Source organism: Lagenorhynchus albirostris, chromosome 14 (assembly GCF_949774975.1).
Source record: "Lagenorhynchus albirostris chromosome 14, mLagAlb1.1, whole genome shotgun sequence".
NCBI lineage: Eukaryota > Metazoa > Chordata > Mammalia > Artiodactyla > Delphinidae > Lagenorhynchus > Lagenorhynchus albirostris.
In genome coordinates, this window is record NC_083108.1 from 17,297,836 (window position 1) to 17,839,887 (window position 542,052).

Genomic DNA, 542,052 nt, shown 5'->3' on the forward strand with positions numbered 1-542,052 from the left:
TCACTCATTAAAAGGTTGATTTGAAAGAGGGTTGACATACCCAAAGCCTTCTGTGGCCCGTAGCCGTTTCTTTTTCTCTCTCTCTCTCTTTTCTTTTTTGTTTCCTTCTCCCCACGCTACACCCCTTTTTTTTCTGATTCAAAAGAGCAATTCCAATCTTTTTGGTTATAATATTTACAGTTTCCTGATAATGGACCCTAAGCTATAGATTAAATAAACGTTTATTCAGGAATTACCTGAGACTTGAACATTATTTCAAATAACATGATTACCTCCAGAATAACATGATTGAGAAACACTGCCAAGAGTGAGGGGGGACGCCAGGGTAGAAGAGTTTGAAAGTTTGAAGGGAATGACAAAGTCCTGAATGAGTAATTTTGAAGAGTGAAAGAGTGAGAGATGGTTGGAGAAACACCATAGGATTGCTGTTTTTATATTTTGGAGATCAATCCTTTGCCCATTGCTTCATTTGCAAATATTTTCTCCCATTCTGAGGGTTGTCTTTTCGTCTTGTTTATGGTTTCCTTTGCTGTGCAAAAGCTTTTAAGTCTAATTAGGTCCCATTTGTTTGTTTTTGTTTTTATTTTCATTACTCTAGGAGGTGGATCAAAAAAGATCAAAGAGTGTTTTTCCTATGTTTTCCTCTAAAAGTTTTATAGTGTCCAGTCTTACATTTAGGTCTTTAATCCATTTTGAGTTGGGTATGGTGTTAGGGAGTGTTCTAATTTCATTCTTTTACATGTAGCTGTCCAGTTTTCCCAGCACCACTTATTGAAGAGACTGTCTTTTCTCCATTGTATGTTCTTGCCTCCTTTGTCATAGATTAGGTGACCATAGGTGCATGGCTTTATCTCTGGGCTTTCTATCTTGTACCATTGATTTATAATTCTGTTTTTGTGCCAATACCATACTGAAACACTCCCATTTACCATCGCAACAAAAAGAATAAAATACTTAGGAATAAACCTACCTAAGGAGGCAAAAGACCTGTATTCATAAAACTATAAAACACTGAGGAAAGAAATCAACGATGCCACAAACAGATGGGGAGATATACCATGTTCTTAGACGGGAAGAATCAATATTGTGAAAATGACTATACTACCCAAAGCAATCTACAGATTCAATGCAATCCTTATTAAATTACTAAGGGCATTCTTCACAGAATTAGAACAAAAGATTTTACAATTTGTATGGAAACACAAAAGACCCTGAATAGCGAAAGCAATCTTGAGAAAGAAAAACAGAGCTGGAGGAATCAGGCTCTCCAACTTTAGACTATACTACAAAGAGAGTAGATCTTAAATGTTCTCATCATAAGAAAAAATTGTAACTATGTGAGGTGATGTATGTTGACTACACTTACTGTGGGGATCATTTTGCAATATATATGTATATCAAATCGTGTTGTACCCCTTAAACTAATGCAATGTTTTATGTCAATGTTTTAATGCAATGTTTTATGTCAATTATAGCTCAAGAAAACTGGGAAAAAAAGATAGAAGGACCAGAGGGCTTGATGTATTGATACAACCATCTTCACCATATCAGCCATCTCTTTTTTAACAAAGAGAAAAAGAGGCAAAGCCCAAAAACCAAGTGTGACACTTTGGAAGGCACCCTCTGCCTTCTCTGTGGCCTGAGCTTCGGAAGCCAGGTACCTGACAGTACCATCAGAATCAGCTCTTTGTGGCCCAGGTGCTGAGGAAGTTGGCACGAGGTCTGCAGCCTGGGCCTCCTGCCCTCCCCTTCACTCAACAGGGCAGCCGCACCCTTTAGCTGGGCTCTGGGCTGAAGGTGAGCGGACAGGGGACCAGGGCAGGGGGTGCATGAAAGGATCTGTGGAGCAAGTCCATCCGACATGAACAGTCCAGATGCAGTCGTACGGCCCTGTGGCTGCTCCCCGTGCCTGTCAGGCGGCTGCAAAGAACCAGGGCTGCATTCAGAGCAGGTGGGTGTCGAGAGGCTCAGGCAGCATCTGAGCGGTTAGCTGGGACTCCCCAGCAGGCCTGGCCTAATGACAGAGACAGGGACGCCCGAGGTCTTCACGCAGGAAGAGTGTGGGCAGCGGTCAGGTGCACCTGCTCTTTCAGAAGGGGGCTTCTCACCTGTGGGAGTCACCAGTGTTGTCCACCTAGTAGATCTGCTCCCCGTCCCTGCCCCCGCTCCCAGCACACAGGAGGATTGCTCTTCTTGCTCCGCTGAAGTTAAGTGTGGCTGTGAGACTTTTCAGGCCGATGAAGAGCGCGTGGGAGTACAGGTGTCACTTCCAGGCAGGAGATTTAAGAGAATGTCAGTCTGTGATGTGCTCTCTGTCTACAGCAGGGATGTTAAAGGTGGCGCCTCTTCTACCAGCATCGTAGAGCAAAGAGAAGTGGAACAAAGCCCCCAGCCACGGCCACGTACAGCATGGAAAAGAAATAAATCTTCATTATGGCAGCATATTGTAGCGATGATCATTTTCTGTTACTGCAGCATGACCTAGCTCATCCTGTCCGTTACATCATTTGATTGACAAGAGCCCCAGACTGTGTGGTGAAAAAATGGAAAGAAAGGAAAGGGAGGAAACGAACGTTTGTCGATACCTATTTTGTGTTTCTCCATCTTCTCAGAGCTGTTTATCTCTGCCTGATCAACCATGGGTGGATTTCATAGCTTAATCCTGAAAGGTCTGACCTGGTCGCCTTGTTTCCATTTTCCTGAGATGAGAGGTGGCTCACGCCGTCGCACAGAAAGTCCATCTTGACGTTTAGGGAACTTTCAGCTCAGCACCAGCTGTGTGCAAGGTTCTGAGCTGGGCCACTTGCTGAAGGATGGGGCTGTGCAGGGAGTAGGGTCTCTTTACTAAACGTGTGGGCTTGGGTCTAGAAGAAAAGAGAGAAGGCAAAGGTGGGAACAGGCAGGGAATGGTCACGCACCCAGAGGAGGAGGATGAGGCCGGGCTGAACGGGGTAAGCACGAACCGCACAGCAGCTAAGCAGGGGGGTACTGGCAGGCTCAGGTCAGCAACGGGAAGGGGGACCCTGTCCCTCTCGGAGATGGAGACAGAAGCGCTGCGTTAAACTGAGGAAGAGCCTCACACCTCCGAGATATTCATTTATTCAACACATACTTATTATTCACCTACTCCATCCCAGGCAACTTTTCAGTTGCTGAGGGGGAAAAAACACTGAACAGGAGAGACCATAACCCCTGTCCTCTTGGAGCTTGCATCCTAGTAGGGAGATAGGTGTTAAAACAGCAAATGAGTAAACTACACAGCAGGTCCGACGGGAGCAATGCCCTGGAGGAACGGCCGGCAGCGGGTCGGGAATGCAGGGTGGGGGCAGCAGCAGCATGAAATGGTGTGCACAGAAGAGCTTAGTGACTCACGAGGTCCCGGCACGCTTGCAGGCGCTCCAGGGTCAGTACACCCACCTGTGGACCAATCAGGACTCCAAGGGTGGCCCCTGCCCCTCCCTCACCCCCACCAGTAGCAAGGCTATTGAATCTAGTGCTTGTGCTTGGTTGGGATACAGCCCCCTCTGCACCAGAGGAGGCATATTCATGATCCAGCTTGGGCCTGGGTCTCGCTTGGCGTCAGAGGTGGGGACGGGGCTCTCTGTTTCTCCCGATGATGATGGCCGCTTGCGGGTCACAGTCCTGACCCAGACCACGGGGCCCGAATCCCTCCTCCAAGCCCACTGCTGTTCCTCATGCCGGCATCTTCCTCCGGCCTCAGCTGGGCACACGGGCTGGGCCTCCGGCAGGTCATCCACAGGTCCTTTTCTCACGCCTGCGTCTGTTTCCCTGCCTCTGACTGGCGGGAAGGGAAGGACGGCTAAGCCAGGGCTGCGGGGTCAGGAGCGGCTGTAGCAGGACGGCCCCCAGCCAAGCGCCCGGAGGATGGATGCGCTGGTCAGACCTCCTGTCCATTAGTAACTCCAGATCCATTTTCCCGGTTTACATTCTCAATTCATAAAGGTTTAAAAACTATGGATTTTCATTTTGCTTGTTGCACCTGTAACCTCCCCAGGCGTCCTCAGGGGTGTGGGCAGTCAATGGCTAGCAGCCAGGCCTGAGAGGTAATGTAGCACCTCTGCCGCCGAGATGGGCGCCCAGGGAGAAGGGACATTAAACAGATCAGCAGCTGCAAATCAATCAGGCCTTGCCCGGGGACACGGGCGGTCTGTTCTGGTCTGCCCCGTCACGTGCTAGAGCGCGCGCGCGGGGGGGGGGGGGGGGGGGGGGGGAGAGTGAGAGTGTGTGTGTGTGTGTACAGGGGGGTAAGGGGGGGTGGAAAATTCTGGAAAGTGCCAGAGTTTCTAGCCCTAGGGAGGGCCGAGGAACCAGGCTGAAACTCTCACTGTGGAAGAACTGAGTCCGCCCAAGGGTCCGTACTTCCTCCCGCCCTGCCCACCTCACAGCCCATAACCCAGACTCGCCCTCAGCACACCAGCGGCCCTCAGACCCTTGCCTGGGGCTGCCGCAGTGCAGGTGACAGGAGGGGAAGCGGGACAGGTGCGGGGACCCCTCTGCCCCCTCCCCCTCCCTCCTCAGGCCACGAGTGCACGGAAACACACGCATCACTAAATATTTCAGGAGATGAATGATTTTGGAGGGGGTGGGGAGAAGGCCAGGATAACGATTTATCGAATTTTAGAAAAACTTGATTCCTTAAGTCTACTTCACGGCAGGACTGTCACACACACAAAGGCAGAGGCTCAGGATTGATTCTTCAGGAAGAAGAAAGGGAAACCTAAGAGCCCTTCACGCGCCATTTCTAGGGCACTTAACGACCGACCGCTCTGGACGCCCCCAAACCCCACCCCACCTGGGTCCTGGTCCCTCACTCTCTGCTCCACCCTTGACCACCCTGGCCGGCGACAGCGGGTCTGCTCCCTCCACGGAGAGCTTAAGGTCCCCCGGGGGGCCTCTGGCCCCCAGGCCCTCTGTGCCCAATCCCAGCAGCTCAGTTCTGCCCCCAGCCTCTCGGGGCTTTCCAACTGGCTTCCTGACTTGATGGGAGCTGGCCCTTGACCCGGGGAGTCCTGCCCAGAACGGCCACTTCCAGGCCTGGCTCCGCAGCCCCCAAGCCCAGCTGGAGCCGCGCCGGGATCAGGCAGGACCAGCCACTGGAAAACCCAGCCCTCTGCCCTGCAAGCCTGCCCTCGTCCCCGCAGTCACCGCCCGCTCGTCCTGCAGACACCCGCGCTCCAGGGTGCAGAAGACAGAGAGGCACAGCTGTGCAGCCACGAGCCCCAAACAGAATCGCAGCTCTGCTAGCACCTTCGCAAGGAGCCTCTGTCTTCTCATCCGCAAAATGGCGCCGCAGCCTCAGGCAGGACCCCCAGGAGCGGCCAGTGGTTCATGCTCATCCTCGCTGTGCTTATCAGAGGTACGGTAGGGGTAGCAGGGGAATTTTCAAAGACCTCAGGGTACAGATCTCTCCATACCTTGCTGTGGGGAAGTAGTCACTCGGCTCTCACCAGGCGCCGGGAGGCCAGAACACTCATGGGGCTGTTTCTGGGTCTGAAAGTGGGACCAAGTCACCCTCGGGTCAGCCCAGAGCATGTGAAGGACGCGATCCCTTGGTTGCTTCCTCCCTCCCCAAGCTGCAAATAGACCAACACCTGCCAGGGAGGCGTCGATCTGGGGTCCCTGCCCTGGGCAGCCCAGTCCCTCCAGGGGACAGCCCTCCACGTGAGCGGGGGAGAGGACTGTGGGCACAGCGGCTGGCAAAGGTCCCCCTCAGGCCAGACCATGCGACCACTTGGCCATCAGGCTGGTCTGACTCAGGCCCGGTGCTGCCCGAAAGGATCTGCCAGGGAGAACGAGGGGCGGAACCTGAACGGCCACCGCCCAGAACAGTCATCAAAGGCTTTCATGTTTGGGGACCAATTAATTATCCAAACCTCCCGATTTGAAAAGGAAGATGTTTAATCTCCTGTTTTCCCCAGGGTCTCAGCCCTTTGACCCCGCTGCTTGACCCCTGCCCTTCCACCTAGCCTGCTCCCCGGAGGCCCTGACTCCGCGGCAGCTTTGTTTAGTAAACAAGGCTCCCGAGTGGGGGAGGTTAAGTGCATCTTTTGACGAAACCACACTTTTCACGGGGAGTCTTGATGAGGCAGAAGAAAGGAACTGGGCCTGGGGGTGGGGAGGGTCAGGGCCCACCAGGGACCCCAGTGAGGCTCTCAGGACTCCACTGGAGAGAGTGAGCCTTTCCCTGTCTGGATGCCACTAAGCGGGACATTCTTTTTTCTGAGCATTGTCATGCAATGAGGTTGGCCAGCCGCTCCTCTGGCAGCGAGAACAGCTGCAGCAGATGCAATAAAAGGATCCCCCAGGGAGCTAGCAGGGTCCGCGTGCAGAAACAGAGGTCCCAGAGTCATAGCTTTCTCCAGGGTCTTAAACAATCCTGGGTCGAAACAGAAAGTGCTGAGTCGGCCTGGGTTCAAATCCCAGTTTTGCTCCTTATCAGCTTTTTTGACCTTGAGTAAATTATTTAAATTCCCTTTGCCTCAGTCTCCTCATTCAGAAAAGGAGAAGAATGAGAGTACCAATGGCATAGGTTCATTGTAAAAATTAAATTAGGTAATCTAAGTAAAGTGTTGAGTTGCCGTGAGGTTTATAGAACGACTGGCCAATTTTATGCTTTTCTGGGGAGAGCTTTTTCCTCCCAGCAGGTGGCTCTGATCCAGCTTCATCCTCTCCTCCCCAATCTCCATACACCTTCGAGTCCCTAAGGAGACCTAAATTCTAAGTCCTATACCAGGGCTTGTAGCAAGTCTGGGTCTGTGTGAGTCCCTGTTTACCCTGAGCCAGTGGGTCTCAACCAGAGGTGATTTTGCCCTCTGGGGACATTCAGCAATATCTAGAGACAGTTTTGGGTGTCACATCTGGGCGGACGGGTGCTGCTGGCATCTAGTGTGCAGAGCCCAGAGATGCTGCTATGCCTCCTACAAGGCACAGGGCAGCCCCAGACAAAGAAGTATCTGGTCCCAAATGTAAACACTGCAGAGGTTGGGAAAGCCTGCCCTGAGCATGGGGCCAGGGTGAGAGAGAAGCCTGGTGGGGCTCCTGCCTGTTTCCCCCCCACCCACCCACCCTGCCCAGGAGAGTCTGGTTGTCTCCCACAACTAACCAGACTCATCAGGAAAGGGGAGAGTGCCGCTCCTGTGATATTTTCATTCTCCCATAGTCCCTAAAGAGTTCCATGAAACAAAAGCAATAACACAAATTATGTACCCTGAGAAGCCAGTTACGATATGCATTCATGTAAATCAATGAACAAAAACCAATTTCTGTGGTACCAATTGCTAAACAAAGCCTCGGAACTAATGCCTGTAATTGGAAGTATTCAGGAGAGTGATAAAAATCTATCCATAGTGCCAGGTCCTCTTCTGTCTCCCAGTGACACTGCCAGCCTTTCAGCTGTCACTCAGCCCCAGCAGCTCCGGGAAGGGGGCTTCTGCATCCCTGGTCACCAGGGTCCCCTCTGAGTTAAACCCTTGCTGGGCATCCGTCTTCTCATTGGAGACGAGAACCAGGAGGACCCTGGTTACCTTGGTTACGGTCAGGGACAAACCAATCAACCTAATTAAAGGGGGCAGGGATGGGGGTAGATCGGAGGAAGGTGTAGAAGAGGTTGTTCTGGAAATTCTAACACTTCCATAATCCCATCCTCAAAATGGAGTCTGGGTAAAACTCCCCAGTTTGCTAGAGACCAACTAACCTCTCCCTTCTGCTCTCTCTATGGATATTTCTCTTTAGGTAACCAAATGCTATTATTCCTGAAGACATTGCCACAAACAGCTCACCCAATATCAAACCAATGGCTCACACGCTATATAACTGGGGGAAATGCTAAATAAACGAGAGTACAGTGCATGGTACTGTTTGTGTCTTTCCGACTGATCGTCATGATACCTGTAAGTTGACCATCTTTGACCAAGGACAGATTTCATCCCCAGAGAAGAAAGGAATTTGATCATCACCTTGAAATTGTGTGCAAGGCATACAATAGGCAATTAAAATCTTAATTCACTTTTTAAATTTCTAAAATGGAAAAAAATATAATTACTTCAAAAGCCATTTGTCTTTCTCGGGGGTGGAGAGGAAAGATTTCCCCAGACCACGTGACTCCAGTCACTGAGCATTCTGTTCCGTGTGTTACGGCACAGACTTAATTATAGCTTCTCTGGTCACATGCCTACGAGCCTTGGCACGAGGCTGCCAACCCTTCATGAAACAGGGTTATCGCTAAAAATGAATGGGTCCAATCCCCCAACCTTGGCTCTATAAAGGGGGGCTGGAACATACTATGTCAACATTAACCTTGAAACAGCCAGTGCTCTTAACAATAAATAAATAACCGCTATACAGTCAGCGGGAAGCAAAGAAACAAACCTTTGCTGAATTTGTTATACTCTGACCATCAGGATTGGCATCTGTGTGTAAATTCTAGCATCGCGCACTGTGTGTCCTGGGGCAAGTCACGCCACTTCTCTGTGCTTTAGGGTCCTCATGTGTACTCGCTTCATGATGCTATTCTGAGAATTCAAACAGATGGAGAGTGGGAGTTCCCTGGTGGTCCAGTGGTTAGGACTCCACGCTTTCACTGCCGTGGCCTGGGTTCAATCCCTGGTCGGGGAACTGAGCTCCCACAAGCTGCACAGTGCAGCCGAAATATTAATTAATCAATCGATCAATTAATTAATAATTAATCAAAATAAAATTTGCAAACTTCTAAAAAATAAACTCAAACAGATGGAGAGTGAAGAGTCCTCCACAAAGCACCTGGAGTTTAGTTATTGCCAGCAAAGGGAACTGTTGTGTAATCACCGTAATAAGGTAGGACCCAAGCCTCTCCCATCCCTGTGATGGATTGAAAGAGGTTCCCAAGGGCCCTTTTGCTGAGCTTCCCAGCACCTGTGGATGACCCCCCTCCCTATCTGATAGAACTGAAGTCCTAAAGGTAGGTAGCTCACACTTCCGCTGGGCCCGTCAGCAACTTGAGCACAGAGCTCATGTCTTTGAGGAGAAGTGGAGTGGTCTGGCTGTTCAACGTCACAGAGTGGAATCCAGGACACCGGGGACACCTGACATGCGTCAGTTGAACTCCCAGAGCCTCTGTTTCCTCATCCACAAGGTGAGAAGGCAGGCGAGGGGTCCCAGAACCCCGTCTAACTCTGCAGTTCCGTGACTGCAGGGCCTGATAGAAACTGATGACTCGCACACACATTTTGTAACCCTGGGGCAGGGAGGGTATTGTTTGCTCCTGTGACTCCCTCCTAGTGCCCAGCACCGTGCTGTCTGATGCTCAGTGGATATCTGCTGGTCGATCTATCGGTCCCATCCATCCCCAGGCTCATGGCTCACAGCTCCATGCTCTTTTAATTTCAAAAAAGGTCAATCAGTCAATCAATCAATGTACTTTCTACAATGCTGCAGCACAGGAGGCAGTCGGCACCGGCCAAACGGCATTCCCACCTCAATCTGGCAGGTAGATAAAGACCGTCACAGGCACACACAGGCATGTGTGTGCGCACACACTCGGGAGGAGAGGGTGACCAGCACCCTCGTTCCTGGGCCACCGTGTGAGCACACGCCCTTTGGTGGACTCACACGGAGTTTTCCTGAGATGCTTTGCCAGGTTCAAAGATTTGGAGGAGGGCTTCCCTGGTGGCGCAGTGGTTGAGAGTCCGCCTGCCGATGCAGGGGACGCGGGTCCGGGAGGATCCCACGTGCCGCGGAGCGGCTGGGCCCGTGAGCCATGGCCGCTGAGCCTGCGCGTCCGGAGCCTGTGCTCCGCAACGGGAGAGGCCACAACGGGGAGAGGCCCGCGTACCGCAAAAAAAAAAAAAAAAAAAAAAGATTTGGAGGAAAATGACCCATCCAGGGCACGCGGTCAGCAAGAGGGCACAAAGCACCACACAGACCCAGTAAGCCGAATGAGGCGCAGACCCCTGCGCGGACTTGCCTGTGCCCTGAGTGTGCCAGGATGCGGGGGCAGGGGGCCCATGGCTGGACAGAGGCGCCGTCTCGGAAGGATGAGCGACAGAGAAAGCAACCCCTAAATAAGTAACGGCGGTGGTGTGGGTGGTGAAACCTGGCTTCCTCGGCCTCAGCTTCTTCCCCTGAGAGCACATCCATCCGACCCCCAATCTTCCCCATTTTCCAAGTCACTGCCCTCGATGGGGCCCATCAGGTGCCCTGACCCCATCCCTTGTCATTGCTTCAACGGGGAACTGGTGTCAGTTTAGAGCGGTTGGAATTCACTTCTTTAGCTTCACCTCCAGTCTTATCAAAGGGGCTGCCGTTTTGTTCCTTGGGCTTCTGCCCTCCCTCCTCCGTGAGGCTCTCTCCCCTCCCCGGGGCCCCCGAGCCTGAGCAGAGATCCCCTCCTCTCTGAAGTTAATGGCTGTAAGAAGATTTCATTTTATTATATCTCCAACAGCCCTGATATTTTAAATTTGCCTTTGACAAACTCGGAGCCCTGGAATCATCATTTAGGAAACAAAGCTTAACCGGGAGCTTTTAAGGAGAGTCTTTTTTTCCTTTCAATTTTAGCAGGCTAGTAAAAATCAATAACACCGTCTTCCCATCTGTAGCCCACCTGACATCTCATGAATGGTCAATGGAGGCTGCTTCTAGCTGCTGAAGCTACTGCAAACGGCAGTGGCCAGGGCGGCTGGGGATCACGTTTCTTTTCTGCCAATTTAAAGTCCTCTCTCCCCCCACCCCTAAGATGCTCCTGGGTGACTTCCTTGGGGAAAAGCTTGGGTCTTTCCGGAAAGAGTTTAGAGTGACCAAATTGAGGACAGGAAAATCGTGGGGTGGGAGGGGAGGTATTATCTGAGCACAGAGATGATCAAACTCTTTGTCTCTCAAAGGATTCGTTAAATAGGACAAGCCTAGGATGGGGATTTGGAGGGTATTATTCCAGCGCAATTAGGCATAAGCTCCGGGATTCAAGAAGCTGTAAATTGGTCCTGGCTGGTGCCAAAAGATTTGGGACCCAAAGCCCTGTTTGGACGCTCAGCAAACCCTCCGTGGGCTGAACCGGAGGCACCAGCAAAACACAGCCCCGGCCTCGCTGGTATCCTGAGGATGTGGGTCTGTCCAGCTGCCCTGGCCATCTAAATGTGCCCTCGAAGGATGGCCCAGGACAGCCAGCCTGGCCTTTCCAGCAGAAGAGGAGACTGGGCAGACACGACTCCCAGACAATAGAGTCGAAATTCAGGAGCTGCTGTGGTTACAGGACACGTGAAAAACAGGGCTCCGTGAACAAAGCGAGGCCGGGGCACATGAAACAGCCTCCGCCCCTCACCCCACCCCGAGGCCTTTTCAAAGCCACAGACTGAACCATATTGTCGCTCCCAAGCCAAGTTTAACTTCTAAAGAAATCTTTTCAAGATGTTCAAAGCACCCGAGAGCAGTTCAGCGTTAAGCGCTACCATCTGCCGCTGCAGGCAGGCCCGTCCCGTCATAATCCCTCACTCGGTCCTCGCTCGCTGGCAGAGGCCCTTGTGGCAGGGTCCCCGCTGTGCCCACTGGAGAATGCACATTGGGTAGCGGGCGACAAAGGGCCGCTGGGCACTTGGCTCCTGGGCAGTGGTGCGCGGAGCGTGAGGGTCTGGGAGCAGTTCAGGGTGGACCACGTCTGTGCCGACCCCCAGCTCGGCCTGGGCCTGAGCCAGCTCTGGGGAGGGGTCCCCGATCCCGAGGGCCCCCGCAGCTCCGTGAGCAGATCGGAGGGCTCGGTGTCCGCCGGCGAAGCCTGGAATTCCTTTGACTCCAGAATTTCAAGTGCAGATAAATGGGGACCTCGCTGATTCCAAATGGAAACTCTCCTTACGTTGGTTTTTGTTTCTCTTCTCTTTTTTTCTCTTATCTTTTTTCCTATTGTAGAGTATGAACACTCTCGTGAGTTGGCATGAAATTAAATAGCTGCTCATTGTAATAAGAGAACCGATACTGTTTTTTTTTTTAGCTATGTCAACCATCTCATCTCTGACCTTGTACATCCAGTGCCCAGGAAATTCCAGGCCAGGAGGTCTGTTATTCTAGGGCCAGGCGCACAGAGGTGGAGTATCATGGAAGCCCCAAGCCCAGAAGATGAAGAGTAGCGGGGCCCCCTGGGTAGAGGGTGAAGGGCCCAGGGGCGAGATGAGGGACGAGGTAGGGCAGGAGGCTGAAAGGACCAGAGTGGAGCAGAAGAAGGAGTGAGCCTGGGGACCAAGGTGATTTTGAAGAACGAGACCGCTCTGGCCTCCTCCCTGTGCTGGAAACTCAGTCTGGCTTGAGCGGGAGAGAGAGAATCAGGGATCTAGCGGGAGTGTGTCTGCCCGGCCATGGTGTAGGGAGAGGCAGCATGGAAGCCGCCTCCTAGAGGGCTGTGATCATCGATCCTGGGCTGCCGATGCCCTGTTGGGTGTCCCCTGCTCTGTGTGGAGCTGGTGGCGAGGCAGGAGCGGAGTCCCGGGGCTCTGTGTTGCTCTGGATTGCAGCAGAGGGCCACCAGGGGCGATGGTTAGAAACGTGTCCGGGAGACACTTACTGGATGGCATGAGCCTGGACACATCACTTAAACTTATCATGCCTTAGATCTCCTATCTGCAAAATGGGGGTAGCTGATAATGAACACACACACCTCACGGGGTTGCTGCCGGGGTTAACATACATAAAGTGCTGAGAACAGTATCCGACACACAGGAGGTACCAGCTGAGGCTTGGCCATTGTCGTTATTATTGTTTTATTTATCCCAGGAGTGAGTGAGAGGCTGACAGTCTCAGATGTCATCTTGGCTGCTAGAGAAAACGGAAGGCAGCGTTGGCCCCAGGATACAGCTGGGCTGCGCTCCACCCAAGAAGCGCTCTGGAGTTAGCTGTGGGGATTCCAGCTTCCCCTCCACCCCTTGTCCCCAGTGGTCTGGGCGCCCCATGCCTGGGGGCTTGGCAGATCTGAGACCACCTGCCAGGAGGCTGGGGGCTAGATTTCCCGGTGCAGATGTCTGTCAGAAGCTCTGCGGGGAGAAACCGCCCCCTCAGGCTCTGCGCGGCCACAATCACCAGCCGTCTCTGGCAGCGGCTGTTTCAAAGGCGCCCCTGGAAACTGAGATTCAGATGGGGTCCAACTGGCGCACCAGGGGCTCCGTGGGCTGGTGACACCCAGCTGGCTTTTGGCCACAAAGAGCAATGCCCGAGCTGTAAGAAGACAGACACAGAAGTTTGCTTTGCTTTTGGGTTTGGGTTTCTCTCTTTCAAAAATTTTTTTTCTGTTACCCCGCCAGAATCTGGGCGACAGCAGTTAAAACTCCTGAAAATCTTCAGCAACGACTTCGGCCGATGGGCCAGCCTGCTTTGCTATATAGAAGTGTATTGAAATGGATTTCACGCAGTAGGTCCAAACTCTTCTTCCTTCATCCATCCCTTTACTACACAGCCCCTCCCATCACACCCCACCCCATCCCCGATCCTGCCCGCCCTTAGTAAACCTGGAGCTCAAAGCGGTGACCCTATCAGGCTGTGCGTCTGTGAAGAGAACAGGTCCATGGAGAACAGCCTACTGCTCCCATGCGTGAGGGAGGTGGCATTTGCGGGAGAGCTTTGATTGGCACCTGATCAGTGGGAGATGCGACTGGCGGTGAGTTGATGAGGCTGGGGCTGCTGGAGCTAAGAGTATGGCCTCAGTTTCCTCATCAATAGTCGTGCCTATTTCCTAAGGTTGCTGTGCACGTTCAGCGACTTAATCTGGACAAAGCCCCTAGAACAATGCCTGGATCTTATAAACATCGGCTGTCATTTCCCTGTAATCTACCTAACCACACATACTTGTCCTGTGTTCGACATAACTTTCAAGTGTCCCACCAAACACTGACATTGTCTGAGCCTGAAACATAGCTCTTAAAAAAAAAACCACGAACACATCGCGATTTTTTTTAAGGTTTTAAGATTCACCGACCCTGCGGGAATGCAATCCCTCTACTGTATCAGAGGCAGCTTATTTACCTCCTCAGATCCTCTGGGCTGCACCCACCTCCCAGGCCCTCAGCGTCCTGGTCCACCGGACTCTCTGCAGGACATTGTGTGCCACACCTGAGGCCAACCAGCCCTGTGCCCACGTGCCCAGAGTCTCGGGATATTTCTAGTGCTTCTGGAGTCAGACCAAAGGCCACACTCAAGAGGGTACAGTTGCCTTGAGGGCCAGAAGATGTAACCCAGAGGGGCGGGAGAGTTCATTCCTCATGGGGCCAACTTTGGCCAAGAGGCATGAGGATTCTCTCTCCTCTCCTCTTCCTGATGGACTGTTCTGAAGTGTGGTTTCTCCATCTGGTCTATCTGGAAACTTCCTATGGGGCTGAGCATAGTCATTCAGCCTGCAGTACGTCTGAGGAAGTGGCTTACCCAGGAACACATCATCCTGTACGGCCTTCCATCTTTCACTCTTGCTGCCCTGGGATTGCACTTCCTAAAGAAAGCATCTCCCCTTCTGCCCTGCCTCATACTGTTTTCTAGGGAACTTGGGCTAAAATTCCCCTAAAAAGGGGAGATTCAACTTCACCAAGAGTTGTTTACCATTTCAGAAAATCACTTAATCAATAACAACACTAAAAGTATTTGTCACCAGGACAATACATTTCTATCAGTCTATACCTGTAGCCAGCCGCGGCATTCACGGTGATGGGCTTCGAGTGTAGTTGTGCCTGTGTATCTGTTTATTGAACTACTACTTTATGAATTACTTCCCTTTTATTTCTCCCTTATATTACATGTAGGGCGTTATATTGATTTTTTATTATGTATATAGGGAAGTTATATTATCTATAAATTTGATATCAAGATAGGTAAGAGGTCATTACAAGATATTTGTCATGTAGAGTGGGCACCGGGGTTGGTAGAGCTGAGGAACGGTGATGGAGGAGAAAGGGCCCCGAGGCTACTAGTCAGCTGTGCTGTGATGGATAAGACACTGGTCCCCATGTGCCTTGGTTTTTGACGTCGAGTGAGATGATCCCTAGAGGTCTTTACAGACGTGCTACCTGAGGTTTAATTTTCAGAGATGTCACCTGCTTTAGTTTTTCGGGGTTTCCACTGAGGTGCTTCATCTGTTGTTAGAAGCTAAACTCAGCCCCGCTCTCAAAGGCAGGAGTGGGGCGCCATTCCCACCTGCGATGGGCAGGAAGTGGGTGCGTGCCCACCTAAGTCAGCTTTCACTGCAAAGTCACATTCACACCACAGGGACCAGATGGCTGCCATCCCAGCCCAGCTGGGCCACCTGCCCTACCGGGGGACATCTAACTGTGTTTATAAGTTGGCTCACCTGTAAACATTCAGTGTCAGTCCCAGCCTGGGTCCCTGTGTGCTTCCCGACGCCGGTCCTGCTTGCTGGGTCTAGTCTCCAGGGCTGGCAGCTGCCTGTGGACCTTGCTCCATCCCTGTCGCTGTCCCTCCAGCTAACACCCCCTGATCCTACTTCTCAGGTCCAACCGTAGAGCCAAGGCCAAGTCATGGCATGGAGCTAGAAGTCTTTACCTGCAGGGCAGGAGGTTTGCGATCCGGACCGCCGCCCTTTCACTTTTCTAGGTGGACACAGAGTGGGGACTGAGTGTGGCTCAAAAGCAGGAAGAGCTTTCTTACTGAAACCCCAGGCACTCCCACCCGGGTCCCCCAAGTTTCAGGACCAAATCCACATTGTTAACCCCTTCCATTTCGCCACGGAGACGACAGGAACCAGAGAGCGACGGGGCAGCCGCCCACCCCAGCCGAGAAGCCTCTTTTCCACCCTCTGTATTTTGCGAAGCTTCAGGAACGCATGGAAACGCTGATGAGCAAAGAACATGATAGAGTAGAAAGGACAAAAAGAAGAGGTTCCTCTCTGTAAAAGGAGCGGTTTCATGCAGAAAAGGGTGTTGGAGGAAAGCCCAGATAGGGACCCTTGGTGCCTGGAAAGCAGTGAGTCTGAAGCTTGTGCCTCCACCCTCCCAGGGCTCATCTCCCCAGAGCCCCGAGGCAGCTTGGAAGTCCCGGGTCAAGCTGCGGAGGGGTTTGCCCCCGCGGGGCGCCAGAGCCAGCTGTTCCAAGCCCTGGGTAAGTCTTGTGGCAAAACAGTAACCAAGGAAGCTATTAAGAACCCAGATTAGCTTAACTAAGGTTTTTGAATAGCAAAAAAAAAAAAAAAAAAAAGTAGGGTTCTTAAATTGAGGTTATCACGCTGTGTTTTCATGGAGCTTGTAGGTTTCTGCTTAAGAAGCAGAACTGAGGCGGCTTGGGAGAGCTTTGGGAACTTTCTGAGTCTCGGGAGTGCTTTAGAATCTGACAGAGGTGGCTTCCAGGCAGGTTTAAAGCTTCAGTGAGCATTTACATACAACTGGGGCCTTGGGGGAAGCTGAGATATTGCTTACAAGTTTCCAGAATTCTGCTTCATTTAAAACAGAATTTATTGAGGACCTACTACACCCAAGGAAAGCCCGCCTCGCGAAGATGATCAGAGCAGGAACAACAGAGGCTGAGCAGGGCCAGTAGGTCCCAGTTCACGTCTGAGGGTCTCTTTGTGTCCTCCAAAAGCAGACCCCACACTCCTGAACCCGGGGGGCCTCCTTTGGCTTTTTTTCAAAACCAAGACAATAAAATGAAGCAAATCAGAAAGCAAATGCTGGGCACAGAAAAGCGTCACGGAGGCCATGGATGGCGCTGGGCCCTGCGTGCAGAGTCGGGGTGCCCCATCTCCTGGGGGAGGGGCTGAGGGTCTCCACACTGGTGCCCAACTGCCCTTGGGAGAGGTGGGGGGCTGAGCCTGCTGGGAGGTCTGCTCAGCCACTGGGATACCTGATCCCGGCCGTGCAGATATCCCGGGGGCATCGTCCGGCCCTGCAGCCACAGACAGAGGGCAGAGCCAGAAAGCTGCTACCTGTTCAGATAGGGGCTCCACAGGCTGAGGACCTCTGCTCTAGGGCCAGGGAAACCACTGCTCCCCGGACGTGGTGACAGTGCAGGTGGCGATGCGGCCGAGTCTGCTTGTGAAGGGAACCCTGTCCAAATGCAGGTTCCTGGGCCCCCTGGGCCCACCGCCTGGTGCTCTCCATGCTGACAAGCCCCCAGCAGATTCGTGCACGCTCCAGTTTGAGACCAACCTCCCAGTGACAGCCCTGCTGCAGGGGTCAAAGGGTCACGGTGAATCAATGTTATCGACTTTCACTGCTGCAAGGAGCCGCGGGGCACAGCTCAGCTCACCGGACCCCGGCAGCACACGGAATATTCGCTCCCTCAGGCAGGGCCCGTTTCCTAAGCTCCTCGTGCGACAGTGAACGGGCCAGACAAAATCCCTGACCTCTGGGGTCCCCATTCCAACGGTGACAGTGCCTTACCTTCCAGTAACACTTGACTTATAAATACTGTTACATTGAGATCAGCCCGTGATTCTAGGAGACTTGTGGCGGGCATGTTATTTCCCCTTTGTACAGGAGAAGGAACAGGACCACAGAGACCAGAGGGCTTGTCCAAGGCCCCCAGCTTGTAGGAGAGAGTGATTGTTGAGGGCAGTGCCTTCTGCCCCGTGGTCCACCCTGTGGAGAGTTGCGGGGCCTCATCTCTGCAGGGCTCCGGTTCTCAACCGGGCAATTACGTCCCCCGGTGGGCACTTGGCCGTGTCTGGACACATTTTGGTCGTCACGACTCGGGAGGGCGACTGGCACCCAGTGAGTAGAGGCCAGGGCTGCTGCTAAACATCTCACACCGCACAGGACAGTCGCGTACAGCAGAGGATCATCCACCCAGATGTCAGCAGTGAAGAGCCCTGCAACAGGCGGGGCACGGCGGGTACTTAGCACGTCAGCAGGGCTGTTTCTCACGAGCACCACGGAGATAACATTATACTGCCCATTGCACAGAAAGGAACATTGAGGGCAGCCGCGGTGACTCATGCCCCAGATCACAACGACTAGAAAGGGTAGAGCTGGGATTTGAACGAGGGTCCACATTTGAAGCAGTCCGGCTCCAAGGATCTATGGTTTTGCTCCTAAGCCCCTGTTCACCTCAGAGTCGGAGAACAGGACCGGGGAGAGCCGGGAGGTGGCCTGTGCGGTCCGCGGGGCTGGGCCCTGGGGTGGAGCGGCTCGGAGAAGTGCAGCGCGCACCACCCCCAGCAGGTTCTGGGGCCTTTGCTTGCTGCGCCCTCAGGTCCCTGCCCAGCGCCAGGTGGCCCGGGCTCCCTGCTGCCAATTCGCCTTATTTCTCACTAATGAAATTCCCCCGAAACTCTGTTTTGATTTTATTTATTTATACTTTTGGTTTCGCTTTTTGTTCTGGTCTGTTTGCAGGAGCGGATCCCCGGCAGCCGCGTTAGATCAAGGGCTTAAACCGAGTGCTTCTCACCAGTCCGCGGTGCTCACCCTGCAGCCGCCACCGTGTCCCTGCCCGCTGGGAGCACCGAGCCCCCCAAGCACCCAGCCTCAACCTCTCCAGCCACAGGGCTCCCCAGGCCCCATCCTCCCCACACCCAGGGGGAGGGCCCTCCACTCTCTGAGGGGAGTGGGCTGGGACTGGAGGAAGGGGCAACGGGGCCACCAGGGATTTTTTTTCCTCTCCAATCCAGAACTGATGGCTCCTACAGAAAAGTCGTTTCCAGGGACCCAAGGGTAGCCTGTGCGACCTACTGGGACCTACTGGGGTGCATTTCTGAGAGCCGTGCAGCTGATTCCCACGGGGATGCAGATCTAGACAAGGCTGGACCCCCCCCCGCCCCCCTCGCCCCCCAATCAGGGGACAGAGAGGAGGGAGGAGAGGAAAGGAGCTTGTTAGCAAAAGCCCTCACAGGAACCTGCAGACCATCCTGGCTTCACCTCAGAGGTATGGGCGTCCCTCTCCTAACCCCACTTGGGTCCTTTCCTTTTCCCACGCTTGTCACCCCACGTGGGTTCTGAGTCAGGAAAGAGGTGCCGCTCCCAAGACTCACTGTTCTGCTCCCCAGATAGAGCCTCAGAAGGAGCAGTATTCCAGAACCGAATCATTCCTGTGCGTGGGGAGCGAGGGAATGGGGGTGCGAGGGGAGGGCCGGGGAGGGGAGGTGTTAAAATGGTCCAGCGGGCAGGCGGGATGCTCAGAGCCGGGGCCCATCAGTCCAGGCCAGAGCTAGGACCTGCACACGCCTGGCGTGGGTGGGACCTCTCCCGACCCCAGACCAGAGGCCCAGGAAGTCATCAAGGCTGATGTGTCTGAAACGTAAGTGTCTGAAACGTAAGCGCGACAGCCGTGGTCACTTCCTGGAACAAAGGCCTTGTGACTGTGTCAGTGTCTTCCTTTTATGCTATGTTTTTGGGTCAGGGCTCAGAACCACTAGGCATGACGGAAAGAAGCCTGTGCTTTGACCTCACAGCACTGCAGGGGGTGGTCAGGCTCTTCTGTGTTGGGTCCCGTGCCTTTGGAGTCCCAGGACCCGCGGGCTGGACTACAAGATGAGAGGGTGATGATGATGCCCCATGAAGAACAGGTGGGAAGTGTGTTGTCCTCTCCCCCTGCAGCCTCCGTCCTCGCTGGCTGCCGCGCTGGGGAAGAGGCCGTGCACCTGGAGCTGTGCCCCGGGCCCTGGGTGGGAGGCCCTGGGAGGCTGCGGTCCTGCCTGCCGGGGATGGGAGCCTGCATCAACCCGCCAGGGTGCACCGGCCGCTGCTTCCCTTGCGCCTGCCGACCTCGCCCAGGTTCCACCCTAACCAGTCAGGAAAGGGAGTGATGGGAAATGGTGCTCAGCTAGCCCAGTTGCCACATGGCAAATTCACCAGGCTTTTTTTTTTTAATCCCAGATAGGTTTTGTTTGCTTGTTTTTTCACCCTTCAAGCTCCTGATCGAGCATTTTGGTAGATCTCTGTGTGCATTTGTGTGGACTCCCCCTGAACTAAACAACCTCTGCTTTTTCTCAACTGAATTCTTCTGAAGATCCCTTTAACTTTTGACAGGAAATGAGCACCAAGCCAGGAAGTCTGCCTGGAAAAAATGCTGCGAGTGTGTATCTGTGTTTGTGGTTGTGCGTATGTGTGTGTGTTTGCGGGGTATGTGCATGTTTGGCATGTGTGTGTCTCTGGGTGTGTGCCCTGTTTCCACACACCCTTCGGTGGGGAGAGGAGAAGGGAGGGTCGGAGACAATAACAGAAAACCAAGCTGCACATTTGGGCTGGGAGGCCCTGTCCTTTCTCCACGAACCAGATGCAGATTCCAATCAATTCAATCAATGGGCAATGTTTGCTGGCCGTAAAAATAGCCCAGAGGTTGCTGGTCAGCGGCTCTAAGATGGATGACCAGTGGCCCGGGACATCCCAAAGGTCAAAGATGACTATGTCACCTTAAAATGTAATCTGTGCTGGCTCCCACCCCAGGCCTGGCCATCTGCAGCCTCCCGCCAAGCCAGGCTGCTCTCGGCCCTGCTGCCCGCTCAGCCAGCAGCCCGGCAAGTGGCCTTCGGGCATCACGGGCAGTGCCATCGGGCTGTCCCTACTCCCAAGCCCCAGTGGTGCTACTGTCCTCCCAGGCAGAGCCCACACCCTCTCCACCCACGGCTGCCCCCATGACAGCCCACAGGAGGCTGCAGAAGAGCAGGGTTTTGCCTTCCACCCCTTTTCACTAAGCAAACCCTCGCCTCCTTCGGCTCTGAGCGCCCACTCCAGCTTCTTAGGTACGAGGAGTAAAAGGTCGCTGTCGTTCACTTGCAATCGTGAGAAAGGATGAAGCAGCAGCGAGAGGTGAGTGAGGGATGTTGCTATGCCCCTTCTTCCCCTCCACGCCGAGGGACCCCCGCTTCTTTTGCCCCTCCCCTCCCTCTCAGTCTAGAACTACCTCCCGTTTCTTCACCCAGGCATTCCTTCCTGTGCCGTCCTGCTCCAGGGCGGACACCGCAGCAGCACGTGTTGTATCTGGAGCCTCACCAGCTCATCTTCAAATAGCTCTTTCTTCCCCCCCCTGCTCGTTGTCTGATGGATGCCAGATTTTCTCTCCCCATCTTTGGTGCACCAGTTTTCTTAATTTTTCCCATCTGCTGTGTTGCATTCGGGAAGCGTGTAAGGATAAGTGCCTGGTGAACATTTTGGCCAGTTGCATTGTCTCATAAAAAGGGCTGCCCCCTTCCTTTCTGTTGTTGCCGGTCGTGTGCAGGTGCCGCCAACCCGGGGGCAGGGTCTGTGTGCTGTGCATCAAACTCCTTCCATAAATCAGTGCAGTTCGGCTATTTAATGGTCAATGTGTCACCCGAAGATGCAGTATTTCCCAAAAGTCAGGAAGCAAATAAATTATTACAGTTTAAAAATGAATCTATTTATTGATCTCCTTCTTTTACGCTATTAATGCTAATTGTTTTTCATGGTGCATGCATTTGGGAGTCATCAAAATGAATTCTTAACGAATTTCCAAACACAAAAATTATAGGAGGATAACAGAACCAAATCATCCTACCATCTCTCAAAGGCCTTCCGCTTAAAGGGCTACATCACGTGTGTCTCTCTGTCTCTAAGAGCTGAGATATAGCTGGTAACAGCCCACGGCTATCGAGGAGTGTGTGGACATTGCAATTAACTATGTCGTTTGAGCACCTACCGTGTGCCAGGCCTTGGGCTAGGACGTTTCACTGAATCCTCGTGGCAGCCCCAAGGTCAGTTTTATTATTCCCACTTGATGTATTAAAAACTGAGACCCAAAGAAGTTTACACATCTGTGGAGTAGAAGACACCAAGTACAAGTCCAGTTTTATTTGTCTCTAAACTGCACGTGCTTTCCACTCTCCATGCTGAGCTGGTATCAATATGGCTGCAGCAGGTTCATTCCAGGGAATTTCATCACTGTTTCCACCTGTCTGTCCGACTCAGCGTTAACCTTGAGCCTTTCTGCCAAAGTCACAGCATGCACCTCCCACCCCTTGTCTTGGTCTGTCCTCTCTTGGCCATCAAATCAGTCAAAAGGCATCACTGTGCCCTCTTATCTCCCTTGGCTACAAGACTACTACTTGTTTCCCCTTATTCCTCAGTAATATCATTTTAGCTAGCCACATGGCTCCAGCTAAAGAGTTCCCAGAGTTCCTCGCAGCTGGGCACAGCCTGAGGACTGCCAGGATATGAATGAACTTGATGTGTGCCAAATATGGGTTTTGCCTTTAAAGGAAGAAAAAGTGCTTCTTGTCATCTTCTTTCCATTTTCCTACTGTCTGGAATTCAGACATGATGGTAGGAGTTGAAGCAGCCATCTCTGATCATGAGACAGAAGCTGTGTGGTGAGGACAACAGACCAACAAGATAGAAGGAGCCTGGGTCCCTGATGCTACAGAGGCGCCATCCCAGCCCTCACCTGCATGTCTGGACTTGCCTGTGAGAGAGAATTCAATGGCTCCCTTGTGTTTAAGCCACTTTCATTCTCATCCTCTGTTATAGCAGCAAACATTTATCCTAACTAATGCAGCTGCCCAAGACAGTACTGATGGATGTGGTAGGCTGAATAATGAACTCCCAAAGATGTCCAAATCCTAATCTCTGAAACCTATGAATACATTACCTTACACGGTAGAAGGGATTTTGCAGATGTGATTAATTCAAGGATGTTGAGATGGCAAGTCTATCTTGGGTTATCCCAGTGGGCTGAACGTAATCCCAAGAGTCCTTATAACAGGGAGGCAGGATGGTCACATATATAGCAAGAAAGTGATATGACAACAGAAGCAGAGGAAAGCAGAGTCAGAGAGAAAAGATGCTACATCACCAGCTTAGAAGATGGAGGAAGGGGCCATAAGCCAAAGGAAGGGGCGCAGCCTCTAGAAGCCAGAAGAGGCAGGAAAGAGATCCTCCCCTAGAGCCTCCAGAAGGAGCACAGGATGTCTGCATAACCTCAAAGCATCTCCCCAAAAGTGTCTTATTAATTAAAAGGAGAAAATACTAGTTCCATAGTTTACAGCACAGAAACCTGGCAGACCCCACCTCAGCCAGGTGATCAAAGTGGACGTCACCAGGAATGCACATCCTGCTGCCACGCCCTGAGAAGGACATAACATCACTGCCATGGCATTCTTGCAAAAATGTGTCATCAAATCTAATCGCGGGAAGCATCAGACAAACCCAAATTTGAGACAGTCTACAAGATAACAAGCCTGTCCTCTTCAAAAGTGCCCAGGTCGTGAAGTGATTGAAGAGTCTTACTCCTTGCCAATCTCACGTGTCAGCCGATGGTTTTTTTTTTTTTTTTTTTTTCGGTACGCGGGCCTCTCACTGTCGTGGCATCTCCTGTTGCAGAGCACAGGCTCCGGATGCGCAGGCTCAGTGGCCATGGCTCACGGGCCCAGCTGCTCCGCGGCATGTGGGATCTTCCCGGACTGGGGCACGAACCCGTGTCCCCTGCATCAGCAGGCGGACTCTCAACCACTGCGCCACCAGGGAAGCCCCGATGGTCTCTTTAGACCATAAATCGCATCCTCTTCCTGCTAGGCGCCCCCTCCACTGCAACCTTTGCTAGCCCAGGAGGCCCTGTGTGACCTGACCCCTCTTGCAATGACTCCCAGCCTCATTTTCCCCTCCTCCCTCCCCCCCACCTCCCACACTGTGTCCTCAGCCATACTGGCTCTGGTGGTGGTTTCTCAGATGAGCCAGGCTCCCTCCTGACACAAAGGCTTGGCACTTGCTTAGAGGCTGGAATGTTCATCCATCTTTCCCCTTTTTGCTTCTAACTTTTCCCTTCATATTTGTCTCTCCCACTGGAATGTAAGCCCCATGAGGGCAGGAATTGCATCTGATGTGTTTCAAAGTTGCATCCCTGGTGCCTCATAAGTGCCGGGCACCAAGAAGGTGCATAAGATAAGCGGAACTAGTGACTGTGCTATTGTCCCAGCATCCTGATTGGATGGACTTGGGCAGAAAGCCATCAAGCTACCCAGGGCCCCAACAAGCCACAGGGTGCCCTTGAATCCGATTCCTCAGCACTTTCTCCTATTATGCGAAGAAATACCTAACTAGAAAGAATAACAGAATATGGTCTATGTAAAATGAAACATCATGAGTCCAACATCCCAACACACTGGCCTCCCCTTGAAGCTGCTTTAGCTCTTGTCCTATATTTTCCATCACCTACCATGTTTGTGGGACTAATCAGCCTGTCAAACCATCCCGAACAAAAACAAAAGAAACATGGGCTTCCCTGGTGGCGCAGTGGTTGAGAGTCGCCTGCCGATGCAGGGGACACGGGTTCGTGCCCCGGTCCGGGAAGATCCCACATGCCGCGGAGCGGCTGGGCCCGTGAGCCATGGCTGCTGAGCCTGCGCGGCCGGAGCCTGTGCTACACAACGGGAGAGGCCACAACAGTGAGAGGCCCGCGTACCGCAAAAAAAAAAAAAAAAAAAAAAAAAAAGAAACAGACAAACAAAAAACAAGGCGTATGATAAAACCGTACTGGATTTCTGATGTCAGCTCTTCAAACCCCTTCATTATGCAGGTGGGAAAACTGAGGCCCCAGAGAGGGTACAAGACCACATTTTAGGCTCAGGGCCTGGGCCCCAGGCCTCCTGCCTGCTGGGCTTTTGATGCCCAGCGTAGGGGCAGTTCCTGGAGGAGCAGCACACCCAGTGCGAGAGGCCTGGCCTCCACTCTGGGACCCACAGTAGCTGCTGGTGCGCATTCCCAGCCTCCACCCCCATCCCGAGCCTTTAACCTAATGAAACTATCAACAGCGCCTGTGAGATTCCCGCGTGGACTCCAGCGCAGTGCTTCCAAATATGATGGGCACACGAATCACTCAGGGAACTTGTCAAAATGTGGATTCTGCCCCAGGAGGTGTGGGTGGGGCCTGAGACTCTAACACGCCCTGGGGGATGCGGGCGCTGCTAAGGCTGTGCTGCCTGGATCACACTGGGAGTGGGATGGATCTAGCCCAGGTCTCAGCCACCTTTTCCTGTAAAGGATCACACTTGTAAATAGTTGGGGCTTTGTGGGCCAAGAGGCGACATGGAGAATTGTGTCCTTGTATAACAAGAGAAAACGAGTTTTCAGACTTTTTTAATTGATGAAATTCAAAATATAATGACAATAATTAAATATGTTTTTTTGGTAATACAGGTCTACTAATGGAAAGGCTGGGATCCTTTTTTGGGGAGGGCCACATTTCATTTAACCGGGCTTCAGCATGCCCCACCACCAAGTCGGTTGCAAATGTTGGTCTGTAAAAACCGTTCTTAGCTCGAGTGCTGTACAAAAAGCACAGGGCAGCTGGATTTTGCCGCAGGCTGTAGTTTGCCCACCTCTGGTATAGCTGTGCTCAGTGGTTAACTTATATTTATCAAAACCATCCAGGGAGATGTTTCCCCCTATTCCCATCCTGGGTAAGGCATGGAGATCCAGATCCTTCTCCTGCCTCAGTTTACCTACAGAGGCTCTGGGCAAGGTGACACACCTGAAACAAACATCCTGCCTTTTGCTTCTGAATGAATTTTTGCTTTGAAGCGTCAGTCCGCAGGAACGTACACCCCATGCGGCACCCTTGAATGGTGCAGGCTCATAGAAGGGTCTGTGAAACTGTGGTCTGCTTTATTCCTTTTACACCCAATCAACTGTGAGTTTTCAGATCGGAGCCCTCATGGGTTAGCCTTGGGAGCCTGGTGTTCAGAGTTCACGGCCAGGGCAGTAGGGGTCGCTGGGGGTCAAGGCTCAGGTTCTCCAGAAGCGTCTTTTGCCATCCTGTGCCCCATCAGTGGTAATTTTTCTGGTCATTTCCAGCATCAACAGAGAACCTAAGTGTCCCTTTAGTCTCTGCTCTCCTTCCTCATGTGGGTCGAGGATGGGTAGAGTCACCTCCTCTGGTCCAGCTTCTATAAAGCAGCGAGTTAGGGGAGATCCTGTCCTCCTGCCTCACAGCCAACCAAGTCATCCAGTTGAAAACACCTGGGCCAGGTGCACTCCCGGTTCCGCCATGAACGAGCTGTCCACTCCTTCCTTCGTTTCTCTTTTCCATCACTCAGTGGAGCTCACTGAGAACCTAACATGGACACTGGATACTGGGGACGTGTGACCACCGGCTGGAGCCCCTCTCTCCATCATCAAGCAGGGATGACTCAGCTTAATTTGAGACGCCCCAAATGAAATAACATTTACGAAAGCTGTTATCAAGCAGGAAAATCATTCTAAGCGGGTTTTCAGTATGAAGAAAGTAGATGCTCCCCTTTCACACCTGCCCCCCTTTCTTATCGAGTTCTGTAATTTACAAAAAGCAAGAAATATAAGTGCTGGGAAGGGAAACACAACAAGCATTGTTTTAAGTGCATTTCTGAGCCGACAACGAAGCTTAGCCTTTGTCTTCAAGAAACAGATCCAATGTGAAACTGCAGCTTTACATTCTGTGGACAAGATTTTAATCAATATATGGGAAGCAATTCCGCCTAACACACACCCTGGGGGTTGCAGTAGGGGTGGCAGGGTTTGGAGGGTCACCTGAATGCAGTTTGTATAGGTGGTTCTCACTCCTGGGGGCTGTGTTCCTGATCGAGGTACTGCGAGTCCAAATGGTGTAAACTGAATCTTATTTCCCCATAGCAGCAATGCTACACGTAGGATTATGTGAATGGGAATTTACTCCCATGGGAGAGAGAATGCAGGGATAAAGGCATTGAAGTGTGAACGTGGATGGTATTTTCCAGGAATCGTGAATGGCCTGGGCTGGCAGTTAGCTACCCGTCGCTCCCACTGGGGAAACGTGACATTTAAGCTTATTAAATCCCCTGGGTTCAGCCTCGACAAGGTCCCTCAGCTCTTCCTTTTGGTGTCCACTGCACCCTCTGTAGTTGCAGTTCTCACAATCTCTTGACTGCAGCTGCAGCCATCTCCTACCTGGTCTTCCTGCCACAATTCTCTCCATTTTCTAATCTATTCTTCACCCAGGATTAACCAAGAAACAGAATTGTTCTCTCCCTTAAATTATTGAGATCTCACCAAACCGCACAGGAGAAAGCCAAACCTTACAGCACTGGCTACGAACACCTTCCCGCTGGCCTCAGCTCCTAAGCCTGGCACTGTTTCCTGCCAGGTCACTGGACAACATACAGGCTGTTTTCCAGCTTTGGCTGCAAGTGTCTTAACCAATGGGAAGTTGATTATATCATCTAACAAGAAGCTGAAGGTGGGCAACTGCAGGGCTGGCTACTCTGGAAGCCCAGGGGTGTCACCAAAGACACCAATGTTCTCCATCTTTCTGCTCTGCAATTTCCAGTGGGTTGGCTTGGGCCTTAGGTCAGTTCCAGTGTGGGCCCAAGATGGCTTGTGTGGCCCTTGGTGTCACATACTCACCCACTTATGTCCACAGATAGAAATTTCTACTTGAACGACTCTCTTTATCAGGGAGGGAAACCTCTCCCCAAAGGACTCCCCTCGCAAACTGCCTTCTCATATCTCATTGACCAGAATGCCATTAATGACATTTCCTGAGCACTACCAGGAATTAAATTAGCATTATTGGCTTAAATTAATCAAGCTTCAATCCCCAAGACTGATGAGAGATTCCACCCTGAGCGCATGGCCATGTGGTGTGAAGAATAGGACCAGATCCAGGCTTATAGTCAGGGAAGAAGGGAGAAATGGCTCTTGGATAAGCAGTTGGCTCTATGGAAAACCCACCTGCTTTCATACCTCTATGCCTTCACTCATGGTCTCCCCTTTGTCTGAAATGTCCTTCTACTCTAGACAACTCCTATTCATCCTTCAAGACCCAGCTAGAGGGCCACCATCTGTGGGATGTGGTTGTGTTGGGAAACCCCATAATGGCAAAGGACTGTGGGAAGCCTGTGGGAGCTGAGGGTGGGCTCCAACAAACAGGCAGCAAGAAAGTGAGGCCCTCAGTCCTACAACCGGCAGGAATTGAGTCCTGCCAACAACTACATGAGCTTGGAAGTGAATTCTTTCCTACGAGGCTCAGGTGAGAGCACAACCCAGCCAACATCTTGGTCACAACCTGTGAGAGACCTGAGATAGGGGCTTCCAACTAGGCTGTGTCTGGACTCCTGGTCAACAGGAACTGTGAGATCATAAATGCGTGTTGTTTATGCCACTAAGTTAATGGTGATATTGTTATACAAGGTAGATAATATTCCCTGTTTTCATTTTTCCCCTCCCCCTAACCCACCCCAGTCCATTCTCCAGGAGGCAGCTGTTTTCCAGCTAAATATCACACCTCAAGACATCCCTGACTATGGTCTACGTGGTCGTACACGATCCGGACTCCCTGCTCCTGTGACAAAAGCCTGGGTCACCACCTGCAGCCCTGCTCCTTCCTGCCTCGGGGACGTCACATGTGCTACTTCCTCACCTTGAAGGTCTTCCCCCTCCTGACTGCTCTTCTCTCCCTTCAGAGACCTGCTGTCGACTTTGCCACCCCATCCCCGGGTTGTCAGGTCTTAGCCCTTTCCTTCCGCTCCGCATTGATCATGTTACAAGTGGAGGTTTGTTGATCCTCCCATCGCCACGGCCCCGTCCCACCCACACTAGAACGTAAGCCCTATGAGGGCAGGTATGACGATTGTTTCACTCACCCCTGTAGTCCCAACACCTAGTTCACTGCCTGGCACATGGGAGATGTTCAATAAATATTTCCCAAATGAATGAATGAGTTTACTTTTCAGGAGAATCTACCAGAGTGTGTATATTCAAAGGAATGTTTGTCTGAACGGTCTGTCAGCCCCCTTCCTCTACGCTCAGAGGACCCGTTCTCGGGGCGGGATACTGGTTTCCTTCCTCACTCCTTCCTTCTCTGTGCTGTATCATTGTATCCAGGGAATGAGGCTCTGGAGACAAAGACTGGAAGAAGAGAAGAAAACAATGAAGAAAGAAGTCAGGGACCAGTGGGGCTCGGGCAGGTGTGATCCAGGGAAGCAGAGCCTGAAACACTTAAGAAAGCAGAGTCCTGGTCGCCCAGGGGGGCCACCCAGGACCAGAGCCTGTGTCCACCATGGAGGACCCTAGCTGAACACAAGCACTGAGAATTGCTCTAAGAGCATCAGAAGGAAGGGGCTGTGCGTGCGTGTGTGTGTGTGTGTGTGTGTGTGTGTGTGAGCAATATGTATAATGGACTTCACAAAATATACTACATTAGCTAGATAGCTTTTGAAATGCATGAGCAATGTGAGTGCCTGGGCCGTATTAATTTGCCTTCTCTAGAAATGCCTGGAAAATAATAGGCATTCAATGAGTCATTGTGGAATAAATAAATGAAGATTGAATTTTGAGGTCCTTGGTTTTTCACTGAGGTCAATATGAGAACGGAGCATGTCTCTTCAGCTATCGTAAAACTGGCTTGAAGAAACCGTCCACTGATGGAGAGGAGAGAGCGCTTTGGATTTGAATCTTAGCCCCACCTCTAACTAGCAGTGTGACCTTGGGCTGGTTACTTAACCTGTCAGTATATCAGTTTTCTAACCTATAGAAGAATGTAGACTAACTCACGGGACTTTTGAGAGGCTTAAATGAAATCATATATACCAAACACCTAGCACGGTCTCTATAAATGTTACGTTTTCCTTCAGATTTTTAAATTTAAGGATGCAGGCGATACATTCCACTCAGAATATAGGAAGAATAAGAAGTTGGTCTTTCCTTATGCCCAGTATGGGTCCTTCCTATATCAGACAATTAGAACTATCTAACTCACCTCTGCTCCAGCTGCTAAGAAATTTAGAGCCAAACTGAACGGTAAATTCCTTTCTGGAAAACTCACCCACCTCCTTCCTCTAAAAGGTTTGGAAACAACAAGCAGAACGCTAAGTGTGAAAGGGTGGGAAGTGGAAGGAGGAGATGTTTTGGCAATAAAGGGACAGGCAAAGCACAACAGAACCCTCCCAGAGGAGCCTGTGACTCACGAGGAAAGAGACGTAAGATTTGTGTCTCATGAGTCAGGGCCTGGCACGTGCTCTAGTGACAAATCTGAGGCTAAAGGATGTGAGCATGGTGGTGTGTTCTGGTTTGCTCTAGAAAATTCTGATATATTCCAGTATTTCCTGGAATGAGATCATCAGAGACAAGAAAGCCTAGGCTATGAAGACCCAATGTGTGACAGTAGAGACTAGAGGGGCCTCTGTCCCAGCAGGGACTCCTTTTTGGAGTAAGTTTTGTGCTACTTCTGTCTAGATGGGAGATCAAGTCACCTGCGAGGTGCGCCCTGAGCATTTGATTTTTGATTCCATTTAAAAATTTTTAAGTTTCAGGAGTGCATTTTATATATCCTAAGGAAGAAGAGATGCCAACAAAAGCAATGGGGAGGAGAGGTCAGAGAGATGTGGCTCTGGGGAGATAAGGAGACAGAGCTAGGGGGACTGGCCAGCAGCACCAAAGGCTGCTAAGTCATCAGTGAAAATGAGGGCCCATTTCTGTAAATGAAATTCCACTTTTCCCGAGATATCCATTTCATAAGAGAGCAAAACTGGTTCCTGAGTTACAACAAAATCACTCTGTGGAATGTAGCACATTCAAGCTCATGCATTTTAATCAACCATTTCACGGTAAAATAGTCACATTATTCAACACGGAGAAGGACTCTCTCGTCCTTTTAAAATCTGGCATGATGGCCGTAAAACCAAAGGAAAAAAACAATGGCTTTTTTTTTTGGGGGGCCGTGTTAGGTCTTTGTTGCTGCGTGCGGGCTTTCTCTAGCTGTGGCACGTGGGCTTCTCACTGTGGTGGCTTCTCTTGTTGCAGAGCACAGGCTCTAGGGCGCACGGGCTTCAGTAGTTGTGGCTCGCAGGCTCATTAGTTGTGGCACGTGGGCTCAGTAGTTGTGGCTCACGGGCTGTAGAGCGCAGGCTCAGTAGCTGTGGTCCACGGGCTTCGCTGCCCTGCAGCATGTGGACTGTTCCCAGACCAGGGCTCGAACCCGTGTCCCCTGCATTGGCAGGCGGATTCTTAACCACTGCGCCACCAGGGAAGTCCCCAAATAATGGCTTTAATGGCTTAAACGAATGAACATTCTTTTCTGTTCTACCACACTTTCTTCTGCTTCTAAAAGAGGATGGCTGGCCAGGTCCCCTGATGGCTGGCTTCCCCGACTCCTGTCACAAGAGGGAACTTGGAAGAACAGAGAAGGCTGGGTCTTGGCAACAGAGGCTGGGATTCGAATACTAGATATGGCTTTTATTAGCTGTGTGATCTTGGTCATTTATCTTATGTGACCTGCAATTTTTTCATCTGTGAAAGGGAGATAATAATTCGTGGCTTTTTGGATTAAGAATTAAGCAGAATAACGAATGCAGCTCATATAGTGTCTGGTACACAGTAAGTACTCAGAAACGTCAGTACCCCTCCACCCTTCCCCATCACTTTTTAAAAGTCAGTATTCTGATCTGGGTTGAAGAAAGGAATAAAACAGAGGGAAAAAAGTTGATGGAAAAGTATACTTTTATGCAACGCAGAAGCAGGAAATGAAGTAGAAAACCTGAAACATTTCATAATTATAGCTTAAGATAATAACAGTTAGCAGAGTTAGCATTTATTGAATATACTATGTGCCTGACACTGTTCTAAGTGCTCTCTCTATAGTAACTCTTTTTTCAGCCTTATAACAAGACCATGAGGTAGGGATGAACTTATTCCCGTTTTGCAGATGAGGAAACTGGGGCACAAGGAGATTCAAGTAACTGAGGCACATGGAGCCTAATAAGTGGCAGAAGCAGATGTGAACCTTGGCAGGTTCATTTTCTGCGAAGGAGACCCCAAGATTAAGATTTGCTGGAAGGACGTGGATCAAGACATGTTCCCGGGATCAACACCTAAGTGAGGCAAGCAAAAATGGGCAGAGGGAGAAGTTGGGCTGTGATTCAGTTGCAACAGAGGTTTCAGCCAAACCCTCTGGGAGCTTTGAAGCTGGGGTGGCCCCTTGGAGCTGCCCCAAACCGAGGCCAATAGGGTGGAGCCTTTGCCCTCCCATGACCACTCATTGGACGCAGCTGCCTTGGGAAGGTGGGCAGGGGCTTGAGGAAAGCAGCTGTCTTCAGCGCAGGCAATTCCTGGACAACTGTCGACAGAGCGATGTCAACTGCCAATGATTCAGCACCTGGTTCACCAGCCTCCACTACAGTCACTCTTCGCCCCACTTGCTTTAAATAAATTCTGGGAGCATCTCTTCCACTATTCTGGAGAGAACTTATAAGAGAAATATGAGTGGGACGAACTACAACCCTTGATGCTGCAGCTGGTCCTGAGGCCACCATCGATACACACTGTCTCTTCCACTATCCCTTCTAAGCCCCCCTCCCCCTTGGCAAGAACCTCTGCTAATCTTGGGTACTTACTATCTTGCTAACCCAGAACCTCACCCGTGAGGGTCTGAACTCCTGATAACCATACCCTTCAGGTCTACAAACCAAGTAAAGAATGTTGATTTCGGGGGTGGGAGGTGGCTGCCTTCAGCCTCCTGTTATCCATTCTTGATTTCTTTGGGGTGGAGAGATTGAACCCTTGTCGGCTGCCGGAAGGATGACATACTTTATTAATCATTTCCAAAGATCTCTGCAGGGCAGGCCCCTTTGGCTACCACTCCAACCTTGCTGCTCATGCCGACAGCACCCACTGGGTCTCTATTACTTCAGGAGCCTATCATCTGCATCGTTTTCAGGGCCTGGTTCTGTAGCGGCATTTTCTACCCTCAGCCTGGGCCTACAGAGATGCTCGGGCCCTTCTCACCAGCATGTCCCTTATTGGTTGGTAAACAGAACGTCCTCTGGCCTTTCTCGCAGAGCAGTCATCTGGCGAGCTGCTAGCCTTACACACCTTATCTCCTCCAGCAGTCCCACCACTCGGAGCTTTTTGGTTCTTTCCTCCATCATCTGCCGTGGCTCTTCTGGCATTTCTTCTTGACCTCGTATCAGCCATCATCTTCTCCAAGCTGAGCAGCACGTCTGTACCTTGTCACTTCTCCTTGGTCTCACTTCTTATTCTCTCTCCCCTTGCCCAGCGCACCCAGAATCCAGCCCCATTATTCTCCCAGTTCCTCGAGGGTCCTGTTGGCTCGGTCCTACAGCTCCTTTGAAATCTAGTTCTTTTCCTCTCTTAGCAGGCCCAGAACCTTGACAGCCAGACGCTATTCTGACTGAACCCGCGCTCACTGGTCTGGTGGCTGGGAGAGGAGGTTGAGGGCGTGTACTGTTCTGCAGGGGAGAGGCCTCCACACAGCCTCAAGCAAAGGAGCAGGCTACTCGGGCAGGTCAGGGAGGGTTCATTGGAATCTGGGGTTTCAAGATTGTTCAAGTGTGTCAACCTAGAGAGCCCCATCCACCTCGTTCAGGGCTCTGACCTTGGGATTGCAGACCTTCGGAGGCTAAGACTTCAGCCTTCTCTGGAGCTCTGCTTCCCAAAAACAAGTCCTGGGCCTCATTCTCAGCTTGTCATCAGCTGCAGGAAATGAGGCTCTCCTGAGATGTGGCCAAGGAGTGTCTCTGCTTTCACATGTAGCCTTTAATTGATGACACCCTCAGCTTTTTTTTTTTTTTTTTTTTTCAGTATGTGGGCCTCTCACTGTTGTGGCCTCTCCCGTTTCGGAGCACAGGCTCCGGAAGCACAGGCTCAGCGGCCATGGCTCATGGGCCCAGCCGCTCCGTGGCATGTGGGATCTTCCCGGACTGGGGCACGAATCCGTGTGCCCTGCATCGGCAGGCGGACTCTCAACCACTGTGCCACCAGGGAAGCCCGACACCCTCAGCTTTTCATTATCTTTTTTTCAGTGTGCTGAACCATTCAAATCCATTGTCCTTATAATATGTCTTTTCCCCTACTTTTCAAACACCTGCCACGTTGTACCCTCCAGTGCATCCCCTTCCATCAGTATGCCATCCTGATTAAGTTTTCACAGTTGCATGGCCCCCGCATGCCAGAGGCTACCCATGATCACCTACCGCCAGGGATGGGATCCGCACTGCCAGTGACCCAGCTCCCAAATCATGTTTTAGATCCTGTTTTCTTGGACCACCCCTGGTACCAACTGTCATAAATTGGGTTCTCTGGGGTGCAGACTATGAGATAGAGATCTGCACACAGGAAGCTTATGGAGCAGTGTTCTCGAGATCAACGCTGCAGGGGAGTGAAGGAAGCAGGGTTAGGCAGAGGGAAAGCTGAACCATGATGCAGTTCAATGAAAGCTTCAGCCAATCCCAAGGGAAGTCCTGGAGCTGGGATGGCCGTTCAACGTTATTCTGAAACAGCTAGAGGCTGGGACTTTATACCTTCTCCCTGACCCATCACTGGATGTGGTTGTCTCCAGGAGAAGGATCATGATCTCGGGTCAGACAGTTCTCTGGCTGTGAAGCAATCTCCAGGGAAGGACTCAGCAGAGAGCTGAGTGTCTAAGGACTCCAACACTCCCAGTAGCTGGGGGAATAAATGCTTCAGTCCTGGACTGATTGTTGAGGGAGGTGGGAATCTAGGCAGTGTACATGGCAGGCACCCAACGCACTATGCTTTCTACGTACTAGAAGACAGGATAAGGAGAACGCATAACATTTTTAAAGCATAATTTGAAACGATATATGCACCCCAATGTTCTCTGCAGCACTACTTACAATAGTCAGGACATGGAAGCAACCTAAATGTCCATCGACAGAGGAATGGATACAGAAGAGGTGGTACATATATACAGTGGAATATTACTCAGCCATAAAAAAGAATGAAATAATGTCATTTGCAGCAACATGGATGGACCTAGAGACTGTCATACTGAGTGAAGTAAGTCAGACAGAGAAAAACAAACATCATATGATATTGCTTATATGTGGAATCTAAAAAAATGGTACAAATGAACTTATTTACAAAACAGAAATAGAGTAACAGGGGTAGAAAAGAAGCTTATGGTTAGCAGGGGGGAAAGCAGGCTGGGGGGTGGAAGCGGATACATTGGGAGATTGGGAGTGACATATACACACTACTATATATAAAATAGATAACTAATAAGGACCTACTGTATAGCACAGGGAACTCTTCTCAATACTCTGTAATGACCTATATGGGAAAAGAGTGGATATATGTATAACTGATAAACTTTGCTGTACAGCAGAAACTAACACAACATTGTAAATCAACTATACTCTAATAAAAATTTTAAAAATATATATATTCTGAATTTTCAAAAAAAGCAAAAGAGCTTTTTTTTTAAAAAAAAGAAATCTGGAAAACTAGTAAAAGTCAGAGAAATCTTTCATTAGGGTTTTGCTCTAACTCTTATCATTATTTTTAGGGTTTTTAACTTTCAGATGTCAGGTGTTCTTTAGCCCAGCAGTCTTGTTTTCTGTAGTTGTATTAACTGCAACTGGAGAGGTACCTGGATTGTCAGTACTGCCCACCAATGCCCCTCAGGTTGTAGGTGTGAAGTAGTTCATGTACCCTCAAATCACATAATAACGTGGACTCCCATAAATTCCTATCTTATAACGTACCTTCCATCTTCCTAATTAATTTCCATTTATTCTTCAAGGCCCAGCCCGAATGCTTCCTCTCTCAGAAGCCTAACTTGACACCACCCTACCAGAATTAGTCACCTCTGTGTTCTCATAGCTCTTTGCCCATCTCTGTTCTTCATACTTTTCCCATAGTGTTTAGGGTCCTTTGCTAGATTGTGAGCTTACCAGTGAGAGGAAAACAGAACATATGCTTGGCATATATTAAGATTCAGTAAATGCTTGTAGACTGAATAATGTTTCATGTGGTATCTTTATTCATAAATTTTCACTAAAACTTAAAGTGTCACTGCGTGGCTCACGTTTTAGATAATACATTTCACATTTGGGTAAATGAAGTGCTAAGTCATTTTTTTTTTTTTTTTTTTTTTTTTGCAGTACGCGGGCCTCTCACTGTTGTGGCCTCTCCCGTTGCGGAGCACAGGCTCCGGATGCGCAGGCTCAGCGGCCATGGCTCACGGGCCCAGCCGGTCCGTGGCACGTGGGATCTTCCCGGACCGGGGCACGAACCCGTGTCCCCTGCATCGGCAGGCGGACTCTCAACCACTGCGCCACCAGGGAAGCCCTGTGCTAAGTCATTTTGACACTAGTCAAAACAAGAAGATATTGGCAACAGAACTTACACGTTGTTTCCTTTGCTTCGGTGATTTTGTGAAACCTAAGCTATAATACTTGGTGCAGAGCCTTGCGCAATTCTGATGGATGTATATTTCAAAGCTACTTATATAAGTAACTCAAAGTCATCCCTGATGCTAAGATGGCGAACTACTTCCTTTTTCAGGAATCAGTCATAACTTCAACTGCCGTAATCAACCAGCCCCATCCGCTGGTATATATTTCGGCATCTCCTCAGTGTCTACAAGTTTTGGTGAGCAGCAAGATGGCAACACACAGCAACATGACGAAGAGCCTGGTGAATACAGTTGGAACCACAGAGACTCCTCTTTGGGTAAGATGTTCAGACCTATTATTGGAGTCTACCTAGAGATAAAATACAATACAAAACCCAACAGTGCTTTCCAAAGAACACATGTAATTTACAATCTTATTTATCCATGCTCAGTAAGGACTTCTAAATGTCTACTAAAAATAGTAGCTCACATTTCTTAAGGCTTACTATGTGCCGCTCTTGTAAGCACTTTACAGGCATACTCTTATGGATGTAACAGATGCAATACATATTTGATACTCACTACAAATCAGGCATGAGCTGGATTCCTGGTCTTCTCTGGGAAATCTCAGAATATTGAGGAGTCTTGGCTGGCTGTGCTCTCCTTTTGAAACAAATAAAACAAAAAAATCTCCAACCAGATCTACGCAGAATAGAGATTTTTTTTTTTTTAATGAGAAAGAAGGTATATAAATTAAGGGTATATTTTCACTGTTATTTTAATCATGATGTTGCTTGTCCTTGAGGAAACAGAGTGTTACTTTAGATACTTCAAGTATTCGGGATTCCTTTGTCTTTCTGCGTTTGGCTGGAAGGTATGGGCACCATTCGACTTCTTTTCTTATCTGTAGGAAAGAAACAAATCTATATCCATTTGATGGAGGTATCCGTCCACAGAACAAATGGATCTAATCTTGCGGTAAGAGTGGAGTGAATTGCTTACCTACTTCCTAGAGATGCGTAAGCCTCACTTTGAAGAGCACTAATTAGAATACTTGTATAAATAATTTGCTTAAAGGGATTTGGAGAAATAGAAACAATTCAAGTTCCAAAGGCACTCTTTTCTTATGTTAATGACTGAAGGGAATGTGACAGAGGAGCTAAGATTTACGTGGCATCAGGGCAGCAGCAACAGGCATCAAAAAGCAAGACTCTGGGCTTCCCTGGTGGCGCAGTGGTTGAGAGTCCGCCTGCCGATGCAGGGGACACGGGGTCGTGTCCCGGTCCAGGAAGATCCCCCATGCCGCGGAGCGGCTGGGCCCGTGAGCCATGGCCGCTGAGCCTGCACGTCCGGAGCCTGTGCTCTGCGGTGGGAGAGGCCACACCAGTGAGACGTCCGCGCACCGCAAAAAAAAAAAAAAAAAAAAAAAAAAGCAAGATTCTGAGATGTTACCACAAGACGATGTAACCACTCCAACAACAATCCACGTCCATGAAAAAATGTACAAAACCCAGAAATCTTAAGAACTTTTTAGGCATTCAATATTTCACACTGATGCCTCTATAAAATTTAAGATTTGGTTAAAGGAGGACCGTAACGTTACAGCACACAACTGTGAGCGCTGTTCATTTAAACGGTTCCAAGCACGAACCTCTCTGTAGTCTTTTTTAGTTTGGAAACAGCAGAAAGAACTGAACATCTAATTTTTGAAATTCTTCTGGCTTTTCTTTTTGACCTTTGGTATTTGTATGTATTGACGATCTCTAAACCATTGTACAAAAACACCTTGAAGTGTCAAGCTTTAAAAATGAATCTTCTTTTCTCCTTCTCCTGCGCAGCTTGGATTATCTTGGCCTTGTCAAAATGCATTCTCTAGTTAGAGGTTAGAAATATTTCCCTCCTGGCTCCAGAGTATTGATTTTCTTCAACACTCAGCTCTGTCAGTCAGCCGAAGGGGTGAAAGGTGAAAGTTCACCCAGCACTGCTTGGCTTTACCTTCCTATTAATGTCATGCCCTTTCCACATTTGATCAGTTTATGTGATCACCAATCATAAAGAACTGTTACTGCCCCTGTTTTCCCTATAAGGATACATTCAAGATATCAGGAGATGTTAAAACACTTCCTGGGATGGACAGGAGGCCTTTGAATAGGGCCAGTGATGTTGTAGTCAACTCCTTTAATGCTTGTCTATCTCTTAAAGGAAACTGTATTGTTACATGATGATTGACTCAATTTAATTCTTATCTGAAAATTAAAGAGAACTACATTCACCACTTACATGACTAACCCTCTGTGAGCGATGATGACCTATTTTGTTACTCTTGCTTTTTCTGAAAACCAATTATACCCTTTTCCTCAGGGATTCAAATTCAACTCCAAACGGAGTATTAAATGAAATTAATTTAATGATCTCAGCCCAGCCCCCCACCCCAGGGCAGTCAAGCCGTGTCATCAAATCTGACAAGATAAAATTTGGTACGATTAACGGTCTATTTAGAAGCAATTTAAGGTGGAGATAAAGCAACAGGCACGCAATTCCCTTGCCCAAACCACAGAGGGTGCTGTTGGGTCTTGGTAGGAGTGTGGTTCTCACTTCCACAGCTGGGAGAGAGACTCCTTTACTGCTCTGCTCTCCTTTGTGGACAAGTTTGCCTTTCTTGAAGCTAGCTCTCCAGGGAAATGAATAATCAGACAGAAATAGAAGGCTTAATTTGGTACCAAAATTGGGAGAAAGCGTAGGGATCTCAACTGAGAACGTTTAAGAGTGAACAATGTTTTTAATGAGAAAAACAATCTTCAGTACAATTCAGTTTTATTTAACACACGTAAGTACACAGGGACATTCAGCACATATAGGATCTGTTAAGTGGAGTCATCAAGAAATGCCTTGAGAGGCAGACATCTTACGTCACGTGCTGTACACAGTGAGTTCAATCATTACATTTTCATACAGGTATCACATCATCTTTCACTTGTAAATTACCAATGAAGCCACATATGTCTCTACGTTTACAAGGACAGGTCCAAATACAGTGCCAACAAGATCAATAAGACACCAAAAGCGTACACTGGGATGACAAGGTAAAGTTTACCTCAGTGCTGAGAAAATCTGAGCTGTGATGAAGTTTGCAACTGTGGTTGTCAAAACAGCCAAGGAGAGATTGGTGTGAACAAGAATGCAGATGTTGGTTTAGCAGTTAGAGGTGTCTGTCTCACCATCAGATACCATCCACCCCGGAGTTTTACAACTGTGATGTTCTAGGGGCCAACAGTTTTGGCTGTCTGTGCAGCCAGGCTGTGTGGCCAGCTGGCCGAGGCCCACTGCCCAGGTATTTGGCTCCTAGGGCCCTCACAGCTTTGTTCTAACCCTCCATGGGGTGTGCCGTCCATGCTTTGGGGTGGCCTGCCCACAGCCTCACACCTTCCTCCGGATGCCCTGAACATTCTGTTTAAAAAAAAAAAATCTCTAAGGTATACTTTTACACTTCATCATTCCAAAGCAGCTTTGTGGTCTAGAATAAATTAATCCCCATTTCAGTTCATAAAGTGAACACGTGCCAGGTACTCGCACTGAAGACTCGGGAAACCACTGGAAAAACCGAGAGCACCTCGTTCTCCTCAGGTTTCTCTATCTATATCGGGCACAACAGCATGTTCACCAAACAAGCAAGTCTATGCTGTATAGTTCTGAGTTTCTTCCTGGGAAGCTACATACATAATCTTTATACATACGATGCACATGCATATGGCATAAATTCACTCTTTAAGAATACCTAAAGTCTAAAACCAAGGTATAGGATGGGTTTGCCATCACTAGAAATGACAGACTTCATGTCGACATGAAAGAGATGTTCTAGTGGTCTTAATTTCCTAACATGTTCTTTAGAAATCTGTTTCAATAAAATAACAGATGTATTTGTTCCTGGACTGTGATCCTACTTTTTTTGTATATTATATAAACGCTGACAAGCTATGCTTTTTAAATTAGACACTCCCGTTATCATTTTGGTTGCTTTGTAAACTTCACGTATTTTTTCTGAATTTAATAAATCATTTTCTATTTTTGTATTTAATAAACCATTTTGCCCAATTAACCGACCAATCAACAACCAACCAACCAACCAAATCCCCAACTATATACAGACCAAGGTTTATTAGGAGCGAGTCATCCAAAATATTATTTTACAGATTTTTTTTTCCATTATTGTGAGGAAGAACCAGCATAATCTGACATAAGGAGAAGAAAATGACCGAGTTAAAGCTTACTTGGAAGTGTGATGAACACCCTACTGCAACGTTCGGGTAGATTCGGAAAGACTGAGAGCCTCCACATTTGTGCACACGGTCAGCCCTCCGTGTACTCTGACATTTTATATCAGGGACTTGAGTATATGTGAATTTTGGTACCCTCGGGGGTCCCGGAACCAATCCTCCGCGGATACTGAGGATGACTGCATGCTCCTGAATGCTTGTGCCGTAGTTAATAACTTTCTAGGACACTTGTTTCAAAGAAATGCTGTCTTAGCTTTCCTTTAACTGATCAGTAGTAGTTTGAAGGCTGAATTGTAACTATTACATGATAGCTGATTTATGGGAACTGCAGGTCTGTGAAGTTTCTGGAAGGAAGGGGTAAGCTCTTTCTTAAAAAGATCTGTAGCCAAGGAATCTTCTTTTCAGGTATACGCTATACTTTCAAACTTGGTTCTTTATTACAAAAGTCCATTTAAGAGATTATAGTGACTGGATAATTATATTAACTAGATCATAAGTAGTGATCATTTTGATTTTGAGCTACTAAATACAGTATCACTTAAGCGGGATATGAGCATTTTAGAAGGCTAGGTGTCTGGGAAACTGTAGTCTCCACAAGGAAAATTTGTGTGTGTGTGTATTTTCTCATTAATCTCCAATCGGTTAGGTGTTAATAAAGAAGGTAGTGGCTAAACCCTAGGAAATTGGATTGAGTAATTGCCTAGCAATCTCCCGGAGAAAAAAAACCCACGTAAACACAGAATCTTTCTGGTAAACAATAGCACGTTTTAGGAAATCCAAAGGAAAATGGTATCAATAATTAGGACTGCCACGTGACCTCAAAACCCAATGTCAGAACAACCAGCTTCCAACAGCATTCAGAGGTGGGCTTTAGCGTGAAGAAACTGCTGATCCGGGCTGGCAGTGCAATCACAGTGGTTATTGATTTCCGGGCTTCTGGTGCACCGAGCAACGGGACTGCTGGCTGCCCCTCCCTCTGCGGCGGTGAGAAACGACCTGGGGACCGGACGGCCACTTCCTGCGGAGCGATGTGTGCATGCCTCAGTCAATAGGTGGCACGAGCAGGAGTCTGCCCCCGGGGACCATGCGGAGGGACACAGACCCGGCTGTGCCCCCCATGACCCCGGCGGGGGTGGGCACTGAGGAAGGACGGGACTCTGGGCTTGGAGACCTGGGAGAACGGGGACGCAGACACGAGCCCTAGACCATGAAGCGGTGCTCCTTGCCGTCGTGGGCCATGAGGATGACGTTGCGGTTGGAGGTCCAGATGAGCCGGGCCAGCCTGAGGGCATTGTGGGAGCCGGGGGACGCCGGCTGCACGGGGGGCACCTGGTAGGTCTTAATACAGCGCAGCTGGGGCGCCGAGTTCAGCATGCCGATGCTCCCCAACAGGGAGGTGTTCATCTGGAGGGACACGGGGACAGGAGAGCACACGTGTCACTGCAGGAACCGCTTCCCTTTCCCTGCCACAGAGAGGGGTTCGAGGGACACACCCTTGCGGTCTCTTTCTCCTCCATCATGAGGCTTCACGGTCATCTAAGAGTCTATTGTTAACCTCTAAAGGGCTCCTTTCAGTGTATTTGAAATTGTTCTGATGCTGTTACAGCAAATGCGTAAACCCGCAGGAATTTTACCTGGTGGGTAGAACTGGACAGCAGGAAAGCCCACCCACCTTTAAGAAGGCGGCTAAACGACACATGTTATAAAACGGTCCAATCAGACAATATTTGGAAACAGCGGGTATTTTAAATGGCAGACTTCTCTGTTCCTTAGTGATGGTGCTCACTGCATCCCCTGAAGAACGAGCCCCCAAAGGCAAGTCTGGGGACTTAGAATTAGTTTGAGAAAATGAAGCAAAGTTAAGCAGTAGACAGAGTAACAGGTGACCAGATCAAAGCTCAAAACTTACCCCCCTTCTCCTGTCCACCTACCACACCTTCCCTCCTCACGTGCTTTTTAAAAACTCCAAACTCTGGAAAGCGCTAGTTTATTTTGAAGGAAAAAGCAAGAATCAGCCGCCTCTCAACACTGCATGTGTGGCCCACTGCTCTGCGGCCGCGCTAAAGAGAGCACACTCTTAACACTTTATTGGCAGGAGGTTTTAATCAGCTGGTGATTTCTGCTTTTTGGGCAGCCTTTCTGGCTTTGACTTGAGTCTTAAGCTCTCTTAATTCGTTCATGTAAATGGAAAATAACATGGAAATTATGGCTCATGAACAACTATGCATTCATGTTGAAGTGCTAAATGCTGAATGGCCGTTATCTAAGTGAACTGTCATCTGAGCGACTGAGTCTGAAGAATCCTTTAGATTCTAAATATTACTCAACATTTTTTCAATAGTCACCTTTTGTGCTATTGCAAATCACGTGGCAAGCACACTGACCATCAGGAAAGAGGGCTTGGAAATAATATTTTTCTTTGCACTAATTTTCATGTTCAATTCTTCTCTCCAGCAGTACCTCCACCTGAATGTACGTGATTCTAGGGACTTGCTTCAAGCATGCAGATTACGCTCCAATGTGTACACACGGTTGACACAGGAAACCTTGGCACGTCCTAGGACATTTAAGGTGTGTTATTGCTGATATCATGCTCTGCATTTGGATCAGTGCAAAATATTTAAGCCATTCCTTCCCTGGCCCTTCTCAGAAGCAGGATGGTGTCAGGGGGTGTAAATCATGGCATCTCTGGCAGGACGCGTGCAGGCTCCACTGACATTTTCACAATTTAAATCATCTTGAGTAATAACCCTTTTAAGATGACTAATGTTACTGATTTTCCTGCATTAATAATAGTGCCGAACACAACACAGAGGTGAAAAAAAATCACTAGTGTACGAGGTCACATTTTAAAACCAAATGTACGATTATCATTAACTCTTTCTGTTAAAGTGCAGTTAACATGTAAAGCCAGGCAGTACCTTACCGTCATCCTCTAAGAACCTCTTTCCTTGCGTCCTTCCCTCCTTTTTCCAAAAACTCCACAAAAGATAAAAATCAGGGCCTTATTGCTTTCTGGAGGTTCCCAAATAGCTTAAATATAAATAATGATGGCGAGCTTGATTTGCTAGTTCTCACTTGTACAAAGAGTAACAGTACATCATTGTTTAGTCCTCTTACAGAGCAGATCCAAATGATGCGGAAAATTGCCGGTTAAAATGAACTGGCGTCAACAGGCACACTGTGCTTTTAAAAAAATCTAATTTCTCAGTTGATAAATAACTACAAAGTATTTTTCATTCTTTATGGATTTTCTATGAAAATGTGTATGAAGCTTGATTTCTGCTGGTGGCTCAAAAAGCTAGGGGAATCCGATAGGCTCAGACACATCCTTAGTTTTAAGTCCTTCCTTCCAATTTAGCCACGTACAAGAAGTGGGCTGAAGGCTAAAGTGGGCAGGGAGAGAACATCTTATTGGAATGTGACAGGTGGAAAGGTTTCCCAAAAAAGTCCATTATTATATCTGGGTTCTCCTTGCAAGTTGAATCATCCTTCAGATGATTGATAAATGCTTTGTTAGGGTCAAACAGCCTTCCTGCCTCAGAACAGGGCTATGTGAAATTCTACACAGTACATAACGATTATGGTAGAAAACAGATGGAAAGACAAAGACTCTCAAGTTAAGTATAATTTGTTGTTCCTCACACCATCCTTTTCCTATGATCTCTTCAAATAAGAGATGAATCTGAAGTAGTAAGGGTGGGTATTGATTTTTCCAGTAAGCTCCATTGAAGAACTCTCACCAAAACAACTAGCCATTTTGTTATTCAATATTAATATTTGATCAGAGACTGGCTACAAATTTACTGGCATAAGTAAAGGCAATCTGAGTCCTGCATGAATGAAAACTACATGGAATTATAATATTTGGTCACATTAGGTTTTTTCTTCACTACCAAGATAATAAATACTCATCGTGGAAAATTCAAATAATAAAGAGCAGTATAAAAAAGAAAGCAAAAATCCTCTGAAATATCATTTCCCAGAGACAATCACTAACTTTTGGTAAACCTCTTCCCAGATCTCCAAGCCTACATCCACATAAGGAGAAGCAGGTTTAAGGAGTTTTACATAAACAGCCTCATATTAAAAGGCAGTTGCACAATCCGCTTTTTTCATTCAACAAAATGTTGAGGGCAATCTTTTTATGTTAATGACTATAGATTTACATCACCCTTTTAAAATGGCTGAATAGTATTCTATTGTAGGATAGAATAAAGAAAACTAAATGAAACCAATATCCATCTAATTTATTATTAGCATTCCTGGAAGAGGATACTTAATTGTTGGAGGGTGGTGGTAAAGTTCAGGTGAGAGAATGATGGTTGTGTTTCATTTCTAAACTCTCCTGGCTCAAATACCAATGGATACACTGAAGTGAAATATTCGAATAGTAGGAATATGTTGTTGGAGAATCAAAGGGCTTGAAAGATTGCCAAATTACATCATTTAGTGGCTGAGTATGTAAACGAACTAACGGCAACCATGGCTTTTTCCTTCCCTTTAAAAATAATGCTTCACAAGACCAGTTCTGAGAAGATTATTTTCTGAACATACCAGACATACATACAGATGTAATTCATCAAAACAGTAAGTGTTTTAATGTTATTCTCAGTGTAAGTAATGTTGCACCCAAACCTTTTACTAAGTCTCACTTGAGTAATTATGCAACCAGTAATTCTCATTAACACTCATTTCTCAGCAAAGATTTTAATAGCTGATGGCTTTTGTAAAGCTCTATATTTAATAAGGCTTCATTAAGATTTCAAAATATATTGCAGTACATTTCCTGGAATCATATAAAAGTATTATCATACATCATTAGACCTAAACAATATGTATATAAATAAATCAGCCCAGCCCATTTGGGGAGAGCCACGGTAGATCTAACACTGCTTTTTGGACTCCCTTTAATTCAAATAAAAACCCACTATACTTCTGGAAGAGGTTTTATTGTATTTTCTTGAGAAAGCTGAAATGATATTTCTGTGTCTTCCACTTAGATTTTAAGACCAAGCTGGGTATAATTTAAGCAGGGAAGAAATGGGCCACATTTTAAATTCTGACATTGGCTTTAGAGGCAAGAAAGACCTGGGTGCTGCCTGAGTTGCTTGGGTGCTCTGTCTGCTGAACACCCACCCCTGCAAGTAACACAAGGTGCCCCTGGAGAAGAGAGTGCAGACGAAGGAAAGGAGCTGGGCAGAGCCGCATGGACAGACGCGCAGGGTTAAGTGCACTTGGCGAAGCCCGGAGGCAACAGCAGGAGCCTGGAGGACAGAAAGAGGTGCTTCAAAAAGACAGCATCTAAGGAACAATCTTGATCTCCGGGGTGAGGAAGATACTAACGATAATTCCATCAATGAGCTGGGCAGCAACTCTGATAAACATAGAAAAAGCTTCAAGGAAGGGATGAACATATCCAAATAGGTCTCTGAAGACCTAGATAAGGGGGAAAAGGTTTACCACTTAGACATTCAGGAAAATACTGGGGAAAGTATTAGGAGGTATCCCTTTATATAAGGAAGTATATTTTCTTAGCAGGAAGAAAAATTGAACAACAAAAGATACTAACGATAATTCCATCAATGAGCTGGGCAGCAACTCTGATAAACATAGAAAAAGCTTCAAGGAAGGGATGAACATATCCAAATAGGTCTCTGAAGACCTAGATAAGGGGGAAAAGGTTTACCACTTAGACATTCAGGAAAATAAGGGGAAAGTATTAGGAGGTATCCCTTTATATAAGGAAGTACATTTTCTTAGCAGGAAGAAAAATTGAACAACAAAAAAGAAGAGATCTGGTTTTGTTTATTCCCAAGAATAAAGCATGGGGCGAACACAAGCTCCTGGAAAGCAGGGACCCGAGACTGCTTGGTTCCATGTCCCTAAAGCTAGGCTGGCACCCCGCGCTTCCACACCAGATACACGCCAAATGAAGGGAGTTTCACATGGACACTCCTCTGGGATTTCAAGAGAATAGGAAATTCAGGAAAATGGGTATCAAAGTACAGTCGGTGTCACAGACACCACTGCGTTGGCAGAAAAGAACAGTTGGTAGAGACACTATCTACAGGACCAATGTTGCAAGCGTTGTTTATGGACTTGCTGGGGGATTTCAGTGGGATAAAATACGAGTCCTGGGGTTACCCACTAGGAAAAATGAAGACTCGGTGACATCTCTAAGGAAAAGTTTAATATGAGCCAATTAAGATGCTGGAGATATATTCTGGAAGAAAGGATAATAAGAAAACAGACTGGAAAACTAAATTAGAGGAAAAGTAGAAAAAGCTAGGACAGATCTGGAAGTTGTCATGCTTCAATAGCATGTGGTTAATTAAGCAATTTATTGTATCTGTTTTACATTACATTGGCTATTGAGTTTTTAAAAATCGTCACATTGTGAAGTCTTGTTTAAACTTTTATTTGCTTTTTTACCTTTCAAAGCAATAAACTGAATCTCATAAAACATACCTGCATCCTAGGATAGGTAACAGAATTTTATATTAACTTGCGGCGGGGGGGAGTTGGTAATGTTTAACTTTTTTGTAATTATCAGGAGTAAGGTAATTAAAAAGAAGATGGGGGGCTTCCCTGGTGGCGCAGTGGTTGAGAGTCTGCCTGCCGATGCAGGGGACACGGGTTCGTGCCCCGGTCTGGGAAGATTCCACATACCGCGGAGCGGCTGGGCCCGTGAGCCATGGCGCTGAGCCTGCGCGTCCGGAGACTGTGCTCCGCAACGGGAGAGGCCACAACAGTGAGAGGCCCGCGTACCGCAAAAAAAAAAAAAGAAGATGCGATGGAGGTTAATCACTGAGGATGAAAGAAGTTCTATTATAAAACTCAGTTGCTCAAATTAATATTCACTGTAATCATAATCGAACAGAGCTGTTCTCATGTACTGCCAGTCCGTGATACTCAGATTTTTGAAAATGTTTTAATAGCTTGGAAATGAAGAGCATTATGGAAATTCAGAAAGCCAACGCAAATGAGATAATACACATGGGGCATGAGGTTACTACGAGGCTGCCCTTTCCCCTATGCCCTGTTGGCGTTGTCTGGATGCCTTGTGTAAATTAACAGCCTGAGCAGTGCTCCGTGCTCCAATTCCTTTCGGGCCAGGCCCTCACTTACATCTGAATGATGCCTACCTCTCTCCAAACACCCACCCCTCCCTACCCTGAATGCCTGGCCCTTCCTTGATGTCACCATGTCTCAGCTCAGGTGTCGCTGCCTCTGTGAAGCCGGCCCACAACCTTACTCCCAGGTTCCCCCTGTACTGTGGCTGCTTGATTTACTTGTGTCTCCCTCAGCTGAAAGCTTGGTGAGAGCAGACCCCCTCCTTCTAGGTTGCTAATTGTATTCTCAGCAGCCCCTGCGTGCTGGCAGCTGGTACATAACCAGCAAGCAATAAGTACTTGATATCTGTTGAAAGAAGGGAGGGAGGGCACAAGGGAGCCTTTCCCAGCACAAGCGGATCGTGCACCACACGTCAAGACCCTGCAGCATGTTCACTTACCTGCCAGAAGGAAATGTGGCTGTCTGTGTTTGAGTAGGTGGCAAGATATCGTCCATCAGGAGCAAAGGCCACGGCAGTGATGGGTCCCTTGTGACCATGGATTGTCTGAAATAGAATTCAGAGTCATTCATCGTATGCACTGCACAGAGCTGCTACGCATACGGATGCAAATACGTTCAATGCTGAAAAAGTTATGTCGTGGCTATTAGAAACCATTAATGTTCTTTACTTCAAAATTTAGGTTAGAAAAAGAGGAAAAGCAACCAAAGTTCTCTCACTGATACATCCAGGGGCTTTGACCTTGTTCTGAGGAGTCCACCTGTCTCCTACTTGGGAGGACAGCATGAGTCCGAAGGAAAAGCATATATTAACGGGCAAACCAATGTGTTAATTCATTTATGTCCATGAGACGGAAGAATTTTACAATTAATTAGGAAGGTGAAAAACTGATCACCAAATCTACCCAGGAACTTCATCTGAAATGAAAACCAATCAAAGCTGTGTCGTAACATCCCCGTTCTGGAAGGAGTCAAAAACTATAATTCCAACCCCTTAATAATTATACATCTTTCACATTTTACGCTTCATTTCCCACCAATAGCACTGTGTTTAAATGCATATGGCCACGATTAGTACACATACATACACGCATGAATTGGAGGTTTGAGCACACATATAAGTTAAATGCTATTAAAAACAAGTTAACAGGGATAATTCTGAGCCTTTGCCAAATAGCTATCATTGATTTAACCATGAATAAAAAAAAAGGATGTTGTATTTTAGACGCGGTCTTTGATAAAAGGTCTTTACTAAGAAAAAATTACACTCACGTTTAATGATATTAATAGTTACCGAAAGGACTGGAATACTTAGCAAATTAGCATAATACTGTATTGTTTCTACACAAACTATTAAAGACCATATCTCTACCACACGAAGCAATATTCAGTCTGCTTACAACGGGAGGTTGGTCTCCCCTCTTGGTTAGGAAAGAATGGGGAAAGGTGTTCCCTTAAACTAAGGCAATGCTAGGAAGGGTTGTTTCCATCTGCTGTTTCTTGATGACGAACTGTGAGCCTTGAGTCTTGGCGGGAGCTTCAAGCTCACTGCGTGATTCAGGGCCCCTCCACCTCCGCCCTGCCACACCCATACTGTGAATTTCAGTAAGACACTTCTCACAATTCATATCTGAGTGATTACAATGAGGAAGGGAGACAGGGATGGGGGTGTGGGAACGTTCCTCAGTGCTTCTTGGGTTTCGTTCTTTCCTGTCATTAGACAAGGCACTGTGGGATCCAAAATAATGCCTGTTTTTCAACACTCAGAGAAAAAAATGTTATACTGGTAGCACTGGGCTTTGGGCTGGCAGAAGACACGGCTCTGAGTCAGACTGCCTGCCTTGCACTCGGGCTCCACTGCTTCCTGTGGAAGCTGGCGCAAGTTATTGACGTCCCTTAACCTCAAGAGCACCCACGTCTATGAAGCAGAGGTGACGATGATGATGTTGATAACGGTATTGAGAATGATACTGATAACTCCTGCCTCAAAGAGCTTTGTGAAGATTAAATGAGTTAGTACATACATAGCCCTCTGCACAATGCACGGCACATAATAAGAATTCAATGAATATTAATATTTGTGTTACTCCTCCTTATTTAAAGATGATCAGATGAATATACTTGAAAGTTGCTAAGACAGTAGATCTTAGATGTTCTTACCACAAAAAAGAACTGGTAGTCACATGATGGTACGGAGGGGTTAGATAACGCCAGGGTGAGTGACCATTTGCAATATATAAGTGTATCAAATCATCACGTTGTACACCTTAAACTTACACGTTATATGTCAATTATATCTCAATAAAGCTGAAAAAAAACATGACCAGACAAATGTAAACAATCACAAAAATCAATTACTTGAGTATGCCACTTAATGAACCCCCAAAAAATCATATACGAAACCAGATTATACATATATGGGTTTGACCTGCAAAATGATTTTTAAAAAGTTTCTGAGCCTATATTCTAATTCATTAAACATCACTTAAAATCAAGATTTCTAGCCTCTCCTGGAAAAGCCCAGGAATGCTTCCACTCTGGCAATCCTGGGTCTTTGCACGTGGCAACGTGGGCCAGGCTGAGCGGAGGTGCCCTGTGGGCCTGGGCGTTTGCTCTCATGTCCCAGCCCTGACTCAAGCGGTTCTGTGTACTTAACACCGACTGCCTGACTCCCTTATTTCCTGTCTGGTCCCTCATGGCATTTAATGCAACCTTTCCATTAAAAATATTTCATTCAAAATAGTTTCTTCCATGCTCTGGGGTCCTGGTATGCATCAAAAGTGTGAGCACACTAAAAGCTCCTCTAAAAGCTTGCCCTTCTTGCAAGCCCCCCTGCTCCACCAAAGCCCAGCTCCACGTAGAGGTGGATTCAACCCTCCTGCTGGAGTTAGGGCCCCTAAGTCTCAAAGCAGAATGCTAAGCCTACCTCCTTCAGATTAGCATCCCTCCTTACTCAGCAAGCAGAATGTGCTTCAGATAAGAAGAGAGTGCAAGAGTGAGCAGGCTGTAACCCAGAAGGTCCAAAAGGATGTACCAACACAATGATCTCCTTAACATACCCCTCCGTGAGGTTGGCTAAGGTGGCCCTGTAGTAAAGGCAGAAAGCCAAGCACACAGGCTCCTAATATTCCATATTATATCTTCATCCTTTATAGTGTTTGGAACGTCCACTTGAATACTTCCGTGTCAGCTGAAGACACTCTTCATTATGTTATCTAGTGTCTCTAATAGAAGATCCTGTGAATTAAGTTCATCTTGGAATTTTCTGCCAGGAAAATGTTGATCTTTCCAGATAAATTTTGTTGGTTTCTTTTATCATGAAAAGATAATTACACAATCTCACACGAGCTTGCTTTCCTTCCAGGAAACTCAGAACTATATTTATGCTCATTCTAGGCGTCTAGTAATACATACTTCTTCCTCATTTCACTAATCACGGTCCTGTTTTCCTTCATTGTTTTTATTGTCAAGGTGAGATACTGAGTTTAATGTGTTAGTTTCTTTAAAGTCTGTTTGGAACAAAGGGGAACTATACTTTAGATCAGAACACATCAACACACACACACACACACACACACACACACACACACACACACACACACACACGCACAGTGTGATACTGCGAGGTGCCCCACAGGCTGTCTTTCAAAGCAACATAGAGAAAAACCACAGGGTACTGACTGCAGTGTCAGCTGATAGACCTGTTGTCTCCTAAGAAAGCAAGTACCACTCATGGTAGCTCAGGGAAGCTCACCATTTTAAATGGTTTGGTACATCTGGTGAGTTCATTACAGGCTCAGCCTGAGAGGTGCTTCAGTCCCCAGTGTAATGGAAATGTTGCCATTGTCTTTTGTTCAGAATCTCTGAATTTCTCTCAGATCTGCGCAGGTACCACCTGAACTGACTTCAACCCTCTATTCTGGCATGAGATGCAGCTCTGTGCGGATCACAGTGAACCTGTAAGTGCTTTGTGATGGGGCAAACCCAATGGTTTGGGATCTTAAACGCTCAACTAGAAAGAACATTTTCCAAAACAATGGGTTTCAAAATAAAAGGAGGTTTGGTTTACTTTTTATACGTGGATGAGTATCATATGCCGTTATATTTTTAGTCAAAGAAATTGCTGTCTTGAAAAGACAGAAATGGAATATAAAGAAATTAATCTAATTCAAGAAGTGCTATGAACAATAAAAGAAATCAAGCAATTATTCCTAGCAGGAGACAGAGTGCTGAATTGTTAAACACTCTCTCCCCCTTTTTCTTATGAAAGAAAAGGAACTGAGAGGCCTCATTAATAAGAAGCAACACTTGCACTTACCCAACAGTTTTTAACAGGCACATTCAATGTGCTCGGCAAAGAATATAATTAACCCTGTTGTACAGAGGAGGAGAGACACGGATTTCCAAAATGATTTGGTCAGCATCAATACAAATTATGACTTTCTAGAATGTTCTCTAAAACTGCTCTCTCTTCCTGGAGTTCTTGCTATTCAGCTTCCAAATGTCAAATTTGAGAATTGAAACCAAGATGTAGGACTCTACTGCACCCACTTTACAGACTGAACAAGATCAAAGAGAACATCTAGTCATTTCCAGGCCTCGTCACTTTTTTAAAGGGGAGGAAAATACTCCAGCCAAACAAAATTTCCTACTTTTAACATAAATTCTGAAGAAGAGATTTCCAAATGCAGGTACAATTTTGCTATCATAAACACCATCACAAGGGAAAGACTTATAAAGGACTGACCCATGTATTTTGTATAACAGTTACTAAACTAAAAAAAAAAAAAAGAGGACTTTGACCGAACTTTCACAGCCCCAGGGTCTGTAGGGCCTGAGAGGGAAGGGGGCCACCCTGGTCGCAGGCCTTCTTGGGGAGCAGTACGGCCGGCTCAGGAGGAAAACAGGTAGCGACAGTCTGAGGGGTGACTGAAGCTGAGCTGCAGGTGTGTCCCCAGTTGGCTGCGCATGGTCTCTGAAATTTCTACAAATACAATTGTGCTTTCAGTTGAGGCGTTTTCCCTAGCATGTGCTCTGGCAGACAGCAAACAGGACAAACCTGCTTTCATGAGATACAAGCATGGCAGATGCCTTGAGTTTAGGGTGAGCGTGAATGAAGTGTCCATCTGTGTACAAACACAGGAAAGAGCTGGAGACAGGCCAGATATACAGGGAAGTGAGTGCTCAGGAAGTGAGGACGAGCCCCGAAAAGAAAAGGAGAGGCAACAGCAAAGACCTACAAATACCTACATTTTCCTAGGGCTGGTCCTTTACTGATAACAAACAACGCAAAGTGAGGTTCAGGACACGCTCTCCTCTGTACCCGAAGCACCAACCCAACATCTGGCATCTCTTCCCAACAGCAGCCAAAGTCAGGAACAGGCGGATAAGGAAGGTGGATCAGGGTCTGATTTGCGTGCCTTTCTGACATCCCAGTACAGGCTGCTGATTTCCCCGCTGACCGGTAGGGAGGGAACGGCTCAAGGCTGAGGGGAGACAAAGACATTGCTCTGACAGCTTTGTTTGTTAGGCAAGGGGGAGACTCATCAAAAAAAGAGCCATTTCAAAAGAGTTGCAAAGTTAAGAATTAATTATGTTCAAGAAAAAAATACCCCTTTCCTTTCTCCGAAGCAACCAATTTGTGAAAATTGTATTATATATTTAAGGTTCACCTGCTCAAGGAAACAAATGATTTAGGCAGATGATAACACATTTAAAAAAAAGTCTCATCTATGGCCGATTAGGAGGCCCGAGTCAAATTTAATTCCCACTATGAACTAAGCCTTCTGCAGCCCTTTTGTGTGTGGGATCTTAAGGCCATATGACGTGGCCAGGAACATTGAAAGGCCACCCATTTTCTTTCGTATGTGCACGGGGCTGCCTTAAAGCAGGCCAGATGAAAATCCATTCTGTTTTCAAATCTCTCTAGAGAAGATGCCAAACCCCCTTTCTGTGTTTAACACTGTGCTGTCAGGAAATTTTTCCTTTTTCAAATCTAAATCCAAAATGCTACAGTGTAAGTAGGCTGCTTCCTCTGTTCTAGCCTCAGTAGAGATGGAGAACAGCTGGTCACCAATCTTAGTATGATAACCTTTTATAGCCTTGAAGGCTGTTACTGCAACTTGCTCCTTTCTTACTTATTTATTTTTTATTTTCAGGATTTAAAAAAAATTCAGTGACTACCATGTAACCTTTCCTTTCAGGTCTCATTTTCCAACTCTTAAAATAATTTCTGTAGCTTTTCCTTAAACTTCCTCCAAGCTTTCAAATCATGACATCTTAGAGTTGGATGGTATCTTAAAGGTCAACCACGTCTCAAAATGTGGGATTTCAAACCGGACTGAGTGCTGGAACAGGCAACTGGCTGTCGTTATAGTTTCTCATAACACCAAGCAGGAGGCCAGGACTATGCTTATTTTATCACAAACCTGCAACCGTGGCTGGCAAAGCTGGTAAAGTTGTTGGCCTGCAGATAGCTGACGCCCCGCAGTCCTCACACCTGTGGGGAGAGGCAGGGTCCCTGAGCCCACTGCTATCATGGTAGATGAAGGAAAACTCTTTTCCTTGACCTTAAACAGAGGTTTAAAGATTAGAAGCTGCCTCACCCCTCTTCGGGAGTGGGGAAGTAGGTGGATGGTGGCCCCATTGCTCTCATCAGCAGTCTCTCTTCCTAGGGCCCTGAAGGTTTTCACCCTCCCATGAGCTCGCCTGTGCCCCCACAGAGGCAATACCCGCCTACAAGTACCATAAATAGGCACTTCTTGAGGAAAGAATCATAAAACTAGGGACCCAGCTTTTTGTCACTTGGAACACAAAAGATGGAAACTAAAAGTATTGACTAAAATGGAGGTATATGGGAAATGCACTCCAAACATCCCCTAGCATTGAAAGGAGCCCAGCTTCTCTTACTGGCTGTACTATCCATGACTGTGTAAGCATATCTGCCTCGATGCTGCCCTTTGGTGGTTCTACAATAATTTTGAACAGAGATCTGAGGGTTGAAAATGGGTTGTTCAACTCAATAATTTCTTTTCTCGATGGAGGGACAAGCCAATATTTTTTATTCACATTATGCCAACTCTATATTATAGAGTCAACCCATTGTGGCATTTGTCAATCCAAGGGGTATCAGAATGATTCAATGAATTGAGTTATCTTCTATCACTATCTAACTGAAAAGAATATATATTCAGGGCAAAGGACAAGTAGATATGACATCATTTTAACATCTTAATGGAAAACAGATTTAAGGATAAATATAATAAAGTTCGCTATCTTAAGTTATATTATAAGATATAATGCCTCCAGTAAACAGACTTTAGTCCCTAAAAATAGCTGCAGCATTTACTGTACATTTTCAGTTACTGAAAGTTACTTAAATGTCATTTGGGAATAAACTGACTGACACTGATGAATTAAAGGAGATTTTTTTGATATCTACATACTGGTAATCCTTAAGACACAGGCAATCGTTTTTGAAATTTCTTTGTGGAGGATTATAACCAACATGTGTGTGCACAACACACTTATCCAGGAATAGTAAGAATCAAAAAATGCTCAAGATTGCTTCACTATTGTAATTTAGGCATTAGTAAGAATTTCAGATTTTTAGGATACTGAGGCTTATATTTTCACTAATATCAATTATACATTATCAAAATTAATTTAAAAAGGAAGATCTACAAATGAATAAGTAGAGAGTAACCATTTAATAGTTGATTTCCAATCTTAAAATACTGTAGCCATCATAACAGCAACCTCTATGAAAAAAATATCTACTGGTCTTAGGCATTGACTCCCTTCTATTCAATTGAGGAACTTTTTCAGATTCAAATAAATTTTCCGTAAGTCTCACCACTTAGTCTTTCTTCCTCTTTTTCTTGCTACAGATAATCAGGAGCTGACCACACATGTTTACCTGTATACACACACACACACACACACACACACACACCCGTCTTCTGCTTTACTAGAGCAAATATTTTCAGGATGCAGTAACTAAAAAATACCCACTTCAATTATAATAACTGATGTAGTATGTTTGTGTTGTGTGTGAGACTCTTTCAAGTTAAATAATGATAACAGAAGAAAAAAATCTAGTTTAAGACATAATTCCAACCGTAACATTTTTCATATACATTAACATTTTAAAATAGAGTCATATTTAAAGATTATTTATGGATACTCAAATACTGAATACCTATATGATTTAGATAAATGTGCTTCAGTTTCAAATAAAAAGGATAGAGAATAAATTAATTGTTATCAACTATTCACACTGCTGGTATGAAATAATTGTAAGACATTTATTAAAGTATAACTTTCTGTAGCTTTTAAGAATATTCAAATGTTTTCTATAGATCTCAGACCCAAAGCTAAGTATTTTTTTTATCATATTTCTAATATAAATCTATTCAAACACATGATAGAAGTCTTAAAATGAACAAAGTTTTGCTTTTGTATTCTCAGACTATGAAGATTCTGATAAAAAAATTCTGTTGTTAAATAGTCAAAGGATTCCTGAGAAATTGGACCAACATAAAATGGTTATATAATTTTTCAAAGAAGACAGGAGAAAATATTCTTAAAGATAATACTGTGCCACAAAAGTAAAGCCCAATTGCTTCCACTTGGAATTCCTTAGGACATGGACTGTCGTATCTCTGTGCCCTCTCAAAAGACTGCAGGCCCTTCCATAGCAGCCTTCAGCAGACATGTGTCCACGTGAACCAACGGGGACAGCAATCACATTCCTGAGGAATCGTCCATCCAGATGGACCTCAGCATTTTCGTGGGTTCTGATTTGGGTTAAGGCGAACACAGAAGATGGTTTTGGCTACAGCCTTAGGACAGGGCCTTCACCCAGGTGCTCTCCCACCTCTCTTTGGCCTGGTACAGTGCCTGGTGACACAAAACGGTCTTATGCAGATTGTACTAATATGGAATTTATATTTTTCAAAATCACATTTCAAAAGGATCTAATGTTTTCATCATTTCAAAAAGAGAAGTGACTTGAAAGTGTTAACGAAACCTAAAGCATTACATAAATTTCTAAAATTCATACGTGTATTAACCGATATATTACTATATCTTCTGGCTCATATTTATTTTGGAGAATGACAGAGTACATACACTAATAGAAATACAGATTCAAGAATTTTATACTTTTATGTGTGGTTTATTAGGCTTCTTTAACTTATTAAAACAAAATCAGATTAGTCTGAAACGTAACCTAATTAATACTGACCTATATTACAAGGTCTATTTCTTTTGTTAAGTCAAGACATGCCAAATTAGAAAACTGTAAAATCATCCTCCTATCTTTGAAGTATCATTCCATATTTTTAATATTAAAATAGTAATAAAACAATAAAATATATATGTAAAAATTTTTTTCCAAATAGCAATTGAATTTTAAAACATTCCCTGGCAATTACTATGGCAAAATAACACTGATACTACTTGTCAGCCCTGACTTATTCTTAGACTACCCCATCTTTGTCTAGGGGATTAAAATTTGACCTTGTTGCTCTTTTGAATGGGCAAAATTTTCTGGGACACAATTTGCTTATTTGTAAAATAAGGATAATATCTTTCTTGCCTACCTCATGGGATTCAATATTTTTTGGAGAAATGTACTTTAAAATGTTTATCAAGAGCTTATTACGTTATAAGCCCCATGTTAGATATCAGTAGAAAGATGAGACATGGCCCCTTCCAGTGAATCTAGGAGACTGGGACAGGTTGACAGTAAGCAACTAGTGTGTGACATACGAAATGGCATAACAGAAATGTGTGTTAGGTGCCATGGAAACACAGATGAATAAGCAGCAATTTCTGTTCAGGGGTAGATGTCAAAACAAGATACAGAAAGAAGGTGGTAGTGGAGTTGAGCTTTAAAGGAGAAGTTGGCCTGAAGGACAAGACTTGAAAGGCCCAGATCCCAGCGGATAGGTGAGGCAGACCTGTGAGAGTGAAGATGTGGGAGAGGTCCAGGAATTGTCCCTCTGCCACTGGGAGTGTCAGGGGGCAGAGGACGATGAGGAGGGACAGGTTTGGGGATGAGGGAAAAAGCTAGCTATGGCCAGGCTATAGACTGCCTTTTTCTTGTGCTAAGAAATTTAGACTTAGTTCATAGTCCCAAACTCCATAGGGAGTTTCCCAAAGTTTTAAAGTAAGAGAATGGTCAGATGAGACCGGTTTTAGGAAAATTCTGGCAGAGAGAGGAGAGAAATTAGAGAAAAAGGAATGGTTGGCAGGCAAATATAGTAGGTAAATTAAGAGTTGAATGAAGAACCAGATGCGGGCAGGAAAGAGAGGTCCAACTGGGCGGGTGGTGATGCTGTTTCCTGGACAGGGAAGCATAAGAAAAAGAAAGTGCTTTTAGTGGGGATGGGAGGGGTTGGTGGGACATCATCAGGGGGAAATAATAAGCTTAGTTTGGGAGATGTAGATATTAAGGTGGAGGGCTTGAGCAGGTAGTTGGAAATATGTCAGAAAATGAGAAAGAAAAATTTGGAGCTCAGGAAAAGATTTATGGAAGGAGAGACAGATTTGGGAGTTATTAGCACACAGACAGACGCTGAAGGCATAGATCCCGCACTCGGCAGTGTTCCTGGCACACAGCAGTCTCTCTGTGACTATCTGTTAAATAACTGAGTGTAAGGGGCTGAGATAACCCATGAAGAGCAGAAACAGTGAAAGGAGCAAAAGGATGCAGTTAAAATGACAGAGGACACTACCAGTGTAAGGCGTGCGCAGAAAAGAAAGAGCTGGTCTATTTTACAATTTGTAGACTTGAAATCTCAGTTTTTAACTAATATTTTTAAGTGACAGATTTCAAAGTTGTCCCCAGTGAACAAGTCACTTTTCAGGTAGAGAATTTTGCAATGAATCACTGCAGTTAATACCCAACAAAATTGCTTTGAAGTTTGATAACAATTTTATATTTTATTTATTTTTTTTTTTGCGGTGCGCGGGCCTCTCACTGTTGTGGCCTCTCCCGTTGCGGAGCACAGGCTCTGGACGCGCAGGCTCAGCGGCCATGGCTAACGGGCCCAGCCGCTCCGCGGCATGTGTAATCTTCCTGGACCAGAGCATGAAGCCATGTCCCCTGCATCGGCAGGCGGACTCTGAACCACTGCGCCACCAGGGAAGCCCACAATTTTATATTTTAAATATAACTCTTTATCAAGCAGTAATTATTTAACTCAGATCAGTAAATAATTTATTAAAAAGGCAGATTGCTAGGATCAAAAGCATATATTTGAACTTCTAATTCCAAACAGCCAATACTAATCAACTGACAAAACTGATAGTCCAATTTCGCTAATTTTAACTTTGCTTAAATTTCATCAGTTATCCACAAATTCTGATATTTCAGAAAGGTCGTTATACAATAGGGTTAAGACTTCCCTGAGTATAACTATAAAAAGACAAAAAAGATATACTATTAAAAGGAAAGACAAAAAGGATTTAAAACGGAACTTGTATGCCTGTGTATGTATGTATGCATGTATACACACATATGTATTTGGTTGCTCACTTTGATATACAGATCCCTTTCAAAAATGAAAGGAGAAATATTTTAACCAAATTAATGATTTATAAAGACTCATATTAATGATCACAATCACCAACTTTGTTCTGATAGAAATTTCACTGATTTACTAGATTCATAAACTAGAATCAATGCAAGATATACTGGATAATTTACTACTAATTATAGTCACACAATGCATATTTAAGCAAGCACTCCCTATAGTTTGGTCAAAGGGAAGTCACTTACACACAAAGGAAAATGAATTAAATATCTTCGTGCTGAGAATAAGCTCTACAGGAATATCTATTTGATACCCCTAGAGTGGGAGATATGCTGGCTGAAACCTTTTTATCTTTAATGCAATCACATTGTCTAATGATAAGCCAAACTAAAAGGCCAATTCATTATGAAATTCAATATCAGGACCATCAAACTCTTTAGCACTTAATAAGCAATTAATATTTGTCAATAAAAATTGTTTTGGTAACACAAGGTGAAAATCAATAACCCTAGCCCACTTGTTGCCTTCTGTAGCACTGACAAGCTATCCAAATAACTACAATCCTTAAGGGAAACAAGTGCTTTGATGTTTTAATTTATGTTGTTCCCAAGGAAACATGAATCCTTTGAAGCTTTTTGTTTATAACTCAGAATGCACTTTGTTAGTAATCTGCTTATAATTGCCATCATGTATGTAACCCACAGATGTGTGCCTTAAAACAACACACTATGACTTATGACAAATACTATTAAAAGCATACTTAATAGTATGCACACTAATTTTATTCACTTTTGAGCAAAAGCATGTAAAACTCAAGCAATAGCCCTCCATTTAATATAATATTTTCCTTTTAGGAGTAAGTATATAAAGAAGGCAGCATGGACACATTTCTGAAGGCTTAATAGATTATATATATGAACTCTGCATTAGCAAAAATGATTTTTAATAGAAGTATGATTTTTATTTTGGAGCTTTTCTTTAAGAGAATAACGCAAAAAAAGGAAACTAAGAATTACCTGTAACGTCACCACTTTTTTTTTTGAAGTACCTGTAATAAAACTGGAAACCCTACCCAATTATTCTTACTAATTAGATCTCAGGCCTCAGAAGAAACACCATGAGCCACTTGGCATACATCCTTCTAGACTTTCTATTAGCTTGTCTTTGAAATCATAAAGTTTAGCAGTTTTTTTCTAGTATGAACAATTTGGTATTCCTCTACACTATTTTATTTTTTTTAATAAAAATATTTGTTCAGAGATGAGACTTGTAGTTGTCAAACCATTTTAAATGTTAAAATTAAAATTGTGCACCATGTGGTGAGTGTATGCTCCCCCCCACACCCAAATCTGCTTCTGCTTTAAAAAACAACAACAAAAAAGAGAAACATTATTTAACACATTTAATTGCTTGTATAGCTTGGAAAAGGTAGAGACTCACTAACTATTTTTGTAAAACAATAAAAGGAATAAAAGGCAGGTGTGCTCTTTTAAAGGGGAGGGTTCTTGAGGACCTTCAAGATGGAGGAGGAGGTGGTGGAGATCACCTTCCACCCCACAAATATGTCAGAAATACATCTACATGTGGAACAACTCCTACAGAACACCACCTGAACTCTGGCAGAAGGCCTCAGACTTCCCAAAAGGCAAGAAACTCTCCACGTACCTGGCCGTGTGGCTGACAGGGTCTTGGTGTTCCAGCCAGGTGTCAGGTCTGAGCCTCTGAGGTGGGAGAGCCAAGTTCAGGACATTGGTCCACCAGAGACTTCCTGGGCCCTCATAATATCAGTCGGCGAGAGCTCTCCCAGAGATCTCCGTCTCAACACTAAGACCCGGCTCCACTCAACGACCAGCAAGATTCCAGTGCTAAACACCCCACGCCAAACAACTAGCAAGACAGGAACACAACCCCACCCGTTAGCAGAGAGGCTGCCTAAAATCGTAGTAAGTTAACAGACACCGCAAAACACACCACTGGACGCGGTCTCGCCCACTAGAAAGACAAGATCCAGCCTCAACCACCAGAACACAGGCGCCAGTCTCCTCCACCAGGAAGCCTGCACAACCCACTGAACAAACCTTACCCACTGGGGGCAGACACCAAAAACAAAGGGAACTAAGAACCTGCAGCCTGTGAAAAGCAGACCCCAAACACAGTAAGTTAAGTGAAATGAGAAGACAAAGAAATATGCAGATGAAGGAGCAAGGTAAAAACCCACCAGACCAAACAAATGAAGAGGAAATAGGCAGTCTTCCTAAAAAAGAATTCAGAGTAATTATAGTAAAGATGATCCAAAATCTTGGAAATAGAACGGACAAAATACAAGAAACGTTTAACAAGGACCTAGAAGAACTAAACAGCAAACAAACAATGATGGACAACACAATAAATGAAGTTAAAAATTCTCTAGAGGGAATCAATAGCAGAATAACTGAGGCAGAAGAACAGATAAGTGGCCTGGTAGACAAAATAGTGGAAATAACTACTGCAGACCAGAATAAAGAAAAAAGAATGAAAAGAACTGAGGACAGTCTCAGAGACCTCTGGAACAACATTAAACACACCAACATTTGAATTATAAGGGGTCCCAGAAGAAGGAGAGAAAAAGAAAGGGACTGAGACAATATTTGAAGAGATTACAGTTGAAAACTTCCCTAATACAGGAAAGGAAATAATCAACTCCAGGAAGCACAGAGAGTCCCATACAGGATAAACCTAAGGAGAAACATGCCAAGACACATATTAATCAAACTATCAAAAATTAAATACAAAGAACAAATATTAAAAGCAGCAAGGGAAAAGCACCAAATAATATACACAGGAATCCCCATACGGTTAACAGCTGATTTCTCAGCAGAAACTCTGCAAGCCAGAAGAGTGAGGCAGGATATATTAAAAGTGATGAAAGGCAAAAACCAACAACCAAGATTACTCTACCCAGCAAGATTCTCATTCAGATTTGATGGAGAAATTAAAACCTTTACAGACAAGCTAAGAGAATTCAGCAGCACCAAACCAGCTTTACAACAAATACTAAAGGAACTTCTCTAGGCAGGAAACACAAGAGAAGGAAAAGACCTACAATAATAAACCCCCCAAAATTAAGAAGATGGTAATAGAAACATACATATCGATAATTACCTTACATGTAAATGGATTAAATGCTCCAACCAAAAGACACAGACTGGCTGAATGGATACAAAAACAAGACCCATATATATGCTGTCTACAAGAGACCCACTTCAGACCTAGGGACACATACAGACTGAGTGAGGGGATGGAAAAAGATATTCCATGCAAATGGAAATCAAAAGAAACCTGGAGTAGCAATTCTAATATCAGACAAAATAGACTTTAAAATAAAGACTATTACAAGAGACAAAGAAGTACACAACATAATGATTAAGGGATCCATCCAAGAAGAAGATATAACAATTGTAAATATTTATGCACCCAACATAGGAGCACCTCAATACATAAGGCAAATGCTAACAGCCATAAAAGGGGAAATCGACAGTAACACAATCATAGTGGGGGACTTTAACACCCCACTTTCACCAATGGACAGATCATCCAAAATGAAAATAAATAAGGAAACACAAGCTTTAAATGAAACATTAAACAAGATGGACTTAATTGATATTTATAGGACATTCCATCCAAAAACAACAGAATACACTTTCTTCTCAAGTGCTCATGGAATATTCTCCAGGATACATCATATCTTGGGTCACAAATCAAGCCTTGGTAAATTTAAGAAAATTGAAATTGTATCAAGTATCTTTTCTGACCACAACGCTATGAGACTAGATATCAATTACAGGAAAAAAAAACTGTAAAAAATACAAACACATGGAGGCTAAACAATAAACTACTAAATAACCAAGAGATCACTGAAGAAATCAAAGAGGAAATAAAAAAATACCTAGAAAAAAATGACAAAGAAAACACGATGACCCACAACCTATGGGATGCAGCAAAAGCAGTTCTAAGAGGGAACTTTATAGCAATAGAATCCTACCTCAAGAAACGAGAGATATGTCAAATAAACAACCTAACCTTACACCTAAAGCAATTAGAGAAAGAAGAACAAAAAACCCCCCCAAAGTTAGCAGCAGGAAAGAAATCATAAAGATCAGATCAGAAATAAATGAAAAAGAAATGAAGGAAATAATAGCAAAGATCAGTAAAGCTAAAAGCTGGTTCTTTGAGAAGATAAAGAAAATTGATAAACCATTAGCCAGACTCATCAAGATAAAAAGGGAGAAGACTCAAATCAACAGAATTCGAAAGGAAAAAGGAGAAATAACAACTGACACTGCAGAAATATAAGGGATCATGAGAGATTACACAAGCAACTCTAAGCCAATAAAATGGACAACCTGGAAGAAACGGACACATTCTTAGAAAAGCACAACATTCCGTGACTGAACCAGGAAGAAATAGAAAATATAAACAGACCAATCACAAGCACTGAAATTGAGATTGAGATTAAAAATCTTCCAACAAACAAAAGCCCAGGACCAGATGACTTCACAGGCGAATTCAATCAAACATTAGAGAAGAGCTAACACCTATCCTTCTCAAACTCTTCCAAAATAAAGCAGAAGGAGGAACTCCCAAACTCATTCTACAAGGCCACCATCACCATGATACCAAAACCAGACAAAAAGTCACAAGAAAAGAAAACTACAGGCCAATATCACTGATGAACATAGATGCAAAAATCCTCAACAAAATACTAGCAAACAGAATTCAACAGCATATTAAAAGGATCATACACCATGATCAAGTGGGGTTTATCCCAGGAATTCAAGGATTCTTCAATATACACAAGTCAATCAATGTGATACACCATATTAACAAACTGAAGGAGAAAAACCATATCATCATCTCAACAGACGCAAAAAAAGCTTTCGACAAAATTCAACACCTATTTATGATAAAAACCCTCCAGAACCTAGTCACAGAGGGAACTTACCTCAACATAATGAAGGCCATATATGACAAACCCACAGCTAACATCGTTCTCAATGGTAAAAAACTGAAACCATTTCCACTAAGATCAGGAACAAGACAAGGTTGCCGACTCTCACCACTATTATTCAACATAGTTTTGGAAGTTTTAGCCACAGCAATCAGAGAAGAAAGAGAAAGAAAAGGAATCCATATCGGAAAAGAAGAGGTAAAGCTGTCACTGTTTGCAGATGACATGATACTCTACATAGAGAATCCTAAAGATGCTACCAGAAAACTACTAGAGCTAATCAATGAATTTGGTAAAGGAGCAGGATACAAAATTAATGCACAGAAATCTCTTGCATTCCTATACACAAATGATGAAAACTCTGAAAGAGAAATTAAGGAAACACTCCCATTTACCATTGCAACAAAAAGAATAAAATACCTAGGAATAAACTTACCTACGGAGACAAAAGATCTTTATGAGGGTAATTATCAGACACTGAAGAAAGAAATTAAAGATGATACAAACCAATGGAGAGATATACCATGCTCTTGCATTGGAAGAATCAACACTGTGAAAATGACTATACTACAAAAAGCAATCTACAGATTCAGTGCAATCCCTGTCAAACTACCAATGGCATTTTTTACAGAACTAGAACCCAAAATTTTACAATTTGTATGGAAACACAAAAGACACCGAACAACCAAAGCAATCTTGAGAAAGAAAAATGGAGCTGGAGGAATCAGGTTCCTGGACTTCAGATTATACTATAAAGCTACAGTAATCAAGACAGTGTGGTACTGGCAGAAAAACAGAACTATAGATCAATGGAACAGCATAGAAAGCCCAGAGATAAACCCACCCACATATGGTCACCTTATCTTTGATAAAGGAGGCAAGAATATACAATGGAGAAAAGACAGCCTGTTCAATAAGTGGTGCTGGGAAAACTGGACAGCTACATGTAAAAGAATGAAATTAGAACACTCCCAACACCATACAGAAAAATAAACTCAAAATGGATTAAAGACCTAAATGTAAGGCCAGATACTATCAAACTCTTAGAGGAAAACATACGCTGAACACTCTATGACATAAATCATAGCAAGATCCTTTTTGACCCACCCCCTAGAGAAATGGAAATAAAAACAAAAATAAACAAATGGGACCTAATGAAACTTAAAAGCTTTTGCACAGCAAAGGAAACCATAAAGACAAAAAGACAACCCTCAGAATGGGAGAAAATATTTGCAAATGAAGCAACTGACAAAGGATTAATCTCCAAAATATACAAGCAGCTCATGCAGCTCAATATCAAAAAAAAAACAACCCAATTAAAAAATGGGCAGAAGACCTAAACAGACATTTCTCCAAAGAAGATATACAGATTGCCAACAAACACATGAAAGGATGCTCAACATCACTAATCATTAGATAAATGCAAATCAAAACTACAATGAGGTATCACCTCACAACCGTCAGAAAGGCCATCATCAACAAGTCTACAAACAATAAATGCTAGAGAGGGTGTGTAGATAAGGGAACCCTCTTGCACTGTTGGTGGGAATGTAAATTGATACAGCCACTATGGAGAACAGTATGGAGGTTCCTTAAAAAAGTAAAAATAGAACTACCATACGATCCAGTAGTCCCACTACTGGGCATATATCTGAAGAAAACCGTAATTCAAAAAGAGTCATGTACCACAATGTTCACTGCAGCAGTATTTACAATAGTCAGGACATGGAAGCAACCGAAGTGTCCATCAAGAGATGAATGGATGAAGAAGATGTGGCACATATATACAATGGAATATTACTCAGCCATAAAAAGAAACGAAATTGAGTTATTTGTAGTGAGGTGGATGGACGTAGAGCCTGTCATACAGAGTAAAGTAAGTCAGAAAGAGAAAAAGAAATACCATATGTCAACACATATATATGGAATCTGAAAAAAAAAAAAGTTCTTTAGAACCTAGGGGCAGGACAGGAATAAAGACGCAGACGTAGCGAATGGAGTTGAGGACACGGGGAGGGGGAAGGGTAACCTGCAACGAAGTGAGAGCATGGCATGGACATATATACACTACCAAATGTAAAACAGATAGCTAGTGGGATGCAGCCGCATAGCACAGGGAGATCAGCTAGGTGCTTTGCGACCACCTAGAGGGGTGGGTTAGGGAGGGTGGGAGGGAGACGCAAGAGGGAGGGGATATGGGGATATATGTATACGTATAGCTGATCCACTTCGTTATACAGCAGAAACTAACACGCCATTGTAAAGCAATTATACTCCAATAAAGATGTTAGAAAAGAAATAAACGGAGGGTTCTTTAAAAAGGAAATAATATGGCTGAAGAAACATTTTTTAATATAATATGATAATAATTTTATGGTGAATGTCTTAGTTTAACAGTCAATTGAGATTAATATGTAGGTATGGCACTGTAGTTTAAGACTGCACTATAAACCATAGATTTTAAATTTCTGATTTTTCAGGAGTCAGAGTTTATAACTGCTTTAACACAGTACTTAAACTACAGAGCACACAACCAGTCAACCTACGAGCACTCCTTAAAACCACTGCAAACCTTCACAGTCAAGGTTTGAGTTAATACAGAACAGAAAAGACCATTTCTGGATCTTTGGAAAGTTTAAAACTTAATGAGAATTCTGATTCATACTTCCTGTTTCACATATGGAAAGGTCAGAGCCCAAAGTTAGAGCTCACAGAAGGGTAAATGGCGCCCGGGAGGTGAAAAAAAGATTGATATTATGAGAACTTTTTCGCTTCTTAAATTCTTGATATTAATTTTGTATTAAAATATAAGAAATAATAAATCATTCTGTTTGTAGTTCTGTACATTCGAGACAGGCTGTGTCACTCCATGTTATTCCATATGCAATCTGGTAATTTTTTTCATGATCACACACCAGAGACACTTTCACATGCAGGCTGCCGCAGCATTTCCATAAAGGCAGTCATCCAATAAGAGGTTTGGAATTCGGTTGTTTGCAACTCTGAACACAATTATCTATAGAAACAATGCCATGAATAACAGTTAGATTTCTAGGCTAGCTTCCAAAAGCCTATAGAATTCTTAATGTTTCAGAATTTATAGTGCCAGTTCAATCTCCTAAGCACTATTTATAACAGTTTCTCTGGAGAAAAGCATGTCAAGGTGCAAGTCAGCCATTAGGAACCTGATTACCTACTGTAGACACCAGGCTCTTATAAGTTCTAACATCTTTAGATATATGGGGGCATATATATGTGTTACTAAGCCAGCAGGAGTATATGTGGAATGTCAGAGAAAAGTATGAGATTACCTGTCTTGAACCTCTAGACATTGGACTCACCCAAAGTTTACACTCATTTACCTGCCCCTCTACATACACCTTCCAGTAGAACTTAAGTTACGAGATTACAGTAAGAAATCTTTGAGATCTTCTGGGCAATAATCACAGGTGATTATGTGGTGTGGTGGTGATTGATGGTGATGGTGTGTGTGTGTGTGTGTGTGTGTTTATGCATATGTATGCTGCACGGAAATGGGGGATAGCAAGACTACAAGAGTGTTCCGTGCAGAGGGTGTCATATAATCACAGGCCTAGAAGAAAGGGAGAGTATACCTTGCCAGAAAAACGAAAAAACCTTCAAATGATTAGGACTTATGGTACAAGGGATGAAGTGCAGAGAGAGAAAAGTGGATGGAGAATTAGGCTGAAGACAGACCATGAAGGGCCTTGGGATTTTCAAGGAATATACACTAACTGTGAACACATACTGTGAGAGGGACTTTTAAACCCAGCAATAATATTTAAAACAATATTTACTGGAAGACGTTGTGATATCCAAACCATCACTTTTTACATATAATTTAATTTTAAAAATATAGTTATTTAGTATTAGATTCATATCTAAACCTTTAGATATTAGATTCATATCTAAACTTAATTCCTATCTAAACTTAGATTCATATGATACTAGATTCATATCTAAAATGACCATGGTTTTGGTCATTTTATATTTAGATAAGTATGGTTCAGTTTTGAATAAAAAATGGTGAATAACTCGGTCATTTTCTCATGGAACAATAACAGAGTACTTATTGAAGTTTAACTAACATGTTCAAAAAGTTAGTGAAAACATTTTCTTGGCATTTGGGCAGATCTGAAAGCAAAATGTGCTTTTCAGTATTTTTAACATAAAATCTATTTCAAACAAATAGTAGAAGTCTTAAATTGAAAATAGTTGTGTTTCTGGACTTCTTAGATTATAAATTCTTTAAATTAAAAAAAAACTGCAGAACCATAAAACAAAGAACATTTCATTACTGAGATTTGTCCACATTCAAGTTTGGCTTCTGTGAACACTATAATAAATCTATACAAATATACCATACCATCTCATGAATTTATATTTTCCTTGATCTCTTTGATTTCAGTTTTCAACAAAAGATAAAACCACTGTAAAAATGTAAAGGTGTTTAATTTATCTAAATGCTCTATAAAATTAATGGCTGATTTTTTTTTTTTAAGTAAGGTATCTTTGCATTGATTACTAGAACTGCTTAGAATGTGAACAGCATGATTTTTGATGGCTGCACACTCAAGGACAACAGTGAATGACCTTGAACAGCAGTGTATAAAAATAAATTTATCACTGAAGTGGCATGCTGGCTGCCAGTCAATATATGCCTCTCATTTGTTAGGAGGTTCTCCTGCTGTGATTCCCTCATTACAATTTGCGTTTACTTCCTGGGCAAATGACAACTAGAAAATGAGGCAGCTTCTTTCTTGACCAAACTTAATCCAGAAAAAATGAGATGACAGCTGCAGCCACTCAAGTGTTACAGGACATTTTACACATGTTTGTAAAAGGCCCAATTATATATTCTAAATAGTACATCACTGAGTGTGACAGCCAGCAAGTTATCTCACTTTCCTAGTCTCTTTCATTTGTGGAAGGAAGGGTTTCAGAAACAGGATACGTTTTGCTTATAAAATAACTTCTTATATCCCCTCCAATCTGCTTTTCTAATCAAATAATTTGAGGTGTAGGATGCAGGTAAACACTCAATTTAGAGATGAGCTGGAGAAAAAGAAGAATTCAGCTAAAGTTCTTAGTTGGCTAAAGGGAGTAACTAACTCCTGTCTTACGTTTTTATAATTAGTCTCAATGCACAGCTGACATTTTTCTAGGAAGCAAAAAAAGATACATTCACATAGATAATTTACTTGTACTAGAAATACACTCACATGTGTAAAGAAAATTATACAACAGTCACATAGAGGTTTCAGTTATGTTTAATTTATTTTTTCATATAAGGATTTTCTGACCCACTGATTTCCAGTCACGATTCGAGACACCTCAGGGCACAGTACCTTATTACAAGAGATGTGGAATTATCACAAAATGCTGAAAACAAAAATAATTTTCCCTTTTAATTAAAAAATACAGATACCAGAAAGCACCTTACAAGGGGGAAGACAAAGGAAATAATAAATCTCAACGACTAGTAATAAGGTATAAAAACGAAACTAAAAAAAAAAAGGTTCAGGGCTTCCCTGGTGGCGCAGTGGTTGAGAGTCCGCCTACCGATGCAGGGGACACGGGTTCGTGCCCCGGTCCGGGAAGGTACCACATGCCGCGGAGCGGCTGGGCCCGTGAGCCATGGCCGCTGAGCCTGCGCGTCCGGAGCCTGTGCTCCGCAACGGGAGAGGCCACAGCAGTGAGAGGCCCGCGTACAGAAAAAAAAAAAAAAAAAAAAAAAAAAAAGGTTCAATAATGGTTTGGTTTCAGTTTTCCTTTATTTAATGTGGCTAAACAATTTCTGTTCTGGTGTAGATGGGCCCAGTTTTCTAGTTAGAGTTTGTATCTGGGACTTTGTATTGAGAAGTTTAAAATTAGTGATTAGTAAGGAAACAGACTGAAAATACAGGTAGGTGGATGAATAAGAACATGATGCTAAGTGAAATCACCTAAATACAAAAACCGCATACTGAATGATTCCACTTATATGAAATTCTCAATGAGGCAAAACTACAGTGACAGGAAGCATCAGTGATTCCCAGGGGGCAAGGACTAAGTGCAAAGGGGTAGAAGGAAACTTTTGAGGGGGATGGATATGCTCTGATCCTGATCGTAGTGGCGGTGACAAGGCCGTTCACATTTGCTATCACTCATCAAATTGTGCACTGACAATGGATGAATTTATTACATGTAAATTCCACCTTGTTAAATCAGTTACAAATAGGGACATAGAGAAAAACAGACATATTAAGAAAGAGGGGGCTGTGTAATAACTGATGCTTTTGTCACTATTGCCTGGAAGCGTTGAGAAACAGACATGCAGAAGGCTAATTACCTAGAGCACGAGGCTCCGGCTGCTCCCCAGAACGCATCCTCCGGTTCTTCAACAGTCTCAATGGACAGTGACCCCACAATTTCCCCTGGGGAAACTTAACTACAACCTACCGTTTCTCAGTAAGGATACCCTTCTTGTAAATCCGCTGGGAGTGTTCTTTTCCTAGAACTCTTGTTCATCACCCTCTGGTAGCTTTGTGTATGCCACCAGTGACATTTCTTCCTTTTTAATATAAGCCGTACATTTTAGCTCCATTTATAATACTGGCTATTGATTCAGGATTGCTGGGCCAAACCATTCTTAACTTCATTGTTTTAAAGTCCTATACCTAAATTAATATGTTACTGTCCATAAATATTATATTCAATTCAAAAGGCATAGGATTTAGAAAAGTATTTTTTAAATTCTAAAATCTGCAAATACAAAATTCCACATATTAAAGATTCTATACCAGAAACGTATTAAGATTTATATTTAATAGATGGCATTAGTACCGAAACTGACAATCCAGCTTTTACATGAGGGAAACTTTTGAACGTTTTCCAGAAGAACAATCAAGCTATAAGAAAATAATAAGCCACACACTTCACACGCACGTGTATCTAAAAGGACTTTCCATTTCCCTGCAGCCTTGTGAGAGTGATACAGCTAAGGAGCTGCTGTTCAAGCTAATCGATTTTCGACATACTAATTCTCTTCCAAAAAGGAAGATTATAAAAACACTGAAAACCAAAATGATTAGGGCCTATTAGAAAAACTGAATCTGTCTACAGAATATGGTACTTAAAATTAAAATAACACCCAACAAAGGGGCATGGAAAACGAAAATAACATTCATTGAAGGAAGGAAAACATAAATAATTTAGGATCATCCTTAATACACACCTTCTTTATTAAGAAAAACAAGAAATTAAATAATACAGGATCAGTGAAATTACATTGGAGTACTATTCATTAAGACTTCTCGGGACTTCCCTGGTGGCGCAGTGGTTAAGAATCTGCCTGCCAATGTAGAGGACACGGGTTTGAGCCCTGGTCTGGGAGGATCCCACATGCCGCGGAGCAACTAAGCCTGTGCGCCACAACGACTGAGCCTGTGCTCTAGAGCCCGCGAGCCACAACTACTGGGCCCATGTGCCACAGCTACTGAAGCCTGCACGCCCTAGAGCCCGTGCTCCACAACAAGAGAAGCCACCACAATGAGAAGTCCGCGCACCGCAACGAAGAGTAGCCCCCGCTCCCCACAACGAGAGAAAGTTCGCGTGCAGCAACGAAGACCCAATGCAGCCAAAAATAAATATATTAAAAAAAAAAAAAGAATTCTCCTTGGTCACTGAATAAATTCTGGTTTATGATAGGCCTTTAAAAATACGAATGTAATTCTAGTTAATTAAATACAAATACTAATAAATCTCTCTAAAACTACTTTATAAAATAAAGGATTAGACTATCAGGACTTTAGCTTGCTGATATTCTCCCTAAACATTTCCATACTGTATCTCCTAATAGAGGACTCTATAAATATTTTGATACTCCCAATTCTTCATGTCAAGACTGTTCCCAAGGAACAGTGGTCTGCCAGCCAGCAGACGAGCTATTCCAGGTCCAGAGGGCAGAAATGTGCCACAGCGAATTGTGCCCCAAATGAACTGCAGGAGATGGAATTTTGCCAATGGGAGAGAAGCCCATAGTGGCCAGAGGACAGAGACCCCTCTTCTGTTCAGGGAGATGTCTTGGCAGGGCCGCGGAATGGTTCATACTCTTGGAAGGGTTTCTGGAGTCCTACTTCTGCCCTACTCAGGTAGTTATCTGCAGTTTTCTATTTTTCTTTCCATCGTCCATTCTATCTCTCTGTATTGTTGACCTTATTATATAAGAAGATAGTGCAAAAGCATGAAATTCTCATTAGTCTTGGTTATTTTTTGTTGATTGTTTTCTCTACCAGAATGTATCTGTATCTCTTCTTGGCTGTCAACTCAAAGAAAACCTTTATTGTTGAGGTTTTTTTTCCTGGCCTACATTTTTTGGAACACTTTTTCTTTTTCTGAACCCTTTTTCTAGATATTTTTCAAGGACTTAGATGCCCCAGACTAACATAGGGGCTGACCTCATGGAGAAAGGTTGAAAAGAATTCTTACTTTCCTTTCCCATTATTTTAGTCATCTCAGAGCAAGTGGTTTAAAAGAGTTCTGTGGTCAACTCTTTCTACCCAACTGAGGTTTAATGTATAATCCATTATCACCATTTCATATATATTATTTCCTAACATGTATTTATTCCTAAACTATTTCTGTTATCTCCACCTAGCCCATGAATTTAACTTCTTTATATTTCTGTATTCAGAAACTTTTTTCCAATCCTAAATTCTTTATGAGGTTTTTTCTAACACGCTCAATACAAAGATGGGTGTTGTAGAATATGGAGAGATTCTGAACTCTATACTCTATTATTGGCTGTGAAGTCTCACATCAAACTAAAGGATTGTACTGTCAGGATTTTATTTCACTGACCTTCTCTGTAAAGTTTATCATGCTGTATTTCCTAATATAAGACTCCATAAATATTCTCATAACTGTGACTTCTTCATGCAGAAGCTATTCACAGACATTTTGAAATCATGGGATAAATTATTATACGTTCTATATGACACATTATTCATACCGGTACTAGGTTGGGATACTGCTGCTAAAAGCTTATTTTCCTCAGCTATTAAGTGCTATAATGTACTGTCAAGAACTTGGAACAATCAAGAATAAGACCTGTGGTTTCTCGAATATACCATAATTCTAGATTTTAAAAAGATATTTTCTCATTTTATAAGTAGAATATGCTCATTTATCATTTATTTTTTGTGTGTAAACATTCATTTAAATCACATTCAAGTCCACAAATATACTATTCTTTGGATAAAAAAGATGATTTTCTATATGTACAACTTAGTAAATTTTATTTTTTAGTGACTTGCTTTTGATGACATTTTACAAAGATTTGTCACAGTTATTGTATCATTTGATGATTAATTCATTGAAATGGACATCCCAGCTTCAACTCATCATTCCTTAATAGAATTCTATACAGGAGGGGTTACAAAAGCAAACCGCATGGTAAAGGATGAAGTTAAATGATTAATCCAAAGCCACTAAAGGTCACATGGGCTTCAAGTATGCTGACAGAATTCAACTCTTTCGCTGTAGACTGTTTTGTCCCACATGAAGTATGTCCCACCTCCATGCTTTAAGAGAGTCTACTGAAACCTGATTTTATTAAATAGAATCCATAAAAACCTCGAGCTATGCCTACAACTGCAGTGTCAAATATACATGTCAAGAGATGGCAGCACTTGACCTTTGCCCCCTAAGGCCCAGTGAAAGAGTTCTGGGAACATGCATGGCTCCCGAGAGACCTGCAGTTTAAACCCAATCTCTCATAGGTCCACAGGGCAGGCAAGCACACAAAATCCCAGGATACTTGGGTCTTTACTGCTTAAATACTGGGGCTTTGGATATCAAACTGTTCTTTTCAGAAGTGCCCTGTGACCTTGGCGCTCTCCTGCCCAGGTTTTAGAAGACTCACCCTGCCCAGCGTATACCTGCTCTGTTTTAGTCTTTTGTTTTTGTTATCCACAGAACGTAAGGAAAACAATACAATAAGAAGGGTTAACTTTCTCCTCTGCCCTTCATCCTTCCTATAAAGATTATCAGGAAAGATGGCTTCTTTAAAGGTAGAATCAGGAGGAGAGTAAGTTTTAAAACACAGACCATACACACATTCACTATTTCATTTGAGGAAACATGACTGAATAAAAGGGCAACTGAAAATGAGGAAGGTTGTTTGGCTCTTGCTATAAACACTGCACATCCTGCTGGCATCAGTAGCCCTGTCCTTGTCTGCTTATAATTTAAGTAATGTATTCATCTTTCTTCTGAAAAAGTTGGAACCTAGAGATCAGCCCAAGTGTCAAAAAATATCCCAAGATGGATTAAGTAAGAAATATTTTTTTTACAAGAAGTGGAATGATTTTCAAAGGCTTGATTATGTTTGTTTGTTTTTAAGAAGCCACAAATAAGCTCCCCTTGGTTGCCAAGATCTGTGTTAGCTGTCCACATGGAAACGAAACACCCTTTGGACACTTCAGTACAACTTACTTCATCCTGCCAGGAAACACAGAGCTATTAATAATAAAACTGCATTTTTAGTTTAACTTCTGGTTCCAGTCATTAAGACCCAACCTTACAGATCCAATAGTAAATGCCACCCCTCTCAACCCTGCCCCAACCCGTGGGGAAATTCAAGAATGGATGTTGTCTTTTCAACCAATACTTTAGCTTTGCCTCAGATGTTTACAAGTGTGATAAACATTTATTCTTTTCTATACCTGCCACTACTGTGAGGTTATTGATCAAATCATACTTGAAAACACTCCGCTAGAGACCATGGAGAAGGATATATGTTGTTTCTGAAATGTAATTGCAAGAAGTCATAAAAGTGCTTAGATTATAGTTTTGTCTGACTACATAAATAGTATATGCTCATTAAAAACATACAAATATTTAATTATGTATAAAGCCAAAAAACCCCCAATAATCCTAACTCCCACAATAGTCATAGCTATGTATGTTTGTGTGTTATTTTAATATTCACTTTTGTGTGTGTGTGTGTGTGTGTGTGTGTGTGTGTGTGTGTGTGATACACGGGCCTCTCACTGTTGTGGCCTCTCCCGTTGCAGAGCACAGGCTCCGGACGCGCAGGCTCAGCGGCCATGGCTCACGGGCCCAGCCGCTCCGCAGCATGTGGGATCTTCCCGGACCGGGGCACGAACCCGCGTCCCCTGCATCGGCAGGTGGACTCTCAACCACTGTGCCACCAGGAAAGCCCCTAATATTCACTTTTAAATATTTAATAAATGGATCTTACCTAAAAAAAAAAAAAAAAAGGAAAAAAAAGAAAAGTAATTGCTTCCTTTCCTCTGAACAATTCTTTGTTTAATCCAGGTTTGTTTTAACTCTGATTTTTGTTAAGGTCTCATGCAAGTCACGATTTCTTATAAAACACTCAAGCAATTACGGATTTACATACCATAACTTTCACTAATATTAAACTCATATGACACTGTTTCTGGTTAAGAAATGTGATTCTTTCTATTTCAGGTATAGAAAAGTTCCATTTAAAAAATGGAAATTTTAAGGCTCTTTATAGGTAATTTTTATTGAATATCACATGCTTTTTTCTACCTCTCAAGTAAAATATTAAAGAAGCTTTAAAAAATAAATTTAAATGCCTACTTGACATGGCAGGCTAAAAAGAATAAAGGATATTATATCTACAGAACATCCTGCTGCTTGCTGAAGCCTCAGATTTTAAGCCCCATTTTGTACTGGCTGACAAAACAGAAGGGAGAAATAAGGTAGTTTTCTCTGTCCCCTTCTGAATAGTTCTAGGCATTTCTAACTTCCTTGGAAGTTCTCTTCCCTATTGAACCAACTGCCTGAAAGCTGAAGGGAAAATAAAATTTTTATCTGGCAATATCTAATTCTACACGATTTCCCAATCTACCAAGCAGCCTACATGTATTTATATCCCAGCTTATATTTTCCTGGTTGCATCTGTTTGTCAAAACAGCTATACATTTTACATTTCCGAATTAAGGAATTTAATCTCTCTGGTAAATTTGGTCATAATGGCATTTTAATGTTCTTTGAAATTTTAATTTTTAAATATTTTCAGTAACTTGTGAACTATTAAAAAAGTCTCTTTCAAAGTCCAAGAATCCAAGAGGAGAAGCCCAATTTCTTCCCTAAGTTTATACACATGAGGAATCTAATCCTTCTTTTATTTAAGTTTACCCTAAAAAAAAAATTAATAAATAAAGAGTAGTGACCAGCCCTCATGCAGAGTATAGATGCTTGGCTACCAGCTCTGTAACAGCAGAAACAGAGTCTCAGTCAACCTGTATTACAAAAAAAAAAAAAAAGAAGAAGAAGAAGAATGCACAGATGAATGAATGAGGGGGAAGGGAATCACAGTCAGCTTCTTATTAAATACTTCTAGACTCACTTTAAATAGTGGGGCACACTGACGCTCCAATCCCTTCTGGCAGTCCTCTCAATTCATTGCTTTATTCTTTGATTTGAAATCATTAAGCCTCCAAAGCAGCAAGCGGCCCAGCTACCAAGCGTGCATTAATTCCAACTGCCTGCCTTGTAGAGCCGAGTCTCTCTATGTATGGCTTATTGAACAAAATGTCCTTTAACTGTCGGCCTAGGTTCCATCTCCATGATAATGCCCTTGGGAAAAAAGTCCACAGAAGTGTATAGACATTACACATGCTCAGGCAGCTGATGCTGTGACTGAATGTGGGGATTCTGTATAGACAGGAGGTAGGGCTGGGGGACATCAGAAATCGGAGGCATCCAAATGGGTTCTAGTAATTCTCATGAACTCCCAAGCGAAAGAACTCTATAACGCTTTCTGGCATGAAAGACTCCATTTTAGGAGTCTGAAGTGAATTACTGCAGGTGGGGGATGAAAGAAGAGTAAATCTCTGAGTTCAGGAGGAACTAGGTGTGGTTCAGAATAGACAATCATGGGCATGATTTAGAAGGAAGCTGTAATTTCATTTAATCCCAGTGGTATCTACTGTAGACAGAATGAGTTATGCTTGGAACGTTCTTTGAGTACATGGTACATCTAGTTCCAGTAGGATTCAGTTTTGGTTATCAGTCAGATTTTTTTCCCCAAAGAAATAAACACTACACATTCTGTAATCATTTATTCCATGCTTAAAAAAGTCACCAATTTTATACGCTTCAACTTGTTTTTGCCAGAGAATAATCATTTTTAAAAGGAACTCAAAACACTTGAACTCTGAGTTCAAGCAAAATGTGTGTTTCTGAGGAAACTGGCAGGATTTTACCAAAGGCAGCTTTCTCAAGGTCCTCCTCTATCTTCATTTATCCTAGAGCTAGAGCTCTACGCAGATACTAGGCACACAAGTCACTGCCTTCAGAATTTAGTATCCTTAGCGTTACACCAGGCTCTGAAAATCCAGAAGTCTGAATTTCAAAAGGAAGTTGCTTTTATCCCTCACACTCTAGCTTAAATTATTACAACAGAATATTTGATGAATAGCTAAAAAAAACCCCAAAAAACCCTAAATCACTTGAGTGATTTAAATTCTAATACTTTGAGAATTTAATTCATCTGAGTAATGTGCCATTGCTTCCTGACACATTTGTTGAGTGAATTAATAAATTACTAGCTATCGCCTAGGCATTTAACACTGTCTAGCATACGGTCAGTTTAGTAAAATCCTCTCACAATCCTAAAGCCCAGAACTTTGTGGATAGTAGAATGAAGACACTATGAGATATGAAAGATTTAATCTGTGCTAGAATAGCTTGCAGTTGGATTTTATTTTTTTAATTTTTTGGTACGCGGGCCTCTCACTGTTGTGGCCTCTCCCGTTGCGGAGCACAGGCTCCGGACGCGCAGGCTCAGCGGCCGTGGCTCATGGGCCCAGCCGCTCCGCGGCATGTGGGATCCTCCCAGACCAGGGCACGAACCCACGTCCCCTGCATCGGCAGGCGGACTCTCAACCACTGCGCCGCCAGGGAAGCCCTGGATTTTATTTTTTAATAATGGTCACCATGGGGTAGATCCATGGATAGTCTACCAACACAGGACGCTGAAAACCTTGCTAAACTTTATTTTAAAACCACAGAATCTATTAACTAATGTGCTTGCAAATGTAAACATACTCAGCCAGTGTCATGAGAATTTACAATTAAATTATTCAGGGAAAACCTTAGGAAGGAACACACAAAAACCAAAAACTTCCCAGGACATTATTCCTATTCTTAAAAAAATGAGGAATCATATTTAGTAGTCAAAAATTAACAGAATAGTTGAAAAATAAGGAACTGAGAAATGCTATAAGCATAGCAAAAGTCATCAGTTTCCAAGGATTTCCGCTTACTTCAACAGAGCCTACAGACTCATGTAGAGTGTAGCAAAAATGCCCTTTAAATAGTAACAGATGAGGGACTTCACTGGCAGTCCAGTGGTTAAGACTTCGTCTTCCAACGCAGGGGGTGTGGGTTCTATCCCTGGCCTCGATCCCTGGTCGGGGAGTTAAGATCCCACATGCCTCTCGGCCAAAAAAAACAAAAAAAACAAACCAAAAAAATCAAAAACAAAACATAAAACAAAAGCAATATTGTAACAAATTCAATAAAGACTTAATAAAAAGTAGTAATGGATGAGCAGTCATACTGGTTCCACTTTAATCAACAAAAATGTAAAACAAGGGACACACTAGCAAGGAAGAGTCTGTTACTCCAAGCAATTGCCATGCAACTGACTGACAGCAATTTATTTGCCCGATCACTGCCAATATGTATCCAGTAATCTGAGGATCATTCTGGGAGATGACTGATCACTTTCCAGGAAAAGACCATGCCTGCAAAAGGGTTTCTTATAAATCAGGGTGAAAAGGAAAAATACACAGCCCCCTAACCCCACCGTCTTCCCTAGACAGAAGCTCCTTTTGACAGCCTGAACGAAAGTGCTTTGCTAACACACTTAAAACGGAGCATTTACACAGTTAAAAGCTGAAAACGTCTATCCAGGGAGACAGAGGTAATAAAAGCTGAAAAGGCCTATCCAGGGAGACAGAGGTGAATTAGATACATTTCTGCATTTCTTTTGATACAAATTCAATTTTTTAAGAGCCTTTACCCCAGACATGACGTCACACTTGTGCGATAATAGAAATTTAAAATCACTGGATGTGGCTTCACAGAGTGGTCAGCAAGTTTACTATTTTTCCAGGCAGCCCCATCTCATTACAGCACATGGCACCATTCCAAAAGAAAAGAAAAGAAAAAAATTAACTTGATTACTATGTCAACCTGGGCATCCATAAGCCGAATTGTTCTTTGATAAGAGCTAAGTACTGGGTAGAAACTTGAGAAAAACTGTTCTCCTTTCTGAATTCCAAATTCTTGCTATCAGATATAATTTCTTAAGCTCACAGATATATATCTAAATGATCTGAGTATTACCCAAATGACCGAAGAGGCTTTCCTACTTTCCTTCTTAGGATGTCAATTTATTAGCCTACTAAGTGCCTCCTTTTTCCTCCCAAATTACTCTATTTCATTCAACCTATTTGTCACATACATAAAAACAGATAGAATACGTGGTTACTATAATATAGATTTGAGTTTGGGAGGCATATAATTTTATGAAATACTAGGATATTACAATAGTGAGTTAGCTTGCAGTGTGGACCAGCTTGAAGAGCACGTGAATCATAGCCATTGTAACACCAGCGTATGGTGTAACCACTTCTCTCATTCAAGATCCAAATGAAAGGCAAATAACTACCCAGTGTTGGGACGTGCCTCTTAATGAAAAATTTACATAAATGCACACTACAGGTTTCCTCGACCGTTCTATCCCTGAGCTCCTAGTTTACTGGAATATTTGGGGATAGGTTGGACTAGCTTTCAGAAGTCACAGGGCAGGGCTGGGGAAGACGGTGCAAACAGGAAAAGTCTGATCCTCCAGGCCTTCATTTGACTATGTTTGCATTAATTACATTGTTTTTCAAAATAATTACTACCTATTACTTGAAATATTTCTCCATTAGCACCATATGTTCTGTATGGGCCTAACTATAAAACTTTTAATTTACACTCCTAATTAAGTCAGATCTTTACAGAGTTAACTATTAATTAGTATGCTCAATATTAGAAATGTATTATTTTCTACTTTTGGACAAAATTCTGGCTTTAATTTAAAATTTAAAGTTAGTGTAAGAAAATTCACTCCTTTGGGAATAGTCTCTGTGAATAAAGGCCCCACAAAATCCCATATTTGTCTTGACACTGGTTCTATCATTTTTGAGATACCTCCGTTTGTTAAGAAATATTCCACATAGACAACTTCATCTTTATAAAGATATAATACAGTTTCTTCCCATAGACAGACTAATCTACAAAATGCTGAGTTGCTGTGTACTGTCGCTAATTTCACACAGAAGACAGGCACCGCGTCTTCCCAACTCCAAAGCATTCACATTAATGCATTCTGCTACTGACACAGGTCTAGTTTGGGATGGATTCTTACGCTACAGGAGTGATTCGGCAGACCGGCCGCCTTAATCAAGACAGGTAAGGAAAAAGGAAGCTGTTATTTGATTAGCTGAATTATTCTTTTTCATTATGAGTGCTTTATAAAATTAAACATCATGGGCTTGAGGTTACTTTACACTGGGCAGGCCTCATGTCTTCAATTTTAATTGATTAATATGATTAATTAGAAGAAGAAATGGGGAACGTTAAAAATCTGGCAAAATATATTTATACCATAAATAATAATATATTTTGAAAGGCATGAATTGTCTGAACATATTAAATTATACATGAACTCACAATGAGAAACTGAACTGAAAGATGCAGACCTTCTCTCTCCACTAATATTTTGTTCCCTTGGAGCAGTGGTCCCCATCCTTTTTGGCACCAGGGACCGGTTTTGTGGAAGACAATTTTTCCACGGTGTAGGGGGGCGGGGGCATGGTGCAGGCGGTGATGCGAGAGATGGGGGGCGATGGGCAGCGGCAGACGAAGCTTCACTCGCTCGCCCGCCACTCACCTCCTGCTGTGCGGCCTGGTTCCTAACAGGCCACAGACTGGTACCGGTCCGCGGCCTGGGCTTTGGGGACCTCTGCCTTAGAGCTCTCTGGGATCACATTTTAAAACAGGGTATTGGTATTCACATTTTCAACAACATCTTGAGCTGCTGCTAATAAACTACATTTAAAATAGAGGTATAAGATACTGAGAGTTCAACAGAAACAGATTCCTTTTTCTTTCTCAGCCTATAACAACTCATGTTTCTATCCATGTCTATAGACTGTCCACAGGCTCAGTGTGGTTCACAAACTGGCTTTGTTTGGTCCATATGATGTCTAAAGACTTTAGAGTTCTCCTCCCCCTTCCCCCAGTGAGGCAGGCCCTCTCCACTTTACCATGGTCTCTCACTTCCCTGGAGATTAATTCAAATCTCATTTGACAAGTCTCTCTCCCACTATTTATAAAACATGATTTTCATGTGTTGTATCCAAAGCTAAGAAAGGCATGTGCCATGATTTTAATCTCAGGAGAACAGGAGGTGAGCAACTGGATCTCTGGATGGGTACTGAACTGAATGAGAATCACCTAGTTCCTAACAGTACAGTTTGATATACTGGTGAGGTAGTGAGTGATTGTTGGAATTAGGAACAAGTGAGGATAGTAGTTAATTAATTGAAGGAAGGAGATGGTATATGTGGTGTGGAAAAAAAGAGAAGTCCTAAATGAGGAAATAGTGGGTGCAAAGGTCCTGGGGTATGAGGGAGAAAAGGCCTAAGCACAGAGAATGCAGGGGAGCCTGATGAGAGATGAGGCTGGAGCATCAGTAGGAGTTTAAAGTAGAGTAACTATAAGTTAATTTTACCTCATAAGTATTATTAGTAATAATATTAATATTTATATTAACCAAGTAGTTATATTTATTTGCACTTAAAAAGTATGGAAAATTTCAACACGTACGAAAACAGATAGAACAGTACAATGAACCGCTATGGACTCCTCACCCAGCTTTAACAATTACCAATTCACGGTTAATTTTGCTCCATCCAGACATATCTTCTTTTCCTCTTTTCATACAGTTTTGAAGAAAACCCTAGAAATCACATGATTTCATCTGTAGGATATTTTACTTTAAAATAACTCCTGGCTACTGTTTTTTAAAAAAAAGCACTTGTGTAAAATTAAATGTTAAGGTGTTGGAGTATAGTGGTTCTGACCAGGGAGCTAGGAGAGCAAAAGGATTTCTAAATGAGCTTTTGGTCCACAGATCAGCCCATTCTGCCACAAGGCCATGAAAGTGATGAAGGCTGGACTCACCAACACAACATTCAAAGTTTAAATAATATTCTAGAACTTTTCAAAATAGGAAACTCTATCTACAAGAATAAAGGCAAGTTCGGGCACTACACTTATTAAGAAAAACTTATTTTCTCTCTATGGGATGAATAAAAACTACATGTTACGATCAAGTATTGTAAATCATTTAATAAGTAGGCAAAAAAAAGTCCCAGCATTTTTGGTTGATAGAAATTCTTCCTAAAAAAAATGTGTCACTTTATCAGGAAAGCTATTACTTTAATTTTATAAGCAGATTACTAGTTTTGACATACATCAAATACCTAACTACTGGACAGGACCTTCTGAAAAACTGAATATGAATTAAAGATAGAAGTTCTACTAAGAAAAATTTTAGATCTTTATAAAACTAACAGACATTTTCAGTTGTTATTTAAACATTAAAATTTTAAAAAGACCATGATAGACTAATTACTTGGAAAATATCATTTTTTAAGCTACAAAGTCATTCATTTCTTAGTAATGTTAGGAGGAGCTTAAGAAAAATTAACTTTGGGGGAATTTCTTTTTTTCTTTAGAACCATGCTATCCAATATATTAGCCATTAGCCAAAGGAAGCTATTTTAAATTTAATTAATTAAAATAAAATAAAATTAAAAATTCAGTTCCTCAGTCTCATTAGCCATACGTGGCTAGTGGCTACCATATTGGACAACATAATGTTATTACAGAACATTTTTTTCATCACAGAAAGTTCTAGTGAATAGTTTTGTTTTATAAGACATGATTAACTTAAATTCATACTGAAAATATTCAAAAGTTAGCCACGGTATTTTCTTTTTCTTTTTCTCTACATAACCACAGGGTTTAATTGAATTTGTAGAAATATCTATACACATTTATATATTTGTACATAATGTATGTACATTTGAAAATGTATTTTCATTATTTCCCTTTTTTTAAAAAAACAACAATACACACACGTGCACGCATGCACGCGTGTGCACATACACACTACTCTTGAGAAGATTTATCATCTAAAAGGTAGCCTCTTTTTCTCGTTAACAATCAGGTCAAAACTACTGCAGATAATCCCATTTTTCTTTTTAAATACCAAACTAAAGCCTATATTAAAAAAAACTATTCTTCCCTTAAATATTATCTGACAAGAAATCTGAATTAAAATATAGTTATAAAACTAATATTTTCTCCTCCTCCACACTGGTCTATTTTTAACTGTGATATTTACTTGTGATAAGCTAAAAGGAATTTTCTGAACCAAAAATCCAATGAATATTCCCTATATTACTTTCAACTATTCAATAACTTCATTTGCATGAAAACGCATGCAGCCTTTTTCTGAGTTTACAAGAATGCCTCATCGTTTACCGTTCACTGGAGTGGCATCCACTAACTGCTGCAAAGTTATAACAACAAAAGATACATTCGCTTTCCACGAGACCCTTCTTCTGAGGAAACTTTACCTTTAAAAAAAAGTATATCTATATTTTGTTCAAAGATGTACTTGGCAAGTCAACTGATGCTATTGAAACAATAAAATAGAAGCTTACGGGTTCAAACTTCGGTTTATAAGTCTGAGATCTGAAGCAATAATTTTATAAAATCAACAATTTGGAGGGCTGAGAAGGTGGGTGAGGACAAGTCCATCTCCCCCCAACTCCACAGTTTGTTTGTGTGTGTGTGTGTGTGTGTGTGTGCGTGCAACACTGGTATCAATGAGCGGCAACCTGGCATGTTTATCGTGAGATAATCACACCCCTAGAGGTTTAGAAGCACTCAGCTGAACCTTGTGCCGCTCAACACACTTGGGGTGTCATTATCTCATGATAACCATACTCCCTGTCAAGGCTTATTGCTTAATTAGGGGTTATGAAGGTGATAAGACTAAAAGAAATTGGATGAACATTACCTAAGATGAATGATACCTTAATCAACTGAAACCCGGTGGCTGAAGGAAGCTTGATGAATGAACAAACACAGTGAGTTACACGTTATTTTTAGAGAAATTTGTTAATAATAAATGAGGAGAAACGCAACCTGCGTCCACAGATTATTTGGACTGCATTTGCCAAGAGACAGGATGTTTATGATCAATAATTTAAATTGTGTTTTCATGCAGTATGTAAAACGTTCAAGAAATGAATGATAACATGAAATTTAACTTTGACGTAAGATACCCAGTTTATGCACAACAGTGATTCATCACAATCCAAATACAGGATTTAGGTATGAAGTCTGCAAGGGTGTCGATCGATAACACCCATGCCATGTAAGATTTTAACAAACTAACCTGAAACCAAAGAGGAAAAATAATGGGATAAGCCCCTTTCTATTTTTTTTTTTCCACTAGAGCTTAAAATAATCAGACATGAAAAAAAAAATCATAGCACCAAACGCTCTAAAAAGCCATGTCTAAATATTTAACTTTAGTTCTTTTGTTCTATCTTCAGAAACAGCTGCCATATTTGTGCATAGAATATAGCTCCAAATACAGTGCACTTGAAGCTGCTTTCCAATTCACTGAGAAACGTCAATTATCTTTATCAAATAACAGTATCTCATCTCAGTCCATTATCAAGATGGAGTCTTATTTTAGCTGGACTGAAGCCCTATCTGTATATCAGGGCTGGCCGCAGTGGCAGAGTGTGAGTGAAAGGCTGTGAAATAATCAATAATAATCATCAAATTGTGGTCGAAAGGTTGTGAGGATGGAAGTTTTTGATGAAACCTCACCTTTTTTTGGGGGGGGTGGTGCTGATGATAAGGCTTAACCTTTGCGATACCTGATGACTATGAGTCAGTTAGAGAAAGCTTTACGCACATTTTAAAGTGGTTCTGAATGTCCAAAGACACACTGAAATGCTTAATTGGAACACAAACCTTGTGCTATGGAAAACCATCAGGTGGGAGGGCTCAAAATCATGATGACCGGAGTTTATTGTAAACTGGATACTAGCCTCTTACACAGAGAATTCAAACCTGACAGACTGTGGGGTGTGAAATCCACGTAAGTAAAAGTCTGCTCTGAAAGAACAATGCTTGCATAACAACGTGACAAACGTACTCTGTTATTTACCCTAGAAGTGAATGAAATGTTGCCCAAGCCTGTATACCTAGATTTGAAACGGTTTTATGGCATCTGTTAGTATCATGTGCCCTAGAAGTTCATGAGGTGTGGTGTGCAGAATCACAGAGAATTCATTTTTTAATTCGAAAGAACAATATTAATTTGATGGAAGGAGAAGTAAAATGCCTTTCCTCTGATTTTTCTGTCATTGGGTTCAATTTATACCAACTAGACATAAATCAGAAGTAAATTAGCTGAGAACAACTAGATTCCAACTAGACACAACTTTGTTGCTTGGGGTTTTGTGCAGATCCGTCATCTAGAGACAGTTCACCAAGGTTACACTATATACCCCAGCCACTAAAAGCAACACTTGCTGAAAATTTTAATTACGAAATTCTTATTTTATGACTGATATTTTTAAAAGCATACATTTAGAAAACTACATATTCCTAAAACATAAAACCTACCTACTAAAATTTAATAAAACAAAAAAACCAAAAAAACTAAATCCATCAACCAACACAAATGAATAATTCGAAAATGTTTAAAAAAATTAAATGGCAAAACTCACTGATACATTTTCCAGTGGTAAACTACTAATAATTTGAACATAGCCTTATTGGTGTTATATCAGACATTTTTGAAACAGATCCTAGAGATCAGGGAATTCATGAAGTTGGACACATACTAACAAAGAGAGATTAGCTTTAATATAATTGCGAAAATCTGAATTTATTGAAATAGGTTTAAGAAATGTGTTTGTTCTGACTAATGATTAACACTCTTCAGTTAAACAACTTCAAGAAGAAATAACCGTCAATATTAACCTAACCTGCAATTCTTCCTTTGACTCACCTTTTCTAGAAAAATGTCTAGATATATCTGGCAAGAATAGAGTACCTGCTCTCCTCTGAGCTATATCACCGTTTATACCAGTAATAGTACTTACAGAGGTTAAAATATTTAAAGTATCTTTAAGAAACATGTACATTTTATTCTCTCTGTACCAATAGATTCAAAACCTATTTCTCAGGATCTCTGAGCTCTTTTTGAAACACCACACTACCAATCAACAGACGGTACAAAGGAAATATTAATGTTAATTGTGGACTAAGAAATACATGGGAAATAAAAATGAAAATAAGCTGATATTAAAATACATGAAGCCTCCAATATAAAACAATATGATATATGCTCAAACAAAATCAATTACAGCTTAAATAGAAAAAAGTCTTCCAAGATAAATAAGAAAGATTTTACCTGATTTCTTATAACTTGAGACCCTATCAGAAGTTAAAAGGTACAACGGGGGACATTTTGACAATAGCAAATTAGAAATATGTAAATTAAATACAATCAGAAACTTCAAAAACCATCATGCACTGTAGTAATAAATCATAGCATAATCCTCGTGACATATTTCAAAATTTACTTTTGAAACTGAATATTATAGCAACATGTCAAGCCTAGTAATGCAAAATTTCATGCTAACAATATATGAAAAGCTAGTATGTGCTTTAAGACAATAAAAATATAAAGTGTGTGTAGAATCTTGCTGTAGAGGTAGCTATTAAAGCTACATGAGACAGAATCCTAAAATTGCTACAACACTTTACCCCACATAAATGTTCTTCAGAAACACTGTGGTGTTCTTGGGCTGAATCAGTTGGCTCTCAGAGCTGAGGAACAATAAGAGAGTATGTTTTATTATGAGTGTCATGGAGACGGCATGAAAAATCAAGAGCCACAGGCAGGCAGCAGCAATGGGTCAATGGTGCTCCCAGAGACACTATGCAGATAATCAACAACCAGGCCCGAGGTTCGCTGTGCACCGCACACAGCTGAAGGGCAAATCAATACAGCCAGGGGAGGACATTGCCCTGCTCCACTTCCCACAATACACTGTGGCTACTCTAGGAAAAACACCTCCAAGTGGAAATAAAGCAAACTTGCTGGGCAGCTAACAATCAACTAACCTTTCATGTAATCACAAATTCACCCTTCTAATGGGCTTCCAAAACATCCAAACCTCAAAGTCTGCCTAAAAATGAAACCAGAGCAAGGAAAGAAAATGCTACCTAAATGGGGGCCAGGATGGAATCGCTTAAATACAAGAAGGGCAAACCTGATCTTCAGTTTATAATCCTAAAATGAAAGTTTAACCAGAATTTTAATGAGTAAAGAATTCTATATCAGGAGGCTTTGTTCCTTAACTTTGGGGTCTAATATTGATAATGCTCAAGCAGCATTATCAATTAGAAGAGTAAACAAGAAATAAAACTATACTATATTTAGGAAATTGTAAATTATATTTGAATTAATTGTTTCCAAAAGCGGAACGTAACATTTTAATTCATCTTACTGGTTATGAGGGCAAGATTCTGTCGACAGTTTTTGTATCTGACACCTTGTTAAATATATGATGCTAATATTTCATGTTTTTCAGTAAAAATTTATGAGTAGGAATATGTTGATTTATTATTTCTCAAGAAAAAGGTGATTCATCACATCCATCATTCTGTTAATCATTAGGTGTTATTTCTAAGTTACTATGTAAAGCCATCTTTCTTGAAAAGTGAAGAAAATGTGCTGGAAGAAAAAGAATCGTGGAAAATATCTTAAGGTTTAGTTCTTATTTTTCACAATTAAAGTTTCTTTTTTTTCCCAAGCAGATAAAATAACATCTTTAAGCATTAAAATGTGCACTAGCTCAAGCATAAAATACTGTAAACACCCATTCAACATAATATTATAGGAAGGATTGCAATACGTTTCTATCGTTACAATTTCAGAAGAATATTAAAAGAACATTAAAAAGGAAAAAAAAAAACTACGATTGTGTAAAATGGCTTGTGAGTGAATTTAGGAAACAAAGCACTGATCCTTACAGAATTTTAAAAGAATGTTCAGTCTACTGATAAGAGACTTCCTTGTTTCTTTTATTCACTGACAATTATTTGCAGGTATTGAGGAAAACAGTACTATATTGTTTAGCAAGGTGCCACCATAAGAATGCTCCAAAATTAATATTCTGGCAACACAAGTTTTTAAACTAGAAAGAATATGAATTCAAAAACCACAATTCCTTTGTTGGTGCTTACTATGTTGTACAATTTGGAGACTGACAGGGAGTTTGTGTGTGTGTGTGTGTGTGTGTGTGTGTGTGTGTGTGTGTAATTACTGAAATCTGATGTCTGTAAATTTAGACTTTAGCTAGGGGAGAAACTAAATAGAAATTACCTACTGTGAACTCTGCATCATGACTAGTAGGTTGATACAACATGGTTAAAAGCAGGTTTCCATTTTTGAAAAGTTATATTATCTAGTCACCATGACAACAAAATTGAAGTACCAGAGCAAGCCTCAGAATGATATTTGCCTTTAAAAAAGAAAAGTTGGCTTCTTAAAATAGTTAGAATCTTAATAAATACTTATTTCATTAAAACATTAACCTTACAGAAATAATCTAAAGAGTAATTAGTGAAAAATAGAAACTGTTTTTCATCATCAAATAAGATGGTTCAGACTTAGATGCCACTGATGATGGGAGATCTAAAAAAAAGGCAGTAACATCAGCCGTCTTTAAAAAGCAGTTTTCCTATGGGATCCCTCATTGTCCCTTCACATCTACCTATTATTACAGAACTTGTGTTGACCTATTTAATTTTAGACCTTCCACCTCTTTGTCAAATCTGGTTGAGATCAGTCCTGCTGTTGTCCAGTGACTGCGGAGCGTGTGACATGACAGCTGGCTTATTTGCATATTTCTCTCTTATTGGCTGAGGCAACTGCCGAGGCAGTGAAACACTCAGATGGACAAAGATTTTAGATGCTCCCTCATTTTGAAAACTGGGAACATTTCTTATGTGCTTCGAGAGCATCTACACAACCCCAGACGCTATACATTAGGATAGTGCTTTTTCACCAAACACGAGCAGAAGTTGAGGATGATTTAAAATGTACTCCTATGGACACAAGGCTAGCAGATTAAAAACCCCTCGATTCTAATTGTGTTTAGAGGCTTTGGTGTTTGGTGGGATTTTTTAACGTCCCATAACCACATGATCAATCCAGGTGATTTAAAATCAATGCCAAAGCCAGACAAAGGCTGTTGTAAACAGCTCTCTATTTGCTTTATAGAAAAGGTGAAAAACCAGAGTGAAGTTTTCTTCAGTGAACTGGCTAAACCATAGGAAAACAGCTCAAGCCATGAGGCCACTTGTATTTCCTTGATGGAAATTCAGAAATGCAAACTGAACCGACCCCTCTCTTGTCCAGAGAAAATTAAGAGAAAGCCTCTAAAAACTGTGCTCATTAAAACGGATACCTCCTTCTTGGTAATATGAAAAGAATGCTTTGGCCATGATATATTTGTACCAAATATAAATATATTTGATAAATCAAATGTGTATGATATACAGAGAGCCAAATAATGCTCCATCCTTGGCAAAAAAAGATTTGCCCTTTAATCCTAGAAGTACAGGATTATTGAGTAATTTCATTTAATAATACTCAGAAGCTGAGTGCTTCTGAAATCCAACAAATTTTCAAGTAATACATGTTTTTGAAATCCCTGGACAAAGGACTCTTATTAAAGTCAGGTACGAAGGCATTGCTCTTAGTCTTAGGCTGTGATTTCAAAGGTCTGTCTTAATGACCCTTTCATTACTCTAATTAGCATAGACCTAATGCCACTTGAGTTCTCTGAGTTGGCATTGAATTGATATTAAAATGGCTCAGAATAATAGTGTTACAATATATCAGTATACAGACAACATGTAGGGGTCTCTTCTTCAGGGCCAATCCAAAACAGTATCTTTCATTATCTGTTTTAAACCCTTTCCTACTGCTAAATGTTCTGCTTTGGTAAACTGTGAGTCAGGTGTTCACCTTCTGGGGTCAAATATCCTATAGCTTATTTTAAAATATGTATCTTAAAAAGCAAGTCTCTTGATGCTACATTTACTCCTACCCACGTCTCTTCTCTCTCATTTTTCCAGAGCTTTCTTGAAGGAGTGGTACACACAAGTCTGCCTGCTCTGCTGCTGCCAGGTTTCCACCCCCACCACTGCACCAAGACTGCTTCTTTAGAGACACCCGTGACCTTCTGTTGCCAAATCTGATGGCCTCCTCTTAATTTTTAACTTACTTGACCTTTCAGCAGCATTTTTTCCATGAGACATTCTCCTCTTTTGTACCACAGTCTTCTGATTTTCTTCATGTCCCCAGACCATACATTCTCGCATTTCTGCGGATGCGTCTCTTCCATCTCATCTCTAAATGTGGAACTTTCTCAGGGCTTTGCCCCAGCCCGCTTCTCTTCTTATTATATACTAATCCACTGTTATGGCTCTGAATATATTTACACACCAATGATGTCTAAATGATCATCTCCAGAGCCAAGCTTGTAGCTACATATTTGACAGCACCACGTGAATGTTTACAGGCATCTCAAAGCTAACATCAAAAGCTGAGTGATTAATCTTCCACCACACTTATTCCACAAATCTGCTCCTCTTCCAGTATTTCCCATCTATTCAGTTGCTCACACCAAAAACCTGAGAATTATCCTTAGCACCTCATTCTTTCAATAACCACACTGGATTCATCACAACTTCAATTTTATCTTCAATCTCAAATTGGTCAATTTGAGACTATATATTCACTGTCCCTACCCCCTAGGCTGTTGTCATCTCTAGCCTGGAAGACTTCTGGAACAGCCTTGTTACTAACTGGTCTTCCCATTTCCACTTTTGTCTTCTTTCAATCTGTTCCCCACACAACAGTTCAATCAGATCAAGTCACTTGTTTAGAACCCTTAATAGTTTCCCACTGCTTTTAGGATAACACTCATCATGACTCAGAGGCCTCTGTGACCTAGCTCCGGCCCATCTCGCCAGTCTTGTCTCTTGTTGCTCTGCTATAAAATCTCTTTGGTGTTTAATTTCTTTTAGTATATTATTAAGGACATATTGACAAACTAAATGCTTAGACTTTTCCTTAAATATGGATGTGTCTCACATCCTGGGAATTTTACTGGATTCACAACTTGGAAAACAAAGGCAGCTAGATGAGTCTGGCTAAGGTTTATCCATTTTGCTTACCTTCTCAAAGAACCAGCTTTTAGTTTTACTGATCTTTGCTATTGTTTTCTTCATTTCTATCTCATTTATTTCTCCTCTGATCTTTATGATTTCTTTCCTTCTGCTGACTTTGGGTTGTCTTTGTTCTTCATTCTTTAGTTGCTTTAGGTGTAGGGTTAGATTGTTTATTTGAGATTTTTCTTGTTTCTTGAGGTGAGATTGAATTGATATAAACTTCCCTCTTAGAACTGCTCTTGCTGCATCCCACAGGTTTTGGGTCATCATGTTTTCACTGTCATTTGTTTCTATGTATTTCTTAATTTGTTCAGTGATCTCTTGGTTATTTAGTAGCTCACTGTTTAGCCTTCATGTATTTATGTTTTTTACAGTTTTTTTCCTTTAATTGATTTCCAATCTCACAGCGTTGTGGTCAGAAAAGATGCTTGATATGACTTCAATTTTCTTAAATTTTCTGAGGCTTGATTTGTGACCCAAGATGTGATCTATCCTGGAGAATGTTCCATGTGCACTTGAGAAGAAAGTGTATTCTGCCTCTTTCGGGTGGAATGTTCTATAAATATTAATTTAGTCTATCTGGTCGATTGTGTTATTTAAAGCTTGTGTTTCCTTATTTATTTTCTGTTTGGATGATCTGCCCATTGGTGTAAGTAGGGTGTTTAAGTCCCCTACTATTATTGTGTTACTGTCGATTTCCCCTTTCATGGTTGTTAGCATTTGCCTTATGTACTAAGGTGCTCCTACGTTGTGTGCATAAACATAATCGTTATATCTTCTTCTTTGATTGATCCTTTGATCATTATGTAGTGTCCTTCTTTATCTCTTGTAATAACCTTTATTTTAAAGTTGACTGTCTGATATGAGAATTACTACTCCAGCTTTCTTTTGATTTTCATTTGCATGGCATATCTTCTTCCACCCTTTACTTTCAGTCAGTATGTGTCCCTAGGTCTGAAGTGGGTCTCTTGTAGACAGCATATATATGGGTCTTGTTTATCACACAAAAAAAGAAAATTATAGACCAATATCACTGATGAACATAGATGCAAAAATCCTAAACAGAATACTAGCAAACAGAATCCAACAACATATTAAAAAGATCATATACCATGATCAAGTGGGAATTATCCCAGGGATGCAAGGATTCTTCAATATACACAAATCAACCAGCGTGATATACCATACTAATGAATTAAGGAATAAAAAACATATGAACATCTCAATAGATGCAGAAAAAGCTTTTGACAAAATTCAACACCCATTTATGATAAAAACTCTCCAGAAACTGGGCACAGAGGGAACCTACCTCAACATAATAAAGGCCATATATGACAAACCCACAGCAAACATCATACTCAATGCTGAAAAACTGAAACCATTTCCACTAAGACCAGGAACAAGACAAGGATGTCCACTCTCACCACTCTTATTCAACATAGTTTTGGAAGTCCTAGCCATGGCAATCAGAGAAGAAAAAGAAATAAAAGGAATACAAATTGGAAAAGAAGAAGTAAAATTGTCACTGTTTGCAGATGACATAATACTATACAAAGAAAATCCTAAAGATGCCACCATAAAACTATTAGAACTAATCGATGAATTTGGTAAGGTCGCAGGATATAAAATTAATGCACAGAAACATCTGACATTCCTATACACTAACAATGAAAGATCAGAAAGAGAAATTAAGGAAACAATCCCAATTACCATCGCAACAAAAAAGAATAAAATGCCTAGGAATAAATCTACCTAAGGAGGCGAAAGATCTGTACTCAGAAAACTATAAAACACTGATGAGAGAAATCAAAAATGACATAAACAGATGGAGAAATACACGTTTTTGGATTGGAAGAATCAATATTGTGAAAATGACTATACTACCCAAAGTAATCTACAGATTCAATACAATCCCTAACAAACTACCAATGGCATTCTTCACAGAATTAGAACAAAAAGTTTTGCTGTTTCGAGGGAAACACAAAAGACCCCGAATAGCCAAAGCAATCTTGAGAAAGAAAAACGGAGCTGGAAGAATCAGGCTCCCCAACTTCAAACTATACTACAAAGCTACAGTAATCAAGACAGCATGGCACTGGCACAGAAACAGAAATATAGATCAATGGTACAGGATAGAAAGCCCAGAGATAAACCCACACACCTATGGTCACCTATTCTATGACAAAGGAGGCAAGAACATACAATGGAGAAAAGACAGTCTCTTCAATAAGTGGTGCTGGGAAGACTGGACAGCTACATGGAAAAGAATGAAATTAGAACACTACCTAACACCATACACAAAAATAAACTCCAAATGGATTAAAGATCTAAATGTAAGACCAGACAGTATAGAACTCTTAGAGGAAAACAGAGGAAAAACACTCTTTGACATAAACCACAGCAAGATCTTTTTTGATCCACCTCCTAGAGTAATGAAAATAAAACCAAAAATAAACAAATGGGACCTAATGAAACTTAAAAGCTTTTGCACAGCACAGGAAACCATAAAGACGACAAAAAGACAACCCTCAGAATGGGAGAAAATATTTGCAAATGAATCAACAGACAAAGGATTAATCTCCAAAATATAGAAGCAGCTCATGCAGCTCAATATCAAAAAAACAAACAACCCAATTAAAAAATGGGTGGAAGACCAAAATAGACATTTCCCTAAAGAAGACATACAGATGGCCAAGAGGCACAAGAAAAGATGTTCAACATCACTAATTATTAGAGAAATGCAAATCAAAACTACAATGAGGTATCACCTCACACCGGTCAGAATGGCCATTATCAAAAAATCTAGAAACAATACATGCTGGAGAGGGTGTGGAGAAAAGGGAACCCTCTTGCACTGTCGGTGGGAATGTAAGTTGATACAGCCACTATGGAGAACAGTATGGAGGTTCCTTAAAAAACTAAAAATAGAACTACCATATGACCCGGCAATCACACTTCTGGGCACATACCCTGAGAAAACCATAATTGAGAAAGAGACATGTACCACAATGTTCATTGCAGCTCTATTTACAATAGCTAGGCATGGAAGCACCTAAGTGTCCATCGACAGATGAATGGATAAAGAAGATGTGGCACCTATATACTATGGAATATTACTCAGCCATAAAAAGAAACGAAACTGAGTTATTTGTAGTGAGGTGGATGGACCTAGAGTCTGTCATACAGAGTGAAGTAAGTCAGAAAGAGAAAAACAAATATTGTATGCTAACTCATATATGTGGAATCTAAAATATGTGGTTCTGATGAACCTAGTGGCAGGGCAGGAATAAAGACGTAGACATAGAGAATGGACTTGAGGACACGGGGTGGGAGGGGGAAGCTGGGGCGAAGTGAGAATAGCATCGACACATATACGCTACCAAATGTAAAACAGATATCTAGTGGGAAGCAGCAGCATAGCACAGGGAGATCAGCTCGGTGCTTTGCGACGACCCACAGGGGTGGGATAGGGAGGGTGGGAGGGAGGCTCAAGAGGGAGGGGATGTGAGGACATATGTATGCATATGGTTGATTCACTTTGTTGTACAATAGAAACTAATACAGCACTGTGAAGCAATTATACTTCAATAAAGATTACAAAAAAAAAAAAAAGAAAGGCAGCTAAAAATGTTCTTCTATTGATAGTATGTCTCTGTAGGAAGCATTAGTTTCCTCATAATCGTTAAATAGAAATACGTTATTTCAATAGTGAGTAGCACTACCATAGTAGCTGGTACACAGCAAATACTTAATATTTATTAAATTAATAAATGATTTGAATGGATGCTGTAGCAAGAGAAAAGACCCTACCATATTGTGAGAGAGATCCAGAGAGACAGAAATCTTGAATCGTGTGTTGTACCTGAGTAGCTGGAGGAAACTCTCCATTAGGGACAAAGCGGTAAGCAGTTAACAAGATACTGGACTTCTGTAAGCAAGTTTTCTGTTAGTGACTTTTATCTGGTAGAAAATTCCATGGTTGTAATTTGAAGAACAGAAAAGTCATCGGAAAGGGTTCTGTGGAGAGAAAAGGTGCTGTATGTGTACCCAACAGCAGTTGCTTAAAGCTCTGTCAGGGTGGGTTGGTATAACATACTAGGGTAATTCTCAAATGCAGTATGAAAATCTAGGTATAGAAAGGAGTAACTAAAACCCATAAACTAAAATTTTATGGTTTTATGTAATATTTCAAAGCAAATCTAGGGATGTATAGATTATGATTACAAATACTTACAAATAGTTATACATGTGAATAAGTAGTATATAAATGTAAGAGCTTTGCAGGGGGTGCGGATTATGATGGGCTTTCCCCTCTAAACCTTTCCTTCATGTGGCTGCATCGCTTTCTCAATGGTAACACCCCTCCCCCCAATCAAGTTCCACTCATCCCAAGGCTCCATTTCAGTCTATGTGATTCTAGCTCTAATGCAAGCTATTTTTCCTGATATTAAAATTATTTGATTTTCTAAACCATGGGGACTTAAAAAGTTAGTTTACAATAATCCAAACATTGTTTGCTCCTCACATAACCTGTTATTTTGTTTGGTAAACCCCGAGTTTCTCAACTCCAGTCTGCCTTCGAATTACCTAGGAGCACCTAATAAAAATGTAGATATATGGGTCCCTGCCTCAGAGATTCTATTCTAATTCAGAAGGTCTGAGGCAGGAGGAATCTATTTTGAAATTTCCTACGTGATTCTGATGTGTCACCTGGTTTGGAAAGAACAATGCTAAATGACAATGCCCAGTGAATTTATATAAAAGGAAGTCCTAGAGAGATGAAAACATCCATGGAGAGCTAAACACATATACATCATCCTACAAAGGATACTAGCTTAGCATTACAATTAATAATTACTTCCTCGTGTATGAATTTTGCAGTTTTCAAAAGCCCTTTCCTATCCTTCGTAAAGCACCTCATCTTTCTGGACCCACTTTGGTTTTTTGCAAAAATAAGGATGCTGGACTAAATTATTTCTTTCAGCTTAAAAAAATGATGTGTGCCTGATATATAGTAGGCACTCAATAAATGTTTATTGACTAAATGAATGAATGAAAATCACAAAAACCATGCAAAGTGTACTGGGGTAGAATAACAGGTTTTTGAGAAACAGTCTTATACCTAGTAAACTTAGGCTCAGAGGATTTAAGTAACAAATTTAGTAATTGCGTCTAAGACTAAGTTTTCTGACTCCTCATTTGGTGATCTTTTGTTCAGCATTTTTGCAGAAATTGGCCAATTAGATTTCGTTGGGTGAAAGATGGTCCACCTGCTGTATTTGGTATTCACACCACTACCGATGAATGACAAACTGTTGTAAATGTATAATGGCATGTAAGTTGTTACCTTCTTCTTTAACCTCTGTCTACAGTAGAGGCTGTAATTCCAGAGGCCTGATATACATGTCTACAGGTAATAAATCCGTGTGAGTTACAGCTGTATCCTTGTAGATTTACAATGATAAGTTTTAATTCATCTCTGGCAACATATTTATATAAATTATAGCAACAGAATCACAATGCCATATGCCGGGATGTTCACCCAGAGAAATTCAACAGGCTTATGGCAGCTGGCTTTCTTATGGCTACAAAGGCCCACTCTCAGTATATATGAGGAAAAAGCATTTAAGTTGCTGTGGTGGGCAATATACAGATGTCTTCTTACTCTTGACATTTGTTTGAAAGTGAACTATGTTTTCAATGCCTTTCACTGTATTAATAAATAGTCTAGATTAAGAAATAACTTTAGGGGGGCTTCCCTGGTGGCGCAGTGGTTGAGAGTCTGCCTGCTGATGCAGGGGACTCGGGTTTGTGCCCCGGTCCGGGAAGATCCCACATGCCGCGGAGCGGCTGGGCCCGTGAGCCATGGCCGCTGAGCCTGTGCGTCCGGAGCCTGTGCTCTGCAACGGGAGAGGCCACAACAGTGAGAGGCCCGCGTACCACAACAACAAAAAAAAGAAATAACTTTAGGGAACAGCAGAATTACTTAAATAGCTAAACATTCAAGGAATAAACGCAAATTATTTCTAAGCATTTACTCTGTCTTCAAGTGTGTCTGCTTAACTGCTCACTCTGAAGCTGGAGCATAAGATCAGTTAGGTTGGGAGGGGACAGGGACAGTGTGAGGTAACCGTGGGCAATCCTCTCCCTCTAGTGTGATAAAGGAAAGGGGTCCTTGGCCTTGGACAGAACATGAGAAGGGAACACAGCCAGGTCTCTTGAGCCTTATCATGTACTTTACCATTCTAGCTCACTGTTTCTGTTCCAATAAAAGGGAAAGCTGATTCTTTTAAAGTCATGTTACTATTAGTCTACTTTGTTTTAACATATTTCCCATTAAAAGTGATGTTCTTACACCAAAAGTCTCTTTCAAATTCAGAAACTCAAAACTGGATTTTGAAGATGACTATTAATCAACCCACTACTACCATTTACTGAGCACTGAGACTGTAATAATCATGAAACTAAATATCTTATACATGTTGGTTCAATTAATCTTTAAAAGGGCCTAAAATTACGCCCTTTTTTTTTTTTTTTTTTTACAGGAGAGGAAAGAGGGCTAGTAACTTGTTCAAAGTCTCAAAGATAGTAGGTGGAAGGGCAGGTCCGCAAGTCCAGGTCTGTTCCGAAGCCTCTACCGTCAACCTACATTCCTGTTTATCACATCTTACAACACTCCAAGGGCCACGTTACCAAATTCCCTTGAGGAGGCAATGTTGGTTGTCTTTGTCAGGCCAACCCCCTGTGTTCTGGAAAGGTGACAGCCTTCTATCTCAGGAGTAAACTTCAATTAGTCAGTCATGATAATTCCATTCTCTTTTCCAGCAACAGGTTTAAAGTGAGTATGCGATACAATTTTGGTGGACCGAGACATAAGAACAGGCTTTCTCAGATGGCCTATTTGCTTTAAAAACTTCTTTCTGCCTCTGGATGGTGTCCTCTGCATAGGTTGCTGGCTCTGTGGCAGCATCCTGTATCCTGAAGTGGTCCAGCCTAAGAGACGAATGCACTGAATACAGTGAGAAAGAGAGGCAAACACTGGGGTCCTTCACGATACCATCGAGCTGCTCACTTCAACAGCCACCTCTAGATGTTCTGTTATGTGAAATAATAAATTCTTTAATGGAAAGCCTCTTTTGTGGCTTCTAGTACGTTGTAAATAAAATATCCTAAGGATTAAATCTTTCCCACAACTCCATAGTTCTTTTATTTTTAAAACTCCCCTCTCTATGCCTCAACTACATCTTTCCTTTTACATGACCATCTTCCCTACCAGTTCATACCTAGCCCATACTTTTTTTTTCTTATTTTTTCTCCAGAAAATGTTGCTTTTCCTGTTTCATTATGGCATCAATTTCTATTTTAAGTTAGTGTATAGATATAAAATGCCGCCTTTGAAGGCTTATCATAAGCTACTTGCCGTATGTTACGCTTCCTGCTCCTTTTCTTCACTCGGCCACCCACATCGCCATTCAAGTCCGGATCAACTGTTGCCTGGACCGTTACCAAAACCTCCAAGAGCAAGTCTTCTTCTCACCTTCTGGACTCCGGCTCTTCCCAAATGGAACAGGTGATCCTGTTGCTCCCGTGCTCGAAACTCTTCAAAGGTTTTCTCTGAATACACTACTACGCATTCAGTGTAGTGTTGATTTGTATACTCTAAAAACTTTCAAAACCAGTCACTAGCATTTAAAACTTAGGAGGTTTTTAAATAAAAACCCAGATTTTCAGCTTATCTTGAAAAATCAGATCAGGCCCACAGTTCCACATGGCGCCAACTGAGAGGACCTGAGACATGGCTGATCCCTTCACATGGAGCACGTGCTCACCAGTCTGACACGGTCCCTGCCCCTCCTGATTCTGTCCCTAACACTCAAGTACAGTACCAGCTGGCATTCTACTGAAGGCTTACACTGTTGTTTTGCTGAGGGTAGTGTTATAAAGAAAGACAAATATTTCTTGGATGGTGCTATCAAAATGGGTAAAGAAAAGATTAACCAAGAAAGCTGACCTTTATTTTATTAATTTATGCTACCTGCCTGGTCTCTGTGGGCATTTGAGTTTGTTACTCCTGACCTACAAGACTCCACTCCATGAGGCCATCTATCCAGGCAAGGCTTGCCGTGATCTCCCCCCTCCTAACTACTAGGCTTTCTCTCTCTCCTCCTCTGTCACACTTCTCTACTCCTTTGCAACCTTGGTTCCCAGCACAGCAAAAACTTCACAGTCCCCGGAATGCACTCTAAGCTAAATAATGTCTCTGTGCTTCTGTTTATGCTCTTTATCCTCCTCTGAAAAGGCTTCTTCCTCCTTGTGTGCCTATGGAACACCTATTCAAGACTCAGCTCACAAATGGACTTATTTACAAAACAGAAATAGTCACAGACATAGAAAACAAACTTATGGTTAGCAGAGGAGATGGTGTGTGTGTGGCGGGGATAAATTAGGAGTTTGGGATTGACATATACACACTACTATATATAAAATAGGTAAACAAGGATCTACGGTAGAGCACAGGGAACTCTACTCCACATCTTGTAATAACCTATAATGGAAAAGAATCTGAAAAAGAATGTATACATACACACACACACAAATATGTATAACTGAATCGCTTTGCTGTGCACTTGAAACTAACACAACATTGTAAATTAACTATACTTCAATAGAAAAAAGAAAACTATTCTCCCCCCACGCCATACACAAAGCTTCAGCTCGAATATCACCTTCTTTGTGGATCTTTTCCTGTTCTCGTCTCCCACCTCCCCAGGATTCAGCTTTCCTTTCTTTGTGGCATGCCACATCATTCTACTGTAGCACTGAAACACCTGATTGCACTTACTTGTTTCATCTTTGTCATCCCTACTCTTTTGTAAATACCTTGCCCACTTGAGTACTCATTCCCCTCTGCATTTCATAGTGCCATGGAAATATTTCCAGGCACCACGCATTGAAGGTATTAGGATCTCTCTAACTGACTTCTAGTTTTGCCGACTCTTGGGGTTAAGCGATACGCTGTACTCCCTCTGTGAGACATCCTGACGCCCACCACGTGAGGAATGCCAGCGGTTAACAGGCCCACTTGCTACTGCTCTCACCAGGTGAGCTCTGGGACCCAGAGTCAACGAAAGCTATGCTAATTCTGCTTGTCAGTGTAAACAGGTAGTTGAATTAAACACCATATAAAATTATAAGAGGGGGGAGACTGCTTTAGAAAGACATAGACATACACACACTCATGAAATTAGGTGAAAGTGAGACAACTGTAAAAGAATGGGAAAAGCATAAACATCTAGGATTATACTCCGAGACTGCTTCCTGAGTATCTTTAATTTCTCAATCTACTTAAAGAAACCAAAGCTGGTGTGATTTAGGAAGAAAAATGTTGTGGAACTATAATCAATGGACCAATTATAGAAAGAAAAGGCCTTGGTCTCACGTTAAAAGAGATGGAAAATAAAATTATCTTTATGGAACTTAAAATGAGGTGTTTAAGATATATATCATTTTATATGATTCCACACTTGAGCAAGAGCTTTGACTACCTGAGCAACTTCTGAGGCTGACCTGTGCCAAATAAGAGGGCTTTTGTGTTACCTGTGTGTCCTCCCTGACTAGACGTAAGCTCCGTCACGAGCTCTATTTGAGATAGGAGCTATCAAATTTTGACAAGCTCCTTTGAATCATTATCAACATTTCTTTAGAACCTATCATGAACTACAGACTCATGTCCCTATGATATATGTTTTAGAGTACTTATGATTCATATTTATTCAATGACTACTATATGCCACACTTTAAGTACTTTATATATCAAGAGTGGATATAAAGAATACAAGGCACTGAATCCAGAATGAATTCAATGTACTGTGATTCTCCTACCTAGTGTTCTTTAATTTTCTGGACTAAATATATGTAGAATCTATCTATCTATCTATCTACCTATCTATCTATCAATAGACACTTGTATTTTCATTTTTTATGTGTTGACAGGATAAAGAATGGCTAGGAAGGAAATTGAATGGCGTTGAGAAGTGTAGATAAAACGTGAATTTTGAGAACCAAAATTTATTTCAGTCTACTTAATGCTTTTGCAAGGATGTTGAAATGCTTGTAATAACTGTTGGGTTTGGAAACAGTTCAACTCTCTACCTCATGTATTTCCAATTATAGATATTACCAAGAATTAATTTTTTCTCTTGGTGTAAAAATCTTAGATACTGCCATTCAAAGTATAACAGGGATATAAGAAATACTCAGTAAGTGATGGGGCAGACAGACAACAGAAAAATATACCTCTACTCAGTCCATTAAAATAATTCTTTAAAAATTGTTAAACTTTCAAGATAAATGATGATCTAATTTCAAGCACTGCCCCAGATATCTGTTTCTCTTCCTAGAGGTTCTTCTCTAAATAGCATTTTACTTTTAAAATGGGAAGCTTGTTGGGTAATTCTTCAACACAGCATCAGGAAACCATTGTCTTCTCCAACCATTCATCTTATTATCACCCCGATGCCATATTTCTGGTTGTTGCTCCCGAATGTCATAGGAAGCACCTGCCATAAAACCAGTTGCTGAAAACAGGAAGAAAATGCCTAAAATGTCGGCCTAAGTACTGTAGCCAATTCTCACTGCAATTTTTGCAATCATCACATAAGTACCCTTGATGTACAAGCGTTATGGACTTCTGCTCAGTGAAAACTCTGCCTTAAAGAAACATCAATCTTACTGTCCCCCAGCTCCCTAAGGCCCATTGCTCCTCTTAAGCAGAAGTAAAATCTTTGTTATTTTTAGAGAGAAGACATTTTCCTCCAAACTTCTATTCATATAGGTGTGTTTGCTGACATTGCTGTCGAGCCTGAATGTTAGCTTTCTTTCCATATGTAGTAGCCTTAGAGTGCTTGCCAGAATTGAATGTGTTAGAGAAAATTAACCTGGTTTATTTTCATCAGAATGATTTGAATCCCACGCTGAAAACATTTTCATATCTTGCCAAGCCCACTGTTCCTAAAAATATTATTTATGGGAAATGCCAGCATTCAGTTCTTTCTTTACATTTTGCTAACACCATGTAAACTTTAGTTACAAAATCTATGTTACGGAGTTAGCATTCATTAAGTCACAGAGGGAACTCCCTGGTGGTGCAGTGGTTAGGACTCTGCACGTCCACTGCAGGGGGCACGGGTTCCATCCCTGGTGGGGGAACTAAGAGCCCACAAGCTGCGTGGCCCAAAAAAAAAAAAAAAAAGTCACAGAGAAGAGGTGTCTCTACTTACCTATTGGAATGACTGTTTTTCACCTAAGATTTGTACATTTCTCAGGGTAATGCCAATTTGAAGATTGCTGTAACGTGAATCACTCACATATAATGGGGAAAACACCTCTCAGGTTCAGGTTTTGATAAGCGTGCTTCCACTACATTTCTTCTTCTTCTGGGCTTTGCAGGTGTTGCACCTTCTGCCTGGAATCATGGCCCTGCCCTTCCCCTTTCCTGCTTAACTCCCATAGTGAATGGCTCAGTTCTGACGTCCTCTCCTTTAGAAAGCCCTTTCAGACCATCCTCCCTAGACTCCTAAACAAACCCGTGCGCATGTTCCTCCTGTGTTCTCCCATCGCACTCTAGACAGCCCTGCTGGAAAGGACAATCACAGTATTTCAACTCTGGGTTTATGTCTGTCTTCCAGATCAGAGTATAAATTCCTTGAGGGATTTTATAAGAAACAGTTCATATTTATTTATTTTTACCCCTTGCACATAATACGGTATCTGATACAGAGAAGAGTTATCATAAAATTATTTTTATTTTCCTTTTTTATAAATAAAATAAGTGATAACTCATGAATAAATGAATAAACAGTCCACGGTCCAAGATGAAACATACAGAAGGCAAAACAGACCAACTGTGGAGTTTCATCTTTTTTTTAATGAGAATAATTGCAGTTCAAGAGTCATTCGGTTATTCATAGGAATATTAGGGAAAGTATGAAAAAACGAATGCGCATGGACCTTGGGAAAGTAGTTTCAAAGCATTCTGATGATCAAATGCACAAACCTTTGGGCCTAGCACTGTGAATCCAGGAATTTACCCTAAGAAAACCAGATAGGCATAGAAAGTTATATAAATAAGGCTATTCAATGTAGCACTGTTTATGATGGTGAGAAACTGGGGGTAGGGGACTTAAATGTTAATTGATAGAGGATTGGCTAATGAATTCTACATCTGTGTACTAGAACATTACGTAGTCATTCGAACAGATTAAAATGGCCCTTCAAACTTAATACGTCCAGAACCTAAGTCCTGGCCTTCGTCCCACACCTCGCCTGCTTTTCTCTCAGTCGTTAATGGCACCATCATCCTTTTAGGTGCTCAAGACTCAAATCTATGAGTCACCCTTGAACTCTTCCTTTCTCTCACCACTGCCTTTCCCTGAACTTTCCACCCTGCACCCTACATGTGAACCATCATCAAGACGTGTTGGCTCTGCTTACAAAACATATCCTTTATGTGTCAGATTTCTCCACCACTACTGTAACAACCCTAGTCCCAGCTCAGCAGCTATTAATCTTTTAAAGTAAAAACAGATCAAACCAGTTCCTGTTTTTAGGATCTATCCTACAGAGAGAAAAGCAGCAGTATATAAAGGTGCTCACTGCAGCTCTGTATGTACGAACACAGAGCTGGACTTAATGTGGATAGTTCATCAACAGAATAATAGTTTGATAGAGTATTTTACATTTTGTAAAGAACATGTTAGATCAATGGTGTTTGACCTGGAAGTTTAGCTATGATGTACTATTAAGATTTTTTTTTTAGGCTGCAGAGTACTATGTCTCTTGTGATTCCAAAGTTGTGAAGTAAAGAACAAAAGCCTTTCAAAAGCAAAGCAAGCAAAAAATAATTGTTAAAAACATCATATATTTCCAATCATGATGCTATGAAACTAGAAATCAACTATGAAACAAACTGCAAAAAAAAAAAAATCATGTAACATCATATAATTTCCTCACTTGAAATTCTCTAATGGTAACCCATCACACTGAAATAAAATCTGAGATCCCCACCCTAGCCTTCATGATCAGATCCTGCCTTCTTATCACACCCCATCTCAAATCTATCTTCCAACTTGCTCACAAATTGAATGCACTTTGCGGTTGTCTGTTTTCTGTTCCCCGAACTTTCCAATGTTATTCCCACCTTAGTCATTGTACTGACTGCCCCTCGTCCTTATAACGCTCTTCTTCTAGATGGTCACATAGTCTCGGGTTAAATGAAACCCCCTCAATGCGCTCACCCCTGAACGCCTGAAGTAGGTACCCGTCATCCCTTTGTATTATCATCTCACTCCATGATATTTTCTTGTCTTCTCTCACTGAACAGAAGCTCCTTGAGGGCAGGATCCACACCTGCTTTGTTTGCAACTAATAGCAGGCACTACTTGCTATCATTGAATGCGCTATATGGACTCACAGGGAGAAATGATACATTGTTAGGTAAAAATAAAACGGGTTGCAGAAGCTATTATATTATTGGGGAGGAGGGAGGAAATAATATTATTTGTATATCACAGAAATAAGACTCAAAGTATTTACAATATATAGCTAAACAAGAATTAACTCTAAGGGACAGGTTTCAGTGGACTTTAACTCTCCACTTTAAATATTTTATTATTGCTTGAGGTTATTTTTTAATAAGCATGAATTACATTTATAATCTGAAGAAGCAATTAATAAATTTCATTCATTTTCCAGAGAAAAAGAGAGGTTGACTTGCTCCTTCACCAGCTGCTATGTATCTTCCTCTTCCCTTGCTCTCATGTAAATGCTAATCATTCAAGCATTATATCTTGACTTCTCATGGAAATTACAGAAATTACTCAATTTCGACTGGCCAGGTATCAGTAGGTCATTACTGCCAACGAAAACAAAATAATTCCTGTAAGAAAATAATTGTTACAGGAAGCTTCAAAGCTTCATGCTGAGAAAGAGGAAGGGAGGAAGGGAGGAAGGGAGGAAGGGAGGAAGGGAGGAAGGGAGGAAGGAAGGAAGGGAGGAAGGAAGGGAAGAAGGAAGGAAGGAAGGATTGGGAATTGGCCACAGCTTGCCAGATCCAGAGATGAAGCAGAATGAAAAAATTTTCAACCAACTCCAAATAAGGTAACAACAATCCTTAAGATCCTAACTACCGTTTTCCTTTGAGTTATAAAGGCAACCATCTAAGCAGCATAAAAAGGCTTGTAATTTATCCAAAGAGGTAAATTTATAAATAAACTAGACTGAATTTCAACAGAGATAAGTAATGAAAGGATAAAGAATAAATGATATGCAAATAAGAGAGAATGAGAACATTCACAGCTATGCCTGTTGAAAGCAAGAGAAACTACAAAGAAAATTATGCTGCCTAACAAGTGAGAAACTGAAAATAATAAAATGGCTGACTCACTGACCTAATCTTTCCTATCTTAAAAAGGATGCTGAAGAAAACAGATGTGGAAAATTACACAGTAATAAAATCCTTGAAGAAAACCCAGTGGTGGTTATTTAATATATGACTTTAAATATACACAAACAGATGGGCCAAAAATTGGAATATACTGGCAATTGAGAATACCATATTTAAAAATCAGCTTCACTCAGAAAGATTCTAATATAGCAGTAACATGAAAAGTAATATTTGTAATGATTTCAAAAAATTACTAAAAAATATATCAGTAGAACAATAGATTAATGCTATAGAAAAATCAGGAAAGACAAAAGAATAATTATTAAACTTGGATGGTTGAGGACAGAACAGTAAGTATAATCTTAACTTTGCTAATTAGTTGGTTTGATATTCTACTCATTCTACTTTTAAGATTTATCAAATTGTTCTGGAATAAAAAGTGGCAAAAAAAAAAAAATTCCTAAAATAGAAATTGTAATGGATCTAGCTGGTACGAAGTCATGTATACCTGAGGAGGAGGAAACAGTTCAGGGCTGACTGATTTTGTCTTATTTAATCAATGACTCAATAATAATTATGATGGCTAACATTTTTAAGCACTTATTATTGGCTGATGTTTGCTTTATATATAAATATATTCTTTTAACCTTTACAACACGATGCTAAGACGGTTATTGTGTCCATTTTATAGATGAAGAAACTAAAGCACAGAGAATTTAAGTACAATGTTCTCAGCCTCAAAGCTAATAAGGGCTGAGCAAGAATTTGAACCCAAGGCAGTCTGGCTCCAGGATCTGCTCTAAGACTGCCTTCCCTAATAAATAAAAGGAAATCAATAACTTGCTAATAGAATTTAATATTAAATTTGGTATATTACAAATACCATCAAAGAAACTGCATTTATCTGAGTCAGAAATATGGATACAAGAATTTGAGACGGCCACATAACTTAAAAGGGGTATAAGGAATTCAGAGAATGGTCAGGAATAAATTTCAATAGGACCATGAATAAAAAAGGAGCCAATATTCACTATTTTAATGTGACTTATTCTCAGCATTTTTGTTTACCAGGAGTGCTTCACCTATGAGTACACAGTAACTTTATATATTCAGTGAGATCAGACATTTCAATATAATCTAAAACCCAAGGTAATGGGAAAGGGGCATTTCTTGAAATCTTCACTGTGTTTGCAACAAATCATCCAACAGCCCAGGCTGTTGACCTGATTTGTCTCACCTGCTCAGAGGAAAGGGGGTCAATTATAATGTATGAATTCTTAGCCAAAGTCAGGAAGAAGAACAGATAAGTGAAGAAATCTGTACTCTGGGCAGTGGAGTGGTAAGAATTAACATTAGGGTACCCCAAGAAATTAAGAAATCTAGCTAAGGACATAATAAAAGGAAAATCAAGTCAGGTGGTGGTGCTATGGAAGTGAAGGTAGAATTTGAGAGAGAGGGAAACAAGTTGTACTAAACTATACTAAGGGGGCAGGGGGCCCGTTGCTAGTGGTATGGCGAGACAACCCTAGTGTGTTGGAGTGTATGATTTCAGTCGCTCTTGTCAAGGTGGAAACTAGAAGGTGTGGGGCAGAGGGGGTGTCACAGACCAGAGAAGTACAAAGGTAGGTACAGTAAGGGTTAGGAAATGCATTTTTTAAAGGCGCCAGAAAGGTGGATTTACCATGAAGCTCAGCTAATGAAATATATATATATTTATAGTTTGTTTTTGTTTCATTTTATGCAGGCCTCTGATTTTTTTTTTTTTCTTAAATATTGGGTTGGCCAAGAAGTTTGTTTGGGTTTTGCTGTAACATCTTATGAAAAACCTGAGTAAACTTTTTGGCCAACCCAATAGAAGTCTCCGAAACTATACATGCTGTAGACCCCATGCCCTGGAGCCTTAATGAATGAAATAGATTCTCCTCACAGTGTAATAAGTCTAGCTCTCAAAGTTACTTTGCAGTTGAGGACGAATGGGAACAAGGGAAGAGGAGGCTGACAGGAAAGCAACGAGGCCGTGGTCCTCATATTCCATAATCGCTTAAAGGTAATTGTGGTTTTTCTGATTTTCTCACTAGTTTAGTTAGATGCTCGGCAGATGCCTGTATATAACAACATGACTGGACCAGTCGGTGAGGTCTTGCTGGTTGAAGAATGAAGGTAAGCCGTGCTGGACAATGATGGGATAAATTAAGGTTTAAAGACCAGTGAAAACGGATCTGAACAGAGCTTAGGGTTGCTTTCAATACCATGGAATTAGCAAAGGAGCAGGGCAGAGGACATTCAGGAGATAAAGGTAAAGTAAGTGGACGAAATAACCTGTAGCCTCCTTCTTTCCACGTGGAGTAAGGAATCTGTAAGGCCAGAGGAGCTCAGCCTGTAGTAGGCTCATTGCTTTTTACAGCATTAGGCTGCGTGATAGGGCACATGTTAGCATTCCAGAATCCACCTCCTGCTCTATCTATAACGGACTATAGTGAGACCTCAGTTACTACCATTCTATAACAATCAATCTTCACTTCTGTTTTTTCCTTCATTATTTGACCCCTAGCAGGCCTGGTCATGGTCCACTACTGAAATATAGGTATATTCATGACTCACAAGAAAGAGGTTCTCTATGCTATTTCTGAAAAGACATTCTATTATCCTTTATACAGCAACAACAAGCTGATGAGGGGTTACTGACATACTAAAATGTAACTATATCCAAATTACAAATATATTTTTGATAGATTTGAGGCATACTTTGTTTTCATTTACCATGTCATATTATATTTCTTACTATATTTTTTACTCCAAACTCTCAGGGTATTTTGTTTGATCAACATGAATGAATTTTATTGTGCAACTACTATGTAGCAGGCACTAGAAAACGTGGGGCTTCAAAAATGAGTTCTTTATGGAATTTACTTAAAATTTTCAATAATAAAATTCTTTTACTAATTTAAGATTTAGATAAGACTTTGGCCACACTTTCTTCCTCTCATACCTCACTGCCTTTTTGGTCGCGTTATGTCAAAGTAAGAAAATAAGTGCCCAGATTTACCAAAGTGGATTAGATACCACCAAGTAACACAACCCAAACTTCCTAAGAAAAACTAGCTAACATGAACCTAAGAGAATCTTGCACAGAGCCAGCAGTTATTATTACAAAGAACGCATCCAAAAAGGATTGGAAAATCAGAGACAGATAATAACAAGTCTGCCAAACCAAAGGCAAATATTGTTAGAGGGAAGATCTGCATTGCTGATTTAACCAAACACACACTTGTAGCTCTAAGGATTCATGGAACCTAATTAACCTGCTTATCAAGAAGGCTGCTTTCCCAATGCAATTTAAAGCATTTCATCAGGAGTTACTTTTTTTTTTTTAAATTAAGCAGAATTCAAGTCAGGTATATTCCTAAATTGCTAGCAGTTGCCAAGTAAAAACACAGTTAGGAGCACAGCAGGATGTTAACTATTGAACTGCCTCAAAGGTTCTGATTTCCATCATCAGTGAGGTTCAGCCCAACACCACAGGTAAGAGCTGCCTTTAGAGAGGAAATCTACACATGGCCTACGGCAGTGCTGCCAGACTTTTCCACCAAAGCTCTCCTAAGGGGTGGGAGTCCTAGCCCTGACGATCTACAAACATTCTGAGGTCTCAAGGTTTATCTTTAAAATCTCCACAATTCATGTAATTTCATCACGATGTAATGTATTTCCAAGTTTATTTTAATATAACCAACACTTACTGAATACTACTTGCTAAGAATTTTACATAAATTACCTTACTTCTCACAATAATAGGCCCTATTTCTATCACTATTTTGTAGTGAGGAAACTTCACCACAGAAAAATAAAGCAATATATATATATTCTTTTGCGGTGCACGGGCCTCTCACTGTTGTGGCCTCTCCCGTTGCGGAGCACAGGCTCCGGACGTGCAGGCTCAGCAGCCATGGCTCATGGGCCCAGCCGCTACGCAGCATGTGGGATCTTCCCGGACTGGGGCACGAACCCGTGTCCCCTGCATCGGCAGGCGGACTCTCAACCACTGCGCCACCAGGGAAGCCCTAAGCAATGTTCTTAAGCTTATGAAATGGAGATGGGATTTAAGCCACACAAGTTTCTATTTGTTCTTCTCCAGTATATTACACTACACTGTTTTAAATCACTTTTCAGTTAAATGAGTTAACTCTTCCTCCTCTAGTTGCTTAAGTCAGAGGTCAGCAAACCTTTTCTGTTAAGGGGCATGTAATACATTTGATAGGCTTTGTGGACCATATATGGTCTTTGTTGGCTACTACAACTCAGTTCTGCCACTGTAGTGTCACAGCAGCCATACGCGATCCTTACATGAACGATGTGGTTGTATTCCAGTAAAATTATATTTACTGAAACGGGTGGCAGGCAGGTTTGGGCGATAGCTTGTAAACTCTTAAAATAAGTAAAATTCCTGTTCCAGACTGAATGCCTATTTATCTTGTGGTTTTGTATAATTGCCTGTACTAGTTTGAGAACACGTCATAAGAAAACTGATTTAAAAAAAAAAAGAAGCCAATGCCAAAAGGTAAGGGAAAGAGATTTGACGTTTCTATCTAACCTTTACCAACTAATTGAATGATGATGACAGGGAACCTATATGTTCCTCCCCCTATTCCCTCAGCCATGGGTCCTCTGCTTCCACTGGGCCCAGGGACATTTCCTCAGCCTCTGGCATCCTGGACAGGCCACAGCAGGTCTTCCCATCACCTGTGACTCTCATCATGTAGGTGGTTGCCCCTTATCTTTCCACCTAATTGGAATCTACCCCTGGAGTCCAGTGAATTTACTAATTGTCCCTTCTACATCTTTTATGTCATATCTCTATGTCTTTGCTCATGTTAGGAAAATTGTCCCTCTCTCTCTGTTCACTGATTCCAATAACTAATTCAAAAAATACTTTACTACATTCCTAGTTCAAAATTCCTAGTCCTTTGATTCACCTCTAAAATATCATTTTTTGAACATGCCAACTATACTTGTGTATTCTGTTTCAACTGTCGACTCACGTATTTCAAACACTACAACACTAATACCATAAAAGAATTAAGAGAATCCCTTAAGAGCTCATTGTCACTGGATAAAACTGGTAACTGGCAAAAGTAGTTAAGATTGATTTTAGAGATTTAGCTTTGTTTTTATGCTCTGAATGATGAGAGTAAAGGGTAACCTCCTCTTTCACACAGAACTGGAAGGTAAAGGTTATTCCATCGTTCGACACTAATGACAGTTTGGGGTATCAAAATAAAGAAGCTGAGGTAGAAAAATGTCATGGGGAGACTGAAATGTCTAAGCGTAATAAAATAATGTACAGAAAATAAAGTGAAATAGGAATGACATTACAAATTCCTGTTAAGAAAGAATGTCATTGATTGGTAAGTGTTTCTTAAATAATTTCGTGAAAAAGAATAAGATATTCAAATTATTCATGTTTCTTTCATGTTACCAAGATCTTCACTGAGACCACTGTCAGGATATGTATGCTCAGGTCGGTCTGTTGCTTTCTCATTAGTTTTTCACTGCTGCTCTTTCACTCCTCTTTGGGTTTCGTCACCGTGCTCACGCTGTCTCACTCTCCTCTCTGTTGGTGGCAATAGTGTCCTCTCTATGATTTCCTCACTTCTATTTTAAAGAAAGTTGAAAAGGTCCCCTTATTCAATTTTTTTTTGTCTTTACCTTGTTGCTGTTTGTGCCTTATTTCTCTCAAGTTGGCTAATAATAATATACAGTTGACCCTTGAATGACACTAGCTTGAACCGCGAGGGTCCTCTCATACTCAGATTTCAATAGTAAATACTATAGCTCTACACCATCCAGGGTTGGTTGAATCCCCAGATGCAGAACCAGGGATATGGAGGAACCAGGGATAAGGAGGGTCAACTATAAGTTACATGTGGGTCTGCACCTCTAACCCCAGCGGTGTTCAGGGTCAACTGCATTCCAATTTTTAAAAACTGATTTACCAAAAGAAATTCTGAAAATGCTGTTTGAAGAATCTGTCTCTCTTAGGAGAGAATGTTATAGACAATATGTAACTTCATTTTTAAGCAAGTATTCAGAGTGGTTTCATTGCTCAAAGTGAGAGTTCGGAGTAAAGAAATACAGTCACCAATGAGGAGTTAATGTCTTTTAAAGAAAATAAATCACGCAAAGGATATTCAATAGTTACATCAGTGTGGCAAATGATGCATATTCCACGCACTTCCAGGAAATGCACAATGCACACTCACGCATTAGAGCCTCTGAGAAGGCCTGCGTAAAGAAACGTGTTATATTCGAACAGTACCCCCAAACTTGTCTGACCCCTGAAACTTCTACCCCCAATACCTGTTACCATCTCTTAGAACTATTTCACGGAAAGCTGCCAGAGAAACTTTTGGAGAACTAATTAATAGTTTATTAAATTTAAGAGGCAATTTAAAATTTAGCTACATCCTGATGTATTTCTTCATATTCCTTCTGGAAATTCCTAATACAGTTGAATATATCCATCTAATACTACGGTTGAATACAGTTCCTAATTCCTGATTGAATATATCAGCATTGATAGATGCTACAGTGAAAAATAAGAAGTTATTGGACAGTAATGAAAGCAAGCTTGGAACTATTTATCAATGACCACAATAAATTCACAATGATCAGGGTGGAGCCTAGCCCTGCTTTTGCCGTTAACTAACAGTGTGACTCTGGAAGAGAGATTTAAAGTCTGGGAGCTTTGATTCACTTACATGTAAAGTGGGGCTAGACCTGCTCCATCTACCCAACTGGTACATTCGGAGAACGAAGGGCTCAAGATCAAGACCGAGAAGAATTTCTCATAAACAATGAAGTTTTATAAAAGCAGAGAAAGTTATAAACGTATAAAAGAGGAATATATCTCAAATAGAGACTCAGTTTCCTTACAGATCCACACTAAATGCCATTATGATTTCTGCCTTTCTTGAACTCTGAGTAGAATACTGTCTTATAATCGCTAAAGATCTCATTTTACATAGTCAGAAAACTAATTTTTGTTTAGCCACTAATCATAATAATGTATCACCAATTTTTTTTCAGAAAACGAGGCAAAAATAAGAAATTCAGAAAACTTTGTTTAAAAGAAGAAAAGATTTATTGCAAAGTGGTTTGTGAGTAGTGCGTACCACCTTACTCAAGGCTCTATTACGAACCCATCTGTGGCAACTCTTCATTCCCAGTGAATAAAGACAGTAGGGGTCTATATTCTCTGAGTCCTTCATTAAACTATTGATCCCTTTAGCATTACCCATAATGTTCCAGCAGCTCAGCACGTCAACTGGTGAAGTGCTGGTCTCTCACTCCTTTCAATAACTTGTGCACTTTATGGAGAGGAAGTCATAATGATTTATTTACCTGACACTTTCCAGTCCGGATGTCGTACAGGGCCACTGAACCATGGCGAGCTCCAACTGCTATTCTGTGATTCCGCTCATAATAGCTGACCATGTAGAACCTGGATTGAACATTTGAACAACAAAAAAACAGAAAAAACAGGTGAGATGACCTGCACATCAAAGTGGATAGCAACACACTTCAAAGATTAAAGCCAGCTCTGATATATATTTTTAAATAACTATATGTATATCTGTAATTAATATATTGAGATTTTTCAAAAATGTTTCATTGTAATAATTCTTAAAATCAACTGAAAGAAAAATGATGCAGAATACCGCTTAGACCTGTTAATGATTATTTTCAATAGAAAACAATTTCTTAACTACAAACACCATTGAATTTTGAAACAAGAGATAAGGGTCACATACAAAAAAGATGAAAACTCAAGTTTTGCTACAGTGACTATTCTGCAAATATTTCTATTTGAACAGAAATAGAAAAGATGAAAAGTCTTATATATTCAATCTAATTATGCTCTCAGGGTTTATTACAGTATTAAGGAATGCAAAATACTTTCCAGCAGGACAGTCATAAAAAAGCTGCATAAATATGAAGCTTAAACGTTCATATCAATAATTTAGAATGAAATTAGAAAGTTATCCACCAAAAAGTTATCTGGAAAATTCTCTAGAATTTCCACATTTATCAGTTTATCTAAATGATAACTGTGACTATTGGTAGTATAAATAAGCATATTTGGTGATTTGGCATTGCATGAAAATAGGATTTAGGGAGGAGGCCTTGAAAGTCGTAAAAGGTTGATTTATTTTTATTTGTTTACTTTTCTAGATTAATTTTCATGATGATCAAGTATTCGAATTCCTGATCTATGCTTTGTTATGATTTAATGGCCATATGGCTAGAGCCTGGGAAGGTAAGAATAAAAATTATTAGAAGTGTAAATAAGGTATGATTTTATGTCCCCGAAGAGTTTTGAATATGCCTTCCCATTATCTAGTCCTATTGTCTCAGTGAGCATTACCCAGATAAATAAGTGGCCTACCCTCAATATTTCTGAGGATATTACATCAATTTTACTACACATTCCTTGCCATTTTTCTCTTTGATTCCCTGCTACTAATCTAAATTTTCTGCTATTATTTTTTTAAAAGACAGGATGGGGAGGCAAAACAAATGACAGAAAAGAAATATCATTTCTCTAATGCTTTCTTGAGATTGATATAGAGTAAAAAACCTAGTAGGGCATAGGACTCCATTTCTGAAATTCTGGTAAGAGAGGCAGAGAGAGAGAGGGAGAGAGGGAGAGAAGATACTTGTGAGCATTTTGAAACCAGGGACAGTCTGACAAAGCCATTTTGGCATTAACAGACATTATGACATTCATACATATTTTATAAATCTGGAAAACAAGCTATTAAGTGTTTAAACTTTTTATTTGATACTTATTACCAAGGAATGGATTCAATAATACTTCTGTCCTATCCCTAAGCCTCATTCAATGAGGCAACTTTTTTCCTCTTCAGTGGAAGATGAATGCTTCATTTCTAGTTACATGAAAGATACTACTTTAGGATGTCCTGTTGGTTTTTGCTGTGCTCAGGTATGAGATGTTCTCTTTGCGTACAGGTTTGAGGGAAGGAAGGGGAGTGGAGGCTCCTGACACACATGAAGCTTCCCCACTATTCAGTGGTTAGTAAAAAGTTTCTTAAAAGCTTTTCTTTTCTAAAGCATCCTATTACTGCCCTCGGTAGAAAAGGCAGGAATCAGCAATCAGCATTCAAAATGTAATGTTTCCATAGTCAAAAACAAGAGGTTTAGAAGAGTTTAAAAATGTTTACTATTACGTTATTCAATAATGACAGTGGTCTAAGTATTGGGCATCAGTATATATCTATATGTATGCCTATGTCTACATCTAAACACACATAAGCCCACACAATTTAAATCCTATTAGAGTAACATGGAATATAATAGCTAACAAATGTTTTAACAAATATCTATTCTGTGCAGGTTAATAGCCACAGGAAAATAACATTTCTAGAGGTATTTTGTTGTCCACTGTTAAACTTTGCACAGACATAACAGTTGTATTGCCCAAATCCTACTGCGAAACATGAATATAATTACCCCTCAAAATAATCCTCTTCAAACCAAACCGTTGGTAAAATACATTTATGTTGACCAAAATTTTACTTAGTTAAACTCAAATCTAAAAGTTTTGTTACACTGACCATTTTCTATGCTCTGGATATCAACCTTCTATATCATCCTTCTATATTATCTACAGACACCATTATTTATGGGAGAAAAAAAAGATCAAATCTATTCTTGGTATCAAATCTTTAGTCTGCCTGAAAGGACCATATATTACAGGTCTGCATTTTTCATTCTTTGCAATTTACTACTAGGCTAATACTCCTAAAACACCTTAAAGAATTCTGGACAGTGAAGGTCTCATGGCATGTTTTTAATCTTTGGATTTCTTGTGAAACTTTTTATTTCTTTAACAGTCTCTCCTTTAACAGAGGAAATCCAAGGTATGTATGCAGTCACTTCCCAAGTATCCACTCTGGGGACTGGCTGCAGTGAGCCTAACTCTTCTGAGGGTTTCTAGAGCCCGCCATGCACCCAGACTACTCTTCTCCTGAAAGCAGTTCTCCACTGGGGGGCTGTCAAGATTTAAGGATGGTGCGATGCACGTTACTTGACCCTACCCCAAAAAGGATCAATGGACTGCACAGCAGGATCCATCCTAGTTCTTAAGACTATTCTAGTCTTGACCTGACCCCACATGGGAGTCTTGAATTCCTCCAAAATTTGGGGGGAGGGCTCTCAGAGTAAGGGTTCACCTGTGCTGAGCCTTCTGGAAATGGTATCTCAGTCTCTAGTTCACTGCATTGATAACATGCACTTGGGCAGTATTTCTTGGGCAACAACCTGCCACGAATCTTTCTGTTACACTCGAGTTACAACAATGGTTTTCCTCTATTCGGCCCACAACAAGGAAACTGTTAAGTCAGAGGAAACATTACCACTCAAGTATATGAAAGACGAATAAAGTGGAATTGAATAACGTTGCAAAATGTATTTCTTGCTGGGGCTGCGGTGGTCATCATCCAAAAATTTTGAAGTCACTGATCTCCTTGCTTTCATTACTGTCCACGTGCAGCCAGAGTGATCCTTTTCAGCCATAAATCAGATCATCTCTCCTGTGTGTTCACAACCATCCTTCAAGATCTGGCCCTACGTGATCTGGCCCTAACACCTCTCGGACTTCCTATTCCCTTTGCTTGCTCTGCTCTGGTCATACTGATCTCCTTATGCTTTCGTGAATATTCCAAGAGTGTACCCACTTTGGAGTTTAACGTTTGCTATTCCCTCTGCTTGAAAATCTCATCTGCCCGGTATCTCCAGGGCTTGTGCCCTTGCTTCATTTAGGTCTCTGTCCCAAGGTTATCTTGATAAGGAAGGCCTTTATGGGCCATCCTATTTAATACAGCAGACTTTCCTCCACTACTCTTGAGTCCAATATCCTATTTTTTCTTTATTGTATTTATCATCTTTTTGACATTAAACAATAATTTTTTGTTTATTGCTTGTTTCCCTCCATCAGAGACTTTTTTGTGTATGAATACATAAACAGGGTCCAATCAAGCAGCATACAGCAGTACGAAGTTTAATGCTGTAGGAAGTCCAAATCACTATGCTTATCCTTCAGTGACTACTTTATAAACTAGGCTAAACATATCAAGTTTTAAGACCACGGAATATTTCATAAGGTCTAAAATAATAATTGGTATAAACAACAAAGGAAATCAAAGCTGTCTATAAAAGTTAGGCAGAAATCAACAAACAGAAAGCAGCCGCATGACCCTTCTAAAAAATGTATTTTCAATTGAGACAAACAATTGCAGATTTACAAAAAGATATCTGTAAAGGCCCTTGAGGTCTGAGTACATTGCATGAGACTGATGGTTGCATAATGGAAATTATTTAATTGTGTCTTGGGGAACTAGAAAAGATTATTTGGTCTGAAACTCAAGAAGGCAAATATAGTCTAAATAATGATACATACAATAAAGTAGGTATTTTTGGTACAAATGTGCTGGGAATAAAATTATTCTAAGAATTTGCCAGGTATTTATATAGGCACACATAAATTTCACTGAACATGGTATCACACAAAACATAATTAAAAGAAATAATCAATTATCGATCATTACTAAATATTAGAATAGGTTATTATATTTCTCCAAAGCATATTTGTGACATCAACTCCTCAGAAGTAACACACAACAGGGTGCCACCCACCCATAACTGGGCGGTTTATGATGTGAAACACAAATGTGTATTGGGTCCACTCCAGGGCGGGATTCTGGAGCAAATCATGTTGCTTAAGAGTTTGCCAAGCACCCAATACCTAAATCTAAACAACTTTGGTATTCTCTACTTATAGTCTCCCTTGAATTAATGACCTTTTTTATTTTTATTAAAAATGGCCCTCAAATAAGAGAAACTTGTGTGAAACTTAAAAGTCAATTTGGAAAAATACAGGAAGAGGAAACATGCAACTCTCAACAGAGATATGATTTAGGAGAAAGACAGAAACCTGTAAAATCACTTTCTCAACTATGACTTTGATAATCTGCAATGATTTCAGGATGTTAATACTGTATATAGTGTCCTTGAGCATTAAAATACAACAAGGAACACTCTTCAACTAATCCAAAATTCATCTCCAGCTAAAATGAGCCCACCTAAAATCTAAGGATGTAAGGAACAGAATGTATGAGCTATAAGTACGATTTATAACTAGTTACAAGTCACTACTACTGAGGACAAACTGTGTAACAGGCACTGTCCTGAGAACTGGTATATGTATTTCCAGGAGTAGCTGAGGTATTAGGAGCAATTCTTATCTAGTTGCTTTTACAAATTCTTGATGTTGATTTAAAATGGTTCAAAAACTTTGGACTCTTTGTTTAAAAGGTATTAAGGCAATATGCACTTGTAAAAAACCACCACTAATATGTATTAGTGTATATGTATATGTACATATTAGTGTATATGTAGTATATATGTATACATATAATGTATGCATATATGTATGCATACAAGTGCATTTTACAATATACACTTGTAAAAAGCCACCACTAATATGTATTAGTGTATATGTATATATTAGTGTATATGTATACATATACATATATGTATATGTATAGTAAAAAGTAAGTCTTTCCTCTCATACCCCCTCCTTCACCAAGGGTTAATTACTGTTAACAATTTGGTGGATCTTCCCAGCTTTTTCTAATGTTTATTACAAAAATAGTATCATATTACATCTATTATTCTACAACTTCCTTTTCTTCCCTCAATAGTTCATGGAACATCCTCCCACATCAGTATAAATGAATCCACGTCATCCTTTCTCACACCTGCATTGTACCCCTGTGCATTTATACTCCATTATTTAACTCTTCCCTTTCTGACATTTAAGTTATATTATACATAGATTCTTGTATACGTAGGTGAGTATTTTTGTAGGATAGATTCCCCAAAGCAACATTCTGGATTAAAGCATACACACATTTTATTTTATTTTATTATTTTAAAATTTTTATTTATTTATTGGCTGTGGTGGGTTTTCATTGCTGGGTGCGGGCTTTCTCTAGTTGCGGCAAGCAGGGGCTACTCTTTGTTGTGGTGTGCAGGCTTCTTACTACGGTGGCTAGTCTTGTTGTGGAGCACGGGCTCTAGGCGCAGGGGCTTCAGTAGTTGTGGCTCGCGGGCTCTAGAGCGCAGCCTCAGTAGTTGTAGCGCATGGGCTTAGTTGCTCCGTGGCATGTGGGATCTTCCCGGGCCAGGGCTCAAATCCGTGTCCCCTGCATTGGCAGGCGGATTCTTAACCACTGCGCCACCAGGGAAATCCAAGCATGCACACATTTAAAATTTTGATTACCTTCAATTCCCCGTAAAAGAGTGACCCCACTTGATATTATCAAATTTTCTACTTTTTTCGCCAATACAAGGAACAACTGCTATCACATTTTTGTTTTAATTTGCATGAAATAACTTTTTAGATTGGTTCATTTGATTGCACTCTGCAGGATATGCATGCAGATTTTTTATATTAATGAAAACAAAATTTATTTAAAATCTAATCAATACACTGCCTCCCTTTATTCATCGTGCCTACTCGATGAGGAGAGAGACTCCTCAGTATCCACGATGTGCTCCCAATAACCCCTGGACAAGATCTGAGCCCTCAACACAGGCAAAGCTGTTCTGCAGGGAAGAACGGCAGGTCTTCTGTGGTGGAGCAACGTACAGTTTGACAACGAGAAGGTACCAATGACAATACCCTTGTCCCCTTTTTGGCCAGGATGGGATGGGAAAGAGCTCTTCTGAGGGCGCCCACGTGAAAAGCCATGGCCTAAAAGATTCAGGAGTCAGTTCTCAGAGCACTGCTCAACAGCCCTCAGGGATGTCAGAGCTGCAAGCAAGGGGGGCGCTTTGTAGACATGTTTGTCTACATGCAGACATGTTTGTACACCTCCCCCGACAGAACTCCGGTCTCCATGCTGCTAATATGTTTGAACGATTCAGAGACACGAAAGTGGCTTTGGTGAAGGCATCAGCTCAAGGGGACCTGTGTTAGTTTTGGGGGTGTGAGCAGTGGAGGGTGAGGGAATGTTTTCTAGAAGTGCTTCATTCCAGTGACGGGCACTAGTTCAAAAGACAAAATGTAAAGAGACCTCATTCTGGGATGGTGATGGACACTGGCAAGTTCCACGTAAGAGTCACAACTTCCCACTCAGCATCTTGCACATTGTAAAATCATCAATAGGTGTTCATCGCCTGAACACCACCACTAAGTATTTAATTGGTGAACTACTTTCCTTCTGAAAAAACTTGCTATAGGCATGCTGTAGCTGGGGTGTTAGAAGGAGAACTGGAAGCAGAGTTTCTGCAAGGAAAAATACCACGCCTGTTGAGGGTGTATTGTATGATGGCTGAGAGACACGTCTCTTATCACCTGACTCTTCCACCTACTAATTGTGTGACCTTGAGCAAATTAGGTAACTTACCTATGCCTCGGCTTCCTCATCCATAAAATGGGAACAACAATAGCACCTGATATAATTGTCATGAGGACTAAATGAGTTAATACATGTAAAGTTCTTAGAACCATTCCTGGCACATAATAAGTACTTACTATAGTAAGTACACACTTTAGTAGCTATAATAATTATCATCATCATCACCATTTGCATCTCTGAATATACACCACAGAAAGGATATAAAAGGTGTAGTTGTTTTGCTATTTTCCTAGGGCAAGTAAGTGCTAATAACTTGCTAATAAATAAGGGAAATGAGTTCCCCCAAATATTTTAAACTTGCCTATTCCTTAAACACTTGTGATTTGCAGATATATATAACCTGATAATAACAAATTATCTCAGTTTCAGCTTAAAGTTGTTAATACAAATGATATAGACTTTGGTTTGCAACTCTTCTCTGTATCATTTCCAACAGTGTGAAAATTTAATATTCTTTCTGTTATACAGTGAAATGGAATACTTCCGGAAGCTTTAGAGATTTGTTTTTTCATCAAGAACTTTAATACTGAAAGACAGTCGTCTGTTGGGGAGTTTTTAGGACTAGGGATATGGACTAAAATGGTTTTAGAAGGATTTCTACTCATGTGAGTGTAGGAGTAACATCTATGTTTATTATAAAAGGCATCCTATAAAACAGTAACTAATTTAAGAATTTTACTGGAAGTTAGGATAGACGCTGTTTTACATCCCATTATTGTTATCATCATCCAAGATAAGCACAAACCAAAGATTTGGAGGAGATTTTTTAAAAAAATGAGCTCATGCACTGTTCTAAGTAGACAGTATTCATTTTCTTACTGGATTTTAAGTGCCCATTTAGAATGAACAGAGCTGATTCAGCTTTTCACTTGAAAAGCAGAATCAATCACTCTGTCTACATAATAACAACGTTTAAGAAAAGGTAAACTCTGTCTGAAAATACAGACTTTTAACTCTTTGTCTGGATTTTTTTCCCTCATTCAGTTCAAAACTTTAAATACTTATTTCACTCTGAATTTTTGGTATCTTATCTATGTTATAGCTTTAATGTTTTCCCAATGATTTTTTAAATTTGAATTATTCTAATATAGTCCATCCAATTTTAAAGGAATACACACTGTAAAAAAGAAACAGAGACTGTAGAAAAATGAACAGTTAAGAAAGGAAAGTTATCCTTTACGACAAACCCCCTCCACCACCTGAGGTAACCATAAGAAACACTTTGGGGTGTGTCTTTCCAGACTTCTTCCCCACTTCATATGTATATCTGCATGTACATGCCTGAATACCAATCCTTACATACAGTCTTCTGCTTCAAAAATGATTTTATTTTACATACTTTTCTGAAACTTTGCTAGTTTCTCTTTAAATTTATCTTATACTGGCATCCTTCCCCGTCAGTAGAAATGGATCGCCCTCAACCTTTTTAATGGCTGTATGGTATGCCACCGTGCCAGTATCTTTCAGTGGAAGAACTGCTGGTAAAGCAATGCTTACACCTAGAGGGTGCTGGTGAATAAAAGGGTTTTAACGTAGGGCTTCCCTGGTGGCGCAGTGGTTGGGAGTCCGCCTGCCGATGCGGGGGACGCGGGTTCGTGCCCCGGTCCGGGAGGATCCCACGTGCCGCGGAGCGGCTGGGCCCGCGAGCCATGGCCGCTGAGCCTGCGCGTCCGGAGCCTGTGCTCCGCGACGGGAGGGGCCGCAGCAGTGAGAGGCCCGCGTACCGCAAAAAAAAAAAAAAAAGTGTTTTAATATAAAGTACGTTTTCTATGAAAATCATATTAAAAGGCCAATTGAGAGATAATCAGTTAAATCCAGGAAAACCATAAAAAATACTTTAAATTTCAATGTCTATACTACAAAGACTTAGGTGAGTTATCCATTTACAGTAAATTAGAGAAATTTACATCCTGAGTTCTTTAAAGTTAGTTTCCTCCTTACTCCTACTCCTGTCTTTTTAATACCTACTAAGAAGTCCAAGTAGCTAAGACATCAAATATATTGCTCGGGTCTATGATTGAGAATTTCTTCATTCTTAGCAGTGAAATATGCAATGGAAAAGAATACACACTATAATTTTTGCAAAGTGATCATTGATTCATTGGTCAGAGATTTATAATCGCATTTACTATGGTATTTCATTCAGTGACAGCCAATTTTGCATATGGAAATGGCTTAGGGTTTGCAGTCAGAGGATTTCTCTGGCTGATAAACAATCACTCATCTTTTTTTATTTTTCTCTTTTTCTTTTTTAGCATTTTTAACACATTTTTATTGGAGTAGAGTTGATTTACAATGTTGTGTTAGTTTCTGCTGTACAGCAAAATGAATCAGTTACACATATACATATATCCCCTCTTTTTTAGATTATCTTCCCATATGGGTCATTACAGCTAAAACATCACCAGTCCTCCTTTTAACTACTGTGCACACCTGCCAGGTCCCCCGCTTTGTGTCCCTCCCATCACAGCACCTGGGAATCTTCTCTGTGTTCTGGATACCCTTCTATCATAGTGTTGCGACATTTCTCTGATTTTCTGCTCTGTCTCTGCCAAGCCAACTTCAAGGCCTTTGAGGGCGGGCAGAGACCCTGACTGACCGGATGGAGCTGAACGGCCCACACTGGCCCAACCTAGCACAGTGCACAGAGGTAGAAATAAGTTTGTCCTTATTCAAGTAACAGAAAAATGACTGATGTGCCCTGAGCATAGTGAACTGAGATTGGGACTTGAAGAATGCCTGACACATTTAATAGGATATCATCTGTAACGTAAGCCCAATGATACACAGTTTTGCTGCCAGGTGTCATGTATCACGGTACTGTGGGTAACACCAAACATCTAGGATTCTTTAAGGAGGCCCCCTTCTGGGGCCAGCAGCATTGCCATTTGAGGAGAGCCAGGAATCCCCAGAAAAGTGAAGAGTCCTTTAAAGTAAGTAGAATAAGTTTCAGGATTTGTACTGAGCCTCAAAAAAACTAATCCCAGATCTTCCTGTCTACCCTACCTTCTCCCCAAGTACTGGATCCTAGGAAAGGTTATGACTTCGGGATACAGAGCATGCAGAAAACAGAAGAGTTTTCAGAAAGAAGAAGTAAGTTTCATATTTCAGTGCAACCAAAGGTTCCACTGAATCAGAGGTTCTCCACCAAGTGTGGTCTGCGGATGCCTTGGGGGCCTTATGCTCCTATTGGGAAGTGTGTGAGATCAAAACTATTTTTGTAAAACTCCTGAGATGTCATATGGTCTTTTCATTGTGTTGAACTGGCATTGATGGTATACAGTGATGGGTAAAACTGCTGGTACTTCAGTCTGAATCAAGGCAGTGGCACCACACTGTACTAGGCATCATTATACACTTCACTGCCATGCACTGGTAGTAAATAAAACAACAAAGTGTTTCCACTTAAGAATGTCCTTGATGAAGCAGTAAAAATTATTAATCTTATTTAAATTTTGACCCTTGAGTACATGTTGTTTTATTATTCACTGTGACAGAATGGGAAGTATACATAAAGCACTTCTAATGTCAACGGAAATATGACTGGTGTCTCAGGGGAAAACGCTTGGAAGACTGAGGTGCAAGCTTAACTAGCTGTTTCTTCACTTTCACTGAAAGTATAACCAACAGAGAAACTATGATTATTTGGACTCGGGTATTTGGCAGACATTTTCTTGAAAATGAACTGCTTTGTTCCCGTCCGGGAAAGCAACTGACAGAATTTGTTGCCAATGATAAAATTCAAGCTTTCAAGTAGAAATTTTGGAAAATAGAATCTGGCTTCCCAATACTCACTGACTTTTTTTTTTATGAGATCAGCAGCGATATTAGCAAATAAGAGGTTCTGATATTGTGGATTGCAACGTGACAGTATATGGAGAATTTGCATATAATTCAAACCAAGATTTTCCAAAGACAAGTGCATAATGTTATAAAATCATGCATGGGTGAAAGACACACTCACAAAACCACTCAAAGACCCACCCAATGGATGGAACCTAACAGTATGAAAAGTTCATTAAAATTACAAATTCCACATTGCAGCTAACCTTTAAAAAACGATTACATGTTGAGTTTTGGTGAACTACCAAAGAAGATGCACAATTATTTTAAAAGGCTATTGAAATATGACTCCCTTTTTCAACTATATATCTATGCAAGGCCAGATTTTCACCATAAACTTCAACTAAAACAACATATGGCAACAGATTAAAGACATGTGCAGATATAAAAATCCATCTGTCTTCTATTAAGCCAGACATTAAAGAAATCTGCAAAAATGTTAAGCAATGCTACATTTCTCAGTAGTTTTTCTGTTTTGGCAAGTAGTTATTTTTCACAAAAATAAGTTTTTACATCAACACAAATTGAGTTTTTTATTATTAAATAAGTCAATAAACATTATTTAAAAAATCTGTTTTAATTTCTAATATATTAAAAATCTATAGATACAACTTTTATAAACAAAAATTCTTCACAGTCTTCAATTTTTAAGGGGTTCTGAGACCAAAAGTTTGAGAACCACTACACTCAAGTTTGAAAAGCATTTGGCAATCAAAAAGTTGTTTGGAGGATTTGAGAAGATGGCGGAAGAGTAAGACGCGGAGATCACCTTCCTCCCCACAAATAAATCAGAAATACATCTACACGTGGAACAACTCCTACAGAACACCTACTGAACGCTGACAGAAGACCTCAGACCTCCCAAAAGGCAAGAAACTCCCCACGTACCTGGGTAGGGCAAAAGAAAAAGAAAAAACAGAGACAAAAGAATAGGTATGGGACCTGCACCAGTGGGAGGGAGCCGTGAAGGAGGAAACGTTTCCACACACTAGGAAGCCCCTTCGCGGGCGGAGACTGCAGGTGGCGGAGGGGGAAAGCTTCGGATCCGCGGAGGAGGGTGCAGCAACAGGGGTGCAGAGGGCAAAGTGGACAGATTCCCGCACAGAGGATCGGTGCCGACCAGCACTCACCAGCCTGAGAGGCTTGTTTGCTCACCCGCCGGGGCGGCCGGGGTTGGGAGCTGAGGTTCGGGCTTCGGTCAGAGCGCAGGGAGAGGACTGGGGTTGGCGGCGTGAACAAAGCCTGTAGGGGGTTAGTGCACCACGGCTAGCCGGGAGGGAGTCTGGGAAAAAGTCTAGAGCTGCCGAAGAGGCAAGAGACCATTGTTTCAGGGTGCGTGAGGAGAGGGGATTCAGAGCACCGCCTAAACAAGCTCCAGAGATGGGGGTGAGCCACGGCTATCAGCGCAGACAGCAGAGACAGGCATGGGACGCTAAGGCTGCTGTTGCTGCCACCAAGAAGCCTGTGTGCGAGCACAGGTCACTCTGCACACCTCCCTTCTGGGGAGCCTGTACTGCCCGCCACTGTCAGGGTCCCGGGATCCAGGGACAACTTCCCCGGGAGAACGCACGGCGTGCCTCAGGCTGGTGCAACGTCACGCTGGCCTCTGCCGCCGCAGGCTCGCCCCGCACTACGTCCTCCTCCCTCCCCCCGGCTTGAGTGAGCCAGAGCCCCCGAATCAGCGGCTTCTTTAACCCCGTCCTGTCTGAGCGAAGAACAGACGCCCTCGGGCGACCTACACGCAGAGGCGGGTCCAAATCCAAAGCTGAACCCCGGGAACTCTGCGAACACAGAAGAGACAGGGAAATCTCTCCCAGCAGGCTCAGGAGCAGTGGATTAAATCTCCACAATCAACTTGATGTACCCTACATCTGCAGAATACCTGAATAGACAATGAATCATTCCAAATTGAGGAGGTGGACTTTGGGAGCAAGATATATTATTTTTTCCCCTTTTCCTCTTTTTCCGTGTGGATGAAAGGTTCTTGGTGCTCCAGGCAGGCGTCAGGGCTGTGCCTCTGAGGTAGGACAGCCAACTTCAGGACACTGGTCCACAAGAGACCTCCCAGCTCCACGTAATATCAAACGGCGAAAATCTCCCAGAGATCTCCATCTCAACACCAACACCCAGCTTCACTCAATGACCAGCAAACTACAGTGCTGGACACCCTATGCCAGACAACTAGCAAGACAGGAACACAGCCCCATCCATTAGCAGAGAGGCTGCCTAAAATCATAATAAGGCCACAGACACCCCAAAACACACCACCAGACGTGCACCTGCCCACCAGAAAGACAAGATCTAGCCTCATCCACCAGAACACAGGCACTAGTCCCCTCCACCAGGAAACCTACACAACCCACTGAACCAACCTTAGCCACTGGGGACAGACACCAAAAACAACGGGAACTACGAACTTGCAGCCTGTGAAAAGGAGACTCCAACCACAGTAAGTTAAGCAAAATGAGAAGACAGAAAAACACACAGCAGATGAAGGAGCAAGGTAAAAACCCACCAGACCTAACAAATGAAGAGAATATAGGCAGTCTACCTGAAAAAGGATTCAGAATAATGATAGTAAAGATGATCCAAAATCTTGGAAATAGAATAGAGAAAATGCAAGGAACATTTAACAAGGACCTAGAAGAACTAAAGAGGAAACAAGCAATGATGAACAACACAATAAATGAAATTGAAAATACTCTACAAGGGATAAATAGCAGAATAACTGAGGCAGAAGAATAGATAAGTGACCTGGAACAAAATAGTAGAAATAACTACTGCAGACCAGAATAAAGAAAAAAGAATGAAAAGAACTGAGGACAGTCTCAGAGAACTCAGAGACAACATTAAATGCACCAATATTGGAATTATAAGGGTCCCAGAAGAAGAAGAGAAAAAGAAAGGGACTGAGAAAATATCTGAAGAGATTATAGTTGAAAACTTCCCTAATATGGAAAAGGAAATAGTTAATCAAGTCCAGGAAGCACAGAGAGTCCCATACAGGGTAAATCCAAGGAGAAACAGGCCAAGACACATATTAATCAAACTATCAAAAATTAAATACAAAGAAAACACATTAAAAGCAGCAAGGGAAAAACAACAAATAACACACAAGGGAATCCCCATAAGGTTAACAGCTGATCTTTCAGCAGAAACGCTGCAAGCCAGAAGGGAGTGGCAGGACATATTTAAAGTGATGAAGGAGAAAAACCTACAACCAAGATTACTCTACCCAGCAAGGATCTCATTCAGATTTGATGGAGAAATTAAAACCTTTACAGACAAGCAAAAGCTGAGAGAGTTCAGCACCACCAAACCAGCTTTACAACAAATGCTAAAGGAACTTCTCCAGGCAAGAAACAAAAGAGAAGGAAAAGACCTACAATAATGAACCCAAAACAATTAAGAAAATGGGAATACGAACATACATATCGATAACCACCTTAAATGATGGATTAAATGCTCCCACGAAAAGATACAGACCAGCTGAATGGATACAAAAACAAGACCCATATATATGCTGTCTACAAGAGACCCACTTCAGACCTAGGGACACATACAGACTGAAAGTGAGGGGATGGAAAAATATATTCCATGCAAATGGAAATCAAAAGAAAGCTGGAGTAGCAATTCTAATATCAGACAAAATAGACTTTAAAATAAAGACTATTACAAGAGACAAAGACGGATACTACATAAAGATCAAGGGATCAATCCAAGAAGAAGATATAACAATTGTAAATATTTATACACCCAACATAGGAGCACCTCAATACATAAGGCAAATACTAACAGCCATAAAAGGGGAAATCGACAGTAACAGATTCATAATACGGGACTTTAACACCCCACTTTCACCAATGGACAGATCATCCAAAATGAAAATAAATAAGTAAATACAAGCTTTAAATGATACATTAAACAAGATGGACTTAATTGATATTTATAGGACATTCCATCCAAAAACAACAGAATACACAGTTTTCTCAAGTGCTCATGGAACATTCTCCAGGATAGATCATATCTTGGGTCACAAATCAAGCCTTGGTAAATTTAATAAAATTGAAATCATATCAAGTATCTTTTCCGACCACAACACTATGAGACTAGATATCGATTACAGGAAAAGATCTGTAAAAAATACAAACACATGGAGGCTAAACAATACACTACTTAATAACGAAGCGATCACTGAAGGAATCAAAGAGGAAATCAAAAAATACCTAGAAACAAATGACAATGGAGACACGACAACCCAAAACCTATGGGATGCAGCAAAAGCAGTTCTAAGAGGAAAGTTTATAGCAATACAATCCTACCTTAAGAAACAGGAAACATCTCAAATAAACAACCGAATCTTGAACCTAAAGCAATTAGAGAAAGAAGAATAAAAAAACCCCAAAGTTAGCAGAAGGAAAGAAATCATAAAGATCAGATCAGAAATAAATGAAAAACAAATGAACGAAACGATAGCAAAGATCAATAAAACTAAAAGCTGGTTCTTTGAGAAGATAAACAAAATTGATAAACCATTAGCCAGACTCATCAAGGAAATAAGGGAGAAGACTCAATAGAATTAGAAATGAAAAAGGAGAAGTAACAACTGACACTGCAGAAATACAAAGGATCATGACAGATTACTACAAGAAAATCTATGCCAATAAAATGGACAACATGGAAGAAATTCTTAGAAATGCACAACCTACCAAGACTGAACCAGGAAGAAATAGAAAATATGAACAGACCAATCACAAGCACTGAAATTGAAAGTGTGATTAAAAATCTTCTAACAAACAAAAGCCCAGGACCAGATAGCTTCACAGGCGAATTCTATCAAACATTTAGAGAAAAGCTAACACCTATCCTTCTAAAACTCTTCCAAAATGTAGCAGAGGGAGGAACACTCCCAAACTCATTCTATGAGACCACCATCACCCTGATTCCAAAACCAAACACAGATGTCACAAAGAAAGAAAACTACAGGCCAATATCATTGATGAATATAGATGCAAAAATCCTCAACAAAATACTAGCAACCAGAATCCAACAGCACATTTAAAGGATCATACACCATGATCAAGTGGGGTTTATTCCAGGAATGCAAGGATTCTTCAATATATGCATATCAATCAATGTGATACACCATATTAACAAAATGAAGGTGAAAAACCATATGATCATCTCAATAGATGCAGAGAAAGCTTTCGACAAAATTCAACACCGATTTATGATAAAAGCCCTGCAGAAAGTAGGCATAGAGGGAACTTTCCCCAATAAAGGCCATCTATGACAAACCCACAGACAACATCGTCCTCAATAGTGAAAAACTGAAAGCATTTCCACTAAGATCAGGAACAAGACAAGGTTGCCCACTCTCACCACTATTATTAAACATAGTTTTGGAAGTGTTAGCCACAGCAAACAGAGAAGAAAAAGAAATAAAAGGAATCCAAATCGGAAAAGAAGAAGTAAAGCTGTCACTGTTTGCAGATGACATGATATTATGCATAGAGAATCCTAAAGATGCTACCAGAAAACTACTAGAGCTAATAAATGAATGTGGTAAATTATCAGGATACAAAATTAATGCACAGAAATCTCTTACATTCCTATACACTAATGATGAAAAATCTGAAAGTGAAATTAAGAAAACACTCTCATTTACCATTGCAACAAAAAGAATAAAATATCTAGGTAAAAACCTACCTAAGGAGACAAAAGACCTGTATACAGAAAATTATAAGACACTGATGAAAGAAATTAAAGATGATACAAATAGATGGAGAGATATACCATGTTCTTGGATTGGAAGAATCAACATTGTGAACATGACTCTACTACTCAAAGTAATCTACAGATTCAATGCAATCCCTATCAAACTACCACTGGCATTTTTCACAGAACTAGAACAAAAAATTTCACAATTTGTATGGAAACACAAAAGACCCCAAATAGCTAAAGCAATCTTGAGAACGAAAAATGGAGCTGGAGGAATCAGGCTCCCTGACTTTAGACTATACTACAAAGCTACAGTAATCAAGACAGTATGGTACTGTCACAAAATAGAAATATAGATCAACGGAACAGGATAGAAAGCCCAGAGGTAAACCCATGCACATATGGTCACCTTATCTTTGATAAAGGAGGCAAGAATATACAGTGGAACAAAGACAGCCTCTTCAATAAGTGGTGCTGGGAAAACTGGACAGGTACATGTAAAAGTATGAAATTAGGACACTGCCTAACACCATACACAAAAATAAGCTCCAAATGGATTAAAGACCTAAATGTAAGGCCAGACACTATCAAACTCTTAGAGGAAAACATAGGCAGAAAACTCTATGACATAAATCACAGCAAGATCCTTTTTGACCCACCACCTAGAGAAATGGAAATAACAAAAATAAACAAATGGGACCTAATGAAACTTAAAAGCTTTTGCACAGCAAAGGAAACATTAAACAAGACGAAAAGACAACCCTCAGAATGGGAGAAAATATTTGCAAATGAAGCAACGGACAAAGGATTAATCTCCAAAATTTACAAGCAGCTCATGCAGCTCAATAACAAAAAAAGAAACAACCCAATCCAAAAATGGGCAGAAGACCTAAATAGACATTTCTCCAAAGAAGATATACAGATTGCCAACAAACACATGAAAGAATGTTCAATATCATTAATCATTAGAGAAATGCAAATCAAAACTACAATGAGATCATCTCACACCAGTCAGAATGGCCATCATCAAAAAATCTGGAAACAATAAATGCTGGAGAGGGTGTGGAGAAAGGGGAACACTCTTGCACTGCTGGTGGGAATGTGAATTGGTACAGCTACTATGGAGAACAGTATGGAGGTTCCTTAAAAAACTACAAATAGAACTATCATACGACCCAGCAATCCCACTACTGGGCATATACCCTGAGAAAACTATAATTCAAAAAGAGTCGGGCTTCCCTGGTGGCGCAGTGGTTGAGAGTCCGCCTGCCAATGCAGGGGACACGGGTTCGTGCCCCGGTCCAGGAAGATCCCACATGCCGCGGAGCAGCTGGGCCCGTGAGCCATGGCCGCTGAGTCTGGGCGTCCGGAGCCTGTGCTCCGCAACGGGAGAGGCCACAACAGTGAGAGGCCTGTGTACTGCAAATAAATAAATAAATAAAGGAAAAAGAGTCATGTGCCAAAATGTTCATTGCAGCTCTATTTACAACAGCCAGCACATGGAAGTAACCTAAGTGTCCATCAACAGATGAATGGATAAAGAAGATGTGGCACATGTATACAATGGAATATTACTCAGCTATAAAAAGAAACGAAATTGAGTTATTTGTAGTGAGGTGGATGGACCTAGAGTCTGTCATACAGAGTGAAGTAAGTCAGAAAGAGAAAAACAAATATCATATGCTAACACATATATATGGAATCTAAAAAAAAAAAAAAAGGTCATGAAGAACCTAGGGGTAAGACAGGAATAAAGACACAGACCTACTAGAGAATGGACTTGAGGATATGGGGAGAGGGAAGGGTAAGCTGTGACAAAGTGAGAGAGTGGCATGGACATATATACACTACCAAATGTAAAATAGATAGCTAGTGGGAAGCAGCCGCATAGCACAGGGAGATCAGCTTGGTGGTTTGTGACCACCTAGAGGGGTGGGATAGGGAAGGTGGGAGGGAAGGAGACGCAAGAGGGAAGAGATATGGGAACATATGTATATGTATAACTGATTCACTTTGTTATAAAGCAGAAAGTAACACACCATTGTAAAGCAATTATACTCCAATAAAGATGTTAAAAAAAAAAAAGAAAAGTTGTTTGTAGGGACCCCCCTCGGGGTGCATTTGTCAAGAATCCACCTGCCAATGCAGGGGACACAGGTTCGACCCCTCGTCCGGTAAGATCCCATATGCCGCAGAGCAATTAAGTCCGTGTGCCACAACTCCTGAGCCTGCATTCTAGAGCCCGCGAGCCACAACTACTCAGCCCATATGCCACAAGTACTGAAGCCTGCGCTCCTAGAGCCCTTGCTCCACAACGAGAAGCCACCACAATGAGAAGCCTGCGCATCGCAACGAAGAGGAGCCCCCGCTTGCAGCAACGAAGACCCAATGCAGCCAAAAAAAAAAAAAAAAAGTTGTTTGTAACCAGGGGGAGAGAGAGAGAGATTAGCAAAATAGTGGGGGCAAAGACCAGATGACAGTAGATCAAAAGGGCAGGAGAGGTGACAAAATGGACAGAGCACACGCTCTTCTTCCTGGGCAAGGAGAGATCAGAGGCTGGACAGTGGAGAGAGGAGACACAGAGGGAAGGAAGAGTTTCAAATGAGAGATAATAGCACGTTTCCAGACAGAGGAAGAGAAGTTGAGGATAAAAGTGAGAGAAGAGGGGACTTCCCTGGTGGTCCAGTGGTTGAAACTTCGCCTTCCAATGCAGGGGATGTGGGTTTGATCTCTGGTCAGGGAGCTAAGATCTCACACGCCTCATGGCCAAAAAACCAAAACATAAAACAGAAGCAATATTGTAACAAATTCAATGAAGACTTTAAGAAAAAATGGTCCACATCAAAAAAAATCTTTAAGAAAAAACTGAGAGAAGGGTTATCTAAGGAGCAAGGGGAGTTGAGAGAGGATGGTAAAGGAAGGATGAAGTAAGGAAGAGGCCTGGGCCTGGGACACAACAACAGCCATCTCACCCTCTGCTGAGATGGAGCAACTGTGTCACGTGGGTGCCTATGCAGCAGGTGCACACCCCGCCCTGCAGAATACAGAGCAGTTGTGAGATCCGTTCAGTCAAGCTGGGCTTCACTTTCATCTGATCGTCAGCACAAGAATGCTCGTAAGTTTGTCCGTTTGTCAAATGAAGGCTAGAGGTGGGTAATTTATAACGTGAGGTCCTTTGCAGATTCCAAATTCTACAACTTGTAATTCTACAAAAATAATGCAGCAAGGTCACTGCTTAAGTGAAATAACTGGTACCATTTATTATGATGAAATTAAGGACTAAACACATGAAGCAGCATAGCTGGTATCATTATTCAACCACAGTTATTGAGTGCCTATATTGAGTGTTCAGATTTTCTAAACTAAAAACTGGGACAGAGCTCAACAAAGGATTTCTTCTGAATCTATGAATTTATTTGACAAGTCTTTAATAGGCATAAAATCAAATCACTCTTAGTTATACATCAAATAAATTGCCTCCACTTAAAAGAATAAAAATGCATGATAAAAGGATCTATGTGAGAATTCTGGGGTATATGGCTTTTGGCCAGATGAAGCCCTCTACTACTTGCTATGGGAAACAATAAAAGAAATGGATGCAAAAACCCCTTTCTTCAAGCTACTCATAATGTGCATAATTGAGGAGCTGTAAGTGACTAAAAATCACATGTAGAGGCATATCTAATCTTTGCTATGAAAAAATTCTAAAACCTCTTACTCTCCAAATTAATCATATTTTCCCATCAACTTAGAATTTTATTAAAAAATCTCTAATCCTTTATTTGTTATGTATTATCTCACTACTAGCCCTTAAGAACATAATAAAATTGCCTTAAATTTAAAAATTGTATTTTAATTTCATTATATTTCCAGAGGTACTTTATCTTCCTTTCTAACTGAGCTTTGATAGTCAGTAGTTTATGAGAGCTTCAATTTTTCTATTCTGAGATTAGTAAAGAATATTTTTTGTATAGCAGAAATTAACACAACATTGTAAATCAACTATACTTCAATTTTAGAAGAATACTTTTGCAAAATGAATAACAAATCCTTAAAGTATTCATTTCAGAACAAGTATATATCATACTTGTGTGTGTGCTATACTGCTTTTCTCTTAGTTTAGTAACATCTGTGCATTTCTACACTTTTGTATTTTGTGCTACTGCATCAAATATAGTAGTGTAAAATGAGTCAGTGTTTATATGGTGACCAAAAGAGAAATAATTAAACTGAGTCAAGCATGGCATGCTCCACGCTGGTTGGTCTGTGTATGAGGGTCTTCACAAGGATATTCAAGTTCAGTAACACAGCAACTGATAACTAAATTTTAACAATGAATTCTGAGGAAACTTCAGTGATGTTTACCCGTCCAGACCTCGAAAAAAGTTAGTTCTACTTTCTTAGTGTCTAGGATATTTTTAACTGAGGATGCTGTATTATTTATAGTCTCGGCAATTAAATGTAAATTACTCAGAAGCTTCTGTACTTCTGCCTCAACAACAATCATCTAGAGAGCTGGATGATGCCTTTTGGAAGATCACCTAGGACAGCGGTCCCCAACCTTTTTAGCACCAGGGACCAGTTTCTTGGAAGACAATTTTTCTATGGACCGGGGCGGGGGTGGGGGGTGGGGAAGGATGGTTTTGGGATGATTCAAGTGCATTGATTTATTTTTTTTAACATCTTTATTGGAGTATAATTGCTTTACAATGTTGTGTTAATTTCTGCTTATAACAAAGTGAATCAGCTATACGTATACATATATCCCCATATCCCCTCCCTCTTGCGTCTCCCTCCCACCCTCCCTATCCCACCCCTCTAGGTGGTCGCAAAGCACCTAGCTGATCTCCCTGTGCTATGAAGCGCATTGATTTATTATGGTGTCTCTGAAGTCAAACCTCTCTGCTAATGGTAATCTGTATTTGCAGCCGCTCCCCAGTGCTAGCATCACTGCCTCAGCTCCATCTCAGATCATCAGGCATTAGACTCTCATAAGGAGTGTGCAACCTAGATCCCTCACATGTTTAGTTCACAGTAGGGTTTGCGTTCCTATGAGAATATAATGGTGCCGCTGATCTAACAGGAGGCAGAGCTCAGGCAGTAATGCGAGCAATAGGGAGACTGCTTCATCTGTATTTACATCTGGCCGTAAATACAGATAAAGCTTCACTTGCTCACCTGCTGCTCACCTCCTGCTGTGCGGTCCAGTTCCTAACAGGCCACAGACCGGTGCTGGTCCATGGCCCGGGGGGTTGGGGACCCCTGATCTAGGAGATTGACAAAGGCAAAACAAAGTGCAATGAGATGGGAGAGAATCTAGAGGAATTCATTTCTTAAATGTTACCTTATTGTACTTCTTAGTCTGCTTATTCATAAACACAAAATTAATTCAATGTTGCAACAATCTTGTTGCTAATATATCTGTGTTCTAGAAAGAATACAGTTTAATTCCTATATAATAAAATAGCTTTATTTGTTACAGCAATGCAAAATCTGGTGATAGAACTATTTTGAATAACTATGTTTTGAAGGATATGTATGCTATAGTCTCTCACAGGCAATGAAATCTAAGTAATTTTCTTGTATTATTAATGGATACCACTGTATTTTTAACAATATCCCTGGAACTAAAATGTAAATATTAGGAAATATTTAAATCTGACTATAAAGTTTACACAGCAGCTAAAACTGTAATTTTTAAAATATGGAACCATAAATGGCTCAAAATTGCCAAAGCAATCCTGAGGAAAAAGAACAAAGCTGGAGGCATAACACTTCCAGACTTCACATTATATTACAGAGCTACAGTAATCAAAACAGCATGGTACTGGCACAAAAACAGACACATAGATCAATGAAACAGAATAGAGAGCCCAGAAATAAATCCACACACCTAGGGTCGATTAATCTATGACAAAGGCAGCAAGAATATACTATGGGAAAAGAAAGTCTCTTCGCCAAGTGGTATTGGGAAAGCTGGACTGCTACATGTAAATCAATGGAATCAAAACACTTCCTCACACCATATACAAAAATAAACTAAAAATGGTTTAAAAACCTAAATATAGACATGACACTATTAAACTCCTAGAAGAAAACATAGGTAAAACATTCTTTGACATAAAATGTAGCGATATTTTCTTAAATTAGTCACCCAAGGCAAACGAAATAAAAGCAATAATAAATAAATGGAACACACTCCAACTTTAAAGCTTTTGCACTGCAAAGGAAGCTATTAACAAAACAAAAAGACAACTTACAGAATGGGACAAAATATTTGCAAATGATGTGACTGAAAAGGAGTCCATATCTGAAATACACAACTCAATATCAAAAAAACAAACAACCCAATTAAAAAATGGACAGAAGACCTACATAGCATTTTTCCAAAGAAGACATACAGATGGCCAACAATACAAATCAAAACCACAATGAGGTATAACCTCACACTGGTCAGAATGGCTATCATCAAAAAGTCTACAAATAATAAATGCTGGAGAGAGTGTGGAGAAAAGGGAACTCTCTTACACTGTTGGTGGGAATGTAAATTGGTGCCGCCACTATGGAAAACAGTATGGAGGTTTCTTAAAAAACTAAAAATAGAGCTACCATATGATCCAGCAATTCTACTCCTGGGCATAAATCCAGAAAAAAACAAAAACTTTAATTTGAAAAGATACATGCACCCCAATGTTCACAGCAGCACTATTTACAATAGCCAAGACATGGAAACAACCCAAGTGTCCATCAACAGACAACTGGCTTAAGAAGATGTGAGATATATATATATATATATATAACTTAGCCATAAAAAAGAATGAAATATTGCTATTTGCAGCAACATGGGTGGACCTAGAGAATATTATACTTAGTGAAGTAAGTCAAACAGAGAAAGACAAATATCACTTACATGTGTAATATTAAAAATAATACAAATGAATTTGTATATGAAACAGAAACAGAGTCACAGACATGAAAAAAAATTTATGGTTACCAAAGGGGAGAGGGAGGGAAAGAGGGACAAATTAGGAATATGGGATTAACAGATACAAACTAATATACATGAAAGAGAGAAGCAACAAGGATTTACTGTATAGCGCTGGGAACTATATTCAATATGTTGTAATAACCTATAATGGAATATAATCTGAAAAAAAACTGAGTCACTTTGTTGTACATCTGAAATTAACACAATATTGTAAATCAACTACACTTCAATTTAAAAAATTATATTATTTTTGTATCTTTTACTAAATAAAATATCGACAAATATCTACAGATACATAAATGACTCCAGGAAGATCTAGGATATTTCAATTAATACAAAGAAGATGATTTTTAATTTTTAGAAAATAATCCGAGTATTATATGTAAAATGATTATCTTTGTTTCCATGCCTCTGAAATAAAATTATAAACATGTTATATTTCACATACACATACATATGTACATAAATACATATATATACATACATATTACAGAAAGGACTTAGGGAAGCTTATAGAACATAATTCAGTAAAAAGATAGAAAAGGAAGATAAGCTTGAGGTGTGATGATGAGATAAAGAGAATGGAGATGTAAGCCATAACTACTAAAGTGAGGTGGGGAATTTGGTTTTGAGCTGCCCAATGACCAAAGCAAAATGTTTACATTAACTCTGGTTAAGTATAATTAAAAACAAAAAACATATACTCGTTCCTTAGGACAAAACGAACAAAAAATGCCTGTCATCTGGATTTGAAAGAAATGTTTTTATTGAGTCCTTACAGAAGGGACCCTAAACAATGGACATCAGTATGACGCTTACAGTAACTGCACTGTCAACCTTCTTAAGACACTCACATGACAGGTTCCTCAGTGCAAACTGCAGGCAAAACACTGACAAGGAACTTGGGGAAGGGAACGCTGAAGGAGGTCAGACAATGTGGTCCAAACAGGCAGCTCTCTGATGGTTTAGCTTAATCTAGGGATATAAACTAGAATATGTAGAGGGATAAATGGACCCTGTGTTTTTTAAACTAACTTCTAATTGTTCTGGTTTTTTTCAATGGAGTTTTAGATAAAAGTCAATTAATGAACAGTTTGAAGTTAAAGTCTCTGGCAGGCATTCTGTGCTACTGTCTAAGGGCAAGTCTTTAAAAATTAAGTGCATCGCTGGAATGCAGGAGCTGAAGGGCTGTCTTTAGATGTTTCCTTGGAAATTCTGAGCTTACTCAATATGTAAACAGAAAGGCATTCTAGGATACAGGCTCTGACATAACAGAACATGGTCACAAAGGACAATGACTCAGGTTTTGTTTTCTTGATTCCGGATTATTAGAGCACTTGTTTTCGAACTTTAGTGTGCATAAGAATCATCAGGCTTCATGACAGTCTGATGCAGTGGCTCTCAGGGGGAGCCTAGAAATCAGGTAATTCTCTTGAAGATAGTCCAGGAACTACACTTAGAGATCATTATTCCCCAGAGGGCCTAACAGAGTGAGCACTTATACCTGTGTTTAGTGTCCTTAGTTCTCTCAACTAACAGGAACTGAATGTATTTTAATATTGACATGTGTGAGCTCTTTCCCAAGACATTCTTGAGAGTCGCCAAATCTGTAAAACAACTGAGTCTATAAACTGCATATGGCCGTCCTTCAGTATCTACAGATGTTCAAACCCTTACATAAAAGGCCTTATGACAGTTGGCTGTCCGTTTCCACAGGTCCCACATCGGCAGATTCAACCACCTGCTCCGCAGATGGAAATTCTTCTGAGGACTCTCAGTTCCACGTTGATCTCAGTCCTACAAACAGGTATGTTCCTCTTGAACAACTGCTCTATTTCTATCATCTGAACATTGTGACTTAGGTATAGATGGTCTACCCTCTTGGCACACTGGATGCTAAGAAGTTTAGATACAAACATAAGGCTCAAGCCTGGCAAATTATTCATTTCTGCGGTCTATAACCTCATATTTTAATATCAACAAGTGAGTTTTGGGTCAGTAAGAAGACAGAATTATATCAAATTTTACTGGCATGTGTTCTAATCCATTTCTGTTTTCAAGCAGGAGATATCACAAGAAGCTTTAACAACTGACGGAAAAATATTATATGAACAAACTTAGACAAATCAAACTTTCTGTATCAATCCTTCTTTCTTTCATTGTACTTACAATTTGTAGCTTAAACTTAAATATGTTTTGAGTAAATGTGTCAGAGGACAAAGAAATTTACTTAACAACATACTTCAGTGGATGGATTCACCACTCATTAAATTGTATATTAAGTCATTTAATCATTAATAAACCTGAATAAATGAATGAATAAACAAACAAACCTGAATAAACTGACTATTGGTATGTAGCAACATACAATACAGAAGTCAGCCTAAGCTTAAAGCCAAGACTTTCATAGCACCAATAAAGTGGAAATTTTAAATACAATCTGAAAAATAACTGCCAAGTTACTAACAGTAAAGAAAATCTTAGAGAAATTACCACGTTCAAGTTTTAAAATTCTGAACCCAGATGCATATCAGAATCACAAGCCTACTTGTCAAGGTTATAAAACAAAACAAATCTAAAAAACAAGAAAACCAATCTTAGGATCATTCCACATTTGACGATGCTACTTCATCTTGGTACTCAGAAAATAGAGAAATTTATGTATAACCCAAATGAGAGTACTTTTGATTTTTAAATATTCAATGACTTCAGGATACTAGAATAGTTCTTAATTGAATTAATACAACTTTAGATGTGAAGAGCATCTTTATAACATTGACTAAAATTTATTTAATATTTTGGGAAGTAAACCAATTTTTTTACATATATGAAAATGATAATAATGCCATCCTATAGTTTTTATGCATATAAAATTCTTTAAAATAAATATTAACTAATTTCTTACACAAATTTTGGGTTTTCACATTATTGCTCAGATGGAGAGACCCCCCTCCCCGGAAACTAATATTCTCTGAATACCTAAGTCACAAGTATTCTGCTAGGTGCTTTGACAAATATCATCTCGTTAAAAAAAAAATAGTAAATGAAGTTTTATAGTTTTTTATGACCTACCAACCATAAGAACTGAATATTGGTATGTAGCAACATTATAGAGGTTAGCCTAAGCTAAAACCCACAGCATCTTTAAGAAAGGGCAAAGGAAAGAAGAAAACAAACAAACAAACTAAAAGAATACAACATTATATAAAGATTTTAAAAACAAATTTCACCTGACTGGACCACAGATATTCACATCACTGACTTTGACTAGAGTTTCATATTTAGTGAAAGGCATTTATTTATAAGTAGAGGGCAAATAAGTGCTGTAAGGCACGTACAATGGTACAAACATGGCAGGTTTTCAATAAAATAAGTTTTACTTCTGTTGATATGTTAATATGTTTGTTGTTGTTCATTTATCAATCTAGTACAAATCAGCCTAAATAAGTAGCATGGCATCGCCCTGTAAAACTTTGGAGGTCCCACCTAAGCTTAGTGTTCTCTGAAGTCCTCCATGAAGTCCTCCATGATCTGTTCCAACTAATTTAGTACAAGCCTTACATTGTTATTCATCTTTCTAAGTTTATGCACTGACTTTTTATGGCTTATATCTTCACAGCTCTAATAATATCGAATACAATTTAATAAGAGGTAGTTAACTACCTCAATTTATAACTACTTGTTATAAATCCTATGTTTCATGAGATTATATCTTATCAATTATGTTCTAGAAAGAGAATTACACGTGTTTGCTCAACTCTGCTGACTCGCCACTGCTTGCAGAATAATAACCAAATTTCTGTGTATGGAACTCAAAGCCCTATCCTGTGGCCCTATGCTAGACTTCCATCCTACCTACATTCCAGCCACTACCACAGAGCATTTGCCAAACTCACTGTATACTTTTGTACCTCCAAACACTGGTCAGTATGATTCTTTCTGCAATTCCAGATGGCACACACTTACTTATTCTGCAAAGCTCACCCCATCAACTCTTCAGTGAAGCTTTCCCAGAACCCACCACCACTCCTACCACCACCCCCCAAACCCCTGTGGAGGGCAAATCCTTCTTCCGTTTGGCAGCCACTTTTATTAAAGTACTTTTCTCCTTTAGTAAAAGGAAATTATTATTATTAGTCTGCCTTCTCCTTTGTGAAACTTTCCAAGACTCCATTATTATTATTATTATTATTATTATTATTATTCCTCTTCTGTGAACTCTCTAAGCCTCCCATATCCAGAGTTAAGCACTACATTTATTGCCCAACCCTGTCCCTCATACGTAATTCTCTCCCAGCACATAACACAGCACCCTGGCGTTACTTATCTTTATAATTACCTGCCCTACACAGATGTAGAGAACAAACGTATGGACCCCAAGGGGGGAAAACCACGGGGGGCTGGGGGTGTGTGCTGAATTGGGCGATTGGGATTGACAATGTATACACTGATGTGTATAAAATTGATGACTAATAAGAACCTGCAGTATAAACAAACAAACAACAAAACAAAACAAAACAAAAAATAATTACCTGCCCTATTAGACACTGTGCTCCTTGAGGACATCATCTCATTCATCATTGCACCCCCAGAGCCCAGTGAGCACTTGATACACAGTAGATGTTCAATAAATATTATTAAATTAACAAACAAAATACAATTGCTTTCTGCCAAATCAGAAAAGAACTGGTACCGAGCATTCCATTTAGACACCTGCCGCCTTAGCATTCAAGCAGAAACCTTGCTCTCCAGTGATTAAACAAGAGCAAACCAAAGTGGATGTGCAGAAAGTAAGGTGACTGAAGGAACTGGGGAGAAGTCAGGCTTCCAGCAAGGGCAAAGGTAGGCCCTTTACATGTCGAACAATTCCCTCACGTTAGCTCCAGGGGAGTTATTTACACAGCAGTGACTGCTGTAAGCAATGCTTTGCTAACCTTCAGTAAGATAATCCCTAATGAAACTGCTTCCTCACCTCCACTAAGTGACAGATAAATGTCCATTTTTGCATAGACATTTCCTTAGAGAATAATCGACTGGGAATATAACAACTACATGTATTTTTAACATCAGTTAATTATACAAAAGCATTTAATATATATAATTTTTAATGAAAAGAACACAAACCAGAATTAATGCGGCATGATGTTAAAAAATTACTGTATCCTAACATGCCTACTCTATATCACAAGAAAATATCTGTACACATGTATACTACAGCATAATCTTTTTCTATGTGTTCTTGATTTAACTTCCGGATGGTATAAATCAGAAACAGCAAAATGAAGAAACTAGGATGTAAAACCTACTGTAAATATGACGAAAGATATGGGAAGACGCAGAGTACAATTAATTCAGCAAATATTTTTGAAATGCCAGGAAATACAAAAGGCATAAAGATGCATAGTGTAACGCCACTGCTTTCAGGAAACTTATCTGAAATAAAGCCTTCCACTACAATATACTCACAGAACCAAGCAAACAAGTAAGGATAGCATTGAGCTTGTCTTAAAAAGAAAAATGTTATGTAACTATGACTAACTGGTTGCTCTGTTTTCTACAAAAACAATTATCTTCAACAGACTTTAACACTCTTTCTACTGAACACATGGAGGTAAAAAAATTTTTAGGGACCTCCCTGGTGGCGCAGTGTTAAGAATCCACCTGCCAATGCAGGGGACATGGGTTCGAGCCCTGGTACGGGAAGATCCCACATGCTGCGGAGCAACTAAGTCCGTGCGCCACAACTACTGAGCCTGCGCTCTAGAGCCGGCGAGCTACAACTACTGAGCCCACGTGCCACAACTACTGAAGCCTGGGTGCCTAGAACCTGTGCTCCACAGCAAGAGAAGCCACCGCAACGAGATGCCCACGCACTGCAACGAGCAGCTCCCGCTCGCCGCAACTAGAGAAAGCCTGCGTGCAGCAACGAAGGCCCAACGCAGCCAAAAATAAATAAATATATTAAAAAACATTTTTTTAAACAAAATGTACCTCAAGCTATAAACATTCTGAGAGCCAAAAACTACTTTAAGAGAAAAATAAACATAAGGTGACTACATTTCGACATTTAAAAAATCTTCACTTCATAATAATTAAATGCTCTACACATACAAATTATTAGAGTTATACTTCACATATACAACATTGTTTATAAAAGTTTTAACTGTTCTTGACTTCTTTGAACTGCTCTTGGCCTGTTTTCTCAGAGGGAAAACACCTATACTTAGTAGGACAATATGCAAATGCTGGCCTTTATATCAAAAATAAAATTTACCAGCAAAAAGTTGGCATAAAGGTTTCTATTGGCTGAAAAGTATATCTTCCTCCTCTAAGTTATAGCTTCCTAACTCTCTCTTTTGTAATGTAAAAGCTAATTTGAGTAATGGATATAAGAATACAGACATATTTAATAGATGCTATCTCTTACTCATTTTTTTTAGGTTTTGAGAAAACCTCTTCACAACACAATTTCAAACAGTGGTTTTATTATAGTTGTGTTTTTGACTAAATATAAGGTGCTTAAATTGTTTTAGAAAGTAAGCAGATATTAATTCATAATTGGAATTCTAATTGGGCACAACTACAAGTCGTCCTGCTCAAAAAATTGTTTTAAATTATTTGTTACTAAAAATTATTTATTTTGCATGCTATTGAAGGCTTCTTTACCTGCAGATGGCTGGGAAACATTCCTGAAGACCTTTCTTTTTAACTAAAGATCCTTCAAGGCAGTACATAATGATGTCCATAACCTTTACAGAAAAGACACAAATCTAAAATTAGTTTCAAATACTTAATTTTCCATAATTTAAATTATTAACTTAGGCCTCATTTGCATTAAAATTCTACATAGTTTGATTTTGATATTTACTTTAAAACTACAGTATATTTACTAAAATTACAGTGTACTTACTTTATACTATAGGCCATCCTTTCTCTTACCTGTGAAAACCATTTTTTAAAGACAGCACACAGTAAAATAAAGAAACCAGACTTGTTTACTTGAAAGGCAATTCCTATTTATGTACAGGATAGGTAGCTTTTATTCAAGCACACTCTATATTCTGTTTTACTTATAGTGAAAGATACGGAAGAGACTATAACCTTTAAAAACTGCTCTAATACCGTCCATTCCATGTGAATGGTAAATGGACATAGCAATCATTTTGATTTTTGAGGAAATTTAAATCAAGTCTCCAGAAATGATACAAAAGTTCATTCATTTTAGTCATCTCTTTCTTTCTTTTAGAGGTGCTGGAAATAAAGATGCTGATTTATATTACTACACTAGAATATTTAATTTAGCTGTGGATGTACTGATATCATTTAAAACAGAATATTCTTACCTCCACGAGAAGATCCACGACATCCGTGGGCATCTTTTCAATAAGAATTTCAATGACTCTCAGAATTTCCCCTTTAGCTCGGGCAAGAGTTGTGGTGTGCATGTTCTGCTGGGATTGGGTATTTGCTGCAAGAGCAGTATGTCTGTGCACCTAGAAAAATATTTCCATGTTGCAGATATGGTCGACACTTGATAGACTTTTACATTTCTAGCCACTGGTTTTTCACTTACTAATACAACAGAAAAAAAAATCAACAAAAACAAATGTCCTGGGGTTAGTCACGAAACACTTTTAATTACAAAGAAAGTACTTAGTACAATAAACACTCAGTATGTATTCCCTAATAGAATCCTAGTTCTTGGGCATTATATGAGACTTTAATACAATATCACCATGACATTTTAAAAAGGGACAAACAGAAGGTTCGTGAATCTTGTATATTCAGCATTGAGGTGGGTAGCAGTTAGGAGACACCAGCGCGTATAAGACATGATTCTTGTTCTCAAGTAATAATGGTAAATGATGCTTACATAGCACTTACTGTGTCCCAGGCACCATTCTAGGTGCTTTATAATCAAGTTGGGAAATTAAAAAAAAACATACCTCCAAAAATAATGAACACTGTGTAAACACAGCTGACCCTTGAACAATGCTGGGAGTTAGGGGCGCCAACCCTCCACGGAGTTGAAAATCCGTGTACATCTTACAGTTGGCCCTCTGTGTCCAAGGATTCAACCATCCACAAGAATGTTCAGTCCTGTAGTATTTACTACTGAAAAAAATTCACATATAAGTGGACCTGCGCAGTTCAAACCCATGTTGTTCAAGGGTCAACTGTAATGTAAGTTCAGTGTGATTTTGCTTCCTTGTACAAACTGTAAGTCTTAACAGTTCAAAGGAGAAACAGCATTAACAGGCCCTGGGTCAGCCATGCAGGAGTGGGCATGGGGATGGGGTTAGGGACAGCTGTCATGGTGAGAAATACTTCAGTATTTTACTCTAAACCTCTAAGTGAAGTGGAAAACTTTTTTTTAAAAGGTAATAAATGTGGACTATTACATTAAAATATTAGTTAGAACACGAAGAATGTGGGAATCATTGGCAATTAGTTAGACCATTAACATTAAAATATTTAAAAATTACCTTTCTAGTCAAATGCTGGAGTAGAACAAACCCCAAGCATGGCTATTCTAACAGTTCATTTAAAAATACTCATATGTAAATGGTGAAAATTAAGTTTAAAAACACAATTAATATAAAATACTTGTTTATCTCTTTAAAGAGGCAATTTAATGCCTGGCCTTTATAAGACCTGTATCTGTATCAGACTAATGTAAGGCTTATACAGTATATTCAATATTAGTATCTCTGTATATTCCACTGATATGAAAAACTGGTAAAAAAAAAAAACCCCACGTCTAATAAATCTGTTCATTTATACATACATATACTTTATAAAAATCTATACTATCTATAAAATATAGACATATACATATGTATATTTTAAACACAGTGGACTCTCAGTGCACCACTATGCACTATTAGAAAAACATAGCCCCTTAGTCTGCAAATCTATTTTAGGTGTGAATTCAAAGTCCCACTGCCTCATATAAACCCATACAATCTGCTATTAGGCCCTTCTTTCCTCCCTTCTGGCTACATTCATGTCACAAATATTTGCTGCATGCCGATTAAGGATGGCTCTGGGGCAGACATAGGCCCAGTAGGTTGTAGGTTATCAGGGCAGACTCAGAGGTATTTATTTAGTATTTTAAAAATTCATCTTAGCTACAGGAAAAACAACTCAGGCAGAGCCCATACCCCACGGACACTGAGTCTGCACATTATTCATGCTAAAATGGAACAAACCTTTAAAGAAAATTTAGGCGTTTATCTTCCTTGCCTTTTCTCCCACTACTAAGACCTATAGGAAAGACCTTATAATTGGTTCATTGTTCTTTACTAGTTTTTCAGTTAGATGTGGGCAATTAGAGCACTGAGAATTCGGGAATCAATTGGCATTCAAGTCTTTATCTGTGATATGTAATAGGAAAAACAATTAGCAAGTTTATGACTTACATTTTTGTTTACAGTTGGAGAGCCAGTGTTAAATAAGTTTTGTTTTGATTATAGGTAGATACTTACACTTGTAAAATGTGGATACCTTTAATATATTTTAACTTGAACAAGCCTGCTATATTTCAGATTGAGAAATTACTGTAAATACAAATATTTACAAGTGAATTAACGTTGAGAACAGAAATGACTACAAAAGCACAAGTAATGAATGCACTGCCGTGGAATTCTGTGTGCATGCACACAGGTACATACGTATTCATCCCAGCCCTAAATTATTAACTTGCATTGTTCTAGAACAAACTGTAAGGGTTATCTATAGATACGGACCCTCGGCTCACAATATGAGATAATTCCTCTAACTGCGAAGATGGAGCACACTGAGAAGTTCCTCTCACCTCTTTGGCTATAGTCGTGATGAAGGCGGGTGGTCTGGCCGTGGCAATGAGAGACAGGGCATGCCTCGAGGAGCGGGCAGAGTCGGCTGCAGGGCTCAGAGGCAGCCCCATTGTGATGCTAAACAGGGATCAGAAAAAAAGGAAGAAAGAAAAGAAGCATTAGAAATATAGACTGAAAAGATTAGACACAGCTTATAATGTCAGTTCAAGGTCAATGGGAGCACTCAAACAGTTAGAATATAATGGACTTGCAACAATGAGCAGTGATTAGGAGTCAGGGTGTTCTGGCATCAAATACAAAATCGAATAATTAACCGTGAAGATTGAAAACAGTATGTGCATCTGTCCAAAGTGTTAAAAACGCCTTGTTAACAAATTATCAAGAACTAGTACTGAATACGTATCACATAGCTCCGAATAAGGCAAGAAAGAATATTGTGCAGAGCATTTTCAATTTTTTTCCTTAAAAAACTTAAAGGTAAAAATTTGTTTATAAGGCCAAGTTGAAAGGCTGTATTTAAGGCCTATATCTGAGAGGAAGCAAAACTCACTCTTGTCCATAAAATTACCGAAGAACTGAAAATCACAAAATTATTTTTAGCTTATATATTATTTTTAGTTTGAAATACCCTCAGTAGCGCTAGTTTACCCTACACTCAATACTTTCAGAACCAATCTAATCAGCATTTTCTGCCAGTAGGTATTCAGTATTGTTGCAAAAAATTCTATTAACTGATACTTACTCTCTCTCTATAAAGAACATACACATGACATGGTCCAGGCTATATACAAGAATATGTACATGATGAAATAAATCTTTCTAGAGTGAGAGGATGTCATGATAGGATAGTGCTGCTATATTTTCCTTTGCCACTCCTAAAACATAAAAATGATAATATTCTTCTGTTTGTAAGCTTCCTATTATTTTATATAGACTACTGTGAAAAGTATTAAGACTTTTCTTTCATTAAAACGTGGCATGTGACCCACACATCAACTGTGTACAGGGACTATTTTGTTACTCAGTAAGAGATCCATTATAGCTTCTCTCGCTAGTTAAATAACCTTGGTATTTAAATATCCATATGAAATTATATTAAGATCTGTCCTGCTCCAATTAAATAATCTTTGTGTTTCATGTGTCAAATGAATTACATTTACTAAAAATTTTCAGGAAGTTTACAAGTATCTCTATAATCGATCTAAGAATCATTATTTTAACTTTTAATTGAAAATAAGGAGGCATCACATAGGTATTCCCATCATTCTTAAAAGGTAAATTGATTATAGAAAATTCTCCTTATTTCTTTGTGACTTTTACATTGCTCAGTCTCTGTCTGATAATATAACTGTCTCTACTCTTTTCCAAACTGAGGGTAGACACAAAGTGGGAACTCAGAGGAGAAGACGATGGAGAGCTTTCCTTTCATGTTTACCGCAAAAAAGACAGATGTGAGCTGAGAGAACACACATATCGAGCAATAAACAGAAGGTGCATTGGTGGGCGCATCACCCCCATGGAAGGTCCTGATGCCTTCAGGACACAATGGGGGCTGGACAGAGATTCTCATCAGGAGAGCAGTTTCTCTTCTGGATTAAACTTTATTATTGAGAATTCAGGAAAAGAAATGTTTACTAGGTGAGTAGTGCTGGGCTAGATTGCTTAAAAAATTATTGTAAAAAAAATTATTGTAAAGTTTTAGATCATTATTAAGCTAAGTTTTAAAAAATTCAAAAGCTAAATTTTTCAGATACTCTATGATGTTTCCTGTCATCAATGTGGATGAATAGATGTTGATAATATTGAAAGCCTGAAACAAACAAAAATGGTATGTTAATTGAATAATTCTGAACAAACCTAAATCAACTTTCCTAAGATCAGTAAAACCACAGGATGTTGAAGTTGGAAAGATCCCCTAGGCAACATCCCTGCCAAGCAGTCAGCCAGGGAGAAAGAGTGGCCATTTCCAAGGCGTCCCACCCCACATGTGGGAGGCACGAGAGGAGGAAAAAGAACTGGATGGGAACCGTAGGTAGAGGGTTGAAGTGGAGCTTTCCTGTGCTACTTCATGTCCTCTTGCATCTGCCCAGAACATCCCTATGAGGTGGTGATATCAGCATTTTACGAGGGAGAAATCAGGTCCAGAGAAAGAGCCAAGGTAGCAGCGTAATGTCTCAGGACAGCCGACCTCTGGAGAAAATTAAGGGGGAGGGGCTGGACGATGCTGTGGGTAATTGGATTAATGAATTGTTAACATGACTAAACTCAGCACTTTTGGATGCCTGGCTAGACTGCATCCCTGAGAGAGCTTTCTAGTGGTATGTTGTAATACATGGACCTCCGGTCTGTTTTATTCAGTATCAACAGTGGATTGAGTGAAGATACAGGACGCACGGTTATCGACTGGTATGGAGGTAAAGTTGGAACAGAGAGCAACTGTACTAAGTAGCAGAACTGGAAATCAAAAACCCTCAAAAAGATCAAATTCAGCTAAAGAAAGAAGTCTTACATGTGGGTACCAATGACCAACTTTACAGGCAGGTATAGGACAGGCGATGGCCGAGCTTATGAAACAGACCTGAAGGTTGTTGTACTTGAAACTTACATCCGTATGTTGGTGACCTGGCTACCTGCAGGGCTAGGCTGAATCAAGGGAAATACAAGGACAGAGAAGATGTTGCCCCTGCTGCCCTTCCTGGCTCCGGGTGCCCTCCTCATGGATGTGTTTCTCACTAAGAGATGGGGCCTGGCTTCCACAGGACAGGCGTTACAGCATCCTCCTGGAGTCTGTGTAAGTCTTGCCCATTCCCAGCTGTGCTGTCGTGACCTCTTGCAGTTGCAAAGCAGAGTTTTATTCACATAAACAGGATCCTTGCAAACTCACCGCCCACCTCTAAGTCCTCTCTTTCACCCCGTCTCTGTTCCTTGCATGGAGGAGAAAAGTTTAGTGGGATGCTAAGAAGGGGCCAGGGGAGGCGAGGCAGAGGGGAGAAAGAGAGAGAAAGAATAAATACACATGGATATGCGCATGTGTGTGTGCACCTGAGGGTGGGGGAGGTCAGCTGACAGACTTCCAAGGCTCACGCCACAGTGACAAGTGGATATTGTCCCCCTGCCCTCATGCTGTGCCCTGTGGCCACCTAGACTGAATAAGCACAATGTCAGTAAAATGGTTATATTAAAATACCGACTTCACCAGGTTGATGAGAAGATTGAACGAGATAACAAATGCAAAGACATCTGGCCCTGCATCTGACAGTTACAGGTACAGCAGGTGCTTCTTCTCAACCAAAGATGCCTCTTACAAGTAGAAACAAAGTGAAAAGAAAATGAGATCAATGAATGGCAGGTCACTAGTTTCAAGTTAAAGGCTTAGTCACACATTACCCTTCCTCCTCAGCAAATGACCTTGTGAATCTGGGGAAATTGGCAAACTTCTTATAGGAAGAAAAGTGATAAAGTGGGGGTAATGGGGAAGGAAGCGAACCAAAGACATAGAAAAGTGCTGCCCGTTGGATTCCAGCTGTTGGGAAGCTGGACCACCCAACAATCTGTAGAGGCACCAACGTGTGCATTTGAGTGATTCCTGTCATCAGTGTCTGGCAGTCTGAGGGCAGGACTTCAGAATGTGGAAGCAGCTCTTGCTCTGAGGTCAGGGCTCTGCAGTGACCGTCAGAGCATCCACAGTGCACAAGCGGGTGGGCTGTGAGCGTGATAACAGAAAGGAGTCGCCCCGGCAACAGGGGCAGAAGAGAAACCTTGTCTCTCCTGTCTGCAGCCTCTTCAATGCACCCCTGCCAGAGTAATCTTCCCAAAGCACCAACTTTATTTCATGGTTAACCTGCTTAAAAACCGCACTGGGTCCTAGTGCTTAGAAAAATCTTAAACTCCTTGGCTGGAGATTCCAGGCCCTCCATAATCTTGTTTTGCTAATTTATAACTCAGTCATTTCCACACCCATGCTCCCGAGGCCAGACTAATATCAAAGCTGGTCCCTAAAATTCGATTCCTTTTTTAATCGTAGTATTTTGCTAATGCTTCTCTGCTACCCCTTTCCCCACTAGCACACTCTCCTCCCTCCCCTCTGTTCAATTCTTGTGGAAGCCCACGTGGTATTCTGCAATTGCTACAGCACTCAATTACCATCTATTGAAACAAAAACAACCAACGACAAAACCTGTTCATTCCAGGCCCTTAGCACTGACCCTCATTCTGAACTAGTTTTATACTGTGAACCAATAAACAGGTTAGGACCATGCCTTCTAATCCTGTGTACCACCCCCCCCCCACCCTGCAATGTGCCTAGTACAGCCCTTGGACATAGTGGTAGCTCAACAGTTAAATGAAGGTAAATGAAGTTACCTGGCAAATGCAGCAGGAAAAAAAAAAAAAAAATCACTTAAGCCAGTTATTCGACTGAATTGACCAAGAAATGAAGTCAAAGTAATTGATCTGGTGGTCCCAACAGACAAAGTCTAATTCTGCATGTAGTTATCTTGAAAGTCAAAAGTGTACTGGGTGTGTGATATATTTTAATGTGGAATTCTAACTGAAAAGGAAGGATCATACTATCAGAGGCTTGAAATTAAAGGGGATGTCTGCCTTATTCTGGAATCTGGATGGAAACACAGAACTCACTCTTTTCACCTGATCCTGCTTATCTGGCTCTTAAGCAGATCATCTGTTACATAGGTTTATAGGGTGGGTCTTTGTTTCAGTCTTTATTCTGAAAAATATGATATGACACACTCTCAGTTTTACTCAGCATTTCAGTATACACATTCAATATGAAATACCAGAGATGATAGATATTATAAATAAAAACCATGAATAGAAAATAGTCCACTCAGGCCAAGCTCAATCCTTACTTGACTGCTCATTAAATCCTGTTCTAACCCTTACTCCATGGCAGTAAAAGCTTTTTAAAACTTACATGTAAGACCACCTCAGTTAAATGTCACTGTCTACAATTGTCAGACTTCACCCATCTGTCAAATTATGGAACACCATAAGGGAATATTCAGGGTGGGGGGAACACAACTTTCATAGAATAACCTGCAAATCATAGTCAACACGATTATGGACTGAGTGCTTGTGTCTCCCTAAAATTCAGATGTTGAAGCCCTAAGCCTCAATGTGATGGTATATGGAGACAGGCCTCTAGGAGATAATTAGAGTTAGATAAGGGCATGAAGGTGGGGCCCTTGTGATGGGATTAGTGCCCTTATGAGAGAAACCAGAGAGCTTGATCTACTTCTCTCTTCAAATCTTGGTCACAAAGAAGTCATGTTAGGACACAGCAAGATGGCAGAGCCTACAAGCCAGGAGAACAGACCTCAGAATGAGGTCTTACCAGCACCTTGACCTTGAACTTCCCAGCCTCCAGAACTGTGAAAAATAAATGTCTGTTGTTTAAGTAGCCCAGTCTGTGGTGCTTTGTTATGGCAGCCCAAGTGAACTAAGACAAACAGTAACAGAACATTGAAAACACTGCCCATCTGAAACAAAGACTAAAATTATTTTGAAAATACATAATTACGTATGATCTGGGAATTCCATTCTACCCCTCCCTGGTAAAATAGGTGTGTTAACAATTGTCTTTAATGAACAACTGTCTTTAATGTAATAGGGAATCAGCAATTCCTCTTTGTCATGTGGGACCTAAATCTGATAAGTCACAGGTGGCACTAACTTCCTAAACTCAAAGGTGGCAATTCCTCCAAGTGCATAACTTTTAGACCTATTTCCTATATATTGTATACATTTACAATGAATAAAATCTATGCCAACATCATTTAGTTAAATGGTTTCCCCCAATTATAAACTTTCTATTAAAAATAAATGTCATGTGAATAGGAAAAATAATCTAAATATTGAAGCCTAAAGCACCTTAGTGTTTGTATGATGTGATCTTTACTCTCTGGCTCTCAAATCTAAAAATTATGATTGAGATCTGAGTTAAAATGTCAATTCTTTTCTCTCCAACTCTATTTTATATTGTCCAGAAAGAGTCTTTCCAACATATAAGGCTTATCTATGTTATCAGAGCATGTGTGGTTTCCAATGACTGTATGTTTCTCCCTTAAAGTTTGGCAACTGTGAATATTACAGAAAAGCAATGGACTCTGTGTAGTTCATCCACATCCCTCAGTCACAGCAGCATGAGGGAGTCTGGCACCTTCAGCAGCTTGGCCGGCCCTGCTCTACTGTTCTCTTTCAGAGTAAAGGTCTGCAACATGAACTAGGAAAATGGAATCAGAACCACAGACCACAACACATACAAAAGCATAAGGATTCTTCTGTACTTTTACATAAAACAAAAGCAGGATTTTCTACTGTTTCTAACATTTTATCCATATGTCCATAACCATGCTGATCTAAAAAACCATGGATTTTTAAAAAAGATAATATTGCGTACATTTCTATTATTTTCACAATCAGCTGGGGATGACTTAACCTATGATTTCAACGAAGTTCAGCCTTCCGTTTTCAATTAAACAGTCCATCATGAATAAACAGCCCATAACCATTAACTTAAAAATTCCTCACGTAAAATTCTACCTGTGGATCTCTCATTATATAAAGGGTGACATAACCATGCAGTATGGAAGCAGCAGAATGGGAGTCGGGAGACCTAAGTGATAGTCTTAGGTCTCACAGGACTAGTGTAACCTCAGACAAGTTGTTTAATCTCTACAACTTATTTTTACTTAATAGCATATTAAGGGCACTGGATCGCATGCTGTTGAAGAAGACTTTTGTCTCTAAAATTCTAGGACTTTATTAAATGTTTATTGCAAATAACAAGGCAAATCATATAACAGGTGTTTGAATACATAAGAATAAACACATAGTATCGAAACATGGCCCAAGTTGTCAAGGAGTTTACTGATATTTAAATGGGCTTCTAGTTTCCAGAAGGCACAAAATTCTTGATGAAAATGATTTCATTACATAGATTTTAAAAAGCTGAAAATTCTGAGTTGACCTCTTTTAGGTCCTTTTAATAGGTTGTTTTGAATTTAGTACTCTGTTGGTCTTTAATTCTCTGGGTATAAGATTTCAAATGCAAGATGGCACAGGTGTGGGAGCGTGGCTTTTGGTGTCAGTGAGACCTGGGTTTGAACCTCACCTTTTCCTGGACAAGAGAAAGCACCTGTCTCAGATTCGTTTTATGATCTTTTATAGTCATTTTTACACTCTTTTAATAAAGAAAAAGGTAAAAACAATCCTCTCTTTGAACGTAATTCTATTCCCCAGAGATAATGAGTAAGGCAATTATGTTCAAGTTTTTGACTGGAGCATCCCAGGGTTTAGTTTCTGCAAGAAATTAATAAATAAAATTAGCTAAAAACAATGCTTAGTTTCACGTCCCTATGTGTGCAGCTGTCCCTCAGTCTCTTTGGGGTGTGCCTGGGCTTTCCCCGTCTGTCCTTTTGCACGTCGTAGTTATTCTTCCCCACCTCGCCTCACAATCATTCAAAGGAAAGATTCAGATGAAATTCTTCCTTGGGTACTGTCTGGGTAACCCCTGTGGTTCATCTGCCATGCTCTGAATGTCCATACCTTTTACTCTCCTTCTTTCCTGTAAGATCTTATCTTTCCTGTAAGACTGCCAGTCACATGAAGGGTCTTCGTTTCATGAAAGTTTGTCACTACATATAGTACCTAACACTGTCCCTTCCACATATTAGCTACTCAATAGATGCTTGCTTAGTTAATAAATGTAGTTTAAAATTGGGCAAAATGTTTGAAAACACTGGAAAACAGCTGGTTTTATTCTGATTCCAAAGATGTAAAATTCTAAGCCATATTTCTAAAATAAAAGCATTATTGGGCTTCCCTGGTGGCGCAGTGGTTGAGAGTCCGCCTGCCGATGCAGGGGACACGGGTTCGTGCCCCGGTCCGGGAAGATCCCACGTGCCGCGGAGCGGCTGGGCCCGTGAGCCATGGCCACTGAGCTTGCGTGTCCGGTGCCTGTGCTCCGCAACGGGAGAGGCCACAACAGTGAGAGGCCCGCGTACCGCAAAAAAAAAAAAAAAAAAAAAAGCATTATTAATTCTGGGAAAATGCTCTATTAGTCTTGAGCCATATACAGTTTTTCAGGAGGCCTCTCAGGAGTCATCTCTGACAGAGGATGTCAACACAGGGGAGAGAAGGAAAGAGAAACTCTGCTATCACATGTATTCCTCAGAACTAGATACCAACCTGAGCGAGCTGCCCTACCTTGAACCCCCTCCTTCATAAACTCACAAGAATTGAAATAAAGAAGGAAACACTGCTTATGTTTTTTTCTTTTTAAAAAGCACAAGCCTAACATAAAAGCTTCTCCATAAAGCAAGCTTAAGACAGTCAGCAGCAAGGCGGCCAAGCGGTGTTATCGTGTGCACAGAGAAGTGGGCACAGAAGGGCGGCCCCACAGGCACTGTGAGGGTAAGATGCACAGTCACCCTGCTGCTCTATCTCGCCCCATCTCAGTCCTTCTGCAGCCTGTACCAAGTGTGTCATGGATGTAACAGGTCATTTTCAATCTAAATCTTGTTATAGATTAATAAGCAAACATTTTCTTGCTTATTATACAATTTATCATGATGAAAATTACATTGGACTCCTCAAGGCTACACGCTGATACATTCATTTATTCAGAGCTGTGTGTAGAGAGTTATACTAATCTTCATGACAGAAAAGGATGTAATAGCAAGATTTAAATTACCTACTGAAAGCTAAAGTATTGGTGTCTGTGGACATACTCCATGTAGATAAAACACAGCACATCTTTATGTTTGCTGATATAAGCTTCATGTGAACTTATTTAAACACAAAATAAAACAAAATGTTAGATGGTTAGTCTAAAATAGAAACCCATTACTTCTCCCAGGCAACAAAACGAGACTGCATACTATTGAAATTGTTTTTGATCAGATTTGAAAATAGGCTATAAAATTAGGTCAAAGTAAAATTCTGGACAATCAAAAATATTAAAGGCTTCTCAAGGTAACCAGGAGAGCTGAGGTAAAAGAAGCCACTCTGTTGACTCCTTGGAGGGTGTCCATGGCAGTTGCAGCCAAGGGGAGGGTAAAAGGTTGAAAATACGTTCCAGGCTTTGCACAAAGGCCAGCCTCTTACGACTGCTGCCAACTCATGGGCTCACATTCCCTCCTAATCCTTTAAGTCAATCGAGAACCTTCAGGCCACCTGTATCCATCCAGAAACTATCCTGATTGTCACTATGTGGAAGTGTTTATTCTAGAAACGGGCATCTCTTCCATGTGTTGAACACTAGGACAATGACAATGGCATCACCATCCATACCCCCTCCCCCCGCAATATAGGTAACATCCATTCAATCTCTTAACATGTGCTAAGTGCTCTTCTAAGCACCTGGCAAATATAAACTCACTTAACATCAATCTTATGAAGTAGGTATTTAATTAGCCCCAACTTGTAAATGGAACTGAGGTGAGAGGTGAAGTAATTTACTGAAGGCTATATAGCTAGGGAGACACAGAGGTGAAGTTTAGGAAGTGTGGCAGTATGAAGCAGGTGAAGGGGGAGGACAGCTGCTTAGGTTTGAAATGAATCCCCTTCCCCTACCAGTCAATCTTGGGACTTTGGGCTGGGGATGCCCAATCTGTGGACAAAGTCACAGCATTCCAGTCTAGCCTTCAGTTGTTTCTCTGGTCTCCACTTCTGAGCATAGAGCAGCCAGCAGAAAGACAACAGGCCCAAAGCACGCTAGAATATAAGGCAACTGCGGGATACGAGAGAGGCAACCATGAAGAAAAGGGCAGAGAACCCTAGTTTTTTAAAAGGTTATCAATGATAGGCATGAAATGCCATTCACTGAAAAAATCAAAGAGGTGATAACACTTACAGGCAGACCTCAAAGATACTGTAGGTTCGGTTCCAGAGCAGCGCAATAAAGCGAGTATCACAATAAAGCGATGCACACGAATTGTTTAGCTTCCCAGTAAACATATAAAAAGTATGTTTATACTATACTGTAGTCTATTAAGTGTGCAATATCATTAAGTATTTTTACAATGTACATACCTTAATTAAAAAATACTTTATTGCTAAAAAAGTCACAATAATTACAAAAATAACATCGAAGATCACTGACTACAGACAACCATAACAAATATAGTAATAAAAAAGTTTGAAATATTGCTAGAATTACAAAAATGAGACACAGAGTCATGAATGAGCAAATGCTGTTGGAAAAATGGTGCCAAAAGACTTGCTCAATGCAGGGTTACCATAAACCTTTGATTTGTAAAAAAAAAAAAAACCCACAGCATCTGTGAAACGCAATAAAGTGAAGGACAGTAAAATGAGGTCTGCCTGTACATTAAGAGAGGCATCATGGGACAGTTCAAGAATTCCTCCCACTAGGAATTCACCCTCACTAGGATGACTATACTAAAAAAGCAACAACAAAACCGGAAGATAAATGTTGGCGAGGATGCAAAGACAATTCCTACACTGCTGGTAGGAATATAAAATGGTGCAGCTGCTATGGAAAACAGTTTGGTGGTTCCTCGATAGGCTAAACACAGAATTACCACATGACCCAGCAATTCCACTTTTAGGTATCTACCTAAGAGAAGTGAAAACTAGGTGTTCAAACAAAGTGGAAGCGAGCCACATGGCCATCAACAGATGAATAGGTAAATAAAATGTGGTATATCCACAGAATGGAATATTGTTCAACTATAAAGAGAAACAAAGTACTGAAAAATGCTGCAACATGAATGAACCTTGGAATCATTATGCTAAGTGAAAGAAGTCAGACACAAAAGGCCACGTACTGTATAATTCCACTTATATGAAATATTCAGAATAGGCAAATTCACAGAGACAGAAAGCAGATTATTGATTGTCAGGGGACAGTGGGAGGGGAGAATGGAAAGGGACTGCTCAATGGGTATGGAGTTTCCCTTTGGGGTGACTGATACTGGGAACTAGGTAGTTCCCAGTGGTGCAGTGGTGATGGCTGCATAACTGTGAATGCAGAGAATGTTGTTGAATTGTATCCTTTAAGAGGGATACGGTAGTAAATTTCCCGTTAGATGTGTATTATACCATCAAAACAAAACAAAAAAGACTCCCTCCAGGAATCAGGAGGCTGGGTTCTCAAGTCAATACTAACCTCTACCACCAGCCCCAGTTTCATTTTAGGAACTGCCTTGGATTCCTCTATTCTCATCCCTGCCTCCCTGGACCACTGCAACCTCCTTATGGCTGATCCTCTGCTGTGTGCAAATGAAACCTCAATAAAGTTGGTTTAAAAATTAACACGAGTGCAAAGGAGTAATTCCCCAAACTGGCCAGGTATTGTATCAGTAAAACATTTTTGAGCAACTACATATATCATTTTCCTTCTATGTGATATGTTTATATTATTATTAGCTGATGATATCTCAAGGCACAATAAACATATATTTAAAACTATGCCACGGATAAATCATTCATTGGCTCAAAGCTATATCCCAATTGTGTTAAAATGACAGAAACATATCTCCCTTTCATTGTCTATTTCCAAAATTTCATATATTGAGATATTTGTCTATTTTTTCTCCATATGCAATTTATAAAGAGTAATCAATGACCTCTACTAAAACAAAACAAGCAAAACCAATAAAAGCCAAATGAACTGAAATGGAGCGTGTACTTGGCAAGTTGTTTCTCGGCATCAGCACAAAGTTCAAGAAGCCCCATCAGGACAGCAGACACATCCATGTAAGGCTCCCAAACTGTGAAACCACGTCCAATCAGATCAATGGCTGTTCTTCGGATCGTACTGTGTGGAGGAAGTTTGGGGCTTGGTGGCTGCAGCAGAAGAAATGTCAGTGCTTTACCTAAAATTACAAAATAAAAGGCAGAGCAATGAAGTAATGTTACTTTTGTGATGTTTCCTTTGAAGCATATTTTCAAAATATAAACCACTTTGGATTTACTTTAACTGACAAGGGGTTTTGAAGAGTAAGACTATCAAAAGATCTCAAGTTTACGGTTTGTTTAGCCATGTACTTGAAAGAGATAAGTTAGGCTACAATATTTTATACCATATTCTAAAGTGTTGTAATTACATAATAACTATATTTAAATAAGTGTATATAATTTCAAAACATAATAGTGATTCTAAACTTCCAAACAATGTTTCTCCCCACTCAGCATTCTGCAAAATGAAGATGCTTCCAAATAATGTAAGATGGTATTTCTTCATCTTTCTTCTGCCTCTAACAGAATTCATATGCGAAACGCTTCATCAATAACACTTCGCATCACAGGCAATGATTATCAACAGGCTTGAGGGATGGAGAAGGTAGAATGTGTAGTTTTCAAAAGTCTCCACTCCACACCGCCACTGCCCCAGACAAGCATATTTGTTCCTCCACATTCTGGTGTACCAACAGCAGACAATGACGTCAAGTACTGGTAAATTCTTCACGTAAGTTTGTCACGCAATTTTAAAAATAGCTCAATATTACTTCTAAATCTGATGAAATGATCTAGATTTTAATTAATATGTATTCCTTTATGTTGAAGATCAAGCTAACCGTTTGTATACCTAAGCCAATGGTCATTAAGCTACAAAAGCTCATCTACTGCCAAAGGCATTTTGACATTAAAAAAACACAAAACACCAGGGATTGTCAAGAACAAACTGCAACTTAGAAGAGGGTTTTTTGTTTGTTTGGTTTTTGAGGTGAAGAAACAAAACAGTTTATAAATCATATTACTGTATAACATACTAGTTAAAGGGAACAGAGGCTTCAGATTCAAGACAGAGTATTAACTGATTTTATAACTTACTAGGGGGCAGGCTTAGGAAGATACTCAGTGAGTCTCAGCTTCCTTGTCTGTAAAATGGGGATAATAATAGCTATCACTCATGAAGGGCCAGAGTGTTAAATGAATTAAACAATGAAGTGTACTGCCAGGTGCCCTCACTGGCGTGTTTTCAGTGAAGGGCAGTCAGGGCTCATTCTGAATAACATGTTGAACTTGTCTGTTTTTAAAATTAAGAACATGGCATATAAACTTTAATTTAATTCACTCAACAAATAAAAGCATTTACTCATTGGCTATGCTATAGCCAATTGTTAAATGAGAATGGATTGAAATGGAGGTGAAAAGAAAGATATTGTAAAGCTGAGACAAGTCTGTGAACGCACTCTCTACACAGTGGTTCTGAATTTCTTCTCAGTCACAGAATCCTTAAAGATTCTAATAGAATGTTTTTAAAAGATAAAAAAATAAAAATAAAAAGAATCTGTTGAAAGCCATCAGTCCTTTCCTCAGGAAACTATATACACATACATATCCACCAAATTCTGCAGAAAGATGTCAAGGAGGCCACGGACCTTGGGTTAACAACTCCTGCCGTAAACGAAAAAGGTACACAGATATGGAAAGCCTCCTTGAGAAAAACACGTAGAAATTCATACTTCATTCATACATGTATTTGAAAATTTTACTCTCATACTTAGCTATGTAAATATAATATGTAAAGCTCCAAGTTTTCTGCATCATAACAATGTAAACCCCTTGAAAGAAAGAGATCCAATGCTCTATTTTCTGCCAGCACCTACGTGTCTCTTCTCACAAGTTATCTTTAAATATAAGCATTTTGGTGCATTTCCCTTCTCCTCAGCAAGTTTGTTAGCTCCTTGAGGGTAGGAAGTATGTTTCATATAACTCTGCATCTCCCAAACCACCAAGCACAGTGCTTTGCACACATTATGGACCTAAAATGGATAACAGACCTGCCTTTACTGCACGTACACTTCTAACGCAGCTCCTGGCCCCAGTTTGCCAGAATGATATTTCAAACTGTCAAGAATATCTACCACTTTCCTGTTATTCTTGACATCTAGGAAGTCGTATGACTCCATATAATATAGGTGCTCTGCAATATGGGCCAAGGTGATGAAAAAGCTAAAATTAAGACAATGATAGCACTTCTCTATTAACAGAAAAAAATCTTGTGACGGAATTTTATGAATTTTAAGTTTTCTCTCTCAGAACTTTTCTTAAACCTTAGGTACCCAATAAAGGTGGTATTTTAATCTCTTCAAGATAGAATCTAATTTTGTACAAAGGCACATATTTACTTATTTTATGTAAGTGCCCCACTACTGCACAATCGGGGAATATTGCCTCACTGAGTAACCAAGATGGAGAAGGATGCTACCACCTGCCATCACGATTGAGTCCTTTGTAAAAGACTCTCCTGGTGGCAGTATTAAGAAGTTCAACAAATTGGCCTGATATTCACTCAACACTTTGCACAATTTGGTCCCAAACTTTCTATCCAAAGATTCACTGAGGAACTGTTTATAGAGTATTGTTATATTGATATTATACTAAATGCTGGGGAAACACAAGAGAACAATACTCAGTTCTTTCCCTCAGGAAAATTCACTGTAGCTCAGGATATAGGTGAGCAAACAGGTAATTTGAATATATTATGAGGAATGTTAGAACATTTATAAGCACAAGGTATCAAGATAGAACCTAAAAGGTGCGCTTAACCCAATCTTAGGGATATAAGAAGGCTTCCAGGGAAAGGTGGCCTCTATACAAAACCCTAAAGACTAAGTAAAACTTTGTCACTCACAGGAGAGGAGTATGGAAAGAAAACATTCTGGGCAGAGAGAATAGCATGTCTAAAGACCATCAGATGAGAGAGAACACGACCAGACCAACAGATTACACATAGTTCAATATGGCTGGAAAGTTCGTCGGTGGAAAGAGAAGAGGTTGGGGCGATGGACAAGAGGGAAGAGGATGAGGTGGATGAAATATAACAGTGAGACACGCGACAGCACAGGTTATTAGAGCCTGATCACAAAGGGCCTTATATGCCATGCTAAGAGTTTGTTCATTCTGGTGACAATGGGGAACAACTGGAAAGTTTTAAGCAAATGAGGGGTTTGATTAGATTTTCATTTTAGAAAGATCAACATTTAGGCTGTCATGATTAGAAAGGGGCAAGAACAATGGGACCTTCAAGATGGAGGAAATAAGATGTGTAGATCACCTTCTTCCCCACAAATACATCAAAAATACATCTACACGTGGAACAACTCCTACAGAACACTTACTGAATGCTGGCAGAAGACCTCAGACCTCCCAAAAGGCAAGAAACTCCCCACGTACCTGGGTAGCGCAAAAGAAAAAACAGAGAGAAAAGAATAGGGATGGGACCTGCACCTCTGGGACAGAGCTGTGAAGGAGGAAAACTTTCTACACACTAGGAAGCCCCTTCACTGGCAGAGGCAGGCAGTGGGTGGGGGGCGGGGAACTTTGGAGCCACAGAGGAGAGCGCAGCAACAGGGGTGCAGAGGGCAAAGCAGAGAGATTCCCGTACAGAGGATTGGGGCCGACCAGCACTCACCAGCCCGAAAGGCTTGTCTGCTCACCCGCTGGGGCGGGCGGGGGCTGGGAGCTGAGGCTCGGGCTTCGGAGGTTGGATCCCAGGGAGAGGACTGGGGTTGGCTGCGTGAACACAACCTGAAGGGGGCTAGTGCACCACAGCTAGCCGGGAGGGAGTCCAGGAAAAGGTCTGGATCTGCCAAAGAGGCAAGAAACCATTGTTTCAGGGTGTGCAAGAGGGGGGATTCAGAGCACCGCCTAAACGAGCTCCAGAGATGGGCACGAGCCGCGGCTACCAGCGCAGACCCCAGAGACGGGCATGAACGCTAAGGCTGCTGCTGCCGCCACCAAGAAGCCTGTGTGCGAGCACAGGTCACTCTCCACACCTCCCCTCCCAGGAGCCTGTGCAGCCCGCCACCGCCAGGGTCCCATGAGCCAGGGACAACTTCCCTGGAAGAACACACGGCGCACCTCGGGCTGTTGCAACTTTAAGCTGGCTGCTGCCGCTGCAGGCAGCATTCCATACACCTTCCGCCCCGCCCCGAACCACAGCCTGAGTGAGCCACAGCCCCCTAATAAGCTGCCACTCTAACCACATCCTGTCTGGGTGGGGAACAGATGCCAGAGGGTGACCTACATATAGAGGTGGGGCCAAACCCAAAGCTGAACCCCAGGAGCTGTGCAAACAAGGAAGAGAAAGGGAAATCTCTCCCAGCAGCCTCAGGAGCAGTGTATTAAATCTCCACAATCAACTTGATGTACCCTGCACCTGTGGAATACCTGAATAGACAACGAGTCATCCCAAAATTGTGGCGGTGGACTTCAGGAACAATTGTAGACTTGGAGTTTGCTGTCTGTGACTGATTTGTTTCTGATTTTTATGTTTATCTTAGTTTAATCTTTAGCACTTGTTATCATTGGTGGGTTTGTTTATTGGTTTGGTTGCTCTCTTCTTTTTTTTATAATTATTATTATTTTTCATTTAAATAATTTTTATATTAAAAACTTTTAAAAACTTTATTATTATTCTTTTTCTTTCCTTTTTCCTCCCTTTTCTTCTGAGCTGTGTGGCTGACAGGATCTTGGTGCTCAGGCCTGAGACTCTGAGATGGGAAAGTCAAGTTCAGAACATTGGACCAACAGAGACCTCCCAGTCCCACGTAATATCAATCAGTGAGAGCTCTCCCAGAGATCTCTGTCTCAAAGTTAAGACCCAGCTCCACCCAACGGCCAGCAAAATACAGTGCCAGATGCCCCATGCCAAACAATTAGCAAAAGAGAAACACAACCCCACCCATTAGCAGAGAGGCTGCCTAAAATCATACTAGGTTCACAGACATCCCAAAACACACCACCAGATGTGGCACTGACCATCAGAAAAAAACGATCCAGCCCCACCGACTAGAACACAGGAACCAGTCCCCTCCATCAGGAAGCCTACACAAGCCACTGAACCAACCTCACCCACTGGGGGCAGACACCAAAAACAGTGGGAACTACGAACCTGCACCCTGCAAAAAGGAGACCCCAAACACAGTAAGTTAAACAAAATGAGAAGACAGAGAAATATGCAGCAGATGAAGGAGCAAGGTAAAAACCCACCAGACCAAACAGATGAAGAGGAAATAGGCAGTGTACCTGAAAAAGAATTCAGAGTAATGGTAGTAAAGATGATCCAAAATCTTGGAAATAGAATAGACAAAATACAAGAAACGCTTAACAAGGACCCAGGAGAACTAAAGAGCAAACAAACAATGATGAACAACACAGTAAATGAAATGAAAAATTCTCTAGAAGGAATTAATAGCAGAATAACTGAGGCAGAAGAATGGATAAGTGACCTGGAAGATAAAACAGTGGAAATAACTACCACAGAGCAGAATGAAGAAAAAAGAATGAAAGCAATTGAGGACAGTCTCAGAGACCTCTGGGACAACATTAAACACACCAACAATCGAATTATAGGGGTCCCAGAAGAAGAAGAGAAAAGAAAGGGACTGAGAAAATATTTGAAGAGATTATAGTTGAAAACTTCCCTAACATGGGAAAGGAAATAGTCAGTCAAGTCCAGGAAGCACAGACAGTCCCATACAGGATAAATCGAAGGAGAAACATGCCAAGACACATATTAATCAAACGACCAGAAATTAAATACAAAGAACAAATATTAAAAGCAGCAAGGGAAAAGCAACAAATAACATACAAGGGAATTCCCCATAAGGTTAACAGCTGATCTTTCAGCAGAAACTGCAAGCCAGAAGGGAGTGGCAGGACATATTTAAAGTGATGAAAGGGAAAAACCTACAACCAAGATTACTCTACCCAGCAAGGATCTCATTCAAATTCAACAGAGAAATTAAAACATTTACAGACAAGCAAAAGTTAAGAGAATTCAGCACCACCAAACCAGCTCTACAATAAATGCTAAAGGACCTTCTCTAGGCAGGTAAAACAAGAGAAGAAAAAGACTTAAAATAACAAAACAATTTAAAAAATGGTAATAGAAACATACATATCGATAACTACCATAAATGTAAAGGGATTAAATGCTCCAACCAAAAGACACAGACTGGCTGAATGGATGCAAAAACAAGACCCATACTTACGCTGTCTACAAGACACCCACTTCAGACCTAGGGACACATACAGACTGAAAGTGAGGGGATGGAAAAAGATATTCCATGCAAATGGAAATCAAAAGAAAGCTGCAGCAGCAATTCTCATATCAGACAAAATAGACTTTAAAATAAAGACTATTACAAGAGACAAAGAAGGCCACTACATAATGACCAAGGGATCCATCCAAGAAGAAGATATAACAATTGTAAATATTTATGCACCCACCATAGAAACACCTCAATACATAAGGCAAATGCTAACAGCCATAAAAGGGGAAATCGACAGTAACACAATCATAGTAGGGGAGTTTAACACCCCACTTTCACCAATGGACAGATCATCCAAAATGAAAATAAATAAGGAAACAAAAGCTTTAAATGACACATTAAACAAGATGGACCTAATTGATATTCATAGGACAGTCCATCTAAAAACAGCAGATTACACTTTCTTCAAAAGTGCTCATGGAACATTCTCTAGGATAAATCATGTCCTGGGTTACAAATCAAGCCTTGGTAAATTTAAGAAAATTGAAATCGTATCAAGTATCTTTTCCAACCACAACGCTATGAGACTAGATATCAATTACAGGAAAAAAAACTAAAAAATACAAATACATGGAGGCTAAACAATACACTACTAAATAACCAAGAGGTAACTGAAGAAATCAAAGAGGGAATCAAAAAATACCTAGAAACAAATGACAATGAAAACTTGACGACCCCAAACCTATGGGATGCAGGAAAAGCAATTCTAAGAGGGAAGTTTATAGCAATACAATCCTACCTCAAGAAACAAGAAAGATCTCAAATAAACAACCTAAACTTACACCTAAAGCAAATAGAGTAATAAGGACAAAAAAACCCCAAAATTAGCAGAAGGAAAGAATTCATAAAGATCATATCAGAAATAAATGAAAAACAAATGAAGGAACCGATACCAAAGATCAATGAAACTGAAAGCTGGTTCTTTAAGAAGATAAACAATAATGATAAACCATTAGCCAGACTCATCAAGAAAAAAGGGAGAAGACTCAAATCAATAGAATTAGAAATGAAAGAGGAAGAGTAACACCTGACACTTCAAAACTACAAAGGATCATGAGAGATTACTACAAGCAACTATATGCCAATAAAATGGACAACCTGGAAGAAATGGACAAATTCTTAGAAAAGCACAACCTTCCAAGACTGAATCAGGAAGAAATATAAAATATAAACAGACCAATCACAAGCACTGAAATTGAAACTGTGATTAAAAATCTTCCAACAAACAAAACTCCAGGACCAGATGCCTCCACAGGCAAATTCTATCAAACATTTAGAGAAGAGCTAACACCTATCCTTCTCTAACTCTTCCAAAATATAGCAGACGGAGGAACACTCCCAAACACATTCTAAGAGGCCACATCACCCTGATACCAAAACCAGACAAAGATGCCACAAAAAAAGAAAACTACAGGCCAATATCTCTGATGAACATAGATGCAAAAATCCTCAACAAAATACTAGCAAACAGAATCCAGCAGCACATTAAAAGGAGCATACACCATGATCAAGTGGGGTTTATACCAGGAATGCAAGGATTCTTAAATATACAGAAATCAACCAATGTGATAAACCATATTAAGAAACTGAAGGATAAAAACCATATGATCATCTCAATACATGCAGAAAAAGCTTCTGACAAAATTCAACACCCATTTATGATAAAAACAAGCCAGAAAAGAGGCATAGAGAGGGAACTTACCTCAACATAATAAAGGCCCTATATAGCAAACCCCAGCCAACATCATTCTCAATGGTGAAAAACTGAAACCATTTCCTCTAAGTACAGGAACAAGACAAGGATGCCCACTCTCACCACTGTTATTCAACATCACTTTGGAAGTTTAGCCACAGCAATCAGAGAAGAAAAGGAAATTAAAGGAATCCAAATTGGAAAAGAAGTAAAGCTGTCACTGTCTGCAGATGACATGATACTATCCACAGAGAATCCTAAAGATGCTACCAGAAAACTACTAGAGCTAATCAATGAATTTGGTAAAGCATCAGGATACAAAATGAATGCACAGAAACCTCTTGCATTCCTATACAGTAATGATGAAAAATTTGAAAGAGAAATTAAGGAAACACTCCCATTTACCACTGCAACAAAAAGAATAAAATACCTAGGAATAAACCTACCTAAGGAGACAAAAGACCTGTATGCAGAAATAGAAGACACTGATGAAAGAAATTAAAGATGATACAAACAGATGGAGAGATATACCATGTTCTTGGATTGGAAGAATCAACATTGTGAAAATGACTATACTACCCAAAGCAATCTACAGATTCAATGCAATCCCTGTCAAAGTAACAACAGCATTTTTCACAGAACTAGAACACAAAATTTCACAGTTTGTATGGAAACACAAAAGATCCCAAATAGCCAAAGAAATCTTGACAAAGAAAAACAGAGCTGGAGGAATCAGGCTCCCTGACTTCAAACTACATACTACATACTACAAAGCTACAGTAATCAAGACAGTATGGTACTGGCACAAAAACAGAAATAATAGATCAATGGAACAGGATAGCAAGGCCAGAGATAAACCCATGCACCTATGGTCACCTTATCTTTGATAAAGGAGGCAAGAATATATAATGGAGAAAAGACAGCTTCTTCATTAAGTGGTGCTGGGAAAACTGGACAGCTACATGTAAAAGAATGAAATTAGAATACTGAATACCATACACAAAAATAAACTCAAAATGAATTAAACTCAAAATGAATTAAAGACCTAAATTTAAGGCTAGACACTGTAAAACTCTTAGAGGAAAACATAGGAAGAACACTCTTTGACATAAGTCACAGCAAGATCCTTTTTGACCCACTTCCTAGAGAAATACAAATAAAAGCTAAAATAAACAAATGGGACCTAATGAAACTTAAAAGCTCTGCACAGCAAAGGAAACTATTAACAAGACAAAAAGACAACCCTCAGAATGGGAGAAAATATTTGCAAACGAAGCAACTGACAAAGGATTAATCTCCAAAATTTACAAGCAGCTCATGCAGCTCAATATCAAAAAAACAACAACCCAATCCAAAAATGGGCAGAAGATTTAAATAGACATTTCTCCAAAGAAGATATGCAGATTGCCAACAAACACATGAAAGGATGTGCAACATCACTAATTATTAGAGAAATGCAAATCAAAACTACAATGAGGTATCACCTCACACCGGTCAGAATAGCCATCATCAAAAAATCTGGAAACAATAAATGCTGGAGAGGGTGTGGAGAAAAGGGAACCCTCTTGCATCATTGGTGGGAATGTAAATTGATACAGCCAATACGGAGGTATGGAAGTTCGTCAAAAAACTGAAGATAGAAGTACCATGTGACCAGCAATCCCATTAATGGGCATATACCCTGAGAAAACCATAATTCAAAAAGAGTCATGTACCACAATGTTCACTGCAGCACTATTTACAATAGCCAGGACATGGAAGCAACCTAAGTGTCCACTGACAGAAGAATGGATAAAGAAGATGTGGCACATATATACAATGGAATATTACTGAGCCATAAAAAGAAACGAAGTTGAGTTATTTGTAGTCAGGTGGATGGACCTGGAGTCTGTCATACAGAGTGAAGTAAGTTATAAAGAGAAAAACAAATACCATATGCTAACACATATATATGGAATCTACAAAAAAAAAAAAAAAAGAAAGAAAATGGTTCTGACGAACCTAGGGGCAGGACAGGAATAAAGATGCAGACGTAGAGAATGGAGTTGAGGACATGGGGAGGGGGAAGGGTAACCTGGAACGAAGTGAGAGCATGGCATGGACATATATACACTATCAAATGGAAAAGAGATAGCTAGTGGGAAGCAGCTGCATAGCACAGGGAGATCAGCTCGGTGCTTTGTGACCACTTAGAGGGGTGGGATAGGGAGGGTGGGAGGGAGATGCAAGAGGGAGGAGATATGGGGACATATGTATACATATAGCTGATTCACTTTGTTATAAAGCAGAAACTAACACACCATTGTAAAGCAATTATACTCCAATAAAGATGTTAAATGGGGGTGGCAAGACCTACTGCCTTGGAAATTCTGATCTACTTACCCCCAGCCAAATGGATTAATTAGAATCACAGAATATTTGAACTGAAAGGACTTTAGAAAACTATGATCTATTCCTGTTTTGTTTGATGTAACTGAGAATGATGGAAGGCAAGTGGTTAGCTGCAGGATTCTGTGGCCCAGGCCATGGGTAATGTGACCAGAACACATCTCTGAACACAACTTACATCTTTATAACCATGTTTTATTCATGACACTCTACCAAAACAGAAGATTCAATAAATTATATGTTTTATCTTTTGTCACACAATGAGAAGGTCCCCATTACTGGTTCAATAGCTAACTACAGCCATACCAAGATCCCTGTCTTTGTCTTGGCTCTATCTTAGTTGCATCCTGTCCACAAAATGGTTAATTGCACATCCAGCACTGCATGCACCTTCCCAACAGGAAGAGGTAGAAGGCTGAAGGGCATAAGGACATGTGGCAGTTAAGTCAAGCCCCCTTGTAAAGTCTGATTACATTTCATTGGCCAAAATTATATAATAATTCCCCTAGTTTCACAGAAGGGTGGGAAATGTAGTTTGTGATCTGACCACAATGCCATCTGCAACAATTCTGAGGTTTTGTTCACGTGTAAAAGGAGAATCGTATGCGGTTGGTAGTTGGCAATTTCTGCGCCGTCCCTGCTTCCTTTAGAATGAAATTATTCTTTTTAATAGAAAAATTATTATCCATACATTTAACAAACAGTGATATAGCATCTTTGGCATTTATTCTATTGTCCAGAGCTAATTTTATTTATTTTTATTTTATTTTATTACCTTTCCACATCTGTTAAATGAGTAAGTTCCCTGGGCCATATGAAATTTTTATAAAAAAACTTTTTTTTTTTTTTTGCATGAGGCTTAGCACAGTGCTTTATAGTTCAGTAAGTACTTAATACACAATTGTTGCTTTGGCAAATACTGAAAATTACTTTACATTGAATGTGCCCAGCAGAGTCAATAAAATTATGCACAGATCAGAAATTTCCAAGGGTCTGCTATAAACCTGTGCTGGTCTATGGCAAAGTTTCCATGGCTTTATGGTGAAATGGTAAAACACAAACAATGTAGTATGTCTTTTTCATGAAGCTAAATTTATTCAGTTTAAAGGAGTGTTTAGTCTAAGGTTATGTTCTTACTACTTTTTTGGTGAATAAAAGGGTTTTTCTTTAATAAAATGATAAAGACAGTGGTATTTTTTTAGTATTTGCACTCAGCAAAATAAAACACAGCACTGCTAAATACTCCCAAATTTTATTTTTGGAAATTTTACTGGCCCATGATATTGGAAAGTTTGGAAACAGCTGCCATTTGTAGTAAGTTTACTGTTGTGAGGAACTGCAAGGGTACTTCCCCACTATAAGAATCATAACTGGTAAGTCCTATTACTGGTCACTGGTTCTTTACTGAGAATGCCAAGAGGCTCCTAACTCAACTTGTTAACAGACAGAATTCAGCATTATTCAAGTCAATCTGTGACCATATTCAAGGCCCAGTTATCAGATGATTAGCCTTTCCTACCTGTAAGATGGGTAAGTAGTACAGACACTACGGCAGCTTTACAGTGAGAATTTAACGCGTAGCACCACCCACCCACCCCCATCACCCTGTATGTCTAGCCAAATGCGCAAATGAACTACCAAAATGTACACAGGCTCAGAACTCTGGAAACAAATCAAATCAAAACAAAGCTCCTTAAAAAACAGAAAGCACGGAAATCCAGAATTGGATAAATCACAATTAACTCAGACCCTCTAGCTGTTGAGAAAGCAACTCTGTTGTCGTGCAGTCAAGAGTAATAATAATAGCTCATATTTTAGGGCCGTTTTATTTCAAGCTTTTTATCTCAAGCTTTTTTTTTTTTAAAGTGTCCCAACTTTAATCTTACCATTTTTGAAAAGTGCTACAAAGGCACAAAGCTGCAAGAAAATATTTACACTTTGCTGTAACAGCAAAATGCTAAAAATGAGAAAAGGATTGACACAGAGATAGCAAAATAAAGCCTACGTAAGCTGTGGTTATAGTATTATACAATGGCTAACTTGTTGCTTTGGCAAGATAACTGTTGTCCCGTCATGAACTGACCAAGGAAAAATGTCAATTAAAAAAATGTTTACCCTATCTAGATGGTTATGATGACCCGCTCTTTTAAAAGATTAACATACAAGCCGTAACACACACACACACACACACACACACACACACACACACACACACACACACACACACGCTCTGAGGCTATTACTTAGGAAATAATGAATTTGTTTCCTGGATCATTTTTGTATCCTTATCACAAAGTGTAGACTCACTTTATTAATGTACTCTACATTTAATAAGTGCCTATTATATGAAAGCACTTTATTAGCTACAAAGAACTATAGCTATATATTTCTATAAGAATCAGGTATCATTTTCAGCATTATTCGATAATAAATGATACTTTTATACTGCTATTCCACTTTTTTCCCCTTTTGCATTTCTAATGCAAAGGTAGAGACTGAACCCGACAGTACCTTGACTTCTCCACAGCACAGTGAACAATGTTAGCACACCGTTCAAAGCACAGTGAAGAAAAAAAAAACAGAAGCCAGAATCAAACTATGTTTACCAAGAGAGAATGACATTTCCTTACTGGAATTATTACAAAACCAAAGCATTTCAGAGAATTTTCCAAGCGCCCTTAGAGATCACTGACAATTATTACTGTTGCCCTGCTAGTAGGCAATATATGTAACCATTTTCCTGGGCTTTGGTCCCTCTTAGGCCAGTCAACAGGCCTACTTAAGACTTAAGATAAACTGGTTCATCATACTTAAAAGAAAATCATGAGTAAAGAAATGGCCACTAACTAGCCTTGGCTCTGAAGAGTAGAGAAGGAGAAAAAAAAAAAGGTCATATTAAAAAATGTACTAATTAATAGCTCAATTACAAGGAACTTCCTGTGGGAGAACATATTATATTTACTTTAAACCAAATGAATTTATGATGATTTATGCCATTACAATGAGTGCAAAATGAATTAATAATGATTGGCCACTTATTTCAAAGTGTAACCCACTGAATGAAGCCTTTTCCCACTTGCTAATGTCCATCAAAGAACAGGGATGGCAGAGCGCCACCTAGAATTCTATTCCTTTGCTTTAGATAGGTAACTGGTTTGATTAAAAATAATTCCAATGCAGTGTGCGTTATTCATGGATATGGAATAGTTAATAAACACTTCTAAAACGAGATGCTTTGTATTAATACAGTTATGAAAAACTACTTTTAAACTTTTTACATCCAGTATTGCATAAAAACTAAGTCATCATTTCATTTAATAAAAAGCATAAAGTAACTTTGTTAAATTAGGAAGTTAATTTAACAAAGATATTTTAAAACTCATTAATCTAATATCAGCTTAGTCAAAACAGTCCTAATTCAAAGAAAGTAGCTGTTTCTTGTCCTATAATCAAGAGTATAAAATCCAGTGCTGCTTGATTGAAAGCACATTTTTTTCTGTTCGACTGAGTTTCAAACTAACTAAGTTGTGTCATGCAGTGAAATTTAATCTCATTTTGCTTTTGGTACTCCGTGTATTTTGGATGGCAGACTAAAATAAGAGTCTTACCTTCCCATAAACAAAAGGATATTACTTAGTGCATATGGCCCTTTTCCGCTTGAAGGAAGGTAAAAAGTGCTGATTGTTTGACAATCTGGGGGTCAGCAATAAAGATGTAAAATAGTAGAAGCAGAGGCTTATGATGTCAAAGAAGTAAAAAAACAAAAATCCATTAATCTACGGAATCTTTACGTGAATGACCTAAATACTTCTATGTCTTGTTCCCAAAGACAAAGCGGGGGCGGTTGTGAAGCAAGAGACCACCAGGTTCAAGTTCTGGCTCCAGCACCTAATAGCTGGGTGATCCTTTCATTCATTACTTCCTGAGTGCCTGCTGTGGACCAGGCACTGTTCTAAGTGCAGGTCAAGCAAGTCTGTACTCTCATGAAGCTCACACTCTAGTTGGGACAAAACCACCAAATGAACAAATAGATATGCTGAGTCCTGTGAGGAAAAATACAGCAGAGTAAGAGTCTAGAAAGTGATAGGGAGGGAAGGACTCTGCAAAAGGTAACAAACAATCACACAAATTATTTTTGTTTTCTGGGACAGTGATTTCTCATGACTACTGATAACAATTTGGTGTCCACGGAACACTCTATAGGTACAGAAAGGTGGAGGAAATAGATAGGAGTTTCTCTGGTTTATATGACACGTATTTCTCACCATGTTCTATGCACAGCTTCTATCAGCCTTCTCTAGGCCTGATCACCTCCAGGAACCAACCAATCAGAGTGAATCTCTGGCCTTCTAAGCAGAGACTGGCCTTTTTCTAGAGATGAAACTCCCCTAACACTGCAGCCCCGGCTCACGTCTGATCTTAACCCTTTCTGGTCATCTGTACACCATTAAACACCGTGTGAGAGGGATTTGCCAATTAAATGTATTACACGGTTCTGAAGATGCTGATGTGCCTCCACAAAGTAATCGACCTACTACTTGATCAAAGGCTCATGCTCAGTTATTTTACCCATTTCTACTATTCTAGAGCTTCTAGAATTTAATTATTATTTAAAAATACATAAAATCAGAACAATGACATTCTCTGAGAAATACTATTAACGCTAATCAAAACAATGGCAAAAAAACCTGAAATGTTTCATGATAACTTCATAACTGCCTCCTCTTTTTAAATAATTCACACAGGCTAATTAAGTAACTTAGTGATTGTTACAAGATAAATCTCAAAGTAATTTTATAGGCAGTCTAGTGGAGATTAAAATCATAGGAAAAATTACTTGATCTCTTTTCTAATAACCACAATAAAACATTCAACTGGAACAAGAAGCTGCTGTACGTTAACCCTTTATAGATATACAGTCAAAGAGTAGAGATAGTCACCCTTAGTAGACACTAAATATTAGTAAGCTGTGACATGGAGACTAGAGTAACCACAGGAGAAATGAAGTCAGAATTGTTCGACATGCAGACAAATGAATACCAACATTCTCAATACAAGCACTCTAAATGTTTCCTTTCTACACATTTATTTTATTGAAGTTGAGTAAGGGAGAAAAAAAAAAAGATGAGCAAACAAAAGTCACTCTGCTGCCCGTTTCTCAGTCTGGACATCTTTGTTTAAGCTTTGACTTGGCTTAAATGAACGAATTAATATTGACAAAAACATCAACTAAGCTAATGAGTTGTTAGTTAAGGCAATAAACATGTCACATTAGAGTCAGCGCAGCAAAGAGGTAATTAGCCCTGGAAAAGCCCTGCTGATTGGAGCTGTTGAGATCCTCTGCTCTTAACCTTTGAGTCCATTATCTAACCCAGGAGTCGTAGCTGTGTTAATGGGAACTCGCCAGTAAACAGCAGCCTTGCTGGAGCAGCTAAGCCTGAATTCAGAATCCTGGGATGAAAGGGGTGCTGGGGTGGGTTTACAAGACAGCCATCAACGAAGCTCCATGAAAATCTCAAACAGAGCTCTTTTGGGAATAGATGTTAATGTCAAAGGGGACAAATATATTTCCAAAGAAACTTGTGGGGGGGGGGAGGTGGGGGTGATACATATTTTTTGCTATAAAGGATACACAGAAATATATTAAGTAACATACAATCTAATAAAGAAGTCATTCCAATCACAAAATCCCCTCTTTTCTACAAATAAGGATGTTCTCATCCTTTCAAGATAAAGCATAATATACTATAATACAATGAATTCCTGAACTATCTGACCTACAGAAGCAACCATGATCACACCTAAAAATCAGACAATAATTTATATTCACTTAAAACAAAAAAGAAACATACACATGCTATTACACTCTTGAAATATATGTTTACATGAGTAATTACAGATTATCCTTCAAAACAGCTTCGCCTATAAGATTTTTCTTTTTAAACTTCTCACTGATTTTACTGATTTGGCTTTAGGACAATCAAAACTAGCATTTTCAAAGTCTATGTTGGAAAAAAATCAGATGCTTATAGAAAACTCACAAACAGCAGGAGTTACAACATATATGAATAAAACTCCTATTCTCTAGATTAGTGGACCATTCCTGAAATAAAGCAAAAGACCATATTGGCGAGTTTGAATTTGAACAATTTGAATTTGTATAATCTTCATATTAACTTCAAAAAAATCATCAAATATAGTCTAAGTTTTGACATTGCTTCTAATATTACAAATGAAAAAATATATATTAATTGATACAAATATCTTATGCATATGAATTAACTGATACTACATCATCAAGAGATATTCCTTTTTCCTTGGGAAACTTGTTTTTCTTTTGAGCTTTAAAGCAAACACACACATCAGGCATTCAAGATAATACTACACTGCCATTCATTTTTTGAGTTTTAATGATTTTATGCTATTTCCTTTTACAAAGGAGGAAACTGTTCCATCCTAATTTTGTTATTACAGAAGTCTGATGAAAGAAATGGGTAGGTATGCAGTTCCTTGCTGCTACTGCCGTGTGGTATACATAGTGTGTGTGCACCTGGGTATTAGAGGAGCAGAGACATGGGACATTTACTATACAGTAAATCAATACGTGCTATCTTTTTTCAGGCTGAGTAATTTCGAAAGGGACAGGCAGCAATTAGCTGCCTCATACCTTATTGGCTACTGTATGGTTTTAAAATTTTAAAAATTTTCCCTCAAATGTAGTTTCTTTTTTTAATAAATTTGCAAAACAGCTATATATGGCTTAATTTTCATTAATCTTTTAATAATCAAATATAGATTGAAAAGCACTATAAACCAATCTTCATTTTCAATAAAAGATGAAAGAAGTAATGCTGTAAACCACAATAAAAAATAGTTTTCAGCTATTCTAAAAATGTCAAATACTTCTAAATGGTCTGGGAGCAATAAAGAAAGATAAATAATATTTTCAAAACATTTTTAAAACTTTACATCCATATATGGATTTAATTTGATATTACATGATAATTTCATATTCATATTGTTCACAGAACAATAGTGCTCAATCTGTCTATCCCAACTTACTTGAAGAATATGACATGTTACCAAACCATGTCTTACCACGGCAGGAAAAGGGTATCAAAATGGAGGGGGAGCAGAGTACCATGAGTGTAATTTGAAAAAGTCCTCCCGGGGATGCTGATCTGGTCCCCCACTCCACACCTTGCCCCTGCTTCCCTCCAGTTAGGAGGCAAAAGCTACCCTCTTCTCTCCAGTGACTGAAAACCCATGGATAGCAGTAGACAGCGATGAAGTAAGATCTGGATTCTAATCCCCAAACTACAATTTGATAACAGCTTGATCTTAGGTAACTTAAACTGGGTGTCAGTTTCCTCATCTAATGAGATACAGAGGGGGAGGGGCGGGGGGAGACCTATTTCTGGAATTATTAGGACTGTTAAAGATACAGCACGCACCAGGCCTGACACAGGGGAAGCTCTTGATACATTCTTGTCCCTCCATCTCCCTGTATATAAGTACACAGAAATTGTTCCTTAATTATTTTCTTCAGTCACAGATATTTATTTGTATATTATACTAAGACTTCAAAAATAGACTTTTTTAAAAGAGGAAAACTACTTGGACTCCAGTCCTTCTAAAAATATACTTTAAAAAGCATTCTAGGGCTTCCTTGGTGGCGCAGTGGTTGAGAGTCTGCCTGCCGATGCAGGGGACGCGGGTTTGTGCCCCGGTCCGGGAAGATCCCACGTGCCGCGGAGCGGCTGGGCCCGTGAGCCATGGCCGCTGAGCCTGCGCGTCCGGAGCCTGTGCTCTGCAACGGGAGAGGCCACAACAGTGAGAGGCCCGCGTACCGCAAAAAAAAAAAAAAAAAAAAAAAAAGCATTCTACTAAAAGGTAAGAAAAAATAGTAAAACGAATGAAGGAAAGGGAAAGAAAGAAAGGAAGAAAGGGAAATTTTATTTGCTGACTGGTAGTGGCAGGCATTGTGCTGGGTGCTTTATGGGTGGTATTTCATTCTGAAAAGAACCCAGGGAAGAATATGATATTAATTTCAGTGTTGAAGATAAGGAAAACTGCTTCTCACAAACCTTAAGTAACTTATTCTAGGTCATACTGTTAGTAATGTCAGAATACGGTTTCCCTGACTTGAAATCCTCTGTTCTGTTCACTATTATGTATAATATTTATTCAAAAGGAATAGGCTATGTCATATTCGAGACATAAGATGACATCTGCAAAGGGATTTTATGTTTAATACTGCAAATGAAACACATCCTGTTGTTTTTCTCCTGGTAATCCCAGCAACTGTAAATTGGCTCATGACAATTGAGTAAGTGTAGAATCATTTCAACATGTATGAGAAGTAAGCCAAACTGGCAAGCGCCTCAAGGAGGCCAGAACTATTTACCTGAATGATCTACATATATTAATACTTAAAAGGAAGACAGAGAAAGGCAAACAAATATTATAACACTGGTTTTCCAACTTTCCCCTGTTAACTCTGGCCTAGTTACACTGAGCTAGCAATGCTATTTTTCTTCCTCTCAAAATCTGTAGAGGGTGAATTAAATGCGAAAGCAAGATCAATTCTGTTCTAAGACAGTAAATGAGCTTAAGACCAGACCTATTTCAGGTTATGGAGAGAATCTAATTATGCCATCTTAAACGTATGTTTATAGAACTGTATTACAGAGGCAGGAAAAAGGGAAGATACTCCCAGCCGCCTCCACTGGCAAGTAAATTTCATGGCTACTGAAAGGGTAAGAAAAGAAATGTGGTCTCATATACCACACCATCCACAGATACAGAAAAATCTATAGAGCAAAATATTTTCATGCATCATGTTTTTACAAAAGTCAAGAGCTAGGATGGTCTCACCTTCTTGTGACAATAGATCAGAAAACAGAGGCTCAGAAGGGCTGTGTGTCTTACTCTAAATTAGAAAGCAAGTGATATGGCAGGTCCCGAAGTCAAAGCTCCAGTCTCAGAAATCAGCATCTCTTTATGGTAACACAAAGCTTCCATAATAAATGGAAGTCCAAAATTATCATCATCATAACTGTTTTGACCACAGCCATATCCCAGCTCTTGGCACACTGTCTGGCACTGAGAAGCATTAAAAATATTTTTGGAATGAATGAATGGACTTGATTCACATTCCACTGTCCATAGTTTAACTATATTTCGAGGTCTCGGGTAAGTTTCACTATATTTAGTAAGGTTTTGCTGGTCACTCCAACTATTTTGTCCCTGAATTTCTGGAGCACATCTTGTTCATACCATTCAAAGAAATACAGACGTAGAAAGCTCAGAATTAGAAGAAACTTTAGAGGTGATCTGGCCTGGAGGTTTCTAATCCTGGTTGATATCTAGAATCACCTGAAGAGCTTCATGAAAACACAGATTCATGGCCCCACTGCAGACCTACAGGTTCAGAACAGAGTCCAGTGGCAAGGAGTTCACTACTCTGTAGGACAGACAGTTCCATTGTTAGACATCAATTTCAAACTTAGACAAAAGTAGAAAGAAAAAGGATAATAAATCTTGTCGTAACCATCATCCAGCTTCAACAGTTTTGAACTCCTGGCCAATCCTGTTTCATTCATCTACATCCCCACTCTCCTCAACACCTTGAATTACTTTGTAGCAAACCTCATCTATAAACATGTCAGTATATATGTCTAGAAGATTGGGACTTTTAAAAGACACAATCACAATGCTATTATCACTCCTAAAAAAAATTATCAATAGTTCCTTAATATCATCAAACAGCCAGATGGCCTTCACATTTTATTGATTCTCTTTCTGTCCCCATCTTTCTAACTCTCCTTCTTTTCCCTCTCTCCCTCCTTTTCTTTTTCTTTCCTTCATTTATTTATGTTTGTCTCTTCCAATCATAATCCAAATACATCTCTCATATCTCTTAATCTACAGGTTGTCTCCTCCCCCTTTCCTGGAAGAAATCAGTTCTTTGGTACCTAGAGTTTTCTAAAATCTGGAGTCTGCTAATTATATCCCTATGGTGATATCTAAAGCGTTCTGACTTTTGTATTTCTTGTAAATTGGAGGAACAGATTCAGGTCTGAATTTTTTAATTTTTTACTATTTCTTAGATGCCGTTATGTATTTCCATCAAGTATATAATGTCTGGCTGTCTCTTTTTTGGTGATATTAGGAGTTATTGCCCAGGTCCGTTAATTATGGCAGCAAAATGGTGATGTTCTATTATCCCTTCTTCATTTACTGGCTAAAATACTGTTATAAAGAAGAATTTTCTCTCATCGACCATTTGATTATGCTGAGGTACATTTGTGTAAAAACAAAGAAAAATGTTTATTTCCCTTTACCAGTTTTCAAAATAACAAGTTAATTCTCTAGCATCATTCAACAGTGACACTGAGGTTTGTATGATTTCCCCCCAGCACCATTTTGAACTCTTGGATCAAAATAAATGGACGTGTTTCTGTTTCAATTTGCTGCTGTTACTTTTATTGCCTTTTAACCTTGCTTATAGTATCTTATGTAAATATAAATACATAAATCGCTTTTGGATTTTGAGTCGTTATACACAGATGCGTTTCCACATCAGATTAGTCTTCTTTTAGCACGTATATGATTGCATAATAAATATAAATAAAATCTCAAGTAATTATAATTACCACTAAATATAAAACAGATTGTATGTGCTGAATTGTAAATTCGTAGTGGACTAACATTTGTATCTCTAAATCCATTAGAATAAAAGTAATTAGAAATGAAACAGAAATTCTTAATAATACCTCTAAAAATGATCTATAATCAAAAAGGGAATTAATACAATGTAGAAGTTTCTCAGTTGCTCTAGATATCTTAGATTTTAGGTTTAATTTTAACTTTCAGTCTTTTTGTCATCAAAGTTCTGCCTTTACATACCCTCTAAGCCATATTTATCCTTCAATATCTGTGAGGTTATCTACATGCTTTCTTATTCTACTCGCAAATAGCTTCATTTCAATTTTCTGCATTCAGAATCTTTGCCCTAATATCTACTTCAACCCGCTCCATCCCTCCCAATCTTCCCACTGTTCTATAAAACAATTTAAAATTTTAAAACATTTTTTAGTTCATCTAGAGACAACCATAACATGAAGATTCTGGCATTTTGAGAAGAAGCTAAAGAAAAGGATATTTGAAAGTAAAGTTTCCTCAGTAAGATAACACATTCAAACATGAACTTTTACACAGTCACGTAATAATCATACTTGAGAACAAAAGACTCTGCATACTAGATTGTTCCTTTCTGTCAGGAATGAACTACATTACTTATCTTGGTTTCCACACGTGGGAGGCGGGAATAACTGCCAATCTCTACTTTCCACATGGTATGTTTTGAAAAATATGATAACGCCCCCATGTAAAAAGCATCTAAGTATCTTAGAATCGAAAGGCCACGAAAAACACATCATTGCCCAAAGGTGAGGTTAATGTTACCATGTTTGTAAGTGATTAAGTGCAAAACACTTCTAATTAATAATTTCATTAATAGCTGAGCTTTTGAAAAATACCACTGCATTAAAAATTAGTCATTGCATTTTCATATTCAAGATAAATATCAACCCATTAACTTATAAACAGTGTTATTAGCTGCACTTTAAATGGAAGTTGTGAATCATTACTAAGGAGTTCTATGGATGGCTCACTGTAATTGAAATATATTGTGAACTACAGTAAAGTTGAATCAGACTAGGTCGCAATCAAAATGTTTAAATAAATTCCTATGTGGATAATTGGAAACTGGGACTGCTTCTCACCAGTGAGATGGCACTGAGGTCTTCCCCTGTCCATAGCAATTGTCTTGAGGTTGACTGAACAACCCAAAATCCAACTTTCACTAATAATAGAAAAACAAACATGTCAACTGGCCACTGTTCTACTAATGGATACTCACTATCCAGCTCGACTTTCAAAAGAACAAATACATCTTACCACAAGAATGAAGATTATTAAAAATAATAAACTAATTACCATTTCATTCACAGAACTGAAAAACCTCAGTGGCTCTCATTTTTAGAAAATATTAGGATATAAAAGTAGACCAATAGAAAATGCACAATCTTAAAGGTGGATGGATGAGGTACTTTCTAATCCTTTTTAGGCAAGGCTGTCATTAAGTATGAAACAAAAGCGCCACCCTAGGCACTAGTGTACAATGTCACCAAGGGGCAATCACCTTGATATTTAAAAGTCAGAAAGGCAGCAAAGAGTTTAGAAACAAAAATCTGCTGTGCTAGGTATGTCAGGAAGGCAACCACATAAGCAAATGATTTATCTGCAAGGACTTATATAATCCTAGGCATAAAACTCATTGTTCAGAGACTGAAAAATCTGTTGACCAAAATATTTTCTGCCAATACAGTGATGAGGGTCACACCTCACTTCTGCTGCTGCCGTACAGACTGAGTCATATATCCCTCAGTTTTTTGGGTTTTTTTTATCACTCAGTTTGATTGAATACTTTCCTAGACATCATTTCTGTCTCTGCCCGTCATCAATTTCTAATAACAAGTGGTTGCTAATTTAAGTTCTGGCTTATATAATTTGCTTTAATGACTTGGTGCTCTTCTATACCATAGCAGAGCTGATACTTTGGTATTAGGTTGAACCATATGAAATTGCCAATATTTGACCGTCTCTTTCAAGAATGGCAGCTCATGAGATACAAGATAATCATTGATACTTCATAGTCCTTACTATTCCTATACCAGCAACGTATGCCTTTAAAGAGAAGAGTCACAGAGGCTTCCATCTTTGTGCACCTGGGTGACTACTTATACAAGTTTTAAGGGAGGCACTAAATAGGAAAGACAGCAACTTTTCAATCTTTTACATCCATTGAAAAAGTACATTATATAACTATGCATACATGTCTTATATAGATGTCCACAAAGGCAAACTCTGTTTTGCAGTTACCAAAATTAACTTGACTGACAACCTACAGGTTCAGCATAATGCTTTCTGGGCAATGAAAACAGCTTGAATGACATACTGCGTATAATCATATAATATTGCTGTACTTTAGCAGTGAGCACATCAATATTTTAGGACTTGTGCTACTGCCCAGAACTCTTCTCTTCCCAGAAGCAGAGTGGCCTGTTCCACTCTAGCCAATGGCCTTATGAAGCTCTGGGAGGTCACAGAACTGACAGTGGAGACATTTGGAGCAGACTGCTCCGTAACTTAATCGTCAGTCAGACAAAGTAGAATTTTAAATGAGCTCGGGCTTAATACATTACCTTCTCTTGGCCCCAAATTCTTTCCTAGTGTTTAAAAGTCCTAAGAATCCTCCACCTGCCAGTAGCATTCCCCCTTTAAACCATTCAACACGAAAGCACTAGTAAATCATCTGCTTGCCATTTTTATTCTTTCTTAACTCCCAGAATGCTGTCCCAGTGAAATGACGACTGTGGCTAAAATGGATGGCTGTGCGGCATTTCACAACACGTGATGGAACTGGACTGCCTTTTCTATTCTGGAGAAAATACATTGTAATGTCCACTGGGACTGAGGATAAGAGATTATAGGAACCATTTCTTCAGTCTGATAAAGTAGCTAGTAGCAGGCCCAGAAACCCACAGCAATTAAAAGGCAAATAAAAGTTAAATATAGAATTTGTATATCTATTGTACATTATGATCAAAGATCTCATCTTGTTAACAAATCATTAATTATTCCTTATCACTAACATCCCTGGGAAGTAGTGGGTAAGTGATGGGACATTACTAGGCCACTGAAATGCAAATTTGGGGACAACAGTTGCCAAGCATCATTTATTTATCCGTAAATGCAAAATGGGGTTAGTTGTGCTTCCCACACACAGGCAGAGTTCAGTTTTTTGAGGCCGGGTCTAGTTTTGTTTTAAACCTACCCCTGTCAGCTGTGTGACTACACTGCCTAGAGATCTATTACAGCTATGATAAGGGTACTTCTCAGAAAAAAGAAACAAAGTAGAGAACAATTTTTTGGTCAGTCTCTGAAAACATAAAATAATAACTATAATGAGTCAACTAAAAAATAGTTATGGAAAACATAATTAGCTCATCATAAAGCACCAAGCAGAGAATGAAATTATAGTTATTTGAGAGTTCTGACTTATGATACTATACCTTAGAATTATAATAATAAATTAATCCTTCTGGGCCAGTTATCAATTGATAGTATCTCAGCTCCAAATCCATGGTTGTCACCCTCCCGCCCCACCCCCGATACCCCAGTCTCTAATCCTGGAGTTAGACTCTGAACATCTCCTTTGCCAGCTGGCAGAATGATAAACTTTGTCAATAGAGGTCAACAGATCGATCCTGCAAGAGGAAGACCACACCCTCTCAAGCAGCTCTGCCCAACCCCCAGAAAACGGCAGACTCCTCCCAGGAGATAGACCAGCCCGCGCCCTCCAGCAACAGGGGGCTGCTTCAGAGGAGCCCTCAGCCCTCCGGGAACCTCAGGACCACCTCCAAGCTGCCCACGCTCTCAAGCAACAGCAGGTCACTTGTGCCCATGCCCTTTGGCAAGTTTCTTCACCATCCACAGGCGGGGTGTCTCCCTTGCAGCCACACTGAAGGAGGGCCTCTCCTGGTCTTTAATTCCTTTATTACCCATTTTACCCGCCCCCCCAGATGAGGTGACAGCTGGCTGACATTTTGCACATGCTCCCGGACTGCAAAGAGTCTCTTATACCTCTTTTAATAGTCAAACACTTCCTACTATAAGCAATCCTGCATCATTTTCCTGTTCAGATAACTGCTGTGGTTTCTGTGTCCTGATTGATACACCTCCCTTCTTTCCCATCTCCCTTCAAGAATTATGAGGAACCAACATCACACTGTGCCAAAGTAACTGCTTTTACTTCTGGGATGGAAGCTACTATGCAGCTTTGATAGTCTTCAAGGAGATTCTACTTCCTCCTTTCTTCACATAATTGGAAGTAGCACATTTCAGACACTAGGAGAGCTCTCCAATGTACAGCCCAATTTAACCTAGGGATGACAAGATGAAATTTCTGATAACAGTAAAAATATAAATGACTAAAAATATTACTCATAGATTATTTCTCAAAATGCCTGTTTATCAACGTGTCGGCACCTTTTCAATGGAAATGAAACACTCATTTATTCTTAAATAGTATATTATGATCAGAAATTATTAACACAGAAAGCATGTATTTATTACACACTGGATATGGTTCAAGATCAGTTTCTAACTTGCACAATTTAGAATGACATTTTTAACAGTAAAACACAAAACTGAAGTTAATAAATGAGAGGCATGCTGTACTGGGACCTAATTTCCATGGGCAGCTTCCCTAAATGTAGGTTCAAGGAACACAACAATTAATTGTTTAGCCACGAGCAGAAGAAAAACTGTAAATGTAAAAATAGAAGATGCCTTAAAAACTTCAGAAATGTAGCACGATACCTTAGAAACACATTATTGCATCTCTAATATAAGAACTTACAAAAGATTTTTTCCTTTTTTCCTATGACTAGCAATAAACAAAATTCAGAGTATGGAAATATTTACTCTGATATTTCCTTCAACTTAATTTCATGTTAACACCCCAGGGAAAAACACATCTAGTTAAACACTGACTTGTAAGTAAGAAGCACTGGTATTTAATGGACATGGAATAAAACTAAATGTGAAAACATTTGCTTTGTCTTCCAAAACCTACCTATTAATACAATGATATATGTTAAGAATGTCTAATCATTATGCTTTTATTTTTAAATCTATGAATAAAACTGTAGTAAACTTTCTATCCACGGGTTGTATAACACACTTGGAAATTGGGGTGGCAGGGAGAGGGATATTGGGGATGGAAGCCATAGAAAAGGAAAATTGCAATGTCCAAATCTGAACATCCTCAGCTACTTTAAAATATAGTATCACTTATACTACTATAAAATACAAATCTATCTTTATACTACCACCTAGGAAAAACTGCTTTTTAAAAACTTTTTATTTTGAAATAACTTTAGGCTTATAGAAAAGTTATATAACCAGGAAAGGGAAATCATATATATCCTTCACCCAGCTTTCTCTTATGTCAACAACTTATATAACCACTGCATGACAACCAAAACTAGGAAATTAATATTGGTGGACTAGGGCTCCCCTGGTGGTGCAGTGGTTAAGAATCCGCCTGCCAATGCAGGGGACACGGGTTTGAGCCCTGGTCAGGGAAGACCCCACATGCTGCGGAGCAACTAAGCCCATTGCACCACAACTACTGAGCCTGCATTCTAGAGCCCACAAGCCACAACTACTGAGCTCATGCACTGCAACTACTGCCACAACTACTGAAGCCCGCACACCTAGAGCCTGGGCTCCGTAAAAGAGAAGCCACCATCACGAGATGCCTACGCACCACAATGAAGAGCAGCCCCCACTCGCCGCAACTAGAGAAAGCCTGCATGCAACAACGAAGACCCAATGCAGCCAAAAATAAAATAATTTAAAAAAAAAGATTAAAAAAACCCATATATATTGGTGGACTATTACTGCCTAAACTACAGACTTCATTTGAATTTTCCAATGACCTTTTCCTCTTCCAGTATTCACTCTAGGGTCTCACATTGTATTTAGTTGTTGTGTCTCTTCATAAAGTCTCCTCCAATCTGTGACAGACAATTTCACATACTTAACCTTGCCTTTCATGACTTTTGATGAATACCGGTCATTTTGGAAAATGTCTCTCAACCTGATGTTTTCTCACATTTAGATTAAGGCCATGCATTTTTGGCTGAATACCACAAAAGTGATGTTGTGTCCTTCTCAATGTATCATATCAGAGGGAGAATGCTGTCTATATGTCTTATTACTGACAAGGTTCACCTTGATCACTTGGTCATGGTAACCAATTAGAGTGGAGAAAGCCAATTTCCCTTTGTAATTGATAATGTCTTAGGAGGAGATCCTTTAAGGCTGTGTTAATATACTGATTTTAGCAACCACCTGTGGATTTTGTCTTTGACAGTGATTACTGCTGTATTTGTCTAATGGAGATTTTGTAATTTCTCTCGTTCCTTCTATATTTATTAACTAAAAGTCTTTTGTAAGAGCTGTCCCTTCTCCTCGACTGATTGATTGACTGATTTATATCAGTATGGACTCATGGGCATTTATTTTGTTCTATGTGTTATAATTCCACAAAATATATCATTTATTTTGTTGCTCAAATCAGTTCAGTTTTGGCTATTGGAAGCACCTGCAGGGGCTCCCATATCCTTATGATAGGCATGCCCCCATTCATTTTAAGCCCTTCCTTATTTGTTGACACTGCAGATGCTATGGGTTCATCTTGTACTTTCCCTGCCCCAGCCCTAGAACCAACCACTCTTCCAAGGAGTCCTGGTTCCTTTTATTAAGAGAATGATATTTAGAATCAATATCTGAGCTCTGGGTATGCACATTGCTACTGGGATGCCACTGTTCCCAAGCCCTTAAGTGGCCAGAGAAAGGAGACACTGTATACATACTAACCAACACATACACACAGAGCTCTATTTATTTCTGCATGTATATTAAAAACCATGAGTTCACACTGTTAGCTCAAGATTCATTCTAGCATCTCCCTTTCCTCATTTGTAATGGTGAGAGTTACCTCAGTCACTATAATTTTGAACCCTTGAATATATACTATTTACTACAAAATTCAATGAAAATGTACACATTAATATCCATTTTTTTGTTTCAATAACATAGAGGTAAAGACTGAATATATGACTACATAAAAATTATAAATGTCCTACTACAAAGAACCCGAAAGTATAAATAAGAAACAATAAACTAAAAAAAAAGAAAATAACATGTATCTCTCTATTTAAAAAGTACCCACAGTATCAAAGTAAACAACTTGATACAAAAAATGACAATACAGGGGGTGGGGGATGGGTGAAATGGGTGAAGGAGGTCAAAAGGTACAAACTTCCAGTGATATATAAGTCATGCAGATATAACGTACAGCATGGTCACTATAGCTAATAACACTATATTGCATATTTGAAAGTTAAGAGAGTAGATCTCTTTTTTCCTTTCTCTTTATTTTTTTTGTTATGTTTTCATGTTTATGGTTATCATGAGATACATTTTTTTAAAGATTTATTTTATTATTTATTTTTGGCTGCGTTGGGTCTTAGTTGCTGTGCATGGGCTCTTTGTTGTGGTGCACGGGCTTCTTTCTAGTTGTGGCATGTGGGTTTTCTCTCTCTAGTTGTGGGGTCTGGGCTCCAGAGAGCGTGGGTTCTGTAGTTTACGGCACGCAGGCTCTGTAGTTGAGGTGTATGAGCTCAGTAGTTGTGGCATGTGGGCTTAGTTACCCTGCAGCATGTGGGATCTTAGTTCCCTGACCAGGAACCCACATCCCCTGCGTTTTAAGGTGGATTCTTTACCACTGGACCACCAGGGAAGTCCCACAAGATACATTTATAACAACCTATGTATATAGCAGTCTATTTTAAGTTGATGGTCTCTCAAGTTTGAATGCATTCTCAAGGCACTACATTTTTACTCCCCTACCCAGGTTTTATGTTTTCTTTTCAGTCACATTTTACATCTTTTTATTTTGTGTATTGCTTAACTAATTATTTTAGATATAGATGATTTTACTACTCTTGTCTTTCAACCTTCATACTAGTGTTATTGGTGGCTGATCTACTATCTTTACTATATGTTTGCCTTTACCAGTGAGAATTTTTTCTTTCATAATCTTCTTGTTTCTAGTTATAGTCTTTCCAGAAGTCCCTTGAACATTTCTTATAAGGCCAGTTTAGTGATGATGAACTCCTTTAGCTTTTGCGTGTCTGGGAAACAAGAGAGTAGATCTTAAAAGTTCTCATCACAAGAAAAAAATTTGCAACTATATACAGTGACAGATTTTAACTAGACTTATTGTGGTGATCATTTCAGTATATATACAATTATCAAATCACTATGTTGTACACCTGAAACTACTGTAATGTTATATGTCAATTACATCTCCATAAACACCCACACACACAAACAGGCAATTCACAGAAGAACTAAAAAATGGTAAACACATAACAAGAAAATCAATCTAAAGAGTTAAAACACAAATTAAAGTAACAATAGTATCACTTTTCATCAGTCATATTGGTCGACAAGAAAAACATCATTAATATCCTCAGAATTAAAGAGGTATAGAGAAACAGCAGAAGAATAAATTCATACAACTTGGCGAACAATCTGGTACAGCTACTGAAATTTAAAATACTGATAAACTCTGACACAGGAATTTACTTACAGGAAGTTACTGAACAAAACATTCATAAATATGCATAAGCACACACACAGAAGTGGCAATTTTACTACTGCATCTCTGATAATAAAGACTAGAAACAAACTATGCAACATTATGATGTTTCAAGGTATGATTTTCTTAAAATTTAACCTGTTTGGGGTTTGCTGAACTTCTTGAATCTGTAAATTTATGTCTTTCATCAAATTTGGTGACATTTCAGCCATTATTTCTTTAAATATTTTTTCTGACTCCTCTGTTTCCTCCTCTTTGGAGCATCTGTGAGACCTTTTGAAATTAACCACAGAATATTGCTGAGAGGAATTAAAGAAGATCTAAGTAAATAGTGAAATACACCAAGTTCACAGATTGGAAGGCTCAGTAATGTTAAGATGTCAACTTTCCCCAAATTCAACGACAGATTCAAAGCAATTCCAATCAAAACTCTAGCAGGCTTTAAAAAAAATATTGGCATGGAGATTCTAAAATTTTATCAAACCACAAATGACCCAGAATAGCCAAAGCAATTTTATAACAGAAGAACTAAATTGGAAGCCTTCTACCTAATTTCAGAACTTACTTGAAAGCTGAAGTCCTCAAGATAGCATGTATTAGTCAACAGACCTATAGATTAATGAAGGACAGGAGAGGGTCTAAAAATAAACCCAAACATCTAGGATTAATTGATTTTCAAAAAAGGCAACTGAATAGGGGCAAAAAGGAAAAAATATTTTCAACAAGTGTTGCTAGAATTAAATTTCTGTATATATATGTAAAAAATTAATCCTATGTCACATCTTACTCAAAAATTAATTCAGGGCTTCCCTGGTGGCGCAGTAGTTGAGAGTCTGCCTGCCGATTGATGCAGGAGACACGGGTTTGTGCCCCGGTCTGGGAAGATCCCACATGCCGCGGAGCGGCTGGGCCCGTGAGCCATGGCCGCTGAGCCTGCTCATCCAGAGCCTGTGCTCCGCAACGGGAGAGGCCACAACAGTGAGATGCCCGCGTACCGCAAAAAAAAAAAAAAAAAAAAAAAAAAATTAATTCAAACCAGAGCACAAAGCTAAATGCAAAAGCCAAAACTTCCAGAAAAAGACAAAGGGAAAAAAAAAAATCTGTGAGACTTTGGGGTCGGCAAATATTACTTAGAACATAAAAAGCATGAAGTATAAAACAAAATAACTGATAATCTGTACTTCACTGAAATCAGAAAACTGTGTTCTTTGAAACACACTGTTAAGGTAATCAAAAGACAATCCACAGAACGGGAGAAAATATTTACTTTGCACATAGAGAAGTTTTTCTAGACAATGCAAAAAATAGAGTACACTCATAGGATAGTACACCCAATTACTTTCCAAAGTGCTGAAACCAATTTACCCTCCACAGTAAGTGTAAAAGAGTTCTAGTTGCTCCTAATGCTTGCAGAAATTTGATAACGTCAGACTTCAAGCTTTCAGTTTGGTAGATGAGAAATGACAGTTCATTTGGCTTTTAATTTGCATTTCCCTTATAATAAGACTTATCATCTTTTTATAGGTTTATTAGCCATTTTTTTTCCTTTTGTGGAGTGCTTTTTCAATCTTTACCCATTTTTCTGCTCTGCATTTGTCTTTTTCTTACTCAGTTGTGTGTGTGTATGTGTGTGTGTGTGTGTGTGTGTGTGTGTGTGTGTGTGCTTAACAATCTCTTGTCAGTGACCTGTGTTATAAATACCTTTTTCCTCTTTGTGGCTTTACTTTTTACTTTCTAAAAGGTATTGTTGATTATAGAAGTTTCTAATTTTAATGTAGTTGAATTTACCCATTCTCTTTATTATTTGGTTGGGCTTTCTGTCACCTGTTTACAGAATTGTTCCCCATTCCAAGGCTAGGCTTTCCTATATCATCTTTTTAAAGTATTATTGTTTTAGCTTTCATATTTAAGTCTTTATATAGAATTGCTTTTTTGCTATGATGGGCAAGAGGGATCCAATTTCATTATTCTTCCTTATGAATAGCCAATGGTAAGTATACCATGTATCAAAAAGTCTATCCCTTATTTCACTGATCTACAATGCTAGATCTATAGAGTCAAATTCCTATGTATACATAGAACCATTTCTGTGCTGTCTATTCTGTTCCATAGGTTTATTGGTTTGTTCTTCACCAAGATAACACTATAATAATTGCTATAAATTTATAATAACTTTTGATATAAGTAAGGGAAATCCCTCCACCTTGTTCTTCTTCTTTAGAAATGTCATGGCTTTTCTTAGCTCATTGTCTTATCATATAAATTTGAGAATCAGCTTGTAAGTTCAATAACAAAAAACAATAACAAAGACCCTATTGGTATTTTATTTGGAATGGTATTGAATTTATGAAAACTGACATTCTTATGATACTCTTATCCATAAAAGTGCATATCTCCCTATTTATTTAGGTCTTTATAAACTACTTCAATAAAATTAAAAAAATTTTTTCTAAAAGTCTTGCATATTCTTTGTTAAGTTAATGCCTAGATATTTTACATTTTTGCAGTACTGCAGAGGTTGACTTTTTTAATAATTACATATGTCAAGGGGTTATAATTAGGATTAAATAATATTTATAAAGTACCTAAGATAGTGACTGGTATATTATTAGTGCTATATATGTTTACTGAATAAAACAAATCACATATTCCATTTATCTCTGGTGTGTTAATTTTAGAATAATTTTGACTAGCTATTAAAAGAACGATGTTGAGATTTTTAGTGTTTGTGTGAGATTTATATATTAACTTGGGAACAACTGAGATATTTACCACGTGGTATTATCTTATCCATCCGAGAACTACATGCCTTTTTATTTACTCAAATATTATTTTATTTCCCTCAGTGACATATTGTAGTTTCTTCCATATTTCTTAAGTTTATTCTTAGATATGGTCTATGGTACTTCTTTTGGTTGCCATTATTATTGAGATCTTTAAAATATTTGTAAAATATGAGCATCTATCATTTTATTTTAATTACACGAATATCCACTGTAAAAAAAAATGCTTTTAAACAAACAAGTGTTTCTAGTAAATTTTTCCTAACCCCAAATTCCTTTAATTACTGGGTAAGCTGAGTATTTTTTGGCATCTTCATTCCTTCCGTGATAAAATGCCTGCCTATAGTCCTATTCTGTTTTTGTTTTGTTTTTTAACTGGGTTGTCTGTCTTTTTCTTCCTGGTTTTTAGGGTCTTAGTAGTTCGAAGGGTCTTTCAAAAAATGATGATTCTCTACATTTTCTATTTTGTTTAGTATTATAAAGAAAAGCTACTGATTTTTGAGTATCTGTGTGGCTGATTAGTTGTCTGGATACCCTTGAGTGATAAGATCTACCCTAGGTCTTAAAAGCATCACTACCATGACTGCTATGTTTAAAACCGCACTATAAAGGGATAAGGGTAGAAGCTGGATGGCTTGGCAGTAATCCCAGTGAGAAATGAAGGTTTCCAACCAGGATGATAACAGTAAAGGTGGTAAGAAGTGCTGAATTTTGGATATATTTTGAAGGTAGAGCCAATAAGATTTCCTGATGGATTAGATGTTGTCTGAGAGAGGAAGGAATTAGGGATGACTCTAAGAAACTGGAAAGAAAGTAATCAACTGAGATGGGGAAGGCTGAAAGCAGAGCAAATTTGAGTGGGCAAATGAAGAATTTTGATTATCACTGAGTTTTTGAAGGATATGTAATTTCTAGTTTTCAGGTATTTGGTGTTTTGTTTTGCTTTTAAGAGTCTAGCCCTGTTTTTTCTTTTTAAATTAATTAATTAATTTATTTTTGGTTGCATTGGGTCTTCATTGCTACACACGGGCTTTCTCTAGTTGTGGCGAGCGGGGGCTACTCTTTGTTGCACTGTGTGGGCTTCTCATTATGGTGGCTTCTCTTGTTGTGGAGCATGGGCTCTAGGAGTGCGGGCTCAGTAGTTGTGGCTCGCGGGCTCCAGAGCACAGGCTCAGTAGTTGTGGCGCACGGCTTAGTTTCTCTGCAGCATGTGGGATCTTCCCTGACCAGGGATCAAACTTGTGTCCCCTGCATTGGCAGGCGGATTCTTAACCACTGCACCACCAGGGAAGTCCCTCTAGCCCTGTTTTCGTCAGTTTCTCTTTGTGGATACAATGTCATGCCAAATTTCAACTTCTAAAACACAGAAAAGTCAGTGCTGCTGTGCTTGAAGGAGATTTAAGAGCCCAGGCAGTCACTGAGCCATCTCTATGGAGTCCCAGGATTCTACAGAACACAATTTGAAAACCAAAGGTGTAAGGAAAGAGCTCTACATTTATTGATCTCATACAAGCATTCATGTCCTCTAATAGATTCGGGCTCTGGAAGCTCCCAGTTGAACTGGGTAGCACCAACAAGTTCACCAGCACTTACTGTATGATCATGGAAGCTAGGGTATAAAAAGCACTCAAACAGTCTTGGGCTCCCTACCATTCAACATCCTTGGAAACTGTGTTTTTGAAGGACATGGCAGGGAATCTACAAACAAGGTTACGAAAAGTTTCTATTCACTTCCTACAAAAGGCTTTCTAAGGGAACCATCAAAAGTTCTGCAGCTTTTGAAAAGGTTAAACTAGATGTTCTCTTTTGTCCCTTTTTGATATAAAATTGTTTGAACTTACAGAATTAAATATGTTAATTACAGCGGCCCTGGAGCACACATATATAGGACATACAAATGTGAAGGAACCATTCTGCAGAGCTGTCAGAAAACTTCAGACCAAGGTTACTTAAATATCAGATATAAGAAAGTCTTATGCAAAATAAAAGGGTTGCCACTAGCAATACAATGCTAAAACCTGTCACTGAATCTGCAACTCAATCAAGGTAACTAGTACATACATAAGATGATTGGCAGAGATTTATACCAATGCTGCATTACATTTTAGACCAAAAAATTGGTATAAGGCCTTTGTACTACATTCTTATAAGGATATAGACCTCAGAGTACCACAGATGTTATATTTAGCTACTGAAATATTTTTAACAAAGTCACCTCAAAGCCCTTTTGTATATTAAATGGACCACTAACAGAAAGGACCACTAACAAATGTTTCAAATAATGTACAGGAAGGTTGGCAATTTTTTTTCTGTAAACAGCCAGATAATAAATATTTTTGGCTTTGTAGGCCATACAATCTCTACAGCAACTACTGCTGTTGTAGTGTGAAATGCCAAACAGTATATAAACAAGTAGGTACAGCTGGGTTCCAATAAAAGTTAATTTGAAAAAAATAGGCAGGGGGCGAGGGTTGATCCATAGCTATGGTTTGCTGGTTTGTGGTCTAGAGTACAACTACATCAACATAACACAAGTCCACAAAGCTGGACACGTGTGGGGAATGAGTTTTGTGGAAATAACTGTAGCCTGGTATGCTGATATGAGGTACCCATAAGGAGGAATGGCAGAAAAATACTTTAAAGATGCTCAGCTTCAAACATGGCATAACAGTGGAATACTAGAACCTTTAAAAGCAGAAAAGCAACTGGTAAAGAACAATGAAAACAAGATAGCAAGTTCAAGTGGCAGTAATAAACACAAGCTCTGTAGTTAGAATAATAATAAATCACTTTAATAATTTCACAGAACTGTGTAATTTTAGATGGAAGTGGCCTTAGAAATAACCTTGTCCAACTTACTTGTTTTATGGAAGAGGAGCCTAAAACCCATAGTGTAGCAAATTAACAAAAAGAGTTGCAAACTAAAACTATTTTTGGACAACAAGGATGGGATTACATCACCAAACAGGGTCTGTAATGCAAGCGTCAGATCTCAGTTAAAACGATAAAGCTGTTATACAACATGAATTATTTATAAGTAAAAACAAGAGTAGTGAAATTTCCCATTTGATCTGAGCTTAGTATATTGATGTGGTTAAAATGAGAAACAGGTAATAAATATGTAGAAATTCATCTAAGTAAATAATATACAAATACATAAGATTACAAATAAATAATTACAAAAATATTTGGCGTTTTATTTCAACAAAAGTATAATAATATGACCAAAGAAAAGTGCATTTTTATATAAATCCTCTGGGAACTAATATAGATTACCACAAGCAGTAGGAATCAGTATGTATTGTAGAATATAATATCATGGGCTTTGGGGGCAAACTGCATCTGGATTCATATCCTTTATAAGACAGATAACCTTAAGGAAGTTATCTAATTTTTAAGAGTATCAGTTCACTCATATATAAAATGTTGACAGTAATACCTACCTTATAAGATTCTTAGGAAGATTTTTAAAAGTCGTCTATACACATATAAATGTCCCAATACATAGCAGATGTATTTCCTTTCTTTATTCTTCTATACACGATTCTGGTAACGATAATAATAACTAACGTTCAACTAACACGTGTACGTCAGGCACTTTTCAAAGTGCTTTGCATACGCTAATTTACTTATCCTCACAATACTCACTCTGTGAGGTAAGTGATATTATTATTCCTACTTTTTAGTTAAAGAAACAGGCAAAAGCATTTAAGGCCACACAGCTACTGAGTAGTGATTCAAGATTCAAACCCAAGCAATCCAGAATAATGAAATTCCAATAAAAAGGCTGAACTACCTAAAGAATTAGTTCTGAGAGTAATATAAATGTCACTTATTCACTCTGATTAGTTCCCACTACCTCTTCCACTTCAAAATATAAAGAAGATTACAATTCGTGCATTAAGGTAGTTTAGTGACCAGAACTACCATAGAACACTCAATGTAAAATAACTGTGAAGGACTCTATATTCTACTGGGTTCCTCTATTCTGGCTACGCTACAGATGAAAATCACATATGAAGCTTTAAAAATAACACAGATGCCCAAACCCCACCCCTGACTTTCTGAATAGGAACTCCAGGGTGAGGCTCAAACACATGCATTTTTAAAACATTCTACACATGATGTTAGAGCATAGCCAGAATGAGGTGCGATGGCAACGCAAGTCAAGTGGCATGTGGACCAGGATGATTTTCAAAGGTAAAATTACATGCGAGAAGTGGCAGTAAAGAACAGGGGATGCTGAGTTAGGACAATGAGAAGAGAGAACGAGGTGGACAGTGGGGTAAGAAGCCAGGCAGGGAGGCAGGTCCCCTCGCAGGTGCCTGGAAGGCCAGGTTAGACACACAAGGGGAAGCAAATGGAAATGCAGACTTTATGGCCGCAGCGGCACCTCAGCAACACCATCTGATGGCTCTTGTGTGACCAGTGAAAAGATCCATTTTTTTTGGTCACTGCTTACCCTTGCAAATGCAACAATGCTTTCCTCATCATTGTTGCTGCTTTTTTTCATAACTTGCCACCACTGCTAGTTTTGTTATTAATTGCAATTCAGTGACTTGGTCCCAATCCTGCTGAATAAAACACCTGAGATTTGGCTTAACTTTCTCACCTTAAAATGTAGGAAATAAATTCATTATTACATCAACTTCAACCAATATTAATACAGTCATTAAATAAAACATGAATGGTTAGAAAGTACACAAAGTAAATGGGGGATCATTTTCACGACAGTAGACCACAACAAAGTGAAATCAAGCATAGCACCAGAATAATGTAAAACTCTAAATACAGGTTTCACAGAATTTAAACATTGCTGAGACAACATCTAATTGAGGCTTCCATTTGGTGGTATTCCAACTGAACTAACCAAGAGGAACATAACTCTATCTTGTTTCAAAAAATCATAATAACAAAGAAGCCATTTATTCCAACAAACTCTTGGGGTTCTTAACTGTTTTTATTTTACTGACTGTCTCTTGAGAATTGAATGGAATCTGGAACATTTTTCCAGAACAGAAATGCAAGTGCACAAAAACATAGTATTTTCCAGGTAACATCAGTGACACCATGCACCTTGGTCAGCTGAAGAACCCTGGCGTTGTAGAATTCCTAAAGACCCACTGCAGGGAAAAATTCATTTTCTTTCTCGTTCTAAATATTTCACAACATAGACGCAAACCATTTCATAAGTATGGAGATGTGGATTTTGTACATGTTTATCCCTCTGTGGCACCAGCAGGTCCCTAAACAAATGACTCAACAGCGCTCCTATTTCCAGGTGAGCTGCTGCTTGCCGACATGCCCCTCTTTTGTGCAGCACCACTTCTGAACCACACTTGTTTGTAACACAAGACAACTGTGTGAAATGGTGAACATACACTGATTTAGATTTGGAAGACAAGTGTTCAAGTCCAGGCCTGACACTTTTTATCAGTATGATGTTAAAACGTTTGACCTATGCCTTCAATTTACTGTCTGCAAGAAGAAAGTTTAATTCAACTTCATCAATGTTCAGTGAGTACTGAGCAAAGCTTCAGTGCCCTCATCGGATAAATGGTAATAGTGTTTAATTGATATGTTTTGAAGATTAAATAAGATAATACATGTAAAGAGCATAGCAAAATGCCTGGCACAGAGTAAACGCTCAGGAATCAGCTATTATTAATGTGCCTCATGTTGGATAAAATATCTGTCTTGCAGGGTAACAAGAGATACATATGGACTTGGAATAGACAGTGTGTTAAATAAATGGTGTACCTCTCTCCACGTCTGTGGACATAAGGGGGAGCTGGGACACACAGGAATGAGTAACATGCTGAGCAGAAGCCTGGAGAGGCTGCCCATCTCCTCCCCTCCACGATGGAAGCCATCACTCCCCAAGCTCATGCTGCTGTTCATGGCTGGAAAGACTCAGCTGATTCCTTCTGTGGGATTTGCCCCAGGATGAAAAGAGCTGCCTCACCCAAGATCACACCCCTTCCTCAGGGCACCGCAGACCCAAGGACTGAATGACATGAGACTTAAAGGCTGAGGCCTTAGACTCAATTCAGGACAAGTCCAAAGTCTATCCCAGCTCCAGAGTTCCCAAGGTCACTGAAGCTTTCTAGGCAATTGAAATGCAATTCAACGTCTCCCTCTGCCCAACCCTGCCTCTTTCACTCCCTCAAGGTACTGATCCCAAGGATACTCCCACACACAAGTCTGTCTCAGAGTTGGCTGCCTAGGGAAGTGAGTTACGGCACTTGCCCAAAGTCAGAAAGCTAATGAGAGATCAAAATGTGACCTACTACAGATGCGCCAGCATCATTCCACAATTATAAAATGAGCAGAAGAGACCAAATGAAAGAATGAACCAAAAGACCTAGAAGGTAACATTATAAATAATTCCCTAAGATATTCTAACAATGCCTCATTTGTGGATTGGAGTAAAAATTAAGGAAGGTCCCTACTGAAGTTGAGTTGATGAGACACAAGAAAGCATCCAGCCCTACATGGAGAGGAAACTGGGAAGATGAAGAAGGGAAATTTCCTGGGATGTTTTCCATTTCACTTCAGAAGCAGAGACTAATTGGACCGAAAGGGGCTTTAAAGACAGAACGGTTCCTGCTCTTTCTTTTATACAAGAGGAAACTGCAACCCAGAGGGTCGCTTTGCTTCCCAAGAGTACAAGGTCACAGAGTAGCCTGGTCCAGGCCTCTTAATCTCCAGAGTCCTTCAGCTTTGTCTTCAGTATGTGATTTTGACACTTTATGTCAAATGTAACACCCACAAAAGATTCATATATATTCCAACATAAGTATAAAATGTATTATAAACTATGTATGACTTTTGAATTAGGCATCAGTGTCTCTCCCTGCCCTCCCCATCAATGTGGATAATTGGAATTTGACTACATTATGAGTTTTCACAGAATGGCTTTACGAGGAAGGCTAGAACTCCAGCAATTAAACTTCAAAAAATATTGTATCTTAATGGCCTTATCTCAGAATGAGGATAATAATTATTATCTCATTCAATAGGATGCCATAAAGACTAAATGTTTAATGGTAGCAATACATTCTAAATGCCACATAAACAAATACCATAGCGATACATACAGTAACTTCTGCCAGGTTAACATTATAGCAGGTTAATATTACACAGAACTCATTGAAAAGAGCCCAAGTAACACACAGAACATGTAGACATCTGACTGTTTCCAATCAAGAGAGCAAGATGTGGGACTTCCCTGGTGGTCCAGTGGTTGGGACTCCTTGCTCCCAATGCAGGGGGCATGGGTTCAATCCCTGGTCGGGGAACTAAGATCCCATATGCCCCATGGCACAGCCAAAAAATTTTAAAAATAAAATAAAATAAACCATCTATAGATTTCAAATAATCAAAAAACTTTTTTAAAAAGAGAGCAAGATTTAAACTGATAAACATAAATTTAATCAAGACATCCCAATTCTTAAAAATCCCTGTGGTATGCAAATCTACCACCAAGGAATCTAAGACCTTTGAGGGAAAAAAAGGGCAATGGGATGGAAGTTAAAAGAAACTCTCAGGGGCTTCCCTGGTGGCACAGTGGGTGAGAGTCTGCCTGCCGATGCAGGGGACACGGGTTCGTGCCCCGGTCTGGGAAGATCCCACATGCCACGGAGCGGCTGGGCCCGTGAGCCACGGCCGCTGAGCCTGCGCGTCCGAAGTCTGTGCTCCGCAACGGGAGAGGCCACAACAGTGAGAGGCCCGCGTACCGCAAAAAAACAAAACAAACAAACAAAAAGAAACTCAGGAGATCTTGAAAATACTTTAAAATTATTAAAATAAAATAGGGCAACCATAATAAGAGGAAAATAACACGGACATTTTATACATTTTGAACTTGTTCCAATAGGTACTATATCATTCGTTTTTATATACGATTTCTGCTTGCTAAGAAACCTCTCAGAATCTGTCTTTTGTTACAATGAATTATAAATATTATTTGCTAAGAAACATTACCTTCTGCCCTATCTACATCTACATTCTTTATCCAAAGTGCTCAAAGAACAAACTTGATTCCAAAAGGCTTCACTATTTTAAATGTTTGGGTAAATTTTATTTCCCTTGCCTGGGAAAGTTGAGGTAGCCCCAGGCAAAAGTCCCTCCATAGCGCAGCTCAGCCCAGGGTTTCCATCATGTCAGAAATAGGCTTTGGGACCCCTTTACTGTAGTTCAGCTCCCTGAATTTTAATAAACCAGAGAGCAGTACTAAGACCCTTTGGTTCTTTTATCAATTCCTAGGGCTTCTTTGAAAAATCTCTATTTCTACTGTGCTATAGCTTTTTAAAAATTGCCTCTTTTCAACTAACCCATTTCCTCTTTTTCTAGTTACAGCAGTAACAATTTGCAGATGAAACTATAAGTCAAAAGAAAAGACCTACAGTAGCAAATTCATGAATATCAGAATTTTATATAAAGATAAACTGTGGTTAGAAAACAGACGATAACAGTATTAGTCTAGATAACTAAGATAATGTGGTGTAAACTAATCTGCCTAGCAACCAACCAATGGCTTGGATGAAAATCAGTCAGCGATTCATTAATTTATGATGTTCCTACATTTATATACAGATACTAAGATAATAAGCTATATGAAAATTCCAGAGAAACAACATTTATGTTTACTTTCCTTGCAGGAAAATATAAAATACAAATGAATGCTGTTGAAATATTATATAAAACATGTTGGACTAAATCAGTAGCCTTCAAAATAAGTAATCCCTTCAAAAGGGAGCATCTTAAAACTTTTCAAGGAACACACAGTTTTGTAAGCACACGTAGTTTTAAGGCACAGTTAGTTTAAAGGAATTGATTTTGGGATGCTAAATATGCAAATTAACACCTTCACTAAAACTGTGAGGGTAGAAATTTTCTCTCTTCAAGGAAAATAATCAAGGATGTAAGATTTCTGACATTTAAAGGAAAGTCTGTCATGCAGTTTTTTTAATGGATGATTATGGATATCAAACAGTTATGCTGAATATTCTACTGAATATATTTAAAAGAACAATAGTTTTATTTTTAAATGTCAATATTCACAATATCCTCAAAATTATATCTTTTGCAAATGTTTAAACTTACTATTAAAAAGTTTTAGCTGTCACACTATGGAGAACAGTATGAAGGTTCCTTAAAAAACTAAAAATGGAACTACCATACGACCCAGCAATCCCACTACTGGGCATATACCCGAGAAAACCATAATTTGAAAAGAGTCATGTACTACAATGTTCACTGCAGCTCTGTTTACAATAGCCAGGACATGGAAGCAACCTAAGTGTCCATCGACAGATGAATGGATAAAGATGTATCACATATATACAATGGAATATTACTCAGCCATAAAAAGAAATGAAATTGAGTTATTTGTAGTGAGGTGGATGGACCTAGAGTCTGTCATACAGAGTGAAGTAAGTCAGAAAGAGAAAAACAAATACCGTATGCTAACACATATGTATAGAATCTAAAAAAAAAAAAAAAAAAAAAAGGTTCTGACGAACCTAGGGGCAGGACAGGAATAAAGACACAGACATAGAGAATGGACTTGAGGACATGGAGAGGGGCAAGGGTAAGCTGGGACAAAGTGAGAGAGTGGCATGGACATATATACACTACCAAATGTAAAACAGATAGCTAGTGGGAAGTAGCTGCATAGCACAGGGAGATCAGCTCAGTGCTTTGTGACCACCTAGAGGGGTGGGATAAGGAGGGTGGGAGGGAGACGCAAGAGGGAGGAGATATGGGGGTATATGTATACATATAGCTGATTCACTTTGTTATAAAACAGAAACTAACACACCATTGTAAAGCAATTATACTCCAATAAAGATGTTAAAAAAACAAAAACGTTTTAGCTGTCAATATAAAAATGTGCAAGGGATTAACATTTCTTGATACTCATTAGAGAGATGGTGAGCAAAAAAGTTTGAAAGCCACTGGACTAAATCATGTCAAGGTTTCACTAACCTCTAGTATTCTAATGTCAAGATTCTAAATAAGGCTCTCTCTATATAAGTCCTAGGCTATCTGGAGTGACACAGAAAGGTTGGGCCCATTAAAGAGCCCTTGGTAGAGAAGGTGAGATTTGAGCAGGGTTTTATGAATGGAAAACAGGGAACCTGAAGAACCTGGGAAAAGATGAAGAGGCCTCTGCAGGAGAGGGGAAGTGGATGTGCCCGGGGGGAAAATGGGAAGAGTGTGGGTTTTCAGGTCTCAAGAAGCTTGAGTTCAAATTCAGGTTTTACTACATTTTGGCTGAGCTACTTTGAAGAAATCTTCATTTCTATTTTGATGATCAAACGAAGAGACAGAAAATAAATTTTTATATTATAAACTAACAGCACATGTTAGTCATTAAACCCTTTTCCGCAGAAACCATTGAGCAGTAGCAGTTTACACAACGGTCAAAAGCATGAGCTCTAGAACCAACAGCGTGTGTTAAGAGAAAAACTGCCATTTCCTGGAGGAAGGATCTCAGCCAGGTTAACGAAACCTTATGTGTAAAATGGATATAATTGAGGAACAGCCCACTTGATAGGGTTATTGTGAGGATTAAGTGAGTTAGTGCATGTAAAGAGCTTAAAATCATGCTCAAAAGAATTATGTGGTTGCTTTATTATTGTTGGTGGTGGTATTCCTATTATTACTCCCTGATTCTCAATGTCAAACAGAGGTCAAGAGATTACCAACCACTAATACGTATTTGTTGGATTAAGAATCTAAAAAGGGGTTGGGGTCTGGTGGGGAGGGAGGATAGGCAGGCCGCTAAGTCTGTAGGAGGGCTTTAATAATAAAGCCGCCAAAATGGCTCCCTGGTTTCTCCGGAAAAGTATGTGACAATGATCTGGTGAACTTCTCTGCTGTCATAACTAACAAAGTAGCCTATATCTTTTCCCCTTGCTTAAAAGCCAAAACCCCAAAAGAACACACTGCAATTTACGCTACAAAGAATATCTTGATATAATCGGTAGGATTATATTTGTTAGTTAAGATGGCACATTTGTTAGAAATGATTCTGCAATATGGTAGGTACAGTCTGTCCTTACCTAAGGGAGTTCTGACACTAAAGGACCAAAAGACCTCATTATAAAATACCCTTACCTATTATTAACACACCAACCACAGAACCAAAAGTAGCAATATGACACAAACCCTTTGAGCTCTGAATGTAATTTTTTAGTCATTATTGGAATAATTTTATTGGAATACTTTTTAAATTACAAAAGTAATTCGTAGTTCCTCATTCACATTCTTTAAAATACATATATATATATTTATACACACACACACACACACACTTTTTAAAAAATAAAAAATTGGTTCTCCACCCCTGACTTTTCAAATCACATTCAGGACAAGATGCATAGTTTTTCAGAAATTATTTTAGAAGTTAGAAGTTTTGGCTAAAGTCTTGATCAAAATGTGGAAACACAAAGCTCAGAAATGTGTTATTTTAAGAAAAGCATTTAAAAGACCATGTTTTAACTTTTAAAAAGAAGTCCCAGAACTATAACTACAGGGTAATGTGCCAAATAGATTGTGCTGCTTTCCAATGTCATTTAAGCATTCTATCTGAGCTAAAACTCAGGATATGTTCAATATTCTGAGATTTTGTTAACAGGTAATATGTACTGAGAAGCAACAGATCGGCATTAGGAATTTTTAACTTACAAGTATGTCTGGCCAGTGAGTAGTTGGATCCACCACTAGTCAAACCAAATCCCTCAGGAATTTGACTAGAGCTTCGAGGTCTGGTCAGCAGTTTAGGAGGTTCAATTTCTGCACCAAATTCAGCTCCTATTACTCCTAGTAAAACAATAGCAGTAGCTTGCTTTCGTCTTTCCTCATAAGATGTGGAAATTTTTTTCATTTGTGGGACACTTGATAAGCAACCTGAAAACCAAAACATAAGAATAGAAATTAAAAGACTATCAATACATATGATAAGAAACACATTCCAGATTGGTCACTCAGGAATGAACAGGCTTTTCAACAAATGGCACTGGGACAACTGGTTTTCCATGTGCAAAAGAATGAAATTGGATTTCTACCTCTCACCATGTAAGAAAATCAACTCAAAATGGATTACAGTCCTAAATATAAGAGCTAAAACTAAATAACTTACAGAAAAAAAAAGAGATGTATATTTTTTCATGATCTTGGGTTACACAATGATTTCTTAGATATTATAGCAAAAGCATGAGTAATTAAAAATTTTTTTTAAATTGAACTTCAGTATTAAAAACTTTTGAGCTTCAAATGACATAATTAGGAAAGTAAAAAGAACATACAGACTGAGAGAAAATATTGCAAATTATATATCTAATAAGGGATTGTATCCAGAATACTTAAGGACCTCTTCTTACAACTCAATATTTAGAAAATCCAACTTTTAAAATGAGCAACCAATTTAAATAGATATTTCTCCAAAGATATATGAATGGCCAATATGCATATTAAAGCTGCTCAACATCATTGGTCCTTAGAAAAATGGAAATCGAAACCACAGTGAGATACCACTTCACATCTACTAGAATGGATGCAATTAAAAGGACCGACCATGACATGTATTACTAAGTCTGTACAGAAATTGAATCTCTCATGCATTGCTGGTGGCAATGTACAATGATACAACTATTAATACTTTGGAAAATAGTTTGGCAGTTAGAGTTATAACATATGGCCCAGCAATCCCACTCCTAGGTATCTACCCAAGAGGAGTGAAAACAAACATACACATAAAGACTTGTACATGAATGTCCATAGCAGCATTATTCATAAGAGCCAAAAAGTAGAAACAACTCAAAAGTCCATCAGCTGATAAACGTCTAAACAAAATGTGCTACACCCATCCAATAAAATATTATTCAGCGATAAAAAGGTTCTTTTTTTCCTTTTGTCATTCTATACTACTGCAAGTAAGGCAGGGAATGACAAAAGGGTAAGCTAAATAGGTACTGAAACAAGAGGCCTTTGTACAGCAAGCTGAAGACTTCTAACTTTAGGCTAATGGAAAGCCACTGAACAATTCTGTATAAACTGGTTACTTGAGATTTATTGTCAGAAAGCTTATGATAGCAGTAGTATGGGAGGGGGACTGTGAGGTAAAGCAAGACTGGTGTCAAGTAGAAGCAAAAGACGGCTCATGCAATGGTCAAGTGGAAAACAGTGAGCACCAGTGGTGGCAGAATTCACGATTCATTCCATCAGCTACTCAGTCATTCAGCATATAAGGACCAAAGATGGAGTGTGTGCATGGCATTATGCAAATATGAACTAATGAATTGATACGGGATGAATTAAGATGAATTAATAGGGATAAGAAAAGCAAAGTCCCTGTCCTCATTGAATTTAGAGGCAACTAAACAGGAATTAGAAATGTAAAGGTGAAAAATCAATGAGAACTTTATGGTCTAAGAGAACAGTACGTGTAAGAACCTAAAGCATAAAGAATTTGTTGATTTCTATTGCAAGAGTAGGCCATGGGGCTGGAATGCTACAAGCAAGAAGGGAATGGTAGAACGTGAGGCGACAGTCAGGAAAGGGGCAAATCATAGATGACTCTACTGGTCATATTCGCATTGTTCAATCCTTTGAACAACGGAATTTAGGGTTTTAGAAAAACACTCTGAGCGTGTACGAAGAATGCTGGAAATGAGATGAGCAATAAACAGGGTATTGTAGAAATGAAAGTGAGAGATTCAGGTTGGTTTGGTGTTGGGATGTTAAATAGGAGATGCAGAGAAGTGGACGGCTTCCGGATCCTGGTGAGGTCTGGGTAGTTGATAGAAACACTACAGAAAGATATTTGGTGTCATGCTCTGAATCCTTTAAAAAATCCTCATTAACTAAAACAAAAGTAAAACAAAATTTTTAAAACCCTTGCAAGAGAGGTAAGTCTGGCCCTTCCAGAAGCCAAATTAAAAAAAAAAAAATACCTAGAGCACAAGGCTTCTTAGTATACTTAAATTCCATTTATTTAGCTGTGCTGAGAGACAGAATAGGATGTGGGCAAGAAGACCCAGCTGAATCTAAGAAATGGAAATGGAAAGATATTACAAAGATGTGAAGAGTTGGAAAGGAATCATTGAGTAAAAAAGTGGCATTAAAGCTCTTAAGGAAAAATGGGCGATTAGTTATCTAGGAAGCTGAGGTGGTAACGTCAAAGAGTAGTTACTGTTTATTTGGATTCCAAGAAAATTTTGGTGCGATTGAGAACGAAAAAGATTTGCTCTTGTTGTTGCTATAGTTTCTTAGCTTCTGCATGTCACATTTTATTGTTTAAAAAAAAAAGTTAGTTTAGGAAAATTGCCATTAGTTTTAAAGCATGTATAGAAAGACAAAATCTGAAATGAGACAACAGAAAATAGATCCATCTTTAAAAATATTCTAATTCTTTCATGTAAAATTTTAGCTATTATTTTCCTAATTTGCTTTATTGTGTTTGGTGTATTTCAAATCACATGCAGACAACTTTATAATAATGTTCCCCCAATGTTATAAAATTATTTTATAACTTCCAAAGTCATATTTCATGAATTAACATTTCTTGTAAAAAGCTTCAATTAAAATGTTTAAGAATATTTCAGTTACATAAGACAAATCTTCCAATCTGATACCATAGTATGCATTTCTGTCTCTTCATGGATATTTTTTCTAACTTTTTAAAGACAAACAGGAAATGTTAGTAAAAGTATTAGCATGTACACGTGAGTACAGATTCAAAGTATGACACTGATCTGTGATAGTTTATAGTAACCAAAGGGGGAAAACACCCTAAAAGCTTAACCATACTAAAAAGGAAGAAAAATCAATAATCACTGCCTCTGTGTTTAGAAGGATGAAAATAGACCCTAATTCTAGACAAAGTGATATTTAACAGTTTGATAATCTATACCTCAGCACATGCATTTAAAACCAACTTTATTTCTGTCAGGAACAGACACAAGGAGTAAGAGCTCTGGGCGACTACATCTAGATTCCTGTAGTGCATATTTTATTCTTTACATAGTCTTCTTGAAACAGGAAGCCAACCAAGCTCCCCTCCCCCCTTGTCTCAGCAAGAGCATGCTCCATAACAATAGTTCAAAGGAAAGCTCTATTCTGCAGTTGCACTGATTGTTCTGTCAGCTGACCTCTGCAGAGGGGAATTGCTAACCGCTGCCTTGCTCCTTAGCTGACAAATGAATGATCGCAGCTCCATCTATTTTCACTATGGCTGCCTCTAGCCCAGGTGCTCAGACAGAGAGCCCGGTGTGACATCTTAGATCAAGATGAATTGGCACAAACTCCTGATCCAAGATTGTTTTATACCATTTAATTTAGTTTCTTCCCCTGCTTGGATGAGCACAGCTCTGGTTATGGATTTCTATTCTAATGTACTGAAGCAGGCCCTGAAAGAAGCCAATGAAGCAGCTGCTGGAGCAAGGGACTGCAGGGATACTGATCAATAGGCAAGGCATTGACCCCAGCCGGTCAGCCTCTGCAACAGCCATGCTCGAAGGGGGAGGGGGCACGGAGCACACATGGGCTGCTTCCAGTAGGAAATTAAACAACAGGGGCATTTGGAGAGCTCCACCTCCACCCTGGTCCCCCTCCTCCTCTATGTTCCTTTTGTTTAATTACCTCAATCTTGTCCTAACTCCCACTTCCTGGGAAGGAATTAAGACTTTAGGGAAGTTTTAATAATGTCCTTTAAAACTGCCATTTGTAAATTTTATTCTTAAGCTAATAGAAAGAATCATAACAGGTGCCCTCTGCTAAGTGGCCAAAATATGAAATCTTAATTAGCTGTCAAGTACATCTCTTGGTGTAACTTAAAGTTTGGCATGTGCACAAGCTCATAAGAACACTGTCCAACTGGCTATGAACACTACTGATGCTGAAATTCTATGGTATGTAATTTTTATCAGTGCTCAGGGCTGAAAAGATGATAGCTCTTTGTTAACATGGAAAGAAGTAAGAACAAGAAAAGGATCCCCTAAAAGAGACACTGACTGATTAGTAAATGTATAAGGTGACAGATGCCCATCCCTGCTACTATTCTAACAACAACACAGCAATTTCTGATTCTTTGTTTTTTTTCAAATTTGGAAACATTTAAAATTATTGGCTTCGCCTGTGTTTTCTCCTAAATAATACAAGATATACACAATTAGCTGCAATGTTTTCCTACAAATAAACTGACAACCAAATAGGAGATTCTGAGATATTAAAAATAAGATAATTCTGCAAAAGTAGATCTTTCTACAGTTTCATTCATCTCATGAAAATTTGGTGTTTTTTCACAGAGACATGCCTCCATTTAATCATGCTAAAGGGTGACACGGAGATCCATTTTCCTGACAGGACGGTTGATCACCCTATCACAGTAAGAAAATTAATACCTTCAACTAGCCCTGTGTGGAAAACAGAAGCTACCTGCAATGGTAAAGGACATAAATGTTCTAAATTTGAAGTTGCAGACAGAATACTTGTTCTGTGTGAAAATAATGTTTCCTCATTATTGGGTTACTTTAAACAAAATATGAGCCTTTGATTTTATTAAAACAACCATTTATTCATACAGTGTTCCTCAAAAGTACATAATTGTCTTTAGATTTAGCATAAATGACCCTAGCTTTCCAGGAGCAGGAGTAAATCCTTTACTTACAGCTTAACTAGAACACAGGTAAAATGTTTGAGAAGTTTAAGCTATTTAAAGGGCTGCGAGATATTGATTACTTCATTTAAAAAGCAGTCAGAGAGTGCAACCAAGAGGTCAAGATAAATTTAACAGTTTGAAGCACTTTACTAAATAACTCTAAAGATCATGTTAATTGGCTTTGTGCAGTTCCAGGGTAAAATTAATTTTATCCTAGCTTACAATAAAAGGATTAAAAGACATATTAGGTTCTTCAGTTTTAACTGGAATAGGAATCAATGGATTTGAATTAAGGCTAAGGGCGGTTTTATGAGAGATGGCCTACCAGCAGATACTTTATATCTGCTATTAGCCATATATTGATGGAGCTCTGTTATTGTATTAGGTATTAAAACCTTAGAGAAGAATATTCCACAAATTACTACTCTGAGAATATACTTTAAGAATTGGGTGATTTGACCTGGAAATATTGCTGTCAAAAGTTTGATTCTTTGTTTAGGATTCAGTATCAGAATGCTTTTTATAGCTGACTTATCTATGTTACAATGTCTATAATTCTAGTAAAAATTAATGAAATGATGTAAAGTCCATCACAATTCACTTCGAGATTATAACTATATTTAAAACTGTATTACAAGCATTATCATTAAGGTTTTTTAAACCAAAACATTACATTCAGATTAATTTTAGCACACCAAATATAAGCTAGAAATTCCTGGCAATAATAGAGTCCAAGAGACACTCATAATGATACAAATATTTCCTGCATTTGATATAAATTTCAATATACTCTAAAACATCACTCTCAAAATTCAGAAATGTCTATTTATTATAGTAAAATGGAAGTACAATTTTAAATGTTTTTTCTTCACTCTTTCATTATTTAACAATATGTTTTGGAACTATATAATAGAAAAATAAATTGCTTTTACTATGAGCTGCCTAGCAAAGCAAAAAATACAATTCATAGTTAATAGGTATATGTGTTAATATATTATTAAATAACTGGCTTTGTAAGACTTTATAGGAATGACTGGGAAAAAGTAAGTTGCAAGATCTCACAGCAGAAAACTATTCAAAGGGCAGCATGTAAAGACTACTTAAAATAATAATTTGGATGAAGCTAGAAAATAGTTTCTACTGTAGTTCTTTACAACTCTTTTATGTGCAGTAAAGTGTATCTGCTAATATTAGGTTATGATTAATTATTAAAGAACAAAAGCAAATTTAGCAAAGTGAACTTTGTTAACACAGGCAATCTTAAAGACAAAGGAACTTTCAGAATTAAGACACATGATTTACTATTTACAGTGTGAAGCTCTACAAATATTAGCCAATAAAAGTACAAAAAATTTCTTTCTTTTTTCAGACCAGTAAAATATTCTTCCAAATTTTCATTTTTATCTGTTTCTCTTTTCTCAGCCCCATTGACATTTTAAACGTGATGGGGTATTATCAGCACATATTAGGAAAAACATATATAAAATTGTGTATTAGGTAAAGATGAGTTTAAATAGTACAGGACAGTGAAATATGTCAAATGAAAATATATTTTAATACATTTCGGAACTTAAACAACAGAAGTACCTAAAAGAAATTAGATCTTCAAATGTGAGTTGAGTTCTAATTGTTTCTCACATGTACTTTAATAAAAATAATTTCTACTTACTTCTGACTGACTACTATCTAAATTAATATACCTAGTTGCCTAATGGAATATTAATTTATTTTTAAGATATGCCTTTTAAATAATTATACTGTGCTAATCAAAAACATTAATTTTACAAATACATATACACATTGGTGTACATAATTATATGCACACACATTAAGTATACAACATTCTTAGCTTTAGTGTCTTGATACCCTGAGCTAAAAGCATATTTTTGAAATTTTAAAATCTATGTTTTAATCTATGTTTTAAATCATAATGAGAAAAATGTTGGCCCTCGGTGGCATTTTCACAGTTGTAAATAAATTGTTTCCACATGTTTAGCCAGAGCATTCCCCATACCTATTGGCTGCTACTCTTAGGGTTGCTTAAGACTGGATAAAGTACAATGCCATAAAAATGTCAAATTTTACTCCATATGTAATTGTAATCTTCCAAATAAGCTTTATTAACAATAGTTAAGGACGCCCCTGGTGGCGCAGTGGTTAAGAATCCGCCTGCCAATGCAAGGGACACAGGTTCGAGCCCTGGCCCAGGAAGATCCCACATGCCACGGAGCGACTAAGCCCGCACACCACAACTACTGAGCCTGCTCTCTAGAGCCCGCGAGCCACAACTACTGAGCCCCTGTGCCACAACTACTGAAGCCCGCACACCTAGACTCCATGCTCCACAACAAGAGAAGCCACCGCAATGAGATGCCCGTGCACTGCAGCAAAGAGTAGCCCCCCGCTCACCGCAACTTGAGAAAGCCCACTCACAGCCACGAAGACCCAATGCAGCCAAAAAAATAAATAAAAATAAATAAATGTATTAAAAAAACACAATATTTAAAATAAGGAAAAATCTTTTGATATTAATTTATTTTTAAGACAATTTGGTCTTAAAATGGTATAGTATTCCACTAATTAGATTTAAGTTTCCAATATACCAGTTTTCAGTTGAATACTTCAAAGATGAATTTGTTAAATGGAAATATAAAAAGACATAGATTGGTGACAATCAGCATGTGAAAAAGAACTCAAAGATGTCACTCTCTTTTGTGGTGAATGCAGGTTTCATAAGCTCACAAAGAGAATCTGAGTCTATGCCGTTGAAAACTTATGTAATTAAGTTCCCTTTCTTAAGCCACGTGCTTTTATATGAATATTATATTATTTTCACTTTTGTTGACACAACTTAGAACACTGAAAAATCTTCCATTTTTTACAAAATGTGGCAAATAAATTTTGATAATATGGAAAAACAATAAAATGGCAGATGGTTATATGGCCAACATGTAAATTTCTACCTGTGTTTCTGATGTAAATAAAATAAAATAAAACATGAAAGTTTTTGAATCTTCCTCTCTACCTCCTTGGGAAAAACAGATGTACTGATTAAAAATGACAATCATGGGGAACTTCAACATTTATTTCTAAACTCTCATATTATTACCAAAGCTAGTATATGTTGTGTAGAATACTCTCACTCTGCCGTCAGCATAAGCGTTCCCTCCACTGCATTAAAAATATTTTTTAGTTGCTTTGTGACACATCTGCCAGTGCTTTCCTCACACCTACTGACGGGGCACATGGAAGCTGCTCCCCAAACGTATGAGGCTTTTGCTGTTTTTGGTGCTGCTGCTCTATCCGCACGCCACCGCCCCACCGCCCCGCACCCCGACTTGAAAACTGAAGTAAACAAACATGCTATTAATTTGTATGCATGCTCGATGGCCCCCTGCTGGACCATAATAGGTTCTGCAAATGCATACATCTTTCTACGGCTGCTGATTAAGCCATTTTAAAATAATGCCTCTCGCACATAGATGTATTGTGTGTGTGTGTGTGTGCATTTCAGAAAATACCTCACATCTATTTTCTACAAAATCAGATAAAAGCAGAAGAAATGCACACTCCAAAATGATGCTCTTTTGCAAAGGGAATTTAATATTATCACTGTCTTAGGGGTATGTCAATTATTTTGAAAATTAGAAACCTTAAGCTTTGAGAGCAACTTGTATGTTTTTAGAGCAGTTCTTGTAACAATTTCTTATTCTTAACACAGACAAGTTCTACACCCATGTTCCACGATCTGCATTATCTTATTTTTCTCCTTATTCTCTACCTGACCATCAAAAAAATCTAATTGTTTCCTTTTCCTTTTCCTTTTAGTGCGAACATCCTCAGTTTGGAAGAAAACTGGATTTTAAAAATTCCAAATATCTATCTAAGGCATGTATGTAATCAGGAATCTTGTAGCTAATAATTATCAAGAATAATGTTCAATTCTTGGTTCACTTTACCTTTCAAGGGTGAATCTGAGATACAGGTCAAGTTTTAAAAACCACGAATTTTAACATTAAGAAGACCATTATTAGCTTTTTCATGAGGAAAGAAATATTTCAGAAATAGTGGTTAGTGGCTTGTAAAATTAGATAAATCTGAAAACATAGCAAATAATTCTCAATTTTTTTCATACAGTTAATGTTCAGAAAAAGGCAATTTCTGCAATGAGATTTACTTACAATACTGAAATAGACATGATGATGTATTTCTTTAAAAGATCAAATGGAACACAGGAGACAACATTTGGTGGACTCTTAGAATACACTCTATGAAGATTTTATACCTGTGTGTTACAGCACATGGAGAAATAAACTGTTACACCTGAGGTCACTTTTATTCAAAAAATGACAAATCATTTACTGGACTCACTTGAAAAATATTTTCAACTAGGTAATTTCTATCAACTCAGTGATATAAAAGCAGATGAAAAGGGATAACTGCCTTGTTCTACCTTTAAGAAGTTAATACATAATCTGTTCATTTATAAGAAGTATTTGTAGTATTCATAGTTTTGAATTAAATATACATTTGGTCACAATAATGAAACAATGACAGGTAACTGAAAGTTACCATTTTTTAAAATGTTTGTTTAAAGTAAATTAGAACTTCTAAGGGATTTCTTGCTTCTATTTTTCTCAGTAGGTTACTTTATAACATTTCTACAATTTTGAGAAATAAGCTTCTTATTCACATGTTATTTTTTCTTCTGCCTTATTCACTATAAGTGTTAAGCAGGCGTAATGAATGCATAGTCAGGGGTAACGTAATATCTTGGGAATTAATGGCCACACCTTTGAAGTAACAGATCTAGGAAAAGTTGTGGTGGTTAAGCCAAAAGTAAAGTTTTATAGTAAAGACTTTAATAACCTAGTCCACATTTAGCAGAAATGTAGCAGAAATACAGAAGATTTTATCTTTTCTTAAAGCATCCTGTGTGTTAGTAAAATTTGATATAGATTAACATACAATTCCTAACAACTAAGTATCGAAATTTAAAGGAAAAATATTTTTAAATTTAAAGGAGAAATAAAATAAGAAGAGAAAGAGAAAAGTAAAGAAATTTAAAGGAGAAATAAAAAGGTCAAAGACATTTTCAACTTTTAATTTACTAATCATATTAATAAATGATCAAAAAAGCAAAGCTTTGAAAAAGAAAAAAGCAAATAAGTACAAGTTAACTAAGCATTTGTGCTAACAGTCTAAAAGCCATTGACAAAATAAGCCACAGCCTCAAACTGTTAAGAGTATACTCATTGTTAGCCCAAACCTACAGAAAAAATAGACCATCTATAGCCAAAGGAATACAGATGTGTATAAATGACATATTAGCCCATTTTTTCAAGGAGATTTCTACGTCGCTTCAGAGAGCCTTGAAGAAAAAGAAAACCTGAATTGCTTAGATAGCTACAGAGGACTTTCATTTCTGATCTCTTTACACTTTTATGCTTTCATCATTTTTTAGGCTACATATGAATTATGTGCCTTTTAAATTATTATAGATAATTTAAAAATTATTTTACATTTCCTCGTTTTGTGACGGGGATAACTAGTCTATCAAATTGACTCTAGTTGTTATTTGGCAAATGCTTTGGTCACAGACCTTTTTTCTGTTTACATGATTTCTTTTATTATGTACCTTCTCAAATAAGCATGTAACTGTTTTATGTGATTTCCTATTAATTAGTAAATTCTACTTGTAATTTGGATCTGAGTTACCTATCTTGCACATATCAAACTAAAACAGCCTTTGAGCCTTGAATTTTTACAAAATCCTTCCAACGTTTAACTGAAAAGAGCTAAGCATATACACCTAGGCATCCCGGATATGGAAGTCATTGATTAGTTACAACTATGGATTGGGAAAAGCTACCACTCCTTAACTGAACACTGAGAGCAAAATTTAATGTTTACCTATGCATCTATGTGATCAGATACTCAGGTTTTTAAGATGTCATGCTATTTTAAAAGACTGTTTTTTAAAAAAATCTGCTCCTGTTTCATGACAATACATAATCATTTCCTCAAAATTCTGCCCGACTTGCTCAAATCATTAGGTTACTCAGGAGTTGTGAAGAGACAGCTTTATAATCTTCTCTTATCTTAACTCATCTTTTATTAAGACAGATACTTCCATATGTAAAAACCTAGAAATTACATGTATATTGATGTTTTAGGCTTATAATTTTTCTCAAATAAAACTGTTTCTCCTACCAGCAAAAGAAAAATTGAATATTTTTTCTAATATTTTATACAATGTTTTTGATTTCTACAAAACATTGTTATAATGACATAATTATATGCTACTACAATCACTTTCCAAATTCCTTTACAAAAACAGATAAACCATTAAGAATTTAAGAGGAAAAGAAAACACACCAGAAGTAGCATGTGTAAAACATCTCCTAGGTCCAAGATTAGATGACTGTTAATGGGAAATTTCAGAATTTTAGAGGAAAAGGAGATCACAGAGCTCTTCAAACCGAACCTACCCATATTTTATAGATAAGGAAGGTCAAGTAGGTTAATTGTTCAAGTGACAAGGTGAAGGGCACAAAGAGAGTGGGCACTCATGGCAACATCATTCCAGCTCGAGCTCTAGAATCTTCAAAGACTGTTAAGTTAGTGTTTTGTTGCATAGAAACTAGTTAATATTTGACACCTGCTCCAAGATAAATCTATATTAGGTATCCTCAAATGCTGCATAATTCAAAACATTTCTTAAAAAATTAACAAGAAAACAATATTTATAATTAGAAAAAAAGTCAAAATAAGCTTTAGTCTACAGTATCTAATAATGTTATATTTATTTTCTACCGGGGCTGTCTATAACAAATGTAAAAATTTGGGGGAAGCTATTCTATTAAGCATATGAAGCAACTACATTAAATTGGATTTTATATGGAATATATATATATATATATATGGCATATTGAAGCATACTGAAAAAATACAAAGTACTAAGCAACTGTTACCCTGTTGAAGAGAAGATTATTTTAATATTTGGTTTCTGAATAGTAATAATGCTTATGCTCAGTATATGGAGGAAAACACTAATTAAAAATATAACTTTAAGTTTTAGTTACCTCTACATAAGCCTCTATGTCAGTTAATGTCTACTATAAGTTCACATGCACAAATATTTTCCATACTCACATACTAAACGCCAAATATTGCAAATAAGTTCGTGATCATTTCCAAAGTTCGTGTCGTAATATCAGAGAATAGCTTAGGGTCTCCATAAGGGTTAAGACAATCATTTTCTACTGCATACTAGTGCTATTCTAAGCCGATAGTGTGTTTAAATCCACACCAATGAAATCAATACAGCACTGTTCTATTCAAGGTGAGACCAAATAAACCTGTCTGAAGCTTTGAGAAATAGGCTTTGCAGTATACTTTGAGTGCTAAATGCCTTTCAGTCCAGAGATCTGTCATTAAATAATCATTAGCCATCATTCACTCTTCCTAAAAAGCTTAACATCTAAACTTGTTCAGCATCCACTAAAGCATTAGTATAGACTACCAAGTAAGTACTCATTAGCACTCAGGGATGTCTCAACCACTCTGTTTAACCATGCATTGTCTTATCTAAAAATACCCCCAAATATTAATACATATTTACCATTAGATAGAGGGTGATTTATTCAAATGATTAGTAAAAAGGACATCAATATAGTGATCAGCCTCTTTTGGATAACATGGCATAACCCACAGAGTTACTATCAATGCTTTCCTGTCTGATCTATCCAAATAAAATCTGATGTCTTTCCTAGCATTCAGCATCATATATAATTGACCATCACATAAAATTAAGTTAATCACAACAGAGAATTCATCAGGAAGTAATCTTGGCTTTGATCCTGAAAGTATTTTAAAATAATGCTTCTTTTATCAGTGCTATTCATATCTCTTTCAATATATGATCATCTCAATTGCAGAGTATCAACTATAATGGGCCCTGCATTATTTTAGATATCATGAGGTAGAGATAAAATTAGGATATATTTATCTTCTTTCTATTACCTGAAAGATTGAGTAAATAATATAGAATGATATTATTTAGTAATGTTACTGGACTTTAGCATAAATTTGATGGTCAAGGTAATTTTCTCTGTACTTATACAAGTTATTTCTTGTACGCTATTAAACTAATCCTCTCAATTTCAAGCTAATATTAATGAAAATGTCATTTCTGAAAGACATTAATTCATTCTCCTTTTTTAAAAGCTCAAATAAAAATATATGGCCAGGGCTTCCCTGGTGGTGCAGTGGTTGGGAGTCCACCTGACAGTGCAGGGAGCGCGGGTTCGTGCCCCAGTCCGGGAGGATCCCACATGCCGCAGAGCGGCTGGGCCCGTGGGCTGTGGCCACTGAGCCTGCGCGTCCGGAGCCTGTGCTCCGCAACGGGCCAGGCCACAATGGTGAGAGGCCCGCGTACCGCAAAAAAAATAAATAAATAAAATAAAATATATATATATATATATATATATATATATAGCCAGATACTTATGATCTCATCTACAGTTTTACAACTTACCACTTTCAATTTTTATACAGATTTCAACCTAAATGAGAGTCATGATATTATATGAACATTTTTTATTTAACTGGATGACATTTGATATCTTCCGAGTATTCAGATAACTAAACAAAAATATTCTTTTAGCTTAATAGATACTTTAGGTACTTTAAAATGCCAAATACACATAGTACAAATATAAACTGTAATAGAAACTTTCTAGTCTTTTAATTATCTGCCCATTTGATCTATGACTTTTTCATGTTTCTATCAATACCCCAAAATAAAGTTTCAATTGCTGAGATACAAACAAGTGTAATATTGCTTGGAGAGTTTGGTAAATGTAATATCACAATATTATATTTTAATGTATAAAACACTGAAATTAAAGAAGGTAATATAAAACCAAATCTCATCACAGATGATTTTTAATGGCCAAATTTTCCCTTACATGCAGCATTGAAATATACTTTCAATATACCATAGAATATAAAATTGCCATTCTTTTTCACTTGTTAAGGTACTTTGAAAGTTACACTGAGCAATCAGTTAACTACAAACAAGTAACAGTCCAGTCATTATAAAAAGGAGAAACTTTGGAAAAATGCAAAAAAAAAAAAAAGTAAAACATCAACTTATGTAAAGGTATAATGTGCAGATAAAAAGAGAAAGGGAGAATATCCAAAGTTAGCATCAATATTGTGAATATAAATTAGTCACACTTTCCTAGAAGAGCCCTGAATGTCAAAGAAATCTAAAAACAGTTTTGCAATAAATTAATAAAAATATAAAGTTTTGCAATTATAACAATTTGCCAGAAAATGCAGTATTTTTTAAAATGTATAATTATAAAATTTGTACCAGTGAACTTGACTTTGATCTCACCCTCCTTGAAACAGGTAAACTCTTTTAGAACCTCAGGTAAGTTCTCATTTTTTAATCTACAAAACAGTGCTGGCAAAGTCAGCAAAGCCTGACAAAGTGCTTTCATCCCTTTCAGAATGTGTACCACGAATCTCTCACTGCTAATCTCTTACTGACTGCAGAATCAATATTTATACCATCTATTTATACCAATCAACATTTATGCTACACTAAATTTTAAGTAATAAGTTTTGCTTTTTCATCATTACAATTGTTTAATTACTTTAAAACAAAATTGATTTATTATCTCTACAATTAAATCTAGCCTTCTTTTTTTTTTAAGGTAAAAATAAGAAAAGGAATTTTATTTGCCCTTCCTAACAATACAATTGTTTTGTATATACTAAACAACTATGTTATGAAAAATAAACAAAATGCTGTTTTCAAATAATTCATGCCCTTAAAAATATGTTAGATTAACTGTTAATACAAAAACATGATCAATAAAAGCAATTCATTCTTGACTTTCAAATCTCACTGGGTATAGGTGAAACTTCAATAAAACCGGTACTCTTCTGGATTTTACATTTTGAAGCATGATTACCATTTTATTGAAAAGTATATAGGAGTAACACTATTTTAAATTATAGTCATTTTGAAACTAAGTTGCAACTTATCCTGATTCTTTATGAATAGACTACGTTCTTATTGGAAATCAATTGGAAGGCAAGTAAAATTAGATAGCTATGGTTACCAGAATATCATTAAGAGATAGCAATATACAATTTTAAGTCTTCTGTTAAAGTAAAAAGAAAAGATACAGAAATTAAAAAGACCTTTTTGCAAGCAAATGTTTAAGATGCAGAAGATATTTTCAATGCCATCATGTATAATCTGATATACACAATAGTGAAAAGACATTTTCATTATTATATGCATTACTTCCAACAAAATCATTATCAAAACTGGATTTTATTTTATATTTTTCATTTGAATGTCCTAAACACTAAAACAACTACACTAAAATGTAAGGACATAAAATAGGCAATTTCAGCTTTATCACATTTCAAATATTTAACTAATGTAGACAACATAAGGTAAATGAAAAAAATTTCATAAAAGGTAGGGAATCTGCTTATTGAATCTAAGAGTTGACTGTATAAAATTAAGATAAGAAATAAAAAATAGAAGGGAGAGTTCATGACAAACATATTTAAATGTCACTGTACAAAGAATTAATCCAAAAAGACAAACTTAAAACTTAATTGCTACTTATGAAATATCTTCAAAACAGATTATATGGTAAACTCACATTGCTAAGTTATTAAATCAATACCAGATCAAAATCTTCAAAATAAAGCATACAGAGTTCCAAGATATATAAACATAATAGCTGACAACAGTAAAGTGCTTCTGAGAACTGTTTTAGCTTTGCTTCTAGATTTTTCATTCTTTGTTAATGCATACTTATATGCAAATTACCTTCTCCTATACAACTGGATCTACTTAGGTTTATTTGGAAAAAGGTATAACTATGAAATTTTATAGAATATACTAGTATATATTAATAATCCACCTCATTTACTTCTTAAGGATCAATTCAAAAATGTACATGTACATCTCTATAAGGCACCTATAATCCCTGATATATTTTTTGTGTAAAAGTATTGAAAGAATCCGACAGTGTAATTGTTAGTGTAAGGTAACAGTCACATTATACTCGAGACTATTAAGCATGCATTCCTTAGCCTACTTAAATGTTCAAAATGGCTAGATTTAATTTTCATAAGAGAGAGACATCAATATTATGATACTTGTTTTTCTCAAAATATTTTTCAAAACCCCTAAACCTAAACACCCTGCTCTTTCCCAAAGTGACAAATACAGAAAATCAGTAGGTTCTTGAAATACGCTACCGACAGTCCTGTTCAGAAATGAAAGGCCAATACTATATTAAAGAAAAAAAATGAAACCACAAATAAGTAACAGAATTATCACAGGCCCCACTGTATCGTAGAAGCTCAGTACTGGACTGCTCGGCTGCTGGAGGAGCTCCAGAGAGAGTTAACCTGGTGTGATAAAAGACTTGACAAAGCAATTCTGACTGTGCAGCAATGCTAAGTTGTGGACTAATACAAGAACAGGAGGCCCAATCGCTGTCTTTCACCATACGCAATTTACACACGGCTTTATCAATAGCCTTAGTGCTGAATACAGAACACACTCTATTTGGCTTTCAGTCAATTAAGCTTTAAGCTGTCAGCAAACAAGACTTTTAAGTTAATTTTGAATCACCACGAATCAAGTTGAAGGTTGTAAAGGGCAGCTCACACACCGGCATGAAAAAAGGCAGTTTAATTGCCTCTGAATAGCTATTATATGCTGCAATTGGCCTATTGAATCCTAGATGATCTATTTATTTATCAAAGTGCAACCATCAAAGATTAGTAAAAGAGTGAATAATCTGAATTGTATATTCCCTATTTTGCATAAAAAGTTGATGTGTTTGCAAAGGTCTAAAGCAGTCATATTTTAAAGCATATTTTGTTTTTTAATGTAAAAATTTTGTGAAATTAGCAATACAACATAGCTTAAAAATAGAACAACTGTATTTCTAGGAAAATAAAGATTTCCTGTTTTAAAAGATACACTTGTTATCTGAAATATTTTCATGTATTATTTGATATCAAATTGACTATTCAGAACATAAACACTCCTTTATAAATGTTCACATTATAAATGTTCATCAGAAAAGAGAGCCAGCCGCATAGCACAGGGAGATCAGCTCGGTGCTTTGTGACCACCTAGAGGGGTGGGATAGGGAGGGTGGGAGGGAGGGAGAGGCAAGAGGGAAGAGATATGGGGACATATGTATATGTATAACTGATTCACTTTGTTATAAAGCAGAAACTAACACACCATTGTAAAGCAATTACACTCCAATAAAGATGTAAAAAAAAAAAAAAAAAAGAGAGAGCCAGAAATAGAATTATAGAATTGAATTAAGCCAAAGGTTTAAAACAACTTAATTAGAATTCCTTAGATTAAACGGCATCATTAAATGGGTAAGGGAAAAGAACACCAAAACATATCATTTTAATATTGAGGATTTCTCAAGAAAATGGTATAATCAAATTAAAAGGATTATTATATTCCTAATACTGCATAACATCTATTTTTTAAAAAGACTGTGGCTGAGCACAGTCCTAACCAGTTTTTTCCTGAAATTATTTTTTTCAATTGCATGTATTCTGTTTATTATTACAGGGTTACTCATGAGTGCTGGATGCGTATATTGATTTTTTTATTAGAAGAGAGCACTGAAGCATTAGGTCGATGGGGGGTGGGGGGATGCTCAGATGTTATAAACAGATGTAAACATAGATCAACTTTAGGGATGGTAAAACTGAACCATTTTGCTTTGGCTGAAATGTGCTATAGTTCTTTTTACATGTTAGACCTTCAACAGTAAATATATTAAACCATACACTCAGGGTTAATTTACATAGGGAAATAATATGGAGATTAATGGTTATAAAGTATTAATGGTTTATAAGAATTTGGATAGAATACGGGTTAATTTTAGTATTCCCTCAAGGACAGTCACATATTCTTGGAAGCCTGGACCCATCACTGTATATTTCCAGTCAGCAGAGGCGACGGGCTTGGGAATCAGTACTGACTACCATCATTCCAGGAACTACCACAGGTTCAGGGGCTGAAATTCAATAGAAGAGTGTTAAAACCCTTTCTCCTTCTCTCTTCTCTCATCCATTATTATAAAATACTATTTTTTTTTGCATTTAGATTCGCAAAATATCTTATAATCATGTACAGGTTATTCCTTACAAAAAATCGATGCTACCAAAACCATAAAGATGCTAAAGGAGAGAATGCCTATGTGATTTCTAAGGGAAACAGATTACGACAAAGTAGAAACCATGGGAAAGGGGATATTCTTTTTCTTCATCATTAAGAAGTATGGACAAAGGATTTGTATTCAATGGTCCTAAATGTTCACTGTCCATCTCCTAGTATATTTGTATATCTTCCCTGACCCTAATCCTATATAAACACACAGGACACAAGGTGTTCCAAACACCTTCACATTACTCATACAGACATCTACTCATTTCAAGTGGGAGGGGGACAAACAGGGAACAAAGACAATGCTCTCTACCTCCCTGCAGCTTACATTCAGGGAAGGCAGGCAAACACACAAATAACCACAATTTAGAAAGTGTGATAATGTAAAAGACAAACAGAGAATGACATAGAAAACCAGGCAGAAAACAATCCACTTGAGACGGAGAGAACAGAGATCAGGAAGCTGAGGCACAGAGCTCGAGAAAGTCGCCCAGGTCCCACAGCTAGTAAGCGATGGAGCCAGGATGCAAATCCAGGCAGACTCTAAAGCCAGTGCTGTTAACCACTACCCTGAAGAAACCATAAAAGTCAGTGTAACAAACCCTTTCTTCAAAGATCTCAGCTCTTAATAGGAAAGCAAAGATGAATTAACAAATAATTGAGAAACCCAAGGAAGAAACTATACTTGTCACTAAGCAAGGGCAACAACAATGAGAAAGTCATGGACACTTAGGGAAGTTGACCTCAGCTGGGATAAGGGCAGGCCTCACAGAGGAGGTGCCACTGGAGAGAGATCCCCAAATCCATTTGGATTTGACAAGAAGAAATGGCAGGGTGGGGGGACTAAAGAATAAGAAACTATAGCAGAACTAGAGGCCTATTTTCAAACACCATCACATTCTCCCCCTCCAGCCTCCCTCTTTATTCCCCCACCCTCTATCCTGCTCTGTTTTCTCCCCTGGTACCTACCACCTGCTAATGTACTATAAAATATATTAATTTCTTATATTTATTGCCCCCTCCCTAACCTCCTCTCCCTGCTAGAAGGTCAGATGAGTGAGGATAGGGATTGAGATTTCTGTCATTTTGTTCACGGATGTTGATGAAGGGCCTAGAACAATGCCTGGCACACAGATGCTTAATAAATATTTGTTGAATTAATGAATAAAGCACACAACCAGAAGCGCTCTGGTCACACATAGGAAACTGGAACCAGTTTGCTTTGGTCCCAGATAGAGATCATGAAAGCAATAAATGGGAGCTGAGCCTAGAATGTGAAGTAGTTTTAGAATACAGAGGTCTTGAATACCAAGCTAAGGAGATTCAATTATATTCTAAAAGCAATGGAAAGGCAGTGAAAAAGTTAGAATCACATGGTGATTATTAGGATGAGCAATCCAGCAACTGGCCATTTAAGAGATCTGAGATATGAGAGACAACAGATACTGAAAGCTACACACTAGGGTAGTGGCAGTGAACTTGGAAGAGATGTGAAACAACAATAAAAAACTCTGTGGTGTGCATCTGGGTCTAATGGAGCTAAGAGGCACAAGGGGGTGAAGAGTCAAACATCATTTTAAGGTTTCAAATCTGGGTGAAGGGTGCCATTAATAAAAATCAGCTCATTTTAAACATAACTGAGTTTAAAGTCTCTTAAGGATATCGAGGTGAAATCTAGCAAGCAGGTGAAAATAAAAGCCTGCAGAGCTCTGCAGAGAGATGAGCTCTAGAGAGAAAGCTGGAAGTTACTCCTGGTCAGGTGTTAAGTGATGCTGTGGGACCCGCTGAGCTTACCAAGGAAAAGGAGAGAGAAAAGAGGACTGAGCATAGAACCCTGGGAAAAACCTACTCAACTTTAGGAGACAAAAAAGGAGCCTGAGAGACTCTAAGAGGGGAAGTCCCCTTTCCTACCTTTTTCTTCTGACAAATCTTTACACAGTCTTTCAAGTCCAACCTGAAATGGCAGGTGTTGGCTGGCCTGTCCTCTACGCTCCCACACTTAGGGCAAAGCCTCACGGTAGCATTAAAAGGCTTTGTGTGATTGTCACTTTATACATCTTTTACCCCTTACACCCTCAGAATGCATTCTAGGGTACCCCAGGGTGCATGCACATGCACACACACACATGTATGTATGTGCATATGATCATATTTATATGTATATATGTGTGTCTGAGTATGTATATAAGCTTTAGTGCTTCCAATCCGTATGTATTTATGTGTGTCTGAATGTGTGTAATGTTTCATGCTGCCAGTATGTTCCCGGTCCACGAAAATTTCCATGCTCTGAGGGAAAATACTAAATCACAGGCCACTACTTAGTACCTTCCTTTCTCTCTAGTACAGTACAAAAGAACCAAGAAGCAGTACATATTGCCTCAAAAGAACGTAATTACTCTGGAATGTTTGGTCAAGAACCAACAGAGGATTTTAGTATTATAGGGCCAATATTACCCACAGAATTTGTCTCATTCCCAGGGACATACTTGACACACACTTACAGGATTCTCAGTGCTAGCCTAAAGCTAACAAAGAAGTAATCAGAAGCGATAAAGGCAGACATTTCCCTCATATTACATAACTTTCTCCTTCTAGGTTATAAAAAGAATTATATAAGGGGGAAATGTGGCCATAAGCAAAAATACTGGAATGGCTGTGGTCTCTGCTGATAACCTCTACTTTTCAAAAATGTACCAGAGTAAGAGTAAGGGATGACAGTAAAATGGCATTTTACCTTGCTTCAAGGTACTGTTTTTTTTACTTAAAGAAATTTTAGGAGGTGCAGAAGGCTAGTCAATAGTTTTTTATATGTCATAGGTATCAATATAGAAAAGTCTTAGTAATTGTAGGATAATAGCCTAGAAACATAAACTAATAATAAATCTTTTACTTCAGTAAAATGTCTCTTCTTATTTAAAACAAAAAAGATTTTAGAAGTTATAGAATCTTCACAAAAATGGAAGTTGATTTCTTTAGTAGGATAAACGTACACAAAGGACCATCTGCTATGCGTCACAGTATGCCTGAGCACACTGATTTATTCCACAGAGTCTGTCTTGGAAATTTTAGAAAATTGTTGGAAGTCGAGGGAGGTCTTAGTCACACACCTCAGTTTCCTTGAAAAAATTTTCCCTAAGCTCTCCCAGCTTCCTGGCCCATCCTTCACTCAGTGTTTCCCAAGAGTACTACAGTGACTTTTCTGATGGATGAGTTTAGGGTACGGAATTGGTCATTAGTAGCTCAGCCCCTTCCCTTCTCGTTGGGATACACTGACTTGAAAAGAGTGTACATTCTGCTCTGCTCTCAAAGTCACGAGTTTTATAAAAGCAGGTGCACAAAGGGGAAAGGCAGAGATTTTCCAGCACAGCTTGTGATGAATAATTGATTTGACTGTAAAATGTATTACGGAAGAATAAAGGGCCAAGAATAACCAATACACTTCTGAAGAAGTAAAAGAGAGGAGATATGCCCTACTGTATATAAAGACTAATTATAAAGCTACAGTAATTAAAACAGCATGGCTTTGGTGTAGGGATAGATAAACTTACAAATAGAATAAAATAAGGAGCCAAAAAACAGGGTCTGGATACATACACATGTATCATGAAAAAAAGGTTATTTACATGAATAAAACTGAAACTGCAACTCTACCTTACACCATAAGCAAAAATCAACTATGGGTGCATTAAGAACTTACATATCAGTAGCAAAAGTCTAAAACCTTTAGATGAAAACACAGATGATGATATAGGGAAGGATTTATTAAGTTCCTAAAAGCACTAGGCCTAAAGATGGATAAATTCAATTATATAAAATTAAGAACTCCTTTTCATCAAAAGCACCTTATAGAAATGAAAATATAAGATACAAACCAAGAGCAGATATTTGTCATAAATACAACTGGCAAACTATTAGCATTTGAAACATATAAAGAACTTCTACAATAAGAAAGCCAAATGATCCAATGGGAAAAAATGGGCAAAAGACTTGAACAGGCATTTCACAGAAAAGTAAACACACATGCTCAAACTCACTAGTAAGCAAGGAAATGCAAGCCAAGGGCACAATAAGATAACATTTTCTACTCTTTCAATTGGCAAAATTGTAAATGTCAAGTGTTGGAGAGGATGAAGATTGACAGAATCTGTCATATACTTTGGATAAGAATTTGAATTAACTTTATAAAGTTGATCATTTGTATATGAAAGACACAGCAATTCCACTCCTAGATATATATTCAAGAGAAAATCGTACACATGTGTATAGAAGACATGGATAACTTCATAACAGCACTGTTTGTAAGAGTAAAAACAAAACAAAAATTCCTAGTAACTCAAATGTCCATTGGCAGAAAAATGAATAAACAAATTAGGATTTTTTTCCCTATTTACTATTAGTAAGTAGTAAAAATGACTGAACTACAGCCACATACAAAACGAATCTTTGGAATACAATGATAAGTGAAAAAAGCAAGTACCAAAAGATCATATCTACTGTTACCTTTTTATAAAGTTTAAAACAAGTGAAACTAAGCGATATATTGTTTAGGCACTACTGTGTGTGAGACAAAACAAATAAACAGAGTGCAAGGAAACAATAGACAAAAAATTCAAAAGAGTGGTTACCTCTAAGAGCAGGCAGGAGGATATGATGGGGCAAAAACACATGTACATATAAATTAGATATAAATGATTGGCAATATTCTAGTTCTTGGTTTGGGTGGTATGGTGAGTTCAGGTGCGACATAGTAATTAAAATCAGTTAATTTATTAAATAAAATATATTTAAACTTAGGCCTGTAAAATAAAACAGGTCCTCTAATTCAATGGATCAATGATGAACGTTTTCATTTGTGTTTGATTGTTTGTCTATGGTAAGGAGGGGAAACAGCCTGAAAGAAAATGGGAAATGAAAAGGTAAACTATTTGTATATACTTCATGCAAGCTTTTAAACCATTAAGATCAAGGTTAAGAAAAATGCTTATGATATAAGGTTAAGTATAAGATAAACCATTAGGATACAAAATTGTGCATTCCCTCTGATAATTTTTAAAATGCATAGAAAAAAATAAAGAAATTTACCACTGTGTTAACAGTTACTGTGCTGAGACATTGGTATTCCATATTTCTTTACTTTTTCTGTTTTATAAAATTTCTGCAAGGTAATTTAAATTACATTTGTAATTTTTAAAAGTATTTAAAACTGTTCATATGTACAAAAAAAATCTTTTAGGTAATTTACATAATTTGCCTGAGCTCTTCATTTCCCTATAAACCAGTAACTAATGTTTACAAGTCTACTAATAATTCAATGAATTTAAACCTATTTGCATATTTATGTAGGGCAAACAAATTGTGTGACCATGGCAACTTAATATTAGAACTTGCAAACACTTGCAAACATGTCAACTTTCAATATAATTCAAAGTGCCAGAAATTTTTTTAAAAATAAAATCAAGCTAAAGTACTTTTTCAGTTGGAGCTTCAAGTTCATCAGCAAAAATGTTTACATTTTCATTTTGAATGAAGGTAAAATATTTACAGATGTTCGGCAACCTAAATATTCTACTCCATGTATCCATTTATATGTGTATGTATTTGTGTGTATATATATTTTTTACGTATATGAATTACACTTACACTTGTAATATACTTGTTTAAGCCTTTACATCAATGTGCCCCCACAATGACTTAAAAGTTTAAGGATTATTCTGGCAATATGAAAACTAATACTAGAGAAGCACCTTCAAGATGGCGGAGGAGTAAGACGTGGAGATCACCTTCCTCCCCACAACTACATCAGAAATACATTTACACGTGGAACAACTCCTACAGAACACCTACTGAATGCTGGTAGAAGACCTCAGATTTCCCAAAAGGCAAGAAACTCCCCATGTACCTGGATAGGGCAAAGGAAAAAAGAAAAAGAGACAGAAGAATAGGGATGGGATCTGCACCTCGGGGAAGGAGCTGTGAAGAAGGAAAAGTTTCCACACACTAGGAAGCCCCTACACTGGTGGAGATGGGGGGTGGGTGGGGGGGAAGCTTCAGAGCCATGGAGGACAACGCAGCAACAAGAGTGCAGAGGGCAAAGCAGTGAGATTCCTGCACAGAGGATGGGTGCTGACCAGCACCCACCAGCCCGAGAGGCTTGTCTACTCAACCGCTGGGGCCGGTAGAGGCTGGGAGCTGAGGCTCAGGCTTCGGAGGTCAGATCCCAGGGAGAGGACCAGGGATGGCTGCGTGAACACAGCCTGAAGGGGGCTAGTGCGCCACAGCCAGCCGGGAGGGAGTCCAGGAAAAACTCTGGACCTGCCTAAAAGGCAAGAAACCATTGTTTCGGGGTGCGTGAGGAGAGAGGATTCAGAGCACTGCCTAAACGAGCTCCAGAGATGGGCGTGAGCCGCGGCTACCAGCGTGGACCCCAGAAACAGGCATGAAATGCTAAGGCTGCTAATGCAGCCACCAAGAAGCCTGTGTGCGAGCACAGGTCACTCTCCACACCTCCCCTCCCGGGAACCTGTGCAGCCCGCCACTGCCAGGGTCCCATGATCCGGGGACAACTTCCCCAGGAGAACGCACTTGCCCGCCTCAGGCTGTTGCAACGTCATGCTGGCCTCTGCCACCGCAGGCTCACCCCACATTCCATACCCCTCCCTCCCCCCCAGCCTGAGTAAGCCAGAGGCCCCTAATCAGCCACTCCTTTAACCCCATCCTGTCTAGGTGGGGAACAGACGCCCTCAGGCGACCTACATGCAGAGGCGGGGCCAAATCTAAAGCTGAACCCCAGAAGCTGTGCGAACAAAGAAGAGAAAGGGAAATCTCTCCCAGCAGCCTCAGGAGCAGCGGATTAAATCTCCACAATCAACGTAATGTACCCTGCATCTCTGGAATACCTGAATAGACAACGAATCATCCCAAAATTGAGGCAGTGGACTTTGGGAGCAACTATAGACCTGGGATTTGCTTTCTGCATCTAATTTGTTTCTGGTTTTATGTTTATCTTAGTTTAGTATTTAGAGCTTCTTATCATTGGTAGATTTGTTTATTGATTTCGTGGCTCTCTTCCTTTTTAAATTTTTTAATATATTGTTTTTCTTTTTTCTCTTTCTGTGAATGTGTAGGTGTATGTTTCTTTGTGTGATTTTGTCTGTAGAGCTTTGCTTTTTCCATTTGTCCTAGGGTTCTCCCTGGGTTTTTTTGGTTTTTATTTTTTTTTAGTATAGTGTTTAGCACTTGTTATCATTGGTGGATCTGTTTTTTCCTTTGGTTACTCTCTTCTTTCTTTCTCTCTTTCTTTTTTTTATTACCTTTTTTTTAAAATATTTTTTTTTCTATTTTAATACCTTTATTTTATTTTATTTTACTTTTTTCTTTCTTCCTTCCTTTTCTTCTGAGCCGTGTGGCTGACACGGTCTTGGTGCTCTGGCCGGATGTCAGGCCTGAGCCTCTGAGGTGGAGAAGCCGAGTTCAGGACATTGGTCCACCAGGGACCTCCCTGAACCACGTAATATCAAACAACAAAAGCTCTCCCAGACATATCCATCTCAAAGCTAAGACGAAGCTCCACTCAATGACCAGCAAGCTAAAGTGCTGGACACCCTACGCCAAACAACTAGCAAGACAGGAACACAAACCCACTCATTAGAAGAGAGGCTACCTAAAATCATAGTAAGTTCACAGACACCCCAAAACACACCACCACACGTGGTCCTGCCCACCAGAAAGAAAACATGCAGCCTCATCTACCAGAACACAGGCACCAGTCCCCTCCACCAGGAAGCCTACACAACCCACTGAATCAACCTTACCCACTTAAAGCAGACACCAAAAACAACGGAAACTATGAACCTGCAGCCTGCAAAACGAGGACCCCAAACACAGGAAGTTAAGAAAAATGAGAAGACAGAGAAATACACACCAGGTGAAGGAGTAGGGTAAAAACCCATCAGACAAAACAAATGAAAAGGAAATAGGCAGTCTAGCTGAAAAAGAATTCAGAGTAATGATAGTAAAGATGATCTAAAATCTTGGAAATAGAATGGAGAAAACACAGGAAACTTGTAACAAGGACCTAGAAGAACTAAAGAGCAAACAAACAATGACGAACAACACAATAAATGAAATTAGAAATTCTCTAGAAGGAATCAATAGCAGAAAAACTGAGGAAGAAGAATGGATAAGTGACCTGGAAGATAAAATAGTGGGAATAACTCCCGCAGAGCAGAATAAAGAAAAAAGAATGAAAAGAATTGAGGACAATCTCAGATACCACTGGGACAACATTAAATGCACCAACATTCGAATTATAGGAGACCCAGAAGAAGAAGAGAAAGAAAAAGGGACTGCGAAAATATTTGAAGAGATTATAGTTGAAAACTTCCCTAATATGGAAAGGGAAATAGTCAATCAAGTCCAGGAAGTGCACACAGTCCCATACAGGATAAATCCAAGGAGAAACATGCTAAGATACATATTAATCAAACTATCAAAGTTAAATACAAAGAAAAAATATTAAAAGCAGCAAGGGAAAAGCAACAATTACCATTCAAGGGAATCCCAATAAGGTTAACAGCTAATTTCTCAGCAGAAACTCTGCAAGCCACAAGGGAGTGGCAGGACATATTTAAAGTGATGAAAGGGAAAAACCTACAACCAAGATTACTCTACCCAGAAAGATCTCATTCAGATTTGACAGAGAAATTAAAACCTTTACACAGAAGCAAAAGTTAAGAGAATTCAGCACCACCAAACCACCTCTACAACAAACGCCAAAGGACATCTCTAGGCAGGAAACACAAGAGAAGAAAAAGACTTAGAATAACAAACCCAAAACAATTAAGAAAATGGTAATAGGAACATACATATTGATAACTACCTTAAATGTAAAGGGATTAAATGCTCCAACCAAAAGACATAGATGGGCTGAATGGATACAAAAACAAGACCCACACTTAAGCTGTCTACAAAGGACCCACTTCAGACCTAGGGACACATACAGACTGAAAATGAGGGGATGGAAAAAGATATTCCATGCAAATGAAAATCAAAAGAAAGCTACAGCAGCAATTCTCATAAGAGACAAAATAGACTTTAAAATAAAGACTATTACAAGAGACAAAGAAGGACACTACAAAATGATCAAGGGATCCATCCAAGGAGAAGATATAACAATTATAAATATTTATGCACCCAACATAGGAACACCTCAATACATAAGGCAAATGCTAACAGCCATAAAAGGGGAAATTGACAGTAACACAATCATAGTAGGGGACTTTGACACTCCACTTTCACCAATGGACAGAACATCCAAAATGAAAATAAATAAGGAAACACAAGCTTTAAATGATACATTAAACAAGATGGACTTAATTGATATTTATAGGACATTCCATGCAAAAACAGCAGATTATACTTTCTTCTCAAGTGCTCATGGAACATTCTCCAGGATGGATCGTATCTTTGGTTACAAATCAAGCCTTGGTAAATTTAAGAAAACTGAAATTGAATCAAGTATCTTTTCCAACCACAACGCTATGAGAATAGGTATCAATTACAGGAAAAAAAACTGTAAGAAATACAAACACATGGAAGCTAAACAATACACTACTAAATAGCCAACAGATCACTGAAGAAATCAAAACATACCTAGAAACAAATGACAATGAAAACACGACGACCCAAAACCTACGGGATTCAGCAAGAGCAGTTCTAAGAGGGAAGTTTGTTTTTGTTTTTGTTTTTTTGCGGTACGCGGGCCTCTCACTGTTGTGGCCTCTCCCGTCGCGGAGCACAGGCTCTGGATGCGCAGGCTCAGCGGCCATGGCTCATGGCCCCAGCCGCTCCGCGGCATGTGGGATCCTCCCAGACCGGGGCACGAACCCATGTCCCCTGCATGGGCAGGCAGACTCTCAACCACCGTGCCACCAGGGAAGCCCCTAAAAGGGAAGTTTATAGCAATATAATCCTCAAGAAACAAGAAACATCTCAAATAAACAACCTAACCTTACACCTAAAGCAATTAGAGAAAGAAGGACCAAAAACACCCAAAGTTAGCAGAAGGAAAGAAATCATAAAGATCAGGTCAGAAATAAATGAAAAAGAAATGAAGGAAACGAGAGCAAAGACCAATAAAACTAAAAGCTGGTTCTTTGAGAAGATAAACAAGATTGATAAACCATTAGCCAGACTCATCAAGAAAAAAAGGGAGAAGACTCAAATCAACAGAATTAGAAATGTAAAAGGAAGAGTAACAACTGACACTGCAAAAATACAGAGGATCATGAGAGATTACCACAAGCAACTATATGCCAATAAAATGGACAACTTGGAAGAAATGGACAAATTCTTAGAAAGGCACACCCTTCCAATACTGAGCCAGGAAGAAATACAAAATATGAACAGACCAATCACAAGCACTGAAATTGAAAGTGTGACTAAAAATCTTCCAACAAACAAAAGCCCAGGACCAGATGGCTCAACAGGCGAATTTTTTCAAACATTTAGAGAAGAACAAACACCTATCCATCTCAAACTCCTCCAAAATGACGAATACTCCCAAACTCATTCTACAAGGCCACCATTACCCTGATACCAAAACCAGACAAAGATGCCACACACACAAAAAAAACTACAGGCCAATAACACTGATGAACATAAATGCAGAAATCCTCAACAAAATACTAGCAAACAGAACCCAACAGCACATTAAAAGGATCATACACCATGACCAAGTGGGGTTTATCCCAGGAATGCAAGGATTCTTCAATATACACAAATCAATCAATGTGATAAACCATATTAACAAATTGAAGCAGAAAAACCATACGATCATCTCAGTAGATTCAGAAAAAGCTTTTGACAAAATTCAAAACCCATTTATGATAAAAACTGTCCAGAAAGTAGGCATAGAGGGAACTTACCTCAACATATTAAAGGCCATATATGACAAACCCACAGCCAACATCATTCTCAATGGTGAAAAACTGAAACCGTTTCCTCTAAGATCAGGAAGAAGACAAGGTTGCTCACTCTCACCACTATTATTATTCAACATAGCTTTGGAAGTTTTTGCCACAGCAATCAGAGAAGAAAAAGAAATAAAAGGAATCAAAATTGGAGAAGAAGTAGTAAAACTGTCACTGTTTGCAGATGACACAATACTCTACATAGAGAATCCTAAAGATGCTACCAGAAAACTACTAGAGCTCATCAATAAATTTGGTAAAGTAGCAGGTACAAAATTAATGCACAGAAACCTCTTGCATTCCTATACACTAATGATGAAAAATCTGAAAGAGAAATTAAGGAAACACTCCCATTTACCACTGCAACAAAAAGAATAAAATACCTAGGAATAAACCTACCTAAGGAGACAAAAGACCTGTATGAGGAAAACTGTAAGACACTGATGAAAGAAATTAAAGATGATACAAACAAATGGCGAGAAATACCATGTTCTTGGGTTGGAAGAATCAACGTTGTGAAAATGACTGTACTACCCAACGCAAGGTACAGATTCAATGCAATCCCTATCAAACTACCAATGTCATTTTTCACAGAACTAGAACCAAAAAATTCACAATTTGTATGGAAACACAAAAGACCCTGAACAGCCATAGCAATCTTAAGAAAGAAAAATGGAGCTGGAAGAATCAGGCTCTCAGACTTCAGACTACACTACAAAGCTACAGTAATCAAGACAGTATGGTACTGGCACAAAAACAGAAATATAGATCAATGTAACAGGATAGAAAGCCCAGAGATAAACCCACGCACCTATGGTCACCTTATCTTTGATAAAGGAGGCAAGAAAATAAAATTGAGAAAAGATAGCCTCTTCAATAAGCTGTGCTGGGAAAACTGGACAGCTACATGTAAAAGAATGAAATTACAACACTCCCTAACACTATACACAAAAATAAACTCAAAATGGATTAAAGACCTAAATGTAAGGCCAGACGCTGTAAAACTCTTAGAGGAAAGCATAGGCAGAACACTCCATGACATAAATCACAGCAAGATCCTTTTTTGAACCACCTCCTAGAGAAATGGAAATAAAAACAAAAATAAAGAAATGGGAGCTAATGAAGCTGATCCACTTTTTTATAAAGTAGAAACTAACACACCATTGTAAGGCAATTATACTCCAATAGATGTTAAAAACAAGAAAAGAAAGCTTTTGCACAGCAAATGAAACCATAAACAAGACAAAAAGACAACCCTCAGAATGGGAGAAAATATTTGCAAATGAAGCAACAGACAAAGGATTAATCTCCAAAATATACAAGCAGCTCATGCAGCTCAATATCTAAAAAACAAACAACCCAATCCAAAAACAGGCAGAAGACCTAAATAGACATTTCTCCAAAGAAGATATACAGATTGCTAACAAACACATGAAAGGATGCTCAACATCACTAATCATTAGAGAAATGCAAATATAAACTGCAATGAGGTATCACCTCACACTGGTAAGAATGGTCATTATCAAAAAATCTACGAGCAATAAATGCTGGAGACGGTGTGGAGAAAAGGGAACCCTCTTGCACTGTTGGTGGGAATGTAAACTGATACGGCCACTATGGAGAACAGTATGGAGTTTCCTCAAAAAACTAAAAACAGAACTGACATACGAGCCAGCAATCCCACTACTGGGCATATACCCTGAGAAAACCATAATTTAAAAAGTGTCATGTACCACAATGTTCATTGCAGCTCTACTTACAATAGGCAGGACATGGAAGCAACCTAAGTGTCCATCGACAGATGAATGGATAAAGATGTGGCACATATATACAATGGAATATTACTCAGCCATAAAAAGAAACGAAATTGTTATTTGTAGCAAGGTGGATGGACCTAGAGACTGTCATACAGAGTGAAGTAAGTGAGAAAGAGAAAAACAAATACCGTATGCTAACACATATATATGGAATCTAAAAACAAAAAATGGTTCTGAAGAACCTAGGGGCAGGACAGGAATAAAGACACAGACGTAGAGGATGCCCTTGAGGACATGGGGAGGGGGAAGGGTAAGCTGGTACAAAGTGAGAGAGTGGCTTGGACATATATACACTACCAACTGTAAAACAGATAGCTAGTGGGAAGCAGCCACATAGCACAGGGAGATCAGCTCGGTGCTTTGTGTCCATCTAGAGGGGTGGGATAGGGAGGGTGGGAGGGAGATGCAAGAGGGAGGAGATATGGGGATGTATGTATATGTATAGCTGATTCACTTTGTTATAAAGCAGAAAGTAACACACCATTGTAAAGCAATTATACTCCAATAAAGATGTTAAAATAATAAAAATAAAAAAGAGAAGCAGTAGAGAGGATGCGCAATATTCCCTTTTAACCAACTAGAGACAAAAGTCCTCTGGTTTGTTTAAAAGCCCAGTAAAAAGCTACAGCTTTCCTGGATTGAGAAGAAAAAAATAAAAAAAGGTAACTAATACTATCCTCTTGTTACTTGAGTGAATATTAAAATGCAGTAAATTTCTAAGATGGACACTAAAACAGATAGCAATTGTTCTCACTAGAAAGGGTGTACCTAAGGTGCTTTCTTATACAACACACTCAATGAACTGACAGATTATAAGTAACTTCTAATTCAGACTCTCTCGTCAGCTGAAGGACCAGCTGGCTAGAAAGAGCCTAAAAATATTCCTGTGCCATTCCAGGGTTACTTACACATATGTGACCATATGTTTGTATGAGAACCAGTATCAGTTTTCCAACGTTTGTGGTAAGAAAAATAACCATTTTTGAATAACCATCATGTCCCAGGCACTATACTAGGTATGTTACACAAATTAGGTGGTATGACATAATAGAAAGAGTCCACGCTTTGGCATTACAAGATCAAGTTTGAATTCCAGCCTTTCTGCATACAAGCTGAGTGAACTTTAACATACTTGACCCTCTCTGAGGTTGAGTTTCCTCAACTCTAAAATGTACACAACATATCTGATTAATTTGTTAGGATTAAAGAGAAAAGATAAGGCATCTAGTTTATAATGCGAGAGATGTAACAAATAGTAACAATGATTATTTTATCATCAAAACAGAAAACAGTATCCTATATTTGGAGGTGTTAAAAACACTTCACGAATTAACAAAAAGATTATTGGCAAAATCAAGTTCTAGTTAAATCTTTAAAAGTAATAAGCTGGACTTAGTTTAAGTGTAAATAAAGTTTTGTTTCCTTTTCCCCAAACCCAAAAAGCAACATTCTGCTTATAATTCTAAGAGGTTCAAGATGGTGTTGTTTTGCCAACACAAGTAGAGTCTCTAAACAAACACATTATAGAGACACGCCGTGATGTAGTCAGACACAACATATTTTTATTCAGCAACTCAAAATACCAGAATGAAGACAAAAATTCCTTTTCTGCCCTGTTTGAGAATGAACTAGGTTTTCCTGTTACCATTACATGGCCGGACTTCACACTCATAAAAACCTGTGACCTTGGGCACATCGGGAAGTCAAGTCATGAAGTCCAACTGTTGAGGTACCTGTCTGGTTACTACCTGGAGCCAGAAATTATGACTGCAGCCATAAAATATGTCTTCCCTGTGAAGGAGACTGGCAATAAGAGGAACTAAAGCCATGGCCTAGGCCCCTCCTAGAGCACTGATTTAAACATTTTTACTCTCGTTTTTTTACATCTCTCTTTCTTTGATACCTCTTGATCTTTTTTGTTTTGTTTTGTTTTTTGCGGTATGAGGGCCTCTCACTGCTGTGGCCTCTCGCACTGCGGAGCACAGGCTCTGGATGCGCAGGCTCAGTGGCCATGGCTCATGGGCCCAGCCGCTCCGCGGCATGTGGGATTCTCCCAGACCGGGGCACAAACCCATGTCCCCTGCATCGGCAGGCGGACTCCCAACCACTGCGCCACCAGGGAAGCCCACCTCTTGATCATTTTGATTCACTAATTATTTTCTATTATTCTCCATTACTCTTCCATTTTAGAATTCATCATTTATCTGGAGAAACCCCCTAACTCACTGTCACAAATGACTCTCTTTTCACAATCTCTCCATTTTGCCCCTTGTCTCTGTCTCAGGATAATCCTCTTCCCGCTCATCTCCATGCCCTAGCAGACATGGTACACAGCTTCTTTCTTTGCCATTATGAATCCTTTTGGTATCCTTTTCCATATGCTCACCTCACCGTATAAAACTCCACCTAGACAAAACCAGGTATACCCAATCGTATGTCATAAATAGTTTGTCAGCCTCAAAAGGTAAGTGGCTAATTACCAAAGCTTTCTGCTTTATACTGTTATTTTCTTCTCTAATGAGACTTTCAGGTACAGAAGGATCTAGATTATTAATTTTTGACTAATGCTGCAGAATTTGTCAATACAATGACTAAATGTTAGACAATATTAAAGAAATAATATTAATAATTTTGAATGACTACATTACAGTTGAGTCATTGTCAATAAGATACATATAAAAGTATTAATGATAAAATTATATCTGGAGTTTGCATGAAAATAATCCAGTGGAAGGGAAAACAGATGAAATAAAACTGACTCTATGTTGACAATTGTTGAAGTAGGAAATCAGTAAAGGAATGTTCATTACATAATTCTCTCTAATTTTGTGTACACTTGAAAATTTCCATAATAAAAATAATTTATGTTGAGTTAAACTGGGTCTCATTGTGTTTAGCTCGGTTAAGTAAGCATAGAATACAAACAAAGTGGGCAACGGTCGATGAGTTGAGGTTTTCATGTGAGTAAATATATGCCAGTTACAGAGAAAATCTATAACCTTCAAAATAAGCATATATACAGTCTCTGCTTGAAGTAATAGAAGTCTTGCTTTAAAGTATTTCACATTTTATATATTTCTAGCTTTTACATTTAACTCTGGTATCTCACTATAAAAAACAAAAAACTGAAGTTAATGGCATAAAACCATTCAGTGATGTTTATGGATAACATAGTCTACATATGGAATATGTAAATCATTTGATGTCATATTTGGCTTAAGTTCCTTCAACTGGAGACTACATAGACATCACTCAGTTCTAATTCCAATCCATGAGAATCTCTGTGTCTGACTTTTAAAACACAGCCTGTGTCTCACCTTTTTCCAGTTTTGAGTGCATGCACCGAAACTGAAATTACTGCCAAGTAATTTAATCAGTGAAAAAAAATGTGGGGGGATACTTTCTGCTATAGGGACAGCTTTGATGTCCACAATGCTGGGTGTGCCCTGGGGCTGAAATTAAATAAATATAAAATATATAAATTCAGAAGCAGGTAAAAATTTAGTCATTAACATTCACATGACCAAAATTCAGATGCCCCAAAATGTCAAGGGAAAACCGTTCTAACTTCCTCTTGTCATTTAATCATCCAAAGGTGGTAGGTCCAGTTTGGCATAACAAGTCTATACTGTTCAATACTGTTCAATAAACAGCAGAGAATCTAGACATAACAATCTCTGAGCAGTATATCCCTACTTTAGATTAAAATGCCTGAGAACTTAAATAAGAATCAAAGAATGTGCTTCCATGTATAAAGAAGTAAAAGGCAAACAAAATAAAGCTATAGTGATACAGAAATTTCAGCTTATACGCCCATGCTGAGTGCTTGCTGAGTTCCTTAAAATTAATTCACGCAAACCCAGATTTTCTTTTTGATGATGTTCGCCATCATCATTATCACACGGCTTTTTGGAATATCCTTATTTTTGTTTATAGTGCTGGTTATTGAGATACAAGTGCTTAAATATCTCTCTCAGAATTTTGCCTGAAATTTACATTGATACAATCTTCATTTTACATTGATATCCAGACATATCAGTCATGCAACAGTTAGGATGTCAGCTCTTTCTACTCATTTTTTCACATAATAGTATGTCTTTCAATTCTTAAATCAAATTGTTCACTTTAAAATGGTTAACTTTATGTTATGTGAGTTTCTTCTCAATAAATCAAAATCTTTCAATATCTAAACCGAATTCCCAAGCTTTTTTCACTTACTTTTCCCATGTTTTTTTCTTAAGTCCACTAGTAATGATTTGATAAAAGTGGCATTTTTAATATACTAATCAAAATTAGAGGTTATAAAACTTGTTTGAATTTTCACAATAGCAAATTGTTAAACAGATTCAGCTTGTGACATTTTTACTTAAATTTGTTGGTGATTACAGCTGATGAGAAACATTAATAAATCCAATAACATTTTTCTACACGGCCATTTTGAAATGTCAGCCATTGCTGATCGATAGACTTCTTTTCTCACTGGTCACAGTGACTCACAAAATGGTCACAATGACTAGTTTTGAGATCTCTTTACAGGTCCTATCTATAAAAAGCTTGATGCAAAGAGTTACTAGTGTTGTGTTATGCTTCTTCACCAAAGAAGGAGCCAACTATATCAGTGGCAATAGTTACATTTGTTTTTAAAATGCAGACGATAGAAGTGTGGGCCTCTTTTAGATTAGCACCCCCAAATTAAAGTGCATCTTAACTGCACTGACATCTGTCATTCAAACAGATGTCAACTCATAAACCTGACAAAGGACAAGCAGCTTATGCAAGTTTGTTGTGTGACGGGTGTTAATCAGTCACAGCTCTGAGCAGTCACCTTTGACTATAAGACACCTAGCGATTTTCCTGTAAGCTGTAAAAATTCACAAAAGAATTAACACACAAATTAAAAAATCCTATTAAAATTCTAATAAAAAGTCTCAGGAAAACAGTATTAATTTATATAATTTGAAGTTATATGTTGGTATAAAAATTCCCATTGACAAATGGGTTAAACCATCTTCTTAGAAGTTCTATTTGAAAGGCTTCTTCCAAAGAAATGAAAATTATTACAAAGTGTAAATCATCTAAAACAAAGTCGTCCTTTCTGTTCACACTATCTTCTTTTACTTATAATTTGATGAGAAAAAGATTAAGAGAGATCCAAGAACGAATTAATATATTCATATTTAGCATTTGAGGAGGTTAAGTCTATTTCAGATTTCAAAAAAAGTACATACTTATGTGGTTGCTTTTTATACAATCGCCCTTGCTGGATATGGTGGATGGTTTCTCAAGGAGGAATTAAACGCAAATTAAAAGCTCCTTTGATCTCTGTACAACTGGCCAGTGAGGGAATCACATCCTGAAATCTGTGCTGACAGGATGTGCCCTAACCTCTGAAATGAGGCCCAGCAGGACCCTGTCCAGGAGCTGACTCATGTGGCGCCAGCACTGGCCCCAAGAGTGGGCTAGGGCCTAGCTGGCTGCGAGTGGCAGATGGTTTCATTTGTTCTATATTTTCACTCTTCACCAAAATTTAGGGGCACCCTGGCCACAGATGAGAGGAAAGTACTGTTACTGCACCGATTGCTTTTACTTCAAAGAGAACCAACTCCAGTTGGAAGAGAATAAGGAAAACTCTCTTAAGTTTGGCTTTGACTACTTTGTATACGCTGACCAAACGACGCTCTCTATTAGTCTTCACATTTTCTTTTAAATTAAAATCATGAAGTTTTAAAAAATATCTATTTAGAAATTATTCTCAGAAAGTATATGTTTATAAATATGTAAGGTCCTTTACATATTTCATGAATTGTATGCATTCAATTGCAAACATCTAAAGTTCAAACAATCAAAAAATTAATACCAGAGGGCCCTGGATTCTTATTTTTCTATCACAATATAGTACATAAATAATCTTATATGTACCTGATTTACTATACCCTTTTGCTAATTTTAAAACCTGGTAACACAAGATCTAAGTTTTAAATCAAACAAATCAAGCATTTACACATTCTTATGAATACTGCATCAGTAAGTATTTAAGAACTTCACAGCACATGCAAAGTCAGAAATAGAAAGTTTTACATATTACTGAGATATATGGGACTTCCTGATAGCCATGGCCAGAGGGTTATATCTACTCCGTCACATGACAATCATCCAGTCAATAAGGACTAAGGTGACCCCTGAAAATCCCGAGGATGATTACTGCTGCTGGTTGCTAATTAAAAATTACGTATCTCCAATGACACTACAACTCAATGCACTTCAGGGATGATTTAAAACCCCTTTGAATGCTTGTAGGTCAGACTCAATACCACAAATTTAAAACTCATTATCTTAAACCTATACTGTCCATACATACAACGTATCCTGATTTCATCAAGGCATCTGAAGAAATCTCTTGGGAGTATAATTGTGAACAAGATAGAGAAATCTGAATCGGGTGACATGGCAAAAGGGTTGGTTTGTACTGAGTTGTAAAACCAAACCTATGTAGTCACGTGAGGGCTGGTAACTAGGTTGAGCAGCTCTCTAACCACGTGCTGCAGGAATCTTGTTGAGGCCTGGTCCACAATTAACTAGTTAGCATGTGAAAATGTAGAAGGCTTGTCCATCACATTCATGGAGGACACGGAGCTGGAGGTATAACTAATCCACTAAACAGCAGAGAAAGGATTCCTAGTCTGGAAGATGGGCTGAAGCCAACAAGAAAGAAATCAAAAAAGATAAATATCCAGTCCTGTTTCTAAATTGGGAAGACTTGAATTAACAGCCCTTCATGTAAAAATGGAGCTTAGGTGATTTCATATTTAGTAGCAGTCAAAAATGTGGGATGCCATCTAAAGAAAACCAATTTAATTTCAGAATTATAGAATCCAGGTAAGGGAAAGCAAAAGTCCCATAAAACTTGGACTGGTCTGCTAGTGGTAGCACGGTCAGTTCTGCACGTTAAGTTCTGAGGAACGTCACTGACAAATGGAGTAGGTACAGAAAACTGGAAGAGGTAAAGGTTAGGTCACAGGAGAAACTGTTGAAGAACAAAGATGACATGGGAGGAGAAAGTCACTCTCTCTCTCTCTCTCTCCCCCTCTCTCTCACACACACACAAACAAACAACAAACAAAATACGGAAGGAATGACAGTGCAAGCAGTGAACCCCGTAACTGGATAAGTGTGTGTGGTGGGAGTACCCTAAAGGTAACCCCCAATGAGTTACGCCCTTGTGTAGGCAGAGATCTGGGACTTTCTTCTAACCAACAGAATACAGCAAAGTAATGGGATGCCACGCCCACAATTAGGTCACATGGTACAGCACTCTCATAATTAGGTTACACTAAGCATGCACTAGAGAGACTCCCCTGCTGACTTTGAAGAAGCAAGCTGCTCTGATGGGAAATGCCCATGGAGAGGGCCACGTGGCATGGAACCGTGGATGGCAGGGAGCTGAGGACCTCAGTCCTACAGCTGCGAGGAACTGAATTCTGCCAATAGGCATGTTAAATTGGAAGACCAGACCTAACTCAGACAAGACCTAACTCTGGCCAAGACCCTGACTGCAGCTTTGTGAGACCACAGCAGAGGACACAACTAAGCCATGCCTGGACTCCCTGACCCTCGGAAACTGTGAGATTATTTTAAAGTGCAATATTTGTGGTAGTTTATTATGCAGCAGTAGAATAGTATTATCGTGTGCCATTAGAGGTCGGATAACCTGTAAGTTCAGTGATGAGGAATTCCTTGTACGAGGTAAAAGACTGGTCTAGAATCTGGCTACTGGATTACGAATTAGGTCTTTCCAACTCCATGATAATATAGCAGAAATGGGGGGGGAGGGGACTTTTGTATGGTACATGAATGACACTAATATTCTCTACACTAAGTTCATAATAAAGCACTTATACAGCAACATAAATCATTTTGCTTCAATTGACATTTGTAAATGTAAGCATTCATCCTGCTGGGATGCTCTGTTTTATTGGAATATTAGGTAACAATTAGCTTATTTTAATTGTAAACCTAAAGGATTTTAAATAAGCAGAACATTTTAAATAAACTTAAATACCACTCTAAGAAAAGTGACTTAGAGTGTTAAATTTAGTTCGTTGTTACCTTTCAACATTTGGCCTCCCCTGTAGCATCATCTCTTGTCAGTCCTGGTCCCGCCCCATCCCATACACATACACAGTGAACCACTTACACTTCCCCCAAAATGCTGCACCACTTCTGCCTCTCAGCCTCGCAAACCTTGACCCCAGCTTGGAAAGCCTTTCCCTATCCCCTTTCTACCTGGCTAATTCCTTTAAGTGCAAAGATGTTCAACTAGTATGTCATAAATCCCTCACAGGGACTCTCCCAGGCCTGGCTGGCTACACCGAGGACCATGCTTCTGCAGGGGCAGACATCTGCCAGATACACCACTGTGCTACCAAGAGTAAATGCCACTTTCTGCACATTAAACAGTAAAAAGTACACTGGGACCTCAAGCCAGGTCCTCTAAAAGATTGTTTGTCTGCTACAATGGGCAGCAATTTCCACGTAAATATATATGAGTGACTCAGACACATACCTTAGTATCACAAGTATAACAGGTGCAAGGGGCTGTATCCAGAGATGATTTAGAGGTAGCATGGGAGCACTGACTGCTACTACTGATGTGTTTATTTGCTGTCCTGCTGAATCTTGGGCTGCACTGCTGAGATTTGCTTTATAGACTCTTTCCTATTTTTCAGAAGTTCTCTTCCCTAATCCCTAAGTCATTTGATAAATTCGTCATGAGGGAATAATGAGTAAGGCATTAGCAATGATACTTGTGTAAGTAATGACAGTAACAAGTGATGTCAAGCCAAATTCTAAAAAATCCAAATTCATCATGAGAAATAGCTTTCCATGAACAGAATAGCCCATTCCATTGTCCACTATATGAAGTGAAAGCCCACAGAAGAGTATAAAAGTCATTTTACGATGAATAGTATACATCTTACACCAAAGCAGAAAAATTATTTTAGGTGATGGATAGTAACAAAATCAACACAATTGAAACACTGTGAGAAAAGTCAAGTGTGTGGGAAGGCTCAGGACACCTTGTACTGGTTCTCACATCTTCTTCTAAGTGCTCCTAAATCATATTTTTAAATCCACTGCAAATTTTTGGTATAGTTGAACAGTACACTAACCAATTCAGAGTTTCTTAGATCCAATTTACCCTCATTTTTAAAAATAAAGACTTTTGTTTGTAGATTTTTATTTTCATTCTTCACATTTTCATTTTCAAAATCAACCAACCATCCTGTCTTCACTGCAGCAAGTTCTCATGACCCTTGGACGAAAAGAAACTGACTTTAAAAAATCTACGTTCCCTTGACTCTTCTCCTTACATCAGCTGAGCTTTCTGAATATCTCTCCCCGCTCTCTTTCCATCTTATACTAGCTCACACCACAGTGTCTCTCTCCCTCTCGCTCTCGCGCTCTCTCTCTCTCTCTCTCTCTCTCTCTCTCTCTCTCTCTCTCTCTCTCTCTCTCTCTCTCTCTCTCTCTCTCTCTCTCTCTCTCTCGTCTTCCCCTTCTTTGGAACACAGCTGGGAAAAAAGGATGGAAAGCGGGGTGGGCAGAAACACACACTGCTTGTTTCCAGCTCATTCTGGCTTAGACTTGATGACACTATTTCATGTCACTTTTCACTATTACCTTTGGTTATGTGCTCCCTTGTCCTAGTTTTTCAATTTTTTATTTTTACTTTTAAATGTAGTCTTTATTTCATGAAACTCTACCTGTTTAAAGAGTCAAACAGTTCCACAAGTTAGTATAAAAAAGCAACAGCCCCTCAATCCCATCCCCATTTTCCACTCTGCCAAAACAACCACTTTGGGCTCTTTTAGAAAATCCCATGTTGCTACTTCTAATTTTTCAGTTTTAGGCTTATCTTATCTTTAGGCTTATGATTCCCTGTTACAGTCAATGAAAACTAGGTTCTCCTTCACATATTACTTACATGTGTCTCATTCATTCACACACACCCCCATATTCACTCTCACACGCACACAGATTCACTCACGCACACACCACATTCACACACAGTCTGTCTTCTGCCTTCTTCCTCTGCCTCCCAAATTATCATATCATAATTCTTATTAAAACTACGATATCATCATCAATGCTTACATTTTCATGAAGATGTGCATGCTACTCACGGCTTAACCATGTGGTTGGTCAATCATGATAACTTTTTCAGTACTACTTTTTTTTTCTTCCGTGCAGTTAATAATTATCTTTTGTTGCTGTTCTTAACTTGGTTTTCTATATCTTTCAATAATTTACCTCCAAAATCTCACCCAGTTGTACAAATCTGGAATATAGGGGAACAGGCTAGGGAGGAGAAATCAAGCCAGCCTGGGAAGTAAAACGTGAGCTTGCCAAATATCTAGGACATACCTTTTAAAAGCCTCAGCTAAAACGTAAGCATCCTTTGCAAGTATGACAGCTGCATTAAATGTTTCTCCTTTTTCTTTCTTGGCAAGACTATTAATGACAGTATGTGAAGATTTCCTTTTATCCTTTACGTTTTATCACCTTTTTAAAAAATTTTATTGGAGTATAGTTGATTTACAATGTTGTGTTCGTTTTATCATCTTTTAAATATGCTTTCCTAAGTCTAGCAGTGACTCTCAGCTCCATGGCTGCATCAGATTCCTCAGAAAGCTTTTCAGCATCACTGTCTCTCTCCCATCCCTCACTGATCACCACTGGCCAAACATGGGTTTGAATATGCAAATTAACTCTCCCTTAGCTACCTTAAGTATCTTCTACAGCTGTCATTATTTCTATTTTATAAATGATTTACTCTTCTCAGTCAGATTCAACTCAGGCAATAAATGTGGTAAAAGAAGCCATATAAAAGTATTTAAGAAAATATAATAATTCATCTGTATTTCATGAGCCAGCTTTTAGGGATTTCTGAAAACATGCACACAAATTTGGATGCAGCTTTTTTCTCTATCTATAAAGTGAAAATTTATCTAGTAATTTTATATCCCTGGGAGTGATGATCAAACTACCTAGAAAAAACATCATCAAGTCATCAGGAAGAACTAATTTATAAATGAGCTATGTTAGTTACAAACCATTTATTCTATTTATTAAAGCGAATCACTTAAGGATGATGGTGGTAATGGGGGGAGAAGGAAGGGAGGGGGCATATAATATTTCTTGAGCACTTATTATGTGCCAATTGTTCTGCTAAGAAGATTACATGCATCATCTCATTTAATCCTCTAACAATCTCACTACCCTCAGATTTCAGGTGAGAAAATTGAGGCCTGGCATGGTCATGTAACTTGCACAAGGCCACACAGTGAGTAAGCAGGGAAGCTGAAATGTGAACACAGAGAATGAGCTATCAGGGCCTATGCTGTAACCATATTTATTCTAAAAATATTCTAATTACATATTTACTACTGCAGACCCGCTTTTCATTCAGCTGATTTCACTTTGTTTTTCTGTCTCCATGAAATCTATGGATTCACTCTTAGACATACATATGAAATGCAAGTTTTGCCTCACAGTAACAGGAGTTTATTACACCTTCATGAATAACAGTTCTTCAGGTAAAAATTTCCCAACAAGACAATAAACACAACCAGTCATCAGCTGCCCTCTGAAGCACAAACTCCACCCTACACTCAACAACTAGTAAGTACTCAATACCTAGAAGGTGATCAAAACTAACTGTTGAATGAAAAGAAAAGCCATGGGAGTAGAATTACGCACATTGGGCATGAAGCCGATACCCACCATCAACATCATAAATCCCTTTAATAATAAGCCCTGCTTTAAAGTAACACAGAGCACAGGATGTAGAATCTGCTACATTCCACGTGAACACACCTGACCTGACAGTAGACCCTCCATCCTGGACGGTACTGCCCGGCCATCAGCTCCAGCCTGGCCACTCTTCTCAGCCCTCCACAGAGCCTTCATTTCAAACCAAGTTCTAAACGAACAGCTTTAGCTCAAAAGTTTTTCTTCCCGTGTCTCTCCACCTCTGTCACAAAAGCAGGCTTAGCTCAAATGCAATTCCTACCCTTACCTAATCCCCAGTGCTCTGAATTCTCCGACCTAAAGTCTCTCCTCGGTACATGTATGTCATACGTGTGTGTGTGTGTAGAGCTACGTGTGAATATATAGCCTCTCTGTAAAATTTCACCTTCAGCTTCTCAACTAGGATGCTTGCTCTGTTATATCCTCCCCAGAATGTGCTGATAGAAAAATACAAGGTGCATATTAATGTTTTGTTGAATCAAATTGGATATTCCTCACACTTCTTTCAGGGGATACCAATGACACTGGAAAAAATATGTATACACAAAAAGGGCAAAGAGAGAGTAGCTAATTCAGTTTCTCTGAATCCTTTTAAATTAGGTTCACTTCATTTAATTCATGCATTTTTATTTAGGATATACCATAATCCTACCCCCACCCCCCCCAAAAAAAGAGTAAATATTCTCACTTGATTTTATCCTACCTGTGAGGGAAGGCTCCTCTTTCTAGTGTATTACATCATGTGGAGAAAATACATTCAGATTTATGACTGTCTTCACCTCAAAGAGTAAATACTAACTTCCACTTATGATTTAAAATTTCGAATTAAGAATAAAGGCCTTTATGCATGACAATTAATTTTAATCCAAGAAATCATGGGAAAATTCAAGGATAGTAGTCACTTTATCTCTTTGCATACTAAAAGTGACTAGAAAGTATCAGGAAGAAGAACTCTTCAAAATTCCACATCCGTTTTAAAACCTGTTTTTCCCCTTTAACATGGCTTGCACGTAAAAGTAATCATTCACAGGTATGACATAAAGTCTGTGAATTATGAGACACTGCTGTCATTACTTTTGTGAATTACAACTTTTGGTCATACGGGTTTGATATCAATTATAAGGGCAATTCACGTAATATACAGATATATAATAGTGTGCCACAATCTAATGAAATTCATTCTTATCCGTGAGGTATTATTACACAGCTCACAAAAGGCCAAATTTTAAGTTCATCCTGAAGGTTATTCACTCCCATGGAGGGCTTTTATTTTTTAACAGCTACAACATTCTTATCCAACTAATATTTCTTCTTTGTTCCTATTGAGTCTAAGTTTATCAAAAAATATATACACTATTAAATCCAAAAACCAAACCTTAAGTCTTTATGATCTAATATTGTGTACATGTTAGTGTAACTATGTATGTGGTTTTACACAAACATAAAATAATCCTACTTTTATCTAGAAAATATGTAAAATTATCTTCCTATACTAATTATCCATGTTTATTTTTTAAGAAAACAGCATGTCTTTTCTACACATTTTGAATATTTCCTTGTACTATGTTAAAAATTAAACTCTATTAAAAATTAAAATAGAACTTTCTATATCACACAAAGAGAAAACGACATGCCATAATGAATATATTTGTTTCTTTTTGTTCTTATATGATTTTTTAAATGATCTGGTTTTGATAATTACTTCCATTTAAGAGCACAAGCTCTAGAGGCAGATGGCCTGGATTCAAATCCTGACTCTGCCATTTCCTATCTGTGGCCTTTATGTGGAAAGTTACTCTATGCCTCATTTCCCTCTCTTGTAAAACAGGAGCAATAATGAGGACAATTACAGTGAGCTGTGAGGATTAAAAAGAGCCTGGCCTGATACTTATTAGGTACTTAGTAAATACTAATGAGCTGTTGTGCTAGCTATTAAGTTCCTGATTTTTAAATATGTTATTTTAGAACAGTTTTCCAAGATGGTATCAATTACTGTTTACCTGACCAATCCCTTGCCTAAGTAGTATATGCAGTCAATACACACATATTAAAAAAAATAAAAGTGCTATTATTAGAAAATATCATTATAAAAGATTTGGTGCCAATGTAACAGCTATCTGAAATAATGTATGTTATAGCACTTCCGATTCTTTATGATATTTAATTCATTTAAATGAATTAAATGACCAAGACCTTTTTGGTCAAAATACATTGATATTAAGCAGATTTTCCATCTATAAGAGTCTAAAAATAGTTTTAAAGTGAAACTGAAGATTCTAATGGTACTTATTAGCCATGTTTTTGTCCTTGTTCTTGCCTCTTTTCCTTTTGTGCTTTTCTGCAGGCCAGTAACCCCAGGCCAAGCTTTTAAACACAAGCTTAAACACAATAAATCTGGGCATGTTAACTTGCAATTTTCAATGGACAATAAAAAGCAAGTTTTCGTAGTGCTAAATGACTGACTGCAGACACCTGGGGGAATGGCACAAAAACACTACGTGCACCATCACACAACAGGATTCCACACTCTCATTCTTTAGTGGCGTGTGGTTAAATGTCAGGCCTCCTGGAAAAGCTCTGTATTTCTCTCCCTCCTGTGAGCATCTCCCCACTTCCCCATCTCTCCCCTACTCCCATACAAGCCACCTTGCTTCTCCAGCGGTGGCGTCCCAAGCCCCAGAGGGATCTCTTGGATAATAGGTACTCTGGTACCTCTAGTTCCAGAAAAAACACAAGAGATTTTTGTTTTCATTGACAGAGCTGAGCCTAGAAATGAGGTGGCACAGCTCCCAGGGCAACGGGAGAGACACACCCAGAGGGAAAAGTGTGCCTCAAGAGACAACTCAGACCACTGTTTATAAGCACATTGCCACTGTCTGGTCAGCGCAGGCCACAAAAAGGGAACTCTCTGAGAGTCCGAAGAGTCTGTTTGTCTGCTTATGCTCCCAAATCTTCTCCAAATCTCATTTTCACAAGGTCAAGAGACAGTTTATCCAGAAATAAGCCTATATTCCTTCACTGACCTGTTACAAACACTTTTTGCGCCATTGAATACCCACTAAGGAAAAGTGGAGAGGTTAGGGAGATACATATATATATTGCATAAGAATAGTAAATATATATAAATAAATAAATATATAGTATATAAGGAATGTTTTTTTTGTTTTGTTTTGTTTTTTTGTGGTACGCGGGCCTCTCACTGTTGTGGCCTCTCCCGTTGCGGAGCACAGGCTCCGGATGCGCAGGCTTAGCGGCCATGGCTCACGGGCCCAGCCGCTCCGCGGCATGTGGGATCTTCCCGGACCGGGGCACGAACCCGCGTCCCCTGCATCGGCAGGCGGACTCTCAACCACTGCGCCACCAGGGAAGCCCAGGAATGCTCTTTGAAATGAGTGATCATATGGCTTCACTAATTCAATCACTCATTCAATAAACAGTTACTTGAGAGGATGCTATGGACCAGGGCACTGTTTTAGTGCTAGAAATATACAGAGGTAAAAGTCATATGCACACACGTGACTCACAGAGGATAAGTAAACGGTCACTTAACAGTGTTACAGAGTGCAACAGCAGAAATGCATACAACGAACTGGGAGATCTTACATAAGGGGGTCCAGGAAGGCTTCGGGAAGATGGTGACACTCACGCTGGGTTTGAAGAGAACTCTCAGAACTTCACCTCACATGTGAGAGAACTGAGAGCATAGCAGCCAGATGGAGGGGCACAGGCAAAGTAAGGGTCATGAAACAGCAGGGTACTCTGTAGAAACTAAGTTCAGTTGCTACAGCAGCCATTGAAGCTAGAGCCAGGGGTCAGGTATTCGAAGAGCCCTAGATACCTCCTAAGGTGTTTGGGTTTTGTGCTATAATTAATGGGAAACCATTAAGCAGCAGTTAATGAGGGTGAAAGGTGATGAAGTGGCTTCTGAAACTCTCACAGTAATGAAAGACATGAATTGGAAGGGGAGGGAATGGAGACAGCAAGATGTTTACCGGAGAATATAATAATAATCCAAAGTAGAAAAAATTAAAGTCTGGACGTAGGTATTCTCTGTGGAAATGGAGAAGGGGAAAATCATTGGGAGATATTTAAGAGGTATAGTTTATAGGAACTGGTACCAACTACCAGTGGACCCTGTTGGAAAGTAAGAAAGCCAGGATTATTCCTTGGTTTCTGGTTTGGGGTGTTAGGCAGTTGATGGTACCCTCAGTGATGCCTTTTATGAGATATAAATATAAAAGGAGATGAGTTTTAGAAATAAATATGAGCTCACTTTGGACTTGGTATTTAGGTATCTATGGGGCATTTGGGCAGGAGGACATATTAATCTGACACTCAGAACACAAGCCTAGGCTGGAGATACAGATTTGATAGTCTTTAACATGGATGTGGTAGTTAAAACCAAAGAAAAGGGAAAGTCAATCACCCAGAGTGGAAAAAATGAAAAGAGAAAATGAATGACAAAAAGCCATACTTTGGGCTGTATTTTAATATTCCTGTCAACTCTCAAATACCATATTTAGAAATATTCTACTTAACATCCTATCAACGTATAACTAAAACTGAGTATTAAACACTAAACAGCAAAAATATTTTAATTTAAATTTTCTTCTCCCAGATTAAAAAAAATGTATACAAAGGTAAATTACTTGAAGACATATTTCAGAAAACTATGAAATTCACACTTATTTTTCTTAAAAAAGAAAAGTGCATGGTAAGTAAACCACAGCACTAGTCGTTTATAATTACCCCAAATCTTAATAACAGTAAACCCATATTGTGTAGTAGCTAACATTCTGAAGTCAATCACAAGAGTAGTGGTAACAGTTTAAAACAAACGATTTAAAATTCACATAGATCTGTACTGTTTTTAGACTGTCAGTTATAAATTAAAGAATGAGAAAGGGAAATGGTGCAATGCAGAAAGTCTTATTCTAGTTTACGAATTATAAGGCCTCTGTCTCTCTGCTAACAAAGTGCTTCTGATTTCTGAATATATAATGCCCTAAATTTTGTTCCTTAGAGCTTATCTTTAACAGGATGAATTCCTATCTTTCAGTCAAAACAAATGTATAAACATTTTATGAACAGAGCCTCAGTAAATGGTAAAATTAATCAATCAATATTTAGTCTCAGACAAGACGTGCTTTTCAGCTCTAACTTAATATACTAGAAATGTTGACTCTGCTGTGTGAATCTATGTTAAGGTGTCAGTTTTATATTGGTGACTTCAAAAAGCTAGACAGAACAATACAAATTTCATTTTACCTGTATGTAATAACTGTTTAGTAATGAACAGTAACTGTATTTATGGTCTTAACGTGATAGCAGTCCTAAATAATTTAAAGAACAAATTTTAAAAGAACATTTAAAGAACAAATACGTGCTGATTTTCCCCCTTTAGGGAGATAATCTCTTGCTCTAAATTTAGAATAACAAGTTTGCCTTCTAGGCAATAATATAGCCGGCAAATATCAGGCTTATGCTCGCTATTGTAAGCAATAAAGGTGGATGGTGACATCATCTCCCATTTCAAAAGAAAGTGAAAAGATGCCAAACTTCAATGAGTTGGAGACTATGAGGCAGTGCAGGGTGGTGCTCAAGCCTACACATCAGCTCTGGAGTCAGGCAGGACTCATTTCCAGTCCCATGAACATGACCTCCCCTGAGCTTGTTTCCTCATCTCTGTATCTGGACAAATATACTAGAACACACTTCAAAGAAATGCTGTTAGTGTCAAAAATAAAGTGGTTGGTACAAAGTAAGTTAACAATTGATACTGCTTTCAAGTTCTCTCACCTTTCTCTATTCTTTCTTTTTCCATAGCATTTCTCATCTTTTTTTATAAATTAAATTTAAATGCTACAAAAAATACAACAAATAGCGAGTCAACACACCCATCCAAATACATGTATCATCGTTGCATTTGTTGTGAGCAGTTGAATCTGTCCACTGTGCTGCTGATCTAGTATCAAGTTGTCTCTTATTGACAATGTCAGTGGCTCCTGACTATCACTGTTATATGGTCAGTTTGTGTCCTTGCCATATTGAACAAGGGGTAGGACACTATAGTATGACCCACAGGAGAATACAGTGACTTTCTTAAAGGGGTCCATACAGGTTTGTGAGTGAAACCCTTCCCAAATTCTTTTTAACCTGATATTAAGGGAAGATGTTTTAAAATGCCACACTTAGGGGATGTATAGCTTCATCCTCACACAGAATGCCATCCTTTACCTCAATGAAAACTGCATAAAGATAATTAACAAACGCACCTAAAAGGTCTACCTTAAAAAAACAGACAATGATTTATCTAAAATTTTTTCTATGTCTATCAGTTTTTAGTGAGATTTACTCCATTAACATAATTATCACCTCTTCATATTGTAATGAAAATAACATGTTATTTACAAATACTGACTATATATCTACATAAACATTTAAACTGCAATACCAAAAATAAAAGTACACATACAAAAGCAAATGCACAGGTATAGAATAATATTCTTGTGACTCTAAAATGATAAATAATCTAGAAACAATCTTAACGCCGTTCTTTTTACTTTCAAGAAAACACTACTATTGTTGTTAAAATAGATTTTAAATATACAGAGTATTGCAAAACCTGAAACAATTCCCTTGGAGGAGGGAGTATATTTCCCATGCATACTCTACAATATTTTTAAAAATTAGGAATAGGTTTTAATATTTTTCCTACATAAAACAGTATTAATCTGTGAAAGTGGCTAATAAGGCTTTGATATGTAATTTAAGACATTTGGTTAAAGGAAAGAATCTGATAAACCTTAGGCTGGAATGCTAAGCACAACCGAGGGTGTGTGTTGACCAAGGCACACTGGCATTACTTTGTAGAGCCGATCAATAGATACTAGCTTTCAAAAGAGAGATTTAGAAAGAAGCTGCAGCATATTTTTTAAATGACAGGGTGAAGGTTTAAATTGTCTCAATCAAGACTCAATTTTTCTTCCCAGTTTTTCCAGCTGTCCTCTTCCAGTTAAGACTCTTCATTTCAAATAAATTTAATTAGTTCCAATTGATCATCGCCAACACTTACACAGCTTTATCCATGCTTCTTTACTTTTATACAGCAAACACAAAGACTGCCAAGTTCAGATCCAAGTGTCGTTAAGACAATATTCATACCTCATTTGCTCTTACTCAAAAGAAAAATTTCAAATATGAAATTCTGCCTATACAAAAGCACTAAATTATACTTCATATTTTAATTGCTATCTTGGTCAGCTGTTGAATTCAGTTAATTGAAGAATTAAGCCCCAGATTACTACAAAAATAAAATTAATACAACTATGTATATTAGCCTAGCTACAGCATTCAAATAAGAATTCATTCAACATACAAGCAAATATCTGTCATGTTATAATTTCTATTTGGTTTTTTTTGTTGTTGTTTCTTTGTAGTACGCGGGCCTCTCACTGTTGTGGCCTCTCCCGTTGCGGAGCACACGCTCTGGACACGCAGGCTCAGCGGCCATGGCTCACGGGCCCAGCTGCTCCGCGGCATGTGGGATCCTCCCGGACCGGGGCACAAACCCGTGTCCCCTGCATCGGCAGGCGGACTCTCAACCACTGCGCCACCAGGGAAGCCCAATTTCTATTTGTTTTGAGGTGATATTATTAGAGGAATTCCTTTTAAACAGCCAGGGGAAAAATCAGATTTTTCAAAGTGAATGGCTAAATTGGCCAGTTTTCCCTTTTGTAGTACCTCTTGTGCTCTACAATGCTGGTTATCCCAAAATAAGATTATTTTGCTTGAAACAGGTTTCTCTCAATGCACCTACCATATTTTTCATAATGCAATTTATATAGGATTCTAGTCAATAAAAAGAAATATGGTTTTCTTCTAAACCCTCACAGAAATCTATACCACATCTTAATCAAGCCACACAATCTATAAAGGTAGCCTGAACGATCTACGGGCGGCAGCATGCTCGCTGCTCTGACAACATGTTAAGGGAGCCTTTGGCGTCATTTAAATTCTTTGGCTATTGAGCATTCTTGCTTCTAGTCCTCATGGCATGAAATGAGTAAATCAACTGATAAAAGCCATACATCACATACATTTAACTGAACTCTTACAGATTAAAATATAGTTTATGTAGCATTTATTCATTTATTATTTTTTTGTGTGTGTGGTACGCGGGCCTCTCACTGTTGCGGCCTCTCCCGTTGTGGAGCACAGGCTCCGGACGCCCAGTTTACGTAGCATCAACTGACTCTCCAAACTAGATTTTTCATTTTTTCTTGATTTTTTAACAATAAAATAAGCACACAGTCATGTGCTATAATGCTGTCTCGTGACTTCGGCACAGCATAATTCAAAATTTCAATGTACTGATTTAATAATACTTACTCGACAGCTCAAAAATTCAGCTTTTATTCTGGAATGCAAATTGAGCTATTCTACTACTGCAAAGGCAACTTCTTTCTATTATTTAAACCACGACTTTTTTTTTTTTTTTTTTTGCGGTACACGGGCCTCTCACTGTTGTGGCCTCTCCCATTGCGGAGCACAGGCTCCGGATGCGCAGGCTCAGCAGCCGTGGCTCACGGGCCCAGCCGCTCCGCAGCATGTGGGATCTTCCCGCACCGGGGCACGAACCCACATCCCCTGCATCGGCAGGTGGACTCTCAACCACTGCACCACCAGGGAAGCCCTAAACCATGACTTTTTATAGACAAGAAAACCTTTAAAATTTAGAGGGAATAACAAAACATATCTATAGCATTATTTTTAAAAAAGCAGTGAAAACTGAATAAAGCAAGAAATAGTTTTTAAAAATCTTTAAATGAAATAATTTCCTCTAGTAACTGCTGAAACAATTTCCATAATTGTGAAGTACAAACGACTTTCAGCAAAGTTGGAAGTTTGCAAAATAATTTATATTTAAGGTGGATGATTTTTTTTTAATCAATGAATTGATACATTAAAAAGTAAGAGCAACCACCATTATCTCATTTTTGCAGAAAACCGGATGCTCCTCAATGTAATCAAATACTTATTTGCAGCAGTGGCACAAGTCTATAGGTTTTTAAATATAGGCTTTGTAAATCTTCAAGGGAGATCATAAAGCTCCCTCAACTTCTTCCCAGTGAAAGAAATTTAAGGGCAGTCAGGTGATAACAGTAAAGAACCTGCTACACAGAGCTTTAAAAGGAAAAAGGGAGAGGAAAAAAAATACAACTTCCCTTTGTTTTTTGTTTTTTTTCCCTCCCTTTAATTATTGTTAAAAATTTTACTGATATTTACTGGGCATGCTTCTTTTCAAATTATTGATTACTATTAAGTTAATGCTTCTTGCTTCACAATAGTTGTAGATTTATATGGTCAGATTTTACATTTTAACCATACGCACCAAAAATAAGAGTTTATCATTCTTAATACCAATAAAAATATTTATACTAGGTTGTTTTTAAACTCCGTTCCTTGAAAGAAATTGAGCTGAATGCATTTGGAGATCCAGTAATTGAAACTGCTTTAAGCCTATAAAAAGATAGGCTGAACATAGGCAGTGTACGGCTTTCATAAATTTTACATTATGCCTGATCAGGTGATAAATAATACAGATAAGAATGTTGAATACCCAAACAATGTAAGTAATTTGAAAAAGCAGCATTCATTTCTATAGTATAGGTACAAAGAGTATCTGTAAGTTTCCTCATGTAGCCTGTGTTGCATAAATTGCTATTACAACTTTGATATTTTCAGTTTACCCTACTATAACTGCAAAACTTTTCATAACACAATAAGTGTATTCCTCTACATGTTCCAAGGCTTTAGTAATGATCCTAGCCTCTGAATTAGAAGGTTCTCAGAAAATCAAATGCACATCTAGCAGGTTCACTGTTATAGCAACAATGAGCAAACCTGGACCAAATAAACAGTCTGCTTCTTTCTACTTCAATATCAAAAAGGGCACTAAAGGGTATCAAAAACTAAACACTCAATCAGTGCAAGTTTCCATCCTTTCCATCAACATATTTAACCCCACTGTAAACGACCTAAAAGCATTTTCCAATACTGGACGTTAAAGATATCATGGTTACCAGTGGTGATGTCATCATCCACAAGGTCGTGCTCTTCCTCTTGGACTTTGGCTTCTGGCCCTGAGGCATCAGGAGCAGTGGTGATAGTCTGCATGGCTTCTGCTGAGACCCCAGCTAAAACAAATGGGAAGCACAAGGGTTAGTTTTTAAAAACTGAAAGAAAGGTGGGGCTTCCCTGGTGGCGCAGTGGTTGAGAATCCTCCTGCCAGTGCAGGGGACATGGGTTCGAGCCCTGGTCCAGGAAGATCCCACATGCCGCGGAGCAACAAAGCCCGTGCGCCACAACTACTGAGCCTGCGCTCTAGAGCCGGCGAGCCACAACTGCTGAAGCCCATGCGCCTAGAGCCCATGCTCCGCAACAGTAGCCACAGCAATGAGAAGCTCCGTGCACCGCAGAGAAGAGTAGCCCCTGCTCACTGCAACTAGAGAAAGCCCCCTCGCAGCAATGAAGACCCAACGCAGCCAAAAATAAATAAATAAAATAAATAAATTTATAAAAAAAAAAAGAAAGGTGGACCAAAACTCTTAAAGCATTTTAATTGACTTACTGGATGCAAATGCAATACGTTAAAAAAAAATACAATATATTCACCAAAATTAGGGAGAGACAGAAATTAATGAACAAAATATTCATGTGTGTTCTATTGCTTTATATATATATATATGTGTGTGTATATATATATATATGTACATGGATGCAAACTATACTGACTTTTAACTAAGATCTGGGAACAGAAAAATGATGAAGTAAATTACAGTTTTACTTGATTCCTTTCAATGTTTTTGCTACAGTTACTTTAGCAAATTTAGACATAACTATGCTAAAAAGAGGGAAAAAAAAACCTAGAGTGAAGGACTATTTTAAAAGTTTACTTCTCTTTAATATTAGTTTGCTTATAATTTGGGGGTTGGGAAGACGGATGATGACAAAAGAGGGATTTGTGTTCTGATTCTGTGTAAAAGACCTGAAATGCATTGCCCCAAGAGCATAATATCTCTCTGTCTCTGAAGGAATTAGATATGAGGTCAGACAATTATGGAACTGAAAGAACCTAACTGAAAGCAGACAGGTGAACTAGATCAGGGCACCAAAAACTTCCATTCTGTAAACCACCTGAGAATTTGAAAGTTCATACAAAGGTCTTTTCCTTACTTACCTAGTTTCCCATCTTTGATGATACATAGGTTCCCCCCCTCCACTATCTGAAAGCAGAGCACTGCTGTGAAACCTTCTGTAAGCCAGAATGATATAAAGCAAAGAAGCAATCACCTTAGGACACATCTTCCTAACAAATGCACAGAATTCAAGACAAAGCACAGATGCTCACAGACACAATTCAAACCAATGGCAGCTTGATGCTGAGATGCTGAGCTAGTTCCCAGGGAAGGAGCTTGGTGGTGCCACTCTAAGCCGCTCTTGGTGTGCCTGGCTCTGTGACAGCTCACTGCTAAACAAACGCTCAGTGCTATTATTGCCTTTTGTCTTTTTTCATAAAAGCGAAAATCCTCTTGAGCTATCTTTCAATCAGCAAAAACAGGTACTGACGACAATCTTTCATAAAAGTGAAGGGTTGTAAAGCAAACTTTCTAAAAGAGGAGAATGCCTATATTTTGTTGTCAATTTGCATCTAATTAGGCAATGGATAGGAGGGGGTGTCCAATATTTTACACATGGTTACCAAGAGGTATTGCTCAATCATGGTATATAAAAATGTCACCCACTGGAACTTACTTCAGGAGTTGAACATTTTAATCAAATCTTCTTAATAAGTACTTCAATAACTGCACATATAAAATCCAACACAATATTTTTAAAACCAGAAGCTACAAATATTCCAGGATTTCTTTTCTTCCAAGATGCATTAACTGAATTTCTATATGAAATTCAACCTTGCTGCCTCAGGTTTATGAAAGGCACCAAGAGGAAGAATCTTGGTCATTAACCACCATGAATGATCCAGAAGTAGACCTACCAGTAGGCAGTTCCAAGGCCTAACAATTTAAATTTGGGGAGGAGAACGTCATTTTAGTGCAACCACTTTATTCAGTATTGCTCCAACAAAAGAATGAACAGTGCTAAATGAATGGTCCCCAATAACAAAAAATGACAAAGGCCATCCCTTTACAGCATCACTTTTGTTGTCAGGTTTTCAAGATAAAATTTTAAAATAAAGGGGAATTACTAGAAAAATAATATTATGTTAATTATTTGATTAAAGATGGTTATCAGTAAAATAATCACAAAGAAGAGATAAGAAGGTAAATGCCACATTTCTACAGACTTACTGCTTAAGCACAAAATCAAAGATCGTTGTTTCAGATTATTAAACCAAAATATAAATCTCTGAACTCTTTCAGTCTCATTCCATGCTTAACAGTTGATAATTTTGAAAATGATCAGAGAAACAGGGAAATGATATTAAGGAACAGTTTAGATGGCAACAATCATTTATTATTAGTATTTTCCTTTCCTGTAAAATTAATGGATTCCATGAAAATAAAGCTAGTATTTATGTGTAACAAGTTTATAAATCCATTTAAATTTATCTCATTTAATCAGAGAGGTCAAGTACTTGCTTGGCATAACACAGTTACTAAATTCAAGAACCAGTATTGATGTGTAGATCTTCCGATTTCAACCCCAATATCCTTTTACCAGTAAGTCCTCCCAGGGACTGAGTTGCTCAGGGCAGGATAGGAGGCATGACAGAATATCACAGCACAAGCATGAGAAGTCATGGAATCACATGATATTGAGTATAATTACTGTGAAGTCCTCCATGGTGTTCTTGGGCTATACTAGACAACTGTTCAACTGAGGGCATTCAGTATTTTGGAACAGAGCTTAAGAAGCAAATGTGGATATCTCAAAGTAACCAAGGTTGAAAGACCAAGAAGTATCTATGCTGAAACTGGTTCTTTGATCGATGCTTTCCAAAACAAAGTAAGGGTTATAAAATCCTATATATCTTGGCAGAAAAAAAGAAAATAGAGTTGATCATTGAACAATGCAGGGGTTAGGGGCACCAAAACTCTGTGTAGTCAAAAATCTGGGTGTAACTTATAGCTGGCCCTCCATATCCATGGATACAACCAACCACAGATCATGTAGTACTGTAGTATTTACTACTGAAAAAAATCCACATATAAGTGAACCCACTCAGTTCAAACCCATGTTGTTCAAGGGTCAACTGTACAAACAACAAAAAAAATAAAACTACAAATCAATATCTCTCATGAATATAGTCTCAAAAATCCTTGACAAAATATAAGTATTACATTGATTTTTGAATCAGTGTAACACGATCCTTACATTACTTCAAAAAATCAATCAATGTAAACCAAAATATTAAGAGGTTAAAGAAGAAAAAAAATCATATGAACATGTTAATAACTTGATAAAATTTGACACCAATTCATGATTAAAAAAAACCCTCAGAAAAATACAAATAGAAGAGAGAGAGGAACTTGTTCAAGTTAATAAAAGCACCTACTAAAAATCTGCAGCTAACATTATACTTAACAGTGAAAGGCCGAATGCTTTCCTCCTGTGATCAAGAATGAAGTAAAGAGGTCCACAATGCCACTCTTATTTAACATATATACAATGGAATATTACTCAGCCATAAAAAGAAACAAAATTGAGTCATTTGTAGTGAGGTGGATGGACCTAGAGTCTGTCATACAGAGTGAAGTCAGTCAGAAAGAGAAAAACAAATACCATATGCTAACACATATATATGGAATCTAAAAAAAAAAATCGTTCTGATGAACCTAGGGGCAGGACAGGAAAATAGACGCAGACGTAGAGAATGGACTTGAGGACACAGGGAGGGGGAAGAGGAAGCTGGGACGAAGTAAGAGAGTGGCACTGACGTACATACACTACCAAATGTAAACTAGATAGCTAACGGGAAGCAGCTGCATAGCACAGGGAGATCAGCTCAATGCTCTGTGACCACCTAGAGGGGTGGGATAGGGAGGGTGGAAGGGAGGTGCAAGAGGGAGGGGATATGGGGATATATGTATACATATAGCACTTCATTATACAGCAGAAACTAACACAACATTGTAAAGCAATTATACTCCAATAAAGATGTAAAAACAAAACAAAAAAACCGCACAGCATTGGAAATTTCTAGCCAGTGCAATAAAGCAAGAAAAGAAAACACATACAGTTTGGAATGGATGAGGTAATCCTACTCAATGAAAAAATAACTGTCTATGTGGAAAATCTAAATGAATCTACAAAAAATAAGCGAACTAATAAGTGAGTACAGCAAGGCTGCAAAATACAAGAAAAAAATTCTTAATTATATTTCTATATGTTAACAATGAATACGTGGACACCTAAACTTAAAAGAAAAATACTAGTAACGCTGGTTCAAAAAAGACTGAAATACTGTAAAAAAAGATTGAAAAGATGTAAATACAAAAAAAAAATAGATGAAACCTACAAAACACTGACAAAACATCGAAGGTATAAATAAATGAAATGGAGAGACATACCATGTTCATAGGTTGAAAGATTCTACATAGTAATGATGTCAATTTTCTGTATACAGGTTTAATGTAATTCCTATCAAAATCCCAGCACAATTTTTTGTACATACAGCCAAATATTTCTAAAATTATATACAAAGACAAAGGAACTAGAATAGCTAAAAGAATTTTTGAAAAAAAAATAAGGTAGGAAAAATCAGCCAGCCCCATTCAAGACTTATCATTTAAAGTTATTAAAACTATTTGGTTTTAGGTTAAGCGAACAGAATAGAAAACCAGAAAAAGACAAACACAAATATGTCCAATGTTATTTGACAGAGGTGCAAAAAGCAAATCAATGGAGGAAAGATAGCCTTTTCAACAAATGGGCTGCTACAACTGGATATCCACACACAAAAAGTATGAACTTTGAACTACGGCTCACACCTTATTTAAAAATCAGCTCAAAATGAATCATGGACTTAAATGTAGAACATAAAACTATAAAACTTAAAAAAAAAAATAGTAGGAGAAAATCTTTGGTACCTGAGGCCAGACTTGACACCAAAAGCACAATCCATAAAAGGAAAAACTGGTAAAGTGGACTTCACTAAAATTAAGAACTTTTGCTCTATAAGTGACCCTATTATAAGGTTAAAAAGACAAGCCACAGACTTAAGAGAAAAGATTCACAAATCACATACCCAACAAGCAACTAGTACCTAGACTATATAAAGCACTCTCAGCACTCTACAGTAAACAGTCTGGTGGTTCCTCAAAAGGTTAAGCATAGAGTTATCCTGTGACCCAGCAATTCCACTGCCAGGGATGGAAACATATGTCCACACAAAGACTTGTACAGGAATGTTCACAGCAGCATTACCCATAAAAGCCAGAGTGTATAAACAATCTGAATGTCCAAAGACTGATGAATAAATGTATAAATATATCACAATTTACTGATGAATAGATAATTGTGATAAAGTCATACAATGGGATATTAATCAGCAATACAAGGAAATGAAGCACTAAGTAAAAGAAACCAGCCACAAAAGAGCACATGTTGCATGACTCCATCTAGTTATACTAATGAGTCTATAGTTTCTTTTTGGTGTAATGAAAATGTTCTGAAATTGATGGTGGTGATAGCTGCACAACTCAGAATACGCTAAAAGCCACTGGATGTACCGTCTTAAGTGTGAATTTAATGGCATACGAATTATATCTCAAAGAAGCTGTTTTTATAAAGTTTGGGGCTTCCCTGGTGGTGCAGTGTTTGAGAGTCCTCCTGCCCATGCAGGGGACACGGGTTCGTGCCCCGGTCCGGTAAGATCCCACATGCCGCGGAGCAGCTGGGCCCTTGAGCCATGGACGCTGAGCCTGCCGAGCCTGTGTTCCGCAACGGGAGAGGCCACAACAGTGAGAGGCCCGCGTTCCGCCAAAAAAAAAAAGTTTGCTACCATTCCAGATCAACCAAGAAATCCACACCGCTTCTGTGTACTCTTTTGGTATCATTTCTGCCATGCAGCTGAAGAAGACAGGGAGACAAGGGCCACCCAGAACACTTAAGCAATAAGAAAACAAATTCACCCTGAATGTTCTTCTTGTGTCAGGAAGGAGTAATGTTCCCTTTTTAATTTAAAAAATTAAACTATATTCTTGATTTTGACCATATTTGTAACTCATTCTGTTAGTTCTTATAGTCAAATTCTCTGGGTTATTTTGTTTACAAATCAATACAAAACGATTGATTTGGTTACTTCAAAATTCTATATATTTCCATTTTTAAGGATCAGCTAAAATATCTTAACTTGAAGTCTAACTGGGCATCGTCATGATAACAAAATACCTAAGATTCCAACCTTTGTTGGAAGATATAAAGGTAAGAGATACTGAGAATTGGAAAGGCCAAATTACTACAATCAAATACAAATGGCACAGATCATTTAAAGCTAATTTTAATAAGTTTGTTTTAAGGAAATGATAGAAGATTTCCTTTTGAACTTTTGGACCATAAAGTTATGGTAAAAGATGAGCAAAACCCATTATTTAACCCTTCTAAGCATGGTAATCATTACCTGCCAAAAAAAAAAGAAACATTTTTTTAAATTCCCAACCATAACCTCCATATTTCTGATCTCCACAGTATTTAGTTACATGCTACATTACTATCTTATAATAGGCAGACATAATAGACAGCAGACATTCTGCATAAGGCAAAACTATAGGATACAAATCAAATCAGTGATTGCCAGAGGCTAGGGGTGTGATAGGAAGGCTGACTACAAAATGGTCTAAGCAACTATTTTAGAATAACGAAAATAATCTATATTTTAATCCTGGGAGTAGAAATATGACTATCTACATTTGTTAAAAATTCACAGAACTGTACACTAAAAAGAGCGAATTTTACTACATATAAATTATACTCAATAAACTTAACTTAAAAAAAAAAGATACAATAGAAGGTACTACATCACTGTCACTAAAAAGAATTGAGGTTATGCCACAATACAATGCTATTTGCAATGAAACACAATGACCAGAAAAAAAATGTATCACTTTCTTCCTGGTATTAAAAAACTAAACTTTTTTGAAACATAAAAGTCACCTCATCACTCTCCCCTATCAGTAAGATGATGAAATATTCCTGAGAAATATTAGGAAACCGACATGGAGGCTTCAGTTTCTTGCATATTGATAATCAAGATTATAAGCACTGTCAATTAAATATATGGTAGTTCTTTGCTATTTTCTTACGTACTTGATGTAAGTGATCTTATCTGTCAAACTATGCCATAAAATCTAAGACATTCATTTTCTGAATATCCACAAAATACTTGGCAGTAAAGAACATCTCATAAAGATTCAATAAATACATCGTGAATAGAACTCAATACCTTCAATCCCATGACACAAATTATGCTATTTAAATATACTATAAAATAATAGTAAGTGTGCTTTGGTGAAAGACATACAATAAAAAGGTGCAACAAAGAGATACAATAAAAAAAGATACAAAGAAGTCATGGGAAAACGTGAGGTACTTAAAAAACCAAATCCAGATTCACAAAATAAAAAAAATGAACACACGTTATGCAGACAATAGGTATAAATGGGTTCTACGCTGTGAATCAGAAGGAGAACAAGGAAAAAATGGAATGGAGGAGAAACCTGTTATCAGTAAGTCTGGACACAGCAGAGAAAGGAAGGAGGCTTGGCTGTGGCAGCAGCAGAAGTAAGAAACAGAGGACAGGGAAGAGTATGATGAGACCTTCACGCCGTGTAGATTTCTAAATACTCAGACCACTATTCATTGTGAGAGACGTATGTAGACAACTGTCCCATTTGTATGCAATATTTTTAATCACCTTAGAAAAACATTTTTCAATGTAAATACGGAAATACAGGTTTCAAAATCAATGGATGAAACTGCACTTGCCTCTTCCCATCTGTAAAATCAGGCCCATTATTATAAGATTTATCTTTCAAAAGCTTGTAAATTATTGGGTTTCCGTTGTTATGGAAAAATCCCAAGGAAATTCTTGGTCAACCCAATACCTTTATAAACATTTTTTTCCTATTGGCTAATAATATCTGAGTAATGATTAATAATGTGAACTCAGAAGACTTCAGTGTCATGTGATTAACTTAACAATCAAAGACTAAATACTAAATTTTAATAGAATAACATTTAAAACACAGCACTTTAACCAGTACTGCAATATAAAACCATTTAAATTCATTATTATTTTATTGGCAATTAGACGGAAGTGTTAAACAATATTCCTAGGACTCAGAAAGAAAAATGTATACCAGAATATTTACAAATATTAACAAACATTATATTTCTGATTCCCATTAAAATATAGATTTCCACTGAGATTGAAAAATGGATCTAAAAGAATAGCAGGTATTTTTATTTCATCAGTTTTTCCCAACTGTGGTTTTCCAGTGGTCCAATTAAAGTACATGAGGCAAGAATCTGATACACACATTTACTCTGAATAAAGTAAAATTTCACAATAAGGAAGGGAGGGGGTGCATATCTAGAATTTATTTTCAGGCAGCAGGCTTGAATTTATTGGAAGCAGATCTCCTCATTGACTGACCACACCGCTCCGCATTCCCCGCAATCCTTATGACAGACAGACGGTCTGCCTCGCATTAATTCACTTCACACCACGTCTATCGATCCGCAGCCAGTTCCCTAGTCTCTCTGCACACATTGCCTGTCTGGCTGCCTACATCCACATCAGCACATACACACAAAGGCCAGAGAAAGATAACCTTTTGCTTTCCATTAAAGACACAGTGTCCACTTTTCCTTCCCCAATAACATCAAAAATATAAAACATAACATTATAGATGTCTCAGAGAAAAGCCTTCCTATAAGAAATGGTGAAGGTATTTATCCCTAAATCTAAATAGAGATCATTTCAATTTATCAAAAACAAGTTAGTTTAATAAAGGCCACAGAGCAATTAGAGAAATGAAAAATATAGTTAAAAATAAAGAAAATGTCTTCAAGCCTGAATACAAATATAATAGTCGTTTGGTAACATAAGTTTTGATAGTTATTTTTAATGGGGTGAAATACATTTTCCTAGTTAGCACTTTCTTTTTTTTTTTTTTTAAGAGAACTGCTCTCACATGAAATGCAATTATAAACAATTCTGAAAGCAACAGAGGAAACACACTTACTGAAAAATACACAAGGAACAGAAAACATAATTAGGAAGTATACTATAGCAATAGAATATTAATGTAAGGGGATAAAGCTTTATTATTCCTCTTTCCCAACAAGAACCTGAAACACATCCAAGGTAAAAATCACACCTAATGCTTTTAATTCATTGCATGTACTTTTTCAAAGATTTCTGTTTGATTTGCAGGCTATGAGCTGACTCAACAGCAATTTTGGTTTCAGAAGACACAATAAAACGAAGATTTATTGTTCAACCTACAACATGTTGAGAAACAAAGGCAAATCTGTCTTGACACACAACTGTACTAAAGCATAAACTTAAAATAATGACCTCTGGCTGACTGAGAAACCCAAAGTATATATCTCAAAACTGGGTAAAGTATATCCTCCTGGATAAGAAAGTACCTTTGAAACCATTTATGGCTTTTGTTGTTGTTGCTAGGATTACCCAGACAGAGGTTATACCACCAAGCGGTAACAAAAAAGTGCACTAAATAAATCAGCATGTTGTTCTTTATCATCACATTAACTTGCTTTAGAAATCAAAGAAAGGTAAACTGATAAAAGCTGCTAAAGCTAAGGACAGCTTTGAAATAGGGAGTGAAGATTTGGGCCTGAAAGATGGGAGGGATCTGAATAAGAAAGAGGCTGGCACTGCCAATCTGAGTAAAGCAAAGCCACAAATATGAAGAAAATGGGTAACCGTGCCAAGTTCCCTCATTCTCTTCAACACCCAGGCTACTACATACCAAGCCCGTGCCAGGAATTAGCCATACCAGGTGACACAAAGTGAGGGAGACACCCTTACCTCCCAAGAAGCTCACATGTGAGGTGAGGCCATGGGGACTCATTAACAAAATATAAGCGTGAGTAATAATTTGATTTGTGTTTTAGAAAGATCGCTCCTGAAACACCATGAAGAATGATGTGGAAGGACTCAAAAACAGACACAGCAACAAGGCCAGTGTAAAACTTTCTACCTTCTGAAGTAGCAGACCTTACTTCTTGGAGCTCTTACAAGTTCCCTAGAAGTGCCAGGAGGAACACGGAGCCTCCAAAGTCCCCAGCTTTACCTTTTTATCTGTGGGAGTGTGTGCGCAAGCACAGTGTATGCAAGTTTTCATTTGAAGAAAGGATACCACTTTGTTTCAAATGTTTGAAAACCAATGATCTAGACTTTTTTAGAAATAAGGATGGTATAAATGGGGAGAAAATCAAGAGTTTTTTTTGAGGGGGGGCATTGAACGTAGGGAAGGACAAGGAGGGAAGAGTCTTCGACTTTTTTTTGGAATGATGGTTGTGCTAGGTAAAGGGGATAAAAATGAAAAGGGGAAAACTCAAGGACTTTAGAGAAACGTAGAGCTTTGTGGAAAATATAGATTTTTAAAGTGAAAACACAGTGAGCATCTGAAGAAAAATCAATTAAGTCTGCTTGGGATGGGGTGAGGAAGAGAGCACATGTCAAAAAGAACCTCATGGAAAGGAAATATTTGAGTTGCATCTTAAAGTATATATGAGAATTTACCATGGAATGACAAAAAGTGAAAAAAAATTCAAGCAAGACAGGACAACATGCTAAAGGATCCTGATGCAGCTACAGAAGTGGGTAGCAAAAGCATACGAGGCGTGTGGAGAGGCAAAAATGAGGCTAAAAGGTCAGTTAAGGTGAGAGCCCTGAAGGCAATGAGAAACAGGGTGCTAACAGAAAATATGAAGCAGGAGGGGAATATGTTTTATTCTTTAAGGCTCCAGCATGGTACATGGAGAGAATAGGTCAACAGGTGGTAAATATAACCACAAGACTGCCAGGGTTGGTGGCCGTGCATGACAGTAAACAAGAACTTTAAGACTTGAGATTTTAGGACAAGTAAGGGTAACCCTATAACTTCTCTTTCTCATCGTCAGCGCAGTCCAGAAATTTAGTTTGTATAGAGCCAGAAGAAGCTGTTTGAAGTCAATTATGAAGGCAGAAAGTTTGATCTATACTTGCAGACAGTCCCAAAAAGGCAACCAGTGAAAAGTAATAACCTCTGGCAACTCAGCCAAGCTGCCTTGTATCCTCGTATGCAACCCAATGAAAACAAGACATGAGACAGTGGTACATTAGCTATTAAATTCAATAATGGATACAAGTGGTATAGCTTAGTATAGCACCTGGGATATAATAAGTGCTCAATAAACAGCTTTATTAATATCATTAATACTATTACCATTGCTTTTATTATTACTAATTTTGGCTTATTTTATTAAATTATGTTTTTCTCTAGAAGTACTTACTACCTTCAACATTCGACCTTTTTTTCTATTTCATGAACTCATTTAGTTGTCTTTTTTTAAACTTTTATTAAGCGCTGCTTCACTCCTTTTAGAACTACATTGGCAGACACCTTAGGACATCTGTTTATATATAAGCCACTTGCAGTCAAAAACAGAATATTTACATTTCAAAGAACAAATTTATCTTATGATTACTTCTGTTATTGCCAATCCTACACACATAAGTAGGAAAGCTTTTGACCCCTTAATCTCTTAACACACAATGAATAATTGATTTGAAAATAAAGACACAGGACTCATTTTAATACTATCCTAGTAGATGACACATTTAATTGGTAGCAATATTCTGAAGTAAGATCACACAAAAGGCATTTGTGATATGCCAATAATTTCTCACAGTATTAACTTAGATAAATATTGTGATATGCTCTGACTTCATTATTGAGAATATTAAGTTCTTCTACAGATAACAAGAAAAACATTTGGATGGATGAAACCCATTAAGAAGTGATAAGTATAGATAGTAAATAAACAAGGGCTTGTGAGACTAGAGGCAAAACTCCTTAAGCTGTTTTAAGTATGGATAGTAAGTTAAGATATGGTAGAAGATATGCTATATGTTAAAAAGGATGAAACAAGCAAGAATGCTACTTATAAACAAACAAATGGAAAAACCAAGTCATAATATAAATGGAAAGCTGTAACACTTCTGGAAGTAAACATCTGCGTGACTTTGGGCTTGCCAATGAGTTTTTAGATGACTAAAAGCGTGAGTCATGAAAGATATAACTGATAAATTGGACTTTATCAAAATTTAAAACTTTTGTTCTATAAATGATGTTGTTAAGAAAATGAAGACAAGCCAAAGACTGAAGAAAAATATTTGAAAAGATTACATATCTATTAAAGGACCTGTATATACGAAGAACTCTAAAGACCCAACGATAAGAAAACAAGCAACCTAAAAGAAAAAGAAACTTGGACAAAAGACCTAAACAGACGTTTCACCAAAGAGGATATATGGATTGCAAATAATCATGTGAAAACAAGCTCAACATCACTAGTCATTAGGGAAATGCAAATTAAAATCACAATAAGACATCACTACGCATGTCTTAGAATGACCAAAATTTTCAAAAAACATTTTTAATTAAAAAAAAAAAAGGCCTGACTATATCATGCTGGTAAGGATGCAGACCAACAGGAAATACCATTCACTGCTGGCAGGAACGTAAAATTTTGCAGCTACTTTGGAAAACATTTTGGCAGGTTTTTTTTAATAATTACACTCACATTTACCAAATGACCGAGCAATTCCACAATGAAGATCCCGCGTGCTGCAACTAAAACCCAACGCAGCCAAAAATAAAAAATAAATAAATTTTTAAAAAGTAAAAAAATTTTTTAAATAAATGTAAATAAATAAAAGGTCTATTCCTCAGTTAAGTGCCTGCTAAGAGCTTGGTACTGGGTCATTTGGGAACAAAAAATAAGGTCCTGGACCTTAGCCCGAAGGACATCAAAATGCAGTGCTTACTACATATATTTATTTTTATGAAGACTGTGTTACTTCGTTATCATAATGACACACAAATCATGTCTCAAACTGTAATTATATATTCATTCATGGAATATAAAGAAAGAAGTAAAATGCTAGACCTCAAAGAAAACTAAGTAAGCAGGCGCATGAAATATGTTTACTTCAGCCTGGAAACATGATAAAATGGCATCAAACTCCTGAAGATATAAACATCCATGCACTGGAATGAGTAGAACGCCTCTAGAGATGCACATCATTATTCTACTACATTACACTGATTAAATCTCACAATTTATTTTAAAGACTATTCATATCTAGCCAATGATTTAGAGGAGGATGGAAAGTTGAATTAACTAAGAGCACCAATCATTGCCTCTGGCAGAGCTTTTAAAGAATTAACTTGCAAACAAAGTTATAAAAAGAATGAAAAATGAGTCAGATGAGTACTAAGATAGCAAAGAAACTACAATGTACGGAGAATATAAACTTTCGTTATTTAATTAATTCCACCAAAAACAAAATTTTAAATATGTTTTAAAATTAAGCAGCCACTCTGAGATTACAAATCACATTTCTTTCCCCTAGTCTGGCAGCAGGCGGTGGGTGCTGGGGGGTGGGAAAGAACCAGGAAAGGAATTACAGAATCACTAAAAAACAAACAAAAAACTATCATTAAAGAAACTTGAGAAGATTAACAAAGTAGATCAACCACTCTTGCAGAGAATGCCGACAATACAAAACCGTGCTTCCAAAAGGCTGAATGAATGACTCCGATCCACCTGGTGTCACGAGAATCCAGGAAATCTAATTCTGCAGCCGCTCCGCCCTCACCACTAATTTCGCCTGGAGGGTTCCACAGCACATCGTTAAAATATGTTTAATTCTTTCAGCATAAACAGGTATATATCCACACGTTACCAGGCAGGTTCACACATTCTTTTCAAATGCTCCTTACTTACAATAATAACTGGGATGAAAATAAAATAGAGGCCAATATATAAAAATATAAAATGTTTGGTATGTACCAAGCACTTTTCTAAGAAGTGCTTTATATATTAATGCTTCATTAAATGTTATATGAAACATATGTACAACTATATTATAAATACCTGCATGTTTTCAGCTCTTTTATGACTTCCACAGCACCTAAAATAGTGCCAGCAATACTGTAATAAGTTTTTGAGTATTTGTAATGAGTATTAAAAAAATCACAGTTCTGATGAATAAAGAAGTAGAACCAAAATATTTGACAAAAACAACACAAATATGTGACCTCAATTAAATTTAATTAAGATATTGTCATTCTGTTCTCTTTATCCTTCTTATTTACTTACGCTGCATAAAAAGAAATTCTCAATTTATATAAAATTAAAATGACTTCATAGAGTTCAAACTGCTCCAACCTTTTAAATAGTTTTAATACTGCCTTCTGAATACACTCTTTGACATTAGCCCCTGTCATTTCCACATACTGTGATTATCTTCCAGCTGTTGACACGTCATTGCCCTTGGCTACACTGGCCATTCCCATAGTTGTAAACTCTCTCTATAATAGCTCTTACCATCCTGTTTTATTGCTCATTTGGTTACCTGCCTTCCTAAAAGAGACAATAAGCTCCATGAAGACAGGGACCATGACCACCTCTTGCGTCTTTATATTCCCCAGGGCCCACAGCTATGTTTAGCACTGAATAAATAGCTACTGAATGAGGAAGGGAACGAAAGAGGGAGAAAAGATAAAAAATATGCTGTGATATATTGATTGAGGAGGACATTTACCTCCAGTTGTTTTTTAATCTTTTATCATTTAAATATGCAGAGCGTTCATAAAGGAAGTTTTAGCATATGCCCTATGTATGATATCTATTTTATATACTCTTATTAAGAGTCTAAAAGTCTATCATAGACATTATATAATGTATATATTAAGAAAACTGTTTTTCCTGGGAATTCCCTGGAGGTTCAATGGTTAGGACTCTGTTCTGAGCTTTCACTGCCAAAGGCCTGGGTTCAATCCCTGGTCAGGAAACTAAGATGCCGCAAGTCGCGGAGCAGAAAAAAAAAGAAAGAAAGAAAACCGTTTTTCTTAAAAGAAACAGAAAATTCTAAATGCAAAAGAAAATATACTAGGTAATTTAATTTTATATAAACACCATTGAAAAATATTATCTACTCAACTGCTGTATCAACCCCAATCACGTAAGCATATGCATATAATCTTATAAATGTAACTGGAGAGAAGGAAACAAATTTACCGTTTTTAATTACTATAGCCCAGGGTTTCTTAACTTCATCACTACTGATACTTTGCATTGGATAAGCCACTCCATGCCAGTATCACACCCTCCCGCATGTTGGGACAAACAAAAGTGCCTCCAAGTGTTGCCAAATGTAGGGGTGGGAGTGTGCAAAATTGTTCTGGGTTAGGAAGCACTGCTCAAGTCTAATGAGTCTCAGAGTTCCTAGTCAAAACCTCCAACTCAGGTGAAGTGAGATATATTTCATCCAAAGAGATCCTATCAACATCAACTCACCCTGCCCCCGCCGTATAATCACTATTACTGATAGAAATGTGCTGTTCCACACCAGGGCTGATGGAGATGCTTTCTCCATATAGTGATTATTATGTAGTTATTATGATTAAATTTTCTATTATAAAAATAAAATAAAATCATGATATCTTTTAAAATAAAATGCTTTTAACCAAAGAAATATTTTAGTCTTTAATCCATGAATAAACCATCAATCATCACATAAAAGATTATAGGAACACTTCCAAAATTAGTGCATATTTAGCTAGGAGATACGTATGTATGTAATAAAATGGGTGGCAATGACAAAGAGTGATAGAAAAAAATAGAAAAAAGAAAATTTATAGATGAAGATGATAGGTTTAAAGTAGCTATAAACATCCGAGTGGAGATGGAGACCACCGAATTAAATGGGATATCATTTTTTTTTAATATCCAGCATCTAGAACAATGTCATACTCTTGAGTATGTGTACAATACAATTTGGTCAAATGACTTAACGTTGCTTTACATTTTTGCTGGCTATTTTTTGAGACAGACTGATAAAAGTTTATTCTGATGAAACCAAGAGATGGGGTTATTTCTTTGAGAATGGGAAAAAATCTATTACTCTAATGAAGAGATACAGTACCTGCAGAATGATCACCAACCTGGTAAAGAAATTTGAAATTGGAATGTTTTAATGAATTTAGTTTTCAGTCAGAATTAATTGCTTCTTCCCCTTTTCCTATGTATCCTATTTATACCTGTTGTATGTCAATTATATTTTTAAAACCGTGTGGAACTAATTAATTACCAATCAGAGACTAACCCCCTAAATTTTCCATTTATCTCCAATAAACTACTAGAGGGTGACTTTTTCTCCTGCATATAAGATTCCACTATTAAGGTTCAAACAAAGGGAAGGGGCTTCAATCCTTGAAGGTACAACTGCGGTTTGATTTCTTTCCTCTTTCTCTAACTAAAAAACAAGAACAAAACCAAAAAGAAACAAACAAACAAAAAAAAACTACTTTAAGAACTACAGCAGAAAATGTGGAGATGGTCTTGATTTTCTTACCTTCCCTTTTAATGCATACCTTTTAGATCACTCATCAGTACAGTTTAATCTAACGAAATTGAAGAAAATGTAGAAGCACCTACCACATTGCATGGATTTAGGAGGCATTTGATTTTTTTCTCCTTTTGTATTATTCAACATAATTACTGAGACAAAGCTATCCTCCTGCAAACTTGATGACAGATGACATATTAGATCATCGTATCTCATTTTTAGTAGTAAAACACTATTAAGTATTTTTGGTGGAAATTTAAATTTTAGAAACATTAGCATACTTCAAGTGAAACCCTACCATATTATCAATGTAGAAATCTTTTTTATATCAGCTGATTTTTTGTTGAGTTTTCTAAAAAGGTTGACTTTAAAATCAATAGTCTTGAACAAACATACATAATCAGTAGATGCATACATATCTGTGATTCAAAGGTACTCCATTTTTAGATGAAAAATAACTAGATTTACTTCCCCAAAGTCATGAGACTACCTGAGTAGTAGGGAGAAGGGAGAGTGAGATGGTGGGGTAATAAAGAAATCTTCGAGTGGAGTTGAAAGAGACAGACACTCTCCCAGTGAAGTCCCTCAGTAATCTGAGGGAGGGGCACCACTCCCAGTGGTACTATGTGTATAGGTGTCCTACAAACCCCACCAACTGGGAGAATATGAGTTAGCCAAATGGTATAGCTTCAACTGCAAACTTAAAACTTCTACCTTCAAAATACAGAAACTCATTATTACTATATAATAAAATCTTTTTGATAATCATAGTCCCTATTTAACATTGTGTTGGAGGTACTGGCTAATACAACTGTATAGGAGAAAGCAGTCAGAGGCATAGCAGTTGAAAAAGAAGAGGGAAGACTGTCTCTATTTCCAAATGATATAATTATATATATCTGAAAAACCCCCAAAGAATCAATGGAAACACTTATAAAATCAGTAAGAAATTTTTATAATAGTATCAGGTTATGTAACTAACGAAATCAGCAGTATTCACGTATACAGACAAAAGCCAGTTAAATGTTATAATGGAAGTACAATAAAATTAACTATCTAAGCAACAACTTAATACATGTCGCAAACTACATAAGGAAAATTTTAAATCTCCCGAATGACAAAAAAGTAGACTTGAATAAAGGACATTCTATATTCTTGGATAGAAATCCAACATTATAAAAAAATCAGTTCTCCCTAAGTTTGTTTATAAATTAGATGGAATCCCAATGAAAATGCCATCAGGTTTTTCCCCTCCTAGAGCTAAATAGGTTGATTACAAAGTTCATTTGGAAAAACAAACAAGCAAGAACAGCCAGGAGAAGTCTCAAAAAGAAGGGCTTGAGCCAAAATTACTAAATATTAAAATATGAATTATCTACAGGCCAATGGAACAAACTAGAAAACAGACAAAACTACATATAGAAACTTGGTAGTTTCTTACCAAGTGCTTTGGAGACAAACAGCCATATGGAAAAAGATAATATCCATTTTTTACACACTTAAGCAGGACCAATTCCAAATGACACGTAAGGAAAAAAACTGGAAACGATATGGGGAATTCCAATAGCAAGGAAAACTCCATAATTTTGACACAAAATCCTGAAACAATACGAGAAAGGGTCAATAAATTGGGTGATGAGAAAAAAAAAAAACATCATAAGCAAAGTAAAAAGAAAAATAACAAACCAGGAAATACTTGAACCATATATCAAAAGCGTTTAATCAAACAACCCCATATAAAAATGAGCCAGAGACATGAACTGTTACTTTAAAAGAAATACAAGACACATATATGAAAAGATGATAAACTCATTCTTAACAATAAAAATACAAAATAAGACAACACTGACATTTCACTTCTCATCTATCAGAGTCACAACATTCCAAAAGCATGACAGTATACTCTTTTGGAAATGATGTAGAGAAAAAGGCCTTCAAATACATCATCATTGAGAATGCAAAATGGTACAGCCTCTATGGCAAAGAACTTGGCAATATCTAACAAAAGATTAGACACACATTTATCCTTGGACTCAGCAATCTCACCTCTTGGAATGTAGCCAAGATACACTATCAAAAAATGAAAAGACATACGCACAAGTCTATTTACTGCAGCCCTGTCCATAATATTAAAACTCTGGAAACAACCCAAATGCCCATCAACAGGAAAATTGTTGAATAAAACATGGTCCACCCACAAAATGGAACACCACACAACCAATTAAAAAAATGAGGAGCACACAAAACGGGGAGCATTTCAGACAATACGTTTAAAGCCCACATTCTGCTAGCACCCTACTAGGTACAAGCTACTCTGAAGCTCTATTAAGAACACAGTCATTTGCTGGAGAAGTAGAACATATTTCACAGGTAGCCATACAGAATGGTAAGGGTTATGCAGAAACTAAAAGTCATTCTGCATGATAACAAAACTTAGGAATTCTGTTTATCAAGGTAAAGTTTGTAACTCTGCCCTGTACCATTGTGTGTGTTGGTGGTGGTGGCGGGGAGCATGGAGGAGGGGAACCACTGGCTAGAGCAAGAGGCTTTTGGGGAACAGACAGTTAACTAGTTTTCGACGACGAATGTCAGAATACAAATGAAGAGCATGAGGGTTTCAATGCACAAGAAATGATTTTTCAAACACGCACACACAGATTTAAACTGCCTAAAGAAATTATTTAATTTTTTAAAATGTTTTATAGTTTGGAACTCTGATTAAGATTTCACATAGAAGTTTACTATCAAAAAGGTTTAAAAAAACACAGATTTGTTCATTCTTCTCCTTTCACATAAATAGAAACTGTGAAATACATAAGGAAACGTAGAGGCTTAGGGATCTCTCGGGGGTCACGGCTAATGCGTGGTGAAGCAGAAAGAGCTGCCAGACCTTCCAACACCCCTCTTTCCATTGGACTTTCCAACTAATAATCAGCTTCGGTAAATGTGTTGCTTATTCATCATTAGAAAAATCCTTCGGAAAAACAGTATTTTTCTACCTAATTAATGTCAACTACAAAGTGAATGATTATAGATTCTTGGTTGAGGAGGAAGTAATGTTCAGGAGAATCACCTTTTGAAACTCATCTCTCCTGCCTCTCACTCTACACCTGTTGAGAATCACTATGCTTGAATATCTTCTCCATAGAAGTGGACACAGAAGTGATGAAATGGAATGGGAAAGGCCTCCGGTCCCAAGTGCCCATCCAACTTCTATATGGGAGAGCTTGGGATGGTCTCAGGATCCTGATCATACCATAAAATAGATTATAGCCCAAATTATGTGGTCACTTTCAACCTTATGTAAGTATTTTATGAAAAGCACCATGACACTTCAGATTAAGACTATAAATGCCCAATCCTCTACCCATCACCCAGGTTCAGAGATTCACTCCTAGTTTAGTTGCTCTGACTCTGATATTATTTATTTTGAAGACTCACCTTTGCTTTAGGAGAAAGAAAACAAGCAAGCAAAAATCAAAACAAAATGAAACAAAACAAAACCTGAGTAAGACCTGCTAGCCACCCCTTAGCAGAAAGTAAAGAAAAAGCCTTCTTTACTTCATGCCTGAGACAGAAAAAATCTCAGAAATAAGCTAAATTTATGTCTTTGTATCCACAAGGTATGCCAGAACTTATTTAATAATGTTTAATTACCAGAGGGATGTAGGTTAATTATATTTCTTAAAAATCAGTGGGAATATTCAAATATTAAGACCCATTCTTCCTCTTCTATTTCCATTCCCCAAAGCTAAGTGTTCTTTAGTCCAGGTACACATTTCAAATGTAAGTCTGTCTCATCATCTTTTCCTGGTAAAATATAAAGTCCTTTCATAAGGATTACAAAAAAGAACTGTGATTAGAACACCGACATTAACTGTAGAGACAATTTTTAAAAACAAAAAGCAATCAAATAGGTGGTTGTGGTTGTTTTCATCTCTAAATCAAGCACGGAGAATCTTTTCAAGTGATGGGTAAGTTTGATAGGACAAACACAGAAAATATGTACAGAAAAATTACAAAAACACTAAGTACTGTTACAGACGACTGGATTGGCATTTAACAGGCTGAAAGAAAGCAGATCAATCTCAATCTTGCTGGGGTCAATCCGGGTGCTCAAGCCAATAAAACAATTTTTTTTCTTTACGTTTGTGGACTAGAGGTGCTAAAATACTAACCAAGCCTGCAAATGTCATGCACATGCACAATATTAAAACACATTTAAAATACTTGTTTGTATCAAAACTTGCTTAATAAAAATAGATAGTAGACATAATAAATCTTTGGGACAATATTACTAAGGAGAAATAAAATATAAAATATCATTCTTGGGCTTCCCTGGTGGCGCAGTGGTTGAGAGTCCGCCTACTGATGCAGGGGACACCGGTTCGTGCCCCGGTCCGGGAAGATCCCACGTGCCGCGGAGTGGCTGGGCCCGTGAGCCATGGCCGCTGAGCCTGCGCGTCCGGAGCCTGTGCTCCGCAACGGGAGAGGCCCGCGTACCGCAAAAAAAAAAAAAAAATCATTCTTCCCCCAAAAAGCAGGGAACAGGAAGGAGAATGAATTAGGCAAAAATATTTTAGCATAACTTGATAATTTTAATCCCAGAATTTATAAACAACACTAGAACAAAATCTACCATTTGCTATTACAATATAAATATGACAGGCAAAATAGGTTCACGTAATTTTTTCTTATAATAACTTTCAATTACTGTTTTCCTTCCGAACGGTAAGATCTATTCAGTCACATGCAGATCACAGCAAGGCTTTGAACTAAAATATTAAAACAATGCAATTATACATAATATCCAGTCAAGATAAGGCGATAATAAAATTAGAAATGTGGTGCAAAACTATAAACGCTTCACACCCCATCCAAGTTGGATTTGTTCGTGCATATTCAGTATCTGAAGATTTAATACATCACAAGACCATCAATTCAGCTTTTTGCTCTGTAAAAGCAAGTTCAACAGGACTCTAAGTATCTGTACTGAAATAATCTGTACGAGAATAAAGAAAATTTATACTCAAAAGCTTACTAGACACTTGTTCTATTACAAAGACACGTGCCAGTACTCGTGCGCAGTGTTTTGTAAAGTACCTTATTTCCATTAGCATTATACATCTTTGTTCTTCAGCAAATCAGCAAGAGACCAACGGCACAAATCAATATCATACTCTTCATAGCAACTAATATTAAGTCATTTATTATAGCAAAGGCCACTAGAACCTCTGCTAAAGGTATACCAGGCATTTCAATTTGAACACCATTTTTGTAAAACAATGTGTCACCAGTTGAATGAGTTTTTCTTTTATAAGTTGTCTGCATAGGCTTAAGTACCTTCAACTTCTTAAAGCAGGTAGTAAGTGTACAAACACCTCAAAGAAAGCCAGCCATGCCTCCTAGGGGTCTTGCCATGGACTACAGCTCTAGCAGAGTTCATTTCTGCATTGAAGGGAGGGAGAGTGGGAGGCCTGTCAAAGAGGAGAAGGCGGGGACATGAGAAAATAACCGAAATTATTTCAAATCCTTTCCACTCCAGAAGCTTTTCCACAGGAGCCAGTTGATAACCAGGGTTCCGGGAATGGAATGGGGAGGAATGGGGAGCAGGCAAGGAGCCTCACACTCGATGGAACCTCAACTCCTCACCGTTCACCAAGGGACGAGTTATTGAATTTCCTCCCGCTCCGCTCCTTGCTTTGTTCCACAAGGTGGAAAACTGTCACCAGGCTCCTACTGATAACCTGAAACCAGACTGCTGGCTATATCATTATAGCCTCTTATACAGCGGACTTCACGCTTAATCCTGCGGAGTTCTAACCCACAGCCTCACTGGGTGACAGAGTTTTCTGTTTATTACTTAGCAGTAAGGTCTAAATAACCAATCAATCCAACAATGCTTTCATTTTTCATTTACCACTTTACTACTCTAAGTTCCAAAACTTGTTCAAAGGATAATAGGAAAATTACAAAACAATTAAATATCGCCTCAAAGAACTCCAGTCACATGAAACAAAAGGATTTTCCTTTAGATAGCTGTGACCGATTAAGAAGAAATTTCACTTATTCTCTTAGGTTAGTAGCCAAATATAGATAAGTAGAACAGTTTAAGCTGTTAAACACATGATCAGTCTAAAGTACTAAAGAGTAAGCTCAACAGCTCTGGCACTCCGGAAGAAGAAAGAGGAACAAATCCCTTAGGTCTCAGTGAAACGACTGCAAACAGATACGTTACAACTACAGTGCGCTGTGCATAATACAGTTTGTCTTAAGACAAACCCTTTCTGCCTCACGATACAGGAACTCCCACAGAACATGAAATACTTTCCACCTACATCACTTAGGCATAATTTAATACTTTCCCTTTCTAATCACAATGCACAATCATTTCCAACTGGTTTTGTGAACGCCATAAGACAACTGTTATAAAGATTTCTAAGGAAATCTCATGCTTTAATTTCAGCTGATTCACAAAACAGGCATTAGTTATAAAAGGGGTCTTTTTAGAAATATCAGTTCTTCGTGAACAACCAAATGATTTCCACCTTTCTTTCCGCAATTTTATTAGAATATTTTTCTCCAAAAGATACATACACGCAGAATGCCAGAGAAGACCCGAGAAAGCAGCCAAGTAAGCAGAAGGTGGGGTGCCAACAGGGGCTCCCCAAAGTGCTTGCACTAAAGCTTGGGGGTTTCTTTTCATCAGAGAGACCTTACTCTCAGCCAATTTACTCTTATTTTAAATTTAACTGAAATAAGTTTGTTAACTTGGCTTTTCTGCACGCCTCACAACACTGGAAACGGTAAATCAGGAATCAGGACAGGAGCTACTCAGGGTGAGACAAAACAGCCTGGCCGCAATAAAAATGGGTACCAATTACTAGACAATCAAAAGAGGAGAAAGAAAAATTATTTTTAAAAATAGAATATGAAATGCAAGAGGCATAGCAATCTGGGTACTTTTACGTTCAGGTAAGTCTAATACTCCCTTTAATAATCAAATGGTGGTAATTTTACAGCCTGGGCCAAAACAACAATGCTGGCTACTGAGAAGATGTTCAATAAGCCAGAGACATTTTGAAATATTTCAACACAAAGGGTTACTTTTTTTTTTAGAATCTGCACCTAGTGATTTTTAAACCCTCAGTTATCTAGAAAGTCATTCCTAACAAGACTGTTAGAGAAGTCCAAACAACTGAGGCATACAGAAAAAAGAAGGAAGGATTGCTGCATAGTTTAAGGCCTTTCGGGAGGAGGGGAGGGGTGGAGAGATTCACTTAAATCAAACCCCCTCACTATCCTTTTCCCCATCCTCTCCCCACCAGCAAACCCTGAAAAGACCTGCCTACCAAAGAATGCACTAATATTTAAATTATTTTTCTAGCTACAAAAGAGTTTTCCACTACCTCTGTAATATACAGTTCCATCTTACCTTTTTGTATGTGTTGGTCCATCCACATTTGTGCTCAGAATGACCACTACTTTATAACCATCAGAAAAGTGACTTCAATTCCAGGTTAAAATAGGTACTACAGTGTAGCTTGTTGAAAGTCAAACCCAAAACATTTACTAGGAGTGTCTTTCACTGAACAAAGAAATCCTATTCTGTTTCCAAGGGGGATAAAAAGACTAGCCTAACCCTGGTAACCTTAACACAAAAGGAAGCTAAAAAGGCAGGGACTCGATAAGAACAAAGGATTGTTCTTTCTGATGACATCAATACATATTAAACACGATGTGTTACACATCCTTTTATCAATATCTGAGATGATAAATTTACAAATTAATACTACACCAGCCATAACTGCATAAAATTACAATAGCACCCTCTTTGGAAAAGATTTTGATTTACATAATGGTAGTAACTTTTAGGTGTTTAATGTTTCTGAAATTAAAGGAGATGAGCCACTGTGAGCAAGCAGAACACAACGTACAAGAAATAATTACGCTTGTGACCTTATGCCCCGTAAGGTCACCCTGAAACACAGGCCAAAGGAAATCAGGAAGCATCAGCATTTACCTCCAAGTAGTCACTGCCCGGAATGAAGGGCAAGTGTGGGTGTATTTCATAAACTAGCAGGTGCTTGACCTCATTAAAAAAAAAAAAAAAGTCAATTATCAAAACACTACATGTAGAATGTCACAAATAAGAAAACTATAAAATTGGGTTCTGCAAAATATCTTCCCTTCAAACTAAATCTGAGACAACTCATAACATTTTACCTTCACCTGCATCATATAATACAACAGTTTCACAAAATAACAGTAATCCGTCCTTAGTAAGAACAATCAGTAAAATGTTTTAAAAGTGTTCTGGAACTTAAAAGTGGTTACGAATACATGCTGAAGAGTGATAACTCAGAAAATATTTACAATATTTATTTAAGTCACTATCACAAGAATGTATGCAGTATTTAGAATTCTGATCCTGCAACCAGAATAAGAATCACAGTGCACTCATCCCCAAATTTCCAATCAGAAATTAGACATCAAACGTTTACATCCTGGGGCTTCCCTGGCGGCGCAGTGGTTGAGAGTCTGCCTGCTAATGCAGGGGACACGGGTTCGAGCCCTGGTCTGGGAGGATCCTACATGCCGCGGAGCAACTAGGCCCGTGAGCCACAACTACTGAGCCTGCGCGTCTGGAGCCTGTGCTCCGCAACAAGGGAGGCCGCGATAGTGAGAGGCCCGCGCACCGCGATGAAGAGTGGCCCCCAATTGCCACAACTAGAGAAAGCCCTCGCACAGAAACGAAGACCCAACACAGCCAAAATAAATAAATAAATCAAAAAAAAAAAAGTTTACATCCTGGGACTTCCCTGGTGGCGCAGTGGTTAAGAATCCGCCTTCCAACGCAGGGGACGTGGGTTCGATCCCTGGTCAGGGAACTAGGTCCCACACACATGCCGCAACTAAGAGTTCACATGCCACAACTAAGGCGTCCGCGAGCCGCAATTACAGAGCACACATGCCGCAACTAAGGGAGCCGGTGAGCCACAACTAAGGAGCCTGCCTGCTGCAACTAAGGCCTGGTGAAACCAAAGTAAATAAATTGAAGAGAAAAAAGTGTACATCCTGTCTGCATTTGTAAGGGATAAAATGTTCCCTAACAGGTTCAAGGACAGAGCTTCATTATCGGAAGCAAAATTCTCATATCACTCAATTAGGACTTGGCTTTTATAAAAATTTGTGAACTGGATTTTCAGTTAAGGCAGAGTATTGCTCCTTTTTCCTCCCCAGTGATTGTTGGTTTACTGCCAGAATCCCTGGGCAATATAAATTAGAGTGAATTCTGAGGTGGTGACAATAAGGAGAACAAAACTATAGAAACCAATACAGGAAAGAGAAGTGGACTGCCAACCAGCATTCACTACATGTATCATGTACTGTGCTGTATGCTTTACAAAAAGCTTCTCCTCCAATGCTCTCAACAGTCCTAAGAAAAGCAACTGGTTTCTGACCCACTGCTTTCCTTAGGCTCTCAGACAAACCTACAAAAGGCTGTTACTGCATCATATACCTAAATAAAATTCCAGAAGATCCCAGTCAGTAACGCCCAGTTGATCTGAATTGTCATCTTAGTCCCAGCTCAATCACCTACTGAGTGTGAAGTCAGAGCAAGTTCCTACCCACTTCAGTTACTACCTCCAGACTCCAGGTCTCTAAGAGGAAGGGCTATCACAGTCCATCAGCCCAGGATGACCTTCCGCTCTTCAGGTAAAAGCAGTTTCTGAGTTTCAGACAAACATCTCACAAAGGGACTCTTAGACCAAGCTCGGTCATAACTTAGGAGCTGTCCATATTGCTTAGGCAATTAATGCATATTTTTTAATGCTCGGATGATTAAATTATAAGAAAATATCTGATGTACGGTGTATTTACCAGATGTATTGCTTAATATTTTACCTACTTCAGTGATTAAAAGGATTTCTGTGCTAGAAAGAGGCGTTCAGTCTCTAAAGAACGCTTTACGCTGCCACTTGCCACAGCAATCACTTCCTCAAACATAGATGGCCGTGGTAGAGCGATTTCGCTACAAGCAGGTTGATGGCAGGCGTGGGCTGTCCACCAGCTGGCTCCCGAACCTTTTGATCCCTTTGGACAGCAAATCTGTCCAACAGCCCCTATGTGGTCATTCCTCATTTTCTGTATGCTTTCTTCTCCTTTCACACATTCAGAATCCCTACTCCTTTAGCTTGACAGCCTTTTATTACAATAGAAAGCTCTCAGTAAAGCAAACTAAGACTAATTTTACACTCCATCAATGTAAAAGTTCCAGAATAGACTAACATATTATAGCAGGGGTTGTTAGTATGAGGTGTTTTAGTTACATGCAGAATGCCTATTTGTTTATTCTTTCACTAAAAATACAACTTTATAGTAAGTGATAAGATTAAAGTTTTAAGTTAGCCAGCCTTCTGTTAATTTATAAAGTACTCCTAGATACTGTTGCTAAATACCAAGAACTTTAATTTACGTAAATGGAAAGGTTTAAATTTGACATAAGAACAATCTAGTTTGTGCTTGTTTAAACAGTGATGAAAAAACCATTCTCTTCTTTCCAGGAAAAATAAAATAAAATGGCATCCACCACCATTGCTAATGGCGCCTCTCTCCCAAACTGTCAAAAATACAACACTGTACTAACCTCTCATGTTTTCCTTAGACCTTTATATGCAATCTGTAATTTAGGCTTAGAATTGTCTTTTATTCTTCCCCTATCTACATTTTGGTCTGGTCCCATATCCCCCCTTCTGTAACAACCTCCCATCTACTTATTCTTCTTTAATCAATCTTCCACTCTACACTAGTCCATTCTAAATAAAGCTGTCTTGAAAATGTTTCTCCATATTTCCTAATTTCCATAGTGTTCTCCTCTTAAAAGAATCTCTAGCAATTTGCTATTTAGTTTCACCTTCAGTCTACTTTACAGTACTATACTCATAGTTTGTCCTTAAATTTGAGCATCTTATATTCAATAAGGTTTATGATGAGCTGATGAGCTAATTCTATTTTCTCGAATACTATGAAGTTTATAGCCACAAGATACTGAACAAAGAGCACCAGCCAGACTATCCAAATACTCAAAAGGAGAGCTTTTTTCATCCCAATTTGTTTTTTTACATTCTACAAAATTTTACACCTATACATACTTAAATAAGAACTTTAAGCCGAATACCTTACATAGAGTCCATATGTCTAAAGACCCTGGGATTTTTAACTTAATTTCCTTTTATTAAAATAGAAAAGTTCCCAGTAAGTAAATAAAAACCAATACTCTCTCAGTAAACAGTCCGTTACCTATTTAGGTTAAAGAATTTGTAACTAGAGTTGTTAATGTGTGATGTTTTGGTTATATGTGAAATATATATTTGCATTTTTATAGATTATAAATGTGTTTATTTAACAAATATATAGAGCTTACAACTGCTTAGGTACTGTTCCATGTGCTTAACAAAGATTCACTCACTACATAGTCAAAATAATCCTATAAAGTCCTACTATATCATCTTCATTTCATCTGTGACAAAACTGAGGCTGAAGAAAGGTTAAGTGTCTAAGGTCACATACTAAATTAAACAACCACTATAGTCACCACTGGCAAACACCTGGTAGGCTTATACCAGTTATAACAATTATAACCCTTTTTGAATCTTATTTTCATTTTCTATCTTATACAATCATGTATTGTTTGCCTTGACATGTATAATGAGTATCTCATAAATGAGAATAACTGGTATTGACAAAAGGTCACTTAAAATGAATGCACCTATACCCAAGACAAATTTCCACAGTAAAAAAGTTTTTTTAAAGATTCATTGAGACTTTATCCTTTTAAAAAAGTGAAACTGATTTATCTTATACACAGTATAACAGGCTAAACTTTTAATTCTGAATTCTGCTTTAGAAGAATAAAGAACGAATTAAATGATGAGTTGGGAATGAAGCATACTTTTCCTAAAAAGAAAAAAATTATCACAGTGCACTGTAACTTTTCTTCAATGCACTTTAGACCTAGCAGCATAATTGCAAAGGTTTTACTTTACAAAAGCTATTCCAGAATTTCAACAATTTTTCCCATGATCTTTCCCAGTCCATTGAAATTATACTCTTTTGAAAGATTCTTCAGTCAAAATCCTTGCTATTTTTCTCTTTTTCAACTGGTCTAAACCTACCAGATGATTCTTAAGGATTCACAATTCCAACTTCCACTTGGAATGATCTGCCTTGTATTTGTACTTACATATCAGATCAATATCTAAAAAGTTGGTACCCACAATCATAATAATGAAATAGGCAGAGACAGATGCTAGTGTTAACAGGGTAGAATTTTCAATTCAGGGTTAACTTTATAAGGGGTCAGTGAATTTGTGAATATATAGATATTTATTTTACATAACTTTTTACAAAACCAAACTCCAAACCGTAAGGATTCAGAAAATGAATGAGCAGAATTTGAGGATCCCCTGTTTTCACCTTAAGGTCAATGATTCACTTTTGGTAATAGGCAGTAGCAAGCGTAACTGCAAGTTTTGGTACTTTCCTACACATGCATGAAAAGCTTTGTAGAAAAGCATGAGAGCTCTTACGTGACATGACGTGGTCCATGTACTGAGGTAAGTACGGAGCCCAGGTATCAATGGCCTCCTTCCGTCCTGCCTGCTCTATTCTTCTCAGTTCTGCTAGAAGCAGGGCCTGTGCGGCTTCTCTTACCTAAGACCACAGAACCAAATGCAAAAAACGGAAGCAGACCAGTGAGTGAGGTGTTTAAACATGAGCAAGTTCATAATGAAAGAAAGCTAGAAAATATACAAACCACATTTATTTACATGAGAAATACTACTAACCAAACAATGAAGTAAGTACTAAAGTTGAATAAACTGGATGCAAGCAAATCAAAGATTTTCAGTTAATGATCTCACTTAAAAATACTTTAACACTAACAGAATAATGTTTGACCGTTTAATCAGTTTGGGGTTTAAAACTTCATTTTCCAAGGCTTGCACAAAAATATTCTTGTACTTTAATTTGGCGTTTTAAATTTTTTTAATTTCCATATAAATATTATTGTTAAAAAATCACTGTTAGAATTATTAAATGTTTTCTCTTTCAGCCTGAAGAAATTTAACCTTGTCTAGTGGATTTCTATCTATTATAATGCTAAATAGATATTGCTTACACAAACATATATGTATTAATCCACACAATTCACGTATACCTAAGACTGGCTTAAACAATTTGTTTTCAACAAACAAGCAAATATATTCCTATGAAATGGCATTAATTCTATAAAAGGAAACTATTTTTCAAAATTATATTATCTCAATTTTTCTTTCAACATGGCACACACTTTTATGTTGCAGTTTTAGTTCAGTTTTGTTTTATTTGGGCCAAAGTGCCACACCCATTGGTTCAAAGAAGCTAGACAACTGTCAAGGTATGTACCAATCAATTTATTGAGTATTTATAATTGAAGAGATAACTCGGTAGCACCTGATAAGAATTCAAATAAAAATTGTTTTTAACTATAACTAACTTTTGAAGTGAATTCAAACATTATTCAAATGCAAAACCATGAAAATTTCAGTATGCTGCAATTCCACTTGGAGTTGAGGGAAGGGACAGGATGCTATTTAAATTTGGTAAATTAAAACTTTTGAATGACATAAACTGCTATAGCTATACGGGTCAAATGCTATAATAAGCAAAATCTCCATAAAACATTTCCAAATCCCTGGTGATATTATATTGCAAGCAATATCTAATACCACACAAGTCCATTAACACAAAATAATAGCTACCATTTACTGAGCTCCTACCATGTGTCAGGCTCTGTACTTACTGTGCTACTTGCATTATCTTATTTGATCCTGACAGCAATCCTGTGAGGAATATATTATTATCCCCACTTTATAAATGAGCTTCAAATAGGTTAAGTACATCGCCTAGGGTCACAAAGTTAATAACTGGCAGAACTGATTTTTAAACCCAGGTCTGTTCTAATTCCAAAGACCTTCCCCTTCTATTATAACACAGGACCTTCCACTGGACTATGGTTATTCACTTAGAATTTGATTGATGTGATTATACCTGAATGTGCAATCTGGGGGGGAGGTGGGCTGTATGTATGTGTGTGTGTATGTATGTGTATGATCTGTACAGAAATCAATACTTAAGAAACTGTTCCATAAGTATATAAAACTTTTGGTCAAATACTCACTAGATTAAAACAAAAGTTAACAAATATGCAAGTTGAAACATTACTGTTTAGAATCATTGGATCCGTATTTTCTATCACATAATAAACAGGTGATAAGAAGTTAGATAAAAATAACATTTCTGTTTCAAATTTACACTTGTCCAGTGCCTTTTTAATGTTTTTGTTTTCTATCCACATCACCTCGATATTACCTCCAAGCATCGATCTTGCCATCTCCGAGCCAGCATCTCTAGAAGCGGGGGCCTAAATTTGTCCAATCCCAGCAGGTCTGGCAGCATAACACAATGCATAGCAGCCAACTGACTCCATCCTGTTAAAATGTAATATATTATAAATGCTTTGGTATTCCCCCTAATTCCAATATTTTTCTGCATGTAAGTATACCAAACCTAAACCAAAAAGGGGAGATCTGCTCAATTATGTTATGATTTCAATTTATTATTAGATAGTTTGTACAAAGATATAACAAATGTATTTCATTTCTAAATGTATTTCCTCTCGAATTTCAGCTCTAAGAACTCTAAAAGTTTTAAAAAAAATAAAAATAAATTTCCACATTAAGTATATACCAATTCCACAAGAAAAACACATTTCTAAACATTCCCTCTAAAATAAGACATATATTCAGGTTTAGAAAAGCACAGAAATAAACACATACCAGAGCTCTAGATTTGAACCTACTGACAGTTAAAAGGGCACTCACACAGATATCCAAAGATAAGTTCATGTCACTTAAGGCCTGGCCATCTGGTATTACCTTCGTATCAGTCAACAGAGATGTTTTCTATTCTCTGTCAGAGGGCCTTTAATTAACGTACTTATTGATCCTTTTCTTACAAAATGAATCAGAAGTTTAGTCACAATCATAACTTAAGTAAACTAACACCAAGTTTGAGAGGAAAATATGAATTCCTACATTCCCCAAAATAAAAACAATCTAAAATTTATAAAATTTTAAGTATCATTAACTCTAATCTATGGGAACAAAAGTTGTTTTTTCCAAAATTCTATTCCACAATATGGAAACTGATTATATAAAGATAACAATGTAAACCACTGCAATACTTAAAAGAACTAGTATCCAGACATTCTCAAGTAATCATTTCCACCCTATTTTAAAAGTGTTCATATTACAGGGTGAGTTATCTGTGACCACAAAATTTTAGCAAATCAGTGTTCTGAAATAATCTAAGCTGTAGTATTCTAAAACAAAAACAACAAAAACCCTACCATAAAACTCAAAATGATTATTGGGATTGTTAAAGAGGGTATGAGTGAGAGAGAGCGAGAGAGACAAGCTACCTATGTAAAGATTCACCTTTTCAGTAAGGAAATTCTCAACAACTAAGAATATATAATTACGTTAATTAAGGTGATGAGCACACACATTTTAGATTATAATTTATTTTCAACAGAGGAATATATATACATACATACATACATACACAAATATATATAAACAAATTACTACCTAGTAACGTCTTAAATGTTTTAATGTCTCATAAAAGTATGGAGTGTATTAATGAGCTAAATTTTAATATGAAGATGATTCTCACCATGGTCCAAAGTCAACAGCTTGTTTTTGAATCAACGAATTACTACCTTTCACAATAGCTTAACAAATATGACCCTAATTATTTTTGCTAAAATCGAATCTTAACATACAAACCTTAGTACAGGTCTATGACAAGGAAACCAAACAAAAAATGTGTTATACTTTTACGGTACCATGTTTTCTTTCCGAAGGAATGATACTTAGAACATGGGCTCTGTATTTTATAGATATTATATCATTCTTTCTGTTTGAATAGACTGGTATTATTGCTTTTAGTGAAGAGTTAGAATCATTCTGGGTTACATATGAGATTTTATAAATTTACTCATTTTTATATTATATAAACTGGTGAAGATTGAGCCCACAATGAAGAGACTGGATATAACTCACAGCTCACAAGTTCCGTTAAGCTTCCAGTCAGTATAAATAATCCTAGATAGCTCTTGGGGAATAAAGATTTGTAGATTCCATTAACATTTTCAGAGCTCCAAAAATAGTTTCCCCTCTAACCAGGGCACATGTTGTGTACAGAGAATAAAGAGTGTCTGTCACAGAGTAATGATACATGTAAAATAAATTAATTAGCTCTAACACCAGAGATCACATGGCAAACATCATCATGAAAACCAACCCCCTTTTTAATGCCTACTTCATATCATAGATTAGCATCTTTGCACTCCTTTAATAGCCTTCTAGATTACAGGAAACATGGTTTATACCAACCAGGAATAACATTACATTTTTATAATCGACCCTTATTACTGACATTAGCAAATCAAGTTATAAAATGGAAACTTTAGGATCTCACACATAACAAAGCAGATGAATGTATAAATTAGATAAAAAGAACATATACTAGAATAAAGCACAGATTGAAAGAAAGTTGTTAGAAAGTTGAGAGAGAATACCTTCATTTACTAAGAAACAGGTATGTAAAGCAGGAGTAGAAGCAGGGTCAGAGCCAGAGTGATCAGCATCAGACCGAGCAGAAACGACAGGTGCAGCAACTTGCAGCAGAAAATAGAAGAAATAAAAGGGGAGAGAATTGAGATACAGCGGTTTCTGAAAAAAAGCTCAGTGTTAGTGAATACTAAAGAACAAGGTTGGCAAAATATAGTAAATGTAGAACTGAAAAATGATGCTTTAATCAGAGAGGTATGATTATTAAGGATTATGGCAGTAAAATGATATATTTTATTGAATAGCAATCACAGTGTAGTTCAAACCAAAATCTATTTATAGCTGAATGATGTGTCATCTAATATAAAAAGAAGTTCTAAAATAACTAAGGCTACAATGAAAAAAATGACAATAAACATATTAAGAATTCACAAAAATGTAATCCAATTTTTAAAATGTATCACATGATGAAAAGTTTATTTTGGTCTTCGGATTGTCAGTTACATTTTTTTCTAATAATTTATTTCCTAACATTATGCCTAAATTATTTTGTAATCTCTCCAACCAATATTCACTGAGATCATTTCAATTTATTACTCATTTTATAAAAACTCAATTTAAATTATACCAACTTTTAAAATATAACAATTTAAAGTTAAATTAAATATACTTAACTCTTGTTAGAAGACTAACATAGCTCCATTCTTCAGTTTAAAAAATATTTTTATGATACAAATGCTTTATATTCTAAAATAATTACTGTGCATGCTATAATCCTTATAGAATAGGTAGAACAACACCCACCCTCCCCCCAAAAAAGTTATGTTACCAGGAAAATGTTCAGCTTAAATTATCACATGAAAAGGCAAAAGGACCGTATGGTGCACACATTCTACAACTGAAGGTCAACGTTAAGATTTAGAGGTCACCATTTGACACTTCCTTCCTATGGAGAAATTACCATATGTCATGCACAAGCATCTTCAAATTAATCCCTCTCCTTTCTTCTGTCATTGAACAGCAATAGGTTTGGGCTCCTGAACAGATTAAGCATTGTCTGCTGAATGATATGTTTGCTTTTCATGCAGTGAAGTTCTTTTGTAACTACAGGACAGTTGCATGAAAACAACTTTTCATAATTTCCTCACGAATGCATCATAATGTCAATCAGACACGTGTGAGGTAAACCGGAGAACTAAAAGAACTATATGAGCAGTAATAAAAAACAGAAAATCCAACTCCATAAACCCTAAGAAGCACCTCTTGCACACATGAAAATTTTATCTGGGAAATTATCATTCTTTTTATTATACCAGACCTGTTTTTTGTTCCTTACGAAATTACAAGTACTTTATAATGTTATACTTATGAAAGGATTAGAATTACTCTCAATTGTATATATCATAAGATCTAAGAATTCCATTGTAATCTTGCAAAGAAATCCGCAATATTTCTACATATTCCATTGAATAATTTCTCATTTTTAAATCATTTTTAAATACAAATTCAGTAATTATGGCCTATAAAATATTCAATTCCCCATGCAAAAAGTTGGTAAGCCTTTGGTGGCAAGGAGTAAATTTACAGGTTTTAGCTTTCATGCCACCAAAATTGTTGAGCAAGTTCCTCTGGTGGTTTCCAACAGTTGGGGTTTTCTATAATTTCACTTTAAATAAAGGAGAAATTATTATTCCTGAAAAGTCTGGGTTAACTTCGTCTGACTTTATCATTAATTCTGAAAGGACACTAGAATGGTAAGGTGAAAAAATTCAATACAAACAAACCAAAGTTTAGGAATGAGTGATCATTTCCCTAGCTAGGTCAAATAAGGAGTGGGATTAAACTATAATGTTTTCCCTAAATCACAAGTCGAAAGGACACTAGAAATGCTACTGGCAAAACTGCCAGAATATGTCTTAATAGAATAATGTTCAATATGTATAGCTTTATTTGTAATGAGAGAAATAAACAGATGCTCTGAGTATTATATTTCTGGAGTCCTGTTTAAATGGTATTGCAATGTAGAAAAAGCCTTTTACATTTTCCTTTAATAAATTCTGTGGGCACTTAAAATTAAAAAAATACTGTAATAGAAATCAAGGAATCAGATTTACTATGCTTTAAAAATCTCTGCATCATCATCAAGAAATACTTTATTCAGACTACCTCATAACTGAAACTGCAGAATCTAGAACTGTTTTCATAATTCATTGAGAATACTGAAATTAAACTCTACTACGGCTTTAAAAACTGTCCACATATAGAAAAGTCAGCAATAGAAATTAGAAGAAAAAAGTACACTACCATAATAAAAAGCTCAAGATTTAATGACACATAATAAATCTGAATAATTTATGTATGGCACTGAACATCGAAGATTTATACCATAAAACATAAGCAAGCATTTAATTTCTTGAAATAGAAAAGCTGCCATGTCAACTTTTTGCTCCTCTTACCAATTTGCTCCTCTTATTAAGGATCAGTAAAACACAAGGGAAAATAGTCTCAGCACAGCTTCAAAATGGTGACAGAACTGACACAAGTTCTCTTATTTTACCTGAGAAAGTTCTTTAGGTAATGTTGCAGCTAAGAGCCTCTTCACAACGGCTTACTCTCACATGAAAAGACAGATGAAGATAAACATGTGTGACAACATATATGTGCACACATATGCTCTGGTTTCCCTTTAAATGGCATATATAGAAGTACTCAAAATGACAATAGCCATGGTTTCTGTCTTTGAACAGGTCTACCTCAGTCTTCCTTTGAAATCTAAATCTAAGCTCCATTTTTGCCAATCGCCATTGTGATATGAAAAATCTATATAGGGAAGAAAGCAAACATACTTTTGGTAGCAAGTGCTCCCTACATATTGGTCTAAACCTCATTACCCTCCCGGCAGATATACACAAATAGCCCTCTCAATACACTTTTCAGAAGAAAAAAAAAGATAACCTAGAAGGTACAGAAAACCAAATGCAATGCTGAAAAAGGAAGTTTTTTCAATAAACACTAAAAAGATAAATAAAATTATTTTACAATGAATCACTTTATCTGAAGTGTTATATGAGAATCATGAAGCTTTGAGAGGGAGAGGATAGAGGAGGAGAAAACATGAAAAAATTAGAAATGAGGAAACAGAGTCAATCACCACGTACTTAATACAAAGGCCTTCCACACTGGGTATGCCATCTAATAGAGATCTTAGAGCAACATCTGCCTTTCTGTAAACTTCTTTTATGTCTACACTTTTATCTTAGGTAGACAGGCACTCTCATCATCTTTTAAATCAACATGAAGCATCAGGATAAATCATTAACCAAACATCGTAAGGAAAAAAGGATACCCTTAAAACACGGTAAGAGAAGGGCACAAATAGCTAAGGGCACTAAGGGAACACAAAGCTCCAGGAAGGAGAAAGGAGGAGGAGCTACCGTAAATCAGAATGAGTAAACAGCCCAAGATGGTACTCTGACAGACAGACAGATATGCATCAAGGCAAAATACGAAAGTGTTGATAATGTTTAAAAAATACAGTAACACTACTTCGCCTCTAGATCACCACTGGATTACATTAGAATTGGAGTAAGTTCAGAGGGAGTGGTAGTTTTATGTTGGCCTATAACTTCAATCAAAGAGTCAAAACAAAGAAAAACCAAAAGAAACACAACCTTTTGTAAAAGGTCTCCATTAACATGCAAAATAAATAAATGAGCAAGATAAAAACCATGTGGAGAGAGTTCATCATAGTGAAAGATAAAATTATAATATAAAGACTAACTTGAATTAGACATATGAAGGCTATCAAAATTTTCTTTCATTTGATTAATGTAATCAGTGCCTACTCCATGCCAGGTACTAAGCTAAGCATATAAAAACATAAAGATTAGACCAAGATGCTGCTCTCAAAGTACTCAGAGTCTGGTAGGAAAAGCAAATAAGCAGCCAGCTAAAATCATAAACTGCACTCCTCTGGATCTCCTCCACTAGATATAAGCTCCCTGAAGGCAGGGATCTCTTGTCAGCCCTTACAGCCTCAGCTCCTAGTTATTGACATATTGACTCTAGAAGCATAAAGAGTAGGTATCTATAGATTCATTCAATCAACAAATATTTACTGAGCTCCTTCTATGTACCAGCCACTGTTCCAAGCACTTGTGACAGATCAGTGAACAAAAAAGAAAAAACAGCCGTGCCCTCTGAGCTTCCAAAGCAGACCAAAGTTAGAGCTTCTGCAATTAAATTATAGCTATAGCAATTTTTTTTAAAGGGCACATAAGTTCAAACACAAAATTTTAAGGGATTCGCAGGCCTCTTCGTTAGCCTGACATGGGTACTCCTAGTTTTTTGCTATAGATCCTGGAAAAGGATGGTGAGTAACTATTGGTTATAATTTAGGAACAACTACCTCTTACTTGTAAGTTTAGACAACCTAAATTGGATCCACTTCTTAAAAATAAAATTGCAAATAATGTAACATAACTTTAAGTTGCCTAGACTTACCTCCACACCTACCCCTGAGTAAAGATGTAACCATTAACATAAACATATGGTCACAGTCAAGATAAGCACAAGAGGCACAGACCAAAGACTTTCGCCGTGAAATTACTGAATTGATAAAGAGAAGTACAATATGTCAGAATATAGAAAACCCTAAAGCCATGGGCAGACTCAGGGATGTATGACCATGAACAAAAATTTACTTGGTTGACATCTCTGATCCCTTCCTCATGTGAGATATTTTATAAACTGCAAAATCAAGTATCTAATAAATGAATACTGTCTCTATCAAAAAGTACGACTCTCAGTAAATGTTAATTATTGTAAAACACTGTATTAACAAGCCAACTGCTAGACAAAATAAACTTCTTGTGAAGAAATTATTTGCCCATGAAATAATTTATGAGAAATTATGTTAGCAAAACTATTTATATCATTTTTATTCTCAGACCCAAATGCCTGTAAAAGGTCCAATTCCCAGCTAAAGTCTTTATTCCATATAGATTATTTTGGAGCTGAACAAGTATTAACCAACATAAAGTGACAGTTTATCGAAAAGAAGCATATTCATGTTTGCAATCCAACTTGAAAATAGATTGTGAGTCAATGTGGGCTACAGTGGTAGTCAGGAAAAGAAAACACAAGGAAAGATGAAAATGTTTAAAAGAAAACCAGTGTAAAAGAAGTCAGAGTAGAGAGATGAGACTAAATAATACTCTGCTGAAGAGCAGTCAAGGAATCAAAGCCCTTTATCTGTACAGCACCACCTCCTACCCTACATTGGTTATGTTCGTGTGTTATCTTCTAGATAGACATAAACTATTCAAGACAGTATACACTAGACTAATCCCTCTGTACCCCAAATAGAGTTGTCTGGAGGAAAAACAAAAGTGCTTAACAAATATATGTTAAAGAAATATTACATTTCAATATTCAAATAGAAAATGAGTTTTATAATGCCATCCTAAAGCATTTTACTATGTAATTCTCAGTACAGATTGCTAACCTTCATTTACTTTATAAGACAAGCGTCTGTGCTGTTCTAAATGGAAATTCCTAAATCTATCACCTTAAGTAAATGCTTTAGAAAAAGACAATTTTTAGTTCCTTCTTCGCTGCTCTCAAGACTCAAGGCTTTTCCGAGAGGAGCAACATTAAAGCACTCCAACTTTAAAATCCTCAGATCTGGCCAAGGGGGCAAATTCAATACCATCATGGTGGTGAAATATATAATGCATCGTTGATCAGTAAGAAATAACAATTCTAAAGGTTTATGCACCCAATAAAGAGAGCTTCAAAATATATTAAGCAAAAACTGATAGAAATGCAGGGAGGGATAAACATATCCACAACTGCTGCAGAATTCAATACCCTTATCTAAACGATAGAACCAAGTGGGCAGAAAAATCAGCTAATATATGCTAAACTTGAATACTCTTAAGCAACGTGACCTGATATTTATAAAACTCTCCACCCAACAAGAGCAGAATACACAGTCATCTGAAGTGCACACAGTATACTGAGAAAGACCATATTTAGGGCCATAAAACAAGTCTCAATATTCAAAGAATCCAAACCATACAAAGTATATTATCTGACCATGAATTAGAAATCAATAGCAGACAGATCCTTGGAAAGTTCCCAAATGTTTGCAAATTTAACTCAATAATAAATTACCCAGGGATAAAAGAAAAAGTCGAAAGAAAAAGTAAAAGGAAAACATATCGAAATATGTGGGATGCTACTAAAGCTGTACTTAGGGTAAATTTGTAGTGCTGACTGCCTATATTAGGAAAGAAGAAAAGTTTTATATCCATGACCTCAGGTTCTACTCTAAAAAAATAAAAATAAAAAATACAAGCAAATTTAAAGCAGAAGAAGTGAAATAATAACAAGCAAAGCAGAAATAAATGAAATAGAAAACAGAATAACAACATTAAAAACTGATGAAACCCAAAGCTGATTAAGAACTACAAAACTGCTAAGTTACTAGCTAGACTGATCAGGAAAAAAGAGAAAAAACATAAGTTATGAATAATAGAAATGAGATAGGGGATGTCATTTCAAATCCTACAGATATGATATTGAAAGGAAAATAAGAGAATATTAAACAACTTTTTGCCAATAAATTTGACACAAATTACCAAAGTTCACCCAAGATGAATTAAAAAAAACACCTAAATAGCTCTGGATCTATTAAAGCATTTAAATTTGTAGTTAAAAAAATCTTCCCATAAAGAAAACCCTATGCCCACATATTTTCACTGGTGAAACAGATCAAATAAGTAAAAAATAGTATCAATTCTACACATGCTCTTCCAGAAAACACAAGAAAAGGGATAACATCCTAAGTCATTCTGTGAGACCAGCATTATCCTGTTACCAAAACTGAACAAACACATTATTGAAATGAAAAACTCTAGACCCAAATCCCTCATGATCATACACATAAAAACTCTTAACAAAATTTTAGCAAATTATATCCAATAATCTATAAAAAGGATAATTCATCATGACCAAGTGTGATCTACCCCAGGATTGCAAGGTTTCTTAAAATTCAGAAGTCAATGTTCTTGGACTTACTGAGAAAATAAAGGAGAAAATTCATTTGATAATTTCAATGGATGCAGAAAAATCATCTGACAAAATCTAACATCCGTTCATAATTTTAAAATCTCAGCAAACTAGGAATAGGAGGGAACTTCCTCAACATCCGGCTCATCTAAGAAAAACTTATAGCTAACATCATACTTAATAGTAAAAGACTGAATGCTTTATCCCTAAGATTGGGAATGAGGCAAGGATGTCTGCTCTAACTTCAATTCAACATCAGTAAGTAACCATCAATCGTAAAAAGTTTTTAAAAATTAATAATAACTGGACTTCCCTGGTGGCGCAGTGGTTAAGAATCCGCCTGCCAATGCAGGGGACATGAGTTTGAACCCTGGTCCGGGAAGATCCCACATGCCACAGAGCAACTAAGCCCGTGTGCCACAACTACTGAGTCTGTGTTCTAGAGCCCGCGAGCCACAACTACTTAAGCCCGCGTGCCTAGAGCCCGTGCTCTGCAACAAGAGAAGCCACCACAATGAGAAGCCCGTGCACCACAATGAAGAGTAGCCCCTGCTCGCCCTAACTAGAGAAAGCCCACACACAGCAACAAAGACCCAATGCAGTCAGAAATAAATAAAATAAATAAACTTATTAAAAAAATTAATAATAGCAGCATATTGAATCCCAAGGAAGTGGGAGAAGAGCGGAATTTAGTGAAACAGGAAAAAATATGCATTCGAAAGGATAAACAAAGGCACTACGGATTAAAAAGATTGATAAAGCCCCAGTAAGACTGATCAAGAAAAAAGAAAGCTACAAATGATTACTATCAGGAATAAAAATGGAGACATCACCACAGATACTAGAGAAATTAAAAAGATAAGATGTTATCTTTTCAAATGCAAACACATTTGAAAATTTAGAACTAGAAAAATCCCTAAATATGTACTACTTAATGAAACTGACACAAAAAGAAACAGAAAATCTGAAGTTCTATAACAATGAGAGAAACTGAACCCAGAATTTTACAACTCCCCACAAAGAAAACTCTAGGTCTAACCCCAGCAAATTCCACTGCACATTTATGAAATAATTAATGCCAATCTCACACAAATTCTACCTAAAAATGGAAAAGGAAGATTCCCCAATCCATTTGCCGAAACTTGAATAAAGTAAAACCTTACATAAATATTAGAAGAAAACGTTTTCCTAAATAAAAAATATTAAATTAAATGCAACAATATATAAGATAATAATACATCACAAGATTGGTTTTATTCTGGAATGCAAAATTGGGTTGTAAATTCATCACATTAATAGAGTAAAAAAAATTATATAGTCACCTCAATAGATACAGAAAAAGCATGATAAAATCCAACATACACTGATGATAAACACTTAGCAAAGGAACAGAAGAGTTAATTTCTTAAATTATCTGTAAAAGCATACAGGAATTATCATAATTATGAAATCTTAAAAGTTCTCCCTTTGATACTGGAAATAAAAAAGTTGTTCCATATGATCAAAAGAATCTACAGAAAAGTATTACCTTTAATAGGTGAATTTAGCAAGATTCTTTGATATAAGGTCAATATACAAAAGTCAACTGCATTTCTATATCAGGGGTACAGAAAATGAAGAAATTTAATATCAATTAGATATTAAATAGAGTATTTTAAAAATCTAATATCTAGGAATAAATCTAACAAAAGAAATATAAGACCTCTATATAGAAAACTATACAGGGTTATGATAGCTAAATAAGACCTAAATAAATGTAGAGATATATCAAGTTGATGGATTAAATGAGTGAACCCCATTAAGAAAATAATTCTCCCCCAAATGATCTACAAATTCAATAAAATCGAAGTTAAAATCACAATAGGCCTTTGTGATAATAATAAAACAGTTCTAAAGTTTATACTGAAATTCAAAAGAACAAGAATAGTCAAGACATTCTTTAAGAAGAACGAGTGGAAAATCTAGAAACAATAAATGCTGGAGAGGGTGTGGAGAAAAGGGAACACTCTTGCACTGCTGGTGGGAATGTGAATTGGTTCAGCCACTATGGAGAACAGTATGGAGGTTCCTTAAAAAACTACAAATAGAACTGCCATATGACCCAGCAATCCCACTACTGGGCATATACCCTGAGAAAACCAAAATTCAAAAAGAGTCATGTACCAAAATGTTCATTGCAGCTCTATTTACAATAGCCCGGAGATGGAAACAACCTAAATGCCCATCATCGGATGAATGGATAAAGAAGCTGTGGCACATATATACAATGGAATATTACTCAGCCATAAAAAGAAACGAAATTGAGCTATTTGTAATGAGGTGGATAGACCTAGAGTCTGTCATACAGAGTGAAGTAAGTCAGAAAGAAAAAGACAAATACCATATGCTAACACATATATATGGAATTTAAGAAAAAAAATGTCATGAAGAACCTAGGGGTAAAGCAGGAATAAAGACGCAGACCTCCTAGAGAACGGACTTGAGGTTATGGGGAGGGGGAAGGGTGAGCTGTGACAGGGCGAGAGAGAGTCATGGGCATATACACACTAACAAATGTAGTAAGGTAGATAGCTAGTGGGAAGCAGCCGCATGGCACAGGGATATTGGCTCGGTGCTTTGTGACAGCCTGGAGGGGTGGGATAGGGAGGGTGGGAGGGAGGGAGACGCAAGAGGGAAGACATATGGGAACATATGTTTATGTATGACTGATTCACTTTGTTATAAAGCAGAAACTAACACACCATTGTAAAGCAATTATACCCCAATAAAGATGTTAAAAAAATAAATAAAAAACAACGATGCAGCCAAAAATAAATAAATAAATATTTTTTTTAAAAAAAAAAAGAAGAACGGGTGGAAAGACTTGATCTATTAAATATCAAGTCTTATTACAGAGCTACAGTAATTAAGGCACAATGATACACAAACAAATCAAAGTGCTCAAACAGCTCAGAAACAGACTACCATATATAAGGACATTATATTTATGACAAAAATGGCACTGCAAAGCAGTGGGGAAAGAATCCTCTCTTTAATAAATCATGCTGTACCAATTTGGTATATGGAAGTAACATCAAAACAGGACCCCTGGTTCACATAATACACAAAATTAAGGTCTAGGCAGACTATAGACCTAAATGAGAAAGGTAAAATAAGAAAGCTTCCAAAAGAAAATAAAGAAGAATATCCTCATATCAGAGTAGAAATATCAGGGTAATTTCTTAAATAGGACACAAAAATATTAATCGGGAATGAAAATACTGATATGTCAGATATACTAGCCATACCAAAATGGCTAAAGTGAAAAACATGGAAAATATTAAGTGTTGGCTAGGATATCTTACCAGCTATATATGAGAGGTCTCACTGATCCATATCCCAGCTCACACAACAATTTCCATCTTTTTCCCCTTAGCCAGTTTGATGGATGTATATGTCTCTCACTTAGGAAAACATGTTAACATTATCCACAATTAAAGCTGAAGATAAATATATGCAGAAAATCCACTTTTGGTTACATACACAACAGAAACGCTTATAATATACACTAAGATTCAAATACAAGAATGTTCATAGCAGAATTATTTATGAAAATGAAACATTGGAAGTAATCCAAGTGTCTATTGACCAAGAAATGGATGAAAAAATTGTGGTCTATTCATTCATCAGAATAGTATACAGCAATAAAATGAACAATGAAAATGAACAAACTATAGTCACGTGCAACAACGCTAATAAATCTCACAAAAGTAGCCAAACACAAAAGAATGCACGCTCCATGACTAACTGAACGCATATAAAATTCAAAACACAGGCAAAACTAAACCATAGTGTTTAGGGATTTAAACTTAGGTGGTACAACCATAAAGGAAAGCAAGGAAATGATTTCCTAAAAGTCAAGATAGTAGTTACCTTTGGAAGAGGAAGGTATACTGATTGGGAGGGAACATGTAGGAGGCTTCAGGAGTACTGGCAATGTTCTATTTCTTGTCCAGGGATATAGTTACATGGGTGTTCAGCTTGTAAAAATCACTGAGCTGCATATTTGTTTTGTGCACTTTTCTGTGTGTATTTCACACATACACAAGTATAAAGTTATCTAATTAAAACTTTTATATATATTCATATAGACTATTATAAAATGAGTATAAAGGCTTGATGAGAAGACAGGGGAATAAGAGAGGTGACCACATGGGGCTGGAAATGAAGGATAGGAGTGGCACAGCGAGTGGGATAGCTTATCTTCCATAATGAGAAGCTACGACACAGTACCTAAAACTAAAAACCAAGTATACCATTTAAGGATATTAAAGTTAGGACAAACAATCAGCTAAGAGAGCAGAGGACTTGTTCTAGGAAAGAGGAAAACTGTAGGTATGAAGTTGGAGGCCTATTGTTCACCAAACAAATTTTGCGGAACTGTTCACTGACTCTTTAACACCTTAAACAAATTTTTTGAAAAAAGAACATCCTACAATGTCAACATTTACAAGCACAACCTTCAACTTAGCCTAAAGGAAAGCTCTCTAAGCAGAAGTGACTCCCCCCTGAACTCTCTTGTCAAGTCCTAAAATGAGTGTAAAAGAAAATAAAGGAAGAAAAACTCCATCTTTCTTCTATCCCCTAACAAAACAAAAGCTATGAACAAAAAGTTAAAGTATATAATGACTAAATAAAAAGAAACTGTTTCCACTGTGGATTACAATGCATGAACTACTGGCAAACGACACAAGAATAGCTATAGTATGGAAATATGAATTTAAACATTTCTAAATGTAGTTTAAAAAATAGACATAACTTATAGACTCAAGATACACACATTAAGGCACTAGTGTTGTCAAGTTAAGGTGCCCCTAATGCATAAAAATTAGGCCAAAGACAGTACAATAAAATTATGTGAAATACGCTCATTTATCAATTTCTAAATAAATCTGATTTATTTTTAACTAACATCTTAATTATCCATATTTACATCTGGAATATAACAACTTTTCTCTATTTAACAATCTGAGACAAACAAAATGTTATGATTATACATTAGCTATGCCTCTTCAGTTTCTAGAGCTGAAATGTCATGTCAATTACTTAATAAGATTTAATTTTACCTTGTTTAATCTGTCCTTGCACAATATTACTGGAAGTTGGAGGAGAACCCCTTGCCTTAGAAAGGTCTGGGGTGCCTGGTCTAGGTGGCCTTTAAAAAGAAGAAGAAAATACATGTATATACACACATTCATAGTTTCATAATTCCAGAGCCATTTAAAATATTAAGCTTTCTAGTTCCAAATGAATTGCAAAAGAAACACATAACAGAACATTTTCAATTTGCTGTTCCAAAAAGATAGGGGTTTTTTGTTTTGTACCTATTAACATTTTCCATTTCAGATTTTAATACAGAAAATTAAATGATTAACAAATAGCAAGTAAAAATTTTACATCTACAGTTTATGCTTTAAACTAGTTTAAGAAATATTTATGAACACTTTAATCTACTACCACTGACAGATAAATATCATAATTAACCCTTCATTCTTCAGTATTAGCATGCTGATATTTCAGCCCACCCCACATCATGGGTCCAAATGAACTTATGGAACAATATACTGAGTTTCAAAAAATTCAGCCCTACAATCTGAAAAAGGTAATAAGGCATTAAGAAATCTTCCACTCCACAGGCAGACTGTCCCCTTTTGAATTCCGGCCCTACCATTTTACTACTTGTGTGACCCTGGGCCAGTTACTTCACCTCTCTGTGTCTCAGCTCTATCATCTGTAGCAAAAGGATAATAAAAGTACCTACCTTATAGGGGTAAGGGCATTAAGGAGATAACATCTGTAAAGTGCTTACAACAGAGCCAGACACTAGGTAAGTGCTACTTTAGTACGTTAGATTTTTAAAAATCCTAAATGTGGTCGGCTCTCAATAAAGTATAATAAAACCAGAGTTTAAAAAGTTGTCTTCATGACTTCTGGAAAATGAGAAATAGCAACTCAGGTTAAATATGTAGAAATATTACAAGAATACTCTCCTGCACTTTAAAAAGTTGTTTCCTCTTTTCCCAGAGAAATTCTGACTATACTTCTCACAAAATGCTGAAGCCAGCCGCTGAACACTTACCATTCATCACCGTGGGTCACACATTTTAGCCAAATATACAATTTGAATTAAATGTTAGTGCAAACTGTAAATAGATACAATCTAAGATTATATTTACTGAAGAGCTAGTCTATGATTTGTTAAAGCTAAACTCTGACCTACTCCCTCATTCTAAGTTTTTTTTAAATAGCTACTAAGTATGTCTGAGTATAGATAAAACTGTACAATTTGATTATATTTTGTCATGCATGTTGTATTTAAAATTTAAAGGGGAAACACTGAGATGACACAAAAATGCCAAGGTGTGTAGAGCGCCCCACCCCCCACAAAAAGGTAATAAGAAGTGACAAAAATAAAACAGGTTTCTTTTTTTTTGAAACATAAGAATAAAATCAAACTATCATGGTCACACCTGGTAGGGCCCTTCTTCATATGATCACCAATAAAAGTTGCATTGGTCATACTCATTAAGGTATTTGCCAAAGATATGATAGACAGGAGATGTTGTGTGGTGACGGCCCGGGACACTCCGTAAGTTCCCTTTCCTACTCCCTCCGTCGCCAGCAGCTTTCTTCCTACTTCTGCTTTCCCATGTGATAGTTTACAAGCAGCCTGATTATAACCAGGAAGCATCAGTGACATATGACCCCCTCTCGATAAGAGGCCGAACGATACTGTGCAGTGGGGTTTCAGCATTCCAAGGCGATCAAGACAGACTTCATCCAGAACATCATTCAAACCCCAGGCATGAAGGCAGGACATGAACAATTTTGCTGTGTCCATAGTCAGATTATATTCTAACAGGGTCAGTGGCTTAGATTTGCTGGCCCGATATTCGGGATCACCTTCTTCCCGCCTCTGTCTCATTATCTCCTCATCCTCCTCTTCATCATCAAGGAGATGTTCCTTTATGTTCTCTTTGATAGTTTCTTTCACTTGTTGGAAGAGAACTGCTGCTCGTTTTCCAGTTAGAAAAGAGCCCCCTTTGTCTGAACCGCCAGATGCTTTTTGCAGATTCTCTGGGGAAATAAGCGCAGTATTCGGCCTAGAGGCTTCTTCAGTCAGGAGCTGAATAATCAACGCTTCCACATCAAAGAAAAGCACATGTATGTCCGGGTCTGTTAGGTTTGTCTTTATTGCTTGAACCATCAGGGAGTTATGAGAATATTTAGGTAAATTTCCCTGCAACAAATATTTTTAAAAGATGGCTATAATTCAAAGTATTTAATTTCATGCATTCATTAATGAACAATAAATAATCAAAGGGATTTAAATGCTTATTAAGCTGTCTTTTTAGGTATCTATATCATTAAAAGTGACACACTAACTCTGCCAATCAGCAGCATATAAAAGATATGAACTTAAACAATTAGAAGAACTTTACGCTAAAACAATTATAAGACTGTCAATTAATCTTTTAAAAAAAAGAAAATGAAAGTTAATTATTGAAGTAGGGAGTCTTTTTACTCATAGGACAGATTAAAAATTGTTTCAATAACTTATATGCAAATTCTATCTCTGGCAATGTAATACTACTTGTTCCACCTGAAAGAATAATGCATTCATCAGCTACTCATCAAGTTGCTGCACCATCAAATTCCTCCTTTTTTACTTTACCTTCAATCTCTCCCTCTCCATAAAATCTTTTCCCTCAATAGAGAACATGTTCAAGTCTACTTAGAGTCTTTAAAAGTGTTATCCTTTGACCATGTTCCTTCTTCTATTTCTTTCCCAGTCTACTGCCCCTTTTAGCCACATTTAAGGAAAGTAGTAGACTAATCCAGTGGAAACTTTTCAGTCCCTCTCCTCGTTAATCTCTTTGCAGTACCTCTGACCATATCCATAATCTCTGACACTGCTGATTTTGCTAAGAGAGACAGAAAGAGAGAGAAAGTATAAAAAGAGCTTCCCAGAGAACACCTTCTTAATGAGCCTTCTGGTTCTGACCACCCTTCTCAGTCAGCTGCCCTGAAAACTCATTCTTTCTCCTATATTAGAACTATCACCTATATGCAGCTGGCTCCCTAATCTCCACCACCAGCCAGACCAGCTCCTGAAAGAGTTTCAATCCTACAATTCCCACTGCTTGTATCTGGATGTCCCATAGAACCCTGTACTTCATCTGTCCTAATCTCCACCCTCCCACTAAACCTGCTGCATCTCCCAAATCATTGGTTGAGAATCATTCTTCTAATCTATCCCCACCACCACCATCACTATGTTCAGACCCTTATCTCCTCTCCTCTAAACAGACGTCACTGCCCCTAGTCTCTCCTTACTCCCATCCAGCCTTCACAGGCCACAAGACTGCTTTCTGAAGAACAAATCTAATTATGTCACTCTTCTGCCAAACACTGCCATTATCATGGGCTATTAAGAGAAATGGAAAATACAAAATTAAAACTAAATCAAAGTATAGGTGACTAGATCTCAAGATGAGAAAGGACCTGCCAAACACACTTAAATTTAAAATTCACCACTATAAAAAATTAAGGCAAGTAAGAAACAGGAAGAAAAATGTGCCAGAAATAGGCCTAATGAAGTTATAATCTATATAAAAAATAGTAATACCAAAAGAAAAGGGAAAAATACCATAAAGGTCAAGGGGAATTCACAGTAAAAGAGACAAATAGTCAAGGAATATAAGGGAAAACCTACTCAAATGAATTGTCGAGGAAATAACAATAACCACAGATACCACTTATAAAATTAGCAAACAGTAAACACACAAAAAATACTTAGCCAGGAGTACAATGAAAGTCAGACCCACACACTGCAGGCATGAATTTAAAGAGAGTCTTTTGGAAGAGCAATTTGGCAAAATACAGCATGAGCCCTTAAGATTGTTTGATCCAGTACATTTATTTCTAGAACCCTATCCTAAATAGTCAGAAATACAAAGACGTTCAGTGAAACAGTGTCCATTATTTTAGATTGAAAACAACCTAAATAATCCAACAATAAAGAAATAAATAAGCATAACCATGTAATAAATATTGTAATCACTATAAATCATGCTTCCTGGGCACATTTAACCACATGGCAAAATGCCCATGTTCCAATTTTAAGTGAGATAAGATTACATATGTGCACATACGTACACACACACACACACACACACACACACACACACACACACACACACTATACAACAGAGTATAATTCTGATTTCATTTATTTAATGTCCAAGTATGCATTTGAGCACAGTGACAAACACTGGAAAGAAATACATGAAAATGTTCATAGCAACCACTTTTTGTGATGGAGTCATATCAGATTTACATTTTCTTCATATTTCCATATATTTCTTAAAGTGTATATAATATGTATTATTTTCATAATTAGAAAATAATGCTCTAGGATAAAATACAAAATCCTTCAGCACAACATTCAAGGCCCATTACAATTTGATACCAGATATTTTCCAGCTATAACGAACAGGCTCTAGCACCATAACCACACTCCCTCACCCATTAATCCCTTTATTTATTTCTTTACCCAAAATATTCTTCTTTGCTCTACTCCAATCCCTTCTCTTCCATCAAGACCCTAATTCTCCCGGGAAAGTTAGCCCACAATGAACCCAGTTCCCATAACATTTTCTGTACTATATATCACAAACCTGTAAGCCTTGGCTATATTTATCTAATTAGTTCTTTTATGTATTTACATTTTCCTGTACTCTAAAGGAACTATACCTTACTCATCTTGTGTAACCCCATGCGTATCAGAGTACCTGGCAGAATGAACAAAGAACATAAAAATCTTCATAAAATTATTTTAAGTGGCTAATCAACTCTTCACTCGTAAAATTACACTAAGTCCCTTTAAATGGTCTATCTTCTGTCTCAGTCCTCCTCCCATGTGACTATGTTCCTTTCCAGCTTAAGAGGTTTCAACAGCATTTTATAACCCAAAGACTTCTTTGCAAAGCACAAAACAGCCTCCAAAACAGACTGCTGCTGACTCCCCCAATTCCATGTCTAACCACAACCCTGCATCTTCTACTGAAACCAAATTAAACCACTTGTGCCTTCCAGAACCATGCAGTTGCAGACATTTGTACCTTGGCATTTCTTATGCCAGGATCATGCTTCTTTCTCATTCTCACTGCTGCCACTCAAGTCATACTTCTATTCAAACTTCAAGAAGTATCTCAAGTGGTTGCTCTTTCAAAAATTATTTCCAGAATTACCACTAATTCTGCTTCCTTTGTGTAAACCTCTGCTCTGAATTGAATAAATGGTGTTTAAAGGAAGGTAGAAAATAAATATTATTTCCATACTACAGCTTAAGAACCTAAGCTGCATAAGCAGTACAGATCAATTTACACTACACAAAATATGAAGTAAAAAAAAAAAAATCAAGACTTTCTGAATTTCATTCCTCTGTTTAACTCATTCATTCCACATTTACCTATGTTTGTGCAAGGCACTAAGGATACAAAGATAAATAAGACGATTTTCTAGTCATGCAACTCAAAACTAATGAATAATGAAATTACTACGTAGGATGAATGGTGCTACAAATAAAGGGCAGTTGGAAGGTACAATAAGAAACACAACAAAAAGGGACTTCCCTGGTAGCTCAGTGGTTAAGAATCTGCCTGCCAATGCAGGGGACACAGGCTCGAGCCCTGGTCTGGGAAGATCCCACATGCCGCCGAGCAACTAAGCCCATGTGCCACAACTACTGAGGCTGCACGCCACAACTACTGAAGCCCACACACCTAGAGCCTGTGCTCTGCAACAAGAGAAGCCACCGCAATGAAAAGCCTGCGCACCACAACGAAGAGTAGCCCTTGCTCACCGCAACAAGAGAAAGCCTGTGCACGGCAACGAAGACTTGATGCAGCCAAAAAACAAAAAGAAACACAACAGAGAAAGAGAAAGTACCAGCTCCACCTTGGGTGATCAGGGAGAACCTCACCAAAGGGATAACTTGAGGTATGAAAGGGCAGAAAGATAGCAGGATGTGAAAAAGGATAAAGGCAGGAAACATCACAGGATGGGTGTTGATGTTGATGATCAAGACAAAGAATGCAAGGCATGGTTCACTGAGAGCACAGATGTCCACACCAAGGCTTCTGAACTTTCTCTTGCAGGCTTAGGAGCCATTAAAACAGTGCTTCTCTCAGAACACCAGGGATGCTTGTTAAAGTAGGGGTTCCTGGGCCTGATATCAGACCTGAATCAATGTCTCTTGGAATGGATCAGAATCTGCCTAATGAAACCCTAGATGGCTTTATACAGTAAAGTATGAGAGCTCCTATCTAACGGCTTTAATAAGGGGAGTAACATGATCAAATTTAATTTTATAACTATTTATCCACCAGCAATGTTGGCTGAAAAGAAGCAAGATCAGGATTATGAATATAAACCTGGAGGAAACAGAAGCCATCCAGATGAGGGAAGATAAAAGTATGCAATAGTACTGAAAATGTAGATGGGATGGGTTGAAGGACGCATACGCTAATGTTTTATTTTTCACACCACCATGCTTAGTATTTCCTTTTTCAAACACTAAATGTGTAATGTCAAACACTATGTTTAGAAGATGGCAGTGTGGGAACACGCCAAGTTAGCATCTCTCCACAACTAGGGCGCCTGCCGGCCGCTGGTGGAGAACTCTGACACCCAAGGAGGTGGGAGGAACCCCCAAGTGAACTGGTAGGAAATGGGGGACTGAATGGGGAGGAGAAGGAGAGACCAGACAGGATTGGTGCCCCTGAGGCTGGGGAAATCAGGAGAGGCAGGCGGGAGGGGCCCTCAGGAGGAGTGGGAGAGGAGCAGAGGGTGTTTGCGCCACACACCTAGGCACAGGGAGCCTGCTGAGCTCCCAGGCTGGTCCCCTGCCCTCCAAGGCCCCACCCAGGCCGCGTGGGTCCTTTGGGGCACAGGAGGCAGGCAAGAGAGATCAGCAGAGGCAGGGAGAGGGGCCCTCCCGGAGGAGTGGGAGAGGAGTGGAGGGCATTTGCCCTGCCCACTCCAGCCCAGGTAACCTAGTGGTCTCCCAGGTGAGGTCCTCCCATGCCCTGAGACCGGGGTGGGGGGCACACCTGGGCCCCTTCTGTTCCTTGAGCCTAACCCCCACCCCCAACAGCCCCCAGGGTCTTTTCCAGCCCTGTGGCTCCGGAGCATAGGCCCCGCCCACCACCAAACCTCACCGTTGCTTACTTACGCCCGGCCCTCCACAGCCAAGGCGTTCCCCCCACCCCCCCACCCCACCCCGCCTTTTTTTTTTGCGGTACGCGGGCCTCTCACTGTTGTGGCCTCTCCCGTTGCAGAGCACAGGCTCCGGACGCGCAGGCTCAGCGGCCATGGCTCACGGGCCCAGCCGCTCCGCGGCATGTGGGATCTTCCTGGACCAGGGCACGAACCCGTGTCCCCTGCATCGGCAGGCGGACTCTCAACCACTGCACCACCAAGGAAGCCCTCCCCCCTTGTTTTTAAAAAACTTTTTTTTTCCTTTTTTTTTTTCATTTCCCTCCTCTCTTTTACTATTGTGGCACCAACGTACCTTCTGGTTGTTGATTCGTATACATTTTTATTTTTATATTCTTTCTAACATATCTGTTAGTTTCGTAGACTAATTTTATTTTTTACTTTGTTATTGTTCCTTTTTTTTTTTCTTTTTGCCACCCACATGGCTTGCGGGATCTTGGTTCACCACCTGAGGGTCAGGCCAAAGCTCCTGCAGTGGGAGCTCCAAGTCCGAACCACTGGACTAACAGAGAACCTCAGACCACAGGGAATATTCATTGGAGTGAGGTCTCACGGAGGTCATCATCTCAGCACCAAGACCCAGCTCTACCCAACAGCCTACAAACTCCAGTGTTGGAAACCTCAGGCCAAACAACGAGTAAGACAGGAACACAATCCCACTCAGTAAAAAAAATTAAAAAAACAATGAGACGGCAAAAAAATACATCACAGATGAAGGAGCAAGGTAAAAACCTACAAGACCAAATAAATGAAGAGGAAATAGGCAATCTACCTGAAAAAGAATTCAGAGTAATGACAGTAAAAACGATCCAGAATCTCAGAAATAGAGTGGAGGCAGGGACTGAGAAAATACAAGAATGTTTAACAAAGACCTAGAAGAACTAAAGAACAAACAAACAGAGATGAACAACACAATAACTGAAAGGAAAACTACACTAGAAGGAATCAGTAACAGAATAACTGAGGCAGAAGAACGGATAAGTGAGCTGGAAGACAGAATGGTAGAAATAACTGCCAAGGAGCAGAATAAAGAAAAAAGAATGAAAAGAATTGAAGACAATCTCAGAGACCTCGGGGACAACAGTAAACACACCAACATTCGAATTATAGGGGTTCCAGAAGAAGAAGAGATAACGAAAGGGACTGAGAAAATATTTGAAGAGATTATAGTGGAAAACTTCCCTAACATGGGAAAGGAAATAGTTAATCAAGTCCAGGAAGCACAGAGAGTCCAATACAGGATAAATCCAAGGAGAAACACGCCAAGACACATATTAATCAAAGTAGCAAAAATTAAATACAAAGAAAAACTATTAAAAGCAGCAAGGGAAAAACAACAAATAACACACAAGGGAATTCCCATAAGGTTGACAGCTGATCTTTCAGCAGAAACTCTGCAGACCAGAAGGGAGTGGCAGGATATACTTAAAGCGATGAAAGGGAAAAACCTACAACCAAGATTACTCTACCCAGCAAGGATCTCATTCTGATTTCATGGAAAAATCAAAAGCTTTCCAGACAAGCAAAAGCTACGAGAATTCAGCACCATCAAACCAGCTTTACAACAAATGCTAAAGAAATTTCTCTAGGCAGGAAACACAAGAGAAGAAAAAGACCCACAAAAGCAAACCCAAAACAATTAAGAAAATGGTAATAGGAACATACATATTGATAATAACCTTGAATGTAAATGGATTAAATACCCCAACCGAAAGACACAGACTGGCTCAATGGATACAAAAACAAGACCCATGTATGTGCTGTCTACAAGAGACCCACTTCAGACCTAAGGACACATACAGACTGAAAGTGAAGGGTTGGAACAAGATATTCCATGCAAATGGAAATCAAAAGAAAGCTGGAGTAGCAATATTCGTATCAGATAAAATAGACTTTAAAATAAAGACTGTTACAAGAGATAAGGAGGGACACTACATATAGTGTTCAAAGGATCAATTCAAGAAGAAGATATAACAACTATAAATGTTTATGCACCCAACACAGGAGCACCTCAATACATAAAGCAAATGCTAACAACCATGAAAGGAGAAATCGACAGTAACACAATAATAGAAGGGGACTTTAACACCCCACTTTCACCAATGGACAGATCATCCAAAATGAAAATAAATAAGGAAACACAAGCTTTACATGACACAATAGACCAGATAGATTTAATTGATATTTATAGAACATTCCACCCCAAAGTGGCAGAATACACTTTCTTTTCAAGTGCACACAGACCATTCTCCCGGATAGATCACACCTTGGGTCACAAATCAAGTCTTGGAAAATTTAAGAAAACTGAAATCACATCAAACATCTTTTCTGACCACAACACTATTAGATTGGAAATCAATTACAGGAAAAAAAACTGTAAAAAACACAAATACATGGAGTGTAAACAGTGAGCTACTAAATAACCAAGAGATCACTGAAGGAATTAAAAAATACATAGAAACAAATGACAACAAAAACACGATGACCCCAAACCTATGGGACACAGAAAAGCAGTTCTAAGAGGGAAGTTTATAGCAATTCAATCTCACCTCAAGAAACAAGAAAAATCTCAAATAAATAATCTAATCCTACACTTAAAACAACCTGAGAAAGAAGAACAAAGAAAACCCAAAATCAGTAGAAGGAAAGAAATCATAAAGATTAGAGCAGAAATAAATGAGACAGAAACGAAGAAAACAATAGCAAAGATCAATAAAAGTAAAAGCTGGTTCTTTGAGAATATAAGCAAAATTGATAAACGCTTAGCCAGACTCATCAAGAAAAAAAGGGAGAGGACCCAAATCAATAAAATCAGAAATGAAAAAGGAGAAAATCACCACTGACACTGAAGAAATACAAAGGTTTGTAAGAGACTACTACAAACAACTATATGCCAATAAAATGGACAACCATGAAGAAATGGACAAATTTTTGGACAGGTTCAATTTTTCCAAGACTAAACCAGGAAGAATTAGAAAATATAAACAGACCTATCACAAGTAATGAAATTGAAACCATAATTGAAAAACTTCCAACAAACAAAAGTCCAGGACCAGATGGCTTCACAGGGGAATTCCCTCAAACACAGAGAAGAGCTAACACCGATCCTTCTCAAACTCTTCCAAAAAACTGCAGAGGGAGAAACATTCCCAAATTCATTCTGTGAAGTCACCATCACCCTAATACCAAAACTAGAAAAAGATATCACACAAAAAAGAAAATTATAGACCAATATCACTGATGAACATAGATGCAAAAATCCTGAACAAAATACTAGCAAACAGAATCAAACAGCACATTAAAAGGATCATACACCATGATCAAGTGGGATTTAACCCAGGGAGGCAAGGATTCTTCAATATACACAAATCAATCAATGTGATATATCACATTAACAAATAAAGGAAAAAAACCATATGATCATCTCAACAGATGCAGAAAAAGCTTTTGACAAAATTCAACACCCATTTACGATAAAAACTCTCCAGAAAATGGGCATAGAGAGAACCTACCTCAACAAAATAAAGGCTATATATGACAAACCCACAGCAAACATCATACTCAATGGTGAAAAACTGAAACCATTTCCACTAAGATCAGGAACAAGACAAGGATGTCTACTCTCGCCACTCTTATTCAACATAGTTTAGGAAGTCCTAGCCATGGCAATCAGAGAAGAAAAAGAAATAAAAGGAATACAAATTGGAAAAGAAGAAGTAAAACTGTCACTGTTTGCAGATGACATGATACTATACATAGAAAGTCCTAAAGATGCTACCAGAAAACTACTAGAACGAATCAATGAATTTGGTAAGGTTGCAGGATACAAAATTAATGCACAGAAATCTCTGGCATTCCTATACACTAACAATGAAATATCAGAAAGAGAAATTAAGGAAACAATCCCATTTACCATCACAACAAAAAAGAACAAAATACCTAGGAATAAACCTACCTAAGGAGGCGACAGACTTGTACTCAGAAAACTATAAAACACTGATGAAAGAAATCAAAAATGACATAAACAGATGTAGAAATATACAATGTTTTTGGATTGGAAGAATCAATATTGTGAAAATGACTATACCACCCAAAGCAATCTACAGATTCAATGAAATCCCGATCAAACTACCAATGGCATTCTTCACAGAATTAGAACAAAAAAATTTACAATTTATATGGAAACACAAAAGACCCTGAATAGCCAAACCAATCTTGAGAAAGAAAAACGGAGCTGGAAGAATCAGGCTCCCTGGCTTCAAACTATACTACAAAGCTACAGTAATCAAGACAGTATGGTACTGGCACAGAAACAGAAATATAGATCAATGGTAGAGGATAGAATGCCCAGAGATAAACCCACACACATATGGGTACTTAATTTATGACAAAGGAGGCAAGAACATACAATGGAGAAAAGACAGCCGCTTCAATAAGTGGTGTAGGGAAAACTGGACAGCTACATGTAAAAGAATTAAATTAGAAGATTGCCTAACACCAAACACAAAAATAAACTCCAAATGGATTAAAGACTTAAATGTAAGACCAGACACTATAACACTCTTAGAGGAAAACATAGGAAAAACACTCTTTGTGTTTTTTTGATCTGTTTTGACCCACCTGCTAGAGTAATGGAAATAAAAACAAATATTAAAAAATGGAACTTAATTAAACTTAAAAGGTTTTGCACAGCAAAAGAAACCATTAACAAGACAAAGAGACAACCCTCAGAATGGGAGAAAATATTTGTAAATGAAACAACAGACAAAGGATTAATCTCCAAAGTATACAAACAGCTCATGGAGCTCAATATCAAAAAAACAAACAATCCGGTTTAAAAATGGGCAGAAGGGGGGCTTCCCTGGTGGTGCAGTGGTTGAGGGTCCGCCTGCCGATGCAGGGGACGCGGGTTTGTGCCCCGGTCCGGGAGGGTCCCGCATGCCGCGGAGCGGCTGGGCCCATGAGCCATGGCTGCTGATCCATGGCCGCTGAGCCTGCGCGTCCGGAGCCTGTGCTCCGCGACGGGAGAGGCCCCAATAGTGAGAGGCCCGTGTACCGCAAAAAATAAATAAATAAATAAATAAATAAATAAATAAATAAATAAAAATGGGCAGAAAACCTAAATAGACATTTCACAAGGAGGGCATTCAGATGGCCAAGAGGCACATGAAAAGAGGCTCAACATCACTAATTATTAGAGAAATGCAAATCAAAACTGCAATGAGGTATCACCTCACACAGGTCAGAATGGCCATTACCGAAAAAGCTAGAAACAATAAATGCTGGAAAGGGTGTGATGAATAGGGAACCCTCCTGCACTGTTGGTGGGAATATAAATTGATACAACCACTATGGAAAACAGTATGGAGGTTCCTTAAAAAACTAAAAATAGAACTACCGTGTGACCCAGCAATCCTACTACTGGGCATATACCCTGAGAAAACCATAATTGAGAAAGAGACATGCACCACAATGTTCACTGCAGCACTATTTACAATAGCCAGGACATGGAACCAACCTAAACGTCCATCAACAGATGAATGGATAAAGAAGATGTGGCACTTGTATACAATGGAATATTACTCAGCCATAAAACGGAACGAAACTGAGTTATTTGTAGTGAGGTGGATGGACCTAGAGTCTATCATACAGAGTGAAGTAAGACAGAAAGAGAAAAACAAATACCATATGTTAACGCACATATATGGAATCTAAAAGAAAAAACAAACAAAAAAAAGTACTGACGAACCTAGTTGCAGGGCAGAAATAAAGATGTAGACATAGAGAATGGACTTGAGGACATGGCGTGGGAGGGAGGGAAGCTGGGGTGAAGTGAGAGTAGCATCGATGTACATACACTACCAAATGTAAAATAGATAGCTAGTGGGAAGCAGCTGCATAGCACAGGGAGATCAGGTCGGTGCTTTGCGATGACCTAGAGGGGTGGGATAGGGAGGATGGGAGGTAGGCTCAAGAGGGAGGGGATATGGGGACATATGTATGCATGTGGCCGATTCACTTTGTTGTACAACAGAAACTAACATAGTATTGTGAAGCAACTGGACTCCAATAAAGATTTATTAAAACAAAAAACACTATGCTTAATGCTTTGTACCTGCCGACACTAACTGGACTGAATGATACATTAAATTATGTATTTATAATAAATACATTATATCTAATATACTACTAATATAAAAATTATTACTAACAATGATAGCTGCCACATACTAATCTGTTGCTATGACCTAGGTACTATGCTAGGCATTAGGGTTGGTTATGTCACAGCAAAGGGTAAAATATTAGGTAGACAGACATGACACTTGGTCTTAGGGAATAATAACAACATTAGGTAAACACAGTGCTTTAGTAAATACTGTCTTCCCAGAAAAAATCTACAAAATTTTTTTAGGAGAAAAAGAAACCATTACTACCAAAGAGTAAAAAAAAGTAGACATGTTTGATAAGGAAATTATTGAAGCAGCAAGAGTAGCTTGACGAAAAAAGGCCAGAGTGAGGACACAAGGTTGGCTTTTAGCTCCCTCCTCTGACGTCGACCGCAGTGTGCCCCTTTCAGCACCCCGGGATCACCGCAGGTGGCCGCCTCTTCCTGGCAGGCGTACCAGCAGGCGGCCTGGGTGCTCAGACAACTGAAAGGTTATCTAGCATCTGGCGCCACGGTATCTGGCGCTGACTGTGTGCAACTCCTCTTATCAGCCTCTTGGTCCTACTGATTGTGTCGCTGGGGCAAAAAATGTATCTCATAGCAATCCACAGCCAGAAAAGAGAAGGGAAAAAGAAAGAAAGAAGGAATACAACAATGAAAGCAGATGAGACGAGAACAGAGGGAGACTGAAGGAAAGGAGAGAAAATGTCTCATCCCCACGTCCTGTAGGTCAACTATAATTTCTAACTAACTCCTGCATATGCCCTGTAATGCCTGACAATGGATTTTACTGACTTCACAATAATAAAGTCTCATTACCACAAAATATAGATATCCAGCAAAGTTGTGAGGGTAACATTTTAGCTACATACATGAAGATGACAGAGCTGATCACTGATATGTGTGGTATCTAGTATGTTACACTAAGATTAGCTAATGGAAAATGAACAGAAACATCTACCAAACTCCAAGGGTCTCCTGGCTTAATCATAAGATATACACATCTAGAGCAAACTAACTCATTCAAATCATCTTATATTCCTAACAACTTCAAGGACAGGCCATCTGATCCTGGAAATTCTTTAACAGGAATGTTAGTATATTTGCTCTGCCACCTTTATTAAAGAACATCTGAAATGTGTGCTCACAAACTCATGTTTGCATTATCACGGAGAAAGATTCAATTCAATTCAATAAATATTTGTGAAGTACCCATTTTATGCAATATGCTTGGGAGAAAATAAAGCCTCTGCACTTAAGGCTATAACTTAAAAACTTACTTGAAAAAGGCCAGCAGAAAAGCTAAATCATAAGGTATATACAAATGAAATGGTCTCAAATTTGCTAGTAAAACTCAATGGTAAATGTAAAACACATATACACACACTTTAGAAGCTAATAAGACAGCTATATTTGACATTTTCATTGCAAGTACTAAGCCTATTCTAACCTTATGTTTTCTGTGTAGAAGAAAACACAGATTTAGCCATTTCAGATACTAAATAAGGAACCTGACTTAAAATATTACAGAAATGCAAAAAGAGGAAAAAATTATTGGATTGCTTGCTCATCACTGAAAGTGAACCTGTGACAATCACAGAAAGAGTAGCAGGTAAAATTGTGTCTCAAGTGAAAACCCAAGCAAAGTGACAGAACCATGATCATGAGACTAGTCCTTATTCAAGCACGGGTATTTTTCAGCACACGCACACACATGCGCAGCATAGGCAGAAGCCTCCAGCAACAATAACAAACGAAACAAAGCAATATCATACAAACTGCAGAGGAGAAAAGGTTGATATAGCTTTGCTATAGCATGTATTGTTATTAAATATTTGAATATACGCTAGGTTAAGTCATGTCTGCTGAAACACCTGATAGCTTTGCCCCCTAAAACCAGTGTTACAATAATATTTTAGCCTTATTTCATCTTATCCAATGACTAAGAGATATTTAAAACATAGGCAATAATTTTACTCTTGCACCATTCACTTCAATGGTCCCAACTTAAAAGCTTACTTATTTCTGAATTGTTTTTTAATGCCATAGTTTCGGGGACTATTTTTAAGGTTACCTGGTAAAATAATTTATTATTTTTCCTTAAAGAGCCTTGAGACCAACCTATAATTATACCAAACAGTTCAGATCTCTACCTAAAGTTGATTTATGAAGTGAGCATTAAATGTCGGCTGATTTTGATGCTAAAGTGTAAAGAAGAAAAGTGGATGATTTTTTAAAAATCTGAATCCGCTTTGAAACCAGAGATCAAGGATACTAATAATAAGACTAGGAAATGTTACATATCTAACACACACACACACACACACACACACACACACACACACACTTCTATAAATATCAATACTGAGTTCTAAAATAGAATACAAGAAAAAATATGTATTGAAAAATATTAAATAATATTTTATAAAATAATTAGGTAGATATCATTTATAATGCATGTTCTAAATAATTTTTAATTTCCTAAGTACAGTGTAAAGAACTAGTTTATTACCTACAAATATAGTGGTAAGAAAAATAATTTTACTCTTGATTATGGATAGGATATTTTATTGAATAAGAATCTTTAGGGCTTCCCTGGTGGCGCAGTGGTTGGGAGTCCGCCTGCCGATGCAGGGGACACGGGTTCGTGCCTCGGTCCGGGAGGATCCCACATGCTGCGGAGCCTGCGCGTCTGGAGCCTGTGCTCCGCATACGGGAGAGGCCGAAGCGGTGAGAGGCCCGCGTACCACACAAAAAAAAAAAAAAAAAAAAAAAAAGAATCTTTAAAAGAACTTCTGAAATTCTGACGCATAATGTTAAATTTCAACAAATAAAAACACACTGATGTCTTAATGTACTTCTAAAACATTCTAAAATTAGCTAAGGGGAAAAATCCCATCATCTGCTATAAAAAAAAAAGTATGGTTTTAATGTTAATGATTTTAAGTATTAGGAAAAAGGAAGGAAGGGAGGGAATAAGGAAGAGAAGGAGGCAGGGGAGAGTGGAGAGGGAAACACAATAAGTGTAACTATAAAGAAAATGTCTAAGACTGAAATGGATATTTGGTGCCCTCTGCTGCCATACTGCTGTTACTGAATACTAATGGTTAGGAAAACAGCGAGATGAGCTCTCTCAGAGAATCCATTTTTAAGATGGAATTAGACAATATACTTATTCTAAATATTTGATTTTGGATAGAAAAGGGTTTTATGATTAGGTATGAATTACAATGTACTCATTAGATTTGACGTTATTTCACTTCCTGTCATGTGTTTTCATTAACAAGTACATTAATAAGCATAAACCAAAGAGAGGTAGTTTAGCTATTGAAAGGTTTTAAGGTTTTATACTGTACTGTAATTTATTTCATATGACATGAATGAAATGTAAATTACTCAAAAGTTAATTATAAGTGTCAAATATAAACACTTTTTGTATTTCTTTTTTTTTTTTTTTCTTTTTGGCCACACTGTGCAGCTGGTGGGATCACAGTTCCCTGGGACTAAGGAATATTCACACTCAAGCAGATCCTAGCTTGTTTCTAACCCTCTTCTCCCACCACTGCTGGCCTCGGCACACGCTGCACTATCTCACTAGGACCACACACCATCCCCACCCACATCTGCACGTGGTGTTGTCTTTGCCTGGGATGTTCTTGCCCACTTTTCTTCCTGATGTCAAGCCTCTACACAAATGGTTCTTCGGAAGAGCCTTCCCAACAACTCTGCAGGTCAGCTCGTCTTCCTAGGTCTCTGTCGCACTCAGCTCATACAGTCTAGTCGAGCGCTCACCACAGTGACCCGCACGCTTGTCCCCCACATCAGAGCAGGAACTCCTCAGTGCCACAGTCTGGTGGGTGTGGGTGTGATTAACGCACTCTCCAACTGCTCTCACGCATGGCACGGTTTATCGTACGCACTCAGTATGTGCTGAATGAATGCAGCCAATCTATCAATCAGGAGTATTAAACAAGTGTGTGCTGAATACCTATTGAGATAAATGTTTTCAAACATGTTGCTCATTTAACTTCATTACAACCTTATTACACCCCTTCCCCACCTTAAAGTTAAAAACAAATGGAAGCTCAGAGGTCAGTCAGTCACACAGGTCTCATAGTTCATCAATGGTTAAGTTATGGGAGGAAGCCCAGGTCCTCCTGTATCTGCCTGACGTTTGATTCTAGACATCAAGAGGTTCTCAGCGTTCATTCTGTAGAGACTCTAGAGATGGAGGGGTGGGGGTGAGGGAAAAAGTGAGTCCACCCGACATTAATCAACCTTCGAACACTGCTTCGTTCACAGTAGTTCAGTGAACACTCTGTGCTGGGCACTGGAAGCACAAGGAGGAATACCAAATGGTCCTTGGAGGAGCTCTTAGTCTGATATAAAGCAGTGGATCTCAGCCAGGGGTGATGTTTTCCCCCCAGCCCCAAAGGACATTTGGCCACGTCTGCAGACATCATTGTTAGTCACAATTAGGAGAGGGTGCTAATGGCCAGTGGGTAGAGGCCAGGGATGCTGAGAAACATGTTATAGTGCACAGGGCAGCCCCCAGAGCAAAGAATTATCCAGCACAAAATGTCAGTAGTGCTAAAGTCAAGAAACCCTGATACAGAGAAATAGCCACGTAAACAAGTATATGTCCTTGCTTCCATATACTGGTACAAGACAATAAGTACCAGGATGGAAACATAAGCCAAGTGCCAGAGAATCTGAGAAGATTCAAATGACTCTGCTAAACTTAGCAGCATTACCTGAAAAAATTCAGGACCTGTGTGGAGATAATGGGCATAGAACTGAGGCTCCTGAGATAAGTGGGAGTTAGCTAGGTGACGGGCTCAGAGGGCACGGGGCATGGAACAAGGCCACTCCAGACACAACAAATAGTAAGTACAGCTGACCCTTGAAAAACTCGGAGGTTACATGCATCGACCCATCCGTGCAGTCAAAACTCTGCGTGTAATTTATAGTCGGCCCTCCAATATCTGCAGTTCCTCCATGTCCACAAATACAACCAACGCTGGATTGTGTTGTACTGTGGTGCTTACGACTGAAAAGAAATCCACATATAAGTGGACCCACACAGTTCAAACCCGTGTTGTTCAAGGGTCAACTGTATATACTACATTTACTGAAATACAGGTGAAAAAGACTGGGAACCAATTTACATTAGACTGTAAAAAACTAAGATCCTGATTTATGATGATGAATCCCCTCCTTTTGTCTCTTTTTTCTACCTCTTCCTTTATACCCATCCACTCCCCTGAGAAAATGTAAGTTTCGCCAAGGCTAATTGCTGCTAGGTGATTGTTATTGAGGTGTGACTGTGATTAAGAAAAACAGGTATCTTTACACAAACTAAGAAGAGAGAGATGTGTGGAAGGCAACGGAAAGATCTCTGAATATACAGGCACACCTCAGAGACACTGTGGGTTCGGTTCCAGACCACCATAATAAAGCGAATAAGATCACAATAAAGTGAGTCACATGAATTTCTTGCTTTCCCGGTGCATATACAACTTATGTTTATACTATTCTGTAGTCTGTTAACTGCGCAATAGCATGTCTAAAAAATGCACCTACCTTAATTAAAAATACTTTATTGCTAAAAGATTGTTAACCATCATCTGAGCCCTCAGGAAGTCGAAATCTTTTTGCTGGTGGAGGGTCTCCTCAACATCGGTGGCTGCTGACTTTATCAAGGTGACGGCTGCTGAAGGCTGGGGCAGCTGGGGCAATCTCTTAAAATAAGACAACAGTGCAGTCTGCTGCATCGAATGACTCTTCCTTCCATTAACGATCCCTCTGGAGCAGGCTATGCTGTTTAATAGTATTGTACCCACAGAACTTCTTTCAAAATTGGAGTCAATCCTCTCAAACCCTGCTGCTGCTGTATCAACTAAATGTATGTCCTAGTCGAAATCGTTTGTTGTCATTTCAACAATCTTCAAAGCATCTTCACCAGCAGATTTCCTATGAAGAAACCACTCCTTCCTCATCTGTTGAAGTTCTATCATGAGGTTGCAGCAATTCAGTCATATCTTCAGGCTACACTTCTAATTCTAGTTCTCTTGCTATTTCCACCACATCTATAGTTACTTCCTCCACTGAAGTCTTGAACCTCTCAAAGTCATCCAGGAGGGTTGGAATTAACTTCTTCCAAATTCCTATTAATGCTGATATTCCGACCTCTTCCCATGAATCACAAACGTCCTATGGCATCTAGAATGGTGAAACCTTTTCAATTTACTCTGCCCAGATCCATCAGAGGAATCACCATCCGTGACGGCTATATCCTCACAAAATGTATTTCTTAAATAATAAGACTTAAAAGTCGAAATTACCCCTTGATCCGTGGGCTGCACAATGGATGTTGTGTTAGCAGGCATGAAAACAACATGAATCTCACCGTCCACCTCCATCAGAGCTCCTAGGTAACCACCAGGTGCACTGTCAACGAGCAGCCATATTTTGAAAGGAATGATTTTTTTCTGAGCAACATGACTTAATGGCGGGCTTAAAATATTCAGTAAACCTTGTTGTAGACAGATGTGCTTTGTTGTTCCATTTACAGAGCACAGGCAGAGTAGATTTAGCCTATTTCTTAAGGGCACTAGGGTTTTCAGAATGGTATATGAGCTCTGGCTTCAGCTTCAAGTCACCAGCTGCACCAGCCCCGATCAAGAGAATCAGCCTGTCCTTTGGCACTTCGTTTTTTTTTAAAACACATGCCTGTAATCACTTTTATTTATTTACTTATTTATTTTTGGCTGTGTTGGGTCTTCCGCTGCTGCACGCGGGCTTTCTCGAGTTGCGGTGAGCGGGGGCTACTCTTCTTTGCGGTGCACGGGCTTCTCACTGTAGTGGCTTCTCTTGTTGCAGAGCACGGGCTCTAGAGCGCAGGCTCAGTAGTTGTGGCACGTGGGCTCAGTAGTTGTGGCGCACGGGCTTAGTTGCTCCACGGCATGTGGGATCTTCCTGGACCAGGGCTCGAACCCATGTTCCCTGCATTGGCAGGCAGATTCTTAACCACGGCGCCACCAGGGAAGTCCTCCTCTGGCACTTTGAAGCCAAGGTCCTAAGTTCTCCTCTCCAGCTATGAAAGTCCTAGATGACGTCTTCTTCCAAAAGGAGGCTGTTTCATGTGTTGGAAGTCTGTCGTTTAGTGTAGCCACCTTTGCAAATGATCTGGAGAACCTTCTGCAGCGTCTACATCAGTACTTGCACTTTTATTTTATGGAGATGGCTTCTTTCCTTAAATCTCAGTTTGAGGAAATGAAGTTGTCCTTCTCCACGTCAAAGCCAAGTGCCTTCCCTCTGCCACCCTGTCACCCGCTGTGGAGCCCAGCTTCATCAGCTGTCTCCTCCCCACCTTGATCATGAACCTGCCTCTCTCCACTGGCTCTTTACCCTTGATCCACAGACACTCTAACCTGTCTTCAAGACTGGATTTCCCTCTGGCTACTCTCCTTCTACTTCCCTTATCATACCAACTTTTCAAAAGTATTCCACACTGGCTCCTTCTATTTTCACACCTCCCATTCACTCCTTAACCCACCACAGTCAAGTTGCTTCCCCCCACATCGTGGGGAGACAGTTCTGAAAAAGGATACTGATGATCTCACTGACACACGTTTCAATCCTTCTAACATTCAGCTCTTGCGTTTGACACAATTGATCGCTCCACCCTTCTTGAAACACCCGATTCCCTGTTTGCAAGTCAGCACATCCTCCTGGGTCTCCTCACACCACTTCCTCTCTGCATCGTTTCCTCTCCCTCTCCTTCAGGTGGTATCCCGAGAGTCTATCTCAGCCCATTGGCTATCTCTGAAGGATCTTGTGCGCTTCCATGGTTTTAAATGCCAGGTGTACGCTGGGGATTCCTCAATTTGTAGACCCATCACCACAAGCCTCCCTCAAGTCCCCCCTCCATTGTATGCAAAGCAACTCATCGTCACCCACACAAAACCTGTCCCTACAATCAATCTCACGCTGGAGAGAGCCATTTCTAGTCAGTCATCCAGTCAGAAAGCCTGTGAGTCAGCCTCCCTTACCGCCTCTACCTAATGAATCATTAGGTCCTGCCAAATATGGCTCACAAACAATTCTTCAATTTAAACTCTCCTCTACATTTCCTCATATCTGTTATACATACCGGCTTCCAGATAAAATTCTTTTTGAGGGAAGAATTCTAATGCTAATTTTTTAAGTTTGAAAGCCACTGAGAGAATGCTTTAGCGCCGTCACATGGTACGTATGGACCGGCCTCACCTCCCGCCTCTGCCTGTCTCTCCTCAGCTGACCCTCCAGCCCTACAGAGCACACATGGCACTCCCCTGCTCCCTCTCTGCATCCGCCACCCGCTACTCCCAGAACACACTGTAAGCCACCTCCACCCGCCACCTGACTATATTCCACTCATCTTCAATGTCTCCTCCTCCAAGAGTCCAGTCCTGATCACCTCACGCTAGGCCAGGTTTCTGCAATACTTTCTGCATTTCCTCAGCCACCTCACTTACTTCACTGCATCATATTTATCTGTTGATATCTCCAGAGGGTAAATATCATGTCTTATTCATTTGGACTCTCAAGGGCCTAACACAGCACCTAAGCGTCAATAAATGTTTACTGAACTAGACTGATTCAATTATTTTCTAACAGAGGCTATAAAAGTCAGGAAGTATGAAAATCTTTTATATGGTCCAATAAAGAGCAGATTTTTCAAGCACATTAGAAGAAATTATTTCTTACCAGAAGTACTAACATATTAATTTTTAGTCACAAATCTTTACACTTCTATCAAATTACTTCAAAATACCTTTAGGTTCCCAAATAAGAGTTAGATATAAAGTACCACACACAAGGGCTAGAAAGTTCTGGCTGTCGAGGTCATAGGGTTTGATCTAGCTAGTGTTCCTATTTTCTCAGCAGTCTGCCATTGGATTTATTATGTGAGATAGTGAAATGATGGGGAAATGATGGTGAAGGAAATTTCTCCTTTGCTGTTTCTCACATTCCAAGGAAAAACAAAACTGTTCAGAATTTAAAACCATCACAGAACAAGATGGCCTTTTCTTGGTTCAGAATAATATGATGAATTATATTTAATATGAACTATGAATTCCATTTATAAATCCGTTGAACACCTATTGTGCGCAAGGCACAGGGCCAATAAGGCACTAGAGCCACGGGGCTGGTTAAGTTTCAGGAAGGCAAGTTCCCTTGTATGTGTCATTATTTGATGGTGTTATACAATGATCACCATAAATCCAGTTGTTTCTAATTCAAGAATCCTTAAAAAGGAAAGAGAGCTAAATAAAAACCCTGTAGTCACCAAAAAATTTAGTAAATATGAACTAAATATGTAGTTAGTTTTGAGAGTTTAGTTTCATTCCTTAATGGAATACGTCGTATTATATTCACAGTAACCTAACACTCATTTCCCCCAAACTGGAGAAAAAGTTGGTAGAAAATCAACCTGAGTTGGAAATCTTCAAAGCATTCATCCCAAACTCTATGAAATATCCGTGCCTGGTGAATGCGCACACACGCACGCACACACACACACACACACACACACACACCAAGGAGCACGTGTACTTACAACTTACATACACTGTACTTTCCTGTGCATGTGAGAGTACTGTGAAAGTGAGGCAAATATGAAGAAAGAAAAACAGAATTAGGACATAAAGACATTAGAGGAATGTGAACCATTTTTACAGAGATAAGGATGAATGATTAATTTAATATAATGAATAGCCTGTGGAAGGGAGGGAAAGATGGAGAAAGAGAGGAAAAGAGGGAGGGGGTGGAGAGGCAGGCCAACAGGACTTCATGGACTGCCCTGTGTTTGCTTGTGTCTGTGATAACAGCAACTAATGCAATAATGTACATCCAGAAATTAACCCTATTACTTGCCCTATATACCTGTGCCTCCTTAATTACTTTAAATCTTTTAATTTTACATTTGTGGTTCCAAAAAACTTTTCTTAAGCTCATTCCTTAAGGAATCTCCTTACCAAAGCTTCATGTTAAATTCTAAAATTTTCATTCTAGAACTTTTAAAGTTCCAAATGACAAACAACAGAGAGGGAAGTAATGGCAAAACAAAGTCACTGACTGCTCATTGTAGACCTTAAAAGTCAGTCTCACTAACCACCATGTGATGAGATTGCGGCAGCACAGGAGGAGAAGTTCAATCCAGGCTGATGGACTCAGGGCAACTGTCACCCGCCAAGAGGCTAAGGATCTTCTTGCATAAATAAAGTACGCTTCCTTTCAGTTCAAACCCACACTGGTATCTTACCAGTGTAATCCAGAAAAACGATAGATATTTACAAACATGCTTCATCTAGGGCAAATGAAGCATGTTTGTAAACATGCTTACTTGTAAGTAAGATTTTTAAATGAATGATTTTTAAATGAATGTTTAATATTTCTCCTTAACTAATTCATTTCACTGAATTCTACACTGAACATTGAGACTATAGAGACCCAAAGGGAAGCTCATAGCAACAACGCCAGCATAGTTACCGGATTTTCCCAAACCCCCTCATAAAAAGAGACAGAGCAACTAGGCAGCATAACCAAAACCCACTGAGAACAGTTTCAACAAAATTAAGTGATGAAGTATACCCACAAATCCCAAAATTCAAGTGGATGGGAAAACCCACCAACAGCTACAAAATCCACCTGGTATCAGGCATCCCTGTAGTAAGGAGGAAGGAGAAGCAGGAAATGTATCTGACAGCTCTGACAGGAAAACTCTAGAACAGCCAACAGATACGTAACCAAAAATTAAACCTGAAAACAGCAGCTGAACCCGGGAGGAGCTTACCTACCTCAACAGCAAGTGAACACAAGGGCCTGCAGTTGTGAGCTCGGAGGGGGCTGGCACAGCAGATTCCCAGGGCCCTTACCACACTGATGTATCCACTCCCTTCTAGGAAGAGATCCCGCAATAAGGAGGAACTACTAAGAATGCAGTCAAAATTGACAGGTAATTTAAAAAACAAAAATAAATAAATAAAAAAGGAAGGATAGGAACAGTGCCAGAAACTATCAGAAAGCAAGTCACCATATTATTGAACCACGTGAAACAACAGAAGGAGTTCTGTGAAGTCAGAAAAGCTCTCTGAATTAATCATTAAAAAAATCCAGGAAAAATCATTTCACAAAGTGAGCAACAAAAAGTACTGAGGTCAAAATTATTGCAAGTAAAAAGAGAATAAGAACGGGGATTCCCTAGAGGTCCAGTGGTTACGACTCTGCACTTCTACTGCACGGGGTATGGGATCGATCCCTGGTTGGGGAACTAAGATCCTGCATGTCAGATCTTAAATAAAAATCGGGCCTCTATTAAAAAAAGAGAGACAGAACACGAACCAGAAAAAAAACAGACATGTTGAAGCAGCAGATCGAAATGAATGTACTATTTCAAAACAAGCTAAAGAACATTTTAAAAATGATACTCAACATGAAAGACAATACAATGAGAATTAGAAAAATCAGAAATGAAATGACTGAACTCAAGAAAGAATTAAAGAGGAGGAGCTTCAAGATGGCGGAAGAGTAAGACGCGGAGATCACCTTCCTCCCCACAAATACATCAGAAATACATCTACATGTGGGACAGCTCCTATAGAACACCTACTGAACGCTGGCAGAAGACCTCAGACCTCCCAAAAGGCAAGAAACTCCCCACGGGCCTGGGTAGGGCAAAAGAAAGAAGAAAAAACAGAGACAAAAGAATAGGGACGAGACCTGCACCTCGGGGAAGGAGCTGTGAAGGAGGAAAGGTTTCCACACACTAGGAAGCCCCTTCACTGGTGGAGACTGCAGGTGGTGGAGGGGGGAGCTTCGGAGCCGTGGAGGAGAGCGCAGCAACAGGGGTGCGGAGGGCAAAGCGGTGAGATCGGTGCCGACCAGCACTCAGCAGTCCGAGAGGCTTGTCTGCTCACCTGCCGGGGTGGGCGGGGGCTGAGAGCTGAGGCTCGGGCTTCGGTCGGATCGCAGGGAGAGGACTGGGGATGGCTGCGTGAACACAGCCTGAAGGGGTTAGTGTGCCACGGCTAGCCGGGAGAGAGTCTGGGAAAAGGTCTGGACCTGCCTAAAAGGCAAGAGACCATTGTTTCGGGGTGCGCGAGGAGAGGGGATTCACAGTGCAGCTTAAAGGAGCTCCAGAGACGGGCGCGAACCGCGGCTAAGAGCGCGGACCCCAGAGACGGGCATGAGACGCTAAGGCTGCTGCTGCCGCCACCAAGAAGCCTGTGTGCGAGCACAGGTCACTCTCCACACCTCCCCTCCCAGGAACCTGTGCAGCCCGCCACTGCCAGGGTCCCGTGACCCAGGGACAACGCACGGCACGCCTCAAGCTGGTGAAACGTCACTGTGGCCTCTGCCGCCGCAGGCTTGCCCCACATCCATACCCCTCCCTCCCCCCGGCCTGAGTGAGCCAGAGCCCCCCGCATCAGCTGCTTCCTTAACGCCGTCCTGTCTGAGCAAAGAACAGACGCCTTCAGGCGACCTACACGCAGAGGCGGGGCCAAATCCAAAGCTGAACCCCGGGGGGTTGTGTAAACAAAGAAGAGAAAGGGAAATATCTCCCAGCAGCCTCAGAAGCAGCGGATTAAATCTCCACAATCAACATGATGTACCCTGCATCTGTGGAATACCTGAAGAGACAACGAATCATCTCAAATTGTGGAGGTGGACTTTGGGAGCAATGACATATATATTTTTTTTTTCCCTTTTTCTCTTTTTGTGAGTGTGTATGTGTATGCTTCTCTGTGTGATATTGTCTGTATACCTTTGCTTTTACCATTTGTCCTAGGGTTCTGTCTGTCTGTTTCTTTTTGATTTTTTTTATTACTTAAAAAAATTTGTTTCTTAATAATTATTTTTTATTTTAATAACTTTATTTTATTTTACTATATTTTATTTTATCTTCTTCTTTCCTTCTTTCTTTTCTTCTCCCTTTTATTCTGAGCTGTGTGGAAGACGGGCTCTTGGTGCTGCAGCCAGGTGTCAGGGCTGTGCCTCTGAGGTGGGAGAGCGAAGTTCAGGACACTGGTCCACAAGAGACCTCCCAGCTCCACGTAATATCAAACGATGAAAATCTCCCAGAGATTTCCATCTCAATGCCAAGACCCAGCTCCACTCAACGACCAGCAAACTACAGTGCAGGACACCCTATGCCAAACAACTAGCAAGACAGGAACACAACCCCATCCATTAGCAGAGAGGCTGCCTAAAAGCATAATAAGGCCACAGACACCCTCAAAACACACCACCAGATGTGGACCTGCCCACCAGAAAGACAAGATCCACCCTCATCCACCACAACACAGGCACTAGACCCCTCCACCAGGAAGCCTACACAACCCACTGAACCAACCTTAACCACTGGGGACAGACACCAAAAACAACGGGAACTACGAACCTGCAGCCTGCGAAAAGGAGATCCCAAACACAGTAAGTTAAACAAAATGAGAAGACAGAGAAACACACAGCAGATGAAGGAGCAAGGTAAAAACCCACCAGATCTAACAAATTAAGAGGAAATAGGCAGTCTACCCAAAAAATAATTCAGAATAATGATAGTAAAGATGATCCAAAATCTTGGAAATAGAAAGGAGAAAATACAAGAAACGTTCAACAAGGACCTAGAAGAACTAAAGAACAAACAAACAGTGATGAACAACACAATGAATGAAATTAAAAATTCTTTAGAAGGGATCAATAGCAGAATAACTGAGGCAGAAGAACGGATAAGTGACCTGGAAGATAAAATACCGGAAATAACTACCGCAGAGCAGAATAAAGAAAAAAGAATGAAAACAATTGAGGACAGCCTCAGAGACCTCTGGGACAACATTAAACACACCAACTTCAAATTATAGGGGTCCCAGAAGAAGAGGAAAAGAAAGGTACTGAGGAAATATTTGAAGAGATTATAGTTGAATACTTCCCTAATATGGGAAAGGATATAGTTAATCAAGTCCAGGAAGCAGAGAGAGTCCCATACAGGATAAATCAGGGGAGAAACACGCCAAGACACATATTAATCAAACTATCAAAAATTAAATACAAAGAACAAATATTAAAAGCAGCAAGGGAAAAACAACAAATAACACATAAGGAAATCCCCATACGGTTAACAGCTGATCTTTCAGCAGAAACTCTGAAAGCCAGAAGGGAGTGGCAAGACATATTTAAAGTGATGAAGGAGAAAAACCTACAGCCCAAATTACTCTACCCAGCAAGGATCTCATTCAGATTTGATGGAGAAATTAAAACCTTTACAGACAAGCAAAAGCTAAGAGAATTCAGCACCACCAAACCACTTCTACAACAAATGCTAAAGGAACTTCTCTAGGCAGGAAACACAAGAGAAGGAAAAGACCTACAAGAGTAAACCCAAAACAATTAAGAAAATGGTAATAGGAACATACATATCAATAATTACCTTAAATGTAAATGGATTAAATGCTCCAACCAAAAGACACAGATTGGCTGAATGGATACAAAAACAAGACCCATATATATGCTGTCTACAAGAGACCCATTTCAAACCTAGGGACACATACAGACCGAAAGTGAGGGGATGGAAAAAGATATTCCATGCAAATGGAAATCAAAAGAAACCTGGAGTAGCAATTCTCGTATCACACAAAATAGATTTTAAAACAAAGACTATTAAAAGAGACAAAGAAGGACAGTACATAATGATCAAGGGATCGATCCAAGAAGAAGATATAAAAATTGTAAATATTTATGCACCCAACATAGGAGCACCTCAATACATAAGGCAAATGCTAACAGCCATAAAAGGGGAAATCGACAGTAACACAATCATAGTAGGGGACTTTAACATCCCAGTTTCACCAATGGACAGATCATTCAAAATGAAAATAAATAAGAAAACACAAGCTTTAAATGATACATTAAACAAGATGGACTTAATAGATATTTATAGGACATTCCATCCAAAACAAAAGAATATACATTTTTCTCAAGCGCTCATGGAACATCCTCCAGGATATATCATATCTTGGGTCACAAATCAAGCCTTGGTAAATTTAAGAAAATTGAAATCGTATCAAGTATCTTTCCCAACCACAACGCTATGAGACTAGATATCAATTACAGGAAAAACTCTGTAAGAAATACAAACATATGGAGGCTAAACATTATACTACTGAATAAACAAGAGATCACTGAAGAAATCAAAGAGGAAATCAAAAAATACCTAGAAACAAATGACAATGAAAACACAACAGCCCAAAACCTATGGGATGCAGCAAAAGCAGTTCTAAGAGGGAACTTTATAGCAATACAATCCTAACTTAAGAAACAAGAAACATCTCAAATAAACAACCTAACCTTACACCTAAAGCAATTAGAGAAAGAAGAACAAAATACCCCAAAGGTAGCAGAAGGAAAGAAATCATAAAGATCATATCAGAAATAAATGAAAAAGAAATGAAGGAAACAATAGCAAAGATCAATAAAACTAAAAGCTGGTTCTTTGAGAAGATAAACAAAATGGATAAACCATTAGCCAGACTCATCAAGAAAAAAAGGGAGAAGACTCAAATCAATAAAATTAGAAATGAAAAAGGAGAAGTAACTACTGACACTGCAGAAATACAAAGGATCATGAGAGATTACTACGAGCAACTATATGCCAATAAAATGGACAACTTGGAAGAAACGGACAAATTCTTAGAAAGGCACAACCTTCTGAGACTGAACCAGGAGGAAACAGAAAATATGAACAGACCAATCACAAGCACTGATATTGAAAGTGTGATTAAAAATTTTCCAACAAACAAAAGCTCAGGACCAGATGCTTCACAGGCGAATTCTATCAAACATTTAGAGAAGAGCAAACACCTATCCTTCTCAAACTCCTCCAAAATATAGCAAAGGGAGGAACACTCTCAAACTCATTCTACAAGGCCACCATCACTCTGATACCAAAACCAGACAAAGATGTCACAAAGAAAGAAAACTACTGGCCAATATCACTCATGAACATAGATGCAAAAATCCTCAACAAAGTACTAGCAAACAGAATCCAACAGCATATTAAAAGGATCATACACTATGATCAAGTGGGGTTTATCCCAGGAATGCAAGGCTTCTTCAATATACGCAAATCAATCAACGTGATACAGCATATTAACAAACTGAAGGAGAAAAATCAGATGATCATCTCAATAGATGCAGAGAAAGCCTTCGACAAAATTCAACACCCATTCATGATAAAAACTCTCCAGAAAGGAGGCATAGAGGGAACTTTCCTCAACATAATAAAGGCCACATATGACAAACCCACAGCTAACATCATCCTCAATCGTGAAAAACTGAAAGCATTTCCACTAAGATCAGGAACAAGACAAGGTTGCCCACTCTCACCACTCTTATTCAACATAGCTTTGGAAGTTTCAGCCACAGCAATCAGAGAAGTAAAGAAATAAAAGGAATCCAAATTGGAAAAGAATAAGTAAAGCTGTCACTGTTTGCAGATGACATGATACTATACATAGAGAATCCTAAAGATCCTACCAGAAAACTACTAGACCTAATCAATGAATTTGGTAAAGCATCAGGATACAAAATGAATGCACAGAAATCTCTTGCATTCCTATACACTAATGATGAAAAATCTGAAAGTGAAATTAAGAAAGCACTCCCATTCACCATTGCAACAAAAAGAATAAAATATCTAGGAATAAACCTACCTAAGGAGACAAAAGACCTGTATGCAGAAAATTATAAGACACTGATGAAAGAAATTAAAGATGATACAAATAGATGGAGAGATATACCATGTTCTTGGATTGGAGGAATCAACATTGTGAAAATGACTCTATTACCCAAAGCAATCTACAGATTCAATGCAATCCCTATCAAACTACCACTGGCATTTTTCACAGAATTACAAGAGAAAATTTCTCAATTTGTATGGAAACACAAAAGACCCCGAACAGCCAAAGCAATCTTGAGAAAGAAAAACGGAGCTGGAGGAATCAGGCTCCCTGACTTCAGACTATACTACAAAGCTACAGTAATCAAGACAGTATGGTACTGGCACAGAAACAGAAGTATAGATCAATGGAACAGGATAGAAAGCCCAGAGATAAACCCACCCACATATAGTCACCTTATCTTTGATAAAGGAGGCAAGAATATACAGTGGAGAAAAGACAGCCTTTTCAAAAAGTGGTGCTGGGAAAACTGGACAGCTACATGTAAAAGAATGAAATTAGAACACTGCCTAACACCATACACAAAAATAAACTCAAAATGGATTAAAGACCTAAATGTAAGGCCAGACACCATCAAACTCTTAGAGGAAAACATAGGCAGAACACTCTATGACATAAATCACAGCAAGATCCTTTTGACCCACCTCCTAGAGAAATGGAAATAAAAACAAAAATAAACAAATGGGATATAATGAAACTTAAAAGCTTCTGCACAGCAAAGTAAACCATAAACAAGACCAAAAGACAACCCTCAGAATGGGAGAAAATATTTGCAAATGAAGCAAGTGACAAAGGATTAATCTCCAAAATATACAAGCAGCTCATGCAGCTCAATAACAAAAAAACAAACAACCCAATCCAAAAATGGCCAGAAGACCTACATAGACATTTCTCCAAAGAAGATATACAGATTCCCAACAAGCACATGAAAGAATGCTCAATATCATTAATCATTAGAGAAATGCAAATCAAAACTACAATGAGATATCATCTCACACCGCTCAGAATGGCCATCATCAAAAAATCTACAAACAATAAATGCTGGAGAGGGTGTGGAGAAAAGGGAACCCTCTTGCACTGTTGGTGGGAATGTAAATTGATACAGCCACTATGGAGAACAGTATGGATGTTCCTTAAAAAACTACAAATAGAACTACCATATGACCCAGCAATCCCACTACTGGGCATATACCCTGAGAAAACCATAATTCAAAAAGAGTCATGTACCAAAATGTTCATTGCAGCTCTGTTTACAATAGCCAGGAGATAGAAACAACCTAAGTGTCCATCAACAGATGAATGGATAAAGAAGCTGTGGCACATATATACAATGGAATATTACTCAGCCATAAAACGGAACGAAACTGAGTTATTTGTAGTGAGGTGGATGCACCTAGAGACTGTCATACAGAGTAAAGTAAGTCAGAAAGAGAAAAACAAATACCATATGCTAACACATATATATGGAATGTAAAAAAAAATACAAAACCAAAAACTGGTCATGAAAAACCTAGGGGCAAGATGGGAATAAAGATGCAGACCTACTAGAGAATGGACTTGAGGATACTGCGAGGGGCAAGGGTAAGCTGGGACAAAGTGAGGGAGTGGCATGGACATATATACACTACCAAACGTAAAATAGATAGCTAGGGGGAAGCAGCCACATAGCACAGGGAGATCAGCTCGGTGCTTTGTGACCACCTTGGTGGGGGGAAGGGAGGGTGGGAGGGAGGGAGATGCAAGAGGGAAGAAGTATGGGGACATATGTATATGTATAACTGATTCACTCTACTATAAAGCAGAAACTAACACACCATTGTAAAGCAATTATACTCCAATAAAGATGTTAAAAAAAAGAATTAAAAATAAAAAAGAAAACATCACTTTAGCAAAGAAGCTTCAATGGAAAGAAACACAAAAATGAATGAATACAGTTCATAATGCCTAAGAGAAGCAGAAGGTGGAAAGAAAGAAAATGTTAGCAAGAAGAAATGAAACTTCTTTTCCTTTGTGGGAGGCAAGCTTTTGGTGGGCACACCTAAAAAGAGATTTGGGGTGAAGGGGAAATTGTTTACACAAAGGGGGAACCGAGCAAATAAATACACTGAAAATACTGGGAGAGGTTTCTCACAGGTGAAGAAGAGTGTTACAACAAGCCAGGAGGGGAGGCTACAGCCAACACTGTGGTGTTTGGTTGGAACTGGAGGTAATGGTGCTAACCCAAGGTATTTAATATATTTAGGAAGATAGACACTTAAAGACGTACATGTTTGTGTAAGTGTGTATTCATGTATTCACCTAATACTACCTAGCTCTATCTACTGAAAGGGCCCAGATGCAATGTCATCCCAGGAGCAACGAGTGCACACAGCATCTGGATTCAGTTTCTAATTATTATCCTCCATCAAAGGGAATCCCTGGTCACAAAGGCATTTAATAAACGTTTATTCTCCTCCTACAGAGACATTCACTCCTTTGTTTTCTTAAGGCCTGGCAGCTTAGCTAAGTCTCCTTAATTTTATTAACAATTAGACAACAATTAGTGTAATATAAAATTTTTGTCTTAATAACCATTTAGAAGAATCCAAAACTGAACTCATATATACTTCAAAGTATATAATAAATATACCATTAACATATTCATATTTTCTTTTAAAATATTCATTAAACTTTTGGAGCAGAATGTTAAGCAAGTTTAATTGATACTTCAAAGGTCAGGCTTATCATAAGAATTTTTCTAAGGCTGAAAACAGTTCACCAGACAAGGCCTGGTACCCTGTACATAACGTCATTTGGCTTGTCTCTGTCTGTACCTTGTAAGTGCCCTTTTCACAGTGAATCATAAAGTCAGTTCAATCAGTACAATTTTTTTTTTAACAGAGTGAATTCTGCAAGCAAAAAACACAGAGTATGTTCTCAGCAGGTTATATTTGACTTGTAAATTCCATTCTCTTGCCTAGTTACACAGAATACAAAGTTACTGACCTTTGCATATACAGTCCATTCATTTTTTTCAGGGTTTTGACTAATTAGACGACAGAGAGAGAAATGGAAGGTAAAAGCTAAATCATCCTGGTCAATTTTCAATTTCTTCAACCTCATCATTTTTCAATATAAATAGGGTGATTCTTATTGATACAACAATGCCCAAGATGTAACCCGGCCCAATAAAAAATTACACACAGTAGGCCTAAAAAATGAATTCCATGGCTGCAAGGGCTTTCTAGCTTTACTATTAAAATCCCATTGGCCCAAGGCGTCCACCAAGATCTGCTCACCAAGAACCAGTGTCTGGCAAATACTCTGTAGAAAAACTTGTCAAAAAGATCACCTGATATGCCCAGACATTCTTCTTGACATATTCATTTATGCATTCCTCAAATGCCATGATATGCCAGCTATGATCTCCTAGTTATTTATATCTTACAAGTCCTCAAACTTCTAATCCAATATACTACTTATTCTGAGTTTAATGAGGGATTAAAAGAAAAGAAGAAGATGACTCTACCTTCAAGGGATTATAACCACTTCCTTTTTTTAAAACAGATTACACAGCCTACTCTTCTCTTCTTCCACTGAAAATAATTTGTTATATTCACCTCCCTCTTTTCATCATTACAGATTAAACAGAAACAATTTCTAATAAGGGTAAACTTTCCAACTCTATTCTCAACACCATGTCCTCTTCCATGGCCCCACCAATCACTCCCTCCACCAACAAAAGTGTTCAGTGAGCTCCCAAAGCATAAACTCTGCTCTTAACCCTGCAGCCACTGAAGCTACTAATCTTTTATTTCTCCAAAAGCAAACTTCTTCCATACACTGTGCCTCCACTTCACCTCACGCTCATTCCTAGCTCGCTGTATCCTGACTTCTGACCCAACTAATTCTACCCAAACAGCTCTTAATGATGACCAATGACTTTACTAACTCCATACGCTCTTTTTTATTCCCCAAGTCTTGATGTTATTTCATTGCTCTGATCAACTGTCAACCTTTACTTCCTTTACAAAGATTTGTTTTCAATTATATGTGTAAGCTAGGCCACTGGAGTTTACTTGTCCAAGGTCACCAACAGGCAGGAAGTTACAGAGATGCAATTGGAACACAGATACGCCTGTGACTAGAACTTGGGCTCTAAACCACTCCTTTGAACTACTTTTCAAAAATGAAGCAAAGGCCATTCCATGGGGGAACTGCACCCACAACCTTGATATTAATAATGCCATCTTCAGATGCAGGGGTCAGCAAACTATGACCCAGGGGCCAAATCCAGCCCATTGCCTGTTTTCATAAATAAAGTTTTATTGGGAGCCAGTCCATTTACATAGTGTCTATAGCTGCTTTAATGCCATTGTAATGGCAGAGTTGAATCATTGTGACAGAGCAATATGGTCTACAAAGCCTAATTTTTTTTACTATCTAAACCTTTACAGAAAAACATTTGCCAATCTCTGTTCTAACCAAATGTCCTTTAGGTTCATCATTTGCAAATCTGAGGATAACTAACTCATCTATTTGTAATGAGAATTAAGGAGAACAGCATATCTGGAATAACCTAATGATAGTAGGCACCCCAAAATGTCAGCTGCAGTCTAGTTCAGGCACTCCATTACAGTGTTCATTTAGGAAATAAAATCCCATCCCTACTCTACCCCAGCATCATATCATTCCTTTCTTGGAGGTTGTTTGCTCCCGCCACATGTACCCCATCTCTCAACACTACACAGAAGAGGCAAATGTCTCCTGTTACAATCAACTTCAAAGCCTACCATGAGTTGTTTATTTCTGTTAACAGCTCCACCATTCTCCCTTTACCTAGGCTTGGATCTTGGAAATCAACCTGTTATGTCTCAAATCTTCTCTTGCTCATTTGTGAAGTCCTATTTATTCAACCTAAACAACAGCTTACAAGTTATCCCTCGTCTACATTTCCACTGCCTAATCCTTTCCAGTTCCCACACCTCTCACTATATCATCCCAGGAACATCACAATTCATTTCCCAAGTCAACATTTATAAAGTGGTCTGTATATAAGTGTCAGACATGGCAAATCATTCTTAAACAAACAAATATCTCCTTTTAAGACTACCCAATATCGTGTCATTACTCATTGAGTTAAGTCCTCGGCTTTGCATTCGAGTTGATTCCACATGACTCCAATCTACACTTGCAAACTAACTTCACACTACATTTCCTGGGTACTTGCTATGCTCCATATACTATGTTAAGCACTGGAAATAAAAGGGGGAGAAACTCAACTCCTGTCCTCAAGAAGCTCAACAAACAAACAAAAAAATACCACACACAGGGCTTCCCTGGTGGCGCAGTGGTTAAGAATCTGCCTGACAATGCAGGGGACATGGGTTCGAGCCCTGGTCCGGGAAGATCCCACATGCCGCGGAGCAACTAAGCCCGTGTGCCACAACTGCTGAGCCTGCGCTGTAGAGCCTGTGCTCCATAAGAGAAGCCATCACAATGAGAGGCCCACGCACCGCAAGGAAGAGTAGCCCCCGCTCGCCGCATCTAGAGAAAAGCCCGCACGCAGCAGCCAAGACCCAACGCAGACAAAAATAAATAAACAAAAAAAAAATTAAAAAAAAAATACCACACACAAAGTGAAGTGTTTTAGGAAAGGTCTGAACCGAAAGGTGTGAGCCCAGAGAGAATGCAAGAACTATTTCTGCCACAGTGGGCAGAAGGGATGAGGGTTGAGGCTGACTTCACCATTCACGAAGAGGAGAGACATTAAAGAAGAAAACTGAGGAGGGGAAAAGAAAGACACAAAAAGAGGATGTAGGATCTTTACCATTTCTCAACTTTTTTTCTCCAAAGCAGTGCTTTTAATCCAGAGGCAATTTTGCCCCCCAGCAAGCATTTGTCAATGTCTAAAAACCTTTTTGACTGTCATGCTTAGGGGAGAGGGGGTGCTATTTGCATGCAGTGGGTAAAGGAAAAATACTTCTCTGACATCCTACAATACAAAGGACAGTCCGCCGCAGCAAAAAATTATCCAGCCCAAAAGGTCAATAGTGCTGGGGTTAAGCAACACTAGCCTAGAGCCACAAGAAACAGGAGTAAAGGAGGGGGTGGAAGTTGAGATAATTTCAGGATGTTTGAAAATACAGAGATGGCAAGGAAGGAGAATGAGTTATGCTGGGACCAACTTGCCCACCAAAACCAAACGGAGAGAATGCAAAACTGAACAGAGGGCAAAGTACCTAATAAACACTCCACATCTAGAGTCTCATGAATAGGGAGAGATTTGACTGTCAAGTCAGAACAATCAACTGTGAGAGGAATGAAGAAGAGGTGGGCAAAGAGGCTGAAGCAGAGGCTATCAGCACTTTCTACACATGATCCAATTCAACAAATATTTATTGCACAGCTGCTACAAGATGTCATGGGGAAAACACAGAGATGAGATAAATAAGTCATAATTCCTGTCTGCAAGAAGACTGGATTTCATAGAGTCACAGATGTATAAAACAAACTTACAGTTACCAAGGAGGAAAGGACGGGGGGGGGAATAAATTAGGAGATTGGGATTGACATATATACACTACTATATATAAAATAGATAACTAATAAGAACCTACTATATAGCACAGGGAACTCTACTCAATACTCTGTAATGACCTATGCGGGAAAAGAATCTAAAAAAAGAGTGTAGGGCTTCCCTGGTGGTGCAGTGGTTGAGAGTCTGCTTGCCGATGCAGGGGACACGGGTTCGTGCCCCGGTCCGGGAGGAACCCACATGCCGCAAAGCGGCTGGGCCCATGAGCCATGGCCGCTGAGCCTGCGTGTCCGGAGCCTGTGCTCTACAACAGGAGAGGCCACAACAGTGAGAGGCCCGCGTACCACAAAAAAATAAAAAAATAAAAAAAGAGTGTATATATGTATAAATGATTCACTTTGCTATACACCTGAAACTAACACAACATTGTAAATCAACTATACTCCAATAAAAATTAGTTTAAAAAAAAAGAAGACTGGATTTCAGTAGGGAGAATTAGGTAAGTATATATGTTATTATAATACAAGGAGAAATATAAGATACATGTCATAAGTGGAATACACAGGGTTTTGAGTACACACACCTTCCAAAGATTAGATGCAATAATAAAGGATAATTCTACTTAACACCTTCTTGCTCTTCCAGTGAAAGAAAAAAAAAAAATCACAGGACAGTAAATTATCTTTGCTTGTAAAGCTGTATATGTCTGGCATAATTAACCTAATTAACAATGTAAAATATTTGTTGCCAAATAGTCCAGTTGCTAACACTACTCTAACAAGGGAAACAAGGATACTTTATATAGAGTATTCCCATAGAGGTTTCACTTTCCGTTGAGAGACCCATGAAAAAAAATCAGATCCAATACCCTAGAGTAAGTCCTGTACCACAGAGAGGCTCTTAGTTATCTTTGGTTACTTTTTTTTTAACTTTGCGTGGGCTTCATTTCTCTTGAGGTTAGAAAGCCATCCAGAGGATGGCTCTTTAAATATTCCCCTCAGAAGGAGACTCTAAGTCAACATGAGAAAATAGTTAGAGAAATCCCTAATGGTCCAGCCAACATACATTTTTCATAAAGTGATTATCCTCCTGCAGCCTCAGCTTCCTAAGCCTTTTCCCCTCCTATAATTGTTTTCCTTGTAGGCCAGGCAACAATTACCACTGCTACAAGACTGAGGAGGTTCACGAGCAATATATTTTACAATACATAAGTGTACTGTCCCTGATATCTGGTGCTTTTATCACTAATTGCACTATAAAATGTGCTATTAAAACAGGGACAAACAAGATTGTAAAAATCACATAATGGACCATGACCACTTACAAAAGCCATTCATAAATGTTACTGTACCACTTATTTTTCTTTAATTTTCTAGTTATATAATTATTTTTCCAAATTTTTACTTCTAGGGGATACCAACAAGAAAAAGAATAAATTTGCGAATTACAAAACATACATGCTTGCGCTTGAATGTATTGTTTTATAAGTTTGCTCAATATTAAAATTATATAGATCAGACAATGTGCTATGAACACTGAATTCCTAGGGAACATCCACATGACCTCTTCAAAGAAATTATAGGCATGGCAAATGCATTTAAGCCTGATTCCTATTCAAACTTTAGAGCATGGAACAGAAAGCACGAAAAAATATCACAGAAGGATTTCACAATTCTAATCTATGAAAATGCAATATAACAAAGCCAATAGAACATTAATATTTAGGGGAAAGACAGAATGATCAAATATTACTGCCAATTACTGGAGGGTATGGGTCAGTGGAGCTGCCTATAGTATTTCGTATGTCATTAGCACTCGCTAATTCATGGGCAAATTTTCAAGTTTGTAGATGACCCTTTCAACCTCTTTGTTATTTATTCCACATCTCATCATCTAAGAAATAGGAATCAGAAGAGAGAATGAAAATAAAGGTATTTGGTTACCCATTCATAATTCTAATGAATTCTAAGATGGAAGTAGGAATTTTAGTAGTGATTCAGATAAAATACTGGGATGGTCTCTAGGATTCATTTATCCATTACCAGAGACAAACTAGTTCTAATAATACCACAGAACACAAATACCACAAACAAAATAGTGACTAGTCTCTACAAAACTAAACACAAGTAGCCAATTAACGAATTGGGGTTGACTGTTCTTCTTTTAGTAGGAAAATCTTCTGTTAACTGAAGAAGTAACAGATGCATTGATTTTAAGTGTCAGTAAGGAAAGTGTGATTGAGCTTCAGTCTTGCAGAAAAATGCCAGCACTTGTGCAACCTCACCATACTTACTCTCACATATTTTCTTAAATCTTTAAATGGCCCCACCTTAATAAAATCAGAACGTACTTTTAAAATAAAAGATAAGCCACAATTAGAAACATCCGAATTATGCCTCAATTGTTACTTTTTCCTCCTGAAGATAATTAGCTCGTGCTCAACCTTTCTACAGGAAGACCGTCAGAAAGTCAGACAGACAGATTATACATAAAACGTTTGCTCTAATTTCAGAAACTGAAGTCACTTAAGTCTGTTGGAATCATTTTAAAACAGTTTGAATGGTAAGAACAAGTCACTTTTTCAGACTGCCAAATACGTGAAATACTTAAAAACTGTGTTGGAAAACCTAAATAAAAACCAGAAGCTTATTTTTCACCCGTGTCATCTCCCAAAAGTGATTCCCTAAGACGTGCCAAAGCTGCATTATTAAATGAAGTTGAATGGACATGAGCCCACATACAAAACTTACTTTGTCAGATGCCTCAGAAGCCAAGAGGTTAGTCGCAAGAGTTTGTAGCTTATGATGGGCCATGTTTTTAAGAGCAGCAAGACTGCGTCGTGTCATAGCTTGTTTTAAGTTGACTGCTGGGTGACTAAGTGAGTCAACAGCAGCGGGAGCTGCTTCATCACAAGCATTCAGTATCTCTACTGCTGTGATCCCCATCACACACCGGTCCAGTGCACCTGGAAGACATATATATTCACAATCATTACACAACTCTGGAAGACTCTAAGTCAATTTTTAGGAAAGGAAAATGCATGGACATTTTTAAATGTAGTAATATGTTTTATCAGTGCCTCCCAGAAACATTTTCTTGTTTATTTCCTTCCTCTAATGATCTTCCACGTAGCATTACCTTAATCATTTCCTTTTCCGTAAGGCCCTACCACAACTTCCCAATAAACTCAAGTTCAGAGCCAAGATTTCAACAATTTCCTCCAGGCTTTTCTACTTTCTTTCCACTTCCAGGATGGTCTCCTTGATCATGCCACATCATTAGTCTATTACAAACAGCAATTTCTATAATTTTACCTTCCTCTAAAACTATATGTCAATCTTATAGAATCAATTCAACACTAGTTGAATTCAACTCTCCACCTACTCTGCACCTTACAATGAAGATGGACATGAATGATGAACATACTAAAAGATCCACTTGAATTTCCTGACCACTGATCTTGGTGGGCCCTTAATAGTGACCACATTTCCACAGACCTTTCGTTTTCCTACTCTCCTAGTTCATTATTCCACTTTCTTTCTCTTCCAATCCCACCATTCCATTTCCTGCCCTCATCTGGATGAAAGTTTTGTTTCCTATTTCATAGAGAAAGAAGCAATTAAAAAAGAAGTTCCACAAACTCCCATTACCATATCTCCAGTCACATTACTCAATAATTATGAATGAACTATCCAGGCTCCTACCTAACACACCTGTGGCTTACACCCCATCCTTCTCTTGTCTGCCCAAAGACACCATGTCAACAATTCTCCTCTTTCTCTTCATCAGTTTTCCCTATCTACCAGATCATTCCCATCAGCTTATAAACATGCAATTATTGCACCTGTTTAACACACACACACACACACACACACACACACACACACACACACACACACACACAGTTAACCCAGGTGGGCTAACTAGGTATGTATCCCATTTTTCATAATCATACTCTAAAGAGCTGCCTATTTTTACCACCTCCAAATTTTTCTCCTCCCATCTTCCTTTGAACTTACTCAAATCAGATTTTACACCAAATGTGCACAGAACCTACTCTCCACATTGCTAAATCTAATAGCCAGTTCTCAGTCCTCATTTTACTATCATTTACTGTCAGCAGCTCTCGATCTTCCTCTCCACTCCTTGAAACACATTTTGTCACTTGGCTTCCAGGCAACCATATCCTTTATTTTCTTCTTTCTTCTGGCAGGTCCATTTTAGTCTCCTTTGCTGGTTTTTTACATCACAGAAGCACATTTAAACCTTGGAGTGCCCCAACCATTATCAACCTACATTCCCTTGGTGATATATCCAGTGTCATGACTTTACATATCTTCTATATGCTAAGATTTCCCACATTTGTACCACCCACTCTGACTTCCCTCCTTTGAACTACAGACTCGTATATACAGTTGACCCTCATATATACAGTTGACTCATATATACAGTTGTCCCTTGAATAACACAAGGATTAGGGGCAACCAACCTTCCATGCTGTTGAAAATCCCCATGTAACTATATAGTCAGCTCACCGTATCCACAGTTATACCTGCAGATTCAACCAACTGCAGATCATGTAGTATTGTGGTATTTACTATAGAAAAAAACACCCAGGCAGTTCAAACCTGTGTTGTTCAAGCATCAACTGTACAATTTACAAATCAACATCTCTACTTGAATATCTAATATTCAACTCCACTTAATATATCCAAAATCGAATTCCTGATATTCCCAAACTCTACTCCTCCTTCTGGCTTCTCAATATCTTAAAATGAATTGCATCCTTCAAGTTTCTCATGATTGAAACCCTGGAGTCATCTTTGGCCCATCTCATTCTTTTATGCTCCTCATCCAACTATCAGCAAATCCTGTTGGTTCTACCTTCAAAATATACTCACACTTCAACCACTTTTCACCAGCTCCACTGCCATCACTCTAGTGTAATAATCCACCATTGTTTATTGCCTAGGGACAGCAGCATACAAGCTAATCTCCCTGCTTCCACCCTAGAGCCACCTTTAGGCTATTTTGGAGAAAAGCAGGAAAATATAATCTATAATGAGGGGAAAAATAAAATCAATAAAAACCACTGAAACAGATCTTTTTTTTAAATTAGCAGACAAACCATTAAAAGTTATTATAATTGTACTCCAGATGTTCAAAAAATTTGAATAGAGAGACATGGGAGATACCCAAAATCAAACCTGTAGTTTTCAAAGATGAAAACTACAATGTCTGAGATGAAAAATACACTCAATGGGAACAAAAGCATATTAGACATTGTAGAAGAAAAGCTCAGTAAACTTGAAAACATAGACTAGAAATTATAAAATGAGACACAGAAAAAATAACATTAAAAATGAAAAAATAATCCTAGAGTTGTGGGCAATTTCAAGTAGCCTAACAGGCATATAACTGGAGTCTCCAAAGAGAGAAAAGAGGGGGGATATCAAACATCAAAAACATATTTGAATAAATAATGGCCAAAAGCTTCCAAATTTGTTGAGAACTATACACCCACAGATCCAAGAAGTACAACAAACCTTAAGCACAAGAAACATGCAGAAAACTATAACTAAATAGCTCAAAACTAATAATAAAGAGAAAAACTTCTAAAAGTCAGAAAAAAACAGACACAGCATATATAGAGGAACAAAGATAAGGATGACAGCAGATTTTTTTTTACTGGAAATAATACTAGCAAGAAGATAGTGGAATATTGAAAGGAAAAAAACAAAAAACTATCCACCTAGAATTCTATACCCAGAAAAACAAATCTTCAAAATGATGGTGAAATAAAAAATTTTTCAGATATACAGAAGCTGAAAGAATCACCCACAGTCATGCACTACAAGAAATATTAAATATTAGGCAAAAGGGAAATCATTCCAGATGGAAATCTGGATCTACACAAAGCAATGAAGAGCAACAGAAATGGTAACTACAGAGGAAAATATGTAAAATTTTGTTTCTATATTCAAATTTCCTTAAAAGATAATATACTGTTTAAACAAATAAGCAAATAGAAATAATGTTCCAAATGAATGGAAACCATGAGCAACAATATGGGTGGTACAAAAGACAAGAAGTGGTAGACAGTGACCCAATTATTCTTGATTAGAACTATTCTTCACACAGAGTAACATGTCTGTGTAAAAGAACAGTAAGAGATAAGACAAAGGTAGGAATGTACCACACTGTGGAGGGCCTTTTCTTAAAGGCTACGTGAACTAAAATTACTTACGTTTTTTTCATTAAGACAGTGGCATGAACCAAGTGTGATTGTTATTGTTTTATTTCCTATGATTAATTTGCCAACAGAGTACAGGATGGATTAGAAGGTAGAAATAGAGGACAGAGAAACCAATAAAGATAGCCTAGGTGTGAAAAAATATAGCCCGATATAAGAATAGTACACTGGAAAGAAAAAAGGGAGGGGAGGAGTACCTAATGGGAAGGACTTAGTAATTAACTGCACAGAGGACTTATGAGGAGGAAAGTAGAAAAGATAGTCATATTTCCACTCTAACAACCTCTTCCTTCAAAATTTCAAAGTGAATCCAAAGGGAAAAAAGAAACTGATTTTACTTTGTTTTACTGAGATTTTAGAAAAGTACCAATTTTTTCTTAACCATTTCATCCTTTGTGTCTTTGCCTATCCTATCTTATGGTATTGTAATAGAATGAAAAACAAAAACATAGAAGATATAGAAAAGTTGATGATGTAATGCCATATGCTGTGAAACAGAAACATAAAATCAAATCTCTATTGTATTAAACCCTGCAGGCAAAAGGTCAAATATGTGAAGAAAATACTTGCTACTACACCCTTTATTAATAAAAAAAGACTGGACTGAAGTACCACCTCCTGATTCTCTTTGGTTATTTTAGTAACAAAAGCATCAATATAAATAAATCAAAATTAATTTTTTTGATATCCATGCTTTATATATGTTGCTTTATACATGTTGTGCCAGTAGACAAATATACATTAGTTCATATTCTCTGTTATATTTTATCGGATAACTAAGTTTTAAAAAATGATTCAAACACATATTTCATGAAGTTATTGCAAAAACAGGAATATTTAAGAAAACTTGGAGGGACAGAAAATAAATGAAAAGAAAAAAGATAACAGAACAAAGTAAATTGGTTAAGACTTCATACACTACTTTCTAATAATATTTGGCAATCACTACTGGTGTTCGCATTTGTACAAGAACACCTAATAACTGTCCCTCTAGGAATAGGTATATGATGAATCACTTTTATTATGTAGCAAAGATGATAAAAATGTGCAGATAAGAATGGTGTTAAGGCTTGGAAATAGTCATATAAGAAGAACGTCTTGTAGCACCAGTCATTACTTTAAAGCATGCCACTGTTTCCCAAATAGACAAGATTTTGACTTTGTCATAGGCCTGTGAGAACACCACTGCATGCTTACTGGGCACATCAAATGTGAAGAATGGAGAGTTGATCCCTACAGAACATAACTCCATGGAGAAGCAGCCACTATCTAGGTCAGCTGACCCGCCTTTAATAAGTTCCTAAATAGGAGTCAAGAGGTCCAGCCAGCCAAATCTTGTTGCTAGTTGTTTGACTAATTTTCTAACTACCCAGAGACGTGAAAGAATAATAATTTCCATGGCCTCTACAACACTATTTAGCGCTATTGCATATAATTAAGATGGTACAATAAAAGAACAAAAGACTCTGGACCTCTACCTCTGTAATTAAGTTTAATATTACTAGCTTCAACTTCATGTCATTAGGAAATAAACACTGAAAATAAAAACTACCCATTTGAAGGGAAAAACAACTAAAAGAAAATGCTGCATAAAAGCATAGTCAAGACATTTTTAAGTGCTTTTAAGCTAGAAACATCAGTATAATTCAAAATGGCAAACAGAAAACTGCACAAAATGCATGTGTAATTTTAATGTAATATGGCTTCACTTGTAAAAATACATTCCCAAAACACTAAGTAGAGGGGCAAAGTATCTTCTCAGAGTTTAAATACATTTCATACATCAAACCTTGGCCAAATCTGATTTATTTTGCTTCATTTTTTATTTATTTAATAAATAAATAATGTCAATACCTTCAGGATGTGCCTTACTGGCTCCTCAGGGACCTTTATATCACTAGCTAAAGCCTGAACAGCAAGAAGGAAAAAGAGTGTACACCTCCTATTATGGTTGAAGTCCAAAATTTATTCTGCTTCTCTATCTTTATCTTGATTTAAGAATGCCATTACTGACTGATCATTTACCAAAATCCTCCTGAAGGTCAGAAGATAATTGTTAAATTGCAATATTATGTATTGGGCTTAATTATAATAAACTGGTTATAAAAATAACATCCTCCAGTACACATACAGTCAGGAGTTATTTGTCATTTCCTACTAGGGAAACTACTGAAAAAGTAACTTTGTCTTCCAGTAAGGTCTCATTTGTAAAGAAGTTCATATTCTTTGTAGATGTATTTGAAGTATCTGAAGTAGTCAAGTATCATATATTTAAGCACCTAAGAAATTCAGGAAAATGATACTCTTCCTTTATCATATTAATTTAATGTTTTAAGTCCTACACATGTTTACCATACTCTTGTATTTAAAATATATCAATTGCTAATTTAATATGTATAGTATTTTAAAATAGTGTTTTATAACTATCATCACTATAACTTACTTTCTTTAATACTAATTCTCACAGAAATATTTCTTTGTAAGTAAGGTCATATCCCCAAGCTCAATAAAGTAACAAGCATATTTGTTAAATAACAATAATAGGAAATATACACATATGCAAGTATACACACGAACTTAAAGTATGCAAACATACATGGATACACATTTACATTACATCTACTATACACAAGGTAAATATTCTCTCATTTTATTCTCCCAGAAACACTATAAAATGGCAACTATTATTATCTTTATTTTACAGATGAGTAAATTGAGAGACTTGCCATAGATCACAGTGCTATCAAATGGTTGATCTTAAAGATTTTTTTCTTTTTTGATGTGGACCATTTTTAAAGTCTTTATTGAATTTGTCACAATACCGTTTCTGCTTTATGTTTTGGTTCCTCAGCCATGAGGCATGTGGGATCCCAGCTCGCCGACCAGGGATGGAACCCACACCCCCTGCATTGGAAGGCGAAGTCTTAACCACTGGACCAACAGGGAAGGCCCTCAAATGGTTGCTCTTAAATTCAAACCAAGGAGTCTGACTCCAGAGCCCAAGACAAACTCTGTATGTAGCTGACCTTGAACAACACAGGTGTGAACTGCACGGGTCCACATACACACAGATTTTTTTCAACAGTAAATACTACAGTACCACAAAATCCACGGTCATTTGAATCCAAGGATGGGAAATGTCGGATATGGAGGAAACATGGGAATGGAGGGCCGCCTTTAAGTTATACACGGTTTTTCAACTATGCAGAAGGTGAGTGCTCTAACCCTCACATTGTTCAAGGGTCAACTGTATTTAGTTTGTAGGGTGGACCAAACCAGCAAACATGAAACAGTGCTGCTCAGCAGACAGGATGAAACAAAAAGGAACACAAAAGTAAGATACAAAATTATACATGTAATATGACAGCAATTCTGTTTTTAAAAATGCACAGAAATGAGACTAAAGAGAAATACGCCAAAATTCACCACTGAGTAATGGGATTTGAGTTCATCTTTCTTTTCTAACACTTTTGTGCTTTCAAAATTTGACAAAAAAGTAAGAAACTCTTTTACAATCAGACGAGAAAAAGAAATGTTAAACACAAAAGCAAAGAAGTTTGACACTCTTCAAGAACGCTTCCTCTTGTCAAAATTGCCTACGTAGTACCAGATAAAACCAGAACTATAAATGAAAGATAGCTGAAGATTATGGCTACTTGCTCCAAAAAGACCTAGGAACACTCCCTCCTGCACCACAGCACAAGCAAAAAAATATATATACTCTGATTTCAAAAAGGACTATTTAAAAACAAAAATGAAAAAAGCTTCATGAAGAAAAACATAGTAGAAATATTATATAGCACAATTAGGAATGTAAAGAAAGGTTTTAATCACTGATAGATGATGACTCAGGATAGTAAAACTAGAATAAGCTGTGTTTTTAAAAGCCCAAACTAATAAACATTTAGTTACATACTTTAAAATTTCTCAGGGAAAACCATAAGATTCTGTGTATAAATCTTATATATCATGGCCTATACCTTTAAGCTAAACGTTACTTGTTCTGTATCATGCCACATACATAAAATTTCTGAACCTTGAAATTTTAAATGTTCTCTCTAGAACTTAAAACTTTCATTTCAATTACCTCCTTCTATTAACGGCCCTGTATGGTTTTTCTGCTTTTCAAATAGAAGATAATTTTATCTTTTTCCACTGTTTCTGAACTTGAGACAAAAATGCTTCCTTGATCTTACAATTTGCCCATGAATTATATAGAAATCACTTACTTGTCTGGTGTCTGCATGCCTGTCCTAATCTGTATACTGTCATCAACCACATTCCTCTAAAGATCAGTGAACTACTCTACAAGTGTTCCAGATAGTACAACAAATAAGAGGACATCTAAATATTTCTTTGTTGATAATGATAAGAACACTTATAAAAAGCAGTGGTGAGAAATAAAAGTAGCAAACTTTTGACATCTCAGGGGGTTTTTCCTCATATAGAAGATTTTTCATTTAGGAAGTCAAATATACTCATTTAATTTTCTAGTCTCTCTCAACATTTTTCTTACCGGTATCCATTTGCCAGACATACACGGAGCCGTCTGAACATCCCACTACTAGGTAATCGTCAGAAGGCCTCCACTTGATGACTTGAATGGGGAAAAGATGACGAGATGCCAGCATAATGCATTTTTTCTCTCGCAAACTTAGAAGTCCTACCGAGTGGTCACTGGCTACAGAGCAGATGCAGTGCTGCACTCTTGCCTGAAAAGAAGAATAAATCTTAATTACACTTAGATTAAATTCAGAAGAAAATGGATCTTGTCCTAATTAAATCAAAATTAATTATACATTCACTGCTGCTGAAAACACTAACCACGACATTAGGATGTGTCGACAATTTTCTTCTTTTATATTATACATAAAACGCCTAGTTCAATCATCACAACACTTTGAAAAATACTAAATTAACACTAGATTAAAGAAGAGAAAGACGCCTAGGAAAATCTGCTGTTCAAATTTGAAGATGACCTTACTAAAAATAATTGCTATATATGAACAGGCAAAGCTGGAAAAAAACTGATCTGTTATTATGTGTTCCCTTTCCACTGTCTGAACTTCCCTTTGCTAGCAGCTAGAGCTGCTTTCTGCAGTGCTTCTTTCTGTTTGTGACTCTATCATTTAGACCCATGCTCTTCCCTGCTCCTTTGCTCAAAAACAAGACCCCCAAGGTCCCTCTGCCACAATCATTTCTTAAGAGCCACCGATAGTTTGTATCACCTGTAGATGTGTTTCACAGCTTCTGTCTCTAATGCCAGCAGGCACACCACCTCAGCTAACATACAAGAGCCCAATAAACATCCTGCTCTGTACTTCCTGCTCATCTCTAGTTTGCGCCCTTCCATTCCTTTTTAGAACAAGATGGAATATAATAGAAATAATCAAAGATGGTAAAGATTTTCACTAGCATCAGAGAACTGAATCCATAACCTAGAAAATTAAAAATTAACGTCTTTATAGGTTTGGAAGACAATTTACAAGCAACTTACAACTTTGTAGTGATTTATTAGACTGTGCTTCCGGTTCCCACTGAGGTGAAACCATATGAAAACAGCCATCTAAGCTCCGTACTGTGTAAATGGTGGCTATTTACTGAGGATGAGGCCCACGGCACCACATACATATTATCCCTTCTGTGGGATCCAGAGGAGAAACTTCTCAAATGTCACCCAGCTGGGCTTTGCCTAAGCAGACGTTTTTTAGCTAAAGAATGATATATCTCCCTGACTGGTCCATCTCAATGGGAAACGTTGACAGGTATCAGATGAAAAAGAGTGGGGCGGGGGGGGGGGGGGCGTGTGTGTGTGACCACATGTGCATGGGAAACACGTTACAGTTGTTTTTGTCCATAGAACTTCTAAGAAACTTTAACATGCTAACATGAATATAATTTCATTTGACCATCATAATCTTTTTTTTTGTAACATCTTTATTGGCATATAATTGCTTTACAATGGTGTGTTAGTTGCTGCTGTATAACAAAGTGTATCAGCTACATATACATATATCCCCATATCTCCTCCCTCTTGCATCTCCCTCCCACCCTCCCTATCCCACCCCTGTTCTATGCGGCTGCTTCCCACTAGCTATCTATGTTACACTTGGTAGTGTATATATGTCGATGCTACTCTCTCACTTCGTCCCAGCTTACCCTTCCCCCTCTCCGTGTCCTCAAGTCCATTCTCTACATCTGCATCTTTATTCCTGTCTAGGGCAGGACAGGAATAAAGGCCATCATAATCTTATAAGACATACTTTTTGAGGAACAGACTTTGGGGAAAGCTGCTACAATGGATTCCTTCAATGTTTTGGATACTAAGAAACTTAGGACTGAATTTTCTATCCATGACTGTGGGGTGCGTGGGCATACATTTCTGAATGTGGACTCTAGGTGGTCTCGTCTACTTTTTCTTTCATTTTTCTCTTCACCATGATTTAGCTTTATTTTTAACTAACTGAATAATGTTTATTTTTGTAAACAACCTAAAATCAATTTTTGAATGAGGCAGAGCATTAATTTTAAAAAAGAGAGTCAGATTTAACTATTTACTTTGTTCTTAAATTCAGGTGTTTTAATCTTTGGTTCTGTTAGCTTGTACGTTTTCTTTCATAATGATTTAAAAACTATAATCAGCATAGTAGGTATTTATTAATTTTAAAAGTTAAGAAAACTAAGTTCAGGAAGATCATGTTATAAACTTTTACTAAAACAACATATAGAATTTTCTTAAGCATTTGTTAAACTTATTTATTTCATGCCCCCTGATAAGCATTCAATGGAAACATAAAACATGATTTCTTTCTTTAAAAAGACATTAAGGACTGAGGAGTAGCTGACTATGGCATGCAAAACTTTGCTTTGTAATTAAGCAATAAGTCAAAATAAAGTGGCAAACTACAAAAATATCACTTAAATATAGGCAATGTTAGAATAAAACGTGGCAGAAATATAACATGATGCCTTTATTTTCAGTTATTATACTTCACACCAAATAAAATATTTTTGAGTGGGCTTCTCTGGTGGCGCAGTGGTTAAGAATCCGCCTGCCAATGTTCAAGCCCTGGTCCGGGAAGATCCCACATGCCGCAGAGCAACTAAGCCCATGCCATGCGCCACAACCACAACTACTGAGCCCGTGTGCCACAACTACTGAAGCCCGTGTGCCACAACTGCTGAAGCCCACGTGCCTAGAGCCCGTGCTCCACAACAAGAGAAGCCACTGCAATGAGAAGCCTGCACACCTCTACGAAGAGTAGCCCACGCTCACTGCAACTAGAGAAAGCCCGTGTGCAGCAACAAAGACCCAACACAGCCAAAAATAAATAAATAAAATAAATAAATATTAAAATAAATAAAAATATTTTGAGTTTCACCAGATGTACGTTGCTAAGCAAGGATAACAGACAGTCTAATACAATGGAGGCTTTGCATTTCTACAGATAATCATTAATACTGACTTTGTATTTATCATATATATCCATCACTCAATATACAAAAAAGGATGATTGCTACGTTAATGGTTAACTATTTTCTATTTTCCAACACGAGTCTGCTAAAAAATGGTCATTTTATTTATTTTTCTCATCAGAGAAATAAATCTAATAGTAATCTTTTTCTCTGTGTATGAGTCACTAAAAAGAATGAGTCCTAAACGGCATTCCTTTTCATCTATTCACATCTCTTAATCAGGCACTGATCTGCCACAGTACTCACCCCTGTCACTACTTTTGATTCTGCTACTATGACTCACAAGCTCTCTGAAATCTTTAAAATGAGTTAATCCTTAATTAATGCGGTAGACCTAACTAGCCGACTTGCCAGTCCCCAAGTTGACAATCATTTCATTAATGTTCACATAATTCTTGTCATTCCTTTTCATAGAGAAAACGAGGCATGAGTCAGGGTGAAGTTTGTTTGTTTTTAAAAGGTGATTTTTTACCAATCTTCTTTACTATGTTTGGTGTTTTTCAAATTATGTTCTGCTGGTAGATCTCAACACCTAAGGTGACAGCAAAACTACTGAGAAGCACCGACCCACGCATTCTCTCTCTGCCAAATATCTCATACTGCAGTTTATAACCTACCAGAGAGAGGACTGCAGACTTAAGCAAACAAAAAAGGCTTCCCTATTCCCACGAGGAACTTGACCTCCGGCATCAACTCCTCTGAAGTTTCGCCTTCAGAACTTTCACCCTTGCCATTTATATGAGGTGGATAATTTTTTAAAATTCAAGAAAATGCAATCCCACCTCATAAAAAGATTTAAAAGCTCTACTTCATGTTATCTCTCTTATTAGTAAAAACAAAGAACATACAAAGGTAATATTAAATAATATTATAGGGTGTATTTTAAAAAGTAGATTATGGGATGTAATTTTCTGAAGGAAAAAATGACTGAATTCCAAAAATTCTAGCTTTTCAGTCCCACATGATGCGTTCTCTTCTAACATATATATTTACATCAATATCTTTTAAAGAATAGTTCTGTTCTTCATTCGTATAGTGCAATAATGATGAAAACTGACAAATGACATGCCTCATCCGCAAAAAAATGTTTGGCCCCAAACAAAAATGTTATACCTTCCATGTAAATGAAAATAAGCATCTGAAGAGTTAAGTCTAGCTTTACTGTAATGAACAACGGTCTGGAAATAGCCAAAATAATCAAGACTGAAAACAAACAAAAAAAATCAATATTACTAAGTCCAAGAAAGCACAGTTATTAGAGGTACTTAACTCACAAGAAAAGATGGTTCTCTGCTTTTTAAATATGGATTTAAATAAATCTAATTTTTCTTCTTTCAAGAAACTGCTAGTCCAACTCGTGTGAAGAAAACTGGCCTAGAGTAGAAATGGCCCAATACAGTAAATCCTCATTAATTTTGATTCCCCTAATTAATTCTGAGTTGATGGTTACCTTCACAGGCTCTGTGAAAACAAATTAATGGTATAAACAAAGCAAATGTCTAGCTTATTTAAATGTAAAAGGGAAAAAGACCATTCTCAAGCACCACTTTGGTATTAATTTTAATTCAAACAATGAACAGAGTAATGATAAATAATTCTCAGCTACCTGTTAAATGAAAGCACTTGAAAGATTTGCTGAAACACAATTAACTTGGTTTCTCCTTATCTGTGCTCAAAACTATTGAAGAAGCACTTCTTAAAGAATATTAGATAACACCAAACTCTTTGATTTAGATGCAGCTTCCTCACAAATGAGTTTAATTAGCATAATTCTTTTATTATTAAATTATTAAATTCTAGACATCTTGGTTACTGAACACTTACTTCACCCACAATGACTGATTCTATAATTTGATTAATTCCATTCTACTTCGCTTTCTTCCATCTCAACCTGAAAAAGTTACCTAAACATGACTTAACATTGAGGATATTTTTATAAGACATTTAAATTGTGTAATTAGAATAATAATACAAGAAATAAAAAACGTGAACCTCATATCTTTAACTAAATTATCTGAAAAGTATTTATGTTCCAAACTTGTTCAATCACACACTTATTCATTTAAAAAACTCTGTAATATATTCTCACTAAACGTATATTTACACATTGTATATGTACTTTGTGCCAATATATCATGTACATTGTAAAACATGCACAGAATATATACTTTAAAAGGATGACTCAGTTTAAATAAACAAATTTAAGATAAAATGAAATATTTTCTTAAATGTCTTGCTAATGTCAATAACTTTTTATTAGCATTAGCCAATACCTCAAAGCACTGTATCTTTAGAAAGTTTTCACTGTTAACAATAGTAGATGTAAACACATATTTTATATAATCATGAATTTTGTGGCTGCCTTTTTGCCAGATTGATCAAATGATCATTGTTTGAACCTCATTACGTGGTTAATGAAAAGATATTTCATTTTCATCGGAAAGACTTCCATCACTATTTTCTCTGCCCATTTTGTGATGGTTAGGTTAAGACCTATAAAGTATAATCTGCAACTCTCCGAAGCAAACATATTTTCATTGGAAGCACACCTGGTGAGGGCACTGAGGTCGCCCTCCTGGAGGTGGCAGGCCCACTCTTGGCCCAGGTGATATGTGCCCATCTGATGTATGAAGCAAGTGAGGCACAAATGTCCTTCCATCTAGTAAATGTTCATAAGCTCAATTTGTTAAGGTTTAAAAAAAAAGAAAGAAGAGCTTTAATATTTTATTCCCATGCCCAGTTAACTGTCTCACAGATTCTACTTTAACACCCACTGCTATCAACTGACTTAAAGAGTGTAACATATATATACCATTAAAAAATTTTTTTTTGTTATGGAACAGAACTTGTACAACATGGATTGAGCATCTGATCAACTTGGTCAGTACTTTACAGGTGAAAATTATTCAAAATCATGTTCCAAACACTGTATTAGTTCTTCCCTAGAAGGAAAATGCACCAATGTTATCAAAAGGTAATTAAAAGCAGGAGCAACAAAAAGCAACAGAATATTTAACCATATTTAATATTTACTTTGATTTGGTAAAAAAATTAATTGGGACAGGGAAAGTGAGGAAGATACCAGATCAAAACAAATACATTCCAAGACCAATTATTATTTTTCAAGCAATTCTGATCCTCAACCAAGTAAGCACTCACTGAATTTGCCAGTAAATAATCTCACGGCACATTAGTGCTGAGCAGGGGAATGCCACAAGCTATCACAAGATCTGACAGAGTCAGAATGTACCACCTAGGTCATCCAGCCTGACCTTACACATTTTACAAGACTTCATTTTAAACCATTCCCAGAAACCTCTTATGTAACCTGTTCCTAAGCATTTGCCATGAATTACAGAAACTAGAGACAGCTAGTTTATCCCACACACTAGCTCTCTGGGGAGATGATTCTGCTTTCCAACAGTTCCCAGTGTAAATTATATATATATATGTGTGTGTGTATATATATATATATATATATATATATATATATATATATAAAATTTTCTACTTTTGCCAATTTGTTTCCTAAACTAAATTATTCTTTTCTTCATATCATTCCAGGAGCAATCTCCTGCCCAAAACAATGTTTCTCTTTGAATATTCTCTAAATCTATGAACACTATTATCTCTCCTTTTAAATATGCCCATTATTAGACAAGCTATAAATGACCAGCTTCTTTCACTCATAAATCAATCCTACTATTCTTTTAATCATTATTTCTTGACTTCTCAGAACTCCTTCTCTGGAACATAAATATGCAGTTAAGATGCATCATTTATCACTTTTAAATATTCTACCTGAAGGGGAAAAAAGAGCCTACAAATGTTAATGCCGTGTCCACACTTTCACAAAACTAGATAAAAAAAAAATTTTTTTTTTCAGAAATCCATAGCTCATCCTTCTTTTAAAAAGAAGGGGGTGGGGTGGGGTAGACAGCTGTTTCTTTAAGAGCTATTTTAGAAAATAAGACCATGTGGTCCAACCAAAACACTTACTAACCATCTATTAGGATAGTTATGTTCTACATAAACATAAGACTTTTAGGGACCAGTTTTAATATCTTCGTCCATTCACTACATACAAAAGACAACAGTGAAGAAACAGCGGGCTAGTCAGGGCTCCATCTTTCTTCAACTGCTTCCTTCTTAATAAAGCAGCAAATAAATATGAAGAATTTAGTGTAAGATTAAGAAGACATCACCTATCAAAGAAAATTTTATTTAATAAATGATGTTGAGATAATCCGTTACTTTAGGGAAGAACAGATGATTTTTATCCTTTCCTCACCCCACATGCATAAATAAATTTCAGATAGATTAAAGTATTTGATGTTTGTTTTAATCCAGCCATTGCTTTTTAATCAAATTTCACCAAATTTCTGGGGGGGCGGGTAAGATCCCAGGATTCAAAAATATGAAAGAAGCTAAATAGGAAAAAGATAAATTAGATTACATAGGAATGTAAATTATCTGTAGATTAAAAAATCAAAGTAAATAATAAACCAGAAGAAAATTTCAACAGTAATAGAAAGCACACAAGCTTAATATTTCAATTAAGTTAAGCACTCATACAGGCACTAATATCCCCAACAGAAACAAATGAGCAAAGGACAATCTATGTCTCAAATGAAAAAAACAAACAAACTCACTAAACTCCTCATAGAAAAACTTCATTACCTCTAGTAATCAAAGAAATGCAAATTCGAACAATAAAATACTCTTTCCACCTATCAATTTAGCCAAAGACTGTAGAAATTATATAATACGAAACAACCAACGTTTATTGGGTTCTTACTCTGTGCCAGCTATTATTCTAAATACTTGGCAGTAATTCATCGTAGTCTCACAACAACCCTTTGAAGTAGATACTACTATTATTTCCATCTTACAGATGTGGAAACTGAGTCATGGAAGTAAATAAAAACATCTTGTGTTGGCAAGGGACAATGAAATAGGCACTGAGGGTAGAAAATAATTAGGTAATCGATCTCAACAGACTTAAAAATGTTAATAACCTATTACCCCAAAATTCTGAGGTTCTAATCCAAAAAATATTCATGGAATCTACCCAAGGAAATAATCATAAATGAAAACAAGTTTTACAAAGATATTCAATATTATTTAAAATAGTTCAAATTGGGACCAAGCTACACATCCAAAGGAGGAGAACTGCTAAGTAAATATTGTATGCTCACATAATGTAATGTTATATAATTACTAAAAATTACTTTCACAAATAAGAATAACTTGAGAAAGTATTTGTTAAAATATTAAATGAAGATGCAATGTGCATAGATAACTATACAATATAATCACAAGTGCATAGTAAGTGAATTTTACAAGGCTAGAGGAAAAAATATCAAAATGTTAACTGTGTTTCTGTTTTATGTAGAAGGGTAACAGGTGACCTTTTACCTTCTTAGCTACCTCTGTTTTCAAAAAATTTTAACTGTGTATATGTTAAATTTATAAAATTGCAGTTAAATCTTACACCATATTCTTAAAAGCAAGTAAAGTGTGACAAGTAAAAGAAGATGAAAGGGGGCTAAAACTAAGAAAATCCAAACCTAAATAATCAAAGATGAAAAACTAAAACATAAATTACCAAAGAACTGAGCCATGCACAATTCTCTAAAGAAAAATTTGAAATACAGGAATTGAAAAGAATGGCTGTGTTTTGATCTACAAATTGAAAGATACTAAATAAATTAGGCATTTAAAATTAAGTATCAAAATCATATTTACTTACGTAAATCAGTAATAAAACATATATAGTCAAAGTTGGAGAAATGCAACTATTTTTAAATACACAGTTACACCTAATAGGAGGTGGTATGCTTGGTGGTCAAGTTCAGGCCCTCAGGTTAGACTATTCAGGATCAAATTCCAGCTCTGCCACTTGCTAACTGTGTGACTTGAGCAAGTTACTTAACCTCTCTGAGCCTCACCTCTCTGTACAATGAGGTTAACAGCAATTACTAGGCCTCACAGAAGCACTGGGTGAATTAAATGAAATATATGTAAAGAAATCAGCACACTGACTAATACATCATGCATACAAAAGATGATGGTAGTTAGTATTCTCTTTACCATTATTAGTATTATGTCATTATATACCATAAATTCTACTTTTTATAATGTAGTTGTATCATTTTCTGAGGGAGTTGCCAACGTTTAGGTATTCACCAGGAAATACGGAGACATTCATAATTTTTCTATTACGTTAGTTTCCCCTTTTCAATATTTTCTTCTCATATTAATAGCTCTGCTTTAATTTAATCTGAATAGTTCCACCTACATGATCATTACCATCACTCACGTATTACCTTAAAATCACATTAATGAAGTTTTTAGCCCTTTTAACAATTTGAGTCAATAAAAGCTCTCAATCCAACAACTCAGTGACCACCTTCCACTGTTCCCTGAATATTTCCTCACACATCTTTTTCCATTGAATTTACTTGATAATTTTTTACTTCATGCCTTTAAAACATCAAAGTGCTTTCTTTCATTTCAATTACATATTTATGGCTTTTAGAGACTGAGATAGTCATATCTGCAGACTCTGAAGACAGTCTAAGGTTTCTTAAGGAACTCAAAAGTGCTACCCTTTTACCCTCTCCCCACAGCAGTCAGCTGTCCCCAGTTATTGCCCACCCCACACCCAAACCTCGGCTGCACACGTTCAGGGACTAACATCTTCCATCACAAAGGGCCTCACTTCTCAGCATGCACTGAATTACAACTCCCAGTGGCTGCTGGTCCCACACTTCTACTTCTAGCTCCTACTTTGAACTTGAATGGCCCCATCCATCTGACCTAGTAACTCTCAATCTGCCTGCTTGGCTTCAACCTATTTATTCCGCTCATACCAGTATCCTTACAAGAAATAAACACTGAATTTACAATACCTCTGACATAACTATGGAATATCTTTTTTTTCCTTTCTCATGAAAACAAACGGGTTGATACTGTCCCCATTTTTCTAACCGGAGATTTTCTAACTGAAAGAGTCTGTGTATCTTTCCTAGAGATAAATTACTAGAATATATATTCTAAAAATACCTCTTTGTTTACAAAGGATGCTGGCTTGCTTTTTAAGTCTATATCAAAGAACACAAGGGAAACCTAACCCCCACTATTATACACCCGGCTCTTGAAGGCACCTGGAAAATGGTCGGCACTCAGATATATATTGCATCTAATTGAACAGTCACCTTAAAAAGTCATTCATTTTTTTCTAACAATTTCTGCCATCTTAAAATAAATTTTAACTCATTTTAAAATTGCTTTATGATTAAGTTACTGAAGAAAAATTGTCTTTGCTCTGTGCCATACTAACTCTCTTCAACCACTGAGTCAATTTAATCAACCACTTCATTTACAATGCTTAGCACCAAATCATTTCTATTACTAAAAATAAATTTCATACCCAATGTAATCTTCTTTGCTACCAAGAATATGACTAAAGATCTAAAGAAACCTCTCCAAACAGAGGAATATCTAAGTTTCTGTGGAGTGGGGGAGGGATAAATTAGGGGTTTGGGATTAACGTATACACACTATTATATATATAAACAACAAGGACCTACTCTATAACACAGGGAGCTATACTCAATATCTTGTAGTAACCTATAATGGAAAAGAATCTGAAAAGAATATATACATACATATATATGTATATATGTGTGTTTGTGTATATATATATATATATATATATATATATATACACATATATATATATTTAAAAAAACTGGGGACTTCCCTGGTGGTGCAGTGGTTAAGAATCCGCCTGCCAAAGCAGAAGACACAGGCTCGAGCCCTGGTCGGGGAAGATCCCACATGTCGCGGAGCGACTTAGCCCATGCGCCGCAACTACTGAGCCTGCGCTCTACAGCCCGTGAGCCACAACTATTGAAACCTGTGCACCTAGAGCCCGTGCTCCGCAACAAGAGAAGCCACCGCAGTGAGAAGCCTGCGCACTGCAATGAAGAGTAGCCCCTGCTCACCTCAACTAGAGAAAGCCCACACGCAGCAACGAAGACCCAATGCAGCCAAACAAATAAATAAATAAATTTATTAAAAAAAAAATGGAGTCACTTTGCTATACACCTAAAACTAATACAACATTGCAAATCAACTATACTTCAATAAATCAACCTAAGGCAAAAAAAAAAGGTAATAAATAAATGAATTTCTAAAATATTTGACACAATATTAGCACAGCTAGAATAGGGAGGCAGTCTGTCTCATTACTGTTGAAGGGATCCTCACTGACAGTCTCTTGGTATATTATTGATTCTCTTAGCTTCCTACACGAGAGACAGGGTGTACTATGATATTTGAATATTTAGACACTATCCATAATAGGAAAAATTAATTTTTTATCTTGAATAAAATATGACAGTAGTAAAAATTTGGAAAACATGCAGCAATCAGAATGGATAACCAATACAGCCTTGGTATATTAAAGCATTCGTGCTTTCAAAATGAGAATGAGTGCTATACGCTTATACATACTCTTCATACAGCTACTTATAAGTCTAGAAAGTTACCTACATTTGAAAGATTACAAACAGGATGATGAAGAATTATGAAGGTAAATAGGTGGTACAAACCTATTCCTAAGCTTCTGAAGGACAATTTGGTAATATGTATTCAAAAGACTTTAAAAATTAATATGCCCTTTTATAAAGCAATTTCACATTTAAGAATTTACCCTAAGAATCATTCCAGATGTGCAAAATTATTTAGTTATCTTAATTCTCAACCCCCACTGTTGATAAGAGAAAAAAAAATTAGAAAGTAAAATTCTGACATTTCTGAATAAAATTAAATAAATGACAGACTATCATTAAAAAGGTTGGAATACACTTAGACCATCTTTAGAAAATATCTGTATTTTCCATAACAATGTGTTATGTAATTTTTTTAAATAAAAATTAATTTCAAAAAGATGATGCTGAATATATAAGACATATGAAAGTAGTCTCAAAATCTAAGAGAATTAAGTGTTATGGGAAAAAAGAATATTACAGAACATTATGTACACTGGGATATATTTTAGAAAAAGATTACTTCTGCTTTCTGCTTTTGTTTCCTTTATATCACCAAAGTTTGCTCTGGCTTCAGAGACTATGCCATAATTCTAGACATTGCTTTTTAAATGTAACATCCAATTAAAATTGTAACACAAGTCCAAATTCAAAAAGGTAAGATAAGAGCTAATTCAGGCAGAAGCTTAGGTACTTTTTCAGAAAGAAAGGATAATATATTAAAAAGAAAACCTAATTTGTTAATTGTTCTTACCGACAGCGAACATTACGCACTAACAAACATATAGTCACATATACCATACATATTATCATATCTGCCGCAAGAGCTAGGAATTTATTAACATTGTCAGATGAAGGAACAAAACAGGTTAGGTGCCTGATATTCCCATTTTCACAAACCCATGCTGCCCCCTTCTGGAAAATTTTGGAGGCATGTGACAATACAAGTTTAATAAGATATAATGAAAAGTAATCATTTTTAACTAATCTATTAGAGAACATAGGCTACATGTTCACACTGAGAAACATATATATTATATATGCTTCAAAATTTATTTTGAAACATTTTCGAAAAATTCTGTTCTGAATAAAATTCTAGCAGCAGCAAAAAGCTGTGATAATCTAATCATCCATGCCAATGGGAGAGGGAAGTAATATTAGATATATATTTACTAAAAGTAAATAAAACACAACACTTTAAAAAGTCACATTTTTTGTTCCCTTCAGTACTCATTCCCGTCACTCTCAAAAGCAAACAGAATCTGAATTTGGTATTTATCTTTCCAATTCAATTTTAATAATTTTACTACCAGCAGCTTTCAGCTGCTCTCTTCCTCAGACTCCGCAGGCATTGGGCACACTCTTTTGGCCTCCCCTAGCCTAGAGTTCAGATTTTGGAAATTCACCCAAGCCTACCTCTGACAGCTATTCAAATCTGGAAATCATTCTATCTCTAACCTCTCAGTGTTGCTTAAATGTCTCAGTTATTAGAATAAGATTAAACTAAAATGCTATAGTTCTGAAGTATTAAAACATAGTATAGGGATTTCCCTGGTGACACAGTGGTTAAGACTCTGCACTCCCAATGCAGGAGGCCTGGGTTCAATCCCTGGTCAGGGAACTAGATTCTACACGCATGTCACAACTAAGAGTTTGCATGCCAACTAAGGAGCCCGTGAGCCGCAACTAAGGAGGCTGAGAGCCACAAGTAAGGAGCCCACCTGCCGCAACTAAGCCCAGCGCAACCAAACAAATAAATAAATATTTTAAAAAATAGTATAAGATATAGAGAACAAACTAGTGGTTACCAGTGGGCGGGGGGACGGAGGGGCAATATAGGAGTGAGGGAGTGGAAGGTACAAACTATCGAGTGTTAAGATAGGCTTAAGCATATATTGTACAACAAGGGGAATATAGCCAATATTTTGTAGTGACTGTAAATGGAAAGTAACCTTTAAAAACTGTATAAAAATTTTAAAATTTTTAAAAAACAGTATAGAAAGTCTCTGTAGGATTATAAAATATTACACTCAGGATGAAGGGAATGACATAGCTGGAGAACAAGAGGGAAAAAGAGACTTGCTTTTTATTGATAACCTTTAATACCGTTTGCATTTTATATACCTATTTATAAAATATTTTAAGACATTACAGTAAATAATATTCCAAGTGCAGATGAAAACTGAAAACAGTAAGGCACTTAAAATTTTAACAAGCCTGTTTTTAAAAAGAATCTTCTAAAAAGTCTTCTATATGAGTTTTGAAGTGGCAGTCTTATTTAATAATAATATGAAGGTTCCATTTTAAATTTGAATCCTATTAAAACTGCCTAAGAACCATCACATCTGAATAGCAATATATAAGATCAAAACCACTCATTTAAAAGCAATAAGCACAGCTTGGAATGACAAACAAAAATGGCACAGAACTTTCTTTTATATTTATATTTATAGTATATATTTTGTATTGTTATATAATATTCAAATACTATTTTAGTAGATAGTTTCACTTCTGTTTCCTTTCATATATATTTCACATATATATATAGTACACATACCTTTCATACCTATATACATTATATGTATATATTTCTTTCATATGTATGGATAGTACATTTTGTTTTCTTAAGAAACCGAACCACAAAAAAAAAAAAAAAAGCCACCTCAAACCTAATTTTTTCCTCTACATTCCATAATCTTAAGGAGAAAGAAACAGAGCCAGCACATAGCCTAATAACAGAGACCTCAAAACTGCAAGTTCTACCACCCCTCATGAAGTCAATATACAGTTAGTCAAATCTCACAGGATTTTTTGAGAGTTTACCAAAGCTCTTTGTTGCTCTGAGTACCTATGATATGCCCCTGCCCTTATCCACCAAAGCATTTGGTTAGGATCTCTCCTTTACCATTTATAGTCAGCCTTGTAACAGGCTTACTTAAATACTTGCCTGACTCTCCTCCTAAAATATAAGTTCATATTTCTTGGAACACTGAAATGCATTACTTGGCAGATAGTAATACTGCCAAAAAAACTCGTAGAATTTTTGTCAATAACTCTTTGGCACTATACAATCCTGAATTACTTCAATATTTCCTATCTCAAAGGATATTTTCAGGAAACTTTTAAATTTTCTTACTGTATTTTAATTCTTTAAAATGATCTGTATCATATGAAAGTTAAATCTCAGTTAACTAGACTATTCAGGGAATCAAACTCAATTTCAAAGCACTTTGACTAAATGGAGCTTTACTATTTGGGAATAAATAAATAAATAAAATTCCTCTAAAAAATGAAAAACAAAAACCTTCAATGTACAATAAACATAAAATCTATTCAACGCAGGTACTCTACATAACACTATAGGAAATGTTTATCATCTATGAACATGTCAAAATTTTTAAATAATTAAAACTCCCATTAATAAAAGAATAGAGAAATAGTTTATTAAAAATAAAGTGTATAGAACCACTGAGTCTGGCACTACAGTAATACTAATCTATAGCAAGAATTTGGAAAGATTTCAGGTAAAAAAATGCTAAAAGAGCACAAAAATGAAGGAGTGGGGAAAGAAAGGATGACAAAGAAACACCTAGACAGTAGACAAGTAAGATGTACATGTGTGTGGAGTTGTGAAAGGGCGTATAGTCTGTCCTCAAAGCTCATCTCCAGCCGCAGCATCCTTTCTACCCAGCAGGCAGGATTTCATTTTTCATTCATTAAAATGATTCACCAGATCATTTTAAAGTAAAAGTTTTTTTTGCTAAAAGAAAATGACACTGGATCAATTTATGAGGACAATTCTAGTATTAAAATCAGCATATGATGTTAACTCTAATCTCAGCAAAATAGTCATCTGCTAAACATTTAGCAAATATCAAATTCTTAGCTTTTTATTAATCAGTTAGGCTCTTTGATTTTCAAACATATTAGCTGCTGGACCTAAAACTACCAGCTAAATGAACAGCTTAATAACTAGGCAGGCATTATTTACTGTCAAATTATCACAAAGCTAAAAGCAAATTTGTCTTAATCAGTACTTTTGAAAGTTAATTAAAAACAAGAAAATTCTACTGTTAAGCCTATAATGAATAAATTATTTTCCAAGTACCAGGCTTCCTTGTCTGTGTCTCTCTTCTTTGTATTTCCCAGGCAACTAGCACCTCTGGTGAGCACCTAGTCTAGTAAGGAGACCATTCTCTATTTAGTTGCATGTATGTCTATTAGGTAGCTTTTACTCACTACAGATTATTTCTAAATGCAGTTGATCAAAAAAATTTTATTATATTAAATACCCACTTGAATTTTTTAAAAAAGAAACCAGAAAATGTTCTCATATAAATATGTAAGCTAAAAAATATATTAATGTAGTTCAAAAAGAAAACATGACCTTATGGAAACCACTCAAAAAAACTTTCCTTTTAATACCTGTAATTAAAAAAATACACACACACACACACACACACACACACACACACACACACACACTCTCTAGTTAATTTTCAGTGTTTTATTCTTATGGAAACAAAAACCAGCCAAATTAGAAATGGTTACACTAAACTGAAATAAAATAATCTAAATTATCAATGTCAGCATCAAAAAATTAGATATTTCCCCAAATTTGCAGTCAGAGATCAAAAAACTCATGTTTTAGTATGGGGCATTAAGTACTGTTAAATAAAGTTTAGGGCAGGGGTTCTAACAGTGCTATAACTTAGTATAATGACAATGATATGTATTTCACTAAAATAGACATACAACTGGTTATTTAAATAAATACACAATAATTTTTCTCAGTGATGAAGATTAAAAGAAATGAACAACCAACTGGGAAGCAAGAAAAAGGCAAAAAAATTTTAAAAAGAAGGAAGAGGATAATTAAGTATCTGAATTTTCAAATCTGGCAGGGGAAAAAAAGAGAGAGAGAGACACTGGTACTAGAACCTCCGATAACATCACCAGTATCAAGTCAAATGAAATCTAGCACTGGCAGAACATGGCAGATAACACACATTACCAGGAAGATTAAGTAAGTAGAAAGGCCAAGGAAGATTTTCTGAGCTTTGAAATGAGACTCCTTGTGAATACTGGATCAGATACAGAAGTCAAATGCTTTTCATTTCAGTAAAACCATAACTGGTGATGCTGTAGGGATTATGATAAGCATGAAATATGTGTGCAAGAAGACGGTGTGTCTGTGTGTTTGTGTGTGCACACACACGTGTGAATGTGTGGGCATAGTGATGATGCCAACAGAAGTGGCTAATCACATGAACAAGTTCATGATTAACAAACAGTAATATAAATTATGGGTCTGTTATTCATCCATCCTAAGTTCTCCTAAAATCTCCTATTTCTAAAATTATGAGGCTGTTTATATTTGACATCATGGCCTAACCTACACGCACATCACTAAGAAAGCAATCTGCTTTCACAAAGGTATGTACAAAATTTTCCAAAATCATTTTCAGTGCCTGTTATACTTTCTCTTGTCACAATAATTGTTTATTTAAACGAATTCTAGGGAATTTCCTGGCAGTCCAGTGGTTAGGACTCAGTGCTTTCACTGCCGGGGCCCAGGTTTGACCCTTGGTCAGGAAACTAAGATCCCACAAGCTGCACGGCGCAGCCACAAAAAAATATCAAAATAAACGAACTCTATTTATAAGTAATGAAAAGTATTTTGCTTCAAACTACCAAAGTATACGTTTACTATCTTTTTGCTCAGATGAAGCTGAAAATAATGAGATTAGAGAATGACTTTGGGGATACTTAAACTACTTTAGAACAAAAAATTGAAACTTCAGTAAACATATTCTAAATTACTACTACATTTCGGGGACAAGCTATTTAGGAGCTAATAACAGGAAAAAAAACTACGTGCAACTTCTACGTCTATGTGCCCAATGGTAATAACTGTAACTTTGTCTAAACATCACATTACCACTGTTTAGTTTTTAAATTAAAAGGATGTTTTAATTCTCCTGTCACATTTTAAGTTACTCTGGATTTCACTTATATTAAGCCCGATAGCAACACAACTTGACTCTACCACAGTGAAATAATCTTTCATGATCAACTTACACTGCAGTTTTCAGGTGGAACCAGAAGCTGAGTGATCTCGCCACCATGGACACAGAAGATGTGTTTCATTTCTCCAGAAAAAATGTCCCAAATTATGACCGAAAAATCCACGCCTCCAGATATCAGATATCTTTGATCATAACGAGCTGAGACCTGATGCGGATACAACAAACATGTGACTTTGTTCCGATGACCACGGAGTGTCCTGTGAGGTGGCCAACCTGTGAACGAGGTTTTGGATTTAGCTATACATTTTATCATTGAAAAGGCTTCTAGTTTTCTAGAACTGCTCTGTAGTTCTAGAAATACAGTAGCTACATACCACATGAGACTACTGAACTCTTGCAGTGTGGCTAGAGTGGATTCATATGTGCTACGAATGTAAAATATACATGAGATTTCAAAGACTTAGCACCGAAAAAATGTAAAATATCTCATTAGTAATTTTTATATTGATTACAAGTTGAAATGAAAATAGTTTTGCTGTACTAGGTTAAAGAATATATATTATTAAAATTAATTTCTCCTGCTTCATTTTTACTTTTCTTAATGTGCCTATTAGAAAATCACCTATATTGTTACATATATAGTTCTACTGGACAGCATTGTTCTAAAAGATTACCAGTATTACTGATAATATGATAATTACTACTACACTATATAGGTACCCAATAATAAATGGAATTATTAACACATATCAAAGGGATAAAATTAGATACCTCTTTATTTACAGTCATTACATGGTGTTTATTCCAATAATAGACACTAAGTACAGTTGATCCTTGAACAACAGAGGTTTGAACTGCACAGGTCCACTTATATGCAGATTTTTTTCAATAAGTATTTACTATAGTACTACACAGGGGCAGCTGATTGAATCCAAGGATACAGAGGGCCAACTGTAAAGTAACATGCAGATTTTCAACTGTGCAGAGGGTCAGTGCCCCTAACCCCCTGAGTTGTTCAAGGGTCAACTGGAGTGTATTTCATTAACTGCACATTAAATTCTCCCAACTACATTGCACACTAACAACTACACGGATTCATTGTATTTGTTAAAAACAAAGAGTGTAGACATTGTCAAGTTCATGGTTACAGAGTTCTCAAAACACTTTAGACACTAGGAGATCTTCAGGATACCTCTGCGGAGCATGTGCTCCCCTTGCAGCAGTTGCACTATGGCTGTCTGCGTGGCAGGTACAATAACGATGCTTCCATCTTCACGGCCACAAACGAGTCGCCCGTGGGCTGGTATGTACACACTTGCGGTCACCTTCAGAGGTTCATTACTATTGGGAATGACACTCAGCTGATCTATAATTCCGGCAGGACAAGGATTCAGTTTATCAAATGCCTCTTGCAAACTAACAGAAGTTGTCATTTCCAGCTCTGTGGAGGTTTTGTTTGGTACAAAAGAAAAACATTTAAGTATTTTAGAAAAAACATTAAACATATAAAAATAAATGTGCTTACAGATGATTCAGTAATATACCAAAGAATAACTGTCATCAACTCTAATTCTAAGAAGAAAATGACATATGTACATTATGAATTTGCTACACAGTGGCCGGTATTTAGGTTGTTAAATTTAAAAAATTGAGAAATTACTGCAAGTGATTTGCTAGTACTTCCTGTACCTTCCTGTTTATCAGGTGTGTCTGATATGTTCCATATATTCAATCTTCCAGAAGAATCACCCTGAATCAATAGTTTGTGGAAGTATTCCTTACATCCATAGAAGAACCGAGTAACAGGAGGACAAATTAGCAACTGTAAAAAAAAAAATTTGTTCAAATACCCTTAGCTATCTTTTTAAACAAAATATTCCACACATTAACATTTTTTCAGATTAGGGTGTTAAGTACTTTGCCTCGGTACCAGAGTAAAAAAAAAAAAGTGCATCTATAGAATGAGTATTCAATAATATTTTAATTAATTTTGTAGCACTGAAACACATATCAACTAATACCCAAATCCAGTACATAGAACACAAATGAAAACTAAATTTATAGTCTTTCTCTAGAATTAATATTTTTATTCTTTTTCTCCGCTTTATAAAAACCACAATGCAATTATTTGTCTGCTATTAAGCAATTAATACAAAGATATACCCCTCGTTACCAAAAAGAAAATTCTCCACTTAAAAGGTCAAAAGGGGAGAACAGGATAATCTGAGTTTTCTGCCCATCCCTGATTAGTCTCCAAGAGTAGATGCAAAACTAAACTACCAAGCTTGTACAACTAGAGGACTCTTTTTTTTTTTTTGAGAATATTTTTCAACTAATGGCATGAAACTTGATGACATTTACATAATCCACTTGAACCTAGCCTGATATGTTTGCTATAAACTACTAGGAACAAAAACCATTCATTAGGGTGTTGTGCATACTTTCATTTTTAAAACAAATTATTTTTCTGCTTAAGATCCTGCGTCTTCAGTGAGACCACTTATTTGAAAATACTAAATAGTGGTGGACTCCTAAATTTAAAGTTTAGATTATTAATATACTAAAACTGGAGCATTAAAGCATAGAAGCTCATCCTAAAAAGCAGTAAAAAATAGACTTCAGGGGGCTTCTCTGGTGGCGCAGTGGTTGAGAGTCCGCCTGCCAATGCAGGGGACACGGGTTCGTGCCCCAATCCGGGAAGATCCCACATGCCGCGAAGCGGCTGGCCCTGTGAGCCATGGCCGTTGGGCCTGCGTGTCCGGAGCCTGTGCTCCGCAACGGGAGAGGCCAAAACAGTGAGAGGCCCGTGTACCGCAAAAAAAAAAAAAAAAAAAATAGACTTCAGTGTTTAAACATATTGTTAACAAATAATCCGTATTCGGTATCAGTTGTTTCCTAAAAAGCATTATCCTATAGAAATTATATGCATTAAGCATAGTTAATTACTTGATTTAACTTAAAGCCTGAAAATTACTAAAAGTTTTAATTGATAAACAACATGCTTAACTAGAAAAAGTTGCTACAACAGCTGTAATAACCAGTATTTCATATTTCAATGTGTATCTAACACCACACAGTACATATATTTTAATTTAAAATGTACTGGGGAGCTGATACATAAAGAAACATGGCATGTATTTGTTGTTTTGTTTCATGGTTTGTTTTTTTTTTTTTTTTGGCTGGGCCAAGCAGCTTGCAAAATCTGAGTTCCCTGACCCGGGACTGAACCCAGGCCCCAGCAGTGAAAGTGCTGAGTCCAAACCACTGGACCACCAGGGAAATCCCATCATGTATGTTTTTTACATAAGTCATTATCTCTTGATTTAAATAGAAGTGACTATCTCGTTTGGAGAGCAGTAAGTAGGAGTTTAAGTTAAGAGACTAAAGGACAGGTCATAGAGGATCTTAATTGTACATGGATATATAAATTCTATATATTCAAAATATTCATGTAAAAAATAATTCCCTTCCCCTCGCCATCTCTCCACATAAAGATGGAACAAAATGTTCAGAATGAAAAAGCTGTGGAAACCTAGAACTTGAGTAAAGGAAACTTTATTTCCAAAACCAAAGCTTCTTTCTTAATGCTCAAAGAATAGAGAGTTGAAAACCCAGTACTAAGTGCATTTCAACTTTAAATTGATATTAAGTAGGTTCTTAGAAGTCATAATAAATTTGGTTTTTATAGGGGAAAAAATGTCTTTTTTCTTTATTTCTAATGCCTAATGATTTAAATCACTACATCGTTTTGGGGAGATACTGCAATACCTTGTTCAAATAATAATCAGTCAGCATTATTACATAATTATCTTTGTGCTTCTAAAATTACATCTCTCACTATGTTTATAACTGCATGAGTATAAAATCAATTTATACCATCAATATGAATTTTATCAAAAAGTCATTGCCACTTTGTAATCAGTATAAGACCATTTTTATTCCTGGAGAAAAGTGACTGCTACATTATAGGCATATTATAAGCAAATCTGAAAACTGTGCTTATAATAACTGACCATGTCAAAATGTTTTAGAGTATCTAACACACAGCCTTGAATTGTACTGAATCTTTCAAATGCTTAGCTACCAAAGACACCAATAAATATAGTTGTAAAAACTTTTCAACATAACTACCAATTATAAATGATACCTGAGGAATTTTACCTCTTTATCTGTTCGATCCAAGAGGCTATGTTGTACCGGAGGAACTAAATTTTCAACTGCTTTCCCCACATCACTGCGGAATGAATCACTAGCTGGAAGGCAACTGAAAATGAGAAAACTACAACATTCAGTAAAAATACTGACATTAAATATTTTATCATACCATATGATGACTTTTTTTGACAATGGACAAAATATGGATGTTTTATAATTAATTTAGTATCGGCATGAAATTAAATAATTAATGTTACTAACATATCCTACTTCAAATAAAAACTCCACCTAATTTTTTGTGCTTAGAAGTTAAACCTCAATTACAAATCTAACTTAAGTTCTCAAGTTTTTTACCTAAATTAAATATTTATACTTTCTACATTTTCATACTTTCAGGTTATACCCCAAATTTGGAAACTTTTGCTTTCAATTAAAGTCCTAACATTATTTATTGAATACCTGGCAGGTAGTTTGTAAATATAACTTTGCCCATTTTCAGTCCAAATGATGACTTTATCTGCCGAGACAAAGTCACCTCCAGTCCACGTCTGTCCATTTTCACTCGGACCTGAGCACAACAGGGAGTAGTCCCCAGCATCAAATACCTACGAGGAATAAGAGATTCACAATCGTTTTAAAAACCATAAAACAAAATAAGACAATTTAACCATGTAAAAACTGAAAACCTCTTTTTGGCAGTAACTGAGAAAGTCATGCTGGTGGGTTGCAATACCATCTACATGTTGTTTTCGTATGCATTTCCCTGACGATTAATGAAACTGAACACCTTTCTATACATTTACTGGTCACCTGGCTTTCCTCTCTTGTGAAATGTTTTTGTTCGTTTTCCTATTGGGTTGTCGGTGTTTTTCTTCTTGACCTGTAGAAGTTGTTTTTTATCAATAATAGACGAGTCCCTCATCATAGTGTACACCATAGCTATCTTCTCTCACTCTTTGGTTGTCTTTTTTTTTTTTTTAATACATCTTTACTGGAGTATAATTGCTTCACAATACCATGTTAGTTTCTGTTGCACAACAAAGTGAATCAGCCATATACATACACATGTCCCCATATCCCCTCTCTCTTAAGCCTCCCTCCCTGTGCTATGCTGCTGCTTCCCACCAGCCAACTATTTTACATTCCGTAGTGTATATACGTCGATGCTATTCTCACTTCGCCCCAGCTTCACCCTCCCACCCCATGTCATCAAGTCCATTCTCTATGTCTACCTCTTTATTCCTGCCCTGCAACTAGGTTCATCAGTACCACTTTTTTTTTTTTTTTAGATTCCATATATATGCATTAGCATATGGTATTTGTTTCTCTCTTTCTGACTTACTTCACTCTATATGACAGACTCTAGGTCCATCCACCTCACTACAAATAACTCAATTTCATTTCCTTTTATGGCTGAGTAATATTCCATTGTATATATGTGCCACATCTTCTTTATCCATTCATCTGATGATGGACACTTAGGTTGCTTCCATCTCCTGGCTATTGTAAATAGAGCTGCAATGAACATTGTGGTACATGACTCTTTTTGAATTATGGTTTGCTCAGGGTATATGCCCAGCAGTGGGATTGCTGGGTCATATGGTAGTTCTATTTTTAGTTTTTTAAGGAACCTCCATACTGTTTTCCACAGTGGTTGTATCAATTTATATTCCCACCAACAGTGTAGAAGGGTTCCGTTTTCAACACACCCTTTCCAGTATTTATTGTTTCTAGCTTTTTTGATAATGGCCATTCTGATCAGTGTGAGGTGATACCTCATTGTAGTTTTGATTTGCATTTTTCTAATAATTAGTGATGTTGAGCATCTTTTCATGTGCCTCTTGGCCATCTGTATGCCTTCCTTGTGAAATGTCTATTTAGGTCTTCTGCCCATTTTTTAACTGGATTGTTTGTTTTTTTGATATTGAGCTCCATGAGCTGTTTGTATATTTTGGAGATTAATCCTTTGTCTGTTGTTTCATTTGCAAATATTTTATCCCATTCTAAGGGTTGTCTCTTTGTCTTGTTAATGGCTTCTTTTGCTGTGCAAAAGCTTTTAAGTTTAATTAAGTCCCATTTTTTAATATTTGTTTTTATTTCCGTTACTCTAGCAGGTGGGTCAAAAAAGATTTTGCTGTGGTTTATGTCAAAGAGTGTTTTTCCTATGTTTTCCTCTAAGAGTTTTATAGTATCTGGTCTTACATTTAAGTCTTTAATCCATTTGGAGTTTATTTTTGTGTATGGTGTTAGGTAGTGTTCTAATTTCATTCTTTTACATGTAGTTGTCCAGTTTTCCTAGCACCACTTATTGAAGCACTGTCTTTTCTCCATTGTATGTTCTTGCCTCCTTTGTCGTAAATTAGGTGCCCATATGTGCGTGGGTTTATCTCTGGGCATTCTATCCTGTACCATTCATCCAGTCTTTTCACTCTTGTGTGTGCACTTAAGAGAAGGCTGATCTCACATGATTATAAAATGGTGACAATGGGCACACAAGAAACTGGTATTAGCTACTGCCTCTGGGGAGGGGAAGGGAAGTGCCCTGGGGGAAAAGGGTGTATATGTTTCACTGTATCCTCTTGCACTTTGTTTTATTTCTACTTGGATGTGTTTTAAGTTTTAAGACAAAGGAAGGATCCCATATGGCCTACTACAACTAAGCAGCTGCTAGCTTTTCTTCTCTAATCTTATTCCCAAACAACAATCATATGGTAAGGCTGTCCACTCTGAGACAGGATAGCGCAGTAGTAATGAGAGCAGCTGCTGCAGTCAGGCTGCCTGAGTTGTATAACCTTAGTCACTTGTATAACCACCACCACTTGTATAACCTTAGCCAAGTTACTTATCCCCTCTACGCCTCAGTTGCCTCATCTGCGAAATGGGCAAAGCCACAATCCCTGCCGTGGCAGGCGGCCTCCAAAACGGCCCCACCGATCCCTGACTCCTGGTAGTATTAGGATCCTCAGGTAATCCTCTCCCTTGAGTACAGGTGGCATTTTGTGACGGTTTCTAGAGAACTGAATGTGGCAGAGGTAATGGGATCTCAGCTCTAAGATTAGGTGGGTCTTGGCTACACCTTCTCTTGCTCACTTTTTTTTTTTCTTTGGCCACGTTGTGCAGCATGTGTAGCATCTTAGTTCCCCGGCCACGGATTGAACCTGTGCCCCCTGAATTGGGAGCATGAAGTCTTAACCACAGTACCACCAAGGAAGTCACTCTGACTCACTTATTCTGAGGAAGGGAAGCTCCTGTGTTGTAAGCTGTCCTAATGGAGAGGCCCACATGGCAAAGAACTAAGGTCTCAGCCAACAGTCAGTAGGACCTGAGGCCTGTCAACCACCAGGTAGGTTTGGAAGCAGGACCCTCTCCTAGGTGAGCCGTGGGATGAGGTAGTCATCCCGGTCAAAACCTTCAACACAGTCTGCGAGAGACCCTGGGCCAGAGGTACCCAGCCAAGCCATGCCCAGATTCCTGACCCACAGAAACCCAAATTCCTGACCAAAAACAGATGATTCATATTTGTTGTTTTAAGTGACTAACTTTTGAAGTAATTTGTTACGCAGGATTAGATAACTAATATACCACCCCTTGGAGAGTTTTTTCCAAATAATACATGGAAAGCTTTGAAAAGTATGCTAGGCACAGAGCAGAGCAAGTGATCAATACTTGACGGCTCTTTTCCTATTATGGAAATATTAAAGTCTGGCAATGTGAAAGTAATATATACCTTCCATCATTAGCTCTTTAGTGACAGAAGACGACCTTGCCAACTCCAAAATGTCAGATAAGAATGGCAATTGGGATAATAACAACCTACAAAGATACAGCCAACGTGCAGAAAACTCACCACCATTGCCCATGCTGTACTGACAAGACAATGAAAAATATGGTAGCAAAAGGCAGAAATTAAAATCAACAGAACTAACAAACATTAACTGAATCATTCTATGAACCAAAACAAAAAAGACAACTATATACAGCCAAATTCCATACCTCAAAATATGATATCAAAATCAGACCAAATGTTTCAAATATTCTAACACCAAGCTCCGCCTTACAATTTTCTTCGGAAGTCTGATAAACCAATATCACGAAGGGCAAAAATACAATTTCTTACTTATGTAGTTATCTTACCCTCCAATACTTGGAGCACACAACCAGAAGCGACCTCTGTGTGAATGCACAAAAAGAGATGCTTTGGCAATTCTGACAATAAATTGGTTTGGACTCCTCTTCAAATATTGGCTCAGTATCCTGAAAAGAGAAAGATCTGTAAAACTTTAGGATTGGCTGGGTCGTCAGTTAAAATTATCACACAATGATAAAGAAAACAAAATGAAATAAAGGCATCTCTTGATATGTTCATCAATTTAGCCCCTCACGTGAGAACCAAGGTAGTAAAAAGCAGCAAAGATATACTCTAAAATCATCTGGGTACAACATCTTTGCTACAAAGCTACTTACGATTAAAATACTAATGTGAGTCAGAGTGTCATCACTGGCAATGACAGATGATAAAAATTTGAGTCAATCCTAACTTTTATAGTTACATGTGCTTGTAGGTTAAAAAAAACTCATCAATTCCTGCACTTTCTCCCAGATTCAATGTCTAAAATTTCCCTAACTGAAGATATTACTATCTATATTGCCAGAAAATTGATCTGCCTTTCTTATTGCTAAAAAGTAACAAGGAATTCAAGTCCAAAGAACTCAGAGGACTAAAACCTGCTTTATATCTTCTTTGTGGTCGTTTGCTTTTTTTTTTTCCCCCCTCAAGCAAACTACCTTTTAACTTCAAATTTAAACAGAAGCAGTTGAGGAAAATCCTCTTCTGTGTTTCTCTACTTCAGATCCTGCACTGCATGTTTCTCTGCTTTGCATCCTTGATAAGGCAGATATCTACCTTCAAAAGGGAAAAACAAATTCACGTACAGAGAGAGCATACTAGGGGACTCTTCTATACTATGTCAATAAGACTATTGAAAAGAATAGCTTTTTCCTTCCTCTTTAAGTAAAAAAGAGAAGGGGCCTAAAATGTAAGACTCCATAAGAACAGAAACAGAGAACTGACTTCCAGCCTCATTTGTCTCACCTGCAGGCCACTTATTTCCGAGGTAACAATCCACACCTTCAAGATGCCCGTCACTGAGAGCGCCACCACAGTGTCCTCTACACCAAGAAGGAAGAAGCAGCCAGTTACAAGCACAACATGCTTTCTTTTTAAACAATAATATGGTTACAACAGTGACATGGACCATGGTTTGCTTTTTGTGTTGTTTTGTTTTCTTCCATCACCCTCCCTATCCCACTCCACCCCTCTAGGTGGTCACAAAGCACCAAGCTGATCTCCCTGTGCTATGCAGCTGCTTCCCCCCAGTTTTCTCAGGGTATATGCCCAGCAGTGGGATTGCTGGGTCATATGGTAGTTCTATTTTTAGTTTTTTAAGGAGCCTCCATGCTGTTCTCCATAGTGGCTGCACCAATTTCCATTCCCACCAACAGTACAAGAGGGTTCCCTTTTCTCCACCCTCTCCAGCATTTATTGTTTGCAGATTTTTTGATGATGGCCATTCTGAGTGGTGTGAGATGATAACTCATTGTAGTTTTGATTTGCATTTCTCTAATGATTAGTGATGTTGAGCATTCTTTCATGTGTTTGTTAGCAACCTGTGTATCTTCTTTGGAGAAATGCCTATTTAGGTCTTCTGCCCATTTTTGGATTGGGTTGTTTGTTTTTTTGATATTGAGCTGCATGAGTTGCTTGTATGTTTCGGAGATTAATCCTTTGTCTGTTGCTTCATTTGCAAATATTTTCTCCCATTCTGAGGGTTGTCTTTTCGTCTTGTTTATGGTTTCCTTTGCTGTGCAAAAGCTTTTAAGTTTCATTAGGTCCCATTTGTTTATTTTTGTTTTTATTTCCATTTCTCTAGGAGGTGGGTCAAAAAGGATCTTGCTGTGATTTATGTCATAGAGTGTTCTGCCTATGTTTTCCTCTAAGAGTTTGATGATGTCTGGCCTTACATTTAGGTCTTTAATCCATTTGGAGTTTATTTTTGTGTATGGTGTTAGGCAGTGTTCTAATTTCATTCTTTTACATGCAGCTTTCAAGTTTTCCCAGAATCACTTATTGAAGAGGCTGTCTTTTCTCCACTGTATATTCTTGCCTCCTTAATCAAAGGTAAGGTGACCATGTGTGCATGGGTTTATCTCTGGGCTTTCTATCCTGTTCCATTGATCTATACATCTATTTCTGTGCCAGTACCATACTGTCTTGATTACTGTATCTTTGTAGTATAGTCTAAAATCAGGGAGCCTGAATCCTCCAGCTCCGTTTTCTCTCTCAAGATTGCTTTGGCTATTCGAGGTCTTTTGTGTTTCCATGCAAATTGAGCAATTTTCTCTTGTAGTTCTGTGAAAAATGCCAGTGGTGGTTTGATAGGAATTGCATTGAATTTGTAGATTGCTTTGAGTAGTAGAGTCATTTTCACAATGTTGATTTCTCCAATCCAAGAACATGGTATATCTCTCCATCTATTTGTATCATCTTTAATTTCTTGCATCTGTGTCTTATAATTTTCTGCATACAGGTCTTTTGTCTCCTTAGGTAGGTTTATTCCTAGATATTTTATTCTTTTTGTTGCAATGGTAAATGAGAGTGGTTTCTTGATTTCACTTTCAGATTTTTCATCATTAGTGTATAGGTATGCCAGAGAATTCTGTGCATTCATTTTGTATCCTGCTACTTTACCAAATTCATTGATTAGCTCTAGTAGTTTTCTGGTAGCATCTTTAGAATTCTCTATATATAGTATCATGTCATCTGCAAACAGTGAAAGCTTTACTTCTTCTTTTCCGATTTGGATTCCTTTTATTTCTTTTTCTTCTCTGAGTGCTGTGGCTGAAACTTCCAAAACTATGTTGAATAAGAGTGGTGAGAGTGGGCAACCTTGTCTTGTTCCTGATCTTAGTGGAAATGCTTTCAGTTTTTCACCATTGAGGACGATGTTGGCTGTGGGTTTGTCATATATGGCCTTTATCGTGTTGAGGAAAGTTCCCTCTATGCCTACTTTCTGCAGGGTTTTTCATAAATGGGTGTTGAATTTTGTCGAAAGCTGTCTCTGCATCTATTGAGATGATCATATGGTTTTTCTCCTTCAATTTGTAAAAATGGTGTATCATGTTGACTGATTTGCATATATTGAAGAAGCCTTGCATTCCTGGGATAAACCCCACTTGATCATAGTGTATGATTCTTTTAATGTGCTGTTGGAGTCTGTTTGCTAGCACTTTGTTGAGGATTTTTGCATCTATGTTCATGAGTGATATTGGCCAGTAGTTTTCTTTCTTTGTGACATCTTTGTCTGGTTTTGGTATCAGAGTGATGGTGGCCTCGTAGAATGAGTTTGGGAGTGTTCCTCCCCCTGCTATATTTTGGAAGAGTTTGAGAAGGATAAGTGTTAGCTCTTCTCTAAATGTTTGATAGAATTCGCCTGTGAAGCCATCTGGTCCTGGGCTTTTGTTTGTTGGAAGATTTTTAATCACACTTTCAATTTCAGTGCTTGTGATTGGTCTATTCATATTTTCTATTTCTTCCTGGTACAGTCTCAGAAGGTTTTGCATTTCTAAGAATTTGTCCATTTGTTCCAAGTTGTCCATTTTATTGGCATATAGTTGCTTATAGTGATCTCTCATGATATTTTGTATTTCTGCAGTGTCAGTTGTTACTTCTCCTTTTTCATTTCTAATTCTATTGATTTGAGTCTTCTCCATTTTTTTCTTGATAAGTCTGGCTAATGGTTTACCAATTTTGTTTATCTTCTCAAAGAACCAGCTTTTAGTTTTATTGATCTTTGCTATCGTTTCCTTCATTTCTTTTTCATTTATCTCTGATCTCATCTTTATGATTTCTTTCCTTCTGCTAACTTTGGGGTTTTTTTTTTCTTCTTTCTCTAATTGCTTTAGGTGTAAGGTTAGATTGTTTATTTGAGATATTTCTTGTTTCTTAAGGTAGGATTGTATTGCTATAAACTTCCCTCTTAGAACTGCTTTTGCTGCATCCCATAGGTTGTTGTGCTTTCATTGTCATTTGTTTCTAGGTTTTTTTGATTTCCTCTTTGATTTCTTCAGTGATCTCTTGCTCATTAAGTAGTGTGTTGTTTAGCCTCCATGTGTTTGTATTTCTTACAGAGTTTTTCCTGTAATTGATATCTAGTCTCATAGCGTTGTGGTCAGGAAAGATACTTGATACGATTTCAATTTTCTTAAATTTACCAAGGCTTGATCTGTGACCCAAGATATAATCTATCCTGGAGAATGTTCCACGAGCACTTGAGAAGAATGTGTATTTTGTTGTTTTTGGATGGAATGTCCTATAAATATCTATTAAGTCCATCTTGTTTAATGTATCATTTAAAGCTTGTGGTTCCTTATTTATTTTCATTTTGGATGATCTGTCCATTGGTGAAAGTGGGGTGTTAAAGTCCCCTACTATGATTGTGTTACTGTTGATTTCCCCTTTTATGGCTGTTAGTATTTGCCTTATGTATTGAGGTGTTCCTGTGGTGGGTGCATAAATATTTACAATTGCTGCATCTTCTTCTTGGATGGATCCCTTGATCATTATGTAGTGTCCTTCTTTGTCTCTTCTCATAGTCTTTATTTTAAAGTCTATTTTGTCTGATATGAGAATTGCTACTCCAGGTTTCTTTTGATTTACATTTGCATGGAGTATCTTTTTCCATCCCCTCACTTTCAGTCTGTATGTGTCCCTAGGTTTGAAGTGGATCTCTTGTAGACAGCATATATACGGGTCTTGTTTTTGTATCCATTCAGCCAATCTATGTCTTTTGGTGGGAGCATTTAATCCATTTACATTTAAGGTAATTATCGATATGTATGTTTCTATTACCATTTTCTTAATTGTTTTGGGTTTACTATTGTAGGTCTTTTCCTTCTCTTGTGTTTCCTGCCTAGAGAAGTTCCTTTAGCATTTGTTGTAAAGCTGGTTTGGTGGGGCTGAATTCTCTTAGCTTTTGCTTGTCTGTAAAGGTTTTAATTTCTCTGTCAAATCTGAATGAGATCCTTGCTGGGTAGAGTAATCCTGGTTGTAGTTTCTTCTCCTTCATCACTTTAAATATGTCCTACCACTCCCTTCTGGCTTTCAGAGTTTCTGCTGAAAGATCAGCTGTTAACCTTATGGGGATTCCCTTGTGTGGTTTGCTTTAATGAAATTAAATAATAGCATGTTTTACAATTAGCATGAAAACCTAATTCTATATTTTAAGAAATAACAGAGAACTGATTTCAAAACAGGTTAATGAAGATGATCAAAAATTTGGAGTTCAAGGAAAAGTTTTTTTTAGCTGCTTCATTTATTTCTAACTTACAAGTTTTAATGATTTCAAGTGTTCTTGATTACTATGCTAAAAAATTACTTTTTAAAAAAAATTTAAGAATTTAAAAAACTAAAAATCAAACACACAACTTTTATTCTTCAAAGTTCACTTTTATTTATTCGTCATGGGGGAGCACAGTCACTTTCTTTCTTCAGGGCACACATTTCCCCTTTCCCCACCTCCCTTGCCTGCCATTTTATTGCACACCACACCGTCCACAGGCCATGATCAAGAGAAAGACATGACATAAAACCCAAATTCATCAGCTTCGGGTGAGGGAGCAGTCACAGCACGACAGTAATATTCGTGAACTCCGAGAGGAGGGGCATTAGATAGCAGTCTAATGCAGGCTCCAGAGTGAGGGAGTATGCGTTAAAATCACATTTTCTTCACTAATTAACCAACGAACTGTGCATAACTTAACTAACCTATCCTAAATTCAATTTGCTTATCTGTAAGCAAATGTAAATGAATAAAGTAATGACAGTGCCTACGTTAATGGTCTGTTATGAGAATTAAGACACAGCACAGGTATAGCCCTCAACACATCAATAAAAATAAGTTATTACTGTTATTTAAGAAACAGTGTTTGCTACATTTCAGTATAAACTTTATTTGTACTGCCTGGCTCCATAGGCAAGGTAAAGCACTGAAATGCACTGATTACAATTCCACAATCTCTGTACGAAGAAGCTAGAACAACTACTCACAAGTCTGTCAATTACTGTAGAAGTGCAACATACCAATATATCTAAAATTCTCAAATATCTACACACTAGAATAGGGTAAAGCAGATTAAAAATTGTGTATGTTAGCAACATTATAAACTGACAACACTTAGAAATGCATGCACAGCACAAAATTTTCCATTCAAGTTACATTCTATCCTATTCAGACCAGTGTGTACATGTATATTTCACATGTGGAGATTTCCCACACACACCTAGGTAATGCTTTTTGTACCTATGTACAAACTATTTTTAGAGACTTCATCTAATCTGGGCAGCCTTCCTACTTGCCCTCAAAGCCCCTTCACTGCCTTCACTAATTCTAGCCTCTGTGCTATTTCTCTATCTCATCACATTTCACACCCTGAACTGCCATTTGTTTACATATATTATCCTCCCTTACTAGAATTTGAGTCCCTTCAGTAGTTCAATCCTTCGTGCCTAGAAGACAGTAGGCACTCAATAAATATCTGCTGAATGGCTGTTGAATAAAAAGCTATGTGCTGATTTCCAACCATAAGAGATAATAAAGGAAATCTCCCATGAAACTGAAGGCAGTTCACCAATGGAGGTGGTGTAACACAGTGGTAAAGTAACTGCTCTGGGGTCCATCTGGGCACCAGTAAGCCACAGACTTGCTCTGTGATCTTAAGTAAAGACTCCACCATGCTACACTTCACCCATCTCCGCATCCACACATCCTAAGACAACTGTACCTATCCCACTGGGTGCTGTGAGAACTGTTACCACATGTAAACGCTCAGCATGCGCCCGATACTGTGAGCACTCAGTAAACGAAGTCTCACGGCGGTGGCAGTGGTGCTAATTACAGGTCAGCCTTTACAGAAGAGCACACAACTATGAGGCATTTGGGAGGGAAAGAAATGCTCCAAAAGAGACATATAGGAATATACATGTTCAGTATTAATTACTGTTCTTGTCCTGAACAATTTTACTTTCGTTCTCACGATTGTTACTGAAAGGTTTCAACAGAAATGAAGAAAACATACTTGTATTTGTTTGAGCATCAACTACACACCAAGCACTTACCAGGACCTTTCATTAAATTTAATTGTGTGTAATTCCCTCCATTTTCATCATCTCCACAAAAAATGGAAACACTTCCTATGCCTCTTCAGCAAGTGACAAAACCGGGCCCAAGAAATACACAGATAAACTACAGTTCCTCCCACCATACCTCCAACGGGTTAAGACATTCTTCTTCCACTTCAGAAAATCACTGACACACTCTAAGACAGCCATAAACTAGTGATCTATTCCATGGAATGGAGATAATGTAACACTTTAAATCTTAATTCAATCAAAGACTCCTTTATGAAAGTAGAGACAGACCATAAATCATGAGAGAAGTCATTTCTTAAACCTAAGAATATAATATAACAAAGTATATTAACATGTGACACATCATACAACTCTACAGTAAACTAACCATTCAGTCACAGTGTAGAAACTCCTAAAGGGCACACTGACCTTGTGTTCGATGGGATCGAATAATACTCATGGAGCTAATCCAATCTGGAGAGATCTTTGATACTAAGGAGTACAACACCTCAAGGCTGGTGGCATCCACCACGAGGATTTCAGGATAATGGCCATGGCACAGAAGCCTTCCTTCTCTCTGATTTCCAACAGAGAACTGGTAGAACTAAAAGGAAGAAGATTTTTAAATGTTCTTTACTTGAGATACTGGATTCACATGGATTCACCAAGCTTATTATGATGCTCAATTTCTCCAGTAATATTTCCAGACATGTACTATATGGTATATATTACATGCGTCTACATATACACAGGTCTACACATGTGCAGACATGAAATTACATTAATATTTCAAAATATCCAACAAAATTATTTTCTTCCTAATATCTTATCTTCCTTTTTGAACTATTTTGGAGCAGAATTCATGATAATTCTTTTTTGTCCTCCTGTAGCATCTAAAACAGAGTTGTTGAATGAATTAATAAAACACCTGAATAAAATCAGCTTCACAAATCAAAGCAAAAGTGTAGCCCACGTGGGTCACAAAAATAATATGAGTTCGAGATGAATGAGAATCAGTGAGTATAGGTTTATAATTACTAGTTATGACCAAATAAAATTTAGAAGCAAGGATGATTCTGTTCAAATATTCTCAGAAGTAAATTCTGAGTAATCTAAGTGTGTTATTTTAGATTAGAGTGTGAAACAACCATTATAAACCATTCTCATAGTGCACATTTATACTTTGTGGAAGAAAAATAGAGGAAGAACCAGTACAATGATGTTATTCATGCCAAGAATAACTAAAAAGGATAAGATGAGTTTCCATCAAGCAAAGAGCAGAGAAAGAATGACTCTAAGACCAACAACTTATCAAACGTTCTGAATTCCCTTAGCCTCAAAAAAAACAAAACAAAACGTGACTCTCTTAGTGGAATGATTCTCCTAGAGGATTTTTAGAAAGCAGACTACTACTTTCCAAGGGATTGGACCTTATATAAATCACATGAGGGCAAGCTAGACACCACACAAGGGGCAATGCTGTAACCACTCCACAACTGGGGAGATAAGTAAGAAACCCAGGTCCAGTCTGCTCCCACACTCATCCACCCACTCTCAGAGCTCAACGTTGCATGTGAAGGAAGACAATCTTTTCTCAAGTATGAAGTCCCCTGCACAAGGAGCACACCTTCTTAAACATGAGCACTGAGCACGGAGCACATTAACTAAGTGCAAGGTAGCACCACTAAACCCCAGAGAGGAGTCTAATAAAATGTAGACTATCATGGGGGGACCTCCAGATCTCAGGTTGATCCATAACACACGATCTGGGCTCCCAGGGACTGCCAGGCTCTCGCATGCATATAATAATGCGACCATAGGTAGCCTTGACCCACAGAAGGGGAGGATGTGTGAAGGAGAAAGGGATGGGTGCACGTAAGCCAACTTTGTCAGCGCTCACTCAGCACCAGCCAGGAAAGCCATGTGCACTGCAGTCACTAGAGAAGAGCTCTGTCCTGAGGGCAGGGATATTTTATTAGACATGCCTGACTAAATGCCTCTCACTTTTGCTTGAAAGTTATATTCTCAAACCATCTTCCGGACGCTGATTTAGCTTCCAAGACACTTTGATACGGGCAAGAAAGGTGCCCCTAATGGAGAAACAGGTTTTCCAAATATTAAAAAGGGACGCCCCCACGTGATAGTTTAATAAGCTAGCACTTCCTTATGATTTCAGTAAGTGCCAATGCCATCAAGGTTCATCATTTCTACATATATAAGAACAACCTGGGGACTTCCCTGGTAGCACAGTGGTTAAGAATCTGCCTGCCAATGCAGGGGACACAGGTTCAAGTCCTGGTCCAGGAACATCCCACATGCCACGGAGCAACTAAGCCCGTGCGCCACAACTACTGAGCCTGCGCTCTAGAGCCCATGAGCCACAGCTACTGAGCCCACGCGCCTAGAGCCTGTGCTCTGTAACAAGAGAAGCCACTGCCATGAGAAGCCCGCGCACTGGAACGAAGAGTAGCCCCCGCTCGCCGCAACTAGAGAAAACCCGCGCGCAGCAATGAAGACCCAACGCAGCCAAAAAGAAATAAATAAATAAACAAATTTTTTTTTTAAAAAACCTGCTTCTGAACCTGAGAGGGTGAGGATCACCCAGGAAACACCTGTCACACACATTAGTAAATGCCAGAAAGCATCTTCTACTTAGAGATGGCTGCCCATCTAAATACAGAAGGCCTAATACAGGATCCGATAAATAGCAGGCACTGAAAATATATTGAATAAAGATAATTTTTCCTAAAATATAAACCAGAAGTCATAATTATGACTTCATAAGTCATAAAATTATACAACAGTTAAAATACTTATATCCAATGAGTTTGATACTTATAATTTTCCAATTAAATTATTTATAAAGTCAATGAATCTAAATGATTTTATTATCCCTTTTCTCTTTATAAATCTTGATGATTCTTCATATGATAAAAAATAAATACTACAGGCCCTTTAAATAAAAAGTATATGCCGTAACAGCATTGAAGAAGCAATTTTTAAAAGGACTTTGCCAGGGTAATAAGTAGTCACTAAAGATTTATATCACACTAACCATCTGTGAAAATTTTCCTTTGCTTGTCTAACTTGTGTTAGCACAGAAGGTTGTCTTTCTCAACAAATGATTTTACTTGTTTTAAGGGAGGCAGTATGATATAACAGAAAGAACACAGTCCCTAGAGTCAGATAAAGCTGATTTGGGATCCTAGTGCCAGGAATGACTCACTGTGAGACTGGGGCAAGTCATTTAATCACTCCGGCTGTCAGCTTCCTTATACATAAAAGGATATACTCCTACCTAATTTGTAAGGATGTGGGGAGGCCTAAATGAGAAACCATACAAGAAACACCTATATAATATTTGCTATAAATGTGAGTTCTCTTCTCTTCCCTCTTCTTCCCCGTTGAGAACATAAATCACATTTTTCTATATACATTGTAATTTCCCAACACTCAACACAGTAAATGATGAGTAATTTGAAGCACAAAGAATTTGACAGTTATGAAAGAATAAGGAAGAATACCAGGAATGTAAGTGAGAAGCTATAAATTCCTGTGCAAATTCCTGTGTCAGCCAGGCATATGAAATGGTCCTTTCTTTTACAGAGTTGTGAAGTCAAAACACGAACTCAAGAACCAACTGCACAAGCAAGGAAAAGGGTATCATCCCCAAAATGGACTGTGTCAATCATGAGTGGAATCACCAAGGCTTTAGCAAGAGAGAATTCCATTATTTAGGATCTAGAACACTTACCCAACCAGTAAAAGGTCTCTCACCTGGGTAACCAGGATAGAGAGAGCAGAAGCAGCAGTGACAATGGCTTACCTTACATCTTTCAACATTAGTCTCCTCGTCTTTGTTTTCCTCCCCCACTACACTGTCTTATGAAAAATACTTTTACTACTCTAATTCTAGTCTTCCTGTCCTATTACCCATCCCCACCCACTTCTCATGTAAAAATATAGACTCACTGTTTAAAAAACATTTTTTCAATTGTACACCTATAATAAATTGTGCTGACTTGGCCAGTTACAGAAATTGATACTAACCTGTATGCCAGTATGTGTGCAAGCTAATTTTGTAAATTCAATACATCTGCCGTCATTCACGTCCCAGAGGCACATCTCTCTATAAAATAAGATAACAGCTGACTTTAAATCTGAGTTTTGGAAGCACTGTTCAACTTTGTCACAGTGGTTTAAAATTAATCTTCCATTAAAACTGACATATTTCTGAAAAAGTATTGCTAGTATATAGTCATTATTGCTGTTCATCAAAAATTCTGGTCCTCCCACCCACCGTCCTAAAATCCCCTCCAACCTAACCACCCCCACCTTGATCCACATTCTTTCCGGGCACCTGGGAGGACTGCACCTCCTGGCTCCCTTTTAGTTGGTGGAGTCTTCTGAGTAGTTCTGACCAGAACTGATATGAGACCCTCCAGAACTCTCCTCCTCTGCCTCTATACCAGATAGTGGCGGCTCCTTCACCCTCAGCCTCAAAGTAAGGAGAACAGAAAACTAGAAATAAACTTTTAATTTAAACCACAGCAATTTTCCATCGTTATCAACCTACTAGAAAACTTAGCACTGCAAAAAGCAAAACTTAAGGTCAACTGAATTCCCAATCTTTGCAAATTAAATATAATATTCCAGTTTTAATTCCATATTTATTGCAGAAGTTTTATTGCATGCATACCAAAAGAAAAAAGCTTTATCTCACACTAAAGATACAACATTTGAAATTAGAAATGTCAATATGCCTTGTATTTTAAAGAAATAAATTTAAGATTTATTTAACAGAAGACAACATTAATAAAATGTAATGATCCTGATATTAGGGTATTCTTTAAGATGTCTTTTCCTATATCTCATATGGTATAAATTTTTCAAAGGAAATTCACCCGATCTATTTAGAATATTCACTGTAATATGAATTATCCTTTAATTGGCCAAAAGGTACTATATTTTCACCTGCTGCTGCCTTTCAGTTATACAAGGTTCTTTTTAAATTCATAAATTATGAGGAGTAGAAGGGACAAGTTCTTAAATAATTCTCTTCCAGTTCCCCAACTCCCTTCAATAACATATTGTGTAAATATACAATTTTCTAAACACTCTAAAAGTTTTTTCTTTTAATTCCCCACACTCTAGACCCTACAAATACTGTTCAATGACTTACGTCTCTAAAAGCAAGCTCTATTCTGAGCCTTAGGAATACATGTAGCCATATTAGTGCATTAATGTACATCAATATAACTGTTTAAACTTTTGCGTGGCCTCGTCTTCCAAATTTATGCTAGCCTAGCATCACTGAGGTTTTTTAAAACTCTCAGAGTTGTCGGCCAATTCAGCAAAAATGCCTTGGGGATTAATGATCATTCTTTAAATTGTATGGTATTCTGAGTTTCTCAAAAGCAAGGCAAAAACATAATCATAAATTACAATAAAATACAAAGTATTATAAAAATCATTAATAAAGATAAAATTCACTTTGAAAACCATATTTCAAATATCTTTATGTTGAAACAACTGAGGCATTTATTTAAAAGACACCCCAAAAGAAAAACAAAAATTCCTACTTACTAATACAGTGGTACTATTTGCAGTACAGACTTATGAGGAGAAAAGTGAATAAGAAAATACTTACCCACTCTCGGATGCGCTCACAATATACTGTTTGTCACTAGAAGCACAAGCTTTAGATAAACAGGTGATTGAAGCTGTGTGACCAAACAACAGTGCTCGAGGATTAACCTAGAAATACACAAATATGTTGATATTAGTACCAAATTTTTTAAGTAATCATTTTTAGGAATCCTGTTAAATATTCAGTACAATATACAGATACAGATTTGAGAAGAACTGCTCAGAACATCAAAAACTAAGAGCTGCAAAACACTGACGCCCACCAATTTAATGCGCACAATCATCCCACCACGTAGTTCTAAAGTCAAAAGTGGAAAACCAAGAGGTGATATTACTTGCCCAATATCACGCAGAGAATGATGGAACCAGGATTTAAAGCAGGGCAGCGTTTAGCACTAAGCTCCAATACACTGAGAAATCAGGTTAAGAATGTGTATTAGTATATAAAATAATTTAACCTCACCTATTTTTAAAATAATACTTTGCATGATTTGAAAGTACATTTAGAGTCTCTAGACTGACATCCCCAAACACAAAAAATAGAGAATAGGTACCCTACCAAAAGCTGATATCAATGTTGACTATCAGGAATCAGACTGACCTTCACAGACTAATGATTTAGTGCCATAGTGCCTTATGAAAAGACGGCTTAATACCCACTATTCTAAAATAGTCTAGCAATCAGCCCCCAAATTCATCTACTCTGTACCAAACTGCAAGCTATCATTTCAGGTTACTTCAAGGCCTTAAGTAATTTCAGGATATCTTTCTTAAACATTTAATACATACAAATAATATTTGTAACACATGTACAAGACATAAAAAAAATACATAACCACATACTCAATACCCAGTTTAAAAAAACGGAATATGATTAATACCTTTAAAGCCCCTTTCATGATATCCATTTTGCAAAGAATCAAAATCACTTTAGCCTTATTTTGCATAATTATAATTAAAAGAAAAATACAATCATTGTTTATGGTTAGAACAGGCCTAGAATGTTTTCTCATACATCCAAAATTTTCTCATACATCCAACCCCATTTCTATACAGAGACTCTGTGTTCCTCCACTGGGGGAAAAAAAAAAAAATGCTCTTGGTCAATTCTTTAATTTCTCCCAAGAAAATCAAATTTACCAATTGTTAGTTTTATTTTCAATGTACATGGCTTTGCTAGAAAATCCCATTTTCAGTCATAATAGAGTAACTAGAACTGACTGTATTCCCACCAAAATCTAGAAAAATGAACAAAAATAATTGAATGAAGTATAAAAATCACATAATCATCTCAATAGAGGCAATAAAAGCATTTGACAAAACTCAATATCCTTTCATGATTAAAAACTCTCAACAAATTGGGTATAGAAGGAATGTACCCCAACATAATAAAGGCCATATACAACAAGCCCACAGATAACATCATATTCAACAGTAAAAAGCTAACAGCCTTTTCTCTAAGATCAAGAACAAGACAAAGATAGCTACTCTTGACATTTCTAATCAACATAATACTGGAAGTCTTAGCCAGAGCAATTGGGCAAAAAACTAAACAAACAAAGCATCCAAATTGAAAAGGAAGAAGTAAAATTGTCTCTGTTGTAGGTGACATGATCTTATATGTAGAAAATCCTAAAGACTCCAACCAAAAGACTGTTAGAACTAATGGACAAATTCAGAAAAGTTGCATGATACAAAATAAACATACAAAAATCAGTTGTTTCTAATAACAACAAGGTATCTGACAGAGAAATTAAGAAAGCAATCCCACTTACAATAGCATCAAAAAGAATAAATTACTTAGAAATAAATTTAACCAAGGAGGTGAAACACCTGTATTCTGAAAATTATAAGACACTAATGAAAGAAGTGGAAGAAGAAATAAATAACGTGGGAAAGATGTCCCACGTTCTTGGGTTGGAAGAATTAATGTTATTAAAAGGTCCATACCACCCAAAGCAATCTACAGAGTGAATGCAATCCTACCAAAATTCCAACGGTGTTTTTCAGAAATAGAAACATAGAAAAAACCATGATAAAATTTGTGTGGAACCATAAAAGACACCAAATAGCCAAAGCAATTTTGAGAAAGAACAAAGTTGGAGGCTTCACACAGTAAGTATTAATATAACTGGAGGAAAAATAAAAATATGGCATATTGTTACATTTATACCTTTTATCTATATCTCACCATATCCCATAAAAATTTATGTCGTAGTTATTAACTAATAAACATTTCACACATAATCAGTACAAAGATAATCTGTTCAACATATTCAAAAAACCATCCATCATCAAAGACCACAGTTCAAAAGTGACAGTTATCAGTGGCAAGGTGTGATGTTTAGAATAAAATGATGTGATGTGTCAGTTCTTAAGAGTAAACACTAACATCAATGTTCCAATCTGGAACTTTGAGGCTACTAGTTCTATAGTCAGCCAACAATCAGCACTCCTTTTGTTTCCCCCTTTAGCAATTTTTTCTTTCTACTACCTGAGATGCTACAATTACATTCATTAACTAAATCCTTACCATGTACAAGCACTGTGATAACTGCTTAATACACATTCCTTCATAGAATCCTTACCACAACCTTGTGTAGTTGATCCTATTTGAAAAATGGCAAGACTTAGGCATCAAATGGTTAAAAACTGCCAAAAGTCACACAGCTAGACACTACAGTAGCCAAGAATGAAGCCAACTTCACCCACCTGCAACATCTGAGCTCTTACCACAATGTTTCACTTCGTTCATTAATGCCATGTATTATACTATTCTTTGCAATTATAGTTTAATTATCTGCAATTACAGCTTTATAGGTAGTCGAAGCATTAAAACACTATACTGTAGACAATACCTGCATTAACAGGTTCCCTCCTTTACTCTTATCACCATCTGTCTAGGTACTCACTAAACTACTGCTTCTGCAATATCTCTCAGATATTTTATTGCCACCATGTTAGGCCAGGCTGCCCTTTTCCACAGGTAAAAGGAGACCAAGATATGCATGGCAAAAGTTCTAGCTACAGTTCTGAATCCTTTCCTAACAAAAGAAGGGAAGACACCATGACCTCAAGAGAAGGTATTTTGTGCCCTCCCCACTCTGTATGTTATATGACTTATTGGTCCTTCACAGGCATAAATGACTGCTATAAAGTACATTAAGAAGGCCCTCTATATGAATCAAAAGACAATAACCAAGCCACTTTTTATTCAGCCTTCTTTTCCCCTGGGTAAACAGTCCAATTCTCTTAATATCTTTCAAAGGATGTATTTCTCTCCTAGTCAGTCTCCTCTCCCCCTTTAATCCCTCTTACTTGAATTTAAATAAATATAACATTCTAGTGAAATCCATGCAAAAAATTCAGTAAAAGAATGGTTTCTAAGATCTTACAAGTAAATCTTATTGCTTGTAATAACTCCAATAAAATGTGGTAGGCTTTTGTTCTCCTCATCACTACACTGCTGATTCCTATTTAGTTTGCTATCAATCCTGAAGGCATATCACGTTCTACAACACTCATTTCCAGTCATTTTCCAAACTGTAACCCTAGCCTTGACATGTCATCCAAGTGTGTGGATCATTTTTTCAGTTCTAGCAATTCCATGCCTAGGTGAATACCTAAGAGCAACAAAAACATATGTCCACACAAAAACTCACACACAAATGTTCAAAGCAGCATTATTCACTATGGTCAAAAGTAAAAACAACCCAAATGCCCATCAACTGATCAACAGACAAATAAAATGCAGTATACCTATACAATGGAATATCATTTGGCCATTAAAAGAAATGAAATATTGATACATGCTACAACATGGATGAACCTTGAAAATATTATGCTAAGTGAAAAAAGCCAATCACAGAAGATCACATACTAAATGATTCTATTTACATAAAGTGTCCAGAATAGGCAGATCTATAGAGACAGGAAATAGATTTGTGGTTGCCCAGGGGACATGGGGGTATATTGGGCGTAACTGCTACAAAGTACAAGGTTTGCTTCCAAGGTGATGAAAATGTTCTAAAATTGACTGTGGTAATGGCTGCACAACTCTGTGAACAGAGTAAAAAAACATTAAATTGTACACTTTAAAGAGTATATTGTATGGCGTGTAAATTTTATCTCAATAAGGCTGTTAAAAAAAATGTTTAATTAAAAAAATCAACTTTCTTGCCTCTACATTCCATGCCAGCTACCGCCCCATTTTCTCTGTTCCCCCTTACAGAAAAATTCCTGGGGAGAGTTGTCAGAGATTGGAGGTTAAAATATGGAAAAAGACAGTCTCTCCACAGAGAGCCAGCGCCCAGAAGCAGAGCACACTGAGCATTCCACACCAGTAAAGGATGGCAAAAAATACACAGCGACTTTTAAAATAAATATGACAAAATTTACAAACAGTTTTACAAAAAGTTTTGCTCTCTTCAAGACATTGACCTTAGAAGGTATAAATGCTCAAAATTGTTTTTTAGTATCTTTTTTGGAAACCTCCTTCAATATGGTTAGAAATTTTCTGAAAAATGTTAAATGTAACATATTAAGCCAGGTAGGATAGATATTATAATTGAAAATCAAGCCAAAAGCCAGCAGAAGTCAACTCTGATGAATCATGTAAATAATCATTCTGAATACCAATTTTAGTCAAAATATATCTCACAGAAGATATATTATGAGGTCAAATTATTCTGGAACTGTGTTATTTTTTGTTAAGTAGTTTATTATATGTGAAAAGTACAATAGGCACTTCAAACACTCACTTCCAAGTCTACTGAAAGATCCCAGAGACATATTTGCCCATCATGGCATCCAGTCACGATCGTGGCCCCATCATCTGTTAAAAGTACTGCTGAGATGCAGTGGGTTGGTGCTTTGCGACCCCAAAGAACAATGGGTAGAACAAGGCTGTTTCCTGCCATTGTGCTTTCAAACCTGGAAATGTTATAAGAATAATGTCAAATGTTATATTTCCTTCTAAAACATATTACACATTTTTCTTATGAAGCCAACTTGAACTTCCTAAGTGCCAAGAATTCCTCTAAACATTATATATATAAATAAAACAGACACATACATAAAAGTATATAAAATCTAATTAAAATCTCAATTAATCCCCACAACAAATCACACGGTAAGTACTATTAGCACTCTTCTTTCACATGTAAAGACAGTGAGTCATAAAGAGTTGCAAAGTGTAAATGGAAGAAATGGAGCCCCAGTCAAGACCCAGGCAGCCTGACTTAGAACCCGGGGTCTTACTCACCCTGCTACGCTACCAAGGCAAGTGAGGTCTCCAAATCTTGTTAAGTCTCCAAACCAATAATAGTTAGCAATGTCCAAGAAAAACAGAGTTTTTGACAGTGTCCTAAACATTAAAAAGAATATTGCCCACTGAGAAACTCATTCACCGTATTTAGTACAAACCTATTATGTCTCAACGTCACGAACATCTTTTATTCTAAACTCTGAAACCTGAGGGATAAAGAACTTTAAACTCATTTCTGAATAATAAAAATTTAGTTCTGGTAAAGGTGTTTAAATTTGAGATGAATAATCAATTAAGCAGTGTATATTAGAGTACCCTGTTTGTAGCACAAATATAATGAATTATTCCGTCATATGACAAAATTAAGATCTAGTTAGTGAAACAACTAGATTTAGGTGTTACAAACTGTGTGATTAAAGACTTAAATACTAGTTCAGAGAAGTTCAAGAGACATGAAAACTGGCATAATCAGGGAGGGCTCCATATAAGACAGAGACTGCCAGACTTTATGAGACACTAGGAGTCACTCATAGGCTCGGTTTCTACGTGGCAACAAAAGATATACGTATAATGTAGACTCTTTAGAACGCTAAGATTGTCCTAAGAAATTTTCAGAGACACTTAAAGGAGTAACCACTTTCTATGAAAGAAACTAGTTTAATACCCATGGTTCTACTGCTGGTTGCTTTTAGCAAAAGTCTTTTCTTTAATCCACTACTTACACTCTTTAAACAAATAAATAAAACTAAAACTAAAATCCCTTTCCCTGGAAAGAAAATTAGGCAAGTAAAACATTATGAATGATGTTTACCAAAAGCAGTCTATGTATATTACATCTTTTATTTTTTGTTAGAATTCATGGCTTTCATCAATTTGCCTCCCCCAAAACTTCATCTGTTTGCTACAGGTAAAAGTTGTTTGCTACAACTTGGGAAAAATTCCAAGTTCCCTTCCTATTTATAAAACCATCTATGTATCATGTTCAGCAGTTCACAGACTACTATGACATTAACAATTCTTTCCATATTCCTATTTAATATCAGAAAATGAAACAAAGCACTGAGCCAACTTTAACAAATTTGGTACAGCATGTTCCTGGCTGAATAACATATCCAACAGTGACTTTCTCAAAAAGAGAATCTGGAAGGAGTTCATTCTTCCATGGTGACAGCATTCATTTTTAAGCTATATCACCAAAGATTTCTCTCAATTAAATAAGCTCACAGCATCTAACACAATATGGTGAGATCTGGAAAGAATATTTATCTCGATATTTGAGCACTCGTATTCGATGCATATGCCTAGCTCGAAGAGAATGCAAATACACAGATTCAGCACTAAGGAATATGTGTGTGACAGGGAGATGTGTCTGTTCTGATGCAACAGGAAAGAAATTTCTGGTATTCAAGTGACAAGGAGCTCCAGGAAACCTGGAAGAAGAATACATTTCATAGCTCTTAAAACAAGTGAAAATAATCGCCCATAACATGATAAAGGTATTGGAAAACACAAGAAAACACATCCATCTCTAACTCAGCTTCTCCAGAAACTAAAACAAATCCACATTCTAACGAAAATCAGGAACTGACAGTCAATCAGAATCTGAGAAGAATTCTCATTAAGGGCAATTAAGAACCTTCATAAGGGAATACATTGTATTAGTTTCCTAAAAACTGCCCTGACCACAAACTGAGTGGCTTAAAAAACAGAATTTGTTGTCTCATAGCTCTTGAGCTAGAAGTCTGAAAGTAGGTGGTGTCACAGTTAGTTCCTTTTGAGGGTTGTGAAGGGAAAGATCTGATCCACGCCTCTCTCCTTGGCTGGTAGAAGGCCAACTTCATGCTCACATGGTGTTCTCCTATGTACACGTCTCTCCCTTTTTTTATAAGGACACAGCCATGTTGGGTTAGGGCCCACCCTGATGACCTCATTTAACTTGATTACCTTTATAAAGACTTCCAAATAAGGGCACATTCTCAGGTACTAGAGGTTAAGACTTCAACATACGAATTTTAGGGGAAGACAATTCAACTCATAGCAGGGACATGTCCTTTTAAAAGAACATAGCCTAGGGCTTCCCTGGTGGCACAGTGGTTGAGAGTCCGCCTGCCGATGCAGGGAACACGGGTTCGTGCCCCAGTCTGGGAGGATCCCACGTGCCGCGCAGCGGCTGGGCCCGTGAGCCATGGCCGCTGAGCCTGTGCGTCCGGAGCCTGTGCTCCGCAACGGGAGAGGCCACAGCAGTGAGAGGCCCGCGTACCGCAAAAAAATAAATAAAATAAAAGAACATAGCCTAAAATTAATCATCCAAAAAGCAATTCTCCCTTAGGAAATAATGTTACAGAACTTCACTATATCTTTTCCAGGGGATCATACTACATCAGCTTATCTGCTATTACGACTGCTTATCTGAGGAATTAGGTAAGTAGTTCTGTCCAACCAACGTGGGGGGGAGGGGGGATCGAATTCAAAATTCACTGCTCTATATCCAAGGACATTAGGGATTCATTGGGATAAAAAAAAAAAAATCACATTTTTCTGGAAAAGGCCCAAATCAAAAGTGACTGAATAAATGATTAGTGCCATATAGTATTAACTGTAATAGAAACTGAAGAAAATTCTTACTAACTCTCCAAAATATTATGTACAATATACTCATATTTTGTAACTAATACATTAAGGGGAAATACCACCTTTCAAATTTTAGAGTTATAAATAAATATGCTGTACGACTAGATACTCCTAAAAACAGAAGAATACTAAGAACATTCAATTTTCATCTATGTTTGTATCAAATCTGACTTAAAATTATATTTAGACATTGGCTATTAAATAAAACTCTTTTACTGAAAAAGCTTTAGAGTCAAATAATAGAAGTTCTAGATTCTACCCCTCATTTTGCCACCAACCATGCAGGCTTTGAGCGTATCATCTCATTTCTGAGGCTTGGTTTTCTCATCAAGAGGTAGTTATAAAATTAATTTTGAATCATTTTGAAGTCAAAGAAATCAAATCATAAAGAGCAGGGGTCTGAGAGATAAAAAAATCAAGTCATCTCTTTTGGTTACCTTAATTTCATGTATTTCTATTTCACCTAATTGCACCTATTTCTCAGTTCTATACAGAAATAAAACCATACTTCAGTTAAAAACAACAACAAAAATAATAGTTGAAAAAACACTGAACTTACAGTCAGAAGAACTATATTCAAATCCTGACTCTTCTATGCAATCTTGAAAAAGTTACCCCTCTAGGTCTCAGCTTCCCCATCTGTAAAAGATGGACAATAATACCCTCCTTTCAGAAAGCTGTCATAAAGGTTAAGAGAGATCATATATGTAATGCAACTAGTAAAATATCCATCACATGGCAGATGATCAGCAACTATTAATTTTTTTAAAACACAGATTCTGCTATTCTTCACATGCTGCTTCCACATCTACTGATTTCTTTCAGCACTGTAGCTCAACATTTAATAAAGTTGTACCTTTTCAAGAGGTTACTATCTTTCACTGACTTTTTGACACAATATAAAAGTACTACTACTGTATATGCCTGTCAAACAATTCTATCTGCAAATATGACAATTCAATTCTGCATGACGTTATTAGAAATAATACTACAAACTCCAATCCCAATACTAAGACAGCTTTCAAATTAAATTCTGATCTCATTTCCCGAGTTTCCATTCTGTGTCTATACCATGGAATTACAACAGGAGATAAAACAGACACATTGACCTACACAATGGGGCTTACACACATGCAAACAACTACCACAGAGTGTGATACAGGAGGAATCTCAAGACCTAATGGAGACACAAAAGATGGATATCCTAACCTATACTTCAGGAGGGGTTCTTGGAAGAAATGATGAGTGAGAATGAGTAGTAATTACCCAAGGAAGAGGCTCAAGGAATCACATATTCTAAGTCCCCAAGGTGAGAGATCTCAGTTCTTTCTGGACAGTGAAAATAGCAGGGCTGGCATTCAGAGCACAAAGGCAGAATGAGACAAGAAACAACAAGCCCACATGCACCAAATCATAAGAACTTGGTAACCCACCTCAAGGAATTTGGAGTTTAACCTGATAGCAATGGAAAACAGGTCAACTGTTTTAAATCTGATTAGCTTTTCAGAAAGATCCCTCTAGCTACAATACAAAAGGGAGGGAGAAAACTCTGGGTTTGAAGACCAGTGGGGCTACTGCAGTACTGCTGGTAAGAGAGATGGTGCCTAAATGTATCACAACTTCATTACTATTTCTGGATTTCTCTGTCTAATGGCTGTCTCCCCTACTAGTCTTTAAGCTCCCTAAGAACAAGAACCACATCGATGTATTTACCACCATATGATGTGGATGGAGCATAGTGTCTGCCATATGGGACGTCTTTAATAAATATATGATGAAGGGTAGCAGTGGTGAAAATGGTAATAATAAGATGAATATGAGAGCTATTTTAGATATACAATAGATAGGACTTGGTGTTCAACACACCAAATTGATAAAAACACAACATAGATTTCGATACAGTTTTTTTACACAAAGGTACTCCATGAACAAAAGTAAAGAGAAAACAATTTAAAATACTAAACGCCCTCTACATAAAGAATAGGCACTATTATTATGATACTGATGCCCAGTGAAGTCATCAATAATTTCAGATTCTCATATGTGAGATAAATTATTATACACCTAACCGGAATTTACAAATTTAGGTTTTGAGAAGTAAGAAGATACTACAAGGTTTCACAATGGTCTTGAGCAGGACCAGAGTTTAAAGAGACTTAATGGTCCCATAACTATATATCCATCTAAGCAGAGAAGCAGTATGCTAAGACTATTTGAGATAGTATACAGGAAAAGCAAATGGGATGCTACTGCAATAAGCCTGGCTGCAGTGATAAGAACCTGGCTAAAATGATGAGAGTTTTGAAAGAAAAAGAAAATATAAGGCATTATAGAAGAACAGTAAATCATCGGGTTTGATGAAATATGTAAGGCGTGAGGCAAGAAAAAGACATGAATGACTATTACTGTTGCAACAAAAATAGAAATGAGGTTTTTCCTCTCCTGATAACCAGGAAAATAAAGGGAACAGTGAACAGGCTAGAGAAGAAACATAAACTGGCATGAGTTAATCAATCCTAGTTTTATTTTAACTGTTACTAATCTGTAGTGTCTATAGTTAGATTTGTCCTTCACAAAACTAACCTGTCACCCCTAATCCTGTGTAATTTAGGTAATTTACACCCTGCACCTGGTATTTACTCTTTACTCTGCCTATAAACTCTTGTAGCAAATAACCCCTTGTAGCTGTCTGCATTTCAGAAAGGAGGTCATATGTAGACCGATAACCCAGAGGCTAACGGACCCAATTACCAGGTTGCCTGACTCCAGCAATGACTGTTTTGAAATAATGCAAGAAGAAGAATGCAAGACCTTCACCATTTTGATCCTTATCAGAACTCCCCTATAAGAATCCCTGTAATTCCCCAGGAAGCGGGGGGCACAGTTCTTGAGGCACTAGCCTGCTATGCCTTCCCTTTGCCTGGCAAAGAAAATAAAAAGCCTCTCTATTTCTTATCTTCCATTTCTCTGTCTCCGTATTTTTATTCAGCATTGGTGCACAGGGAGCCAGATTAGGCAACATTACTTTCGAAGCAGAGTGATAAGAGAAAGTAAGCAAGCATGGGGGTGGGGGGAGGAGGGAGGAGGGAGAGAGGAAAATAAGAACGTAATGAGGCAACAGAGAAACAGAGGCATAATCTGGTCTCAGAGAAATTAGAGCTCAGGAAATATGTTCACAAAATGGCACCAGAGAACTCAACAAAAATCGTCCCACGTGAACGGGAAAAATCCAATCACCCTTTGCCTGTATCAGTGAACCAAGTCATTGCAAAAGTTGATGAAATATGGGTCAACCTCCTGCTGTTTTGCTTTTGTTTTTGATATTTAAGCAGTTGTAAAAGAAAGGCTTTTGTAACTGACCAAAAAAAAAAAAAAAACTGCCTTCCTAATATAGAAATGGAGAGAAGTATATAGCTCGTTACCATCTTATAGAGATCTATTTGAGTGGATATTTATTTATTTATTCTTTATAAACACAAGTACATAATATTTGAAATTCCAATTTATTACAAGTTTACCCTTCAATGGGGCCCTTCCTCCTTAAAGATAATTTAACAAACAGCCCAGGTGTCACTAAAGTGGGAACACGGACTTCTCACTGTTACCAAGAACAGACTGGCTCCAGGGTAAGAGGCAAGGAAGGTGTTGGTGACTGGACTGTGAAACTGTAACATCAGCGCTGACTCCAAGCCTGGGGGAGCCAGAATGGTAAACCTATCTAGCAGCCCCTGGAGCAAACCCCACTTTAAGAGGTTTTATTCTCAGGTTCTGTGAGCGGCAATCCCCTTAGTGGATTTTTTTTCCCTTAATTTAAATAGGCACAGAAGAGCTTAGTTGCTCACATTTTCCAAATTCAAAGTTGATAGAAAAGAAAATTAAACCCTGTTTCGCAGTTTTATCAAAATCTGCCATAAAAGGGAAAGAAGACTACAAAGTTTTGCCTAAACATAACTACTCACTATGGGAAGGGGCCGCTGAGCCCCTCCTCCCGCCCGCCACATTTAGGTCCTTCAGCAACTCTCTCAAAATTACACTGCAAACTCATCTCAGAGCTCAGACCTCCTGATTCCTAATGAAGTAAATACCCTTCCTTATTCTATGTTGTCTGCATTTACCACAAAATTCCATTTACCAGAAAACTTCATGCTCCAGTCAATCTGGTTAATCAAGATTTTACTAAAACACATTACTCAAAGGTAAGTAGAACTGTAGTATTTAGGGATGAAATGATCTGATGTCTGGGGTCTGGCATGTGGGAGATGGTAGAGGGGAAGAGGGGGTAAGAGGTATTGGAAGGGATGAAGATGAAACAGGAACATAAGTGTGATGGGTGGTACTCATCCAGATGCACCTCGGGAATAAAGGACTTATTACCCCAGCCACTGAGAGCACTGCGCTGTCAGCCCCCACTAACGACTGCCCCAGCCAAAGGGAGACACCTTGCCGCCTTCCAGTAGGACAGTCCACATCCAACAACTGATCAATCCAGGGATAAACAGTAAAGGCCAGGCCCCCTCATATCAATTCAGTATAGTTCTGAAGGGTCATTCCATCTTTGGAACTACCCCCAGGCTCAACTGAGATTCCTTCCGCTGAGACTCATTACAGCTCAACTTCTCCCTCTGGCCAAACCTGCTTCCTTTCCCCGGGTGTCGGACTAAAAGCACTCCCTTATAAACCTCAGTGCTAATCTCCATCTCAGAACCTGCTTGCCAGGGAACCCAAACTGTAAAAATAAACGTTGAGGTTCCTTTTAGTACAAGAGTGTTCATTACATTGTTCTTACTGTTTTTATGTGCTTGAAAATTTCTCTAATTGTTAATGGGTACATGGAAAGAACTTTAGTGCCCATAAATCAGGGATTAAATAAATTATTAGAGTCTTACAATGGAACACTGCAGCATGAGATATGAAATAATCTCCAAAATATATAGTGGGATGAAAAGGTGCAGTACAGTGTATAAAATACATTCCCATTTTAGGTTCTAAAAGGGGTATATATATGTATCTACACACATCTGTAATACACACACACATAAACGTTTAGAATAATTCTGTAATGATACCAAATTTAAAAAAAAAAAACAGTAATGAAAACTACCTCTGAAAAGGAAGAGTAAGAGAAATAAGAGACTGGATTGTGTGGGAATCCTGATTCTCAAGATAAATCCTTTGGTCTTAAGGGGTTTTTTCCCCCCGCCTTTGGGTATTTCACTGTATTCCAAAAGACAGTTTAATAAATAAATTAAATGGCCCACGGGACTTCTCTGGTGGTCCGGCAGTTAGGACGCCGCACTTCCACTGCAAGGGGCCCAGGCTCGATCCCTGGTAGGGGAACCAAGATCCCACAAGATGTGCAGGGCCAAAATAAATAAACAAATAAAATAAAATCCATGGCCGTGATTCACCAGGTTCTTTTATTTTAAAGATGCACATACACACACAACATGGAGTTTTCAAAAAACCGTTTAACTTTAACAAGTATTTGTCTTTAGCCTATAACCTGTTCCAACACTAGCTCCTCTCTGCTGTGAGTGCCCTGTCCCAAAACCTGTGATTCACTGCTCCTGCAACCACGTTTTCACAAGATTTTCTACACACTGGTGCAGAACACTCGTCACTTTGTTTGTAGTTATTTGTTTACAAATGCATCCATTCCACTAAAATCTGTTTCCCTGAAGAGTAAAACCAAATCATTGACGTAAGCCCACCATCTTTGTTATTTAATCATTATCAAGCAAACTGCATTTCACTGGGATTTGAGGTGACTTACCAGCACCTAGAATAGTTACAGACTTTTACTAGTGACCAATATGTACTTACTGAATGAAAAAACAGAGAATAACAATAATTAGCATTTATTAAGCTTTCACTGTGTGCCAAGCAAGATATTTCTGAGGAAGGACTATCTCATCTTTTTTGCTAAATCTAATTCTTCCTGGACTCTTTGAAGGATCTTACTCCCTTAATTATCCTTTCACTGTCTACCATTTCATCTGTCTTTCAGTTAAATTAGGCTTTGTCCTTCAAACATGTTCACATCTCATTTTTGTCCAAAACACTTTCACTTGTTAATAGCCTCTGCTTGTAAATCTAGTAATCACTCTCTCTCTCTCTCTCTCTCTCTCTCTCATTCATTCTTTCTCTCATTTTATCTCTCTGTTTCTCTCACTGTAATTACAATCAACATCTTGAAACCCACGGTCTTAAACATAGTGTTTCCATTTCCTTACTACAAAAGGCCTCATGTAATCTAGGTTCTATCTTCAAACACACCTAATCTAAGGCTGCTCAAGATTGCCCTCCCTCTACATGAAGAGGTCAACATTTCTCTAATGTGATACTCCAGGAAAGAACTCTCCAATATTGCAGAGAGAAGCAAGGCCTTAGGAGAGAAGTGAGGAAAGAGAGGATTCTTTGACATTAATGGACTGTTGATACCTACTCTTTCTAACCATCTTACTCAGTCCTTACATTATATTCAGTCTTACACAGCTACTAGTTTGACACGGCTGATCATTTGCTAATTCTCAACCCTCTCTCTTTGGTTTCTGGTACAGCGTACTCTCCCAATTATCTTCTTCCTATTTTTTCAGCTTTATTCTGCCTAGCTATGTGAAGGCCTAGAAAGCTCTAAGAAAACTTCAAGGAACAAGGGAGGATCTTTCATCCCTGTTTTTCACTAGATTTGGACTTTTTTCTTTTTTTCTTTTTGGCTGCACCTTGCAGTGGCCTGTGGAATCTCAGTTCCCCTATCAGGGATTGAATGACACAGCAGTAAAAGCCTAGAATACTAACCACTAGGCAACCACAGAACTCCCAAGGGAATTTTTTTTTTTTTTGACAGCTGACTTCTCAATTAAAGTCAAAAGACCATGGAATTATATTTTCAAGTGCTGAGGAAAAAATAAATTGTACACCCAGCAAAATTTTTATCAAGAATGGGGGTGAAACTTTCAGATGATACAAGTGTCATCAAAAGACCTTCCCAGTGCCAGTTATCAATTTATTGTTTCTCAGCTCCAAATTCACCCTTCTGCTCTACAAAAGTGGAGATGAGCTCTTTATTTTTTTTTAACATCTTTATTGGAGTATAATTGCTTTACAATGGTGTGTTAGTTTCTGCTTTATAACAAGGTGAATCAGTTATACATATACATATGTTCCCATATCTCTTCCCTCTTGCGTCTCCCTCCCTCCCACCCTCCCTATCCCACCCCTCTAGGTGGTCACAAAGCTCCGAGCTGATCTCCCTGTGCTATGCGGCTGCTTCCCACTAGCTATCTATTTTACGTTTGGTAGTGTATATATTTCCATGCCACTCTCTCACTTTGTCACAGCTTACGCTTCCCCCCCCCATATCCTCAAGTCCATTCTCTAGTAGGTCCGTGTCTTTATTCCCATCTTACCCCTAGGTTCTTCATGACCTTTTTTTTTTTTCCTTAGATTCCATATATATGTGTTAGCATACGGTATTTTTTTTTCTCTTTCTGACTTACTTCGCTCTGTATGACAGACCCTAGGTCCATCCACCTCACTACAAATAACTCAATTTCATTTCTTTTTATGGCTGAGTAATATTCCATTGTATATATGTGCCACATCTTCTTTATCCATTCATCCGATGATGGACACTCAGGTTGTTTCCATCTCCTGGCTACTGTAAATAGAGCTGCAATGAACATTTTGGTACATGACTCTTTTTGAATTATGGTTTGCTCAGGGTATATGCCCAGTAGTGGGATTGCTGGGTCGTATGGTAGTTCTATTTGTAGTTTTTTAAGGAACCTCCATACTGTTTTCCATAGTGGCTGTATCAATTTACATTCCCACCAGCAGTGCAAGAGGGTTCCCTTTTCTCCACACCCTCTCCAGCATTTATTGTTCCTAGATTTTTTGATGATGGCCATTCTGACCAGTGTGAGATGATATCTCATTGTAGTTTTGATTTGCATTTCTCTAATGATTAATGATGTTGAGCATCCTTTCATGTGTTTGTTGGCAATCTGTATATCTTCTTTGGAGAAATGTCTATTTAGGTCTTCTGCCCATTTTTGGATTGGGTTGTTTGTTTTTTTGATATTGAGCTGCATGAGTTGCTTGTATGTTTTGGAGATTAATCCTTTTTTGTGGCTGCACCGTGTGACATGCGGGATCCTAGTTCCCGGACCAGGGATAGAACCTGTGCTCCCTGCAGTGGAAGTGCAGAGTCTTAACCACTGGACTGCCAGGGAAGTCCCCCAAGGGAATATTTTTGAAATTTGATTGTTCTTTTAATAAAAGGCTTAAGATGATATTTACTTTTCCCCTTGTGATTCTCCCCAACGTTTTATTACAAAAAATGCTGAATATACAAAAAGTTTGAAAATAGTATAAAGATCACTCAAGATCACTCCATAAATAATATTTTGTCAAATTTCCTTTGTCAATAATGTGTATATAAAGCGAGAGTTTTTTTTTTGCTGAGCCATTTGAAAATAACCTACACATATCATGACAATTCACCCCTAAATACCAAGCTTAAAAATAAGAACATTTTCCTTCATAAACACAATGCCATTATCACAATCACCATTATCAATACCATAATAATCCTCTAATAGTATCTAAAATCCAGTCCATATTCAAATTACTTTGACTGTCTAAAAAATATCTTTTATAATTTTTTTAAAACCAGTAAGTAAAATATTCAAGTTTTACTGACTGCATTTGGTTGTGATGCCTCTTTACTCTTTAGTTCTAGAAGAGTCCTACTTCATTTTTCATATTAACTTGCACTCTTCGTATTAACTTTAAATAAACAAAACCAATTGCTTGTAGAATGTTCCAGATTTTATATTTGTCTGATTTTATTTACAATGTCATTTATCACATGTTCATCTATCTCCTCTTCTTCCTATAAACTGGAAGTTGGATCTAAAGGCATCATCGAACTCAAGTGAAACATGTTTGGCAAGTATCCTTCATAGGTGATGTACACTTCACACTGCATCACCACAGGAGACGTAACATTACACTGTCCCACTATCAGTGATGCCACCCATGACCACTTGACTAAGGCTATTTTCCCCTTTAAAACCATGAATAACCTATGGAGTGATACTCTGATAAGACCATACTGTTCGCCAAATCTCATGGGATACTGGTATCCCATGTGATTTCTAAAAGCTATAAAAAAAGATTACATATGAAAAATCTAGTATCAGATCAATGTTCATTTCTCTATATTGCCTTTCTAATGCTCAAATGCAAAAGCAAAATGTATTTCTAGCCCAGGAATACAGGCATTTTCACCAGAGAGTCAATACTGTCTTGGTCTGTTTGCTTCCTGTGCCCCAAGGCAGGCCCTCTGAGACCTGCAGACAAAAACAAACTCAAATTCTCTCTCATGAGAACAGGCACACATGAACAAGAGCAAGCAGGCCTCCACTACCCACCTACCAATGGGGATTATGAAAAGCAGGGACTACAGACTAAATAACTAAACCTACTGCCACCACTGCAATGAATGAAGAAAGAAATCTTTAAAGGTTTATTCAAATTCTCAGAACATCCCTACATCATTTGTCAAAAAAGTGTGTTCAAGTCAAATTCATGGTTTGATGAAGGAAGTAGTCATTAATATTATGAATTTTCTTTGTGCTTGTGCCTTTGCTATCAACTCATTGAAGACTTAGAAAACACTGAATCAGGTAATGAAGACTGTTTATTATAATGCAATGAGATAGCTAGATCATAAAATGCATGAAGGAATTAACTGAGTTGCTTCCTCAGAACAAAGGGTGTCTGGAATTAAACAGCTGTGAGGGACACCACCTTCTCAACACCAAGCTTGTCGCTAAGTTGACAAGATAATCCTCTCTTATTTGAGTGGCAAGAAATCTCCTCCCAGTGAACTTGACACTTTAGGATGGCTTTGCTAAAGGAAGTTCCAGTATTCTGTTTCAAAAGAACATGTGGCATGAGCAGATGGCAACAGAAGACTACACTTACTTCTCATTGCTAAGACAGCCCTGAGCAAGCAAGAGCTGGGTTTTGAAGAACTGTAGAGCTATCTGGTCAAAAATAAATCACAATTTTAAAAATGATTCATAGATTTTGAGGCATATGAATCACATTTTAAATGTCTGCAGCTACTTATGCTCTATCCATCACCAACCTGCCTCAGTTTCAAGAGTTACTGATTAACCTAAAAGCAAACTATGCCCACCAAGCCCCTACATTTTAGGTAAACAGATCCCATCTGGTAGAACCAACTTCAACCTTATCTCCCGAACCACCTCTAATCTCACCTCCATCCCCAACCATTCCTACTGCTTTCCCTCACACTGTCATCAAAACTCTAAACTGAGCACTGAAGCTTCTCATTGTTCATAAATTAAAATACCCAGAAGAAAAAACAAACATGCTTTCCCAAATAGAAGATGAACTGTCACAATATGGGGATCAGTAAGCTGTGTTGAGTAAGTATGAAGATTTGAGACTCACACTAACTAGGGCAGACCCAGCTCCCCCATTTATTAACTGTAACCTTAAGGAAATATGTACCTCTTTCCAAATCAGAATGTCCTCATTTGTAACATTATCCCCCTCCTTATATCAATGCATAGATCATAGAAAAGTTTCCACCTGTCACACAAATGCTCTTGACAAGGTCACCAAAACCTCCCCATTGCTAAACCCAGTGTCAAGTCATAATCCGCATCTTTCTTGACCTACCAACAGCATTTGGCATAGTTCATACTTCCTCCTCCTTGAAACACTTTTTCACTTGGCCCCCAAGTCTTCACACTTTCCTGCTACCTTTAGTAGCAGGCTAAAGTCTATGGCTTTAGTCTCTATTTTTCCTCATTTTCTGACCTTTAAATATTGGCATACCCAGAGCTTAGTCCTTGGACTTCTCTCCTCTGGCAATACTCCCTCCCTCCCTCCCTCAGTGATCTCACCAAGCCTCGCAGCTTTAAATACCACCTATACATTAACAATTTCCCAATTTCTAGCTGGTGGCTCTCTTCTGATTCCACATATGCAGTTTCCTACTCAACATTTCCATCTGGATAGCTAATAAGCTTCTCAAACTTGACATGTTCAAAAGTGAGTCTCTGGTCTTCTTCCCCAAATCTGCCCCTCCCACAGTCTTCCGCATCTCAAGTCATGGCAAGTCCATCTTTAGAGCTCCTTCAACCACTTTAGGTCTCTGCTAAAATGTCATCTTCTCAGTGAGGCCTTTCCTGACCAGCATAAATTGCAAACTCCACCACTCCCATGGTATTTTATTATACTTCTCCAGAGCACTTACAGTCATTTAACATACCAAGTGTCATACTTATTTATAGCCTGTCTGAATCTGCCACTATAACACAAGCTCCAAGAAGGTGATGATTTTTGTTTTGTTCTATACTGTATTCCCAGTGCCTAGAATTTCTGCCACATATGAGGTACCCAAATATTTACTCGATAAATGAACAAAGTAATGAATGACGTTCATTTGCTTGGCTTTAAAAATGTTGTACCCATCAATAAATTAAAATACATCTTGATTTTACATGCTTCGGATTTCAGAGTTTCTTTTCAATGAATTTTTCTATAATAGTGCCAACAATTAACACAAGTCTCCTTAATCAACTCCCTGTTAATGTACTAATTGCTTTTCCCCAGCTGCAGGTTGCACCTATATTCTAGCCTCTTTTACTCTGTGACACATACACAACAAGACATGTCTTAGGACCTATGCAGCAAATCACCTAACATGGTTTACTTTAACTAATCGCTACCACACTCACCAAGGCCTGTTAGTGAATCACAAAACTGTTTCAAACTAAGTAAACTGATATTGCATTAGAGCGAACTTTTCATTCCCATTAATGGTGGTTTTTTACTGTTTGTTTGTATTTGAAATGTTTAGAAAAAAGAAGAGCCCTTAAGGAAGACAGCCAAATAAACAACTTGAATGTGAGAACATAAGGTAACTGGCACATTCTATCAATCTGTTATCATTGACATATACTAACTACCAACCTTCAGAGAGAAATATGTATGCGCAAAACACTAGTAAAATGTTTTCAGTGAGTTTGAAGGGTCATAAATTACAATTGCTAACTGAATGGGAGGCAGTGGTTAAAAAGCCACGTCTTTCCAGTAGTTTTCTATTCTACAAGAGCCTACAGAATAACTCCCAGTACTTCAGAAATTTTCTCCGCCCTGAACTGACCAGGGCCCTAACACTTTATTGTTCCAACATTTTTTGACGACTACTAACACAAGAAACCATCAGCCCAAAAAACCCACATTTTCATTAAACATCACCAACACATTTTGGAAAAGATGCCTAATTTTATTTAGAATATTTACTATTTTATGAATATCGTGTATATGTTACTTAATAGAAAACAAAAAAATTCCACTTGGACAGGACTTTCTGAATGCAGTCATGGTGTAGGACTTCTTCCAATAATATCTTTTGTGCTCTTATCAGCAAAGTGGCTTTAAGTATCAGATACAGATCAAGGCAAATGAATGTGCACAGAGTTCGAATTCTAAGTTAACATCACAATCATAGTATCTATAAGTAGAAAGGTAAGGTATCCTCTTATTGATGACAGGATCTCACTGAGCCACACATAAGCTCTCAGTTGGTTTTGCCCACGATCACTGGCATGCATATATGTAAGATTACGAACTCTCTGTAAAGTGCAACAATGAATGGACAAAATGGGACTAGAACCTATAAACCCCCATACTCTAATCATTGAGTTTATCCATCGCAACAAACAAAACAGTGTCACAGAGAAATGTAACAGATAAACCAGGAATAAAAGCACTACCTAGTTCCAGGCCTAACTCTACAAGTACCAAAACTATTTCAAGATTTACACTACGGATTTTGATCTCTGTCTAGTAGAACACACACACACAAAGGTAGAATATCAATATATGAAAATCAGTAGCATTTTCTTCTATCAGCAATAATCTACTTTAAATTAGTATCTATTCACGATATTTTTTAAAACTGCAAAGAATTTCTTCCTGCTCAGTCATAAATGGAAAGCCATTCCATGCTCTTGGATAGGGTGATCTAATATTATAAAAATGTCAATTGTCCCCAAAATAAACCTATAAATTCAATGCATACTAAATCAAAATTCTAGTTGTGCTGTCTTTAGAAACTCTAGCTCCAAAATATATAGAAAAGAATAAAAATCCACAAATAGCTAAGCCAACTTTGAAAATGGAAAAAGAATGGAAAACTTGCCTTACCAGAAATTTAACATCATTAGCCATTTGGGAAACATAAATTAAGACCACAGTGAATTATAGTGACAATTACCAAACGCTGGCGAGGATGCAAAGAAACTCAGTCTCTCATACATTGCTGGTGGGAATGTACAATGGTGCAGCCACTCTGGAAAACAGTTTGGCAAGTTCTTCAAAAACTAAACGTACACTCACCATACCACCTATCAATCACATTCCTAGGCATTTATCCCAGAAGATGTGAAAAATTATATCCACAAAAAAAACTGTACAAGCATGTCCATAGGCAGCTTTATTTGTAATAGCAAAAAACTGAAAACAGCCCCAATGTCCCAGTGAATGTTTAAACAAACTGTGGTACATACATACCATGGAATACTACCCAAATTACACAACAGTTTAGATGAGTCTCAAAAATTGTCTCACCCAACAATTCAGATGAGTCTCAATCTCAAAAAGTCACATGCTGTCTAATTCCATTTATACAGCACACTTGTAATGATCAAAGTATAAACGGAAAATTGACTAGTGAACAGGGGTTAGAGATAATAGAGGAAGGGAGACGGAACTGACTTGAAAGGGGTGGCACAAAGGAGGTCTTAGTGGTGATAGAGTAGTTCTGTATCTTGACTGCAGTGGTAGTTACAGGTATCTACCTACACAGGTGATAAAATGGCATAGAACTATATACAGGTATTGTACCAATGTCAATTTCTTGGTTTTGCTATTTCACCATAGTTGTATAAAATGTAACAGCTGAGGGAAATTGGGTGAAGTTATATGAAATGTAACCATTGGGGAACCCAGACCTCTCTGTACTAGTTTTGCAACTTCTTTAATCTATAATTATTTCAAAATAAAGCTAAAACAAAATAAATAGGAAAACTTACTCATGTAGGAAAAAATAACCATACAAAGCCACAGTACTAAAACAGCATGATATTAGAGCAAGAGCAAACAAGTAAGCCAAAGGAACAGAAGGCAGTTTTCAGAGCTTCTATGAGAGGTTAATATACAGTAAGTGCGGGACCACTTATCTGTGGGGAAAGGAGAGAATGACACTAGGAAAACTGGCACACTATATGGAAAATAAACTGGATCTCTGCCCTGTGACATGTAAAAAGACACTCTGGAGGCATTCAATACCTATAAATTTAGAGGAAAACTATGAAGTTAGTAGTACAAAAAATAGGTAGCTTTGTGACAAATCTTTGGGGAAAGATTTCTTAAACAAAACCCCCAAAACACAAACCATAGGCAAAAAAATTTTAATTTGATTATATCAAGTAGAAAATTTCTGTTCAATGAAGGACATCATAAAAAAAGCTATAGACAAATGACAGAATAGGAACAGATACAATATTTAAAGGACTAGTATCTAGGAAATACAAGGAGCTTGTGAAGGTCAACAAGGCGTGAAACCTCAGAATAAAAATGGGTAAAGGAATAAACAATTTTACAAAAGGGAAAACCCAAAAAGATAAAATGCCCATGAAGAAAGGCTCAAGCTCATGAGTAAGAGTGAAATGTAATTTAAAATGAGATTTCACTTTGCATCCATTCGTCTGGAAAAAGCAGGGGGCTGGATAACACTAAGCATTGGTGGGGTTACAAGGATACAGAAACTTTCCTGAACCACCTGCAGGTGTAGAGACCCCAGCAGCTTGTTCTGGAACACAATATGGCAATCCTTCAATAAAATATATGAAAACCCTATGATCCAGAAATCACATTGCTGGATATGTATCTCAAAGAAAGCATCACAGAGGTCTAAAAGGTATGTTTATCACAGTATTGCCTAAAGTGGTAGGAAAATGAACGTTACCAGGGTATCCACAAATAGGACAGTTGGCATATAAACTGTAGTAGATGGAAATTCTGAAGTACTGTGTATCAGTTAGAAGCAATGGACAGCAACACAAATAGGTCCTTAAATAGTAGAGAGTAGGGAGCGAAAAAACTTTAATGAGATCATGCATGATATCATCTCTATAAATTTAAAATTTGGGTGCCCAGGGGGACTTCCCTGGTGGCGCAGTGGTTGGGAGTCGGTCTGCCAGTGCAGGGGACACAGGTTCAAGCCCTGGTCCGGGACGGTCCCACATGCCGCAGAGCCACTAGGCCCGTGCGACAGAACTGCTGAGTCTGTGCTCTAGAGGCTGCGAGCCACAACTACTGAGGCCCGCACACATGGAGCCCACGCTTCACAGCAGGAAAGGCCACCGCAATGAGAAGCCCGCGCACCGCAATGAAGAGTAGCCTCCCCACCCACCGCTCGCCGCGGCGGAGAGGGCCCTCGCGCAGCAACAAAGACCCAATGTAGCCAAAAATAAAGTAAACAAATAATTAAATAAATTTATATAAAATGTGGGCACCCAAAACAACACACATTTAATAACATACCAACAGAAGGATACACATCCTACACGTCAGAATGGTTGTCTATGGGTTGGTGGGCAAGGGGAGGGAGTGGAAACTGGGTATAAAAGACAATAAATGGAAAAAAAACCGGAGATACACGTTGAACAGCCCAATGATGATGACTGAATTGAAAAAATTAACTCAATCCTCTGCATTTGAGGTACAAAACAAACTTTAAGGACTCACCTAACACAGAGGACACCACTAAGGCTAAATGTCACCCTACCTTCCGATGGCAAAGGCACAAAACCAGCTCGCTACCTTTAGAGTCTGCGATGCTAAGCCTGTCACACAGATAGACCACCTCGCTTCCTCTGCCTCAAAACATAGCTTATATCCAAATGAAAACCAAAGGAAATTTTAAGATCTCACTCAGTCCTTGAACCAGTCCACGTTCCTGTTTCTTGCCTTTGGTGAAATGTCTTGGAGTGAGGGGCTACCTCCGAGGTTCAGTAACTCACTGAGTCCCACCCTAATCACTGAGCTGAGACCTGCAGAGCCCACAGTCTCTTAGCTAAGCTGCCTCTGAGGTGGAGTACCCAGGGTGGACACTGGGGCAGAGGCAGCCATGATAGCTGCTAGAAGCTGGGGTGATACTCTCCCCACTTTACTGAAGAGACTGTGGGTAACATTTGCCAGTTATCACTTACTTATTATTCTGTGTTGGAATATGAACCTTAGTCCCAGGATCTGTGCTTTTTACCACTTTGCTATACTAAGAAGGCTCTGAACTTGAACCCAAGTGTAAATAAAGGTTGGTATTCCCCCCTATTAAAAAAAAAAAAAAGAAAAGGCTAACTATCTCAAAATTTAAGTTCCCACAGTGGTATTCAAACAAGGCAAAGCCCAGTCCCTTTGAGTTATCCAATTATCAAGATCTTTTAAAATTTAGCTACAGGTGGCAATAAGAAAAAACAAAGTGTACACTCCGGTCTTGCTGTTAAGTAGGGTTTCAAGCATTTTTAAAATAAAGATAGACACTTAAATGAATTTCTCACAATAATCTCTGAAAATTAACAATCTCTGAAAATTAACAAAATTTAAAATAAAGATAGACACTTAAATGAATTTCTCACAATCTCTGAAAATTAACAAGGCATGTGTGGAATCTAAAATATGACACAAATGAACTTATCTACAAAGCAGATACAGACTCACAAACATAGAGAATAGACTTGTGATTGCACAGAAGGAGGGTGGGGGGAGGGATAGATTGGGAATTTGGGATTAGCAAATGCAAACTATTATATATATGTACAACTGAATCACTTTGCTGTACACCAGAAACTAACACAACATTATAAATCAACTGTACTTCAATAAAAAAAATTTTTTTTTTTCTGGTCGCACCGCGCGGCATGCAGGACCTTAGTTCCCCGACCAGGGATCGAACCCGCGCCCCCTCCAGTGGAAACAGGGAGTCTTAACCATTGGACCACCAGGGAAGTCACTTAATAAAGTACATTTTTTAAAAAAAGGAAATTAACAAGGCATTTACTACGTATTTATACTGTTCTGTTTGCCCGATTTGAAATAATAAAGGCATTTCAACACATTATTTTCACTTTTAAGCTGTCCTCCACCTCCATACTGTCACAAATTACTTATAAAGAAGTGTGTGTGTATATTTCAAAAACTCAATCAATTTCTCTCATATAACAGGCAATTCTTGACATCCTGCCCATAAAGCCCTAAACAATAAACGTCGGGAAGAGTCACAGCTTGCCTTTTTTGGCTCCTGGCAAATGCTAATGCAAAAGCAAGCTGTAGCTCTCGCTGAACCCTAAAATCAGCAGCATCAACAACTCCAGTGCTGTCTGTGATGCAACTGTAGCTGCCATAGTTTCAAATTCTAGGACCTGAGAAACTGACACAGCAAGTGAATCAAAACATAAAACGCAATTTTTGAATCCAAGGCAGGGTATTGCTAACTCCAAACATATAGTTTCAGAACGCTGGGACCCACTAGTAAGGGAGCAGGCATAGCAGGAATCCTCTTAGACCAAGTCTTAGGGCAAAGGGATGAGAGCGGGCAGGTGTACTAACAGACGTCTCAGTACCTTAGGCAAGGGCAAACTAAAGAGTACCAGGAGAGGCTATGTGTACCCCAAAAGCAAGCACAGCATTTCCCAAAAGCACTGTTAAGAACCACCCACCCATCAACATTAAGCATCTCACCCCGTTTAGATTGCCACTGCGGGCAAGGCGGTCCCGTCTCAAGACCAAAGCCAGTGTCACCAGTAGCAAATGTCACTCACTAGGCCAAGGAGTCCCAGAGACCCCTGGCAGGACCCACGCTCCAGGCACAGGAGCCTAGTCGTGGGCCTGAACCTGCAGGCGCCGCACAGACCAGAGCTTCCAGCAGCTGCGCTCTGACAGCTGGCACCGCCCCCAGTTGGAGCGGAGCTGTGACCCTTGAACCCCGGCCTCTGACCTTCACGTTGAGGGCACATTCCTCGCTGGGGTCCCCCCCGCCCCGGGGAAGCTCGAAAGCCCTTTACCTGTCACAGCTTCATCTTATGCCTCGATATTTTCTGTCCCACCACCTGCAGGCGTCCTGGCAACGAGGACAAGGCGAGGACGTATCCAGAGAGGAGATGGGGTGGGCAAATCCTCGTGGGAAAACTTTGGACTGTAACCCCAGCCCAGCCTCCGTCTCTCCAGAGAGGTTGCAAGCTGCCGTTGCCGCCGCCACCGCCACCGCCGCTGCAGTAAATCAGCTGACACCAGCCAACTGCCGTGACTTTCCCGGCAACTGTCGCAAAAAATGAGGGGGAGGGAAACTCCCCTCATTTCCCTACAAGCCTGGCCTAGGCCGGCTCGAAAAGAGCGGCCTGCGTTACCATGGAGACCAAACGGAGGCTACCATGTCAGCTGTGGGCAGGCAGTGTATGGCGGCCATTTTTGTTATGGGAAGGCTTGTCTAGGCTTTCTTCTCGCCTCGGAGTCCCATGCTGGGAGGACCAAGATGGAGGGATGGATGAAATGGCAAGTCTAGGTGTTTGTGTCCTGTGACCAGGATGTTGCCCTGTGACCAGGATGTTGCAGATTTAGTCTTCTGCTCCCGAGACTCGGTCCAGACTCCTGGAAAGTGTTAGCTCTGGGACTTGGTTACTGTTTTCCTCTGACCCCGATCTTGGCTGTTGGCCCCGATGCACAGGGCCAGAGGAGGAACTCGGCTACTTAACTAGGGGAAGTCTGACCTTGTGCAACATTCCTGTACAGGGGAGAGAATGAATGTACACTCGTGTGGGCGACAAAGAGTGGTGGACGTAAGTTCTGCATTCAGAGAGGCATGTATTCGGATCCCGGTTCCTCCACTGCACACTGTTAGTGTCATCTGGGGCATCTTGCTTTTTCTCTTTTTTCTCCTCAATATCCCCACATACGAAATAGGCATAATAACCTCGTGGATGTCTAGAAGGTTAAACAAGCTCAATAGATGTTAATTACTTATTATGCTCGCTTATCTGCCTCCCAAATATTTGGTGAATGAGTGAATGAATGAATGGTAACCAAGGAAAAAACTCGTGCTATGCTGGTGACCAACAGTCAGTTGTGTTAAAAAGATAGACAGTATATTCATTCCCTGGCTTTGTTTTTCCTTTGTAATCTCACTAATGGGTTTATAGGACAAGTAAGAATTCTATTGCAGTCCTCAGAAGTTACTGTGTGTATGAATCACCTGGGGAGCTTGTTGAAATGAAGTTTCTGATTCCATAGGTCTGGAGTGGGGTCTGAGATTCTCCCATTCTAACAAGCTCCCAGGTAATGCCCATTCCTGCTGGTCCTTGGATCACACCTTGATTAGCAAAGTCCTCTTGGATGGGCCCTGAAGCAGCCAATTAAGGCATCAGAACAGAGAAACAACTCCTTCAGACTGGATCATTTCTTTGTTAATTTACCAAAAGAGAGCTAAGTGTTGGTTTGGTCAAAAACCAACAAAAGGAATGTTTTATTATTCCTGCTCTAAGCACAACGTAGAAATTGTGAGTTAAGTTTCATTCAAGGAACTTATGAGGACTATAGACCTGGAAATAGCCTCTCAGTAGCTCTGAGGGGACTGCTCCTAAGAGGTTGGGGAGTAGCCAGTTTATAAGAATGAAATTTTGGGGACTTCCGGGCGGTCCAGTGGTTAGGACTCGGTGCTTTCACTGCAATGACCCGAGTTCAATCCCTGGTCAGGGAACTAAGACCGCACAAGCCTAAGATCTCGCAAGATATGCAGCGAGGGGGGCGGGGGACAGGGGGTGGAGGGGTGGCTGAGTGCACCTTGTCTGGGGAATACACGGGTCAAGCATACATCTTCCTAAAAGGTTATTGCTAATCACACACACACACACACACACACACACACACACACACACACACACACACACAAAGGTATCTCAAGTTAATGATTTTAGTGCTTTTCTATGTATGGGAAGATGCAAGAATCTTCCTTAGAAATGCATCTTTATTATTTAGGGGCCATACATCCAAAGCACAGAATGCTCCATCCTATTTTTCTCCACTCTGAATTCCCCTCAGGGCAGTGGGTTATATTAACCCTTAATATAACTGGATGATGAGCAAGACTCTTCTTTTTTTTTTTTTTTTTTTTTTTCCGGTACGCGGGCCTCTCACTGTCGTGGTCTCTCCCGTTGCGGAGCACAGGCTCCGGAAGCGCAGGCTCAGCGGGCATGGCCCAAGGGCCCAGCCGCTCCGCAGCATGTGGGATCTTCCCGGAGGGGGGCACAAACCCGTGTCCCCTGCATCGGCAGGCGGACTCTCAACCACTGCGCCACCAGGGAAGCCCCAAGACTCTTCTTTTTGTTTAGATATTTCCTCCTTTTGGTCATAAAGTTGACCATGTTTTGGGAGGCATTTTGTGACCAATTTGTCCCACAGCACTAGGAATGCTCATTCCTGGGTCAGGCAAGGATTTTGTTGAAAGGCTATTCAAATGCTATATCTGGATTAGGCCCTGTTAATAACCTAAAAATTCTCTGGATTATGTTTTTTACTAGTCTATTATGATCCAGGAATTGTTTCTCCCTTGTTGCTTTTTCCTATAACTAGAGTTGTACTATTATAGGTAATTTTGTATAGAGCTATATATGTGATCAATTGCCTCACGACAATTAGCCATCATTTGTTTTGTCAGAGATCTGGTTACACATCAAGTAATGGAACAACAAGGAACAACAATCTTATAAAATAGGATATAAGTAATATAGGTAGTAGCATTAATAAGGTCATAGTATAGCAGCGAGAGACACAAAACGTCTGAAAACAACAAAGAGAAAAAATTAAAACACTGATTAGTATAACTAGTTGTAATCAGGATCGCAATAAGCCAACAAATCCAGAGGGGAGCCAGATAGAGAAGCCAAATTCTGGAAAGATCAGGTAGAGAGAAAAGGATAAATGTCTTATCTTCATTTCCAAAGGTATAATTTATCAACTTGCTGCTCATCATAGTTGGCATAAGAGGAAAGTTTTACTCTTATCTGGAAAAAAACTAGTAAGAGCCAGTAATATTTAAGAGAAAAAGTCGTAAAATTGTAAATTTTACTCATCAGTTCATTCAGTCACATGTAATTAATTCTTGTTGATTTAGGTCTTTTGTTAGTAGTTTCACAAGCCATCAGGTTTTCCATTACAGTTTTGTTATTTCTTACCCACTTCAGTGGTATAATCTAAAAATTATCAGAAACCTATATGTGTCAAAAAGTCCTTTTTATGAATCTTCCTGAAGATCTTCAGTTTGTAAATCATCAGAGTAAAACAACTGTCTATAAATGACAGAAGAGTGAAAATGGCATGGTTAAAGATCTAATTACAATACAATTGACAGGGAAATTTGGTTATTTCTGTGACACACAATACATTAAGATAATAACTAGATTTATGATTGATAACATACCAGGACATATCCAAATTTTAGTAATTTCATATAATAACACTTATCCACACAATATAAACTAAGTAGATTTATCATCACTATTTGACAATGTGTCCTATATAATTTAACATACCAAATAGGCCCTAATTATGTAGTATCTCCCTTTGAGATGTTTCAGGAGCCCTCTGAAGCATCCCAAAGTGAGCTAGAGATCAAAAGAAATTCATTTAGAATTTGATTTGGGGAAGCTTGTCAAGTAGAATCATAGTTCACTGTGAAACAATACTTATTCAGTTACCCAAAGTGACAATAAAAGATTTTAAAGGCAAAATACAGAAAGTTAACATCACTTAAAAGGCAAAGAAACTTTTTTCAATATGTTATCAAAAAGCAGATCAATATTTTAAGAAATTTTTTTCTGTTTAACAAAGAGAGAAAATCAAATTCTAGTTTTGCACCACCTTACCTTTATTATTAAAATTTATTTACATATTTAAATTTATTCTACTCTTAGCCAGTCCTGACCACATAGAATTCCTTTCTAAAGATTCCTTCTTTCTCACAAACCTTTTACAATGTTTTATGTCTTTATTTGTCCGTCCCTTTTCCCCCCATGTAGAAATAACCAGATTTAAGACAAAATCACTTTCTTTTCCCTTAACAAAATGCATTTCTATTCTTTATATCTTTTTTCCTTGCATCTGAAGATGTTTTCCTTATTAATTTAATTAATTAGACATTAGAGTTCTTAACCTTTAAAAACTTTAATTTGTAGCGAAAATTAAGAAACAAGTGATTATGAATTGTCTTTTACATTCGCATTCTATAGATTGGCAAACTTACTATTTGTGATTTCTAAAAAAAATGTTTTATAGAAAATTTCTCAGTGCAGCACCAAACATACTTATTAATAGTCTGGGACTATTAATGGGACTTTAATAGTGATCTATTAAAGTGGTCCAGTGGTTAAGACTCCACCCTCCCAATGCAGGGGGCATGGGTTCAATCCTCGGTCAGGGAACTAAGGGCCCGCATGCTGTGCAGTGCGGCCATAAAACAAACAAACAAAAACAGTCCTGAATATCTTTAGTTTCTCTGTAAAAGGAAGCCTGTGTTCAGTAATTAATGTTTCAGTATCTTATTTTACTTGGTAATCATGTATATATTTAATAAACTTCTATCATTTAACTGAACTTAGCTAAACTTTAAGGTTTCAAGTTACCAAAAATCTGGAGAAGGTATTTTTAAGTAGACATACTGTTGACTGAAGAAAAAACAACCTAAAAGCTGCAAGTTAAATTTTATTTGGGGACCTTGTTGAGGACTCTAGCCCAGGGGAAAACCTCTCAAATAGCTCTGAGAAACTGCTCCAAAGAAGTAAGAGCCAGGATATATAAGAGTCTTTTGCTAGAGGGGAAAAAAAAAAAAACACACATAGTCAAACATCAAAAAATTACAGCTAATCACAAAAATAGGCACCTCAGGTTAATGATTTTAGTGCTTTTCTATCTATGGGAAGATGCAAGAATCTGGGCTCTTTGAAATTATTCCTTAGATATGCATCTTAACTATCTAGTGCCAGTATCCAAAGCAAATAATGCTCCTTGTCTTTCTCTACCCTGAATTCCCCTCAGGGTGCACCATTTGGGGGGGAGGGGTTCGAGGGGCTACAGTGGCTGATGACTTGAACCTTGTTTACTGGAATGGCAAGCCACATTCTTTATTTACTGGAATGGCAGGCAACATTCCCTGTACACATGCCATAAAACAAAATTACTTTTAAAGAGTTCACCTAAAAGCTCTTACCCCATTTATATCTATTTAATTTACTTGTTCCCAACAATTATGTTTAGCTTATGCATGAAAATTTCATGAGATATTAGACCAAGTCAGCCCTTATCCCAAGCTATTCTCCTTGCAATAAATTTCATAACAGAGATTATATTTGAAAACGTTTAGTAAACCTAGGTTCATTACAAGTAAGACATGTCTGTATTAATTAAACCAATAAGCTTAATCTTTAATACTGAATATTAATTTAATATTGAATATCTCCCAGATCACATAAAGTTGAAATTCATTTAGGTTAGTTGGTATAACATTTAGAAATATTTAATTTATAAACATCTACTTTTAAGTAAATTAAATAGAGCTCTTTAACAAATTGATTTGGTAATACCATCTGGAGGTAGAGACAGATAAACAGCTGTAACCAGAGATCTCACAGCTTCATTTTAAAACTTAGTCAAGAAACATGTATTACAATATAAAACTTACTAGTTTATAAATAACAGTGGAATAAGTTAAGTTTATCAGCTCAAATGGCTAAGGCTTTTTGCTACTTGCAGAAAAGACTTTTCTTATTTTTGGCCATTCTGCACAGCTTATGGGATCTTAGTTCCCCGACAAGGGATTGAACCTGCACCCTCAGCAGTGAAAGCGCAGAGTTCCAACCACTGGACCACCAGGGAATTCCCAGAAAAGACTTTTAAGATTTGCATTCATCCTTGGCAAAACCTTAAGGAGGCTTTGAATTAGATTTTGGGTGAGGGAGCCTTTCCAGCAGTTTGAATTTTATTTTTTAATCTTTTTAATTTTTTAATTTTTTTTGGCTGCGTTGGGTCTTCGTTGCTGTGCTCTGGCTTTCTCTAGTTGTGGCAACTCTTTGTTGTGGAGCACGGGCTCTAGGTTGTGCGGGCTTCAGTAGTTGTGGCTCGCAGGCTCTAGAGCGCAGGCTCAGTAGCTGTGGCGCACAGGCTTAGTTGCTCCGCGGCATGTGGGATCTTCCAGACCAGGGATTGAACCCATGTCCCTGCATTGACAGGCAGATTCTTAACCACTGTGCCACCAGGGAAGTCCCATCTATCAACTCTTATACCTTTAACCTTAGTCTCCATTAGGACTCCATGACTCCTTGGTCTTACAAGGAGTCCCAGAAATTTTCCTTTTTTAACCCCCAGCCATTTTATCTATTTTTGTATAAAAGGTTTTTGGGGTCCACAGTGAGGGGTCAAGCTAAGGGAACCAGGCTTTTTGTCTATCTTTAACTTGATTAATTGGCTTAACTGTTGCCCCCAAGCAATTTCTGGTTGGTTATCTCAGTGTAATTTTTTCTGGGGTGTTAGTTGGAGGTTGGCAATCTGTCACCCCTCTTTTTTCTGTTTTCAAAGCTTTGTTCCCTATGTCAGGTTTGGATAAAATTACTATTGAAAGCTGTGTAATGGGTCATTGTGCTGTTTGTGAGCTTAATACCTCTAGGTGTGAACCTAGAATTGTTTCAGCTCTTTTACATGTCTTGGTTTCTCCCTCCTGTAGTATAAAACTGCCATGGGTGCTCAGAGCACTGGATGGCCAGACCTATGTGTGCATCCCCAGACAAGCAAGTTTCTTTAAATTAATAAATGGGTTTCACTATGGGACAGCTGCACTATATGAAGACTTGCTTCTACCACTCCCGCAAGTTTCCCAGTTGCCTGAGAAAGATGTAAACTGGCCAGGAGGAGTTCTGTCCCTTATCTTCAGAACTGAAAGCTCTCATATGGTATCTTCACTTTTATTCCAACAAATTCTGTTAAAGTAACCAATTCAAGGAAAAGAACAGACCAGTCTCCTACCTAATCACCCAATCCAAACCTCCCCAGTGTCTTTCAACTGAGCAATCCCCTCAGTGTCTTTCAACTGAGCAAAATCTTCCCAGTGTCTTTCAACTTAGAATTCAAGGTACCTCTTTCCTGAACTACCTTAAGTTCAGGGAAACTCTATTAGCTCATAATGTGGAGTTTATACACCACAGAAGAAGAATCAGGATCATCAACCAAGACAGGAAATCCAAGACCAGGAGAAACTCACCGAATCATGTGGACTCACCTAAGAGGTGAACAGGCACAAGGGGCCCTTGCTGGTAGCAAGGCTTCAGACCCTTGTAGAGTTTAGGCAAAGGAGAGAAGTCAGCTCTAGGACCCTTTGTGGTCACCAGAACTGTCAACTGGAAGAAAAAAGCACAACGTAAAAGTTGTGAGTTAAGTTTTATTCATGGACAGGACTGAGGACTGTAGTCCAGGAAACAACCTCTGTGTAACTCTGAGGGGACTGCTCCAAAGAAGTAGGGAAGAAGTGCATATATGTATGTGTGTGTGTGTGTGTGTATATATATATATATATATATGTGTGTGTGTGTGTGTGTGTGTGTGTATATACATATCTATATATAAATTTTTTGGCTGGGAATACATGTAGTTAAACATACATCTTGGTAAAAAGATTACTGCTAAACACACACACACATGCACACACAGGCACACACACCCCCGATAATCTCAAGTTAATGATTTTAGTGCTTTTCTAAGTATGGGAAGATGCAAAAGTCTGGGTGTCAGTGAAATTCTTCCTTAGGTATGCATGTTAACTACCTAGGGGCCTGTATATCCAAAACGGAATACTTTATCCTGTTTTTCTCCATTCTGAATTCCCCTCAATGTGCACTGTTTGTGGGCAGCTACAGTGGGTTGCAACTTAACCCTTTGTATAACTGGATGATGAGAGAGACTCTTTGTTCTTTTTGTTTACTGCTACTAATGGCAAACTTCCCCCTCCCCTTCTCCTCATCTTAGACATCCTCCTTTCAGCAACACATTACAGACCCATCAGTGTCCTAGATGGCATACCTCCCTTTCCTTCACTAGGCCATTTAGCATCCTCTAGGTCTCAGGTGTTGTTTCTTATATGCTGTTGCTGTCAATTTGTAGAGACCAGCTCTGCTGTCACCATAATGAGAAAAACTAAATCATAATATTGACCAAGGGAGTGTTGTCAATGGAACACTTGAAAATCAATAATTCTGAAATTGTCTTATACTGAAAATTGGAATTCTGTGATTTTCTTCTACTTTTGACTAACTGCCTGGCAATCACATCAGGGAAGAGGGAAATGCTGTTAACTAGAAGAAATTAATTCCTCTGCCAGCTGGGTCCAGTATACTTACTCTATCTGTTGTGATGATGAATACATTTAAGCTGTTTAATTCATAATCCCCTTTACACTTTATAAGGACTTTTTGGAAATATAGGAAGCACAGAGTGCTTACCAAAGGATAATCTTAGGCTACATTAAAGCTTGTTTGGTTTATAAAGTAAATCTATCAGTTCACTTTCCTAGATAAAGTTGACTCTTTTATTCAAAAAATATTAATTGAACACATTATGTTTCAAATACCTTCCTAGGAATACAAAGGTTAATTGGAACATTAATGAGAAGCTTTCAGACTATTAACATTCTGGCCCCTCTCCACCAAGTTTGCAAAATTTATTGCCAAAGTCTATATATGTGTGTATCTCCTAAGCCACAGGACTAAAATAAATTTTCAAATATTAATGAGTTCAGAAAAAATCACACATTTTTATACACACACATATATGTTTTACACATTTAATCTTCCTGTAGATTAAGATTTTTGCCTTCAGCATGCTAATCGTTTCAATATTATACTCTAACCTAACCATAACCCTGGAGGAATTACACAAAATCTTAAAACATTTAAATAATCAAAAATTTTGATTCAACATAATATTTATTGAACCCTAACTGAAAAGCAAGATGAGAAAGCAAGAATTTGGCAGGTTTAATTTCTACAGAGGAAGGCAGGCTCTGCTTCCCATAAAATAGGGAATTCCCTAAACATCAGAAGGTGTTTGGATGCTGGGCAGCTAAAGTGAATGACACATGTCCACCAAGGTTTCAATATATGGCTGTAATATAGTGCTGCCAATACACAACATAAGAAGTAGCAGAGAGGGACTTCCCTGGTGGTCCAGTGGTTAAGAATCCACCTTCCAGTGCAGGGGATGCTAGTTCAATCCCTGGTCAGGGAACTAAGATCCCACATGCCACAGGGCAACTAAGCCCACACACCGCAATGAAGAATCCCAAGTGCTGCAGCTAAGACCCGATGCAGCCAAAAATAAATAAACTAATTAATTAATTTTTTAAAAAGGGAGACCAGTAGCAAAAGAGTATGTATTTTTTAAAAAAAATAAGAAGAAGAAGAAATAGTGGAGAAAGAGGTAAATTGCTTCTAGGTTGTGGTGAGGAGGGATAATCACATTTGATTTTATGGAAGTCTAGAAAAATGGGTAGGATTTAGAATAGGAAAACTGGGAAAGGAAAACACCTTTGTTGCTAGTATTGAAATGTAAAACATGAGTATATACAATAAAGAGAAAGTTAAATTTAGGGGAAGTACAGAGGACATAAAGTAGATGTACACAACAAGAAAATGTGATATTAGGACTCAGCTATTTCTGCCCCATGAAGGACTCCTTCAACAGGCAGTCTTTGCCCTGGAGCTCTCTCTTAGGTTGATATAGTCTTTATCAGAGTGGGCCTAGACCCAGTAATAAAAAATAACCTGGAAAGAAATAGAATAAGTTCAGATGACAAGAAGCCTTCAATTGCCCTTATAAGCTTTCTGGACTTTATTCTAAAGGCAATGAAAAGCCATTGAAAAATTTTGACCAATACATAGAATGGGGCTTTTCCTAAATATATTGTAACCCGTACACTAACACTAACATGTAACCTAACACGTACGCTAACTCTAAACTGTTGTCGTACCCTAACCTGTACCCTAAACCATACCCGTTCCCTAAGCCTAAGCCTAACATTAACCCTAACCCTAACCCTTACCCGAAGATTTACCCTCACCCGTACCCTAATGCTAATCCGTACACTAACACTAACCCGTACCCTAACACGTACCCTAACACTAAACCGTTGTCATACTGTAACCTGTACCCTAAACCGTCCCCGTTCCCTAACCCTAACCCTTACCCAAAGCCTTACCCTACCCCGTACCCTAATCCTAACCCGTACACTAACACTAACCCGTACCCTAACACGTATGCTAACCCTAAACCGTTTTCGTACCCTAACCCTAACCCGTACCCGTTCCCTAACCCTAACCCTAACACTAACCCTAACCATAACCCTTACCCGAAGCCTTACCCTACCCCGTACCCTAATCCTAACCCGTACACTAACACTAACCCGTACCCTAACACGTATGCTAACCCTAAACCGTTTTCGTACCCTAACCCTAACCCGTACCCGTTCCCTAACCCTAACCCTAACACTAACCCTAACCATAACCCTTACCCGAAGCCTTACCCTAACACGTACCCTAATCCTAACCCGTACACTAACACTAACCCGTACCCTAACACGTACGCTAACCCTAAACCATTGTCGTACCCTAACCTGTACCTTAAACCGTACCGTTCCCGAACCCTGACCCTATCCCTAACCCTAACCCTTACCCAAAGCCTTACCCTAACCCGTACCCTAAACCTAACTCGTACACTAACTCTAACCCATACCCTAACACGTACGCTAACCCTAAACCGTTGTCGTACCCTAACCTGTACCCTAAACCATACCCGTTCCCTAACCCTAACCCTAACTCTAACCCTAACCCTTACCCGAAGCCTTACCCTAACCCATACCCTAATCCTAACCCGTACACTAACACTAACCCATACCCTAACACGTATGCTAACCCTAAATCGCTGTCGTACTCTAACCTGTACCCTAAACTGTACCCATTCCCTAACCCTAACCCTAACCCTTACCTGAAGCCTTACCCTAACACATATCCTAATCCTAACCCGTACACTAACATTAACCTGTACCCTAACACGTACGCTAACCCTAAACCATTGTCATACCCTAACCTGTACCCTAAACCGTACCCGTTCCCTAACCCTAACCGTAACCCTAACCCTAACGCTAACCCTTACCCTAACCCGTACCCTAATCCTAACCTGTACCCTAACACTAACCCGTATCCTAACACGTTCCCTAACCCTAAGCCTAACCGTTGTCGTACCCTAACCTGTACCCTAAACCGTACCCGTTCCCTAACCCTGACCCTAACCTTGGTGTATCCAGGCAGTTGGGTCCATAGGCAGCCTCAGCCAAATGTCCTGCTCGCTGAAGTGGTCACATGACGCAGGGAGGGCTCGACCCGCAGAGAGTAAGCAGACAGAGAGAGTGATTTTAGAGAGCTGCACTCCAAAGCCCCACTCCCAACCGAAACCCAGAAATTTGGTACAATTTCTGATGTAGGCAGAGGAGTAGAGAATGTTAAGTTTTTGTTCTAGTTGGATGTGGTGAGAGAGCAGGAATTAAGAGTCAAAATGAAATTGAGTTATACAACACAAAGTAATATTTTTTGTACACCTGATTTTTGTGGACTGAGATTCGTACTCATTATGCTTCCTAATCATTCATTCATTTGACCAATACTTATTTTGTATCTACTATGTGCAAAGGACTATGGGAGAGATAAAGCCACGTATGACATATCTTTAACGTATGTATTTGTAAAATCAGTTAAAGTGAACCATGGCAGCTACAAGTCATGACAGAAAGACTTTCTCTACTGAGTGGCAGAACTTGGTAAGAACAAGTGAGTTGGAAGCAAATTATATTATCGATGAGTTAAGAGGAAAGTCAGGAGTCACTTCTGTGAAGTGAAGAAGTTCATGCATTTCCTTCCTGTGTTTTTCTAGGTCTGACTAGTAGAACACCTTCCTTCATAAAGCATTATATACTCATTCCAGCTGAAAATTTTCTCTACTTTTTCGGAACTACTATGATATATTATCTATATTTCTGCTATGGCACTTACTACCTTTTTAGCTTTTGTAGAAATGTCTTGTCTCCCTTGTGATGTCCCTGGAGGAGTGGTGTTTCAAAGCATTCTCACACACCATTGGAAAGCAATTATACTCCAATAAATATGTTTAAAAAAAAAGCATCATCACAGTACCTTGTACATAGTAAGTGAATGGTAAATGTTATATAATAGTAGACAAGTCATCATTGAATAATGTTTCACAAAATATGGACCCCTTGCATCAGCTACCCTGGGTGCTTGTTAAAATTTAGATTCCTGGGCCATGCTCCAGCTCTACTGAATCAGAATCTCTGGCTGTGAAACTGGGAACCCACATGTTAAAGAATTCACTGCAGTTTGAGAACTATGAATTTCAGGGTATGACAGTCATAATAAGGAGTGGGATGGCAAACAGATTTTATCTTGAGGGCTGACTCTGGTAATGGGGGCCAAATGCAATTCTGAGGCAGAGACTCTGGGAAACCGTAGCCTCTAATAGTGGTGTATGCCATGGCCAAGTCAGGGAAGGGGTAGGAGGAGTTTATGTGCAGCATATTTGACATTTCTGAATATGTTAATCTCGGGAATGGAGAGATAAGGATAATCACAAGTCACTCTTGCAGAGGTTTTAGGGTTTGTAATTTGGGGTTTTTGTTTTTTTTTTCATGGTAATTCCAGATTTTCAGGGTGGCATATACAAATTTAGAAGAAAAACAGTAACATCTTTTGGGAAAATTCCATCCACTAAAATCTTCTTTTACTTAATGAAATTAAGCATTAGTTAAATGACACAGGGAGACCGATTAACTGTGAATATTATTTTTGTTTTAGTTATTACTAATAGGGCAAGGAAGAAACTTGGACCTTTGTAGAATTCTCGTGTAGGATTTTTTTTCTAGATGTGCCCTTTTTCTTTTTTTATTATTACATATACTATTTATAATTAGTGAAGAAATTTAGAAAATATTGATGAGAAAAAAATCACCCCTAAGAGCATCACCTTGTAATAACATCTGCTAAATGTTTCCATTTACATATATAAAGTCTGTTTCTGTATAATGTTGAGCATAACCTTGACAGGGCTAAACAGTGCATAATTGTATAATGGAATACTTACATACTTCTTCGAAAGTCAGTCTTGTCATCAGTAGAATAGGGACAACAACTGTCACCTGGCCTGCATCTCCGGATTGTGTTAGGATCTCTTACAGCAGTGTGTTTCTCCAAGGACAGCCTCAGTAGGCTAGGAGTTCTACTAACAGGCAGGAGTGATTCTTACTCCCAGCCTTCATATTTGGAGACAAGACCTTTAAGGAGGTAATAAGGTTAAATGAGGTCATGAGGGTGGGCCCCAATCCAATAGACCTGGTGTCCTTATAAGAAGAGGGACATCAGGAGTGTACATGCTTGTGTGTGTGCATGAGGACACAGTGAGAAGGTGGTTATCTACAAGCCAAGAAGAGAGGCCTTAGGAGAAACCAACCCTGCTGACACCTTGATCTTGGATTTCCAGTCTTCAGAGCTTCAAAACAAATTTCTGTTAAAGTCACCCCATCTGTGGCATTTTGTTATGGCAGCCCTAACACACCACTATTTATAAATATCTTTTATTGAGCACCTTATATTCTAGTTCTTTAGGTACCTCATCTACTATTACTTTTAACCTTCACAATCCTAGAAAGTAGGTATTATTAATCCAATTCTCATGGACAAGAAAGTGAAGTTCAGAGAGGTTAGTGGCTTGTCCATGGCCACAAAATAATAAGTAGCAGAGATTTATTATTGAACATTTTGTCTCTTTGAGTCTAAAGCCATTACACTGTTCTGGTATCACATGAGAAAGGAACAGAGTTACTAAGGCTCTGGCTGTGTTCAGTTAGGAATAATTATGTTTCTGCAGCACACTTAGGCTTCTCTTTTCACATTTCTTGGGCTTCAATTACCACCCAAACTGATGACTCTCAACTCTGCAGCTTTAGCCTACTCCTTTCTTTACTTTCAGACTCATCCTTCCTACTACCTAACATACACCTCACCTGGATGTCCTTCTGGCATCTCATATCAGTAAAAAGAGCCAGAAGACTGAAATATTTGCATTATCCTAGACTCCTTCCTTTGTCATCTCACCAAATTGGTCTGACTGCTCACTCAACCCTGTGGTTTTTATCTTCTAATTGTTTCTCAAGTATATCATTTGACTGCAGCTGCTCCTGTAAGTCATTTCCTGGAGTACCACAGTAACTCCTAAAGTGGAGTTCCACTGCTTTTCGTCCTCACTGCTACCTCCCGCGCTTTTTTTTTTTTTTTTTTCTTTGCGGTACGCGGGCCTCTCACTGTTGTGGCCTCTCCCGTCGCGGAGCACAGGCTCCGGACGCGCAGGCTCAGTAGCCATGGCTCACAGGCCTAGGCGCTCCGCGGCATGTGGGATCTTCCTGGACCGGGGCACAAACCCGTGTCCCTTGCATCAGCAGGCGGACTCTCAACCACTGCGCCACCAGGGAAGCCCTCCCGTGCTTTTTCTAAAGACACTTGTAACCACAAAATTGTCCTGCAGTGACCACTCCATTGTCTTCATGTTAAAATACAAATTCCTTTCCTAGTTATTATCTGACCTTCACTTTCCTCTTCAATTTCATCACCCCAGCTAAAAGCAAAGGTAAATTACTTGATTTGTCTCCTGGCCTAATATTTAAATGAACACTATGGTGTTAGACCGCCTTAACTTGAACACCGGCTTGACTTTGCATTAGGTGTGTGAACTTTGGAAAATTAGGGCTGTTGTGAGGATTAAATGAGCTAATACACATAAAGAGCTTGGATGTTGCCTGGCACATAATTTGTTAACTATTATTATTATTATCATCATCATCATCCCCATCCCTCTCAACCCATGCATTGCATTTGCATTGCTGCTTTCTCGGTCTGGAGTACCCTATCATCTCTTACCATCTGGCTATGCCCTTCTTTTTTCCTTATCAAGATTCGATTCAGGGGTCACATCGCCTAGCAAATTTATCCTGCCCCATCCTATCTCATTTGTTTCCACCGTTTCCTTTGCAAACTTCTTTGTTACTGTAACTATTGTTTGCGTCTATCACCAGACTGTGAGTTCCTAAAGGAGAGACGGTGTTTTCATGTTTTTAGGCACAAGTGAAAGGTGAATAACATTAGTATTTGCCGCATGACTATCCAGAGAGCGCCCAAGTGTAATGAGATCCCTAAATAAATGTTCCTAAAGTCTACTTTGTCTAGTGTGGCGACCTGTCCCGAATATGAGTCAGGACTATACTCAAAGTATTTCCAGGAGGGAACTTAATACCTTAGGCAACAGCCAAGAACCCCGGAGAAAAAAACGATTCTTTTCTCACTTTCCCACAGGGAAACTCCTCGGTGAAACACCCTGGTCTCCGAACCGCGGAGGAATACACGCACTTAAGTGCAATCTGTGCCTGCGCCTGTGCCTGTGACCGCTCCTCTTCTGCGCCTGCGCCGCTCCAGCCAATGAGGAGCTCCTCAGTCGAGGGTGGGGCCACGGGTTGCGCTTTAGGATTGGACAGTGGGAGCAAACGGACGGCGCGGAAATGACGTCAAGGTGCGTAAGCGCCGGCGGCCCTGCTGCGCGGTGGCTGCCGGGTGCCGCACGCCTTCCCTTTCCTCGCCTCTGCCTTTTACCCCCGCTCCCATCCCCGCCCCCACGACCGCTCCGCTCCCTAGCGTGACTCGGCATTGAGAGCCCCGGGAGAAGACTCCGCGGTCGCTACCTCCTCTGCCCAGGCCTCGGCCTTCCTGAGCCTCCCTCCTTCCTCTCCCGGGTCTTCTTCAGTTTTGAAGCCGGTGGCTTCGCTGCGGCCCTGCCAGACTTCTGAGAATGGTGGGTGTGAAGCCGGTTGGGAGTGACCCGGATTTCCAGCCGGAGCTGAGCGGCGCGGGCTCCAGACTCGCTGTGGTCAAGTTCACCATGCGAGGGTGAGTCCGGGCCCGAGCCCAGTGAGTCCCGGCTGTCTGTGCTTTTCTTTCTCTGTTTCCCGATCTCGCCTGCCTTGTGGTCGTGTTCTGCTGCGGAATGTCCGGCGCTGGCCGCAGCCCAAGGCCACTGCCCGGTTAGGCCTCAGTTCCTGGGTGTGAACCCCCGTTTGTGCACCGGGGCGTCTCTGGCAGGCTCGGAGGCCTGGCCGACCGCATTCCCCAGCCCGCGAGATCCCCGCCCGTTGTTTCTGAGTCCTCGGAAGGGGTCTGCTCTTGGGGGTGACCGGGCTCTTTCCCTTCTTGTCTGTGGGAGTCTCCCACAGCCGCCCCTGCTTGCGCCTGTCCCCTTCTTTCCCGGGATGCAGCTGTCACTTGCATCTTAGAAACTTGCAAATTTTAATTTACCCAAACGGTTTGATTCTCTTCACCACCTGCATATGTGGAAAACTGTAGGAAGATTCAGCTACCCAACTAATCCGCGGAGTGCTTAGACCTAAAGCTAATGCATTTTAAATTAAGTTAATGTTGGGTCAGGATGCTTTTTAATTTTCTTAACGTTTCTGTTACTTCTTTGATTTGTAAGTTTGTAAGTTAGGCCACTTTGTGTAAGTTGCATCTGATCACGGAAATTATAGTCGGTATATATATACAGTACACGTAGACAGGTGTCCAGATATCTGGCTTTGACCAAGTAGACTCCATTTTTGACTTGATGATTTAAGAGGACAGGGCACTTGAAAGATGTTATCTGGCTTTGGTAAATCTCAACATAATTCATAGGTCGCAGAGCTGGCGGCTCTTCCATGTTGGGTCCCTGTATGAGAGTGACGTGCTGGAAATAGACATTCAGAACCAAGATTTCAGCGAGCTTGCGTATTTGCTTACCTCCCCTTGTGTATGTCAGTGTCCAGTGGGAAGGATTAGAAGTCTCCTCTTGATCTACCTTGACCCCCTGGTGTTATTTACACTTACACTAACTTGGAGAAATCTACTACAAATACCACTGTTTATGCAACACATTTTGTTGTCCAGGTAACTGTATAGACATAAGGCAGTGTTTTGAGTCTTAGAGCAAAAAGTGATTCAAACCTATCGAACGTGATTCTATAAATGTTGCATATACAGATGGTGGCATTAGGATTAGATTAGGTTTAGGGGATGGAGGGATGTAGGTAGAGATGAAAACAAGTTAGGACTTACCTTGGGACCAATCTCTCTCATACAGAATTGGAAAGGGGGGGATACATTAGATTTTAAGGTTCGTCTTCTCAGTTTTGTTGATTTTATCATGACCATTCTTAATATGAGGGAATACCTATATACATTTGTTAAGTCCTAGGTGGAAGTTGGAAAAAGGAAGAGATGATTTTAACAACGAACCTCATTTTTAGTTCACTTTTCTAATTCTAGTTAGTGGGAGTGTTTATACTTTTATGCCTCAATGATATACTCTCTTTTCCCCTTAACCATAGCAGGGGGAGAGATGAAGAGTAATACATGATTTATATGAAGTGAGAAAAGTTACTGTCATCCCACTTTAGGCCAAGAACATAGTTTTCTCAACCACCTGTTTTTCCATTTCCTTTCCATCCCTACTTGAAGCCTTATTCCTTATTCTCACCTGCCGTGCTTTGTCCATCCTATTATTTTTACTAAAACACTATACAGATTGTCATTCTTCTGTTTAAGAATCTTCAGTGGCTCTCCAGTATTTCGGTTGTTTTTTTAATTGTAGTGAAATACATGTAACATAAATTTGCCATTTTAAAATATACAGTTCAGTGACATTAAGTACAATCACTACACACACACACACACACACACACATTTTTTAATCTTTTTGGCCGCGCTGCGTGGCATGTGGGATCTTAGTTTCCCAACCAGGGATCGAACCCGCGCCCCTTGTATTGGAAGCGTGGAGTCGTAACCGCTGGACCGCCGGGGAAGTTCTAGTACATTCACAATGTTGTACTGTCATTACCCCATCCATATCCTAGAATCTTTTCATTATCTCAAACAGAAACTGTGCACGCATTAAACAGTAATTCCCATACCTTCTCTCCACTGCCCCCAGCCCCTGGTAACCTCTCTTCTAGTTTCTGTCTCCATGAATTTGCCTATTCTTGATAACTCATTTAAGTGGAATTATATAATATTTGTCCTTTTGTTTATGGCTTATTTTAGCATAATGTTTTTAAGATTCATCCATGTTCTAGCATGTGTCAGATTTTCCTTCCTTTTTAAAGCTGAGTAATATCCTGTTGTATATGTATATGTACATATATATATGTATATGTATATACACATACAACATTCTGTTGTATGTATATACCGCATATTTTTGATGGACATTTGGGTTGTTTCCATCTTTTGACTATTGTAAATAATACTGCTCTGAACATTGGTGTGCAAGGATCTCTGTGAGTCCCTGCTTTCAGTTCTTTTGGGTATATGTCTGTGAGTGGAATTGCTAGATTATATGGTAATTCTGTATATAACTTTTTGAGAAACCAGCAAACTATTTGCCCACGGTGGCTGCACAAGTTTGCCTTTCCACCAGCAATGCAGGAGAGTTCCCATTTCTCTACTTACCGACTTCTTTTATATTTTAGTGGCCATCCTAGATGAGTGTGAAGTGGTATCTGGTGGTTTTGATTTGCATTTCCTTGATGACTGGTAATTTTGAGCATTTTTTCTCATGCTCGTTGGTTATTTGCCTTTGGAGAAATGTCTTTTCAAGTCCTTTGCCCATTTTGAATTGGATTGTTTGTTTTTTTGTTGTGGAGTTGTAGGAGTTCTTTATATATTTTGGGTCTTAATCCTTTTTCTGATATATCATTTGCAAATATTTTCTCCCATTGGTTGCCTTTTCAGTTTCTTGATGGTGTCCTTTGATGCACAAAAGTTTAAAAATTTTGCTGAAGTCCAATTTATCTATGGTTTTTTCTTTTGTTGTTTCTTGTGCTTTTGGTGTCATATTCCAGAAATCACTGACAAATCCAGTGTCATGGAGATTCCTCCCTATGTTTTCATCAAAGAATTTTATAGTTTTTACTCTTAAGTTAGGTCTTCGATCTATTTTGAGTTAATTTTTATATATGGTGTTAAGTAAAGGTCCAACTTCATTTTTTTGCATGTGGATATCCAGTTTTCCCAGCACCATTTGTTGAAAAAACTGTCTTTCACCCATTGAATGGCACCCTTCTCCAGTATTTTTTTAAGCAATTAAAATAGTTGTCACTTACATCAAATTTGGTCTGTGTAAGGGACTTATTGGAGCACTTATTGACTTCTGCAGTCCTCAAAATAATGTTTAAAATTATCTCCATTTTACAAATGAGGAAGTTGAGTCAGAAGGAGATTAAATGATTTGTTTAAGGTCCCAGTGTTGAATGTACTCTTTGGGTTGTGAAGTGCTGTCCTGTTCTTCCCAGCCTAAGCAGAAGGGACATGCAGATTCACCTCTGTATTGCGTGGAGCCTGACATTTTTCAGTAAATGTTGCCTTGAATAAGCTTTGCCTGCAAAATCCTTTGATGGAAGTCAGTTCAGTTCACACTCTGATATTCATTTCCCTACCTGTAAAGTGGGAATAATAACATGTAGACTAACCATATCGTTTAGAGAATGAAATTATATATGTGCATTATATACTGTGGTAACATATTTTTGTAACTGGTATCTCCAAACTATTACTTCTTAAATATACCCGGATACACTTAAGTGGTCATAAACAGTGCTAGTTTTGTTATCACTGATGGGTAAATGCCAAATTTAAAAGGATATGCATTTTCTTTCCTGTGAAACTCAGCAATGAGTGATTTTTATCTTGAATTCATGAGTGTACCACTTTTGTAGATATGTTTACCATATATTCAGTTTTGGGTTTCTTAAAATTTTTATTGGAGTATAGTTGCTTTACAATGTTGTGTTAGTTTCTACTGTACAGCAAAGTGAATCAGCTATAGGTATACATATATCCCCTCTTTTTTTGGATTTCCTTCCCATTTAGGTCACCACAGAGCATTGAGTAGAGCTCCTTGTGCTATACAGTAGGTTCTCTCAGTTTTCTTAAAGCAGGTCTTACTTTGTAGTTGGTTAGGTGTTATTGTTACCATCCAGTTAGAATGTCAGTGTACGTTAGGATGGTGAAATCTAACGATTATGATAGTTTGTCCCAATAATACATTGTATAATAGTATTAATTATATATTGTAAAATTGCTGTGGACTGAAGGTACTTTACCATAATACAGAGTTAGGAGGCCCAACAGTTCATAAGGACTGGGCAGATAATATTAGGGAGTGAGGTGGGTGGCTGTAAGATAACTAGCGAATGGTGAGGCCCTAGAGAACATGTAGAGAATTTTAAAAAATATTTTTATTTAAAAAAGTATAGCAGGCACGCAAAAATGTATACAAATCATTTAAGTGTAGAGTCTGATAAATTTTCGCGGTGATCACACCCGTTTAACCAATACAGAGGTCAGGAATAGCAGCGTAGCACAGTCACATCCCCACCCCCTGCAACCTCCTGCAGGCTCCTTCTCATCACTCTCGAACTTTAACACTGTAGACTAATTCCGTCTGTATTTGAACTTTATAACAGTGGTATCATATAGTATGTAATCTGTCTGGATTCCTTTCAAGAGCATATAAATAGTCTTAATCTTGGCAGTTAATTTAGAAATAACAACCAAAAAAAAAAAAAGCACAATGTAGGCCACTGTTTTGGGGGTTTTGAAATAGCAGTTAAGAGTTGGGTTTTGTGATCAAATTTCAGCACTGTACTTCATTGTTCTTGTCTTTGAAATGAGGAATGGTAAAGCTTAAATGAATTTAAACGTTTTATAAGTTACCTAACGTATAATAAATGCTTAATGAACGTTAGCTATTTTGTGTTATTAATAGGACCAGTTATGGTTATGCCTGTCCATTAGTAAATATAAGACACCTAGAAATAACCTGTTTTAAAGTTATGCCCCGCAGAAAAATAAACTTAAAATACATCTTCAGAAAGCACATACATTTTCCACACCCACACCAGCTGAATGTGTTTACACATATTACTGCTCAAGGTGGAGCACTGACTACTTTAGCAAATAGGAAAGAATAGCAAGTTCTTGAAATAAAATCTATTTATATTATGACAGTAAACACACATTTTTTTGTTTATTTTATTGAAGTATAGTTGATTTACAATGTTGTGTTAATTTCCACTCTACAGCAAAGTGATTCAGTTATACATAAATATACATTCTTTTTCATATTCTTTTCCATTATGGTTTATCACAGGGTATTGAATATGGTTCCCTGTGCTGTACAGTAGGACCTTGTTGTTTATCCTGCAGAGTTTTTCTTAAAAGTAATTTTTACAGAATATTTCCATGGTAGCTGTGTGGTACCAGGTGCTTGTATCAGAAGACAGGAATGAAGAATTTTCATAGTGACTTTTCTATAACTTAAAAAGTTAAAAATAGATTTCATAACCGAAAATGACATGCCTATTAACAATTTCCTTCCATTTTCTCTGTTCCAGCTAGGTTTTTTAACATCTTTAGTTTGAGATAAAGCCTTTATGTATTTAGGTTTTATCAGTAAATAATACCTAATTCAGCAGACTATGAAAAACTGTAAACACAAATCTTACTAAGAACCTAACGTGGTGCTTTCAAAGAAAGCTGATCTTGGATTGGCTTTAGGACTTGACTGTTCTAGTTGTGGTCCTGCCATTAACTGGAATGTCTGACCTTGATCAAGTCGTTCAACTTTTCTGGTCTTCACTTCTCATTTATTGAATAATGGTGTTAGGTTAGGTCAGTTTTAAAGTTTCAGTTTTGTGGGTTTGGTTCTTTACGTTTTGCAGAAAGCTAGAGGGTTGTCTGCTGAGGTTTTTCTCAAAAAGCATAAGTCAGAATCTTTCTTACATATTGGACCTAACAGATCAGCTTTCCATCAAAAAGAAGTTCAGAGGTGGAAAAAGAACTTTTTTTTTTTTCTTTCTTTCTTTCTTTCTTATTTAAGCCTCTGGACTAGATGGTCTGGTTTCTTTTACAACAAGTTCAAAGGTCCTGAGGTTATGTACTGTCTAAAGACTGCAAATCAAGGGCTGTGCAAGAGAAAAAAGTACAATCCTGAAATTTAGGCATACTTGGAGAAAAATATTTTAGAGATAGGAAAGGTCCTTAAAGAATCTAGTCCCTTCTCATTTTATACAGAGAAATCAAATAATTTGTTCATGATCTCAGCTAAAAATGGAACTTTAAGTTTACTTTTAAATGCTAGGGGTAAGCTAGGAAAACATCTTACTTAAAATAACAAATCAGTTCATTTGAGTGATTATAATGTGAAAGTATGCTGCTGTATATATCTATGCTTCTGTGTTCTATGATTTATTTTGATTTTTGACTAAAGTTCCAACCTATGATGGCTAACTAAAATTAAACAAAGGATCTAGATAAGGTTAAATTTTGAAAGGGAACACTTATTTTCAAGGTAGCCATTATTTTAGTACAGTCTCTTTAGCTTCAAGAAGAGTTTCTTTAACTCCAGGTAGCTCATACTTGATTGATGAGTAGAGTGATTATGTCAGTACAGTGTGTAGGTGAGGTTGGTTCATATTCTATTTTTCTTAGGTAGTGAAGAGCAGGAATAGAAATAGAACCTTTAGCAGGAAGGAGAAAAGCCCTCAGCCACAGAGGCAGGCTCCCTTTCAGGTTCCTTTTAAGAAAGTCAAAATTAATAAAATTACATCTGAGCTCCTGCAGCCAGCTCCTGGTCCCCAGCGGGGGTCATTCTCATGTTGTGCTTGCTTCCTCCTGTCCCTGCCTGGATGGCAGCCCCGTGGGCTCAGAGCTCCCCTTCCATCTGGATACTCACAGCACCTGTAAGCGGGCACTTCCACTCGTTTGTTTTTGTACATTTTAAATATCCTCTGAGGTGTAACCTCTAGGTCTGAGCCACCTGCCTGTCTGTCCAGGTATTTCCTGAATACTAGTTACTATTTTTCTTAGGAATGTTTTTACAAAGTTGCATGGGTTTAAATTTTTATTTTTTCCATAAGCCTTCTTATTTTCGAAGGCATGCTTTTGCAGAAGGAAGGTTTTTCAGGAATGAGAAAACCTGATACTGTGTGTATACCAGGTATATTTTGTGGTACAGCATGATACCTGTGCTTCATCCATGACTACTGTTTAAATGCAGTTAACATTCAATTCTCTATTTGCAATTTAATATTTTATGAAAATACCTGTTTATCATATAAAAGCAAAGGATACAGAAGTATAGGTAGTTTTAAAAGTCTCCCCTAAACTCCCTTCCTTTTCTAGTCCCACTTTACAGAAATAATTGTTTATTGTGTGACCCACCTAACTTTTCAATATATATTTATGTACATATATAACATATAAATACATATTTTTAACGTGGTCATAGAAAATATTTTATCGTGAGACTTAGTTTTCTTTTAAACTGTATAAATTATCTTTATCCTTTGGTGTGAATGTGTCATAATTTTTTTTAATTGAAGTATAGTTGATGTACAGTATTATGTAAGTTACAAGTGTACAGTATAGTGATGCAGTTTTTAAAGGTTACACTTCATTTATAGTTATTATAAAATATTGGCTATATTTCTCGTGTTGTACAATATATCCTTGTAACTTATTTTATATGTTATAACTTTAAAAAATAGTTTTCTATTGATTGCCATTTAGATTATTATTATTATTTTTACTATTTCAAACATTGCATTGAACTTCCTTATACATATTATTGTGAAATTGAGTAAGTGTTAAGATAAGATTGACTTTTAGAAGTGAGATTGTTGACTCTTGGGTTGTGTTCATTTAAAATTGGTAGATAATGACCAAATGGCCCTTCAAAAAGGCTCTACCAATTTGTACTCCCATCCATAGTGTTTAAGACTTATTAATAACCAGAAGTATTTTGCTAAACTAAACATAGGTTTTGTCGACTGTAAATGTTTGTTCCTTTAAAATTTAGTCTCAGGCCCTATTTCAGCATTGTTAGATCCAAAAATTTACTTTCAGAAGGATCAAGTTTAATATTTAAGAAATTAAGAGTTACTTTCTTAACTTTTTGGTATGAATCTTAAGGATGGCAAAAGGTGAAAATGCTGATTAAAATGTTAAGAATGGAGAGAGAATCATAGCTTGAATTTGAAAATCTTGTATTTTAGAGTTTGCTTTTCCTTGTGTTCCTATCTGCTAAAGCCAAGGTTTTTCTCATTTTTTGGAACTTTTATTGAGATATACATAGTATACAATTATAAATGTATAGTTTAGAGAGTTTACACAAACTGAATATACATGCACGTTTAATCAGCTTCTGGACAATTAGAACATTTCTAGCCTCTTGAAATCTCTCTCATGCCGTTAGCCTGTCACTAACTCTCACAAAAGTAACCATTGTCCTGATTTATAATACCATTGATTTGTCTTGCCTGTATTTGAACTGTACATAAATGGAATCATATAGTGTACTTCTCTTCTCAGTGTTATTTGTGAGATTCATCCATATTTTGGCATGAGGTTTTACATCAGTCATTTTCATTGTTGTATAGTGTTCCAGTATGTGAGTAACTACAGTTAGTTTACTTATTCTGTTGTTGAAAGGAACTTAGGTGGTATCCAGTTTTTGGCCATTAGAAATATTGCTAGTACCAATATTTTTTCAAAAACCCTAAGGCAAACATATACAGACATTTCTGTTTTATATACCCTAGAAATGGTCATAAGTAGGCATAAATCTTGCATTAGCAGATACTGTCAGTTTCTTTTCTTACCCCCTGAAGTGGTTATACCAGTTTGCACTGTCACTAACAGGTCAGTTGCTCCAAGTTCTTGACAGTACTTCCTTCTCTATTGTTTTAGCTGTTTTGGTGGGAGTAGTTTTATTTTTTTTTAATTAAAAAAATTTTTTTTAACATCTTTATTGGAGTATCATTGCTTTACAATGGTGTGTTCGTTTCTGCTTTATAACAAAGTGAATCTGTTATACATATACATATATCCCCATATCTCCTCCCTCTTGTGTCTCCAAATTTGCATTTCCCTGGTTTCCATAGTGACCGAGGAAGTCTTTTTCTCTTTATGGACTGTTTGGATAACCTCATTTGTCCATTTTGAGAGTACCCTTTTTTCTTTTGAATGTCAGTCTTCTTATTGATTTGTAGGGGCTTTTTTACATATTAGAGGTATAAGTCCTACGTTTGATATGTTTTACAGATACTTTTTACTAGTCTGTGGTTTGTCTTTTCACCCTCTAAGTGGTATCTTGATGAACAAAAGGTCTTAACCTTAATATTTTCCAGCTTATCAAGTATATCCCAACATATCAATTCTTCCCTTTTTTCTTTAGTGCTTTTTGTGTTTTAAGAAATAAATCTTTGCTTACTCCAAGGTTTTGAAAGTATCCTCTGTATTTTTTTCCTAAAACTGTTGTTTTACCTTTCCCATTTAGATCTGTAATCCATCTGGAATTGTTTTTTGTGTACAGTGTGAGTTAGGGGTAAAGATTCATTATTTTTCCCCCCCATGTGGATATCCATATTGACTCAGCACTGTTTATTGAAAAGACCATCCTTTCCCCACTGTACTGCTGTGTCAACTTTTTCAGAAGTTCGGTTACTGTGTATGGGATGGGTCTGTTTTTGGACCCTTTTCTTTTAAAATTGGTGAGTTTGTTTATCCTTTATACTCTTAATTTTATAAAGCTTTTTGGTAGTTATTAATATCTAGTAATGTAATTTCTTCAGCTTTGAACCCCAAAATGCTTGGGCTATCCTTGATATTTATTTCCCTATAAATTTTAGAATTTAAATTTGTTAATTTTTCCAAGCAAACCTTGGAATTTTACATTGACTTTAAAGATCAAATTGAGGAGACTTGACATCTTGACAGTGTTGAGTTTTCCAGTTCATAGGTATAGTATATTCCTCCATTTATTTAGATCTTTAATTTCGTTCAGTGAGAAGAAAGCTGGAAGACAACACTGTTAGACTTAAAGACTTAATATAAATCTGTAGTCATTAAGACAGTGTGGTACTGATGCAAGTGTATCTAAATAGTACAGTGGAAAAGACAAGAAAGTCTAAAGATAGGTTGATCAGAATGTTTTTAATTCTGCGTTTTAATTGACAAGATCTTTAGAGTATAAATTAGTACAATCTTGGGTGTTATTTTACCAAGCATCTCTTACTTTTCTCACAGGTGTGGACCGTGTTTAAGGATTGCCCCAGCATTCAGTTCTATGAGTAATAAGTATCCACAAGCAGTATTCTTGGAAGTAGATGTACATCAGTGTCAGGTAAGGCAAAGAGTCCTTAAAAAAATGTCTTTTTATTTATAAATTGATTTGAAATTCAGCATTAATTTCATCCTTTATCTCTTTATGCACTAAGTACTTATTTTTTTGAAGGTAGGATAATATTATGTTAATGTAATTATTACAAATGTTGTTATGGCTGCATTAGTTAAGAAGGGTAGTCCAATATTAATTGCTTCTGGGTTTGCTAATAATATTTTTCTGGTACAAAACTAATATTATGTTGTTAAACTTAATAGGTCACCTGGCAGTTCTGTGTTTTACATTTCTTTGTTTATTTTTTTGTAAATCTAAAATTATATCTTGTACTACAGACACACTGGTTGATTAGAAAGCCATGGCAGAGAATTCTTGGATGTAGTTTGTTTTGAATTGATCAGTTATAACCCTAGCTCCAAAGCTGCTTACTCAGCAGAAAGTTTAAAATGTTGGTTACTATTGATTGAGCCACAGTGTTGTAGGTAGATTGCCCTGGTTACTTAGTCAGCATGGCTGTGTGACAGTTCTGCATTTGCATATCTAGATGTATGGAGGAATTGTTAGAGAAAAAAATTTTTTGAAGGCTTCTTCCAACACTAAAAATGTAGTCTTTTGACATACATAAATAACAGCTCTGTAACTTTTTTTTTTTTCCAGTGAAGCTTTTGTCTTTGATACATTTCTGGGTTGGAAAAAAATCTTAGAATGTTACATAGCTTGCAGATAAGTATTTTGGGGATTTCGTGCAAACTCTATGTTACACGTTTATTGTTTAGTACTTATATCGCATACTTCTGGACAGCAGCCCTGGCCTTATTTTGCCTTATTTTAAGTATTCACTGTCTCTGATCTGGAAGTGCTGTCTTCTGGAGCTGTGTGGTCCTGTACAGTAACCACATGTGGTTGGGTACTGAGTACTTGAAGTGTGGCAAGTCCAAATTGAGATGTGCTGTAAAATACACATAGGATTTTGAAGGCTTAGTATGAAATAAAATACGTAAAGTATGTCATTAACTTTTTACATTGACTATATGTTGAATTGCATATTTGGATTTGCTAAAATAAATTATTAAAATGGATTTCAGTTGTTTCTCTTCACTTTTTTCTTGTGGATACTAGAATATTTAAAATTACATGTGTAGCTCACATTTGTATCTTGTATTATATTTCTTTTGGACAGCACTGTTCTAAAAGGTCATTTTTTTTTATGAGGCTTAGAGAAGACATCTCTGTAAACTTTATGCTTTTTTTAAAAAAACAATATAGTGGTACCTCTTTCTAGTGTTTGAATATGCAAGGTGACATACTTATTTTACTATTTTCTTTACACTTCTCATGAAGAGTTTAATGAGTTTAATGAATCAGTGACTGATTAATTTTCATTCGGTAGCTAGTCTTATGATCTCGTGGAGTTGGAGCAGAATTTAAAAAGATACCCGTTGTGGTGTTTTTGATGGAAGACCAGAAGTCATTTCTTTAAGAGTAGAACTAGGGCTTCCCTGGTGGCGCAGTGGTTGAGAGTCTGCCTGCCAATGCAGGGGACACGGGTGCGTGCCCCGGTCCGGGAAGATCCCACATGCTGCCGAGTGGCTAGGCCCGTGAGCCATGGCCGCTGAGCCTGCACGTCCGGAGCCTGTGCTCCGCAACGGGAGAGGCCACAACAGTGAGAGGCCCGCATACCGCAAAAAAATAAAAAAAGAATAGAACTAGATGAGGCTTGCAGTGCAAAGGATGTTACCTCCTTTTCACGGACAGATGGGCTACTGTTTTTTCAGATGTGTACTTTTTCCTAGTAGCAGTGGTTTGTGTTGACATATCTCAATACCCTTCTGGGGTTCTCCATTTGAGAAACAGTCTGTACTTATGAGAGAACTGTCTGGTGTTGTAAAGTGCAATTTCTGTGTTAGAAGCCGATTGTTCTATTGAATGAAGCACTTAACACCAAAACAAAAATGCAGGGCTATTCTTTGTTGCGGACATAAGGGTAATATAGTTGTGCCCCTTAAGAATAGGCCTGTTTTTTCTTAAGTAACAATTAGGAGTAAGTTATTTTACATGTTTTTAGTTCATGCTTGTGATATTTAACTTCCATAGAGATGTAGAGTGAATATTCAGAGTGGTTTAAGATGAGTTTTGATTCATAATGCTATCTAACTTGACAATTCTAGGGAACAGCTGCCACCAACAATATATCAGCAACACCTACATTTCTATTTTTTCGAAACAAAGTGAGAATTGATCAATATCAAGGAGCAGATGCTGTGGGACTAGAGGAAAAGATCAAGCAGCACTTGGAAAACGACCCTGGAAGCAACGAGGACACAGATATTCCAAAAGGCTATGTATGTAGAATTAAAAGTGAGATCATGATGTGTCTTGCATTTGTCATTATTTGGTTGAAGTGAAGTTCACTGTTTTCATGTTTTGTCATTTGCTAGTTAAGAATACTTTCAGTTAAGAACTTTAAAAGTAAATGTAATAGCTGACTATTTGATTTTGTCTGTGTTGTGTGTGTTATAACCTTAAGCCCCCATCATAAACTATTTTTTATTTTTATTTATTTATTTATTTTTTGTGGTACGCAGGCCTCTCACCGTTGTGGCCTCTCTCGCTGCGGAGCACAGGCTCCGGACGCGCAGGCCCAGTGGCGGTGGCTCACGGGCCCAGCCGCTCCGCGGCATGTGGGATCCTCCCGGACCGGGGCACAAACCCGTGTCCCCTGCATCTGCAGGCGGACTCTCAACCACTGTGCCACCAGGGAAGCCCTGCCACTTGTTTTTTAATCTGCTTTCTGAACTATTTTAATAGCCATTTTAAAAAAATTATTTATTTATTTTTGTTTTATTTTATTTTTGGCTGCGTTGGGTCTTTGTTGCTGTGCGCGGGCTTTCTCTAGTTGCAGTGAATGGGGGGCTCCTCTTCGTTGCGGTGCACGGGCTTCTCATTGCAGTGGCTTCTCTTGTTGCGGAGCAGGGACTCTAGGTGCACGGGCTTCAGTAGTTGTGGCATGTGGGCTCAGTAGTTGTCGCTCACAGGCTCTAGAGCGCAGGCTCAGGAGTTGTGGCGCACAGGCTTAGTTGCTCCACGGCATGTGGGATCTTCCCGGACCAGGGCTCGAACCTGTGTCCCCTGCATTGGCAGGCAGATTCTTAACCACTGTGCCACCAGGGAAGTCCCAAAAGCCATTTTTATACGTTTGTTTTTTACTTTTTTTCCCTCCCAAAGTGAAAAACTTTTCATTGGAAAAATTTTTCACTTTTTGACAATTGTGTAAAATGGCATGTAAATTTTAGTGTATGACCATTACATACTGAACTCCCTTTTCTGCTGGTTTCTAAAGTTTTCTCCCTCTTTTTAAATGTATCTATTTAAAAACCCTAGTTATTGATTTTGTTTTAAAACCAAATGTGACTTTAGTACTGGATATGTTTTTCAAACTTTTAAGAGTTATTATTCTAAATAATAACTTGAAGACTTAAGAATGTCAAAGTTTTTGAAAACTATATAATATGAATAGTCATAATTTATGTCAATCATATGAGAGCTATTCAGGAAGGAAGTAAAATTCAGAAGTACCACTTCATGGTAGCTGACTTGTTTATGCAAATTGGTAAAACCTGCTTACCAAAATAATATTTGTATATATATTTTTAAATTTTGCTTGTTATAAAGTTATTGTGTTGGCAGATTAAAAATGATTTTTTTTTAAAAGTGTTACCTCAAGTTAAAGCTAGTATATGAAAGCATGTGTAACAAGTACATTTAAAAATTTTTAAATTTATTTATTTATTTGGCTGAGTCAGGTCTTAGTTGTGGCATGCGGAATCTTTCGTCGCAGTACACGGCCTCTTCGTTGTGGTGTGAGGGCTTCTCTCTAGTTGTGGCGCGTGGGCTCTAGAACGTGTGGGCTCAGAAGTTACAGCATGTGGGCTGTAGCTGTGGTGTGCAGGCTCCAGAGTGTGCAGGCTCAGTAGTTGCAGCACATGAATTCTCTAGTTGTGGTGCACGGGCTCTAGAGCTTGCGGGCTCAGTAGTTGTGGTGCGCGGGCTTAGTTGCCCCACAGCATGTGGGATCTTAGTTCCCTGACCAGGGATCAAACTTGTGTCACCTGCATTGGAAGGAGGATTCTTAACTATTGGACCACCAGGGAAGTCCACCAAGTACATTAAAACAGGCCTGCCATGGAGCTACCAGTCATTATGTAAGGCCCTTAAATTCATGTTGAATAAGGAGAACCTGTAGTCAGGTATATATGAGAGATTCTTTTTGTGTTTATGGGTGGAGGGGGAGTTGTGCCTTCAGAAAGTGTCTTTAACATGTGGTAGTGGCATTAATTACTTTAAGTTAAGGACTTAATAAATATTTATTTAAAATAGAACTGTTATATGATAATTTGAAATGGTAATATTCAGTTAGAAAGTGTGAACATGTGTAAGTCAGGGTTATGACGCCTTTTGGAAAATTTTGGAAATCATTTGACTTGTAAACAGTTGTGTTTACTTCTTTGTATTTTTTTCCTTTATTAGTAAGGGTTTTTGCATGAAAAAGTCTTATGGGCACAACAGTCTTGGCTGCTTAGCTGCAGCGATACTTCTTTACATCAGCTAAGTGTGATATCAGGGTTTTGGCTTTGGGTAGGAAATAAGCAGGGAAAAATGACGTTTTAGGAAATAAGACATTTAATTTCATCCAGATGTTATGAATACAAAGTAAAAAGCTGTTAAAAACATTTTCATTTTTTTCCATCAGGTGTCAATGAAGACTTTAAAAGTTTTGAACTATAGGTCTTATAGGGTCATTAAATATTTAAAACTGGTAATGTGTTCCCAAGAACGGCATTGTTTTCACAACACAAATGGAAACTGAATGAAAACCTGTATCTTAAAGTAGATTTAAATATAAGTATTACAAAAATGTATTGACAATTTTAAAATAAAATTTTAGGTTTCTTAGAATAAAGACTTTCTCTCATTACGTTTAAATGCTAAAAGGCTATATAATTATTGATTTCACACATCCTATAGTTTTGAAACTCCTGATTTGACTGGAGCCAGAGTGAAAGAAAGAAATATCTCTCTTCGAGGGGTTTGAGATATTACAAAAGATGTAGGGTATGATACTCAAAAGGTTAAGAATCAAAAATCGGAAGTAATACAGTGTTTTTGTAAACATCATGACTTTGAGTTTTTAATATGTTTATTGAAGTTCGAAAAAATTTTGTTTTTCCAATCCTGTTGTCTTTTATTTATTTCTCTTATCTTACTATAGTGACTTATTCCACAGTAGTATTGAAAGCAGACATCCTTGACTCGTTCCTCATCTTAGGGGGAAAGCATGCAGTCTTTCACTATTAAGTATGATGTTAGCTGGAAGTTTCTCATATATGCCTTTTATCAGGTTGAAGAAATTCTCTTCTATTCCTAATTTGTTGAGAATTTTTTAAAATCAGAAATGGGTATTAGATTCTTACAAATATTTTTTTCTGTGTCCATTGAGATGATCATGTTTCAACATTTTGTTTCTTAACATGGTGAATTACATTGAGTGACTTATGCCTGTTAAACCAACCTACCATAACCTAGCATACTCTAGCCACTCTTGACTATGATGCATTATCCTTTTAATATATTGTTGAATTAGGTTTGCTAAAATTTTGTTTAAAATATTTGCCTCTATGTATATGAGGGACATTGGTCTGTAGTTTCCTTTCTTGTATGTTTTGGTATCAGGGTAATGCTGGTGTCATTAAATTAGTAAATATTCTCTCCTCTTCAATTTTCTGGAAGAGTTTGTGTAGAATGGGTACTATTTCTTCCTATAATATTTGTTAGAATTTAATAGTAAAGCCAGCTGTTCCTGGAGTTTTCTTTGTGGGAAGATTTTTTTTTTTTTTTTTTTTGCGGTACGCGGGCCTCTCACTGTCGTGGCCTCTCCTGTCGCGGAGCACAGGCTCCGGATGCGCAGGCTTAGCGGCCATGGCTCACGGGCCCAGCTGCTCCGCGGCATGTGGGATCCTCCCGGACCGGGGCATGAACACGCGTCCCCTGCATCGGCAGGAGGACCCTCAACCACTGCGCCACCAGGGAAGCCCTGTGGGAAGACTTTTAACTACAAATTTAATTTTTAAAAATAGGTAAACAATCCAGTTATCTATTTCTTCTTGAGTGAGCTTTGGTGGTTTGTGTCTTTCAAGGAATTTGTCCATTTCATTTGTGTTGTTGAACTTAAGTGCAAAATATTGTTCATAATATTCTCTCATTTTTTTAATATCTAAAGAAACTGTAGTACTGTCACCTCTCCTAATATTGGGATTTTTTTGTCTTGACCACTCTGGCTAGATGTTTCTTAACTCACTGATCTTGTCAGAGAACCAGCTTTTGATTTCATTGAGTTTCTCTATCGTTTTTCATTTCATTGCCTTGATGTTTATTATTTTCTTTTCTCTGTTTACTTTGGGTTTAATTTGCTCTTCTCTTTCTAGTTTCTTAAGGTCGAATTTGAGACCTTTCTTCTTGCCTAATGTAGGCATTTAGTGCTATAAATTCCCCACCCTGGGACTTCCCTGGTCGTCCAGTGGTAAAGAATCCACTTTCCAATGCAGGGGACGCGGGCTCGGTATCTGGTTGGGAACTGAGACCCCACATGCTGCAGAGCAGCTAAGCCCGAGCGCCACAACTTCTGAGCCCATGTGCCTCAACCAGAGAGCCTGCGTGCTCTGGAGCCCTCACACCACAACTAGAGAGAAGCCCATGCGCCACAACAACAAAAAAGCTCCCACATGCCACAACAAAGACCCAACGCAGCCAGAAAGAAAAAAATAAGTCTCTGCCCCAAGTATCTCTTTAGAAGTTGGGAAAGTTTTAAACATTCTATTTTTTCTCTCCCCTATTTTCTTTTTTTAATTTACTTATTATTTTTAAAATTTTATTTATTTCATTTTATTTTTTTAACACCCTTACTAGAGTATAATTGCTTTACAATGGTATGTTAGTTTCTGCTTTATAACAAAGTGAATCAGCTATACATATACATATATCCCCATATCTCCCCCCTCTTGCATCTCCCTCCCACCCCTCCTGTCCCATAATTTATTTATTTATTTTAATTTTTATTTTAATTTTTTTGCGGTACGCGGGCCTCCCACTGTTGTAGCCTCTCCTGCTGCAGAGCACAGGCTCCGGACGCACAGGTCCAGCGGCCATGGCTCACGGGCCCAGCTGCTCTGTGGCATGTGGGATCTTCCCGGACTGGGGCACGAACCCATGTCCCCTGCATCGGCAGGCGGACTCTCAACCACTGCGCCACCAGGGAAGCCCCCATAATTTATTTTTTTAAAGGTATCTTTATTGGAGTATAATTGCTTTACAATCCCATATTTTATAAGAGTACCTAGTATGGCTTCAAATCGCATGAGGGGGCTAGCAATATCAAGTCTTCCTCTCTAGAAGTTTGCAGTCTAGGCACTCTGGAATCAAACTTGTATTTACATGTGTTCTAAATCTTGAGACTTGTTAGTGTATTTCAGTGTTCCAACCTCTGACCTGTAGGTTTTGGTCTACAAATATGTCACATTCATCAAAATAAACATTAAATGTCCCTAATTTATGTAGTAGGTAGGACAGATTTTTCTTTAACCAAAAACTTTCTAACTTCCTGTGTGTCTCATGTTGGATTCCACTCACCTCCTCCCCCCAAAGGTGAAATTTGTTCAAGCAAACAAAAAATCTAGTTGACAGAGTAGTGTTATAAACATGCATGTCATTCACCTGTGTTCATCAGTTGTGAATATTTCCCTGTTTTTGTTCTATCTTGATATGTATTTATCTGCTTTTATATTTTGCAGCATCATTTACAGAGTAAGTTATAGGCATCTAGATGGTTCATCTGTAAATATTTCAGCATGGAGCTCCTAAGAACAAGGACATTCTCTTGTATAGCCATGATACCATTATCACTTCTAAGAAATTTAACATTGATATGATATCTATCCCTAATGTACAGCCTATATTCAGATTTCCTTAATATATCTCCAAAATATACTTTATAGCTGTTTTTCCCCAATCTTGGATCAAATCAAGGGTCATGCATTGCATTTAAGTTGTCAATCTCTTTAGTGTTCTTTAGTCTAGAAACTTCTCTCCGCCTTTTTTCTTTCATGACTGCCTTTTAATTTGTCTGTGCCATGCGGCATGTGGGATCCTAGTTCCCTGACCAGGGATCGAACCTGAGCCCCCTGTATTGGAAGCGCAGAGTCCCAACCACTGGACCTCCAGGGAAGTCCCATGACTGCCTTTTTTTAAAGTTTAAAGCAACGCCAGTCTACTGTAGTAGCCACTAGGCACATGTGGCATTTTTTATGTGACTGGGGCAACTGAGGAACTGAATTTTTAGTTTTATCTATTTTTAATTGATTTAGTTTTAAATTTACACATGTGGCTAATGGCTGTCTCATTGTACAGTGCAGGTCTGGACCATTTGTCTTACACAGTGTCCCACAGTCTGGATTTGTCTGATTGTGTTCTCATGATTCTTTCCTCATTATTGGCAAGTTGATTGCATAAGTAGTGATACTTATTTCCAATTACATATTTTCCAAATATGTCAGTTTGCAGTTATGTCAAGTATACAATATTATGCCAGTTTGTCCCAGACAGTGTTGTAAAACAGAGCACTTTAATGCAACTGTTCAAATATGATACTTGTTTTGTGTGCCCCATGATAAATTAAAAACCAATTTTAAATTATTTACCTATTTAGTTTATTTTCATCATTAAGGTATTGGAAGTACGACTGCAATGTTGTCTTCAAGCCTGGGGTCTTGATCCTGCATATAGTATGGAAGAGGCATCTCGGTAGGATGGTAGGCAAATGTTTGAAAGATTTTGTCACATTTTCAAGGCAAATGTTCAAGAAGTTCAGAATAATTCTGTAGTAGTAGAACTTAGCTGTGTAGTGCTCCTTTTCTTCCTGCCTCCCTTTTTGAATTGGCTACATTATGTTACCCTGAGTAATACATTTAACATCTAATGCAATGTAACATTTGATATGATAGAAAAGAATATTTTGGCTTTGGAAGCATTTAGGCTAGTCTATGAATAATTAAGGGTATATTCTAATGGATTATTACCATATTGATAATTATTTGAAATGTAAAGTTTTCTTTAGTCTTTCAGAACCATATACACATGTATTAGTATGTGTATTAGTATTCGTAATGAAGACTGATAGAATGGTGAACATGTATCTGATAACTTAGAATACTTGGTAATCTTTATATTTTTATTTTTTTTAAATTACTTGGTAAACTTTAAAAACAGTTTTTGTTTAGTAGGTGAAATGGATACTTTTCTAGAAAAATAGTTTCAAAATCAACTCCACTAGAAGCAGAACTCCTAAATAGACCAATCACCATTGAGGAAGTAGAGAAAATAGTAAAAGAGCTCTTACATAAATACCAAGATGACTTCACAGGGAAATTCTACCAAATCTCTAAAGATCAGGTAGTCTTGTGTTAACTGCAACTACTCAAGACAGTACAAAAAGAGAGAAAACTTAAAAGTTTCATTTTGAAGTAAGTTATGACATTGATCCCAGAATCTGACAAAGTTTGCAGCAAAAAAGAAAGCTACCAACCAGTTCTAGTTAGGAATATTGGTGTACAAATCTTAAATAAAATATTAGTAAACAAAATTCAGCAATCTAGAGGAGAAAAATCATGATTTCCTAATATGGGGAAAAAGCATTTGACAGAGTGCAATATCTATTTATTCCTAAAGTGTTCAATAAAATTTTAATGGGGAAGTACTGGAGGCATTCCCACTGAAGTCAGAAACAAGACAGGGATGACCACTGTCACTGCAACTCTATGGCGTTGTGTTGAAAGTATTAGCCAAAACATATACAGGAAAATGTTAAATGACGCCACAGGAAAGCACTCAGCAAAATCCAGAATATAAGAAATCTATAGGCTAAATGACTATAGATTAAAAGAGATTTAAGAGACATTAACCAAATACGGTATTTGTACTTTTCTTGGATTCTTATTCTGAGACTCAGTAATTTCAACTGTAAAACATTTATGAGACAGTTGAAGAAATTTGAACATTGATATTGATGATATTAAAATATTATTCATTGTTTTAGTTGTGATAATGATACTGAGGATTTTTTTTTGAGTACTTATCTCTTGTGAACACACTGAAATGTTCATGAATGAAATGAAGAAAATGTCTAAAATTTACTTGAAAATAATTGGGAGAAAGGTTGGGAATGGTTACAGGGTAAAGGTGAGATAAGAGTGGGCATGAGTTGATGATTATTGTAGCTGGGAGGTGGATACCTGAGGTTCACTGTATTAGTCTATTGGTGTATGTTTGGAATTTTCCATGATAAAAATTTTTTAAATAGTTATTTGCTATTTATCTTTAAACTCTTCACGGATATAGGTTTAAAGAGTGCATGATTACTAGAAGAGGGAGGTAGGCTTTCTTTGGATATTTTGTAGATATTTTAGTTTGCATATTTTCCACTTCAAAACACTGCTATTAAAAAACGTATAAGTCAACATTTAATAATCTTTGTGTTAAAGACTTGATTTTGGTTTCTTATTAAGTGGGCTAAGCCTAAATTTGGCTTTAATTATTAGTGATAGATGTCAGTTTGAAGTTCAAATGAAAGGGTTATTATAAAAGTTTTAGTAACTGTTTTAAATGAGATATAAGTTTTCTTTAAAATTGCTTAATCAAGAGAGTCACTCCAATATAAAATAAAAAGTTTAGAAAAAAAAGAATCACATACAATGATGTATTGTACAACACAGGAAATAGTATCTTATAGTAACTATAAATGGAATATAACCTTTAAAAATTGTTAATCACTGTGTTGTACCCCGGAAACATAATATTGTACAATAAAAAAAAGAATCACATATTTACATTTCTTATTAAGATTTTTATACCAAATCCAAATGCTTTGCCTAAAGTCTTGGTTTAATTTTTTTCAGATGGATTTAATGCCTTTTATTAACAAAGCTGGCTGTGAATGTCTTAATGAAAGTGACGAGCATGGATTTGACAACTGTTTACGAAAAGACATGACCTTCTTGGAATCTGATTGTGATGAACAGGTAACCGAATGCTTAAGGCTTGTAAGGATTATCAGTATTTATGCCTGCTCTTGTTTCTTGTTCAGGTTTCCATCTCAGGATTTCATGTTTCTCTTTTCCAGATGCTCACTTCTTTCTTCCTTTTTATAACTTCACCCCTGTCCTTTGACCCTGCAGACCCCCCTCGTTTCTTTGTTCTTCTATGCCAGCTGCAGTGCGGAGAATCACCGATCTCTTGGATTGCCCCGAAGGCTGAGTTGAGCCTTCACTCTTCTTAAGTCCTTTTGTTCATTCTTGACTTGCCTTCATACTTCCTACACGACTTTGTCCCTGAGAAATAGAAACTAATTAGATGAGCCCTCCCTGTATGTCTAGTCCTCACTCCCAGATGTAAACCTGTTGTATTTCCCTATAATTCCCAGCATTATTGTTCCAGAGGAAGTAGTGTAGTATAGTACTGCCTTTATCAAGCCATCTCTGTCTTCATCTTGACTGTTATTTTCCTTAATTTAATTTCTATTCCATTGCCTCTGCTTTGTCCCCATTTCCTGTTCATCTTTTACATGTTCACAAAAGTTATTTCTCTAAAATATAAATCTGATCATGCTTCTTTTTCTTAAAAGAGTTAAATGGTTCTTCAGTGACTTCAGGAAGAAGGTGTCCTATTCTTGCTGACTATCTGCTTCTAGCTTTCTACTCTCATAATCCTCTGCACCTGTGGTTCAAGTCGCTAAGCACGTCATGCTTACTTTCTGGCACACAGTTACAGGTCAAGTGTAAAAGGTACTTACATAACCAAAGGGAGTAATTTAAGTATTTTCTTAAGCAAATAGACCACAGTGATTTGAAATCATAAATCCAAATCCCATCTTTCTTTGCTCCAGCCAGAGCTACCTTACTGTATAGCTTTGAGAATATCATTCACATTGTGCTCCTTGTAAATGGTGCCCTGAAATAATGTGGTGATGCATATCAGAAGGACTGGCTACAGCTTCCCTGAAATCTTCCTGCCAAGGAAATCTTCCTCCCAGGGTAGAAGCATAGGTACCTACATCAGACAGAATTTTAGCTGGAAAGAAGATTGAGTGAATGAATCAGAGATAGGCATTTCGGCATTGTTTTGTGTTCCAGTTCCCTTACCTGGCTTTTCAGATTCAGTTAGTCAGATAAATTTAAGATGGAGGTTTGGAGGTTACTGTTAGAGCTGTGAGTCCTGTTCTCTTGAGTTTTGGATCAAATAGAGTTCATTTGAGGTCTAGTCTCTCCACGTAGCCTGTGTGCATTGTCTCCAAATTGTCAAGTGACGTGGGTGGATGCTTCCACAAATAAATTGTTTTGGAAAATAATAAGCTTAATATGCTAAAATATATAGTTTAAATTTTAATTTTGGGATTTTGTTTGTTTTTTTGGAAAGCAGATTGCTTATCAGTTTTAGGTTACAAGACTTTAGATTCTTACATATAATTTTAGTTAATTCTATTAAATTTTGTTGTTATTTCTTTATACGAATAATACATTAATGTATTTCTCAAATGTCAACCTAATCAAGTTACTTTCAACTTACTGATATTCTGTATTACATTGGTTTTGTTAGATGAATTAAATTTTGTCTGCTGCTTAATTATTTAAATCTCCTTAGCTATTGTGTTATTTAAGGTGTTCAACAGTCCTTTAAAAATGAAACTATTATTTTCTTCACAGCTACTTATTACCGTGGCATTCAATCAACCTGTTAAGCTTTATTCAATGAAATTTCAAGGGCCGGATAATGGTGAGTAATGGGCAGCTTTTCTTTAAACTAACTTTCTGCTCTGTAGACCTGCTAGCACATATTTAAAACTTTTCTTTTTTTCTTTTCTTTTTTTTAAATTGAGGTATAGTTGATGTATACTCCTATGTAAGTTTTAAGTGTACAACATAATGATTCACAATTTTTAAGGGTTATTCCATTTATAGTAATTCTAAAATATTGGCTGTATTCCCTGTGTTGTACAGTATATCCTTGTAGCTTATTCATTTTATACATAGAAGTTTGTACCTCTTAATCTCTTACCCCTATCTTGCTCCTCCCTCCTCCCCTCTTCCACACTGGTAACCACTAGTTTGTTTTCTTTATCTGTGAGTCTGCTTCTTTTTTGTTATATTCCCAAGTTTGTTGTAGTTTTCAGATCCACATATAAGTAAGTGATATATACAGCATTTGTCTTTCTCTGTCTGACCTATTTCACTTAGCATAATACCCTCCAGGTCCATCCATGTTGTTGCAAATGGCAATATTTCATTCTTTTTTATGGTTGAGTAGGATTCCATTGTATATATATTTACTACATCTTCTTTATCCATTCTGTTGATGGACACTTAGGTTAAAACTTTTTATTAAATAGAGGTAAAGATTTCTTGTTTTGGGAAGGAGTGAAATTGTTTTTACAACAAAGCAGTGGGCAAATAATGTGAGATTATTGGACCGAAAGTAATAAAAAAGGAAACGTTTACCCTTTTTCCAAAGTTTTTTATTTTAGAATTTAAGTTCCCTTTTAATCTGAAAACGAGGTAGCCCTTTCTTCCAACTAAAGATTCTAGGTTTGAGGTAGCTGTTTTTCAGGATCAGAACTGGGAGAATTATTTCACATTCCTCCTGTTATAGGTGATAAGACAGGCTCCGGATCTTCCTATTTGTGCTCTAATTATAGTTTCATCTTCTTTATACATATTATGATGCTGTAAACATGATTGTACAGACTTGGCATTTTTCTTTTCATTAAATAAAGAATTGTGCTATTCACCCTCCCACCCCCTTTTTTCTGTTTCTTACTGAAGTGTTTTTTGCTGGTTGGGGCGGGCAGGGGTGGGGGCATGGAGTGGGCAGTGGGGACTAGGATTCTGGTTTTTTAGTTGGTTGGGAGAAGCAGTACGCTTATCAGGTAGCATTCCCTTATCATTTGCTATTCTAAATTTTCGTGTATTAATGACTTTTCACTAATAAAATTGTTTCTTTATTCTGAGAATACAAAGTATTTATAAAAGCAAATGCTATAGAAATGAGTATTTAAGCAGTGTGACTATCTTAAGATTCCTTAATCAGTCACAAAACACTGGTCTGAAGTTAAAAGGACTAAGACACTCTATCAATATGATTTTACCACTGAGCACATCCTAATCCCTAAGGTGAATTTTGGTAGTTTGTGTAATTAATTTCCTTCTGGCTAAATGTTGTCACTGATAGTGCTTTCCTCCTAAATAACAAAATGTACCAACTGATGGCAACTGCAAGACCCATGTCAATGTTATTTCTTTTATGAAACTTTCTGTCAGCCTGCATGTGCTGTCAGACCCCACTGCCACCTTCCCTGTACCTCCTCACTGAGAGTTGTGCGTGTATCATAGTATGTCTTTTATAGTTGAGGGCAAGAACTCTGTGTATATGTTATGCATGTACATATATATGTATGTGTTTTCATCTAGTATTCCTAGTACTTAGTATAGTTTTAGCAGGCCAAGAATATACCAGTAATATGTTTGGCATTAGCATTTAATTTTATTCTACCATTTTATAGGTCAGGGTCCTAAGTATGTAAAAATTTTTATCAATCTACCCCGGTCTATGGATTTTGAAGAGGCAGAAAGAAGTGAGCCAACTCAAGCTCTGGAACTAACAGAGGATGATATTAAAGAAGATGGTATTGTCCCACTTCGTTATGTAAAGTTTCAGAATGTTAACAGTGTAACTGTAAGTAATATTTCATTCAGATATATTTAACGGGTTGTGGGTGACAGTTCATGCCATCTTTAGTATCCTAGCTGATTCCAAGTGATCCTTAAAAGTAATAATTGTCCACTTGGTTTGAAATGCATAAACATGTCTAATGAGCTAACTGAATTTTCTTCTTTCTAATTCATCTGTGTGCCCTAAAGAGGAAAGACGGATTGATTTTTTTTAAATTTGTGGATTTGTCAGTTTACATATATATATATTACGTATACATCTTTGGCAACTTTTGTTAAAAGTTTATTCTAGAACATTTATACTTAAATAGAAGATATTTGTGCTTCCTTCATACCTGGTGATGAGTGATGATACGTTTGTAAAAGTCCAATTTACTTTTCTAGAATATAGAGTTTTTAATAGTGTAGTGGCCGCGATCTCAGTAAAAATGGCTTTTAAAAGATAGTTTTATATTATCTTAATTTACATTAAGAAAGCAGCAGCTTTTTAGCAGTTATTAATTGCTTTTGTGAATTTTAGTATTAAAACCCAACACATGCTCCTAAACCACCTGTCCACCCTAGCCTGTTCCTTCAGAGGAGGGGGTAGGAGGGTTATAAAAGAATAGTAGAATACCTAGAAAAAGGAGTGGGAACCAGCAGAGTCACTTGAGAACAAGGCATGCCAAGCTAATGTGATTTCTTTGTGTTAGTGGATTCTGGTTTTTGTAAATTAGAATGCCATAGCATGTGTTCATTTTACGAGGTTTTCAGAAAGTAGAATTTCACAGAATATACTTGTGGTATATGATGGTAAGATGGTGGTAAGATGAAAGATTATATAAAGTTGAGTTTTCAGTAGTTGAAATATTTTACCCAGATGAAATTACAGAAAATGGTTATACCATACTGGAACACTGGTTATGAAATATTTTTTTGACTTTACTCATATTTGTAACATTCAATTAATAACCCCTGTTACTTTATTTAGTGATGGGAGGAAGGCATTTGTTTATTGGAAAAGCCCTTTAAACCCAGAGATCCTAATATAATCTCCTCTATCTTTGAGAATCATTGAACATAGTTATCTTGTGATAGGTTCACAGTCTTCACTGTGTCCTATCAAAATCAAAATTTTAGTCAGTGACTTAAATCCCGACAGAGAAAGCATGCCTGTCACTTTTTTTGGTGATAAAATTGAAATTGAAATGACAGCTTTGATCAGGAAGTCTAATCAGAATAAGTAGATGGATTTTAAAAGCAGTAAATGTAAACTGTTGTGCTTAGATTAAAAAAGCATTGCAAATAAATAGATAGTTTAATAGTCCACTTATAGACTTAGAGTTTTTAATTGAATAGCTCAGTTTGAGATGAATCTGTGGTTTCCTGTAAAAACAACAAAAACTGATTGCTTAGTGCCATCTGAGAATGAAAAAAGTATGTTGCTGAATTCAAGAGAGGCAATAATCTTAAGTAGACAGCATGTAGAGTATTATTTTTTTTAATAGAGCAAATTTTAAAAATTCAGTATATTGAAAAAGGATCTATGAGTAAAGTTTCTGTCTCCTAACATGCTGAGGGGAGTTTTTAAATAGAAAGGGTAAAGAGCCAAGCTTGAAAAAACATGTAAGCCACAGTATAGTTTTAGGACCCTATTTCCAGTACTATTTTTTTCTTTTAAAATTGTAGGAAATAGAATGAATGAAGGATTATCAGAAAGAATATAACTGCAGAGATTTTCCTCAGTGAAAAATTATAATTTTAGTAAAGTTTCAGTAACACTCTGCCCATTGTAATCATGAATTTCATACCCTTTCAACATTCTTTGTAAATAATTTAACTATGACCCTCCTACACCATCACACTAAATCATCAAGAACTTGTGTATGTGAGTGTCTTGCCATGACATCCCTGGAGAAGGTAAGAATAGCTGGGCAAACAATAGAATTAATAATGCTATAGGAGTACTAGTCTAAATGTAATTTGGTTTAATCCTTACAAAGAATGGAAGGTATTTTTATTAATAACCTAAGGAAATTGATTAAATTTAAAGCATGTTTATAAAAGAAGGAGTATAATCATTAATGTAAAAATTCTTTCCTTTTTTGGTGTGTGTGTGTGTGTGTGTGTGTGTGTGTGTGTGTGTGTGTGTGTGTGTGTGTGTGTGTGTGTGTGTGTGTGTGTGTGTGTGTGTGTGTGTGTGTGTAGATATTTGTTCAGTCCAATCAGGGTGAAGAAGAAACAACAAGAATTTCATATTTTACTTTTATTGGGACTCCAGTCCAGGCAACAAATATGAATGACTTCAAACGAGTAAGTTTGTTTAAATGATAGCTAGGAGAAATAAAAATAACAATTTTAAGGAAATAATTTTAAAGCTGTCAAAATCATATGTCATGAAATTTTATAAGGTTAAACAGAACAGTAGGTTCTTCTAATCACATTTTTAGATTTCTTACTAAACGAAATCTCTAATAAAAATAAGTCCTACTGTTATAGTGTCTATTAATGAATGGCATCCAAATAAGAGGGGTAAAAATTATTGTTTGGTTACAGAAAGTAGTTAGGAATAATGAAAAATAGTAGTAGTAAGTTAAATCATTATTAATGAATTTTTAAGAACTTTGCTTGCTTATATTAAGATTTTGATTATCATTGTTTCTGATGAAAACATATTTAAAATGACAATTTTAATCAAAAAGAATGGACTCAGTTTTACTACACTGAGATGCTTTCAAACCATGTCTTCGTGCTGAAAGAACACATTTCAGCAAATAACTATTCAGTGAACAGGCATATATGTATGTATTCAGTGAATTTTTTTGTTTTTTGTTTTTGAGGACATAGTCCCAAAGTTTGTGAAAGAATTTATAAGTTCTATGGGACCTTTAGGAAAGAGAACATTTTTTTCATTCTTGGAACTACTTCTAATTGGTAACAGTTCATTTAGGATGACTCTTAAAATATACAACCACAGATCATAGATGTATTTATCAGTACAGAACCCGGTTGCTGTACACAGACTAAATGTGCAGCAGCACCGGAGATGTAGGTTTTACTTGTGTTTCTGATGGCTGCATCTGGCGGGCAGTCTAGAACTTGGGGTGATTATAAGAGAGGAAGAGTTTCCCTAGCACTGTCAATGCCTGGAGGAAGAGGCACCTGGCTTAAAACTTACAGCCCTGTTTGGGGAATTGGAGCCATGGAACACCCTGAAAGCGTATTCTTTTTGATGGCACTGCAGATATAATTTTAATCCAATAACAGAAAAATTCATAAAATTTCATAACAGTGGATGAGCTTATAAAATTGTACGCTGTTTTTGCAAAATTGATAACCTTGACAATAGATATTTTAATGTCATTTTCCAACTGCTATCTTTCTGTCTCACAGCATAGTTAACTTTTGGGAGGTTTAGAAACAGTTATTAGATCTGTCATGTCAAATGTTTGACATGCACATAATGACAGGTCAGAAGAAGCAGAGATTAAACATCTACGTTTTTATGATACGAAATATGCTGCACTGGGAAACTGTGAGCAACAGAGTCGTTTTGGCCACCTGCTTTGCTACTTTGCTTGTTTGAATTAAATGCCATTGGATTTGGCTTTAACCGTGCCTTGCATAGTTTCTTTTTAGCTCAGTTCTTTCCTAAGATCTATTATTCTAAATCCTATTATTTTCTCATACCATTAATTCGGCTCTGGTTTCCTGCTTCTCACCTCAGCTTATGCTACTTGATTTCCATTTTTCCTTTAGGTAACCCCTACTCTATCTTGTCCATCTTCTTACCAGCCTGCCATTCAGTTATAGTTTTTCCAATGTGCATTAATAATTGTCCATCTAAGGATGTCTCCACCTCTTTGTTTTTAACATCCCACCTCACATCCCTTCTAGCCTATTTTCTCTCTTTTTTGACTATCAAACTACCTTTTTTGGACTGTCTTCAGGATAGCAAAGGTATTTTTCTTTTCTTGTCTGAGAGTATTTGTGTTTGTTTTAAAATGCTATTTACCTTATTGAAAATTATGGAAGAACAATAGTTCTCAAAACTTTTTGGTCCCAGGACCCCTTCACAGTACTAAAGATTATTGAGGACCAATATTTATCTAATATTTACCATTTTAGAAGTTAAAACTGAGAAATTTAAAAAATATTTATTTACAAATAAAATCACTGTTAACACAAGTAATATTTTAAAATATATATATTTCAAAACAGAAACTAATTTTGTGAGAAGAAGAGCATTGTTTTTACACTTTGACCAATTTGTTTATAGTCTAGCTTAATAGAATCCTCTCATTCTCATATCTGCTTCTGCATTCAGTCAGTTTTGCTATAGTAAGTCATGTAACCTCTGGAAAACTTCATTGTACATTTGTGAGACAATGAGAGTTAGTTAAAGAGGCAAGTAACAATTTAGCATTATTATGAAAATAGTTTTGACCTTGAAGACTCCATGAAAGGGTCTCAGGGATGCCCAGCCTGGACCACACTGAGAACTGCTGTGAAAATAATGTAATGCTATAATGGACTCCCTTCTTCGTGTTCTGGACTTCTTAATCCATTGCTTTTAATGTTTGATAAATTTTAATTGGTTGAATGACTTTCTTATATATATTAATATTACATTTTCTTTCAGTAGTTTCCAAATGAGTTTTGTTCTCGTGTCATTCATTGAACTCTAGGGTTATTCTTCAAGAGTAAGCTAATATTTCAGTTTTCTTCATGTTGTGCTAAGTCAACAACTTCAGTGTAGGAAAACTGCAATTAAAAAGCTAGCTTATGTTTAACTGAAATTGGCCTTGTGTAGAGTCACTTAATTAAAAACTATCAGTGAGCTTGGTGTTTCTAGTAAAGGAAATACACGATACATGGTATGGTACTTGTTGTCCCTGTGGTACTATGCTAGGTATAGTCATAAGCTCTGCCAGTAACGAGTTTATATTGTTAAAGGGTAATGCACAAACATTTGGAATGCTAATCAAAGTTAATCAAAGCTTTAGTTCACGGCTCTCTTCCTCTACAGAGTATTCTCATCCTTTCCCAGCCTGGTGATATTTCCTTCTTCCCAAGAATGGCTGGGAAAATATCAGAATGTTTTGTGGAGGAAAAGGGCCTAGAACTAAGCTGTGGGAGTAGAAATGGATAGAGGAAAAGATAGCAGTGGGCACTCTAGGTAGAATGGAAAACAGGAACCTTGGGCATGGAAGTGGGAAGGTGCAGGTCCTTCATTCGAGGATGGGTCAAGTATGGCACTTCTTTCCCTTATTTAGTCAGTCTGAATTTTAAAGGAATTGTACATAGTAATTGGTATTTAAAATTTCAGTATAGATTGGGCATGTATTTTATCAGCACAGAGAGGAAAGTTTTGATACCTCTGTGTAGTGAAGAGAGCTGTGTAAAATGATTTTAATGGATGATAAAATAGAATTTGGTAGCATTTTCAGTTTACATTTTTATGTTGTATGAGTTGTTTCCAGATAATTTTAGTTTTCAGAATGTCATTGATCTTCTCCTTATGTCACTAAGGTGACAGAGCTAAGGTAATGCTGGTGAATCTTGGATGTGGCTAGAAATCTGAGACCACCTTGCATGCTGTTACAGCTTTAGAAGGTTATACTTTTCAGATTTTGGAGACTAGAACATACCTTCCACTGGTCTGTTTTTGCCTCATAAGAAGCATTATGCCCAGATTATAATATATACTTAGGCTTTCTGTTGTAAATGGATTCTTTGTGTTGTAGCATGAAAAAAGCTTGCCATTTTAATTGGAAGTAGATGTTTTCTTTGCTAAAATATGCTCTTTACATGGATTGCTTTATTTGAACACAAAAATAATATAAGTATACAAAACTGAGCAAAAATGAAGGGGCTTCTGCTTCTTAGGGAATGAGGTGCATTTGAAAGGCAGAGCAGATTTTCTATGACTAATAAAAATAGACTTTTCTTAACTGGCCATTCACTGTATCAGCTATTTTTGTAACATTTTTGTCTGTTTATTTTTCAGCTTTTTTAATCCAACTCAAATGAACTAAAACCAGAAGATTTTTAAAAATGAAGTAATATAAAGACTGACCTTATCTCACTCTACTCCCCTCCTTGCTTCTCTGCACCTGTCTGCTCTCACCCTTCTCATGTTCTCACCATTGTTGGGGCAAGATTTCTACAGCTTCTATCATCTGGATCAGCCTTCTTGTTACCTAAATTTCCTCAACTGTCTCTTCTTCAGATCTCATTCTAGTCATGTTTCTCAGTTGGCCTTTTATTTGTTTTGGTTTTTGTTCTGGGCTTGCAACTAGGTGCTTTAATTTCATTACCATACCAGGTTGCTCACCCAACTTTTTGTTACTTATTTTAATTTACTTTCTCCTGTCTCATTTAGTTTTGTGCTACATTTTGAGAAATAATTTTGCAATAAAACTTACATTGTTGTAAATGTTTTTAGATTTAACTAGTTAATGTTTTAATCTGATCTGAAGTTTAAATTTTATTTTTTAGGAACTGTAGAATCATTTTGGAAATCAAATACGAGCAGTTTCATCAAGTTCTTTTATATCAGTACTAGTGTAATATATTGATTAGGCTGAATTTGAGAGACGTGGGTTTTATTTTCTCATTGGAACTGTAGCCCCAAAATCTTTTTGCTGATTAATTGTGGGCATGTCCTGTGCTTTGCCAACACAAGTGAGATCAAGGCCAGTTGAAAGACTTATGGACTGGATGTTAGGCTGGGTTAAAATATTAACATAGAAGATCAATGGACTCTTTACTGAATAAATATTTTTGACATCTAATTTTGATGTACCAAAATTTTTGTTTGTCTGAGGTGTAATATAAAGACTTAAAAATGAATAAAAGAGCTTTACTTTTGGGGTGAGAAACTCCATATTGGAATGCTGAATTTCTTCTTTTTTACAGAGAATACACATTGGCAAGTTGAGAGTTATCAACCTGTGAAACAGTATGCAGATTCATGTCTTCTACTGTGTCACATCTGTTAAAATTTAGATTTTTAATATTAGTTGTTTTTGTTTTCTTTTGCTTAATCCAATAGCTCTGTGTTTTGTGTGTTCCCAAGGGATATAATGATCAATAATGCTTTCAGTGTTTATCTGCTTAAATCCATTTGTGGTACAGATAGTGCCCCCTCCCCTTCTTTCTTAGGAAAGCTCCCCCCAGCTCTTAAAATCTAAATTTCTTAACTCTCATCCACGTACTCTTTTATGAGACTACCTTTTGTATCTTTTTGGCATCTTGGGCTTTTTAACACATGGTTTCCTTGGATCAGAGAGGAGTTATTTTAAAGTAGTAAAAGTGATTTTCCTCAAGATGGGGAAAACAGCATTTCTAGCATCACGTGATTAGGAATTCAGTGGAAAGGGTTTTTATAATCTTTTCCCATGAATGACATTGACCCAGCCATGTTCTATTTTAGACCAGACTTGTACTGAAGACCTGTGTGAGTTTTACTTGATTCAGATACTACCGTTGGGACCAGAATCAATTTAAAATATGAAAATTATATTTACAGACATACATAGAAATTTTTTTGTATACAAATATATGTTCAATAGCTTGCAAGTAGATTTCCTTAGAGGAATTTCTGCCATGAGAATACATTGTTATAAACTTTAGATTTAAAGTAAATTGTTTGATTAGAATGTAGTTTTAGAGCCTTCCTCCCCACAGAGGATTTGTTTTCTAGAACTATTGGTAGAAACCAAATTTATTCTTTATATTTTTAATCTGCTACATTTATAGCAACTAGAACATTTTTTAAACCCTTCAGTAGAGAATTTTTCTAATCATTGCCTGAAACAAGGTTTATTCTTTATCATTTCAGTAGTACATTGTAGCAATCAGGGTTTTTTAAAAATAGAAACTAGGCCAAATTAGTCATTTTTAATCTGTTTTCATTGCATGTCTGCATATTGATAGAAAAGTCTAGAAACCTGTCATCCTGGGCATGAAGACATAAGTTTAGCATACTCTTTTAATTGTACATTATTTTATGATCGGCAGGCATTTGATATCTCATTGCCTAAAAATAGTATGCCAAATATGTTTCACTCATGTAGCATCATCTTTTTATTAACTTCTCTAAACTGTCAACCTTGTTTTGAAAAATTGCATTACTTTTTCTTAAAACAGTGTGGGAAACCAAAAATAGCCTGCATGTGTTTTATTTTTAATTTCTAGAGTCTGGGAAGGGAGGGAGGGTCACAGTGTGCTTCAACAATGAAGATAATACTGCATGCCAAAATATTGCAAAGATAAAAATTAATACCAGCTTTTAAAAATGATTACAATTTGTAATATTATTTTTAAAATAACTCATATTTCTAAATCAATAAGAAGTACATATAAAGTTATTTTTGTTCTTCCTAGGTAGTTGGCAAAAAAGGAGAAAGCCACTAAGGTACAAAAGACACTGGAAGACCATATTGCAGTCAGATCTACAGCTCCTGGATAATTGCTTGATTCTCACCAGAGACTTTCAATATTTCATTCATTGCCATTACCAATAAATCATTGCTTTTGTTCAGATGGTATCACTAGTGTTTCTCTTGTAATCTTAATACATGCAATTGTAAATAAAAGTAACTACTTTTGCCAAGCTTAATTTTTGTTGTTCTAAATAAGTATTTTCCCTTTCCATTTATTTGAAAATTGGCCATCTTCTGATTTTAGCAGAGACATAGGTGTCTGGTAGCATACTGATCAAAAGACAGTTTCTCTCCTTAGAGGAGCAGAACTGTTTTAGGGAATTAAGGAGTGTATGTGTGCTCATGTGCACACACACAGGAAGTGATTTTGATAAGTGGACTTGGAATAGCTAACCATGTTCCAATGAGTAACTAACTCATATGTTTGTTAAACAGCATTTGGGTATCTGGGCTATAGAAATTACTCAAATTATAAACTACCAGAATTAAATAAGTTTAATGAGATTTAACTGTTCTCACCTAAAACTATTAGTTAATGGGACCACAGATTTTAAACCCTATTGGATAAACTTTTAAAATTTGAGTTATTTTCTTTACTAGTAGAGGTATGTTGAAATCTGACAGTAGGGAAAAATATAGTACTATGAATTCATGAAGCAACAGGAATTGATCTCTTTTAATCAAGCGTTTAATATTTTAACTACCAAAAGATACAGTGTAAATATACAGAGAACATGTTAAGGTTGAAAATGAATTAGCCACATATATATGTTTAAAAGGTCTTTCACAAAAGGCTGGCAAGACAAAGCATCTGTTCCTTATTTTTTAAATCTTAAACTGTAATCTAGAAAATATTAATAAATTTAATTTTTTAATTTTTCTATTTTTAAAATTAAATTTTTAAATTTCTCAGTATTTTAAAAATTCAGTGTTTAAAAAGAGTACGTAAGACTTAAAATTTTGATTCAGTTGATAATAAATTTGAGGACCTATTTGTCTAGGACTTGGTCAAGATACTGATTTGCCTTTGAGTCACCAGTGTATTTATCCATGTGTCTGAAAAAAATTATGCACAAGTTTTTGTGGTAAAATAGTCACTTTCTGAAACCCCAATGTCATTAAATAATGTTTCGTTTCTTTGTATGGAAGCACATTAACTGGTCTGTGGTGATGTCTGTTTCACGGTTATGTTGCCTTGGGTCAAGGGGAAGCAGAAGGGCAAGAAATAAAATAAAAGTTTATAACACTTCTTAATATAGACCATCTCAGATTAATCACGTCTGAAATTGAGTAAGATTAATATCAAAAGTTTTGTTTTACACTTTTGTACACTTAACAACCTTTTTGGGTAATTGTTCAAGTGCCTCATCTTAAGTATTGGTGACCTCATCCTATTTATACTTGACAATTTGAAAACCCAGTGAAAATAACTTCATATCTGTAAAGGACTGGGCATCAGATTTATATTGTTTATGTGACTTTCTATAACTCGCTTGCAATATACAAACATTTCATAATTATTCAAATTGTAAGTAGTGAGAAATGAATGTTTATAGGTAACTGTAACATGTTTCACTATGGGAAGTTTTACAAATAAACATGCATAGTTAACATTATTTAAGTTACAAAGCTGAAATGCTGATGTTTTCTCCTAAAACTGTGTGTGTGTATATACACACACACACATATATACATATTTATATGTAACACTGAATTTTCCAGATGAATAGGAAGAGCATTTAAAAAATATAACCTTAGTTATTGTAATGGTAGCCATCCATTACATAGTATTTTCTAGAAAACAGATATTAGGTTTATTGTTTGTTTTGTCAGACATAGCAAAAACCGAACAAAAGCACAAATACCCCACAAAACTTTTCTCTTGATTTGACTTATATTTTACATCAGGATGCATTATCTGGTGTGAAACAATAATGAAATAGCCTACCTATAATAGAAACAAAAATATTTCAGTACAGAGTCTTTGTCAGCATAAGGCTGAGGGCAAAGAGTAGCACGCAGGCTACAATACTCTTATGCCCACGGAAGACATTTATGCTCCATTTTGGTCAGGTTTCCCCCAATCTCGTTTTGTTGTAGGTAGCTACTTAATCTGCTGGAGTTGACAGACATGTGAGTTGAAACCTGTCTGCTATCTTTGTCTCAAGGCCTGAGGATGTATACTACATTTCTTGCAGCATTTACAGGTGTGCTGTTACTGTACATTTGGGCTCAGTATTTTATTTATAGCTGCCATCAATACACTTGACATGGCGAGGGTGCTTTTTAACCTAAAACAGTTCAAATCTTCCTATCTTCCTCTTAATGTCTAAGATAAATCTTTAATTCTGTAATGAGAAGGAAGCATTGGAGTTAAGTAGATTAGTAAACTTACACTCTCTCCTTTGTGAGTTTTAAAGAATGAAAGAAATTTAGGGGTTACCCATATTGCTTGTATTAATATTTATATAGTTTGGTAGATTACGTTTTGTGTAGGTGTATATCTCTTCTGAAATTGGTCATTTCTAACCTTAGATTCTTTTTTTTTTTTTAGAAAAGTAATTTAGAATAAGAAATCTATTCCCTGAACACTAAAGGAGAACTTTGAGGAACATCGTGTTCACTTAGCTTTAACATCTCATTGGTTAGAGGTGATGTTCTGTATTTTAGAAAGATTGCCAAACACATTGTTTTGTAATATACATGTAGCATGTTTGTTAAGTAAGTGATTTTAAAATATTGAATATTTTATTCCTCAAGCCTATTGCCTAAGGCAGAATATTGATGTCATTTTAAGCATATTTTCACATCAAGTTTTATTTTTATTATTTATTTTTAGATTTTTTCTTTTATTTTTAAAATTTTATTTTTTTAATTTTGATTGGAGTATAGTTGATTTACAATGTTATGTTTTAGGTGGCCAGCAAAGTGAATCAGTTACACATATACATATATACACTCTTTGAGATTCATTTCACATATAGGCCATTACAGAGTATTGAGTTCCCTGTGCTATACAGTGGGTGCTTATTATCTATTTTATCTATAGTAGTGTGTGTATGTCAATCCCAATCTCCCAGTCTATCCCTCCCCCCCTTACCCCCGGTAACCATAAGTTTGTTTTCTATATTGTTTTATTTTTCTTTTTTTTTAATATGTCCTACCTCTATAAGATTAAGTGGGCAGAGTGGAGATTTTACAGGCAAATAAAATTACTTTTCAACTCTGTGGTCCATGCAAAATTATTAATTGGAGAATGTAGCACTAAACTAGGCCCATAAGGTAACTTTAGAATTTGTATATTCTACTAAAATTGTACACATCTTAGAATAATATTAAGATCTTGCTATGTAACCCTAAATCTGCTCGGGTATTTCTCCTTCCTCTGTATACTTGCTATGCTTCTCCATGGGAAGAGGAAGTTTACTTAGGAATCCTGGTAAGGTGAACAGGCCAGAATTAGTTGTGAAACATGATTTATTGTTTTATACTTGGACATACATTTAAGATACTGACACATGCTACTCAGGAGCAGCATCTTTGAAGTTTGTATCTCTGCTTCTACTTCTAAGCTGTGTCATGTCAAGCGAGCAACATCCTTAGGAGCTTGTTTCCTCGAGTTAAAAATAGGAACATTACCTCTTAGGCTTCTTGTGAAGATGAAATGGATAAAGATCAAGGATACTTTGGATCAAGGATAAAGAGTTGTCTTCTGTGCCCTGCTCCCCCATCAAGGATTTGGATCAAGGATAAAGAGTTGTCTTTGGATCAAGGATAAAGAGTTGTCTTCTGTGCCCTGCTCCCCCATCTCGCTGCCACAGCTTTGGGGCATCATTTTTTGCTAAGTGTAGTGCAGTAGCCTCCCGGTTGTCTCCTAGCCTCTGACCTGGCCTCTGTAATGTGTCCTCCACATGGCTGCTAGTTCGCCTTTTGAGGTCTTCCTGTGAGCCCTCCCTCTCCATCCTTCTCTATCCCCCAAACCCCACTCATTTCCCCTTGTGTGGTGCACCTTACTAGCAGTTACCAGAATGTACTCTGGTATCTAATGCCTTCCTCTGACCTAACTTGTCCACCAGACAAATTCCTACTTATCTACAAGGCTCAGTACAAGAAAAACTGATAGAAGTAACACATAGTGATTGTGTAAGCCTCCTCTGCTGCCGCAGCACCCTGGCACCCTGGTACATAGCAGACTGCATTGTAATTATTTGTAGTCTTATTTATAGGCTTATCAGCAGTAATGCCAGGACTTGTCCCTAGTACCAAACCAAAGTTACTTTGGTCTCTGTCACCAGTAAAGTATCGAACCAATTCTCAGGTTCCAAGAGGGGATGCTTGAGGTAAATCTGAGAGGTTGTAGGAATCTGCAGTTCAGCAAGGTAAGGAAGAGAGCTCAGCAGAGGAAAGGAAGAGCGCATGCTGTGTACATAAGAAGGCTGAGAATTCTGAGGTGAGGGAGGAGATGAAGCTGGAAGAGCAAGTAGAAACCATAGCATGAAGCTCTTCTTGTGAAAGAGATCAAGCTATCCTTAGTTTATGGGAAGAGAAGGAAGCAGAGAGGAGTCCACAATGATGCAAAAGTGTTTCACGTTTATATGTAGAAATGTTGGTTCTTAGGAAAAGTAGCAAGTTGGGAGGGGAAGATGAATATAGTTTTGGATACAACATTGCCTTGAACAATGTATCATGATTTTTTTGGCTTTAAGGTGGAGTTGTCTATTAGGTACACAGGCAGGAATGTGGTTTTAGATCTTAGGGCTAGAATTAGGGAACTAGGAGTCATTTAGGTCATGAAAGTTGAAATAGATATATGAATGGGAGCATCTAGAGAGAATATAAAGGGGGAGAAGGAAACTAAGGAGCAAATACTAGGGAATACTAAAAAATATATAGAATTAGCTAAAGAGGAGCCTGAGAGCAGACTTAAGTAGGAAGGAAAAACAGGAGTGAGTAAAGTGGTGCTAAACAAATTCAAGAGGGAGTAGACATCATTATCAAATGTAGAAATAGTGAACTTAGTAAGGATATCCAGTTGTCAATCCATTAAGCTGTGGAAACAACCTTTGTAGTGCTTATTAGAATCATTAATTATATTAATAATCTTTTGGTTGAAAGTGGTATCAGCAGACAGCTGGATTCTGAAACCCTTCCGGCAAAGGAATTGCGAAGCTTTCCTAGTCTATCATTGAACACAGTTTTACATGACAATTAGCAAGGCATGGAGATTGATGGCAACATTCCATAAAAGAATATGAAATACTGCTTTGAAGATGTTGTTAAAGGCTTTAGTCTTTCCTTATAATCAGGGGCTTTTTCTCCTGTATTTTGTTTGTAATTATAAATTTTGTCCCATCAGTCATTCTGACACATTCTTTCGTGACTACCTTTATTCTCTTAAAAGTTTTTGATTTTACAAAGGTAATTCCTCTGTCAGATTCCTTAGTAATAAGATTTCTAATTTTATAGGGTAATATTGAATGTACAAATGGTTAAAACCTGCTTTTCTGCGTTTTCCAGTCAGTAACAGAGAACTCCTTTACTGGGTCCCTATAATCTCCCTGTGACCAAGGACAGTAAAAATAGTGGGGCAGTTTCATTTCCCTGACCACACAATTCCCTCAAAAGAGTCAACACATTGACAGCATTAGGAATGCTTCTAGGAGGGAGTAGCCTTGACTGCAGGTGACTTTTAAGTTTAAAAATGGGTATGTAACTCAAAAAAGGGCAATTGGCAGGGGGCCTGGGGTAAGCGTACAGGCCAACTCAAACCACTGGGCTAGGCTTGTACAGAAGTAAACAGGTGTCCCTTAAAAGGTAAGGTGAATAGGCGTCACTTCATCTGATTTTTGGCTTGAGTCTAGCACTGCAAGGAGAAGATATTTGGGTGTTCACATTTTGGTTTGCGTTTTTACTTTTTAAGAAAAAAATTCCTGGAGTTAAAATTTTTTAACCCACAGTTTATATAAGAGGAAGCTTTGTTGCTTCCTTAACTTACTAATCAAAATACAGACTCCATTGAATTTGGGAATGCTAAAAACTTTGGTCCAACATACTCATTTTTCAGAGTACCCTAATGCAATTGTTATCAGAACTCTCCAATCCATGCATGCCATTTCAGGAGTTACCTGTTTTTATGGACATATAACTTTATCACCTTTGTTGAAAATAATGAACTGTACAAGCCTACTTCTGGACAGTCTGTTCTGTCCCATAGATCTATTTGTCTACTGTTAGGTATAACAGTTTTGATTACTTTAGCTTTGTACTGTGTTTTGAAGTCATGTAGTATAATTCCTCCAACTTTCTTCATAACCAAGATTTTTTTGTTGTTAGTTTAGGTTCTTTGCATTTTCACTTTAGAATCATCTTATCAATTTTTTAAAAAAGCTTTATGATTGATTGCCTTGAATATAATGTCTTCCAATCTATGAACATGGTATGTAGTATATTTATATAGTACATATTTATATAATACGTATATCTCCATTTATTTAGATCTAATTTCTCAAGGCAATGTTTTATAGTTTTCAATATGGAGGTCCTTTTTATTTATTTATTTATTTTTTGCAGTACGCGGGCTTCTCACTGTTGTGGCCTCTCCCGTTGCGGAGCGCAGGCTCAGCGGCCATGGCTCACGGGCCCAGCTGCTCTGCGCCATGTGGGATCATCCCGGACCGGGACATGAACCCGTGTCCCCTGCATCAGCAGGCGGACTCTCAACCACTGCGCCACCAGGGAAGCCCTGGAGGTCCTTCTTTCATTAGATTTATTTATAGCTATTTGATGTTTGTTGACATTATTGTAAATAGAATTTTAAACATTTCATTTCCCAATTGTTTGCTACTAGCATATAGTAATACAGTTAATTTTTGTATATTGACCTTGTAGTCTGTCACTTTCGTGAACTCCCTTATTAGTTCTAATGACTTAAAAAATAGATTCCTTATGATTTTCTATAGAACAATCATCATATGCAAATAGAGTTTTAATTATTCCTTTCTAAACTTTGTATCTTTTTTTTTTTTCTTACCATATTGCACTGCTTAGGGGTTCCAGTACAGTGTTAAATAAAATTAGTGAGAGTAGGGACTTCCCTGGTGGTCCAGTGGTTAAGAATCTGCCTTCCAATGCAGGGGACGCAGGTTTGATCCCTGGTCAGAGAACTAAGATCCCACATGCTGCGGGGCAGCTATGCCCGTGTACTCTAGAGCCCGTGCACCACAACTAGAGAGACTGTGTGCCACAACTACTGATCCTGTGTGCTCTGGAGCCCACACACTGCAACTACTGAGCCTGCACGCCACAACTAGAGAGAATCCCGTGCGCTGCAATGAAAGATCCTGCATGCCACAACTAAGATGCTGCGTGCCGCAACTAAGACCCCACACAGCCAAATAAATAAAAAATATTTTTTAAAAAAGTAGTCAGAATAGGAGGGTGGGAGGGAGGGAGACGCAAGAGGGAAGAGATATGGGAACATATGTATATGTATAACTGATTCACTTTGTTATAAAGCAGAAACTAACACACCATTGTAAAGCAATTATACCCCAATAAAGATGTTAAAAAAAAACATTAAAAAAAAAAGTAGTCAGAATAAACATGCTTGTTTTGTTCTTGAATTAGAGGGATAGCACTTAGTGTTTCACTATTAAGTGATTTTAGTTTGAGAAATGTCCTTTATCAAACTGACAAAGTTCCTTTCTATTTCTATTGCTTGAATTTAAAAAAAAAAATCATGAATAGGTGATAAATGTTGCCAAGTAGTTTTTTGCATCTATTGAGATGATTATGTGTGTTTCCTTCTTTATTCTGTTAATATGGTGAATAGTATAGATTTTCAAATGTTAAACCAACCTTTTCCTTGCATTAACTGTACTTGATGTATTATTATTTTCATATATTGCTGGATTAAATTAGCTAAATTAGTTTGCTGAGGATTTTTTGTGTCATGAAAAGGGAGAAAGAAGTGATCATCTGGAAAGGAGAGACATGAAAAGTCACACAGTATGACCTCTTTTTTCTGACTTATTTTTTTTCAACCTGATTATTTTTAGATTTACTCATGTTTTTGTGTATATTTACAGGTTATTCCATTTCAATGCTGAGAAGTACTCTATTGTGTATATCAAAATTTATTCATTCACCTGTTGGTCAGAATTTGAGCTGTTCTTAATCAGTCTCACTGAAGATTTATCAATTTTATTGGCTGTTTTAATGAAACAAATTTGGTTTTATTGAGTCTGTATTTTGTGTGTTTTTTCTGATCCATTAATTTATGTTTTTATATTTCCTTTTCTATAGATTTCTTTATTTTACTTTTTTTTCTACTTCTTGTAGTGGAGACATCTCACTTTTCAGCTTTATTTTTAAAATAAATGCTTTAAATCTATATTTCTAAGAACTGGTTTGACTGTATACCACAAGATCTGTTGCTCTCTTGACCAAATGTTTTCTAATTTTTTCTTTGACCCATGAGCTATTTAGAAGTATATCTATTAATTTCCAAACAAATGGAGATTTTCAGATATGTTTGTTTTTGACTTCTAGCTTAATTACATTGAGGTCAGAAAACATATTCTACATGACTTAGCTGTTGAAATCTGTTGAAATTTGACTATGGCCCTATGTATGTATAATAATACATACATTTACATAAAATTATTTAATATGATTTATATTAATATAATTAATTACAATAATACATTTTTTGGTAAATGTTTTATAAATGTGGTTTTTGAAAATATGCCTGAAAAGAATATTCTGTAGTTGTTGGATACAGTTTATGCCTATTAGGTCAAGTTCATGTGTGTGTTTGTTTCTTGTTGAAGTTTGGCCAGTTTTTAATGTCTAGTTTTGATATCAGTTTATTAGATACATATAAATTTAGAACTGCTGTATCTTCCTAGTAAGTTGAACCCTTATATTTAGGGAGTGAATTTAATTTCTAATCATGCATTTTTGCCTTAAAGTCGAGTTTGTCTCTTTTTAATGTAGTATATTAGCTTTCTTTTGACTAGAGTAAGTTTACTTCTATTTCACGTCCTCTTCCAAGGACCATGTCTTTGTGGTTCCTGCTCAAGTTTGGGGATGGTTTCTCATTGTTCTTACCTTTGATATGCTCCAAGCTTCATAGCTACTTCCTCAGGAGGGTACAAAAATGCAATTCAGTTATATAGCTTCTCCCCCAGGATTGGCAAATGCCCTGGGGGCAAATTGGCCTTGTTGATTTGGGCTAACCTTTTGATACTTTCAAAAATATGTTAAAAATTTTGTCTTGCATTTTTAGTTGTTATCAGTGGGTCGCTAATCTGAATTACCTAGGGTGTCATTACACGAAGTAAAAGTTTTGAATAATGGCACTTTTTTTTTTAATAGACTGTGCCTGAGATTGCTTAGTCCATGGTAAAAAAATAGTTTTGAGTCTGAGTCAGATCCCTCTGTGCTAGCTATATTTTAACCAGCATTTATGTTGATAAAAATGTATGTTCATGAAAAATAGGGTTTTAAAATCTTCAAGAAAACGTAAATATTAAAATAAGAAAGATACATATTACTTAGTGATAGAATGGATTCGGATAGGAGAAACTTTTAAAGATACTTAAAAAAAAACCCACACAACAGCTTTATTGAGATATAATTCACATATCATACTCTTTTTTTAAAAAAAAAGTATTTATTTTATTATTTTTGTCTGTGTTGGGTCTCGTTGCTGTGCACAGGCTTTCTCTAGTTGTGGTGAGCAGGGGCTACTCTTCATTGCGGTGCGCGGGCTTCTCATTGCAGTGGCTTCTCTTGTTGCGGAGCACAGGCTCTAGGCATGTGGGCTTCAGTAGTTGTGGTGCACGGCTTCAGTAGTTGTGGCTCGTGGGTTCTAGAGCGCAGGCTCAGTAGTTGTGGTGCACGGGCTTAGTTGCTTTGTGGCATGTGGGATCTTCCTGGACCAGGGCTCGAACCCATGTCCCCTGCATTGGCAGGCGGATTCCTAACCACTGCACCACCAGGGAAGCCCCACCATACTCATTTAAAGTGTACACTTCTGTGGATTTTGGTGTAGTCACAAAGTAATGCAGACATCATTATAGTCAATTTTAGAACATTTTCATCACCTCAAAAAAGAAACCTCACTCCCTTTAGCTGTTAACATCCCATCACTTCATTACTCTCATTCCTACATAACTACTGATTTACTCTCTGTCTTTATAGAGTTCTCTATTCTGGATGTTTAATGTAAATGGAAACACATGATATATGGTCTTTGTGATAGGCTTCTTTAACTTAGCATCTTTTCAAGGTGCACCCATATGTGTCAGTACTTATTTTTTTTATGGCTGAGTAATACTCTACTGTATGGTTATACCACATTCATTTATACATTCATTACTGATGGACATTTGGGCTGTTTCATCTTTGACTATTATAAATAATGCTGCTATAAACATCTATATACAAGTTTTTGTGTAGACATATATTTTCATTTCTCTTGGGTATATACCTTGGAGTGGAATTGCTGGTTCATATGGTAATTCTATGCTTAACCATTTGAGGAACTCCAGATTCTTTTCCTAAGTGGCTGCATCATTTTACATCCCCAGCAGCAGTGTATGAGGGTTCTTGGTTCTCCATATCCTCATCAAAACTTGTTATTATATGACTTTTGATTTTAGTTATCCTAGTAGATATGACATGATACCTCATTGTGGTTTTGATTTGCATTTCTCTGATGACTAATAATGTCCAGCATCTTTTCATGTGCTTCTTAGCCAGTTCGTTGGAGAAATGTCTTTAGTATAGGACACTTTATTTAAAAATTGGATTATACTGAATCCACATGCGATAACTGCTGAAGCCTGTGCTCTCTAGAGCCTGTGCTCCGCAGCAAGAGGAGCCACCACAATGAGAAGCCCGCGCACCGCGACGAAGAGTAGCCCCCGCTCTCTGCAACTAGAGAAAGCCCGTGCGCAGCAACGAAGACCCAATGCAGCCAAAAAATAAAATTTGGATTATTTGTATTTTTATTATTGAGTTGTGTGTTCCTAATACAAGCTAGAGTGAAGTCAGCAAAATGGCTCATAGGAATTTCTAGTGCTCACCTCCACACCCCCGCCCCCCGCAACTATCCACACTTGAAAATACCTTCACAGGAACTAAGTTTGCCAAGTGAGGATTACAGCACCTGGGTAGAGCGCAGACCTAAGAAAAGATGCATTGAGGCGGGTGGGAAAGAGATTCATGCTATCCGCTCCCCTCTCCCTCTCCCTCTCCCCCTCCCCCAAGCCTGGGCAGCCCAGTGTGGAGACAGACACTGTCCCTGTGGGAGGAGAATTGCGGTGAACGCATCAGCCCCACAGCCAGCCTGCCGACACCGGTGGCGCCAGGTGGCTCCCCGCAGGCTTCCATGGACCCAGGCCGCTGGTTCACCCTGGTGCCCACTGGCTCCAGCAGCCTCCGGCAGTTCCCGTGACTCCTGCACACCTGGGCCCCCATCTGCCCCAGATCCTGTGACGCCAGGCTCCAGGCGGACGCCTGCGAACCCAGGTGTCCAGCCAGGTCCGGCACCAGGCTAAGTACACGGACCCAGGTTCTTCACCCACCCCGGTGCCCAGCCAGTCCCCATAGCCCCAACCTCAAGGCCAGCTCCCGTGGACCCAGGCTCCAGGGCCACCCCCGTGGCAGACCCAAATTCAGGCACAACTTTCCCGGGCCCAGGCTCTAGGCTCTCCTTAGCTCTGATCTGGTCTCTGTGACCTCAAGCACGGGGCCTGCCCCGCCTGCTGACCCGGGGACCAGAACTGTCCGCCCACGGACTCGAGCAACAGGTCCTCCACTTCCCCCGATCCCCCCCGGCCACCGCCATGTGGACAACACCGGATGGTCCACCCAGAGTCTCTGGACCAGCCAACTGGTGAAGGGCTTTGACATTGAATTAAATATATATTACATTTAATTAAAAATATACTATATTAAATATATATATGTAAACCCAACAAAACCCAGAACAGATCAATAAAGCCTCTTTGATTTTAAGGTAGTGATTGGATATACCTTCTCACAATTACTTTCCTGTTTACCAGAACTAAGAAGAGAGCAAACTTGGTTGCGATTTTGCCTTTATTAGCAGAGCGGGGCTATCGTTCCATCGTACAAGGGGCCCTGTAGGAAGACAGCCACAGTCCTGACCACAGTCCTGACTCTGACTGTGCTCGCATCCAAGCTGCAGTCTGCCAGCAGGTCGAGCTGGCCCAGCGTGTCCCCCAGGCCAGTGCTGAGCAGGGATTAGGATGCCAGCATCTGATGCTCTGGGTTGCTTCCTGCTCCCCCTTGGAGTCCTGACAAGAAATGACCTTGTTCAATCCTGCTGAGCTTCCTAGATTTACTGGGCTTATAGCAACACATGGGAAGGAGATTATGTTTATTTTTAAAACGTAAAAAAATGCAACCTTCCCAAGGCTTTTGTGGTGCGTGTGCACAGCACAAATGCACACACACAGGCAGTGTATGTATAATCACTTCTAATTAACTTCAGTTCTTCCTGCAAAACTGAGTGTGAAGGCTTAAAGACTTGTCAGCTTCTCTGCCTGTGAAATGTATCTACTTCTAATTGTGAATAACAATACATTCAAAGGTTAGCTATAAATGACTCTGATTTCACAGGAATCCGAAGTCTAAAAACCACATTTGAAGATGAATACATTTATGCAAAACATCTTTGTAGTATGCTTCCAGACCAAAATTGAGTTATTTATGCTTATCCAAAATGCCTCTTTACACAGATACATGTATGTGTATAACTGAATCACTTTGCTGTACACCTGAAACTAACACAACATTGTTAATCAACTATGCCTTTATAAAATATATAAAGTAAAAATTACACACACACAAGCAAAATACTTTTTTTTTAAAGGAGGATTTTTTTTCTATATCTGTGAAAAAAATAGATTTCATTGATTTCAAAGTAAGCCCAGATAGAAAAGGTATAAAGCAGTAAAGATGCCTAAAATAAAGATGAGTATATCGTTATAGTGGGTGGAAAAATGAATTTCGTTTACAATTTTACAAAATAAAATATTCAAAGAATAAATGTTAAATAAGATTAAGAATATTCCCCACCTTATGAGTAGCTGTAGGCGCTTCCAGACTTTACCACTAGATGTCAGGAAGAGCCCAGTGAAATGCAGTAAGCAAGCTTCCTGAGTGCAGTGGGCTGCAGAACCATTTAAAGTTTTTCCTGATTTTGTAGTTAATTTGGATAGGAAGTAATTTCCTTGCGGGGGTTTGTGTCAAAATATTCATTGTGGATTAATTTTAAGTAAGAATTAGAAACTATTAGAAAATGTGATCAGTTATCAAATCTGGAAAATGATCCTCTTAAGGCACTGGGAATACCTCCAGGGAGAATGTCATACACCACATGGAGTATCAGAGCCGCACGAAAATCTGCTCTGTACTAAGCTTAGCTTTGGATCCTCCAGCCTTCCTTTCCTTTTGAGATAGGCATGGCTTGTCAGATCTGCTGTCACCAAGACTTCATAGGATTTTTCCTAAAACTAGGCCAGTGAAAGAAACAATAAAGGGGAGGGCCTTGATGATCAGGGGAGAATGTTTGAATTTAGACTTTGAGATCCACTAATCAAAGTCATTGTGGAAGACTGGATGGAATGGGTGAAGTTTAAAGAGAGAGAGAATTTGATTCAACATAAGGAAGAACTTCCTAAAAATAAAATAGCACATTATTTAAACACAGCACCTTATGGAGTAGTGGGGTCCTCATCACCAGAAAGATTTAAGGATTGACAGAGGCCCTCAGTGGGCCAGAGAGAATCTCTATTTGGGGTGGAAAGTTGGACTAGGTGACAACTTACCCAAGAGTGTCAGAGCCACAATTCTACACTCAGTGATGTCAGTCATTCAACAACCAAGAAGGCAGCAGGAAAAGAGTTGGGAATGTGTGCCTGGGTAAATCCAAATAAATGTTTAAGTTTACTTAACCAAGGAAAATGGGGTTCTTGAAGCCCCATATGGGAATTATGATGGTTGTGCTGGTTTGCAGGACTCTGCCGGGGAAACACTGGTAAGAAAGGACCCTTGGACTTTTGTGCTTCCAGCCTCTGGTTCCTCAGTCCTCGCCATCCGAGATGCTCATTGTATATTTGCTTCTCCTCTCCTAACCAAGAGTTGATCTCGACTCAGTCTTCAAATAGTAAATCTGGGGGTAACTCAAGTGACAATCTTCCCAATGTGCTGCATTTTATTAGGGAACAATGCCTTCAGGCTACACGAAAGGAATGAAAGTCTCTCTGGGAAGGGAAGGTCTCCACTGGCCTGTAGGGGAGGAAATGAGCCCTTGCTTGACCTCCTAACAGTTGCCTTTTCTGCCAAGAGGATAAGCCCCAGAGTACGGCTGGCCGTTGAAATATATCACGTGAGCTCCAGCGATTGATAAAAACAAAACAAAGTATTTCCACATATTCTTGGCTCTTAAAAAAAAAAAGAAATACAGTTGAGATATAATTTAAGCCCACCCAAGACCTTGATGTATAGTGCATGACCCTAATATAAATCAGGAGCATGACTTCATTGTTGATCCAAATACATTCAATAAAAAGAAGGTTTTATAACATTTTTCTAAATTCAGACTTTGGTAAGACATCGCATGATTCGATTGTCAGATGGGTTTAAAATTTCCTTGTTAGGCCAAGAGTGAAAAATATTTACACATGCTGACGTCTTCTAGGTGTGCAAAAGAGTTAAATGCTAGACTGTTTACCTGGACCAGGTGTTAAATGAAATCCTTTCTCCTTCGTTCCCCACGAACAAGGGCCACTCACAGTATCATAGATGCTTAGAGCTGGGGTGGACCATGTGGATCATTTAGCCCAATCTCTTAGTTCCACAGATGAGGAAACTGAGGCCCCGGTGACTTGTTCTGACTGACGGCTCCCTGTCCCCCATCCCCCCACTGTCTCCTTTCCAGAGAGTGTACTCTGGAAGTGCCGAGAAACACCCGCCCTGACCAGGCACACACCTTCGTCTCCTCTCTAGGAGGAGAGGGAATCAAGATTCTAGGGAATCAAGAACAGAGATGCCACGCTCAGATGAGGAGTTGAAATAGGATCGCTTTGCCACCCTCTATCTCAGTGGTTTTCCTATTTTACCCACCAAGGAATGAATATATTAACTGCCCCCCACTGTGGGCCCCATGCTTTGAAAACTTAGGTCCATAAAACAAACCCCATTTGTCTTCATTTATTTTCCTACTTAACCTTCAAGACAGGCATTGAGATCAACCCAACCTTCTGATCAGCATAGAAAGCCAGGGTGCTGCAAGCCCACACACAGAAACTTGGTGTTTAGCCTAAGCAACATTCGAAATGATCTCCTTTAGGAGTATTGATGTGTAGGGACCAGTAGAGGACTTCCAAAGATCTGGAAGCTCAGGTTGGTAATACTGGCCCAAAGGATACTCACAAGATTCCTTGGCCTTGACTTCATTAATACCACTCTCTGAGTTAACCTTGGTTCATCCTGGAACAGGTGTGAGGTGAGGGCACGACCCAAGTGTCATCATCCTGCACCTGGATTATGGCAACAGCTCCTCCCTCCAACCCTGCTCCCACCCTGCCCCATCCCCCTTGAGTCTATGCTCAGTGGAGCAGCTGGGAACGTCATTAACACTCCACTGCTCCAATCTCTGCAGCGGCTCAGCATTTCACTCGAGCAAAAGCAAAGTCCTCACAGTGATTCACAAGCCCTTCCACCCTCCAATCCCCACTGTGGCTTTTGCTCCTGCCCACCCTCGCCCCCGTTCCTCTGACTGTCTCACACTCCTGTCTTGAACTCTCTGGCTTGAATCACACTGGCCGACCTGCTCTTTCCCAATTATTCCAGGGGCAGAGTCCCAACTCTGGGCCTTTGCACCTGCTCTGGCTACTCCCTAGAACTCTCTTCTCCTGGATGTCTCACAGCCCAGCTCCCTCACTCCTCCACATTTACTCAAGTGCCACCTCCTCACTGCCCTCTTCCTGGCCACCCATCTCCCCGCCACGAACTCACCAACACCAATTCCTAACTTTCCATCCCTCTTCCCTGCTTTATTTTTCTCCTTATCAATATCTAAGAACACAAATATTTTACTTGTTTATTCTCTGTCTCCCCCAGCAGAATGTAAACTTCATGAGGTTAGAAATCATTGTCTCTTTTATTTACTGCAGTGTTTAGTGTCTAGGAGAATGCTTGGCACGTGACTAGTGCTCAAAAAATATTTGTTGAGGGAAAACATGAATGAACATAAGACATTCTGTGCTACATTCTCTACATCAGGCTATGATCTTAAGGGTTTCCAGGTAAAGTAATGAAACATTGCAATAAGCTCTAGATGCAACATTTTTGGGTAAATCGCACAGAACTGTGGATGAGAACCGGGCTGTCATCCAGGCTTGGCTAGCGTCTCACTGTGTGACTTTTGGCAAGTTGTGTGACTCCTCTGTGCCTTCCTATTCCCACTTTATAAATGAAAAAGCTAGTGCAGGTCTTACCTCTCTCACAAGGATTTATAAGAGTTAAATGAGATGAGGCCTACAGGCTCTTTGGAAAGTTAGACATCCCATTCCAATGTAAGATGTTTCTTTCTTCTTTCAAAGATTAAATGTATGGTCCAAAGAGTGAAGGGAGGTTCTGAATCTAGCGTTGAGGAAGAAATATGCAAAGGAGTGAAGGATGGAATGCTCGGTATATAAAATACCAAACTGGAACAACTTAGCAGAAGAGGATGGTAAAGTCCTGTGTCTTTTGACCCACACGGGGTATCCACAACAGTGCCTGGGGAGGTATAATATTCTTTGCCCTAGGCAAATTGGGTCAAATGATGAGAAGGATTGGATCACAATATTATAATGACAATAGCTACCACTTACTTTCTATCGTGAGCTCCATACTGTGGGTTTTAATTGAGTTATTAAATCCTCACTACACCATGTGGTAGGAAGATAGGTATTACGATCTCTTTTGTATGGGTCAAAATTTTGAGGCTTGCAGAAGTTCAGGAATTCGATCAAGTTTACACATCTAGAGCCGGGAGTGTCAAACCTGTCCGCTCTCCACCCTGCAACCCTGCTTTTCATTCATTCTTAGCCAAGGAAGAAATAAGAGTGTGAAGGAAGATTCTAGATACAAACCCCAGAATTTTTATCTGGTTAAACTTTTGTATTCTTCCTTATAATCAGCATCTCACAATGCAACGTATAGTCAGATGCCATCTTTCATTATTCTCCAGTATTTGCATTTGTGTTAATTTTGTCTCTTTAAATGACTTTGAATTTCACACCTGTACCTAACATAGTTTTGGGCGTGCAATGGGTCCTCAACTAACTGTTTGGTTAAATGGGTTCAGTTTCCTGAATGCTGTTAAACTGCTCTACCAGGGGTCTCTGGGCCGCAGACCGGTGGTGGTCCCACAGGCTGTTAGGAACCGGGCCGCACAGCAGGAGGTGAGCGAGCAAAGCTTCATCTGCCGCTCCCCATTGCTCGCATTGCTGCCTGCACCATCCCCTCCCCACAACCACCCCCCTGCTGGTCCATGGAAAAATTGTCTTCCACAAAGACATCAAAGACTCCCTGATGCCAAAAAGGCTGGGGACTGCTGTACTATATGATAATTTTCAGGAAACTCAAATTTTAAATCTTCTCAATCCCCTGCCCCCGTCCCTCCAAAAGGAAATGAATGTTAGCTTAGAGAAGTCAGCGAGGAAGAGAAGGTTCCATTTAAGGATTTTTACAAGAGTGAATTGATGGTGGTGATCTTGACTCTAACTTGTACGTCTAAATAGACTCAGGAAACTTAAACATTTTAACCCAAAACAAACTGACGTATCAATTCGTTTTTGCACACTTCCCAGCTTAGACAAGGGAAGTTATTTATTTTCCAAAATATGAACAATATATAAAAGAAAGGAATTGATTGAATTTTTCACTCAGTTGTATAATTCTGGTATAATCATTGTGTAAGGCACCTAAAATGCACTTTGGGCTCTGGAAAAAGAAGCCAACTTTCAGAGGACAGATATGTTTTCTTTTCTTCTATAGGACTGTATTGGGAAACCACCACAGACAATTATAGTCTAGATTACTGCTTCACCTAAAGGCCTTTTTTTGCGGTATGCGGGCCTCTCACTGTTGTGGCCTCTCCCGTTGTGGAGCACAGGCTCCGGACGCGCAGGCTCAGCGTCCATGGCCCACGGGCCCAGCTGCTCCGCGGCATGTGGGATCCTCCTGGACCGGGGCACAAACCCGTGTCCCCTGCATCGGCAGGCGGACTCCCAACCACTGCGCCACCAGGGAAGCCCCACCTAAAGGCCTTTTAACTGACTTAGAAAATGATTGCTCACAACTTGACACTGAGAAGCCTGAAACCACGGCAGCTGTAGCAAGAATAAAAGAGGAAAACAAATGTAATGAAGATGTTTATACTCATTCAAAACTCTAGATGTGTATTTAAACAGAAGTCAAAGCCAAGCCTACCTTTCAAGTTCCTTAGGAAGTTTTTTGTTGAAGGGAGAGGAGCAGGAAGAAGCTATGTTCTTCCAAATTCAAAACACCTAGGATGCGCTCTCCAGCGCCATGGGAGACAAAAAATGAATTTTGACATATTTTATACCAAAGGACCTACCACAAACATTGAAAGTGAACCTCACATTTCTTCTTCACTTTTTTCACTGTACACGATGGAAATAACATGTTGTTTATTTTTCTACAGGTGGCGAGGTAAGGAGGAAGCCTGTATATTTATTCTCTCTCTCTCAGTATAACCTCCTTGTAAAAAGGACATTGAGAGACATCACTGATACCCATGTTGAAGACCAGCTGGATTTTAGTAACGGTTTTCTCTACTTAGGTGTTGTACTACATAAGTTGACTCACATGTTTCCCATGTGGTAATAGGTTCCAATTTGTGTAAATTTATAAAAGCTCAGCTTTTTGATCCTCAGTGTTGCACCATCCCTCTAAAGAACATCTGTGATGTCTTAAAGAGCAAGAAAATCACTAGCAAGCTAGGTGGGATAGAAGAAAAAAAGGCAAGAGACATTTCCTACTGACTGTAATTAAAGAATTTTTGCAAATCATTGCTCACACGTTGGGTTGTACACTGTGCAGTCCGCACTGGCTTTTAATTTGCTTTCAAGTGCAGTTCAAGGTGTGGCTATTGATCTATAAAGCCCTGACGGTTGATCCCTGGGTACCAAGCTACATCTCTTCACGTACCATTGTGACAGCTGAGGTCAATGAGAGTGCTGGCTAACAATCCTCATAGCTAAACATCCTGCAAAGCTGTCCTTGATAAAGTGCCCCCAGCTCACAAGTCTCAGTTCCTGGATGGCCTGGGTCAGAAAGAATTACAAAGCAAAGCCATTCAGCCAACATCTTCATCTATCTACCCACTTTCTCCTGGGTCACTTTACCTTCTCCGGTTGGGGTACTAAACGCTTTCTTTAAAAGCTTAATTTATTTGATTCTGGGCATCATGAACAGTTCTTGATGGGACTGTATTTCAGGGTCCATGGAACATGCGACGTCAATGTCTGTGCTACTCCAAGCATCGACCACCAACCACCAGCCTCACCTGGGAATTTGTTAAATATGCAACTTCTTGGGTGTCATCCCACACCTACTGAATCAGCAAGTGTGGGAATGGGGCCAGCACTCTGTGGTTTAACAAGCTGTCCAGGTGATGCTGATAGACACTCAAGTTTAAGAACCACTGATATACATGATAATTTCAGGCTCTACCAGAACTCTCCCACCTTCATCTCCCTCCACACCATTCAAATCTCCCTCCACCTGTTACACACCTGAACTTTCATCAGACTAACATCTTGGCGATAGTTTAGAGCTTTGGATCTTCCAAGACGCAAATGCCTACAAGCACTTTAAGCTGTCATCAGTTATTTATATCTTAGTATGAACAGTTTCATGTTTTTCTGGTTTTACTAGAAAAACGGACTCAAGACGCTGACCTTCAGGTCGGGAGGGATCTCTCCAGCTTTTGAGAGGAAGATAGTGCCACCAGGAGGGAGCAGGGCACCAAGTACAAACCTCCTTCGAGTTACAATTTTACTCTGGGTGAGTTTTATGTCTTATTCATCTGAGACAATTTGCAGAGGAGTGTCGAGAGGCTAAAAACTCCTGGGCAAAGAGCAAAAATATTGAAGGATTCAACATATTAAACAAGGAGGAGTCTTTGCTTAGAGTTGAAAAAGTGAAGATTAGTCACTGCGTTCCAAAATGTTAATAATAAGGAAGAGACCCTAACCTGGGAAACGGAATGGGACAAAAGTAACAGGGAATTATTGTGTGTCCAGAAGTTTACTAAGGATCCTTTGAAGGCTTTATCTCATTGTAGAAAGAAAAAAGGAAAAGGTTATATTCAAATTCCAACCAATATCTCTATGGCTTGCATCTGCTCTAGAGACACAGGGGAATTCGTGCTTTTCTCATTGGATCTCGTCGTGGGGCTGAGCAATTGTCTTAGAAGGAGATGTCTTGCCTGGTGGGCTGAGCATGGACATCAGAGACAGGGAACTTGGCTTTCTTAATCCTAACTCCGCCATCAGTTCAGCCCAGCCCTGGGGCGACTCTCTTAACTACTCTGTTGGCTGTTTCTTCCCTGTAAACCAGGAATAAAAACATTCACCTGCCCCTCAGGGGGACTCTGGGGGACTGACTGGCAGATGACAGGAGTGCCCTTTATGTTTTCAATGAGCCACATAAAAGCTGTATTGCGGGTCAGGGCACTCTTTTGTCTGGTTTCTTGCAAAGCAACCTTTAATAATGCTTTAGAAAATCAATTCCGTTTGTAAACTCTATCAAGTAATCACATGGAACTCGACGCTTTAACTTCTGAAACTGAAGTTGCACAATAGGAAGTTGCCAAATGTGGATATTAGAGGAATTTGAGCACGCTGAATGCAGCCTTGCATTGGGTAATAATGGTATTGAGGACTGTGCAGCTGTTTGCCTGGGAGTGAGTAGTCCCGGTCCTTGGAGAGCAGGGAAGAGCGGGACCAGCCTATAACTATTGTAATCTACAAGATTATCCCATTAATCATATTTGTCTCCATGAGTACCTTCGGTCTAACCCGAAGTGTTGTTTTTCCCTTGATGCAGCACATGCGAGAGAGCCTCTAATTGAAAACGTTCTAGGGACAAATTTCAAAATGTTCTTAAACACAAGATGAGTTTTAGCTGCCCATAAAAGACAAGTTAACTGCATGCATCAAAATCTGGTCCGATGACATTTTTTGGTTTTTCTCTTTTTCAGTTTTTTTTTTTTAACCTACAAAGTATCATCAGTTATTACGATCTGGAACACTCCAGTCTTTTTGTCTTTTTCTTAGGTAGCTCTGTTGCCCGCATTCTTAACTAGACAAAATGGCTAAGTGTTGGAGGACTTTGGGCCAGTGGGGGAGTGAACCGTCTCTTCCCTTTTTTCCACCCAGAATTCAACAAGGCCTGGGAGATGCCGATTAGTCTGGGGACAAAAATTAAAAGCACATTTTGAAAATGAGATTCAGATGCACAAGGATGGGATGATAGATTTTTATTAATGACATAATATCAGAGACATTAGCTCAGTTGTAGCAATGTTTCAAGGCCCAGGAAGCTTCCTCTTCAGCAGCTGGTGTGACTTTTCATGCTGCTTCTGGAGCATTCCCCTACTGAGAAGCTGTACAAATTTTAGGGTATGTGTGTTTCATCTCAATAGCTATGTAAGAATATGGTACAGTACTGAGCCCAGGAATCAAAAATATGCTGTATGTGTTTGCATTTGTCTCTGTAGTGAATATAAGAGCTACATGTCCTCTCTCTCTCTTTCACACACACACACACACACACACACACACCATTCACACAGTAGATTTTAATATAGGTCAGAGCTAAAGACCAAATGCTGACAGCAATGGAGAACAAATAATAAATTGATTTGTTAGTCTACACTTAAACTTCAAGCAAAGGAGATAACTTTTTGTTTATCTGACAAGTTCTGTATTGATTACAGACCCAAAGTGACCTCTAAGGTATAAAAACACATTAGCAGTTAGGAAAGATATTTGATTTCTTGGGTCATATATAACTGGGCAGCCTAGCGCAGCTGTGACTTTCAAACTTGAACTATATTAGGAGAAGGGATAGAGAGGAATATAAGTATACTGTTGTTGAAACTGAGCTATAAAAACAGAAGTAGAGAGTTACTTCATGAGTTTGTTGACTGTCTTTCTTATTGTCAACATGACCTAATAGTCAAGCCTCAGCCAAAATAACTATATACTAATTCTACTATTATATGTGGCATATGTTTAATGGAGTTATTCATTCAATAAATATTTACTGGGTGTCAGTGGTGTGTCAAGCATGAGGGGTATAGCTTTCACTGAGGATCAAACAAATGTTAAATTTTCTCTTTTTCTACCATTCCCTACTCTTTTCTCTATCTCTATCCCCCAAACTCCTAAGGATTTTAAAAAATATAATTGCTCTCATAACTGAATGTGTATACATAACATGCCTCTTTTGTTTTAGAAATCATGGCCTTCTAGAGTTTATTCCCTTAAAATAGGTCACTAGGGACTTCCCTGGTAGCGCAGTGGTTAAGAATCCGCCTGCCAATGCAGGGGACACGGATTCGAGCCCTGGTCCGGGAAGATCCCACATGCCGCAGAGCAACTAAACCCGTGTGCCACAACTACCGAGCCTGCGCTCTAGAGCCCGTGAATCACAACTACTGAAGCCTGCGCACCTAGAGCCCGTGCTCCGCACCAAGAGAAGCTACTGCAATGAGAAGCCCGCGCACCACAACAGAAGAGTAGCCCTCGCTTGCTGCAACTAGAGAAAGCCTGCACACAGCAATGAAGACCTAAAAAATATTGGCACGCAGCCAAAAATAAAAATATTAATTAATTGAAAAAAATAGATCACCAGAGCATGCGTCCTCTAGTTCTGCTGACAGCTGTGCATTCTGCGTGGACTAAAGCAAGAGCTGGGTTCCAGGCCAGATTGCCACCTATCCACTGTGTGATCTTTGCCACTTCAGACTCTCAAAATCCCCAGCTTTTCAGCCTGCAAGAGAGCAAGAAGCTTGTAGACTGTAAAGTGCTGTAAGGAGTTGTGAGGACCCAGAGCCAAAGCTGAGGCAAGGGACAGAGGCAGCCCAGATCCTGGTGTTGCCCCAGGAGATGGGAGGCCTGTTCATCCCAATCCGCTTCCTCGAGCCAAGGTCTAAAAAGGAACAGCGACATCTGCCCTCCACGGGAGACACGGGACTGTCTGGGGAGGGGCCACATGCGGCCTGATTGGCTGCAAGAGGCACAGGTAGCCACATGGTGGCCGTAAGGGGGCCAGATCAGCCTGTGTTCAAACAAGGGAAAATCTGTCAAGTGGCTCTGCTTCTCTAAGGCATGTGGAGTGGACGGTCACGGGTTGGACAGAAACCCTGGGCCCACTCTCGGGTCTCAGCTGTGAGATTCAGCTGCTTTGCTTTCAGGAGGGGAAGGAAAAGAATGATGGAACCATGAACGGACAGGTGAGGGTGTCCCCTGGGCCCTTCTTCCCCCGGTGAAATCACCTCTCAGTGGCACTGTCCCCAGCCACCTCTTTTCTGCCCAAATATGAAAGGGGCCAGAAAGAGAGGGGCAGAAATCGATGGGCTGGCTAATTCCAGTCACTGCGTTCAATCTCAGCCTAACAATCACCTTGCTCTGGAAGCCTTTCCCCGAGTCCCTAGGTCTCCCCCAGACCATGGTGGCACTTAGGACGTGTCACTGTAATTGCCTGCTTATGCATCTCATCTCTACCCCAAACTAGACTGTAGGCTCCAAGAGGGCAAGAACTGGGCCTGTCTTAGGGGTCCCAGGATCCTGCCCCTAACTTGTATGAATGACCCCAGGCATTTGGCTAGAGGTGGCTAGAGGGCAGGAGAAACACGCAGGGAAAGGCCTTCCCTTTTCTTCTAGGGTTCTGTTCCTTGGAATAGGATCCTCTTCCAGGGGAACTGAGATGCTTAGAGACGATTCCTTTTTTCTGATATAGCCGTTGGAGTAGCTGCAGCAGCAGCAGCCTGAGGGAGGGTGTGGTACAGTAGGAAGCAGAGGGCGTGAGCGTCCGAGCATTTACAAGAGAGGCAATCCGTCTGAGTGGCTGGGGACTGAGAGTTTTGTACAAGTTCCTCTGCGAGCGCAGGGATTAAGATATCCTCCTGGGCAGCCCATCCAGTGACCCCAACATGAGGCCCAGGCATGCACACTGGGAGAAATGGTGTGAGATGACACGTCTTTGCTGCAAGGAACTGGGTCTCACAATCCAACCCGTAAACATATGGTTTTATGTAGAGAATCCTGCAATTCCTTGTTCAATTTCACTGCCAAGTACAATCTTCAATAGCTACGGTTGTATCCTTATCATGTAATTCAATTAAAGTCCAAGTTAAGAACTGTAACTGGTTATAGAACTGCAACTGGTTATTGTTTGGAGCAGAAACGCTCAGGACTGTGCAGGAACTAATAATTGTAGCTACAATTGACTGAACGTTTTCTATACTCCAAGCCCTGTTCTAAGCGCTTTACACACATTCATGGAAAAACATCTTCATCTCAGCTACATGAGGTAGGCAGTTATTGTCTTCATTCCGTCGTTGACGAAACTGAGGCCATCTGCCCCAAGTCCCACAGCTTAAGTGGCAGAGCGGGGATCTGGGCGTGGGATCCTGTGCTTGAACCACTTCTCACAGGAGGACCCTGTAGGTCCTACTCCTGGGTTGCTCAAGGACGAAGGGGAGGGGTCTGCTTTCTTCCCACTAGTTAGGCCAGCAGGCAGAGCGCCATTGCCATGGCCAGTGTGCTGTCACTCTGGTCCCCTCTCTCCTCATTTTCACTGATGGCACTAGATTTATTTTCCAGGTTACCTTTGGGCATTTGACCAGCTTCCTTCTTTCTACAGTTTCCATTGTTGGGACCACGATTTCCCCAAGGTGCACCATAAATGACTGGTAGCAGAATAGAAAATCTGAATTCCAGCCTTCTAGCATTCCAACTGGTTGTCTGTTGTCGTTGTTGTTGTTTTTTAAATGGCAGCAGTGATATTTGTAGGAGAAAGAATACCCATTTTTCTTCCTTCCTGCCAAAAGGCTTTCTGTAACCTCCTGTTTTTCCATCTAAGTGATTTTTTTAGAAGCCTCCATGACTTAAAACTTTACTGCTGTGGTCATTTGCTATAACGTTTGTATGGCTCTACTCGTAGTTTTTAGAATTTGTTCCTGCTGTTTAAAAAAAAAACATGAAAATCACTGCCTTCTTGGGTTGGGCAATAATGCTAGCTCAGCAATGTATAATAAAATGATAAACATCTCTCTGAAAGTATTAAGATTTTATTGCAGGTTTATTGCAGGTTGGGAAAATGATGCCTGACAGTCAGGACATGTGACTGAATTCAAGGCCTCATTCTGCTGCCACTTCTGGGCAAGTCACTCATTTCTCTGGTCCCCAGTTTCCTCATCTGTTAAGTAAAAGAGTTGGACCATTGGAAAATTTAAAGTTACTTCCAGCTCTAAAAAACTTCAATGACGTCGCAGCGCAGTGTTGAAACTGCTGCAAGCTCTTCTGTGGGCATTTCTAGTTTTCTCTCCTTTGCCAGCCTCTAAACTTGAATCCTCTTCTTCTCCCCCTGATCTGTGTATCCAGCTGTGACATCTCAAAGTCTCCTCTGTTGTCATCCCCAGGAAAATTCCCCTTGGTTCTCATTGATTCTCAGCTTTGTTTCTCCCCGGCCACATGGAGTGTGTTCTTTATGCCTTCAGATTGCATAGAATGTTCTGGCATCCTATTTAACTATTTAACAATATGAGCACCTTTGAATATTTTTCTGAGTGCTTTCATGTAAGTTTAATAGAATCTTTGCCACCAACTAACACAGAACTTTGTTCTTAGTAAGTGGGGGGGGGGGCGGTAAATAATCGGTAAAAATGAACTATGTAAAATGAACCCTCTGATTTTACAGATAAAGAAGCTAAGGCAGAATGACAAGTTAACCTACTCAAAGCTCCAGCGGATGGGTGGTGGAATAACACTGCTCCCAAGTCAGTACTCGTTTCATGAATCGAGGTCACCCTTTGTGTCCCAGATGCTGGCATGAGCTTTATTTTCTCATTTTCTACTTTTGGTGTAGAGAGTTTCCTGCCCAAACGTGTATCCACAGAAGACCCCATGGTTTCTGAGCTCCTCTTTAGCTGGTGGGGTATTTCTCTGACTAGGTGGCTATGGAAGCTGCTGTGTGATGCAAGCACACCGACTGGCCCAACATGCTTGCTCGGTAACTAATGATGCAGCCGAATGAATGCATGATTAATAAACCCAAAGATCTAGAGTTGAGTTTACTTACTAGTCAGGAGCACATCTGTAGAATTACTAGTTTAAATCAGTTCACTCAGATGCGCTTCTTTTTTTTTTAATTTTTTAATTGAAGTATAGTTGATTTATAATGTTATGTTAGATTCAGGTGTACAGCAAAGTGATTCAGTTATACACATATATATCTATTCTTTTAAAGATTCTTTTCCCTTATAGGTTATTACAAGATATTGAGTATAGTTCCCTGTGCTATACAGTAGGTCCTTGTTGTTTATCTATTTTATGTATAGTAGTGTGTATCTGTTAATCCTAAACTCCTAATATATCCCTCCCCCCCCCTTTCCCTTTGGTAACCACAAGTTTGCTTTCTATGTCTGTGAGCCTGTTTCTGCTTTGTAAATAATTCATTAGTATCATGTTTTTAGATTCCACACATAAGCCATATCATATGACATTTGTCTTTCTCTGTCCACTCGGATGCCCTGCTTTTTTTTTTTTTGGCTGCTCCGTATGGCATGTAGGATCTTAGTTCCCTGGCCAGGGATCAAACCCGTGACCCCTGCAGTGGAAGTGCGGAGTCTTAACTACCGGACCACCAGGGGAGTCCCTCAGATGCACTTCTGATTCACGAACATTCTTAACCTTCTTAACCGTCAATATGTTTTCAAATACCCGCCATTTTAGGGAACTGTTGGACAGGCTGCCTTTAAGAGGTGGCATTAAACCAATACACATCCAGAGAACTCCACTGACAGAGGAGGCCATGCATAGATCCTGATGTCTCAGCGACCTTTCTGCAAAACGGGGTCTAGGTTGAGAGTATCAAGCCCAGCGTAGGTACCTAAATTCTCCAATCATCTGCAAACCCTTATATGTTTAGAACTTTCAACTTCTTCTTTTTCCCCCTCTTAAATACTTTCTCACAACTGGTAACGAAAAGCAACACTGGTCAATGTGGTTTTCAATTTCTTTCTTTTCCTTTCCCTGCCATGCTGAGAAGGAGTCCGCTAGTTAAAGCAGAGGCAGCAGGTGGGAAAGAGAAAAAGAGACACCCTCAGACTGGAGTCTCAGCCTTGGCGTGACCCCGGAGCCTAGGAGTTCCTTCCGGCTCCTGGCTGTCCCTGAACGTGGCCTCCTTTGCCGGTTTCTGTATTCTAGTCACTGCCCCAGGCAAGTACAGACCTCTAGTGCCTTTCAAGTGGATCCAGAAGATATTTTTGAACATTTTTTCTGTTTAGCCAATTCACCCAAGCACGAAGTATGCAACACAAGAAGGTGTGACTTTTGCTTACACCAGAGCACTGCAGGGTGTATAGCACACATATTTAATGTCATCTATATTTAATAAATGGGCACATGTAGTATATAAATACTTGTTTTAGTGAGTCCTTGCTTTTGCTTGCTCACACGCACTCCATGCTTTGCACGTGAGTCATCGTAGCAAGCACACCAGCCACCTCGCCAGCGTCCTTTTCCAAGGAAACTCAGTTACCCCTGCATACATTTCATGCAGGTGAGCTGTGGCCAGAGGAGCTGGGCTGCCTTCCACCGTGCTCTGCCGTACACTGGGGTTCCTGTGATAGGACCACTGGAGAGGCACATGAGAAAAGAAGCATATGGCTGTCGACAAACAACCCTGCATCTTCTAATTTATCCCAAGTTCACAGATGGGTAACCCGAACTTCAGGGATTGCCCAAGGTCATGGAGTTAACTGTTAGAGGCAGAAGGGGCCCTACACTTCTGACTTCTAATTCCTGGTTGGCTCCTTCCTTGTCTGAAAATAAAACACATTAGTAACATACCTTGATGCTTTCTTTTCTGTTCTTTTCTTTTTGATTGATGCCACCTACCATTTTCCTGTCACAGTGGGACATAAACAGAATATACCTACACCACTCAGTCATTTCTAATACACCTTAAATCTTATATCCCACCCCCCCATTGAACTTGTGCTTTTTCATACAGTAGCTGTAGTTCATATATATACAACTCTCTGCTTCAACTAGTGGATGTGTTACCAAAGGATTGTGGGCAATCAGGTTTTTGACTATCTTCTTCCTGAATTATATTTTGTGATGTTATTCTTATTTTTGATTAGACTTCAATAGTGTCTTCTTACTCTACTCTAATTGATCACCTTTGTTGTTAATTTTCTTAGCCATGTCCCCAGCCTCTCTGGTAAGTAATTAGGAATTAGTAAATGCTCACTAAATCACATTCTTTATAATGGTAAAGACAATGGTCATGAGAATAGGATTTGGAGGCAGATAAGACCTGTATTTGAATCTTGGCTTTTCCCAGACTACTTGGGTCCCTTCATGCAAATTAACTAAATCATTCCATAAGATTAGGATAATAATCTTTTGAGGACTATTGAAGTATAATATGAGATAATGTACAAACACCTAGTACAGTGCCTGACACATATTAATAAGCTTTAGGTATCTTTAATGACGTGGGGTAGGTACCGTGCTAAGCTCTTGAGGACAAATAGAAAAACATGGTCCTTCCACTCAGTCACATGATCAGTTATAAAACAGTGTGATACCCACCGGATTAGAAGGCTCCAGGTGCTACCGGGGCACGGGGATTCATACAGCAGAATCATATTTAATTTTCACAAGTCAAACCATGCATGGTCTGCTTCCTCTTTCTTAAATATGCTCTACAACTATATTTTCATATGTACTCTTTGTGTTGTCACATATATTATAAATTTATACCCTTGTATTATGAAATGGGTTTTATTCACAAAACCATGTATACTAAATTCATGGGCGATTTGGGGGATTTTGAAGTGTGATTTTAATTATTTGTGATTCTAGTCTTACGAATCTAACCCTTCCCTCCTGCCAGATGCTATTCACCTGTAACTAGGTTTACTCTGAGGAGCTGAGAAAGTTCTGCTGGATCGGTTCATTAATCTAGAACATTCACTGAGCCGACAGGGACTGAGCTAGTGCTGTGGCCACCCACTGTGCTGGGAGGGAGGGCGTAAAGCAGCTCAACCCAAGGGCCCAGGCCTTGTCCTCAAGGGGCTTCTATGTAGATGGGGGAGGCAGACGGGCAAGCCACGCTCAATATATCACTAGAGGTTTGAAGCAAGGGCAGAAGAGGTGATTGATTCCGCTGGGGCAGAGGGCAGCCACAGACGGGCGGGGAGGCAGAACCTTGCAGGGTGAGTGAGTAATCATGGCCAGTTAGAGTCAGAAAATCTTTTTCTTCTTCAGAGAGAAGAGTTGCAGGTAACAGCCTACAGGCAGAGGCATGAAGTGATTAAGGCAGACAGATACATTACCACGTTTCATTCTGAGGGACTGGAAAAGAAGAATCTGTTCTCAGGGGCAGGGTTTTATCCCAGATGACATCAGCGGGCTGCCAGAGGTTTTCTGTGCAGTGGGCAAGACTCATCCTTCCAACTGGAAAGGACATTAACAGGAAATTAACGAGAGAGAAGTGGTATGAAACATGCTTTGGGAAAATTCTTTTTGTGCTTATTTAAAATATAAATGTATTCAATTATATTAGTAACTGAACAACATGCATACATTTATTAGAAATAAGGGGGAAAAAAACCTTGTAATCTTACCTTCCTAAAGATAACTACTGTTGGTATTCTAACGACCAATCTTCCAGATTTTATAATGTGCAAAAAGGAATGAATAGGAAATCAAACAATATCTATTATTATTTTTATTTATTTATCTATTTATTTATTTATTTTTGGCTGCCTTGGGTCTTCGTTGCTGCTCGGGGGCTTTCTCTAGTTGTGGCGAGCGGGGGCTACTTTTCAATGTGGTGCACAGGTTTCTCATTGCGGTGGCTTCTCTTGTTGCGGAGCATGGGCTCTAGGCACGTAGGCTTCAGTAGTTGTGGCACGCAGGCTCAGTAGTTGTGGCTCGTGAGCTCTAGAGCACAGGCTCAGTAGTTGTGGCGCATGGGCTTAGTTGCTCTGTGGCAGGTGGGATTTTCCCAGACCAGAGCTCCAGCCCACGTCCCCTGCATTGGCAGGCGGATTCTTAACCACTGTGCAGCTTATTTCAAAAATATTTAATATATATGTTTACCAGGCAAAATAATTGTTATAACTTTAAGAATGAAAAAGTAGCAGTAAAAGACAAATGCTACAAACTGGTAAGCATAACTTACTGATATACTTGGAGTATCTACTAGACCCTGTAAGTCTATTTAAAAAGCAAAACAAAACAAACAACTACAATAAAACACACCCAAAATAGAAGAGAGGACTAAAAGATAGAGACAGATCCTTATTATGTTATTACTACTCGATAAAAGTAATGAGAATTTTTATACAAGACAGTCACTTGCTGGGCATTGACTGACATGCATGTCTGTGTGTGAGAGAAAATCAAGATGGACTTTTCTGGGAGGGGCCTAACCACCGTGACCTCAAGAGAATCATGACCTTATTGTGGCCGGAATCTCCTCATTTCCAAAAAAAGGAGGGCCATGAGAGATCTTCTCTAGCATGTATTGTGGCTCTTTCCACCTTTTCAAAAGGCCTTGTCTTTGGGGAGAATGGCTTATTTTAGGAGCCTCGAATATCAGTTAGAACAAACTGTGCTCCAGAAGGGGCCGTACTAGACACTGGGTTTCAAGTTCTGATTCGAGAGCCTCCTATTCTAATTCAATTCAAAGATGATTATTTACAGGCTCTTCTCTAAGAAGAAGAAGTCAAGGGGCTTCCCCGGTGGTCCAGTGGTTAAGACTCCGTGCTTCCACTGCAGGGGGCGAGGGTTCAATCCCTGTCAAGGAACTAAGATCCTGCCTGATGCGTGGACTGGCAATGTGGTGTGACAGGCTGGGCTGAATGTTAGGAAGCCAGATTAGAGGCACACGAGACAGGGCTGGGGGAGGACAGGGCAGAGGGGCGCTGGGGTGTAGTCGGGGGCCCAGCTGCCCTTGCTACTCAGCTCTGCACTGACAGCCATTGCCCAGTGTCCTCTGCCAGTTCGAGGTCCTCTGTGATTCATTGCCTGTGTCTCCCGGGAGATGAGATGGCTCAAAGACAGTCCATGTGGGACCTCTCTTGTTCCTGCTGCCATCGGCTCGATGGGCTAAGAAACATGGATCTTGTAAGGGAGACGGTCTGGCAAAAAGTCCCCATAGGGGTTGAAGCGGGCAGAGGCTGCGGAGATGAATGCCAGGGAGGAGTCTAAGCATGGACCATCACTACCACCACCACAATACTTAGAACTTACTGGATCTTTTCTCTGTATCAAGGACTGTGATCCACACTTCACATTTGTTTACCATGACCCTATTAGTGGATACTGTTATTACTTGCACTTGATAGATTAGGCAGTGGAGACTTGGAAAGGTTATATAACTCGAACAAGGTCACACAGTGCAAGGCAGAGCTGGAGTCTGAATTCATGCAGTTTGACTCCAGAATCCATACTATTAGGCAATGCTGCACGCCTGTCTGGACGTGAAGAAGAGAGGGGGACAGAAGTCGAGGTGGTGGTGGGATTTGGGGCAGGGTGGGCAGGAGGCAGAGTCAGGAACAGATTTAAATAAAAAACTGGCAGAAATGGGGAAGTCTAGAAGGGAATCGGTTTTGATATATTATATATATTCTGTGCATTTATATATAGCCTGTTTCTTTCTCAAATGGGTTTGAAGTAGTTTAGATTCAATATCTTAATTTCCTAACATTTTTCTTATGGCCAAAGACTGAAGGTCATTAATGTTTATAACCTAGCCCATTCACAAATTGCATCCCCGTACATCTGACTTTTTAAAAAAATATGTGACAATTTTTAAGGCTACTTGTTGGAAGATCTGTTTCATTACTTGGTTATAAGAACACTGAAGAATGGTTGTAACTCCTGACTGTATTTCAATTTCACAAATCTTGCATTTATGCTGAAACTCCTGAGATAGGAGTCTTAGTTGAGCAAATGAGTAGCAACGAGAAAAGAAAGAAACAGAATAAATAAAAGAAATAAATAGAAAATATATCATCTTCTTGGACATTGGTTGGTTTTAGCATTAAAATATATGAAAATATATGAACCAAAAATATGGAACTACAATTGTATTGTTTTCATAAGTAGTTATACTATGAGCCTATATTTGAACTTTATTTTTATATTCTTGCATATAAAGACTGCCCTTTGCTTTGCATCTCAGGCTGTTAAATTTAATAACAAATTTCAAAACGGTCAAAGAAGAGCATTGGGAATGTTTTGTAAGTTTGGGAATGTTTTGTAAGTTTGTATTCTTTGCCCATAGGCCATTCTCGTGAGCTAGAGAAAGTAGAATCCTAATTTTATTTATTTATTTTTAAATTAATTTTTGTTGGAGTATAGTTGCTTTACAATGCTGTGTTAGTTTCTACTGTACAGCAAAGTGAATCAGCTATACATATACATATATCCCCTCTTTTTTGGATTTCCTTCCAATTTAGGTCACCAAAGATCAGTGAGTAGAGCTCCCTGAGCTATCCAGTAGGTTCTCATTAGTTATCTATTTTATATAAAGTAATGTATATATGTCAATCCCAATCTCCCAATTCATCCCACCTCCCCTTTTCCCCCTTTGGTGTCCAGACATTTGTTCTCTACATCTGTGTCTCTATTTCTGTTTTGCAAATAAGATCATCTATACCATTTTTCTAGATTCCACATATATGCATTAATATATGATATTTGTTTGTTGCTTTCTGACTTACTTCACTCTGTATGACAGTCTCTAGGTCCATCCATGTATCTACAAATGATTCAATTTTGTTCCTTTTTATGGCTGAGTAATATTCCATTGTATATGTATACCACATCTTCTTTATCCATTCGTCTGTCGATGAGCATTTAGGTTGCTTCCATGACCTGGCTATCGTAAATGGTGCTGCAATGAACATTGGGGTGCATGTGTCTTTTTGAATTATGGTTTTCTCTGGATATATGCCCAGTAGTGGGATTGCAGGGTCATATGGTAATTCTATTTTTAGTTTTTTAAGGAAACTCCATACTGTTCTCCATAGTGGCTATATCAATTTACATTCCCACTAACAGTGCTAGAGGGTTCCCTTTTCTCTACACCCTCTCTAGCATTTATTTTTTGTAGATTTTTTTTTTTAATGATGGCAGAATCCTAATTTTAAAGCTGAGCAAAGCAGAGAAGGAGAAGGTGATTCTCAGCCAGCCTTGTAGAACCACCACTGAACTGGGTCCAATGACTCCTGAGCCAGTGCTCTCTCTGGGAGATTCATTCTCCTCCATTTTTTCATTCTAATCCACTTTGAGGGCTCCTGTGAAAGAGAAATATTTGAATGGTCAGAGCACACCACTCAAGACAATCTCTAGAAACGCTGCAAAAATTTTATAGGAAGAGCAGATCATGGGGGACCATCCACCCATGAGGTCAGGAGGCCAACTCTTGCCTCAGTGTGGTCACTAAGTAGCTGAGTGACCCCAGGCAGTTAGTATTTCGTGACTAGAGGAATAACTAGCTTTCGGGTAGTGAAACACGCACTCTGTGATTATGAGACAGAGTAAATGCTTTTTTTTTAAAAGGGAGACTTTCTCGCCTTGATGGTGAATTTTCCCCCTATTGTCACAGAATCTTTGTGGCTTGCTTGCAGCTTCTCTCAAGGTCTGTGCGCACGTTCTTCTTTGGGCTAATCAGCGACTCAGATCAGCCAGGTCACCTGTCCGGGAACCAATTTTTCAGTTTGGAAACTGAGTAGATTATCCAGGCCTGTGGCCACAACTCTCACTTTCTCTTTCTGTCTTTGCTTCTCTGATGCCATTTCTTCCTGAGAGAAGAGGAAAAACCCAAGGCTGGTCAATTTGGCTATCCCTAGGAGTTATGATTTTTGTTTTTGTTTTTTGCATGAGAGGAGATTAATTCGGACAGATAAGGTGAGGTGGATGGGGAATCTTATTTGTTCAGCCTCCTTCTGTTCCTAATTACCAGGAATTACAGCAAGGTTGGTGGGATTTTCCAAAGGATTTATGATATTTTTAAGGAAAGTAAGGAGAAAATAAACTTGGTAAAAATTTTCTCAGTTTTGAGGATTCATTTTGCTTTATGTTTGGTCATTTTGTTTTTAGTTCAGGGTTTTAGGGGAAAAGTAAACCCAAACCACCATTTTATTACATTGTAACAAATTACAGGGCACACCTGTATATTTTGCGGCTCCCTTCTATGGAGAGAGAATTGCTATCAGTCTTCAAACGATGAGGATTCTGATTAAAGTTATGGAGTGCATGATTAAAAACTAACATCTGAGATGAATAACAGGGAATGAAGGCATTTTGTCATAATTTAATTTTTATTCGTTTCTAGAAAAAAATTGCTCAACATAACATAAGCTGGGCCCACTCAAATGGGGGGCATGCATATGTTACCCGTTCTGCCAGGCTCACAACCAATTGGAGTGTTAGCTATTTATAAATTCAAGGTTGACTGAAACCTTCTCGCCACCACACAAGGCTCCCTCCTTAATAAAAGAAGATCCACTGGTAGGTGTTGGGAGCAAATGTTTACCAAGCGTTTTCCGGCCCTGAAATATGGAGGAGGAGAGGAAACGTATGGCAGTAGCTACTGAGGCCATAGACTGCGGGATAAAAAGACTGGGAAAGATAGATGCGGAAAGAATCAGCGTGTCCATATGGGGACCTTCATTGACTGGGAAACCGGAGCGGGGGCGGAGGGGGTGGGTGTAGTAGAGAAACTTGATGAGAAAAGAATGATGAAGAGAAAAGCAGGTGGTTGCTTTTGACGCTAGATGGATTTGCTTCCAATGGGACCTAGAGGTGCTTGTTTGGGAAGGGAAGTCCGAGCCACTTGGCAAGCTGTTTCTGGTGTGTTGCGCTATTGCTGGGAAGAGGGAAGACAAAGAGAAAAACTCCTTTTCCTTTGCACGGAAGTACTTAAATTTGGGAACTTGTATAGTTACTGAGAGGCGGGAGATGGAAAGAATATTTAACAGGGCACGTTGGGTTACAAGTGCCAGAAAAACCAACCCAAAATGGCTGAAGAAAAGAAATGTGTAGGCTCCCCCCTAGAAAAGTCAGGGACAGCCTGGCTACAGGAATAAGTGTATCCAGGGCCTCAATAATAAATATGGATCTTTCCATCTCTCCATTCTGTTCTCCTTCATGATTACTTCATTCTTGAACTCCACATGTTGGCACAATAGTCGCCTCTACCTCCAGGCCAGTATCAATCTAGATTGTTGTCTGTGGGTAAATAGCTTACTTTCCTCCAACAGCTGAACAATGAAAAAATCCTGGGCCTAAATTTTCCTTGAACTGAGTTGGGTCACATGCTCACCCTTGAGCCAATCGCAGGCAGCCAAGGAGAATGGAATGTGCTGATTGGCTAAGGCCTGGGTCACATGGCTGCCCTGGAGTTAGGGGTGGAGTCAGATCCAGTGAAACATTAGAATTGAGAGCAGACCTGGGAGTGGTTGCTAGGCGCCAGAGAAAGGAACCTCCAGTGTGTGGAGTGCAGGTAGGAGGGGCTTTGTTCACATTTTCCCATGCGAACCACCCTTCCTATGAGAAAGTCATTATTGCCACCGTCTTGTAAATGAGTAAACTGTAACTTAGAAAGATTAAGTAACACTTGTGATACTAGTAAGTGGAGGAGCTGGGGTTTGAACCTGTGCCCACTGACTCTGCTAGTATTCTTTATGTATCACCAACATCAAAACCCAGGCCCTACTGATCATCTAACCAAATCCTCCTCAGCTATTTGCCTTTTTTTTTTTTTAATAAGTATAGGTCTGTCGAGGATGACACTGAGGCATCTGTAGGAAGGGTGGGGAATATCACCTTTGCTGGCATCAGAACCCCTTACATTTAGCTCTATAAAAATACAAAATCCTGAGCTGCCATCTGGGGTCTACAGACTGTCAGAGTCACGGGGTAAAGGGGAGGACTCCGTTTCCCTCCCTCCTCCCTTAGAGCAGATCATCATCACCTCACACCTACTTCTACCTGGCACCCTGGGCTCTCTTCTCTCAGTGGTAGTATCATCTCCACACTGTTAGACCAACCTCACTTTTCCCACTCAGGTACCTCAGTGACTCATGGTGTGTCCTGCTCCACCAAACCTCAAGTCCTCTCTGCGTAGAACAGCCATCCTTCACTTGTTCAGTGAAGTCTCCCTTGACTACTCCCCAACTCTGGGTCTCCTCTGCCCCTAAACAATGTTCTATTTCAGTTCTTATGTATGATCACACACACATGTGTATATATATGTACATGTATACACATGTGTGTGTTCACATGTATTCAAATAGTGTTGTCCCTATGAGAACATGAGCTCCTTGAGGATAGAGTCCATGTCTCAAATTTAAATTTTTTAAATTAATTTTATTTATGTATCTATTTTGGGGATATCCTTATGCTTGTTGTAGGCTTATATATCCTTATAAGTTGTAGGCTTATAATAGACTTTTTTCAGTAAAAAATTGTTTCAAAAATTTATTAAAAAATATGCATAAAATACATCAACTAATAAAGAAGGGCTTATAATAGAAAGCAACAGTTTCTCGATTCACTTCTTAGCACCAATTTCAGCCTTCAGTTCCATTCCTAGTTGTCTCCATAACTGCAGTGTAGATAATCTGCCTGTGCATATCTCTCTTGATTTGTTATCTTAGACTATTCAATATTATTGAATTTATTATTATACTAGACTAGTCAATATTATTGACTCTCCTCTGTGAAAATTGAGAATTTACCTCATTTTTACTAATTCCTTCCTCCAAGTGTTTGATTTTTTTTTTTTTTTTTAATTTTTTGGCTGCGCCACGAGGCATGCGGGATCTCAGTTCCCTGACCAGGGATTGAACCCACACCCCCTGGGTTGGAAGCGCAGAGTCTTAACCACTGGACTACCAGGGAAGTCCAAGTGTTTGATATTTATATTATTATTTTCATTCTTTTGGTTATCTTTATAATTTTGGACCTTATACTTAATCCTCTATATCTTGTCTCATTATTTTAAAATTTTAAATTAGTATATTAACTGATTATTTAACAGGAAAGAATTTGAGTTGATGACAAATGGGCTGGCCATTACCAATCCCCTTTCCTAATGTTATGAGTGTGTCAGAGAAGGTAATATTTATGCACGTAGAACCCCTATATAAAGCCTCACTCCTTCATGGTCCCTTCTGGTATTGTGTTGCATTCAAAGAAATATTGATCCTGCATCCAAAGTAATAGGAAAGCAATGAAAATATTTACTGCAGTTTCTTGTGAAACTCTTAAAAATGGAATATTTAAGGGTTTACCCTTTTTCTGTGGAAGAAACAAATGGATGCGCAAGCTGCTGGGACTTGGTGAGACAAGGTTGTGTCTGTGAGGGGTGAGGCTCAAAGACAGGTAGGGAGTTGGGAGGGAAGGAAGCAGGTAAAGGCAATGAATTTCGACAGCAAAATTGTTCTTAGGACTCAGATATTTGAGGCCCAATATCTTATGATACAAATTCAAAACACATGATACAAAATTAAAGTACACAAAAATACATCCTGCAAAGTATATTTTCCTCTCAGTCTGTACTCCAGGCACTAAGTTATCAGTTTCTTGTGTATCTTGATGGAGATGTGCATACACAGATATATAACTGTATCTTCATTTTCCTCCACATATGTAGCGTTCCATAAACACATACTTGTACCTTGCTTTTTTTCCCTTTTAACAATGTAATTGGGATCATGCCATGAAACTTCATAGAGAGCTACTCCCCTTTTTTCCCTTTTAACATTCTACGGATGTACCAGTTTATATAAATTATTATGGAATGTTTTCAAAGATACGTTATTTAAAGACATTCTTTCAATGTATTATTTAAAGGGCTCACAGATGACTTAAGTGTTCCAGTCTCTTTGCTGTGTTAAAGTTGCAGTGAATATCCTCTTAGGTACCTAATTTTACACATGTGCAGGTGTATTAGTAGTTTCAATTTCTATAAGTGGAAATATTAAGTCAAAGGGTATGTGAATATAAAATTTTGTCAGTATTATATATTTATAAAGAGATATTTGCTAAATTTTCATAACAGAAGTTGTGTCAATTTACACTCCTACTCTTTTTAAATATCTTTACAACATTTTTTACCGTGGTAAAATAAAATCTTAATTATCTTAACCATTTCTAAGTGTACAGATCAGTAGTGTTAAGTATATTCACATCGTTGTGCAACCAATCTCCAGAACTTCTTCATCTTGCAAAATGGAAACTCTGTGCCCATTAGGAGTTTGGGATTAACATATACACACTACTATATATAAAATAGATAATCAACAAGGACCTACTGTATAGCACAGGGAACTCTACTCAATATTCTCAAATAACCTGAATGGGAAAAGAATCTGAAAAACAATAGCTATGTGTATCTATATATGTATAAGTGAATCTCTTTGCTGTACACCTGAAACTAACACAACATTGTAAATCAACTATACTCAAATGTGAAATAAAATATTTTTAAATAAAGGAAAAAAAACCCCCTGAAACTCTGTGCCCATTAATCGGAAACTCTCCATTCCTCCCCCCCACCTCTTAACAGCTGCTGTTCTACCTTCCGTTTCTATGAATTTGACTATCCTAGAGACCTCATCTATGTGGAATTATGCAGTATTTGCCTCTTTTGTGACTGGCATATTTCACTTAGGGTAATGTCCTCAGGCTTCACCCACGTTGTAACATGGGTCAGAATTTACTTCCTTTTTAAGGCCGGATAGTATTCCATCTTGTGTATAGAGCATATTTTGTTTACCCAATTATCAACCAATGCACACGAGAGTGGCCTCCACCTCTTGGCTATTGTGAACAATGCTGCTATAAATATGGGTGCACAAGTATCTCTTTGAGAACCTACTTTCTGTTCTTTTAGATATATACCCAGAAGTGCGATTGCTGGGCCATAGGGAAATTCTATTCTTAATTTTTTGAGGAACCACCGTACTGTTTCTATTGTGGCTATACCATTTCACATTCTCACCAGCAGTGTACACTCCTACCATTATGAGCGAGCGTGCCTGCTCTCTGACACTCACATATTCCTTTTATTGCAAACTGTGATAATATCCTTTGCCCACTTTTCTCTTGAACTGTTAGACTTCTTTGTAAAGATTTTTTGTATTAAATAAGGGGTTTTTTTGTAATATGAAATCCAAATATTGTTTTCCAGTTTGTTATTGTCTTGATTTTTGATTATGGAGATCTTGTTTTCCCTTAGACATGTTCCATTTTGTTGTAGTCAAATTTATCTACCTACACTCTATGACTTCTAGGTTGTTTTATACTTTCTTTAGAAAGTCCTTTTCCTGCTTCCAGATTGTAACAAATTTTCCCATGTTTTCTTCAAGTATTTTGTGGTTTCTTTTTTAATGCTTGAATCTTTGATATACATGGGATTCATTTTGTTCTAAAGTATGAGGTATAAGGATCCTACTTAATTTTCTTCCAGATTCCATTCTTCATCTCAGCAAGCGTCCAGTATTATTTTTTGTTTGTTGATTTGTTTTGAGGTATGCGGGCCTCTCACTGTTGTGGCCTCTCCCGTTGCGGAACACAGGCTCCGGACGCGCAGGCTCAGCGACCATGGCTCACGGGCCCAGCAGCTCCGCGGCATGTGGAATCTTCCCGGACCGGGGCACGAACCCGTGTTCCCTGCATCGGCAGGCGGGCTCTCAACCACTGCGCCACCAGGGAAGCCCTGTTCGACATTTTTGAAGAGGTCTCATGTTAAGAAGATCAACTTGGAACATTGATGTTTTCCACTCGAATTAAAATGAATTATAGCTTAGGTTAAAGATAAAAATAAAAATAACATTTATTCGTGTTAATTAAGGGCAGTAATTTTATTTAGAAAAAACGTATTCCCTTACCAATGACATAATTTTAGGTTTCGGTTTTAATATGCAAGCAGATTGATGCCTGCTTTTCAAAAAATACATGTTCCGTGAAGTAAAGAATGTAGGTTGCGACCTCATTTCCTTGGAAGACAAAAGGGAAATAAAATTTTTTCAAGGTTAAAGGACTTACTTTTAAGGCAAAGTGCGTGTCATTTCACCATGGTGGGTTGACAAAAGTGCTCAGTTTGCGAGGAATTAAAAGATGAGCAAGACTGTAGTTCCAGAGTTGTCCAAGTATGTGATGTCACTAAAGGGAGAAGGGGTGCTTTCAAGGGAAAGATTAAAAAAAAATCACCTAACTAAAACCCTCTAAAGACCCCAAGTCAGGAGACCACCAAAATAGAGCCACTGAGAAAGAAACTCATTTGAGACAGAATCACAGGGTAGCTTTTGCCTGGAAAACGTCAAAAATGCTGATGAATACATGCCCTAATTAGTGTTAAATTGACCTTCTAGAATATGTCTGAGTTATAGAACACTTTTAAAATAATTTGGAATCTTCATCGTATGTTGTACCTGATGAATGAAAAAATTCCATTAAAATACCCAATAGTTGCATTACTTTGCATACAGTTGCATCTAGTACTATTTTATATTCCACTCTTTTCACTGGACATGATTTTGTGTTCATATTTGCTTATAGCTACATGGTCCAGCCCTCATATTCTTTTAGGAGATACGTAGTTTATAGAACTTTAAAAAAATTTATTTAAGGAAAGGAGTTTTATGACTTTCAAATTCAGGCAGTAACTGCTGACAGGACAAGGAGAAGTGAAAGTTGCCTATGCATTTAAGAGAATCCTGCAAGTGCTTTAACAAATAGATAAGATGTGCTTCAAATGAGCTCATCCATCGTTTGAATAAAAACTGCTGGGAAGGTGGTGCTTAAGCAGTTTGTGGTCTTTGATGCAAATAGGGTTGACATTCCTTTTGCTTATTACATTGTTCAAGCTTCCTTTCAAAGCTGGTGCCCCCAAACCTCAGCCCCGCTCTACAGAGCACTGGTCCCCAGCCCTGTCTGCACATTAGAATTCCGGTTGGGGGGGGGGAAGGTGCGGAAGGGAAGGGGACTTGGATTCCAGATATCCAGGCCTTATCCCAGATTAATTTCTTCTAAGAGGTCTGGATATTGGTAGTTTTTCAAAGATCCCCAAGTGGTTATAAATGCAGCCAGGGTCCAGAACTACTGGTCAAGAGAATATGTTAACAATTCCATCATCTCTGTCCTTTGATTTCTATAATGAGGTCTATTTAGGTCACCAGAAAGCAAAAAGTTTATCTTGACTCCCCCTACATAGCAAATTTGTCAACATATCCCAATTGCTAAAATGAAAATGAAATAGCCTGAAATAAAGATGGAAATATTTATTCATTTAAAAAATATGTATTAAACATGTAATATGTGCTCTGTTTTAGATAATATGAATGATTGCAAAATGAATAAGACACCACCTCCCTGTTTTTTTTAGTATGACTGGAAAGATAAAAAATGTAAAATGGGGCTTCCGTGGTGGCGCAGTGGTTGAGAGTCCGCCTGCCGATGCAGGGGTCGCAGGTTCGTGCCCCAGTCCGGGAAGATCCCACATGCCGCGGAGCTGCTGGGCCCGTGAGCCATGGCCGCTGAGCCTGCGTGTCCGGGGCCTGTGCTCCGCAACGGGAGAGGCCACAACAGTGAGAGGCCCGTGTACAGCAAAAAAAAAAAAAAAGAAAAATGAATCCCAATAATACATGGCAAAATCTGTTTTGATTCACGAGAGAAGTAGAGGCAGAATGCAAGCAGAGTTTAGTATTACTTCTAGTGGGGAAGGTTTTGAAAAGCAAGCGAGATTTGAGCTGCTCCTGCTTGCACAGCCTGAGGTGTAGGAGGCAGCTGGGCAGAGAAGAGCAGGAAGGAATCTAAGCCCGAAGGAACGACATGAGAAAGGGCAGTAGCGTAGGGTGTATACGGGGAACAAGTGTTGAGTGTGGCTCCGGCCTTTTGGAGCAAAAGGATTAAAGGGTGCAATAACTCAGGTCTTGAATTTCAGTCCAAGAGTCCTACATTTTGTGTTAGTCATGTGAAAAGGGCCCCTCATGAGAGACACTATCCCTTTGGAAAATGTGGTAATGTAGTGATGTAAAAATGCAAGATTGAAAAATGTTCTATCCTGATAGAAGCCCGGAGAAGTAACGATGTCTAAATCCATCCCTGTCTGGCCTAAGGTTTCCTAGAATTGTTCATTCTCCCAGCGTGGCCTCTGTGAAGGCTGGGTAAGTGCTCTGTGTTTTTTCCCCCCTGCCACATTCAATAATGGTTAAAGACTTAATTATCTTTTTATGAGCCCAACAGTCCCAGTTTTCTGTTGCTCAAACACAAAGGCATCATCTGTCTTCGCAGACATTCAGTTGTTGAATAGGAGAGAAGGAACAGCGGCAGGAGGGATGGATGCATGCAGGATCAGGGGAAAGTGTACTCTGGAAACACAGAGCCCGGAGGAGCCAACCTGTGGATGAAATGAGATAAGGCCTGCTGCGCGTGCGCTCAACACCTTGCATGGTCCCTGGTCAGAACAGAATAACCGCCGAAAAACATTTAAGAGACTCAGGAACTAATGAACTCAAGGGAATAGGACGCTTGTGGTTTGTTTGTTTTTTGTAATTTTAAGAAACACTTTCTTTTATCTCTTACAGCATTATCATGAAATATTACAAAGACAGGAGTAGGATATTAACCTTATGATTTGTCAAAATCTCAGCATTAGGCCAATTTGTGCCACTTGTTTTTTGGAGGAATAAAACAAATACAGGCTGTACCTACAAAAATCTATGCAGTTTACGGTTTTAAATTTTGACACCGTGTTTATAGATATTATTTGACAACTTCCTTTTTTAAATTTTTTAGAAAATTAAAAAAATTATTTTTACTTTTTATTTTTTTTAATTGAAGTGTAGTTGATTTACAGTGTTTCAGGTATACAGCAAAGTGATTCAGTTAGATATATATATATACATATCTGAATATATATGTTCTTTTTCAGGTTCTTTCCCATTATAGGGTATTACAAGATATTGAATATAGTTCCCTGTGCTATACAGTAGGTCCTTGTTGTTTATCTATTTTATATATAGTCCTGTGTATCTGTTAATCCCAAATTCCTAATTTATTCCTCCCTCCCCTTTCCCCTTTGATAACCATGTTTGTTTCCTATGTCTGTGAGTCTGTTTCTGTTTTGTAAGTAACTTCATTTGTACCTTTTTTAAGATTCCACATATAAGTGATATCACATGATATTTGTCTTTGAGCAACTCCCATTTTTACTCAACAATCTCATATGAGATTTACTCGTCTTGGTTCACTTTGATGGCTGTTAAGCGTATCCTGTTCTATGAAGACACCACAACCTGTTTATCCATTCGCATTTATAGATATTTGGGTGGTTTCCAAATGTCCACTTTACAACTGCTGCTGTAGTGAATACCTCTGTACGTGATTCCTGGTGCAGATGTGAGAGAGTCTTTTGGTCAATATGTCTAGAAGAGGAATTCCTGGGTCATTGGGTGTGAGCATTTCCAGCATCCTGTGGCCAAATTGCTCTAAAGAACAAACATAAAACAGAAACAGGATCATAGATATAGAGAGCAAATAGGTGGTTGCCAGGGGGGTGGGAGATGGGGAGATGAGAGAAATAGGTGAGGGGATTAAGAGGTACAAACTTCCAGTTACAAAATAAATGAGTCAATGAGTATGAAGTGTACGGTGTGGGAAATATAGTTGATAATAACGGAATGGCTTATGGTGACACATGGTGTGTAAACTTATCATGGGGGTCATTTTGTAATGTACAGAAATGTCAGATCACTGTGTTGTGTACCAGGAACTAACATAGTGTTGTAGGTCGATTATATTTCAAACCCAAACAAACCCACAGGAAAAGAGATCAGATTTGTCATTACCAGAGGTGGGAGTGGGGGGATGGAATTGGTTGAAGGCAGTCAGAAGGTACAAACTTCCAGTTATAAGATAAATAAGTACTAAGAATGGAGTGTTCAACGTGATGAATACAATTAATGCTGCTGGATGTTACAGATGAAGGTTGTTAAGAGAGTAAATGCTGAGTTCTCATCAAAAGGAAATAAATATACTTTTCTTTTTCTTTAATTTCGTGTCTCTATGAGATGATGGATGGTCTCTAACTTACTGTGATCATCATTTCACGATGTATGTAAGTCACATCATTAGGCTGTACCCCTTACACTTATACAGTGCTGTATTGAGACATTTGGAAACCACCCAAATAAAACTGGAAGGAAAAAGAAGGGCATCAGATATCTTTTTTTTTACATAAGTAAATATTACATAAGTCCTCAATCTATAACATATACAAAATATGATTTTATTGGTATACATTTTTCTTAGAAGTTTGAAATATTGCAGGCACTCAGTGGGAATAATAAAGTGGCTTTGGGACACAGGTTCTCAGAAACCTGTGGCATTTGGGCCAAACGTGGCTGCCAGCCCAACCTGTTTGCCAGAAAGACCCTGTCCCTTCCTACTGCCCACCCCACTCCCCTTGCTCACAAAATTTAGCATGATGTTATTAGAACAGCATTTCCACCCCCTCTCCCCCTGGTCAGAAAAATGGAGGGGGACACTTAACCTGCAGTGCTGATCTCTTTTACCAAACTAATCCAAAGACCCAGAAGAAGCCCCATCAGGAGGCAGCAAGACTGTGCGGCAGCAGCAGCAAAGAGATAGCTGCCGAGGAAGGCCAGTGGATGGCCAGTGGATGGCCAGGAAGGACCTGGGGGGTGACTTCTTCCCTCACCAAGAGTCACTTCCGGGCTGCCATTTGGCAGCAGAAATTACTTCTGCAAAATTGCTAGTATAAGTTAATGGGGCCCAGAGTACAAATAACTGGCAGGTCAGCCACAACCTGGACTGATTTGCTCCTTCCCATCCTGCGCTGAGACATGGCTGTGCTGGATATGTGTGAGAATTCCTCCTCTCTCTCTCTTTTTTTTTAATATTCCCATTGCACAAGCCCATAAAAGGTTCATGCATTCTATAACTTGACACCTCTTTGATGCTTAACTCTTTACATATGATCCCATTAAGGGGGGTGGGTAGCACTGCCAAATTCAGAGGACCCACACAGCGATGGAGAAGTTAGAAAATAGCCTGGCTTTCTGGGTGTTCCCATGAAAGCCCATCTCTCTTTAGATTTATGGCTCTCATTTTCCTCATTTGTTTCCTTCCTTCTCTCCTTTCGTAGATAATTAGTCTACATGCCTCAGCTGTTGGTGCATCGATAAGTATTTGCTGAATAAATGAACAGGAAGTTCGATTGTCAATGTCTATCAAGCCTCAGGATGGGCCAGGAGGACCAAAAAGTGGCTGTAGTTGACTTGTACTGAGGTGGTGCCCTGAGATGGGACACCTCGCTCACTCCCTGGGTGAGGCAAATAGGAGCATTGGGAAAGAAAAGAAAAGAAAATGATGAAGACACTTAGTTTTCTCCCATCTGGGCTTCCTTTTTAAAGAAAGTTATTGGGTTGGCCAAAAAGTTCGTTTGGGTTTTTCCATAACATCTTACAGAAAAACCTGAACAAACTTTTGGGCCAATCCAATATTTAGGAAGTAGAAAGATAGGCTAGTAGGTATGAGAACACAAAAATATATTTTACAGCCAAATGTAGTCCCCTGGCTTAGCATGGTGATAACTAAAGGGGTGATGTAGACGAATGAGGCACAGCGAGGTACTAGATGATTCAGTGTTGGGAGCCAGCCACCTGAAATCCCACGGGGTTCTTGAGGTAGCTCGCTGTTCTAGAGACTTAATTACTGCTGTAACTCATGACAGATACATAATGGCGTGTCAGCGAGGCTAGTTTTCATGCTGAACTGCAACCTGGTGGAAGTAAATGATGTTTCTCCCTCCTTCCCCTGCAAACTGACCCACCAGCTTTCTGATACACATCTTGTTATTCCTTTCTCATCATTCTTAAACAGAAATAGCAGAAGTGACATGATTTCATGTAGAGCGCACATAAAACTTGTAGAATCAGAGAATCTTAAATTTTTAGAGTGTATTTAGCTGATTAAAAGAAGGTCCGTCAAATTCCAGAGAATTTTGTTTTCAAAAAACATTAAGTCAAATTTTAATTTAGGAACTTTGAAATCTCTTTTTCTCCATAAATACATACTCTTCCCTCCCTGTTTCATCATGTCAGATCCAAATCTCACTACAGTGCAAGGAATTGTGAATAGAAAATGGACAGTTTCTTTGGAATAGAAAGTCGAAGATAGAACCCAAAACTGTGAGGAAAAATCTGGAGGAATTTTATTACCTGATCATGTAATTGTTTTACTGAACAGAGCATGGGTATTCCTTAAATTTTTACATCTGTTTTTCCAAAGAGTCGGCCTTCATTACCCTGTAGTCACTAATTTAAATTTAAAACCAGAAAAAAGCACACGATTATCAAACTCCTGAATATGAGGCCAGATGTTTAGAAAATTATTTTCAATGTAGGAGCTTCTCACCTTTTCTTGAAGATATTTCTTTTGGTCTCCCATGAACCTACAAGCATCTAAGAGGACCCAAGCAAAGGAGAGGTCTGTAGTGGAAGATTTATATTTATAGACCTTGATGAACTGAATACATTTACAAGCTGCATTTTGAAATCATAATGATCTAATGTGAAGCAATCAAAATTCCAAAATCATCTAATCAAGAATGACATCAGAGGCAAACAATCTCTAGATGGAGTAGGTATAATTCCCTCTGTAAATCTTCAGTTTAGAGCAGATGTTCTAATTCCATGAATTAAGTCAAGAAGTGTTGAGCTAAGTTGTCCAGAAGACAGTTATTTAGGAAAGGTGAACCAACTTGGTTTTCTTAAAGAGGTACCTCACTGCTCCATCATCTAGCTCGTAACTAGGAGAGAACTGGGCCGTCAAGCAAAGCAGAGAGGCCATTGCCAAAGGAAAAGTGTGCTTTGAAAGGACAGCCTTGGGGTGACCCGTGTCCTGCAGAAGTGAGAATATTCTTCTGTGGGAGATTCTTTTCCTATTCTTGTCTCTCAGCCCTTTCCTGTAGCACTGAGAACAAAAAAGAACAGCAAGTTCCTGCAGCTTTTCAATTCCAAAGAGTAACTATTTTGGTTCATTGATCAAGCGAGACATATGGATTCAGAAATACAAGATCTGTATGTTTTAACATCTCATCATCTGGCACCTTGATTAGGTGGACCTCCTACAGCAGGAGGGTGGCTATGGAACGCATTGATACGATCGCAGTTACTGCAACATTTGGGACCTGGCCCCTGATCTAGAAACAGAATTGTCGGTTCCAAAGTTCTGTTGGTAACAGTTTATGCAGTGTTGTCAGAAGCTGCATTCATTCTTTACTGTTTTCTTATTGCTTTTATAATAAATATTTACAGATTTATTGCATACTTATTTTCCAAATGGATAGACATTTTTAGAAATGACATTTCTGAAAGTGCAGAAGCTATCTGGCGCATATACAGTGTATCATACCATGTGTTTTCTGACAAGAGCATCATCGGAACTGTCTCCGTAGTTTATCTGATGAAACTCTTTTGCAATACGTTATATCAAGTTTATGGCCCCATTCTTCTCTTCTATGCTTTTTATTTTTACATCTGACATAGGGAAAATGGCAAGATTTTCTTTATTCCCTAGCAAAATAATCTGTGAAAGCTGCATGAACTTCTCTCTTCTCACAAATGGAGTGGGAGATCCTGCATTCCACAGCCTGTCTCCTCCATTATGTCAACATATTTATTGAGTCTTTGCTTTTAAGGAGTGGGATGGAGGAAAGGAGAAAGTCATGTAGGAAACTGTAAGGTGTCTTATTGTTTCAACCATAAATTATTTTCAATATGCCTTGACATGAGACAAAGGGTGCTACACTGAGAGAATCCTCTTGACCATTTTGGTGTCCCAAGTGTAATGTGAAGCGGTAGATTGGCTATTTTTCAGACAAACTATAAAAATGTTCCAATACCCGCAGAAAAAGAAGCTCTATGACATTCTTAGGCGTATAGGAAAATAGAGTGGACTGGGGCAACAGCTTATGGTTAGTTGTCTTGGTTTTGAAAGAATCAGGTGCTCTGGAGGTGAGGTATTTTGAAATTTTCCATCAAAGTTTCAGGGTTTAAAGAAGTATCTATTGAAATATCCACAAAAAGCAAGGAATAACATTGTAGCCTCTTTGTTAACTCTCGACTTTTATTTGAGGCCATATAGGAGACCTTACTTATGATCATTCTTCTTGACCTGTTTTGTCCCCCAAATAATCCCCAATGAGAGGTAAACTACACCATTAGAGGAAAAAGAAAATAAAAGACAGGTTATGTGTCTACTTAAGTTGAAACTGCCACTAAGAACAATGTGTGGTGATTCAAGGAGGGAGATTTTGATTAATTACAAGAAAAACTTTCAAACCATGGAAGCTTTTAACAATGAAATAGCCTTCTTGTTAATAGATGTGTTCAGGCAGGGGCTGGCTGGTTACCCAGCACGATTAATTTAAAGGGATCCCTGCATTGTATTATCTGATGTCTTAGGTCTCAATTGCATCAGTTGCAAGCGTTCTAAGAATCAGTGTTTTATCAATTTACATATGTAAAATTTCATTAAAGTGATATTTCACTAATTTGTAATTTGGAATAATTGGGCTGAAGTCTTTCATTACATAGCATATATTGTTTTCTTTTTAAAGAGAGTATAAGATTAGACGAAGATTGTAAAAACACTTAAGTTGCTGTGTTTAAATGCTCTTAGAAACATCAATCTATTTAGAAAAATGATATACTCATTTTAAACTATTAAATATTCATCTCTATTAGATAATATATTTTATTATAAACTTGAAAGTAATAAACTGTATTTCTTTGGATGTACTTTACTCAGGAAGATTTTTTTGCCTTCTAAAATAAGTCTGAGTTAATGAGACTTTACATATATTTATCTACATAAGCTAAAGGATATTTTTTAAAAGGTAAAACCGTGACTCTTATACAAATATAAAATGAACACATGTCAAAGATTTTATTTAACTCTTTAATTAATGAGAGAACCAGAAAAGTGTTATAGCTAGTTCAAAGTAGAGTCCAAAGACCAGGCATATTTATAGGCCGTTAGTAGTACCCAACTTAATTTGTTTAAACAGATGCAAAACTGAGTTCTTCCACCACGGGAGATGGGTGTCATCTGAACCTCCAATGGACAGATTTTTGCCTTTCTACGGATAGGGATTAGTTGCATTTCTACTAGGTGTCTACAAATTAACTTCGGTCTCTTCAAAGTTGTTAAGTAGCCTGATCAAAGACAAAGAAAGGCAGAGAAAACCTGCATAGATGAGCTAGTCAGGGAAATCACTAAATTTCAAACTCTTTCTCATTTTTCCTCTCACACACACACATGCTATCAAGCTCTTTCCCTGGGAAATTAGAGAGATGCTGTGTTAGACGTAGTATCCCTATATATTGACATTGAATCAATTGCTTCTACGTTCAAGACTCAAGTGAATTTCAGAAATTGTTTATCTCACTTCCTACTCCCAGTCCTAATAATATTGGGGATTATTATGTCAAGAAGTCCAAGATTTATTGACGAGATGAGTAAGATGGACACATGGAGGATAGGGAGGTTAGTCCATGTTCTCAGGTGGATGTGTCCAGGTAGAGCTGAAGTCCTTCAGCAGTGATGTGGCATACTTTTTTGGTTTTTAAAGTTTTTAAGATCAAAAATGCAGGAATGGGCTTCCCTGGTGGCGCAGTGGTTGGGAGTCCGCCTGCCGATGCAGGGGACATGGGTTCGTGCCCTGGTCCGGGGGGATCCCACATGCCACGGAGCGGCTGGGCCCGTGAGCCATGGCCGCTGGGCCTGTGTGTCCGGAGCCTGTGCTCCACAACGGGAGAGGCCACAGCAGTGAGCGGCCCGTGTACCGCAAAAAAAAAAAAAAAAAATGCAGGAACGGTGTCATCAGGAAAAATGATGTCACTGTCAGATAAAAGATAATAAAATATTTGGAAAAAACCCCACCTAAGTCATACAATGTCCAAATGGCCGCTGTCAGGTCAAAGGGATCACTTTAGGGGACTGAGCGGTTAGTTGTCTCAAGAACTTGGGTACATTTTTTGGATTATCCTCAAAGATGTGACAATGTTGAACTTTCCCTTAGTCCTGTGCTTCCAAAGAACAGTGTGATGGTTAAAAAGTCCCCCTATCCTGTGAATTCCAGGGAATGGCAAACCTCAAAGGATGACCTTGCTCAGTTATTCTGAGATAAGGCCCGTTTCCATCCTTTCTTAAGAACCTCTTACAGCAGAAATTAACACAACGTTGTAAATCAACTCTCCTTCAATAAATTTTTTAAAAAAAGAACTTCTTTAAGACTCCTGGACAACTCCATTGTTTATCTGCCTCTAGAAACCCTAGACCTCTTTCTTTTCTTTGAGATATTCACTACTAATGAACATTCTCCTTATTATAACAACCTGAATAAAATCATCTCCTTAATTTGTCTGGTGCATTTTGCAAAAGTTGGAATTACATTTTTGGTCATGTGAGGGTAAATTTGGTTTCTGGAAATGATAAAAATCACAGGGATACAAATACCTTCAAGAGGTGAGTGGTCAAGCTGGACAATGCCATTTTGGGTCAAAAACCCTGTATTAAAGTGTAAATGATTTTCTTGTGTGACATATAGGTAAGCCATATGTTTTCAAACACAATCCAAGTAATGGCAGCAATACTAGAATAAGTTATAGCCTCTTGGGCAAACATATTGAAAGGACACCGCTAATTGTTTTTTGAAACCATTAGATATTAAGTATAATTTCTGGTACATTAAAGGAACCAGACATTTACCTCCCTGTGCCTTAGTTTCCTCATCTGTAAAACTAAGGGGTTGGGCTAGATGACTGCTAATATTACCTTTTTAATACTGTGAGCTCTTTTTAAAAAATAATTAATAAATTAATTAATTTGGCTGTGTCGGGTCTTTGTTGCTGGACGCGGGCTTTCTCTATTTGCGGCGAGCGGAGGCTGGCTACTCTTCGTTGCGGTGCGCGGGCTTCTCATTGTGGTGGCTTCTTTTCTTGTGGATCATGGGCTCTAGGACCGTGGGCTTCAGAAGTTGTGGCATACGGGCTCAGTAGTTGTGGTGCACGGGCTTAGTTGCTCCGTGGCATGTGGGATCTTCCCGGACCAGGGCTCACACCCACGTCCCCTGCATTGGCAGGCGGATTCTTAACCACTGCGCCACCAGGGAAGTCCCACTGTGAGCTCTTCGGTTATTCCTGGGTTCAGCTTTTTCAATACAATAAGGTCACTCAGGTTCAGTTTCCAGGTAGCTAAGCAGTGAAGAAATCAAAGGCTTGGTATTTCTTCTCTGTAATTCATCTCTGATCTGAATTCTTGAATGAAAACTATTCTATCTTGCAATGTAGTTGCCAGCAGTTTCTAAGGGAAAATAGGTTTCTGTTCATTTAAAAAATCCCCTCAATGAGGATCATTAAATACTAGAACATGGATAGGCTGAAGGAGGCTGTTTAAAACAGAAGAGAAATATTTTGATGAGTTTGACTTAAGCTGTAAGATCCTAAGGCTAAAGCCTATTTTATAGCACTTTGTATATGCTAGACACTGTTCCAAGTGGTTTAAATCATTAAGGCATTTAATCCTTCTACCCTATGCAGTAGCACTGCTGCCACTGTTACCATTTTCCTGTTGGAGACACTGAGGCACAGGAGTTAGAAGAGCTTGTCCAAGGTCATAGAGTTATAAGGGAGAAAGCCAGGGTGTGGAGCCCTGTTGTCTTGGGCTGAGTTTATGCTCTTAACCACCATGCTCTGTTGCTTCAGCAGCGTAGAGGTAGCCCTTCATGGCCACTGATGGCCCTGTAATTCTACAAAAGGAAAAGAATCTTCCATGCAGCTATGCAAACTTCACACTCACAAAGGGAATAAAAGGAAGTCTCAGGGTAGAGATGTTTTGAAGAATGAAATGCCTTACCCAAGGTCATAAAATGAGTTGGCCATGAAGCCACCGTCTTTTCATCTCCAGCTCTCAACCTCTTGTTCATTGCTTGTTTATTCTTGCAGCTGACATCGTGGAGAAAAATGAATCTCTTTTAAGAGTTTCCTTCTTAGAGCTTGTCATGCTACAGAACTCTTTAATGTTTGGAGCTCATGATAATATGTGGTCTTTGCTAGAACGCCTGTGGTTTGACACCAGCCTCTACTCAAGATTATGGCAGATTTTGTTTCCTTAAAGAGCTGGCCACTCTCAGAATTTAGGCTTGAGAGAACAGAAATGAGGTTGGTTTGGCTCCAACAAAGCAGTCAAGTGTAACTAATACCGTGTTATTAGCACGGGGTGAAATTTCCAACTTTTAGTATCTTGATGAAACATAGACAATAAAAATTGCGCAGTGACGTTTTCTAACCTTTCTAACCTGTATTTTACTCCCCAAGACCATGATCCACTTTGCGTTCTCAGACAATAAGCCAGGGAGCTTGAAAGTGTGCCACTCATGGAGAAGGATGGCTCCCCCCAAACAGCTACATTTGGCAAATTGAAGTCTCCAGAAGTCTTAAAAATTTCCAGGTACTGAAATGTTCTTCTTAATGACAGATTGAAATAGTTGTCAAAGGCTCCGATGGAGTGAGAATCCTTCATTAAGAGGTTCTGAAGAAAATCTGAGGAGCTGAGTTGGTGGAGTCCCCAAGTGTGACAAGAAAACATTTCCTGCATCCCCGTGGTTATTTAATTAATCAATTGCCTTGAGATGTTCTATTTAAAAATACAGTAGGAATGAAACAATACGTTGTATTAAAATCACAGTGGTCTTAGTCAAGGCCCATTAACATTCCAAGTATAGGAATCTATACACATATCTTTATTGGGGTTTGTCTAGCATTTCTTTCCTGTAGGCATTTTGGAAGGCTTAGAATATGGTGTATGACTTTGAAATGCACTTTATAGCTGTCGGGAATTAAGTGATCAGGGCCAGTGTGAATTTCTTTAGTGAAAAAAGAAAGCAGTGGGAAGAGTCAGAGCGAGTTCACAGCCTAATAATGAGATCAGCTTGGAGATGATCTCTTCCTTGGGTTCTTCAGGACTTTCCTTTCTTCCCTCCCATGTCCCAGTCTGGTGCTCAGTCCAGGCAGCTTTCTTCCCCTAGAATGCTGATAAGTTTCTGACTTATCAGCTGGCTTCTTCCTGATTGCAGACTCTTTTTGCTGGAGAGGAAAACATATACTGAGGTTTGAGCAGGGCACACTCTGGCCTCTGAGGATGTGGTAAGGCTGTTCTTGGTGGAGGGGTAGTGTGTAGACTAGAAAACTTCAAGAATTAAGAGCCAGGAAACACAAATCACTAGTCAGCTCTGACTCCAGACTTTGAGAAAAAGATTTAAACCCATTGAATACCACTTTTTTTTTTATCACCTGGAAATTAGGGCATTGACTTGTTATTAATTCTCAAACTTCCTTTAGCCTCAGGACTCATCCTTCAAAGGAAAACATTTACGTATGTTTAATAAGAGCAAATTGAAGGTAGAGTTGCTCATTTGGAATGGGGTAAGCCTGAGCTCCACTCATCCCCTGGGCTTTCCCTGCAAGGATGCCCTTCCTTGGCCTCTTTTAGCCCCAAAAGTGTTCCAAGGAACACGATTTGAGAACTAGACCAGATACACATTGAGGACGCTGAAGAATTCTTCCCAGCGGAGGATACAAATGTAAGGTGAAGACCCTTCCTTCCATATGTAGAGATGTAGTTTGTGTGGAGGAGACCAAGGTAAAGAATATTAAATAATTAGAGGACAATTAAGTGCTACACTGTGAAGTACTCACCACAGAGAACTCTCCTAGCTTTGCCTTTTCCCAAGTGAGACTTATTTGTGACCGTGCATTTAGAATAGTGGGTCTTAAACCTTTTTGGTATCTGACCCATTTGAGAAACTTGTGAAAAATCCACATAACAACACAACAACATTTTGAAAGTAATTTCAAGGCCTTCCAGATGCCCAAAGCCCAACCACCGGTTGTGGAGCAAAACTCCACCTCAAAGACCTCCCACGGATGTAGTTGCTAAGCTCAGATTCACCCAAAGGCATTCATGGTTGACCCTACCTGGATTGATGCCAGAGGTATTTGCATTTTTAGGCAGGACTTCTGAAGATGATATAACTCAAAGGAATGGCTCTAACACTGGGAATGTGGAGACCCACTGGCAGGCCAGTAAGGGGTTCTTATTAACAGTCTTAGGAAAAGTCGATAATATTTTTTGCAAGGACACAAGCATTATTATTTTTATGTTTTTTTATTGGAGTATACTTGCTTTACAATGTTGTGTTAGTTTCTGCTGTACAGCAAAGTGAATCAGCCACACGTATATATATGTCCCCTCTTCCTTGGATTTCCTTCCCATTTAGGTCACCACAGAGCATTGAGTAGAGTTCCCTGTGCTACACAGTAGGTTCTCATTAGTTATCTATTTTATACAGAGTAGTGTATATATGTCAATCCCAATCTCCCAATCCATCCCACCCCCTTATTATTTTTATTGACTTCCGAATGCTATCGAGATCACTTTCAATCACCCCTGATTTAAATGTGGCATACTAATTTCAGGAGAAGGTGTCTGCATTACCTCCTGCTCATCTGTGGTAGAATTGTTTCCAGAAGCTCCTATCTATGAATATGCATGCTGCTCCTCCCTCAAGAGGTGGACTCTGTGTCCTCTCCCTTCTGATCCTGTCTGGCTTTGACTTGCTTTGACTGACAGACTCTGGCAAAAGTGACACTGGGCCCAGTATGGGCCTCACTTTTAAGAAGACTGTCAACTTCTCCCTTGGCCCCAGCCTCTCTCTCACGCTCTTGCGGCTCGTTAAATCAGCTTGGGCTCAACTAGTAAATGATGAGAGGTCACAAGAGAGAGGCTCTGGAAGATGAGAGGCCATCTTGGGTGATCCAGCTCCAGCTGAGCTCTCAGCTGAATGGCACCACATGGGTCATCTTGTGCTATACATCCTGGAGAAGAAGAACTGCCCAGCTGAGCTCAGCCCACCCACAGAATCATGAGAAAAAATGAATTGTCGTTTTAAGCCATTAGGCTTGTTATGCAACAGTAAATTACTGAAATATTATTCCTCAGGCATTTACAGGCAAAATAAATTTCTTAGTTTCCCACATGCAACTCAAAATCCTGAAGTTATTTCTTAATTGTTGAGCTATTTCATCACTACTTCTTGTTTAATATAATTCATTGCTTCCACTTTGAGTTCTCAGAATCCAACAGAAAACACATATATCACCAGTTGACCAGTAAGAACCATGTGTGTCCAAGCACTCACTTTGAGGACTGACCTTTTTGAGGAGAGTCTGGGACCGGAAAGATCTGTCTTTGTGATTTTCAACTTTATGGTGATCATGTAAATTGTTAATTCATTGCCTTTGTCTTACTTCAGATAAATGATGCAAGTTTCTTTTCCAGGGAAAGTGATCCAGAGTGAAAAACACAAATGGCTTCATTGTAAGGGGTGGTCTAGTTTGTACATTTAAAATTTTTCAATGATTTATTGATTATTTTGTTTTCTAAACGGTCCTGTTTGGAATGTGGCACCACAGTGTCTATAAAATGGTTGAGTGAAAAACAAAACAAAGTAAAACAATGAAAGCAGTGACTTGGTGGGCACTGCATGCCTAAGACAGTGTGCTAAAAGTCAGAGATTGTTCTTTTTTGTTTTTTCCTTTGGCCTGGTTCTGTTCACCAATGACTAGGCTAATGGCCAGGGGCAGCAATAAAATCACCCATGAGTAGCTTTTCCTGGTGGAGATGGTGTGATTTATGTGACTGTAGCTCCTCTATAATCCCCTTAACCTCCACCCACCCCACCAAGTTATATAAGTTTTTCAGAACCCAGAATACAGAAGAATGTGTGTTAGGGCAGAGAGAGAGAATTTAGAGCAATTGTAGCACAAGAAGATCATCATTTTTTGATTTTACCTGAAAATAAAGTTGCTGCTGCTGGTGTGTGTGTGTGTGTGTGTGTGTGTGTGTGTGTGTGTGTGTGTGTGTGTGTGTGTGTGTCTGTGGTATCATACTTGTGTAAGAAACATAAAACCATAAAGTTTTACGCAGGGAGGTTTGGGTAAGACAGAAAGAGGAAGGGGGGATTATAAAAAGGAGAAGGGAGACAGGTGTAGGGTAGTCGGTTGGAAAGATGTGTCCTCATCAACCCGCTGGGCCAAAGTCCCAGTGTAGAAAGGTGTTCTAGAAAGTTGGGGGAATGTCACGTGTAATTAACAACAACCACAAACAGACAAACGAAAACCCAAAACAGTTTTACTTAAGGAATTTTGTAGAGTCAAAAGCATCTATTTAAGAACAAAATAATTTCCTTTTTAGCTAGGCCTATGTGTGGCTGACTCTTGAATTATATAACTGTGGAGGAAGGAGATTCAAATGCAAGAAAGAGAAAACATTAGTTGAGCGGGGTGGATTGAACTGGAGTGGAGCAACGCCAGTATGGGGAGAGAGGAAGAGAAAGGAGACACAGGAGGCCTTTGGGCTGAGGGAGAAGCAGAGGAAAAGAACACATCAGAAGGAAGAGAAATGAACAGACCAGGAAGAGCCAGTCGGAGAAAAGGCAAATGGCAAATTAGATACAGGCATGAGAATCTGGGTGAGCATTTCAAGTACCAAAGGGACCTGCAAGAATGTGGGTTCTCTTCCTTCTATAATCTGACCTTTCAATCTCTCAGAATGAAATATGGGTGTGAGACTGATAAGCAGGAAAAGCAAGGAGGCCAAGGTCGCGGATTTTCTATCTGTGTGGGTCACATGTCAGCTCTAAACGAGATTCTGTACCTTAATGCTGGTTAGTCATTTAATAATTCATGTCATTGGGCCCCAGGCACAAGGATGAGAGAGTACGTATGGCCTCTAGACAAGCCAAATTTATGACCAGGGAGTGGTGCTTCAATAATTTTATCTTTGCACACCCAGAGAGCGTATTGCTACTTTAATGTTATTTGTATCGTCCATCCATTATATCCTTGGTAGAATACCCATAATTTTCTTTCTCTGATCTAGAGCTTTTGAGTACGTTGATGAAGACATGGACAGACTAGTGGCTCCTTTCTTCATTAAAACTAAGTAATCTGTTGTTTTATATATGTATATACATATATATATACACACATATATTTCTTAATCTATTATATATGGAGGCTTAAAAGAAATCTGTTTGGATCTCTGGAATCTTCAAATTGATTGACTCACAAGATCTGTATTTTCCTTTGTGTCTTTACATAGATTAAATTTTTTGTTGTAACAGGAGTTTATATATATATGTGTGTGTATATATATCTATTTACTTATTTAATTTTATTTAAATTTTGTATTGAAATATAGTTGATTTACAATGATTCAGGTATACAGCAAAGAGATTCAGTTATATGTATATTATATATACGTATTATATATCTATATATATATTCTTAAGATTCTTTTCCATTATAGGTTATTACGAGATATTGAATATGGTTCCCTGTCCTACACAGTAGGTCCTTGTTTATCTATTTTACATATAGTTATGTTTATTTGTTAATGACAAATTCCCAATTTATCCCTTTCCCCTCTCTGTCCTTTGGTAATCATGAGTTTGTTTTCTATGTCTGGAAGAGTTACATTTCACTTGGAGAGCCTTATATATTCACGTGCAGTTGTAAGAAATAACACAGAGAGACTCCACGCACCCCTTACCCAGTTCCCCACAACGGTAACATCTTGTGATACTAGAGTTCATATGACCACCAGGATACTGACACTGATCCAGTCAAGACACAGAACATTTCCACCACGCAAGGCTCCCTCCTGGTGCCCTTTTAGAGCCAAGCCTACCTCTCTTCCACTGTGTGGATGTCCCACCGTTCGGTTAACCAACGACAGTTTGCACAGTTTGGACATCTGGTTGTTTCCAGGTTTGGGTTATTATTAATAAAGCTGCTATAAACATTCGTGTACAGGTTTTTTGTGTGAACATAAGTTTTCATTTCTCTGGGAGAAATGCCTAGGAGTATAATTGCTGGGTTGTATAGTAGTTGCTAGTCTAGTATTTAGAAAGACTGCCAAACCGTTTTCCAAAGTTCCAAACTGTTTCCGTCTTACATTCCCACTAGCAATGTACGAGTGATCCAGTTTCTCTGTAGCCTCGCCAGAATTTGGTGTTGTCACTATTTTTTATTTTAGACATTCTGATAGGTGTATAATAGTATCTCACTGTGGATTTAATTAGCCTAATGGCGTTAAATATCTTCTCGTGTGCTTATTTGTTTATTTGTGTATGTATGTATTTAAACATATATATTTAAACATCTGGGGGGAAAAGCATTTAATTGTTCTTTAACGTTTATTTCATAGACTTTGTTCTCCTGTCACTAGCTTTCAGAGAGAGCTCACTAGAGGTTTCCAGCACAGTGGACAAGGAAGAGAAGTAGAGATGTTATTTTGAGCTGGATGTCATTCCTTGCTCAAAGGAAAAAAAATGCTGTTTTTTTTTCTTCCCCTGGAACACGATGTTACCTAGAATACATGAGAATCTGGCAGAGGCCTGTAGTTTCTTCCCCTGTATTCCTTTCACACCATCTGTTTGGGTGTGCTAGGATCCACTGGAATGTCTTTACAAGGTGTCAAAACTCTGGGAACTCCACTCTCTTTGGCAGCAGAGAGAGAAAAAGGATAAAGTGATCATGAGAGTGGAGTGGAAGGGAGAATGTAGGGGAGTGTCTGTCACAATTACAGGAGAGACAAGTGGCAGCGTGATAGAGTCCAAGGTTAGCGTTACTTCTCTCAGGATCTTTTTCTGATCCGCAATTCAGGAACGGATGCTACGCAGGCGCCCTTGTTCTTCAACAAAAGGAGCATCATGTGATCCTGCAAACAGTTTCAGAACCCTTCATGTTCCCATCTAGAATGTTCCTACAGAGGAAAAAAACCAAGGCAGGTTGAGGATTCGATGGCCTGAGAAATCCTCAGCTTAGCACAAGTTCATTTTTGTGATGGGTTTAGAAATCCAGTTCATCCTTAAGTCATTTCAAAGGGAGAATTTTAATTTTCTTTATTAAAAATATAGGAAAACAAAACAAGACAAAACAAATCCCTCTACCTCCAAAAACTGGTTTATAAACGGCATCATGTGAAAATCCAACTTAGAAAGAACTTGAGTTTGACTTTAAACTGCTTGTTCACAAGCTCATGGAATAACATGGTTCCTGGATTCATTAACTCTTATTTATAAACTTAAGGTTGTTTTGGAACAGGAAGCATAACATTTACTGAAAAGAACATTGAAATGTATTTGTCTTTTTAATTAAAAAAATACTAAGATACGAAGTCTGCAAAACACAAAATCTTAATGTTGCAGTAGGATTTTCCCTCATTAAAAAATATATATCAAACCATTGTCTGATTGAAACTAAACACAGTTAAACATATATAGATATAAATTATATAATTTACATTTATTATACTTAATCCAGGTTATCATGCAAACACATTTGTATATATAAATTATGTATGAAATACTCATAGCTAAAATTTATGTGGCTATATTTGAAACTGTGACATCAGAGATAGGCTTAAAACACGTTTAATTACATTAACAGCGTGTATAATCAGAGTTAGAGCTACTGATAGATTTTGCTGACAAGAATTATGGAAAGTAGCAGTTAATTCAGGATTGTTCTATTACAGATATTACAGGGGAAGCAAGTCTGGGAAGTGCATTTAGATTCCCATATCACTCATTTTTTGTGGGAATTTTGTTATTTAAAAAAAAAGCATATGTCTTAAACAATTTAGGCAAGTAAATTCTAGAATAAAACAGTCATCGTTCTGGATAACTTCCTGTGACATTCTTCTTATATTCACTTAGCTCAAATCCATTGTAGGCCTTTAAACATGAGAGAAATGTACAGTGTGAAGTGTGTAACATATAAATACACAATACATGCAGTTTGTTGTCTTTCAAAGGAAGCTTATAAAAATATGGTACTATTCGACTGATACAGGAAAATGATAAAAGATGTTTAGCACAGAATGAAAGATGAGCCTTTTCCCCTAGAATGCCACAGGGCTCTGTGGCCAATGCTTTTAAGACCCTAAAATAACCATATTCCCATTTCCTCTGAGGAATGCATTGAAAGGATAGTTTACTTCTCTAAAACATAGGTGCCTTAAGTGTCCTTTTAAATAGTTTATTTTATTTGCAATTTGGAACTATCTTCTGAAGAAAATGGGTGGGGTTTTTAGCAATCACAGAAAAAAGTGATCCCCTTCGACTGGAAGTCTTTAAGACTCCTTTGAACCAAACCACCTTGCTGAAATAAATGTACTTTGTGGGTTGCATGATCCCACTTTAAAAAAATGAGTAGGCACAGTATTTGCAATGATATTTAGTAAATTAACATCCTTGCCACCGACTAATAGAAATGTCAGGTCTGCAGCTTTGAAAAGCGTTCCAAACAATGTTGGGAATCTGCATAACAGACATTTAGAAAGGTGCTGATTCACTCACATCCATTTGTATCTTCAAAATTCTTGCCTTCTAGGCTATTAACACATCTCTTCTATCATAAGGGAGCCTGGATACTTAAGAATGTATTCAGAATAAGTTAGAATATGGAGAAATCTGGTGGCTGATCGCCCGTGGGTCTCTCAAGTTTTACTGTAGTTCAGTCCTTGGAAAGAACTGCATCAGAAAGCTTGTGGGGATTATAGACAGACCAAATAAGATTATCCCCCTTTAAAAAAAAAATAGTTTATAGAAGTATAGTTGACTTAGAATGTTGTGTTAATTTCTACTGTAAAGCAGTGATTCAGTTTTACATATATATACATTCTTGTTCATATTCTTTTCCATTATGGTTTATCACAGGATATTGAATATAGTTCCCTGTGCTATACAGTAGGACTTTGTTGTTTATCCATTCTGTATATAATAGTTTGCATCTGCTAACCCCAAACTGCCACTCCATCCCTCCCCCATTCCCCTCTCCCTTGGCAACCACAAGTCTGTTCTCTGTGTCTGTGAGTCTGTTTCTGTCCTGTAGATAAGTTCATTTGTATCATACTTTAGATTCCACATATAAGTGTTATAACATATATTTGGCTTTCTCTGTCTAACTTACTTCGCTTAGTATGATAATCTCTAGGTCCATCCATGTTGCTGCAAATGGCATTATATCATTCTTTTTTATAGATTAACCCATTTTGAGGTTAATTAGGCTTTTACCCTGGCTCAGGGCAATTTCATGGAATTTCTTTGGTCCTGGCAGAGTAGCAGGCCAGCCAGACTGCTTAAAAGAGCAAATGGATTTTGGTGCTCAGGTCCCTTCCGTCTGTATTGCCAGAGTCTAGGCTGGGTTTAGGTTTGCCGTGGGAAACTTCAGCTGGGATTATAATCTGGATTTGGGTTACTCTTGAGATGAAGCCCTCCGAGAACACATGAAAAACGGTACTGGAAAATGAAGAAAACATTTGAGTTCAGAATCAAAGGTGGTGTGAAACTTGACCGTTTACTGAGAGCCCAGTGGATTAAAGGAAGCCTCTTTGCAAAATGTGGGAGACTGCATTATGGTTCCCCCTTCCCCTCTTCATAATCATTGGGGTCTATTTGTAAATGATTAGTCAAAGCTAGATAACGTCATCAGATATATTAACATATTGTAAACAGAAAGATCAGGTGGACAGGATGAGAGAGAACAGATGGCCAGAGTTCACTTCCAAGAATAGCAACTCCAAAGGCTTGTAAGAGGGGCCCCAGGAAAGCTTCTGAGGCTGCCCCAGGCTGAACACAGCTCATTCATTCATTCACTCCACCATTTAGAGGGGAGTCATACTCTCGCTCTGTGCCAGGCCTTTGTCTAGGCTCTAGGGATTCATGAGCGAACAGCAACTAGAACAAAAGCAGACAAAAATCCATGCCTTGTGGAGGCTTGCACTCTAAAATCCAAGGACATCATTTAATGATGAGAAAAAAGATCAGAAATTATTTTTAAATTACTAACACATCTAATAATCAAGAAATCAATCAGAAAAAGTGCTGTTAAAAATAGCAAAGCATTTCATGAGATATTGTGGAAAAATACTGCTTAATCTATAAAAAGAAAAAGACAGATTTAAAGGTAAAGTTTGGCTTTCTGCTTTCAAAGAGGAAATGACTTGGAAACAGATGGGGGTTGCAGGTAAGAAACTCTTTAAACAATTTGTAAAATCTACTTCCAATAACTGTACCACCAACCTCTTAACTAGGTTAAAATCTCCACGCTTTTTTGGAACATCTGGAAGTTAAAAAAATTCTTTTAAATGTGACTAGCAATGTGACTAGAGTATTTTATTTCTGAGGCTCTCATGAACTGTTCAAAACTATTTGTAATTATTGAATAGTGAAATAAATTATTAATTACTCAAGCAATTATTTTAAGTGGAAAAGAGAGCAAAGGAAATCAGAAACAAGTTTATAAATAGCATAGAGATGTTATTTGAACTATATGCTTTTTTGCCTCATAATTTGTTTCCTTATTTTAAAATAAAGGATAGAATAGCAGGTAAAACTATTTACCTCTGATATAATCTAAACACATCAGGTAGATAAAGTAAAGTAGGGAGTTGAAAGCAGTCAACTTCGTTATCATATGAAAAAATGTGTGCGTTTTAGCCAATTTGGCTCTAGTGAAGGAACAGATTTTGCTCACTTTGGTTCCTTTCCCTCCATTAACCTCATCTACTTCTCAGAAAGTCTTATTGGTGCACAGTTCTGCATAAAATAGTATAGAGCATGGACTCGATGGGTTTATGGTTTCTCTCACTGGAGAATTGTTGTAGATGCCAGCTTGTTTTTCATGGGTAGAATACAGATCAACTTTCTCTTTCCTTGATGAATTTGATGTTATTCCATAAATGAATAGATTAACGAGTGAATCAATAAATGAAGAATGAATATGGACAGAGACTTTCTCAATGTCCTTGCAAATGTTCCATTCAGTTCCCATTCAGCCAACTTTCCTTCATTCACAGCAATTGAGCTACTCACAAAGATAAGATGGGGTCCTGCCCCCCGTTGCCACAGTCTGAGATGGGGACCAACTGAACAATCATAAGTGGGACAAACAGGACATTAGAGGAATGTGTAGGGATCTGTGGAGCTCAGAAGAAGGGCATCTCAGTGCCTGAGTGAGGATGAGAGGGTGGGTGGTTAGGGAAGGCTCTGGGGAGAAGCTCACATTGAAGCCATTTGTAGAGTATGAGCAGTTTTCTGGGGCCCAAAACAGACAGACAGACAGACAGAGCAAGTCAAGAAGAGATGAAGAGGCAGGAGAGGTCCAAGAGGGAATCACAGACATCCCTGGTGCTTTTCATTCGCGTGGATCCAAATTTCCATCTCGTATCTATTGGGTTTCCTCTTTATTCTGCCTAAAGAATTTTCTTTAACATCTATATAGTGCAGGCATACTTGCGATAAATTCTTTCAGCTTTAGTCTGTTGAAAAAGTCTTATTTCACCTTTACTTTTGAAATCTATTTTTGGGGTATTGACTTTTTTCTTTCAGCACTTTAAATATGTTTCTCAATTGCCTTCTGGCTTGCACAGATTTTCGCAGGATTCTTGTTTGTGTTCCTGTGTATGGAATGTATTTAATGTGTCCTTTTTATTTGGCTGGTTTTAAGATTTTCTTCTTAGCCCTGGTTTTCTGTTATTTTTTGTCTTTTTGATGAGCCTTGGGGTTGTTTTCTCTGTGTTTATATTGCTTGGGATTTATTGAGTTTCTCAGATCTGTGAGTCTATAGTTTTCATCAAAATTGGAAAAATTTTGGCCATTATTTCTTATTTATTTATTTATTTGGTTGCACCAGGTCTTAGTTGCAGCAGGCGGGTTCCTTAGTTGTGGCATGTGAACTTTCAGTTGCGGCATGCATGTGGGATTTAGTTCCCTGACCAGGGTTCAAACGGAGGCCCCCTGCACTGGGAGCACGGAGTGTTATCCACTGCCACCAGGGAAGTCCCATTGGCCATTATTTCTTCAAATATTTTTTATCCCCTCCTCTTTCTTCCTGGAAATTCAAATATGTTGGACTTTTGATATTTTCTCACAGGTCAACGATACCCTGATCACTCTTTTTGGCCTTTTTTTTTTTTTTTCTCTCTTTGTGTTTCACTTTGAATAGTTTCTCTGGCTATGTTTTCAATTCACTGGTTAGTTCCTCAGTGCTTTCCAATCTAGTACATTAAAAGTTTTTCTGATATGGTAGTTTTCTGCTCTGTAAGTTTCATTTAATTCTTTTTATATCTTCCATTTCTCTCCTCATCATGTTCATGTTTTCTTATACCTTATTGAACATTTGGAACATATTTATGATACCTATTTTAATGTTTATTTCTTAATTACATCATCTCTGTCGTTTCTTGCTCTGTTTCTATTGATTGATTTTTCTCCTGGATATGGGTTGTATTTTCCTGCATCTTTGCATGCCTGGTAATTTTTGATTGGATGATGGGCATTGTGAATTTTACATTGTTGCCTTCTCGGCTCTGTTGTATTTCTTTAAATGCATTGGACTTTGTTCTGGCATGCAGTGAAATTACTTGGCATCTGTTTGATTCTTTTAAGATTGTTTTGAAGATTTATGAGGTTAGTCCAAATCTGCCTTTAGTCTGGGGTTAATTTAGCTCTATTACTAAGGCAAAACCCTTCTGAGAGCTCTATGTATTACTCAGTCTTTCTGTTCTGGTTTATGGAATTGTTCAACCTACTGTTTTCCAGTGTTTTGCTTTTTTTTTTTTGCACTGACCTTGGGTAGTTTCCTCTCAAGCATGCACAGCTAAGAAGACTATTTTACAGATTCTGGAGGTCTCTCTCATTCTCTCCCTTTCTCTCCAACACTTTCTTCTCTAGTACTCTGCCCTGTATATTCTACAGGTCTTGGTCTTCCTGAATTCCAATCTTTGTCTCCTTCATTCCAGTGAGAATGCTGGGCTTCAGTTGGGTTCCTCCTTTCTGTACTACAGCCTTGAAACTGCCCCCAGGTGATAAGCTGGGGCAATTGTAGGGCTCACTTAGTTTGTTTCCCTTCATGCATTGCCTGTAATTCAATGTCTGAAAACAATTGTCATATACATAATTTTTTTTCTAAATGTTCTAAAGCAGGAGAATAAATCCAGTCTCTGTTATTCCATATGGTTGAAAACACTGTGTTTCTTAAATTTATTTTTATTATGCAAAAATTTCAAACACACATATAGACAGAATGATATAATGGATCCCTATGTAACCATCATCCAGCCTCAATAATTGTCCACTCATACTCAAGCTTCTTTCATCTGTACACTCTCCTGTTTATCCTGGGGGGAGATTACTGGAATTTACTTGAAGCAAATCCCATGTATTTTATAATTTCATTTATAAATGTTTCAGTATGCATTTCTAAAAGATAAGGGCTTTTTTTTTTTTAAAAAAAAGCATAACCACACCAGCACGATCATGGTTACAAAAACTAGTAACAATTTTTTAATACTATTAATTACTTAGACAATATAAAATTCCATGCTTTCCCAGAGAGGGAGGGTGCTTGAGTGAAATATTCCCAATGAATGATATCCTGCAGTCTGATCTGAACTTGAATTCCCCACTTTACTTCTAAACCCCTTTCTGCTCAAATTTACCCTTCCACCAGCAAGTAAATGCCCAGCAGCTCGTACTCTTCCCTTTAACGACTGCCATTCCCACTCTTTACTTGGTACTTCTCAACCCTATTCAAGCACCCTCTCCTCTTCTTGTCTTCTCTGAACCCCAGATCCTGGTGCATGTCTGACAGATCAGTGTCTTCAAAGGTAAAGGGAGTATCTTAACGTCCCTTCCAGCGCTGACATGCTATAAAAAAAAGTTAAAGGCAGTTTAAGAAACAAAACATAATCCTCACTTCATATCGTGATTCTAAACAAAGAGTGCAGCATCATCTCTGAGAGGTTGTGATATAATTGCTTTGATTTGCCTGTAATTGTGACATTTAATTTATTTTGAAATTTTGAATTGCTCAAAGGAAGTCATGAGACACTTAGGTTTATCAAAAATGGTTATGCGTTAAAAAATTTGAGCATCACTGATTAATATCAAGTAAGATCCTCCTTTTCTAATATTAATTACCAAGACTGAACTTATCAGAGTAATTTCAGGGGAACAGAAATGATTCCATCTCCTCCTCACCTACTCTCCACTCCCCAACTTCCTCACTTGTTCTTGGATGCTTGAAATTTTCTGCATTTGGGAAAAAGACCGGAAGTTTAAAAAAGTGATTTTTAAAAAAAGCTTTATTGAAATATAATCCACATACCACACAACTCACCCATCTAACTTAAAGTGTACAATTCAGTGGTTTTCAATGTATTCACAGATATGTGCGATCATTACCAAATACATTTGAGAACATTTTCATCATCCCAGAACAAACTCTGTACTTGTTACCAGTCACCCCTTATTTCCCTCCACCTCCCCCCCACCAACTAATCTACTTTCTGTCTTTATAGATTTGCCTCTTCTGGACATTTCATAAAAATAGAATCATACAACATGTGATCTTGGAAACACGATCAACATGGAAAGAGAAGTGATTTGATGTGATTTAAATTCATATTATGGAAGAAAAGATGACTTTCTCTCTCTTTAAGTAGGTGTCTGATAGGGAGAAGAGTAGACCTTTTTGGTACTGGGAGCTGATGAGAAGAGGCAAAGCAGAGTGACAAAGAGGGGTGGTCCTCACTTCACAGTTTTGGCCGGGGCAGGACCTGGCTTTCAGCACTAAATATTAAAGCATCAAGATGATAATTCAGATGTTGGCATAAAGAGAAGGATTTGCTCACGCGGCCCATATATAGATGCAGGTTAGCCCTGCTTACTCTCTGTCACGTTCATAAATACTGGAATTAAGACTTATAATTAGACCTCACTTGACTGACAGCTCACCTTGATTTTTCACCAAGCTGCTCACAGGACCTAAGCGCCTCTTTCCTCTACCGTGGCTTGTAACGCAAACCCCTAGAACGGTGTTGCACAGGCTATTTGCCCTATCAGGCCAGGTAACGGGGCACCAGGCTGTCATTTTCATCATGAGGATATAGGTCCTTTGGTGTAATTTTCCTCCAGTAATTAGTCTCCCTGTGATTTTTAGACTTTGTGTCATGTTGTGAATGCAACATGTTCGACAGCATTCCTGCTGAGAAAATATCTTCTATGATGGGTAAGCAAATATCATCTTTCATTAAAGACATCAGAAAAATTTCATCTGAAACTTCTGAACAGCCAGGTGGAGGAAAACTCCTGATGACAACAAAAAACCCACTTATGCCAAAATCCACATGAGAGTGGCTTACGGTTCAGTTTGAAAGTAGCCTTCTAGTTGTTCCTCCGGCCCATTGGCTAGATGTCTATTCCTCTCTTAGTGATGACGTCTTTGGAAACAGTTGCCTTCTATTCACCAAATGGTGTTATTGAACTAAGGTAGGTATGTGGGTGGCCCAAGTGGTAGGTATCAAATTAAAACACTTTCCTACGCCAGGAGCTGTGTAAGCCTGGTTACTCCTCAGTCTGTGCCCCTCTTCTTTCTTTTTCTATGTAGGCGCTTGCCTCTTCCTTAGCTATCTCAAGCCCTTTGTAGAATGCAGCAGTGAAAAAACTAACTTTCTTCTCTTTGGTGGATGAAATAAAATCTTCATACTCTCCTTCTCTGTTCGGAAAAAAACCTGATTCTGAAAATCTCAGAGCAAGAAAGCCATAAACTCTTTTGCTGTAAATAAAGTTATAATTGGATTAAGACTGGGCTGTGATGAGGATGTGAATGACCAGAATTCTCCACCTGCTGGGATAATAAAATGACATGACTGTTTTGGAACACTGTTTGGCAGTATCTTAAAATGTCTAACATGTGCATAACCTATGATCCAGAAATTTCATACACACACATGAGAAACAAGTGCATACCAACAAAAGACATGTCTAAGAATGTGCTAGTAGCTTTCTAACAATAGCAAAAACCTGGAAGCAAACCAAATGTCCATCCTGCAGAGAATGGATAAAAAAATTGTGGTATTCATACAATGGAATAATACACAGCAGTAAGAAGAACAAACTGTAGATATACACAACAATACAAATGAATCAGGCATTATTTTGAGCAACAAAAGCTAGAAACAAATGAGTTCCTACTGGATGGTTCACTTCAGGCGATCATGAATAGGCAAAAGTAATCCATTGAAGAGAGAAGTCAGAGTGGTGTTTACCTTGGGGGGGGGCAGTATTGCCTGGAAAAGTGCTCGAATTATTCTAGATCTTGATTTGTGTGGTAATCACACAGGCGTATTCATATGTAAAAATGTATCAGTTTGTATCCTTAAGATGAGTATCCTTTACTATAAATATACATACAGAGCCTCAATATAAAAGTACATATTACAAAGATTGGGCTGTAAGATCTGAGAACTGGCTCCTTGGTGAGATTGTCATATTGACTTTGGTTCTTTGGGCCATGCACTCCAGCCACGGTGGGTCACTGCTGCCTCGCCTCTTCCTTTCAGGTTGCAAGGAGTTAGCTTACAGAGGATGAAAGGAAAGATGCAATGCCTAATCCAATCCACCACCCAAAGATTGTATCAGGAGTTATGTTGGATGCTCACTACATTTGGAGATAGAGCACTCTACAGAAAAACACGTTTGCTGTTATTTTGCTCTGTAGGTTATTGGAAAGGACAATTTTGAACTCGACAAATTTGAATATTGATTCTCTCTCTCTACTTTCATTGCATTTCAAGACATAGGGAGGATGAGTTCCATAGATCTGTTGGACTTCTAGGTGAGAGACTTCAGGGCAAAGTTGTACATTTGGGTGAGATAGCAGAGAGAGACCTGTGCATGCCATCTGTGTTGACATAACAGAATAGGTAGGAAAAGAGAAGGGTCAAGAGCAGTACCTTGGTCGTGAGCCATCCGTGTGAGGGAGTGGAGGAACCAGGACGTCCCTGGAAGAAACCTGCTTTCCCTCACAGGTACCTGGATTCCTTGTGCACATTTCTAAAGGTTCCATTCCAGGTTTTTGCTCCTGTCTCTGTATTTTCTCCCTTCAGAGAGCTCATTTGTTTTAATGATGTCTGTTTTCTGCTAACATCTTCCACATCCACACCTCCCACCCTGCCTTCCCCTCCAAACTCCAACTTTAGACCTTATCCTCTCACTTAGTCTGCACATTGGCAGACTGCAAAACAAGTATAGAAGGTGCTGGGCTAGGTAGGGTCAAGGATGTGAGATGTTTGCAGGTGAAAAGGAACTTTCTAATGGCAAACTAAAGATTGGAGATGCAATAAAAGAAGATTCCCTAGAAGAACTTGGAGGGGCTTAGCTTTGGGAAGGTGAAAGAGAGGAGGAATGATCAATATGGAGATATTTGGAAATAGAAATGTGCCTGTGTCCACTCTCTTTCACTGAGCTCTGCCTAAAGCAATGCTAGCACTTATTTAGCATTTGCTGTTTGCCTAGCACTGTGCTGTGTAGTTATGTATATCATCTCATTTAATTCTCATAACAATCCTAAGAGGAAGGTGGTATTACTAGACTAAGATTTTATTTATTTATTATTTTTAAAATAATTAAAAGAAATTTATTTATTTATTTATTTATTTATTTATTTATTTTTGGCTGCGTTGGGTCTTTGTTGCTGAACACAAGCTTTCTCTACTTGTGGCGAGCAGGGGCTGCTCTTCATTGCGGTGCATGGGCTTCTCATTGTGGTGGCTTCTCTTGTTGTGGGCTCTAGGCATGCAGGTTTCAGGAGTTGTCGCGCATAGGCTTGGTTGCTCTGCGGCATGTGGGATCTTCCCGGACCAGGGCTCGAACCTGTGTCCCCTGCATTGGCAGGTGGATTCTTAACCACGGTGCCACCAGGGAAGCCCCTATTTTATTTTTTTAAATATTTGTTTATTTATTTATTGGGTTGTGCCGTGTCTTAGTTGCACCAGGCGGGCTCCTTTAGTTGTGTCTCGAGGACTCCTTAGTTTTGGCATGTGAACTCTTAGTTGAGACATGCATGTGGGATCTAGTTCCCTGACCAGGGATGGAACCCAGACCCCCTGCATTGGGAGTGTGGAGTCAACCACTGTGCCACCAGGGAAGTCCCAGTAGCCTAAGATTTTAGATGGGGAAACTGAGGCCTAGAATGATTAAATAACTTACCTAAGGTCTCACGGCTAAGGAGATGGTGGATCAATGATGTGAATCCCTTTTGCTTGACTTCAGAGTCCGTAACCACTAGGCTGCAGTGGCTCTTTCTGCACATGGGCATGCATGTGGCTGGCTGCCTCCTTAGCACTTCCTGAGGTCCTCCTTAGCCCCACTGCCTACATGGACTATACTTACCTCCATGGTCTCAGGATGCTTTGTTTCCTGCTTGGGTTTGCAGCTCAGAAAACTATTCCAGGGAGAGGACCGCACAGGGTCAGGCAGGTGGAGATGGAAATGTGTCCCTGTCTCACCTGTCCAGACTGCAGGATGAAGAAATAGGATGAAAACTGGGAAAGGAAACGAAGCTGAGGCTGGAGCTCGGATGGCTTCGAGTTCAAGAGAGAGGAGTTGAGATTTCATTTAATTGGCAGTGCGGAGTCACCCAACAGGCTTTTGATGGAACCTGAGCCTTAGGCAGATGAACCTGACAGCTGGTGTGGGAGGGATTGGAGAGGGCAGGGGGTGCAGGTGAGAGACCAGTCGAGGGGGTTCTGCCACAGTCCAGGTGAGGCATCAGCCCTGGTAGGATAAGCACAGGGAAGGAGGAAGAGAAAGAAAGGGGCTACGAGTGTATTTATACAGCTTCCAAGAGAGCTCTTAGAAAAGAAGATCTTGTTCATTTAGCACTTAATCAAATCTAGATCCCCTAGCTGAGCTTTCAGAGGCCCTTTGTAAACTGATGGCAACCCTCTCTATCCATCTTTTCTTCTCACTACTTCCCAACCTTTATCCTCCACTATGGATGGGCTGGTCTTGCTGTTCCAAGGACTTGCTGTGATCCATGTTGTAGTTTCGATTCTATCCCTAACTCTGACTGCCCTTTCTTTTCTCCATCTATTCAAGATACATTTTAAACCCCATTTTCTCCACAACTATGCTGATAGTGTCCACTACTCGTGTTTAAAAGTGTCAGCTCCTTCAATCTTCACAACAACCCAAGGTGGATACTATTATGATTATTGCCTCTATTCTAATATGGGACGACTGGGGCACAGAGGATTTTGATAAATTACCCAAGGTCATACGGCCAGAGGGTGGAGGGGCAGGATTTAAACCCAAGCATTCTGCTCCACAGTCTCTGCTCTTAACTACCATTCTCTACTCTTCTAACCATTACTTGTGCCAATTATGATTTAGCTACGTGATAAAGTAATATCGAGGTCACTAGGTCCCTGGGGGTGGGGGAAGGCAAGGGAAGACGTGGGAAAGAAATGGCAGCAAAGGGAGAGTTGAAGGCCGAGACATTTGCACTCATTTCTTAATTTACCCAGGGCCTGGCTGGATGTTAGAATTGCCTTTTCCCACTGTTAACTGAGGAGTCTTCAAAGCCAACCCCAAATATTAAAAGGCAGCAATCAAGGAGAACAAAAAGGAGGACAAAACAGAAAGGAAAACAGTATGGAAATTCCTTAAAAACCTAAAAATAGAACGACTATATGATCCGGTAATCCCACTCCTGGGCATATATCCAGAAAAGATGAGAACTCTAATTTGAAAAGATACATGAACACCCCAATGTTCATAGCAGCACTATTTACAATAGCCAAGATGTGAAAACAACCCAAGTGCCCATCTGCAGATGATTGACTTAAGAAGATGTGGTATGTATACACATACACACACACACACACACACACACACACACACACACACTGGAATATTACTCAGCCATAAAAAATGGTATGTATACACACACAATGGAATATTACTCAGCCATAAAAAAGAATGAAATAATGCCATTTGCAGTAACATGGACGACCTAGAGATTATCATACTAAGTGAAGTATGTCAGATGGAGAAAGACAAACATCATATATCGCTTATATGTGGAATCTAATAAAAATGATACAAGGGAACTTATTTACAAAACAGAAATAGACTCACAGACATAGTAAACAAAGTTATGGTTACCAAAGGGAAACAGGGTGGCGGGGGTGAGATAAATTAGGAATTTGAGATTAACAGATACACACCACTATCTATAAACTAGATAAACAACAAAGACCTACTATATAGCACAGGGAACTATATTCAATATCTTGTAATAACCTATAGTGGAAACGAACCTGAAAAAGAATATATATATATGCACATATACATGTATAACTGCGTCACTTTGCTGTACACCTGAAACATTGCAAGTGAACTATACTTCAATTTAAAAAATATGACTAAAAAACCAACAGCCATTAGATGGTCTCGTCCTTGGTAGTTCAGCATCCACGCTGGCTGAGGGGAAGGAACAGATGCTGCATGAAGATCACGCTGTCGTGGAAGTCATGGGATGATTGGGCCTTGATGGATGTCACTCCCTCACGCCTGCTCCAGGCAGGCAACATGGGCCACGGCAGGCACAGGGAAGTCTCTTATCATTGCCTCTTCAATCTAGATGACTCGAGGTTTCCAGGAGTTTAGCCACCTATGAGGAAAGGTTTTCAGTGGTGATGCTGTTTGGGAAAATTTTTGGAGCTGATTTTTTTTTTGGTGAAAATTAATGCCACCATTCTGGAAGCACTGCAACGTTAGTTATCTAATAACATGATAAAACTCTTCACAGACTAGTATTTTCTCTTCTTCCTGGAGATGAAGAGCTGTTTGTTTGATTAAGACATTTGGCCACTGCCTCTGAGCCAGTCTGTGTGGCAAGTGGTTAATATCCAACAGCCTTCCTGGGAGAGCCTGGACGCCATCACGGAGCTCCTCTGAAATTTAGGAGGTTAGGGTTGGTGTATTCATTGGGCAAGAAAGTGGTTTCCCTTTCTCTGTAATTTGAAGAGTGTGTAAGGCTCACTGTGTCCCCACTCTCTCCCCAGCTAGGCTATCAGGACATTTCCTCTTTCTCCCATCGGAGCTTTGATCCTTTGAGTTAAGACATCACAACTTCAGGGGTCTCCTCCTTTAAAATGAGGCTCACTTGGGAGCCCGTAGTGTGTGTGTGTGTGTGTGTGCATGTACGTGTGTGTAGTATATAATACATAAGCTATTGCTACATTGCTATTACTTAATAGTCCTAAAGAGAAATCATGAAAATGGAGTGCTATCGAATGACATTGAAAACCTTCTCATGTTATTTATGTAACAGGCTTGTGCTAGAATAAGGGTTATTCTAGGACTCCGGTACCTGAAGGGTTGTGGGAGTGAGGACAAAACCTGGGAGAGAAGGGAGGGTATGTCTATCTGTATGAAGGAGAGCTCGCTTGAGAAGGAAGACCTCCAACTGTGGCATTTCCCACGGTGACTTGGAATATAGTGATCTGAGGGGAAAAGTTGATAGAATTAAAAAGCACTGCCATGTCTGAAATGACATTCCCCTTGGGAGATCTGATGTTTGCTCCTACTATTATAAACTCAGTTTGGGTACGTGCAGGGGGCATTATATTGTATCCGTGGAGGCATGATAACTTACCTTGTTTATTAAGGGTGTAACAACTACCTTGGTGGTTTGCCTGGTAAAAATGTCTTAAATGAACATAACTGAATTTGTGTTTTAGTTCAGACTGAAAAGACGGCAACATTCCTCGTCAGAATCTCAGTGCTAAGGTCTCTTTCTGAGTGTCCTGGCTCCCCATCCCCCCTGCTTCTTCTCCCAGGTAGATCCTGACTGTGGAGCTAGCCTGTACCTCATTCCCTCCGATGCCCCAGGGGTCAGCTGAGCTCCTGCAAGTGGAATTTGAATTCATCCTTGTTCATCAGACTTGCCTCAGCTTTTCTGCTCCTGGGCCGATGAATGGATCTTCCTAAGACTAAATTTGGGGAACCGTGTTTCTAGTTTTGACAACAGGAACTTTATCTTGTTCTCCAGGGCTAGATGGCTTTTCTAAGCCTTCCTTACTTCTTCCTTTTTTTTTTTTTTTTCCTTAGTTTTCCCCACTCCCCCATTTCCTTGGGGCAGGAGTTTTGTCTCCAAAATCCATGCTGGGACCAGAACTCTGCTAGCTTTCCTACTGTTAACAGAATAAGATCTGTCCCTTGATTCCTCACTGCTAAACCTGCCCGTCTACCAGCATCTTCTGTTGCTACATTTCTTATATACAGTTTGCTAGTCTGTAACCCTGTTTTCCGTCCGTGCCTCTGATGCGAGTCAGGCTTTCTGGAATAGGGCATGGGAATTTGCACTGCTCACAAGCACTCACAGTGAGACTCACAGGTGTGGACCAGTGGCTCACAAGGTTGAGTGGGCATCCGAGTTGCCTGGAGGGCTTGTGACAACACAGGCTTCAGTGCCCCACCCCGGAACTTTAGATTCAGAGCTGAGGCGGGGCCTGTGAATGTGCATTTCTAATAAGTCCCCAGTTGATGCTGACTCTGGTAGTTCGGGGCCCATACTTTGAGAAGCACTGGTATAGATTCGTATGTGCCTTCTTCACACGGTCTGCCTGATGGGAGTTTCCCTCAATAGCTACAGCTGGGCTTTTCCAGCCCTGTCTTACCCATGAGGCAGGATCACGTACTCCTTCCGGTGTGGACCTTGTGTGCACATTATATCATGAGATATACTAGGCTCCACGTGCGCTGGTTTTACTTGTGACTGGATTCTGCGCTTCGGAATAAAAATAGGGGATGCATGGATTCCAGGAACTCATTTTTTTTAAACTTAAAAGCCAGTGTCTTGTTAGCTTCGTCTCAATCCTTTCTCGATTCGAGCCTCTAGGGTGGGGACATCATTACTTTTCTTGTTTAAATATAAGATTTCTTAGATGTTAATATGTCGAATAGTATAAAAAAAGCAACCATAATTGTCATAATCCCTCTGCCCAGATAACTCCTGATGATATTCGAAAGAAAAGTCAGTAAGGCCCCTAGCTAGAAAATTCAAGTAGTAGAAAAAAGGTCCCTTTTCTCAAAGGGAAATAATTTGAAATAATTTCTTGTGTATCTTGGCAGAAAAATATGCAGATATGTCTGTGTGTGTGTGTGTGCACATACACACAAATGTATATATATTTTTATGTTAAAAGGATCAAACTATACATACTCATCCACATTCTTTTCCCCCCCCAGCTAATGGTATTTTGGGGAGATTCCTCTACTCCAGAATAACTACTTCATGCTTTTAAAGTCTGCACAATATCCATTGAATAGACTGTATCATAACTGAGGTATGATTAGCTTTTTATAGAGAGTTTTAGGAGCACTTTCGAATGAGGAATGGAAATGATGGCATCAATGGAAAAAAGTCCATGGGACGGGTAAAGAATGAGAAAAAAATTTGGAAGAAGTAGAAGCACCCTAAAAAAGTAAAAATGCAGAAGAACGAAAGAAGTAACCTAACATATTTGCGGGGGCACTTTGCTTTCATTTCTGAGTGTAGATATGTTGAATTTTGTGAAAAAATGATTATACAAGTTCCAGTAGGGATTTGAACTAAGTTCAGAATGACCAGAGGGAGAGAAAACCTTGGCAGCAGCCGCTAATACTTACCAGACTTGAGAAGCACGTAGGGAGAACAGGCCATCTGGACAACACTTAACGTTTGTCAAGCCAAGAGGTGACCAAAACACATGGTGACATCTTCTCAGTGGGAGTAGAGAGGGAGGTTCTGTACATGGAGAGTTTGCGAGAGAGCTAGGCTGTGGAGAAAATTGCAGGCTGCAAGTCTGGGGGTAGAGAGATTTCAGCACTGATGGTGGCTTTAAGAAAAGGAATAAGGAACAGGGTTTGTGGCCAAAAGGAGAGACAACTTAATTTGGGGTTAGTCTAGGGAGTTTAGCTTAATATCAGAGTGTGTGTGTACACACACATGCACGCATGTCAACATTTTGTTTTTATTTAATTAATTAATTAAAATGAATCTTTAAATTGAAGTATAGTTGATTTACAATGTTTTGTTAGTTTCAGGTGCGCAGCAAAGTGATTCAGTTTATATATATATATATATATATATATATATATATATATATATAGTCTTTTTCAGATTTTTTTCCCTTATAGGTTATATTCCAAGATGTTGAGCATAGTTCCCTGTGCTATACAGTAGGTCTTTGTGGTTTATCGATTTTATATATAGTAGTATATATATGTTAATCCCGAACTCCTAATTTATCCCTCCCCCTGACATTTTGTTTTTAAATAAAAGCAGTGAAAGGAATGCTCACAGGACTAATTTTAAAATGCCTCCTCCTAATGGATGGACCTAGAGTCTGTCATACAGAGTGAAGTAAGTCAGAAAGAGAAAAACAAATACCGTATGCTAACACATATATATGGAATCTAAAAAAAAAAAAAAGGTTCTGAAGAACCTAGGGGCAAGATGGGAATAAAGACGCAGACGTAGAGAATGGACTTGAGGACATGGGGAGGGGGAAGGGTAAGCTGGGATGAATTGGAGAGTGGCATGGACATATAGACACTACCAAATGTAAAATAGAGAGCTAGTGGGAAGCAGCCGCATAGCACAGGGAGATCAGCTCCGTGCTTTGTGACCACCTAGAGGGGTGGGATAGGGAGGGTGGGAGGGAGACGCAAGAGGGAGGGGATATGGGGATATAGGTATACGTATAGCTGATTCACTTTGTTATAAAGCAGAAACTAACACACCATTGTAAAGTGATTATACTCCAATAAAGATGTTAAAAAAATTAAAAAATAAAAGTAAAAATAAAAATGCCTCCTCCTAGATGTGCACACGGTATGTGGTACTTTCCATAGGAGAGTATGTTTCCCCATTTGCCCACCAAGTCTCCTGGGAAGTTACCTTCACTCTAGATAAAGAAACTGAGGTGCTGGCGCATGGACTGGCGCTTGAACCCGAGCCTGCTTGCCTTCCAGGCCCAGATTCTGTCCTCTGCACCAGAATAGCATGAAGTCTTTGAGGATATTATGTCAACCTATTAAAACGGGCAGGGGTCTGCTATGTGGGTAGAATATTACATGGGAAAAAATTGAACATCTAAATGGTTGAACATCCTTATTACTCATCTAATGTGTATGTGTCTGGGTTGAAGAGGCATTTGGGACATTAGAGCACATCGTGGGAGCCGTCACTGAGAAGCAAACGGAGAGCTAGATTTGGCGCGTGGTGAAGATTTGCTTTGAGAGAGACCTGTGTGCTATATGTAAGGATACAGCTTGGAAGATCTATCTGTGATCCTAGGTGGGTGTGGTTGAGGCATCGAAATGGGTCAGGGAGCCAGATTTGAAAAACAGAAGAACCAAAATGTTGGCCAAAACATGTTTAGGAAACGGAAGCTTCCAGGAGAAAAGGGAAAAGGAAGAGGAGCCCCTCAGGGGATCTGACAGGGTTTGGAGGGAGGATGTTAAGAGTCCAGAAATAACATCAAGAAAAGCCAATGTTGTTTAGTGCAGAGCAGAAGGGGTCTGGCAGCTGAGTGGAGGTCAGCGAGCAAAGCCATGTAATTGAGAGAGGGCTCGTAGCTAGTAGGATACACAGTAAATGGGAACCATCTTCTCTTTTGTTTGAGCACTGCTCAGATTCACACTGAAACTCTCGTCCACACCTCCCCACATATGGATACTCTAGAGAGGAATGGAGAGCCTTAAATGTTTGAAGTTATACAAAAACACTTCCATATGGAAAAGTTAGAAGAATAAATTATTTAAACTTAATAAGAGACATCAGAGGGGAAACGTTGACAACTGTTTTCGGGTAGATGAAGGTTTATGAAATAAAGCATGCTGACAGTACTGGCTATGTCCATTAAGGAGACACCAGAGAGAAAGGGCCAAACCTCATGTTATGTTGAACTTGATCACACAAAAGGAGGAGACACCTCTCACTGACAGTGTTATGATCTGAAGGAAAGCTATGGAAACTCATTCTATGGAGAACATGATTGTACTAACTATTTAGGAAATATTTTCAGCTTGCTTGGATTCTATAGGGAAGTTTTAATAATTTTTAGGAAATGATATTTAGGAAATGTTATTTAGGAAATGTTATATTTAGGAAATGTTATATAATATTTAGGAAATGTTTTCAGCTTGCTTGGATTCTATAGGGAAGTTTTAATAATTCCTCTTCTTTGACTTCTTTAGATTTTGGCCAGGTTGTGAAGGTGAAAAAAACCTATGCAACTATATTCAGAAAAAAGGTACTTGGAGTAAGTGAGTTCCGCTCATTGAGAATTGATAATTATCAGAAATCCCAAAGGGGAGTCTGTTCATGCAGGGTGTCTCTGCAAATTCATATGAATATTAATTTTGTGTGTGTGCCAATTAGGACGAAGCTTGCTATTCTGAACCAAACCTGCAGAGCCCCCAAGGTTCACCTTCAACTCACGTGGATTATTTCTCTCTCACGGTGGCCATTTTCCAGAAGATCTGTTTTGCAGGCACAGAATAATCATGAATATCAGGCAACACTTTAAGGAAGAGCATGTATCTATGTTAAAATAAGATATTCACATTCTGTTGTCTACATATTTCACATTTCTTATAATTAAAAAATACATTTTATTACTGCTTCCATTATAAGAGTACTGCCTATTCCTTAAAAAGCAATCCATGATGATTGAAGTCAGGATAACGATTACTTTTGAGGGCATCCGTGGTTGAGAAGGAAGATGAGGGAGCTTGTTATTGGAAGATGGAATAGACCTGGATGATGGTCACCTGTGATATACAAATGTAAATATCCATCTAGTTGTATACTTGAGATTCGTGTACATTATTTAAGTTAAAGCTCATTAAAAATAAGCAAAGCTAGAAAGGGTTTCCCTGGTGGCGCAGTGGTTGAGAGTCCGCCTGCCGATGCAGGGGACGCGGGTTCGTGCTCCGGTCCGGGAGGATCCCACATTCCGCGGAGCGGCTGGGCCCGTGAGCCATGGCCGCTGAGCCTGCG

At 38.7% G+C, this 542,052-nt stretch overlaps 2 protein-coding genes across 5 annotated transcripts; one reads left to right on the forward strand and one right to left on the reverse strand.

The window, feature by feature from the left end:
* Window positions 1-38,815: 38,815 nt before the first annotated feature.
* On the reverse strand, window positions 38,816-413,115 carry WDR7 (WD repeat domain 7). The gene is made up of 29 exons (XM_060120872.1): window positions 413,011-413,115; window positions 395,394-395,473; window positions 391,698-391,869; window positions 386,939-387,045; window positions 385,339-385,417; window positions 381,718-381,892; window positions 375,196-375,272; window positions 374,238-374,357; window positions 370,563-370,708; window positions 370,110-370,212; window positions 367,638-367,770; window positions 367,141-367,389; window positions 366,001-366,221; window positions 348,402-348,597; window positions 340,383-340,597; window positions 302,360-303,129; window positions 300,956-301,044; window positions 288,785-288,883; window positions 286,513-286,631; window positions 284,691-284,814; window positions 255,506-255,619; window positions 202,599-202,820; window positions 158,356-158,542; window positions 146,681-146,798; window positions 144,207-144,356; window positions 143,530-143,612; window positions 113,209-113,308; window positions 47,809-47,913; window positions 38,816-41,696 (listed from the first exon to the last, which is right to left on the reverse strand). The coding sequence occupies exons 3-29, from the start codon at window positions 391,854-391,856 to the stop codon at window positions 41,493-41,495; spliced, it is 4,464 nt and encodes a 1,487-aa protein (XP_059976855.1). The 5' UTR covers window positions 391,857-391,869; window positions 395,394-395,473; window positions 413,011-413,115; the 3' UTR covers window positions 38,816-41,492.
* Window positions 413,116-428,683: 15,568 nt separating this feature from the next.
* On the forward strand, window positions 428,684-463,868 carry TXNL1 (thioredoxin like 1). Of its 4 annotated transcripts, XM_060120947.1 has the most exons (9): window positions 428,685-429,033; window positions 439,264-439,360; window positions 441,526-441,699; window positions 450,361-450,483; window positions 452,164-452,233; window positions 454,017-454,189; window positions 456,373-456,477; window positions 461,086-461,128; window positions 462,556-463,868. In XM_060120947.1, exons 1-8 carry the CDS (start codon window positions 428,936-428,938, stop codon window positions 461,122-461,124), a joined length of 879 nt encoding a protein of 292 aa, XP_059976930.1. In that variant the 5' UTR covers window positions 428,685-428,935; the 3' UTR covers window positions 461,125-461,128; window positions 462,556-463,868. The 4 variants fall into 4 exon arrangements, with proteins under 4 accessions (XP_059976932.1, XP_059976930.1, XP_059976933.1 ...); XM_060120949.1 differs by lacking the exons at window positions 461,086-461,128; window positions 462,556-463,868 and adding an exon at window positions 457,635-457,670 and having other exon boundaries at window positions 428,684-429,033; XM_060120950.1 differs by lacking the exons at window positions 461,086-461,128; window positions 462,556-463,868 and adding an exon at window positions 460,175-461,070.
* Window positions 463,869-542,052: the final 78,184 nt, after the last annotated feature.

Excerpts from the sequence above, each read along its gene's own strand:
- TXNL1 (XM_060120947.1), top strand. The coding sequence starts at position 428,936 with ATGGTGGGTGTGAAGCCGGTTGGGAGTGACCCGGATTTCCAGCCGGAG. Across the intron at positions 450,484-452,163 it reads AATCTGATTGTGATGAACAG|CTACTTATTACCGTGGCATT; the intron begins GTAACCGAATGC and ends TTTTCTTCACAG. Across the intron at positions 454,190-456,372 it reads AGAATGTTAACAGTGTAACT|ATATTTGTTCAGTCCAATCA; the intron begins GTAAGTAATATT and ends GTGTGTGTGTAG.
- WDR7 (XM_060120872.1), bottom strand. The coding sequence starts at position 391,856 with ATGGCAGGAAACAGCCTTGTTCTACCCATTGTTCTTTGGGGTCGCAAA. Across the intron at positions 381,893-385,338 it reads GCACACATACTGGCATACAG|TTCTACCAGTTCTCTGTTGG; the intron begins GTTAGTATCAAT and ends TCTTCCTTTTAG. Across the intron at positions 286,632-288,784 it reads CTGTTTCTTAGTAAATGAAG|GATGGAGTCAGTTGGCTGCT; the intron begins GTATTCTCTCTC and ends ACATTTTAACAG.